The sequence below is a fragment of the Lontra canadensis genome, unplaced genomic scaffold, assembly GCF_010015895.1.
Source record: "Lontra canadensis isolate GAN:19392208 unplaced genomic scaffold, GSC_riverotter_1.0 scaffold54, whole genome shotgun sequence".
NCBI lineage: Eukaryota > Metazoa > Chordata > Mammalia > Carnivora > Mustelidae > Lontra > Lontra canadensis.
In genome coordinates this window covers 688337-1265052 of record NW_022631048.1, presented here as the reverse complement: position 1 = coordinate 1265052, position 576716 = coordinate 688337, and the positions used below count along the sequence as shown (strand labels likewise).

Below are 576716 nucleotides of genomic sequence, written 5' to 3'. Positions count from 1 at the left end.
TGCTAAGATTAGATTTCCAAAGTTCTCATTATAAGAAAAAAAATCATAACTGTTTGTGGTGATGGATGTTAATTAGCTCATTGTGGTGACCACTTTGCAACATACACAAATATTGAATAATTGTACTGGCCACCTGAAACTAATATAGTGTTTATGTATCAATTATATCTTAATTAAAAGAAAAGGTTCCTGGCTTTGAGTGAACAGAGATGACAGGAGAAGATCGCCAGCGCAAAAGGCACAACAGTTTGGGCGGGTGGGAGGGGAGAAGATGGAAATGAGGTCAGTTTTAGACATGCTGTGCAGCTACGCCGGGAGACAGGAGAAATTGCCATTGGAAATACGGGTCTAGAGCTTGGGAGAGGAAGAGGGGTGGGAACATCAGCTTTGGGATAGTCAGTGTATTTGAAACTGTGGGATCAAGTGAGACGATCTGGTTAGAGTACAAAAACAGAAAGAGGTCCAAGGATGAAAGTATCATAGCCTCCCACAGGCAGAGAAGGGGAGACTTGGCAGAATGATAGGACAGAGTGAGAGACCAGGGTAAGCAGGGCAAGAAGACGTGCCACTGCAGAAGGCAAGCGGAGGGACCGTAAAAAGTCGGGGATGATCACCATGTCCAGTGACAAGGCAGACAAGTCAGGGAGGGGCCGCTGTGGGACCTCAGCCACAGGTGACCTTATCAAGAAGCAGTTTGACGCTGAGGAGTGAATGAACAGAAAGCAATCTGAGAGTGACTCAGACTCTTGTGGGGAGTTTGTCGGGAAGAGGCGATGACAGCCGAAGCACGAAAGGCCGACTGTGGGTCAAGTACCGCCAGGATGGAGAGTTGAGAATTTCTGTCGAGCCAGAAGTCTGACTGGTAGTTTATTAGCACGACATATTACATTTACTTCATCCACTGGTCTGGAATTAGTAAGATTTTCATTTTTATTCGATTGAAATTAGAAAGATTTTTAAAATAAGGCCTTTTCCTATATTATCTCTATGCCTTTCTATCTTGGACTGGAATACAAACCTTCGTCTTTAGTTTGAAGGTGGGTGAGAATCCCAACTTGGACTTAGTTCACGGCTCTTATTTGCGTTTACTACAAAAGCAGTTCATAAGCAGGGCTACGGATATAAATGAGATAAGGATGCAGGTAGGGTAAATTCAGCTGCCCACTTCCCATTGTCTTTCACACACATTTACCTGTCCTCAGCAGCTCTAGCAACTGAGATAGCCAAAAAGCAGGGTATTGTGGACTCTTTCTCCCATTAAAACAAAAATGCTCTAGGGATTTCAGCAACTAGAAATTATTTAAGGTGAAAATTCTGTTTGTAAGGAAGCCATGCCACTTGGGCCTCGTGTATGGGTTTTGGGCCTTAAAACTCTGGCTGTGCCTGCTTTGGGACAGTCTTGCTTTACCTTCTGTTCTAGAACCAGCAGGAGTGAGGAAAAGAAACCGTGCTTGCCACGTGTTTTTTGTCCTGACTCATGCTATAGGCCTGCTGGCTGTTACCATGAAAAGGCCCTAGATGACCATAAGGTAAAACAGAGGCTCTGTTCATTAGACACAGGTGTAATGGGCATACCATTAACATTCCTCTGCATCCATAAACTTCTTTAAAAGGCAAAGCAAGTTTAAAAGATGTTTTTGACCAAATTGCTTCATCAGCTTGGCTAATTCTCTTTGATTTACTTCTCTATGAACATCTGCACAAAAACACCATATTATCAGTGGTGGCAAGGGGTATTACCTTTGGAGAATCTTAGCAGGGTGAGCCCAAATAAAATCTCAAGATTTACTGCACTGGTGAAATTTCCACTCAGGGTGTGACTTTTTCGAGATGCATCATTAGAGATGGAGATTTCATATCTGATATGCAGGGCAGAACAACACTTTAAGATTTTAGAGTCTGTGCATAATATCCATATATATATATAGAGAGAGAGAGATTAGTAAATATCTGAATTAGTGTTTTTTTTTTTGAGGGGTGATACAGAGTTTATTGAGTTAGATTTTTCTATTTATAACTGAGATCACATCTACATACTATTTTGCTAGTCTACATGGGTACATTAAATCCTAACGAGTTTAGACTAACAATGAATGGGCTCAATCATACAAAAACACACACACACTCACACTAATTGTTTTAAAACAGTAGTGCATACATTATACTCCTCCTATAAAGCCAGCTTTGATTAAAAACTGCTAGTTTCAAAGATCAGTCTGATTTTGAAGATGAACCAAGAGACACACTGTATGATTCTAAAATCTATTTTAGCAATTTTATACATTTGCTATCTTATTGGACTACAGTATATGTTTTTTAAAAAGGACACTGACGAGGGGCACCATCTGGTGTTAACTTTAACTGCAGCTGGTTTCCTCCCCCTCTCCCCCAAAAACTTTTGGCCCGAGTTCTCCATCATGAAGACTGAAAGGGCCCAGTGATACTCTGGCAGCATCCCCATTACTGCATGGAGGTAACAGAAGCAGGCCCAGGCCCTCCTTTGATTCTCCCACACTATGCAACCTGCAAATGGTTCTGAAATTAGAACATATACTGCTAGACTTAAAAACTTAGGGACATGGAGAGTCAGCTAGACTAGAGGAAAAGAAAATCGTAGGTGGGTAGGGAAGTAGGTGGGCACATGAAGAGCCAAGCTGCTTTGTCCAACACCTGTGTGCTTTAACTAAATGAACTCAGGCCGCCAATGCAGTCGACCTGCTCAATTCGCCTTCCAAATCAGAATAACAAGACCAAAAAGCTCAGGCTTGCGTGTTCTACTATGCATAGGTTCCGCCAGTGATGAGGAGCTCATAAGCAGGATCTCTACTCCTTCTGCACAACACGACGCACGCGCACAACATGCCCAGCAGCTGAATAGCTGCGAATGCCAGCGCGGCCCAGATAACATGCATCATGATTTCTTGTAGCTTCTTCACAACTAGAGCTTCGCATCCCTCGGCATAGAGGTCGGTGGGGTGGGCCAGACTGCCATTACAGCTGCTGGCGCTCTCTCTGCAGCAGCTCAGCGGGACACTCTGGTTTTTGGTTTCTTTGAACCAGTCTGTGTTTTCCCAGTCTGAATAGTTGTGAATTCCACAACAGTGCAACTGTCTTTGTACATAATCAATAGCCCGGCTAGCAGCGTCGGGGTTGGTTCCATTGTAGGTCTTAAACACTTTCTGAATGCTGCGATCAACCTCATTTTCCACCTTTGCTCTGTAAACGTATCCCAAAACCACTACAACAACTTCTGTGACAAAAACCAAGAGTAGGATGATGACAAACGTGGCAAGTCCACAGCGGCTTTCTCGGATTGTGGCGCAGCAGCCAATTAGGCCAATAATGAAAAGCAGGGCTCCTACAGCTATGATCACTACTGCAGGGATGAGAGTATACACATCTTCAAAGAAGTGGTCATAGTCATCATAAGTGATAAAGACATAGGCTCCCACATAGCATAAAATTCCAGCTGCCCCCCAGAAGATGAGGTTGAGAAACACCAGCACGGTCTTAGAGGAGGTGATGCCGCACTGGCCCATGGTGCCGGCGGCCCGCGAGGGCCCTGCTCGGCGAGCGGGATGCGTTCACCGAGCGCGGCGGCAATGGCGGCGCCTCTCCACTGCTGAATTAGTGTTTATACCTAGAGAGATATAAACACTTAAAAAAAAAAGATTTACTATTTTTTAAAGTGTTATTTGAGAGAGGGAGAGGGGAGAGCACAGAAGCAGAGTGAGAGGGAGAAGCAGACTCCCCGTTGAGCAGGGAGCCCAACGTGGGGCTCGATCCCACGATCCCGGAGATCATGACCTGAGCTGAAACTAAGAGACGCTCAACTGAGTCATCCAGGTGCCCTTAAGCACTTTTTTAAAGTAGCTGTCAAGTGTCATTTGATATCTTCAACATGTTTTAGAAATCCTCAAACAGTATATGGTCTTATTTTTAAAGATTTTAGGTAATCTCTAAATCCAGTGCGGGGCTTGAAGACCAAGAACCACATGCTTTTCTGACTGAGTCAGCCAGGCGCCCCAGGATACGATCTCTGACTTCAAATTTGTTGCTTAATTTCTTAATGTTCTGTGAACTTTTTTTTTTTTAATATTTTATTTTTAAGCAATCTCTATATCCAAGGTGGGGCCGGAACTCACAACCCTGAGATCCAGAGTCGGATGCTCCAACAGAGCCAGCCAGGCTTAACTTTCAATGTTCTATGAGCTTGAAGGAGGTTGTGAGATCACAGTAGAACATTTTATCAATCTCTGGAAAGACTTATCTTCTATTCTCTATCTGAGTATGTCTATCTTTTAGAGAAAAGAAGGCACCTCATACAACTTTGTATTTTAGCCAAGGAAGTGCTGAAAAATCCTTTCCTGTTCTCATATGCTTAGGTGCTGGAGCAAAAGCTTGAATCTTGATCTTGTCTGTGCTAGACTAAGAATATTGCTACAAGGTAATAGAGAAGTCAGTGGTTCCAGTGTTTATTCCTATTTGAATACGTGAAACAAAACTGGTTTAGAAATAACCTGGCACATTGTTAGAACCACTACTAATTCCTTACTATGTGGAAAAACCAGGTACTTGAGCATGAAATATATTTTTAATTTTCCATGGAATTGTATGTCCTTGCCTTTAACATAAAACGAAAATGAATTTTATGGGGCGCCTGGTTGGCTCAGTTGGAGAAGCATGTGGCTCTTGATCTGGGGGCTGTGAGCTCCAGCCCATGCTGGGTGTGGAGATTATGTGAGAATAAAACAAAAACAAAAACAAAAACAAAAATGAATTTTAATATTTTGTTTTTAATCATCAGTATAAACATTTCTTCAGTTTCTTACACTTATAGCCTCTTAATTTCAGTATATATATATCTATATACTTACGTGTATCTATTTACAATGTTATCCACTAGATTATTTATGGTAACTTTGGTCTGATTAGTTGGTGGTAAGGCCCTAACCACTTGATGGTGACAAAAGCAGGAAAGCAGGGTTAGGTCCTTACAAAATGTGTTTGATTCTTTTTCACATATGCTAATGAGTCTGAAAAATGCTTGATTTTGATCAGAAACTTGAAAATGACAATGGCAACTCGAGTCTCTGAGCATATCTTAAATGACATAAAAATTACCAGTGGCAAAGAAAAAAGCTCTTATTACATTTAATAGTGTTAATTTTGAAGATATTGCACATTTCCATGAAGGATAACCTACAAGTGATGTGTTCAACGTAGAAACTGGTACAAATTTTGGTTAGTTTGTTAAAAAAAAAATGTTCTAAGACATGTTATGAACATTACTTTCATCAAAAAAGTGAAGAGAATTTTTATAGTTGTTTGAGGTGCTGTAATATGTCGAGTGATATTCCCAGCTGTTTTACTAAACCGGCTGTCTGTTCTAAAATCCAAGTGAGGCTTGGGTTTTCAGAATGTTCACGGTCCTGTACTCCACAACATTCTAAAGATGAACAACCTGCCTCACTAAGGCTCTTGCTGCAGTTTTTGTGAAGCTCAGCGTTATTTTCACAGAGTCTTTCATCTTTAGCTTCATCCATCTTTTTCTCGGCTGGAGCTACGTGACAAAGGTCCATATCCTCAATAGAGTCCAATAAATCTACAACGTGGGGCGGGGAAGTGATTGATTTTAGATGTTTGAGCACGTACTCTTCACACTGGCCAACTGCATCCAGAAGATTATTTATTTTACTGATCAGAGCTGAACCATTATCATGAAGGTGACACCAGGAGAGCAAGGCACTGAATGAAAATATTAACAAGAGTTAAATAGGAAAAAAAAAAAAGAAACAATCACAGGCTTTTCAAATTTTTGATGCTAAACCCTACACGTTTCTTTTCTAGATAACACAATGCAAAAATGATTCAATAATAATGCAAGTCAAAATCAGGAAAGTAATGATGCTAAAACGGCTTTTAATGTATATAAAGATTTATCTTTTGATAAAAATTAAACTGGAGGGGCACCCGGGTGGCTCAGTGGGTTAAGCCTCTGCCTTTGGCTCAGGTCATGATCTCAGGGTTCTGGGATCGAGTCCTGCATCGGGCTCTCTGCTCGGCAGGGAGCCTGCTTCCTCCTCTCTCTCTGCCTACTTGTGATCTCTCTGTCAACAAAATAAATAAAATCTTAAAAAAAAAATAATAAACTGGAAGTAATCATATAAACTGCTTATAATTCCTAACACCTCCTTCACAACTCCACATCCACTTTTCTTGATTTTAGATTTTTTCTTTATGACTGTGTAGTTTCCGCTGAAGAGGAATGCAACTCAGAGGAAGAGATCACAAAAATCAGTTTCTCCTTGAAGGACATCACACGGCTTCCGGACCAGTGATTCTCAGACTTGGATGTACATTGGAATCACCTGGGCAGCTCTTAAAACTGTCAAGGCCTAGGTCACATCCCAGACCAATGAAATCAGAAATCTCTGGGGGTTTTATTTTTTAAAGCTTCCCAGCTGATATCAAGGTGCAGCCAACGTTGAAAACAACTGCTCTAAGCATATAGTTACTTGCCATCAAAACTAAAGGGTAGAAAAAAAAAGTTCTGAGGCAACTTCTCTTTCCTGACTTTGTTATAATCACTGTTGAATTAACTAATCATCTTCTTAGAGAAGGTAAGAATGTGGGACGCCTGGATGGCTCAGTCTGTTGAGCATATGACTTTGGCCTAGGTCATGATCCCAGGGTCCTGGGATCAAGTCCCACATCCGTTCTCCATCTGCCTGCTGTTCCCTGCTTGTGCACGTGCTCTGACAAATAAATAAAATCTTAAAAAAAAAAAAAAAAGGTAAGAATTCTTCTAGCCTTTTTCTACTACAGACAACACTTTTGTTTTCTGACATTTCAGATTGTTCAGGTAACCATGACATAAAATAATGGTTACTGAGAAAAGTAATCCTGTCTTTTTTTTTTTTTTTTAAAGAGAGGGAGAGAGAAGTGGGGAGGGGAGGCAGAGAGAGAGGGAGAGTGAGAATCCTAAGCAGGCTCCATGCCCAGGGTCCACCCTGACTTGGGGCTCAGTCTCACAACCCTGAGATCATGACCTGAGCAGAAATCAAAAGTTGGACGCTTAACTGACCCAGCCACCCAGGCACACTGAAGAATAATCATGTTTTAAAAATGGGATCAAGTGATATACAAGATTTAGTAATAAATTTTCTGAGCTTGTAAAAGATTGAACTTGATGTAAAATGAATACTTGATCATTTTCCTACTGGAGACTTATAAATTCTGATTTCTGACAGCTGAATTTTCTAAAACCTCAAACAATGTATTTTTTTGTTTTGATAACTTTTATTTCCTACCCTTTTAAAAATTAGTGATTCTTTGAACCATTTTATGTTTTTTGTTTGTTTTCTACAGAGGACAATTTAAAAGGTATGTGTCATACCTTTTAGTGTCAAAGTGTCAAAGATGACAAGTCTGTCATGCTCCTAGCTCTTTCTGTCATTTGACCACTTGGCTCTGATATATGCCATTATTACTATGGAATCTTGACAGGTGTTCAATGTCCAGCACTAAAGTAAATGGAATCATTTTTCTATTACCAGTTATAATTTTCATCATTTCTAGTCTAGAAGTCTGTTATACTGTGTTCTGCCACATGTGCAAGATTAAAAGCTTTATTCAAAACCTGAAGATCTTTTAAATTACTTTGAGATACAGATTAGTGGTAGTTCAGGCAGCAAAAGATATACACCTTCCTAGCATTTCTTTGCAATAAAGGACAACACCTTTATTGTTGTCCTTTATTAAAGTGGATGAACTTGTTAAAGTTCACATATTAAAGTAGATGTACTTATGATTTTGAGTTTTTGAAGGCAATATTATTCTGTGCTCCGCAGTACTCTTTTGTGGATTTAACACTAGAAAAAGTACTTCAGTTTAAATGCTTTATTTTTACGTACTACTTTTATAAACATCCTCCGGTAGTACTGGGGTTAAAATGACTCAGCATTTAAGTTTTAAAAATTACCTCAATGTTCCTCGGAGTTGTCCATAGTTTATAATGATTTCGGCACCTTCCTTGTAACCTTGGTTGAAGCCTTGTTGAAGAGTAACTGCTTTGCCGGCATCTATTCCATCTCTATAGCCTTCCTAAAAATAAGTAATGAAGAGCTGCAGCTGTAATGAACACCAGGTAAACCACTGTAGGTTTTTCTAGAAAGTCATAGAACCAACTTGGAAAGTTGATGAAATAGGCCTTTGCTACTTACTAGTTAACATAATGGTTCTACAGCAGATGACACACACAACCAAAGCAGACTATGCCTCTCCTAAAGGTTTATAATTGGCATATCCCGCTTTTGAAGTTGACTTATTTGGCACAAATAAATACTGATTCTTATACAGCTTTAAAAACCTTGTGTTAACAATGCCTTCACGGAAAGGATACAGAGGGAGTTGCGTGTCTGGCCCCTGGGCAACACTGACTGAGGTGGGTGGGCGAGAAGGCAGGGCAGTAAACAGGTTAACCAAGGTCTTCAATAATCAGCTCAAGCAGGGAAAGAGGAAACTGTGTTAGCAAAAAACATGGGAAGTGTGGTTTTAGAAATTTTGCTTGATACCTAAATTCAAATAAACTGCGAATTTTCTGTCAGAAGGGATTTTGTCCTGCATCTCCGATGGCGCCACAGCACTCAAAGATGATCGCGGCTTACTGGTCTAACGCCCGCCTCACATAAAGCATTTCTGAAACTGACTGCGCGGTTGTTGGGCGAAGCAAACATTTTACTGCAGCAAACAAGGGCGGATCAGGGGCAATATAAGGTTGGCAAGGATTCTAGGTGGAAGCGGACCTCACCATGTGAACTCAGCTCTGAGCGCTCCAGCTGGAAGCTGAGTGTGTGGTATTAAGCTTAGTTTCAATGAACAGTGAGACACAGTAGATATGGGTAACTCACACCTAACAAAAAACCGACTCCGGCGTTCCTTCACCTAGCCGCCAGTATTCCACAGTGGCTTTCCTTTATTGCTCTTCGACATTCCTAAGTTCATTTTTTCCCTAAGTCTCGATTAATGCCATCCTAACTTCAGGGTCTTCACTCATTCAAGCACGCATGTGCACATGTCCTTCGACAGCCATAGTTAGTATAGTCAGGGTCTATGTTTCCCCCCCAGCCTCTCTGCGATCCTCGTCAAACTGCAATCTCTTCAAAGTCTAGACCTGCTTCATCGTCTGTTCCAGCGTCTAACGCGCCCCGTGGTTTCACACGCTTTACAGCGGAACATCCCAGCAGGATCTGGGTGGCAGAGGGAGGGAGGGCAGCGCCGGGCCAGGCTGGGACCACGCTGTGCTCTCCTCTCGCGACCCTGACTCCCGACAGCTCCGTGTCCCTCTCCCCTCAATCCGGCATATGTCCCCCGCACCCGCCGCGCAGCTTTACTTTGACTCGTCTCTGCATGTGGCTCCGCCATTCCCGCTGCACCAGGAGCGACTCGTCCCCTTCCTCGTCAAACACGTCCCCCTCCTCTCCGGGACCCCCGACCAAGTGAGCCCTTTGAACCCACGACATCACCGAGGCAACCGCAGGGCTGCTGGGCGCCGGAAGCGTCATCAACTTCTTCCGGTCCGAGGGGCGGGGCGAAGGCTGCGCGTCGGGCTCGCCCGGCATCTGCTATTGCGCATGCGTGTGTGATGCCGGTGATGCCGGTGATGCGGGTTAGTCTTGGCCGCGGCTCTTCCTCGCTCGTGTGTGGGGCTCCCTCCGTGGACCCAGTGTGGCGGCGAGTGCCTGTTGTGGGCGAGGCGGGTGGCTTCCTCGCTGGGTCCGTCCGAGCTTGAGCTCTGCGGAGGGCAGCCGGAATGCTCAGTGAAACACTTTGCATCCCCGCCGCGGTCTCTGCAGTGTTGTGGGGTTTGGAGCCCCGCGCCTTGGGAAAGCCATTCCAGGTCGTTCAGGGGATGGGCGATTACCGGCCAAGGTCGCTGTCTCTTTTAGAAGCCCCCCTCAGTACATTTTATGGGTTTGACAGCCGATGCTTTTTAACTGTGAGAAGCAGAGGACAAGAAGAGTCGAAAAGGTGGCCACTGCGGCCATTTTGAGACCAGTACACACAAAGAATACATTCACGAGAGGAATCCATTTCTCGTGGATTCGCGGTGTCCTTCCCCGGCTCCCGTTCCTTTTCGGATGCCCATAGGCTGGGTGAGGACGGGGACTTGTCTGTCTACATATACGTAGCACCTGCGTGGTTCTGACACGTGGCAGATGTTGAAACAGATGGTCGTGAATGAACCGACACCAGTCGTATTGCTATTTTGCTTTTTGTGTGATCATGATGATTTATGTATTTTAGTTTCTGGTGCCAGGCTCCGTTGTAGCTTTTGGGATACATCAGTGAGCGGCAGCTAAAACTTAGCGGCTCTGCTCCTTCTTACAGTCATGTAGAATTGACAGGATAAACAGTAAGCACTGTATAAGTAAATTACATAGTTTGTTACAAGAGCATAAAGGATACATGCTATGAAAAAATAAAGTAAGGGGAACTATGATCGTGTGTGTGAGGGTGCGTGGGCGATTTAGTTGATAATTTTATAAATGCTTAGAATTTTGCATCATATATAGTAATTACAACATAGAGTACATATGTAGTATATATATTATATATATGGAGTGTGTGTGTGTGTGTGTGTGTATACCTACAGGTCCGTGGACTATGTATAAAAACACTTTATACTTAGCCACATAAAATAATCTTAATAAACTTAAAAACTCGGACATTTTACAAGTCATAATCTCTGATCATAATCCTACAAAATTAGTAATAAACAATAGTAAAAGACTCCAATAATTTAAACTATTACACAGGGCATTAGAATCACTTTATTTCCTTTTGAATCAAAAAGGAAATAAAAATTAAAATGATATACAATAAACAATTAAAATATGAAGATTTCCTACCAGAAAACATGGGACCAAATGAAAGTTGTACTGAGGCAATACTATAGGCTTAAATGTCATTATAATTTAAGAAAAAAGAAAAAATACATAAACTTATGTATTTTAATTGGCAACGAAATGGTAGTAAGAGAAGCAATAAAAATATCATTGAAATTAATAAAATAGAAAAATCCCCGAACTCACATAAATAAATCCTAAAGCTAGTTCTTTGAAGAGACCATTAAGATAGATGATTCCTTTCTTCTTCTTCTTCTTCTTTTAAGATTTTATTTATTTATTTGACAGAGAGAGATCACAAGTAGGTAGAAAGGCAGGCAGAGAGAGGGGGAAGCAGGCTCCCCGCAGAGCAGAGAACCCAGTGCAGGGCTTGATCCCAGGACCCCAAGATAATGACTGGAGCTGAAGGCAGAGGCTTAACCCACTGAGCCACCCAGGTGCCCCTTCTTTTTTTTTAAGTATGCTCTACACCCAGCATGGGACTTGAACTCACTACCCCGAGATCAGGAATCACATGCTTCAGCAACTGAGCCAGCCAGGGGCCCCATATGTGTGTGAGTGTATTATTTTTTACTTTTTATTTTTTAAATAAGATGTATGCCCAACATGGGGCTCAGACTCCTGAATTTGAGATTAGGGTTCACATGCTTTGCCAAATGAGGCCAGCCAGGTGTCCTAGGTAATCCTCTTTTGACTTTGATTAAAAAAAAAAAAAAAAGAACAAAATTATAAAAGGTAGAAATGAGAAAGAAGGTAATGATAGAGAAATAAATTCAAGTACTATAGTAAAATTCAAAAGCCACACATTTGAAAACCTAGGAGATGTGAATGACTTTCTAATAAAATGGATTCAATAAACAAAAAACACTAAGAAACTAATTGCCCTAGAAAAATTAAAGATTAAATATCCATTATAAAAAATAGCATGAAGACTTGACACACAAGTAAATCCTTTAAATCCTTTTTAATCTTTAAAGAACAATGGATGGGGCAACTGGATGGCTCAGTTGGTTAAGCCTCTGACTTTGGCTGAGCTCATGATCTCAGGGTCTTGAAATCGAGCCCCAAGATGGGCTCCACACTCAGTGGGGAGTCTGCTTGAGATTCTCCCTCTACCCTTCCCTCCCTTACTCTCTCTCAAATAAACAAATCTTTAACAAAAAGAACAATACATAATTAAATATTTTTTAGGGTAAAGACAAAGAAGCTCCCTAAATCATTTTATGAAGCCAGCCTTAGAGTAACCTGATAAAGATAGTATAAAAAAATTCCCAAGTGCAAGTTAGCTTATGAATATGTATTTAAAAGAGAATCCAGTATCACAGCAAAAGAGTAATTCAAGATGTTTTATTCAAGGGAATCAAACTATTGCAATATTAGATATATTGCAATATTAAATATAAGTATATTTAATTGGAATCAAGTTTTTTTTGAATCAACAGTTTAAAGGAGAAAAACTGTATGTTATCTAAGCTGCAAAGTCATTTGAAAAAATTTAACAAAATAAAATGAAATGGAAAGAAACTGCAAATTGATAAACACTTTACGAAAAATCCAACCACAAGTAGTAGTGTAAACACTCAGATATTTCCTTGAAGGTAGAGAAAAGAAAGGCCATCTGGTGATACCCGTTATTATTCAACATTATTATGAAGACTCGTAAATGCAATAAGAGAGGTAAAGTAATCTATAAAATGTTGGACAATAAGAGATGAAGTTATTTCTTTTTGGTGTTTATATGATTATATGCCTATAAAACCCAAAAGAATTCTGTTAAAAAACAGAATAAGGCCATTGGCTATAAGAAAAATAAACAGACCAACAGCCTCTTTATTTTGTAGCAATAACCATCTAAATGTAAATGAGATAAATATTCCACTTGCAGTACCAACAGATACTCTTAGATATAGTATTTATATATTTGTTTAGTATTTATTTAATAAAGGATTTACACATGCCAGGAATATATTTTAAAAAATCAATTTTATTGAGGTATAATTTACTTGTAGCAATATGCATACATTTTGTGTCTAGAGTTTGATGAGTTTTAACAGATATATACACCTGCGTAACCATCACCAAATCAAGGTATAGAAATTTCATCACCCTAGGAAATTTCCTCTTACTTCTTTGCAGTCTGTCCCTCCCTCCTTGATGCACCTCTGATTCAATTTCTATCACCCAAGATTAATTTTGCCAGTGTTAGAACCTTATAGAAATGGAATCATAAATGTCCTTTTAAGTATTTGACTTCTTTGATGCAGAAGCCACTTTGACTCAGTGTTTTTGAGATTCAGTCACGTGGTTGGACTTACATTGTTCTTTTTAAGTGCTAGGTCCTCTTCCTGGAACGGACATACTGTAATTCACTTATTGTTTGGGTTCGTTCCCATTTTGGCTATTGCCAATAAAGCTTCTGTGAACATTTACGTACAAGTTGTTCTGTGTGCAAGTTTTCATTTCTCTGGAGTAAATGTCTGGAAGTGTAAATGTTGAGTCATGTGGTAAATACAAATTTAACTTTATAAGAAACTGCCGAGCTGGTTGCCAAAGTGATCGTACCATTTTACACTCCCACCAGCAATGGGTGCAAATGTCAGTTGTTGCACATCCTCTTTCGCACTTGGAATTATCAGTCTGTTCAATATTAGCTGTTCTGACAGGTGTGTTGTGGTATCTGACTGTACTTTTATTTTGCATTTTTCAGCTGGCTTGTGATATTGGCCGTCTTTTCCTGGTCTTGTTTACCATTTGCATATCTTTGTCAATGAAGTCTTTGTCCGTCTTAAAAAAAATTGGGTTGTCTTACTGTATTTCAAAGATTCTTTGTATACTCTGCCTTTGTCAGATATGTGAATTGTATGTTCTTCACATTAGTTGTATCCATCAGACGACAGCCGTGGAGGTAGAGTTAGGAGTTCATGAAATTTCCTGGGGGTTAGGCAACATAATGCCTGTGTGAGGTAAAAAGCTGAGGAGGCATGATTAGGTGGAGAAAGCCTATGCAAAGGGATGCTGATCTGATCCCTGTGATAGGAGGTGTGAGCTAGGGAGATCTCAGAGTCCTGGGCAACATAAAAGGGAGCTTGGGAGCAGAGGGCAAAGAGGAGGCTTTTGTTAGGTGCACAGGGCCAGACTTTGGTAGCCCGGCGGTGCTCAGTTACTGGCTGGGTGATGCCCTGGAGGAGTGTGACCTTGGCCAGAAGTCTGAGACAGATGCTGTAGGAGCTGCTGGAGGCTGACAGCTGTACTCCTTTGTCAAGAATCAGTTATCTTTCAAGGTCCTTTCAAGTGTGTGATTCATTTTTTTCCCCAAAATAGCTATCCTTTTCCTTTTTTTTTTTTTTTTTAATGAACTGTAAATAACAATGACATCTCCTGCATAAATTTTGGTGTGATGTGAACTTACTCAAAGTATTTAGCAAACTTATCTTGCAGCTCCATATCTTTTATATAAATACTCTGTGATGAGGTCAACCTTTAGGATTCACTCTATCCCTTTCCTGTTCTTCTGCTTATCATTCATCCTTGTCTTTTCTTTCAAAGCCTTCAACAATTCTTTTTTATGTCCTTCTATTCCCCATTTCTTGCTAAGTTTCATTCTTTATCTCAGTCTTCCACACTTTATTTGTGCCTTTGCAAACTGCTATTTTGTAGTTAGTGTAATAATATCTAAGAGGGCACTGACCTTTTCTAGGTTTCTGTTCTGAGTTTCTGGCATACTGGCTTTAATCATTAAGTTGCTGGCAGCCAGCCAGCAGAACTCGTAATTTCCATATGCCTAGTGAAGTAGTTTTCCACTTTTCCTTGTCCTTCCTAAACTTTCATACATTCTATGATTCTCAGTGGTATTCAGTGATTAAGTCCTTGGATGCCGTCTTTTTTTTTTTTTTTTTTTTTAATAAGCTCCGTGCCTAGCATGGAGCCCGACATGGGGCTTGAACCCATGACCCTGAAATCAAGACCTGAGCTAAGATCAAGAGTTAGATGCTTAACCCAATGAGTCACACAGCCGCCCCTGGGTGCCGTCTTTTAATTGCTTATGTCAGGTTTGCTCCAAGGGCATATAAATTGTAATATGATATATAATAGTAATATGAAAAATAAAACTGTTGGTGGTGAAAATGAAAGGAAAGCATTCTTCAATATATGGCTTTTAGAGAGAGCCTTAGAGTAAGGTGAGTAGGTAGTAGGTAGATCCTAGGCAGAGTTGCCTTCTTCACGTTCTGCTATTGTGTCGATAGGAGACTCCAGTTATAATATAGCTGTCAAAGCTAACAGGAAAATTATTAGTCCAGTACAGAATGTTTGTTGATGATGTGGAACTGTCAGACAGGAAGCCCGACTGATCGTCCTAAGGGCCTATCGACGGACAGCTGGGTCTAACAGCATTTAAGCATGTTCAAGTCAGTCTTATCTTAAAAAAAAAATCCTTTCTCAACCTTACCCTGTCATCTAGCTATGGCTCTATGCTTCTCTGTCCCTTTACAACTGAATTTTCTGAGTCCGTGTCTCCACCGCTGTACCTTTCACTTCTGAACCCACTGCCATCTGGCTTCCAACCCCACTATAGCATTTAAAACAGGAGAGAGGAGAGGGGGTGGTGGCAACTTCCACAATATTTTTACTGGTGACTCAAACCTCTGCTCCCAGCCCAGCTCTTGTCTGCGTGTCAGACTCGTGTCTCTAACTGCCTACAGGAGGAGAGCGCCACTTGAATGTACCATATGGATTTCAGTGCATTACATCTCTTTTTTCTTTTCTTCCTCCTCTTCTGTTTTCTGCTCCTTGATGTTCCCACTGTGCTGCAGTCACCTGGGAGCTGTCAGAGATGCGGAGTCCTGGTCCCATCCCAGATGGGATGGGTCAGGGTCTGTGTCCTCAAGTGATTCATCTGCTGAGTCAAGTTTGAGAGGCTTTGCAGCTCACTGAATGGCCACCGCATCCACTGTCATAAATTTGTGCCCATTTTCCTTCATCCCCACTTCCACTTCCCTGGTTCAGGCTACGATCCCATTCTACCTGGATGTTCTAACAGCTTCCTAACTGGCCCCGCTGCCTGGTGTCCTATCCCTCTTTCAATCCCTTCTCCCTAGTCAGAGCATTATTCCTAAAGCAAAATCTGATAGGGCGATCCCTTGCTTAATTCCCTAGGGTACCTTCTGATTGCTCCCCAGAGACACTCCAAATGCCTTTATGTGCTTAGTTCCTACTTATGTCCTGGCCTCGTTTCTTGCCACTCTTCACTTGCACACATCTGTTTTCAGGCCTTTCCCAGATAACTTTTCCTCTGCCTAGAAATGTAGTCCTCACCTCCATCAAAGCCTGCTTATATTAGATGTCACTTCCACTTGGAAGTTTTTTCTGGTTAGTTGTCCTTCTTACGTGTGTTCTGGTATTTACTGCCTTATATTATAAATGCCTAATTGTCTGCCTTCCCTACTAGACTGATAAGCTCTTTGAGACAGGGACTGTGTGTCCTAGTTAACTGTTTTATCCTTTTTGCCTAGTATAATCCTCAATAAATATTTATTAAATAAACGAATGAATTTCATTAAAAATGCTTCAAACACTATATTCTAAGCAGTTCCGTGTTCCAGTTAGAATTATGTAGTAATAAACTGTGTCTATAAATCCCGATTAAATAAGAATTAACTAAGATTAGGTTGTTACAGGGGAACGTGGCTGAGAAGATACAGAAAGTTATAATAAAAATCACATCTCATGGATTTGTAAAAACTTTCAGGTTTTATAATCATGTTATTATATTTATTCTAAAGTCTATATATTTAACTGATTTTGGCAAGCACAGTGAACCTTATGTTTCTTGGTCTTTCCCATGTTGTGTTTCTAGTTTTAACTCACCTCTTGGTTTTGAGATCTTCAGGTTCTCCAGTGATGAGAACCTTATGAGTGATTCTTTCTTGACTCCATGTATATCTGATGTCAACATTGTCATCCCTGTGTCCTTTTTAGTTGTATTTGACTGATATTTAATTACATGTCCTGTTACTTTTAACTTTTGGATCACTTTATGGTAAGTCTGTCCCCTGAACAGAACTGTATTTTTTTTTAAGATTTTTATTTATTTATTTGACAGATCACAAGTAGGCAGAGAGGCAGGCAGAGAGAGAGAGGAGGAAGCAGGCTCCCTACTCAGCAGAGAGCCCGATGCGGGGCTCGATCCCAGGACCCTGGGATCATGACCTGAGCCGAAGGCAGAGGCTTTAACCCACTGAGCCACCCAGGTGCCCCTGAACAGATCTGTATTATATGTGTATATATGCTCACACACACTGACACATATCCTGTGTGTGTTTGTGTTTATGTGTGTGTATTTTGGTATGCTCTGAGAGACACATGCCCTATATATGGATATATATGTGTTGTGATATGATCTGAGTTTTAACAGGGATATTTAGTCCATAAACATTCGTTACACTTTGGCCATGTAGTTGAAGTATAAGCCTATGGAGGAGATCTTTTTTCTCTCCTTTCATGAGAGACAGGGTAGAGGCTAATGGGGTTCAGAGGATTAGGGAACAATGCCTTGGAAACAGTAGGATCCAGGAGCTCCCATAGGCTGTCAAACAGCTTCTGATTTTAAAGAGAAGTGTCAGAGGTCTGCAGGGTGGTGGTGATATAGCAGAGACCTCTGGCTTCAAGGGGTGTTAGTGCATTCCTGCTTTGTTAGCAAGAGGTCAAAACAACCAGGCCTGACCTTTTGGGATCCTCATAAACATCCCTGGGGATTTTTTAGGCATGGAAATATCGAGAAGGTTCCTCAGGGAAAGATTGGAAGTGACTCCAGTCAGGTTCGGTTATTAATAATTGTTTTCTCCCCACTGCGTCACACATTAAATGCAGCAATTACTGAGGCAGCTGGAGTGGTCGGCACAGAGGTGAACTGGGGTTCACCTTCTTGCCTTCTTCCCACCTTGGTCTTCTCTTCCTCTCTTGTGGTTTTCTCCTTCTTTGGGATGGGCCGAGTTGAAGCCAGCATCATGCTTCCCGTGTTCCTTTAGATCCAGCTACTGGCGAGTGAGGTCACATGGCATTATACCTCAGTGACACCTCACCTGCGGGGGCCACTTGGCCTATCAGGTCCATGGAGTCATACTCCCTCGGGGTGATCTCTTGTTCAGGTTCTCTCTGTATATACCTTGGGAGTGAGTAATTACGAAAAGGCCCTGCCTCTGTTCAATAAGTTTGCCTAGAGGATTCTCACTTTCCATCCCCTTTGATGGGATGACATTTGAGACTGTCCCCATAGGAAATATGATAGACATGGCTAATACCCACCATTATCTGCTTCTTCTCCCATTTCTGGTTACCCATAATACTACACTTCCTAAAGTGTTGGCACACTTAGTGGGGGCCAAACATAACTAGTAAGTGACTTGTAAGTGGCATAAGAAGCAGTGATGCTCTTCACTCCCCAGCCTCGGCTGTTGTTGCCTGGTGCAGCAATCCTTAGTGCTGATGGATCAAAGTGGTGGAGGCACATGGTGGAGCCAGCCTGGGTCTCTGAGTTACCACTTGGTGGGAGATTCCCTGGAGAATGGATGGACCCATAATAGACCCTGTATGTAGGAGAAATGAACTTTAATTTCTTAAAATACTGAGATTTAGGGGTCACTGTGTTATCTAGTAAAGCCTTACAAATACAATACTATATGTGCTCTGTCTCATCTCTCTGGATGTTTTCCAATACACTCCCACGGTTTCAGCGTCCCCTAGGTGTTTCAGCTCGCCCTCTCCTCATCAGTATGTCCGTACCAGACCTTTAGACTGCTTTACAGTTGCCCATTGAACTTAAACAACTGGACATCTGCAGCCAGAGGTACCACAGGAACCTCATACATAGTATGTCTAAAACTAAACTCATTGTCTTTCTGCATTAAACCTGGTCTTTCTCCTGTATTCTCAGTATCAGACAGTGACGGCACTCTGCCCTCTGTTCTGATGGGCCACGTAGTAGAGAAGTTTGAGTATGAGTCTGAATGGATAAACAGATGGTGGTATATCTATACAATGGAATATTATTCAGCCATAAAAAGGAATGAAATTTGGATACATACTACAGCCTGCATGAACCTTGGGAACATGCTTAGTGAAAGAAACCAGTCACAAAAAACTACAGATTTTGTGATTCCATTATATGAAGTGTCCAGGGTAAGCAAGTCTGTAGAGATGGGAAATATATTAATGTTTGTCTGGGGCTGAGAGGAAGGTGAAGTGGAGAGTGACTGCTAATGGGTACAAGGTTTCTTTGGGAATAGTAAAAACATTCTGGAATTAGATAATGTTGATAATCATACAATTTTGTGCATATGCTAAAAGTAACTGAATTGTACACTTAATTTTTTAAAAAAGATTTTATTTATTTATTTATTTGAGAGAGTAAGTGGTGAGGAGGGGCAGAGGGGTGTGGGGAAGGGAGAAGCAGACTCTCTGTGGAGCAGGGGGCCTGATGCAAGGGTCGATCCCAGCACATTGGGATCATGACCTGAGCTGAAGGCAACCAGGTGTCCCCAAATTGTATACTTTAAAAGGTGAATTTTATGCCATGAGAATTATATTTCTTTCTTCTTTTTAAAAATATTTTTTTATAAACATATAATGTATTATTAGCCCCAGGGGTACAGGTCTGTGAATTGCTAGGTTTACACACTTCACAGCACTCACCATAGCACATACCGTCCCCAGTGTCCATAACCCAGTCTATAACTCCCCCCAACAACCCTCATTTTGTTTTGCGAGATTAAGTCTCTAATGGTTTGTCTCCCTCCCGATCCCATCTTGTTTCATTTAGAGAATTATATTTCAGTTAAAAAGATTACCAGTAGAGAAGAATGAAATTAAAACAATAATAGATTATACTTTAAAATAAAACAGAAGATTGAAGGTCAGTTTTTAAAAAAAAATATTTTATTTACTTATTTGGCAGAGAGAGACACGGCAAGAGAGGGAACACAAGCAGGGAGAGTGGGAGAGGGAGAAGCAGGCTTCCTGCTGAGCAGGGATCCCAATGTGGGGCTCAATCCCAGGACCCTGGGATCATGACCCGAGCCAAAGTCAGATGCTTAAGGACTGAGCCACCCAGGTGCCCATGAAGGTCAGTTTAGAAGATAGTCTTTCATTGCACACATTTCACTGAAAGAATAAAACACACCATCAGTGTTTAGAAAGCATGATGTCTCCACTAATGATATAACAGTAGTGTTTATACCTTGAGGCCAAATTCCGCAGTGCAATTTATACTAAACAATATCACTTCAAGATGGCTAGTAGAATGAAAATGGAGGCAGGGAAAAAGTTTTAAAAATGTGTTAGGTTGGGGCACCTGGGTGGCTCAGTGGGCTAAAGCCTCTGCCTTCGGCTTGGGTCATGATCTCAGGGTCCTGGGATCGAGCCCTGCATCGGGCTCTCTGCTCAGCAGGGAGCCTGCTTCCCCCTCTCTCTCTGCCTGCCTCTCTGCCTACGTGTGATCTCTCTCTGTCAAATAAATAAATAAAAGAAAAGAAAAATGTATTAAGTTGAAGCATATGCAAGTGTAAGGTTACAGACTACATCGTACAAGTTACGAAATCAGAAATGTTTGTGGAATGTCAGTTAAAGTTATATTCACTTGTACAGTTATTTATCATCTACTTAAGGTCTAGTTGGTTAAAAAAAGTGTGGGTTCTGGTGTTATGGTGCCTGGGGTCAGTAAAGATCAGTTCTTAACAATTTTTAACTCTATAACCTTGGACTTAACTTTCTTATGCTTCATTTTCCTCATCCATAAAATTGTAAAATGTGCCATTATGAGGTACAACTAAAAAACAAATGCTGTGATCCAAACCACAGTGAGATACCACAAAATACCCACTTGATGACTATAATCAAAAAGTTACTGAGAGACTTCAGTTTTGGGGCTGGCACATAAGGGACTTAGAAGTTGTCACTTCACCCTAATGACAATTAAAATGCTGAACAAATATAAAAATCAGCAACTCTTCTTAGATCCATGAGAGAAGTGAGGTCACAGAGCAAACTTCTGTCCCCAAAATTGCAGAGACAGATAAGCAGATAACAGAGAATCCCAGTTTACTAGAGCACAAACCTGAAAGCAGAAACCTCTGTGGGCAACAGTGCCAGGGTAGAAAAACCTGGACTGGATCTGACAAATTTTTGAAAGCCCAATGTGAATAAATCTAAGAGTTAAAAATTCTAGGGAGACCCCCACTTAGAAGCAAGTAAGATGGCTTTCAGTAGGTGCATGGGTTAATAAATTCTGGTACATCCAGGCAATGGAATATTAGTCAGCACTCAAAAACAATTAGGTATCAAGGCATGAAATGATATGGAGGAAACTTAAATGCATATTACTAAGTGAAAAAGCCAGTGTGAAAAGGCTATGTATTATATGTTTCCAACTATAATGACATTCAGGAAATGGCAAAATTATGGAGATAGTAAAAAGATCAGTGGTTGTCAGGGTTTAGTGGAGAGAGACTAGGTGGTGTACAGAGAATTTTGGGGGCCAGTGAAACTACTTGCATGATATTTTATCATGGTGAATATGTATCATAAATTTGTTTAAACCACAGAATGTATAACACCAAGAATGAATCCTAATGTAAACTATGGACTGTAGGTGATGATGATGTATCCATTTAGGTTCATCAGTTGTAAAAAATGGACCACTACAAGGCCAGCATTACCTTGATACCAGAACCAGATAGACACCACTGAAAAAAGAGAACTACAGGCCAATATCCCTGATGAACATAGAAACAAAAATCGTCAACAAAATATCAGTAGACTGAATTCAACAATACATTAAAATAATCATTCACCGCAACCAAATGAGTTTTATTTCTGGGTTACTAGATGGTTCAGTATTTGCAAACCAATCAATGTGATACATCACATCAATAAGAGAAAAAAATAAGAATAATATGATCATTTCAATAGACACAGAAAAAGCATTTGACAAAGTACGACATCCATTCATGATAAAAACCCTCAACAAAGTAGATTTAGAGAGAACATACCTCAACATAATACAGGCCATTTATGAAAAGCCCACAGCTAACATCATCTTTAGTGGGGAAAAACTGAGAACTTTTCCCCTGAGTTCAGGAACAAGATAAGGATGTTCAGTCTCACCACTTTTATTCAGCATAGTACTGGAAGTCCTAAAAAACAACCCTAAAATTTGTATGGATTCACAAAGGACACTGAATAGCCAAAGCAATCCTAAAAAAGAAAAGCAATTCTGGAGGCATCACAGTTCTGGACTTCAAGTTATATTACAAAGCTGTAGTAATCAAAACAGCTAGCACAAAAATAGGTGCTAGCACAAAATTGGTACTAGCACAAAAATAGACACATGAATCAATAGAAACCCAGAAAATAAACCCACAATTATATGGACAATCAATCTCCAACAAAGCAGGAAAGGATATCTACTGGAAAAAAGACACTCCCTTCAACAAATAGTGTTGGGAAAACTGGACGCCCACATGCCAAAGAATGAAACTGGACCACTTCCTTACACCATACACAAAAATAAACTGAAATGGAGGGAAGAATTACATGTGAGACCTGAAACCATACAAATCTCTGATGAGAACATAGGCGGTAACTTCTTTGACATCGGCCATAGCAACATTTTTCTAGCTGTGTCTCCTGAGGCAAGGGAAACAAAAGTGAAAATAAACCACTGGGACTACACCAAAATAAAAAGCTTCTCACAGTGAGGGAAACAACAAAACTAAAAGGCAACACACTGAATGGGAGAAGATATTTGCAAATGACATCTGATAAAGGATTCATATCCCAAACATGTAAAGAATTATCCAAATCAACACCCCAAAACCAAATAACCCAATCCAATAAAAAATGCACAGAAGACATGACTAGACATTTTTCATATAGATGGCCAACAGACATGTGAAAAGATGCTCGGTATCACTCATCGTCAGGGTACTGTGAATCAAAATTCTAATGAGATATCACCCTGTCAGAATGGCTAAAATCAACAACACCAGAAACAACAGGTGTTGCTGAGGATGTGGAGAAAAAGGAATCCCCTTGCATCATTGGTGGCAATGCAAATGGTGCAGCCACTCTGGAAAACAGTATGGAGCTTCCTTAACAAGTTAAAAATAGAAGTACCTTATGGATCCAGCAATCACACTAATGGGTATTTACCCCAGGAATCGAAGATCACTAATTCAAAGGGATATATGCATCCCTATGTTCATATCAGCATTATTTACAATAGCCAAGATAGGGAAGCAGCCCAAGTGTCCATCAATCAATGAACAGATAAAGAAGATGTAGTGTATATATGTACAATAGAATATTACTCAGCCATAAAGAAGAATGAAATCTTGCTATTTGCAATGACATGGTTGGAGCTAGAGACTGTAATACTAGGCAAAACAAGTCAGTTAAAGAAAGACAAATACCACATGATCTAAGTCCTATGTGGAATTTAAGAAACAAAACAAACAAGCAAAGGGAAAAAAAGAGAGAGAGAGGGAAATCAAGAAACAGACTCTATAGAGAACAAATTGATCATTACCAGAAGGGAGAGGGTGGGGGGCTGGGCTAAATAGGTGTTGGGGATTAAGGAGCGCACTTGTGATGAGCAATGGGTGATGTACGGAATTGTTGAATCACTATATTGTATTGTGCACCTGAAACTAATATAACACTGTATGTTAACTGGAATTAAAATTAAAACTTAAACTATAAAGAGAATGGACCACTGTAATTCAGGATGTTGATTGTGGAGGAGGTAGAGGCTGGCAGGAGTTATAGTTGAAACCAGTGTACCTTCTGCTCAATTTCGGTGTGAATCTAAAACTACACTAAAAATAAAATATTGTTTAAAACAACCTGAGCAGCTTCTTAAAAAATATTTAATTTTTTAAGAGAATGGGAAGGGAGCAAAAAAGAGGTAAAAAGTTTTCGTCTTCATATGACCCTGTACTTCAACTTTTGCTGGCCATTGTAAAAATATGCACAACAGAAGATTATGGCAAACATTTTGCCAAAGAAGATACACAAATGAAAAGATGCTCAACATCACTAGTCATTATGGAAATGCAAATAAAAATAAAAAATAGGTACCACCTTATTTAGAATGGCTAATATTTAAAACACTTACTATACTAAATGCTGATGAGGCTGTGAAGAACTGGAAGTCTTGAATGCTCCCAAATGATGTGAAGTGCTATAAACTTTTATGGCCACTTAGTAAAACATTTTGGCAGCTTTTAAAAAAGTGTCATATAACCCAGCCATTTCACTCAAAGATAATTCTGCAAGAGAAAGTAATATGTCCATACAAAGACTTATACATGAATGTTCATAGCAGGATTTTTTAAAAAATAGCCAAATTATAGTTTATCCATCCTATGGATACCACTACTTAGCAATAAAAAGGAATGACTATTGATACATGCAACAACATAGGTAAATTTCAAAATAATTATGCTGAGTGAAAGGAGCCATATAAAAAAGAATATATACCCTATGAGTCCCTTTATATAGAATTCTAGAAAATGAAAGCTAACCAAAGGGACAGCAAGCTGATCAGTGGTTGCCCAGGGATTAGCAGGTGGAGAAGCAAGTAGCGTGGGAGGAAAGGATTATAGAGATGTATGGAGAAATTTGGGGGTGATGATATGTTCATTATCTTGATTGTGATGACTTCATGAGCATAAAAATAAGTCAAAGTTTACCAAACTGTGTATATATATATATATATGTATATATATATATATATTTAAAGATTTATTTATTTTAGAGAGAGAGCACGTGCACATGGGGTGGGGGGAGAAGGAGAGAGAGAATCTCAAGGAGACTCCCCTCTGAGCATAGAGCCCAATGCAGGGCTCGATCCCACCACCTGGAGATCATGACCTGAGCTGAAGTCAAGAGTACGACACTTAACCCACTGATCCACCCAGGTGCCCAATCTAATTGTATATTTTAAGCATTTGCATGTCTTGGAGAAAAAAGGATAAAAATCAGATGATCATCCCATTGGATGCACCATCAGTACTTGACAATATTCACCAAAATTCACAATAAAAAAAACTTAGCAAAGAAGGCAAACCAGTAACACATAAAAAAATAGCATTCATAATAGCATCAAAAAATCAAATATTTTGGAATAAATCTGACAAAAACGTGTAAAACTTCTATGCTAAAAATTATAAATATTAGGTAAATTAAATAAGAGTTTCATGGATTGAAAGAGTCAATGTTGTGCAGATGTTGATCTTCTCAATCTGATTTGGGTTAGAGTTAGGACTGTGAGGTGTGGAGCAACCAGAATTCTCAGACACTGATAGTGGGAGTGTAAATTTCATAGTCACTTTGAAAAATTGGCAGTACCTGAACATCACATAGAGCTGAACATAAACATTTCACATAGCTCAGCAATTCCACTCCCAGTTATATATCCCAACGGAAATGAGCATACAGTGACCAAAAGGCATGGACAAGAATATTCATAGCAGGGTTATTCTTAATACTTAGAAACCTGGAAAATGCTCAAATATTCATCACTAGTAAAATGGATAAATGCCAAGTAGATGCAATGGAATACTGAACCTCAATGAGAATGAACGAATTATAGGTTTATATGGGTGAACAGTATAACATTGATCAAAAAGAGGTACATACTGTGATTCTATGCATAATAAATTCAAAACCACCCAGAATTAACTCACAATATTGGAAGTCAGGAGACTGGTTACTTCTTGAGAAGAAGAGCAGTGAGTGAGAAGGGGCACAAGGGGGCTTTTGGACTAATGTTCTATTTCTTGATCTGTGTGCTGGCTACATATTTGCGCATGCTTCTGTATGTGTATTATACTTAAAAATATTTATATAAAAATGAAAAACACGTTTGCTTAAAAAACATGCATGTCAATAGTACTTCAATAAAACTGTTCTCAAAAGAGACTGTATAAGGATAAGGAAATGCTTGACTTGGGGAAAAAAATGCATTACAAAGTGAAGTAAGCGGGGCGCCTGGGTGGCTCTGGGTTAAAGCTTCTGCCTTCGGCTCAGGTCATGATCCCAGGGTCCTGGGATCCAGTCCTGCATTGGGCTCTCTGCTTAGCAGGGAGACTGCTTCCCCCTCTCTCTCTGCCTGTCTTTCTGCCTACTTGTGATCTCTGTCTGTCAAATAAATAAATAAAATCTTAAGAAAAAAGTGAAATAAGCTAAAATAGGAGAAAAAACTAGAAGGCCAGCCTAAGAAAAATGGAAGAAAGTGAAGACTAAAGAAAATGTTATAGGCAAAGGAAACATGAAAGGGAAAACAATAACTGCTAATATTTATTGAGAAATTTACTAGATTCCAATTTTTCTTTAATTAATACACTTTATTTTTTAGAGCAGTTTTGGTTCACACCCAAATCGAGCAGAGGTAGAGAGATTTCCTATACAGATCCGGCACCCTTCCATCTCCCCTACTATCAACATTCTGAACTGTAGTGGTATATTTGTTATAACTGATGAGTTTACATGGACATGTTATCACCCAGAATCCGTAGTCTACTTGGGGGTTCACTCTTGGTGTTGTTCATTATACGAGTTTGGACAAATGTATAATGATGTGCATCCACTGTGATAAAATAACATGCAGGGTAGTTTTACTGCCCTAAAAATGACCTGTGTTCTACTTGTTCATCCCTCCCTCCCTCCCAAATGATCTTTTGTCTCTGTAACTGTGTCTTTTCCAGAATGTCATATAATTGGGATCTACAGTGCATAGCTTTTCCAGACTAGCTTCTTTCACTTAGTAATATGTGTTGAAGTTTCCTCCCTGTCCTTTCATGGCTTAATGGTTCATTTCTTTTGAGCACTGAATAAAATTCCATTGTCTGGATGTACCAGGGTTTATTTACCCAGGTGTCCCCAAATCATTCTTTTTTTTTTAAATTAAAGATTTTATTTATTTATTTGAGAGAGAGAGAGAATGTGAGAGGAGAGGTCAGAGGGAGAAGCAGACTCCCCGCCGAGCAGGGAGCCCGATGTGGGACTCGATCCCGGGACTCCAGGATCATGATCTGAGCCGAAGGCAGTCGCTTAACCAACTGAGCCACCCAGGCACCCCCCAAATCATTCTTTTTAATGGTTGAGTAATACTCCATTGTGTGTGTGTGTGTGCACGTGCACGCGCGTGTGTGTACTACATCTTCTTTATGCATTTATCAATCTATAGACATTTGAGCTGCTTCCCTATCTTGGCTATTGTAAATAATGCTGATATGAACATAGGGATGTATGTATCCCTTCTTCTTAGTTTCATTGATCTCTTCTATTTTTCTAGTCTCTATTTCACTTTGCTCTGATTTTTGTTATTTCCTTTCTTCTGCAAACTGTGGGCTTAGGTTGTTTGTTCTTTTTCCAGTTCCTTGGATGTAAAATTGGGTTCTTATTTGAGATCTTTCTTTTTTTTTTTTTTCTGAAGATTTTATTTATTTATTTGACAGAGAGATAGAGAGCAGAAGTAGGCAGAGCAGCCGGCAGAGGGAGAGGGAGAAGCAGGCTTCCTGCTGAGCGGGGAGGCTGATATGCGACAGATCCCAAGACCCAGAGATCATGACCTGAGTCGAAGCCATAGACGCTTTACTGACTGGGTCACCCAGGTGCCCCAAGATCTTTCTTTTTTAAAAAATATATGCATTTATTGCTATAGACTTTCCTCTAAAAACTGCTTTTGCAGCATCCCATTGGTATATTGTGTTTTCATTTTCATTAGTTTGGTCATATTTTTTGATTTCTCTTTTGATTTCTTCTTTGACTCATTGGTTATTCAGGAATGTACTGTTTAGTTTCCATGTGTGTGTAAATTTACTAGTTTCTCATGACCTTGACAGTCCTGTGGAGTACTGGCTAGATATGTAGAATGCCCCCATATGAGTTTACTTGATGTTTTCTCATAATCAGACTAGAGTTAATGTTATTTTTTTTTGAAAGAGCACCACAGAGGTGAAATGCCCTTTTTATCATATCATATCAGGGCACAAATGATGTGGGAAAAAAATCCACACATTATTGGTGATGCTAACCTTCAGCATTTGATTAAGGTAGTGTTCGCCAGGTTTCTCCATAATAAAGATATTATTTATTACCTGTCTTCACCATTAGAATGTACGATCTATGAGCCTAGAAATGCCATCTGATTTGTTTACTGCTATATCCCCAGTGACTAGAGCAGTGCATGGTCTTAGGTACTCAATAAATATTTGTTGAATGAATAAATCTAAGCATGAATTAGATGATCCTTAGCTTCCCATTCTACTCCACTCTTTTAAAAAAAATTTTGGGGTGCCTGGGTGGCTCCCCCAGGTTGGTTAAGTGGCTGACTCTTGGTTGGTTAAGTGTCTGACTCTTGGTTTCAGCTCAGGTCAGGATCTCAGGGTCATGAAATTGAGACCCACGTTGAGCCTCTTTCACAGCGCAGACTCTGCTTGGGATTCTTTCCCCCTTCTTCTCCCTTCCCGTCCACCCTCCCCATATTCATGCTCTCTCTCTCAAATAAATAAATAAATAAAATCTTAAAAAAATTGGTTCCGACAATTTTTAAAGAAGATTTTATTTATTTATTTGACAGAGAGACAGTGAGAGAGGGAACACAAGCAGGGGGAGTGGGAAAGGAGAAGCAGGCCTCCACTGAGCAGAGAGCCCGATGCAGGGTTCGATCCCAGGACTCTGGGATCATGACCCGAGCTGAAGGCAGAGGCTTAACAACTGAGCCACACAGGTGCCTCTGTTCTGACCCTTTTTTTGACCAGCAAGTCTTCTGTTTTGCTAACAGCAATTATATTAGGGCATATAGTCTGTATGTATGAAATATCGAGTGCATGCCACCAATTACTGACAATATATGAGCATTAGAACCTGTTGGTTGACAGGAGACTGACTTACTGCAGATGATTTACTTATATTTAATTTTGGCTTGAAAAGCAAGGGCAAGAATATCTAGGCCTACTTTGTCCAGGTTGGGAGTTAGCATATGGCATTTAAATGAGCTTAGGTTTTAGTAAGACCTAGATTTTCAAATCTCATTTCTACCACTTCTTAGCATTATGTCTCTGGGTAAGTGATCCAGGCTCTTGGAATTTTCTCATCTCTGATATGGGAGTAATTGTTCTTTTTTGTAGGTTGGTAATAGTGAAGTCACACAGCAAATGCCTACTCAGTGTCTGGCATTTTGCTCAATAAATATTGGTTTTGTTACCTTTCCACAATCTCCTGAAGCATGTGGTTGAATTAACCGTCCTATTCTGGGACAGTCATCTTCTATGAAAGAGCATCTTTTAGCTGGAAGATCCATGTAGACAATTCCATTTCATTAAAAATCTGATTATTTAATAATTTATTTAGAAATAAGCTATGGCTTCTATAATTAAATTCATCTGGCATATGTACAAAGCACCATGACTTCTTTCCTCCGGCAAGAAAGCTGATGGAATATAAACATTTTACCAGCGTGCACAGCACAGTTTACCTTCATGCAATGCCCGCACCTTGAAGAAATAGCATATAGTGCCCTGCAGTGGATGTGGCTCAATATAAAATTTGCCATTTCCCAAGCCCTTGAAATATTGTCCCATTTCTTATACTTCTGCACTGCACATGCTAATTTGGTAATGCCAGTCTGCTTCCTTATTTCAGTAGCTGAAGTGACATAGCCCTGTTCTAGAATTTGCCAAGTGTTCGAAGGTGCCAGGCAGGTCCATATTATCCCAGCAATGTCACTGATTCCTAGTGCTTGAAGAAGGGAGGACGGTGAGCACTTAGCTTGAGGGTGATATGTTCTGTGGGAATGTATGTTCTTGGCAAGTTGTTTATGACTTTTTTCTTCAGTACAGCCGAAGAAGCAGAGGAACATATTTCAAATTCCCATTGGCAAGGGCTCCCAGTTCTTTCGTAAGGATTTGTAAAATTCCATCCCTTCGAGTCTTGTCAGCAATCTCTGCATATCCTGCAGGCTCTTGTTCATAAAGCTTTCAGTGCCCACAGCTGAGGGGGCTGGGCAGGGAGCACGCGTGGAAGAGTGTGTGCTTGTGCGTGTGCATGTGTGTATTTATGGAGGGCTTCTGGCTTGAAATGCCCATATTATGTTGCTTTCTGGTTTGAATTTACTACAATAATGAAATGGAAACATCCCCCTGCATAGTGAGGTATAGCTAGTGAGTCTCACCACTTGCTTAGTTGTCAGTGTTCAGGTCTTCCTTTAGGTTCCTTTCCTGTTTCTCTTCTTTGGAGCTTCTCATCAGTTGCTGAGTTTAGGGGAAAACATTGTCCTGGAGCTGTCATAGTTCTCCACAGAGAGAGAAGGAGGGATCCTGTTCAGGCTTCAGGGATGATCACTGTGGTAGAATTTACCGTATTTCATTGTTCAAAAGTGTGCACTTTTTTTTTTTTTTAGAGATTTTATTTATTTGACAGAGAGAGTGCACAAGCAGGGGAGCTGCAGGCAGGTGGAGAGGGAGGAGCAGGCTCCACGTTGAGCAGAGAGCCGATGCGGGGCTCCATCCCAGGAGCCCCGGATCATGACCTAAGCCAAAGGCAGATGCTTAACTGACTGTCACCCGGGTGCCCCAAGTGCGCACATTTTCTATTTGTAACTTCTTTTGGAAAGTATAAGTCACCAAATATTGGTGAGACAGTTTTCACTTCTTCCCAAATCATCAGATAATGGATATTGAGGTTGTCTAACCACAAGTTGGTTTGTGGTTTGCAGGTTCTAAAAAGCACTTCATAATTGATGTTAGAATTTGGCATGGCCTAGAACTTTTGAGGTTTGGGAGTAAAGGACAGTAAAAAGCAGTAGTCACCTGACTAGGAGGAAGGACTTCAGTGATTTCTTTTATTCTTTGGGGGTTGATTCAGATCCCAGTTCCTTTGTCCTAAACCAGGATTCTGGGCCAAAAATAAATTGGGTGATAAGCATAGTTGAACAGGTTTGATTTCCTCATGAGCCCTGTGATGGTTAATTTTATGTTTAAACTTGATTGGATACCCATGTAGCTGGTTAAACATTATTTTGGGGTGTGTCTGTGAGGATATCTCAGGAAGAGATAAGCATTCAAATCGGTAGACAGATTAATGAAAATTGCCCTCACCAATGTGGGTGGGCATCGCCCAAACCATTGGGGACCTGAATAAAACAAAAAGGCAGAGGAAGGGTGAGTTTGCTCTTTCTGCTACAGCTGAGATGTTCATCTTCTCCTTCCTTCAGATACTGGTGGTCTTGGGCTTTTGGACTCAGACTGGGACTTATGCCATTTTCCCCCTGATTCTCAGACTTTCGGACTTGGACGGAATTATATTCCCCACTCTCCCGGTCATGGGACAGGTTGGCCTATATAATCAAGTCAGCCAATTCCTAAAATAAAACTCTTCTTACGTCTCTTTCTCTCTATATATATCTTATTGGTTCTATTTCTCTGAAGAATCCTGATTAACACAAGCCCCATGTATAGAAAGGGTCAGACCTTTTACTTTAGATTTTGCACATGTTCAGTTCAGTGATCATTCTCTTGAGGCTGGTAGGTTTCATGTAGCACATTTGGAATTGATCGACTCATTTATGAAATTATTCTGTGAATGCTGAGAGCCAAACACCAAGCCACGTTGTGAATACAAAGATAATTCAACCAAGGATCACAATATATCTCCCTGACTCGACTGCGAGTTCCTTGTCAGAAAAGGGTTTATAGCCTAGTAGGGAAAATGAATGATGAACGTCAGAAAAACATAATATAAGATAGAAAGTGACATGTCATTAAAGTATATAGACCAAGAGAGGTAGAGATTAATTGTTCCAAAGTAGGGAGGGATGACATTTGGTGGAGGAATGTGGTAAGATTTTAAGAAGTCATTTGAGCTGGACTTCAAATTTATAGGAAAAGAAAGCAGACATTACAGGTGGGCAAAGACACAGATGTGGAAAGGCACAGGGCATAGAATACAGGGATTTCTTGTGGGGGTGGGCAGGGGAGATGAGAGGAGAAAGGGATTGTTTCATAGTTTAGGACCTGTTTTGGATTTAGGATTCATAGAGTTCTTAGAGTCCTTCTGGGGATCCAAGGAGAATGGTTAAGGTTAGGTGGTACTTGGGGTGTGGGGGTTGGGATAGGAAGTTTGGAACTGGATGATGTTTTTATTTATTTATTTATTTTTTATTTTATTATTATTTTTTTAAATTTTATTTTTTATAAACATATATTTTTTTCCCCAGGGGTACAGGTCTGTGAATCGCCAGGTTTACACACTTCACCGCACTCACCGTAGCACATACCCTCCCCAATGTCCATAATAACCCCACCCCCCCAACCCCCCTCCCCCCAGAAACCCTCAGTTTGTTTTGTGAGATTAAGAGTCACTTATGGTTTATCTCCCTCCCAATCCCATCTTGCTTCATTTACTCTTCTCCTACCCCCTTAACCCCCATGTTGCATGGATGATGTTTTCTGATACCGCTTCTGATAACAAATATGTGTTATTTCTCTACATCACTTCTCCAATACTCTGACACCAACTGAGTGTCCAATTCAATTCAATTTGGACCCTATCTACCTGGAGTTACTGTCGAATCCCACAAATTAAAGGGCCCAGCTCCACAAGACTGCCCTTACTTCAGATGCCAGCTGTAAGTGGCATAACCAGGTGACCCACACTTCTTCCCAGCTAACTACATATTTGAAAATTCCCTTGACCAACCCACACTAAGTTTGATAATTGATCAGATAACTCACAGAACTCAGGAAGTGCTCTACTTACTATTCCAGTTGATTTTAAAGGTTTCAACTCAAGAAGAGCCACGTGAAGGAGATGCATCTGGCAAGGTATGGGACAAGGGTTGTAGAGCTTCCCTGGTGTCTCCAAATGCACCAGCCTTCTAGCACACTGGTATGTTTATCAACCTAGAAGCTCCTTGATGTCTGCCATTTAGGTTTTTTTTTTTAATGGAAGTTTCATTACATAGGCATGATTGATGAAATCATTGGCCATGGATGATTGAACTTCATCTTCAGCCCTTCTCTGGTCCCTGGAGGTTGGTGGGAGGGTTGGAAGTTCTAATCCTCTAATCATGTGGTTGGCTTTTCTGCTGACCTGTCCCCACTATGAGTCACCTCATGAGCACAAAAAAGATAATAAATTCCATGGATTTTAGGACTCTGTGCCAGGAGTCAGGGTCAAAGACCAAATATTTATTTATTTTTTATTATACCACAGAAGTAGAAACCAATTACCTCACAGTCTCGCTGAGAGGACAATGCCTAGAGCAGGCTTGGTGGGGCATCTGTGTGGAGCTTAGCTCTGAGGTAACAACAGGTGACACGGCTTGGGTCAAGGCTGAGTGTGCTATGGCTTTTCTGGAACAGGATGAGAGCTTGGGCCAAGGTCCGGTGAAGCCGGACAGGATTGATGAGACCTTGCTAAAGACTAGTTTACAATGTGTGGTACTGTGGGCTCTGCCTAGAGATTTCTGGCTCTAACTTAGGGCAACATGGGGGAGAAAATGGATTTACCTTACATTTCTATTTTGTTCCTTTTTTAAGAGATAATTCCCATCGTTGGAATAATGTCCTCATGGAAAAAGGAAACTGGTTTCAAGTTACGGTCAGTTCTGGGATAATCATCCAGGGTAGTTCCTTTCTCTGCCTGACTGAGGATGGTCTGTCCTGTTAATAATCAGAGAGCACATACACATAAAGATGTGACGAACATGTTAACCAGCTGGCTTGAATCCTTTAAAATAGTCACACTTCTCAGCGGCCGGCGGAAGGATCTTTGCAGGCAAGAACTTCACTGGTCCGACAGCGAAATAAAGAGGGTGCCTCTGGACTCCACAAAAACTGAAGGTTTCTGTCCATATGACATCCTTGAGTGCTCCGAGGAATCAGGAGAATCTGTCTTCGTCTGTTCGGGCTGCTGTAACTGAATCACACAGACTGGGCGGCTTACAAACCGCAGACGTCTATCCCTCAGCGTTCTGGAGGTGGGAAGTTCAATATCAGGGTGCCAGCCTGTTTGGGTTCTGATGAAGGCCTTCTTCTGGGCTGCAGACCTGCGACTTCTCATCATGTTCTCACATGGCAGGAAGTGGGCAAGCGGCTCTCTGGGGCTTCTTTGTGAGAGGCGCGAATTCCATTCGTGAAGGCTCTGTTCTCAGGACCTAGTCATCACCCCAAGACCCCACCTCCTAAAACCATCATATTGGGCGTTAGGATTTCAACATATGAATTTTGGGGGCCATATCCATTTAAACCATAGCAGAATTATTTTTCAAAGACACCCTGATGCCTTGAAGATACCGAGCAGGACTGGGAGCATGCTCCAGGTGTAGCACAGCAGGAATGCTGAAAAGGGAAAAGGGAGCTAACATTTCAAGAGCACTCACCATATGCCGGCCCCCATGCTGGCTGTTTTACCTACCTGATCTCTTAATTCTTCCAAAAGCTCCGAGAGGTTGATTTAACCCACTTCTATATACAAATAAGGAAGCTGAGATTCAGAGAAGTTAAATAAGTTGTCTAAGGTCATTTGACTTAAGGTCAGTGTGGTAGTCTATCTGACCACAAGCTGTTCTCTTTCCAATACATAACAAAATAGTTGTGGGTACTAAAGTTCCGGAGACTGATTTTCGAGTTAGAAGTAATCTTGGAGTAAACGGAACAACTATTAAATAGACTTAGAATGATTTTTAGTGATTATCCACTCCCATACCTCTACCAGGTGGCCTCCGGGCTTTGGTTTTACTTCCAGTCAAGGGAGCCCCAACTACCACTAAGGCAGAGCCCAAAGGGTCAGCAAATTGAGGACCGATTCCAAACTTAACCTACAAGAATAGAAAGATGAAAATGGGAGAAAGTATGAAAAGAAGATTAATGGAAAGTGAAGGGCTCATCTTGTGAGAAATTTAGAATATTGTATCTGAAATAATTAGTTAATGTGGCTCAAGAATAGACTCACACATGAGTGGAAAAGAAGATACTTCTGTGGAAGCAAACTCAAAGTTAACACACAATAAAGGAAATATTGCAAGTCACTGAGAGATATTAGTCTGCGTAATTGATAGTTTGTGGAAATTTAGATAGCTGTGTAAAAAAGAATTAATACAAACCACAACCGTAGGTCATGCCCAGATAAATTCCAGGTGCATGAGTGAATTGTATTTAAAAAGTGAAAATACTCTAAGAAAATTAAGATTAATATTTATCTGACCTCTGATTGGGAAAGGGTATTTTAAGCATAAAATTTGTAGGAGAAATCACAAAAGAAAAGTTGGATAGATTTGACTATAGACAAATTAGAATTTTGTGTATATAAAAAAGAAAAACAAAATAATTGATAATTTGGGGAACATTTGCAAGAAATATGAATAAGGGTGAGTATCTTTAATATGTAATGTGTTCACATAAATCAACAAGAAAAAATGTTAATGTCCTAAATTAAAATTGGCCATGTGTATAAATTACCTCAAGAGAAATTATAAATGATTAGTTAACATTTAAAAAGTACACCCTCACTAGTAATCAAAGCAATGGAAATGAAAAATTTTATTCAATCACTGAGAATTATCAGAAGTAAGATTTAAACTTGGTGTGGGAAATGTGTGCTCACATAGTGTGGGTAGAGAGCAATCTGTTAATCGTTTGCTGTAGGCCTATCTCTGACATTTGGGAGCCTGGTCCAAAAGTATAAATGGAAGTTCCTATGCCAGTTATCTAGATATTTAAAATATATAATTGTATTCAAAGGATATACATCTGGAAACGTCCCCATTACACATGTAAATTAAAGGAATGGAAAATTAAAGTTATGTATTACATATTTTTAAAAGGTTGTTTTTCTTCTAAAATATTCAAAATTATTTTAAAATTAAAAGGCGGGGCGCCTGAGTGGGTCAGTCAGTTAAGCATCTGACTTCGGCTCAGGTCATGATCAGGGTCTGGGATCAAGCCCCAGTTGGGCTCCCTGCTCAATGGGGGAGTCGGCTTGTCCCTATGCCCCTCCCCCAACTCATGCACACGTGCACTCTCTCTCTCAAATAAATAAAATCTTAAAAAAATTAAAAGGCAAAATGAAAATTATAACTAATGACTATCAGAATTTTATCTTAGTTTTTAAAAAAATTACTTTAGACAGCATGTGAGCAAGTGTAAGTGGGGGAGGGGCAGAGGGAGAAGAGAGAGACTCTTAAGCCCATCCCCCCCTCAGTGCGGGACTAAATCTTATTAACCCTGAGATCATGATCTGAACTGAAACCAAGAGCTGGGCTCAGTTGACTAAGCCACGTAGGTGTCCCTGACTATCGAATTTTGGATAAAACTTATTTAGATAAATTTTAGTTTAATTTTAAATATTTAATTAAATATTAGTGAACATTTTTATGAAAATAAAGCTACTCAAAAATGTTCAATGTCAGTTTTCATGGAGTTAAGTAAAGAATTGTTATCATGCATCGTGCATGTTATGTCTTTACCAACATGGACTCTAATTTAAGAATCGTGTAAATTGGTTAATATTGAAAATTGCCCTTCCTCAAAGTGCAGACAGAGCACCAACTCATGAGTATGTCAGGAGCTGTACATTTAGAAGAAGGGAAGTTGGAAAATAGGCACACAGTACCGCTTTTCTAAGTGGTATTCTTTTCTTTTTTTTTTTTTAATTTTTAAAAAAGGTTTTATTTATTTATTTGACAGAGATCACAAGTAGGCAGAGAGAGAGGAAGAGGGAAGCAGGCTCTCTGCTGAGCAGAGAGCCCGATGCAGGACTTGATCCAAGGACCCTGAGATCATGACCCGAGCCGAAGGCAGCAGCTTAACCCACTGAGCCACCCAGGCACCCCAGTGGTATTCTTTTCTAAGAAGCTATTGCGTTGATGTTGATGGGAAGGGCTTGTCAGGTTAACGAGTCTCTTTCTTACCTATGTGCTTTCTACCTCTGCAGAGAAGTGTCCATCTCTGAGGTGGGAGGGGCATAACTCCTAGATCTTACAGGTATTTAGATGCAGCTCTTCTTTGTTGTAAGGACATCAGGCAGGAGAGGTGAAGCTGTGTGTTCTTGAGGTCTACATAGTCTTATTCACGCTGTGCCCTGGAAGCTGATTGATTCTGGCCCTCACGTGTTCTTTACTAAATGTAGAGTGTGTGTGAGTGTGCGTGTGCGCATGCATATGTGTGTGTGTATGTTTTGATGTTGGTGGACTTCTTTTTTTTTTTCTGAGCTTGAAACTTTATTATTATTTTTTAAAATTTCTTTTCAGCGTAACAGTATTCATTGTTTTTGCACCACACCCAGTGCTCCATGCAATCCGTGTCCTCTCTAATACCCACCACCTGGTTCCCCCAAAGTTGGTGGACTTCTGATGTGTGGGCCTAGGGCAGGATTCCTTGTTACCTGGGTTCAGAGGCAGTTAGTACAATATGCATCAAAAGCCTTAGAACTATGAAGATGCTGCCATTACATCTTTGTGAGGCTAGGTTAGGGTAGGACAAAGGAATTACATAGGCTTTAACTTGTGATTCCATTAAAAATGAAACTACCCTAAATAATGAATGAATACTAGAGAGTGTGAACAAAAATTGACATACCAAGGTGCTCATTAGACAGTTGTTTTAAAATATTTATTTATTTATTTACTTATTTTTTACATTATTTTAAATGTCCAAGTAGAGGGGACTAGCAGATAACATTGTGGTGTCTATATAGTGGAATGCAATGCTAGGTCTTTTTAAACATGTGGGAAATACTTATGGCTATGACATGAAGTCACAATTTGAATTGCATCAAATAGGATCCCAATTAAGAGAACCATGTGCATAGAAACAAAGACAGGAAATGCATTGACATTTTATAGTGCTTATGTTTGAGTTGTGGGAGCATGGTTAATTTATCTTTTAAAAAATATTCATATAATTTTCCCAGTTTAGTATTACAAGCACATTATTTTCAAATGAAAGAAAGCGATTTTAAAGACAGAGGATTAATGTTAACATACTGCTTCACAAGTGCTCCCTGGGAGTCTTAGAGGCAATGCCTAATTCACAGTAGAGGGTGAGATCTGGAGCGTTGGTTCTTGCTAAAAAGGGGGGCTTGGGGTTATTCTAAGGTTCTCTTAGATATCTCTATGATCAAGTAAGTTTGTCACATCTTTGGGAAGCATTGGTTTTTAACTAGGTCACGCTACCTAGTTGTTTCTGTTAGGCTATATTCTGGAGATTCCTCTAGGTCTCATGAAAAGAAAACTGAAGGAACAAAAGGTCCTCAGTTTGATAAGAGAAGCAGGGGATGGGGATGCATGAGCTGGCAGAAAAGAATGTTTTAGGGCCACACACAGTTTTAAGTTCATTGTCTGACTAAACTCATAATTGGCTTTATTGACAGCCCTTTGCCTATTACCCCTGGGTAAGTATTAAGTTACAGGATGCAGACTGAACCTGAGACCACAAAACTCCTTTCTCCAACCCTAACTTAGCCTGACAAAGTGGTAATGTCAATGTCTTCCTCGTCCGTAGATTGGTTGTATTCTGTTTCCTTCCCGGGCAAGCATCTGACATGGAGAGGCAGCTTAACCTAGTAGTTGAGAACTCAGGATTCAAGATATGTTGCAATGAAAAGAGGAAGTCTTAAGAGTGATATTTATGTTCTGAACAGTTGTTGAAAAACACACAGTTGCATCTTTTGTATATTGTATTAGGCAGCTTAGGTTAGGATATGCTGCAGTAACAAACAATCCACAAATCTCGGTGGTGTTCAATAATAAAGCTAGTGGCTTACCACATCACATGCTGGCTGTGGTTTGACTGTTGCTCTGCTTTACGTCTTCACTCTGGCATTCAGGTTGAAGGCATAGTCCCTGTCAGGGACATCACTATTCTCATGGCAAAGGAAAAAGAAGATGGTGGAAGACATGATGGTTTTTAGAGCTTCTGTTTGGAAGTGGAACATACCTTTGGCCAAAAAAGACACATGAGGAAGCCTGAAGTCTGTGGGGCAGGAAATATAATCCTTCCTATGGCCCCTACGGAAGGGCTGCAAGTATTTTGAATAATAATTTAACCTACTTCATATATGTGTATAATTGTGTGTGTGTGTGTGTGTGTGTGTGTGTATAAACAGCAAGAATTATTCAGAAATCAATAAAATTGGAAGCGGGGGGGGTGCCTGGGTGGCTCAGTGGGTTAAAGCCTCTGCCTTCGGCTCAGGTCATGATTCCAGGGTCCTGGGATCGAGCCCCACAACGGGGCTCTCTGCTCAGCAGGGAGCCTGCTTCCCCGCTCTCTGTCTCTGCCTGCCTCTCTGACTACTTGTGATCTCTGTCTGTCAAATAACTAAATAAAATCTTAAAAAAAAATAAAATTGGAAGCAGGAAATCAATAGAGACAGTCACCAGACCTTTTATTAGTTAAGGCACACTATAGCTAGGTAGTAATACAACTCCATAAATACTTTTGACAGCTTCCTAAACATAAGTTTTATCAAAAATAATCTTTAGATAATTCAGACAAAAGAAATGTTTGAGGAGGATGTACTTTTCAAATTGAAGCAGTAAATTGGTTTAAAAGAACACAGGGACTCATTGGGAAAGGTCTTGGACAAGCTAAGAGAAGTCAGGACCAACACACCTTGTCAAGGAGAGACAATGAGACCCAGAGCCAGAAGTCTGGGCAGCAGACTGATAGTGTCTTGCCCTTGGGTAGTCCATTTACCTCTGCCCTACCTCACATTTCTCAGATTAAAAGCATCTGCTTCACCTGACAGGATTGTAGAGAAGACCTTTTTCAAGATAGCAAAGGTAAAAATGCTTTGTAAACCTAAAAATAGAAAATATTGTAATTTAGGTCATGAGACAAGTTTTGCCCGATTATTTCAGTTGGAAGTTTTTTTTCTTCTTTTTTCCCTTCTTAAGTCATGTGAATATTTGTCTCAGCTCTTTGGAACACTTGCTATCATAGTCTAAGTATGGAAAATATCTTAGCAACAACCATTTCCCAGAGAAATCCTATTTGGGCACCAAGATCTCTTGGTAAAGCAAAAAGGAGTAAATGTGAAGTTTTATGTAGCAAACACAACTTTGGAAAAAAATTAATTCAAGTATTCTAAGTATTTGATTATCATATTTGTATCTAAGTATTTGATATCATATACACCCGTGCTGCCTGTTAGTAACAACTAGTGGCATGTGGCCATTTAACTTAAGTTAATTAAAATGAAAAAAGTTCAGTTCCTTGGTATGATTTACCCCAGCCCTCATCCACCCCAACGTCTGTGACTGTCACCCTCACTCACTTGGGGCCACTCATCCTGGCCATCTTGGGTTTTAGGACATAGGTCCTACCTAAGGGTCTTTGCGCACACTGTCTGCCCCTCTCTCTGCCCCTGCATTCATTCCTCAGTTATTTTTATGACCCACTCTCACTTCATTCAGGTTTCTGCTCAAAGTCCCTTCATCTGAGAAGCTTTTATTTTTATTTTGTTACACTTACCGTATGTAAGGTAAATAAGTAGATACATAGTATGATAGGTAGCAATAGATGATTAGGAGACAAATAAAGGAGGTGGGGGGAGAGTTTTATTTTGTTTTGCTTTTGAATGATTTTAAATAATCCAGGTCCATGAGACATCTTAGTAAAGAGTTAAGAAGGTGAAGAAGCGAGCCATGGAGATACTTGGAGAAAGAATATTTCCAGCAGAGAAAACAACAAATGCAGTGACCCCGAGGCAGGTGTGGGCTGGGCCTGTTGGAGAAGTGATGAGCCATTCCTAGCTCAGCGGTGCTTCACTGCCATTGAACTCCCTTTACCCTCCCTGCACCTTTGTAAATATTCAATATACTCTTCTCCATTACTCCTCGTGAGGGTGCCATCTGTTTCCTGCAGGGACCTGATGGATATGAGTGAATCCATCCTGTTTGGGAAGGTTGTACAGTTTATAAAAAGAAATGCTGGAGGAGTTCAGAGCAGGAGAAAATCACTGTAGGATGAAGCATGTGAATCTTTGTTTTGTCCTTGAAGGGAATACAGTAGAACCAAGTTATTTCTAGGACCATGCTTCAAGATTAATGGTAACCCTTCAACATATGGCCTCAGCCAGAAATCTCTCTGGGTGTTATCTTGGATTCTTCTTTCTTCCTCACCCCAGCATATAACTGATCACTAAATCCTGTCTGATTTTCTAAGTCTCTCTTGCATCATGCTTTGCAGGACCTTGTTATCCAACCCTGGGTGTCTATAGTAGCCTCCCTGGTTGTGGTCTTACCCTTTCTCCAAAGTGACCTTTATAAAATACAAGCTGACTATCTTACTGCTCCTTTGAAAACCACTCACTAGCTCTCCCTGGTCTCTAGGAGAGTGTCCATAGTCTTTGGCCAGCATTTCCAGCTCATCACCCACCTTGTCTTTGGCACTTTATGTTCAAGCCATACATAGTAACAGTGTTCTTGTGTGGTCATGCCTCCAGATCTGCATGTGCCTCACCAGAAGCCAGCAATGCCACTTCCCTGTTAACTAACTCTTGCCTGTCCTTCAGGACTCTGCCCAAGTGTCACCTCATCAGAAAATCACTTCTTTTTTAAAACAGAGAGAGAGAGAGAGAGAGAGAGAGAACGAGCACAAAGAGGGGGAAGGGTAGGCAGAGGGAAAGGCAGGCTCCCCACTGAGCAAGGAGTCTGACTTGGGACTTAGTCCCAGGACCCTGGGGTCAAGACCTGAGCTGAAGGCAGATACTTAACTGACCGAGCCACCCAGGCGTCCCAGGAAGTCATTCTTTCAAGTATTTGTTAGCCCAGTCCATAAAGGCACTGAACTAGGCATTTTGTGTATAAAACATACAAGATCCTTGTTTTCATAGAGATTCTGTCTAATAAATCTTACTTTGTTTTTAAAGTAATTGAACAAGGCAGCCACTGCACCAAAATGGCTCTAATGTCTTGGCAGCCTATGCAAATGAACTGAAAGCCAAGCCAGAATCAAGTCCTATAAATACCTCAAGGTTAGGAAATTGAAATTTAAGAACAATAAGTCACAAGCAACCAACTAGGCTTTCCTAAATCAGACAACTCAAATTAGAGCCAATCAAGTAACTTCTTTGCTGTGTTTCTGTGTCTTCTCTCTAAAAGTCTTTCCCTTAGCTTCTGTCAGTGGAGCATGTCTACTCACCTTTGGTTTGGCATTACATGAGTCAACTGAATCATTGTTCAGAAAAATTTAAAAAGTGTGCCTCATTTTATCTTTTAGTAGACTAATTTGTCTTTGGAAAGATAAACATTAAATGGGGAAGTGTACAGATAAATATATAGCAAAAATTATGGGAGTTGCCTTGAGGGAAACAGAGAACAATGAAAAGTGACTGTGGAATGGGAAAGGGACATGGGGTGGGTTGCGTTGGGCATCTGCTCTAAGTAGAAGGCTGAGGAGGTGACAGTAAAGTCGATACCTGAGAAATGACAATGAACTAGCCAGGTAAGCCAGGTGATGCTGTGGAGAGAGTTGATGTTCATTGGAAAGGATTCAGGGCAGAGTTTCAGACAGGAGGAACCAAAGGAGAATAAGTATGTAGGAAAGCTCTGTGCAGACAAGAAGAACTGTATGCATTCTCAGAATTGAAAGCAGGTAAGTAATGAGTTGGAATTTGGTGGGCCATGGAGAGTGAAGGAGGTGGTGGAGGTGCAGAGGTGGGTGGGGTCAGACCTTGCGTGACCGGGTGCCCACGCAGGAAGTGTGGATTTGGTTTGAATATATAGCAAGTCCCTGGCTTTTGCTAAGCAGAGGAATGACCTGATTTTGTTCATGTTTTAAAAAGTTCACTCTGACTACAGTCTGGAGAATGGCTTGAAGGGAGCTCAAAAGGAAAAAGAATGATGCTTCCCACACTGAATTTGAGGTCCCCCCTATATATTCCTAGAGTACCTGGTGCTTCTTTGAACATAGCATTATATTGATCACAATCACAATTTTCTATTCACTTGTCCATTGCCTCCACCAGCCTGAAAGCTCCTTCAGGGTAGGGATTATGTCTTTTATCTCCATGCCATATGGTAAGTGTACGAAGAATGTCTTTCTTAAGGAAGGAGAGAGAAGTGCACCAAACTGAGTATCAGATCCAACTTTCCTCTCTAGGAAAGGTATCAGAGTATCAGAGAATCAGATCCAACTTTCCTCTCTAGCTGTCTTGTCTGAAAGAAAAAAAAAAGTCTTAACTAAGGAATTGTCCAGCTATAAAGTTCAGTGACCATTGTTTAGAGAAAAAAAAGGACATCTTGGTGAGGCATCATAGTAAGAGGTCTGAAGGAGATTGGACTGAACAGGGTGTGTGCTAGATGTGGGGTGTGGACAGGAGACAGAGGGAGACTCGTTTGACTGGAGTAAGCAGTTGAGTAGCCATTAGTAATTACTGGAGTTTTCCTGGATTGTGAATAAAGGTTCTAAATGTAGGGAGAAAACAGCTGACTCTGCCACCATTCATCAGGATGGTAATGAGGCTAATGTCCTCTTGGGCAGCCCACTCTCAGGGCCCATTCTGACTCCTTTACTTACAGCAAGGACCTGGCAAGCTCTTGACGCTCCCAAGTTTGTGCAATGAGAATTTATACACCAGCAGCATAGCACAGTAAGATAAAAAGTCTACCAAGTGGGGCAAATGCAATTAAAGATACATATGATAAGATAAATTTGGCATTTCACAAACTCATTTTGGGGAAGGGAGAACTCATTAGGTTGTGAAAATGAATCATGGAGAGAAAAGTCCCCTTGGCAAAACATCGCTCACTGCAGAGTAATTCTCCTGTTGTTGTGGGGCTCTGCGTAGAGGGTGGATTGATGATGATCCCTTCTTTATTGAAATTTTGGGCTCACATCTCATTTATGTTTATGCCTGCCAGATGGCAGAGCCTTTATTTGTCACTGCATTCCTTAGCCATTTTTTGATCTCTGAGACTCGAGTGCAGAGATGCTGAAATGGTACAACAAGGATGTCCGGGAGATGCATCGGTAAATGCCAAGGGCAAGAGTTTATTCCACAGGATAACAGGGATGAAGTTAAGAAGAAGAAATATGGATGTTCAATATCAAGGAAAAACATCCTGGCCATTCGACTTTAAGAATGACTTCCCAAGGGAAGCTCTGAAAATCCCACTACTTGAGGCATTTGAGAATAGACCGGATGATGTACTGGAGATTATCCTGCAGGGAGTCCAATGTACCCTCATCCAGGGAGTGAATGAAAATAGCCACAAAACCCACAAAAACAAACAAACAAAAAATAGCCACAAAACCCACAAAGTGGTCATTTGTGGTTACGATTCTGGCAGCCCGGGAAGGTCTTGCTTTATCGAATTTTTTGCTACAACCAGTATGAATTTCCCAAAGCTGAACTGAAGAACAGGAGCCTTCGTGGGCCCCCATGTTCGTGGCCGGGCTGGCTAAGAGGAGATGCAATGTGGCATCTGTCTTACACATTGCCCTGATTCCCCCATATCCCTCCTCTCCGCTCTCTTCCTCTTTCCTCCTTTGCCCTCTCCTTCTCTTGTCTGCTCTCCCTTCCTCTCCTCCTCTCCCTTCTTTATTCTCTTCTTCTTAATAAAGGAAATAGATAAGGGGTGACAAAGCCTTGGGAAACCATTCCTCTGAGTCTTCTGATGTGTCTGTTGGATGCTTGCTCTCTGCTGTTCACTGTCCTGTGGTTTGGTGTTTGGTGGGTTGAAGTCCACCAGTCAGTGTGAGCCATGGGAACTGCTGAGGTCTGCTGGCCATTCCCCAGTGAACAAGCCCTGCCAAGCCTGCAAAACTGCAGTTAATCTCTCTTGTCTGCTTCTGCCCCTGCCCGTCCAGAAATGTGCTGGGGGTTCTGAGTCTTCTCTGGTTCACAGCTGTTGTTTGTGATTTGGTGGAGGCGAGGTGAGGGAGGAAGGTTTTCATTCCCCAAGGACAGACTGAACTTGTCATTTAAGTTCAGCTGGAAGTATCTAGAGTGTGATGTTGAAGGTCAGATGCTCATTTTTCTTTCTTTTCCTGATTAATTGCAATTGATCTACAGATACTTGTATTGGGGGGGAAGTCTGAAGCTGGAGGTGGGACGAGTTGCTGACACAGACTGAGGCAAGCGCAGGGGTCCAGGTAAGTCAGGCGGCTGAGGAGGACTGGTGAGTCACCTCGTGGGGCCTTCCCCCTTATTAGTTGAGTATATTCCATACATTCTCAGTTGATTGCGAGGCTCAGCAATTTCCCCGTGGAGTAGACTCTGGCTACTTATGGCTGTAACATTTACGTTTAAGTTACTTGAGTGTGATCTGGACGTCCATTCTATAAGGTACAATGCAAGATGTTGCTGAGGCATGAACTTGAATCACTGAAACTCTAAGGTCATTGAGATCGAGTTGTTATCTAGGGACCGGACCCCCTTGTGGGCCAGTCTCCACTCCTTATTGCAACCCTTCTCATTCTTTGTGTGTGTGTGTGTTTAAATTTTTTATTTTTTTTAACATATAATGTATTATTAACCTCAGGGGTACAGGTCTATGAATTGCCAGGTTTACACACTTCACTGCACTTACCGTAGCACATACCTTTCCCAATGTCCATAAGCCCTTCTCATTCTTAATGATCTTTCTGTGTGAGAAGTTTGGGAAGACACAGCCTTGGTGAAAGCCATGATTCAATGCCTCGTCACTCCACGCGAAAGCCCAGCCCGCCCAGCTCCGCCTTCCTAAACACGCACGATCATAAAGATCCAAAAAATTTTTTGACACACAAAAACTGGAACCCGTTCAACATAGTTTATCCATCTTTCATTGTGGGCTAGGTCCTGTGCTAGGTGTTGTAAGAAATACAAGGATGAATAAGACCCGGTTGGGCTCTCAGGGAAAATAGAACTAATAGGAGAAAGGAGGAAAAAAAAAATAGCAAACCAAAAACCGCAACACAAATCATCATAACAAAGGGCAGTGCCAGGGGTGCCTGGGTGGCTCAGTGGGTTAAATCCTCTGCCTTTGGCTCAGGTCATGATCTTGGGGTCTTGGGATCCAGCCCCGCATCGCATCGGGCTCTCTGCTCAGCAGGGAGCCTGCTTCCTCCTCTCTCTCCGCCTGCCTCTCTGCCTGCTTGTGATCTCTGTCTGTCAAATACATAAATAAAATCTTAGAAAGAAAAAAGAAAAGGGCAGTTCCAGATAACCACTCCAGGGTGTTTCCACACCAACAACCAATTCTCTGATTGTCCAGACACCAACTCGGTTTGCAGTGATTCCATTCATTCTGACACGACTTTGTGTCAGTGCAGACCCCACAGGTCAAGGGCTCAGTCCTACAAGACTGCCTGCCTCCCACTTCAGAGGCAAGTCACCAGTCCTGGGCCTCCCATAATTCTGACCCATGAACTGTAAATGGGAAGGGTGTCCTATGACTCCTTCCTTAGGTTCAGTAATTTGCTAGACTGGCTCATTGAACTCAGGAATGTATTCACTTACATTTTCTAATTTATTTTAAAGGATATTATGAAGGACGCGAATGAACAGCCAGATGAAGAGGTATGTATATAAGATGAGGTCCGAGGAGGTCTCGAGCACAGGAGTTGTGGTGCACCACCATACCAGCAAGGGGATACAGTCACCAACCTAGATGCTCTGGGAACTCTGCTGTTTAAGGGCTTTATGGAGGTTTTAGTACATATGCACGATTGATTGAATCATCTGCCATTGGTGATTAAACTCAGTCTCCAGCCCCTCTCCTATTCCTGGCGGTTGGAGGGCGGGGCTGAAAGTTTTTATTTTTATTATGCCACCACAAGGAAATTATATGGAAAGTGTTGTGTGACTTTAAAGAGAAGAAGATCTGATCCTTTTTTTTTTTTTTTTTAAAGACCTCATATTGCCATAGCACGTAACGTGACAGAACTTGGATTCTGGAGCGAATCTCAGAGCCACTCTTTTGCTTCCTCATTGGAAGCCTCAATCACAAAATACAACAATGTCAGTTCCCCTGGAAAGAGTGTAAGGCTCCTCAGATCTCTTCCAAGATGGGCACCTGTTGTTGCAGAATAGTATTTTGCTTGTCTGTTTAGTCCTCTGTGGAGCTCAACTACATTGCCTTTTTTTCCCTCCCAGAAATCACAATAAGATGAGGAGATTACTGCTTGAAACTTGCAATCTCATTATCTGTCAGCCTATGAAAGATAAAAAGTGCCACTAGTGTCTCCAGAAAGTCATTTTTCAGTAGCCGTGGGTGACAAGAATTACATTTCTTTGCCAGGACATCTTGATGTGGCATATCATAAATATTCAGGTTCTGTAGACTTTTAAAGAAGATATAATATCTCCTTTTTTGTATAACACCAGCTTCAAGGTCAGATTCAGGATGACTCAAAAATAGGAACTAGGAATTCTTATGCATGAGCAAAAAGTAGCAACTGGGGAGAGGGGCTGAAGGAGGCTGAGGAAGTAGAAACTGAAAAATGAAGTAGGGGTTGGGGTCTGGGTTTGGTAATCCTATGCTGGGGTCTTTTACCCTTAGAAGCAGGCAGGTGGGCCTCTGCACAGGTCCTATGCTTTCATGGGCCTGGCTCTGGCCCTTTTCCCTCTGCACCTTCCCCACGGAATGAGGTCCGCACGGGATGAGAGGTCCAGGAGGTCCATGTGTCCATGTGGAGTCCCTGCCCCGCCCCCTCACTTCAAAAACATATCCTAGGTACCAGGGACACCAGAATTCCTTGCCCGATAACTAAGGCCTATGTGAGAGTCTGTCCTTTTGAGTAATGGCTAACAATACCACCTGTGTACCCAAAGGGTGGCCAAGGACTGGTTGTGTGGCAGGGATTGGGGGAGACAGAGATAGACTGTGTGAGCTGGGATGCCCATATGCATATGGAAAAGGTCGTTTGTGGTCCGAGTAAAACTAGCAGAGAAAAGAGAGAAATGAATGGGGTGTGGGCCAGGGGTCTCCGTTTGACTATTGTCCTAGACCTGCAACTTTTAGGGGCAGGCCTGTGCCAGAGTCTGGGCTTCTGATTTTCCAAGCAGAAATAATAAATTTGCAAATAGCTCCTGACAGAATTGAGCTGGCTTGTCCTTGTGCCTGATTCAATCCTAATTGTTTCTTTCTCTATCTGCCGTGTCACAATAGAGCAAATAGTTCATGGTGATAGCATTAGGACTTCCCGGTCCATAGCAATGGTCCTTGAGATACAGGAGTAACCTGAAGAGAAAGACTGTCTGGCCTAGAATTTAGGAGAACCCCACATTGTCCACACACTGAGAGGAAGGAGGCAATGTTCCTTCTGAGCCTGATTCAGAGAGGGAAACTGTCATAGAGGCTTTGGTGTCAAATGCAGTCCTGTCCTGAGTCCTGGCCCAGCCCTGTGCCTCTGGGGACTCTGCTTTTTGGAGTGCCTTCCTTGGGCTTGTCTCATTTCCTGCTCAGTGCTGGAGACAGGCAGGAGTCAGCCGTGCTACCCAGGGGGAACTCTTTGGGTCTGAACCAGGACCCATGTGGGCTTTGGTGCAGATTTCTTCCCTGTAGGTCTTTCTTCCATCCACCATCACTCCAGGAGGGTTGACCAGATGCTCCAGAAAACCCGAGCGCCATGCCTGTGACTTTGTCCCCAGACTGGGACTGGGAGCAGGACACAGACCCAGTTCCAAGAGGGTGGTCTGGAGATTAGATATCTCCTGCTGACTGATTGGTTTTTCTTTTTCTTTTTTAAAGATTTTATTTATTTATTTGTTAGAGAGTGAGAAAGAGTGCAGGCAGGGGGAACAGCAGGCAGAGTGAGAAGCAGGCTTCCCACTGAGCAGGGAGCCCGATGAGGGTCTCAATCCCAGGACCCCAGGATGATGACCTGAGCTGAAGGATCAGGTGCCCCATGATTGATATTTCTTTCATGAGATCATCTGAAATTGGGCTGCCAGATGTGCTAATAGGCAGATTTTGGTGACTCAAATTGTTTATACATAATTGTTTATATATTTGCCTGAGCCCAACACACCCTGGAAACAGCCCTGGTCAAATGCTTGTGCAAATATCAATCTTTCCCCCCAGTTTCCTTCCTAATTTTGTTGTCTCCTAAATCCCACAACAAGGACCCAGATTCTATAAAGAGCAGAAACAGAGGCAGAGGAGGAGGTCCCAAGTGTTTACTTCTGTCTTCTCTGACATAGAAACCCTAGTTTCCCGATGGGCAGCTGCGCGGAGTCTTGCCTTCAGTTTTCACATGGGACAGTGGCCTGGTTGAATCCTACAGACAGGAAGCTGGAGGGTGCCCCACAGGCACTGGGGGTAATTGGTCGAGGCTTTAAGGAAAACATTGTTGGATCTAGAGTGGCTAGAGGAGGAGGTGATGTGGAGAGGTTTTCTGTCGACAATGTGAGCTCCCCACCCATCCTACCAGGTCCAGAGTGGACCCCTCTACCACCAAAACCTCTGGTGTCTGAGAAGGGGCACGTGGAAGAGACCAGTTGCACACGAGTGAGAGACGATGCCGCAGCTGCTGCCAATCCCGTTGAGAGTCTCGACTCACACTGAGTGGGCACCGGCTATCTATTACCTGGGCTGTTCCCAGTGGTGAATTCGAGGTGGCTGCTGCTGTTATTTCCACTTCATAGATAAAGTAACAGAAGCCAGAGGCTGAAATAATGTGCCCAGGCTCATGCAACCGCTCAGCGGTGGAGCCAGGACTTGAACCCAGGGCTGTTCGACGGCTCCCGGCCAGCTTGCGCTCTGAGGCCCTTACTGCTGGGGTGGTGTGAGGCAGAGCTAACCTGCAAGAGAAACTCAGGGGCCCGGAGGGCCTCACTGGGGCCCGGGAGTGAGCCCCTGGATGGGCTCTTTTAGCTGTTTTTAAAAAGCCCTGAAGTCCTTTCAGTGACCGGTTCCTCATTCCGAGTCAGCAGCCTTGGAGCACGACCCACATCAGCGGCTCTTAAAAGGTGACTGAAAAGTGGGTGTGATGAGGTATTGACGTTCCTCCCCATCCCCCCAAAAAGAAGATTATATTATGGTTCTTTTCACTCAAGCACTTCAAAACCTTTCTAGAACACCTCGTGGGAAATGCTATTATCACACTTTGCAGAGTAACAACTGACCGTCTGACCCAATCATTCAGGAAACCAATGGCCGATCGAGTGTGATTTGGGGAAATGGAGGTTGGCTTCAGCCCCTCTCGCCGCTCAGACTCAGGCTGTGCCTGGCGGTTGGGCCAACCCTGTCCTGGGCAATTTGGAATCTGCATTGTCAGTGCCTTTCTTTTTCATTCATTTACATGTTTTCTTTTTTAAGGAGGTTTTAACAAATGTCAGTTATTTATATTTTGCCGCGCTTTATGAAGGCCTCGGAGAAGACCGGAAATATGACTGAAGAGCGTAGAAGGGTAAGAAAGTCAGACAAGAGTTGGCCACAAAATGGGGCCTGCGGACAAGGGGAAGCCAGCCTGGATGAAGTCGGGAGCTCGCAGCCACAGGGTCCTCAGATCACCTTTGGGGAGCGCCGGGCGCAGGAGCCTTCACGTTGAGGCCTCTCTCTCCCAACACACACATTTCTCAAGTTCATGCTCGGAGCCTGGAAGCTCTGATTCAGATCTGGGTCCGAGGTAACTCTGTGCTTTGGAACAAATGATCTAAGGGCTCTGAGCCTTGGTATCCTCATCTTCAAAAAGGGATAATAGAATCTCCCCCCTTATATTGTTTTGAGGAATAAATGAGGACAGATGCAGACTATGTAGTGCTACGGTCTAAACGTTCGTGTCCCCATGTTGAAGCCCTAATCCCCAAGGTGAGAGTGGGTGGGCCCCGGGAGATGATTAGGTCGTGAGGGTGGGGCCCTCAGCGTGGGATTAGTGCCCTTATGGAAGAGGCACTCAGGGAGTGTCTCGCCCCTTCCCTGCCTCCCGAACGGTAAGAAATAAATTTCTGTTGTTTATAACCTACGTAGTCTATGGTATTTAAGTTACAGCTGCCCAAATGGACTGAGGCACTTAGCACAGCATTTGCACCTTGCAGACACTTAGAAAGGGATACGGACTTGTCTCCCTCTTTCCCTTCCTCTGTTTTTCTTTCTTTCCTCAAGTTTTCTTTCAAAAAGTGATAGAAGCAATTCAATTTCTTTTGGAATTGGTTGAATCTTAAACTGCTTCTTCTAGAAGCATACCCAGGACAAACAGACTTTCTAGGGGGAGTGGTCTTGGGATCCCAAGTCCCTGGGTACCGTTCCCAAGGAGGATCAGGCTTCAGGTCATCTGTCCACTGTGCAGCAAAGTACGGGGCTGTAGATGCTTTAAGTTAGGGGGTTGGGGGTTCCCAAAGGAGAGGGTGTGAGTGTGAGTGTGTGTGTGTGTGTGTAGGATCCGAGGGAAAGTCTGCCTGTAGCGCAAAACTCGCTGTTCACTCTGGAGGTGAAGAAACTAATTAAGGGCACCCTTCTCAAACTTTTGGTGTTTGCTGAAGACTGGAGGCTTTTCCCCCCTCTCAGAAATCCCTTGAGAGAAATGTGGATGCAAGGGGAAACGTGTGAAGTCTCTTTGGACAAAGGCCCGCTTTCTTCAGGTGTGGAGGGCTCTCTGGGGTCCTGGTGGGAGCTCCAGGACTCTCATTCTCCCCCCAATGTCCCCCTTTTCCTTTCTTTGCTTCATTCCTTCGTGTTGGCTCTTGCTCCTTGTGGCCCCCGCCCCAGCCGGGTCCCTCCCCGCACAGCCTTCTCCCAGGCTCTTTCACGATCCTTCTCATTTATCTTCTTCCTTCTCTTTTTTTTTTTCTTTGCTTTTCATCCAGAACGAGGGAAGCATGGTAGAAAGGGCCTCTATTTCTCTTCTCCTCATACTCCTGTTAACATCCCAAGGGCCTGAGAAACGTCTGTTTCTTGGTCTCCTGTTTCTGGAAACCATGATTTATTTAACATTTTTCTCTGGCTTAATGAGGCTCCTGTTCTTCTGTGGGATATTCCTGACACAGGATTCCGGAGCCTGCTGCTAAGAAGTGCTGTCGTTTCCTTCTTTTCTGTCACCAAACAATCGCCAGCTTCCTTCGCGTGAGCAGAAGTGGGAAAAAATGCCAGCGGGGCAAACCTGCCCCAAATCCACGGCCCCCTCCCTTGGGGCTCGAACCGCCATGGCCACCGCGCAAGAGTGGCTTTACAACTTAAAAAAGAAAAATTTACCTGAGCTGTTCTTTCTAGTCATCGTTTTTGTTTAAATATGTGTTCTATTTTAATAAATAGAAGAGGAATTAGAGTCCAACTGGTTCCCAGTAATAAGGATGGACACAGATTGTGCTTTTAAAATTATTGGCAGCCTGTCAGCGTCTGTGGCTTTGAATTATTGATGCTGGGATAGTTACAGGCGGCGAGACAAAGGCCTTCCCAGAAGACAGTGGCCCTGTTAGTGGCTGAACCCAGGGCTGGCTCCCTCCAGCTCCCCAAACTTTCTGGGGCAGGGAGGAGCCTTCAACTGGGAGAGGCTAGCAGGATTTTCTGCTGCTTTTGCCAGAAGTGGGCTCAGGCCACACTCCGCTGGTAATGAGCTATGACACTTTGAACAAGTAATGTCACCTCTCTCAACACCGGTTTTCTCCTCCACTCTCAAACGCAGAAAGAGTATGTGCAGGAAAGTTGTGAGGAAGAGGTGAGAATTATTGCATGTGGAGCTCGCTGTTGGCCCCTCGGGAATCTCTCATAAACAGTGTGCAACAGATGGAGTATGTTCGAAGCCACAGCCTATCTCCAGCCCCGGGGGACAGTAATGTGAGGGAAGGCTAGTGTTCCTGAGATTGTGCACTTTCCTCCTCCTTCTCGAGGAATGAGAGATCTTTCTCTGAGGTCTGTGCCTGTGGCTGAAGAGATTCCTGGTGTCCCAGGAGGGGGTTGGGTAAACAGCCTGGTGGTGGACTGTGGGCAGAGACATAGGGGACAGGCAGCCAGGTTTGGACATCACAAAACAGGGTGACCAGATCTGTGTAGACCTGATTTCCCCCTGTCCCCTCATCTCCTGAATGAGGTCATTCATTCAGTCCTGCCTCTTCCTTCCTCTTTCTCACACGGGTCTTACTATGGCCCAAACCCTCATCTCCTGCCTGAGTTATTGTCAGGGTTTTTCTCCACAATGGCGTATTGTCCCGCCATAAAAAGAATGAGATCTTACCATTTGTGACAACATGGACAGGCCTGGGGGGCACTGTGCTGAGTGAAATGAGTTAGAGGGAGAAAAACAAATACCACGTGGAACTGGAAACACAAAAATGAACAAACGAACAAAAAAAGGAGAAACAGACCCATAGATGCAGAGAACAAACTGGTGGTGGTTGGGGGCGGGTGGGAGAGGGGATGGGCAAAATGGATGAAGGGGAGTGGGAGGAAGGGGCTTCAAGTTACAGAATGAGCAAGTCCTAGGGACAAAAGGGACAGCACTGGGGATATAGTCCATGGTGATGTAATAGTGTTGGGTGGTGACAGGGGGTGGCTAAGCTTGTGGTGAGCATAGCATCCTGTCAAGACTGGTTAAATCACCGTTGCACTCCTGAAATTAATGGGACATTGTGCCGAACACACTTCAAAAAAAAGTCTTTCTCCACCCTGGCTTACATGTAATATATAAAAATTCAAAGTAACTTCAATTTCTTTTTATTATGAAAGATTCATTATAGAAAGGTATGAGAATAAAGAGAAGTTAAAAGGAAAAATGCAAATAATCTCTCCACTTAGAGCTAGCAATATCTGTGATTTTTTTTCCTATACAGGCATAGATATATTTTCTTTTTTTAAATTAAATTCAGTTGATTAACATATAAAGTATTATTACTTTCAGAGGTAGAGATTAGTGATTCATCAATCTTATATAATACCCTATGCTCCTTACATCACGTGTCCTTCTTAATGTCCAGGACCCAGTTACCCCCTCCCCGACCTCCTTCCCCTCCAGCAACCCTCATAGATATATTTTAAACAACAAAAACAAAAGGAATCATAGTGTGTGTAATATTGCGCTACTTGCTTTTCCATTCAAGAATGTAGACATGCTTTGGAGGTATTGTGGGTTCAGTTCCAGAGCAGCACAATAAAGTGATTACTGCAATAAAGCGAGTCAAATGAATTTTTTGGTTTCCCACTGCATATCAAAGTTATGTGCACACTATACTGGAGTCACTTAAGTGAGCAATAGCATTATTTCTTAAAGAAAAAACAATGTATATACCTTAATTAAAAAAATCCTTTATTGCTAAAAAATGCCAATCAGCATCTGAACTTTTAGGAAGTTGTAATGTGATCACCATTACAAATATAATAGTAATCACCATCACAAATACAATAATCATAATGAAAGAGCCTGAAACGTTGCCAGAATTACCAAAATGTGACACGGTGACACAGCAAGCAAACATTCGGAAAAATGGTGCTGAGGGCCTTGCTTGAGGTAAGGTGACAAACATTCAGTTTGTAAAAAACACAATTATCTGTGAAGTACACCACGCAATAAAATGGGGTATGCCTGTATGTCTACTGCTGTGTAACAAATTACCCCAAAACTCAGCAGCTTCGAGCAACAAACTCATCCTCTCACAGGGTGTGAGGGTCAGGGGCCCTGGGGAATGGCTCAGCCTGTGGTTCAGGCTCAGGGAATCTTGGACGATTCCAGTCAAGATCTCAACCAGGGCTTCTGTCACTGGAAGGCTTGGCTGGAATGGAAAGATCTGCTTTCAAGACGACTCCCTCCCATGGTTATTGCCCGGAGGCTGGGTTCCTCACCACATGGACTTTCCCAACATGGCGGCGGGCCTCCTCCCACAGTGAGTGACCCAGGAGAAAGCAGGAGCGAGGCAGAAACCACACTTTTTAAAAAAGTTATCTTTTTGAGATATCATTCATCTACCATCCAATTCACCCAATTCAAAGTATATGAGTCAGTGTTTCAGTATATTCATAGGATTGTGCCGATGTCACCAAGGCCTTGTTCTAGAACTTTTCAGTACTCCTGACAGAATGCAATCACTCCCCACTCCCTCCTCTTCCCACCTCCCTGGCAACCACTATCTCTACCTTCTCTCTGTGTAAACTTGATTATTCTGGACATTTTGTATAAACAGAACCATATAATATGTGGCTTCTTTCGCTCAGCATAATGTTTTCAAGGCTCATCCATGTTCTAGCATTTATCAGTATTCTCTCTCTCTCTCTCTTTTGGTTTTATATGTCTCTTGATTAAAAAACAAAAACATCCCAAATCCCACATTGTGCTGGTCCCAGAACATGAAAAGGTATTTAAGAGACAGGCCTACTGTTCTCATTTCTTGACATATTTTCCTCATCAGGATTGGTCAAGGGAAGCACTGAGTTCTCATGACTGGACAGCTTGGAACTGCAGGGGGGTTCTTCCCTCCCCCCGCCCCGCCCAGTCTGATGGCATGTTCTGGAGACATCCCTCCCTCTGCATCATCATCAGCGTCACCCACGTGCTTGGAGAAAAGCTCTGAGGCAGGACCCCTGTGTAGGAACAGCAGTCATGGGAGTCTGGGGAGAGCTCACTGATTCCCCAGTCTGCCAGAGTGAAGTGTGTTCCTTGGCTTGGAATCCGTCTGACTCCCACTGAGCTGGCTTTATGGGAGGGACCCACTGCAAAGCCAGCAACAAAGAAGACTTGGTCTGCTTGGGCCTGTTCAAAGCTGGATGTAACCAGAACCTTCTTTCCCTGGGTTTTGCAAACCTTTTCTCTCATTTAGTCCTGCCTCCATCAGTATCTTCCTTTCCCTGCTAAATACTGTTCAGTCTATGCATAACATTTGGTTCATCCATTCATCAGATGATGGACAATGGGTTGTTGGCATTTTTTGGCTCACGTGAATATTGTCACTATGAACGTTCACTTATGTTTTTGTGTGGACAGTTATTTTCGTTTCTCGTGTAGATGGTAGAGGAACTGCTGGGTCAACGGTAACTCTGTGTTTAACATTTGGGGGAAACTGCCTGTTTTCCAGATCGGCCGCACCATTTTACATTCCCATCAGCAGTGTATGGGGGTTCCGAGTTTTTCGCATCCTGGCTGACACTCGTGAGCCGAGGTTTTCCATGTAGTTATCCTGGTGGGTATGAGGCAGTGCTCTCGATTTGCATTTCCCTCATGATTAATGGTGCTGAACACTTTGTCATGTGTTTATTGGCCATTTCTCTTGAGAAATGTTTGCTCAGACTCTTTACCCATTTATGAAACTGGGCTGTTTTTTTCATTATTGAGTTGTATGAGTTTTTTTATATATACACTGGAGACAAGTTTCTTTTCAGATATATGAGTTGCAAATATTTTTTCCTAGTCACATTCTTGATGGTATTGTTTGCAGCAAGAAGAAGTTGCACTTTGAGGTTGTAGAAACCACACTGACTTCTAGGGGACCATTGGCCATCCCTCTGCCATATTCCCTTGGCTAGAATGAGTACAGTCCAGCCCACACTCAAGGGAGGACAGCGGACCACGTTCTACCTCTTGAAGGAGGAGAATCAAAGAATTTGTGGACATATTTAAAAATGACCACCTATATTAATATCCATTTAAAATGCCATATTTAGTGGCTACAAAATAAGAATCTGTAGCCAAGGTGGGTTTCAATGGTGGTTTCGTCACATCATTGCTGTGTGGTCCTGGAAAGAGTGCCTCATTCTTGTTGCTTCGGTTTTCTTCACTGTAAAATGACAGTGATGATAATATGTATTTCTGCTTTACTATCATATGCCTTCCACACATTCCTAAAAAGCACACGTTCTGCCAAATTGTGTGATCAAAGTAACAGGGCTGATGGGAACTATAGGGTTGGGTTGTGCCAAGTAAGACCTGTAGGGCTCTGTAATCAGGGTGCTAATGAAGAGTCCCAGTCATAATAAAAGGACGAGCGTGGTTCTCTGCAGGGACTAACGCCTAAAATCTCGGTCAGTCTGTGCTCAGCAGCCTTTACACTTGGACTCGTGGTTCTTCCTTCAAGTTGTGGGTCCTGGAGGGCATTTTTTCTCATTTTCATGAATGTGCTGTTTTAATAAAGAAGCTAATTTTCACACCTTTTTCATGAGCACGTGTTGTTTTCTCCAAATGGATCAGCACGGTGGAAAGCTGAGTGGTCTGAAGCCTCGAAACCAGGCTTCGCTTGCAGTAAAGAATGACAACTTTATACTTTCCCCCCTTTTCTTGAAGTCTCTATTTATTGCTAAGTCTCCTCTTTCATTGTGAGAACATGTGTCTCTGATTACTTTCCCACACTCATGTGCTGGGAGGAATCAGGCGTGGGCTAGCATGATGTGCTACAAACACCAGTCTCCATTAGCCATCGTGTCTGAGCTAATCTGTGACAAAGCATCGTGGTACTCCATCTCCTCAGGTGGTTGTGAAGATTACCTCCGATGACACGTGTTCAGCACCGAGAACAGCTCTGATGGGGAGTAAGTACTCAACAGTTAGTTGTTTTGATTATGCCCATATTTGTTTACCCAATTCCTTCTTAGCTTCCCCATTCCAATATAGGAGAACTATACACCACTGGAGAACTCTTTTCCAGATGACATATTTCTCATTATTGGGTAGATCACAGCCCTCATTGATTTCTTTTGGGCCTTGAGTCCTTGGGGCAGGTTAGATATAAGAATTTACAAAGAGGCATTCGCTTATAGTGTATTCATGTGTATATAGTCTGGCTTTAATGTTTTGCTGTGCTCAGTTTTAGGGAAAAGTATAATGATAAAACACATATATCTGCTTTCAGGTACACTCTGAGTTCTGAGTAGGTGTTTGCCTTCTGTGTGTACACTATTTTCAGAAAGATAACTTCAAGGCCCTGAGGTAATCCTGGAAGAATCAGAGCTTCTGTTATTTCTTACATTTTCTCAGGGGGGATGGGCACCGATATCCCTACTTTACAGGGACGTTCTAAATGGTGCAAAGAAACAAACTTGTTATTTTCATTAACCTTTTTTAATGGGTAGAATTCAACTAAGGAAAACTCGCCTTTGGGATTTTAATTACAGAACACATTATCTCTTTAACAATAAAACTGCATTTTTTTTTTTTGAGAGGGAAAGAGAGGAAAGGAGGGGCAGAAGGAGAGAGAGAGAGAATCTTAAGCAGGCTCCACGCCCCCCCACCCCTGAAGGGGGGGAGGGTCTTGATTTCACGACCCTGAGATCATGATCTGGGTCTAAATCAAGAGTCAGACGTTTAACCAACTTAGCCACCCAGGTGACTGTATTTGTTAGATTTTCAAGTAACTATTATTTATGCCCCATAAAAGGCAATTCATTGATAATTTGCAAAAGCTGCTATATCAGAGACTCTGCAAGTTCTCCTGAGCCTCCCTCCTTTGAGTTCTTGGGTAATAACAACCGTGACAATAAAAACAATGTTTGCTGTAGCGTGTATGGTGTGCTATGCCCTGTGATTCACCAACTGAATGGCAACGCTAACTTTGTCCTTTAACCTGAACATGACCTGCATATGTGAACTTGTGTTCATCAGACTTTTGTGTAGTTAGCACTTTTGAAAAAGAAATTTATAAAGGTATTCTTCATTTTATGGACTAAAGCGCGATTAGCGAGGTTAACACCAGGTGGCGCTAAAGGACTGAACTTGGAAATACTCCGTGCTCTTACCTGGGACTGAGTCTGGGCGATGCTGTTTATTTAACCGGTGGGTTAAAGGAAAAGAAGGGCAAGCGTTGCCCTTACTGCGCCCTGTTATCCGCTCACGCTAAGGATTGCTCCCGTCAAATTGTCTAGTTCCCTTCTCTGGAGAGTTGACACTCCCTAAAGCTATGGAGCATACAGTAGCTTTCCTGAGGTCTCGAGTGGCAAAAAAAAAATTCACAGTTTTTCTAAAGGAAAATGAAAACAAATCTCACATGAAATTGCTTTTTGGAGTGGATTCAGTCCTGCTTTCACTGTTGTAGGTGCCCAGGAATGTAGATTGGATGAGAGTAGCAAAAGAAGAAGATAAGGTCCCCTGAAACTCCTTCCCCCAGGATTAGACTGAGCAAAACCAGCTTTATCACTGTAGGGTGCCTGGGATGAGAATTCCCATCAGCTCAGGCTTTATTACTTAATGCAACCCCCTTTCCTAGAAGTCTTCAATGTGCTCATAAGTGTTTTTCTCTAGGGCTGTTATAAGCTAAATAAAATCTCAAAACAGAGATTGTAGATTTAAAAATGAGAACAAACTTCTAGTGGGCATCCAAGGGGCCAGAAAAGAGAAGAGCAGGAGGTGAAAAGGTGTGCCACAAGGAAATGTGGATGGAGGAGCCTGACACATGGAGGCTGCCAGGTTAGAGAAGGACAAACACTCCTGGAAGGAGCCAGGCACACTAAAGGCGGTCCCAGGAAGCACTGGTGGACCTGTGGGAAAGGACTTTGGGGATAGGATGGGGAAGGAGCGAAATCTGAAGTGTCCACTAACCTCTTTTCTGGTCAAGTCCGTGGAAAGAGCAGCCAAGAGTGAAGCATCTTGTGGATTGCTTGATTTACACAAATCCTTGCAGAGCAGTCATGGGCACTCCTTTAGAGGAAGGTGTGTGTCGCCAAGGGACATTTTAAAAAAAGACTTGATTTATTTATTTGAGAGATAGAATGAGAGAGAGCATGAGAGGAGGGAGGGTCAGAGAAAGAAGCAGACTCCTCACTGAGCAGGGAGCCTGATACAGGACTTGATCCCAGGACTCCAGGATCATGACCTGAGCTGACGGCAGTTGCTTAATCAACTGAGGCACCTAGGTGCCCCACCAAGGGACATTTCTGATACAACTTTTGAACCAAGCAATTCACCCCCTATCAGTGATTCAGCACCTTGTCTAACCCCATCCTGCCTGGGTCCACATCACATGTGCACCTGCTGTTTGGGTCTTGCCGTCAGAAGAGAGGTTGAGTCCAGAACTCCCCTGAGTGGCAATAAACCAGGATGGGGGCACCAGGAGCTGGGTTGATGACTTGGAATCAAATGATTTATTCTTCTCTCCCCACTCTATTTCCTCCTTGTTTCAAGGTCCTCTGCGAGATGAGGGAGAGGAGAAGTTGGTGGGAGGGAGCACCGTCTCGGCATCTTCGACTTAGTTTTAGTCATTTTGCTTGGTATCACTTGGACGGCAGGTCATTCCTTGGCCACAAAAAGAATAACATTTCTCCTAGGTCTTTTGTGCTTGTTCTGTTTATCTCAACAGTCTCCCTTGGAATCTCAATTTCGGCATTTTGCTGCAAATTGAAACTCAGTCAGCCTCTGGAAGCAGTCGGACCAGGGAAGGCATGTTATTAGCTTTTTAAAGAGTTGATTCTAAAGTTAGAAATGAGATTAAGATAAACTTGTCTTCCTAAAAACAGCCAGTGATTCTACAGGAAAACAGATATCCCTCTACACTACAATGTTCTTCATTTAAGGCCTCAAAAGGGTTTTATAAACATGTGCTCCTATGGTTGGGAGTGTAAGATGGTTTTACCCCTGAGTTTAATTGACAGATAACATTGTATTAGCTTAAGGTGTACAATATAATGATCTGATATATGTATGTATTACAAGATGATCACCACATTAACTTTAGTTAATATGATATGGTTTAAGATGGGTAAATCATGAAGGAAAATGAGCTCAGTATTTGGAAACCAGAGTATGAATCTTGGCAAAAATGATTAGCTGTGGTGTCATCTCTGCAGGTTTCAATGGCTTGTGAGCAAAATCAGTTGTCATTCAAAGGAGGTGCCCCCTTCCCTCATCAGTACTGGGAAGGATGGACCCTCCCACTTACATTCCTCTCCTGAGATCTTGCCTTTCTTTTTTTTCTCTTTCTTTTAAAATTTTATTTATTTATCTGTCAGAGAGGGAGAGAGAGAGAGCACAGGCAGAGGGAGAAGCAGGATCCTCACTGAGCAGGAAGTCCAATGTGGGACTCGATCCTGGGACTCTGCAGTCATGATGTGAGCCAAAGGCAGGTGCTTAACTGACTGAGCCATCTAGGTGTCCCAAGATCTTGCCTTTCTAATATGATAGGAAGATGCGCCACTCTCTGGCTTGTGTTACTCACACTTGCTGGGGCTGGGGTTTTTCAGTGCTTCTGCTCCCCACAGCAGAGACCCCGTCTCTCCAGGCCCTACAGTGAAGACAAACAGGAGGATGAGGGGGGCCTGAACCTATCGAGAACTGTCCTTTCCTACCTGTCCTAACAACAGGCAAAGCGATGCCACTCAGGGTGGCCCTGCTACCTTGGCTGTTATTTTTAGCAGAGTGAGTCCTTTCAGGCTTTCACACAATGGCTTCTGTTGACACAACTTACTATCCGGTGATTACAGAGAGGCACCATTATACTGGGCGGTGGGACAGAAAAAGCACAGTGTGTGTATTATTCAGAGGTGACCAGGACCAGCTGCATTCTCTAAGTGCATGTGGCTCAATAACCGAAGTGTGGGCCTGGGCAGGCCACCGCCACCCTGTCCGCCAGGAGAGGCAATGTTCTCCAGACTTGTGTGGTGTCTGGGCAAAACCACCACAGACAGTGTTGAAAAAAACGCCTTTTATTCCCCTTTCAAAGGTGACTTCCTTCTGTGTCAGTGAACTCAAAGTCTTGATGCTTTGCGGGGACTTCTCCCTGAGTAGATTGTGGGAAAGAGGTGGGATCCTCTATGAGTTAGTAAGATACTTATGAAACCACCTCTGTCTGGAAGGAGACTTGGGGCTGGAAATCAGGCAGGGACATACCAAACACCCCCAGGAACATCAACATCTTGATGTCCACTCAGTGTCCAACCGAGCAGAAGTTCCCCCCCAACCACCCCAGCTATCTCAGTGGACAGTACCAGGGAGCCCTGTGCATTTAGGAATAGAAGGTATTTAGAAAACACTGAAGACACTGATTACAATGTAAAGGGGCATTTTGCTAGTTCGGATATATCGTCCAGGTCTGTTAGTACCTGTAAAGTCTTACACATAATGTGCTATGAAAAAATCTCCACATTCAATCTACTCCGCATGGGTGCATGAGCATGTGTGGGTGAGTGTGTGTGTGTATGCGTGCCCAGTGCTCACTTATTGACACACTGCTTATATTTTAACAAACATATTTATAATGACAGGGTGTATTACAGATGCATTTTTTCCTTCTGTCACCAGAAGCTTTTAAGGAGTCAGAAAATTTGAACTAATAGGGATAATGTTTTACGTAGTCCCCAAGTGCCTTTGTTGAACATATAGTCAAAGGAGTTCATTGAAATAAACACCGCGGTTGAATTTTTAACAATGGCTGCATAAACATGGGGCCATCTATAACCTTTATGCCCACGGGAGCCAGGAAAATGATCTGTATAATTAACCCCTTGATTGATCTGGTCTTTCAGCTGTCAGGGTGAAGATTCTGATTTCCTGCGTGGAGTGAGATGTACCTGAGAAGCTCAAGGCAGCTGGGCCTGTTTGCAGGGGGGTTTCTTTTGGAGGACTTAATGGGCATTCGTGTGACAAAATCCTTAAATTATTCTCTCTCCTTAAGTTTCTCAGTTTATGCTGAAGATGTGGGGGACATGGGGAAGGCATCGGGATCTCAGATTGGGGACTGAGATTGGTGTAGCAGGTAGAATTGTGGGATGGACCCCAAGATCTCACCCCATTGTCATCCCCTCCCTTTGAGTGTGGGCAGGGCCTGTAAGTATGATGGCATGTCACTCCCTCAATGAGGTTATGGATATGGCAAAGGTGGTGAGACACTCATCATGACAGTATGTCATCTGTGGCTTTGTCCCAGCAGACTGGAGAGATTCAAAGCTGGAGAGTTCTCCTGCTGCCTAGAGGAAGGCAGCTGCCGTGGTGTGGAAGAGGGTCCTGGCAGGGAACAGCGACAGCCTCTAGGAGCTGGAATGACCCCTAGCAGGCAAGAAGGCAAGCCCAGCCCTGTAACGGCAAGGAATTGAATTTTTCCAACAACCAGTGACCTTGGAAGAGGACTCCACCTTCAGATGAGATCATAGCCCCTGACAATGCCTTGATTTTCATCTGATTTGGACGTGGCTAAACCAGTGCCTACATCCTAACCCATGAAAACTCTGAGATAACACACATGTGTTGTTTTAAATCGCTTAATTTATGCTGATTTGTTGTGCAGAGAGAGAAAACTAAAAAAAAAAAAAAATACGGGTCTAGTGGGCAGCAGCTGAGAATTTCCATCTGTAATAAATTCTCAGGTGAAGCCGGGCTGCTGGTCCAGGAGCTCCCCTTTGAGAACCACAGTCATACTTCAACCTCCTCTGGCGCTGGGTTTTCTTCACGATGCTATGAATGGACACTCTCTGTGCCCTTCTGGAATATAGCCAAGGTAAACCAGAAGGGATTCAGCAGTGTGGTTTAAGCCCCAAATAAATATAAGCAATATGGTTCAAGCCTTTAAAAATAATTTAAATGTGGCCGACAACAATAAATACGCAATACAATATTAGAAAAGCCATTAGGAAATGAGAGCAGGAAAAATAACTTAAAACAAGGCATGAGGTTGGCACGCAAAACGCACACTCACTGAAGTTCACGCCTATGTGGCAAGAGAGGCTTAACTGTGGATTCCTGTTTCTCCTTTTGAGAATCCTGTCCCATCCATACTACTTGTGAACGAGCTTGATGTGATGACTGTACTCAATTAAAAATAAGTGAAGATTTTATTTAAAGAGAGTGAGAATGCGTGCATGTGTGCATGGCTGCGAAGGGGGACGGAGGTGCAGAGGGAGAGAGACTCTTAAGCAGGCTCTATGCCCAGCGCGCCCCCAGTCTGGTGTTCAATCTCACAACCCCGAGATCATGATCTGGGCTGAAATCAAGGGTTGGGCGCTAAACCAACTGAGCCACCCAAGCACCCTCAAGAAGTCAGTGACAATTTCTGACACCACACAAACTTTCCAATTTCTACCACAATAGAGAGGATGAAAGATGGGGTACGTTTTAGTAATTCTTGGAAATACTGGCAAATTCTCTGGCGTTGCTGGGTCTGTGTGGGTAATTGGGAGGGCCTCCTTCGTAGGCAGATAAATGAATTCCGTGTGGCTACCTCTGTGTGTCAGCTGTCTTCAATTACTTTCGAACCCCTTCTGTGACCAACGTCTTCCCCTCCCCACCTCTCTCTCTCCTGTCTTCCCTTGTTTTCGTTGAGCCATTTTTGAAGTTAAGAAGAGTCAGCTCCATTGAGGTTTTCCTAGTAGAAAACAGCTAGAGCCGTGCTTAATCCTGAGGCAGTTTACTTCTCTCGTCGTGATCTCAGTGCCCCCTGGTAGGATAGAGGCTTACTGCTGGAGCTCTATTACCTGAACCATCTGGACGGTTGTTGTTCTTTTGTTTCATACTGTACCCATCACCCAAATGTGAAAGCTCTCCGGGCACTTCCGTAGCGGGAGGTGTTTTCCACAGCCACGCCAAAGGGGCTCTGAGGGAAGCGTCTGAAACCGGATTTTGAAACTATTCTGAATGTTGCTTGGTGTGATGGCTGTCCTGCCCAAGTCTGTTGAGAATTGGAGTGTGAATGCGGGTGTGAGAGTCTGCACGTGTGTGTGTGTGTGTGTGAGTATGAGTGTGTGAGTATGAGCGAGTATGAGCAAATGTGAGTGTGAGACGAGCAAGTGTGTGTGAGTGTGAGGGTAAGTGAACACGAGTGTGAGTAAACCTGTGTATGAGTGTGAGCATGACGAGTGAGTGTGGGTGTAGAATGAGCATGTGTCTGTGTGTGAATATGAACATGCACGTGTGTGCATGTGAGCATGAGTACGTGCGTGTATGTGTGGGTGCATATGAGTGTGAGCATAAGTGAGTGTGCGTGTGTGGTGGGCGGGGCAGGGGCCGTGATGCTGTGTGTTCCAGAGAAGTCCTGCACAGTTCGCTTTTCTCGGGGAACCAGACCCAAAGGCAGGTTTCCTGACTAAGATTCTTTGTTCAGCCCTCTTGAAATGGTAACTTTATTTTTATAATTTTTTTTTCTCTTTGGAGATTCCTGAGTCTCTTCTGCAGCTCAGGCACCAGCCGGGAGATAAGTGTCTCCAGGCTTTCACCCAACCGTGGTCCCCTCTGCTCGATTCTCTGTCATTAAGAAATGACTTTACATGCATTAGCAGCCTTTCGGGGCCACGTACCTTCGTCTCTGGGTTTGACTACTAATTTAATATGTTCCCCACCCGCCCGGGGAAGTTAAGAGGTAGAAGAAAGTATCTTTAACTTGCACTGTCTTCCCTCATTTATAAAGCTTCATAAACAAAAATGTTGTGTTTAAGATGACTTCTGGGGGCTGAGGAATCACATCCAAGCGTGACACGTGTGATCTTCTGATGTGGAGACTGAGTTAGGCGGCTGAAGTGCTTGCAATGACCTCTGTTTTGTAGAGTAGGAAACAGGGGTGCAGAGGGGTGCTCAGCTTCCCGAGTTACTGATGAGGACCCTGGTCCACACTGCCAGTCTGCACACATGCAGCCTCTTTGGACAAGGTTGCCACTCAGATAGGAATACGGATGGAAGACCCAGCTTGGTGTTTGTGGTTTCAGAAATCTCAGACGTGGGCAGCTGAATTCCAGTTCTATTCTGGAGCAGTTATGGGCCCTTAAGAATCCTGCTGTCTGAGGGGCACCTTGGTGGCTCAGTCAGTTTGAGCGTAGGACAATTGACCTCAGTTCAGGTCTTGATCTCAGGGTCGTGAGTTCAAGCTCTGTGTTGGGCTCCATGCTGGGCTGAAGTCTACTTAAGAAAAATAGTAATCAGGCTGTCTGACAGTGAAATTTCTCTAGAAAGTCTATATTTAAGTTTAGAAATATGTATTGTTTAACAATAGTGATTTGAAGGCAAGTAGTGTGAGACCTACAGGTGGTGATTAATAGAGATTATAAACTTGACTGAGAAGTTTCAGGTTCTGGGAAGCCCAGCTCTCTTATGGATGTGTTCTCTGTAGGAAGCACTTCTCTGACAATAGCTCCTTGTCAGCACTGCTCCAACTGTTGCCATGTGCTAGATTATCAGCTGGCCAAGGATGGCAGGCTATCTGAAGAGCGAGTTGGCTTTGGTCATGGATCTGAAGTCTGGGGTGTTTGAATCTATGTGTTAACTGATCTCATAAATGGTCCATATACCCAAGGGTGTACCTTACTTTTAACCTTAAGCCTGGTGTTAAGTGATCTTGGAACACTTACCCAAAAACAGCTTTGAGAGCTTTGCTTTGAGTACAGTGCCGCCGATGTGGCTGGGACTCAGCCCAGAGGCACGCACGATCTAGCACACATCAGCTTCTTTGGAATGAGAATTGTGGCATGGAACGAGTCAGCTCAGTGATCCCTATTTGGACATGGATGTGGTCCAGCCTGGGTGAGCCAGCTGGGAGCTGAGGGGAGAGAAGTGCTTGGTGTCCAGGAAGGAGTGCAGCGAGGAGAGCAATTTCATGTCACCAAACCAGTGTCGGCTTTTAGCTTACAGCCTGTGACGTTGTCTACGATGCCCCTGAGACTGCTGGGGAGACTCTGGAGGACATCCAACATCTCACCTCAGGGCCAAATTTCCTCAGCTGTGTTACGCCAAATGTTAGGGTTTCTCAAGATGTCAAGACTTCCAAGATCGAGTGAGTGTGACAAACACTCCATAGAATGTCCTCATTATGAAATTCATAATACAAATTGGCTTGCTAAAGATTCTGGTTAAAATTATGAGGATACAACCCTAATTACTTTGTTTAATTGACCACTTACTACACTTACCTGAACATGAAGATGCCTTTAGCTCTTAGTTGTACAGCAAGAAGACCTACAGATGTTCAATGGGTGACCCAGCCTTTCCTGGTCCAGCTTTTTAATTCTGTGGTTTTCCTCTGGTTGTCTCTAGATGATTCTGGGGAGCAGTGGAGTGAGGGATCATTTCCATTTTTAAAAGAGCCAAAATACCTAAAGCATATATTAGCAGTGACAGTCACTATTCTCTCTTTAGTCTTCCATGCTTACAATGACTTAATTTTTTACAAATCTCTTTAGACTCCATCAGTTGAGAAGTTGAGTAGATAGTCCACAATCCTGGGAGACTTGATCTTTGTTCTATAAAATGCTATTCTAAGATGCCTAGTAAAAGCATCAGGAAGAAATTATAAAGACCACTGTATACATCAAGGAAGAATATTTTAGTTGGGGAAGCAAGCAATTTCTCTGACCTGTTACATAAAATACAATCTAAATATTCCCTCTCTGTTGTAGGAATGTCTAATGCTTGCTCGGGTGTAGTTCTCTTCTTTTAGGACATGCAGATGGTTTTTCCCTCCCTGTAGGTAGGTGGGTCCACAGGACTAATTCTGGCTAATGCATTATAAGTAGAAGTGACTTGTGTAATTTTCCAGCTGAAGCATTTAAGTGCTGGTGTAAAAAATTCCAACCCTCTCTTCTATCTCTGCTCTGCTTTTTTTTTTTTTTTTTGAGGTTTTCAGTTCCAGACGACGAGGCCAGGATCTTTGAGTCTCTGTGTGGAGGATAGTGGCCTAGGTGAGTCACCTGGATCCACAGCTGAATCATATATATATTTTTCATTTTTGCCAATTTGAAAGGGGACAAAGGTACTTTGTTCTTGTTTTTAATCTACCTTTATTCCATCACCAAAGGTCTTCTTTCAGGATCTGGTCAGATACTTCTTTGCAGTATCCGTTTCTCCAGAATAATGATCACTGATTTTTTTTTTTAATTAGTTGGAGAGGTTCAAATTTACGACATCATGATGCTTCCCCTACCTGATAGATACTCCACTTCCATCACTAAATATTTAATCATATATCAGGATGTGTTAGTCTGAGTTCCAATGAGAAGCAGATGTCAAGACCAGAGTAAAAGTGGAGTAGCTTACTGGGGAAAACATCTGTGTGAGAGAAGACAGGAAAGGAGCTGCGAGAAGATGGGAGAGCCATCAGACCACAGAGTAAGTCTGATCCTGTGAGAGGAAGAGGAGGAGGCAAGGTTGGATGCAGATGTCCTTAGACCGTCTTGCAGTCTAAGGCAAGTTAGACTCAGCTGTATGGGTGTCTTTGAGCTGAGGTTTTTCCTTAGAGAGGCCTTGCAGCTCCTGGGAGAGGCCTGCCTTGGGAGACCTGCCATGCTGAGTTGTTGGCTGAGCACCCAAGGGAAACATGGCCTTGGCAGACACGGTGATGGTTTCCAGAGCACAGCAGCTGGGTCCTTAGGTCCATAGGCTCCCACAGTGCATGGGTTTGGGAGCCTAAGTTCTCTTCCCTGTGGAGTTTCTCCTCCAGTGGAGCAGGCTTGTTAGAAGACTGTTTGTAGGAGGGACTACAAAGCCTTGTGGAGAAGAAGTCATCCTAGAAGAATAGCTGAAGCTTCCCTTGTGATGGGGGAGCAGTTTGGAGTAAAGTCTCCTGCCTGGTTGTTGGCTTGGCCTCCTGGCCAGGAGGGTGGGAAGCTACAAATACCAACCAAAAGAGCTGACTCCACTAAAATTCTGAAAGATGTAGGCAGGGCTCTTATCATAGTCTTCAAATAGAGTAACACACAGAGGACAAGGAGAAGTATTCTTGTCTGTGTCTCAAAATCCTAAACTATAGCCCATTTGCGGGCCCTGATGGGAAGTGGTGGTAGAAATAGGGAACTGCAGTGGTGCTAGGTGGGGATGGCATCCCACGATAGAGAGGTGCTGTCAGAACCACGGAGGGAGCCTGGCATGGGATGGGGGGAAGGAGAGAGAGAGAGAAAGGAAAGGAAACTAACCCAGGATAGGCTCCTCCATGAGCCACATGCAGTAGCCCCTGGGAATTCTCAGAGGTAGTTGTGGCGGGGTATCAGGGGGTGTTTTGGGAGGCCAGTTAGATAACTACTTCTATTTAGAACTGGCATAATTTTAGGGCATTTCTGAAGGACCCCGTATCAGTCAGGCTGGGCAAAGTAGCTGCAGTAACATACCCCCCCCCAATATAGTGGTTCAAACAACAAAGGTTTACTTCTTGCTTCTGTTACTTTAACAGTGGGTTGGCCAAGGTCTTTGTTCTGCATCATTGCCTTCCTCATCCCAGAACACAGTCTAATAGAACTGTCATTTCCTGGAATACTTTTGGTGCCCTGGCAGGTGGGGAAGAGAAAGGACTCAACAAAGTGCAATTTGGCTCTAAAATTTTTGCCTGTGAGTGACACACGTCACACATCTTTGGTTCAAACAAGTCCTGTGACCCCACCTGAGTTCAAGGAGGTGGGCAGAACAGTCCCTCCGGAGGGTGGGGAAGAGAATGTTGGTACAGAGTAATTAGGTCTGCTTTTCTGGGGGCTCCTCCTCAGCTGTTTCAGGTGTCAGAGCATTGAAAGGAGGAGGAAGTAGGAGGCTGTTCTATGAATGAGTTCCAGGCATCCGTCCCTGCCTCTGCTGTACCAGTGCAATCATGCCAGGCTTATTTCCGCTTTAGGGATGTTGCTCTAGCTGTTGCCTCTTCCTTGCATGTCCTTTATCAGACAAAACAGTTCTCTCAGTTGTTCTCAAGACCAGCTTTCCCTTGTTGCTTAGATGTCACCTCCTCAGAAATGTCTCTCCTGGTTTCCTAATGCACGTGACGCTGGTCCTCCTCCCCAAAGGCTCTCCTTTGCATTTTACCATCTCCTCCCTTCTTTGTGGCACTGTGTTAATCAGAAAACACACCCTAGGGGATAGGTTCTGTTCACCGCTCATTTACTTATTGTCTATTTCCTCACCAGAATGTAAGCTTCATATTTGTTGCCCAGTGCTGTTTTTGCCAGCCAACATCCAGGCTGTTATGATGGGGTAGAAAAGGTCTGACTGGGGGCACAAGGAAAGGGGAAGGGAGCAAAAGCCAAAGCAAAGCCTGCATGCATGGGTGTAGGTCACAAGAAGACCTTGGATTTGAGACAAGTTGGTGTACGGAGTGAGCATTTTCCAAGGGCCAGGAGATGTGAGGAGATAAGAGGGAAAAAGAACAGGACTTTTAAAGTGCTATTGAGTGTTAATCTTCCTTGAGAGATTCAAGAAAAGGTTAAACTACTCTATAGTTATCTCAATGGCTGTAATGTGTGTATTTGATCATGACATCCTATAGGAAAAGTAGCCTGGCTTGCCAAACCCAAGGGCTAGGCATTGCTAGAACATCATTCTCTGCTGAGATTTTGGTTGTTTGTATTATCCTCCATAAAGATCGCGCCTGGAATAACCCAGGATGACTTTTTGGTCTCTATAACTGAGCGAGGGTTTGAGGATTCTGAAGGGGTCAGAACAATACTTAGCCCATGATGGGCATTGAAGAAATGTCAGCTCCTGGGGAAGCTGTGGTGCTCACAGGCCAGCGGGGGAGAGGGTGGTGTCAGAGAGGTGGGCTGATGCTCTCCTACATTCCCTTGAAATTAGGTCAAGGGGGCAGTACTGGAGACAGAAAATGGGCAGGAAGAAGGAAGGAGAATCCTCTTGTTTGGACAAGTTAAAACATTATTCTTGGACTTGTTCTTTTGGGAGAGTACACTGAGAAGAGAACATTCTAGAAAGTGAAAGTTTGCTGAACAGGAACAGAAGACCTCATACTACTCTTTCCCTACCTTTTTTACTTGTAAAGTTACAGGTTAATATGGTGTCCTATGAATTGTGAGGCTACCCAAGGCATTTCAGTAGTTAGGTGTTAAGTAAGATGCCTCCGAGTCCTGCAAATGGGATATTTAAGAGAGAATCTGACCGCATAGCTAGACCTCAGCCTGACAGCCCAATGATGAGGAAGATCCTGCTTTGGCAGATAGCCAGGGGAAGGGGCTTCTAAGTGTCCTTGATAATAACATATCATTATCTGAGCTTACACTCTGAGGATCAAAACTTCTTGGTATATCCCGTTCATGTTCCTGGATGGGACAGGCCTGAAGAAAAGGTGCTTTGTCCAACCCCTTCAAGCCCCAGCCCACTTTTCCCAGTAAACTTGACTATGGGCAGCACATCACACCCTAAACAGACACTTGTAGGCCACTTTCGAGTAAAGAAATCAGGGTGTGTGTCTGTCTGAGGTGTAGAGACTAATATAATTTTCATGACCAGGCATGAAATAGTTGAATAGTTGAAGGAGAATTTTATTCTAAATTCTTTTTGAATAAATAACAGCAAATCCTCAAGACATCCCTAGAATTAAGTATTTTTTTTATCAATTATTTAGTAAGTGCCTAATTTGCTCTTGCTAGGGAAGAAAATTACATGTTGTTCCTAAATTATTAAACAATATTTTGATGGCATTGACAGAACAAGTAGTGAGGTATTGACCAGTTACCCTGCTATAGGAAAATTCTAACACAGCTCTGTTTTATCTTGCTAGGTGAAATTGAAGAGAAAAAAAGTCATTAACTCCTGTGAATGACATCTGCAAAGGCTGATGGAAAGTCACACATAAAGTTCATTGTCCTTTATCAGACAAAGTGGAAAAGCCCACAAACTAATTCTTTTGAGAAATGCCTAAATGAACCTCAAATCCAAAATCTGATTATTGTTCTAAGTTTCACTGTCTTGGCTTCTTCAGGGAAATTTAGTTTGGTGGTAAGATCTTATTCAAGTTTTCCATGAGTGTTCTGTAGTTCCTCGAGTACAGATCCTTTACCTCTTTGGTTAGGTTTATTCCCAGGTATCTTATGGTTCTTGGTGCTATAGTAAATGGAACCGATTCTCTAATTTCCCTTTCTGTATTTTCATTGTTATTGTATAAGAAAGCCACTGATTTCTGTACATTGACTTTGTATCCTGCCATGTTACTAAATTGCTATATGAGTTCTAGTAGTTTGGGGGTGGAGTCTTTTGGGTTTTCCATATAAAGAATCATGTCATCTGCGAAGAGAGAGAGTTTGACTTCTTCATTGCCAATTTGGATACCTTTCATTTCTCTTTGTTGTCTGATTGCTGTTGCTGGGACTTCTAATACTATGTTGAACAAGAGTGGTGAGAGTGGGCATCCTTGTCGTGTTCCTGATCTCAACGGGAAGGCTGCAAGCTTTTTCCCATTGAGGATGATATTTGCTGTGGGTTTTTCATAGATAGATTTGATGAAGTTCAGGAATGTTCCCTCTATCCCTATACTTTGAAGCGTTTTAATCAGGAATGGAAGCTGGATTTTGTCAAATGCTTTTTCTGCATCAATTGAGAGGACCATGTGATTCTTCTCTCTTTTCTTATTAATTTGTTCTATCACATTGACTGACTTGTGAATGTTGAACCATCCTTGTAGCCCAGGAATGAATCCCACCTGGTCATGGTGGATAATCTTTTTAATGTGCTGTTGGATCCTGTTTGCTAGGCTCTTGTTTAGAATCTTAGCATCCATATTCATCAGTGATATTGGTCTGAAATTCTCCTTTTTGGTAGGGTCTTTGCCTAGTTTGGGGATCAGGGTAATGCTGGCTTCATAGAAAGAGTCTGGAAGTTTTCCTTCTGCTTCAATTTTTTGAAACAGCTTCAGGAGAATAGGTGTTATTTCTTCTTTGAAAGTTTGGTAGAATTCCACAGGGAATCCATCAGGTCCTGGGCTCTTGTTTTTTGGGAGGTTTTTGATCACTGCTTCAATCTCGTTACTAGATATTGGTCTATTTAGGTTGTCGATTTCTTCCTGGTTCAAGTTTTCCTTTATGGGATTTCATAATCCAGCCTTCTTTGCCTTTTAAATTAATCTCTATCACCTTCTCAACATCTAGCATGGTGAACAGATGAATGATCTTTCTGGAAAGTTTCTCCTAAGTTTGCCCTCCCTGTTGCATCCTCTAAGGAGGATGAGTTTGGGGAGAAGAGAAGGAGAAACGCTAAGATTAACACTAAATCCTGAGGTTAACTGTATCTTGACTCCATGAGTTGTTTCAGCAGTTTGGTTTGGACTGCTGTATGCAAGGTCAAGTTGCTCTCTTCTGGGTCAGGAACCTTCAGTGTTCAATGAATGAGGAGATATGATATTTTGGGAGAATTTTTGACCCAAGACTGAAAGACTGAATCCCATCCCTCTTTGAATCATGGGGCAGGCAGAAGTGTTATCTAGACACAACCTATCAAAATTAAAGAAGGTTTCTTTAGGAAAAAGGAAAAAAGTGATTTATTTAGGAAAAAGGTGATTCTTTTATGGAACACCTACCAAGTGCCCATCGTGTGTTAGGTACTTCTGTCATTGGTTCTCACATGAACCCTGTGATGATTATTATTTCAGCCTCACCTGCTGAGGTAGTTGGGACTTCAAGAGACCCAATAACTTGTTCAAACTTTCACAGGTAAGGAAAGGAATGGTGGATAGGTGGGGGAGATTGGATTTGAACTCATTATCTTTACCTTCAACTCTCACCAGGCTACCTTAGAAGTGCCTAAGGAGGGAAGTGGCCATTGCATTTGAGGAGCTCACAGTATAGTTGGAAAGGTGTGGTGAAGGGCTCAAAGTACGGGGGCGGGAGGGGTTAGGACGTATTGAGCATCCACTGTGAAGTAGTGTTCAAGTCCATTCTTTCGAATCAAGACCTCTCAGATGGCTAATGGGCCAGGAAGTTAGGCTAAGCAAGCTGAAGTCACTTTTCCAAGGGTCTCCCCATCAGCTCTTGATCCCAGTTTAGTTTGATTCCAAATGTCATGCCTCCCTAGTGCTTCACCCTTCCACTTACAGCAAAGACCTCCAAAAAATATTGTCAGGGAACAATGTATGTCAGTGTGCCTCTGACTGAGATGGAAGGAAGGGAAAGGACACAGTGAGCTGAGTTAATTAGAAAAGGTAGAACAATTTGAGTCAAAATAGAGATTAGAAGGATGTGCCAGTGGTGGGACAACATGGAATTCCATTCTAACATCAGTGGCATCCCCTGTTTCCATAACTGAGATAGCACCTAGCATGGGGTGCCAGTGTGTGCACACATGCCTAGTGACAGGTGCATGTACAGTGGGCTCTGTGATAGTCCGGGTGCACAGCTGGTTGGTGGCCTCCATGACCCCCCAACCATCTGAGTATGGGCCGGACAAAGGAAGGGGGGAGATGGGTAGATGGGTTCTCCTCATGGAGTTTTGGGCTTTCTGCTATGCTGCCTGGGCTCCTCTTAGGGATTATGCCTTTGTAACCCGTTATACAACAATGCTTAAGATGAAATGTTCCAGACCAGAAAATGTGATTCCAATACACCAATGACTTTTTCAGAGGACATATAGGGATGTTACTTAAGCGGAAGCAAGGGCTTTCTTAAGAAACTTCTGCTCACCTTGCTAGTCCTAAAATTTTCACTTTCTTGCTACATAGTTTGGGAAGAATAACTGAGAATTTGTTCTTTTTAGAATGATTAAGGAAGGAGACTCTTTCGAATTAGTTGCAGATGTATTTTGAATATCTTTTTTCCCTTTCAACATTGTTTCAAGACTGGTTTGGTTTAATAGAAACCAAGGACATGCACAGTCACTGTCATTTGGGCTGTCAGCAAACATTACGAGTCAGCTGAGAATTTTGGCATCAAGTTACCTCAGAGCTGACAAAGTCAGAGGGGGATTGGATCGAATCATTGTTTTAGGCAAGCATTTACTTTTCAAGATCGACCACATCTGGAGACCTCACAGGACTTACTGTAAATACCTTTCCCTCAACGCACGCAAATACTACATCGTCATTGTGTTTGTGTACAGAAAACACCTCTTATTCAGAGTTTGCAAAGGGGAGTACCAGGAGTTCTGAGAACATGATCTAAAAATCTTCCCAGTAATCTTTTAGAGACATCCCGTATATTGTAGAAGACATCAGAATTCTGGAACCAGTAGACAAGGTGGCCAAAGAATAAATTTTCAGATTCCTTGTTCAGTGCTCCGGGCCTTACATTGCACTGGGATAGGGCTCCATCTGTTTCTAGTATGTGGGAGGGTGAAGTTCTAATGTAGAAATAAGAGAGAGACTTTCTGAGCCCTGATATTTAGGATCTTCTATGAAAGTGAAATTATTTTGGTATAATCAATTATCATGCCAAGTTCTTCAGTCTTCATTTGCTTAGGGGAAGATGTCAGAGACAGTGGTCTTCATTTCAGCTGCGACTGTTTTTCCATGTCTTGAGGGGCTGGATTTTGACAGTTCTTTTTTCATTTGTTCAGAAATCTTGTATTTATTTTGTGATGGGCCTAGCAGATCTGCAACCAGGCAAAGGAATACTGTAATTCCTCAGATGACTGTGTGTTAGGACATACTGTGTTTAATGTGATTTCCTCTTCCCATTTGCAAGCAGGGACGAGGAAGCATTCTCACGTAACTTTGTTAAGTCATCGAGTATTCAGTTTAAGAATAATCCACTTTTTTGAAGAGTGAAATTCATACTATCTTAATTATACCGAGGGGTCACTAATTGGAGGACCTGGGGGGCTCAGGCTGTTCTAGCAAATTAAAATATGGAAATGAGATGCCTTCTGTGGGACTGTGGGCTGGTAGGCCATCCAATGGGCTCTAGCTTCTGTTTTCTTCTCAAAGGTCCTTTTCTCTCCCTCTGAACAATGAACATTGTCCACGTGAGCCATAGTCTGGAGAGCAAGCTGTTAGGCTCGGATAACAAAACGCTCTTGGGAGCATCTGGAGTACCGGAGCCCACCCAGCAATTTCGAAGCTTTTCTTTGCTAAATGTAGGTCTCAAGATATTCTGCTGGCATCTCTACTTACTCCCGAGGAAGAGGAGTCTAATGAAGTCACCATGGGTGATGAGGCTGAGCCCCGCGGCCCTCTCCTGCAGGGACTGTTTCTGCTGCCTGGTTGTTAGCTGTGTGACTGCTGTTTTTGCCTTTGGTATCTGCAGGGAAAGGCGCTCAGAGAAGGAGGTGAGCCTCACCTTGGCAATTCCTCTCCCAGCAAAATGAATACAAACATCTTGTGTCATGACCCCCCCCTCCCTTTTCACGCATTCAACATGTTTGACACTGTTAGCCGCCACAGTGTGGGCCCAGAGTACATCAGCAAGTAGATTAAAATGTCCTTTTGCACTGGGAGATAAGCCTGCATCTTGGTGGGCAGGGGCTGGGGGCCCGACACTTTGGTGGAGATGCTGCAGAAGCAAGACCTGTGAAGGCACGTGCATTATTGACATACTCAGCGGGTTCCATCTTCCTTTTAATTTTTCTCTCCCAATCCAAAAAACTAACCAGGAATTTCTGCTGTCTTTTTAATTTTTTTATTTTTTATTTATTATTTTTTTTCAGTGTTCCAAGATGCATTGTTTATGCACCACACCCAGTACTCCATGCAATACATGCCCTCCTTAATACCCACCACCAGGCTCACCTAACCCTCCACCCCTGGCCCCTCCAAAACCCTCAGTTTGTTTCTCAGAGTCCACAGTCTCTCATGGTTCATCTCCCACTCCGAATTCCCCCAACTCACTTCTCCTATCCATCTTCCCATGTCCTCTGTGTTATTCCTTATGTTCCGCAAGTAAGTGAAACCATATGATCATTGACTCTCTCTGCTTGACTTATTTTACTCAGCATAATCTCCTCCAGTCCCGTCCATGTTGATACAAAAGTTGGGAGTTTGTGCTGTCTTGCCAAGCAAAATGGAAAGCTTAGTTGTTTGAAAGCAACCCCTTGTCTCTGTGTTGGTTTTTGGCATAAAAAGCTTATTGAGGAGACTCAAGGGGGCGGGGAGGAGAGGGGTGCATGTCTCTTAGGGAAGATGGCAGAAAGCTGAAAGGATTGGGGATCCGGATTCTTGGTCCTAGAACTCCCAGGTTGGCAAGGTTTTCTGTCTCTGAGTGAGACAGAACCACCGGCTTTCTAGAACTCCCCACGGTGACCAGTATGGCCAGAAGAACAGAAGGGTGTCCCTGAACCTTTGCTCTGTCAAAATGCTGGAGCCTTTTTGTCACCCTGGGGATGGAGAGACATTTCTAATGAGGACTGATGGCCTCAGAATCAGACTTCATTTGGTTGGAAGGAAATAAAGCCAGGAGGATTTGCAGGTAGTAGAGTCTGGGGAATTCCTCCCTGCCACGTACCAACTGCGCAAGTTGGGAGAGGCCCTGAAAGCCAGTGACATTAACACACACGAAGAGTTGGAACTTGCTTCTTGCAGAAGTTTTTAGCTGAAGAAACCTAACAGACAGGAGAGGGAGGAGTGTTACTTTATATGTGACAAAGACATTACATTGTCATTAATATTGCAGGTTACTGCTTTTGGGGAAAAAAAATCTTTGTTTTATTTTAAGATTCTTAGTAGGGTTTATTCTGAGGCTTGGAAAACTCAGGAGAGTTGGGCCTCCCAGACAAATGCATTTGCCTTGACGAAACACATTTGCAATAGCTCTCCAACAATGGCCTAGAGACTACTCCCAACTCGCATTGGACTTAAAAAATATATATATATATATTTACCCTGTTTTGAAAATGGACTTGGGTTTGGGGCACTAATTCACATAGCTACCACACCCACTCTTTCTGCCAGAGAGTGAGGAGAATGAATGGGTCAATCAGCTGACATATTTCCATCCAATTTCAAGGATAGAATGTGTTCATTTTCCGACTAATGGCATGTCATTTTGCAGAAGCCTTTGGTTGTGAATTAATCCTGGAATCAAAACAGATTTTCCGGGGAGCAATCTTCCATCAAGTATTGATTTTTTTACACTCATGGAGTCTGTACTCCCTAATTTAACCTGACAATGATTCTGCACAATGGCCTGGGAGCACCTTGGCAGCTCACTGAAGGAACTTTTACTGTCTTTTCTTTCTGCAAAGTAGAAGGGAAAAAACCCACACAGCTAGCCCAGTCAGTCACTGGGGGGCATTTATGACTTGATACTTTACTTCTGGCTGTTTGGAACAGGCAGAGAGCTGCCTTCTAACTTTTAAAGAAGTGTCGGGAGAGAGAGCTTCGCCTTGCTGAGACTGTTCAAAGAAACATTTTTTTTTTAACTGCCAATATAAAAGAAATCTTTAATATATTGTTCAGTCATGGCCAATGTTTTCTAATGATGCCATCTTGCTGTGCCCACTAAGCATGAGGAAATGAGGAAGGATTTTTGGAAGAGGGGTTTTTGCTTCTGAATTTCAATAAACATGGCTGTTCTTTTCTTCCCCCTCTGTTTTCTCAAAGGTGCTTTCGGATTTCTATACTGTTTGGTTCCTATTTGATTCTTGTGAACTCAGCAAAGATTCCTGAGTAGTGCTAGGTTTGAAACAGGGCCTTACAGAGCGGAATGTGACATGGCTCCCTACTTCAAGAAGCATAGGATTTGGAAAGTGTGGATAAAGCAAGCGCACTCCACCTATGGCAGAGACTATAAACCATGAAAGATGTGGCTGTGGGTCCTTGGGACGTGGGGAATTTGAGAAAGATTGGAAAGGACTTTGTGGAAGAGAAGACATTTGAGTTGGGTCTTGAAGGATGGTGTCAGAGACTATTAGTAAATGTTTCCTAAGTGTCTAGGTGCTTCCCATCATTTCCCAGCTTCCCTTGCAAGTGGGTTGGGACCATGTGACCAGTTCTGACCAATGGACTATGAGTTCAAGAGACAGGAGTCCCTCTTATGAGGGGGCAGTTGCCCCCCTCCATCTGCTCTCTTCCCTGGCCATAGTGACTGGATAGAGGATGACCTTGCTCTCCAAAACAAGGACTTGTATGAGGAAAACCTAAATTTACATTATAAGCCACCAAGAAATCAGGGTTTATTTGATTTCACAGCATGGGTTAACCAAACTAATACAGATGAGTAGGAAGGATTACTTAGTGAGAAATGATATCAAAATCCAGAGTGATGTAATTAAGAAAGTTCATTCACAGATAAGAATTTTGATGGACTCCTTTTCCAAGCTCATAAAAAGTAAGTGCTTAAGTAGCTCATGGAAACTAGTGGCAGGTTTTCAGTGAGGTTGAATTACCTGATTCTTACTGAGACTTTTTTTTGGAAAGAGGACACATTTATTACAGATGGAAAATAAAATCAATAAACTGAATAATGCATTAAGCAGTATTAGTGAGCCCTGAGTCATGGGTATCCTCATAGATTAGTGTTGTTTGGAAGTTATATCACCTGGATTCAACATCTTCAACCTGAATGAGAATAAAATGATCACTGGTGCATTAATTTAACAGGTGCCTGGAATGACAGAAGAAATAGAAGGAGAATTTTGACCCTTGCAGAACTTAGTCTGGCTGTGGAAGCAAGCTCTGTGATGAAAGAAGGAAGGGAAGAGGACTCAGGCATGGGGAACAGCAAGTCAAAGAAGGCTTTCTGGAAGCTGAGAGTTCGGTCCTGGAGGAAGTGATTTATAGATTTCTGGAAAGGAGGGGAACAGATAGTCCAACTGGAGTGCGTGAAGGACTGAATGGCCTAGAACTCACAGACAGTTTGTGGGAAAGCAGTGCCAAGTGCCCTAATCAAAGAAACAGGGAGGGATCTAAAGAAAGGAACTGTGAGAAATTCTCTCTTCCCAACTTTCCCCCACTATCTGCAGTTTCTTGCTGACCTGGCAATCTCATGAAATGTGGCCAGTAGCTGGCCATGATCATGCTACGCTTTTGAAGAGTGGCCATCCTGCCAATTAGATCTGAGCTTTCTTTCTTTCTCGCCATTGGGTGTTATCGCCTGTGACAGTCATAAAATTACTCCATCGGGCCAACTATGCATCTTACAGGAACCAAGACGATGGCCTTACCGGCACTTCCTGGTGCTGTGACCTTTGTGAGCGTTAGTTTCTGCATATGTAAAGAGAGAATTAAATAATTTATACAAAGCTCTTAGGAAAGTATTGGTTTAGGAGAGACTTTTAACAATTGTTAACATTATTATTACTCATCTATTGTTTTCATCCTTAAGTCAGAATGTGATCCTGGGGAAAACTCTTTTGGTTGATGATAAAAAATGAAAGTGGACTTTGTCTTAAAACCATTCCAGGACATGCTTACGTGCCCTACTAAAAATCTACATTTCCAAACTGTTGAGAACGAAGCTATGACTAATTTTTACAGTTTTTAGCAATTCATCTTTTCCCCTGCTTTTTCATATCATCAAAGAAGCTGTTTCCATGTACGTGTTCCACAAATGAGAAATAAACAAACAAATTCATGTTTAGCAACTTTTGAAAATTCCCAATTTTCAGAAATGGGGCAAGACTCATCAATTATTATTTTGGAAATTCTCGGAAATTTCATCTTCCCTTCTTGTTGCCTTCGCGGTGGGAGACATCCAGCTCTTTTCCCTCTGCCTTGACCTAAAACGGGAGAAAGCTACAGTTTCTGTGCCTGAAATTCTTGCCTTTTTTTTTTCACTTTAGCAACACAATGTTCAATTAAAAAAGAATATATCAAACGTTATTTGAACAAGGGAACAGTTCAGAATGAGTTTTGAGGAGGTTAAACTACAGGTTGTAACAAGTGGTCATGTAAAATCCCTTGTGTTTAGGGAACAGTGATTGAAACGGCCCATTTCAACCGCTTAACACAGATGTTGTTTTAAGGAAGAACTCTTTTCTCCTTCCTTGCAAATTAAAGGAAACTTCTGCTCCATTGAAAGAGTACCACTTTTTTCTTCCTTTTAACTTTTTTTTTTTTTTAATCAAAGCAGGTCTGTACATCAGTGAAGCACTTTAACAACCTCCTCCCTGCACAATCCCGAAGCGCTCAATTGCGCAGCGAGCGCCATATGGAGACAAACGGCACGTTTCATAAACTGTAGATTCCAAACTTTCTCCCTTTTAAAAACATATCAGTGATTCCTCTGCAATAAAGATATTTAGATTTGCGTGAGACCATTTTTCGATTCTCAAAAGATGGTAACATTTTATTATATTTGGGGTTGGAGTGGTGTTTTGGAATCGGTCGCCAAAGCAGCGAGAACAGCTAATGATTCCTCCGAGCCTACAATGTGGGAGTCGTTTGCAGGGCTGGACACACTGGTTATTATTATTTTATTTCTTTCCCCCTGACTTCCAGGTGTGAGTGATTGTTAGAGAACACACATGGCAAGTAATCTTCATTGCCTGTGTAGACCTCCGTGTGAGAAATTCTAGAAGCCTCGGAAAGTTGGAGAACTTTTGCTCTGTTTCCAGTAGGATAGATGGAGACCTTCCTCTGATGATTCTGGAGCTGGAGGCCCATGTTCTTAGATGAGAAGCTCTTTAAAAATGAGGAGTATACAACAAATACGATACGGGGCTTTTGGGGAGAGATTCCAGGCACAGATAGGCATGGGTTTGATTTCTACTGCCAACATTTTCCTGGGTAACATACTTAAACTTTCTAAGCTTTCTTTTTCTCATCTTTATAAAGGAAATAATAAAGCCTCTTTCATAGTCATGGAATTAAATACCCACAAGTCCATGCATGTGCAAATGCACACACGTGTGCAAACACACACATACACACAATTTTTCTGTGAAGTGCTTAGTTCAGTTCCTGGCAGGAAGTTAATAAGTAACAGTTATTATTCTTATTAAAGCTAATCAGCTTTTCTAAAACCTCTGTTGTACTACTATAGGGGCACCTGGGTGGCTCAGTAGGTTAAGCGTCTGACTCTTGATTTTGGCTCAGGTTATGATCTCAGGGTTGTGAGATGGAGCCCTGAACTGGGCTGAACGCTGGGCGTGGACCCTGCTTAAGATTCTTTCTCTCCCTTTCTTTGTGCCCCCCAACCCCATTGCTTGTGCTTGCTCTCTCTCTCTAAATTTTTTTTTTTTAAAGAAGGCATTATAATCAGATAAAATACAAAAATCGAAACAGAGAGATAGTTGTCTGTTAAAGTGAGATGAAGAAAAACTACATTTCAGTTTCAGTTGGCCTGTTCCTTCTGTGTACACGCTGGTGTGTCTTTCCTGTCTGGGCATTGAGGATAGGAACAAGACTCTGGACATCTGCAACGAGTACTCCTCATTGGTAGAATCCTGTTGTATTTTGACGGCTGAATAGAACCAGGTAGGAAAAAACCAGGACATTCAAGTCTGGGATCAATCGGGATTGTGTGTGTTTTCAATGAGTATAATCTCGTTGGCAGAAGAATGAGTGAAGGGTTTAAATCTGGGTTTCAAGATCTTAAAAGCCATTTAAAGTACATCAATACTTAGAGTTGATTTACACAGTTTAGAAAAAGTGAGGAAAAGGAAGCATCAAAGCTTAGTATTTTATTCTGGTTTGGCTATTTTTGTTTGAAAAGAACTTTAAAATGCAAGTTCTTAAAAACGATCTCAGGGGCTGTTCTGTTCACTTTTTTTTTTTTTTTTGATATTTAAGCTTTATTTTATTTTTTCAGTGTTCCAAGATTCTTTGTTTATGCACCACACCCAGTGCTCCATGCAATACGTGCCCTCCTCAATACCCACCACCAGGCTCACCAAACCCCCCATCACTTAAAATTCCAAACAGAAAAACATGTAGTCATACAATAGTGCCAAACATTAATAAAATTTTGTGGAAGTTTACACTAGAACAAAGAGAGACACGAGCCCAGAAATTACACTTCAAGAAAACAAAACAGAAAAGATCCAAAGATCTGGTTTTCAGCTTTTCAATATGTATAAAATCCCATAGTAATTACATAATAAAACACCTTGTAGGTGGCATGCCCCTAAGACGTTTGCATTTTAATTTGGGGATTTTGGAACCTGTCTTATCAAATACAATTTTCCAAACAAAATTTGGTAGACTTGAGCAAAATTTCTGATGTGCAGTGGGAAAACAAGAACCTCAAACAGTTAGAAAGCAAATCGTCTTTGTGGATTTAATTGCAATTGACAGAGAAAGGCTGTTGGGCTGGAAAGATAATCATCGTTCAGCCAAAAGGCACGATATAGTCTGAAATTAAGGAAAAAAAATTCTATTAAGTTAAAACAGCTGGAAAATGAAATCTAATAAAGAAAATATTTAATTTAAATGATTTGCTTTATTTTTTATTTTATTTTATTTTTTTGGTCAGTGAACTTTCTCACTGCAAATGTGACATGTATGGCCAAATATCACATGTCTAGGCCAGGTATAAATGGATATTTATTGATAAATGTCAATCTTGAGAGAAAAAATAATGGACCCACTGCTTTTAAGTTTATTGTATTTTCATACCAGGCCAAGTTTTTTTTTCCCTCTATGGCTTAAGAAGAAGAACCCTAGTCCACTTTATGTCCAGGCCCAGGGAAGACATTTTTTTAAAAAATGTATTTACTTGAGAGCAAGAAAGAGAGAGAGAGCCTAGAGGGAGAGGGAGAAGCAGGCTCCCCACTGAGCAGAAAGTCTGGCTTGGGGCATGATCCCAGGACCTTGGGATCATGACCTGAGCCCAAAGGCAGACGCATAACTGACTGAGCCACCCAGGTGCCCTCAGGGAAGACATTTTGATCCAAGATAAAGGGGAACTCCCCTTCCCTTCCTGGGTTGGACCTCAGCTCAGATGAAGGCATCTGTCCCTTCCAAACCGAAGCTGCCGCCGTGGCTTGGTTTCGTGTTTGTGGAGCGTGCTGTCTCTTCTGGTTTCCTTGCTGCCTTTTCTCACTTTGCTCCCTTTGCGAATGTCCTAGCCTAGCCTGATCCCGATGCAGAGCACCTTCTCTCAACCTTCACCCTCATGCTGGAGAGCCACGGCAGCCACGACTCCTCCAGGTGGGTCCTGCGATTGAAATACAAGCAGTGATGCAGACATGGCTTGAATTTCAGGGAGCTTTCCCCCCATTCCCCAGAGCCCGAGCCCCCGTACTGAATACAGGCAGCGCCTGCTGTCTTCATATTCATGGGTCTGAACGAAGTCCCTGGCCTAATATTGGTTTGACTATTAAGTCTGTCGTTCTCAAATCTCCTTTCTTCAGGAGACATTAAGTTCCCCTAGTTGGGGAACCATTAATTCATCTACTTGTTCGTTCATTTATTCATCTTGTTTTTATGAGGGGCCGGACACTTGCATCCGTCCCTGGAAATACAAAGATTATTGAGAAGGAGCCAATGTTAAAGGAAGAGGGGTGCTTTCGACTGAGGCTGGGTTTTCTTTCACAGTGTCCCTGAGATCGGACCCGGCGTTTAGGCATCCTAGACTCAGAACTGTTCACTCGACTTCTGTTCTTTCTCATTAACACTCCCCTCCACCCCTGAAGGGTGCTCTAGCCTCTTTGCCCTCTCTCATTACTGTCATTCCTGTTGTAGGAATTCAGGTCCAGAATTTGGGCTTAGTATTTGGAGAGGAGGTAAGAAATCGTGGAAGCCTGTATCTCAGGGCCTGCATGTTCTCTGTGCAGTGGGAGGCAAACACAGTGCCCCAAGACAGGGTAAAAATTAAGGAGAGCAGTCAGTCAGCTGTTCCTATGGTCACTCTAGCTCTACATCTCCTTTTTCATTAGAGCCAGCAGCCCCTCCAAAACCCCCCAAGTGCCCCAGAGGTTACCAGAGCATCTTTTTTTTTTTTTTTTAATTTATTTGACAGTGAGAGAGAGAGAGAGATCAGAAGCAGGGGGAGAGGCAGCTAGAAGGAGAGGGAGAAACAGGCTCCCTGCTGAGCAGGGAACCCAATGTGGGGCTGGATCCCAGGACGCTGGAATCAATACCTGAGTCGAAGGCAGATGCCTAACTGACTGAGTCACCTGGGTGCCCCACCAGAGCATCTTTTACAGGCTCAAGGACACATTCACTCCACAGTGTCAGAGTTTCCATAATGCCCGTGGGCGCTGTGGGTTTCCACCAGTGGCCCCAGCAGGTGGCTGCTGCTGCACAACTAGGTACAGAAGCCGCACCTTGGACCCTTCGTGGCTCCTCTGGGCTGTGATCCTGCTCACTGCTCCTTCCGACCTGGTAGTTCCAGCTGAGGCCCCTCTGAGCACTCTCCGTTAGCATCCTCCAAAGCTGTGGGGGCTTCGTGGGCTCTAATATGAGAAGAAACAGCTTTTTCCATTTTTATTTTCTCTCTTGTATACAGACAAGCCCCTCAAGGGCTGGCTTAAGCATACATCTGAATGAGCTGCCTTGCTGTTCTCAAAATCTCTAGTATGTTTTATGGACTAAGGCTCTGTTACTCAGTTAACATCACCAAGCTGGAAATGAATTCCGTCCTGGAGGCTCTGCAGATCCCATCATCTCCCACCTCACCCCATTAAATGGTCTCGAACCCCACTATGGATACAACCTGAGTCACTGTGTCAGCAGACCTCAGAGAACCCTCTCTCCATAGCTCCCCAGCCTGTCTACACAGCCCAGAAGGTGACAGCAGTAAACTAGGCTTAGCTTAAAACCCATGCCAAGAAAATTTTAGAACAAGAATATTTTAGAACAGCTGCCTAGAGGCTGGAAAATGTAGGAGACCAAGGAAGGTTACAAACTGCTAAAAGTTACAAAATTCTACTCACTTCTTCATGGAGACTAGAGACCTTTGATTGAAATGGCAGCATCCAGCATCTGTCTGTAATTTTTCCAGCAGTATTGGGCAGCCCAGGAAGAAAAGAGAGGTTTGAATTGAATCAGGCTTGAGGATGAGCAGGGCTGGTAAGGTGTGGTGATCCAGAGCGTGAGGGGACTGAGAAAGTTTGTAAAATCGTTGTTGGAATGATGGATTGGGAAGCTCAGCTGGGTGGAGCCCAGGAGGAAGGGGAATCTCGGGAGTTGGTAGAGTCATTTGTTCAGCAAATCTTTATTGATCACTGATGATGCGCCAGGCAGGTACAGACACAAGTTCTGGGAAAACTGCCCTTGAGATGTTTACAGGCTAGTTGGAAAGGTAGATCAGTATAGAGTAGACTGTGCTCCCTGCTACGATGATCCACAAGGCATTAGGAGTACAGCAAAGGAGCACTGAACTTTATTTTGGAAGCTTGATTTGAGGAAGTTCTACCTCCACGGAGACCAGATAGGCAAGAAGGAGTTAACCAGAGAGAGGGAAATGTGCTCCCAAGAAGATGGACCTGCTGGGTGAAGGCTGGAAGGTAAGAGGGAAAGAGGATGGCAAGATCAGACTGAGATGGCTGGGGCAGAGAGATCACAGAAGAGTTGTGACAGATGAGGTTGACGGGTAGCAGGGAGCTGCATCAGGAGGAGTCATGTGGCCTCGTAGGATGCTTGCAGGGTTATCTACACAGCCTGGTCCTTCCCCTTTCACCCTGACCCCCACTAAACTGCTTCACCATCAAGGGGAGAGTCCAAAATCCAACTCCGTGTGATGCTGACTGGGCTTCCCCTGTCATAGCTGGTCCGACCACCAGGATCATAGTCCATCATATTCACAGAGGAACATTGAGAGCTGGTTGATGGAGAGAGACAGACAGACAGAGAGAAAGAGAGAGTGAGAGAGATGCTGAGAGAGAGGGGGAGGGGAGAGATTTATTGAGTAGCAAACTTCCAGGTTTTCCAAGAGGTTGTAATAAATAACAAAGCTGTGTCTATGTAATTAATTACCCCCCTTTTGAACCCAATCTAGCACAAGTGAGCAACTGTTTCTTGCAGCCAAAGGAGCTTTGGACTAGGCTCACCAGGGCCAGACTATAAAATGATAGGAATGAGCCCCAGGTAGAACTCTGGAACAGCAATAGGGGTAGACTTGTTTTATGTTTGAAGTAGTCACAGGCTTTTCTAATCAAGTCTGTGGTTTCCTTGGCTGTACAAGAGACTTCAAAGCTTACTGAGTTCAGGGGTCAGCAAACTATGGCCAGTGGGCCACATCTAGGCCACCACTTATTTTTGTAAATAAAGTTTTATTGGAACAGAGACACCCCTTCATTTACATGTTGTTTACAGCTGCTTTGACCCTACAACAGTGGAGTCCCATAGTTGTAACAGAGACACAATGGTCAGCAAGACCTAATCTCTTTCCTGTATGTCCCTTTATAGAAGTTTGCTGACCCTTGACCTAGTTGATTCCTCTGTGTTCCATGACCATGCCCACATGCCTTTTCTAGATGCACTTCTTAAGTTTTTTTTTTAATTCTTTGCATTCTTATCTCCAATCCAGTTCTTTCTTTCTATTATCCAAATTGTCCAGTCCCTTGAGCTTGTCAGGGTGTGGGTGGAAGATCCACACTTTGTCTCCGTTGACTGAAGTGTTCCTTCCAACAGAAAGGATTTTCTGTGCACTACACCTTTGGTTGAACCATTCTTCTGATATTCTTCAACCCGTTCAAAATTTTTAACAAGAGTTCACAGCGTGGCCTTGACCTGACCCTTATGAGATAAAGCTGGGTATTATTTGGCCCTTATTGCTTAGAGGCCTTCTCAATTTTATTTTTCCCCAGTTGGGCTCCAGTGGTTTTCTTCTTTCAGACTACAAGTCCCTGAATTTCCAGACTTCTGTTTTGTTAATACTCGTAAACCTGCCAACACTTTTCTGAACTCATCCTTTCCTTGTGCTACCTTGTCAGCCTTAGCCAACAACAGCCAACATGTCTACTAATGCTCTTTTTTCCGATCATCTCTCTAGAGTTGTGAGTTCATGAAGTACATGATCTTCCTTCCATGTAATCTGAGTGACAGGTTTGCCCATTTTTCACCACTTCATGCTGCATATCACCTTCCCAGCCTCCAAAGACTGGTTCCCCAATGCACTAAATACTTGCTAGCCAGTGGACCATATTGTAAGTATTTGGTATGGTGGCACCTCGCTTCTAGGTACTGTGGAAGCCTATTCATGAAAAGCCACTGGAAATACTCTTAAAGTCAAATAAAACTCACTTCATTGCAAGTAGGGGCATTGAGGGTGGGTGTCTTGGACTATGAGTCAGGAGAGACTTGCTGTAGGACTTGGGTTTGTACACAGTGGTGTCAGAGAGGGTTTAAGGAAGTGAGGCCTCATTTTAGATTGGGAGCTTTCAGGAACTGGGGGCAGTTCAGTGATGGAGAATCTCACTATATTTTTATCTAGGAGATGAAAGGCACAAAGTGGGGCTAAGATTGTCACTGGTAAGGAAGCAGCGATTATTCGTGTGGTGACAGTCCTGAGGTCTGTTCATTAGGACATCCAAGATATCCAGGAAGGACCATGGGACCAAACCCAAAAAAAGCTGGTGACGCAACAGCTACTGCCCAGGGTGGAGGAAACTTTCCTTTTGATCTCTTGAGCAAGCCTTCTTTGGATGGTTTGACCTTCAGTGCATGGCATAAAGTCTATCCTTTAATGTGCATTAAAAAAAAAAAACAAACAAACAAACCTTGAGTGGCAAGAGGAAGCCTTTGGGACAAAGAACCTCTACCTCTTTATGTTGCTTAATGTTACCGTCCTAGAGGTGCCCAGAGACCTTGGCAGTGAGTGCATTTCTATAAATCTTAAAAATCAATCAACTGATCAATATGTAGGGAGGGTTGGTAGATGTGCCCACTTAAAGCACTAAACTCCTGGTCTAGGTGGGCCTTTCTTATTATTGAGGAGACATTGATAAACTGGGGATGTGTAAAGGATCATAAAGATGACCCTCGTTTCACTCTCTCTTTCCTACTCGTTTCAAAATCATGCATTTTGAAGTCATCTGGGATCAGGGGAATTGAATATGCACATTTTGAAGGAAAGAAACCACTGAAGCATCTATAAATACTGAGGAAAGATAACGGAAGGAAAAGGGACAAGTTATTGACTGTCGTTAAAAGTACAGCAAAGAATAATGGGCCTCACCGGGATGAGGATAAACTTTTCAGTTATGATGGATCCAACTTCTAACGCTGAGGAGTGGGGAGAGGTCTGTAGACAGAGACCACTTTCTGGGTGCTCACAGGCAAGCAGATGAAAATCGGAAGGGTTTAGTATAGCGAACAGTACTGCCTCCACCAGGGGTTTTCCGTGGCCCTAGTGGTTTGTTTTTTTCATCCCTGAAATCTAGAATCCAGTTTTTCTTTGTAGATTTTGTGTTGACTCACTTTGATTCCTTCCTTTCTTCCTCCCCTGCCCTCCTGTGCCTGTGGTTGTCTCTTTTAAAAATTTTATCTTGTGAGTCCAGTTTACTTTCCTCTTCTTGTTGATCCTTATGGCCCACTGAATGCGTACCATGTTCCTCATTCAGATGCCTTTCCTCGCAACTCTCTCATTAGGGTGGATGCTAGGTGATTGGAACACAGGAACTACCCCTTGAGAGACATTTTTCTTTTACTCACTTTCTTAGCCCATGTTGCTTATTGCCATTCTTTTCAAAACTCATGTTTGACTAAGAAGCTCATGACTAAGAATAATTGGTCCAGCCATACTGTCTTTGTGCAGGAAGGATTTGAAAAAAAAATGTGGCTTCATTTATCCTGGCGCCATGAGGTAAAAAGATGGCTTTTTGCAAATACAATACAAATACACCAGCATTTATATACAAAAAACAAAACCAACAAAAACCAGACTATCCCTCACTGCAGCCTCCTTATTCTACTGCTATTGCCAAAAAAAAAAAAAAAAAAAAAATCTGGATGGCTCTTTGGGAATTGTTTACAGAGCTTATTTATAAACTATCCCGGGAAAGTAGTCTCATTGCTTATTAGTCGCATCTTTCTATTTGACCTAAAATTATGTTACCTAGCATTGACACACATCTGATTTAGTTCAATCTGCCTCATAAGGCTTTACTTACAAGATGACATCAGGATGATCATCAACGTGTTTGACAACACATTTCATTCCGAACAGATGTGGATAATGACCAACAGTGGTATACATTGTCTGAATATCAACTCTGCTCTGTGATATTCCACATTTTTTGAAATAAAAATACCCTATTTATGGTGGACTTCGACATTTGTTTGACTTTCCAATGTCCAATCCTAAGTGCTCCAGTGGGGAAATCCCCATAGTGTGTGGTCTTCTTGAGACATGGACGGTACCTTGGCTTCTCACTCCTGATGGGAAAAGGCTGGAAACTTTCCTCTCCCCTTCTGCTGGCTTCCCAGTTCTGTGGCAGGGTCCTGACCCATTAGATACTCTCTCGAGCAAGTCCAAACAAGGCATGGAGGTCAAATGTCAGTTTCTTTCTTTTTTTTTTTTTAAAGATTTTATTTATTAATTTTTCAGAAAGAGAGAAAGAGTACGCACACAGAAGCAGGAGGAACGGCAGGCAGAGGGAGAAATGGGCTCCCAGCTGAGCAGGGACCCCCATGTGGGGCTCGATCCCAGGACCCCGGGACCATGACCCGAGCTGAAGGCAGATGCTTAACCAACTGAGCCACCTGGACGCCTACGTCAGTTCCTTTTAATCCTTGTGCTTATACTGTTCTCCTGGGTTCATTTGACTCATATACATTATCTCGCAGCCCTGTAAGCATTTGGGTTTATGACCTCTATTACAACTTTAATTCTCGTGAAAAGCCACATATAGATGAGAACCAAATGAGTATTTTATTTAACCACCAATGTTGAAGAGAAGTCTGTTTATGCCTGTTGTCCTCAGCAGCATTCCCTCCAACGTGCCCTCCATATGTCATAGCCAAAGCTGACATTTAACATCAGCAGGCTTCCAAATAACAGACAAGGGAGCGTCCTTCCCATCTCTCTCTGCTCAGGTCTGGAGAGGAAGGCTGGGCCATTTTGGTATGATTTATCAGAGTTTGGCTGAAAACTCTGATCGTGATATCTGTCACTATTTAAGACATTCATCTTCTCTCAAGCTGGCCTTGTGCCTCCTCTTTCAGACGAAAGGTCTGGGGTGGGATCTGGGGTGAGCCCCTGTAGCTGGACAGAGCCTAGGCTCAGCCCCAGGGTTTCCACCAGCGATGAGGGTGATTGCACTTTGCACATCATAATTAGACTGGGAGGGTGAATAGGCCAGGTGGCAGGTGTTGGGAGGCAAAGTTTGCTGGGAAGAAACACAAAGGAAGTGCCTCAGAAGGTGTGCTTGTGCATTCCATGGGTATCTGGGTTAGCGAGAACCTGCATTTTGGTGGTGGGCGTAGGGTATGTCAGTATGGCCTTGACCTGGCAAATAGGCCTTCGGGTCCGGACAGACCTGGTCTCTTATCTTCATTGTCCCACTGACTAGCTGTGGGACTTAGGGCTGGAGACAGCCTCTCTCTGCTTTGGTTTTCTTTTTTGCAAGAGGGAAGAAACTGGTAGTATCTTCTAGGGCTGTTGTAAAGATTAGATGTAAAAACACAGTGCCGTGCCTGGTGTGTGACAATGTTCAGCCAACAAATAGTACTTTCTGTTGTTGTAGTAGTAACCCGTGTAGGAAAAATACAGAACGTTTGGTGCCCAGCTACCCTTGAATTTCAGGTAGACTGCATACACACATAAATGTACGAAGAAGTCCCAGGCAATATTACACTTACACTAAAAAATTTTGTGGTTGATCAGAAGTTCAAATGTACCTGAGTGTTTTGTATGTTTATTTGCTAAATCGGGTGGCTCTAAGCAGGTGTCCTCCCAAACCTCATTCACTCAGGCAACACATGTTTATTGAGTGCCTAGTAAATGCCAGGCACTGTTCTTGGCTGACGGAAAAGGAATCGAACAAGACTGCTGATTGTGGGGACACCTGGGTGGCTCAGTGGGTCAAGCCTCTACCTTCGGCTCAGGTCATGATCTCAGGGCTCTGGGATCGATCCCCACATCGGGCTCTCTGTTCAGAGGGGAGCCTGCTTCCCCCCGCTCCCCACTTGACTTTCTGCCTACTTGTGATCTCTCTGTCAGATAAATAAATAAAATCTTTAAAAAAAAAGACTCCTGATTGTGGGAAGGTTATATTTGAGCGGGAAGAGACAGGTAATGAATGGCAGGTATTAAACAATTAAACTGTGTAGAATAGGAGAGGATTATAAGTGTTATAAGGGGGAAAAAAGAAGAATGAGTTAGGGTTCAGGGAGTGTTGGGGGCTGGTGGTATAGCCAGTGACTTCCTTTAAGGGGGTGCCAGGAAGCCACTTGAAAGATGAGATCTGAGCAAAGACTGGAAGAAGGTGAGGGGCTAGGAGCTTCCAGGGCAGTGCACATGGTTGGAAAAGCTGCAGAGCCAGGGTGGGTGTCCAGCACATTCCAGGAAAAGCAAGGAGGCCGAGTCCCTTGTACCCCACGGAGAGCACAACCACAAAGCTGGAGCCAGTACTTTAAGCTGCCAATGTCTGCGCGGAAGCTGCCCTCTGCAGCTCTTCTTAGGTCAGCAGAAACTCTCCTTCTGCTTCTTGGACCAGCCCCCTAGAAAGGCCCTGACCAGGGTGAGGTCACTGAGGCACCAGGAAGTGAAATTTCAGGAGATGCTCCTCTCAGGGGCTTGTCCCGGGCTCTTCTTGAAATTTTCTGCCCTACGGACCTCACCTGTGTCACTCTAATCCTGGCTCTGCTTCTAGAGATGGGGAGTTCTTTAGTCCTAAAGCCTGTTCCCTTCCCACATGCCCACTTCACCCCTATTGGAACATGTGCTCTCGCTCAGGTGAAGCTCAGGCTCGTCCTCTCCACTGGGTCCTTCCATGCTCACCCCCAACTCCTCTCAAGGACCCCACTCTCTCCCTCTAATCTAAGTTCTAGAGGGACCCTCGTGTCTCAGATGTTCTGCTTATATTTGAACCTCAATTGTGGGATGGGTTAAAGGTCTTTTCCATAAGGCTCCTAGACCCAGCGCAAATGTGGGCTGTGTCTGACCATTTGTTCCAGAGTCAGTAAACATTTCATGGAGGCAAGAATTTCCTAGAACATTCTGAGATGGTGCCTGATGTCAGGTTCCCCAGAGATGAGGATTTGGGTGCTTCAATGATTTATTAAGGAAGATTTGCCAGGAAAAAACTGGCAAGGGAGTGGAGAGGTGGGACAAGCAAGGGAGAGATTTCAGGCAGATCCCTGGGGAGGGCAACTGCAGCCGGATCCCTCAATCTGGTTGGATCTGAAATGTGCAGGAGCCTCACAGATGTTCAGACCAGAGGCAAGGAGCTTGGCAGACATCCTCCCGCACCCATCAGTCATAGGCTAAGGGCTGCCCTTGGCTGGGGGCTTGGGGACATACATTCCCAGGGACTTGGAGCTCTGTGCTCCTGAAGGCAAAAGTGACTCCAGTAGTTTGAGGGAGTTTTCCAGAAGAAGAGTCGCTGGAACACAGTTTTGAGGGTGAAGGTTTTTGAAGCAGGTGGAAGGATGCATAGAAGACAGGTAAAAGAATTCTAGAGGGTCTGAGTGGAACAGAAGGCAGGCCGGGGTCTGAGTCTGTGAAAGACTTATGGGGACTCTGTTATCCCCAAGCCAACTTAATCTAATAGCCCAGGGTGAGCAACCTTCAGTCTACAGGCCAAATCCAGCTACGGCTTATTTTTGTTCATAAAGTTTTATTGAACAATCATTCCCATTTTGCTTACACACTACCGATGAGAGCTTTTGTGCTAAAATAGCAGAGTACCATACCTCAAAGCCTGAAGTATGTGCTGCCTCTGGAAAACGTTTGCCAGCCCCTGTAGCAGATTCTCCTCTTGACCTCTGCTCTAAATATTCAGTTACACAATTATCTTTTCACATCTTAGGGTTCTCATCTGGACTTTGGATGCTGATTAGGCTTTGGGTTGAGAACAGGGAAGGAGCAAGAGGCCGAGAGAACACAAAATGCAAGGAGGGGAACCTGGCTAAGAAAGTTGAGGAAGTGTGTGCAAGGAACAGTGAATGGTCTCATCTGGTGAAACTGGTGATGCTTCTTACCCCTCTGGTTTTGGGGAAAGCAAGGAAAAGTAAGTTTTAAAGAGTGGCAGAAAACAAAGGACTAGGGAGAGAAGAAGTGGGGTCAGTTGGCTGTTCTGCCAAGAGCAGGCCAGGTGGCTTTGGGGTGTCCCCAGGTTTTTGCTCTCTGCAGAAGTATAAATAGTTCCCTCAGAGGCTAATGCTTCCTGTGAAGCAGACATTTTCTGCTCGTATCTTCTGGGAGCCTTCATTTTCCTCTTTGGGTTCCTCCTGAGAGGTCTGATAGTTGTAGTAGCAGATATAAAGAATACGTACATACATGGCAAGTGTTTGAGCCACATCCATTTTTGGAAAGACAGATTGTACTCTAACCTCCCAGGAGGAGAGCCAGGAGCCTGTGAAGGATTTCTCTCTCCATTTAAAGCAGAAGTAGGAAATGAGCATCCATGGCATAGTGGGAGTTGGAAGGTAAGCGTGAATCTTGTGTCATTGGAAAGAAACAATTGAAAATATCTGATGTGTGTGTGTTGGGGTGTGTGTTGTCAAATTAGACGGCAGGGAATGGGTTTGGTGGATTTCAGTTGTCTTTCTATGCTGTTACAGCTTAGACTGGGTCCCCATGGGGTACATGAGTAAAACGCTTAGTGCAAAAATGGTATGGTCATCCAAAGTGTTGATACGGCTTCGACTTATCTGAAGATAAAACCATTTTTTAAAAAGAATGTAAGGTAGAGGTTCTCATCCTAAGAAGGAATTCTTGATGTTGGCCACTACAGTCCTGCCAATACCTGGGGACACCCACTTTTCTTCACTACCATCTCTTGATTGGTTTGTAGAGTGCGGAGACAGTGTCAGGCATCATATCTCCCAGACAATCAGGGTCTGTTGTGTTTTCCTTCAAGATGAGCTGCATGATGGGTCTAGTTAAAGTTCTGGGTGAAGAGTTACTAAGTTTAGACAATTCACACAGCTATGGTGTTTTCACAGAGATGGGATTTAAGATACATGAGTTCCATTTTTGATTTCCTAATTTGCCCTCTATCTCTGTAGTTCAAGACAGTCATGTAAAGCAGCTCGTAAATGTTAAAATAGAGCAATATAGAGATGAACAGTTGACCTATAATATGCTGACAATGGAAATATCTTTGTGTCTTGGGATTTTCTGATTTTTCTCCAACAAACAGAGTAATTTATAAAATATAAGATATCAACAAGAAAAACTGGAAGCAAAAATGTTTCCCTGTTGGTATCTTGTCCTTCATCTGTAGTCATGATGTGGTCCAAGTGACCAGAACCACAGGATCCAAAGTTGACTCATCTGAAGCCCAGTGATCCACTTCGATGATGCATTAAAGAGCTTAGTCAGTCTGCATGTAAGTAAATCTTGATGGATCTTCCTCTTTGAGAATGTTTATTGGTAGCATAAGTAAGTCTAAGCAAGCTGTGAATCTCAGATAAGAGTGCAGGATTTGGAAATGAGGACAGTAATACTTACATATGGTAGGAAGTTAAAAAATGCCTGTCTCTTTTCTGCTTGTATCCAGCATCTTAATAAGAGCATCAATGAAGGACATCAGTAGTACTGTTCACCACTAATGTTATTGCATATGTGTGGATGTCTTATCTTGCACCGAAGTTCAGTTTTTGGAACTACTTCCTTTCTGGATCTGTGTGATGATATTGGCCTCCCTACCATTGCATATGTGCAAATCACCAAACATTCTAGACACATTGCCAGTTTCAGAGATCATGACCTTGATAACGAAGCCCATATACATATACAAAGGCTGCCACACAGATGCCAAACTATAGTAGTACAAATAAAGCAGAGGGTGTGACTCGTTCCTGAATGACCAATCAGCAGGTCTGGGGAAGCTAGAAGAACTTAACAGCTGGGAGCACACCCAGAATTCTTAAGGGTGATGTGGGAGTAGCGAAGAAAATTCTGGAGTGTACTCACTACTGTAGGTCCAAGGTCAGATTCCTGATTCTACACTTATTCTTGTTCTTCACCTGCTGATGAGATTAGTCGAACAACCTGTAGGATTTATAAACTTTCTCTTTCACTTTTCAACTGGCTTCAATGCTTTTGCCTTTGGAACAATTAGAATTCTGTATTCTAACCTGGAGTTCCTGACTCTCAGTGGTAATGGAACGGCATGATGTATGGAGGCATTTCTAATTTCCCTTTATGTATCTTACTGTTTCTGCAAAGCAGCAGTAATCATTCAGGCTGTATTCATCTAAATCATAGTGGACTTGGTAATTAGACCATTGGAATTTATCTTCAACAATAGCCTTTCCTGAACTATACCATAGATCAGATACTGTATACTGGTGGATTGAGAGACACGGTCTCACTGGGGTTCAGTGTTTACCCACCTTGCTGAGAACTCTAATTCCTAATATATTTAAATGCCAGCTCTACTCATGAACTCTGGAGTCTTCGTCAAGCCCATTAAATTTTATGATTCTTAGTTCTCACCTATAAAATAGAAATTACTACACTTCCAAGGGTTTATGCTAGGAGAAAATTAAGAAAAACATACAGTAGTCTCCTCTTATCCAGAGTTTTGCTTTTTGTGGTTTCTGTTGCCAATGGTCAACCACGGTCTAGAAGCAGATGAGTCTCCTTCTGACATGTCTTCAGAAGGTCAGGAGTAGCTTAATGCTATGTCACATAGACAGTCTATACCATCTGCCATCATCACAAGAAGAATGGTGACTACTCTACAATAGGATATTTTGAGAGAGACCACATTCATATAACTTTTATTATAGTATATTGCTCTAATTATTGTATTTTATTGCTAGTTATTGTTACCAATCTCTTGCCGTGCCTAGTTTGTAAATTAAGCTTTACTATAGCTAGGTATGCATAGGAAAAAACATAGTACATACAGGGGTTCAGTATCATCCACAGTTTCAGGCATCCACTGGGCGTGGTCTTGGGCCATCTCCTCTGTGGATAAGGGGGGACTAGTGTACATGAAGGAACTTTGCAAATTATACAAATATAAAATTGTTACTCTTACCAGACAGGAAGAACTGTCACACACAAATGACAGGTGGCTAAGAGAATGTATTGCCAAACTACAAGTCCACAGGTAAGCCAGATCTGTGGGCATTTAGAATTCTCTGTCTGTGATTCTGTAGTGTATAAATGGTGACTGATAAAAACGCAGACTCAGTGCCTGCTATGATGAAGGCAGCAGAGTGCCCAGCACACAGTAGAATAACTATTTGTGGAATGGAATAGAATGGAGTCTTAAAGAGTGACTAAAGTTAGATAGGCTGACAAGGCAGGGGCTGGCCTGCCAAGCAGAAGCACAAAATGTTCCTTGGTTATTGGAGAAATTTTAGGAAGTTTGGTTTAAGAGTTGATGAGAGATGACACCGAAGAAGTAAACAAGGGGGTCGGGTCCTAAAAGACCTTGTATGCTAGGCTGGAGTTTCTTGTCCATTCTGAAGGCAATGGCAGGCATTGGGATGATTTTTTAAAAAAATTTTAAATTATTTTTATTTTTTAAAAGATTTTATTTATTTATTTGACAGACAGAGATCACAAGTAGGCAGAGAGGCAGGCAGAAAGAGAGGAGGGATACAGGCTCCCTGCTGAGCAGAGAGCCTGATGTGGGGCTCAATCCCAGGACCCTGGGACCATGACCCGAGCCGAAGGCAGAGGCTTTAACCTGCTGAGCCACCCAGGTGCCCCAAGAAGATTTTAAATAAAAGAGAAATACATTCATATTGGCCTTTTAGAATGATTTCTTTGGTGGCACGTTTATGATGGGTAGAGAGACCAGGAGAAGCCTATCATGGCGGTCTGGGTGAGCAGTGGGTAGGTTTGAGCTAAGTAGAAGCAGTGGGAGATGGAGAGAAGGAGACAGAGTTGTGAAGAATTGACATGACTAGAGCCATTTTTTAACAGACGGGAGTGGCCAATGCAGAGAAACTGCCTTACCTGTGTTCGTTTGGACTGGGCAAAATGGCAGTTGTTTAAATAATGGCTTGAGAAGTCAGTGGGAGAAAGGACATCCTGATCGTAAGACCGGTGGTTGTGGATTTTCTGAAGATAGAATGTTTAACCCAAGCAGTTAGCTTGTTAACGCCTATAGAAAATGTTTCTCCCCGCCTCTACTCATGTAATTGCCCCTGTCACTCACTATAATCCCTTGCTTTCATCCTACAAGCGGGACACTATCTGGGTTTCTATCTGCATCTGTGCTCCCTGAATTGCAATTCTCTGATGCTGAGTAAGTTCTCATTTGCCTCTTACTGTAGCTCTTCATTTTTGGGTTAACAGTGTCAAAAGGAATTCACGAGGTGTAATTTTCAGTGACTTGGGTGTGTGTACGTGGGTGTGTATGGGGTCAGGATAAATTCCAGATCTCTGCTTTGGATGCCTGGTGGATGGAACCATTAACAAGGATAAAACAAATAGATAGAGAGCATCCATAAAGAAGAGGGTGAATTATGTCCACCATCTGCTTTAAGAAAACACAGCAGTGTTTCATATGTTCTAGATAGATTTTCATCTAATATCCAGAAACCCTCCATAGGTGTCTTCTTCCCTTGACCCTGACTTTCCTCTTGGTACTGCTGATAAGCTGAATGGTTCTTAAGGGCTATCTGTTCGGACTGCTTTCAAAGGGTCAAATGATGGGTAAGGAGCCCAAACCTGTGTGTGTTAGTGAGGAACTGGTTTCATCTACTTTGTGATAGCTTCCCCCTGAACTCTTTCCAACCATGGATTTTTAATTATATTCATCAACCGTTATCTTGCTACAGTTGCCATTGAATAGATTATATGTAGATGGTTGGCTTAGTGGAAAATTTTATTGGAACAGTTTTTGGAATCATTTAAAACAGATATTGGTGATTGTCTTGTAACTGAGGCTGGGTCTTTTTCCATTCATTTACTGTTTCAAAGTCAGTGTCAGAACTATGTTTCATGATTTTAATTCTGAAATTTGTGTTATTTTTGAAATATTACAGGAAACATGGGACGATTCCAGTTTCTGGTTTTTTTTTTGCATTATAACTATTATAACTATGAGTTTCTTGAAGGCAAGGATTCATTTTGTTCATTTCTGAGTTTTCACAACAAAAAGTTTCTGGCACAGGGGCGCTTGGGTGGCTCAGTGGCTTAAAGCCTCAGCCTTCAGCTCAGGCCATGATCCCAGGGTCTGGGATTGAGGCCCGCATGGGACTCTCTGCTCAGCAGGGAGCCTGCTTCCCCCTCCTTCTCTCTGCCTGCCTCTCTGCCTACTTGTGATCTGTCAAATAAATAAATAAAATCTTAAAAAAAAAGTTTCTGGCACATATGAAGTGTTTAACACATATTGGTGGAATATGAAATGATTGAATTTAAGTGATGGCTATCTTTATTTTTTCTTTTATTTTGAACTATTTTTTGTCTATTTTATTGTATTTTGTTACATGACTTTTTTTTTTTTTTAAAGATTTATTTATTTATTTGAGGAAGAGAGAGAGAATGGGGGAAAGGGACAGGTGGAGGGGAGAGAGAGTATCTCAGATTCCCTGCTAAGCACAGAGCTAGATGTGGTGGTGGATCTCACGACTGTGATCATGACCTGAGCCGAAATCAAGAGTTGGGTGCTTAACCGACTGAGCCACCCAGGTGCCCTGTTCCATGACTTCTAATAGGTAAAGAATATTGGCACAATGATTCAGATATATAGTTACAAAGTGATTATACTTATATCAGTGGTTGTTGTCCAAATATTGTATTATTATGTCCTTGTTAGAATGGAGACAATTATTCCACTGTTTCTCTTCCAGTCAGCATGACAGTAGAACCCAGCTCTGCTGAAGGTACTGGTGTTGGGTGGTGGAAACTATTTGATTTTTTATTATGACAGTTGAAATAACTGTGTCCTTTTATTATTTATATATATTTTTATTCATTTTAAGGTTTTTATTTATTTATTTGAGACAGAGAGAGAGAGTATAAGCAGGGAGGAGGGTCAGAGGGAGAGGGAGAAGCAGGGTCCCCACTGAGCAAGGACCCTGACTTGGGACTCGATCCCAGGACCTTGAGATCATGAACTGAGTGGAAGGCAGCCGCTTAACTGACTGAGCCACATGGGTGCCCCAAACTGTGTCCCTTTAGTATATTAAGCATTTGTATAATGAACAAAAGACAACACAGTTTATTTTTATATCTTGGCTACTGTGAATGGTGCTGTAATGAAACGGAAAGTCCAAATCTCTCTTTGAGATACTTGTTTTATTTTTAATTTGGGTATAGTTGAGAAGGTTGTCTTTTTAAAGACATGTTATCAAACATATTTTATAATGATGGGTTTAATCATGGGCATGGCCTTTGCCCAGTGTATTTTTAGAGGACTCGAAATGGAAAGAAAGTTCGACAAGGACTGTATCTTGTCTCTACCCAGGAGGGCAGAAGTGTTAGTATCTTCTCGCTCCTCTTAGAAATCCATCTCGAAGTTTCCTGCCACTTTCCTCGCCTATTTATAATGTCTGATCACTCCAATTTTTGGTTCCGTTGCTTGTCCTAAAGCACTTCTTATCAATCACAACATGAAGTCCATCTATGGACCTCCCTGCAGCCTAAGAAATGTTTGCGAAGGTCACTAAAAGTATGCAGATCGTCATTCTAATTAAAATTTTTTTTTTTTTTACTGGCATTTTAGCAAGATATTCCTGTCTTCCTTTTGATCTAGTCAACTATAAAATGACGTTAACTTACCTCTCGTTCTTACATTACAATTAATCAGGAGCATATGCTAAGCGCATGAATGTTCCAGAATGTGCAACAACAGGCATTGCTTAGGGGCAGCAAAAGCTCTTTCCCAGCAGAATCCTCTGCAGTACTTGGCCCATGGTGGAGTGTTAATAGGAGACTGGGGTGGCTGTGGGCTCCATCTGCTGGGGTTTAACCTCTTCCGTCTTCAAGTCCTTGTGGAGACCTCCTCTTTCCATCCTCAGGGTCCTGTGGGGTTGTCATCATGAGGCCCCATCCCCCAACCACAGACATGGGTCTGTGACCCTGAGTGGCCGTTTCCTGTGCATCACCCCCCAACATGGCGCCTTGTCTAGAGACATGTGCGAGACTCCACGTCGTGGGGGGGGGCGGTGTCTCCATCTGAGAAGGAAGCCGAGTAGGGGAGGCCGGTGACGTCCTTGGAACCACTGTATCCAGCGGTGCATGAGGTCCCCAGCAGGATTTCCGTGTCGGCGCGAACAGCATTGGCTCTTTTTGTCTCCGCAAGTTCAAGTTGGAATTCTGTAAACTACAACCAGCGGAGTCCTAATTTATCTAGTATTTTATTTGAAAAGTGAAAATAATCATGATGTTGACCAGTCTGCCTGGTGCCCCTGCCTTTCCTGAACCCCCGGGGCCATAACACACGCTCATTTACATGCTTACCATTTAAATGACATATCTGAGTTCAAGACACACTTAGCCTAGAAGCTCATGTCAAACAATTCTTTATTTTTTATGGTACAAATTAAAAGTGACAGATCTGAAGCTGTTAAGAAATACACAAAGTGCAGCTTTACTGACCATACAGATATTGCTCTAGATTAAGTACAGTTTTGTCAGTTTTTTTTTTTTTAAACGTTAAGCAACCTGTGCAGATAAATCAGCTTTGGTTTCAATGTCAGAGCAAGTAAGGAGCTTTTAAATATCAAGTTTGGCTTCTCGGTCACAAGTCCATCATGTCAACTTCTCATCATGATGATTTTTTTTTTCCCCCAAAATAACCCAGTCTGTTTTCCTGCCCTCCTTCTTGCTGCCCCCTCCCCAATGTGGGGGGAGCAGGCAGCTGTCTGTGGGGCCTCATTAGTGACCCTGGGGACCAGTCTAGATCACAGCACGTGGGACAAAAAGAAAAAAAAATCACTTTCTCAACAACAAATAAAACAAATGTGCCTCACATAATTTCAGGTTGAAGACAAGCAAACCACATGACGAAAAGCTCATTACAAAATGTTATCCAAACAGATTTTACACTCAAACATTAAAATGAAAATCAATTTCTTTTTTCTCCATTTCTTTAAGCTTGGTCATTAACTGGGTACAAGTAGAGTGCTGAGGTAAAACATTGATGAACAGTTTGTATTTCTTTTTTTTTTTTCTTAAAATAGGAACAGTTTAGTATTGCGAGATTGTCAGCAACATTTAAGCCATAGCTGTACAATGTGCATATACCTACATTGAGCTTTGGTCCAGCGTAGAGAAGATGAGCAAAGGCATTTTACAATTTCTTTTTGGTTATAGCTTGAGTTCTTTGATACGCCTCTACTTGGTTTTCTTTTTTCCTAGCTCCTTTTGCTTTTTTGTTCTCTCTTTTGTGGGGTGTGTGTGTGTATGTGTGTGTGTGTGTGTGTATGCATGTGTATGCGTGTGACGGGTGTGTGATTACAACATATAGAAACCAAAACCTTGCAATGCAATTAAAACTCTTAGTTGTTCAAAATGGTTTTTGGTTGGAAAAAAAAAATAAAAAAGCCCACAAACAAGGGTGAAGTTGAATCAGTCCTTTCTCTTTTTTATCAAACAAGGAAGGAAATGAGGATGACCATGATTAAAGACTACGTAAGAAAAATATTGAAGCTTGAAATACAATCACGTATGCCTGAAGTGGCTTTTATTTTTTTGTTAGTGGCAACCTTATCCTTCAGTTCATGGAAACATAAAAGACACTTAAGAGCTACTGGCATAGACAAAGTTGTTTACAAGTGGAAATAAGAAATGTCATAATAAAATTAAGCAGTAGGTGAGGTCCCGAAGACTTACAAGTCACACAGTATAATTTATATTCCTAGGAATTTGTTCAGGCACCTTTTTATGCCTTGTAGCAAAAAATTCATCTGTAAAAAATTAATATAAGAAGCATTACAACACCTTATAAATAATTTATAAAACAATACAAAATTATAAAACTATAAAAAAAAGCACTGCACATGAATGGTTTTACGACTGTGGGATGAATATATTTCTTTTTTATTCCACTCTGGAAGATTACTTTTATTTTATATTTTCACTGTCCTAGTTATACCCTCCCAATTATAGATCTCCGAACCAAGCAGGCCTTATGTAACTGCTGCTGGCGTATGTTTAAACATTTAACATCCATCATATGTCCTCTTGTTAACTTCTCTTCCTGGGGAGCTTTTCTTGATGGAATTTGGAGCAGGTCCTAGGAGAATACAAAATCTGTCTAATCGATACATTTTTGGATTTCTGGGTTGTCGGTCTTTGTGTGCAGTTTTGGAGGTGGAGAAATGGGTACCATGATCTGTTGGCATCGAAGATCAAGTTAGCTGTGGTCCAGTTAGCCTCAGGCTGGCAGAATGGAGATGCCTTTACAAGCAAATGATTCCACTTGCAGGATTTCTTTTTGAGTTTCCTTGATGGTGGTCTCCTACTTGGCACAGGAGCCCTCCGGAGTTGGGGGTAGGGGATAGAGTGGGGACAGTCCTACCATCGCACTGACACCAGCAGCAAAGGGGCCCACTCACACTCCCATGGGGGACGGAGCGTGTTAGGGGAAGAAAAGGACATTTCTATTCAGTTGGGCAACTTGAGTTTTTTTTTTTTTTTTTTTTCTTTCACAGTTTACTTCTAGAGAGTACATGAGCGTGATTAGTAACTAATTACTCAGGAATATTTGCATCTAGACAGCAGGCGGATTGGTGGTTCCCTTTGACTAAACACACTGCATGTGGCCCTGTGGGAAAGAGCAGCTGTGGGCTCCACGTGGCCACCTGCCCAGCCATCCTCACGTCTCATCCCCTCCTTCTGGCTTATTGGGTGATTTTGGCCCACGGACCTTTGGAGTTGGTTATCTTGAAACCTGAACTAATCCCCTAGTTCTAATGGTGAAGGCTACTCTGATGTGTTAGAGAAGCTCCTTCTAGAATTTTCTTTGTAGTGGAAGTGCTTCACTGTTACAACTTCTCTTCCCCTCAAGAACCCAACCTCCAAACCTAATTGTTTAAATCCGTCCTCCAACTTTCTGCTTTCTCACTCTCTATATATACATATCCCCAAAACAATGGCTCCCCCAGCTGAAAAAAGTCTGCCATCCCTATTGGAATGACAAGAGTAGCAGAAAAGATGGGATTTACAGGATGCATGATGGCCTCTAATGATCCACTTACCATCCCTTTCTTTTTGGCCTGTTGTCTTTGTGTGTGTGCATATGGGTGTGTGCATGCTATGTGTGTGTTTTGACTGAAATCTTGAGACATTTCTTTGGCTATCAGACTTCTGAGAGAAATTGCTTTGCACAGAAGCATAACATAGATATAAGTATTGAACCAAATGTGCAGTTTATGTTTATATTACAAAATTAGTTTTGGTCAGCTCTCCATGTACGTGGCCAACAGACTGAGAAAAATCCCAAGCTCTGGTGTGGACAGTGAGTACAACGACGGCTTATGCCAGTGTTGACAGTTCATCGAGCAAAGCCCTAGTTATTTCGGAGTCTCTCCTGCATTTCACTGGGATTGGAGTGGAAAGGACACCGTTCTCACTCTGTGGCCCTCCAGCAGACCCTGGAGGCCGCACACGAGGGAGATGGAGATATGGAGGAAGAATGGGAAATGCGAGCTCCATTTTCTTTTCTCAAACCCACAAGTCATAGTGAGAAGAAAGCAATGGATGCTTTGGCACACGATCCAGGACGTCCCCTCCCTCCGCCTCCTCCCCCCCCCAAAAAAACCCAAAACCAAGACAAAGAAAAAAGAACCCCCCCACTCCAAATGAAAACCAACAGTGAGCCTCAGAGAATGGCTTCAACAACGGTACCCACCCCGCAGGTGGGGACAGAGATGGGTAAGATGGGAGAAATCAGGCTTCTTAATTTTCCTTTAAGTACAAATGTAAAAATTCGTAACACAACTTTACACGCAGAGAAGAGTAGACCAAGGAGATCGCGTTTGCAATGCCATGTTTCTGACTTTGGTTAATAGGGTTTCAGAGTGAAATCAGCACTTGGAACCTGAAAGGACAGAGTCCCTCCTCCAGGTGGCAGGCTTGTGTTTGCTTTGAACAGATAACAAGTTCTTGTTGGTTGTTGGGTCTTCCATTCTTTATCTCGTTCCTTTTTTTTTTTTTTCCCCATTTGTTTGTTTGTTTTTTTTTTTTTTTTTTTTTTTTGGTTTGGTTTTTTTTCTTTTTCCTTAAAATGTGTTCACATTTTCATAATATACACAAAAAAAGTTTGTGGTTATTTGGTTTAAGTCCTTTAGAAAATTGGCTTCAGGGAGGCGGGCGGGCCAGGGGACTATGCTACCGCACACACCAGCAGGTATGGTGTGTGCCTTGTTAAAAATTTTCAAAAATTGTTTTTTTTTGTTTGTTTTTTGTTTTTTCCAACTTTTTGGAAAACCAACGGACACGTATAAACCATTCTGTCCGCTTGGTAGTTTTCTTAGTCTTTTTACTTACAAGGGTGACCGACGACTGGGGCTCTCTTTTGATTTTATTCTCAACGTATTATTCTTAATGATCGTTATTCTCACGAATTCTGAGCTGCGGAGTCCGAGGGCGGAGCTGGAAGTTTCTGCGGGTTTCGCTTCTGCATCCGGGCTGGGCGTCCGTTTAGGAATTTTCCTCCAGAGAGTCCGTCAGGGGCTCTAGGGGGACCGCCGTGGGCGGCTCGTGCTGTTTTAAGCGCTTAATGGTGTTCTTCAGGGCTTGCCTCTTATTGCAGAACCAAACTCTAACTACTTCCCGGTCATAGTTCAGCTTCTCGGCAATTTCGGTCATTTCCTGCCCCGAGGGGTGTGTGTTCTTCTCAAAGTGGGCATTGAGGATCTCAAGGGCCTGGGGTGTGAAGGAGGTGCGCCTCTTGCGCTTTTTGGACGGCTCACTCCCGATAAACTCGGTCAGGTTCTGCATACCTGCTCGATGGCGGGCCTCAGCCTCAGCCATCCACCGCTCAAGCACCGGCTTGATCTTCTGGGCACTTTTAGGGGTGATGTCCAGCTTTTCAAACCTGGCAGGATACAAAAGGCCAGGGTTCAGTTTGGCTGTCAGACTGCTAGCTATAGTGTTCTCTTGGGCTTCCTGTGGTAGGAAAAAGTGGCTTCTCAGGATGGTGTGTCTGGGGGGAGAATTGAGAAAGAACAGTCTTACACTGAGTCCTCTGCCAGGGTGGGCCTCCTGCCTGCCTGCCTGCCTGCCTGCCTGGCAGAGCCACGTCCCTCCGGATGAGCAGCCGGCTGCGAGGTAGCCCCCCAGCCCGCTCAAGCCAGCGCCCCCCAGCCCGGCCCGCACGCATGCTTCATGCCCCGCATGCAGCCCGCCCCGCACGGCCACGCGGAGGGGGATGGGGAAGGGTGCAGACGGCAGGACCCGGAGCCCCGGGCACCCACACCCAAACCACCCGCCCATCTTTTCCCTGCACGCGCTGGGAGCTGAGCTTTCACCCCGACCGCCTGGCAATGGTCTCCCCCCAGCGTCAGAAGCCTCCAGGCAAAAATGAACCCCAGGAAGGGGCGTCGGAGACAACCGCTGTCATGTTCTTTCATTTAAAACGATTCTTATTTGTGTGTTGCGTTTAGTTTTCCTGAAACTCCTCCCACGGACTCGGTGATGAAAATCTTGTATGTTATCAGAGTCAGGGATGGCGACTGGGACGCAGCTCTTTTCAGCTCTGTTTAGTGTCTCATTTTAATCTCTCTCTCCCTCTGTCTCTCCCTTCCCCCCACGCCTGTGCTCTCTCTGGTAACAAACAATTTGCAGCCTATGTCAGTTAACAACTTGCCCCCTTTCCAGGTAAAACACAGCCCGTTGCTGCTTTACTGGGGGGACCCGAGCATCTGGACACCTTGTAATTGCTACCAACCCCCCCTCCCCGGATGTGCGAAGGCCACCTCGTGCCTTTCAAACGCTGTCCCTTGTAATGGTGTACTTTGGCACCGGGGCATCAAGCTGTGTTTAATGTGTGATATCTGCAAACTGTACTCCAATGATATCATTTTCTGGAAATGAGGTCTTCTATGTATCAATCGCCATCAGCAATTCCTTGCTACACTGATTTTAAAAAGTATGAAGCATCTTGGGACAAAATTATATGGAGTGTTTTCAGAGGTCATCCTGGTATCAAATTCAGCCTCACGCTCAATGAAATATACCAAAGTGCCAATTGCTTTTCTTCCTTCGTTTGTTTATTCTAAATCCAAATTCAGGGCCCTCCAGTATGACGACCTCAGATACACAGATCCTCTCTTTTGGATCCCCTTTGGATCCAAAAGCTTTCTAAGTGTTCAGCAGTCTGACTGCATAGTACATCTTACAGAACCAAAATGAACCTGCTCTAGCCAGTCAGGGTATGTTTCAGAAGGACGCTTGCAGGAGGACACAAAAGGATAGGCTTCCTTTCCCGGCCATAATCTTATCTTTGACACTACATTTTTAGATACTGTGATAAGCAGTGCAAAGGGTATCAAGTTTTATTCCCTGTAGAATTCAAGGTTTTTTTTTTTTTTTTTTTAAACCCACTTCCACTGCTGATCAAAGGGGGAAGAAGTACATTTTGCTTTCAATAGAAAATGAACTAATCATGTCATGTCATTTAATGAGCTTACCACAAAGCTCTAACTGTCGTGGTAATTTGCCACATACCACATTTTACCGTGGAAGCCAAGCTGCAGAGCTTAAACTCTGGACAGCATGATAGTAGACCTCACAGTGCCAGGGCATGAGGCACAAAGTTTGCAATAGGGATGTTCAGCGTGTTGGTGGTGTTTCCTTCTCTGTGTCTCTGTTACGGAGGGATTCGTCAGAGCTGTGTCTAGGAGTCGCCCAGGTGACACCTGGGTGTGCAGGCTGAAATGCGGATCCTTTCACTCCTCTTCAATAAATGTGAATTATTTCAATGTCAGATCTCCGTCTCTTTCAAGACTTTCATTTTTTTTTTTCTTCTCTTGGTAGTAAGCTCCTAAAACTAGCTCACCCAAACACTAGAAACTAGAGAAAGGCTGTCAAGTCAAGGCATCTGGCATATTCTGTGATATGAATTCCCAGGGTCTCTCTCTCTCTCTCCATTTCAGCCATAGCTTTCTTGGCTTCCCTTGGGGAAGACTTTATAAATCTACATATTCGATTGGGAATGCCCCAGACACTCTTTGGGTGTTGGTGAAAACATTAGATGGCACTTAAGCCAATAAAAGGAAATCACATTTTAGGACTAAAAATAAGCCAGAGAGGACTTTAGCAAAAATAACAAATTGACAACTTAAAAAACCTGTGGCTGCCTTCATCACAAGGCTGTCAAGATGAAACGAAATTAATGTTTCCCAGCAGGGAGCAACAGTATTCATATCATTGATGCTGCTTGTTAGTGTTGGTGTTTCTTTCAGTGTTGTTGGGAATAACATATACAAGCCTTGAAACAAATTTCCCAGCAGTAGTATCCTTGTATAGACTGAATAAAGGTTATTTTCTGCAGGGAGGTATCTTATAAGAAAAAACAGTAGGGGAGACCATAGAAGTGAGAGGATCCTATGGCGCTTTTTGTATTTAACAACAATCAATGGGTTTTATGGAAAATCATTGAGCAAAATGTGAGCTGCCAGCTACTACCCCATACTGATGTTATTTATAACCTTAGTCTTAAACTGCAGGAAAAGTACACTTCCGTCCTTTGGGGAATACATTAAAAGTATAAAGAGCAGATAAAAAGACAGCATTTCATGGATCACCAAGAACAAAATCCACTTAAATGAGTTTAGAGTTGGTTTCTTGGCTTTTCCTGATGGAGGAGGACTCATAAGGCATTGCCCAAGAGGGAAAAGCTCTTACAGAAGTGCCTTTGTTACCTCATGCATAAACATGGGATTAGTGCAACACACACACACACACAGAGGCATGCACGGGGTCTGCTGCTGGCGGCTTGACCCAGATCAACTTGAACACAACCAAGGCTGGATTCTGTCATTTATTTATTTATTTATTTATTTGGAGGGGTGAGGACAGGGTAGGCCAGGTTCTCATTACCCCTTTCTGAGCCACGTAAAGCAGCTGCTTCTTTGGAATGAAAAAAAAAAAAAGGGTTTTTAGAGTTATGTCTGGGAAGGCAATGCTAAAGCATTCCTTTGCGGTCACGAGAGGGTTAATTTTCTTTTTAAGGTATTATTTCCTTGGAAAAATCCCGATAGCCGTCCCTGGGCAGAAATGGGAGGAGTGTTGGGACTGGCAGCTTTACCGTGTTTGCTCGGGATACCCATCTGCAGGCGGGAGATGGGGGCTCTCAAGGGGTAGGAGGGTGGGTCCAGAAGGAAGCTTCTGGCCCACGGTGGGTGGGGGTTTTCCAATGACACTGCCTTCTTTGTGAGTTGACAGGAGTTGTCAAGCCAGGCCCCAGAATCTGCTTTAGCACCTTTGTTTCTGTCAATATCACCGGTTGCAACGTATCAACCCCCCACCCCCCAAACTTAGTCCCCATACTCTACCCCTCCAGCTCTGCCCACCCGAAGAAGAAAAGCTGAGCCATGAGGACAAACGAGGCCCAGGCCGGCCAGGAGAGGTGACAGCACGTGGGCACGGGTTACCTGCAGATGGCCGACTGGCTGTACGCGGGGCCCTCGGTAGCACTGAGAGCCTGTCCCACCTGAGTCTGGGTCAGGCCAAGGGACAGGCGCCGGATTTTAAAAGCTTTGGCAAATTCTCGGATCTCTTCCAGATTAACCCCATCCACCTCACCCGCTGCCGTTTGAGGATCTGTGGAGATGTTTTTAAAAATAGGATCAATACGTCAACGCACATCCAAGTAATATCTGTTTGTTACGGTTTCTAAGAAAGCGGCTCTCTTAACAGCAGATGCTGGGGAAACTGACCCGGCAGGACGTTCTCTTTGTCTCCCAAGTGAGGCACCAGGGACCCCATCCTCAAGTGGTTACACCTCCACAAATCACCCTTCGGGATGTTTCTATCCCAGATAAAACCACGGGTAGTTCACCCACGGCCACTTTCATGATACAAGAGCCTGTTCCCCTGGGCTTAACGGGTAACAGCCAGGGGAAGGCACGAGCTAGGGGAGGCAACTCCATTTTGCCAGTCGATAGGTTCAATTATGGTGCAAAAACATAAACATGGAAAGGTTTCAATGTGAAATGTCTTAAACTGGGTTCTTTAGGGCTAAAATTTGCCCTTGAAGAAAATAAGATTTTTGTTTTTTTTTTCTTCACCAGATCACTGCTGCAGTCAGGCTACCAGATGGTAATGTTGTCTAATTTCTTAGTTCACGTTAGCCCCTCAGAAGAGAGTGCTTATGAAGCTGTGAGGATAATATTGTCTTTTTTTCCCCCTGGTAGCAGTTTACTGACACAATGTCTTTGTCCCCTAAAAGGGCACATAATAAAAAATGCCTACTGCAGGAAGGCTCCTTTGGTGCCGGATAACGCGGTCAATTTAGGACTTATCAAGGGAAATGACACAACAGCTGGAGAACGAACCCCCCAGCTTCCCGCTACTGATCCCCAGATAAATGATAAATGAAAGCGTACACCAAGCTGGAGACAGCATGGGTTGGGGATAGGGGGAAATTTCAAAGTGCCGCTCGCTCCTGCCTGGCGCGAAGCCCTTCTCCCTGAGAGCTGACTCTATTGTTCTCCACCTCATTCCTCGGACTTAGGTGAAAAGTTTTTCTCTTCCTCTTTCAGCACAATAATCCATCAACTTCAGTAAATTCAAGTACTTGTCTAGGGACTCTGGTGGACTAGATTTGCCTTTTGGGCTACGGGGAGACTCCCGTTATCATGAAGAGAAATAAACATTTGCATTTCAAGGGCCAATTGTTCAAAGACTTTTAAATAAACATGTTAATATCTGTGGGGGCTTGGAGCTTCCCAGTACAGATCCTCTCAATACAGGGGAAATGGACTCTGTCAGTAGAATCAGCAAGACACTTCTGCACGGTACCTTCTTTATCTTCACATCCAAAAAAGTCCTGTAAAATTTTTGCATGTCATTCATCGTAAGTTTGTTGAGGAAAGATTGAAAAGGGGTACAACCACTGAGACCCGTCTGTGAGTATTTAAGATATACTCCTGGGCATCCAACCGAGTGTTAAGGGGGAGCAGGAGAAATAGGGGAGGCAGTTCCAGCTTCTTGTGGGATTTACGGTCTAAAGGGGGTTGGGGCTCAATATTATGAATGAGAATCACCCATGAAAAATACCAAGCTGAGTAAAATCAAGAACTAATGGTGTCACCCCCACAGCAGAATTTAGAGAAGCATGGGTTGACTGGAGGGAGGATTCATGTGGGTCCTACCCCATGGCCAGCTGTTGCAGAATGGAGGGGCCACATTCTGGCCAGTGGGAGCCGCGTGCAGACAGGCAGGAGCAAAGCGCCACGGGGGTGTCTGTAAGCGTTTTGGCAGGATGGACTGGGGAGCTCGTGCTAGGAGTGGCGGCTCTTTCATTGTAGGACAGTGAGAATCTGTGTCCATGGCCAGGGCAGAGGGTGACTATAAAACTGATTAAGATTAATTAAAATCTTACTCCCCCCCCCAATTCCCCCCCAGGAGGGCTGGCAACCCTGGTTAAGGAGAGACTTGTTTGGGTTGTCGGGAGCGGCTGCCCTCTGGATCTTAAATCCCACCAGCGCAGCAGCCTGGAAGCAACTTCAAGGGTTTGCTAAGGATTCTGGGAAGTCGCGTCCGTGCACACAGCAGCCTGGAGCCTTGTCTCTCATTTCTTCCTTTAAACATTCCTAGAGCAAAAGTTGAAAATGAGCAGCTTGCACATACAGCTCAGCTTTCCTAGAGCTTACAGGTTTTTGGAATTGCCAACATTTAAACATTGGGAGGTTTCTCAAGAAACACATCTCATTTTTTTTTTTTTTTAATGTTCTTTTGGAATGTTTAGAAGGTTTGGCTGCACCAGGCCTCCATTGGCACTTAGTTGGGCACAATCAGTCAGCTCGAACTGGTTCTGGCTGCCCGTTCTGCTCGTCCTCCTCCTCCTCGGCAGCCCCCCTTACACCTGCTGCTTGGCTCAGCCTATTTTGGAGACTCTATGTTCAGGTTGTGCATTCTCAATGGGGGGGGGTTGTGGCCCCCCCAGAGGCCTGTGGGACATAAACAGTAAAGATGTGCAGTAGATCTGTGATATTAACATTTTGCGAGGGAAGGAGGGCAACCGGGATTTAAAAAAGCATAACAGGGCTTCTTGTAGGGGAAGAAAGTGATGGTAAAATAGTAGTCAGGAAGATCTGGTTTGGAACTGAGCTGGCCACTTGGTGCAGATGGGCGCAGGGAGGGAAGCCTGAGAGTCCTGGGAGGCTTACCAGCGTGGGCAGCAGAGGTTCAAAATCAAGCGTGAAAAATTGGAAACTGCAGACTTTCCTTATAACACTATAGCTTTTAGGACGGTGCTTTCTTCCTTTGGCAGGACTAGGAGTCGCCTGATGGGGCCCGGGACATGCATTTTGAACAAGTACCCCCACGTGATTCTGCAGCAGGGGATCCCTTGCCCCCACAGATGGGGGTCTCTATGTTTCTGGCCTGGCCTGGGGCCAGGAGTGTCACCCTCTGCAAATGGCTGTCTTCTCTCCACTCTTTACCGTCCTTATTCACCAGGTTCCATGACACAGGAAGGTTGCTGTGCCACCTGTGTAAAGAGTGATGAGCTAAAAAGGCGCTGGGAGGGGGGACACCGGGCAGGCACCCCATCCCTTGCGTTCCCTGAACCCAACTCCTCTATTTCTGGCAAGTGGCAAACGTCTGGACTGAGGTTGCCAGTGTAGTCCCTAGTTAGGGGGACAGTTTTTCTCTGAGTCAAGCTAAGTAGTCCTTGTGGGAGGTAAACCTGTTGCCTTACATTAGCTCCCTCTCTAGATCAACAGGAATCAGTGGAGTTACCCAGCATGTGAGGGGCGGGTCTTCCATCTCGGAGAACACCGTGTTCCGCTTCAGCCCTGTGGTCTCTGCGTGTCTATGACTTGGGTTGCATTTTATGTAAATCCGTTCTCTCTTACTTCTTCCCTTCGCCTGCTGCCTTTCATGCTTATATCTCCTTCCTGGTTCCCGGAGACTAGCGACAAAATCTATGCATGTGCCTGATTACTGATGATAACCAGGGTTGACCAGAAAGCTATGGGCTCTTAACTCCCTGCACTGAACGGATTGTCAAAGCTGTCATTCTAGAGCTCAGAGAGGTGGGCACCTGCCCCACTGAGCCCAGGGACCTCCATGGGGCTCCGGAGGAACACTCATCACAGCAGGAAGCTGAGTTCCTTCTTCTTCCTCTCACACATTTCCCTTCTAGTCTTTTTCCTCATTCTACTCAGAGAGATGATGAGACAGGAATTCTTGTGAAATTTAAACAGGTTGATGATGGGTTGAATAAAGGCCCAGGGAAGGGAAGCCAGTATCTCCTTCTTTGCGCAATTTGTTAATGCTGGAGACGAGCTGCCCAGTTTTCTTTATATTATTTTTCTTACTCATAAAATCAGATGGTAAAATGTCTTACTACAGTTTTCTCCATGAGTCCCAAGACTACAAAGGCCTCACCATGCAAAGAAGGGGCCCACCCATGGGCAAAAATTAGTTTTATCCTGATTACAACATGTGGGAATTGTTTTCACACTTTGGGAGAATTCATGACGTGGTTTTTATAAGATGTTTTTGAATTGATAAAAAAAAATTGATGTTTTCTTTTCTTCTTCTTCTTTTTTTTTTGATACTAAAGTTTCTGTTTTAAACTCTTGAGGATCCCTTCCCCGCCCCATCAGAACAATACTCTTCCTTAAGAGATATATGCTTTTCTGTCTGAGGAGGGGAAATGTAATGGGACCCTCTTCCCTGAGATAGGACCTCAGCCCTCAGTCTGGCTCAGAGATTGACATTCCATCCTGGGACAGCTCAGTCTGGTTTTCCCTCACCCAGTCTCCTGGTTTGGGGAGATTGGGCTAATTTCAAGGAGAATTCTGGGGCTACCTTGATAGGGGCCTCAGAAGGATCTCTCAGATCCCCTCCCAGATCGATCCAGCACTAGGGCAACCCAGTCTGGAATTTCTGTGCATTGAGGAGGAAGTGACACCTTTTCGAGACGTTTGCTCCTGATGAAGTCAGACCAACAGATTAAGTATAGGGTCAGGAAGCAACAGCAATGACTGCCAGAGTCTGGCCCAAACCTGACCCTTGCTAGGGGAGCCAGAAGATCAACCCACAGAGAGATTAACTGGCCCAGAGATTAAGAATGAGCTGGCCTTGGAAACTGGCAAGATCTCATAAGCAGGATGTTTCCCAAATCAAATCTGGAATGCAAGGGCTGAAAAGCATTTTTTTTTTTTTAAGTGATAACTAAATGCAAATTGGGTGAAAAAAATCCTGTTCTGCAGAATCTGGTTGTATGGTCCCTGGGTCCACACCAACCTGAGGGCTGAGGATGGACCAGCACAGATGTTTTTTTTGTTGTTGTTTAATTTTTAAAATTTAGCTCCTTCTACCAGTTAACGTGGACATCAGTGTAAGGGTTTGCTAAGTGGGTCGAACCATCACCATCCATCAACATCATCCTTCTACAACCTCTGCTTATGGGATTCTTCTATGAATAATATGCAATTTTAAAGAAGCTGTCAAGTCTGAATTAACAGACTTATGTAAACACCCATCTACTTTTTTATGCAATTCTCACAGCAAATAATGGGTGTATTTACCAAATATTTCTGAGAAGTAAGAAACCGCTTGAGAACGGGCAAGAAGTCGTGATCATGGGAATCAGAGGTGCCATAAGCTATCACCATGCATCTTTATGTTCACTTTATGGTTTGCTTTTTTCTGGTAATAGCCAGTGGTTCTTTGCTGTCTAAAAAAAAAAAAAAAATCAAGTTTACAGGCCAGGGGTTTAAAGAGTGTGCACTGAAAAATAATACAAAACCAAACTCAGCAAGGAATTAAAAAAAAAAAAAAAAACAAACCTGAAATCTACCTGTTTTTAAACAGTGCTGTGGAAGTCTTGAGCCAATTTGGGACATTTGTCGAGTCATTTGTTTGACTCTGTTCGACTTTCCAAAAGCCCTGCTTTTAGAAAATATATTTACCTCTGATGACTGTGAAGACCAAGCAAGGTTTAACACAGGGTATAGGGTAAGCTGTATGGGTACAGAGAACAGGTGCCCACAAGGTGTTCTGGGAAGTAAGGAGTGTGCTTATTTGGTGATGCTGAGCTAAGATGTGATGTCCTTTGCATATGAAGCTCCCAATATCATTGCCAAGGCATTAACTCTGGGTTCTTTTGCCTGGAGTGGGGAAGATTTGAGGGTGACTTTTGGTCCCATTTTATCTGGGATAGTGGCAAGTTGAGCAGCGTTATGACAGTCTTTGACCATGACGTGGGAGGGATCATTGACCAAGGTCTTGGCCACAGGTTCAAGTCCAGTTTGACCTGGTTCCTTCTATGGCCTTGGTTTCTTAGAGGAATTTGTTGATTAACCATCCAACTCAAGGATTATTTATTCTAGGAGGTCCTTCTGGTCTGTTTAACCTCTAAAACCAAGTTAATCATCGACTGTATTGCCATAGTCCTTGTTCACGTGTTGATTATAGCGTTTATTTCTTTTAATTATAACTGTTTCTTTGTTACCGGTTCATGACCTCCCCCAGGGCAGGGGGCCCATATTACTTATTTTTGCTTTCTTAATTTCTATTCCTGTGCTCGGCATATACATGGCACTGTGTTTTTATTTTTAAGTTGACAGCCTCTAATGAAACCACCCTTTTCCCCCTGTAATTTAACCTGTATCACAACTACATCTGAAGTATGGGGTTAGGTCTCCCCACATTATCTTACCTGCAGATTTGGTGAAGTGCCATCTCAGACAAAAATAATTCTAGATGGATATTTCATGCTTGAATACAATTTCAAAACATGAACGATGTCTAGTTTTTCTCTTTATATTATCTCAGGGAAAGGCCTGTGCTTTAATTATAAGGCATGGGTCCAGGCTTTTAAAGAGCTATTGAGGACTATTTAGGTAATCTGATATATGCCACTGGATGTATGTCAAATGTCACTGGATAAAATTTAGGTGTAAACATCCTAATTTTTAAGGCAGCTGTGCTGTGTGTCGTGTGTGCGACCCATTGAATCAGACTCTTTGGGTTATCATCCTTGCCTGCCACCCGTTAGATTTCTCACACAGAGTGTCACAGCCTCTCAGCCAAGACAGAATGTGGTTCCTTGGACAGAAGTTGGCCAAAATGGGTTGCACTTTCAGGAGCTATCCGATGTCAGTTTCAAGATCTGCAAATGAGGATTTCTATGGCCTTGGTGTACTAAAATGAGCAGAGTATTGAAAGTGCTTTGAAAACCCTACTTTACAAATCAAGACTTAAACAGAGATTTGTTCGGGGGAATCAGCATCAGAGAAATGCTCTGTATATCATTCACTGTGTAGTTGGGTTTTGAGACAGAAGGAAGTCAATTAAACAACATGCTCAAAATCGGTAGCAATTTTAAGGCAAGGAATGGGTTTCTGTAAAGTCTGACCCTCCATGCAACTGCTAGAGCTGCTCCTGTATCTTCCAGAGAAGGTTTCTCATTCAGGCTCTGCGTATGAGTTTGGGGTTTCCTGCCTCAAGTGCATATGGTAAAGGAGTCTCTGTCCCCATTCTTTATATCCCATATCAGGATATGTAATATGGTTCACTCATTATACACCCAGAACTTAGATGCCCCATTGGCAACTGTGCAGTTGAAATTCCATCTGTCCCACCACTCTGTGATGGATTTCTGAAAAAGGCTACTCCTTTCCTGCCCAGTTTGAGACAAGTGACGAGAGAGAACCTGGTATCATCCATCCGTCTGTCCGTGCGTTCAACCACTCACTCATCTCCAACGTGGACTGAGTGTTTAACATTGTGCAAAATACTGTATTTTGGAGTGATTTGTCCTGTATTTCATATTTAACTTATTTCTTCTGTTTGATGTCAGTTCCTTTTCTTTTAGGACCAAAGCTTAAAAGCCTCTTCTACACTTAAGATCATGCTGCTATCTACAACTAGAATATTTTGCAGAAACTTATGCAGAATATTGAATGGAAATGACATTGAAACCTTTTCTAACACCCCTATGAGGAGTGTCTTTATTGGGGGAAATCTGGCTATAACTAAATTAACTTTGTGGTTTTATTCCAGTAAAACTAGAGTTTCTGGCCCAGACGAGAGGGGTCGTATATGCAAACATCCTATAATAACTGGTTGATGGCCACTCTGTGTGCACCCTGACACTGTGTTTGGTGTTGACCCATCTTTGGGGTCAGGGGCCTCCAAGCTAGTTGACATACTTGGGCATTTTAATATCTTCCCATAATTCCTCATTCTCTTCTCCCTTCCATATCCTTTTTGCTGGAATTATCCATGTACTTGAATGTACATGTATGTATGCACGCACATATATATTCTTTTTTGCAGGTGGGGTTGCTTGCATGGGGTGGGCATGGCAACCCTCCGTTTTGCTTCACATTACAGATATGTGAAAATCCCTGCTGTTCCCGTTATAACAAGTTATTCATGACACCTGATCAACACAGATACTCAGCTGTATCCTTATTTTACAGCCCAGATGTCTATGCAGTACTTTAGCCCTTTAAACCTGTAATTACTGGATTTTCGGTTCCTGGAGCATTATAATCGAAGTGCACATTCTGTGATTTTATTCACGGGTAAGAATTGCACCGACAGTCAACGACTAACCTGGAAGCAGACCACCGTCCCAGTCATCTTCGGCTGTTTCCATCTGCGTGTGATACGTACGCTGTCTTTACGTGGGGCCACATACCAGCTCTCAAAATTATGTATATATGTGGCCCCCTCAGGGAAGCAGACCCGTAGGCTTATTTTATTTTATGAATGGTGGCTCAGAGATTTCCCATCTCGTTCCAGCCCAGGCAGCTTCCCCACGTGCCCCTGGAGGCCGCTCGTTGTGCGCACACACCGACCCGCCCACGGGCACGCTCTCTTTTATTTCCTCTGACACCTACAAACAGAATGGCAGGGGACTTCAAAGGCACGGAAAAGCAGCTTGACCTGCTGGCTGAGTGCCTGTTGTTGGTTTATTTCAGTTCTGAGCTCCGCGGCTCATGGCCTGCAAGCTGATCAGCTGCTCTCTTCTGAAAGCGGCAGGACTGACTCAGTGTGGCAGAAAGCACTTGAGATAGAGACCGGCCCCTGAGCACACTCATCAAGGGGGCGTGCTTTGGGGCCCTGATTCCCTAAGGAGCCATCTGGCCCTGGGCAGAGACCTTATTCTGCTATTGGCCTAGAAAGGCCAGGAAATTCCTCTTTGATGTTGAAAAAGAACAAGAGAATGAAGGACGGAGGGCCGGTGGGGAGAGAGACAGGGAGGAGGAGGGGGAGAAAGAGAGAGAGGAGGGAAGGCATTGCAGATAGGCAACAAGAAGGCCACCACGATTTAACCGAGCCAGAAAGGATACTTACTGCTGACTAACTGGCCCACGCTCAAAGCTGAGGAAGAGGAGGATGAAGAGGAAGAAGAGGAAGCCTGGCGGACGGGGCTTTGAGACATGGATGCTTGGCTGTGAGCCAGGTGCAGAAGGCTGCCTTGGGAGGCTGCTTGACCCACTGACGTCTGGGAGGGTTGGTGGAGCTACAATGGGAGGGGGATGTAAAAAATACACACAGGAGTGAGAAATCAGGGTGGGGAGATACCAGAGGGTAGAAGTTTCATCTGGGGTTGAAGCATTGTATTTCCAAGAACATTATACTTCTCAGGAACAGTGCAAACTCTACACCAACTGGCAGGAATTTTGTGTGTGTGTGTGTGTGTGTGTGTGTGTGTGTGTGTGTATGTGTATAATATGTTGCTGCTTGCTTGACAGGCATTTTATTAGTAATCCTAAATATATTATTAATTCCCTACTTGGCTGGCAGGAGCATCCCATTTTCTACCTTTCTAGACCACAGTGTGTGGCTGGACTCTTTTCTGCCTGTTCACACAATTATAGCACACTTGACAGGCCTCTCCGGGAGGTACAGATAAAATACAGTGTTTGCAATGAACTTGGAGTGCGCAACTCAGGCTCACGGGTGTGGCTGCGCCCAAGCATTTTGGCTTCTGTAACTGGTAGTTTTAGGAAAGTTCCCCTTTAGGCTCAGTGTGAATTGAGTCTAGGAACTGTCTGTTCTCCTTGATCCAAGAATCTGGCTGGATTACTATAAATTGGGGGGAAAACGTTTGCTGATGTCCTGTAGGAAATGGAGAGATAATTTGGGGCAGCCGGGACAAAAACAACCAGTAGTATTTGCAGTTTCCAGTTGTCGCTTTCTTACTCTGTGCTACTCCGTGTTAAGGACTTTGAAACCCTCGCTCATTTAATTCTTACATCGGCCTGTGAAGTGGGTGTTATTTTGACCTTTGTTCTGCAAAGAAGCTGAAGCTCTGAGAGGTTAAAGGGTTTTGTGGGTTCATCCGGTAGGTGTGGGGGAGCTGATGTCTGGATGTAAAAAGTCTGGCCCGGAGGCTTGAGCTCTTAATCATCATGCCAGAAGCAAGAATAAACCTAATTTTCAAAATTCAGTGTGCCTTGACAAAGGTTGACTTTATGTCCATTTCTTCATGACTCCTTTAGAGCCTCTCAAAGGCTGGTTGTTCTGGGTGGTGAAAAAGCCCAGCTCAGGAGAGGAAGGTTGGAGGGAAGGGAAACGAGTGCTAGTACCAAGTTCCCTTGAATGCCCAGAAGGGGTCTTTCTCCATCTGCGTGTTGCCCTCCCCTCCCCCGCCGGCCAGGAAGTTGACACAAAGGGGGCAGCCCAAGGTCCCAGACAGGTGCATGACCAGCCTCAGCCCTTGCGTCCTTTGTGATTGAAGATGGCCCTCCTTGGTTTACGAACTTCTTTCGTGGCCATCTTCACACTCACAGAGGTGTAGCAGAGTTTCTACAAAAGGAAGTCAGCTGGGGAGTAGAATCAGGTCAGGCCCTGAACGGTGGTTGGCCCTCCCACCAAAGTTCACAGCCTCACCTGATATCTGACCACCTTCTCAGGATCTGACAGCCAGCCTGGGACGTGTCAACTGCACATTTGTCACTGTTTCCCCTGTGTGTTGTGTGTGTGTGTGTTTGTGTGTTCATTTTTTCATTCAAATTTACCAAGAGATCATTTATACATAATAAAATATACCCATTTCAAGCCTGCACTTTGAAGAGTTTTGTCGAATAGATACTCTGTGAAAGGACCAGCATAATCAAGACGTAGAACTTTCCTTCCCATCATTCTGTAAAGTTCCCCCATCCCCTTTGAATCAGTTTCCCCCAGGGGGACAGTGGACTTTGTCACAACGGACTCGTTTGGCATGATTCTAAGAACGGAACCGTACAGTACGTACTCTTCTTTTATCTGGCTTTTTTGGCTTGAAGATTGTTTTTAAGATTCATTTTGTTGCATGTGTCAGCAGTGTCATCCCTTTTTTTATTGCCGAGTAGTATATATAGTATATATTTGTGGTGCATATCTCTATATTTATAAAGATATCTATGCCACAAGTTGTTCATCCGTTCACCTGTTGATGGACATGTGGGTTATTTCCGGTTTGGGGCTATCAAGAACAGAGTGGTCGTAAATACCGATGTTCGGATGTTTGTGTATACCTGTGTTTTCATTTCTCTTCTGTAAATACCTGGGAGGGGAATTGTGGAATTCTTGTCTAGTACTATAAATGCATGTTGAACTTTTTAAAGAAATTATCAGACAGACTGATTTCCACCGTGGTTGTAGCATTTCGTGTTCCCACAAGAAATGTACGAAAATTCCAGCTGCTCTCCGTCCTTACCAACGTTTGGGGTTTCTCAGTCTTTTAAATTCCTTAACGAGTTTTTAACCATCAATTAACATTTTACCCGCAAACAGCTATTAGTAAGATGCTACCCTGGAAGTGCATAAGGAGCTCTTTCTTCTTCTGGTCCCTCGTGGTAATGCTTTTGCTCCCCGGGTTCACATGACATTCCCATGCAGCAGATACATCGAGCATGATTACGAGGAGTGAATGACTGGCCCAGATCATGTGTTCCAGAGCACATTAGAACCCGGGCTCTCATTCATAGCTCCGGGCTCCTTCCGGGTGCCATCTTGTCCCCCTTCAGAATTGCTTGAAGTTACCTTTCAAGTGCACGTCCTTACTGTTCCTGAACTGTGCTAAATGGAGGCTATATTATGAATAAAAGATAGTGATAATTGACATGGAACCCAAATTAATATGCATCAAGTATATCCCAAGATAATTAGCCAATCTACCAAGCACATAATCAACATTGAATCCAGTAAATTTTATTCTGTAGGGACACATATTAAAGATTAAGTCTATTTTTAATTTGCTTAATAAAAGGTGATGGATATTTGCATGTCAGTCTACCCTTTCTAACTTATTGAGTTGTCCTTCTAAATATTGTTACTTGACAAAAGCTTTTCACAGTTTTGAGTCACTGGATCATGAGATAGCCTTCTATTTTACCATTCCATCAATATTTTATTGGCCCTAGGTGTGGTAAAGTACCATCAAGGAACTGGGTAAGACAATAATCAATTAAAATTTTCTTCCTCAGATACAACTCAGTAGAGAAACAAATTAATGGGTTGCAGCCTCACTAAGGACTCAAAAAGCAAACTAAGGCTTATGCAGGAGAAGAAATTCAAGAGGAAAATAAAATAGTTCTTTTAAGAGCTTGTGCGGTGTCCACACAGTCAGAGAATGAGATGACTCTAAGATATCTAAGAATCTAAGAAAGATACATTTCTTCCAAAGAAAATAAGCATTTTCTTTTTAGGACATTGGGGTTCTGCTTTCCCTCCAGAGTTTAACCAGACAATATGGAGAGACCAAGAAAAATTCTGAGAAGTTCTTACTTATCAAGAATTGACATTATATAAGCAGTAGCATCCTTACTGGAGCCCATATGTCTCACTCCAATGTAGGGAATGTATAAACATGTATCTGTTAATTCTAGAATCACTTGTAAGTCCAGATGGAATAGCCTTTTGTACACATCAAAGTGAGCCCAGAGATTGACCCTCTTTGATAACGTCTTCCCTCAGAAAAAGAGGATGTTAGAGTAATACTTCTGTTACTTCCCAACCCTAACATTGTAATTCTTTGAGGTAAATGAAAAAAAAAAAAAAGCTTTATCTATGATATTCTTAGTCTAATGATTCTGATGCATTAATCTTTAGAAATATCATACTGAAAAATACATGTATCAAATAAAGAAAGGGAAAGCAGAGATTTAAGCTCCCTCATGAAACAACTGTGGTTTTCCATATAAAAAGTTCAAAGACTTTAAATAAGAAGCATTAGAAAAATGTCATTTAATTAGATGTAGCTTTGCAGACCCTGACTTGAATCTGAAAATCATGTATTGTAATGCTCAATTACTGGCAAAAGAAATAGGTATATAAATACCTCAAACATAACGGACCATAAAAAGTGACAGAAAGTGCAGGGAATTAGGGAATAAGGAGAAGCGTGGAGGAAAAGCTTCTTTCCTTTTCCTTCCTGGAGGAAAAGGAGAACTTGGAAGCTTCTATAGAGGGAGATGTTTTATTACATTGCCTTGATCTTGAGAAGCCAATTACATGGTACCATTGATGGGATGCTTCCTACGTGTTTTTGTGTGTACTTTTAAATTTTGGTATTAGCCCCCTTGGTTAGATGATGGTGGTGTCCTTATAGAAGAGGAAACAGACTTAAGATGGCTTAGCTGGGATCACACAACTGGTATAACTGAGCTTTGAGTCCAGAGAAGTCTGACTCAGGAGCCAGAGCTCCTTCCAGCAGGCACACCGTTGCCCCACTCCTGTCTACCACTGGAGGCAGGTATGAGTCAGGGAGATAGCAGGAAGCTCTAGCTGGGGGTGTGGGAACAGACGAGGTGTGTTCAAACTGGCCATGCTGAGCTACACTCTAGAGTTGATCAGCATGAGCGTACATTGTGGTCTATCATTTTGAACACATCTCATCTCTTTTTGCTAAATATGACAATTTAAGTATTTTTCCATTTAGGATTATTTTCTACATACAGGTCCTGAAGTATTTAAAAATGTCATATTTTTTAGGGAAACATGGTAGTCAGAGGTGGCCAGAGCATTATGACTTACTTCAGTGTCGTTTGGGACACACCTCGGATGGGGTTGTCTATAGATTGTCCTTTGTTTAATGTAATGAGTCCCAGTTATTTGGAGCACCCCACATTTACTTTTCTCAGTATCCTGTTTATATGATCATATTTTCTATTTATTCACTACACCCCCTCTGTGTTGCCTAAAGGAGCTGGAGTCTATTTTCATTAAGTTCCAGGAATCCCTTGCTTGCCTTTTACTGGGCTGTAAGTCAGATGTAAATAGGCTGTGTTATGGACTGAAATGTGTTCCACCCTAAATTCGTATGATAAAGTCCTAACCTCCTGTATCTCAGAATGGGACTATAATGGGAGATCGGGTCTTCAAAGAGGTAATTAACTTAAAATGAGGTCCTTAGGATGGGCTTCATCTAGTATGACTGGTGTCCGCCAAAGAAGAGATTAGGACACAGACTAGAAAAGGGGGGAGACCACATGAAAACACATGAAGGAGGTGACCACCTGCAAACCCAGGAGAGGGGCCTCAGGGGAAGGCATCCCTCCCCAACACAGTGATCTTGGACTTCCAGCTTCCAGAACTGTGAGACAATAAACTTCATCCTATCTATGGCATTTTGTTATGGTAGCCCAAGCAGGCTCATACAATCTGAGAGCACAGAGTCAACAAAACAGGAGAGGGAAGGGGCAATTCATGTTAGCCTGGGCTTTGCATTACCCAGGGAAGGAGGGAGGAATGTCCATCTCCTCCAGGAAATGGCAAACAGGGAAGGACAGGATTCCCGGTCTCAAAATCTTCTCCCTTTCCATTGCTTTTCAGAGGCTGGCTTCGTTGGTTTGTTTGTGTTGGCTGGAACTGAAGGGTGTTTAATATATTCAACAAAAGTAAATTCAAGTGCAAGCATGCTTTATAGACGTTCTTGCTTTTCTATGCCCTTGGCTCCATATAGCTTCCATGGGTAACATAGTATATCCTTAATAATGTTTTAGTTTCTGGAAGAAAGCATCTCCCAATTGAATCCACAATTGCTATAAAAATAAGTGGAGGTGACAAGTGTCTTGGAAGTGGAATAAAATGTGGAATGTGCTAGACAAGTTGGAAAAATGAGTGCCTATAAAGAGTAGAATTCAAATGGAATTAAATATAGAGAGATTAATTCAGGGAAGAAAAAACTCTCCAGTTATGCCAAGGCCAAATGCAGGAGGTCTGGCCTTTTACAAGTATGTCAGGGAGCCATGATGAACACCAGGCTGTATCCCCAGGTGGTGCGATGAGAATGTGAGCACAACCCCAAGAACTCTAGCAGTAACAAGAGCATGAAGGAGGACATGGTGATTCTCCCTCCCTGCACTGGCTGGCATTTTTCTGAGTACCTACTGTGTACCTTATAATAGCCCGAAGAGAAATTAAGTCAGTGGGTCTCAAGATACAGCATTCGTCAGAATCACCTGGAAGGGCTGTTAAAACACAGATCATACCCCACCCTTCCCTGGAGGGTCTGATGCAGTAGATCTGGGATGAGGCTCAAGAATTTGTATTTCTAACAAGTTCCTAAGTGATGCTCATGGTTGGGGGACCACACAAAGGTTTTGAAGGAGCTTTTCTTCAAAAAAAGGGTAAAGGAATAGGATTTATTATGCCCAGATGAGAGAAGCAACAGCTCAGACTTAATAAGAACCTTCAAGAATGAGGAGGACCGCCCGAGTGTTACTGTGTTGCTGAGCTGCTTGTTCTACGGTGGGTAAGACAGGAGCCCAGGTCTTAGATTTGTTAAGATTTAGAGTTTACATCAGGACAAGCCAGCTTGAAAAATTTTGAGGACCTGGAACATGACATGAAGTGGAGATTTGAATTCCTTTCTAAAAGGCTTGAAAAAAGCAAGGAGGGAGATTTTTTTTTGGCAGGGTCCAAGAGACTCCCTGAATTTTCCTTCCAGTTCTCTCCATTACCCTGAAACAGCTCTTTAACTTGGGCAGGAAGAAGAGCCCCAGATGTAAGCCTCCCTCAGACACTTCCGGTCTGCCGAGGAGTTAAGCACCGGAAGCGGAAACACCAGTGGACGCAAGAAGGCGTCACACTAGGCACTGGAGCTTGGGGGGAGATGAGGAGAGGCAACATGGGGGCGGGATTCAGGGAGATCCCTGCACACAGGCAGGCAAGGCCAGTGGCAGTCCTGAAAAGCACCGGGGACACACAATGATGGGACAGAGCAGGGCACAAAACCAGGGAGTACACGTAGTTGAGAGGGTAAGGTGGGCGAGTGCGGTGGGCAAGAGGAACGTGTTAACATTCAGAAAAGAAGTGACTAGAGAAGGCCGTGCTGTGTGGACTTCTCAAGCTCCTCTGCAGGTGCTGACATGGAAACTACAGCAAACCGGCAGAAGGCACGGCAAGGCCTGGGCTGGGCTGCTCTGGAAGCATGGCTCTGGGATGCTGCTGCCTGTAAGTGGGCAGCGATTCACCCGAACGCCATCGACTGAGCCCCCATTCTGGGCAGGGCCCAGAGCGAGGCCAAGTCAGTCAGGTCCCCGTCTTCAGGCAGGCGTAGATTCCAAATGACAGCACAAGTGATGAAAATGAATGTAACGGAGGGGAAAGCAGAGAGGAGGGAGCGTGTAGGGAAGCTTCGAGAAGGAGGGATCCCGGACAGAGGGACGGTAGCCGAGTTTGCCAGACAGAAGCGGTGGGAAAGGCACTGCGGGCCAGGGCACTGTGGCTGGGCTTGGCAGGGAGTGTCAAGGGGAGACCAGAAGGCGAGATGCTCAGCTGTGTGGCTGGAAGGTCAAAGGGCTCTTCTGCATTGGAGTCAATGATACACGTTGTATCCATCTAGGAAAATTCCTATGCTATTTCAGATCCCTGGGGGGTTTGGCAATTTAAATGAACTACCTTCCCTTGGTTTCTTATTAACACCAAGATTACTTTTTGAAGAGAAGTCACGTGCCTTCGTAGATGGCAGTCTCCAAGGATTATATCCACAGCCTTTAATTTTCGAAAAGTTTCATTGCTTTGATTTTACAGATTGCAACATTTTTTCCTTTCAAATGTCCCTATGCTCTTAAGGGTGCTAAAAACTCCTGCTAAATTTTGTTGGAATTTAGTCAAAGGAAGAATAAATATACATAAAAATGATGTCTGTGCTGCTTATGGACAAATCGTTAATTCACAGTCACAGTTGTAAAGGGATCTGGGGCCTCTCACTTTGGTGGGGAGTTAGTTCACCATAATCCTCAGTAGCTGTAGAGTCCCATGGGAGGAACAAAAGGCTCCTTCAAAATCCACCAAATATTTTGGATTAAGTAGCTTTTTTATTTTTTCCATGAACAGAAAGATACATCTTTCTGTTTTTTTTCCCTTTTTTTTAAATCTAGTCTTTTTCTGACTTTTATTCTCTTGCATTGCTCACCAAGAATCTCTGCTGTGATACTGTGAAGACTATATCTAGGACCATCAAGTCGTGGTATGTATTTAAGAAATATTTTGCTTGCATTCCAGATGATAACATTGTAGTTTCGCAGTCTTTTATCATTGGCATAAATCATCATCAAGAGTAGCTGAGGGTTCACTCTTAGAATGCATTCATTCATTCATTCATTCATTCATTCATTATACCCTTAGATTTTATTCAGGTTCTTTTAATTAATGCTAGGCAGATGTAAAAATAAAGTTAAAGATGTAATTATTTTTGTTAAATTAAAACAAATCACCCCAGGCAATCTGGTCCAAGCTACTTCACTTCATGAAAGTGAACTCCCTTCTGAGTGTGAGTTAGGGAACTTTCTGCTCCTATTATTTATGATGTATTTTACTGTTGGAACTATGCTCTTGTGAGATCAGGCATTTGTCATAAATCACATGAAAAAATAAATTGAGAAAGTTCTCTACTGTATGATAGAAATCCTTTATTTTTTAGTGGTTGTCTGCATTATATTTCTTCAATGTAAAGGGTAATATTTAAAGAAAAAAAATTGAAGACCACTATCCTTACACCTCCAGCTCTGAGCTTTTTACTCTTGGACCCTTGGGCATTTTATGATCCGCTCTCCTCAGGATCCCAGCTTTTATATCCAGGACTCAGACTTGCTCGTCTCCCATCAATTCACCCAACTTGTTAACCGTACTAGGTGCTCTGAGGTGTTTCATGGTGTTTCAGAATGGATGGCAAGAAACAGTACCAGTAATTCATTTCTTTCCACCATTTCCTGATATTTCTGACCAGGTTCACCACTGGTTCCCTCGATCTTTCTGGGACTAGAATAGACCATGGGCATATGGCTAGAACAAGAAGGATGCGCCCCGGGAAGACTGCTGTGACTTGGAGTTTCAGGAAGATTCACTTGCCACTCTTCTCCAGCTGTGCTCACGTGTTCTCTCAGCATGAAGGTACACGAGAGGCACTTGTGCACACACCAGTCCAGGACAGTCCTGCTTGTAACTGACGTGAAATGGATTTGCAAGGCACACCCCCAAGGGGCTGGCTGTTTCTTAGGAGTTTCTGGGTCCCAATTCTACAGTAAAGAAGACAGCCATGGAGGTTAGAGCAGCAGAGGACCAAATGTTCCCGCAGTGATAATGAAGTTTGCTCCAGCGACCAACAAGTGCAGGGTGGGAATGTTTCTGAGGTGTGTCTGTGCTCACAATAGAGGCTGTGGAAATGGATCAATGATATGTACTTTGGGCAAAGAGTGAAGGAATGACACCGTATTCTGCTTTTTTTTTTTTTATGCCATTTCTTGGTTAGGTCCTTCTCCTGGATTAAAACCGTTCTACCTCAAATCTAGAGCTGTAATTTTATGTAACTCGAATTGTCTATCACCTACACCCCCTCCACTGAAATTCAAGGTGAGAACGAGAGCTACTTTGTACTAAATGTTGATGATTTCTAATTAATTCATCACCTTCGTGGCAATTTACAACTTGGCTTTGCTGACAGAAATAGTTTTAGCAGATTGTATGAAAAGAGGCTGATCGCATTTTCTCTCCCCTAGAGATAATTATAGCCTAAGTTTGAACAGATAGAAATAAGTCTTAAAAAGCCAATAAAAGATAGAATCTCTTGCCTTATTTAAGGAAACATTTAGAAGGTAGAGAGTCCAATGGCATCTTGTATATAGTATAAGAAATAAGCTAGCTGAGAGACGGGGTGGGGAAGGGGAACGAAGTCCTCAGTGGTATATTTGGCAGGGACTGCAGCACGGCCTAGGGTTAAGCTGAGGAAGAAGAGGGGAAGAGGGATGCTGGGAGCCTTGGCTCTCCAGGCAGTAGACTTCCAGATTCGGTGGGAGAACCAAAGGGCATAAGACCAGAGTCGCCATCTCTGGGAAGTGTGTTCAGGCCTGACTTGGTTTTTTCCTCCTCCCTCAGTGGAGGAGGTGTCCTTGCTGGACCCGCTCATAGATCCCCTCGCTACTCCCTCATTGCATTTACCAGAGATCTCAGGTACATATTTGTACAAGTCTTTGATGAATGTCCGTCTTCCTCCCTAGACTCATGGTATCTGTCATGTCTATGACATGACATGTCTATGTCTATGTCATGTCTATGAGCCTAGCTTCCAGGAACAGTGCCTGACAAATAGCAGGTGGGGATATATATATATACACCCACAAACATATATATATATGTGTATATATATATATATATATATATATTCAGTTACTTATTCAATAAATATTTTAAAAAATGTTTTATACATATATATGTATATGTGTGTGTATATATATATGTATAAAACAGATTTTATGTTTATACATATATATATGTACACACATATATATGTATAAAACAGATTTTTTAAAATATTTATTGAACAAGTAACTGAATTTCCAAACATAGCCTTCAGGTGCCACCAAGAATGGGCTCTATGCATGGCTGGATCAGAAGCCAAATGGCTGAGATCTCTGGAAAGTTACTTCTACTTTGTTACAGATGAATGATGAATCGAGTAGCGCTTTCTTCTTCCTTTTTCTTTCACATCCTATTTCCTTGCTAGATGCTTTCCATTATAGAGTTTCCCAACAACTCATAAGGCCATGTACTCAGTCACGTACTCACTGTTAATATCTGTCTTCTCCCACCACCTTTCCTGGTAGTGCACCCTCCAACTGCAAATCTGGGTCTCAGCCTGGTCCAACTTAGGCTTCTTCAATCACTCTGCTGCTGGTTTCAAAATGTTTCAAACAGAGCAGCTCCAGACTTTAAAGCGTTACAACAAAGAGAGAACTGATATTTCTCCATTGCTTTACCTGATATCATCTCTGCAGTGTTTGACACTGTGTCGGTTCCTCCTTTAAAAAAAAAAACTCTTGGATGCTCAATCATTACCCTCTAGATTCCTCGCCTCCTTAACTGGCCATTTCTTCCATCTCTCCCTTCCTCTTCCATTCCTTAGAAGCTGATGTTTCCCCAAGTGATTCCGTTGTCTTCCTTCATTCTCTCGCTCCTCCTGAGTTTTCTGAAAGTTGGTTTTGTTTTCAGTGACAACGTATGCACTCGCTGACTCTCAGGTCCTATTCTGGTGCTACTGCAGTTCCAGACTCTTGGTTTCAGCTATCCGGCACGTGCTTTCATAAATTCCCATCCGTGTTTTACTATAGTCTCCTAAATGGTTTGTTGACAATCGATGTTCCGCCTCTTCAGCTCAGCCTCCATCTGCTCCCCGAGTTAGAGTTGTTTTCTTGAAAAATAAAACTGAACATGTCACTCCTCCCTTTAAATACCTCTTCTAGATTTCCAGGGCTGCGGAGTAGACGGTCATCACCATCATCATGAGCGTGTAAGTGCTTACTGTGTACCAGGCACGAATCACTTCATCCAGATGGACTCATTGAATCCTCATGACCACTCTGCAAGATGGGTACCGGTTATTCCCATTTCTCAGATGAGGACGCTGGGGCACCGAGATGATGCGTAATGCGTTCATGATCACACAAAGTCCATCCTTTCCAGCTTGATTATGGAGCCCTTTCCATGAGCCTTTCTTCTGTTTCGTGACACTCCATCCTCTTCATTTCCCTGTCTCTGTGCCTGCTGGTCCTGTGGCCTGGCATGTTGTGATCCCATCATTGTTCCATCTTCATTCATCAAGACTCTGTCCCCAAACCTTTTCTCTGTAAGAACTCAAAACTCCTCAGACAGAGTTGGCCACTCCCACCTCTGTGATGATTCTAAACCTTGTACACACCCGCCCTGCTATAGGACAGTCCCTGCTTTATTTCACAATGGAGCAATTTTTTTTTCATTCACAGTTAAGGCATAAGTGGCCTTGGTTTCTTCTTGACCCCTTTTACAATTGTCTGAAAATTAAGTATCACCAGGGTCCAAGCAAGGATGCATCCCTATTGAATTTTAGGTGGCTATTTGTTTATAACTTAATATATTCATATTTGTAGCTTAGAGAACTAGCTCTTACCCATATTCTCTAAGAATGAAAAAAGAGCTACTTGCCTTTTAAAATTATTGATGTGTCAGGATTCAGGTTGGAATCTTAATGTGGTTTTATAAAAATTACCCGTCATTGATTGAGCGCAAACAGAAGACGAGTGGGAAGGAGGGGGTCCACGCAGCCACGGCTGCCTGGATGTGGGGCTGTTACCTGCTGGCCGGGCTTGATGGGTGAGAGCGTGATGCCCTGGGTGTTGATCACTGGCAGGATCTGGTTCCCGATGACTGTGGCAATGATCTGGCCCTGGGCATTGGTCAGGAGCTGGGGGGTGATGGGTTGCACTTGAAGGCCCTGAGTGCCACTCGCTGCTTGACTCGATGGCCCCGGATTCGGCATCAGAGGGATGGTCCCAATAATCTGCAAGAGATGGGCCCAGAGGTGAGGAGCCGGGCTCTGCTCTGGTTCTGCACATGCAGCTGAAGGTCACTCATGCCTTGCTCTGTGCAGGAGCCTCCCAAGAGCCAACAGAAAGACTGCGACCAGATCTGGAGGAGGGTGTAGAAGACAGGGGCAGGGCTTGAGCACCTGCAGGAGAGATAAGCACACGTGAGCGGGATGCATGGAAAAGCAGGGGAAAGCACCTCCTCGAAAGCAAAATCAACCTTCAGTGAAGACATAAACCTAGGCTTTCACAGACATCTGTTTTGTTGTCTCAGAACCAGCCAGAAGATGGACTTCTCATGGTACCCAAGACCCTCTTCTAGCAGGGAAGCCACATCCCTTCCCCAGAGGAGCGCCTCAGACCTGCTGTGGTCCCTCACATCTTTCCCCTGCCTTGTTCTTCTCTGCTGTCTCCATCCCTGCATCCTTTCACCTTCCATCCTACTCCCCCAAGGTCCCTGGCAGCCCAGCCGGAGTGCGTCTCTCCACCCTGGTTCTGGCTTCAGGGAGACAGGGTTGCCTTCCCAGCTCTGCCACCTACCAGCTCAGTCAGGGAGCTTCTGCTTTCTGAAGGTTTGAGAGAACTGGGATCATAAACAAATGCCTGAAACTCTTAAAATAGAGTTGGAATGACAACTGAAAACGGCAATTTTTGAAAATGTGCATTTTAGATAACGTGTTTGCAACCGGGTCTTAAGGGTTAGAAGTTCAGGGCTTCTGTGGTGGGTGGCAGAGAAGGTTTCTGCTTGCGTCTAGCAGCTTCTGGCTTCAGCGAGGGGATGGGGCGGAGTGTTGCAGGAGGGACCTGGCTGGTGACGGCGCTGAGGAGGAAGGGAGCAAAGGGAGCGTGGGCAAGACGGCAAATGGTCAAGGTGTCTCTGAGAGCTGGAAACATGGATCACATTCATATGCTGCTAGGGGCAAATTTAATCAGTACAGAATGAAAAGACGATCTGTCTTCCAAGTTATGGACTCTTCTGGGAGAGTCACGGAGCTGGCGGTTGGAGGCTTTCCTCTCCCACACAGCGCAGAATGGTTCAGCAGCGCTGCTCTTGTAGTCACATTCCAGGATTCCCTCCCAGGGTGAACCGTGGTCGCATGGCCTGGGGACCACCCAGACGTATTCATAATACTGTCTCCAGAAGTGCTTTTACGTTCATGGTTTCGTTTCCTTCCATGTTCTTACTTCCGTTAGTCTGCCCCCTTTAAGTGGTTGGGGCTGCGGAGGCCCAGCTGTCGCTTGATGGAGGTGTTGGTAGGTGACAGCGGGGCAGTCCAGGTCTGCCGAGCCCCTGATGGCGGCGCTTCCATCATGTCATCTGGTTCCCACCGCAGGGAGGACATGGGAGAGGACCCACTCTTCGGGAGGGCACTGCGTCCCGTGGGGATCTTCTGTCCAGACAACATGCAGCTTGCAGTCCGAGTTTATAAACGACTCTGTTTTCTGCCCCCACAGCCCTCCAGAGAGGGCTTTTAACACAGGTTCTCAACACACGTCTTTCCGACGAATGGTTTCTAGCCTCTGCTACTCTCAGGATTCCAGAAGCAACAAGACCTGCAGGAGAACCACAAGGGCAAACACGGTTCGGTGATGAGGATCGCGACGAGAGGGCACCCCTCCTGGCGTGGCCGTTGCTCCCACCGCAGGAGCCCCCGCAGGACGGTGCTAATGGAGCAGCTGTGTGCATACAAAGCAGCGGCGGCCGTTGTCAGCGGATGCCGGTGGAGGTCACGTAACGCCTGCGAGAGCGGTCAGCAGGCCCTGAGGGAGTCCGTCGCTCTGTGGGTCTCCCTGAGCAAGCCTGCTGGTCCGTCTGGCAGCATCAGCGGTGAACCCGTCCCAGCAGGGCAGCCAGGTCAGGACGAGTCCACATCAATAGACGAGAGGACATAAGTGCTGCACTGATGAGTGGTCTTGCACGAAGCAGCTCAGGACCCAGAAGCTGTCCCTCTGACCCCACAGGCGGTGTGTAGAGACCTGGGGAGCAGGCTCCTCGTCCCACATCTACATGCACCTGTCCGGTCTGGCCTTCCCGTGTCTTCGACCTGAGAAACCCCAGTCCACCGGGTTGGCCTGAGTTGGAAGCCGAGAGAAGCCAGATTGGTTTAGGTGGCGGGGTTGTGGGTTCTATTTTAAGCAGCATGTCAGCGTGTTTATGAGCTTGTGTGAGTAAGTAAGCCGGGAGAAGGCTTCCGAGTGAGGCACAGCGCCTGACAGCTAAGCCCACTGCGATGCTGGGAGGCATTTTGCTCCCAGAAGATTGACACGAGTCTCTGCTCCCCTCACGGTAACGAGATGCTTTGCCTTCTTTCCCAGTGCAAAGAAGAAAGGCAAATGCAAACGACTCTCCAGCCTTTCCCGAAAGTACATCCTTGCTCCGAACACTGTGCTTGACATTACTAAAACATAGCGCCACTAAAACTCCTCCCCACTGGCTCCTCTTTTCTTTCAGGGGCCCCAGCATCACTTGCCGTGGCTAGCATGGGAACCAGAGGGATCTGGAACTGCAAACCTGGAGGAATCCTTTAATAAGGAGGTTTTGCCTGCCAGGTGGCAAGGTGGGGTCGGACTGTTCTAAGGTCTGGAAGCCTTCTGTGAAGCTGTGCCTTTCTCATTTTTCTTCTCCTTGCAGGCGAGTTGGGATGACCATCTGGGTACGGCAAGAACTTGGCAATGCTGTGGGGGTTTCCCAACAGCCCCCAGTGAAAACCAGAATGCCGGTTTTCATTTGCTCCCACTCATTGAGGGTAGAGATGATCACACAGTGCGGTCTACAGATTCCCAGATGTGCCTGTTTTGTTCAGCTTGGCCCCGACTCCTCTCAGTACTTCCACACACCTCACCAAAAAGCTTCCTCCAATCCTGATGCCAGAGAGATCTCAACAAGGAAGCCAGAGATGCTGAGGCAGCCATGGTGTGAGGCTCTTGGCACTTGTGTAAAGTTGGCAGTTTACTTGTGGAAACTGTATTTGAAATCAGAGGCCTTTTAATATTCAAGGGAAGTATTTACATCAACATGTATTCCAAAGAAATCAGGAAATTAAAACTGACCTTTGATATTTGGAGAGCTCCTTCTTGAGGGCAGAGAGAGAAGGGATGCTTCTGAGACATCTGGAGACCATGCCCTTTGGAGTCTGAGTTTCTGGCTCCCAGAGCTAAGAATTTGCTGCTAGGGGAGTCCTCAAGGAAAGACGCGGTGCTGAGTGAGCAAAGCCAGCCAGTAGGCTGTGACTTCTGGTCAAGGCATTAACTACAACAAGAGAACTGACTTTGTCAGAGCAGCCTAGTGCCTGCTGACTCTTCTCTGCGTGGAGTGTGGCATCATGTGCCATGGAGAGGACCGAGAAGATGCAATTAGGGATGAGGAGGGGGTAACAAGGCAGGCACATCTCATGCAAAGATTCTATCAATTCAACAGAAAAATGATATATACCAAACAAGTGGCAAGGACTACTGATAAGAATCTCTATATCCACGTGGTGGGTGTTCCAAGGTCTATTGGGAATGAATGAGTGGTATCAGAGGAAGAACGATGAGGGAGTTCAGGGAGACTTGACTGAAGAAATAGGGCAGAGCCGAGTCTCGAAGTTTGGGTGGGATTCGGCAGGGCAGAGAAACCATCCCAAACAAGAGACGAGCTGGCCATGAGAGACACGGGGGATGGGGCATTGACTAGTTTTCAAGCAAGAGGGTTGAGACAGTGGATCAGGGACAGGTCAGCACAGAAGCTGTCAAATCGCATCCAGGCAAGGAGGTTCAAGGATAGTTTTGAGCAGGTGGAGAGGAGCGCTGAAATGGGAGTTACTTCCGGGATAAAGACAAAGATGTGGACGGAAGAGACAGAAGTAGCGAGAAGCTCTGCATAGGAGCTCCATCACCAGGATGCCATTCTAGCTGGCCAAGGGTGAGGCAAAATGCCTCCATGAATCCTTGACAGAGGGGTTGTTGGAGTCATTGACTGCCACCTCAATTCAAAATGCATGGCCTGCTTTATGCCTTGGTTACAACATTAGAAATTTTGGGGTGAAGTTATTGTCTCATCAGTCCCACAGCAAATAGCTCGGGCATTGTTTGCAATGATCCTCGATGTCTTTGCCCTGGTTCTAACTGTAATGACTCATCTTCTGATGAATGCTGTAACCAGGGCTGGGCCCTTCGTATCGTAATGACAACTTGAGATCTAAAAAAAAGTTCTGGCCTCTTTGACAGAGGACTTCCTTGGTTGTTGCTGCTCGTGTCCACCTGTCTTTTTCCTTAGAAAAGTTATGAGCATAAACCACAACAGAAAATGAAGTCTGTGGCACAAGAGCAACTAAAAAAATATAGTTAAAATGGCTGCTGGTGTTTGTTAGCACGTGTAATCCCTGTTTCCGTAAAAGTTTGGGTGGCATACACATAAAAGTGACTGTTGTGCATTCAGCGGAAATGAGGACTTTAGCCATCATAAAGATTGTCTTGGAACTGTAGCAAATCTCAGCAATTTGGGGTCACCTGGTTATCTTTACAGTGTCCTTAGAGACTTTGTACTAGTTGAGGTGCTTAGTAGGGACGAATTAGAACTGATGGAGATAACATGTACTGAATTCATTCACTGCCTACATGTGGTGTCCTCAGCAGCAGCAGATGCTGGCATCACAGAAGCCCAGGGCACCCAGACAAGTCATCTGATGGGCCACGTGTCGTAATTGTCTATGACATGCTGTTAAACTCTGCCACGGAGAATGTATTTGCAGATGTCACATTGACAAGTAATTTCGTTGCACATATCTTTAAGAAAAGGAAATCCGTCAATGCTGTGAATTGGTGACTTTCTCAGCACCTTCAATCCATCAGCAGAGATGATTCTTTGCCAAATATTTGTGTAACCTCAGCACTTTTTGGTCAAGAGGCTTTTGTTAACACTAGCATCCAACAAAGAGCACCAGAGCGCCAAGGAACCGGTGTGAGTGATCCCCAGGATAGAAGAAGCTCATTACCTTCTCCTTCCTCTCTGGTCTGGCAACAGCCATTCTCTCTCTTTCTCCGAGGGAGGATTTTGTCTTTATATAACACATTCAGTGTGGGGTGCCTGGGTGGCTCAGTCAGTTACGCATCTTCCTGTGGCTTAGTTCATGATCCCTGGGTCCTGGGACAAGTCCCACATCGGGTTCCTGGCTCAATAGGGAGCCTGCTTCTCCTTCTCCCTCTGCCTGCCTCCCCCATGCTTGTGCTCTAGCTCTCTCACTTTCTCTCTCTCTCTCTCTGTCAAATAAATAAATAAAATTTTACAAAAATAACACATTCAGTGTGATTTCACTGGGCTCCAACTGTAAGGTTAAACCCACTTAGCATTATTTTGGCAGCTCCGATTAGGATGTTGGTTCCAGGAAAGGTAGGAGAATACAGTTACTCCCCAAACGAAATTTATTTTTTCTGAGATGCAATGGTGCCTTCTTGCATTTAGCACTCTGTCCACGATGGGGAAGAAGAGAGGCGTGGGTGTTGAGAGGGGCTTTTGCAGAGAATCTGAACCGGAGAAGAGTAAAGGCACAAAGATAAGCAGATGAAGGAGCTCAAAAGAGGGAGACGCTCAACTAAGGACGCTTGGGTTTAATCTTGGAGGCAACGCCAGTTGGTTGTCCGGGGCTTCCCCGAACTCTGGAGGTGTCAGCGTTCAGGACAAATATAACACCATGAGGGATGAACAATGTCTGGCTTGGGCATGGGCAGCGGGAATGGCGGTGCCTGAAGGTGGTATCACCGAAGCCCAGGAGATGAGGCAAATTATCTCAGACCAATTTGCAAGAAAGGGACACCACGTAGTTCTTTAATGAGCAACTGCGAAAAAGAAGGGCTGAAGGTATACATTTTGATGCTTGTGTTCTGGGTGTTGAGAGGTGTTCTACCCCTGGGAACATGTACCCACTCAGTGTTTTCTGCTGTCAGAATTAGGATCCCTGTTGGATGATTGGTTTTCAACTTCAGAAACCTACTCACAGACAAGAGTAAAGAATTAGAAGTGCCAGGATCTTTGTTTTGCAGTGTCACTTGTGGTCGCATTATGAGAAGGATAATTTGCATGAAAACCAGATGTTGTAAAGACAGCCATAACATCAATAAAAAGAATCCTCTTCTCTAAAATCTTCCTAAGAGCCATTAAAGATCCTTCTCCTTAATGGAATTTAGGATATGTTTATAGAGGAATTAAATTCTCCACTGCCCAGGTGCAAACCCAGGTTTTGCCACTAACCGGTGGGAGATTGTTGGCAAATGACTTCACTACTAGAACCTCAGGGTATTCATTTGTAAAATGGGAATAATGACATCCACTTCATAAGGGCATTGTGAGGATGAAATGGGACACAAGTCTCCGAACAATACTCCACTAACGAAATTGATGTTCAATAATTGTTTGTTCTTAGCTTAATTTTGTTTATATGCCTGTGTGTAACTCCTGGCATTTGTACTAATTTGTACAACTCTCTTGTATTTTTCTGAGTGGTATGACTTTACTATGAAAATAGTTTACCAAGGAGAACAGAAAACAGTAGTTCCCCATGAAAAATAATTAAATCCTTCCTGTCTTATAATAGAATGCTAAGCCGAAAGTGTCCATCGAAGCACCAAGATTCAATAGGTGTTGCGTTCCAAGGGAGGGACTAGACTATGCTGTTGAAAACCAGGAGGACAATTCTAGAACTCAGAGGGCAGACACAGAAAGATTTTGAAATTCTGTGTGTCTTCTTCACTCCCAGGAAGGGGGCATGGGGAGTTTTTCCTCACCTCCAGGTTAATAAATGTAGTTAAGTAAATAGTGTTCCCTCAAAGTTGGGGAACATACACCATAAGGAATCTAAAGGTGAGAGGCTATGGTTTTTGAGCTGAGGAGGGAAGAGAGAAAAAGAAGAGCAAAGAAGAGGAAGGAAGAGAAAGGAGAGGGATGAGAGGGAGGGGGACAGAGAGAGAGAGGGCTCTACTGCATTGGCCCTTGCTACCCTCCCACTGAGAGCAGGCAAAGATGGGTGAGTGTTTCCCTGGACTCATTATCAGGGATCTGAGCCATTTATAATCCTGTCCCAGAGGACCCCCTTGGGGAATGGGCACTGGGACAGAAAGCCTTGGAGAGTAGACTTGGAGAAAACCAATCCCTGGGAGGGGAGTGTGTAGCTGGAAGAAAACACATTGCCTATAGCACTGTGCTAATAACATAACACAGAGCTGTAGCACTGTCCTATAGCTGTTGGAAGGTCCCAGCTGGGCCTCAGACATGCTCGTGGGAGAGCTGGCTTGAGCCACCTGCTGGCCCAGAGGGAAGAGGCTGTCTCTTAGCAGTTCAACCTAGGGCCGCATTTATGCCCATCTGTCCTCTCCCCACCTCAGCCTGCCCTGTCAGGAACGGAGGCAGCAAGCCGAAGGAAGGAGAATCACTCCACCTGAGAAAGACTACCCTTTCCCACAGCAGGAGCAGCAGGAAGGAGGCCCACCTGGGGACGCTTCTGGTGGCTGTGGGACGTTTAAGTTAGGTTCCAAGTGTTGATTACTGTCACGGAATGGGGCATCTTGTTGGCACCTTAAGGTCACTCTAGAAGACTCTGTTTCCTTAAGGGCCTATAAGAAGTTGTGGGACAAGAGTCTGAGGTTTAATCCAAGGGGAGGGGACAGCCTGTGGCCACCGAGCCGGTTGACAGGGACAGTGAGAGGCTCTGAGGATCTTACCCTGCTGGGTATCACTTCTGTCCTCGTTCCCCACTTTAGGGGAAGGGTCTTCATAACTGCCAATTACCAAGAGATTTAAGCTTGTCCTTCTCTCCTGACCATCTCTCATCACTGCCTGTGAGAGGGCCAAGTGTGAGCAGAAGGTACCATCTCTTTATGTTTTTCTTTGAATGCTAGCATTTCGGGACCATTGTTCAGTGGGTTTTTTTAAATAAGTTAAACATGACTTAATCGTGAATATTAACAAGTATTTTCTAAGCCATTCCCATCTATAATATTAAAAACAGGTAAAGAGAGGGGACGGACTTTACCTCAATCATCAAGGTCAGTAATACTAAAAAAGGAGTCCCTGTGGGTCACGGGACTTTGTTCACTAAGAACACTTGCAAGGCAGAGGAGAAATGAAGGCAAGAAGGAGGCTTGGAAGAGGAGAGAGAGAGTGACGGCTACTGGAGGAGTTACAAGCTGTGAGCACAATATACACATTCCCACGGACTATGAACTTGGTTTGGTTCTGAGAGCCTGGGCTGCTATATGCTGACTGTGGACAGGTTAGCCGGTAAATTACTGAAATCTACATCGAAAACTCATGAAGTACTCTATGTTGGCTAATTGAATTTGGATTAAAAAAAAAAAGAAAAAATGTCAGCCGACTTAAAAATGAATAGTATGACAATGGCTTCATTGCTGAAATGCCACTGAGGCTCTTGACAACCTGGGAGCTGCACTAGGGAAAGCCAGTGGCCCCCAAAGTAGGGGAGAGTGTCAACACCCCAGGGAAGGTCAGAAGAGTCAGGGGGAATTTCATCCCGGTCGTTTGGCAGTTATCTTAGCAAGACCGTTCTCATCAGCAACAGCAGATTTATAAGATGTGATTAAGATGTGCATACGGGTCTTCGTTTCCGGTCTTATCTTTAATTAGACATATGATTAAGGAGCACAAGATCACCCAGAACTCCCAAACGCAGCCTGGAACACGGTCTTTAATTTGTTTAATTGTCGAGAAAGAAAAAGTCTAATGTAAATGTGTTTGTTTTCCAATTCCAAATGGTGAGTCAGGGGGAAAGGGATCCCACTTGATCTTCACGAGGGGAATGATTTGCTTATAGAGCATGGCCTGAATCCTGGTTCTGTGGCCCATTAGCAGCAAACACTGTGGAAGAAACTCCACATCTCCGGGAACTGACAGGCCTCCCAGGTAAGAGTCAACTCAATTGATAAAATGATCATTCTTATTGGACCTGAGTCTTTCTTGAGTCCTTTGGCAAAATGAAGTTAGCAGCTGCGGCCACGGTCTGAACTGTTGACAGTTTCTATTATAATAACACTACAACTGAATCTGGCACACTCAACACTCTGCATGCAGGTGTTTTTGTTTGTTTGTTTGTTTTTTCCCCTTAAATTTTTTTTTTTAAGATGCATCACAATATCTGTTCTTACATATTTTACTGTAAATGTGAGCTTTTTCTATTTTCTCTTTTATTTGGTTTTGTACTCAAGCATTAGGAATCATTGACAGAATAAAAGTTTTGATCTAGAGTGTAGTCTAAAGATTAAATTAAATGTACACTAGATGATCCTACAGCGAGATAGGAATTAAGTGGGGAGTCATTGTAATTGACTGCCTGTCTTACTCGTGGAGTGACTGGTGGGCAGGGATCAGTGTCCAGGACACTAATCCTTTTCTTGAGCACAGTATAGGTGCCCACTGTCAACACAAGTTCTTTTTTTTTAAGATTTTTATTTATTTATTTGTCAGAGAGCGAGAGAGAGCACAAGCAGAGGGAGCAGCAGGCAGAGGGAAAGGGAGAAGCAGACTCCCCACTGAGCAGGGAGCCCACTGTGGGGCTTGATCCTAGGACCCCAGGATCATGCCCCGAGCCAAAGGCAGGTGCTTAACCACTGAGCCACCCAGACGTCCCTCAACACAAGTTTTAAAATTGTATCTGAATTATAAATCTACTCTATTGAAAGGCATATTGGTAAGCTCTGGATTATTTAGGAGTTCTTTATTTCTCTGTGGTGCTATTTTCCCTCTACTACTCTGCTTTTACTTAACTAGAAGGTGGGAAGAGGAAGACAGAAGAGGGGAGAATGAATTTTGTAAAATATTTGCCCAGAGTTTGATTGGGCCTGATGTGGAATTCAAAGCTGACTGACTTCATCTGTGATTGGACAGAAATATCCAGTGATACAGAAAAGGTTCTCCTAGCAAAGCTCAAATAAACACGACTCTCAGGACTAAATGCAATTTTCTTTGGGGAAGGGAAGGGGAATTTGGAGAGATTCTTTTGGAAATGGAAGGAGAAATTGCCACTTTGTTTGATGCCCATCTTCCCCTTGGAAATTTATTGCTTATGGTTAGCAATTTTTGTTTATATGAATATTAATATTTACATATTAAAAGTATTTTTATATAAAGAGATAATACAGACATATTAGCAATTCTTTCACTGTCAGAAAGAGTAGGGGATTGAAGTGACTGTAGATGATTCTAGCAAAGAAAAAAATCTCTTCCACATTATCTGGAAAAGTCAGGTAATTGAACATCTCTGTTTTATTCTGAACAGCTTAAAAATTAGAAGTGTTGCTTTATTCATTCATTTGTTTCATGCACAAGTTAAGCCCTTATATACTCACTCACTCACTCAGCAAATCCTTTCTGAGGTCTGCTCTGTGCCCATCACCCAGCCATACCACCTGCTCTCATTCCTACTGTAGAAGATGGGGAAATCACCCAGCCATCTGAGTTCATGAAAATCCCTTCTTTTGGATTAACAAGAGCATTCTGTAAAGCTTGCTGTCTATGGCACAAGCAACTGGCCAATGAAGAAGACAGCCTAGGTTTCTAGTAGGCAGGACGGTCGAGATGGCATCCATTGTATAAAGCCCCAGCCCCTGCTCTTGACAAGTAGGGGCTACAGGCTCTTTTCTCCTTCTGGGAAACAGCTGCACTGATCAGTGGCTTGAGGTGATCTCCCGAGGTCCCCCTTTTTAAGGACTGCCTGTTTGCATGCTCACATGTGTCATTGGACAGCTGAATTCACCCATCATTGAAAGAGGTCCTTATTTTCTCCTGAAAAGTAGCAGAGTTCTTTGTTTAATCTTTGACGAAGGCCACTAGGTGCCAGGCACTGTTCTAGATTTTGGGAGACTGAGGGGAAAAAAAAAAAAAGAAGAAGAAGAAGCTGGATTTGATGCCCGCAGAAATCAGGTGGCAATCAGGTAGCCATCAGGGAGCTAGGTAGAGGTAGATCCATTGGGACCTCTGGTCCCCAAGAACATAAACAGAAACTGCTGGTTTCCCACTGGAGACGAGGAAGGACAGGAGCGTGGTGGGGAATGCCCCTCGGTTTGCACAGAATGACATTCCTCCTCAGCGACCACACCCCAGTTGCAAGACCTCTGCCATCTTGATTCCACTACAGGGATCCTCGTATGAATTCATTTTTGTGGTAAACGAGGGCTCTGGGTCACTGTGCTGTCACATAGCTCCCCCCTCTTCATCTGTGAACGTATCAAAACTTTCCTATAGAGAATCTGAATTGGAATTTAAGGAATGCATATTTCAGCACATGGTTAATACATAAATAACAAGGGCAAGTGTGACGCCTGGTACAAAAGCAAATTCCTTCAAGCCATTGTGGTCCAGGTTTCAATTTGTGGCTTCTCACTCGATATTCAATGGTAGGGAATGAAAATGTTTGTAAATATGATCTAATGCCCCAATTTCCAATTCTCTGCAGAGCCTTTACATTTTCGTTTTTAATAGTCGCTATATTTGCCCGGAGGGTTGTTCCACATACCAGATAGCAAAGACAGATTCTTAAGGATGAACTGTAACATTCGTTATTCATCATCTTTCCCTTTTCCCCCAACAACTACAAATTAAACTCTGAGTCCTATTTATTTTCTTTGCTGCCGCTAACGCTGTGGAATTCTGAAAACATTATTTTTCCCTTCCAAAGAGGATCATCACTGTAGTGAAGCCATCATTTTGCAGACAGACCAACTTTGTAAGATTTTATATGGCTTTGCCTAAGAGTTTAAGTTTTAATACCAGCAAAAAAATACCTAGAATGTGGGGAAGTATTTCTGCTTCTGCCTGCCGATGCCAGATTAAGTGACTAAATCAGATTAATGTTATTTATTGCTTGGGAGAACACCTTTTAGTTTGACTCAGCCTTGGTCCTTAGAAGCTTTAGTAAACATCCCTAGATGAAGCTCTGGACCTATGAACTGTATATTTTATATTTCTTCCCAGATGGGAGGGGAAAAAAAAAAAAAAGCAATAGCAATGAGCTAAAAAAAAAAAAAACCCTAAAAACACAAAAACACAAAAAACCCACAAAAAACAAACAAACAAACAAATATAAATTGGGGATCAGTGATCTCCAACATTCTAGGTTCTTCGGAGCAGTGGGTCCCAGCGAAGGAAACGTTTGGCAATTGCTCAAGAAAAGTGCTGCCCACATTTAGCATTACCTCGTGCTGTGAGGGTATCCAGCCTGCAAAGCTGAATTTAAATGAATACAAACAAGAAAACAAGCATCTAAAAAAAAAAAAAAAAGAAGAAGAGTACGGAATGAAACCACTCCAAGCGTCATTAAAAAATGCATCTATTTATTACCACCTGGTTTCATGAGTCTGAGGTGATTCATATGCTTTTTGTCAAGAGAATATCCATTGTTGTGGCAAAATTAAATGTATTTTGACACTGCTTGCCATATTTATCTATCTGTTCAATCAGAAAAAAAGTTGCCTCATCACTCCGACATATATTACTTTTTCAATTTCCTCTTAGTCATTTTTTTTAATACTCTTTAGGGTGAGACCACGGAGTTTCTCATTTCTCACAACAAAGACGGTAACTCATTAGAATGATGCTGATGAGTTTTTCTCATAAAATTGCATCCTCATTTTCAAAGGTGACTAATCTGCCCCCTTAGCCCCAGCCATCGGTCAGGTGTCGATGGATGTGATTGAAAGGGCCAATGCACCTGTCCTGGTGTGGTTTCTCATGGTTTTTTGCTTCCTATTTTAAATGTTCCTGTGTGTGTGTGTGTGTGTGTGTGTGTGTGTGTGTGTGTGTGTACTGACTCAGGTTCCTCCAATGCAGTCCGAAAAATGTAATTTATCATAATGAATCAACCACCACTGTAATGATTTTTTAACTGTCCTGCTCTAAGCTCAGTAATGTATAATTTATACCAATGGTATGAATTTTGGAATTTTTAATTTCAAAAGCTGTTTTTGAAGTATAGCCTTATCAGGAATAAGTTTGGTTCCTTTTAGGATTTTATTTATTTATTTGAGAGAAAGCGTGAGCGAGAGAGAGCACAAGCTGGGGGAGGGGCAGGAGCAGACTCCTGGCTGAGCAGAGACTGGATGTGGGACTCGATCCCAGGACCCTGGGGTCCTGACCTGAGCTGCAGGCAGCAGCTTAACCACCTGAGCCACCCAGGTGTCCCAAGGTTGTCACCTTTTATATTAAAAAACGCAAATAGTTCCTTTCTAATTTAATGATACTGAGAAGATCCTACATTAAAAATCCATCCGTAACTTGCAATGAGATCCTCCAATTCCGTGTCAGGTTAAAAGAGAGTTTTGTTTTGGTAGATATACATATCACTAAATCTCTTCCTTTTGGTTGCCTGGGAGAGCTTGCTAACGTCACCTAAAGATTTAATGAAGGCAGGTGAATATGTTTTTTATTCTAGAGCATCAAGGAAAGCAGCAGTAGTTAAATGAACCTAGCAGGTAATAATACTCCTGTGCCCCTGCCTTTTGATTAAATGAAGTCCAGCAGCCACGTAGTCATGATAGAGAGGGAAAGTACACATTGCCTAGCCTTCTGCTGCTGACACTGTAGAGAAAGCGAGGCAGCCAGCTTAACCTGTTACTAACGGTGTGGGCAGTGGACTCAAAATCCCCCTCCTGGCCCTCCACGTGCTGGAATGACCGTAGGTCCCAAGACGCACGGGGTCAAGGGAACAAGACGGCAGGGGGAGTTTGCTGGCTAACTCCGCTGTGTTAAGCATTTAACATCCTTTCTGACTTGTACTCCTTACAGCAGCCCCTAAATGTTAGTAGTTTAAAAAACTGAACAAAGTAAACAGACAATGACATTTTCATCAGGCACCTTAATGCTGGGTGCTTAAAAGCATTTCCCTGTAGACTTCAATATAGTTAACAACTCTACTTTAGATCAACCACCCTAAGTGGATTAAAATATATGCGGGTGAGGAGCCCGAGATATTTATGGAAAGGCTGCCGTATGGCAGGCTGTGTCTTAAGCACTCATTCCCGAGGTGCTGAAAGCGGTTTCACTCAGAAGAAAGCCGAGCTTCGAAGAAACTAGATCTGCCCTCAAATCCAGACTCTTTCCCTTACTAACCGTGTGGCCCTGGGAAGCTGGTTCCCTTCTCTGAACCCGTGCTTGCTCAGCTGTAAATTAGAGATATTAGGCCAAGAGCAATGTGAGAATGAAATGAAATGATGAATTTTTGTAAAATGCTTATCGAATAGCGTATTAGCTTATATGAAGTGCTCTATTCATTCACTCCACAGATTTTATTACTATGTTTATGCTTACTGTGGGCCAGGTGTCATTCTAGCTGCTTGGGATACATCGGTGAATAAGAAAGTTTTAAATTCGTATCAGATCACAGCGATTAAGAGCGATCACTGATAGCAGACAAGAATTGAGTTTCTGTCCTGCCATCAGCTGGGTGATCTTGGAGGTTTGTTAATCTGTACAATAGGGATAAGGCATAGTCCATGGTTGGGGTAAAGGTGAAATGAAATAATAGAATATTATTGGATGCTAAGCAAATCTTTGCTATGTAGAAAGTGCTCAGTAGGGGCACCTGGGTGGCTCAGTCCTTTGGCTCAGGTCATGATGCCAGAGTCCTGGGATTGAGCCCCGCACGGCGCTCCTTGCTCAGCGAAGAGCCTGCTTCTCCTTCTCCCTCTGCTGCTCCTCCCCACCTTGTGCTCTCTCACTCTCAAATAACTAAATAAATAAATAAAATCTTAAAGAAAAAAAAAAAAGAAAGTGCTCAATAGATGGCAGGAATTTAGGAATTTTATTACTGTTAGTACGAATCCCTCTAACAACCCAGAGAAGAAGGGACTGTTGTCAGTGCACAGAAGCGAAGACAGCCGCAGAGTTAGACTAGCTGCCTTGCCTGGGGTGGCAGAGCTGCTTGGAGATGGTGCCTAACTTGGAAGCCTGTACTCTTTACAGTGGGCGCCTTCCATGGGACCAAGTAGACCTTCCCACTGTCCACCTCTAACTCTCAGACACAGTGTTCTGGTGAATATCTATTGAGAAGTGTCAGAGGTAGGGAGTGTGTAACGTGTTTCCTTTGTGTACCGGGGTGGTGCTTGATTGATGGCATTCACTTCTAGTTACAAAGCTGTATCACATCTCAACTTTGCTGTCACCTTGAATGTCCCACCTTACGACATCTCAGGATCTACTTATATTGTTACTTTTATAAGATGGAAAAGGTTAGTTGATGAACTGATTCGCGATTTGGAGCAATGTTCTATGTGAATGCATTGAATTAGGTTGGATTGTGCAAAGGCCTCCTTCTGTATGTTTGAACTCGAACCTGGCTCTTCCCACTGTTCTGAATTATGACTTTTCCATTCCTACCTACGTCTGATCTATTTCTCACTTCTCTCTTATTGGCCTGTGAGTTGAGGACATGTTGCCCACGTCTTTAAGAAGAATGTGTCATGTCAACAACTGACAAGCCAACAAAAAGTTGGGTGTATCATTGGGCATCTGGCGTAGTAAATGGTTGGGTGAACATTTATTTGGAGGTTGAATGCATCTTACATGTGAATTTAATGTTTTCTCCTCTTTAGGAATGTTCTGCTTAACCATAATCTTTCACTGAAAAAACTGATACTGATTTAGGGGTGCTAAGTCAAAATTCAGTACTTCCTCTCTTTCCTCACCCTCAGACCCAAATCAGGTTTAATTTTCATTCTCTAGTTGTGAAAACTGAGACATAAATAGCTTCTACTTCCATCCCTGACTTTCTACTATAAAATGTGATTACTGAAAAGAGAATCATCATCAACAGCCCAGTCTTTTTGATACTGTATTTGGTTAAGGTTATTTATCAAATAAATAATACACTTCCTCAATTATGAGTCCCACATTTTTTCTATTTTTAATATCTGTGAAATCAGGTTGCCCTAACAGTTGATGTATCTGTTTAGTGCGGTAGTATTTTCTTCCATTGTAAAAAAGCTGTTCTTAAACTGATGGTGTAATTTACTATCAGTGACTTCCTAAACTCAGAATACAGTATTAGCTATTACTCTTTTTCTTTGGAAGGGCTTACTTCCTTAGAAGGGCAGCTTCCAAAGGGAAGGATATAGAAATGTATAGTGCCTTGCCACTCTGGGAGCTTCCTCAATTCCAAAATCACTTTACTGAGGGATACTACAAAAAGCGCCAAGCCAAGATTCGCTGACATTGAGTTTCCTATGTGGCTCTGAAAGGCTCACTTTGATGAGCGCCCATATCAAGCACACACCGTGCACTCTTCGGGCCTGTCTCAGCTGTCTGGCTGGCAGGCAGGGGACCCGCAGTCCCCCAGACCCTGATGCCCTGGGGCTGATATTCCCCTCGACAAGATAAAGTGGAGACTTAAGGTCATTTTTTTCAAGATTATCTCATTGCTTTAGAGACTCCCTCCTTTTCTGGTTCCTCGGATCAGCAAAAATAATAAGGTGAGAATGCTGATTAAAATAACATATTTATTTTGGCAAGATTTACAGTTTTTTATAGTTTTCAAGTGTGTGTTTATCTATCTTCAAGAGAAATCTTTGAGGTTCATAGGGTGAAAATTACAGTTATCATTTGCCGATGGACCGAGGAAGTTTCTGGAGTCCGTGTCCTGTCTGACGGAGCATCCAGGAAATGAACCCAGGTCTTTAAACCCAAAAAAGTGATGGTGGTACTGGAAGATGAGGTTGGACTTGGGGCTCAGATCTCAGTTCTGCCAGTTTCTTAAGGTTTCATCTCAATAGTTTGCTCGTGTGCACAGCTGGGGTAATCAAACTGCATGCTCTTCTAAGAACTAACACGGTTCTAGAGCTTTGCGCACTGAAATGAGCTAAATGCGCACGGGTCAGTGATACTACATTGAGGTCGGGATGGAATGTCGACGCTGCTAGTCAAAGATGCAAGAAGTCGGATCAGTTCTGAGGAAGCTGTCTGTGAATAGTACCTCGAAACCCATTACCTGTTTGGAATTATAGCTCTTAATTAGGTTGTTTCATTAGTTAATTGGCCCCTTTCCTATTTACCCGGAAAGAATGTGCCCATTCTCCATTCAGGAGCCTACACAAGAACACATTTCCCTGTTCCCAGGAAAATGAAATATTATGTTGAAGAATTGGAAAAAAAAAAAAATGCAGTGGAGAAAAAAATGTAACACCACCACCCAAAGTTCTGCTGTAGATAAAAGAGACCTTGGTTCTCTCTTGCTCAATCTACAGGGTAAATCCCCTAAAACAAGATTTTTTTTTTTTTTAAATTGTGTATTTCTGGCCACTCCTTTAATCGCGCACGACAGGTTGCACTGGGTGGAGCGTGGGAAGAAAGATTTCAGAGGGTGCTTCGTTTTTAGTTCAAACTGGCCAGCTCTCCGGGGTGTTGGCATTAATAGGATTAACCCTCTCATTTCAGAAATGGGGGCTGTAAAAGAGGAACCACACGGTGGGGAGGGAGAGGCGACCTCTGGCCCGGCAGCCAAGGTGTGGCCTGAACCATGGGACAGGGGCAGGGCGTGCTCCTGCCGCTGGCGTTGACAGGCTCAGAGACCCCATTACCGTCCCGCGCGTCAGCAGGCGAGCCACTGCAGAGGCAAGGCCTCCCATCAAATCTATCTCCGCGAAATCACTGCGGAGCCCAGGGCCATCAGGGCTCATTAGCGCCGTTTACCATCCAGGGAGGCCCACTCCTCAAAAGGGCGAGGACCCAGGACCCGAGCGCCAGGCCCGGGGTCACTCCACCAGCCGGCCCCCTCCTCTCCGGCCCTGACCGGAGGATCCGGGCGGCGGGTCCCGAGGGGACCTGCGATGGCCCTGCGCGCTCGCGGCGCAGCCGCGGGGTCAGAGCGGCGTCCCCCCACCTCCCGGTCTCCGCTCCCCGCAAACGTGCTCTGGGATGTGCGCGCCCTCAAAGCCGGGAGGGGGCTCTTTGGGACTGAATCATCAGCTCGCAATCCAAAGCGCGGACAGGAACGAACGCGAATGACTCCCCGCAGCATTTCCCAAAGCGTGCTCTGCAGAGGTCCATTCTGCGAAATGTGGGGTGGACAGGAAGTTTGGGGGAAAGCGGGGTCCGACAAGTTAAAGGGGTCTGGGGCGCGTCGGAGCCCAGCTGCCCGGGCCCGGCGGGGCTCCTACGCGGCGGAGCCCGCGCCCCCCCGCCTCCTGGCCGGGACCCTCCTTCGTGCACCGCCCCGGGGGGCTCATTCATTTCCAAGGCGCACACTTAGGGAAACGGGGCTTTAATGCAATGGCCTCTCCTGAAATGAGGAAATAAAGCTCTCAATCGGGCTCGAAGGGGAAATTTGATATGTTAGTAGAAAGATTGAGGTTGTTTATTGTTGTTATTGTTTCATCTTTATTATTCAGATGAAGCCAGGGTAAAATTCTTATAATATTACTAACCCCATGAACATTTATTTCCCAGTCTCCGGAAAGAGCCGATTTTAAAAGTGTTAAAAAATGCGATTAAGGGGCGCCTGGTGGCTCAGTCGGTTGAGCCTCTGACTCTTGGTTTAGGCTCAGGTCAGGATCTCAGGGTCCTGAGCGGAAGCCCCCCTCCCCACCCCAACTGGCTGGTTCTGGGTTTGGAGCCTACTTGGGATTCTCTGTCTCCCTCCCTACCTTGCACATGCACGCTCTCCCTCCCTCTTAAAAAAAAAAAAAGATGTGATTAACAAAATGCATATTTGATAAGTATTCTGCATGTGATTGAATTTTTATACATTTTAAGACTTCATAGAATGATATTTGCAAATGAGAAAAGAAAATCTTTGGTCAGACTGTTTTGAGTTTTGGTTTAGAAAATATGGCCAAAACCATTATCTAAATAGATTGTTCTGTTCATATTTGGGGAAAAATATACAGACACCAACCCTGAATTTTTAGATACCTACTCTGAATTTTCAGCAAAACATATCTGATTCTTAGTTATGCAACATGTCTAAGCAATATCTTCTATTTTTTGTATTAAAAATGGTATTCTGTACATATGATTTTGTAGCTTTTTAGAAACATACTTTTTTTTTTTTTTTTTTTTTTTTTTTTTTTTAGTAAAGATGTAAAACTTGCATGAAAGGAATTTCCAATGTTATAGTATCTATCACCTTGGAGGGGAGGGGCATGAGGAGAAAGTGTCAAGGCTTCAACTGTATCAGTAATGTTTTATTTCTTCTAAAAATAAACAAGAGAACTAAAGCTTATATGGAAAAATGCTAATACTTAACATTTCTGAAGGATCCTTTAGGTTTTGTTTTTTTTTTTGTAAAATATTATTATTATTATTTTTTTAAGTAGCCTCCATGCCCAATGTGGAGGCCCACTTGGGGCTTGAACTTAAGACCTTGAGATCAATACCTGAGCCGGAATTAAGAGTCAGATGCTTAACTGACTGAGCCACCCAAGTGCTCCTGTAAAAAATTATATTTACCTTTTCATACATCTAATGTGTTTTATTATAAAAAATAAAATAAGAGGCACTTGGGTGCTTCCATTTTTTCAGCATCTGCCTCTGGCTCAGGTCACAATCCTTGGGTCCTGGGATCAAGCCCTGCATTGGGCTCCCTGCTCAGCGGGAAGTCTGCCTCTCCCTCTTCCTCTGCCCCTACCTCCCCCACTCCCACGCTTGTTCACTCTCTCTCGATCTCAAATCAATAAATAAAATCTTTAATAAAATACAATAAGAATATGTGTGAAACTCCCTAAATTCCTGATCCACTCGCTTTAGCTGGGTGTGTGTGAGGCACCCCATTTGCTCTAGTCACATTGTCTGAGTTAACACACTTTATCTCCTTTGCACCGGGTTTGGAATTCGTTTTACAAAGGTGGGCAGCTATGGCTTTATTTGTTCTCCTGTACAGATCTAATAAAGCCCACAGAGAGGTTCAATGGACACTTATTGAATAAATGTATTACATCTCAATTCTCTGGTGGAGATTTGCATTTATTATAACTTCATCTTCGTTCATCTTGTAGTGATTTTCTCTGAAAGAGTCTCCTCTTTCCATTTAAATTATGTGTTGAATTACTTTAGCCACCTATAGTTCAGGGCCACTTGCTGGCTTTTCATTTAAAGAAGAATAGCTATAACATGAATTTATTGATAAGAATATACTTTATTAAATACTTAAGACATATCGGGCACTGTGCTCAGCCCATTGCTTGCTCTCTCATGTTTAACCCCCCGTGAAGTATGTGAGATCTCTTATCAGTCCCATCTTCACTGATGAGGAGACAGGGGCCCAGACGAGCTCTGTAACTTATCCAAGGCCACATAGCTAGAAACGTGTGCCAATCAGACCTGTTTCCTTCAAAGCCCAGGATCCAAGCTGCTCTACTCCCTTCTAGAGATGCTCTTCAGCCTTTGAGGATTATAATTCAGAGGAATGTCCCAATTTAGAATTCTTCAATTCTAAGACATGTATTTTTCACATATTTGAAAGTTATGGTATTAGGATGGTCTCCCAATTGATGTGTACAGACGTGGGGCCTGTGGTGTCCCTGCCTTGGCCTTCTCCAGCCCAGGGCTGCCATGAATAGAGGCAACTCACCGTCCATGGTTTTGCACAGTCAAGGGTGTACTTTCTAAGCTACATTGCAGAGGCTACTACTGGAATTGGGAGATTGCTTTTCTTTGAGCATGACCTGTGGTCCTTTTAGACGGCAGCACCTCCCTACTGCAAATCCTTCTGTCTTGTCAAAGCAGCTCTGCTCAACTACTGTTTTTTCATATAATGCTGTGTGTATTCTTGAGTCATGAAGTGAACGGGTAGGTCCTTTAAATTTTTCTCCTTTTTATACATTAAAAAAAGTAAGGGCGCCCAGGTGGCTAGACCATTAAGTGTCTGCCTTCGGTTCAAATCATCATCTTGGGGTCCTGGGATCGAACCCTTGCATCAGGCTCCTGCTCAGTGGGGAGTCTGCTTCTCCCCCTCCCTCTGCGGTACCCCCTGTGTTCTTTCTCTCTGTCAAATAAATAAATAAAATATTTTAAAAAATAAAAATAATACAAAGATTTAAAAAAGTAATGTTGTTTCGTTGATTTTTTTTTTTTTTTAACTTGACTGTTTCTTTAAGGATGGTTGGGAAGGACTTTGGTTTGACTTGTTGCCACTTAAGAAAATTTCACAGCGGTCGAGAACTAATTTCATCAGGAAACATTCTGAGCTTCAGTTAAAATGTAAAATGCTTTTCTTAGCCCCAGGATAAAATGAAATTTCATTTGCTTTTACTTTTCTGCAATAATGCCAATAAGGAGATATTGCCAGGGGCATAGGGAAGCCAGCTCTATAGCTGAACAAATCAATGGTAAATCTACTTGCCAAATCCTGAGTATACCCACTGTACGAGTGTTAACACACACACACACACACACACCCCTACTGCACTATCTGGGGTAAGGCTAAGATTTCCTTAAAATGATTTAATGTTCTCCTGCTAAGATTCTCACATTTTCAAACTCCTCGCACACACAGTGGGGTTTGTGTGCACAGTGTGAACTGAAAACACATAGCATCTTAATTAATAATAACAGCATATACTGAGTGTTAGCATTATTGAATGATGTCTATGTGCCTGACCACAGGCTGAACTATTTAATCCTAGAAGATGGTTCCCTTCTTATCCACATTTTTCTTTTTTAAGTTTACTTATTTATTTATTCGAGAGAGAGAACCCACATGACCGGGGGGAGGGGCAGGGTCAGAGGGAGAGGGAGAAGCAGATTCCTTGCCAGTGTGGAGCCTGACGCAGGGCTCGATCCCAGGACCCTGAGATTGTGACCAGAGCCGAAGGCAGACACTTAACTGACTGAGGCACCCAGGTGCCCCTTATCCCCACTTTTCAGATGAGGAAATTAAGGCATGAGAGAATTAAGTCAACCTGCGGTCTCACCGCCGATGAATGGCTGCCTGGTTCCAGAGCCCATTCGTTTTGCCTGTGTGCTGTACTGCCTCTTCCTATATATCCAAACCAAAGAGAGGTTTCCAGAAAATGCTAGACAGAACTCTAAACCATGATGATGATGATGATGATGATGATGATGATGATGATAATTTCTGCAGCCGCTAATTATTACTGAGTCTTTAACTATATACTCCAGAACTATGATAGGCTTCTTACACAAGTGACCCCACTTAATCTTCAGAATCTAGGGACTTCGATTTTATTATCTTTATTTCATGGTGAAACTGAAACCCAGAGAGCTCACGTAACTTGCTTGAGGTCACAGAGCTAGTTAGTTATTGGCTGACCTGGGATTCAAACATGTGTCTTGCTAGTGCCCATTCCCTTGTCTGGCTTCCACACTCACAGGAGTTCCTGATTTAGGAAGCAAAGGGAACGAGAATGTTCTTCTCAGCAGTGTGATAGTCATTACACATTCCAAGATTATGAATTACCAATAGGACACTTGCTACCTTTTCACCTCAGAGTGAAGGTGGGTATGATACCATTTTTTAAAAATGGGGTATGATATTACTTTGTGACTTCGGAATATAGTGTTTCTGTGAAAATGAATCACTCTTTGGAACAGTGCATGACTTCTGAATTAACCATAAATGGATGGCAGAGGCAGAAGGGGAATAGAAAGACTAAACTGGTTAGGGGGAAAAAAAAGGAACTAAAAAACTAAAGTCCTTTAATATATGGAGATTTCCCATCCCTTCAAATTCATTGAAAACCTGTAAATGGCAAGTCCCCGATGAAGGGGCGCTTTCTCCCGGTTGAGATGGGGGCATGTCTCCCTCCCCGCGTGGGGTGGGCATCTATCCTTCTCTGCAGGAAGACCAAGAGCCTTTTGCCCAGAAACCATGATCCACGGCCCTGGGCCTCCTCACCGAGGTTGTCTTAAACTTTGAGGATGAGGCTCTGGTTTAGAAAGATTAAATCACTGATTGCCCCAAGGTCCAAATTTAGAAACATGTAGAGCTTGAACCCTATTCCAGGCAGGTCTGAATTTAGTCAGGGTTCTTTTCCTGGGTAAAAAACCGTCTCCGTTTCCAAGTAGCCAAGAGAGAGAATCTTAGCAGGAGGGAGCAAGTTTCAGGGGACCCCCCACCGGTGACTTCTCTGCAGCCCCGACCTCCCCAAAGTATCAGCAGAGTAAAACAAGCTTTCCAAACCTAGGTGTAGATTTTAATGTTATGACTTCTGGGCAGACTTTCAAATGTAAAAAAATAGTTGATGTCAAGAACTCAAATGAAAGGATCTATAAATATATTAAGAGTTTTTTCTTTGTACCTTCTCTGGTAAAGCTCTGTGGAGATTTTTAAGGAATTGAAAATGGGCTGGGTGAAGTAATTCTCATTTACACGGGTTTTTGAGCAAGGCTAATTATATGAACCTGATTCCAATGCAGTCTTATTTTTTGTACTGCATTAATAAAGGGTAAGGAACACACACACACACACACACACACACACACAACCCAAATAATGTTTGCCCTTCTTTTTTGTTGTAATCTCACCACTTCATGAGGTTCAAACAAGTATCTTTATGCCAAGAGGTACAAAGCATGCACTTTTCGCTGGAAAGATGAATGTGTTTATATTATAAATTTTTTTAAAAACACACACAGACACATGCACACACAGACACACACACAAACACACACACACACACACACACACACACACAGAGCACTACGGGAACGTGGCCAATTCATTAGCTTTGGAAACTGAGTACCTCGGTCTTTTCCAGCACTGGGAGGAGTACATGACACCCCAGGGTATGTTTCTAAAACTCTCAGACAAGACTTCACGAGTGGGCAGTATCGATTCCTCTGTGATGTGATTTTTTTTTTTTCTTCACTTTAGGAGGTTTGTGCACCATATCAAATCAACTATTACAGCATAGTTTCTAAGACAGAAGAATTTTAAAATTAGAACCAACCCTTATTCGATATATGCAGAGTGCTCATCAAGCCTTTAATGGGAAGCTCATTTCCCTGTGGATCCTCCAGGGAGGGAGAACCATCCCTGGGGGTGGGAGCTGGCAAAGGCCAAATGGAGTGGAAAGGCTGTAACTCTAGCCCCTGAGAAGGGGATGGATTTGTAACTGGCAAGATGACCCGCCATTAAATCACGGGAAGAATAAACTCCTAATAATTCCTTCTCAGCAATAAAGCATTTTCTCCCTCACAAACTCACAAGTTGTGGGGCAGAGTGGGACATTTTCCTTGGACTCTGGTACCGGAAAAATCAGGGGGAAATACACATCAGTGGATATGCTTTCTATCTGGAACTCGTAAATCTACATCTCAAGGGCCAGCTGCTGGCAGGAATGAATCGGGGTGTTCTATTTTGGGCAGAACTCTGGGAAGCAGCTTCCAGGACTGACCCGATCGGAGTATGAATTACAGATATTATAACCAACTTTTCCTCCATGCCAAACCCCATCCCTCCAGAAATCTTAATAGGCTTTTGAGAGCCTCCATTTAGAGCCGGCTGCATAAAATGATCCTTTGATGAAAAGGGATTGGAACAAGGGTTAAAGCCGACATTGAGAGGTGACTGTGGAGGGCGCGGTGTTCATACTACCCTCCTTTAATATGTGTGGTGTGCACCTGTGATAAGATGATTCATTACCTGGGGCTGCTCTTTGACAAGCTCCATCGTTCAGCCCTCGGGGTTCTGACGGGACAATCCCGCACCCGCCCAGGAAATATACCAAGGTCAGCTTTTTTTTCCCTGGGACATAGATTGAGACGGTTTAGCTTATAATGCATCTCTGTTTACTCTTTATGTAAAATAAAAACAGGGTGCAAGACGTCGCCATTCCTATTCTTCACAGAGCAGGCCAAGCAGGGATCCGTAAACTCACTGCTGAGTAAATAAGTCTGGGAGGGAAAATCCTGAGAGTATACAAGCTCCTTCCACCTTGGGCTCTCACCCTCAGAAGTGGCCACACTTGAGGTCAAGGTGCTCTATCCACTAAGGGTCAATGTCGAGCCTTTGAGTGAAGGGCGCTTCTGATACCCTCAGCTTTAACTTTGGTTTGCTTTCCCTGCAGCTTTTAGGTTTACTGAGGTCTTAAAGGGGGAGCCCCGTCATCTGAAGCTCTGTCAGTGTCCTCGGGATCATGAGGCAGGCGCATGAGGGGCGTAAGGGGACCAGCATGCTGCCCACGACACGAGGAGGGTTTGCTGGCCCTGGTCCTGGCTGACTGAAGCAAGCCTTTAGACATACCCGACCCAGCCTGGCTTCCAGAAGAATCAGCAAGAGACCCTCACCCCTTCCCTTTGCTGCTCTCCCAAGAATGCACTGGTCCTTCCCATCACGTCCCCACACATTCAGAACCTGGCTTGCTTAGGGCTACTTTAGAAATCTTAGAGCAATTGGGAAAGGAAACGTCCCAGTTTCCCCCCGCAGTCCAAGTTTAAAATGAATGAATGTATAAAAGAGGAAAACTGAATTTTTATTTTAAAAATTACCTTAAAAAAAAAAGAAAAAGAAAAAAAGAATGCCCTGTCATGGGAAGTGTTTTCCTTCAGTTAAAGTCAGAACATGAGCCATTGTACAGAAATAAAAACAAACGAAAACTTAGCCATTCTAGGGGAAGGAAAAAAAAAAATCTTGCTTCTAAAATACAGAAACACCTCCCAACCCTTCTCCTATTCTTGACGTTGCTAGTAAACATTATTTATTTGCCTCGAATGGATGCGGTTACATATCACTGTCATGCAAAAGAAATTCATTTCCTTTCCGAGTTCAATCTGCCATAAAAATTCACTCTTGTTCCCATCTCCCACTCACCTGTCCTTGTGCATTAGTAACTAGTTGACCCGTGACCCCCTGAAGACTGGAGAGAGCATTGCCAAAGGCTTGTGAACTTGCTATGGAGCCCATGGCGGCTGCTGCAGCAGCCTGACTTGCTAGTGGATTATTAACCAGCTGCAAAGAGAGAAAAGATCAGGGTGAAACCACCAAGAGAGGCACAGGCACAGCACACCGTACAACATTCACGTGGGGGAAGGACGGTCCCCCTCCAACTGGTTCATGCAAAGGGCCTGGAACCTCCCTGAGGGAGACTGCTGAACAAGCTGTGGGCTCTAGGGGAGGTTGGCCATGAGGAGGGGAAGAAAACAGGCTCCACCCACCCTGGGCTGCTTAGTGGAGCCCCAGGAGAGAAGGAGATGGACCCTGGGGTTGTGGGGGGCTGTCAGGGTCTTGCCAGGTGGATGAACGATTTTGGAGAAGTCCCTGGATTGTGTCCTCTAGCCTACCTAAAACTCTGGGAAAATGTCTCCTTTCCTTGAGGCCAGCAGACCGAATGTGGATTTACGTAGGTTGGGAGTAGAAGTGGAGGGGAGGAACAGATGTTAGGGATTCTGCAAATGAATTTATCATTTTCATTTGTGAGTCGCTCCCCATGGCGAAAGGCAGGCGCCTCACCCCACCTTCTTCTCCAAGGAAGAAGGAAACCAAAGTCAGTAGCAATGGAAACCTCCAACCTCTGTGTTCTCAGAGAGGGAGTCCAGGGTTGTGACTTGGAGGGAAGGGGCGGCTCATGCCAACCGTGGGATTCAAGGCCAATGAGGATGGTCCTTTGGTGATAGGCCAAGTTGAAGTCTAGTTGCTTGCTGTTGGACTAGTATGTGGCCTTGCCTGGGTCTCTATCCTGGGACCCGGGTGAAATAGGGAGGAGAATTTGACTTGGGTGGGGGGACCCACTCGAGGAGCAGGGTATAGCTGCCAAAACCCGTTTTTCCATGGAGACCAATTCAATATTCTTTATCCTGCCAATTTTCCACGCCACGGGTTTTCAGGCCTTCTGACCATGAGGCAGAAGTGTAGTTTGAACTAAAATCTGCATTTAGGTTAATGACTAGATATAAATTCAAGAAACATTTAAACTATTTTCACAGTATTGGTTTTGATACATGAATTTCATTTGTATTTATTCTAGGGTGTTATTTTTTCCCATATAGTTCCTCTCAAGTACAACGATTGTTGTGTATAATAATGCATTTTCCATCACCAGTTCCCACATCCATGAAATTCCTGCATTTTAGAAGAAGCCTGCCAAGACTAAGACTTGGTGGGAAAAAAATTAATGCCATACTTAATTCAGGTCCCAGAAGCTTTTCTTCCACTTTCTTCTTTACTTTCTCAATTCTCTTAGTCTTTCTTATTTCTTTCTTTTCCTCATTCCCTCTTTCCCTCAAATTGTATCTTATTGCTTACCTCCTCTGGAAATTTGCCTAGAGTTTTATATCATCTGATGAGGATGGGAAAACTAATTGTCAGGGGAAACATCAAAAGGGACAGGAATTTAACAATTCTTTTTTCATTAATGTGATATCCTTATCTCTCTGGTTTCTTTATTCATCTATAACTGAATTTCACGTAACTAGTTCTACAGAAAATCCCATTGACCTAGCGCATTTTTTTTTTTTTAAAGAAGTGAAAATCCATTTTAAGCTCATTACTTTATGTGTCTTTTGCCTTTATCTCTCTCCTAAAAGACAGGAATGATTTTCTTTTTAAGGAGAAAAAAAATTCTCATTCATCAGCCTCAAAGAAACCCTGTCTCATCCCAGATTACCACCATGGGATTTAAAATTCAGGTTGGCTGTGTTCTTGACTTTCGATGTTTATAGTGTAGATGAGGCAAATAATGGTGGATGGTAAGTGGAACCCTCCCTATTTACGGATTGACTACCTTAGGTGAGAGAGTTTGTACTGTGTACCTTTTTTTTTTTTTTCCCCCCACTGATGAGTGAGAAGATCTTTGGGAATACCTTCCCCAAACTGCCCGGACAGATCCTGCCTAGAGGCACACTATCTCGGCTCACATGCCATATGCTATGTTTACTCTTCTTTTATGCCATACAAGTTAAAATCACAATGAAATTCCCCAGGTTCAGAGAGATCTCCAAATAAGCTTCTCAATCTCAGAGAAAAATGAAATCATGTGCTGCTTGGTGTTTGTGTCGAATATGCCCTTTTGTCCAGGAATTTTGGGTGCAAAATTTAAATCGGTACGTGCGGAATGTTTTCTGAAGAAGAGAGACAGTGATTCCTCCTTAATGAAGAGAAAATATTTTCAGAAGTTGTAAGACATTTCCCTAACATCTAGGTCAATCAAAAATTCAAAATAGGAAATTATGGAATTACTCTCTGGAGACAGTGGTGTCCTAGGAGAATTCCTTACATTTAGGATTTGATTGTATGTTCCGTTGTAATCCCATATATTTGCTGTAAATTCAGGCATTCTACAAAGAATGAATTATGGTTCTGAATATGAAACAAAGTAGCTACTTAAGCCTTCTTGTCGTGGGAGCAAGAACAGGTATCCTTGCCCTGTTCTGGAAGGTTGCCAAAGCAACCGCAAACACAAGGATTTTGTTGATTTTTAATGTTTCTTTCCTCTCTATCCTGGTCTTAGTTCCCCCCTCTTTGCTGCCTTTCCCTCTTACTGGAACAAGAGCCAACTCGGTGACTCTCTTCTTTCCTGTCCCGCATCCCTAGGTCTTTGCTAAAGGCGTAGGGGCTCTGGGGAGATGCCTCCCTGGCCCCCAGAAGTACAGCTAGAGCTGAAGGCAGGGGGGTGTGGTGCAGAGAGACAGCCCGGATGAGTCAGTCTGCACGCTGACAGCCTTTCAGGTGGACCATTGGTGGTGTTGACGGATGCCCCTCTGTAAATATCTTTGGGCTTTTCTGTCTGTGACTGCCAAGGCAGGGATGTAATATGCGTCGAGATTTGTGGCAGAGAGGGGGAGGGAATGGTCGGGAAACCGTAAGTGTTTCCTTCATCACCTCGGGTCACGTCACTCTGTATTGTCCCCAGTCATGTCATATTAGCAGTGTTCCTATCAGTCCTTCTCCTTGATTGGAGGCTCAGAGTAGATTTGGACAGCGAGGAGCCCGGGCACAATAAATGTACATAATGAGCAAGTCAACATTCTAGGAATGACTGGATATTTTGAAGTCACTGCCAAGTTTATGCCTTCAGATCTTTCATTGCCAATGTACCTAAGCAGCTAAAGGATGGCCCTGATGAAATCCGATTGTATTACATACTTGAATTTTCCACAGACCGACTCAAAAGTCAGGCTGAATTCCGAGGCAGGCTTGTTTATAAATGTGGACGCCCCCAAGCAAGCGGGAGCAGAGCGCTTGAGTTCTCATGCTGCCTCCAAACGGAATCTGGACCGCGAATACATCAAGCTTTAGCTCTATAATTCACAGATAGTCTAAATACCTTCTAATGGAAAAACTAACTTCTTAAGATAGTTCCCTGCCTCCCCCACAATATTAGAGAGTAACATAACAGGGAAATTTTTAAAAATAGTTTTTACTGGGGGAGGGGTGGACATCGCCTCTGAAACCAGACTGCTTTGGCTTGTGACTTTTAGCAAATCAGGTCTCATTGTCTCATGGGTAAAAGGAGTATAAAGATGGTACCAGCCACAGAATTACCATGTGGATGAAATGAGCTAATACGGACAAAAGTTTTAGAATAATACTTGACATTTATCACGTTCTGAATACATGCTCACTATCATTCTCACGGTTTATATGGTGCAGGAGGGTTTTGAACTCATCAGTATGTCAGAATTAGGACTCACCTTTACAAAAATCTTCTCCCTTTGGAAATAATGGGGATGCAGGCAACTGCATTCTCTATTTTGATATTTTAACTGTATTCTCTGATTTTATTTGACTTATTTTTTTAAAAAGAGTTTATTCATTTATTTGACAGAGAGAGAGAGAGAGAGAGAACGCACAAGTCGGCAGAGTGGCCAGTCGAGGCAGATTCTCCTCTGAACAAGGAGCCTGATGTGGGACCCGATCCCAGGACGCTGGGATCATGACCAGAGCTAAAGGCAGCTGCTTAACCGACTGAGCCACTCAGGCGCCCCTATTTGACTTGTTGTAAAGAGTAGCTTCAAGGAAGCTATTAGCTAACTAACACGATTATTAGGTGAGGTGAGTTTCGTGAGTTAAAGAAGACAAATCTGCCCCCTGAAAATATTTCGGACTGGAGGACATCGAAAAGAAGTACTGAAAACCTGACATTACCTGCTTATCTTGGGCTTCCTGTAGTTGGTTATTTATAGAGAAATTTAGGGGGAAGGCACAGTTCTGACTCTGAGGCTGGGTTGTTCACAACGGACCAGCGAAAGGGGACCTTGCTAGCATGTTATCCTCATACTTTGTTGACAACATTTGTTGGGTTTCCACAAGGACACCCATTTTGGAATTCTGCCTCATGTCAAGATATTGTGAATGAATCTACCCCACGCGTGCTGATTTGAGAGTGAAGGCATGCAGAGAGAGCTGTAAAAATCTTTCCTTAGGATTCGCAATGGTTTATTTCCATACAAGCATATCAATATGGATGTTGGGTGCTCACCTCATAATGAAAAAAAAATCCATATTCCCAGCTCTACAGAGCTTTGTGCTAATCTTTGTTCTCTGAGGTCACTAAATGGTGATGAGAAGAAAAACTCAGATAGAGTCTCTTCCAGGAGCATTCGATGATGTCATATGTAGGTCACCACATAACTGTCACATAAATTATGTCACTCCCTGATGGAGGGCTATCTTTCTCCAAGTCCTGCCCCATCTTCTCTTTCTCTGAAAGACTCACAACCTAGAGCCTGGTAAAGAATTCAAGTTTCTTGAATCTGGGCATTAGCAGTCAGAATACTTCTCAGGAGACATTGCTGATTACAGTATTCTATTATTATGAACCTTATTTATGAAAATAAGGCAGGACGATGAGGCAACTGACTTATGGTGTCATATTCTGCTTATGCCTTAATTCCAAGAGGGACCTGTGAATGCAGCAGGCTCAAAACATTTCTTTGGAGCAGAATGGCCCGTGATGCATAGTTTTGTCCTACTCATCGTGAGCTACGTGGATTTCATAGAGCATGGACTGTGGAGCAGCTCTTTTTGCTACTAACTTCTCAATTTAGAACCTGGAAACTGTGGTGCCATTTGTTTTTAAATAAGGATGTTGATAAATGCATTCATCATCACTCACTCCCGCAGAAGGTCCTAGAGACTTGCAGGGGCTGCCTGGACACCATACGGCAAATACGGCTGCCTGAGTTCATTTACGTGCTTGAGGTCCTTGTCTTTCTTAGGCACTAGATGTGACATATGTGTCTCTTGGTCTCCTGTGACTCTTAACCGAATCAGTGCTTGCATTCACTACCCTCAAGTCTTCTCTTAAAAGGGGGGAGGAAATACCAGTAGACACGCGTTGGAAGGTCGGCCACGTTTATCTCAACGACCTATTTGATGAGGGTTTTATTCTACTAGGCTTTCCCCCTAGGTCTCATGATTGTTCCGTGATACAAACAGAAAGTTAGGAATCAGGTTGGTGAGTTTCAGTATCAAGCCCGCTCTTCCACTCGCTGTCTGCCCGCTTCTGCGCAGAGACGGTGAAGTGTTAGATGCCAACCCTCCGGCCCTCTGCCCGTCAGAAGTCTCTGGCTGGAGGGCCTGAGGTTTGCAGGGATGACCCAGGCACCACCATACCCTAAAATATCTTTGGTTCATCAATGTCAAATTGCACTGATTTCACTATAGTTTTAGAATAAACTTGACTTTATTTTTATTTATTTATTTATTTTTTAAAAGATTTTATTTATTTATTTGACAGAGAGATCACAAGTAGACAGAGAGGCAGGCAGAGAGAGAGAGAGAGGAGGAAGCAGGCTCCCTGCTGAGCAGAGAGCCCGATGCGGGACTCGATCCCAGGACCCTGAGATCATGACCTGAGCCAAAGGCAGCGGCTTAACCCACTGAGCCACCCAGGTGCCCTATTTTTATTTTTTGACAAAACTGTAAGTATAGTAACTTCCAAATAATGCTCTACTATCCAGCCACATTCAGTAACAGAGAAATTATTTTACTTTTTAAAATTTTTTAAAGATTTTATTTATGTATTTGAGAGAGAGAGAGAGAGAGAGAGCACAGGCAGGGGGAGCAGCAGAGGGAGAAGGAGAAGCAGGCTCGCCACTGAGCAGGGAGCCCGATGTGGGGTTCGATCCTAGGACTCTGGGATCATGACCTGAGCCGAAGGCAGCTGCTTAACCAACTGAGCCACCTCGGCACCCCAACAGATAAATTTTTAAAGTGATCTCATGTCTGAGGTTCGGGTCCCCAGAACCAGGGTGGAGAAGGGAAGGATTCTGATCCTGTAGGGGCTGTGGAGTGTGACTAAGGTTTCAGAGCTGTCCTACCCCAAGGCAAGGAAGTTGGATGCTCTCCCTTGACACTTGATGCTCCCAGTTGAGAGATAGCCCCTAGGGTCAAGGAAGGGTTGGAAATCAAATCCCTGGCCCTGGTGGCTCTTTGCTCTTGGGGTAAAGTGTATATGGGGGGCTGAGGGATGGAAGAAGGGCTGCAGGTGCTGGTTGTTGAAAGCCCCCAAAGGGGTAAAGGCAACTCACAGAAAAGAGCAATTCCAGGGACCTGGGTGGGACATTATCATGACCTGCCACAGTGCAAACAACACTTCCTTCCACTCATTATGTCTTCATCCCACAAATACTGATTCAGCACCCAGTGTGTTGTAGGCACAGTATGAGGGGAAACAGTGTGATGACTAACCGATCTGCTCCCTACGCTCATGGGGCTTTAAACAGGGAAGAGCCTTTGGTGGAGAGGGAGGGGACGTAGGAAAAGATGAGGGATGTCTCACTAAGGAGGGATATCTGGACCTGGAGAGGGTGGTAGTCTGGGGTGGTGTGTCCAAAGAGACCTAGAAGGGGCAGCTCTGAGTCTTTGCACCTATAGTTCCTCCAAGTTGCACAGAAATGTGCCTGGCAAGAGACAAGCCATTCTACTTGAGAGGATTGAGAGGTGGCATTCTGGAGCCAGATTGTTTGGGGTCTAATTCTGAGTCTGCTAGTAACTAGCTGGTAACTAGAAGTACCTGTCTGCTACAGTCTGAATGTTAGGGCCCGCTCCCCTCCTGCTTCATATATTGGCACCTTAACCCCCAAAGAAGATGGAATTAGGAGGAGGGGTTTTGAGGAGGGACTTTACATCACAAGGGCAGAGCCTTCATGAGTGGGATTAGTGCCTTATAACAGAGACCCTCTAGACACCCCGAGCCCCTTCCACCATGGGAGGACACGGTGAGCAGGTGCTGTGAACTGGGACCAGGGCTCTCGCCAGAGCCTGATGGTGAGGGTGGCTTGCTCGTGGACTTCCCAGCTGCTAGAATTGTGAGAAATAAATTTCTGTTGTTTATAAGCCGTCCAATCTGTGGTCTCTCATTACAGCCCTCTGAAAGGACTGGCACACTTTCTGCATCCAGGCTCCCTCAGTGTTTGTAAAAGGGGACTATTAGTGGTGGTCATGACGTCACAGCGGTATTGGGAAAAACCACACAGCATATGCAAAACACAGGAGGAATTTCTGGCACACGGTAAGCATGATACATGTTTTGCTGTAAGAATTTTCTCTCCTTCTAGGAACTTCATGCTGTTGTAGGACTGGGTCCCCTCTGGCCCTCACTCCCTCCAGGGCGGACACACTGGCCCTTTTGCTGATCCTCAACTATGTAAGGATGTTCGCATTTGCTGGCTGTATGTCCGCAGCTCTCTTCCCTGTCCACACATCTCTTCCCCCAGGTCATCCCTTAGAGGCACCTGCCTGGATCACCTTATCTGAGAGGTCATTCCCTTTCTTTCAGAGATTTATGCCAAGACATGTATAAGGAAACCGTAGGGTGCCGGGGATTTTTTTCTACGCAATCCGTGGTGGGATGGTGAGAATGGCGGGAAGGACGAGGCGGTCTGGGGTTGACTACAAGGAAGCTGGGTGGTAGACATACACAGTTGGTCTGACTATTTGTTCTACTTTTGTATATACTTGCAATTTTGCCGCTGTAAAGTTTTTTGAAAACTCTATTCACTCGCCATCTTGTCTTCTCGCCTGCTTACCTCGTAGCACCAAGAGAGCTTCATAGTCTCATTTGTTTATCCCCATCACCCCCCTCTCTAGAATATAGATTTCGGCTCACTGGTCTGTCTTGGGCTCCTCCAACAGTGCCAGGCACCCAGAGGGCCCTCAATCAACGTTTAGTGAATGAATGTAGGAAGGAGTGAGTCAAGGATGTGTAGGCCTGACTGGGACCTCAGTGGGAGTTTGGCCCTTTATTTAATATTTACAGAAAAAAGCAAACATTTGGGAGGCAAATTCATCTAAACTCTTCTTTTTTAAAACACAGCACCACACCTTACAGTCTCCCATGACATGCTGGCTGGACTGGCAGGAACCTCGAACATGGTGACGCAGTCCTGAGGTTCTGGAATCTTCCCTGGTGTGTCCTTCCCTCCTGTGAGTCAGCCCTTCCAGGCTCCTCTCAGTGGCTCAGACAGAATCCTGCAGGAACCCTGGGATCCTCCAGGGTATAAAACTCGATAACGGCAGGCTCTAAAGGTGACGACCCAGGCATTCTGGACCCAAATTTTGGACCCAAATCCCTAGACATCCCTAGAAATTGCATGCCTAGAATTGGGTGTGGATAAGGCTAGGTGGAAGGCTTCATCTTTAGGTATCTGGAAGCTGCAGGACAAGGAGGCAGGGAAGGAAGCTTTTATATTTTTATATTTTATGTAAAATATATTTTATATTTTTATCCTTGGGCTGCGGTGGTGGAAATGGAACTGGGGGTTGGGAGTCTCCTTCCCCAGCCCAGCCGCCTAGGCTATATAGAGCAAAGCCCATGTAGACAGCAGCAAGGGTGGGAACAGAAGGGACAGTTACCCCGGATAAGGATGGATCTATCTGTCTTTGGGCACAAGCCATGATGCTTTGAAGACAGGTGATAAGGTGTGGATCTATTAAGGAGAGATATGTTTTCTCTTCTTGGGGTCCCACTGGAGTAGGACTCAGGAAGTGCTGGGCAACTTGGGCATCTAGATGGTTCATGGCTCCTGATGGGCCTCGGTGCAGGGGCAGAAGGGAGACTCTGACCAGAGGGGCTCACAAACCCTGAACATCATTGCGGATGGACAGAGGGGACTCTGCAAGCACAGATGGATGCCCTAGAGACTATTCTAGAAGTACCCTCAAGAGAGAGGTGGATCCTGCAGGGGCCCCCGGGCCCAGGTAACACAGGATGATCAACAGATCTGTAAGGAGGAAGTGAGGACACTGGAGGAAGGGGAGGAAATAAACAAGTGGCCAGCGCACTGTGATTTAGGAGCAAATTACGGCGAAGCTCTTCGAAGGGATGCACTTCTCTTTTATTTTTAAATTTACTGATAAAACAGTCAAGTCCAGAGTTGAGGGGGGAAACAAAACAAAACAAAACACCAGCTTTTAACTCAACCCAATGCATCTGATTTTGAAGTAGAGAGGTCAGCATTATAGAAACACACCAACTCTAAATCAGATTTTATCCAAGTTATATGGAGCCCAATACTGTGTTACCACAAGCTTACACATCTCATTTCCTTTTCCGTCTAGTCCTCCATTTAATAACCTGAAAATCTATCCTTTTATTGAGTTTCATGCTATTTTCTTACTTACATACAATAGTGCTCCTCTTACCAATTGCCTATTGTCATGGCACATTAGTTAGGTGAATTTGTTGATATTTCAAAATTACTCTTCCTGTATTTTTTATTCTATCATCCAGTTTAAACAAGTGATCGGGAGCACTCCTGGGATGAAAGAAAAAGGCTTTACTTTTTTTTTTTTTAAAGAATAAATTGCTGCGACAGTAGAGTAGTTGGCATTATTCTGGCTCCTAGCTATGGGAATGTACAGTTTAGTCCATCCTCGGCCGTACCTAATGTACTTACGGTGCTTCCCCAATCGAAGAAAGACAAGGCACAGTCTGCCCTATGGAGCCTCTGGACGATTTTGGACATGATCTGTTTCCTGATGACTATGGTACTGGCTCCAAACCAGACCCCAGGGGCACAGACACAAGGCAAGAGCCTCTGGCCCTAGGTGCTTCCAGTCTGATCCAGAACTGTGGATTTCCACCCTGTAAGAAGGGGGCGCCCTGAGCCCAGGTGAGCCCTCATGAGGCCTCAGGCAACCAGACCACTTGGGAATTGAATTTTAAAGGATGATGAGGAGTTGACTGGGGAAAAGGTGGGAAGGGGAGAGAAAACTTCTCAATCAGCGGCGATAGTGGGATTGCAGCTTGGAGGCAGGGGGTGGTGTTTTGGGGACGTGGAGCCCCTCAGTTGTCACTTAGACCCTTGGGAAGACAAAGTGGAGAGAGGGAAAGGGCAGAGATGAGGTAAATCATGGGATTATGGAGGGATGACTGTCACTTTAAGGGGCTTGTCCTTTATTCTATAGGCAAGGGTGGAGAGGTGTGATGAGATCTGAACTTGAGAGTCGTTACTTTGGAGACTGAGTCCAACTGGGTAGGACTGGGTCAGACTAAGGTAGAGGAGAAGAGGAGGCTGCTGGACCCAGGACAGGGGCAGAGGGTGGCCCTGCACTGGGGGAAGGCAGTGGCTTCCTGTATTCACACACGGAATGAAGTCTGGTTCACGGTTCACTGATTCAGCAAACACTGAGCACCAACTATAAGTCAGGTACCGCGATATGGTCTTTCTCCCCAAAGAGCTTTCAAGGTTGGGGAAGGCAGATACACAGACACATGAATCAAGAGCCAACAGTGCAAATCACAGTAAGCTGTCACCTCACACCTGTCAGAATGGCTATCATCCAGAAGACAATGGATAACAGGTGTTGGTGAGAATGTGGAGAAAAGGGAACACTTGTGCCCTCCTGGTGGGAGAATAAATTGGTGCAGCCACTGTAGAAAACAGTATAGAGGTTCCTCAAAAAGTCAAAAACAGGATTACTGGGTCCAGTAATCCAGCAATTCCATTTCTGGATATTTATCCAAGGAATATAAAAACACTCACTAACTTGAAAAGATATATGCAATGGCCGAGATATGGAAATAGCCTAAGGGTCCATTGTGATTCTGTGTGTATGTGTGTACATACATTTATGTATATATATAATGGAATATTATTTAGCTATAAAAAATAATGAAATCTTGCCATGGGCAACAACATGGATGGACCTCAAGTTGCATTATGCTAAGTAAAATAAGTCAGACGAAGAGTGATATTGTATGATCTCACTTACATATGGAGCAACAAAACCAACAACAAAAACAAAAACAAAAAAAACCCAGCTGACAGACACAGGGAAGATATTGGTGGTTGCCAATATGGGCGGGTGGGGTGAAATGGATAAAGGGGGTCAAAAGGTTGACACTTCCAAAATTTATTTACAAAATTTATTTACAAAATAAATAAGTCATGGGATGTAATGGCATTAACTATAGTTAATAATACCGTGTTGCGTAGCTGAAAATGGCTAAGTGAGTAAATCTTAAAGTTCTCATCCCCCCCCAAAATAATTTTGTAACTACGTGTGATGATGGATGTTAAATAGACTGATGATGGTGACCATTTTGTAATCCATGCAAATATCAAATCATTACGTTCTACACCTGAAACGATACAATGTTATATGTCAAGTATACATCAATTTAAAAAAAGAACCAATGGGTATGAGCCAGGCTAGGGATATGCTCAGTTAGCTGTGGGAACACTGGGGAACTGACTAGTTCAGTGGGGGAAGAGAGATGTCAGGGAAGCTTCCTGAAGTAACCGACAGGAGCTCAGTCCTGAAAAAATGGCAGATCAACTAAGCAGACAGAAGACGAAGGGCAGATAGAACAGAAGAATAAGTATAAAGTTATGGAAACGTCAAAATGCCTGGTGTGTTCTGAAGGGCCCGAGCACAGTTAGGGCAGGAAATGGGGTTAGGAAAATTCTGGGTGGGGTTCTGAAGGCAGAGCAAGAAGGTGGGAAGATATAAATTAGGAGGCACACGTGTGAGTGGCGCGCCAGGGTATCTATGGTACAGAGCATTTCCTGAGTGATTTCACTACAAGCTGTTGCTGTGAAAGTACCTGAATGTTACCATTCACGGAGATAGTTTCGCAGCCTTGCGGCACAGGAAACAACACTACTTATAGTAATTGAGTCATAAAATCCTTTCATGTATTTTATATAAAGGGAAACCTAAACTGCTGACTGACCAAAAATTAACCATTGAATTTTGATTAATAAAAAACCAAAGCCATCATCTTTTAAAATACGGAATGTTCTCTGTTATGAAAAATTACAAAGATGGATGATAAGTGATACACTGTATCTGCGCATTCACCTTGGTATCCACAACTGGTTCCCTGTGTGAAGACTGAGCTGTGAATTTAGAAATTATAATTTTATAGATTAATTATACAGGTTGCATTAGTTTATAAGACTTCAGGTCTCTGACATGCTGCGCAGAGAAGATGGAAGTCTTTATTCACTTTGGAGTTATTTTACTCCCGAAAACATATATATTGTATGGGTAGATAGTAATGTTATTATTGAAACTCAAGAAACTTTTTATTAAGTGCAAACCGGTTAAATTTATCACTTAGGAGGAACACAACATATGCTTCTTCTTCCTTTCATCCCTATAGCCACATTGAGTATGAAAATGTGCTTGTAACAAATGTTACACATTATATCGTGGTTTGATCCTCCCACTGGCAAATGGGAAGGCTGTTTCAACTGTTACTGATTTTTATTATTATGCATAATGTCTTGCTTGCCTCATAAAACGGATTCACTGAACAGCTGTTGCACACCAAAGCTAGTGAGAAGAAATGTTACGCTTCCACAAAACAATACGACGGTTGGGTCACGGATGCATGTCCTTTTCCCCAAGGACAGCAAATCAGCAGAAATCAACCCATTTCCTATTGGTCTGCCATTGACCCTTTAGAACTTCTACTTCCTTGGATTCACAATGAGGGTCAGATGGACCCTTTAAACTTAAAGATGAAGAAAATGCCATTTTTGGTCAGGTCACCCCCATCTCCTTCTGCAGAGGTGGGCGAAAACCTGGGAAGAGTTCCTTCCTTCCCTGTAAAGAGTCGACAGAGATTGTGGCAGATGTGGGCATGTCTGCCTATCCTAAGAGCCCCCACCTGTGCCAGACCCATGGCAGCCTCCGTGCCCAGAAGAGAACTTTGACATTAGGAAAAACGAATGGTCCAGATTATTAAAGGAAATACGATTCTGTAGAAAGAGGAAGATAAGTACCTGATCGAGAAAGCAAAAAACACGGCCAGAATGCTCAGAGGTAAATAAAATTCTTCTGTACTCACAAAATATATTGGTTATAGGTTGTTCTAAAAACATTAAGCTAACAGTAAGAACCGCTACCTGTAGGAGCCGTAAGCCAGGAAAATATAAAAGGTTGTTGTATAGATCGTTCGGGAAGTTTTCATTAATAAAACGGAACATAGGTTAAAAAACATAAAGCTTAATCTCACCAAGAGCAAAAGCAAAGCTGGGTCAGAATCTTCCGCGTGGAGGGAGAAGAGAGCAGAAAGTCACTGGAGAAATCAATCCACCCAATCAGCAAGGAGAAAAATCGGTTCAAAAATTTCTTGCCAATAATGGTAACTTCTGAGCAATGAGTGGCCCTGCATTTATAGGCAGAAACCAGGCAACCAGGAAGGGACGAGAGAATGTGCGGAAAGGGTGAGAAGTCAGGGCGCACGGGGACTCCCTCCCGAGTCTGCAGCTGACGGGGTCTGTGTGGGCCTCCACGCCCTGCCCAAGCTCCATTTGCTGGTCTGTGAAATAAGAAGGTTGAACTAGATCCACTAGATCAGTGGTTCTCGAAAATGGTCCCCGAAGGGCAGCTAAGCTGCAGCAGTTTTGGGGACGTGTGTTTTGGAGTTTGCCTTTCCTAATGGACACCCCTGATGAACAGTAAGATCACCCATCCATCATCCCCCGAGCTGCCCGCAGGCCTGGAGAATTCGTGATTTCCTGCCTCCACGGATAGCTCTGCTGGGTTTGGGTTTCCAGCCCACTCCAAGAATGTTCAGTCTCTGGAGTGGACTGGAGAAAGGCTTTTCTAGGATAGTGGTTCCCGGCACAGGTCCTGGGACTAGCACCATTGGCATCACAGGGGAACTGTGCAAAATGTCAATTCTTGGCTTCATCCAGACCCGCTGAATCAGAACCTCTAAAGGGGGAGTGGCAATCATCTGGGTTTTAACAGCAACCTAGGGGGCGCTAGCTAAGGCACACAGGCCTGGGAACCCTGAACAAGATGATTTCCAAGGTTCCATCAAACAGTAAAAATCTATGGTGATGTTAAAATGATGGAAAAATATTTGGAACAATGCTATACTCTTTCCAGTTCTCTTCCTGTAAGAGGTACAAAAAATGTTTTCTAGATCTGCCCTGGCATGTGGGGACATAGTGCTGGAAATGTGTTTAGGTCAGGGCTTAAAGCAAGTTCCCAAAATGACCACGCTGTTCATTGACTTCTGGGCTGGTGGCCAGCAGCCGCCAGGCAGCAGTGGGAGGGTGTAGCACATGGTTGTAGCACATGGTTGAGGTGGGGGCTACCGGCCTTTCCAACACGATCAGAGCAATCCCAATGTTCTATCATCGAGATCAGCAGTAGAATTTTAAATCTGTGATAGAGCTTTAATAAAAAGCTAATTACTTGGGGGTGGGGTGTCTGGGTGGCTCAGTCAGTTAAGCATCTGCCTTCAGCTGAGGTCATGATCCAGGGGTCCTGGGATCAAGCCCAGAATCGGGCTCTCTGCTCAGCGGGGAGCCTGCTTCTGCTTCTGTCTCTACCTCCTACCCCGCTTGCACACTCTATCAAATAAATAAATAAAGTCTTAAAAAAACCTGATTACTTGGTATTAAAAGATAAATTACTACAAGCCAACCAAGCCAAAGCTTTCAAGGACAAGAACAAAGAAAGACTAAGAACTGGCATATTCCAGTTCTGCCTGAATACAGAGGAAAACCACCGCTGAAGGGAGGCAGGAGGGCTGGTCACCGCTAGGAAACCTGGGTGGACGCACCTGCCGGGGATTAGCCTCAGAGTCTCTTTAGTATAAAACTCCCATTCTTTAGGTTTGGGGGGATATATTCCTGGGCCTGGATGGTAGAAAGATTTCCTCATGCTTTGTTTGAGTTTTCAGATTAGCGTGTATGCTGTTTACTTCTTGTTTGGTACCTGACTTTAAAAAAAAAATAAGAGTACTTTTTTTTTGTACTTGATATCCTGTGTTTCTATATTGTAGTACATAAAGGAAAAATAAAGCAAAATGGCCAAGAGTAAAAAAAAAAAAAAGAGGTGATTATACAATCATTTTATAGAAAATATCACTTAAAATACAGAAATAGAAGATGAAAAAAATCACATTAAATAAGCAGGTATACTTCCCCTAAATTTTGGTTTCAAGAACTTGGACACATTAAGTAAGATAGATTTTGTTGTTGTTGTTGTTTGTTTTTTGTTTTAAGAAAAGAGCCATGAAGTGAAAAGGGGAAATGTACTTTCAAAGGACTTATCAAAATAATGTGGAAGTCCATGATGCCTTTCTTTAGAGCTCTACATGCTAGAAGCAATGAAATTTTGGCAGAACCCTTGAGAATTACAGCAGTTCCCAAAGTGTGCTTAATAGGACTCTGGTCTTGGGATTTGCTCTGGAATAAAAGGTCTGGGAGTCAAATAGTTTTGGGAAACATTGCAGGAAGCATCTGCCTCTAGGTGATGGACGGTGTATCTTGGTATGGTAATAGTTCTGGAAATTGCCCACAGGTAAAGAAACCTGTTCATCTTATTGAACTCAGCGTTCCCCAACATTTGATTGTATTGTCCCCTTTGCCACTAATGTCCCTAGAACTTGAGTTTCATGGTGTGCCATCTAAGAAAAGTTGGGTGATGTTATTACTTGGTCATCCACAGATTTATCAAACGGGCTAGTGCAATAAGCTTGCAATCCACCTTGGCTAGTCTCATCTATGATAACTAAAGGAAAGACTTTATATTCCAAACCCAGATGTTCAGACCATCTAGGTCTCATCTATGATAATTAAAGGAAAGACTTTATATTCCAAACCCAGATGTTCAGACCATCTAGGTCTGAACAAAATTCCCTCTGGTACTTTTGCAAATGTTCATGCAGACTGGTTAAGATAAGATTCATGGATTGAAAAAGAATCCTGGAGATCGCGCACACTTTGAGAATTCACAAACACGTATGTTCACAAACTCATGTGAGCAGGATGATAATACTTTCAAATTACCTTTAGGGAATTATCACTGTTAAGTGAGCACGATGGTGTCCTCACTATTATCACCTGCTGTGGCCCAGGATGTGACCTGCTGAGGTCAGGATGGACTGGAGTGCAGGAGAAACAAAGCCCTTGTGTTAGAGAAGAAACCCACGTGAAGGGAGGGCTGGAAGATGATTCTCTGTCCTCGTACACAGCGCTGTGTGTGTCCATGTGTGTCTACTTTGAAGGCTATGCATTTTGAACTTGCCTCACTTGCCTAATTCTGGCTTGAAAATAAATATTCTTTTCTTTTTCTTTTTTTTTAAAGTTTTTTTTTTTTATTTATTTGTCAGAGAGAGAGAGAACACAAGCAGGGGGAGTGGCAGGCAGAGGGAGAAGGAGACTCCCTGCTGAGACCGGTGATGTGGGACTCTATTCCAGGATTCTGGAATCATGAGCTGAGCTGGAGACAGATGCTTAACCAACTGAGCCACCCAGGTGTCCTTTTATTATTATTATTTTTTATTTTAAAAATTATTTTTATTTATCATTTTATTTTTTATTATTATTATATTATTATTTTTATTTTGTTATTTTCTATTGTGTGTGCCCTAGTAGATAATTGTTAAACAGAGGGGGGAAGTAACCAGGAAAGCTTTTGTTTTGTTTTTAAAACATCCATGATAATGGAACCAAGAAAAATATATTTTCATATATCCAGGACATTATATAGTTAAGAAAAAAATATTTTGGGGCAATAAGAAGCAAATTCACCAATTCACATTTGGTCTTCATTTTCCTTATTTTCTGTCACCACAGCATTTTTTTTTTTTTTTAAACCTTGGCAGCTAAATATATTTCCATCTCTGGATGGGTTGCTTTATCTTACAATTACAAAAAAGGCGAGTTACTCAAAGGTGTTGGTTTGGCTATATCCAAAGTCCTGAAAAAATAAAGTTTCCTTAACACAAAATATAATCATTGTACATTACAATGAAATCTCACAATTAAAAAGCCTGGTTCTAAAATAACTCCATTTTGTATTTTATTATTATTTTAGAGAGGGAATGGAGGGGCAGAAAGAAAGAGAGAGAGAATCTCAAACAGATTCCGTGCTGAGCGCAGAGCCAAACTCGAGGCTTGATCCCACAACCCTGAGATCATGACTTGAGCCGAATCTAGGCTCCCCACCCATCTTGTTTGAGAGCTTGTCATTGCCAAGGTTATTTTGAAGCATGTCAGAATAAAACCAAAGCATGTGGAATTATTGCTCTGGGAAATAAACTTATTCAAAACACAAGAGAATCATGTATTACTGTCTTTTCTCCTAATTATCTCTTGAGTGTTTAGAAAAGTAACAGGATACAGGGACTTCTATATTTCTATATTTGAAAACAAATAACACTAGTTTTCCTTCCCATAGCCATTGTTACTCCCGCTAGGACCACCATGGACACAGTTTTCTGCAGCAAACATCTTCACAGGGAGGGGTGGTGGGGAGTCAGTAAACTGATGGCTATAGATGTCTACAAATTGCCCAAAGTAAAACAGTAAAACTATGGTAAGTAAACCCAGGAAATGTCCTGAAAATTGCATTCCATTTCAGAAAATTTTTGAAACAATACTATAATTTTCTAATGCATTTCCCTTCTGTGAACTTTGTCACCTAGTATTCAAATAGTAATCACGGAATACATTATAAAATAGGTTATTTCAAGGAAAAATGATTTTGAATATAAAAGGGGGTTAACATACCAGCCATTAATTTAACTGACGACGTAGAATATGGACTTGGCAGAAAAATCAGGTCTTTGCCCCCACTTTCTGGTTTTTGTTTTTCTTGGAAGAAGAAGATCAGGGAATTCAATTCACCATTAAGAGGGTCTTCCACAGCCAACTTTTCTTGGTTTAAAAAATCATTTTGACAATCAAACAAGGATACTAACAGGACATTCAAATAATAGAAGCAAGGAGGTGATTCTTATTGGTTGGGGGGAATTGTGGAGTTGCGCCCTCTGGTCCTGCCCGGGGTGGTTCAGTTCTCCACGTGAGCGCTGCACAAGGCAGGGAAAACCCTCACCCAGAAAGCAGTTGTAGGGTCAGTTCTTGCTTTCGGCAAAATACCTCTTCATTCCCTTCCATATAAAGGCTGGAGAAACATGTATTTTGCTCCTTGATGGAGGGGTCATAAACAGAGATATTATGATTTCCTAGAAATAACTGCTTTGGGAGGTCCCTTTATTTTCATGTTCTGAGTAAATGATACGAAGTGATTTTTAGACAGTTGGGATGGTTGCTTTTGAGACAGGAGGCCAGTGGACTAGAAGCAGCATCAGCAATCAGACGGCCACATCAGACATGCACATTGAAGGCAGTAGCTGAATTCTGCGTCCATTCTGTGACTTCTACGGGTAGCTCAGTGTCTGACATTCAAAGGACCTTATCAATGTTTGATTAAAGCATGATTCTCCACTATCAAGACAGCAAGTTAAGAACACTGTATCAAAGACAACTGCTTTGGTCAGAAATTATTTTTTATCCCAAAGGACAAAGCTAAGTAACTGGACCTGGATCATCAGTTCTATTGTTTGGAGGCAGGAAACCTTCAACAGTGTGGAGGTTCCTCTGGATACAAAATATGCCCCCAGCATAACAACTGAGGGCCAGCATTCCAATGCAATCCCCTATTCTTTAAAGGGGAATAATAATGGACTTGTTGGAGCCATAATGGAATTGTAGGCAGTACCTACTCTCAGCTACATAAACTGTGAAATGCAAGCCACGTTTCTCTGGGTTCTGCCATTGTGACATATGTTCAAAGGTGGGAAGATGGACAATAACGTCAGGATTGCAAGTGCCTTCTCATGGAGACAGCCCAGCGTGGAAAGAAGAGCAGTGCTGTCTCCTGGGTGACCCCAGCTTCCTGGAGGATGACTTGGATCCAATGGCTTCCCATTCCCCCTGCAGCAGGTGCTCCATGTGGGCTCAAAAGGGCCTTTTGGTACAACTGGTCCCAGGCAGCGTGTGCTCCCAGTTGACCTACATTTCCTCTGAACAGTCCGTGCTCAAGCTTAGACTGTTTCTACTCCACTTTCAAGACTGATGTCATGAGCCCAGTAAAAGGGGAGAAGCAGGGGGAGCCCAGCAATGACTCTTCCAATCATCTTCTAACTGTGGACCATGACTTCAAAGACTTTTTTGTGTTGAAGATAAACTAGAAGTCAACGATCTACCTGAGGATTATGCACGGGATAAGTGTGCTCCTGTGTATCCTTCCACTAATCCAATTTATGTCTGTTTTTTTTTTTTTTGCATTTTTTTCAGAAAGTTAAAGAAGGGATTGTAAAGAAGGCGAGACTCATCGACAGCCATTATGGAGATAAGGTGACCTTTCCCTTATTGTCCAGGCTCTGTAATGTTGCCATAGAAACCATCTTAAAACATTTGTTGATATCACCTTCCCATTTAAAATCCTTGCTGGTTCCCCCCTGGACTTTGAATAACATCTCACCTCTTTGGGATGACACAAAAGGGCATTCAAAGCCTGGCCCAAATTGATAATTCTGACTTCATCTCCATTCTGCATCAGGTATCAGAGGGCTAGACTAAAATAGTTGAGCTCTGGAGTTCTGTCGTCTGCGTTCTAAACTAGGCTCCAGCACCCTATCACCTTGACTGAGTCACAGGTGTGTTGGACAGGAAGCCAACTTTGAGACTGCTGGTCAAGGACAAGGTCTGTCTGCCTTTGGGACTGACCCCTGAGGGAGGGCAGGGTGGAAGCAGGAGTGAGGAGACATCCAGCTGGGACACCGGCCTGATGTCACTGCCAACCCCATGAGGAAGCTTTGGAGCCAGAAGTGTCCATAAGAGTGGCCAGAGTTGAGCCTTTGAACTCCCACATGGATAGGTCCCTGGATGTGGACCATCCTGGAAGGGCCATGGCCTTGGGCAAGGCTTTGGATGAGGAGGTTTCTCTGCAACTGAGGCCATGCCAGATGGGCTGTTGGGAGCTGAAGCCTGTGTGACAAGAGCATTCCCAAGCAGCCAGGGTGACAGGTCCTCAACACCCCTTCGGCACTCTGACTAACTCGCTGCTCCAGGAGACCTCAGCATGCTCTCACATCTTCGGGCCTCTGACTGGAATACTTCCCTATCACTGGCGAGCTTCTTCCCAGCCCGAAGCCGACACGATCCCCCCTCCAATGCATATCCCCAGGCCGAACGAATTTCTGCCTACCTGTTACTCCCATTGCACTTTGTATATGACTCTAATATAATACTTATCTTATTATAATTAATTATGACCATAATTAATTATAGCCTGGTCTGATCCCCTCCCCTTCCCCCAGGACCATGAGCAGAGGAATGCAAGGGTAGAGCCATGTCTTTCTCCTCTTATCTCCTCCCTGTATTTCTGGCACGGAGCACACAGACTTGTCAGGAAAGCAGTGTGTGTTTGCTGAATGAATATACGAAAGAGAGGAGGGTCATTTGTGACACACTCAGCTCTTCCTCCTGTAAGGATTTAAGATTTACAGAAACCATTGCTTCCTTTTACATCTTTGCCCTGAGAAGGTCCTGGGTTAAGTTTAATGAGCAACTGTAGAAATGCTATCAGCCTTGGCACTGAGTGTCTTATGTTCTTTTTATACTGCATGGATTTGGGTGTTTGTTTTATTGACTCTACTTATGAGTATTGTATGTTTTCGATTCTACATCCTCTCAGATCACTTTTGGAAGCAGGCAGGTATAAATTACATATATGCAAATAGCAACATCTACTTAATTCTGGCCTTCAAAACACGTGGCTAGTACTACCTGATGAAATTCATCCCTCCACTTATAAGTGTTTGTTACAGAATGCAGAGCTTCTAAATGTGTTCTGAATCATCTTGTCCCAATATAATTTGCTCCCATCTGACATTTACAGGGGCATAGGTAAGATATGGTGGGGATTTTGCCTAAATATGGTCCACACGGCAGAAACATAAATGCTGAAACAAAGGGGAAGTTAGTGGAATCATCCATTCGGCATGTATTTACTGAGTGCCTGGCATTTTCTAGGTAATTGGGTTGGAATAAAGGGCAAGATCAATGCGGGGGACAAGGTGCCTGCAGTCTAGTTGAGGGAAGACAGGCATAAATGGGTAAGCAATAGGCAAGATCACTGTAGGCAGTGGAAAGTGCAAAGGAGAAAATCAGAACAGGAAAATGTGATAGAGGGACTGATCATGGGAAGAGGGAACACCTGCTTTAGATAGGGAAGTCAGAAAGATCTTTGTGAGAAGGTGGGATTTGAGGTGAGAGTTTAGAAAGACAGAAGCTAGCCATGTAAATGCCTGGACATAGAACTGTGCATATGAGGGACAGCAAGTGCAAAGGCCCAGAGGCAGAAACAAGCAAGGCTGTTTACAAGCCCTATGCTTGAAAACATGCATAATTATTTGGATATTAGTTATTTCAATTTATAGCCAGTACATATGAAAGTTTTTTAAAAAATTAAATTTAAAATTTTTAAAAATTTTTTCACAAAGAGAGAGAATTTCAAGCAGGCTGCACACTCATGGCAGAACGGAACGTGGGGTTTGATCTCATGACCGTGAGGTCATGACCTGAGCTGAAATCAAGAGTCAGACACTTAACCAACTGAGCCACCTAGGTGTCCAGGCCAGATTTTTTACCTTGGTAAAGGATCACAAAAACCTTCTGCAGACTCCAAATGACTCTTCCATTCCCACAGACTTCAGCCTCAGCCATGAGTGTGAGCCTGCTCTGGGTTGCAGCATGCTTTGTTAAAACTTTAAAGAACTCGATAAGGTTTTCACCATAGTGATCTGTCATTGCTATTTGCAAGAAAGGAAACATCCCGGCCATGGTGGCTAGCCCAATCTCCAGAGCATTTGATCTGAACCAACTGCAAGAATTTCTAGGAATGGAGTCTCTACTATTTTATGTGGCACAAGCACAAAAATCCCTCTCTCCAGATGTCAGTGGAACAAACGAGAACCACTGGGGCTACTGTGGATTGATCCCCTATTCCCTGACCTCTAATCTGGACAGTGCTTTCAGTTATTGAAATCTCTGAGTTCCTTATGTTTCAATGGTTTGTGATTTACCACATTTGTCAAGACCCCTATGGGGGGGGGTGTTGATTACATTCAAATTAAGCATCTAAGGAGAAGGTGATAGAATGAAACGTGTGGCTCTTGCAGAAACGGGTGAGAGAAACATCGAACGTGCATTTGCGTGGGATCTCATACAACAGGGATGCTGGGAGGTATGTGACTGACAAATGAAGAAATCAAAACTCAGGGAGATCTCGCAGGGCCTTACAGGTGCAGAAAGCCCCAACTACTTAATACTCGTGCAGCTTTCCCAGCATGGTTGGGAATGCCTGCGGCTTTGGCAGGTAGAAATGCAATCGGCCTTCAGGGGCTTGGGTTCTAGCACCATAATCACTGGTGTGTTTTGTGACAAAGGACACCTCGTAACCCTTCTAGACTTTGGTCAAAGGATGAACACCTCTGAGTGACTTCTACGGACTCCATGCTGATTTCAATACTCTGCTGGTGGAAACGAAAGACGTCAAAGAAATAGATCTTGATGCTAAAAGAGTTTGCATGGGTGGATTTACCAAATTAGAGGTCTTTGCTCAAAGGAAATATAACATCTTCCTTGTAAGAATAAGATACAATGTTGCAGGAGATGGTGGCACGGGAAGATTCTGTTGGCATGGTGTAGACTGAGGTTCTCATTTCACAGACAGAAGAAAATCTTAGCTGTCTGGGGTTCCTAGAGGCGTGAATTACCGCAGAACACCGGGAGTTTAGACTGAGGATTTTTTAAATCCTGTTTTAATCTTGTACATGGAAATATTAAAAAATGCATTGCCAATGTCTCTACCTTCTTTTTACCCTTTATCACTTTTAGTATACTCCAGGCACCTGTTTGTCATGGAAAATTGTGAAATAGAAACAAGCAAATAAGACATAAATTAAAACTACCCCAATCTCAGAGATAACAATGCCAACATTTGGAAGCCTGTCCCATATGTCTCTCTGGTGATGCACATTTTAACAGTAATAGGAGCATAATATGGGTACTTCTTGCGGGGGGGGGTAAGGTAATCTTTTCTTCGCTTTTTTTTAACTGCATTATATGTGATCCATATTTTGTCACACCAGTAAATTTTTTGTGCCTTGCTAAGCTTAATGGAGTTTCTTTTTTCTGATGACTCTAGGTCATCATTCTGAAAATCAATTAGTGTCATAGGCCCTGCCACGTTGTCTGTCCCAGGTCCCGTCCTCTCTAGGAGCTTAAGAATCTCGGTTTGGGGAACTCCACACTTGAAGGATAACTGTATCCTTCAAGCCGCTCCAATTTTGTGGCTGACTGCAAGCTCTGCTAACAGGGTCCTTGATCACATTTTCTCTGGCTTCAGTTCTCCTCTGAGATCAGCTAGGTGGTGTTATTACAGCCTGGGTGCTGCTCTGCCTTCCCCGCCTCCCAAGGGAGCACAACTCTGTCCTGAACTTCTGTCTCTTGGTCCTGTAGGGCCCGCTTGTCTCTGTGTCTGGGGAGTTCCTGGGTGCAGTGCTCTGTGTCCTCTGCCTGGGGTCTGTAGCTGGGGTCTGTTTCAGTTACCTGCCTCCCCTGCGTCTCCTCTCTGGACTTGGTTCCCCCTGCTGTCCTGAACTGGGGACACTGAGCTGGCATTGCCATCTTGGCTAATGTGCATTTGCTCCCTTTGCTTCCATCCTACACAGGCCCAAAGGGCTGTTCTTTCTGAGTTGTATGTTTCTAGATCTTCCAGTCCCAATAGTGCTATTTTTCTCAGCTATCACTGGGTCCGTTTCTAAAAGCAAGTCTACCCCGTCTTCTCCTTCTTTTAAAGCTTTTATTTATTTATTTGAGAGAAAGAAAGAATGAGCAGTGAGGAGGAACAAAGGCAGAGGGAGAAGGGAGAAGCAGACTCTGTACCAAGCAGAGAGCCTGATGCGAGGCTCAGTCCTGGGACCCTGAGATCATGACCTGAACCGAAGGCAGACGCCTAACCACCCAGGCGCCCCGACTCTACCCCTTCTCATATGTTGTTTTATAATCTGCTGTGGCTTTGGCAACCAGAAAGTTCATCTGGCTGGTTCTGGATGAGAGCTTAAGTGTCTTCTCTCTCCTCTAAAGGACGTGCATGGCTATTCTGACAAAGAGCTCACAATTTTTATATCATTATTATTATTTTCTGCTTGTCTCTTGGTTCTCAACTGTTTCAAAAGTCAAGCTGATGGATAGAGGAATTTCCAATAAAAGAGGTGTTACCCTGAAAAATTTGTTTTTCTTACACTCCATTTGGAATGGCATAGCTATTAGCTTCAGAGATTTCTAAAGATATAAACAGGTTCTAAGAAAGAGTTTGTCTAACTTTATGAAAGATACAGGCTGGGTTAAGAAGCAGAAATCAGGAATCTAATCAACTGATGATGAGACTCCATTTCATAATTAGGTCACTTTTCTGTTTAAATTGGAACAGGGGCATGGTTCTCCCCGCCCCTCCCATCATGCAAATATCCTGAAAGGGAAGCACTGAATACGTACAGATCAGTCTGTTACAACCCATAATGAAAGACCTTCCTGGGCTTCTCCTGGGAGAGCTTTGGATGAGTTGGTGAGAGCTGGCTTAAGGTGAAACTTCTGTGTCTGGGGAGGAGGAAGAACCCACCAACGATGTAAAAATGGGAAGACGCAAGAGGTGGGAATGCTGATTGTATCTGGGCTCCATGACATACACGCTATATGGGCTCATGGGTAAGCCTCTATCTCATCTAGGGGATGGGTAACTGAAGAGTAGCAAGCTTACCCATCCCCCAAGTGTTGTGTGGCATTTCTAACAGAGACCCCTGATGAAACCAGTGGTCTGGGTAGTATGAGCAGAATTTCTGGTAGACATGGTGCCCAGAAACAGGAGCTTGGAGTCTGTTGTGAAATCTGTCTTTCCAAAGACATTTATTAAATATCCCAGCGAAGGGAGCCCACGAAAGGAGAACTTCCAGGAGCAAAAGGGCAGGAGGCTGCACCTTGGCAACTTTTCAGGACTTTGCCTCTGTACAGAGAGTGATCACACAAGCAGGTAGCTCATACGATGATAAAATAGAGTGACGTAAAAAAGAACTCGATGTATAATGAAGCGATTTTTTTTTGTATTGAGCACTGTCACCCTGACAATGTTCTTATTTTATGATAGTCTAAACATCTCCTGCAATTTGCAATACAGTCTGTGCTGAATTGAGAACAAAGGTGTGAAATGGTGTCCTCTCCATCAGGTGTGCAGAGCAGCATACGTACATGGACAGTTCTGGAGATGCAAAAAAGATCCGTGCAAAATATGACTTTTTACATGTGATAATATTTACCACATCACATCGTGTGTGTCAGATGCTTAACATCTCATTGAATCCTTCAATATCTGGAAAAATAGATTCTATTATCCTTGAAGCTCAATAACTTGTCCAAGGGTCATGGGAGCAGCTGCAATTAGAATCTGGGTCTCACTCACTCCAGGGATTAGGCTGCCTTCTTCGAGTGTCACAAATAAAAGTGAATTTTGTAGGCCAGGTTGATACAACCCAAATTAAATGGAGCTGTGAACATATTCAGTGGGAACATCTATACTCCTCATGTGAATAATATGGCAATTTTTTCCCTGTTATCTATATTTCTTCAATTGGGTTGGGATGAATAGATCATTTCTAAATAAAACAGGAGAGCATAAAAAAGTAAAATGAATGGGCTCAATCCCAGTTGAAGCAAGAAGAGTAAAATACATTTCCCTGCTTGAAAGAAAACGATTCATCTATTTGAGGTTCAGTAAATGCCCTCTTTCAGAAAGTCATACAGCTCTGTCTGGAAGGGCATTTTACCTCAAAATGACAAGGGCTTTCATTTTGAGAAGGAATATCCTCGCACACATTGACCCAAGTGAACAGTTCTCTCTGAAAACCAAGGGAGCTGGTGATGGTTGATATGGAGGGAGGCAGCTTGGTAGAACCAGGACGCAAACTGGCCCTGGATTTCTTTTTGTTTAAAAGAATTTTTTTTTTTTAAATGGAGAACAATAATAACCGTGGTGGGAAGCAGCGGAGCTTGTGAGCTATCTGGCTCCACCGGGGGATTAGAGATCTTGGGTAGAATTTTTCCTGAAGAGCATTGAGTGGTGGGTCATGCCAAAGAAAGACAATAAACTATGAACATAGGTTCCTTGACCGCTACGTCAGGAGGGTTGGAACTTGAGGAAAGGAGCTGAGCTGAGGCTGGCCGGAAGTGGGTGACAGGTACAGAGGGTGGTCGTTTGGGGACAGAAGGGGAAGGTGGAGCTGAGTTGCCAAATGGACTCCAAAATACAATAGGAGCTATAAAGCCAAGAATATACACGCAGGGCAGTGGTCGTTGGAGGACAGGCAGAGTAGCAAAGGCCGTGCGCCCCCCAGGAGAGATTTTAGTCCCCATAATTCCATATCAAAATCTACAACTTCAGCTCCAGCTTGGCCTGCCTCCAGACAAATCTCAAAGGTCTGCTGTCTTATTTCCATGGAAGGGAGAACAGCCCCTAAAACTCTGCTTGTTCAAGGTGGAACTCAATTTCCTCCCCTGAGCCCCATCTCCTCAATCCTGAGTCATTCCTCTCCAATTCCTCTCTCTCTCCACTTCTCAGCTCCAGTCAACGACTAAATGTTATCATTTAGATTTTGAAGCTTCATTCACTTCTCTGCCTCCTTTCTACCCATGGTGGTCTCGTTCAGGTCCCCATCTCTTCTCATTTGGAGGATTATAAGATCATCTCTTTGTTCTGCTTCTAGAATTTTCTATGTCTAATCTTCCCCACAGGAGAAAATCTTGAATAACCATATAATTGGGTCACAAAATGAACGTCAGACATTTCTGTGCTCACATTAATTGTCAAGAATGGCTTTGTCATTCAAATGATCAGAAATCATCTAATAAGGATCTCACGTGGGTCCTCCTAGAACATGAAGAGTTTCTGCCACTGTTTGAATGACCCAGTTACAAGGGGGACACCTCACATTTTCTTGGATAAATGTCACAATGCTGGAGAACGATGGGGTCTTTCATATGACCTATTGATGGGCTCATTTGTCAGAAGGAGAAACTGAGGCTCAGGGATGACAACAGATTTATAGGACCCAGACTGAGTGGCAGAGGTAGCCCTTGCTTGCACTCTGCCATCTGCTTCTCCATGCCGACCACACCATGTTCCATGGCACGTCATGCCTCCAACATGAGCGGGTCATTGCTCATGTTTCAGAAGTTTGTCTTGGTCTGTACAATGGGTTGGGAGGGGCCTCAGGGAAGCATGGAGTCAGGGAAGCCAGAAAGAAGGTCCAGAGCTATTACACCCTGGATGTCACCTGGGATGGCAGCAGTGGGGACAGAGAAAAGAGAATGATTTTGAGAAAGAGAACACAATTCTGCACCCATAAAACCGTGCCTTTACTTGCATAGTTTCCTGGGACAGAGACTGTCTCTCGAAATACGATCTCATCCTTTTTTAAAAAAAGATTTTATGTATTTATTTGAGAAAGAGAGAGAGCACAAGCAGAGGAAGGGGGAGAAGCAGACTTCCGCTGAGCAGGGAGCCTGATACAGGACTCGATCCCAGGACCCCAGGATTGTGACCTGAGCCAAAGGCAGACGCTTAACCAACTGAGCCCCCCGGATACCCAGCATGTTCTCATCCTTACGGGAGGTAGAGTAGTGGCGAGGGGCCAGGAAGCTCACGTCAGCAGATGGGCTACGTGCACACACTTCTATCAGTGGACAAATTGGTTATGCAAAATATCTGGCATTATGTTTTTGATGTCCATTTGAGTTGCATGCATCTAGGCTAGATTCTGGAGACCACAGACAAGAGATTGTGGTTATTTTAAACAGCAAATAGTCAAGAGGATCATAAACTCAGAAGTGGAAGAGTCCTTAGACATTATTTACTTACTGGGCACATGTGGCCCTTAGGTTTGTTTCTTAAATGCTCTGGGCCTTACTTTTCCTAATCTGTGGAATGAGCGTGGCTGAGAGTGGCATTCAGGTGTAGGACCCAGGAGACACCAAGTCCCCTTCAGCGGAAAGCTCAAGACCCTTTCAAGGCTCATGTGGACACCCCAAGACCAGGCAGCCTCTGTCACTCACAGCTCGCTGGCCCAGATGCTCCAGCCTTTGCTTCCCGTCCTGTGGCCACCCCCAGCCCCATACCAGCTGCTCCGCCAGCACTTAGTTTGTCCATTTGCTTTGACTCAGACTTTGAGCCCTTGCTGTTAGAGCTCATGCAAGGTTCAAGCAGTCCTGCAGTCCAGAAAAAAAGCAAGTGTCAGGTTCAAACCATGAATCTCTTTGATTGCCTCCTGAGGCACATATCCAGTAGCACCTGCCACTGAACAGCTTGACAGTGGAGTCTCAACCGATACCATAAGGCAAATTAATCCCCAATTTGTGATATACTTGCAAATCTTTTTGAGTTCACCATAATACCAGCTGCAGTTTATGGAGGGCACACAGCAGTCATGCCAAGTTGTTTTATTTTTTTCCAAGTTGTTTCTTTTTTCCCTTCCAACAGAAAAGCCTGGACAGATAGCTACTATGATAGCTCCATTTTACAGATGAGGAAACAAGTTCAGAGTGTTTAAGGAGTTTGCCCAGGGTTACACAGCTAGTGAGCGGCAGAGTAGGATCTGAATGACAGTATCTCCAGCCTTCCTGAAAGGGGTCAAGGATAGTTTGAGGGGGAGGGCCAGGAGCCACAGGACAACATCCCTCCCAGTGAATGACTCTGCCAAAGTGTAGCAGGGACCAGGAATGCTGATCCGAAGGCTTAGACAAAGGACCGCTCAGGGTGTATCTCTTGGGATTGGTTCTCCTTTAGGGCTAATCACTTCTCCTGTGTTGTGGGGGGTCGGGGGGTAGGATGCAGTGTTCAGTTGTACCTTCTGCCTTCCCTTCTATTTCCTCAGCTAAGTGGGAAAATTAGATTTTTTTTTTTTTTTAATCAAGGAGGAAGCATCAGCCCTAACCAAAGAGCTCAATGATTCTCACATCCTGGCAAAGGACAAGGGCAGTGGTGAGCGCTGGGGGGGACTCCAAGGGCACCAGAGACTCGGGGGACACGGCCCAAATGAAGGTTGAATTTACCAGCCCTTGCGCTCATCACCTGAGTAAGACCTGGAGAGTAAATGAAAATAGCCATCCCCAGGAGAAACATATTTATTCATTTAATGGCTGAAACAGAGTACCATCTCTGTTGTGATGACAAAGGGTTTGAAGTGCATTACTGTCATTTCTCAATACACTTGTGGTCTGGCTGTGGGGTCATATGGAGCAACAGCCCATGTAATCCCCTGAATGGAAAAAAATTAGGCTCAAAGTACCAAATGGACGCCCACAACATAATATCAGGTAAAACAAGCATATTCTTCCACCCCTCCCCTCCAAAACCTCCCCAAATGTTAGAGAAATAGAGAGAAATTCCAGTCATTTCTCATTACTGTGAAGGTCAGCCTGGCTGGGAAAATTGTTTCTGCTTTACAATTCCCCAAACTGTAGAAAGCAGTTAGACTTCTGGACAAAAACTAATGTTGCATTCAAAGGGAAAAGAGGCTGAGACGGCATTGCTGTAGTAATAAGAGAATTTTTTACTCTTTCCACTTCCCTGTGAACCTAATCAACTGTGACATGAGAAAATATACTGGGCTCACCCAGCCAGAATCTGACTGCCACCTGAAAATGTCCTCAATATTCCACTGTTTGGGACTTTACAATGATCTGTCTGACATCAATTTCGTGCATGTACATCAAAATGCCATTAGAAATGCCTACACACTGCTCCGTTCATGGGCCTGCCCTGGGCCTCCAATCGAAGGCTCCCAGGAAAGACCCCCATGGTTGACTAATGGTTCCTTCCTGTCACCCGCGTGAAAATATTTGCTTATATGGAAAGTTGTCTTGGGAAAACACAAGAGATCTCAGGATCATGATGGCTGATCTCTCCCCAGAAGCATTCTTGAATAGAATGAGGCAGAACTTCGAGAATCAGAGGGGATTTAAGGATCAGCTCCAAGCCCGTGATTAGTATTATTTGTTGACTTGAGTTCTAAGGCTTTCCTCCAGACCCAGAGAGCTGGTCAGCCTCCAATAGCAGATTGGAGTGCAAGGAAAGCGAACCCAGACGTGTCTGTGTGCAGGGCCTGTTGCAAATTCCTAGCAGCTATCAGACGCTGAGAGGCATGGGCCCAGCGTAGGTGGACAGGCAAACAGATGGCTCCCCCCTACATTCTCCTCTAGAGGACATGCGTGTGCACGCTTTCTGGGCTCATCCACCGGCACGTACACATGCATAAATGATGTGCAGCAGGTTTTGACAAGTGCTTGGCATATATAATGAAATTCTTGATGACACTTTTATTATTTCTCAGTTACGTAAAGTTGAACAAATCTGATGTGACTCTTCACAGTGGCATTATCATCGTTTCCCTTTGCCCTAATATTTACAGGAAATATTACAAGTGTTTGACATATAAATTCAGCATTTGACTGGCTTTAATAACCATGTGATCAATAACAAGTGATATTTTTATAGTCCAAGTTCAATATTTAAAGGGTCATGGGTGGCAAATCTTCATCAAAGCAATAAGCCTAGATCTTTTTGTTTTTCAGAATCTATTCTATCTCTTTTTAAAAATTCTCTTCACCTACCCCCTTAATCCCCCATGTTGGGTAGGAGAAGAGTAAATGAAGCAAGATGGGATTGGGAGGGAGATAAACCATAAGTGACTCAATCTCACAAAACAAACTGAGGGTTGCTGGGGGGAGGGGGTTTGGGAGAGGGGGGTTGGGGTTATGGACATTGGGGAGGGTATGTGCTATCGTGAGTGCTGTGAAGTGTGTAAACCTGGCGATTCACAGACCTGTACCCTTGGGGAAAAAATATATGTTTATAAAAAATAAAATTAAAAAAAAAATTCTCTTCAGAATGAGTACGATTAAGGGTTAAGATCTAGAAAAAGTTGGCCGCATTTCAAAGTCGTGGCATTATAGGGGCTCAGACGCATAGATACATCTATTTCCCCCATGGCTTCATTTTTGGATACTAAGGAGAAATTCAACGTGATGAACATAGATAGAAACTGGATAGGAAATCAATGAATGTAAATCTGGAACTTATTCTTTATTCAATAAGGACACCAATTCCTACCCTCTTTGTAAAATTATTACTTCTCCAGTAAACTCACAGTTAGCTAAGACTACTAGGTAGGCAGGTCTTCATCTCCTGTGTGCTGGGTTCTGAATCACCTCTGAGCTCAAATGCCAACTTTCTCCTTCCCTTGCCCCCACATCTCTCCCAGCTCACAGTCCTCCAGATCGTAGGGTCTCCAGAGTAAAAGAAACACTCATAATCTTGCTGAGTGAACTGTAACCCAAGACCATGACTCTTGGTGCTTGGAATTCCAGTGGAAGTCCCACATTTGGCTTGCCACATTTGGCAGGCTTGGCCAGTCTCAGAAGGCAACCAGTTTCTGAGCAGCACTCCCAGCCTGTGGAAACTACTCAGGGCCCTGGCATCATGAGGACTCACTGGCCATCATCTTCATGGCCTTCCTTCTTCCATGATCCTGGCCAGCATCAACTTCACATCTAGCACTTGGGCAGTGCTCACTCTGTATCAGGCAAAGTTTTTCTAAGGACTTTACAGACAACTAACTCCTTTTGTGTCCACAGGAAGCCAATGAGGTAGATACTTTTATTTGCATCTTTGAAAGCAGAAAACCAGAAACACAGAGGGGTTAAGGAACGTGCCTAAGATCCTGAGCTCACAGTGAGAAGTCAGGATCCCAGCAGAGACTGTCAGGTTTCAGCCTCCTCTCCTAAGCATTATTCACCACACCGACTCTCACTACCTTCCTTGTTTGGTGGGGTGGAGTGCTGTCATTATTATTATTAAAATATTATTTGATAGCAATTATTGGCAAACTGTTGCTCATAGACTGAATTTCGTTCACAATCCAAGAATGGTTTTTACAGATGAACACTTACCATTGCCTTGATGAGGAGGAACACTAATTTTGCCCTCCAGTTAATGAAACATTATCCCCCTGTGATGGCTAACTTTATGTGTCAACTTGACTAGGCCACAAGGTGCCGCAGATATTTGGTCAAACTTATTCTGGATATTTCTGTGAGGGTGTTTTTAGATGACTTACATTTACATAAGTGGGCTTTGAATCAAGCAGACTTCTCTTCTCAATGTGGGTGGGCCTTTCCCAATTCGTTGAAGGCCTGACTAGACCAAGAGCTGAACTTCCTCTGAGTAAGAGGGAATTCTCTTGCCTGTTGCCCTTTGGACTCCTGTTGGGACATCAGCTCTGCAAATTTGGATTTGCCAGCTTCCATGATCACATGAAGTGATTTCCTGGGATAAGTCATATATACATATATATATGAAAATACAGCCCTATTGGTCTGTTTCTCTGGAGAGCTCTAGCTAATACACCTCCCTCAGAAAAATACCAGAATTCTGTTCTCATTCGGAGCCTGTATTAAAAAATTCTATTCAGCTACTGTTATAATATTTTGGATTTCACCAATAAGAAATCTGTGGAAATCTGTTTACCCTTGTTATTATATAAGCACATAAGAGTATCCCCAATTTTTCCTCAACACACAAAGCCTAAAGCATTTTCTACTTATCCCTTTACATAAAATGTTTGCCAACTCCTGCAGTATAACAACAAGCCCATGGTTGAACCTGAACTAGCTGGTTAGTTTGGCCAATCATCCACCTAGTTGAGTACTTGGAGGAATTATCAGTGGAGTCAAATGACAGAGGGTAACCGCAGGGGAAAGAGATAACAGACCCACTGCAGAGGAGCAAGGGATGAAAGATGGGGCTTCTAACACTCCAGGACTGGGTTACGCCCAGAATGCACTCTGAGAAGCACTCGCCAGACTTTGGATTCTTTTGCCCCAATAAATACAGCAATGTCTGTGATCCTATTGACTTTATGGGAAAGACTTCCTCCATTCTCCCACAGGTCTGGAGAAGAACTATACCCCTTCTGTCTTCATATAATCCATGAGAAAGGGACAGGATGGTCAGATTCTCCAGAAAAACAGAACCAATAGAATGTGTGTGTGTGTGTGTGTGTGTGTGTGTGTGTCTCTATCTCTATATATCTATATCTATATCTATATCTATCTATCTATCTATCTATCTATCTAGAGACAGAGATAGATAAACAGATAGATTTGTTTTACAGAATTGGTCCATGCAAATATAGAGGATGATGAGTCCAAAATCTGCAGGGTGGGCTGGCAAGATGGAGATCCAGGGAGAAGCTGATGTTGAAGTTCAAGTTGGAATCTGCTGCAGAATTCCCTCTTGCTCAGGGGAGGTCAGTCCTTTGTTCTCTTCAGGCCTTCAACTGATTGGATGTGGCCCACCCACAGCATGGAAGGAACTCTGCTTTACTAAAAGCCTACTGATTTAACTGTATATTCTTTCCAGAAACACTCTCATGGAAACATACACAATAACGTTTGAGCACATATCTGGGCACGATGGCCCAGTCAAGTACAGAGGGCACAACTGGCCAACGTGGTGGTGCCTATCTGCCACAAAGTAGAGACCATCTAAATGAAAAAACTACTATGCAGACATTCAGCAGCATGTTTACTTACTATGTCTTCCTCTGGATTTTCCTGCCCTTCTAAAATCTACTAAACTTTGGAGCCCTGCTCAAGTTTCACCACTTCCAGAAAGTCCTCTCAGACATTCCCCTCTTCAGCTGGCTCCTTTCTTGGTCTCTGACAGCCCTTGCTGTCTGTCCATCCAGTTTGATCCTTCATGATGTTGTCTTACAGTGCACAAGAGTCTTGCTTTCCCAGAACATATATAATTTATATTGACAATAATGATCCAACATCATCAGGAAGTCACAGTTATGTTCTCTTTCATCCACACCTGGCAAAACACACCCCTGCGACTGTCCATCTCACCAATCTGTCAAATCTGTGAAATGCCCACTTTGCTGGGATGTTGGTAGATAATAGGAGATAATGTTTGTGAAAGTACTTTGTAAACCACGAAGCATGATACAAATAGAAGATTTTTATTATGATGATACTTTGTTTAAGAAGGCAGGGGATGGGAGTAAAATGCTTTTAAGTGATTTACATTTTCCAAGTTTTATAGTTCTGGCACTAAAAGGCTTAACCCTTAGCTCTTCTGGGAAAACTCAGCTATCAAGAGGAAGTTATTTCTTTGGGGGTGACGAATAGCCAACCTTTTCCTGTGCTATCCTGATGTTCTATGTGCAACAGATCCCATGCCTCCCCCCTCTTCCAGAATACCCCTGATTTGTTTCATCAAATGCCCCTCTCTATTGGATCACTACCATCTTCCTGTAAGCAAGATGTTTCAATTTTCATCTTAAAAAAAAAACAGACCCATCTTGACCACCCTCCTCCAGCTAGTGCACCAGTTGCTTCCTTTCAGAGAAGGTGCTTGGAAAGAGTTGTCCATTCTCAATGCCGCCAATTCTTCTCTTTTTGTCCTTTTTTTTTTTTTTGGATCCACTTTAATCCCTGCAATCCCTTACCACCACCTCTCAGAAGCTCTTGTCAAGGGCACTGCTTCCCTCCACATGCTAGCTCCAATGTTTATTCTCAGCTCCCCTCTTACTTGATCTGTCAAAACTAGTTGGCACTGTTGATCACTCCTTCCTGGAAGTATAGATTTACTTCAGCTTCTGAGTGCTTCTCCCTTCCTTCCTCCTTGACCTCTTCTTAGTCTCCTTGGCTGATTTTTTTTTTCCTTTATAGGAATTTTTCATATTAGGTGCTTCAGAAATGCTTGAACCTCTTTTCTATCTGGGCCCACCCTTTGGGTGATCTGGTTCAGGGTTATGGCTTTAAATACCAGGGGAACACCAATGAACTCCCAAATTTATCTCCAACATGGACCTTTCTCTAGAACTTGAGATCCACCTGCTTTCTCAACCTTTCCTCCGAGACATTTAGCAGCTCTTGAACATAACCTGCCCAAGACTGACATGCCAAAAACCAAACATGTCCCCAAACCTCTTCATCCCATCGGCTTCCCCATGTGGAAGCTCCATGCCTCCCGTTGCATAGACCAAAGTCATTGGAGACAACCTTGACCTCCTGTCCTTTTCTTACACATCAAAGCCAGTCCTTTAATGAATCCTGTCAGTTCTTCTTCATACTACATGCAGTTTGATTACTTTGCACCATCTCTACCTCATCCAACTTGGTACAAAACCTTGTCACCCTGTTGAAATCAGTGCAGTAGCCTCCTAACTGGACTCCCCATTTTTGCTTTTGAGTCCCCACACTCTCTTCCCCTGAGAGGGTCTGTAGGGTTTCCTGATTCATTCAAGGTGATTGCTGACATCCTAGCAGTGGCATACAGGCTCCAAGATCATCTGGTCCCTGCTTCCTTTATGGTCCCATCTGCTGCTACTATCACCCTCACTCAAGACTGTAGTCTTGTTGCCCTTTCTGCTCTTCTGGAATCAGCCCAGCACCCTCCTACCTCAGGGCTCTGTCCTGGTCTCTCCCCTGGAGCCCATTCTCCCCATATGTTGGCAGGTTCTCTCCCAACATCTGTAGATGCTCAAGGCATCATTGTTGAATAAATGAATGCATGATTTAAAGGATTTGAATGGCATGAGAAATCTAATAAGGAACCTGAAAAAAGTTCCCCAGATGTAAAGGTCTGGGTTAGCTTGCCACAGAATCCCAGAATACTCTGTGAATCTCAGTACCACACGAATCCTTCTGGATTTGCTATCCTTCGAAGCAGACATGCCCAGAAAGGAGAGACCTCCCAAGTCAAACCTGGGAGGTTCTTTCCTGGGCTACTCAACCCTTATATGTGTTGCAATAAACATTTTCATTTCCTCCTCTCCCCTCTTCCTTTTTTTCCTGGAAGTTGATAGATTTCAATAGGAAATAAAACGGCATTGATAGATTTCAATAGGAAATAAAATGGCAAAACTCAGCATGTTCTCTGAGTTTTGGGCAGGAGTGGAAGCTTCAAGATATATTTTTAGTGGAGGGTATTTTTTGAGCAATGGAAGACTAGATTATAATTTTGTTTGGACTCTCCAAAACAGGAACTCATATTTGCAGACAAGGGAGGCAAAGATTGCTATGGAGAGGGAGGCTGAGTGAACAAACTCGTTCTCAGACGCTGCCACCAGGGGATGGTACCCAGAGGGAGTCGAGAACTGTCCCGCATGGCTCAGTACTTTGTCCCCTGGCAGCCGGTGAAGGACGTGCTGTCTCTATGTGACAGAGACACTTTCTATGGGCTTTTCCCCATTGCCTGACCTACTCATTTCTGCAAATAACCTCAGGTCCTCTCTAAAACCAGAGCTCAAACATTTGTGGATGTTCTTTCTTCAGACTCAAGAACTGGCAATTTCACGGTGACCCTTTCAAACTGTGTGAGCCGGGCGACGTGGTGAGAGAAACACATCTTTTAGTGCTGTTTCCTGGCTCTCAACTAAGTTACATAAAAAGGGAGAGAATAAACTTTAAAATGTTTTTTTGAACTGTCATTTGATGATGTGTTCTGCAATCTTCAGAAAATAGGTACATGTTACTACCACATTAGGGAGAAAATAAGTTAAATAAAAATTTCTAGCAGCAAGCCTGAAGGCTATCATATTGTCACTCAATAATCTTTTTCTGAAAATCCCCCACTGCATTTTAGTAGGTCTGCAAGCTTTCAACTTTCTGAATCACATACCGTGTGCAGTACACCCAAAAGAAACAGAGGCAGTCAAAGTGACAGATTCTAATTTAGAAACCAAAAAGTGAATTTTCTACTCTTTTTGAAGGTAAAAAAATGACAGTCTTGCCTCTTCTCCTGAAAACTTATCTATAATTATGCTTTGTGGTAGAAGGAAAACAGTCTACTTGCTGTGCACAACACTTGGGTTTTAAAAGCTGCTTTTGATTAATTAATTCATATTTTTATCAGGAGATCAAGAAGTCGGCTTTTCAGAGCTCTACCTACATTTTGCAGCAAGTCTTGATTTAAGAGACAAATCAGGCTGAGCCCAGTCGAATACAGGGAAATCACCACGTACAAAGGGAAAGGAAATTTTCCAGTGAGGGCTTCATTAGATTAGGATCTTTGGTCTCTTTGTGGTATGTTCTTTCCTGTTGTGTTTCCTGGGTTCCTTCAGGCTGAGAGGAAAACCCCTACTCCCCACGCTCTAGAGTACTCTTGCGTCTCAGGAGTGCTGGGGGCTCGGATTTGGTCAGGCTCTCAGTGCACACTCAGAAGGAAGAATCAGATGTCTTGGCAGCATCTCCAAAGGCAACACTGTCTTGGTGAGAACAGATGGGTGGGGTGGTTGGGTTGAACCAGTCAGCAGAGAAGAAGGGAGGGAGGGAGCCAAACTCAGATGCGCTGAGTGACTACTGCGTTCTACTTCCTGAAAGGCACTTTAGCACCTTTGTTTATTTAATCCTCATGACAAACGAGCTTGCCTTGTAACATTTCACAGTTGTAGAAAGTCTCAGAACGTTTCTATGTGACTTCAAAGATTAGGTACCTGGGGTTTACAGAAATCGTTTCTGTTTTGTTCACATCTGTGCCTTGCTTGTAATTCATCTCTAAGAATACATCCAGGGTATTCATGAGAAAGTCTTTGGCTGATACTCAGTAACTAATACTAATCAACAAAATCTTAATTGGTAAAGAATGGCATTGAGGGACACTTGGCCTTGGCTCCTAGTTCACAGGTCCTCTCACAGACAATGAAGATCCTATCTGGAAATGCAATTCTAAATAAGGACGTTAACTACTCCCTTGAAAAGTACCTGGAAACTTCCCCGCAAGCCAATCTTGCACGTGAAATACAAAAATCCTCTGTGTTGCATTTGAAATCTGATAAATATTTATTATCAATGCTGTTTGCTTTTAATCTGTTCAGGATATCATTTCTCCAGCTTCTTAGTAGTTAAACAAAAATGGCATTTACATTACAATATTGCTTGCCAACAATCTCATTTTCTGGTTTAGTCAGCAGCCCTTCATGCTTGATTAGTCTTTAATTACACAAATACCTACATATTAAAAAAAGTTTTCTTTTTTCCATACTTTGAGCATGTAATTATTTTCTCTTGCATGCAATAACCTTTAATTTTAGGATTAAGCAACTGATTCTTTTTAGTATGGATGGGACTTTTCAAGTGTTAAAACAAATTTGGTTATTGTATTATGAGAAAAATTAACTTTGGGAAACCTCTCATCAGTGTCTTTGACACAGCACTCTGATCGGCTGTTACAGAAAGCGCCGGGTATCCAAAAGATAAAACAAGATTTCATTCCTCCAGTTTTTTTTTTTTTTTTTTCCAATTTCTCCCTCCCTGTCTCTCTGGTCTAGGAATGTGATAATTTAAGCACTGAAGACCTGAATATATCAATTTTCCGATTTGTGCCAATTAGGGCTGAGAGCAGATGTTTCATATAAAAAATATTTCAATGCAAAGGCTGTTTATAGTCTGAGTTGGAAAAATCTACAAACTGTAAACTTTTATAATTAAAGATTTTTCTATAAGAAATCCACAGAATCCTTAAAAATATAGGAGTATTTTGTTGAGTTACATGACGTTTCTCTCCACACACCATGTGTAATACTTGGGGCCAATGAGAAGCCAGAGCAATGAAATGGTGCCTCCCTTTCTAACACCAAACAGGGGAAATCCTTAATATACCGCCTGACACACTTCTGGACATTTGCTTTAGTTTTCTTCTCTCTCCTCTCATACTAAACCTGGAAAAAATGACACGCATTTCCTTATGAGAGTCCTCTCCAGGAGCAAACTAATCTCAGAACTTCATGGCATTCAGCTGGTCATCTTAAAGATGCCCCAGGTTCTAGGTTCCAAGTGAGGCTTGCAGGATACAGAGGCAAATAAGACTCACAGATGAATTAAACCAAACCCATGAAGTAAGACTTGAGCCAGGTTCAACACTTGAACTTGAGTTCAAAGCATTGCCAGGAAGGTATTTTAACTTTCCTCCATTGTGCATTGCAAAGTTTAGTCCAGCTGGTGATAAAAGCATCATCCTCTCATACCCTGCTTTTATGGAGAAATATAACATTCTCTTTTGTTCTGTCCTCAGGACTGATCACAGGATCTGAGAACTGGACGGGATCATCAGGCTTCTCTGGTCCAACGTCTCTACAAGAGAACCTCTGAAGTGGCTACCCCTTCTCTGAGAGGGACATCTCGCTGGCTTTCCCAACAGCACACCCCTCTGTGCGTATATCTCCTAGGAAGCTCTGTTTTCTAGAGATTGCCCCTATAGTCCTAGGTCTACCAGTGTGGGCACTTGACTCTTGCTGGATTGTAGCAGTGAACGGGACAAAGTCTTGTGATTATGAAATTTCCATTCTAATTGGAAGAAGAAAAAAGACAAGCAAGTCATCAAATAAATATATAGCGTGTCAGATAGCAATAAGACCTCTGAAGAATGATGAAGGAGCAGAGGTGTCTTGTGTGCAATTTTATATGATTGTGTGGGAAGGACTCCGATGAGGCAAAATGTAAGGCAAGACCTGAATAAAGTGAGGGAACAAGCTGGATATCTAGGGGGAAAGTGTCCAGGCAGAGGGATTGATAAACACGCAGGGTCTTGGTGTAGAAAGTCGAACACTGAAATACACTGAACTTGTGTAACTCAAGCCTCGTTACTCCTAAAACCAAATTCCCCATGTTCTCCAAAATCTTTTAAATGTTCCTTTCGGGATTTGTCTCCCCTATTTCTAAATAATAGCTTAAATTGTTTTTCTTGATTTGCCAGTATGGGGCACTAGTGATTGACTTCTAGTGTGGAAGGTGAGAATTGAACACTGACGCACCCACTCCCTATTTCCCCTCCTCCTGCGTCCCTTTGTTCTGACACCAGAGTTTCTGACTTAATCAGAACTTCTTTTAGGGGACTACAAAAGTTCTGTTTGCCTCTGACTCTTTTTTTTTTTCCCTCCTTCCTTGTAAAAGGTTTTGCTCTTATCAAAGTTAGTCATTGCATTCCTGTTTGCTTAGTTTTCTTTCTATTCATAATTCTTCCCAGACTCATCTCAAGAATGATGAACACTGCTTTCCTTTAGGTTAACCATACCAGGTGTTCTTTTGGTTTCTCATCTGCTCCCTTCCCTTCCCCTCCCCTGTCTCTTCTCCAGGGACAACATTTCTAGAGTCCTCAATGTTCTGCCCCAGTGGAAACTGGTTGCTTTCTAACTCTGCTATGTAACTATCAGCCTTGGGGTTCCTTCATGGCCCTTTTGATGGTAAAGCTCCAATTTTCCTGTCCTTTGGCTTACTCTCTTATCTTGGTGGAATGTTTTCAGTTAATGTTGATGATGAATGCATGACAGATCAACTTGAGACAAATTTTCCAGAGACTCTACACCTGGATCGTTAGTTTACTCTTATATTTGATTGGTTGCTCAGCAGTATATTAAATACAAGCTAAAAACCATCTTCCCTCAAAGTTTTGAGGAAAATTATTCCAGCTTCATTGTCTTCCAGCTTCAATAATTGCTATGGAAACCCAGTGTTATTCTGATTCTTGATTCCTTGTATTTTATCTATTCTCCCCTGGAAAATATTCACAATGATACATTTCAGGTGTTTTGTTTTGTTTTGTTTTCATTCATTAGGTTATTCACTCAGTGAGAGTTTCAATGAGGTAATATCCTTCAAGTCTGGGAAGTTTTCTTGGATTATTTCTTTGATAATTTTCTCTCTCTCTCTCTCCCCTCCCTGCTTTGGATTCTGTACTTCTGTTAGTCAGCAGTTAGATCTCCTGGATGATTTGCCATTTTCTCCTTGTTTTACTAATTTGTTCTCTTTTTTGTCTTTTTGTTCTACATTCTGACAGATTTTCTTTATTTTCTAAACCTTCTACTGAATTTTTATTTCTGCTATCACTGTTTTAACTATTATTTATCTCCTGAATTATTTTTAAGTGTTCTGTGTGTACTGCACCTATTACATGTTTTGTGGATACATGATCTCTATGGATATTCTATAGGATATTAGTTTTAACATTTTTATAGAATTGTTCTCCTTCCTCTACTGCTTCTATTTCCAACAAATGTCTCCTCTCATTTGTTTCTGTTTCTGATTTCAGACAAAGGCATTTCTCAAATATTTAGTAATTCTTTGTTGTCTTTTCACCTATAAAAACATAGCAGGGACCTGGCGATGTTGGAGATGGCAAATATTGATCACTGAGTCTTTTCTCTCTCTGATTAGTGGTCAGGTTCCTCCCAAGAAGAATCCACCAATTATTACCTGGGGTGGTTGAGGTGGGAAGGCAGTGAGATGCCTGCATACTCGAGCATCTGTGTACCATGTAAGTGGCCCAGGGAGGCCAGGTTTTATCATTCAGGTTATAGACTTCCCCTTTGATGCCCTGGTCAGCAGTAAGGAGCTCTCTCCAGCATGCAGCCAGCCAGACCTATATCTCCAGTCTAGAGGGTCTCTTGTTTCAATTTCTCACACATAAAGCTGTTAGAAGGATAGTTGCCTGCCTGCTTGGATTGGGCAGCAGCTGAGGGTCTAACTGTTCATTATGCAGTCATTAACTTATGTCCTTGTTTTCAGCAACATGGCTTGCCATCCCCATCTTCCATGGCACCTGGTGTCTGCAACCCCCAAGTGTTGCCTTGCTTCTTGCTGTGTCCCTTTCAGACCCTTGGTGTTTAGCTTTCTCAGCTTGGTTATCTCCTCCACTTGCTTCTCCAGAATTTGGTTGACATTACTTGCCCACTGTTGTCTTTTTTACACTTCTCTTTGTCCTTTTGGATTTATATGATTAAAAAAATTTTTCATTGAGTATTGTTTTAGTGCAGTTCCCGAAGATGTATAGAGATAAATCTACATATTCAATCTACATCACTGAAGAAGAAGCCCTCCCATTTTCTTTTTCTTTTTGAGAACTGGAAAGATCTTTTCTATTTTTAGTTTCCTAGTACCCTTCCTATTCTTATATTTCATCAGATATTAATAACTATCTTCACTTTTTCAATCTTTCACTTGAAAAAACCTGTTTCTTAAGATGCTGTGTTTCAACCCATCAACCATTTTTCATCTGTATATTGCCCTGAGCCTTGGCCAACCTATCCTGATCTAAGAAACTGTTTATAGCTCCATAGCGCAAGAGTTCTTCAACTTCTTTGATCATCAAAATCACTGGCTTCACCCCAGAGATTCTGATCTTGTAGTTGTTGGGTGGAGTGAAGGGAATCTATATTAAAGAATCCCCAAGTCATTTAAACTTCTTTCTTTATTTTTTCCTATGGAAAATTTTAAACACATGTAAAAGAAGACACAATATTATCATGAACTCCCATGGACCCATCACCCAGCTTCAATATTTATCAGCTCATGGCCAGGCTTCTTTTATCCATACTCTACACAACAACCTCCACCAGTATTATTTTCTTCCTCCCCACATCATCTGAGGAAAATCTAGACATCCTACCATTTCATTTGTATTTAAGTATGTATCTTCAGAAAACACTCCTAAAAATATAACTACATACCACCATTACACCTACAAATATTAAAAATAATCCCTAAACATGATCAGACATCCCATCAGCAGCCATATTTCCAACTGCCTCATAAATGTTATTCTTTTTCCTTTTCACCTTTGCGTGAACTGTAATCTAAACAAAGTCCACATCATGAAATTCTTTGCGGTATCTTTTGATCTACATGTCCAACCTCCTCTAGTCCTTCATCTCAATCTCTCTTTCTCTCTCTTTCTTATGATTTACTTGCTGCAGAAACCTTCCCATGTGGTTTTGATGTGTGGCCAATCTGGGAATTATGGCTTCTCTGAAGCACCCTCCAGGCTCACCTAAATGAGAGAGGCTGGAGCAATCAGTACTCTGGAGCCCCCACTTTCGTTAAGGAAACGTTGTACCCCTTCCCCTCCATGTCACCTGCAAATCTTTTAATAATATTGCATTTTGGGCTCCCATTCACCTTGATTTTAAAAATCATTAGTTCTGGGGTGCCTAAGTGGCTCAGTCAGCTAAGTGTCTGACTCTTGATTTTTGGCTCAGGTCATGACCTCAGGGTGGTGAAATGGAGCCCCACATTGGGCTTCACACTCAGCATGGAGTTTGCTTGAGGTTCTTTCTGTCCCTCTCCTTTGGCCTCTTGCCCCATGTACATGTGCATGTTCTCTCTCTAAATAAATAAACAAATAAAATCTTTTTAAAAATTATTAGTTCTTTTTTTTTTTAAAGATTTTATTTATTTATTTGACAGATAGAGATCACAAGTAGGCAGAGAGGCAGGCAGAGAGAGAGAGGAGGAAGCAGGCTCCCCGCTGAGCAGAGAGCCCGATGCGGAACTCGATCCCAGGACCCCGGGATCATGACTGTGTGAGTTCTTTTCCTCTCCTTATAATATATGTTGAACACCATCTTTGGGAGGTGGTTTGTTGTTTTGAACATCTCATTGAACATCATCTTTTAGGAGGTGGTTGGTAAAGCTTTCTGTTCTAAATTATAATTCTGTTAGCATGGTGTTAGTCACCTCAGTCAGGATCCAAGAACCATCCCAGTTAGGTTTTTCCAAATCATTTGGGAAAAGAAGGTGTCTCCTGTGGCCCTCATCCAAAGATTCTCTTGTCTCAAATAGGATTGTATTTTGAAAAATTATTAAAGTTGCCAAGTAGAGAGAACACAACATATTTTTAAAAATGACTAATTCCATCTTTTCACTAAATTAAGATGACATCCAAGTGCCTTAGCTTTTATGGCCAAACAATTTCACCCGTGAGGTGAAAACAGGTAGAGGTAGTTTGGATAAATGTTGGAGGTGACATAGAGAGCAGAGCTTGGGAGAAGGGACTCCAATGATTTATTGTCCAAACCATGACAGTTCTGAGTGTGAAATGGGTTCTATTAGCAATTACACTGGACAACAGGCATACAGAGACCATCCCAGTTAAAAGACTATTTGACATCCCCCAGGTTGGAGCCAGACACTCTGAACTCAAATCCCAGCCCCACCTCTAAGAAGCTGTGGGCTTTTGGTGAATTACTGGCTTCTCTAAGTCTTGGTTTTCTTACTACTATAAGTGATTGTAAGGCATAAGTAGGAAAACAGAGACAAAACACCTACCATAGTTCCTGGCACGAAAAGCTCAATGGTATTTTCATTTTTAAACAGGATCATCATTTTTCTACTGGGAGATTCTGTACCAGTGGGGTTTGAGCAGCACAGCATGTCACATGAGAGTCTCTGGTATCCAAGTGGGGGCCTGAGGTACACCCTTGGTGGGAGATTCCCTTTCATCTTCCTTGGATCTTTCTATCTGTTTTATAATACTTTTATGCTTTGGAAAATACGACTTAACTCCCAGATCAATTAGATCTATAAAATACTAAGAAGGCCTGCATTTCTCTCCATTATCAAGAACCACCATGGGTCATAGAGATGAAGGAGAAGGAAACAGAAGATTAAATGGAAAATGGTGGTCCTTGCTTTGATGAACATTTCCCGCCAAAGGAAAGAAGCTGATTTGAAGCAGTCTAAATGAAGTTCTGGATTTCCCAAAGCCCACTGAGAAGACACTGCAAAGAACAACAGTGTTAGAACCATTTCAAAGAAATCATAATCATAGGGGTGCCTGCTGGCTTAGTTGGAAGAACACGTGACTCTTGATCTTGGGGTTGTGAGTTCAAGTCCCATATTGGGTGTAGAAATTACTAAAACAAACAAATAAATAAATAAATAAACAAACAAACAGACTTGGAGAAAAAAAAAAGAAATCACATTCAAAACAAGATCTAAGGTTTTCATAGTCCTTACTATGTATGAGGCATTGTTCTAAATATAAAAATAAATGGGTAACATTTCTTTCATTACTAATGAAACAAACATGAAGATAACAAGTACTACTTGTTATCTTCATGGAGTAATTTTGCAAATAAATTTAAGGTAGTCGGATAACAGGCAGCTAAAGTATTTGTGCAATAAGTAGCTATGACATGAGAAATCACGAAAACAATTGTTGACAGTCCTGGGATGTACCGAGGTGTGAAACATAGTATCTGTTCTTAAGGGGCTTATAATTCAAGTAAGTAAGTAAGTAATGTGTGAGTCAGAGAGGAGTGCACTCACTGAGGGCTGGACAACCAGGTAGGGAGTAGGAAGTTCAGGGAAGTGTAGGGAAGCATGCAGGGCAGTAGTGAGGAGAACAGGCATGCCTGGTAATGGCCTGGGGCCCAGCACAGCCAGTGAGGTGGACTGCACAAGGCACCTGAGGCCTGGGAGGTGGGGGGAGTCCTGGGCGGGGGTCAGTGGAGATGGAGTGGAAGGGAGGGCTAGAGCACCCAGGATAAGAAGGCCCAAAGAGGGCTTTTTAAGTATGAGGGTGATGGAACAAAGCAGTCTTTTAGGCAGGTTATCTTGGACGTGGTTTGCCCAGTGGATAGGATCAGGGAGGAAACAGAAGTAGGAAGACCAGATCAGGGAGGATGATGCTAGTTCTGCCCCAGGGGAGGAGAACCGAGAAAGTTTCCGATACTGTGGATGTGGAGCTCTCCAGCCCATGAGTGTTCTGACCAGAGCCCGTGGACCCCGCTCCCATCCTGTAACTCTCAAGACAGTATTTTCCCCTTGATTAATGTTCCAGGAACCCAAATCAGTGTGGGGTCTTGGGCTTCCTTCCCACTGCATTCTCTCTCCCCTCCCCTTTCCACTTTCTCTTTAGAATGGCTTCTTCACTTTCCTTGGGACTGCTTTGTCCTTTTTAAATATGTTGCTCCATTTCTCATTTAATAGGTTTGTTAAGCTATGAATTTTATGTGAATTTTCCACCACGGGGGCAATGGTATAACGTTGAAGACCCCTGCAATGTTGTGTATGTGGCAGGGTTGGGAGTGGATGGCAGAACTGTTCAGGTCCTTTTTGACTGTTGGGGATGGCGGTCAGTGTTGAGGAGCTCATCGTCACTTTCAGTATGTTGGAACACTAATAACCTGGCTTCCTGCGCTATTCTATGTTTAAGAATTCCCACCTTGGCCTCCCTGAAGAGCTCGATTTTTCAGGACAGTGTTCTTCAAATTCTTCTGACCTTGCTTCATGGTAAGAAATACACTTGACAACTCAATCTAACACATACATACATAGAAAGTACATACAAACGTATATGAACGAATCTATCTCTATATGTATCTCTATCTGGAACTATATACATGTATCTATATGTATATACTTTAAATAGGAGCTTCAAGAAAAAACATGTAGCTTTACTACCTGTGATAGGATGCCTTGTTATTTTCTATTCTCTTTTATTATTTTCTTTAAAAATTTAGGTTACAAACCTGATACTAAGCCCATGTAATAACCACGCCAAATGTGGTTATTATATCCTCCCCCAATCTGGGCACATTGTCCCACCTAAATCTTCATAAAGATCCAAAGAAAGGTGCAGGAAGCAGAGTCTCTTGAGCGCCAAGGCCACCATTATCTTCTGTGACTGCCTAGCTCCCTCGTTTACAAAATGTACCCGATTTATTACTGGTGGTATGAAGACAGGATGGGGGCCTTTTCACACTGGGGATGAAGAGGTATAAGCATCTGGTGTAGGGATGACTGGATGGGATTTGGGCCACCATCTTATGGTCAAAGAGGAAGAACGTGGTGCCCCAAACATATTATTCACCATTGATTGGGAAGGAAGCTTCCTTTCTCTGTACCTTCCTGTCACCTCTGTTTTAAAAGGGCTCTCCCCAAGTGAGGCGTCTATAGCTCCCCGATAAAGCAGACCTGGTTGGAGAGAGGTTCTACATTGCTCCTAAATTCTAACTTCTGAGGTCTGCCAATGGAAAGTCTAGACCGGGATGTCTTTTAGGGCGCCTTCTCTGCATTGCTAATAGGGCAATGTGTTTTGTAAATACTGAATGAATCACTGCTCAGTGTCAAGGCTCCTGTTGAAAAGAATCTGGACTCCGAATTGTTTCCTTAAAAAAGTTAGTGCACAGCCACCTACTCACCTACTTCTCTCTCCTGCCCCACCCTAACACACCACGTGGGTTTATTTAAAATTTAGAAACGCGGTGTTTATTTAAAAATTAGAATTCCAGGACCACACCCTCTTGGGGGACAATCAGCTCTTACAGCTGAAGTTTCTTCCTCTTCTGTTGGGACACTTTAGATTAGTTCTATCCGTGCACTAGTTGTAGAGCCCTGTTGGCAAGGAGATTTTTCTAAAGGCCTATTTTCTCATTGCTTAGAGCCAAAGATTTTGTCCTATGACCTTTTGATTCCCGTTCTGCATCTAATCAATGTCAGGTCACCGCAAGGAAAGCGAAGATGAGGTTAAGTGGAAAAAGCCAGAGCAAAAATCCCAACTAGATACAAAGCCCCTAGCCTGCCCTGCTAACTTTTAAAAGCTCACCATGTTGAAATAGTACAATCACTTGGATAAGAGAACATTTCTGGCTTGCCTCCCCACTCACCGCCCCCCCACCCCCATTTGTTTGGTGCCTGATTTGTTTCTAGTTGCAGCAAGGAGGTCAGAGGCAGCCCGGAAAATGAATGGAATCAGCCTCCTGCCCGGGCGCCTGGAGCGGGCGGGTGTTACGGATCAGCGTAAAGCCAGCTCCCTTTCCCGGGCCGGGCCGATGTAACTCACTGGAGTGGCAAATTACATCAGACCTACAGCTGTAACCCGACATTATGATTAATTTGATCAGTAATTTCTCCTGTTTTTCATTTTAATCGGTGTGACTATTCTGCTGTGGCAGGTCTTTCAGATCTAATTAAGATAAATTTCCGAGTAAAAGACTTGGCAGACTTTCTGAGTCAAATCCAGGCATCGAGTGTGAAGACCTGAAGCCCCAGTCAATCACCTTCGGGGAGGGCCAGCACCGCACGCGGCAATCAGCCATTCACACTTAAGCAAACTCATAATCTCTGGCACTGCGTAGTCATTCTCTCCAAAACTTCCTACGCAGAAGAGGAAAGAAAGGAAGACCGCAGACAATGTCATTTCTCCCCTTGGGCTCACACTCCGCTGATCTGCCCAGACTACATGGATAACCCTGTAAGTGGACACTCTACAGAATCCCTGAGTTGGTGTTCAAAAAAAAAAAAAATTAAGTAAATATGTGCCAGTGTCTACATGGAATAAACGCAATTATATATACACACAGTTGTGGAACACACATACATGTAACTACGAAGACTGGAAAGCCTACATAATAGGTCTTTTGCAGCAAACACCGAGAGTGAAGGGCTTCTTTCAGGACAAGACAGAGGACAGGAGAAAGCCCTACCATGAGAAACGGAAGTATGAGCTGGGAAGCCTCAGTGCCAACATTAAGATGGGGCCTCACCGCCCAAATACACGTCGTCTGCTTTCAGGGAGGCCAGAAGAAGTCCTGTGCCTTGAGGGTGGACGTTGGGGACATCCCCGGGGGCTCTGAGGGTCGTAAGTGCAAAACGAGGGTTACCGATGTTGTCTACAATGCTTCCGACCAGGAACTGGTCCGCACCAGTGACGAACCATATTGTGCGCAAGGAAATTGCCCTCTCTGATGGTGGTAGGAGCCCCACTACGCACTGCCTCTGGGCTGCAAGAAGGGGGCCACACTGACTGCCCAGGAGGAAGAGATTTTAAACAAAAAACAATCAAAGAAAATTTGGAAGAAATATGTGGAAAGGCAAAAGAATGCCTAGATCAGCAGTCTTCTGGAGGAATGTTTCCAGCAGGGCGAGTTTCTCCTGCGCCTCTCTCCGAGAGCAGATGGACACGCGCTAGAGGGCAAGAAGCTAGAGTTCTTGCTGAGGAAAATCAAAGCTGGAAAGACAAATAAATCTTCCTCCCTCCTATCATTGGTGATGTAAAAAAGGTGTTTATTGTTCAAAAAGAAAAAAAAAATGGTCTACGTAATACGCATACAGTCTAATGCTTTAACGCAAATACACATCCATGCACATATTGGACTTGGGTGGGCAGGGATTAATTCCCCTGTTTGTTTTCTTTTAGGTCAATCCACGCATTCATGTGTGTATCCTAAGGCTAGCGACTAATATTTGCACAAGTTCTGTTAGGTTTCTTCTGTTCCTTGAAAATGAAGATGTTAATGAGATTATTTTTTTCCTAAAGCCATTTAATCAGCAAGACCCGCCTGTCCAACCTGGTAGAGGCAGACACTGGGCAAGTGGTAAGGATTTGCCTGGGCTACTGGGTTTACATGTCCACTTACAGGAAGTCCAAAAGGATGTGCTAAGAACCTCGAGCGGGTGGATGTTCTTGAAGACTTCTCTTGCATTTTATGAAGAATACATCACTTCACCATGATGGCACCTCTCCTGATGATCACACAGCAAATTCTCCATTCTTACGGAAGCAGCCATTTTGGAAGTTAGATGTGACTGGAGAGACAGTGCTCGATGTGAATGTGACTGTGTACCCTACTCCCACACTCCTGATGAAGACGGGAAGGAGCTTTCACAAAACACACTACTGGAACTTTCATCAGGGAAAAAGAACTATGTTCTGACTCTGTATGGCTTCTACATCTAGAGGATGACTTTGCTACCATTTTACATTGATTTTGGCTTTTGCTCTTGAAAAAGTGTATTGAAATGATGGTGTAGAAGACTCCCTTGCCCCCCACTGAAATAGAGTCTCAGGTGCAATTCTGTGGCTGTATGACAGATGGTGGGGATATAGGAAGGGGTGAGCTTCCCAGTCGTATAGCCAGGCGATCTTGGGCCTAAAAATTGGAATGAGACCCACCAACTTTACAGCTCTGATTTTTTGGTGGTCACAGAGCATTTCAATCTCTTTGTACTTCAGTTTCAGTTGGGTAGAAACGGTTCCAACAAAACTAGTAGATTTACCAAATAAAGAGAAGAATGTGAGGCTGTACCCTGGTCCCTAACTTCAGAGTTTCTGTTCACGAGCAATGATAAGATTGAAATTGAGATCAGGAGCTATAAGACAGACCAAAGAGGGGATGGAGAGAGCCTTTCTCCTAACTGTGCAATTACCTCCATCTTCATCTGCAAGTGAGAAATCATTATGGATTTAAATGAGATCTTTTCAAACAGATGGACATCCACAATGAAAAAAAAAAAAGACTAAAAAGAGGCAGTTGAACACAGTAGACAAGGTCTTATGTCAGACAGACTTTGGTTTGAATCTTGCCTCTTAAAGGTCCTTACTTCTAACTTCCTCGCCATGAAGAGAGCAATTGGGACATATAAGGTTCACTGAGCTTTGCTACTCCAGATGTGGGCAGAGGGCCAGGTGCATCAGCCTCACCTGAGCTGGTTAGAAATGCAGAATTTGGGGTGGGCCCTCTAACCCAGAGCTACTGAATCTGAGTCTACATTTCTCAAGGTCCTAGGGGAATTCATATGCAAAGAAAAGCTTGAGAAGCCCAGGTATAGACTGGATGAGACATCATCTAGCAGCAGTCTGGACATCTAATAAACTCTCAGCCAGTCGCAGATAGTTCTTGTTTGGAACAAGAGGGTGTTAAAAGATTATTTATTTCTCCTATTTTGAGTGTCAGAGGTGAATCACAAGGTGTGAGATTCTTCTGCAAATATTGGCTAATAACCCAACTTCAGAGTCTGGGAAAGGCTCCAGTGGATAACAAAGTACATTTATGGCTGTTTTCATTTCCTGATGGGCTGTGAATCTGGGGAGGGAGAGGGTCGAAGTAACACTGGCTCCATCTTCTTAGAAATGAAGACCTAGTTTTATTATATCATAGAAGTAAAGTTAGCACCAACTCCTGCAATGGACATTTCATGTAAAAGGCATTTTGTACGAATAATAAGTAGGAATTTGCTTTTTAGTAATGAATAATTAGGAGCCTATTTACAAGACAATAGGTAGTTGTCCTTAACCCTTGCTTCAAGTTGGAATCATTTGGGCTGCTTTAAGAATGCTGATGCCCATGCTTTACCCCACTTGGGTTCGCCCAAGTGTTGGCATTGAAGAAAAAAATCCCCACAGGGGATTCCCAAGGTGCAGCTAATGCTGGGAACCACTGCCATTGAGTTTGTAAAAGAATTGAACAAAATACAGTGTGGGCATGGCCACAGCTATTTGGAGATGACATTGCTTGTGTGAGCCAAGAAGAAGGAAGGGGGTCAGACAAGGCAGCGAATTAATGGGGCCCTATGGCCCTGAAAATATTTGAATACATGGAGGTCTGCCTTTCCCGTATGAAGATACCTCCTTTATCACTTAAGGAAATCCAGTAGTAATGAAAATGGTATGCATGTTGTGCCTTAAAGAGCTTAAAATATATTCATGGTGATATTTACACTGGGGGAGCTTGGAAAATACCCCATATTTACTTTCTGCCTTTAATAACTTTCTGCCTTGTCCAGGTTGGTTCCAAGGACAATTTGGTTTTCTAGCGCTAGATTGGTCAAATTCTTTCCATAGTGTGCAAAATACTGAAGGTGGTAATTACACTAAGGAATGTTAATTTTTAAAACCTCAGACAGAAGCACAAGATGACTGACTTTCCCTCTGATTTAACAACATACAAGTTTCCAAGACAACCAGACTCAAGAGAGCTTTCTTTGGGGGAAGTGAGAGGGTTTCTCTGAAATCTTCTCCTCTCTGAACTCTTCAACATTGCTTTGTTCTCTTTAAATGCCACATTCATAACCTCACAATGCAATGACAGAGAGCTCAACTCTGGAAAGAGCGGCCAGCCTCGGGGAGGATATGGAGCCCAGCTGAGAAAAGAAGGAGCTCCCTGACTTGACTTCTCTTTTATGACAGTTCCATTTCTTCTGGTGTAGAAAACTAAGTGATGGTTGATCCCAGTGAAATGACAGTTCAGGCAAAATGTGTCGGGCTGGAAAGTTGCATTGATCAGAGCCCAACTGGGCTTTCAGATGAGAGCCACTAGTTCCCAGAAGAAAGCCATCAGCATCTACATGCAGGGAGCTCTCCCAACCACTGTGTTCATCTCTGTCCTCACAGGCATCCCCACCGAGGGGCCAAGGTCTGGGAAATGCCCTGCCAGTGGACGGCCACTCTAAGGAGCACCCGAACCTTTGCCATGTGGATTCCTCTTACACATGAAAGAAGAGATTCTCAACATGGCACCTTTCTATGTCTTATCTCCATACGGAAGCCAGAATGCCCAATTTAGTTCTCCACAGAGAAGGATGAAAGAGAAGGAAAACACCAGTGTCTCTGAGGTACTACCTCTCTCTTTTCAAATAGGAAAGAAGAAAAGAGTCAGGATGGGAGCATTACTTCTGAGAGAGAGTGCCCCAAAGACAGAGAGTACTGAGATCCGGTACTCTAGACGCCTGACACCTGTATGCCAAACTGACTTGACTTGTTGGTTGGATTCCAATCACTCTTAAACCCGGGAGTTGAGAATGTGGTTGTCAGGGTATTGGGAAAATGTCCTGACCACCAGTCAAAAGGCAGGAGGGTGGAGGTGTAGTGGGGAGGGAGCATGCTCTCTCTGCCCTGTTGATACCACAGGGTTGCCAGGGGCCATGGGGTCCCAGGGTACCCTGCTGTCACTTCTCCATGCCCTGGCATGGTAGGCATGACTCCAGGTGCAGTGCTGTGTGAAAAAGAGGAACAACAGGCAGTGAAGAAGAGGAAAGGGGGGAGCCCAGCTAGAGGAGAAGCTCTCCAATACCTCAGCTGCCATGAGGGGCAGCCCAAGCAGACCTTCCCTTAATTTTTCGACCCACTGTTTTTTTTTTCCATTGCCAACTATAAGGACCAAGCTTGGTTTTAGCTTTCCCTCCTCTTACTTTGGTTTTGAAATTTTTCTTCGCTCTTTCCCCACTTTTCTATACTTCGTTTTCTCGACTGTCTAGTCTATAGGATTTGGTCTATGGATTTTTGCATAATGTTCTAGGTAAGAAAATGCAAGATTATTTTAGTTGTGTGGATGCGGCTGTGATAATTAGAGAAAGAAGGCTTAGAGTAGTTGCTGAGGGATTTTTTTTCATGGGATATTAATTAGTGTTATGTGAAAAAAAAGAAGTTCAGTGGTTACATGAGTTTGAGAATTTCTTGGTTAAATAATGTTGACTAGACATCTCTACTGCAGGATGTGTTTTAGATTTTAGTGTCTTACTATTCATTGAGAAATATCTAGGAGTGGCATGCAGTGTGTGGTATCTTCCTATCTTTCTCTCTGTCCATCCATCCACCCACCATCCATCCAACCATCCATCCATCCATCCATCCATCCATCTATCTATCCATCCATCCATCCACCCTTCCATCCATCTATCTGTCATCTCCTTAACTACCATTAAATCTGTTTTCATGCAATTTCTTTGGCCTTGGTGTTTTATGGATGACACTTTGGGAATGCCGCCTTAGAAAATGCTGACAGCCAAATAAGGGAATAAGAATATATAACTCACCAACAACCCAAATGAACAATAGCAGAAGCAGTAAAATATAAACAGAGATGCTTTGAGGTCTGCCAATAATGTTGAGAATGTCCCTTCAGCTTTCTGACAGTCTGCTTCCCTGTATCTGAACCAAAGATTCAGGCTCTTGTGAGGAGGAAAGGGGAGGCCAAAGTACTAAGAAAGTACAAAGATACATAGATAGAGCCCATAAATGATAATGGTTATTCCAGGAGACCACTGCATGAAATACTGTCTATAAAATGCACTTTGTAAATTTCAAAACACACTGCAAATACTGGCCACATATTATCAGGAGTCTTTCTGGAATGTTGCATACCTGTTCTGGGTTATGATGTGGTATATACATTGCTCTTCCTTTCCATGGAATTCAAACCACCTTATTTGTGATATTTCATAAATAGAATGTGGAGCTGGAAAGGGCTGAAATATCATCTAATACAGGGGTGCCTGGGTGGCTCAGTGGTTTAAAGCCTCTGCCTTTGGCTCAGGTCATGATCCCAGGATCCTGGGATCGAGCCCCGCCTCGGGCTCTCTGCTCGGCAGGGAGCCTGCTTCCTCCTCTCTCTCTCTGTCTGCCTCTCTGCCTACTTGTGATCTCTCTCTGTCAAATAAATAAATAAAATTTTTTTAAAAAAGATCATCTAATACAGAGTTTTCATATACTAAGTGACACAATGGAGGCCCTGAGATTAGGCAACTTGTCCATGGTCAGTCAGTGGCAGAATCCAGATTACCAAGATTCTTCCTGTTCACCACATATTAAAAACCCACAACTTTGGGAATTTAGAAGGAAAAAAAATAATTTTGGGATCTTAATAACATTGGAGGATAATCTGACATTCTATGGGTTGAAGTGCTAATTCTTTAAGATTCCAAGAGTGCATGGCTACAATTCGTTCTTGCTCCCCACCTTCTCCAAGGCCTTTGTGCAGACTTGCCCTTGCTGTGTAAGACCAGCCCCACTCTGCCGTGTTCCCCTCCTCAGAAATCCTCCTTGCCTCCCCAGCTGGACTCTGCAAAACTTATTAGCCTCATGTTAGCTTAGATGGGTTTTCTGGTGGTGCGATGTGCATGATTCTATTGTGGACATGTAGAGTTTTATATTCCCATGAATATTCGCTTTTTATTCAACTTCAAGTGGGTCTTTTTGCCTCCTGTCTCTCTCAGATGGTAGTATTGGTAGTCAAGAAAGGAAAGAAGGCAGGCAGGATACTGGTATTTTTTCAGTACCTGTTATCTATCAGGGACCCTCATGTAAGTCATCTCATTTACCCTCTCATCATCCCTCCAGCCAAGGAGGAGATCGAGGCTAAGGATGGGCAGACCTCACCCAAGTGCCCAGCAGAGCTGGCATTCATTCAAGTTCAAGTCTGTCTGCTTCTAAAGACCCACGTCCTCTATGGCACCACACTGTCTGTTCTGCAAACCTTCCCTGGGGCCCCCAAGCACACCATAGATGCTCCCTAAATGTTTGCAAATCATGAGAGAAGTGCTTCCTCTACAACCTGGAGAATATTCACTTGCAAGTCTATACTGTGAAAGTCAATTTAAAAGTCCGTGGAAAATGTATCCCAAACCTGTGGGAAGTGAATTGAGGCTCAAACACAAGGAATAACGCTTGATGAGGCAAGCCCCAAGAAGATGGTATTACGTTAGCATAAACGTGGCTGTATTTTGCTCATTCGGAGCGAGGTGCCAGCCAGCCCATTTGGGGCATCTCAAATTGCCACTAAAACCTGCATCTATGCACCTGGAGGCGAAACGGCTTAGAAATATTCTGAACTAGACTTTGAGATTCGCTTATCAGCCCCATCCGACAGACGGTGATGGGACTGGACGTCGTGTGCGGCTCCAGCCTCATGGCTGCACTCGTTGCCGATGAGCCACAGATCTGCCCACTGTGATGCTCAGAGTGGGCGGCTTCCCTGGGGAAGTTATAACTTGCCATGTCCAAATGCAGCAATAATCTCTCCACCCTCTTTGAATCTGGCACCCCTCCTATCTATCGCTACTTGACGCGAGCTTCCGTAGTCAGTGGGGTGAACATGCTATCTGCTTTGTTAAACCCTTTTCTACATGATTTGACTAATCTACACAGCACTACCCAGAAATGGTAAATCTAGACAATGACAAAGAAGCACCACACTGTATAAGTATATTCTTTGTAAACTAATTTCCCCCCTGCCACTCTCAAAGCAATATAAACTTTGTTGTTCCTCCTGGATCTCAAATGCTTGTAATAAATTCTTTGAAATGTCAGTAATGTTGAACTGAGAGTTTTTTTTTTTAAAGGAGATTTTCTTTCTTTCATAAAAGGAAAGATTGTCCCTTGCAGACAATGTGGATAAATATGTTTTGTTTATTTTACTCAGTGCTGAGTATGGTTGGGTAAAGGGACTCCCGTTTCTCACCCAATCTCTTGCTGAAAGAGTGAATGATAAATGAAACTCTCAGTTTCCTGGACAGTAGTATAGCCAAATAAATTCATACTCTTTCATATATGTAGTATAATCAATAATGCTGCACACATTTATAGCCTATAATAAATATAAATATAAGTATCAATATAAACACTGTCACCAAACTCACTCATTTTCATAAAACCATAAACCAGTTCGGTGAAAAATGTCAACCAAATTAAAAACATTTCAATTCAATCAAAATGATTGGTTTATTAGACCCATGCATACACTATTTAGTGAGCATGGATTTCCACCATACCCCCCCTGCTCCGATCCACTCTCCAACACCCACCTGCCTTTCTACTGCACAAAATTTGGTACAACTGTCAAGTTCAACTGGAAAGTGGGATCCAAGACCTGGATGGAATTTATACTGGATGCAAAGTCACTGGCCTTGGAGGCTATTTGCCAACTAAATCATTTACGCAGTTGGTATCCAAATGGTGGGGGTTGAGGGTGAGGGCAGTGAGGCAGTCATTTCAGGCACAAAATTAAGCAGTTTCCCCTAAACCACAATTATCAAGATGAATCTAATGTGATATTTAAAAAAATCAAAATGAATGCAAAAGAATTCATGATCAACAAAATCAGTATTGCTGACTTTTTATCTTGCCTCAGACTCCAATATGACTCAAGGTTATTACTGATCCTATATCCAAAATTTTGATATCCAGTGCATCATGGATTTTGGCATTCATTTTGATTTTTAAAAATACTACATTAAAACACTATCGTCAGGATGCCTGCGTGGCTCAGTCAGTTAAGCGTCTGCCTTCAGCTCAGATCATGATCTCAGGGTCCTGGAATTGAGCCCCTCATCAGGCTCTCTGCTCAGTGGGGAGCCTGCTTCCCCCTCTCCCTCTGTTCACCCCCCCCTTTGTGGTCTCTCTTGCTTGTTCTTCCCTCTCTCTCTCACACACAAATAAATAAATTTTCAAAAATCTTTAAAGAAATATCTATCTTGACAATTGCATTTTTGGGGAGCACCTTGAATTTTGCATCTGAGTACATCCCTTGCTTCACTTTAGTTTTGGTCCAGGCCAGGAGAATTCTACACTGTGATTCAGCCTCATGTAGGCATGGAGATATCTGAGTTCTCTTAGAATAACCAAGGCCCCAAAGGGGTTATGTGACTATGCCTACAAGGGTAGCAGACTATCCCACCACAAAAGGTGTCACTTCAGCATGAGGATTATTTTGAGTTGAGGACAACTGAGAAGTAGATATAGGAAAAGCTCTCTAAAGAGGAACTCTTTTACACTGTTGGTAGGAATGCAAGTGTGGAGATTCCTTAAGAAATTAAAGATAGAGCTACCCTATGACCCTGCAATTGCACTACTGGGTATTTACCCCAAAGATACAGATGTAGTGAAAAGAAGGGCCATCTTTACCCCAATGTTCATAGCAGCAATGGCCACAGTCGCCAAACTGTGGAAAGAGCCAAGATGTCCTTCAACAGACGAATGGCTAAAGAAGATATGGTCCATATATATAATGGAATATTATGCCTCCATCAGAAAGGATGAATACCCAACTTTTGTATCAACAGGGATTGGACTGGAGGAGATTATGCTGCGTGAAGTAAGTCAAGCAGAGAGAGTCAATGATCTTATGGTTTCATTTTCTTGTGGAGCATAAAGAATAACACAGAGGATATTGGGAGAAGGAAAGGAAAAGTGAATTGGGGGAAACTGGAGGGAGAGATGAACCAGGAGAGACTGTGGACTCTGAGAAACAAGCTGAGGGTTTTGGAGGGGGGAGGGATGGGAAGTTGGGTGAGCCTGGTGGTGGGTATTAAGGAGGGCACGTATTGCATGGAGCACTGGGTGTGGTGCATAAACAATGAATCTTGGAACACTGAAAAAAAAATTAAATTAAAAAAAAAAAAAAGAAAAGAAAAGCTGTCTAGCATTCCTTATTTGCCAAAAGCAGGACATAAATGTGTTAAAATGTCCCTCCTTCCCCTTTCTACCAAGAAGGACAGCAGTTGGTGGCAAGGAACAACTGTAGACCTTTCTAGCATGAGAGGAATCGATAACAGATTTTGCCAAAATTAGCCTTTACTTTCTATGAAATTCTCAGTATAGGGGTGCCTGGGTGGCAAAGCCGGTTAAGCATCCTACTCTTGGTTTCTGTTCAGGTGGTGATCTCAGGGTCGTGAGATGGAGCCCCATGTCCAGCTTTGGGCTCTGGGCTCCACACTCAGTACAGAGTTTGCTTAAGACTCTCTCCCTCTCCCTCTGCCCCTTTCCATCACATGCATGCGCACGCATTCTCTCTCTTTCTAAAAAAAAAAAATCCAAAAAAAAAAAAAAAAAAAAGAAAGAAAAAAGAAAAAGAAAGAAAGAAAGAAAAGAAAAGAAAAGAAGGAATTTCCCCATATTTGCCTTCCCACAATCTGCCTTCCCAGGAAACTCCAAGTCCTTCTCCTTTGTCTTGTCACTTCTCTGCCAGTATATTGTTTTGCTAAAATGCTGTGTGAACCCACCCCCTCTGAGTTACTCCTCACTGAGTGCTCCCACCTGTGATGCCCAAGTTGATAAGCTCCTATTTATTTTCCTCCTGTTGGGTCTGTCTTTTGTTAGTCAAATTTATGGGCCCCAGCCTGAGAACCTGGAATGAAGAGAGAAAAAAGATTGTGTTTTTCCCCTGCACCTGTATGGGTCAGTCAACACAGTTTCAGAGGTTTGTAACCTAAAACTATAAGAACAATGGAAGGCAGAGCTCGAGAAAGTTTCATTTTACCCCCCTCCCTTTAGAGATGAAAAAACTTAGACCCACAGAGTTTTGACTAATCCCATGTTAAATTAAGACTAACCCCTAGAGAAAAAGGAGGTTGGCCCAGGGCACCGAGCCTTTCTTTTCTTTTTTTAAGTTTTATTTTTAATTCCAGTTAATTAACATAGAGCGTTCTTTAGAGCCTTTCTATAGAAAGAAGCCCTTTGGACACTATTTTCTTTCTTTCTTTCTTTCTTTTTTTTTTTTTTTAAAGATTTTATTTATTTATTTGACAGAGACACAGCGAGAGAGGGAACACAAGCAGGGAGAGTGGGAGAGGGAGAAGCAGGCTTCCCGCCAAGCAGGGAGCCAGACCCAGGACCCTGGGATCACAACCTGAGCTGAAGGCGGACCCTTAACGACTGAGCCACCCAGGTCTCTGTTTTAACAAGGGATACTGTACCACCCTCTCCATCACTCACACACTTTGGAACTTCGTACTGAAAGTCTGCCAGTGGGAAAATGTCCCAAATCAGATTAGGAGGCGGTGTCCGCTACATGGCACAGGTGGAATCTGGACACAGTTTTACTCCCGGATGCCTGAGTGGTAACAAGACCTTTACCTTGGCAAATGCACACGGTCGAGAACAATTTTACACTATCTCTCGAGCAACTTCACCTCTGAGGAGGTGACCATGCCCCTCATTCCTCATCCAAGCACAGATAACTTTCCCTCCCCTAACTGCTTCCACAGATCTCTCTCTCCCTCTGTTATTTATTAAAATGTGCAATACAACAAGAAAAGGAAAAGATTATCCTGCCTCCTGCCATGCAAGATGGCATGTGGAAGGCCAAGGTTAAATGCAGCATTTGGTTTCTTAAGCTTCTCTAATGCATAGGTGTGGAAAAGCAATCTGGGACCAGAGCTTACAGCGGTGACTGTCTAAGGATAAAAACTTGACTTTAATTTGGACTCTCTGGCTAAGATAAAATCTGCTTCTGCTATCATTATCCCACTTATGTTTGTCCCCACTCTCTTTCCACTCTGCCACCCAGCTGAGTGGGAAGAAATTAACATGACCTTGAAGAATACCCAGAGACTCCTTAGGACCATCACGTTTTCAGTGGCCAGTACAGAGGCCTACGAACATTTACATAGACTCCGGGGCCTGAAAGGGATCTTAAAAATCATCCAGACCACACATTTAACAGACGAGAAAAATTAAGTCCAAGAGCTCATGTGACTTGTCCCAAATGGTCAGCTAGTTGGAAGAAGGGTCAGACGAGTATGAAACCTCAAAACCGGGAGCTCCCTTCCCAGGGCACCGTGACTAGGCTTCAACCATGGCCGGCTCACCCCCAGATCACTGACCAAGGAACATGCACACATCGGGGCGTTTATATACATTTAGAATTTCTCTCGGGCCAATAAAAAGTCCCAAGGAATGGGATAAAGACAAGCCATCTCAAAGGTCACAGAAAGGAGGTATTTCAATATTCTTCGGTTTATAGGGGCTTTATCCAGATCAAAATTATGTACTGAAATTAGAACTGAACATTTTTTTCCTACCTAGGAATGAGACCCTCTGTTTTCTGCCCCTGAAGTTGCTCCCGTTTATGTTTTTGATTTGCTCCTACCCAACACACTCTGTTTTTCTAGTTTTAGATTCCAGCACAGCCCATGGCCAGTGGGTTAGAGGAAAAAGATGAAGTGTGGATTGATATTTATCCAGGAACCTATGGATTAAATTCAACCCACCAACGTGTTTTGTAAATCCAATCTGTTTTTCTTATTTATACTGGGAAGTGTAAATCCTCTCTTCACCCCTGCTGAGAATGAATTTGTGGGTGGGTAGCCTTTGAGCCTCAATGTAAAGACAGCCCTCCAGGGGCCAGATGCTGGTATTCATGCTGGACAGCGGGCTCCCTTATAACCCTGAGCAACCAAGATTAGTTCTCGGAAGTGACCATCCTAGAGACTCCTATGTGTCTGGAAGCAACAACTGGGTTTTGCAAATGCAGTCAATTTCATGGACTTGAGTAAAAGGGTGAAAACCTTATATGGCAGTCTTAGAGAAAAACCTGACAAGAACTATTTGAAGAATTTCAGTCTAGAGTGATACTCTCTGCCAGCACGATTCATCTTTTTTCTCATCTCGAGAAATGACCTCACCCAATTAGACCCACACAAACCACTGCTCTTAATTTATTTTTTTCCTGAAGATACAACAGCCTCTGCACACTGTAGAAGTAATTATTATCCTTCAAAGTTTTTGGTTTTTTAAACCTCCTGCATTACTGGTTCTCCCTGACAACCTAGGTTGCGTTGTTCTTAACTACTCTCTCTCAAGCAGAGTTGGAAAAACATAGGACAAAGCTCACATGAAAATAAAGAATCACAAAATCGAATTTAAACTGTCACATATGAATTTAGCTGATCTTTGTTCCCCTTAATAATATTCAAACAAAAACACTGTGTTCTCGTTCATGAAGATCATTACCTTTGAGAGTTAAATATCTTCGCAGGTCCTTTTAAATTTTCTCTTTAAAAAGTTCAAACATTTAATGTTCCACAAACTCAAAAATCCTTCAACTAGTGTAGAAAAAACTGGTATTTCAAAACCATGGAATTCATTTCCTTTACATATGTCTATCATGAAGGGAAAAATCCTTTTATGCCCACTGATATATATTTATTCAAAATTAGTTCTCTATCTACTCGGTAAAATTTTTAAAAGCTCTACAGATTCATTCCTTCAGTGGTCATCCATTAGATCTACAGAAGTTACAACGTATTCATTAAGTTTATAAGTTAAAACCCCAAGAGCAAAAAATGAGAATATTCTCTCAAGGTTGTAATGTAAGGAATGAAATGTGGCTCCAAGCCTTCATTTCTTGCAATAATAATACAAAACAAAACGTAGCCCCTGGACTTTCATAGGAAACCATTAGGACAACTTTGGGAAATTCTCCTAGTAGGATTTATTTCCATGGGGTGGATTGGTCACCTCATCCACAAGTCCTGTCAACAGCCATTCAGATGGGTTGTCTACACCTGGCTTTTACTGGCCAATAGAGATCTATAAGATGTTGACAATATTCCGAGAAGACTGTTGTCCACAGAGTTCAGAGTTTCACTCCACCGTAATGAACACCGGATTCTACATGACAACAGAGGACTGAGCTAAGCAACCTCACCCCTCAGAGAAGGACACATTTTTTCTTTGGTAATTTCACCTGTTTAGGTGGCTCAGGTAGAAGAAGTCTTTAACAGGACGGTGTATATATAGGCCCGTCAAATTTAACTGCTCCTGAAAAGCATTAAACTCATTCTTTGGAATAACAGAGTTGAATTCCAAACACTAAAAACATTGGGACAGCTACGATTGTGCATCTTGTAAGTTTAATCGTACCTTTTTTCTCTGTAGATGTCAAGTGCACACTGAAGATGTTTATAGCTTGTGTTCATGTCAGTCCCAGGTCAAAGGTATTACGCTGTCTCACACTTGTAAGATTTTAAAAAACACATCTTCAAAACCGACTCAAGAGAGTGTTCACGTTGAAAGTAGTCATGACCCAAGTGCCAGGGAAAACGCGATTACTCATCTCACTCAAATGCTTTCATTTCCAAGAAAACTTTGGGCCACCATTGAGAATTCAAGTTCACAGAAACAAAGTTAAGGGACAACAAACAAAGTCAGTTCTTAAAATACTAAGTCTCTAATCCACTTGCCTTTCTGTCCGTGTGTCATTCTAGCGTGACCTTGCATACTTTGCTGTTGGGGACCTAAGGATGCAGTGTGACTGTCGCCCTCAGGTAGGGGAGGGCTGCCTGTGTCCCACACTGAGGATCAAGGAGGAGGTTGAGCTGGCATTTGAAATGAGCGCCCAGGCTGCTCACTTGGTACTAAATCGTTGGTCATCTCACTGGGGAGCCCATAATTATGTAAGTCAAAACCTGCGCTATTAATTTCTGGACTGGAGGTGTTGACGTCATGGCCATTATGTTTTGAAGCTAATTTATTTTAAAGGCATCTAAGTTAAGAATGGCTTTCTGAACTTTAAAGTTATGTACTCCCGAATGAGGGGAGATTAAAGATCAGCTTTCATAATTAGCCTGAATATCTTTTTTTTTTTTTTTTTTTTGATGCCCACAGCCTCAAGGTAATAAAGTAAATGTCCGGAAGCTTTATTATTTTATAAAGATGTGGATTTGTTGGGGCTCCGTGCATCATTTTAGAGGACTTGTTAGAGCATGGTTGGAATGGTTGGAATCTGGGACACAGACTGGGGCTGAATTTCTTTACCCTCTTAACCCCAGAGAGTCTTTAGAAAAATAGAAACAAAAGAGCACAAAGTACTTAAGGTAAGACACTGTTGTATTCATAATATAGAGAAATAACCACCATGCCTCATGGACAGGAGATGCAGTTCTCCACGGGGCTACAAAACTGTGCTAGTAATAATTTTAATTGGATGCTATCTTTGCTGCCTTCAGAAAGTATCATAAAATGGAATTATTACGGGCTACAAGTGCACTTCCAGTGCCGGCCTCTCACAGGAGGAAAGAGAAAACATTTATCCATCCGAGGGCAACATCAGCGGGCGTCTATTTGTTTCGTTTACATGCCTCCCCAGCTGCCTGCTCTCACTTCCTCCTCCCTGGGTCTGAGAGATCAATTCGAATTAGGCGCTGTGGACCCGGATGCCAAGTTTTGCAGGCCCTGGGCTTCGGTGGGGGGTCGGGGGAGGTGTGGGGTGCTGGGGGGCGCGGGGGGGTGACGCCGCCCGAGGGCAGGGCCCGGGGTCGGCAGGGCGGGGCGGGGAGCATACCTGCAGAGGATTGGGTGGCGTGAGCGGCGACGGAAGGCCATGTCCCGGAGACTGGCTGGGTTTCTGAGGGGGGCTTGCACTCTGCTGAGTTGGAGACGGTTGGTTCTGGTTCTGGTTCTGGTTCTGGGGGTGGGGGTGGGGCTGCTGGGGCTGAGCGGGCGGAGCCGGCGGCTGCTGGGAGGCGGGAGGCGGCTGCTGGGGCGGGGCGGGCTGGGGCTGCGGCTGCGGGGGCTGCGGGGGCGCGTGCGGCCCGGGCGGCGGGTGCTGGCCGGCGGGCGGCGGCGGCGGCGGCGGCGGCTGGAGCTGCTGGAGCTGCTGGAGCTGCTGGAGCTGGGAGTTCAGGGATGAGGTAGCTACAAGGAGAGAAAGGGAACGTGGAGTTGAGACACGCGCGACCACAGCTGGCGGGGTCTCCGACAGCTTGTCCGGCGCGAGCCGCGAGGGGAAGAGTTTGCTCGCCCGCCCTCGTCTCTTCCGGGCTGGCGAGGGTCGTGGGGGCACTGGGAGACAAGAGTCCCTCCGAGGGGGAGACTTTGCCGTTGGGAGGGGACCATCCTGTCCCCCATCAGGCATGACTTTCAAGGGCGCCGAGCAGAGTCAGGCAGGGCTGCGCCCGAGGTGGGAGTAACGTCTCCTCGCTTTCTCTCTCTTCCTTCGCACACTGGCCTGGGAAAGCCACGGAGGCTTTCAAGATTGGCTTTCCAGTGTAAAAGTTCAGCCCCTTTAGTTCTTTTGGCAAATGCCCGGCCGGAGTGAAGAACAGAAACTGAACTGTAATCTGCTTTGGATCACAGGTCCCATCAACGGCGTCTCTCCCACCCGCCGCTTCAGACCTCCCCAGTTTGCACAGACATCTTAGTTTCAAGTTTCTACCATTTTGGTGGCTTTTTTTTTTTTTTTTCTTAAACGTGGCACATGCTTCTTGGCTTTGCAGAGACAAAAGCCTGAGTCTGAATATTTTGTCTGCTGATCAAAGAGACAGAACCCCGTCACCCCTCCCCTCCACACGGAAGGGTCAAAGTAGGCTACTGCGAACTCTGCAGTGGTAACTAGACATGACCTGTCAGCACCTCCAAAACAGGCCAGGAACTGAAAGAACAAAATCATCTTTTTAAGATTTCCTTGTTATTAGAAAAGTAAGGTGAGCTTCTTCACACTAAACACACCAAATTCGTTCTATGCCCATCTAGCACTGGACAGTTTCTGCAGCAGGAAGACTGTGAGTTTGGCCAATGAATGATCTAGAGAAAATTATTGCCACAAGTTCACTTCCTCCTTTACCTGAATCTCAAGCTAAAAGCTTTCTGACACGCCTACAAACACATACAAGGATCAATGTTGAACCCATAGGTCTTGACTGAAATGTTTTCCTGCTTTTCCTTTACTTAGAATTAATTAGTCAACAATTTGAACAGTAATAACTCCTGTTTGTAACATTAAGCTAGTTCCTATTTTTTTTTTTTTTTTTAAGTGCTCCTTTAGGGACGATTGAGTGGTTCAGTCAATTAAGCATCTGCCTTGGGCTCTGGTCATGATCCCAGTGTCCTGGGATAGAGTTCACATCAGGCTTCTTGCTCTGTGGGGAGCCTGCTTCTAAGTCTGCCCTTCTGTTGCTTGTGTGCATGCTCTCTTTCTCTCTCTCTGTCAAATAAATAAATAAATAAATAAATCTTTTTAAAAAATGCTCCTTTAGAAAAAATCCAGTGGTTCTGTAAAGTGGAATATTGCATTACCTGCCCTCACACAACAAATAAGTTCTTGAGAAGTGTGTGCACATTGAACCCTATGTTGAGGACACCTAGAGGATGTGGTAAGAAAATCAAGCAGTGACTGTAAATTTAAGAATCATTTTGTTAAATTTATTGAACATCAGCAAGGCACTAGTACTGTGCCAGGCAGTATGTAGGATTTAATCCTGCCTTCAAGGAGTTCATAGTCTATTTATGGAGATAAGATTAACTCATAAAAAAAACAATCAGGTCTGGGAGTAACTGTTATAGAGCCCTACTGACGGTAGACCAGAAGGACCCAGGGAATCAGGCCAGGGGTTTTCTGTGGGTTAGAGAGGCCAAGGCAGTGTCCATGGAGGTTGTGGAACGAGAGCAGAGAGGGTTCAAGAGAGAGAGGGTCATTCCTCGAAAGGAAGGAAGAGAGGATATTACGGTCTGGAATGTGAGAAATAGCCAGATGACACAGCATGGCTTAAGTGATATTTCTGAAGGACAATGTGGAGAACGGAGTGCCAGCAACAGAGGCTCTGGGAAGTTTGAATGACTTTAAACCTTAGAGAAAGCGGAGAGCTTATCTTTTGAAAGTGGTGCAAAGATCGCTCCCAGTTAGCCGCCGGTGTTAAGTCAGATTTTAAACATATAATCCGGTTTATTAGTATTTCTTTTTAAATTGGGTTTGTTCAAAGCCAGGCACACTTGTATTGGCGAAATGGTAGCTTGACAGTTCCCAGGGGCACCAAATACCTATCTGTGCTCTCGGGTCCCTTGTAGAGCTTCCCTGTTGGACGGGTTGGGACGGCCAGTGCTCGCTGGGTTGGTGAATGACTCTAGGTCTATTCAGCACTTGGTGCAGTGCGTGTCCTGCCTTGCATGGAAGTCCGGGGTGCTCTGGGACTCCAGAGGTAGAGAGAGTATGTATGAGACAAGGCCATGAAATACCCAGTCAGTGGGAACTCTGAAGCTTCTGCTCCGTTTTGCAGCAAACCTAAAAATGCTCTGAGAAATTAAGTCTCTCTGGAAAAAGTACCCTTTCTTCCCATGTATTGGAACCTCAAGAGAATGGCCTGATTTTATCACCCGCACATTCCTGTTATACAAAATCACATTTTATTGAAGATTTGGGAGCCCCGCTCAATTCTGACCTCCCAGGATCTCCCGCAATCTGTAGGGTCCCAGGAGAATGGGGTTTGATCCTTCCTTTTGGTGAGTTTACAGATTTTGGGAATCTGATTGCATCTGGCCTCCTGCCTGATTCAAATCAAGCCTGTCCTGCTTCCTTTCAGGTGAGGGGCACATAAGTCAGTGCTTATTTTCATGGTTGACTTAAATACTATGCTGTTTCATTTTGGTTAGAAAAGCATTTATCTAAATCAGCATTTAGAAGCAGGATAGACTGGGGAATATTGGCAGACAGATATTGGCAGATGGGTAGGTGCAGCAGACCCTAACCTACTAATGAGACAACATTCCAAATGCGTCTTCGTTCCTTTATGTTGGTGCGTTCACGCTGCTTGGCTATTTCTTTCCTATAATCTGCAGCTTGCCTGGAAAGGCATTAAATTAAGCTAAACAAAACTTCTTTGAGTTACATAAACTAATTTGGCATCTTCAAGCAAAAAATGGTGGACTATAAAATATGTCCAGGTATGTACTGGGTGCAAAGAAAGGCACAAGGGAGTGATACAAGAATGTAACTCTGGTCTGAAGAACTAAAGCCACGTACGTAACAATATGCAAGCAAAAGCTTAAAAAAAGTGGTAAAGCAGGGAGCGTCTAAAGGGCTCATTGTGTAAAGCATACTAAGATACGGACACAAGGTAGGAGGGTTCAAAGACATTTAACTACAGAGAATGTGGATAAAATGAAGATTTTTAGGGATGAAACCCTGACCTTATGCATGAAAGATTAGAGATTTTTATGGTAGATGGTAAATATAAAATGTAACTACAATACCAATAGCTATGAAAGAAAAAGAGATGCATAGAAATATACATTAGGGCATTTAACTTTTTTTTTTAACTTACAATGTTAAAAAAGAAACATAAAATAAAACTCCAGCAAACTCTGAATTTCCTAGAGAGAACACTATGGCAAAATCTGTGGCTCGAAACCTCCCAAATAATTTAATATGACAAAGGAGTAGCCAAGAATCCTCCATTTCTCCATTTGCTCAGTTTCTATTTATCAACTGTACATTAGAAAAAATTTCTTCTTCTGAATCTTTGTGAGGGGTTTCCTTGGAAGTCTCACACGTAATAGAGCCATACCACCAAAGGAATCAATTACATTGGCTGGGATTTACGTAGACTACTTCCAAGGCTGGGGAATGGAAAAGGGGAAGCATCATGCATATCCGTGTTTGAAGGGCAAGTCCACAGAAGATTCTGGAAGATGCATATCTGCATTGGAAGGGCAAGTCCACAGGTGTGTTTTATGCCTTCAAGATATTTGAAACATCTTAGGATAACAGAAAGCAAAATGGCAAATACTACAGGAAGTGTTCACTTTTGTTAACACCAAGTATAACATTGTACTCATATAATCACTCCATCTGGGATCTCAACCTCAGCATTTCCTTGCCCTTTCCAGGGTTCAAGCAAATGTGGGCTCTGTTGGCAAACTGGTGATTTGGGTTTGACGGTGGGTAGGAAAGAAGTACAAGCTATTACTTAACTGTTGATGCCATACCTCTGGGCATGTCTGGGAACTAGAGGAGCCTCATAGAAATGCATTTACAGAGGGTAGAGCACTCATGCTAAGGAGAAGGAACCGGGAGAGGGCTTCTCATTGAAAGTGCCCAGAATCCTGAAAAGAGCAGCATGGTAAAGACTACTCAAATTCATCCTTAGCCCTGTCCCCTGGTGCAAGCCTGCTCCTAGGGAAACAGAGGGCACCAAGTAAAAACAGAAAGGGCAATGTGTGATGCAAATTGTAAGAAGCAAGATGCCAAAGGCCATATACTGTATAATTCCATTTATATGAAGTGTGCAGAATAGGTGAATCCGTAGACACAAAAAGCACATTATTGGTCACTAGGACCTGGGGGTGGGGAATGGAGAGTCACTGCTGACAGGTATGGAGTTTCTGGAAAGGGTGATGAAAAGTTCTAGAAGTAGGTAGTGGTGGTGGTTGGACATCACAAATGTACTTAATGCCATGGAATGTACACCTTAAAATGGTTAAAATGACAAATTTTATGCCATGCATATTTTACTGCAATAATAAAAAAAGCTGTTTTTCTATATCCACACACTGGGGACCAAGATATACTGTCTTGGGATGCCACAAGGGGAGAGGACAATCCTTCTCCACTCTGCACATCTTTGCGGTTCCAAGGGCTCAGGGAGGCACCAGCAAAAGTTGTGCCTGGTGGAGCAGAGGGAGAGACACAGGTGGGGCCTCTGGTAAGAGAATGTCTCATCTACACTTAGACATTGGGCAGCTGCCTCACTGGGCTCATCTTGACATTTTAAGGAAAGTAACCAAGTAGGGTATCAGCTTATGTTGCCCATAGAACTCTGTGACATTGTCGTCTCTGGAGTATTATTGGTGGCAGTGAAGAGTTCTCTAGATAGATTTGTCCTTCATTGGAAACAATGACTAGACTCCTAGATCCATTCAGTTTTACAAATCAATGGGCTCATGGGTCTCCAAATAGAAAACTCACTCTTCCTAATGTGGCCTTTGCTTCCCTAATGCTGTATTTATCATTCATGTTTGTTGCTCACTAAAATCCCTAGGAGAAGCAAAAAGAACAGAATCTAGGACAGCCCAACCAGAAGAACTTAAATTAGTAAAACTGGATATTTGCCCTCCCCTGGTTCCCCAGAAAATAACATCCAAGATGGCAGAAGCAAGTGCACAGGTCAGGAACCCTTCATTTCCCTGATTAAGGGCGTTTTCAGCCTGCACCAGTAGACAGAAGCTTCGCTAAGTGGGTGGGAAAAAGAGTGTGCCCAGAAGGGAGGACTTCGAAAAAGTGCAGAAGGTGAACTTTGGGGGAAAACTGTTTTTATTTTTGGCAATAGTATTAAAAACAAGCAAAATCAGTTCTGCTTCAGAGTATGACATACTCATCTCACATGTGGTCTTTGTTACCATCTCCAGAGATATCTTTAATCTGTTGTTTGTTTCTTTTGCACTTAAGGCAGAGATCTCAATATCTTTCGGATAGCAAGAGAAAACAAAGAGAAAAATACTCTTCCAATTAAAAATCCCTACAAATTACCAGCTAGTGCTGAACCATGCAAGCTTCTTTCTTCTGTGGGTTGTCTTTTGGCCAGCTCTAGGCAGCCTATCTCAAATTGTGGACAGAATCACTTGGGGAGCTTATTAGAAAAGTCAGTTCCAGAGAGTAGGCCAAAATCTGCATTCTAAAGCACCACCCAGGGGGTCTGGAGCCCTTGCCATTGGGGGTCCCAGCAGCCCAGACCAGAGGGAGTGGCTCTTCCCCTAGCCTTCAACTGGAGCAGCTTGCTTTGCCATCTCTCCATAACTTTGAGAATGTTCTTCTGAAAAATGAATCTGTTCTTCCACTAGCAAAAAAATATTGAAATAAAATCACTGTTTGGGAAAAAAGGGAAAACAGACACCTGGGAATCTTTCAGTATCTTTAGCATATTTTTTAGATATGAGGGCAATTTGCCACCCGTTACTGCCTTTGTGGACATATTTGGGGCTATTCTTGTTGGAGTATTTTTACAAGTATTTAAGTATGAGACATAATGTTAGCTTTCAGATGCTGCATTAAACAAGGAAGATTAAAAGCAAAGGAGCACCCATAGCAAAGCAAAAGGAAGAAGTTGCAGCACGGGCCATCCCAAAGGCAGCCGCACCTTCCCAGAATGCATCAGGGAGGCTGGGGACTCATAGGTGGCTGGGCCTGCTGGAATGTCTAGCAGGATTTGCCAGGGAGCCCTTTGGTGACAGCTGATCTCCTACCATCACCACAGCTAGGACAACCTAAATTCTCAGGAAAAATCATGGGAAGGCTCTCCTCTAAAGAAATTGAAAAGCATGTCTGGGGAAGAATTAGGATTTCCAATGTGGATGTAGGCACATCAAAGTAAAGTTCTCTTCTTATGTACCCTAAAAAAGCCAGTCAGTTCCCAATCTCACCCCAATACACTGAGCTATCAACACTCTTCCAAGCCCTTAGGAAGCCATTCCAGTTTCCAACTGTGTTCCAACCAAGTTGGAAGAAGAGAGGACCAATTGGATACTTTCCCATTAAATTGCAGAATACCAAAGATAAAGATTTTTTAAAAGCTTAGAAAAATTTCAGAGAGACAAGAGGCAATCTACAAAGCAATGTAAGTCAAACTAGCATTAGACCTCCCATTAGCAAAACCATATGGCTAAGATCAGAGGAGCACTGCCTTCAAAGTTCTGAAAGAAGATGATTCCCAGCCAAAAGTTCTATTGCTGGCTCCACTTTCTGTCAAAAGCAAGAGCAGAGTAAGGCCCATTCTGGAAATTGTCAAAGCTTATACATCCTATCTTTACACACCTTTTTCTTAGGAAATTAAAAGGTACTTCAACAAAATAAGGTGGTGAGCCAAGAAAGAGGAATATTTAGGACCCAGGGAGCAGTGTGTGACACACAGGCTAGAAATACCAGAAGCCCCACTACAACCCTGTCTGGAAGTTCTAGAAAGCAATGAGTCTAGATTGCAGCATGAAGTCAAGGTTTAGGTGAACTCTCTCCAGAAAAAAAAGGAAGATTCCATAGAAGTGGTAGAATATATAAAACCATGGAAGAATTTGAAAATATGGAAAAAAAGAAAGGAAACTAGAAACTTTAGCAAAATCAAAAGCTCTTTGGGAAAGCCATGATCAAGAAATGAAAGGGTCGTTCCAAATCAGAATAAGAAATCACTGAGCTCCAAGGAGAAAGGTGGAACCGGTTCAATGCTGTAGAAAAAGAAGAAGCTGGAAGATGGTAGCCACTTCCTAAAAAAAGTATACATTTCTTCTCACAATAAAAAAAGATGGATAATAAGATACTTCAGGCAAGACAAACAAACAATATAAGAACAAGGTATGGTTTTATAAGAAACAATAAAAGAAACAGACAACATGACCCAGTTGTGCAGTGAGATGTGGTATGATTTTGAGGACTTGGTGAAGGACAAAAGGAGAGTCTATCTGAATGTTTTCTTTGAGTGGTACTAAAATCCAGACTAGAAGGGCATGTGATCACAACACACGTCTTGGCTTTGTAGGAAATAATAAGGTAGCCATATTAAGGTTAAAAGTATTTACTGGCTTTCAAGTTTTGAAACAGCCTGTAAATAAGGTATGCAAGATTTAATGAGAACATAAATGCTACCAAAATCCTTGACAATGTGAAGTGAAAGTTTCCTGGGAGGGAGGAGGGGAAGTGAGAACCAGAGCATTAAGTGGGGACTCAAGAGACCCCTCCATAGGGGACCGAACAAATGGGGATTTAAAGGTGATATTTGAAGTCACAAAGGTAACTAAGATTAGGGCTATACTTCCATCAGTGGATGGGAGGAAAAGGAAGCAGACATTGTAAAGGAACTAAACCCTCATACACCATAGCAGGAAATGAGCAGATGAGACATCCAGCTAATAAATGAAGAGGCAGATAGAGATGGAAAGTATTCAGAAACATGGAGATAAGCCCGTAAGACCTGAATGAAACTGGGAATTGTTCAATGTGCTCACCTTGGAGGAGTACTCCTGAGGGTAGGGAGGAGTACAGCTGCATTTCTTCACAAACCCTCTCACTGTAATGATTTTTAACTACATGCCTGCATTACATCAACAAAGGTTTCTAGAAAATCAGTGTCAACACTTGGGCTGCATCTTGTAGGACAATAGCTAATTCTTTGGGGCCAGGCATGGTTCTAGACCCTCATATTTCTTTTCCATCCTCCCAACAACCTTATAAAGTCAGTCTCCTAGATTCAATTTTCCCCAGTGCAAACCCTGAGCCAAGGCTTCAAGTGCCAGTGATTTATTAAGAAGGGCTTCCAGAAGAAACTAGGATGGGAGTAAAGAAAAACAGGATAGAGAAGGGCAAGAAGCAAAGGGTGGTGAGATTTTAGGTGAACTCCCCACCCCTCCCCTATCTCATCCTCTCCCCAGAGGCTCTGAAGCATGAACTGCACTCAGAGCCTGTCCTGTCTTGAAGTTCATTTTCTCCTCTTCCTGCACCAGGAAGTCATTGGCTCCAGGTGGTCTGTGGCATAAACTCCCGGAGCTTCTTATTCTCGAATGGAGGGAAGTGACTCCAGTCCCCCAGAATTAAAGAACTTCCTAAGACCCACCATACAGTATCTGAAAATTACCACCAGAGGTCATGATGCTGTGTAGCAGGCCCAGAAAGGTACTCAGAAATGCCCTCAGAGTGACAGGATATGAATTTGCATGGAACTCATCTATAATGGTTTGGTCACAACACAATCATATCAGGTCCCCTTGACTATTTCTCTATGTAGACAAGGATATATCTATTTCTATCTATGAATACACCATCACATACATATCTATATCTGCATTCATGCCACCATATCTATATATAATCCCATACCTACAGACATAATGTATGTCATCTGTATATCTATCTATATTTACATCTATATCTACACCAAGCCAAGTTAAATAGACAGGTGGTCTCCAGCCTCTAATACTTTGGTCAATTAATTACTGAACAGAATGCTGGTGATAGAGGATTGAACAAAACAGAAATGGGTGTTGCTATTATATTGCTTAGAGATCATTTCCACTGAAGGCCTTGAACTGATGAAAGTTTTAACATAGCAATAGGAAGTAACTAACCATCAGACAGAGGCTAGTTATCACCAGAAGCACAGAAAGAGATGTGTTACAGAAACCAGTTCTGGGCTTGGAATGGTGTTCTGAGGCCATGACCTACCTGGCCCAGGGGACAGATATACCTCCTTGTGCAAATATTATCTTTGAATAATCGACATGCTTAATTTCATATTCATGGTCATCTGCAAATCTTCTGCCAAGATTAGAATTTTCATGGTTTGGTCCTTCTGTAAGCAGAGAAATTGTTCGCCAAAGGACAACCATATCGGGTCCACTTAACAATTATATTTCTTTTTGTAAATTAAAAAAGACATTCTCGTTTTGTAAACCTGTCTTTTTGGGTGTGAGTGAGTATAGTGATATTTGGATCCATTCCTCAACCCGAATTAGATAGAGGTCCTTGAGCTCCCTGGGCTGGATGGAACCAATTTCGCCTTGTGCTCCATCAATGACACCAACTGTGACTTAAACCTTCTTTTGAAAAGTCCACAATAGACATTCTTTCCTCATATGAGACATATTCCCAAACATCATTCCACAGGATCTCATGACAAAACAGCATTCTGTGGTCAAATAATTTGAGAGATACTGTATGTTGTATTCTATATTTGGAAACCCACAGTGAGCATTAGAATATCAATAACTTAGAATTTTGGCATTAAAGAAACCTGATTAGCATTTTTCATTCAACACTCACCAAACTCACTTGACCTGGGAACACCATCATCTTGCTTTTTCTGACTCAAACTTATGCATGCATATATGTAGAACTAATACTGTGAATGGTCTAATTAGGAGTAATCTAAAGATGTTTCTGTCTTTTGTAGTCAAACATGACCGTTCAATAGATAAAGAAATTATATACCCATATGTAAACAAAAAATGTACATTATACAATATATATATAATGTACATATGTACAATATAGACACATAATGTGCAAATATAATATATACACATATATACAGTATATATAATGTACATATACATAATATGCATATATGCAATGCATATACATATGTATATAATGTATTTTAATATATTTTTATATATACAATGTACATATACATACAATGCACTTATATACAATGTATATGCACATACATAATTGCATATATAACTATATATATATGACTTACATATATATCAGTGTCTCTGGAGAAAATAATAAACTATTTTCAACATAAAATAAGTTTAATAAGATTGTTTTCTTTTTGGGGTATAATTGAATGTATTAGTTTTAGGTGTATGACATTATGATTGTTATATTTATATATTGCAAAATAATTACTAGAAAAATTTTAGTTAACAACCTTTATCACACAGAGTTACAATTGTTTTATCCTTGCAAGATGAGAACTTGTAAGATCTTCTCTCTCAGTAATTTTCAAATATATGATCTAGTATTGTCAACTGTATTCACTATGCTGTATGTTACATCCCCAGAACTTACGTATCTTCTAACTGGAAGTTGGTAATTTTTGAGCACCTTGACCCATTTCATCCACTCCAAATCCCACTCCTCTGGCAACCACCTATCTGGTCTCTGAATCTATGAGTTTTTTTTTTTTTTTAAAGATTCCACATATAAGTGAAATCATACAGTATTTGTCTTTCTGTCTGGCTTAGGATATGAGGATATCCTGAGGATAATGCCCTCAGGATCCATCTAGGTTGTTGTAAACAGCAGGATTTCCTTTTCTCTCATGGCTGAAGAATCTTCCATGGTATACATATGTACCACATTTTCTTTATCCTTTATCTGTCAGTGGACACTCTAATAAGGCTGCCCGGATTAATCTGTAATCAGATTTATCCAGTGTGGTGAAACCTAGTTAGTTCATGCTGAAGAGAAGCTGTAAGTGAGTGTGGTAAACATCTTTGATTGGTTAAAAATGTAAATAGGTGTTAAGAGGGGTTTATGCATATGGATTACTTAACCAATGCAGTTTTCTTGAAGGCAAAGATAGCCTTTCAGGTAGTTAGACAAAAATATAAAGTAGAAAAGAGAAAGACATACAAAAAAGTTCTTGAGAGGTGCAGAGGGAAACCAGAGCTGGAAATTTCTATGACTAGCTAGGACAACCTGGGAACTAGCCAGACTCTCCCCAACACTGGAAAAGCATCACTGTGAGCTGTTGAGGAACGTGGGATGGATATCATGCTCTTCAAATAAGCATACAACATGAGTAAGGGACGAAAATGCAGTTCTATCAATACTAAACCTTTTTTAAAAATAAGATCTTCCTTCCAAAAAAGATTTAAATAACCCCCTCCTGCTTTTTCCCATCAGATTTTTAAGTCTTCTTCAGGTGTTAATAGCATATCAAATGAGAACGCCTAGGATTTGAATGTGCATTTTGACTAAATTCCCGTGGATAGATTCTACATGTTCCTTGATTTTGCTTGATTGATTTTTCCATAACCTGCAGGGAGTCATAGACTGTCTATGGCAACATTCATTCTTGATTTGAAATCTATTTGTTCGACAGATGAGACCAAATTTATTCATCAGCAAATCCTAACCCTTCCATAATAACTGGTTTCCTTCTCTTCTGGAGGTCGGCAGAGACTCAGCAAAGAATAGGGTTGAAAGCAATGAGACCCCTAATGGGTGACGGTTCTCTAGGCTCTGCTCATTCTCCAACACAGGAATAATCAGGGGTGGGTTTTTGTTTTGTTCTGAGAGATTTGAGGGTCTGAGAACATCACTGATTATGACACTTCACCTTCTTAAATGCCATGTGAGTTAAATGACAGAAACTGCATTTGGGTAGAATAAGAAGCAGCTCTTAGAAGCACTTGCGTAACATTCGATCCCATTATTTTTCCCCCATAAATGTGAGAAACAGTTATTAACTTCCTTGGTGACCTCTCCTCAAAAGGCCAATCCACCTTTTAAGTGGAGGTTAAAAGGTTTAAAATTATAGCTAACATTTATGGAGCGTGGTGTTCCCAGAGAAAATTTCAAATCGTTAGCGTAGAAGTGAAGCCATGTTCACTAAAAAGGGAGCTATGGGTATGGGGGAAAGAGAAGGAATATGTCCATCTGCTATTCCTTTGCTAAGAAAATAATAACATAATTCTCTACACTTATCAGACAAAGCAAGATGTATGCTAGCCTTCAAAACAGCAGTCTCTCTTCGCTTTTCCCTTCCAATGAATATTTGCAGGAGAAAATATTACAGGCGATTCAAAGTATATGGTGCCTGGTTTAAACACAGCACTATGCTCACTCAAATTTCTTTTAGGCTATAGACACATGGGCCAGTGCTTATTTTCATGGTTGATTTAATCCATCCCTCTGCCACTGTGGGGATTATTCCCTACAGTTATTCTCCAGTGAGCTGTCAGTTCAGATTAAAAAAAGTTAAGTGACAAAGATGCGGTAGCTGATTCCTTTAGAAGGCTCTGGATGCTAGAATGTATAGCAAGAGAGTTTTTTTTTTTTAAGAATCAGACTGGGATCTCCTCTTTTTCACTTCCCCCATAGTACTACAAGCCTTCCTTATGGGGACTGAACGTCAAACTCTACGCAGGTGATGCACTGTTGTTCCCATACGACAACGTCAAGGTTACCAATAAGGCTTAATAGTTCTTATCTCATGGGTTCTTGCTTATTTCTCAAGAAGAGGAAATAGCATGTATTTCCTCTTACTTTACAGATGAAGATGTCTGTACATGAAGAATCTACAGATGACTCTAGGACCGCGTGTATCCTAGCATTGTTTGGCTCACGCAATAAGTGATAAAACTCTCCTTAAGCTACACCTATTTTTGTATTTTGAAACATAGGAATTAACCGTATGTCCTTGCTAGATTTGCAGTTCCATTCCAGATTCATTGAAAAGAAACCTGTTCCAAAATGACTTTAATTGTATGGCAAAAAGTTACTCCTATTACATCACCAGATTATTGTAATTCTCATTTGTATTTTCTTTTCCCAACTCTGCAGCAAAATTCTTTAGTGGAATAATTACTACACCTCAAGGCTAATTTGATGAGGTTACACTGACATGCAAATTAGCCACCCAATTCACATAGTTCGTTTTAAGCTTTTGTATGTAGTAAGTTAAAAAGAGGAAAACTAATAGTTTCAATGAAATAATTATATTAATGAAAACCCTACTGGAAGAACAGAGCCATCAAAAGAAGAATTTTTGGAAAATTCATAAAAAGCAATAGATGCTGGAATGTAATATGGTCTCACCTATGCTGGCACCCGTGTTTTTGCAATAAATTTTGTGGATTTCTGCCAGTCTGGTTTATCTTGCTCATGAAAAGTAAAGCAACATTATTTTTACTTTGTTAATGCAGTATGGACACAAAAGGCAAACACAAACGTGATCAGTGAGGATAGATCAGGTTATACTGTGGTAATAAACAGCCCTAACATCCCAGTGGATTAGCTCAACAAAGTTTATTTCTTTTCATGTCATCATCAGTTGGCAGGGGGTCTTAGCTCGTTGCAGTCACTTCCGTGTCCAAGCTGATGGAGCACTCACTATCTTGAACGTGGCCAACATGATGCCAGAAGGAATGACAGCTTTTGAGGGGTGGGGATTAAACCCTCTGATTTGGAAGTCATGTCGTCACTTTCTACAGCAGCTCATTGGCCATTAACAACATGTGGCAGTGCTAAATAAAACACCAGACCAGAAGGTGTCATCCCATCAACTCCCAGGGAGGAGGAAAGCCAGACAAATTTGGGGGAGGTAATTAATGCCCTCCATGAGGGCATCAGTCTGCCTCTCAGATAGTATCTGTATTTATTACTTTCTTTCCATGTTTGTTTTCCTAAATTTAACCTCATTATTGTCTGGATCATTGAAAGAGCCTAATTACCTGACCTCTAATGGCTTACCTTCTCTGCTCTCTTGTCTCATTCATTAATTCGACAAATGTTATCAAGTCATGAGTTGAGTGCCCATCTGCCACCAGAATTATCTTCCTAAAACACTGCTAATGGAAGAAAAAAAAAAAGACTGCATGATAGTTTCCATGGTCCAGAGAATGGAACCAGAATGCTCTATCCATATTCGAGAATGACTGTCTTTGCTCCATCTCTCCTTTCCAGACTCATTTTAACCCCATCTGAGAACTCTCAACGTCCAAATCAGAGGGAGAAGGTGGTGGTACAGAACTCAGAACGACTTATGGAAACGGGGCTTCAAAAAAGTTGGAATTGGTTAACAAGATTAAAGAAGCAGGAGATCCTGCATAAAATATGCACTGCTCATTTTTCTAATTAAAAAAAAAAAAAAGTCCAGAAGATCTTGCAGCAAGTTCTGGAGCTGAGTAACTCTGTACTGCTAGCCAGGGCTGGTCCCCACTGTAGCCAGAATGAACTGCTCTTCTCCCCACGCCTGTAAGAAGACAGTCATGGGGCGCCTCGCATTATGGTGAATAACGTGTATCCGGTTGCTTCTTTTGCCAAATATCTTCCTACAGGAAGTAACCATTTCAGTCAAGTCTGTTTTTCCCTCTTAATCTTCCTCCTTCCTCTCAGCAACTTGCATATAATAGATGCTCACTAAATAATTGAGAAATGATAATTGTGGGGAACGTAACCTGATTTACCACTTGCTCACTTTATCTTGTTCCTTTTTTTTTAAAGATTTTATTTATTTACTTGAGAGAGAGGGAGAGCACAGGTGGGGGAGGGGTAGAGGGAGAGGGAGAAGCAGACTCCCCGCTGGACAGGTAGTCCGACACGGGGCTGGATCCCAGGACCCTGGGATCATGACCTAAGCCAAAGGCAGACGCTTAACTTCCTGAGCCACCCAGGCACCCCCGTCTTTTTATTTTTACCTCGTCATGTGCTTGCTCTGGCTTGGCTCACAAGAGAAGAGATGCCGTGGGAGAATTCTTGAGGTTAAAGAGATTCATTGCTGAGGTTTCTAAAAGACTAGGATCTACAATCAACTTTATGGAGGGGTATGGATTCCTGTGTTCCTTTTTGGTGACCATACAGGCAAAGGTAGACATATGCATCTGGAGCCTGGACCAAGTCCTAAAAATTCTGTGGAATAATTTTGTTTATGAACTAGGATGTTCATAAAGGAAGTCAATGAACATTTAGGGAGTCCAGATTTGAAGGTGTGCTACAGAAATTCAACATGAAATATGCATATAAAATGTGGTCAAAGAGGAAATGACAAGCTTAGAATGCTCTGAAAGGTTATCTGGAAAAACAGTAAAGAGCTTCAGGTGGGTCTGCCACAGACAGATTAAATCATAATCTTAGAAGTGCAAAAAATGTCATCAGAACCCAGGACTGATCCAAATTCCCCCTAATCTGAGAAGAAACATCATAGAGCATATGGATTAGAGAGTCTGAGTTGAAGGTCAGGTTTTTAGTACATCCCTGCCAGCAGGATTTGCGAGTCAGCCAGGCATAACAATGGCTTTGGCTGGTTAAGTAGGGAGCGAGTAGTAGAAGGGCAGGGACAGATGTAGTAGATGTGGGGGCCCCATGGGTCAGTGGCTGTCTCCTCTCTCCATGCCCACACTCTACCCCTCACCATCAGCAAATGCATGCTCTGTTCATCAGGAAAACCGGGCAAAAGTGTGGGATGGATGATCGTAAATTCACTAACAGCGTTGGTAAAGCAACACTTACAGATCCTTTCTACTTATAATGAATTAAGACATTAAATACAAATCTTGAACATGTTGTAGATTAACTGTTTAGAGGAAGATGAGAATTTGAATTTTATGGCAACACTAGCTTCTCATAAATATAAGTAATTCTCATTGTTGCTTGCCTGGACCAATGTAATGGTCTTCTGTTTTCTCTTCCATTACATATGTGTGTGTGTGTGTGTGTATTTTTTCACCTTCATAGCGATGGTTTATATATCGTAAGTGCTCCTTTTCTTTTTCTTTTACTTCTTTTTTTTAAGATTGATTGATTGATTGATTGATTTGACAGAGAGCGAGCACAAGCAGGGAGAGCAGCAGGCAGAGGGAGAGGGAGAAGCAGGCTCCTCACTGATCAGAAAGCCCAATGAGGGACTCCATCCCAGGACCCTGGGATCATGACCTGAGCCCAAAACAGATGCTTAACCCACTGAGCCACCGGTTTCTTTCTAAACTGAAGCGTAATTGACCCACAATGTTACATTAGTTTCAGGTGTACAACATAGGGATTCAACAACTCTATACTTTATACTATGCTGACCACAAGAGTAGCTACCATCTACAAAATGTATATAATAAAAAATACATTTTGAAAGTACAGTTCCCCCTTTCTTTTTCTCCCTCTGCGTTCTTCCTTCTTTCCCCCATTTTCCTCTCTTCCTTCCTTTTTCCCTATCTTCCCTCTTGACTCTAACAAGTTATTAAACATCTACCATTGCAAGGGAAGTATTAACATGAATTAGACTCTGATTTCCCACAGTTCATTTACATCCCACCAGGGGGGGAAAGACAGCAGAAGGCCAATCACAACACAATGTGATAGTTTAATACTCTTTGTTTAACCATATTCCCCTCTTGCCTTCTTCTCCAAGATGAGTATAAGTCTTCAGCCTTCACATTAAAACCGCCCACAGCTTAGCCTCAGCCCTCTTTTCTGGAGTTTGCTCCACCGATTCTCCTACGTGAGACCTCCAGTCTGACTGAATGGCTTGAGTGCACAATAGGTGCATCGCAATGCTGTCCTGGCTATGGGATGTATACATATCCTCCGTAGCTCTCATGCAGACTGTGTTATAGTACAGCGTCGTTGTCCTTGTTGAGACCATGTTGAGACTCCGAGGCTGCGTTGAGCCCGGATCATGAACCCTCTTGAGAATCTGTTAAAAATACGTACCTGTGTTTGATAGATGTGTTCATATTTGAAAATTTAACGTAACTTTTCAGATTTCAGATGCCTGTGAAGCCCACCCATAGATGTCTACCCAAGGCTAAGAACTGCTGGGATCAGGCTACAGGTGAGGGTGAAGGGCACTGGCTTTCTCTGAAACATGGGGACCCCAATGGTGTCTACTGATGTGGAGAGGTGGGTCTTTATATTGAGACTCAGAGTGCGGAAGGTGGGCTGCAGATGGCAGAGGGAATTCCAGCCCCTTTGATGGTTTTATTCTCTTGGGTCCAGTCTTGACAGTCCTTGCTTATGCTCTGGACCTCCCAGGTGGGAAGAGTTAAAGGTCTCTCTGCCACATGGAGATTCATTCTGAGTGAGCTCAAAGACTATCTGATGGCAGCTTACTCTTTGAGCTTTTAGTAAAGGCATGACAAAATATTCCAGTGCAGTCTCATTCTGTTAGAGGGGTTAACGTGATCCTGTAATGGCAGATATCAGACACTATAGAACATTCCTGGACCAAGGGGCTGATTTTTTAAAGATGCTGTCTGAGAATGAGGTGGATGTCTCGTAACTCTTCATCTACATCATAAAGGAAAATACTTTTAAATAGTACATTTGGAAAGAGTTATTGGTGTTCTGTGAGTAGAGAGTAGGGACTCTGTATCCTTCACCTCATGTCAAGAAAGAGGGGCTTCACAGAACAACACGGAGGGCTTATTTGTATCTTGGCACTGGGGAGACACACTGTACTTGTGTAGGGCTTAACTCGGAAGATGCAAAAGGTGGAAGACAGGCTGACTGGCTGCTCTGATGGGGAAACAAAGGAAAGATGGCGGGTCTAGTGGCTGGCACCTCAGGTTTGTGTGAGGATTTCCTAGGGGCCAGGTGTGGGCCAGATGCCTGAGGGAGTGCTAGTGTGGACCATCTTAGGTCCCATCTGAGAGAGTTCTGAGGAGGGTGAACAGATCTCAGCATGGAGCATTTAGAGGTAGAGTATCACCCACATCAAAGGATCTATAGTCAAAAGGCCAGGACTGGGAGGTGGACTGGAAATTTTCTCAAATCCACGAAACCACCCCTCAGAGAAAGAAGAGTCTTCTATAAATATTTCCAAGTCCAGTGAGCATGAAGCTGGCTGACAGACTGCCAGTCAAGTTGGGTGTCCCTGCCCTCCTCACCTCTGTAGGGGTCAGAACCTGTCAGTGGTCAGGGGTAGAGGAGCTGGAACCTGAGGTGGGAAACAGCTGGGATGTTGACTGTTACTGCATCTGGACATCGTTCTTATTAAAGTGAAGTGGTGTTGGGGTGCCTGAATGGCTCAGTTGGTGAAGTGTCTGTGTCTTGGTTCTGGCTCAGGCCGTGATCTCAGGGCTCTGGGATCAAGTTTCACACTGGGTTCCCTGCTCAGTGGGGAGTCTGCTTCCCTCTCCCTCTGCCCCTCCCCCTGCATGCGTGTTCTCTCTCGCACACGCTCTCTCAGTAAATAAAGAAATAAATTGAGGTAGTGTTTCTATTATTCAGGAGTGGCCAAAGAAGCTGTGGGACCTCTGCGAATTGTCATCTGGAGGCAGGGGAAGAACCAGCCCTAGTCCATGAATTTGAAGTGACAGCAGGGGTCACCATGACGTTGAGCAAGTCCTGTTTGTTCAACCTGTGGTTAGAGGATCGGAGCCTCTGTTTGTTTTTTCCTGAGAGGAAAGATAGGGTCCTTTGCAGTACACACTTGGTAACTGCTGGTTTGAGTGCTAAGTACTTTTTCTGTGCTTTTTATTCCTAGTGTTGCCCTTGTGAGGCCAAGACCTTTGTCGGGGAGAAAGGGTAAGTGTCCTTTCCTTTGGAAACATGCATTCAGCATTGGGCACGTATTTATTGACTGTACTATTAAGGAAGCTGTCAATTTTTGGGATGTGGGGGGATCACTTAGGATGCTTATAAAAATGCTGATTCTAGGCTCCACGGATTTTGATTAGGTAGACCTCCAGTGGGCTGAGGAACTAGCCACTTTTCACCAAGCTGCTTCTGATACATGAAGGAAGTAGTTCATCCTCGAGTAGCACTGGCCTTCAGTGGGTTCTAGGCACTGTGCTGGGTGCCTGGGAACGCCCAGATAGCCGAGGGTATTTCTTACCCTCCCAAATCTAACAAATTGGGGGCACCTGGGTGGCTCAATGGGTTAAGCACCTACCTTCAACTCGGGTCCTGATCCTGGCGCCCTAGGATCGAACCCCGAGTGGGGCTCCTGGCTCAGCAGGAGGTCTGCATCTCCCTCTGCCCCTCCCACTGCTGGTGTGCTCTGTTTCTCTCTCTTAAATAAATAAATAGATAAATAAATATCTTTAAAGGAAAAAAGCCTAACAGATTGATGGCATATGTACATAGCCTGTAAGTTATTGACATACATGAGTATGTATTTCTTTTGGAGGCATTTACAAACCCCTGGACAGCAGTAGGATTAGTGTGGAGAAAAGAGAGAGAAAACCCAGTGCAAGTGGCAAGAAAGAAGGGTGTTTCTGCTGGTGTGAAGATCAGGTTGACAAGGAAGGGAAATAGAACGCAAAGTCTTTAAGAGGCCAACTGCAACAAAAGAGTGACTTCTAATTTGATGGTTCCTCTGCCAGGATTCTGCCAAATGTATGAGAATCAGAGCTGGCAAGTTCCTTGGAACTCATTGCACCCAACCTCACCCTTGAGAAATAGGGAAAATGAGACCCAGAGACCTCATATGATTGGCCCAAGTGCACACAGTGGACAAGGTAGGCTTGTATATCTGTAAACTTTGGATATATTTTGAACCAATAACCGCTTATACTCAAGGTAGACTTTTATTGGCTTAGAATTCTAGGGGCAGTTCAAGTCCAATGGGTAATAACCCGGCAAACACATGGTTGAATGAGTGAACTAATTAGAAAGGCCTCCAAAGGTGTCTTCTTAAAGAACTATTTCATCGCAGATAACACAAGTAAGTGAAAAAAAAAATCCCCATGGTAATTTATTATCGCTTAGCTTTTGCCCATAAATTATTAAACTTGAAAAATATCATTGGCACAGAAACTGAATTGTGTATACATCTTCATTTGTTTAGGCAACAGATATTTTCCAAAGGCCTTCTGTGTTCCAGGCACTCTGGCATGTGAAAGAAGGCGGTGTGCACGTTAGAAGGGACCGCAGCTCTCACTGGGCGTCTGCTGCCTTTCATAAACCATCAGTGAGGGCCAGCCCTGTGGGCAGCATATTTCTAGTTCAGCTGGAGTCATTTTATCTGCGAGTGAATTAGGGGATCCTCTGGGAAATAGAGCCCCTCCCACACATTCAAGGCCAGGTAAAGAATTTCAGTGATACCTATTCCCTTTTAGCCTATAGGATGGCTTTCTGCAGAGGGAGAAGGATTGAAGAAAGAGAAAGTGCTGCTCTGGAATAGAGTGACTTGCTTATCTTTGCAGGAAGGGGAGCTCTTGATGCTTTCCTCTCTCAGACTGAGACAACCCCACATCACCAGGGAGCTCCTGTCATCTTGCGCTGTGTTTGCACTGGACCTCTCTGGTTTTGCCCCTTGCTTTTCAAGTGAAGGTATACAAGCAGAGATTGGATATTCAAAAAGACTCAAACCCACAGTAGTAAAATTTTTTCCCTTTTTAAAATTATTAGGCAGTTAATGCAATAAATTTCTTTCTTGGAAATCAGAATTGCCATGATGTCTCCTCTTCCTCCTGCCGCAGCAACGTGGGGCCAGAGGAAAGAGGAACCTCCTGCCTTGCCTTAGAAACTCCGACTTCAAAAAATATGCAGATGCAAAATTAGAAAGATGATTAAGAAAATGAGTCTTTCAGATGATACTGTACCTAGAGCACCGTGTGCTACACCAACTGAGGTGTTCCCAAGTCATACAGAGCTGGACACAAAAAACTTCTCAGATATAGGAACTGCTGGTGATGCCCCCCCAACCCCTGCCAGCCCCCCAGACTTGATTTGCCTGCACCTTCCTGACACACAACCACTGGGCTCTGGCCAGGAGCTCAAAGGGGCCTCAGGGTTCTTAGGTCTTTCTCAGCCTCATTACGGGAGATCCGAACACTTTGCTGTCAAACCTTTTCATTTGAGTCTCTGGATCTGGCAGGGATGAATGTCAAAAGCAGCACTGCACAAGATCACAACGCTTTGTTAGCATTCTAGTTAAAAATGGAAATCAAAAACGATGTCCTTTTTAGTGTTCAGGGGGTCCTTGGCAATGGCATAAATTCAAATCCATTGACTGAGGGACCTGAATAGTACTATGTGAGCATTTAGAACAGGAACGCTGAAAAGACCTCAAGTTGAATATTGAAGCCTGTCAATAGGAGGGGGAGGCATAAACCTTCTGAGATTTCTACTACCGTCATTACTACTCTTATTAGTGTTGTTACTGTTATTGCTTTTTCTACTCTCATTGCTGTTACTCTCATTGTTACCAATATTACTATTAAATAGAACTTGAATTCAAGGAGGACTTCATTCTGCTCTCCACCAACATCTCCCACCTGAACTGGCAGGATTTCCCTATAGGACAAGTATAGCAAAAGGATGGGGTAATTAATTTTGGGCAAATGGTCTACTGAATCTTAGGTCTTAGGAAAATTAGGGACTCCACATGGATATTATGAACAAAAATGATACAGCCCATGTAGAACCCCTAGCTCAGAGCCATCTAAAGTAGGAACATTGAAAGTGTTTGTTCTTTCCTCCTTTCTCCCTAACCTACCGCTGTTTCTGCTGCTGGAGACTCCAGCCTGGACTGAAGTAGGAGGTCTGTGAGATAAGCCGGGTGTGGAGGGTTCTGGAGGGGAGACAGGTGGAAAAGGGAAGGCAGACCCTCAGATGATCAGAGCCGCAGTGTTCCAGAAGCTACAATAAGAGGCCATTGGTACAGAAAGGCTGCCTGCCAGAAACATAGAGGAGAATGGAAATTATCCCTAAACTAGTGGACTTAATCTTTCTAACAGTGCAGAGTTCTCAATCTGAAAACACCAAGTAACACAGCCAAAAAGTTTTCTGATGATTCACTTATTACACGCAGCATTCCACCTCCTATGGTTCTTATAAAAACCCTTTGTGGTTAACCGGCACAAGTCAAGCCAGCAGAATCCTTCTTGCTGTGACTCCAGAGTCCTTAGGCTTCCCTGGAAAAATCAGCATTGTACATTGCTAAGGAAACATTTACAGAAGAAAGGTTCTCTCAGATGGTTTACAGAATTAGAACAGCCAGGGAGCTTCCTTCAAAAGTCCTAACCTATACATAGCTGGCCTCCCCCTCCCCCAGCAATGAACTGCAAACACAAACTTTTCTTTCTATGGCTGTAAAAGCAGGATACTAAAATAGGCAGTGCCATAAATCTCAGTCACGGAAATGCTGCGAAACACAGTGAAATGTTGTACGTAAGACCACAGAAGTTTGGATTTTTGTTGTGTTTTAATTTTGATCATCTGAAGCTTCATCCAAACCAGCTCTATGAAGGTTATCGCTGTCATGGTTCCATGGCCAAGAGATTTTTGAAAAGTTACCTCCTTAAAGGCATCACTGAAACTTAAGGAGGTGGACTTCTGAAGAGCTATTGGGAATAATTCTTTCCTTTCTTTCTTTTTTTCCCCCCAGAGCCTTATATCTCTCTGTCTTTGCTACAGTTGAGTTCACGTATCCCATAAAATAAAAGTATGATTAATTTATCTCCCAACTTTCCAGTACAAACAAGTTGTTGTTGTTGTTTTTTTAATATAGCAACACAAGTTCAAAATTTTCACTGTTGCAATGAACAAGAAGGCTGTATTCTGTCAGCTGGACTCAGAAACAGCATTAGCCACACACCGTATGATTATTAGAAAAATGAACACAACAAAGCTGAAATGCAGACAAGCAGAAGCATTCATTCCGTGCTCTTCCTTCTGACACCCAGCATGAATGTGCCTCTCACCAAAATGCCTGGTACCAGCTCAACTGTGTTTAGAAACTTTAGCACCGTCTTATAAGTCTTTTATTTTCACTGCCAGGAAATGTAGGACCTTGCTTCAGCCAGGGCCCACGTCTAGCTTGGAGGAATTGCCTAGAGGCCATATTAATGTAGTTATGATTTTCAAAAAAAATTGGAGGTGTCCTGCTTACTCCATTACAGGAGATGGATTTCTCCAGTTGGAATTACTGATGAACTGTAAATCTTTTCAGGAAAGACCAGGCAACCAGCTGTCCACTGGAGGTGCTGCGATTCAATGGGTAGTCCGTAGGAACAGGTGAAGCAGCTGGCCACCTGCAGTCAGGAGTATAGTTCCAGTCCCCAGATGTCAACATCTGCAAAGCACCATTACTACAATGGAACCACACGTGCATCACAGAATCTCAGAGCAGGAGAAGACCTTGGGGGCTCTCTCTAAAGGAGCTGGACTGAACTCCTCTACATGGTGAGAATTTCTTGCCTAGGGTCCCTTTCAGGAAACATCCAACCTCTGTTTTAACAGTCTTCCTTGGCAGGGAGGCCAATTCTATTATCAGCTCTGACTGCAAGATGATTGTCTTGGAAAAGTGAAAAACTACCTCTCTGTCAATGTCCAAACTATTTTTACAACAATCCAAAAGAAGCAGTACAAGACTTCTTAGATGTTCTTTCTAATTCTTTTAGGTTCAATTAACACAAAGGCTCAGTATTCATTAGGGGGTCCTAACAAGACGTGGGTTTCAGACTCCTCAGACTCATCAACTTCTGGGTTCACTCTGGTTTCAAAATTGTAAGGAGATTGATGGGAAGGGATCGAATTTCAGTCCAGGGGATTTATTCCTTTATTTGGTAAATATTTGTATGCCTACTATGCTTCAGGACTGTTAAAGGAATAAAGAGATAGACAGAAATTTGTGTCCTTAGGGAACTTTGTTCTAGTGGGGGAAAAGAGATAGGAAACAAGATACATAAAGGAAGTCTGTGAGGTGGTGATAATAGCTAAGGAGAAAAATCAAGCAGAGAGGAGAAAAAGAGGGTATCTGTGGGTACTGACATTTTAGATAGGATAACAAGGGGGGCACAAGACAGGTGAGAGAATAAGACATTCCAACATGTGGTGAAAACCCTCTAGGAAGAGGACACAGTGCAAGGCCAGTGGTATGGCTGATGTGTTTAGGGATCAGCCAGGAAGTGAGTGAGTCTGGAGTACGTGGGGCAAGAAGGAAGGGAGTGGCGAATGGAGTTAGAAACATTAGAGAAAACCATTTCGTAAACCATTGTAAGAACTTTGGTTTTTACTATGAGCCAGGTGGGTCTCTATCCATCTCCTTGCTGAGTTGGTATTCAGTAGAGCCATGTTCCTTGGGTTCTTACACAGTAGTGATTTTAATGCTGGGGGATTGCTTGGCTTGGGATAAAATGCTTAGGCCATTTTTCTCTCAAAGGTTTATTGACTTGGCCCCATCATCTTCTGAAATATTAGAAGTTGGAGACCAACTTACTAGTTACCCTTTCTAGATAAGTTCCTTTTGATGCCTATGTGTTTGAATAATTAACCTTTAAGTTCAGAAGTAGTACCAAAAATATATCTTATAGCAAATATTCTGCATTAATTCCCTCCCCCCAAACGTATTTTTCATGCTGATTTAGTCCTTCATTCATGTCCAGATATTTTTTCTATTACATCTTTCATTTTCCTTGGAAAATCAATTATATTATTTTGGATCATCATTGTCTATTCTCCATATCTTTTTTCCCTTCTGGTTTATTTAATCTATGATTCTTTCATTTTCACCACATAAAGGTACATTGTATTCTGTTTTCCAGCTATGTATATTCTGTTCATTGATGTTTCTGATCATTCATGTTGTATTTTGCTAGCTCCTCTATTCTTTCTTTATAAATTTTGTTCAATGTTACCATCAGCTCTTTGTAGTCTGTTCATTGATGGCTCTGGTTTATTCATCTTTTTTAAATGGTATTATTCTGATTCGTTTTGTGTTTTGGTAGCTCCTAAATTCCTTACAAATCTAATTCAATGTCACCATCACCTCTTTGAAGTCTTGCTTTATTAATTTCATGTTTTCTTTCATTTCCTTTCAAGAGGATTTCTTTCTTTTTAAAAAATTCTTCACTTAGTTTTTGCACACTGTGCTCCTTTATTTCCATCTACCCATACGTATCTATCTTTAAAAAAAAAGAAGATTTTATTTATTTATTTGAGATAGAGAGAGAGCATGAGTAGGAGGGCAGTAGGAGTGGAAGAGGCAGGATCCCCACTGAACAGGGAGCCCTATATGGGGCTCGATCCCAGGACCTTGGGATCATGACCTGAGCTGAAGGCAGCCACTTAAATGACTGAGCCACCCACTTGCTCCTATGTATCTATCTGCCTTTTCATGTGGCTTTTTCTACCATCATAGCCACTTTCATCTATATTTTTATACTTACACCCACCTAACTGCATCATCGAATTACTTCCATCTTGTTTAGTGCTGTAATGTTATTCATGGATAACTAATTCGTTAGTTCAGCAACATTTATTGGGCTCCTAGGGAGGGCCAGCTACTATTTTAGGTACTAAAGAAAAATAAGGAAAAAAAGCAGACAAAATCTCTGCCCTTGGGGAGCTTACATTCTAGTGGAGAGGAACAGAAGGCTACTAACTATAATAAGTAGGTACATTTCATACATGTGAAAAGGTGGTAAGTGTTATAGAAAAAATCTGAAGTGAGAGAAGGCAACTAGGAGGGACATGGTTAACCATTAGAAGGTTTTGAGAAGACGTATGCGATTTTATGTATTTTTAAAAATAAGTACCCAAGCTGCTTTTTTACATTTATAGCTTGTGCCCCATCTGGCTACTATTTCCTCGTGCTTAGTAGGAATAGGTTCTCTCCTTGACTCTTCAGAAAAGAGCTTCAGCTGAGGGCTTTTCATTGCTTCAGGGAATGAGGAGGGGAAAGAGGTCAGTGGGAACCTTGGGCAGACCCTGGGAGATAATCCACTTCCTACTCTCTCTTCCTGAGATCTCATTAAAAACCATGCACCATGATGGCTCTCTCCAAACAGGGAGGCAGCCTGCTTCCCTGGAGTTATTTCCTTCTGATCGTTCCCTAGCTCAGGTTGAGGTCCCTTCCAAGCGGGTCTACTGCAGGGGTCCATTTCCCTGCTTTCCGTCTTCACTTGCTCTTCTCAAGCAGCAGTCCTTGCTCGGCTCTTGAACAGAAGGTGGAAAAGGCACAAGATTGCGGGGGCCCATGGCCGAGGCACGGGCAGGTGGATTTCCTGCTGGTGCCTCTTGACTCCGTGGGTTTTCCCTCTTGTCTTCAATCAGCCAAGTCCGTGGTTTCGGCTCTGGGTGATGACAGTAGTGCTGCCTTCCACCTGGCTGGGTGATCAGAACTGGTGTGCTCTACTCCAGTAGAGAAATTGAATACCGTCCTTCAGCATCACAAAGTTGAAACCTACATGTGCTGGTGTTCTCTTCATTTTAAAAGAATCCGTCTCAGCTTATGGGGGCCGCATTTTCATATTGATAGTTAAGGCAACAGGTGTTTTTCATCAACACTTGAGGATCTGGATTTCTATCTCAAATCTTGTTATAGGAAGGAGGGTTTTTTATAAATAAGTCTGTGTTCATGGATGGCAAACTCTTGTGTCTTCCTGAGTCTTCTGAGATGAAAACATAAAAAGACATTTGTGTATAAACCAATAAGGACATTCATCCTTTCTGTACCTTCTATGTAAAGCTTTTCTTTTCCTAAGTGTCATTTTCCTAACGTGTTGAAACTTACTTCAGTTACTTTTCCACCTCGCAGAGTTATTAAAAAAAAAAAAATTAGATCCAGTGCACAGATCTGAAAGGCTTCCCATCCTTTACAAGATTTTTTTTTCTTTTTCTTCTGCTGCTCATTGTAAAACACTCTGAAGCATGGCATGGTGGGGCTGTATCCTCCGGACTGCCCTAGATTCAGCGAATTCAGAGTTAAGGCTCCAACAGTAACCTTGACTTTGGCTTCTTGCAAGGTTACGGCAGCCTTTTGTTATGTGATCCCATCATCCCAAAGAGCTGTATTCTCCGCGGCTGATCTGCCAGTCCACCTGCAAACCCCTCTTTGAAGCTGATGGGCTCTGGGCACAGAGGGGCCAGACATACTACAGGAGAATTAGGCCCCGTGCATTCAAAGCTACAAAACGACACACATATGTGCATTTCTTATCTGTGAGGAAAGGTTTAAAAGGTCACCATTTAGCTACTTTAGCTACTTGATGGCGCCTTCTGGAGGAGCTATATGGAAAAAAAGAGTGTGAACTCTTCCATTTATGTAAGTCACATTCTGTGTCATGGCTCCAACTCGCATATAGTTGGTGGATAAAAGCCTCCATTGTACAGGAAAGGTAACCTTGTAAAAAATGACAAGCGTAGGCTTTCTTGGTGTTTTATGCAATTAAAATGTTAACCTTGACATTATACGAGCCCTTCAGTTTTCTTTAAACGTCCTTCAGTTTGCAAACCAGAGGAAAATTTTTTTCTTATAGTGTAGCGTATCTATAGCTAGGTAATCTGCCTTTTCACTTGTGTTCTCTTCACCGATAGCCGCAGGGATGGGCTGTCCCAGCCAGTGGCCATGGCCATGTTGGGCTCCCCTGCACTATCATCATTCCACTGTCTTTCCCCGGAACTTTCTTCACTCTCTCCTGCCTACCCTGTCATGCGGCAATAGAGCACTAGGGGAGAGAAGGGAGAGGCCAGAGAGTGAAGGTCGCTCCCCCTACCTCGGTCCTTCCCAGCGTGGACACAGGGAGGCAGGATCCTCTGTACCATGGTCTCACTCACAGAGGGCCCTGGGTTGTTCCTGAGAGAAAATTCCTTCGATCTTCTCCAGGTCCTGATTTTCCTAAAAAGCAGTGGAGTCTTTTCCAGTTCTGTCTCCATTCCAGGCCCTTTTCTTTGTTATCTATAAGCAGGCATGCATCGTTTTTATCTACATAGTGGAAATACAAAAAGGGAGATGGAAGACACGGAAGGAGCCTTTTAATGGCTGTTTGCCTGCAGTAACGTCCTATTAGGAAAACCTCACAAAGGTAAAGGAGGGGGATGGCAGTGTTTTAGCCACAGGACATAAGGGCAAAAGCTGTGGGACAGCTTCCAAAACAGCCATCAGAGCCCTGTGCTGACAAGATGAGAGGCAGTAAGGAAACAGGGCAGGGGGTGGGTCGGCTCCTGGGACCCTGAGTAGGTGATGGGCAGCCAGACTGTTTGCTGAGATGCGATGGGGTACCCGGGCCTGTGATGCAACCTCCCTCAGTCCTTGGCCCTGGCTTGGGAGAGCCGGAAGTGCCCCCCTTGGGCACTACCCCAGTGGCTTGGGGCCAGATGATGTTCTGCTTCTGTCTGGTGGGGGGAGCAAAGGAACCGAAAGTCTTACTGTTTTTAAGGAAAGTGTTCTGATATTCCATTTGGAACCATCAGGTTATTTTTGCAGAGAAACACAGACTACCTTCTCATTCATGTCTACGATCCAGACTCTACTTGGGGTGGGTTCTGAATCGAAAGCTTATAGAGACACCCTGACAATCTTACTTTTCCCATGAAACTAATGAAGCTTAAGCCCCAAGCCCCTCTTTAAAAACCTTCAAAGCCCCTGGGGAATGTCCACCTGAAGACATGCTTTACTGAGATACTTGACAATCGGCAACACCTGCTGAGTCTTTCCAGTGGATCCCTGCCCCACCCCCCACCTTGGAGTGGTTGTGGGCATTTGTGGGGAAGCTGAGTTGAGACTATACTTAGTATTGGTTTAATGGGATGTCTTTATGCGGTCTGCAGTTCCCTTCTACGAATAGGTTAGCTACTGCTAGATGTCTTAGAGTGGGAAGTGCTTCGAGTGATATTCTTACCACCTGCCTGTGATATGCATGATGTAGCACTTGTCCAATGGCGTCCGGCACCAGAGGTCTGTGGACATCAGAGGCCATGAATGTAATGTGCAAAGGCAGAAGTTTGTGAAAAAGTCTACTAAACGTCACAACTCTCCTAGTGAAAGTGACTCCATAGAGATTTTTCTCAAATTTGACAACAGTCCTAAAACTTCACAATTCCAATAACAAATGAAGCTTCAAGAAACCTCTGAAGTATCAATCATTTCTTTTTAAAAGATTACTCAGGACAAAAGAAACCCTGAATTATCTCTTAATAATCACCACAGAAAGTGATATTATAAAATTTCTGTCATGTGAAGAGGTGATCAAAATATATTAACCAAAAAATGTAGGCGATATTATAAGAGTATGATTGATTATACTTGTGGGTTTTGTAATACTTGTAGCCTTTTCCAACATTTACACTTTTGCTTTCTTTCCCCATTCTAAAAAAACTATGAACCCTAACACATAATTTTGTATTCTTAATTATATATTCTTTTTTTTTAAATGAAGACTTGCCCAAATTATAGAAGCTTCAGGCTCTACAACCCTAGACCTGCCGCTGAAGAAAGAATATTCTGATTTGTTAAATACTGACTTAGCAAAATGTTGTCTGCTTTTTAAAGTGGTGGTTGGCTGTCAATTATTTAACCTGTACAGTAGTAACTACAAAAACGGTCCCTTGAGAGCTTTTTAGAATTCAAATCAACAACTCTTAAGCCAACACTTGGTGATGTTCTTGGACATCTGAAATAATGCAATGCCCTTGAATACCTCATCCATGAACGACTTCTTCTACACCTCTTCCAATGGATCCTCCCAAGTCCTGATCTCAAATCAGAGCCGAATGTTTGTGATATTGAAGACAATTAAAAACAGAATCCAAGAAATCCAGGGACAATGTAAATCCCAACACTGACAGAAGCAACCAATAAACAGAGCCCTCTGGCATAGGAAATAGAAACTGGGAACTCCTATTTGGACAGAAGTCCCCAATCCAAGGAGTGACATGAACAAATGATGCTCCATGTCCTCTGAGAATAGACACAAATAGCGTGCCTTTCTATTTGGGATGGCAGCCCCCAGGCTTTCGGTATTCTGTAGAAATTTCTAAAATCCTGGATAGTTTTTCTGAGTTTAGCTAACTATTAAAATTAGGTAATGCCTCCCAAAGTGAGCCTGGAGCTAAAAATCCGGAGGCAATGATGACACCACATGACAGAGTGTAATAACACATTCTAGAAAGTAGAATCACACAAAAAATCTCAGCTGCCATCTCTGTAGTGATATAATAGTGGCAGGGCGATGGTGTGGAGGGACCATTAGTGATCCTGGTTATGTTACTTAATCTCTCTGAACCTCACTTTCCTTATCCATAAAACTAGCTTAATGGTACCTACCTGCAAAGATGTTAGTAAGAGTAAATACTGTCTTCTGGGCAAGTATCTGGATACCAACATGTCCTCAACAAATGAGAGCTATTATTCCTCTATGCGCTTATGCCACCACTGCTGTTAGAAGGTCAAAGTCTCAGGCTCATTAATAAAAGCTGTTTTTATAAGCAAAGATGACTTTATTTTCAATAATGCTAATGTATTGGCTACTGACTGGCTGGCTGTTCTGGTTGATCTAATGGGTTGGGGCTGTCTTGATTTTTGAACCTGGTTTCTTTTTGTCATATGCCTGGAAATTTCCAATATTGTTCACAGACTGAACAATTTTTGAACAATATTCCCAATATTGTTGATGGAGTGAATTTGCAAATATAGTGTCTGTCCCTAAGCAACCACAGGTAAAAGAAAAAAAAGAGAAAAGAGAAAGAAGCAATAATGAATGCTACTCTTAAAGGCAAGGAAATTGGGTCATATTCCAGGAACAAATCTGTCTCATATCTCTTCTTTTATAAATGTTTGGTGGAAATAACATAGATTACAATTTAAGGAATCATGCTTTGGGATGTCCTTAGCACACTGGAGAAATTAGCTAAGACTTGTTTACTATCTTACATTTTCTGAGGTGTATTGTCAACCTAAGCCAGCTTTTTTCCCTTCAGGCTGTACTTGTATATTCTTATTGGAATTGCATAGCAGGGAAAAAGCCACTAGCAAAGTCCCCACATGTAAGTATGATGCCTGAAAATCTCCACATGGCCTGTGTCAAGGACTACTAATGAAAGTCATTAAAGTTTTCAGGACAGCTGTATAAACGTTCTACCTGTAGCATGACCATCTGTGACCAACACCGTTCATACCGGATCTATGTTAATAAGCTCAGTATAACATTAGAGTGCCATTATGATTTTTGTTACCCATGAAGAGTTATAAGAGAAGCATTTTCCAATTAAATACATTCTGAAAAAAAATTAGATAAACAGCTGTCTTTGATTATAGAGTAATAAGTACAAAATTAGTGCCATTATTATTACTAATGGTATGGCCTCGGGCAAGTTACTTGATCTCATTAAGCGTTAGCTTCATCAAGAGTAACATGGGGAAGGAATGTCTTCTTAATAAAGTTACAGAGGAAATCATGTGTCTACAGAATTTATTTTAGCACTAAACATTCAAAACTGGTCATTGTTATTTTGGCCTGTAAGACTTCTATTGATTTTTGGCATCAAAAATGCTAACTTATGAATTGTTATATTATATATGGCTGAAGAAAAGGTTTTTTTCTTGGGCAAGGATAGGCCTAAAGGGATAAATCTTGCCTTTTTTTTTTTTTTAACATACCTTACTGAACTGAAACACTTTGAACTAAAGGATGGTCTGTGAATTCCACTTTGTAGAATGAGTTCTAACATCCATAGTAAATCTCTGTCTCAGGAATTTTAGCTCTAGGTTCACATCTTGGAGTCGCTACCTAATCTAAATATCTAGTGAAACTATCCAAGAATTGAGAGTTTTCTGCAGAATACTCCAAACTGAAGAACTTCTTTTCCAAATAGAATAGCATACATTTGTGCTTGTTTTTGGCTTATAGGTAGCATCATTTTTATGTACATTTTTGGATAGGGATTTCTGTCTAAAACTGAGGAGATGATTTTCATTTCTGGTGCCAGGGGACCCTATTTACATTGAGTTTCACTCAGGACTGAGATCACAATAATGCCTTGATTTCTTTGCTCCTTTAAAAAAATTTTTTTTTAAGATTATTTATTTATTTATTTGACAGAGCGAGATCACAAGTAGGCAGAGAGGCCAGCAGAGAGAGAGGAGGAAGCAGGCTCCCTGCCAAGCAGAGTACCCAATTCGGGGCTTGATACCAGGACCCTGGGATCATGACCCGAGCTGAAGGCAGAGACCTTAACCCAATGAACCACCCAAGTGCCCCTTTTGTTCCTTTTTTTTTTTTTTTAAACTTTGCTTGGTTTTACTTAATCTCTTGGCTCTGATTTGGGGTAGGAATCTTGGAGAGATCCTTTTAACACAGAGACTTGTGAGGTGATTCGATTGTTCAACATTCCAAGAGACCTACCAGATGTGGGCTCAAAAAATATTGAGTTGAATTCTAAAAAGGTCTCTGAAGACTATTTCTGTTTATTCATTTGCATTGTTTTTTAGATTCCACATATAAGTGAAATCATATGGTATTTGTCTTTCTCTGACTTGCTTCACTTAGCATTATACATTCTGGGTCCATATATGGTGCCGTGAATGGCAAGATTTCATTCTTTTGTATGGCTGAGTAATGGTCCATTGTGTATATATATTATTGATTCAGTATTTTGTACACCTGAAACTAATGTGTCAATTATACTTCAATAAAAAATAATTTTTTAATTAAAAAAGACTTTTTGTAGTTTGCACATTTTTCTTTTGTGTCCTTGCCCATTTTTTCCCTGTAATGAGTCATTCTTTCATTATTAATTTGTAAAATCTTTGTATATTAAAGGTATTTCTGTCATGTTTGTCTCAACTCTTTTTTCTCTATTTTTTTATTTTTGCTTTTTTAATTTAAAATCTTTTACATTTTTGTATATCAAAGTTTTAAAGATTTCCTTCTAATGGAGCATTTTTTTTTTTTTTTTGCTTTCAGTTTAAAAAATGCCTATTCCCACTTGAGATGAGATTAATATCCTTGAAAGCTGCTGGTGCAAGAGGGTGACATTATCAGGACTGTGGCTTTGTAAACTCATCTGATACTATATTTGGGACGAAGTGTGTTGAAGTGGGAGTTGGGAAGTGCCGAGTGTAGGAGATCATAAAATTTTGAGTTGGTGGTCTTTCATAAATTAGAGTTCCTAACTACATTTTTCCTCTGAGAGGAATCAATGAGACTATTTCTTAGGATCTAAGCACAGTCTTCTCTTCCTCCCTCCTTTCCTTTTCTGTGAATAGGCAGATCACATGGGTATTCCTTTTTTTTTTTTTTTTTCAGATTCCATTTATTTATTTGAGAGAGACAGAGAGAGAGCATGAGTTGGGAGGAGAGGAGAGGAAGAGGCAGACTCCCAGCAGAGCAGGGAGCCCAACGCGATGTAGGACTCAATCCCAGGTCCCCAAGATCATGACCTGAGCTGAAGGCAGACGCTTAACTGACTGAGCCACCCAGGCACCCCATCCATATGGGTATTCCTAAAGATGCAGCCTGATGGGCTGGGCCAGGCTGGGTGTGCTGTGCACATCACCACATCGGACATAGCTGATAGCAACATTTGGCTCCCACATTCACTGAAGGAGGGGAAGTCAGCCTGATGTCCAGAGTGCCGTCCACCCAATAAACTTGGTCCACAAAATCAACTCCATTTGCACCTTCCAAAAGCCACAGGGATGAGAATATTGTGAAAAGACTAAGGATAAAAACAATTACAATCAGAGAGTGTGAGGTGTTTCTACATAGTCATATAAAATATCCAAGCAGAGGAACAGAGACCTAAAGCAGCGTTAGTAGTAAAGGAGGCATCTGTGTTCTAACAACACATCAGCAAGAGTGGTGTCCCTGTCTGACAGTATCAACATCATCTATGGACTTGTTGGAAATGCAGATTCTCTGGCCCCATTGCAGACCAATCGATGGAAAATTCTGGGTGGGGCCCAGCAATCTGGGTCCTCACAAGTCCACGGGATTCTAATGCATGTTCAAGTCTCAGAACCACGGGACTAAATTAGACCTCAGATTTAGGATCTCTGACAGTCACTCATCACTCAACAAACATGAATGTCTACACTTGTGTTCCATTCTACAAGCACTGGTTCTGCTCTGCCTGTGACCACCTGATGATGATTGAACTGAAAGGAAAGAAAAGATACAGGTGCTCATCTTACTTAGGAAAAACGTAATTTTGATTTTATTCCAGTTTCTTGGCTCTCATCGATTGTTTCTTTCAAGACCGGACATACTAGTATATATTGAAAATCTGTTTAAGTCTTGTGTTCTTCTAGTCATGGTGGAAGCTCCAAAAGAAAGATCAGATATGACCCCCACCCTTGAGGAATTTAGAATTTCATCTGGCCAGATTAAACATGCAGGAAAGAAAGTGCCATGATAAGGTGTAGATTAAGAACTTGATCCAGTGGTACAACCCTGAACTACTTAAGAGTTTCTCCTTTCCTCTCTCTTGTCAAATGACTTTTACTCAAACATTTTGGCTTTGGCAAAAAATTCTCAAGAACATGGCATGTGAAGGAAATAAGTATCATCGTTAAAAGCCTGCATTTTGGTATGGCTTCTGTCTGTTTTCTTCTTTATTCCTGGAGTGGGGCAGATTTCTCCTCAAGTCCTTTATCCTCCTTTTGGGGAGTTGTTAGGTGACACTAGTTCAAAGCTGATTTGAACAACACTTGCCTTTATAACTTGTGAACTTGCCTAGGAGAATGGGTGTGAAATTGAGAAAATGTAAAAACTTTCAAAAGAGGGAAGAAGATGATCTTTGACAACTGCAGACTGGAGAAATTAAATTTTCTCTCCTACAAAATTCACTGCATATGTATTAAATAAGTGATTTGCAACTGCGTAAAAGGGTGAGCACTAACAACTGAGAACTGGCATATATTAACAAACAAATTAAAAGGAAGAATTCACTTCCCCTCCCCCACCGCAAAACGTATTAGTTTTGTAGATTTGGGGGAAGCTGTAAACAAATTTCTATTATTATATTAATTTAGATAGAATAGTCTAATAGCCTCTCATATGTCTGTGTGAATATGTTGGGAAAGTGTAGACTACTGGGGGATTTATCAAGTTCATAACTGGCTGAGCAAACAAACACAGAGGACTGTTTAATGGGCAGTGTGGAGCCAGACAGAGCCCTTTGATGTGCTGCTTCTCATAGATCTGCCCTTCACCTTTCCTATTTAACATGTTCATTACTGACTGAAGTACAGGTACGGAGGGTGTGACTGCCCAGGCGATGAACAACTGAACGAAGGTCTAAGACGTTCACGAGAGTTTGGATGGTGAAACGAAGGTGACAAAATAACCTATGATGAAGACAGAGTAGACAATCCGTGTGGTGATTTAAATACACGCACTGACACCGGCATGCACACAAGCACACGTGTGCACTCATGCTCATGCACAGAGGCATACACGTGCACGGACACACGTGCCTCTGCAGAAAGTGCTAGAATGGGGGCCCGGGGTGACAGCGGCACACGTGAAACAGCCTTATGGGTTCTGGATGACAATGAGCAGCAACATTCAAGAGAGTTGCCCAAAGCTGATGTGTTTGATAGAACAACAGAGCCTGGAACAAAGACTGTAAAATCCCCCTGCACGCAAGGCTGTCAGGTCCTACTGGCGGATATAGCGTTCAGTTCTGGACGCCATGACTTTTAAGGGGCACTGAGAAGAATCCATCTTTTCGTGGTGTTGCTGGAAGACCCTAAAGTAAACAAAATGGAAACTTCTAGAAATGTGTTAATTCTAATTTCACAAGATGGCCAAGAAGTGGAGTTAAAATGCTACTAAATGACACTGAAAAACACTTTTGAACCTCTAGGTAGCCTTTTTCCATCACAGAGGACTGAAATGTAATGATCCTGAGAATAAAAAAGACAAAATTACTCTACAGCATTTCATCAAAATACAAATGAGGTACAATTTTCTCTATAAAATTAAAGAAAGCATTCCAAGGAAAATGACTTCAAAAGACTGAGTGGTAAAGTTTGCAGTAAGAGATTTTATAAGCTACATTGTGTCTCCCCTGAACTTCCTATGTTGAAGCCCTTATCCTCAGTACCTCAGATAGGACTGTATTTGCCAGATAGGTTCTTTAAAGAGGACATTTCGTTAGAATGAAGTCATTAGGGTGGGCCCTAATCCAATAGGACTGGTATTCTTATAAGAAGAGGAAATCTGGGGGCACCTGGCTGGCTGAGTGGGTTAAAGCCTCTGCCTTTGGCTCAGGTCATGATCCCAGGGTCCTGGGATCGAGCCCCACATCGGGCTCTCTGCTCAGCGGGGAGCCTGCTTCCTCCTCTCTCTCTGCCTGCCTCTCTGCCTACTTGTGATCTCTGTCTGTCAAATAAATAAATAAAATCTTAAAAAAAAAAAGAAGAGGAAATCTGGATACAGACACAGAGAGAAGATGCTATGAACACACAGGGAGAAGATGGCTGTCTACAGCCCAAGGAGGGGGTCAGAACAGATCCTTCCCTCATGCTTTCAGAAGGAAACAATGGTTTTGACACCTTGACCTTGGACCTTCAGCCTCCAGAACTGTGAGAAAATAAATTTTTATTGTTTAAACCCCTCAGTCTGTGGCCCTTTGTTACACAGCCTGAGCTGACTACTACAGAACTTCAGTGAGGGCTGAAGGTGTTGGCTGTCCTCTGGCGCCAGCATTTGTCACTGGCTATGGGAGGAAGGGCCTGAGAGTCACAAGCCCCTCCCCAGCACTTTCCTAAGGTCCCTGTCACTGCACTACCAGCTTCCCAGTCCCTGGTCTTCAGGGAATCTTGGCATGTCCTCTATTATTTGGGACATCTCCATTCCACACCTGACTGAATTGTGACTCTATTTCTAGTTATTTATGACAACACTAAGTGGAGTCGTGCCAAAGTTTTAAACTTGTACAAAGTCAAATTTATTCATCTTTTTCCTTACAACCTTTTTGGGGAAAGGACGTAACTTTTCTGTACTTGGGCTTGAGGGTTTTTCTTCTTTTTTTATTTTATTTTTTCAGTGTTCCAAGATTCATTGTTTACGCACCACACCCAGTGCTCCATGCAACACAAGCCTCGTGGTGGGTATTAAGGGGGCTTGAGGGTTTCATTAGTGACTGAAGGCCATCCATTTTGGGAAATGTCCCAGGTCACGGGTCTTCCCGGTCAGGCTCGCCTTGAGGAGGGGAACAAGGGCTTTGCCTCCTCAGTCAGGCAGGCAGGATGTGGAGTCTTGCCTGCTGGCAGGAGGAATAAAAGCTCTCTGGCAGCAAACAGCATGGCCTGAAGGAAGCCACCTAGGGCAAGCACCTGGTGCTCAGTCAATCAAGCTGTAGCTCACCACGGCTTTCCTCCCTGGAGAATTCTCCCAGGCCTTTCCTGCCTAAGGGACCCTGACATCTTTAAAGGCCCTTTGGAGTTGAATGAGGACCCACATGGGGCACCAATCCCAGAGCAAATGTCAGTGAGGTGGAGAAACTCCTAGCATTGTTTAGATTGTAAGCCAAGGCTCCTTAAACCCAGTGTATTTAATTCTAGCACTCTCTGAATTTTAACATTCAGTTTTGAAGGAAGCCCAGAGCAGATCTGAAACAACTCGGGTCCCTCATTACCAGTAGCAGCTTCCTGTGGGGCAGGGAGGGACGTTTTATGGCCTTCTGCGAAGTCGACACACTTCTAGCTGGTTCGATTTTGTTTATTTTCAGTGCCTTTCAGACGGGCCATTGCTGGGGGCACAATTCAGGCAGCAAATTATTTGGGCTCCCTCTCTAAGCGGACCCGAGCAGATCTCTGCGAGAGGGTTGAAATGCACAGCAGTAGCCAAAAGAGTGGGCAGAGAAGATTGTTTATTCAAAAGGGATGAAAAGAAATTACGAGAAGGAAGTGATGAAAATTAAAACTGCAAGTATCTGACAGGCCACCGGTGGGAAGCCAGTGAAGGGTGGCTTCCTTTGACAGTGCCGGGTCCCAGCCCACACTGACAGTGACATTACGTGAGCGCTCCCCACCCTCTCCCCAGCCCTTAGCTCTTTTGTAGGAATATTGGCGGTTACCCACTTTTATTGAAGACTGGAATGAAAAGCTAGAAATGGATGTCAGAAGGGTTTCCCAGACAAATTCAGGCGATGATGATATATGTGAAAGCAATGGATTTCCAGTCCCCCTACTTTCCGGTTCTAGGAATAGTCAGATAAGGGACTGGTCTGAGGCAAAACTACCTACTTAACCAACTTTTTTCTTTTATTATGATGATGTGGCTCAAGGCGTCACTTATTAAATGTGTTCCAAGTGATTTTCTTCTGGTGCAGGTAAAATGCCAACAGGAAGCTGGTGATGGCTAGGGTGTCCTGGTACAAATATCCAGATGTCCATGCTTAATGCAGTCTAAGGAAAGAATGTCGTGTGTACTGTATAGTGTGTGTGTGTGTTTGTGTGTGTGTATAAAAAACTCTGTTAAAATGTTAAGCACAGGGACACCTGGGTGGCTCAGTCGGTTGTGTATCTGCCTTTGGCTCAGGTCATGATTCCAGGGTCCTGGGATCAAGCCCCCATTCGGGCTCTGGGCTCAGCAGGATTCTGCTTCTCCCTCTGACCCTTCCCCACTCTCGTGTTCTCTCTCTCACTTTCTCTCAAATAAATAAATAAAATGTTTAAAAAATGTGAAGCACAAACATTAAAGAATACAACTTAAACAGCATTTTATTTTTATTTATTTATTTTTTTAAAAAGATTTTATTATTTATTTATTTGACAGGCAGAGATCACAAGTAGGCAGAGAGGCAGACAGAGAGAGAGGAAGAAGCAGGCTCCCTGCAGAGCAAAGAGCCCGATGTGGGGCTCGATCCCAGGACCCTGGGATCATGACCTGAGCTGAAGGCAGAGACTTTAACCCACTGAGCCACCCAGGCACCCCTTAAACAGCATTTTAATTGGAGATTTTACTCTCATCAATGGCTCTTAGTTTTCATCAATTTTGTTCACTTCTCTCCAAGGTATAAATAGACCTAGGCTTTTAAAATCATTTTAAAATATGGGGCGCCTGGGTGGCTCAGTGAGTTAAGCCTCTGCCTTCGACTCAGGTCATGGTCTCAGGGTACTGGGATAGAGCCCCACATCGGGCTCTCTGCTCAGCAGGGAGACTGCTTCCCCCTCTCTCTCTGCCTGCCTCTCTGCCTACTTGTGATCTCTGTCTGTCAAGTAAATTAATAAAAAATATTAAAAAAATAAAATCATTTTATAATAAAAAACCCTCAAGTTTTACATATTGTTGGGATACCTTAGGGTTTCAGAACATATTAGTGTTAAAAACTCTTGTGTCCTTCAATAAGATCTGAGCCTTAATGGAGCAGCTAAACCATTCATTCATTCATTCATTCATTCATTCATTGTCTGATACAGGCGAGGCACTGGAGAAACAATAGTGAACAAAACCAGGCATTGAGCCTGTTGTCACAGAGCTATGAGGATCTCACTTTTAAGAGGGGAAAACACACATTTGGCCCATTCACACATAAAAATGCCAAAAAGACACTTTGCTTTCTTCTGGGAGTGGTGCAGGCAGGAGTCAGCTTCTAGGCACAGGGACTAGCATCCATGAAAACTCTGAGCAGGAGGAAGTGGGCGTAACTGGAGATGGAACTAGAGATGGGGTCTTTGGGGTTGTGTTTAGGGATTTGGGATTGGATTCCCCCGGGCCTATAGGGGTGTAACGTGCTAGGGTTTGCATTTTGAAAAGATCACTTTGTTGCAATGTGGAGAACAGATGGGATTTGTGGAGGGGAGAGGAGAGAGGACAGTGGCTTATTTAAGTGCATTTACAACTAAGACATAGTATCTTGCCCTCCAGGGTGCTTAGCAGGGTAGACAAAAATTAAGATTTAACATTTGTTTGATAGGGAAAATAGAGGGGAAATGATTAACTCTAGAGTTCTTATCATTAATAAGCATCAAATAACTCTTGTTTTCTCATGTTTCCACAAAAGATAAAAAGCCAGAGAATTCTCCGTAGGAGTTTATGTGGGAAACCGGACTCCACTCTGAAATCACTAAATAGAAAATTGTAAACTTACTATCTCTAGGTTTCTATTCCCTTAAATCTATGATGCGACTTTGTTCTCATCAAGCCCTCCCAAAAGACATTTATGTGACAAATTCATTCACGTTAAGGTGTGAAGGGCTGATAACTGTGAAACACAGCTCTGTGAATGCAGGGACCAGGTCCCTCTTTATATCCTCAGGTCTGGTCTGCTGTCCAGTATATAGTTATTCATATAGAAGGAACTAGGTCACTTGTCCTACATGACTTCTGTTTTGAAATAACATGTACGGTAACATATAGGAAGAAATTTCTAAGGGATGAATTTTAGACAATTTGGTATAAAGATCAGGGAGATCATTTTTAGTAATATGGTCTTCTTGATGCTGGACAAGAAGGACAACAAGAATTCAAACCTGTATATGGGGTCCTTTGGCTAAGGTAATTAGCAATTACCTTGCTAAAGTAATTAGCAACATGACTCACAGATGAGAACATGTTAACAGTTCTTTCTCCGAATCCATTATGTGGGAGTTTTTTTTTGTTTTCTTTTGTTTTGTTTTTTTTTTCCTGGACCCATCCCCGATCCAACTGCGTGCATTCACGGATCCCTAGTCCCAGATCTGACTCTGGAATAGACTCCTCTCCTGGGCTCAGTCCAGCAAGTGTCCCACCAGAGGTCTTTCCCGAGGTCGAATAAGAGTCAGCTTGAGGGAGGAGGAAGTCAAATGACATATCCATCACATGCTGGTCAGGCTGCGTAAGTGACAGTCACCCACATGAAGCTGACTAGCTCTAGGTCCTGCAGTCTTGGTGATCTGGCTCTACCACGATCAGCCAATCTCTTTCTTGAGCTCTGGAATGAATCAGGATACATCTGGTAGACCCCAATGGGATAGACACTAAGCAAAACATGTTTTTAGTCCATAAGATTCAAGAGTAAGATGAATGTTTGTTGTTGTTTTTTCTCTTTCTTTGAATCAAGTTGATGTAAGCTTTGTTCTGGAGTCAGACAGACTTGGACCACTTGCTACTTCATTTGTTCTTTGTGTCTAGATGGGCAGAAAAAAGAGTAGTGTGCTTTTATTTATTTATCTAACGATTTTTCTTTGTTTTTTCACCATTTCTGAACGATGAAATGCTGTTAGCAGAAAAAATTATACACAATGCACCTTGTTAATAATTTGGCTGAGGACACCTACTTTTAATACTTACAGTTGACAAGTCATACTGAGTCAAAGTAAAAACTGAGACAGCAGCCTCCATCATGGTGGCAGCTTTCCGGACAGACGGACACTCGATTCTCCCACAGTGAAGTGCTCCCATTAGAATGAATTCTCAAAATGTAAAAACAGTTAATAATTTATCCCGTTACTAGTCAACCTTGTCTGTGACTAGTTTTTCCAAGTAATAATTCTACTGGCAAACTGTCTCCTCATTTTCATGCCAGAAATGATTTTGCTTATCTTCTCGTTTTTCCTTCTTCCCTTTCCCTTTTCAAATCTTTTGCTCTGTTCTTATTTCATCCAACTTGAACATCCGTGTGGATTCTTCCCTGATTGTTCAGGTCACGGTGGTTTTACTCCAGGAACAAGACAATTTACCTTCACTTCACAGAGTTATGGAAAAAAGAGATGTCCCCATTCATTGGATTTAAAAGGACATCGGACTTTAAAAAGGAACTGCCACAAGTTTCTTATGTTAGGCTGAACCTTTGAACTTGGTCTTGAGATGCTGCCAATTTGACAATATGTTTAGATTTAATACGAAACCTGACCAAGGGCCTGGCCCACAGGACTCTCCCATGGTTCCCATGTAGCCCAGAGAGTGGGCCCATCAGGCCTTAGGAGGAAATGCGCCATTTACCTCAGCTACGCTGGGGTCCAGAGTAATCATGTTCTATGTGGATCAGAAAAGGAAGCCAACAAAAAGGAAAGAAGAAGAAAAGAAAATTCAAGGGGAGGAATGACCAGCCCCCAGTGGCCTTATTATATGAATAGAGTGTAGATAACTCCATCTTTCTACCACAGTGGTTCATAAATTCTGTCATCTTGTTAGCACTGTCAGAACACTGACCTCACTTCTTCCATTAACGAGCTCACCCTATTTTGAGGGGAGAGTCTTTACGAACACACAGCCCAGAAACAACTCATAAACAGCTTGTCAGCCTTGCGACTCCGGAGGTAATGAACTCCATGCCAGGGAGAGGGAGGGCGGTGGGTGGGAGACCAGGGGACCGCACAGGTGTGCCTGGCCCAGTCAACGGCTGAGGGGCCACACACGACTAGGTCCGGGAAGGGGCTGGAGACAAAGTGTAATCCTATTTACCCAGAAAGGTGTCAGCGACGGATTGGTGGCTTTTCACACAATAACTGGGCTTCTTTTTATTTGCCCGGGAGCTGTCTTTATCCGGTAAGACAGAGGCAGCCTAAGTGCATGAGTCAGGCTCTGCAGCAGGCTCCTGAAAGAGCCCATTTATGTAAACCCCTCCCCCACCCCCAGTATTTCACTTTTGTTTTTGAGAGCTACTGGAAGACTCCATCCATCTCCCCGGCATCCATCCTGGTTCTCTTCTCTCGGGCTAGATGAGTAAAACGGCTTTGAGTTCCCAGGGATCTTGGATGGATTAAATGATCAAAAATTGCACTCCGATTCTAAGAGCCTAAATTTGCGTGGAGTCTCCAGCATGGCCATGAGAAGGAAATTGCAAATCTATAAAGCCAAGGAGAAGTCCCCGCGGCGAGCTCGTGCCCCAGGCAAGCTCCATAAAGTTGCTTTTGCGGATGAGCCTGGGTTTGAGGGTCTCAAGACACACAGCGTCAAATTATATATAAAAACAAAGCATTTTGAATGCCCAAGAGGACCTTGTGGCTCATTCATAAGGTCTCCTCTCCCACCCCAGCAAGAGACTTTTTACCCCCGTTGATTTATGCTCCCTCCGCGGACCCAAGGGGGAACGGAGCACACACTGTCTAGTGCTTCTTCTGGTGCCTTCAATGCACAATGAAAACAGCTCAGTGGCCTGGACACAGTGTCCTCTCTTTCCTGTAATGGTTGGCACCGAAACCCTTCCCAGCACACCATAATCAGAGTCTGCACACAAGGGATGGATTCATCAAAATTCATTTGACACCTTTGGGGGCCAGTGGAGGTGGGGAGCAGAGGTAGGCTGGGCTGGCGGGCGGGCTCAGAGCTCACCCAACTCTTCTGGGTGTCTCCTCTAGACCAGGTGTACAGGGTCATCCGTTATTTCCAGTTGCTATTTTGGTCAGCCCCATAAAAAATATCCCTGACAATTCTGAATTGCATGTATAAACCATTTTATGGCTGTTGGTCTCGTTGCTCTCTCCTCTCTTTCTCAGTTTTTTTTCCCCCTTCCGAGGATCCCATATTTCCTCCTCTCTGCTGTATACAACGTAAACATTTATCTTCTTGGACCATGTATTCAAAAAAAAAAAAAAAAGGTAAAGGGAATAGTAAAAATCCAGAGTCAAATGTGAGTGGCAGAGCTATAATTCTTTATGAAGTAGCAGGTAAGATTGATTGTCAAGGGTCAAAAGGCTAGGTCAAACTCCGCTCATTCGTCAGCTGAATGTCATTTTTGTTTTCCCTGTCACCAGATAGCTTTAAAAAAAATTGCAACTCCTTCCTCATTATCTGGGACTTGGCTCCTTTTCTGCCATCCAGTATTAATGAAACCGTGCGTCAAGCTTGGCCCTCATCTTCTGAGGTTCTTCTTCACGTCCTGCCTTCCTTTCTTAAGCACTACAGAGAAAGCACCATTTCAAAGGCCATTTTCTCCCACAGCCATGTTGGGGAATTGCCACTAGCGTGAGGATGATTTGCAAACACACATGGAGTCTAAGTGTTTGAATGAACAAAAATGTAATTAAATCATAGCAGGTGTAAAGCTCGTGACCCAATGTAATTGGAGGGTGGCAATATCTTTGCATCTCATAAGTGGGAAAATAAAACGAGCTGTGAAATCTGGAAGCCGTCTCAAATTATGTGTCATGTCTATAGAAAAAAAAAATTTCCCTTGTAATCACAGCCGGTCACAACAACATAATGCAAAACCTAAAAGAACACACTGATTTCGCTGGGAGTCTGACATGTCACCCACAGCAGGTCAAATGTAGGTCAACAGTATCAAATTCCTCCTCCAAAAGATTCACTTAATTAGCTCATGTTTGCATTTCCTGAAGTGAAAGAGAATGATGATTAGCTAGATGGGGATTCATTTGTGAGTTTTTAAGCATGTATGTGCCAAACGCTGTAAGTTATCAGCTGAGAGAGGTACTCTTGAAACACAAATTTCTATCCACGGCTAAATAAGAGCGTAGAGTTGAACCTTTAAGCAATCACGATGAGTTCCTTATTTTGTAAGTCTGCGTTATTTTGTTTTCTAACCCCTTTGCCTCTAAATAGTGTTAGTACAGAGACGTGGACCAAAGTGCATTGATAAATCAAAGTTAGAGTTTTCTTTATAACAGTGACATCATTTGGGCCAATCATATAGTCTTCTCTACAAGCGTTTATAATTTCCATTAGTTTGGTTCATTCCTATTGGTTGGCAACCATATGGTGTGACCAAAGTCTTAACATGGGCCAGTGAGTTTCGCTTTGTTTCTATTTCCTGATCATGGGCCTATAGTCACCACAGAGGTCCTGCCAAGTATCTCAGGAGGCTGGAAAGAGAGGGCATGGCCGGATGGGCTTAAGATCAGCATACAGTCTCCTTAGGGAAGAAAAAGAATGACAACAGCAAACCAAAAACCTCAGTGAAATTCTAGGCTAATTTCAATTTACCAGAAATGATCATTAACTTTGAATATAGCATCTATTGATTTTGCAGCAGTATGTTTGGTCTTGGAAAAATGGCCCTCGCAAAGCCATCCACTAGGTTCAGCTCGCAGAAGTTGATTAAAAGGAAGATGGCTCATCTTTAGAATCTGGAATATAAGAGCCAAAAGCCCAGAGAAAACAAAACAATTCTCCATGGGAGTGGCTTGCTAGAGACGCTTGTCCAGCCAACCCATAACTGTTAACCCAGCCCCAGGGAGAGGCCCCAGGGGAAAGATGACTGGCTGTAGCGACAAGGGTCCTGGGAGTGAGATTTGGATTCTGAAAGTGTGGTGGGAGGCCCCAGGGGTGGGAGCCATGAAAAGCAATTTGGTCCATTCTCTAATAAGGAGACAGACTAGTATGAAAGAGGAAGCTGACAGCCCAAAACCTGAAAGGGATGAAAGAAAACTCAAAATCCATGTAGACAAAAAAGTACCTAAAATAAACTCAATAAAATGTTATGTTAAAAAATATATACTTTTCCTTAAGTTGTATTTCCCCCCCAACTTTGGATGGTGTTTTATTTGATACTTTCTAATAAAAAGAAATAGATTCACCTTTTGTTGTTATGATTCTTATTCTTTGTAAGTTTTACCAGGACTGCCCAGGGGTCAGTAGGAAGGCCCACGTCCATGTTGTTAGACTAAGATGTCTTAACAGCAACACTGTTCACCCTGCTGACAGTGACTAGGAGGAACAGGGCCAGACATGATATAATAAATCCCATGAGGATTGTCCCAAACCACAAATAATAATGGCAATGTCACATCTCTGACTGTAAATGGCCTAGATTCTATCTCGTGACACCAAGGTGTTTGTTCTAATGGACTATGAAAAGCAGGGCCAATCACTTCAAACCACGAATTCAGATTATTGGAGAGAAGTATTAAAAACCGACTGCGTACATTTTCCTTTAAAAGACCATGTTCGTGTTGTTGAAAGATCAACAGCCACACTGGAATTGCAAAGCGCCAGGCACCAGATCACTGATAGACGTTATCAGTGAAAGAGGAGAGCTAATATTTTCCACAATTGAATCAAATTGCTAAAAGACTGATAGTTTTTAACGTGGGCATCGACGGGAAAAATGTGAAGTCCTGCTTTTAGGTTAGCAAAAGAGCTCTAAGCATAAAAGAGCAGGAGAACTTAGCTTCACAGCAGCTCATATGAAACAAACAGAAGACTTTATTATAATCCAACAATTTGACACTGTGATAGAATGGTGATGTGGTGGGTGGATTAATGGCTGGAGTGGTATCTAAGTCAGGGATACACCAGCCTGTCTGGCCTTTGCTGTCTACTTTCTGGTGCTGGGCCAGAGTGGCCCCTGGGAAGTGTAGTTTGGTTGGGATGACGCTGGGGATAGAAGACCTGTGGCCAGACAGAATCGCCAGTGATGTCTGCCAGAGGCAGCTGGAGGAGGTGCCAACATGGAAGGGATCATGGGGAGAGAGGATATCAATGGAAAAGGGAGGTATTGGTGCTACATTTTGAGATGTTCTCCTCAGAAAAGCAATGATATTTAGGTAGCATAGCTCTAGTTTAGGGCAAGATCAGGAACAATGTTTGGAAGCTGGATGAAGGTGAGTTTTGGGCTCAAAGTAAACACAAAGTCTTAATAATTTGATTATAAGGAGAGAATGTGCTATCTTGGGAAGCCCCTAGTACCTACCACTAGGCTTCCAGGTGGAGACTGGGTGACCACCTGTATTGTAGAAGAACTGAACTGAATGGGGCTTGGACTACCCATCCTCTAAGGCTATATATAACTCTCATTTTATTGACCAACAGATGAATAAATTTGAAAACAATGATTGAACATCTTCACTGTACTGGACACTATAATCTTATGAAGTATCTGGTATGGTCCCCACCCACGTGATGGGCTGATTCGACTGCTTTTTCATCATGTAGTCTCCACTGGGGGTAAATGGAGAATGGATTGAAAACTCCTCCCTTTGCTCACCACGATGACTACAGCACTGTGGGACAGGTGGTTCATGATCCATGGTTCGACGATGGGCTTCCAAACCAATGATCGTGGGGCTGTACATCTAAAGAGCTTCCTGGTTTTCCCCTCCATCATGGCTTTGATGAAGAGAAAGTTGGAACGTGCTGAAAAGGGAAGGAATATTTGTGGATTTGCTGTTCACATGTGAGTCACTGTGCTAGAAGCTCTGTGTATATTATATTAGCTTATCCTCCTTTGCCAACATTACATAGACACAGAGTTAATAAGAGGTGGAGCTAAGCTTTAAACTCAGGTCTGTCTTAATGCAAAGACCATAGACTTGACCTTACCTCTTATTGCTTCTAAGGATAAATATAGCCCACTGAATTGTCAGCACTATCGCTTGCATTTAGAATTTGATTATAATCAAAAGAATACTAAGTAATGAGAAAACAAATAAATGAAAAGATAATTCAAAAGCAAGGTTTTTATTTTTTTAGTGTTTAAAACTGTTTCTGCTCTTTGATCTTATGTAGACAAATTATAGTAATTGTTTTGAGGCAAGCCCCTTCCTGTTTACTCTATACATGCCTCTGGCTCCAGAATTTTCCAGTTATCAATCCCCCCTACTAACAAGTTTCATGCAGCTTCAGTTAATAAGCATGGCTGCTAGAAAACCCCATGGAGTCCCTGCGGTGTGCAAAGGCCGGGCTGGGTGCCATGAAGGATGGAGGCTCAGGGCTGGGCACATCATCTGTAGACTATTGCTTCTCAACCCACATAACCACAAATCAGCTGGAGATCTCAAGAAAATGCAGGTTCTGATTCAGTAATCCAGGCTGGGTTCTGAGAGTCTCCATTTCTAACCAGGTTCCAGATGATTTTGGAGTAGCCAAGCTCTTGGGAACCAAATAATGATCACGGACAGGTAAGATTTAGATCATTACATGATTGACCCAATATTTTGTCTGTGTGTGTTTTCTAGAATCTGAATGTGAGAGGTAAGACTAAAACACGTATAAGAGGAACTAAGTCCTAAATAGTAGAGAAGATGGAAAAACAACACACAGCTAACGCATACGTAGAGCTTTATGTACATTAACATACTTAATTTTCAAAACTACTGAGCGAGATTGGTTGACTTTGACTTTTCATACTTGTAAGCGAGGAAATTAAAGCCAGAGGGGATAAAGAACACATCCAGCAGCAACTACAGGTTTGGAGTTCTCCTTTAACATGTTGTGTGTTAGAAGAGGTGTAACGTATCTAGAGAAGAATCTAGGGCAGAGGGTCTAGGATGCAGAGAAGGTCTATAAACCTTATCACAGGCACAGTTCTTTGAGAAACTAGGATATTTAGGCTGGATTTTTAAAATTTTTTAATTTTAACTAGGCTCCACGCCCAGCATGAGGCTTGAACTCACAATCCTGAGATTAAGAGACACGTTCTCTACCAATGGAGCCATCCAGGAACCCCTAATCTGGATTTTCAACTTATGTTCCTTGTGATTTTTTTCAGATAGTATTTAGAGAGCTTTATATGGAAGGAAAAGTAGATTTGCTTGATGTTTATTTTGCATAACTGTTTACAAACATTGCTTGCTGAATCAATTTTTAGAGATGCTCTGTAGAACAAGAGATGCTGTGGTCATGAGAACACCTTATCGCCCCCCCACTCCTTGCAGGGATTCACAGCATCCAGATGTCTAGTAAAGGCTCTGAGAAGTCCCAGGGCAAGCTGCCCTTTTAAGTTAGGATTTTCCTTCTTATTTGATCACAACTCCAAAAACCATACTTCTTAGCTAGTCTCCTCAGGTCTCACTTGGGAAAATGTTCCTGTCCACGGATGAGGTAGGGCCAATGAGTGAAAGTTTCAGGGAAGCAGATTTCAGAGTCATAGAAAGGAGAACTTTCCAAATATGTGGACTGTCCATACCAATAAACTCCCCACCAGGGGAAGGGAGAGAAGATTCACCGTGTCTGGAAAGACACACCATTCTATGGAACAAGTGGTTGGTGTTATAACACCATCTGTGTCTTGGGTGGTCTTGTTGATTTTGTCGTATAATTTGATGGTAAGATTAAACCATGTTATGGTACTCAAACACCACATTAGGAAGTAACGTCATAAAAAGAGTAAATAATAAAAATCTTTTAGATTCACTGCCGAGTCAAGAAGTTTTCTACTTAAAACCAATATGTGCCCCAGGCATCCTCTTCCAGTAATACTTTTGTAATCTTCAGCCCAGTAACAGTTCTAGAGTCTTCCAATTTATGTAACATGGCACAGAGACCCACCTCATAAGTAAGTAGGACAGATGTGTGCCCATATAAACCATGACTTCAGAGGTCCTTGCCCCACCCCTCACTTCATAGCTAACTTGCTCAGGGATGCCCTGAAGGCTAAACTTCCTTTACCAAGGGAAAAACTGTACAGTTAATAAGCAGAGATGAAGCTTCCAGTTCAAATGCTGTGAGAGAAGGAACTCACTGACTCTGAGTCACCCATTCATTCATTCACTGATTCACGCCATCAATCAACATCTATGAGCATCGACTTATGCCATGCACTGGGAATACAGAGCCACGTGTTCCCTTCCCCAGGCAGCAGATGCCTTCCTGAATACAGGTTTAGATAGGACGATGGGGAGGAGGTCTCTGGGAAGAGGAAATGGTGGGAGGAGCTACGCTAAGGGGAGAACATGGAGTTCCTGAGATGGTATTGAGAAACCTCTGCATCTCCTTAAGGCCAGTCCTATTAAGGAATTTTAGATAATTTCAGATTTCTTAAAGATTTATTTATTTATTTATTTGAAAGAGAGAGAGAGAGAGAGCAGAATAAGTGAGAACATGAGCCAGGGGAGGGACAGAGGGAGAGGCAGACTCTCACTGAGCAGGGACCCTGATGTGGGGCAGGATCCCAGAACCCTGGGATCATGACCTGAGCTGAAGGCAGACACTTAACCAACTGAGCCACCCAGGTCCCCCTATAATTTCAGATTTCTTTACTCTATGGCTAATATATATATTTTTTCAAAATCTAAATCACATGTAAAAGGAAAAAGGTTTTCGTTTCTTAATAAGGAAGTGTTTGAGTTTGAAAAGTGTGAAAATCCATACATTTAGGTTTTTGAAATAATACATAGCAATTGGGTCCTGCCCAAATATGACTTTTTTAAAAACTTAGTTAATAAGTCTGCCTATATTCCCAAGTAGGAATTCCTAAACCTTTACTTCTTACCATGGAAATAAACCTCATGTTCAAAAGGTCTTTTTGCTGGTTGGTCAGTTGGTCAAAAAACCGTGGGTGACTAACACATCAGGTACACAATGAATATAGCAGCCATACATCCTAGGTTTCTGGGGGTAGTCTCAAAATATCCTGTCTTCATTTCCAGCATCACACACATACCAACCATGGTCCCAGAGTTTTTAGTGGGATATATGATATCCAGAGTGAGGGGGTACAAAGGTAGAGGAGGAAAATTCTAACAAATAAAGCTGTGGCAGAGTAGAAAGAATTATTGATTTTGGATTTGAAGGCCTGGGAGTGAAATCCGGGCTTTGGCACATTTGGTGTGACCAAGGCAATCCACTGCAAAGGCCGGGGTTCCCTGTCTACAGAATGGGAGGTTATCCACTGTGAGGACCTCACAGCATGCACTACAAGCTCAAGAGCTATGTGAAGAGGCCCACGGATGAGCTTGGCATAGAGGGAGTGAAGCCTTCAGATCGTGTGTGGACCCCATAGGCCTGGGTGAGAAGCAACGCTGCTGAGAACATCCCCTTCTGAGGAGTCAGGCCATGCAGTATTGGAGTATAAATATACCTGGGGATCTCACACAGCGGGAGGAGGAGGAGACAGCCCCTGAGAGGGCTGATACCACATTCTTTCCAACCTTCACTCTTTTAACTTGGAGGGAAAAAAAAAAAAACAAACAAAAAAAACCCTTTCTTATTCCTTGAATACATGGAAAAACCCAATCCTGTTATGATGTTAATGTTGAGTACTTCCCAAACAGAAGTATTTCAAAGCACACGGAAAAAGAGATTGTGTGTTTCTCCAAAGGATATATAGCATCTTATTCCCACTCAGAAGGCTGTATCACCCTTCTAAAGAACAAAGATCAAATTAAATGTTCGGCACGGCAATGTGCTGTCGCCAAGTATGTCAGTATATTTATGAACAATTTATAACTTGAACTGCTTTCCAGACAGCTGGTCATATGTACATTAAAATAGTCATAATAACCTGTCAGGAGAAATTTCCTATAGCATGTTCACTGCAGAAAATACAGGTAAGCTTGGCGGCCTTTTCAAACTCCACCAAATCCCTTTATCTTCCAAACAGAGACCACCACAGCTGCAAACCCTGCTGAAAACCCAGAGCTCACAAGGGTTTATTGTATCCTCGCCTTGTCTGTTTGCTCCTCACTGTGAAGACTTTGGGTTACAAATATTCCTTTACCCATACAGAGTTGCCCCAGAACTGCCTGGGATGTGTTAAAGTCAACCAGATCTCCAAAAGACATAAGGAGGTTCTATCTTCATCATGTGCCAGCAGGGAAAATGGATCTCACTACCAGGGATCTTTTACAAAGGAAATCTCCTGGCTCTGTGAGACTGTAGGATCTCTATAAGGTGAGGAGGGCTTGGACAGTGGAAAAGGGAAAAGGCTCAGACTTCATTGGTAAGGGAATCAACTTTTGTGTCTTGCATTCTTGGTATTTTCCATTAGTAAGTATTAAAACTTGAAGATGCATTCATCTTGGAAAGTGTCCTTTGGTGTAACTCTAAGGCATTTTGCATCAAGGTGCTGTGGATTCTAGCAAGGTCGTGAATGTCTGGGAATTCACTGGTTTCTGCCAAGTGGATCACTACATCTTGGGCACCTAGAAAGGTATCTGATGATCACTTTGTAGCAGAAGGTATCTTTACTCACAGATCCTCCCCAGTGCTCCACTCACGAGATTCTAGTGAAATCCCAAAGCAATCAGCGTGTTAACTTATTTTCTCTTGGTTGCATTATCTTATGCTCACTTATGTGGTTTTCTTCCTCCATTATGTTGTTCAATTATCTTGTGTGAGCTTTCAGGGAAAGAACCCACATATCCTACTTCACTGCCCCCTTAAATTACCTATGAGAAATGTATCAAATACATAATTTCAGAAAGTAGTCACAATTATTTCCATTACCAACATGCAACTGTAATTTCCTCTTTAGCAATTTTTGGAAGCAGTTGAAAGGAGAGTAAGTTTCAGATACATGGTCCATTTGAATCTTTATATTTGGGTTTGTATGTAGTTTTGGATTCTGGGGTTCCTAAAGGTGAGCTATGAATGCGTTGGGGAAGGCAGGGGAAGAAAGCAGCACCAACTATCTTTCCTTTATCGAACATACATGTTAAGTCACCTGTTTTGTGCTGGTGTGTGGGAGGGTTGTCCCTGAGAGTGGAAGGGGCAAGGTATCTGAATGCATGGTTGGAGAGCACAGGCTTAGTACATACCCTAACCTGCTATTTATTATTTCTCTCGGGTTGACTTACGTTCCCCCCAAAGATACATTGAAGTCCCAACCATCGGTACTTTAGAGAGTGAACTTACTTGGGAATAATGCCTTTATAGATGGAATCAAGTTACAATGAGGTCATCGGGGGCTCTCATCCGATTAGACTGGTGTCCTAATAAAGGGGGAAATTTGGGTACAGACACGGACACACACAGGGAAGGTGGCTATGGGAAGATGGAGGATTGGGAGGATGTATCTATAAGCAAGGGGTGTCAGATTGTGCTGGCACACCACAAAAAGCTAGGAAGAGGCAAAGAGGGATTTCCCTAGTGTTCAGAGGGAGCAAGTCCCTCTCAGTCCCTTGGTTTTAGACTCCTGGTCTCTAGAACTGTGAGACAATGAGCTTCCTGGTTGTGATACATCGTTATGACAGCCCTAAGAAACCAATGTGTTATTTCATTTCATTTCTCTCACCACCCTACAGGACAGGTGTTATTTTTTTCTCTCCTATTTTGTAGATGTAGAACTGAATTCAGCTCAGAAAGGGAATGGCTGTAATGAAAGCCCCTTGAACATCATGAGAACCTCTAGGGTGCCTGGGGTGTCTGTGAAGGTTTGTTGGTGGTGTCTGAATTGGGCTCATGGCATGCGCAGAGTTTGCTTGGTGGAAATAGGAGTGCATTCCTGGGGGATGTGAGAGAAGAAGTTGCCGGGCATGAAGGGAAGTTCTAGATGGCTTGAATACAAAATGTGAAGCATGGACGGCCACGAGGTGAGATGGGAAAGAGTGATCAGAGCCCAATTCTGAATGACTATGTGTGTCATGCCAGGCAGATCGGAGAGAATCGAGCCATCGGGAAGTGGCGGACAAGCTGTGCAGCAGCTAACCCCAGTTAGAACCAGTGAGGGCTGGGATTAAGACCGTGAGAGTGGGGATAAGGAGTAGGAAGTGAATTTGGGGGACATTTCAGAGACAGAACCTAGAATGGGGGGCTTATGGGGTTGGATGTTGTTGGTGATGAGGGAGAAGGACGTTTCAGACACAGTTCTCTAGTCTTTGGGATTTTGGATGCTGATGCCTTGATTGAGAAAGGTAATACATGGGAAGAAATGCACAAAAATGCATCTCAGCCAAGTCACATGCTTGACTTAGTGACAAGCATATGTCTCGTTCATGAGTGAATACTGGTGTGAAGAAGGAGCATGAGCACAGAGTCCCTCAGAGAGGAGGCTTTGCTGAGTGAGTAAGCAAAGGATTATCAATGGTCAGAAAGAAGGGCCCTAAAGCAGTCACAGGGATCTTGCCACCAGGAACAGAGTGGGACAAGTGCAAGGGCGTATCTACTTAAGAAGAAGATCTAGAAACCAGCACTGGAATCCACTGAACATCCTTTGTTTACTGCACCCCCCACATCCAGTAAGTTGTAGAGCACTCGTGTTAGAGAGTGTGGGCTCAGCCACTGTATACTAACTTCTTTTCATGAGACACAGGCTAAAGAGTGTCACCACCTGGGCCATGTGGACTCTGATCTCTGTGGAGAATGAGTAACACAGTGTGGGCAAGGCCTCCTTGGCCCTAATACCACACTGAAGGATAAGCTGTAAACACACTCATGGCCATAGGCTTGGGTTTTCTAGACCCAGAAGTGGAATGGACTTTTGGTTTCTGACCACACTCACATGCTGATGTGTCCAGAGGCTTGTATCCCAGGGGATCTTTCTAAAATGCTCTTCTTTGCCTTTGCCCTGCGTTCCTCTGCATGTGGGCCAGGAGGAGCTGTTCCTTACATGCGGTCCTCCTTGTCCTGCCCTATATGTACCTTCCCCAGGATGGCTTCCCTCCCACTATACTGGTGACCCCCAATCAATGTGTGTGAAGGGGAGTTAACCTGGGAGTCAATCTTCTCCTCTTCCCTGAGCCTATCCAGCTCCGTTGATAATGACAAAAGTTCTGCCATCCTAATCCTCCCTACTCCCCCAGGGCTGAAATCAGGGCACTGGGGCCCGGAGACTCGATGCTGTGTGTTTTTCTGATTATGTCTACCTATTAGCTAGAGGATTTGAAAAAAACAAAGATCTTCCTTTCTAGCTTTGTTTACTCGAACTTGTACTGTTTCTTAAATCTTAGTTATTGTTTTTCCAATTGAGAGACACAGTTTGCCCAGAAGCACAATGCTGTTAGCAATGTTTTGAAAGAGAATTTTATATATAGCTCGTTCAAATTAGATGCTAGTGGGCAACAATAAATATTTTGGTGAGTAGTTTGAAGGTGAAGGGAAGCGGTCACCAAACTCTTGAATACAGTTGCTATTTATGTTAAGCAAATTAAATTTGTTGGGAGTAAGCATGCAAAGTTGTTATATCCATAGGGTTACTATTCATATTTTTCTTCATTATTTTTCTCCTTACCTTTATATTTTGTAGATGAATAAAGTGATATTGCTATATAATCTTTTACTCATTTACATTTTTTCATTGCTAATTACTAGAATTTTGTTGTCAACACAGACTTCTTCTTCTTCTTCTTCTTTTTTTTTTTTTTGCATACATTGTAAAAGGATTCCTCCCATCTAGTTAGTTAACACATTCATCACCTCATAAATATTGTTTTTTTAAATTATCGTTTTTTTCCCCATCTGGTGAGATCATGTAAGTTCTATGTTCTTAGCAAATTTCAAGTATACAATGCAATGCATCAACCACGGTCACCACGTTTTTACGTTAGATCCTCAGACACTTACTCATCTCAACATAGACTTTTACAAAATGGAAAATTCTTTAACTTTTCTGAAGCAGCAAAAGTGTTATATTGAGAAACTAGTTGACATGTTTTAATCTACCAGGATAAAGGAAGGAAAAGGGCAGAATTAAGCTTCACGTCCCAAGGGGTGGGGCACATCTATGTATGTTATTTGGAATTCCTCTTTAAGGAAGATGTGAGGCTGTTACTTGCCAGGTTGATAGTCTAGGCTTCCTGGTTAACATCCTGTGAATTCTTGTGTTCCCATAATTTCCCCTAAAAATTTCCCTAAAAGGTTTATAGTTTGTTTAAAGTCATTTTCCATCCTCAGTATCATGGGCTTCCAGAAGGAAGTCAGTGGCTCTAACTTCCTCACTGCTGGCTGCTTCACCAGTGTGGAGTGCAGAGCTTGCTTCGGTAATGTCATCTAAATATTTGCTGATCCCCTTCCTACTTGTTTTAGGATGGAAGATTTTAGGGGAAGGAGAAATATTTAGTACCGAAATTATCACTTTTATTTAAGGACTGTCCTTTTTTTTTTTTTTTAAAGTAGGTCTTTCTAAAAACAAATAATTATGAATCTAAAAGTAAACCATAGCAAATTGACTCACATTTTTTTTGCTGATGTGGTTTTAACCAATGCTTGAGGAACTAGATCTTGAAATTTAGGTTTAAATAATGTTTGGTGCTGTAATCTTTAAACTGTTTATTTTCAGAGAGATCCAAACTCAACAAGAAGTTCCTCCTTCCCATCCCCTCACCAAAGTTGAGCTCACTAGGTCTTTGGTTTTTGTTCAGCAGACATTTTATTTATTGGGTGCCTATTATGACTCTGGCCTTCCGTGAAGAAGACTTCCAGGCTGATAGGGAAGGAAGACACAGCTAGGGAGACATTCAATGCAATCTGGCAATGGCGGGATGGACAGAGGGTGCCCCGTGTGTTGTGGGAGTGTTGGAGAGGGTTCCTGGCCCGGAGGGAGATGCCAGGGTGGGGTGGCTAGAGGAGTCCCGCAGCTGGCTGTATCTCTCTGTGGTAGCCACAAGGATGACGAACTGAAGAGTCAACCCATTTCCATTCAGTATTTCTGACTCCTCTCTGTCCACCCAACTGCTAAGTGCTGTGTTTTCTTCAATACGACAGAAGAGTTTCTGTCCTACAACCCCGAGCTACCACCGGACCTCCCCCAACTGTCTATGGCATCCTAATACTTAAATTTCTCTCCACGTCTATCACTGACATGTGTTTCAGAAGTACCAGGCTTTGGGAAATCTGATCTAACAAAAACCACACACACACACACACACACACACACTCACACTCACAAAAACCAATTCCTCATCTTATGGATCCAGCCTCCTACTTGATCAGAAATAATCAAATCTCTGGGCTTTTTTTTTTTTTTTCTTCCACAGCAAATTGGTTTTCCTGAAAATGTTTTCCATTTCCAGGATTTTTAGTATTTTTTTTTTTTCAAGGGAAGAGTAAAGTAAATCGAATGACCAGTTGAACTCTGCCAGGATCTCTCACCACCACCCCCACCCTCATTACAGCAAATTATCCCTCCTGGCGGAGATAATGTTTGAAAATGAGCATTTAGGCATGTTCCTGATGGAAAGTTGTGGCAACGAAGCAAGTTTCCTCAGGCACGAGACCGGGGTATTTCGAGAAGCTTGTGCGGCTACGATAATCTGTTGCTCCCTATGGCTCACGCAGCTGACACGGCCGCTTCTGTGGCCCGCTGCCAGCGCCCGGGCTGTCTGTAATTTCTCGACCATGGGGACGGCTCCCTGCTCATAAGGATTATTTGTTTCATGGACTGAACACAGGACAGGACCTGGGATTTCCTTTGGGAAAGAAAAACAAAAAAGCAAAACAAAGCCAACCTGGAAATTTTCTTCTTGCTGTTCCTTGAATTCCAGAGGTAGTAAACTTTCTGTAAAGTGCCAGATAGAACAGGCTTTAGGCTTTGTGGCTACATAATCTCGATGACAGCTACTCACCTCTGCCGTTGCCCGCAAAAAGAGCCAGACGCAATAATACGTAAAAGAAGGAGCGAGCCTGAGTGCCAATAACACATCATTTATGAATGCTAAAATTTGGACTTCATGTAATTTTCATGTGTCATAAAAGGTTGTTGGCTTTTTAATTTTTTTCAACTATTGAAACATGTACACACCATTCTAAGCACATGGTGTATGGAAGTAGAAGTGGGCTGGGTTTGGCCTGCTGGCTGTTGGCCGACCCCGATTCAGAGGAATACAAGGAAGGATCACCCAGTTGGTCTCCGGGCAACACTGGCCTCCCTCCTGCACAGGGCTGCTCCCTGCTCTGTGGGGTGTGTGATGGCACCCTGGCCTAGGACTCTGAAAGAGAGTCCAGAAACCCTCAAGAAGGAAAGGGGCTTGGAGCACATAGAAATCAAACAGTCTGGTTTTACAGGGGAACAAAGGGAGTCTTGGTGAGGTTAACCGGCTGATCTGTGGTTAGGGGACAAGTCGGGACCAAAATACTGGTGTTCTGCCTCTCTAATCTAGAAGTCTTCCTACTATTCCATGTTTTCGAGAATGAAAGATAATTGATAGGAAAATAACATTTGAGTGGCACCGTGACCCTCCATGCGTCACAGTGACCAACAGAATGAATGTGCGCCGTAGCCTCATTTATTACTGTGACAAGACTCAGGTCGTGGCGGTATAAGCTATGAAAACAAAAGCCCCATGGACACTGCAAAGGCTTGTGCCCATTCACTCGCCTCCACCCCACAGAAGAAGGGAAGAAAAATAGCGATAACAGTAATCATAGCTACCATTTACGAAATACACTTCCTAGAGACAGTATAGCATAGATATTAAAAGCACGCTCTCCAAAATCAAGCTGCCTGGATTCATGTGCCGTTCCTACCATGTGCTCCCTAAAGGGACCCTGGCGAATTCTTTAGCCTCTTTGTACACCGTATTGAGTCCCTACTGTAAGGTGCTTACGCTAGTACTAGGCACCTGTAGGTTTTTGCTCTCTCCATCCTCCTTGGAAGGACTCTTAGAGGCAGGTGTCACATGTCACGACACCAAGGCTCAGGATAGTTCCCTCCCACTGGAACTGCATATTATCTTAACTGTGATGTTGCTCTGTGTCCTCTGAAGGGAATGACAAAGAGAGATGCACAGGGATGCTGTGGACTGATTACCCCTCTGCTCTCCTGTGTTCTGTCATGGCTTCTCTCCTAATGATTACTGTTTCAGCGACGATACTGACAAGGCTACTCCCTGTGTTTGACGAAATGTGGAGAATCCTTCTTGACTCTGTCCTGGCATTGAGAGTCCAGCTTTGGGGAGTCTGGAACTGGGCACTGTGATTTCATTCTATCTACTCTCCTTTTTTTTTTTTTTTTTTTGATGGGGTATATGATGGCAACAAAATACAACAGGAGTGGCCGTGATTATATGCCTCTCACCCTCTGATGCCTCACTTCTCCATGCAAACAATACACAAAAGAGCCCACGGCAGGTCCATTATCCACATCAAGAACTGAACATAAAGCCCAAGCAGGTGGCGCTCCAACAGGCTCAGGTGGGCCTCCCAGGGAGAAGAGTTGCCAGGCAGCCATGTCTGGCCTCAGACTCTGGAAGACAAGATGTCCTGGGAGGCAGATCCTGTGCCCTGAGTTAAAAGAAGCTAATGAAGAAAGGAGAGCCATGAGGAATTAAAGGAATAGTTTGGCCCCGGTCGGCTGGCTTGTAGAAGCCAGGCTGGGCAGGCTGTCTGCACCAGCCAGGAGGCCTCCATCTCAGGGCTCAGGTGTGTCCCATGGGGAACCTTGGGAAGGTCATGGTGTCCCTCCTGATTCCCCCACCCCCACTTACTGGCCGAAAATGAAGCAGTATAAGTTTCCTATATACAAAATTTCTTAAGAAATAATCAATATAATCTCTCAATTATACCATCAAGAAGAAATAAATGGAAGATAATGGATAAAAAAAAACCCCACATATTTCCACCTGGAAATGCCCAAGCATGACTATTCTAAAAGACACAGAAAGTCTGATTTTCGTACCTACAGGTGGAATCTGAATCCCACAGAGATTACGCTATTAGGCGCATGATGCGGGAGCATGAGATGAGCGAGATAAACACCCCCAGTGGCATTTGGATTGGAGGCTTTCTCAAAGCCGTGGACACTCTTGGTAAATCTGGCCTCAGATCAAAACAAGCCAAAGTCCAGCCCACCCTTGATGTCAACGTCAAGTAGTCGCATCCTGGAAAACTCGATGCATATTAATTCCGTACAAAAAATCATTTGGATTGATTGGCTTTCAGTTTTTCAGTTTGGATCATTATAAAAAGGGTTTTCCTGAATGTGGATGCCTGGCAGGACACGGGGGAGTCCCGCTGAATCAGAGCAGTCTTCCTTGTGCGAGGCTGGCCCCCGTGTCCGAGGACAGCAGCTTCTCCGTCCCTCACCCATTATTCTATGGACTATGAGGCAACAAAGGAGTTCTTTCTAAACAGGGCTGTTTGGAGTGCCCGAAAATACTTCTGCTTGAGCAACCTCACAATGGTTCTATCTCTTTGCTTAAAAACACCCACTAAAAGTCACCACGTGCTTTGTGCCTTGGTGTTTTATGTACTTCCCTCCCTCACCAGGATGAGCCAGAGCCTCATTGTGCTTCCTACGACTGTCCCACACGGACAAACACTCATAAAGAGAACATCAGGCAGATCTAAAGTGGCACCAATTAGTGTCCCGGCCCTGAAATTCCAGCTCAGGTGGGTGCAGAATGGGCATGTGATTTTATTTTATCTCCTTTCCATTATCTTTGATGGACTCGACAGCGGTAACAAAATCACAGTCCATCTGGCACGTGAGTCCGTGACTTTCACACTCTGTTGCCACATCTCCCTATGCACACAACACATAAAAACACAGCATATTATCTCGGAGGCTAAAATTGAGAGAGTCACCAAGAGCTCATGCTTCTCTGGAATTAGTTTACTTTAAAGGGAAGCCCAGCAATGCTATAGGACACACCTGAAGGATGGGCGTCAGTAACCCCTTCTATTCAAACTCTCCTCATCAGCGAGCCCTGTGTTAGTCACTTTGTTTCAAGACCTGACAGTTGGACAATAAACCTCTTATTAGGACTAAAGTAAACAGTGGGAAAAAAAATCTGACAAGAGGAATTGGAGTGTTAGCAGAGGGCTAGAGGGTTAATAGTAAGTGCTTAATTAAACGTTATAAATTACACGCAAAGTCACAGATAGTCCTTATCAGTTGGAAATGTTACCTTACAGGGGAAATCCTGCAAATGACAGAAAGTTCCTGGGATTCCCCCTGTGTCAGACTGATCACAGATTGGACTTTCACCGGATACGCAGTGACAGGCAACAATGCTGCTTTCCCAGGGCCTGGCTCATGTCCTGCTCAGGGAGGTGCTCTGTGAACATGTATTCAACACATAAATGAGTGGATTGGGGAACAAGTGAAAATAAGGGGCGCTCAAAGGGTACGGACACTATAGAAAATGACGCTTGTGTATTTGAAGAATAGGAGCCCAACTGTGTTTTTCTACAATGAAACTTTCCAAAACAGACTTGATTTTTTTCAGAGAAGGTTTTGGTTCACTGCAGAAGGTACACAGATTTCCCATATGCCTCCTGCCCCAAGTCATGCAGAGACCCCAACCTGTTACCATCCTCCTCCACCAGACTGGTTCGTTTGTTACAACTGTTAGCACTAACACAGCATTGTCATTGTTCATAGTTTACATTAGGGCTCTCTATTTTTTCGGGTTCAATCTTGATGTGGTACATTCTAAGGATTCAGACAGATTTATGCTGTCATGTATCCACTGTTGGAGAATCGTACAGAGGATTTCTGCTGCCCCTGATAATCCTCTGTATTTGTCTTTTGCTTTCCCCTAACCCCCGATAACTACTGGTGTCTTTCCTGTCTCCCCAGTTTTGTGTTTTCCAGAGTGTCATGTAATTGGAATCATATAGCATATAGTCTTTTCAGATTGGCTTTTTAAAAAAAGATTTTATTTATTCATGAAAGACAGAGAGAGAGGGGGCAAAGACAGAAGGAGAAGCAGGCTCCCCAAGGAGCAGGGAGCCCAATGCAGGGTTTGATCCCAGGACCCCAGGATCATGACCTGAGCTGAAGGCAGATGCTTAATGGACTGAGCCACCCAGGCACCCCAAGATTGGCTTTTTCACTTAGTAATATGTGTATGAGTTTCCTCCATGTATTTTCATGACTTGGTAGTTCATTTCTTTTTAGCCCTGAATAACATTCCTTTGTCTCCATGGACCACGTTTTATTTATCTCTTCACCTGCTGAACGACATCTTGGTTGCTTCCAGTACGATATAACTTTTGTATCGTGTGTGTTCTCTTTCTTATTTCCATTCTCTGCGTACACTGTTACTCAACTCTCATTTTTTACCTGGTTCTTTAGTTTTCCACACTTCTGCCATTTTACTCTCTGGTTACATTCTTCAAGCAAGCACACCACCCCTCCTCCCCCTGCACCCACCAGGATAATTCTTGGCATGATGATAATAAACACAAGGCAGCTTCTGTTCAAAAGATGGAGTATTTCACCTCAAAGTCGCTACATGAAATGCGAGGGCCCAACCCAGAAATGGGTTGAGGGTGATTCTTGAAGGCCAGATGAACAGTGTAGATGAGCAGTGCCTGAAGGGTGTCCCTCTGCAATTTCCTGGGGAAAGCAGCTCACCCAGGAGCAATTTGCTGAAGATATACTACATCCTTGCGATCTGGGGCAAAATGATGTCTGATGACCTTGAACCCTTCTTCCTGGTCAACACGGGCTTTCACCTGCCCCTGAGCACATGGATTTCCCCTGCCCCCAATTCAAGTTGTCTTCTGGACCCTTTTTAACTACCAAAACTACATTAAAGTCTCCGTCGATCTTTGCCAAGGGAACTCAACTGGTGGGTCCAACACAAACCCAGCCAGATTTCACTCCATGAAAAGGGCTGAAGGATTCCAGTGTCTTCACGGGAACCCTTCCTTCCTAGGGAGGTAAGATGTTTGGATACATCTGAAAACCCACTGTTGGAAGGAGAAGGCAGACCAGGCTTTCTCTTCCCCATTATTACCTGATATTTTAACAATGAGAAAATGTACGGACTTTGAACAGGAAGGGTTAAACAGACTTTAACTGATAAGGGAGAATTCTTCCTGGAAACTCCTTGGAGACACTTGTAATTAATTTGATCTTCTTCAGTCATTAACTCAGACCCACAGTGAGTCGTCGGCACACTGCTCTATTAATTCACTGGAGATCACTTCCTAGGATTCATTTAGTTAAGCAGCACTGTTGGATTACATTTTAAAACCCTTAAAACTGGTTGTAATTGATGTCTGTTTATAGAAGCTTACTTTAATGGAGTCAAAGTGAGATGGAAATGTCGCCTGCCAGCCCGAGCCGCTGCCTTCCTGCATAAAGCCTGGCTCTGGGAGCCCCAAGCGAAATAAAAATCACTGCTGATTAAAATAAATTATTATTTTAACCTGGATAATAGTTTCTAAAATAGGGAGTATTTCAACTGTAACAATATGAATAAGTTATTTAAAACTGCACGGTCCTCTTGAAATGCTCATGTAAATGTACATACTTGCTTGGACTGAACTTTCGAAGAGAGGAAACATAAATGAGAACAACATGGGTTAGATTAGATGGGTCTGAGATTTTGTGGGGCTCTGGTTTTCTCCCTGGAGGAGTCAGGGTGGAATGGTGGTAATGCCCCAGTAAGCCTCCCCGAAGCCCGCTTCGTACCCACATCACCCAATAGGCCTGGCTGGCTCTGTGAAGGCAGTCCAAAATGCTGACCAAGCACTCTGACCCCAGGCCTGGGGCATCGATCACAGGCCTGGATTTTCTATCCCAAATGCTCAGAGCCAGAGGGTCTCAGTGTTTCCACTAGGCTGCTGCGGGGGTGTCTTTATTTTTTCGATGAAACGGTAGATCACGAACTGCCTGAGACACACATTCTGACCTTTTCCATTTATTTCACTGGGCCAGCTTTTCTCTGCTTGGTCGACCTTTACCTTTCCTTCAAAGTTCACCTCCAGGCCTAATGACCGCTCTCATAATCCTTCTCTGGCCACACCTGACAATACGAACTAATTTTTTGTTGTTGTTGTCTAGACGTTTTCAGTTTTTCCAATCAATTTTGGATACCCTCTTAGACTTAAACTCTTGAGAACCATTCTGATGGTATAGACAGTGTGTGTGTACGTGTGTGTATCTATATACACATCTGTACTTAGACACACACACATACTCATACATATACACACATACTCTGAACACTTAGATGATTTATTGAACATATTATTTATTTGTTGACTCATTCATTCCACATACATTGAATACTAAACTGGTGGGGAGCACTGGCTAGGTACAAGGGATGCAGACTTATAACACGGGGTGGGGCAGATGGCTAAGTGATGGATGACGTTACGCCCGGCCCCCCAATGGCCCCTACATGGCCAGGCAAGACAGAATCAGAGGGCACACACCATTTAGGCACAAAGTGGGACTCTCCCCACATCCAAAACAACACACTCTGAGAATAATCTTATGGACCACAAGCCCACTTTTGGAGTCAAAGAGGCATTCTCTGACCTTCATTATAATTCAAGGATTGAATTTTCTAACCGGGCAATTTACTTTCTTTGAAAATTGCCCAATTTCCCATGTCCAGGCCTCAAACCCCTATTTGTTACCTACCCTCCAGGGGACACACACTCTCCTTTGCCTTTGTAGTCCAATGACATTTTCCCAGAAGCGACAGCTTACATGAGGAGTGGAGGCGAGAGCAAAAATGGGGACCAGTCTGGGTTGGGTGTCCAAGTACCTGGGAAGAGCGCTTCCACCTCTACTTCCCTACTTGCTCCCTGATTTCCTTTAATAACAGCTAATGCTAACAGAGCACTTACTACATGCCAGGCCTCATTCTAAGAATCTCATGGATATTAACTCATTGAATGCGCATGGTGGCTGAGAGGCCGCACAGGTAGGAAGTGCGCCAGTGGAGACCACAGACCCGGGAAGTCAGGTCTGGAGCCCGAGCTCCTGACCCTGACACTGAGCGGCCTGTACTTTTGTTCCGGCTTTGATCTCCCAGACACCTTGGGACTATCAAGCCATATAGGCTGCCACAGTCAGCTCTTCTGTTAGTGGGCAGAAAATCAGTGAATTGGCCCCAGATGCCAGACCGAGGGGTGGAATGCAAAACAGGAAGTGGCCCTGGGTCTATATGCCCCAAGTGCTTATTGAGGACTTAGTATATGCCAGGCACTATTCTAGGCTCTGGAGATATGAGAGGGATGGAAACAGAGTCCCTGGCTTCATGCAGGTTATCTTTGGGAGGGATAAGCTGTAATAAGGGCGAATAGGAAACAGGCAGCAGGGCAGGTGACAAAACACGTGTGGTTTAGGAGTGGAGGACAAGACTTTCTGGGGAGGTGAAGCTTGACATGAAGAAAGTACGGCAGGAGCCATGTGAATATGCATGGGAAGAAAATTCTAGGCATGGTAAGTAATGAGTATGAAGACACAAACACACCTGTGTGTGTGTGTGTGCACACGCACGCGTGTGTGCACGTGCTCACGTGCACGTGCACGTGGGAGAACATGGGCATAGTCAGCGGTTTTGTAACTCAAAGACCAATATGGGGTGCCAGAGTGGCTTAGTCCATTAGGCATCTGACTCTTGGTTTCAGTTATGGTCATGATCTCAGGGTCCTGGGATCGAGCCCCTCATCGGGCTCCCCACTCGGTAGGGACTCTGCTTATCTCCCTCTCTCTCTGCCTCTCTCCACCGCTCATGTGCACTCTCCCTAAAATAAATAAATAAATCCTTTAAAAAAAAAGACCAATGTACATTATATCAGAATTCTGCTTTTGACTCCATTTTTCTTATCTAGTACACCATAGTCAAGAGGAAGCCACATTATACAACCATTGTTATTTTAATGAAACAAATATATCAATCCTCTGAAGTATACAGGTCCACTTACGTTCAAAGCTAAAGGCACAGCATGAGGAATACATTTAAAATATGCTAAATGAAAAAACCCTGGCTCCTATAAAGAACGGGATTTAAAAATTTTAAGACATAGACTATATAGGTGTGATGAGCTAAAACAGTGGAAAGAAAAACACCAAAATATTACAAGTAGTTAACTGAATTCTAAGAACCTGAGTGATTTTAAAACATTTTTTTTTCATTTTAATAATGTGAGAAAGAGAAAGAAGGAAATAAAATTTTCCTTAATCTCATGACAAATTAGGAGTGATTTTGGTTTCCTTTTTAATATTTTTCTGCATTTTTTGTTTTCAAGTTGTGCATATATGTCTTTATAATAATGAAAAGCACACAAAAGAGGTCTCTAAAAATGTGATTGAATTTCTGGGGACAGCATGTGGTTTCACAACAAGAAGAAACAAATTGCCACAATCATCTTTAACGTGATCTCATATCAGATGAGCTGAACACTGTACCTTAGGAAACCCATAGAAACTCGGCTGTTTTCAGCCAAATAAAAGTGAAGGGAAATGGTGATTTTCTGAGCAATAGCACTCTTGTTGTCAGAAGAGAAGGTAAAAGGAGTTGGGTACTATTCACAGAAAATGCACTGGGTAATTTTGTTAAGTATATGTTATAGGTGCCAATGCATTTTATATTAAAAAAAGTCCGACTTCATGATTCCTATAGGTTGGGGAAAAAAACAGCAACTATAAATAAAATGCATACTATAAGACTTAAAAGTGAAGAAGTTTATATTCTGATCTGAGAATTCTATACATTTCTGAGCTGATAACTTTAAAGTTTTCCAGTGTGACATTGATCAGTATAATATGATGCTTTTCATAAGAACTAAAAAAAAAGTCCTAGTTATTTATAAAAAGGAGCACAATTTGCTCCCTCAAAAAGGTGGGTTTGGCATTTGTAGATTAAATAGCTGAACAATGATCCAATGTAGTTTCCATTAATGACTTTTTTTTTCCAAAGAACAACAAAATAATTTATTTAGAATATTATCAGACACATTATCGTCTGGGCTAACCAACTAAAGAAGGGTGGAAAATGAGCCAAAATCTAAATTTCAGACTTCCTACTGTATTCAAAACTTAATCATTCCTTCTGAATCTGAGTCTAATGACCTTTTATTAATATCCATGCACACTGAGAAAAAGAAATAGGTTCTAAAATTGAGTCTAAACAAGCAGGTGATGGGACTTGAGCCTGTTGTCTCTCGCCCCTGTGACCTAGATAAAAGTGCAAGGGAGTGGTTCAGAGGCCCCTCGTTACTGTCCTGCTTTGCTGTTTCTTTCCCAAATCTGACTGTTGGTAGTTGAGTCTCTTCCTCTTGAGGTCCTACTGAAGCTTAAAACAACCTTATTGAGCCACTGTTTTCAACTCAGTTCTGTCATGTATGAAGCTCATCTTTGGCTTTAAATTTATTTAAGGTGAAAGATTTTGAGCCTCAAGAGGTCTCCCCGAACTGATCCCACTGAGCAGCCTTTTCTTTGTGCCCCAGATCCCTCCCCCACTGGTTACTCCACATTTCTGCATTGCTGTCTGCAGCAGCCAACTCAGGAAACACATTTCGAGCTCTCCCTCTCACACCGATTCCCATGGGGCCTAAAATCAAGAAGGGAGAAAATACTGAATGTGTTTTAAATTTACTGGCTCATTTCCTTTACATCTACTGGGTCTTCTTAAAGACCTAAGCACTAGCGTATTTTCTGGTTAAGTCAATCTGCATAAATATGACAAAAATAAAAACTTATTTACCTGACTGGCATCGTATGGAAGCATCACCGAACTATATAGATGAGAAGGACCTTGGGGATCGCTAGCTCATTTCGCCATTTCTTAGTGGAGACATGGCAGCAGAGGGCAATGTGGTCAGGTCCAAGCTCAAATGCTGTCTCTGCCACTTGCCAACTGAGCGGTCTTGAACAAATTAAAGTTCGGAGCCTCCGTTTTCTCATCGGGAATACCACCACCCACCTGAGCAAGTCAAGTCTAGCAAACTGATGAGAACAGTGCCTTCTACAAGTGGGTTCTGGACAAGCTCTTTTCTCAAGGTAGCCTGAAAGAGGAAGTTGGTGCCAAGCAAATAGAGAAACAGATATCATGGCCTGGAAAAGTTCTAAGGTGATCATTAGCATTTGCTACTTCATAAAGCGACATGAAGAGTTAGCAGAGGTGCTGGGGATGAATTTGACATTTTAGAGATGCCTGGCTGAGTGAAGGAAGGCGAGCCAGTGGCGCAGGAAGAGCCTCTGGTTATAACACATTTCCAGCAGGACAGGCAACCTGCTTGAGCCCTGGCTGGCTGTGGAATTAGAGCTGCCAGAACTCTTGCCTAGATGTCTCCACCGCAGCTCTTGCTGTTGGCTGAATGAGGCAGGAGACAGACCCATGTGGGGTGTGCACGCGCACCTATGTGTGAGTGCGCGCGTGTGTCTGCGCTTGGGCCCGTATGTGTGCGTGTGCGTGTTTGCGTGTGCACGTATGTGTGCGTGCATGCCTGCGTGTGTGCACTTGTATGTCTGCGAGTGCTCGTATGTGTGTGTGAGTGCGCACATGCATGTACATGGCTCCCAACCGCGTCTGAGGCCGTAGTTATGCTCGCAGGCTGGGGAATCCCTAGGCATCCAGGCTCTGCACAAGTTATAACAAAGCTGGGAGCTGGGGGTGGGCAAACGGCTGAAATGAGCTCTCCGCAAATTTCCCTAAGGAGCAGCGGAGGCTGTTAGAGAGTACAAGGAGACCAACAAAGAGCTAGAATCTGGAGCAGGCTGGTGAAGGGTGGAAAGTTTTAGTGTGTGCACAAGTCTGTACTTGGCAGGGAAATTCCAGGTTCGTCCAAGTGGAGGTGGAGGGATGGGGAAGTAGCGGCTGGGGAGGAGAAAAGCTTCATTCAGAGAAACTGTGGGCAAGAGGTGCTCGACTGGTGCTTCGATGGGCTTTTCCAGGTCCCACACATCTGCTCTCAGGGCCTGGGGAAACTTGGAATGCACGTGCCACGCCACCTAATCATCATTGACTTCAGAGGAGCAACTTTGCCCTTGGGAGTCCTCAAGGACAAATGTGACCCAATACAGGGTTGGGGCTGGGCACGTCCCCCAAGCTTGTTGCACACCACTGGGCCATGTCCAGGCTTGCTTCTTGCCTTTAACCTTGCACACAATCTGAACAGTCCTGATACCTCCCTACGAGGACCAGATGTGTTACATCCAAAGAAGTAGTTAAATGGGGTTAAAAAAACCTGTCCACTGTTAATTTAGATTTTTTCCTCATTCTAGGAAACACTGAGACTGGAAAACCAAAATCAGCTGCTCCAAAGTTCATAGACTGTACTGTTATGAAGGCCTAGTTGGCAGGATTTTTTTTCTTTTGAATCAGTCTGTGGTCTCTAAATGTCTCTGCTTAACATGGCTTCTAGATGATCATCCAACTTCTGATGGAGTGATTACCAGGTAATGCTATCAAATAACAATCATGATTAAACAAGTTACGTGAACCCTCAGGCCCTGAAGCAATTTCTGTGAAGAATGAGTTTGGCCTTCAAATGGCATAATAAGAAAAAAATTAGGTGCAATTCACCCTGAACGGTATGTTACGCTGGGAGAAGGATAATATGTTTATCCATTCTTAACAGTTATAAATGGCCTACAATTAGCTTGCTTTCTTTTCAGCTTCCCTTCTTTCTCATTTATGTTTTACATTCTTTGTCATATGAAATGAGCAAAGTAGTTTATAGCTGCCACTGGCTTTTTGCGTCTACCTGGACCCCTCTTTTAGATCATCACAAATTCTGGCCCCCTGCTTTTTATTATCTAGAGTAAAAACACACAAAGCAGGAAGAAAACATTTTGTGGCTCTGGGTGATTTTTATATTTGACATGTCGAAAAGCTGTTAAACATAATTGAGCTCAGGGGCGCCTGAGTGGCTCAGTGGGTTAAAGCCTCTGCCTTCAGCTCAGGTCATGAACCCCAGGGTCCTGGGATCGAGTCCCGCATTGGGCTTTCTGCTCAGTGGGGAGCTTTCTGTCTGCTCCCCTCCCACCCCCTGCCTGCCTCTCTGCCTACTTGTGATCTCTGTCAAATAAACAAATAAAATGTTATAAAAAATAATTGAGCTCAGTAAAAAATTAGCAAGCAACAATTATGTTACCACACTACAGATTGTCCTAGATGAGTCTCTGTGGACTGAAACAACCAGAAAAAGGATGGGTTGATTGATTCATTATACGCAAGGTTTAGGCATAAGATCCTGATTGATTCATTATATGCAAGGTTTAGACATAAGATTCTTAAAATGTGGAACTTGGGGCTCATGCCAGCTAGCAAAGAGAAAACAGAGAGAAGGGAAACACAGTGTAAAAACCCACATGGAAATCTGCAGATGAAAATCCAAAACTCCAGAATAGAGGTATTGTTTAATATTCCTTCCTATTTTTCTCTTCTACACCTGGGAAATGTCTTCAAAAAGTAAAAGGCAAATCAGCATCTGCTGTTGCCTCTGCATTTTTTTTTTTTTCTGTTTGGGGAGGCAAACAAATGAAAACATAAAAATACGTAATTATTGTTTCTACCGTGAGTTACCGTCATAACCAATGGAAGTGAATTCCACCACCAAGCATAGTAGCGCCTAGAACTTTTGATGTCCTCACCTCTGCGCAGTCTCAATTTAAGTTTCCTTTCCACAGCAAATCTGGTACTGGTACCAAATGGGGGTAGGGGTGGGGGAGATACACTGGTGGACCCAATAATTTAGTTTCAAAATTGTGCATGTAAATAGCATTCAGCACTGATATTTTCCTTTCAGAATTTTTTTGTTCCCTTTCCATAAAAGTTACAGATGTCTGAAAGCTGTTATATGCATGAAAACATGTCTATGGAAGGGGAATAAAAATAGAATCAGCGTGGGGGTGTGGGGAACATATACATTTCCCCTGTTCTCATTCTGCCTCCTAGGCACACAAAGGTTCAGTAATGTGTATTTTCTCAGTGGAAGATGGGATGCTGCACGTGATTTTTATTCCAATGCATAAACATTATCTTTTTATTTGAGGTGTTCAAGGGCTGGGCTTGCAGTTTCAGGCTCTAATTTAAGCCCGTCTCTGCAATCTTCTTAATTTTGCTCTTTATTTCCCAGAAGGTGTCTTCTTCAAGCTCACTAGGTATGCGTGGAGTCCAAGGGTGGTGCCTTTCACGCCCACCCATGGCTGGCTCGGTGGTGCCCATCGTGTGGAGACAATGTGTAAGCAGTTTCAGGAAGGTTGATGATGGTTTTTGTTACTGGATAGTGGGTGATGATTTTCACCTGGGCAGCGGGGAGAGGAAAGCCAGTCCAAATAGCAATTTAGAATTTTACTGTGTAAGATGTTATCTCCCTTTCAAAAGTTAAAAATTATATCTATGCATATTAAATTATTTGAAATTCTAACTAGGCTTTCTAGTGGCTGATATTATCTAGGTTTTTCAGAACTCAAGTTACTCCTGACTCTGGGCAGAATGCATTTTTCCTAATGTATTAGGAAGTATATCGGTCACAATACGAGGGAGCAGAAAATCTCCACCGGTACCTTCCCTCGCGAACCCATTCTTCTTTGTTATCTAGGCCACGTTTCCCAAAATATAAATATATGTGGTTGCTGAGTTTAGCTCTGGCTTGGAAACCACCAGATGTGACCGCCTGCCTTTGAGAGGGTCTGATGGGAGTTCTCCATGAAAGAGCCACTGAACTTTTATGTGCCTACGTGCCAATTCATGATAGACTCCCAGGGCACATATAAGTTTTCTGTTTGCTGCTGTAACAGATGATGCAAACTTAGCAGTAAAAACAACATGAATTTTGTTATCTTCGATTTCTAGAGGTCAAGAGTTGGAAGCGGGTTTTACCATGCTAAATTCAAGGTGTTGGCAGAGTTACATTCTTTCTGGAGGCTCAAGGGGAGTATCTGCTTTTGAGCCTCTTCCCAGCTTCCAGGGAACCCCAACATTTCTTGGCTCGCAGTCCCCCTCCTCTAGCTTCAAATCCAGCAGCGGTGGGGCAAGTCATCTCTTGATGACTCGAACTCACAATGCCAAGGTCAAGAGCTGCATGCTCTACTGATTGAGCCAGCCAGACACTCCCTCTCTTGGGAGCCTTCCTTTGCTCCCTGGCCTTTGAGCACATTGTTCTTTGACTCCATCAGATTCCATCCTTTTTGGTCCTTGTTACTAGATAAACGAGTACTTTGTTACTTAGAACTAGATACTCCTGGTACTTGATACTAGGTACTAGGTACACATAAAGCCATGTGCTTTATGAAGGAGAAGTATATAAGAAGCTTATAGGGATGAAAGTTATGAATGAGAAAATGATAGAGACCAGGAAAGAGGAGTACAGCAGATGATCTCAACATGGACTGAAGAAACGTCAAAGGGGACTCAAGGGACCTAGTTGGGAAGCACAGAAGTTCTTCTTGTACTTGTAGCCCTCTTAAATGCCTCAACCCAGTGAAACCCTATTCCATATTCCTAGGTGATTTCTGATCTTATCCACATATGGGGCAATCCATTCATTCAGCAAACATGTACTAGGCACTGTGCTAGAAGGCAGAAAAGCAGAAGGATATACTTATTCCTCAGAGGGAGCTCAAGGTCCAAAAATTGGGAGGGAAGAGAGGAACTGTTTTTAAAGGGGGAGGAAAGGAGAAGACAGATAAGCACCCACCACCTTCTTCAAAAGAAGTCTTCTGGAGTTACATTCAGTTACCCTCAGCTTTGGACGGATGCTGTCTGAAATGTCATTCCTTGCCTAGGAAGATACTGTCACTTCTAAAGCTAGACAAATTACAGACGAACAATGATTTGTCTGGTGATTGGTGAAACCAAACCAGGCATTTAGCTAGTTTAATTTTTAAATAATTTGAGCTAAAACCTTTTACTTCCCCCAAGTAGTTTACATTCTGCTCCATTTCCCAAAATATTAAGACCAGAGTCATTTATTATTAATTTCCCAAACATTTATTGACCACCAAATATGTGTCAGGTTCTGAGCTTTACACCAGACACACAAAAATGAAAAAGGCTTTTTCCTTGTCCTGAATTGTAACCCAGAGAATAAAGTATTTTCTTTCCATTAGGTATGTCTGTTAATTTGGTGGACTGTGTTCTCATCCACTTGGTGAAGATATCCTTTTATAATTTATCTTTCTATCTAGGCTTTGTAAGATTTTCTTCTAATATAATAGTTGTGACTTTCTGATTCCCAGTGAAAATAATTTTAACAATAGTAAATGTTTATAATTAAGTGAGAAGGCCACTTGTACTTAAAAAAAAAACTACTATTCGTTGTCAAAAGTTACAATAATTTCTTTAAAACCAAAGCTTCCTTTCTTGAGAGGGTTTCAAACTATCTTTTCTAATTTGTATGTTCAACTATGAATCAAAGGATACACTCATGCCCTCAAAATTATAAATCTATCATAGTATTGACCTCTGCAGATTAAGCTGTGTAGTTGTTCTTGGGCTACAAAATGACCTGGCTGGGTAGAGAAGAATTACAACAGGATTTTGAAATGTTCTAGATTTTGAAATGTCTAGAGCCTCTGTCCCTGCTGGGGCCACGAACTGGTCCCATGAAGCCTCCACAGTATCCCAGCTCACTATTAAATCTCTCTCAGAGGATGTCTGTGTTGTGGCTCAAATGAATAAGCAGAAGCAATCATATTTCTCTCTGAAAGTTGACATTAGGAACTAAAACACTTTAGTGATGGCCTCTGAAACTCAAGTTACCAAAAGGAGCCAGAAAGCAGACTGAGGGTGAGCTGCATGGCCCCAGAAGCAGAAGGTATAGGGGATTTAGAAATCACTGGAGTTCTACAGTTTGGGGAGGGGGGGCAAGAGCATCAGGTAGAGAAGCCAGAACGCTGTGAAAAAGCACATACAAGCCACCAGAAGCTCCAGATGGTTTCTCAAAAGTTGGTTCCCCAGATGGTTTCTCAAAAGTTGGTTCCCCAGATGGTTTCTCAAAAGTTGGCTTCTCAGAACAACTGTTCTACTATTTCGTGCCTAGAGATCCTCATTCATATCCATAACAGAGTCCCTCCTACTTGAAGTAACCCAAGCCAGCCTCCGCTTCTCACACTAACATGGAAGTGGAGGGTGGACATATTCAAGCTCATTCATTGTAAGTATCTTGATTCTCCCATTTGACAACTTTTGGTATGCAAGAGCTGCCCTTTTCTTGAAAGGAATGGTGCAAAGATTATAGCTTGGTGGATATTAGGCTATTGGGAATATCTTAGCAAAAAAAAAAAAAAGAAAAAGAAAGAAAGAAAGAAAGAAAGAAAGCGAATTTTATTGTCATTGGCTTCCAAATTCCTCAGTGTTTCATCTCTTCAGCAAATATTTGTGCAAGGGTCTATGTCAGGGGTCAAAACTACAGAAGGGAATGAGCCAGTGCCGACCCTGGAGATGTCTAGCCTCGGGGTATGGGTTGGGGAGATTGCACAGTGAGGAAATTATGACATGGAGCAGCATGTGCAATGAGGAAAGGAAGCCTAGATTCATGAACACTTCCCTTGTGCTGATTTTCCACTGACCCTAAAGTGTGTCCTGCCTTTGGCATGGGCTCATGCAGCTCCTTGTGGTTCATGGTCAGGTACTTACAAGTGCTTTCCAGGCAAGACCAATGTTAGCAAATCAGTGTGGATGAATCCAGATAGAAAGAGTCAGAAATCTGGTGACGAGTAAATTCTAGAAGGAAACCATGGTTTGGGGACCTCGGTGGAGAAGCATAATAGGAAAAAGTTAACTTCGCCCTTCGCTTATAAGGGAAAGGAAGCATAGCCTGCTTCCCAGTGTCCCATTTTCCAAGGTTGCTCTAGGTACCAGCTCCACCACTTTGCATGAGACTGGGGGCCCAGGCTTCCCCATCTTGTGACCTACATTACCTGCTTCTCACTCCTACAGCCGGCAGTAGTGATCGGCTGTTGTTCTGGGCTGAGTAGCAATTCTGTAATTTTGTTCCCTCATTAGAAGGTGTCTGTTTATTTATTAAAGCTGCACATTGCCCAAAGGCAATGAACAAAAAATATAGAAATACCGAAATTAAATAAAAGCTATTATTGCTGTTATTTTATAAAGCTTGTCTCTCACAAGCCCCTGTGTAGCTTTGGAGAATAGAGGCTCTTTAATCAGGCACTCTCAGGCACCTCAGTCAGCAAACTTAGCCACTACCCTGTTCCCTGCCTCTGTCCATGCACAGGCCCTCTTTATCTGAGGTTCTTGCGAGAGGCCTAGAGGGTGGCAGACATGTCTAGAGTCTCGCACCTTCTAGAAAATTCTGCAGCCTCTGAACCTCCACGCCAAGCAGTGCCTCCATGGGGTCTTTCTGCTGAGCTCAAACGCCCTGGAGACAGAAGGAACATTTTTGTTCCTAAATGGGTCTTTCCTCAGTTGGATAAAGAAATGCAGGGAACCACTGAGTCTCCTTTTGGTGCATGGCTGTTGATGGGATGCTCACGGGGGCTGAGGGGCCAGCAGAGAGCGCACACAGTCACAGCCCTACAGGAGCTCATGCATCATGGGGGAGGCAGAAAATGGCTAATACTCAGGGCAATATATGGCCTCTCACATGATGTTAGAGCTATGGCTAAAAATAAAGCCAGGAGAGGGCATCAGGTGTGCCAGTGGGGTTGTTCTATAGGGTTGTTCAAGTAGATCTCAGTGAGGCAGTGAGTAAGAGGGTCATGTGGACCTGGAAGGGAAAAGCATTGCAAGGGAAGGGAAGAGCAAACACAAAGACTCTGAGCACATGGGAACAAAAGCATAGGTTGTATGTTTTTCTAAACACAAGTGTTAGCATTTGTAAATACCTAGCTCCCTGCTGTCATTTAATAAAGAGTAGTCCCTCCCACCCCACCCCTTTCTCTCTCTATCTCTTCGTTTCTCTCCTAACACACACACACACACACACACACACACACACACCCCACATCCGATTGGATTTGGGATCAGAAGAGGCTCTGGGAAGCTGTTTTGGCAGCATCCCATAATGCTCATTCCTAAAAACCCATAAGAGCAAGAAAAGTTCTAGGGCTGCTCAAAATTGTGTGTGTGTGTGTGTGTGTGTGTGTGTGTGTATGTTCCTGGTGACTGTGGAGAGGCTATAAAACCTTTGAATGCAAACATTGCAACTCTCCTGTAGGAGAATCCCAGCCCCCCCCCCTTTGCCTCAGTGGGGCTGGGCCCGCTTTCAGGTAACAAGTAAAGGGAAGCCTGTTGGGGTGTTTGCCCTGGGATGAGAAAAGCTGAGAAACTCATGAAGGGGCGGGGCTCCTGGGACAGATTCTGGCCACGAAGTCACTTCATTTCCTTCCCTATTACATCCTGATCTCTCTACAGAGACTCGAGGGGAATGAGAGGGAACACAAGGACAGCCACGTGCTCAGAAGTCTGTAGGGCTGGCCATCACAGTTCAGACAGGCCAAGAACAGAGGGGAACAGTTTTTAGATGAAGGGCCGGATTCGAGGCAACAGGCGCTAAAGGGAACCACTATAGAGTCGGCTACTAGCCCTTTGATGACTCTGAGCTTCCTTATTTTTTTCCTTCGGTTATGATCAATTTCATGGAGGGGGAAGGAAAAGGAGGGGGGGGGGAAACAAAGACAGGAAAGAAGACAAAACAAAGGAAAGAAGAAGGAGCCCCTTTCCTCCCCAGGCTGGTGGTCTGGGAATCAGGTTCTGTTTTCTGGGGGACACAGTCTTAGCCCCTGTCCTGGCCCCCAGGTCTTTGAGAGTATGTCCCAGGATCCAGAGTTGCGACTGCATTTTAAAAATTTCCTCCCCAAGAGACACCCCTCAGAGCGGGAGCTCAGCTGGGGCCAGGAGCCATTTTTCCCTTTTATTTCTTTTTAACGTTGAAACAGCCTCATTTTGACCAGTAGGTACTTGTGCCAATTTTCAGGGTAGGAGACCATCAAATAAGACATTAGCCAGAAAGTTTAGGATATTCTCCACAGATTTCTAGTTTCCTATAAAGAAGAGACAAGCCTGCCTTCCCCCACACACTCCAGCCTGAGAACAAACTCTTCTCCAAGCTTGGCTCACCAGTGTCATTTTGCTCATTCTCCTCGGCCAAAACTCATTTCAGAGAACACTGCTCGCTATAATAACTTTGCTTTAAGTAGAAATATCTCCTGTGATGCCATCAACTGGAAATAAAAAGAATAATTTTCAAAACTCTTTTCAAACAACCAGCAGCACTGATGAAGCCGATCCCAGAAAGCAGGCAGCCGCCAGCGGCGGGCGGATATTAAAAGAATTAAAAATGATGGAATCGTGTCCCCTTTCTGAGCAATGGACAAATTCCAGATGAATGCAGGGCCAGTTCTCTTAAAAAAAAAAAAAAATCAGACCGTGCTTAGGTTCACCATAAGCTAATGTCTCCTATGTATCAAGTTGGGAGCCTTTATAAGATACTGGAGTTTGAAGTGCTTTATTCCGGCTGTAGCTCCTTGCTTCCCCCAGGTTAGCAGGCTTCAAGGTGAATGCTATTTTTGCTATTCCAAATGGTTACACAAAAGGAAAAAGCGAACACATTTGCAATTATTCATTAGACCAAGCCTCTGTTTTGCACCATGATTTTTATTTAACATAAAATGGTGTTTTCCTTCTGGTTGACTCTATCTGGCCAACAGGGACTTTTTTTTTTTTTTCCCTTGGTTCTTTTAATAGATAATTTCCCTTCCCAGGCCAATTCAACTGGAGAATTCTTCCCATAATGTAAGTTAATTACATCAAATTGCTTAAGTTTGTGCGAGGGAGCAGGGTAGCTGTGACTCCTCTGGGCTAAGGGGCCCCAGTGGGATGAGGGGGAATCAGATCCTTGGGGGGGAGGGCAGGGATTAGACTCGCCTCTTGTTTCCATGGGCACAATCCCCTAACAGAATGATTGCACTTCCCATGGAACGTTTTAAATCATAAGGACACAAGCTAGAGAACTATTAATGAATAAGGAGCGCTCCAAGAGGGCCCGTGCAGGTTAAATGGAATGCGGCTATTAAGGAGGTTGGTTTTTCTTGTCCCTGCGTATCAATGAGCCACATCTTTCGATAAGGCTTTTTTTCAGCCCGATACCAGATTTTATCCAATGTTGTTACACACTGTTTAGTCTCCGGGGCCGACACAAAAGAAATGACATCAAGGTCGGATCGCCAGCGAACGACGTGGAGAAAACCAGAGGGAGGTGCAGCGAGTGGGTTCAGTGACCGTTGCAGGGGTGCTCTCTCCACAAAGCTGAGCATCCCCCCCTCCCGGAGTGGGTGGAGACCACCAGACGCGTGCAAGCGAGTGTGCGAGCGCGTGTGTTGGTTGGGGGCGGGCGGGTGTGGGGGGAGTGCTTTCAGAAAAGGAGATCCATGAAAACGCAGGAAGGGAAAGAGAAAATAAAATGGCACGCGGGCTGCCAAGATGGAGATGGAATTTGTTTTCCCTGGTGCAGCCCCAGCCGGGCAGCCCCCCGCCCCAGCCAGCTTTTGTCCTTCAGAGCCGCGAGAGCCCACGCTTTAATGCCTGCAGGTTGACCATGCATTGTTATTATACAGTCTTCATGTTCACATCATGTGTCATCTGACCAAAGGAGAGTCTACAAAGTGAAAGGCTCATGCAAAATTTATGCTTATATGGCTGTTTCAGTCAGTGGAAAAATCAATACTGCAGGCTTGATGCACAGAAATGACTGAGTGCTCTCTGACTGACACTAAAAGCACCGGGAGATTGAGAGCAGCATTTGCTGTTCAAGGAATGGAGTGTATTAGAGCTCTTCTAATAGTCTGCTCACCTTATATTAGCCTTTCCTTGGGATTATTTTTTGATAACAATTATGATTGTGGGGTTTAAGGCAATTACACTATTACAAAGAAAAAGCTGCTTTTTATGTCCTGTAAAGCTGTCATATATTTCACACCGCAACTGCCTTCCAATTATTTTGCTACAATGCACTTTGGAAGCAAAATGTCCTAACGGATATATATTAGTCCTTTATGTTTTATAAATAAAAATCAAAGCCGTAATGTAATCCTTCAAAAGGAGCCTCTCAGTTTCCCCAGACATGATTTTAGAGAGAGTAGGAATGGAGTGGGTGCCGTATGTTTTGAAAGAGACACATTAGAGCGTCTGTGGTTCCTGGGGAAGACGCACATTCCAGGGGTGCCACCGAAGATAAAGAGAGAGACCCATCTGGACCTGGATGGAAAATGCTAATAGCCTCTGTTACGGGTGGGTTCCGGGGAGGGGAGGGCTTATAAGTTAGAATTTAATGATGAAGCCAAAAAACCATCCTTGAAATTAATTCAGTCAGAAAGGAACTCAAAGCCATGGGACAGAACATTCAGGAGTCGGCAACAATATGGATAAGATTTTTCTCTTATTTTCCAAGCCTTTTCACGGTGAAGATTTGACAGCTATACAGAGTCCCCTGTGTCCGAGGGTTGGGCAAGGGGAGTACAGAGACCGGCACACAGGGAACCAGGTAGGAAAATCGTGGACCACATGAGTCATCATAATGGGGATCTGGAAGTTAAGAAGTGGCAAGAGAGAGCTCCTTGTTGGTGAGCCATGAAAAACCATGCTTACACATTCTTGCCCTGGGGAGGGTGGGAAAGGCTGTTGTTTCCAGCCCTGAAAACCCTCCAGCAAGCTGGGCAGTCAGCTCAGGGGGTACAGGAGAGACCCCTGTATGGTGACTGATGACACCTGCCTGTCTCTTTCACCATATGACCCATGATTCCTCTGCAGCCACCAAGGCAAGTGAGTTCAGCCTCTAAGTGAACGGTAGGTATGAAGGTTGTTTTATGTCTGTGTTCCAAAAATTAAACAACAGCGTTGCTGGAAACAGCTGGAAGCACACTGGTTATTCTGATGATAAGGGTGCGACATAGAAGGATGCATTCCACAAAACTGATCCACCAAAGAATTTTATCCACGCGTGCATGGAGGAGGGCCTTTGGGGCTTTAACACTCAGTGTGCAAAGGATTTCCATGATCCCTGGGACGCCATGTTGCAGTAGAGAGGCACAGACATCTGGCCGGCCTGGGAGCACCCTCTCGCTGGAGTTCTGTGATTGGCCAAGGACAGGAAAGCCAAGAGAAGCAGCATGGATGATCTTTCATCTTGTGTGCATTCCTAAACACACGTCACCATTTTGAAATATGTTTCTATTAGCTCCCTGGTAAGGACTGTTTCCTCAGGACTGTTTCATTTTTAATTGGAAGATTCCATTTCCTTTTGCTGATGCTTAGTCCCAAAGTGAGCTCATCGGCCAGAACTACTATTTCATCCCCTATCCTGTTAAACATCTTGCTGGCACTTGAAATGTCAACAGTATCTTAGTAAGTCAATATGGCCACTTCCCCCGGAGCAGTAATGCCACTGTGCTTTTGTCCTGGGAAACAGCACACTTACTTTGAGATCTGTCAGAATCAACACACCACATCTTCCCTTTACTTTTTAGTATATTCTGAGGCTTCCACCTGTGACACATGCTAAGGGATTTTATGTAGTTTATAATTTCTTAGGAAAATGATCCATCTCAGACTTAGAGGAAATATCTAACCTCTACCTGGAAATAGCAGTGGAAAATAAAAAGATCTAGGGATGCCCAGGAAATCGCAAAGGACTTCCACACTCTGACAGGGAAACCATGTACTAGATGCCCTGGAACGTTGTCTCAGAACCTGAAATCTGAAAAGTCTGAAACCTTTTAACCTGAAAGTCTGGAACGTCTTGATTTTGGTTGAGGTCAATGTAGCCCAGGGAAGTGGGTGGTTTCTGAAATTCTATCATAGTCTCTTCTGGGAATGAGGCTGATCATTAAGTAGATGTTGATGAGTATGTTCACTGGTATGTCAGTGAACAGACCAATGTGTCCATGACCACGTAAAAGGAGATGAGCCACTGGACTTGAGGTCAGAGAGCCTCACTCTAGATCCTTTTCTGTCCTTTATTAGCTGTGTGACACTAAGCAAACATCTCGAGCTTCATTGAGCCTCCATTTCCCCATCTGTACAGAAGAAATAATAACCCCTGTCCAACAATGGCCTGTCCACACTGTGTCAGGCAGTGAAGAAATGTTTGTTCTTTAACTCGTTCCCTAATCAGAGTGACTCCTGGCTATAAATAAATAAATAAATAAAGCCATCCTGGATCTGAGGTGAGCTGGAGTGTGTCTCAAAACTGAGCAGAAAGACCATTTTCAATCTCTCTCTCTTTGGCTAGAAACATCCATGGAACAAATGGCTACAGAAAAACTGAGTGAAAAAGACTGTCCTGATTTATGAGATTCCCTGGGTCTCCGCTTGTTACTATTATCACTACTGGCAACAATACCACTGATGATGATGATGATGATGATGGTAGCTGATATTTATTAAACCTTTTATTAAAAACTAGCCTTTCCTAGAGAATCATCCCATCAATTCCAGCAGATAAATAAGTGATTATTGTCATCCTAATTTTATGCGAAGGAACCAAGGTTCAGGTAGGTTAAGTGACTTACCCAAGGTCAAATAAGACCCAATACTAGCCAGCCTGACTTAACCACTCCATCACACTGCCTTCCAAAAATGTTCCTTACATGTCACTTTCAGGATGTGGTAAACCTGAATTGTTTTCATCTAAATTACACACCCCTTTTTCTCTACCCTGACAGTGTTTTCCCTCTTCATACTACCAATAGATACTATGCTGACCATTCACTTCTTTGGTTAAATGACTGCTCTTTAGTAGAATGTCCCTGGGGCACCCATCCTGTATTATAGTACCAGTGCTTACCTCATGCCTGGGACACAGAAGGGACTCAGTATGTATTCCCTGATGGAAGGAAAACGTGATTTCATTGATTGTGTTTCTAAAGGTTGACCAACAGCCATCCAATGAGACAATTTTTAAGGCCGGTGATATCAAGTGGCAAAAAAGGCCTTGGATTCAGTCTCAAGCATGTCAAAATCTTGTTTCTTTCTCTCTTAGCAGTTACCCTAAGACTCAGGGATATGCAGTTTCGTGGGGAAAAGAAAGAAGCTGAAACATACATCTATATCCCTACATCTTATCTCCAAATGCCATCTTTGTCCCCTTCACCATGTTGGTAGAAAAGGGTTGGAAATGGTGGTAAAGGAAGCAACAAAGACCATCAGACAAGCTTGGTCAAATCATTTGGTCCTTTTCCTGGTTTTTAAGAATTCTTTCCCCATCAGTGCCCTCTACTGAAAATCTAGCTGGTGCCACGGACAGTCCCTTTTGTTACACTGGAGACAACTGAGGATTTTACTGAGGTTGACAACACGATTTTCTGAGAAAACTAAGCTCTTCCTTAGATAGAGGCTTGTATTCATGTTCAATCTGACTCAGCAGGTAGAGTTAAGAGACTGCCAGACAGTGGCAGGGACAACAGTCTTTTGCTCATAGGTTTAAAGGAGAGGTGAAAAATTGATCAAAAACCCAGTGATAAAGAAAATTTTTCTTTCGGATTGGTAGATACTGTTCCTGAGGCATTATATGAGGCTCATGACTTTGCTAATATTTTTCCAGTGTGTCTGAATAACAAACAGAATGGGGAGACCCCAATGACTTGGTGCAGAAGTGGAAGGGCAGGTGATCACACATCATTTACACCTTTCAGAATCTAAAACTAGAGCAGAACTGGGCAGTCCTCAGAAAAACTCTACAAGGGTCCAGTTTTATGAAGCTGTCTGCTTGCTTCTGAATAAATTAATTTTGATATTATCTTCAACTCAAGATCTTAAAGGAGAGCCAGATATTTTCTCCCAAGCAGGCTTAACCTTTAAAGATATTTACTTCCATGATTTTAGAGATATTTATTTCCATGACTTAAAGAACCAAGGTAGACTTTAGCTTTGCTGGGTAGTAATTCACTCAACAAAATTCTACTTTCAGTAATTCATTATCTAAGCCCCACATTATTTCTATGAAATACCTGCAAGGTTATAGAATTTTAATTTTAATTTTAATTTCAATCTTATAGAATTTGGACACCTTCAGGACCCTTCCCCCCCCCCCAAATCTTAATTGATAACCAAATTCTCCACAACGGAGGAATCATTTCTGGGCGAGGACAGCTGTAAAGTGATACTGAGGAAGAAATGATGGCGATTTGGGTCCTCTGAGCTGGAGATGGTGAATATGCTTATAGTAAGTATAATGGGAATCATGACTTTAGACACCTGGCTTGGATTTGGGGTCTTCACATGATAGATCATCTTAGGATCTTTCCTATATTAACCCTACACAGTTCATCTGAAACATATGTGTGTATGTGTGTACACCTCATGAACAATTAGTGTTTATGGGATTCCTTGAGATTTCATAATATTAGAATTTTAGGAAAAAAGGACCACGAGTAAGTCAATGACTATTCAAGGTTCACACACTAATATAATTAAGACTCACCGCAACCCTAAGTATAAATATTCTCATGCTACTTTATTGATGAAGAAATTTGGTCTCAGAGAAGGAAATTCATCGTGGCTTATAGGCAGTGAGTGGGGTAGTACCAAAACCTGGTTCTTGCCCCCAGATCAGATTTTCTACAGTTAACCAAATGGGTATGTGTGAGATTTTTCATAGTATGGACATAATACTGAGGGGGTAAGGTGTTGTTTTCTGTCTTCCTCTTAGAAGCAATTTTAAATATGACTCTGCCTCAGAAAGACAGCACAAAGTTAAAGATTTCATTATAAAATTTCACCGCAAAATTGTTTTTCTTTTTTAAATAGGAGGTTTTAGAGGGTTTCTGTTTTTCTACTTCATTGAGAAATATTACTTAGGAGAGGTTAAGTCAATTAATGGAAATTTATCAAATGTTGTTACCTTTTTGATTAAAAAATTTCCTTTCTCAGTAAGCAGATCTTGTCTTAAGAAGTTGAAGACCACTGTTGTAAGTCTTGAATTGTCAATGGCCTGAAAACTTTCTGCCCTCCCAAATGGGCCTGACACTTCTACACAACCTCCTACGCCTTCACTCTCCACAGAGGAATCTTTGCTAGAGCACAGTATCCTACACCTGTTTCAAAGGAGTTTCCCAGTTTGGGAAAAAAAAAAAAAAAAAAAAAAAAAAAAGAGCAAATTCTCAATTTCCTGACTGACTGAGGGACAAATCAGATAGATTCCTGGGACTTCATATCTGGGGATTAACGTACTATCCTGACAAAGCTGGGCTTTTCACACTCTTACGATATACAATCTCTAAAAATGTATCCATTTTGATCTAGTAGCACAAATTGCCCAGGTCTGTAGACTAAATTATTGATACTACAATTAGCACCTCTTATCTCTTCTTGGGGAACTCAGCAAAATAACTCCCCTATAGCTGGGCCAAGAAATGAGAAAGGATAAAAGGGTTTTTTGTTGTGTTTTTTTTGTTTGTTTGTTTTCCCTTATCCTTCTGGCTCCGTACAAGTGGTTTCAAAGGTGGGTGCTGCCATGCCCTTGAAGGGAATAAGTGCTCCAAGCAGTGATGCTGGACATCCATGAAAACATGGACTGGAGAAAGGGAGGAAACTGCTCTAATATGCACTGGCTAAGTGAGAAATGAATGAAGAGGTGTGTCTCCTTTCTGCCAGCAGAAGAACAAATCTGGGCCAGAATCACTAAAAATTGATAAAGAATCCTACAGTCTGCCAAGTTTGGGGGCCGCTGATCTTAATCCAGTTGGATAAAGAAGAAAGAACATCATCACTATCATTGTCCAAACAATATGGCATATGTGCTGTACATTATGGAGAAGAGTTACATTTAATGTTTTTGTTGGGCCAATTTTGATTCTCAGTAAGGATGACTGATGATTTCCCATCATTTATTAATTTGGTTAATTCACCAACTATGAATGGAGATGCTTCTGGGAGGGCAGTATTGTGTGGCAGGCAGAGACAGATTATGAGCATTCAAATCCCCCCGCAGCCATTTACTAGCTATATGACTCTAAGTGAGTGGTTTTGCTCTCCATACCTCAGTTTCCCCAGATATAAAACAGCGGAAAGAACTAGAACCCCACAGTGTGATGTGAAGATCTATAAAGGGTATATGTGTGCCTACATGTGTCTTGGGCATCATCAAATGGTAGAAGTCATTGTTTTCTAGGCAGGCACAGTGCAAGGTGTTTTCATGTCAGGTGTCTGCGTGTTAGGACAAATATACCAGCTAGAGATATTCTGCCCAACTCATCACCTCCAACCCAGCTTGTGCAGTAGCCCCTATCCGATCTCTGCCTCACTGGCACCCTTGTTCCAGACCCAGACTCATCTTTCTTAAGTTCTGCTTTTACCATGTCATGATACAAAAAGAAAAAATAAATAAGACCTTTCTCATTAGATACTTTACCAAAGAAAATAAGTGGAAAGCAAAGAAGCACATGAAAATGTGCTCAATATTCTTAGTCTTTAAAGAAATGAAAATTAAGGCCACAGTGAGACCTCACTAGACAACTGTTAATGGGCTAAACTGAAAAAAAGAGAGAGAGAGAGAGAGAGAGAGAGAGAGAAAGAATAAACCTAAATTGACTAAACCCAAATGCTGAAAGGATGTGGAGTGACTGGTCCCTCAGACATTGCTGATGGGATTACAAAATGATAAATTAAAAAAGAGCCTAATTTTAAAAAATTAAAAATAAAAAAATAAAAAGATAAAATGGTAAAGCCATTTTAGAAGATAATTTAGCAGTTTCTTATACAGTAAAATAAATACTTGCCATACGACCCAGTGGTCTCTTTCCTAAATATTTGCCAAAGAGAAATAAACACTTATGTCCATAGAAAAACTTGTATGCACATGTTTGTAGTGGCTTTATTTATAATTGCTAGGAAATTAGAAACTGTCCAAATACTTTTCAAATGGGTACACAAACTGTGGTATATCCATATAATAAAATCCCACTCGAATCAAATGAACGACTGCTACACACAGCATGGTGAAGCTCCGATGGATGAACTAAGTGAAAGGAGCCACACTCAGAAGACCACATATGACATTCAGGAAATGTCAAAACTTTTGGGACAGAAAACAGAGCAGTAGCTAGCAGGAGCTGGGGGCCAAAGGGGAGTTAACTGCAAACGGACAAGAAAGTTTTGGAAACTCTTCTCTACCTTGATTATGGTAGCAGTTACACCGGCTGGATGCATTTGTCAAAACTCATGGAAAATATACTAGAAAGGGTGAATTTTACTTTATGTAAAGTATAGCTCAATAAAAGGGAATACTAGGCAGCCATCAAATGACGTGGATGGAACTAGAGGGTATTACACTAAACGAAATAAGTCAATCAGAGAAAAACAATGATCATATGATCTCGCTGATATGAGGAATTTGAGAGGCAGGGTGGGGGTTCATGGGGGAAGGGAGGGAAAAATGAAACAAGATGGGAACAGAGAGGGAGACAAACCATAAGCGACACTTAATCTCAGGAAACAAACTGAGGGTACCTGGAGTAGTGGGGGAGGGATGGGGTGACTGGGTGGAGGACGTTGAAGAGGATATGTGCTACGGTGAGTGCTGTGAATTGTGTCAAGTCTGATGATTCTCAGACCTGTAGCCCTAAAGCAAATAATATACATTACATGTTAATAAGAAAAGAACTTGACAAAAATCCAGTTCTTTCCATTACCAATAGAATAAAGGCATTCCAATGAGCCGAGCATTAAAATCTGCTCTTCCAGACCGATCCTTAATTTTTGTCCCCCACTGAGTCTTCCTCTCTTCAATCTGTCCTCCTTGTCGTAACACTTGTTTTATGTGTTTCTACTGCTCTATGTTGGATCAAATGGTCCTGACAAATAAAATAACTTCACCAGCCCTTGAGCCATACCAAACCATCCAAATTCAGGCCATATGCTATTATCTCAGTGGTCTCTTCCTGCTCACACCAATCCCCAGTGATATCTTCAGAAAACTCCTTTGGCATTTATTCTTTGGATCACTCACTTGGGTGTTGTGGTTTTTTGTTTTGTCTTAATCTTGATGCCATTGGTTCCCCTTTTGTTCATTTATTAATTCATGTATTGATCAGGTACTTAATACAGGTGTGATCGCTATTGGCTGATCACTATGATCAACCTATTCCTATGTAAGCCTATTCCTCTGCTTCCTTCTGTGTAAGACGATCCTGATTTTGTTTCAGGAAGATAACCATGCCTCTTAATTATCTAAGACAGCAGGGATCCCAGACCTTCTGCCAGCGATAGATTAAGGGTGGGCATGTGACCCAATTCTGGTCAATAAGAAATGAGACAAAGTCAGCTGGAATCTTCTGGAAAAGGTGACACCTGGAAACTGCTACAACTATTCTGCGACAATAGGTGAGTCAGCTGTGAGAAAGCTAATATGCCAAAGACAGTGGGGTACAACGTAGAAGAACACTGGGTCTTTGGTGAGCCTCTTGAACCCTGAGTGAGCCAATATGGATGCTGTCTACCTCTTTAATTTGTTTTGTTTTGTTTTGTTTTCCCCCAGTTTTATTTAGATATAATTGACATATAACATTGTATCCATTTAAGGTGTACCACATATAATGATTTGATATATTTGCACATACAACAAAACCAATTGTTCTAATTGATGGGAAACTGATGCTTATAGAGCATAATGGATTGTGAATAAGCAGGTGATATTCACAAACTTTAACAAAACACCTAAGTTATAATAAAAATACAGAATATCTGCAAAGCCTTATTTTCTACAGTGTAGGTTTTAGTATGGAGATATTTTCAATTATTACCAATGCTGTAAGTAAGATACAAGATATTTTCACGAGATATGTTTTACCTATAGCCAGGTAATTTAAAATAAGTCATAATTCACACTCAGTTGATTTTACCTCTTTAATTCTTATTGCATGTAATTTTCCATATGGCTGGAAGTATCTTACTGGTTATTTACAAGAGTCATGGAAGAACATAAACTTCCTTAGTTTCTATTCATCAAAGAAGCAAGCATGAAAATTACCACTCATTCATTTATTCAGCAATAATTTTGAGCACTTACATAGTGCCAAGCCCTGTTTTAGATACTGGGGATACCACAGTAAACCAAACAAGTCCTGTGTTCAAATAACTGTTTTGTAAGCTTCCTCCCATCTGTAGATCCTTAAGTCTTATCCTTATGTCATATGTAGGATTTTGAAGTGATTGGTAAGAACTGGTTTCTGGCCTTCTGAAATTGAGACCATCCGAAATTCACAGAACTGGGTAAAGGTGAGGAATTCATTTCAATCTACAAGATCCCTTTGACTCACAAATGAGGAAACTGAGGCACGCAGAGTTTAAGTGGCTCGCCCAATGCTGCCCAGAGAGTAGTGACAGAAGCCAGAGCGGGGTATGGTCCCCAGAACCAAACATGTCAGTACCCTTTCCGCTAAAGCAGGGACCTCTTCTTTTGATTATTTCTAGGTACATCTGGAAAATCCTGGTGCGGGATCATTTCTGCAGTTTGCTTCTCTGGTGAACTTTTCTTTCCCTTGTCCTAATTTGAGGGAATTTCCCTGCTCACTGCTCTAGCAAGCAGAGATGTCAGGGACCTTGGAGTCCTTTCACTGGAATGCTTCAAATACACATGGCACAGCAGGAACTCTAGAAATGGTGTGGTTTTAAAAAACTCAGGTGGAATCAGCACTAGATAAAACCCCTCACCTAGTCCTTCAGAGAAACCCTCCTGCCCTGTTCAAGGACACTTAGCAATTTCTGTCTTAGTGGAAGAAGTTGCCACTTTGAGATGGTTGAAAACAGCCTCTCTTAAGAGAGTCCCATTTGTGCAGTTTTCCTGGTGATAATTCAGGGCTTTGCCCCTCTATGAGCTTTCCACCTCTCTCCCATCAAAGCTGCTCCAAGAAAAGTTTACAGGTTATGGGCCCTGAGATTGGGTATCAACTAGCTCTATGGAAACTAACAGTTATGACCTTTCTTGGAATGGGAGCAGAGACCACAGTTAATAATAATATTAATCTTGTGTTGGCTGTTTGCATGGGACAGGCGTTGTTCTAAGTGCTCCTTAGGCATTGCCTAATTGCATTCTCCTAAACTCCAGGAAGCAGGTATAAACCCACAATCTCTTATAAGAAACTCTGCGGCAGGTGTTTAAGAATTCAGAATGTTTTATCATTTAAAAAGTTAATATGGAAAATATGTACTATACATCACCTAACAGCCTCTGTATGATCTAGGGAAGGATTCCATAATCAAACACATCAATGATTCTGTAACAAAACCTACTACTTTTCATACTAAGCGAGACCGGTAAGAACTCCAAATGTCCCGATACTAGTTCAGCTCAGTTTTGCTGCCACATGAATTATGAAAACAACCTTTTTCTTTTCAGAGATGTCTGGGATTTTGGAATTGTAGATGAGAAAATTTAGGGCAATACAACTATTTGGCCATTTCACAGTTGAGGAAACAAGAGGTTGCCCCAAGTCCCATGACTGGCCAGGAGGGGAGTCAGGATTCAAACCTTGGCAGCCTCCTCTCAGAGCTCTGCTTTATCGTTCTCCTGTCTCCTGTCCCTTTAGTCTCATGCATTCAGATACAACATACCAAGTACAGGAAGGGCACTGACTCTAAACATACAGCTCAACGCAGTCTTGCCCATGTCACTACCATCTTGAGCTTAGTGATCAAGGTATTTAGCAGAAAGTCCCCCTTGCACCTCTTTCCAGGGACTGTCCTCTCCCCCACGACTCTGACTTGCATCTTCATGATTAATTTTGCACATTCTAGAACTTTATGAAAAGTCAAGGAACTGAATGTGCTCCTTTACACCCAGCTACTTTTGCTGGCCCAGTGTTTCTAGTTCATCCTTTTCATTGCTGTATACTATGTCCCTGTACCAATGTCTTATCCATTTCCTCCCCATGGACATTTGAGTCCATTCCAGTCTGGAGCCAGAGTCTTAACTATCAGACCTTCTTGCCACCACCTGCCAACATCCAGAACATCAACTAACCCTAGAGAATTTATTCTCTAAAGAGCCTGAATAGTAGATACTTTTGGTTTTGTGAGCCATGTAAGCTTTATTACAACCCCTCATCTCTGACATATAGCCTTAAAGCAGCCACAGACAATCTGTAAACAAATAAGGGTGGTTGTGTTTCAATAAAGCTTTATTTAGAATTATGGGTAATGGATCAGCTGGCCCCGCCCTGCTCTGCTGTGGCTGACGCTGCTTCCTGGTTAAGGAAGCCAACCAAATGGGCACTAAATGGAACAGTACTACGTGCCAGGTGGAGTCTGTCTTTGTACACATATTGTCTTGTTTCCTCTCCACAACAGCGCACTCAGGCAAATATCACCTCTGTGCCCATTTTACAGATGCCCAAACTGAGTTCAAAGAGGCCAAAATACCTGCCCCAGTCTGCGGCTAGTGATTTGAAGGCGGTGCTCTTCCCCCAGTGTTCAGGGCTCCCCAGCTGAAGCTCAGAGCCTCTGTATTATATGCAGACCTCTATGTGTCCCCACTGCATGCATTTTTCTATGGAGAGGATCCACAGCTTTCATTAGCATCTCAAAGACTTTGCGATCCAAAGAGCAGGAAGGAAGACCTAGCGACAGTTTTGTTAACACAAGGTAGGGAGAAAACCAAATGGCTTGTTGCCTTCTATGTAGTCAAGGTGTTTTCTCAGTGGCCAGAAGTGATGTTCCATTTAAATTCTGCATCCTAATCCTATATTCCAGGAAGGGATTTTTTTTTTTTTTTTTAATAAAACAGTAAGTAAGTTTTCATTTGAGAGACATCTCCCCTTTCATGTGTACACCTCCTGCCAGCCAGGCAGGCTGGGCTGAGCCATATTTACATGCAAATAAGGGAACTCAGGCTGAAACCCACTGAAGGACTGTGGTCCTATATAAATAAGAACACAGGGGCCTCTGTCTATATTTACATCTTTAAGTTAGTGCCTGTAACCATCATCTGTCTGCCCGGGTTCCCTTCAGCCGAGCTCCTTCCTAGACTAAAGAACAGGGAGACAAGCAACTGTGTAATTGTGAACTGTATTTCACGGCCACAATTCCTTTGAGAAAGGCCCTAATTAGTCTAAGCCATGTTTAATGTAAATCAAGTTTCACTTTCAAAATTTCAAGGGCCCATTTTGACAGAACGTAGATTTATTTTATGCTCCGCATAAAACATGGGTGCTAGTAAACACGGTAATGACAGGCGGGGAAGGGCAGAAATCAATACATGAAAAGTCACTGAAATTAGGTAGGCCTGACCTCCTGGAGCTGCCTTGGAAAATCACCCTTTAAAAAAAAAAGACTATCGAAGGGAGATGCTCGAGCTGTGTTTTTCTTGCTCTCCCTTCACAGATGCCCACAGAGACCCCAAATCATAGTGTCTCTCTCCAGCTTAATTCAAACTTCTCAACGTGTTGGTTCTGACTCATGGCAGCGCTCCCATAATGGAAAAACATGGTAACCCTTCCTCTGGTGAGAAGGGTGGTTCCCCAGAACCCTTCAAGCACTGTGGAGATTCCCCATAGTCCTGATTTATTTCACAATGTAATTCAATTACTGAAAATAGCATTTTTATATCTTCCAATTCTCTTATAGACCAAATCACAAAAGCCTGATCCTTTCCATGAGTGTTTGATAGCATGTGGTTAGCAGGGTTATAAAAAAAAAATAAAGGATACTTACAGATTTAGTATAAACTATGATTAATTTTTATTAAGAGGATACATTTATACATCATAAACCGACAATTTATTTGAAGATCTTTTTTTCTTCCCCTTGTGAGTTAGGTACTTCTACTCGGTGCCGAATGCAGAATTGTATATGAGATATTTGAGTGTCTAAAACGATGTATGATAAATGAAGTAGCATGCTACTTATACGCTTATCATGTTCTCTGACTAGCAACAGGTTCAGCAAAGGGCACAGCCAGTAAATGAAATTTTCCACCAGGACAATATATCATCACAAGAAGTAGATGCGCTGGAAACTTACAAGCTTGCTCAAGATGCGGACAAGGTGTGAAATGGTAAAAAATGAAAAGCAGAAGCATCGTACAGTAAATTTCAAATTCAGCAGCATATTGGTTGCAGATGATGCTTTAATTGTTTCAAACCACAGGAATGAGCAAAAAATGCAAACGCCATCTGAAGGCAGAAATAAATTTCCACTGTTACTGAATTTATAAATTATTTTTATCATAGGCACCACTGAAGCAGAGAAAAGTAAGGGGCATGGAAATGTATATGACTGTCACGGTATTAATTTGAGGGGAGAGAGAGACACTTGAGTTATATTTGAGGAGCCTTCGCCGTGTTTAACCTTGAGTGAATCCCTTGGTCTTTCTGTACCTCAATTTCTTCACTTGCTAAACAGAAGGTGGGGACAAATAATTTCTAAAGTCTCTCCCATTTAACAAAAGCTCAGTGGTTCTCTGATGCTGATCTGTGAGCACTCAAAAGGAAATGGTCAGTACAGTTTTTGTTTTCATAACATATGTCATATTAGTAGTTTCTTGGGAGAATATTGTAACTGCATTTTCCCATGTAAAAGATCTACTGAAGGACGTTCCAGAAAATGCAGAAGCTCCTGTCCAGTATTTCATTTCAATAGTGATCATATCTCAGGAGTTAATTCCCTCTACTGGTTCCCAAGTTGTCAAATGATGCTCTTATTGGGAAAAAACAACCAAAAACCAAAAACAAACAAACAAACAAAAAACCATACAGGTGATCCAAGAGGTACAGACTCATCTTCCCTCACATAAGGGTGGGCTGCATCAGGGAACACCAAGGTCCTCTGTTGATAGGCACCATGCATACAATTTCCCTTTGCTAGCTACTTCGGGTGACAGTGCACAGTGACAGTTTGCAAGGGTGAATTACCCGCAGCATAGTGTCAATAGGTATAAATTACAATAGACCCAGGTGACAGCTATTCTAAGAAAGGGCTCCCTGTATGTTAAAAAGCTCAGTGGAGACAATGCAAGGGGAATAAAGGGCTAAAACTAATCTGATCTAGACTGAGGCCTTGTCAACACCAAAGACCTCCATGAGGAGACAGGCTGAGACTGTGACTGGGGGAGAAAACCCAGAGAACTGGAAAGAGAAAGGGCAGTGTGGCAGAATGGTTAAGGCAGGGAGTCTTTGGTGCGTGTGTGTGTGTGTGTGTGTGTTTAAATAATCTCTGTGCCCAACACAGAACTCAAACTCATGACCCTGAGATCAAGGGTGGCACACTCTCTCGACCGAGCCAGCCAGGTGCCCTGAGACCTTGGTTTTGAATCTCAATGCCACCACTTACTGTGTGACCTTGAAGAACTGAGATGACAATAACTACCCAGCAAATCATAATGTGTATAAATGAGATAATAGATGGAAAGTCGTGCGCACAGGACTGGATACTTGGGAGCTATTTTTATTACCGATCTGCCTAGATACATCTATTACACTGCTTTTGTTGCTACCTTTCTCTTTTATAAAAACGAGTGGCTATAGATCCGGGTCGGATAAAGGTAGGCTGCCAGGAGAGGTGAGCATGTGAGCAGTAGGTATGTATACAGCAAGGAAAGGGAAAGGTGATATAATATTAATTAGGAAGGTAAGGGTAGCAATCATAGAATGTGAGAGGTTGAACCAGAATCACCACCTTGGAGGTATAGAGTATAACATCAAAAAGACAGCAGAGTAGGGATCTACAAGGCATCAGAAATGCAGGAACTAAAAAAAGGAAGAGAGATGTTTTTGTTGGATTAGCATGAAAGCACAGGTTTCTGAACACAGCAAGAAAGCCAAGCCCAGGGAGTAATGCGCAAGATAGCTCATATTCACTTAGCAGTCTGGCAAAAAAAAAAAAAAAAAAAAAAAAAAGTTATTTTGTTGGCGGATGCCTTATCTGGTTAGTTTTACCTCTGGAAAAAATGCTATGTGTAACAGAAATAGATGGGAACAATGGCATTAATGATGCATGGAAAATGCAATGTGTTGGCAAGAAAATTGACATTAGTAGAGAACAAATTTCTTGATAAGTCTCAATTAAGTAGTAGTTTTGTTCATGCGAAAAAGCAGTGAGTGGATTGCAACCAAAGACGCTTTTGCGTCGAGACGGAGGTTGTGCGTGAGGCAGCCAATAGACAAGCAAGAACACAAAGAAAAGAGAGTTTCCAAAGCATCACACTGTGATCTCATTCCTTTGCTGTTGGCTTCCTTCCCAGAGATGAACACGCAGCAACACTGTTATATTTTGTGCTCACCTGAAAATATCACTAAATTCAATAACTGATGGAAATGAATCTTCTACACATCAAAACATTGAGGCAAAGGCTTTGGAGGGTGCAGGCTATAGGATCGCACAACAGCAGGGGGCGCCATTTGCACTGTGTTCTATGGGATGAGGGCGCTTCATTGGAACACAGTGAGCATGGTGCTCGCTGATGAGAGGCCACAGAATATTTCCATTCAGACTCTTTCTCCCTCAATAATCTAATTTAATCATGAGGAATCCTGAGAGTACCATCCTATTCAATATTTGAGTGAACCAATTTCCTCATTAAAAGTGAGGCATGCGTTTTGCCCAACAAAAATTACAATATCCTTGGATTACTTTCCACAGGGTTGGGCTCCTATGGCGCTGTATGCTTAGCATACCCTAAAGATGAAGTTTCCATAAAATTTATACCCAGACAAGCAGGACAGGAGGCCCACATTATATGGGTAGTGGAACATTAAAGATTCAACACTGCCTTTCTCTGTGCTGAATACCATTTAATGAAAAGTCTCCAAGGAAATATCCACATGCCCTGATTTCACAACTGGGAGCCTGGAAAACACAAGAGGGGGACAACTGAGCAGATGGATTGATATAATTAAAGTTATCGGGTTTTATGTTTTTTTTTTCAAGACCCAGCTATGCAGGAGAAAATGAGTCATCAGGAGGTTCAGTAATGTGACCACACTGGTTTACGTTCACAGAACCCTGGCCACTGCCATTAATAGTGTGATCACATGGAGGGAGCGCAGCAAAAAATAAAGAGCCCCAGGTCCTTAGCCTAAAATCCAGCTCACCATCTAAGCCCTGGACACGCTTTTGTCTCCACGTAATCAGGAAGGGGCAAGGATCATCCTGGGGACAGACTCTTTCTACAGCCCCCAAGAATGAAAACAAATAGTGTGAGAAGATTTGCAGTCACAGATTTCTAAGAAAAAAGTTTTACGTTGTTGACAATATTGGCAACTCAACAAGGAAAAACGTTAATGATAGTTTTGAGAAAAACCAAATGCTAATGGAGATTGGTTACTGCTTAGGATGAATATATTTTGGGCAAGAGAGATGAGACCACCATTTCTTTAGTTCTCATTTGTTTCCATACTATGTATGTATGTATGTGTATGTATGTATATATATATATATTTTTTTTTTTGAGAGAGAGAGAACATGTGCGTGCATGTGTTTGTGTGCATGAGTTGTAGGGGGGACAGAGGGAGAGGGAGAGAGAGAATCTTAAGCAGGCTCCACACTCAGCAAGGAGCCCAATGCAGGGCTCGATCTCACAACCCCAGGATCATGACCTGAGCCAAAATCAAGAGTCGGAGGCTTAAACCACCCAGGTGCCCTCATCTCCATATTCTATTAAATTATTTTGTAAATTGCCTGTTTATATGTCTACTTTCCTTCTAAACTACGAGCTCTGTCTTATTTGTGTTAGAATATCACAACAGCAAGAATTGGGTGAGATGCTGGGTAACTGGAGCATAGCATGGGATAGTTAGTTAATAAAATGTCTGATCCATAAATGAATAAATGAATCAAAAGCACATCATTTGTAAGAAAACATCTTAAATGTATGATAAGACACAACATGATCCACAGTAAGCTAGACTAGTGTTGCCAATAATCTTCAAAGCTTAAAGACCAAAAAATTGTCCCCCAAAGAATGAAAATATTTACATGCAAGAGTCAAGAAATCTTGTTGGTGTTCCCGAGAGAGCACAAAACTTTATTTCATGGGCGAGTGATTAATGCCATGGAAATTGAGGCCACACTAGAAGATTCCTCCCTTTTTAGCACATAACCTCATTCCAGGCAAATGGCATGAACTATACCTACTTCTGATTTTAGCATGTCATGGCAATATAAAATGATTGCTACTGTAATAGTATTTGCTCGATATGTTGAGTTCAGTGAAATCATTGGCAGCAAGAAGTGAAAGGAACCTTACCAACAAATTCAGTATGGTTTTATTGTGTTTCAATCTGAGAACTATAATAATAGAGTACTATTCAGATTCATTTGATAGGTATTTGAATACTTCCTATATGCTGGAGGAAGCTGTACATATTCTTATGAAATTGCACTTTTTCTATTTAGGGGAGTTCTCAACCGGGCAACCATGGTCATAGTCTTAGAGACTCTCTTCTTGGTTTCTCAGTTTGGAAATGCAAAGTTTGCTTTTCTAATTGATGGCCCCTACCATTCATCAAGAGTCAGCATTTTTATTTAATTTGGAATAGGAACTAGTAAGCAGTACTTGGTTCTTCTAGTCTAGAAACCTTTTTTCTCTTCTCTCCATGTTTTTTTCTGAAATCTTTGTAACCCATTTACCTGCGTTTTTATGCTTGGAAAGTGGAACAACTTGTAGGCATCTAGTTAACATCTGAGGAACATGTTAACAACAGTATTTATTCATATGGTAATCATAAAATCACAATTTTTATCTGCTTCTAAAATTTTTGACTATTTATACACTCCAGGGCTATATTTGTATTGATTTATGAAATCATCATAATGAAAAAACTTCAATGATAGCTATATACTTTGACTTTTCTATACAGAAGAAGCACCGAGAAAATTATAGACGTCTTTTCCTATCTATTGCTTGAAAATAATTTGTACTTCTCTTGAAAACATTAATAATCATTTATTTGTGGCATAAAGTAATAGACATGACCTGGGGTTTTGGGAACTGAAAAACATGGGTTCAAATTCCAGCTTACTTAATAGGTACTTGTATTTGTCATGACACATCAATTGCTCCAAGAAAAAAATCCCAATTTCTTAATGGCTGCAAGCAATAGAAGTTTTATTTTCTGTCACATTAAGGCCCCACAAGGGGCCAGGGGAGCTCTGCTCCACATAGTCATTCAGGATCCAGGCCATTCAGTAGGACCCCTGGAGTCTTCTATTGGATTCTTTGTATCTGGCCAGCAGCTGAGGGAAGAGAGAACATGCAAGGGATTGCATGGGAGAGATTTTTAGGAGACAGTCCTGGAAACCAACCCACTTTACCCATTCCCTTGGCCAGGACCAGTCACAGAGCCTTGCTTATGTACAAGAGAGGATGGAAAATATGGTCCAGGAGGAAAAGGAAAGAGGGTTTGGTGGACACAGGACTAAATATCTCTTCTACGCTGTTCCATCTCTCACAAGCCAAAATTTTATCATATATAAAAGGGTAAAATTCTATGCATCTCAGAGAGTTGTCAAGGTTCAATAAGATATTTGTAAAGCATGAAGTAAATGCCTGGCATATGGCAGGTGGTCAAAACATACTACTTCTTATCGTGGCTGTTTTCCAGGAATTTGACTCCATGGCTGATTGAAATTTCTTATGAGGCTAATCCCATTAAACTATGAAAGATACTGAAATAATTTTTCAATCAAACTAACCATATTAAGACCTTTCTTATCTCAATTTCTAGCCAGAACACACTTTCACTTAGAGATTATAAATTCAATCACATTTCTTTACCTTTCATCATTCCCCCCCCCCATCATTAATTCTCTAACTCAGGGCTTCTCAGTGTTAGCACAATTGATATTTGGGGCCAGAAAATTCTTCCTTGTGGGGGCTATCCTGGGCATTATAGGATGTTGAGCAACATCGCTGGTCTCTACCCTCGGTGGTAACAAAACTGGTTCTAGAAATTACCAAGTTTCTCCTGCTAGGTGTTAGGGGATCTCTTTCAGTAAAGTACCATTGCTTTAATCCTTTGTTTAGCATCTTCTGACTCTATTAGCACACTGATCTATTGTGGGGAGGTTTTAATTCTCATTTTAAAATTCCAGCAATAATATGCATCAGACGTACACACAAAAAGCCACATTAAGAATACTGACTGGTACTGACTGACATTCTTCCTTTGCTTATCTATTTTCAGAATGACAAAAACGATTTGAATCAGTTCTGATATTGCTGTGGGACCCCTAAGAATTACCTCCCTTTCTGGATTGATTTACAAATTCTTCCACTGCTGTGGGAAGAAGAAATGCTGTATTAAGAGGCATGAGGCTGCTCCAATTAATCCACTTAATTGTTTTACTGAGCACCTACTGCTAGCTTAGCATCCTGGGATTATGCAATCCAACCACATCACCCTGAATTTTTTATAGAGCTCGTGGGAGCCATTTTAAATCTTCCAAACCAATGGCAGACAAAGACTTTCCAAGTCACTGTAGCATTTTAGTAGAAGGAGAAAGGGAGGAGAAGCCAGAGACTTCAAGTTCAGACTTAGAGGGGGGCTACTTCCTAGTTGTATTGTTGTGGGGAAATCCCAGAAGCACATCTGTTCCTGCACTAACTACTGTGCACAGTGAGGAGAATAATGTCCACTCACTGAGAGTCTATGGGAGGAAAGTGAGATGAGTTTTGAGAACACTCAGCATTTAGCATAGGCTCAATAAATGTGAACGGGATCTGAATCGGAACACCACCATTAACATCCTCACAATATTTTCATTAGCTTCCCCCTTCCCACACCATGTCCAGGACCACACGGCTTGTTTAGAGCAAAGATTGCGGGGTAAACAGAGACACCTATGGCTCTTAGAAAACACCCACCTGCTTCCCTAATACATACACTTGGAAAGTGTGGATGTGGATGACGTCTTTTGTGTAGATGATATTTGGATTATTGTGGAGAAAATTTTCATCACCAGTGGGTCTTCATACATCTTACAGGTATCAGTTTACACAATGAGTAAATCAATAAATCAATGAAGATAGCAGGTCCTCAATACCTAATACCTCCTTAGTGAAGTCGATCGGGTCACATACAGGATGAGGCTCTAAGGTGAATATTTTTTTTTTGCCCCTTCTAAAATAATGCCCAAACCCAGCTGACTGATGCCCAGCTTGTGATTTTGCTTTCTTCTAAGTATTTCTGGAAGCAATATTGGGAAAATATACCTCAAACGTGCAAGTTCACTGGAATCTTTTCCAAGAAGAGGTTTGGACCAGAAGAGGAAGCAGGTGCAGCCACCCATCTGGACAGTTGGGGGAGGGTGAGGAGGGCAGAAAAAAGCGAGCATCACTGAAGAGAGCAAAGGAAAACGGGAGGGCCAGAAAACAAACTTGGCCTTGGTCACAGTTTTGCCTAGGCCCCCGCCCTTCAGAAGAGAGTCTGTCTTCATCTCTTAAAGATGTACTGAAGTAGGACTGGAGGGTCCCAAACAAATCTGTCCTGGTGTTCTGTCTCTCCAGCTCTTTATAGGAGCACAGGCACAGGTCGAGAGGGCCGCTGTCTCCCCACCAGAGCTTCCAATCCCCCAGAAGCAGCATACATTGAAGTCTCTCTTTCCCAAACAGGAACTGAGGGCAGAAACGGATCCCCTCACCCTACCCCACGGCCACCGCTCACCACTTTGTAGTCTGTGATAAGAGAGCTGTCTGATCACCAGGGATGTTCTTGTGGTTAGGAAAAGATGGGGGCCAGAAGGCCTTCCCCAGGGTCTGTTTACCTCACTGACACTTTGGGCAGAGCCCAGAGACACTCCCAGGACCTTGATGGCAAACTCACGCATGCGCCCAGCAGCAAGGGTCCCGGGTTTAACAGCTATTAATTAGGGTAATGATTCCCAGGGCTGCAATTACAAACCCAAAGATCCACTTAGCATCTCCTCTTGAATCTCTTGTTTCTGTAATGCTGATGTCCCTAAAAGATTCATTTGCAACCACTTACTGATTGCATTTCCCAGTATATTGTTTCGGATGGACGGACGGAAAGCCGATAGGGAATATTGACCTCGGCGTCATCCTGTGATTACTCGGGCTGCCCCAGCTATCATTAACCACCCCATTTTATTTTCTGAGTGCCACGAACACTGTGGTGACAGATCCGTGACCTTTCCCCTAGAAATGTTATGAAGCGAATGTGCTGTAGAAATGACAGGAGGGACGGATGTCAAATGGCTGTTTAAATGCTACGTCAGCAGCCACAGCCACGGTCTTGGGTTCTGACGTTAAAGGACATTTCGATTGGGGGTGGGGGGTGGAGGGTGGGGTGTGCTCTGTTTGCTTTCCACTTGTAGGAAACAACTAAAAACCAAGCAAGAAGAATGGAAACCATAGGCCATCCTCTGCCTCCAAAAATAGACACTTCACCTAGCTCTCAGAAGTAAGTCTGAAGTTTTCTAGTCTTTTATTTTAAACCAGAACAGAAATCTCAATTTAAGTCATTAAAGAAAAAAAAAAATTCAAAGTGTATTTTGAGCATATGATTGAAAATGCAATTAAACAACGCAGAAGTCTCTGGGAATCTGATTATGCATATTTAGGTCACATGTACACATCCACATACTGAGGGTCCCATAATGATTCCTGGACCATAAGAACTGCATGTAGAGGAAGAAGGTGGAGCTGTGTCCTTGGGTAAAGCGAGTGAATCCAGCTCCCTCCTCTTGCCACACACGTACAATAGAGTAACCTCACAAAGAGTTTCTCTAGGACTTGTTCTTACAGACTATAGGCTGAATCCTGGCTGTGCATTTAGCTCCACTAGGGAGTTTTAAAAAGGTACCAATGTCAGCACTGACCCTGGACCCATTAAACCAGAACTCTGCGACGGGACCTAGACAGTGACATTTTCTGTAAGGCTTCTGGGTGATTCTGATGGGCAGCCCTGCTTGAGAGCCACCCCTACCCCCCAGCCCCGCCGTAGTGTGCAGGGATGGAAAGCTGCCACTCTGGTTGAAATGAAGATGGTCCTGCTAAATCTACTGAAATAACTAGCTATTTTCTTATTAGAGAAAACAGTGAGGGAAAAATGAGAAACTTCGCAAATAAGAAATACTGATGAAAATTATTTCAAAGAGGAAAATCCAAACTGCCAATTCCTAAAAGTAAGATTCCCTACATGCAGTGGATTTATTTAAATACGCACAAGTAGGTATCAATTTAGCCCCAAACCCTAATCTTTGAATTTGTGGAAGTTCTGTCTACACTCAGCTGTGGTTCCTGGAGCAGGCGATTAAAGGGAAAAAAAATAAAAAAGAATTTGGATTTTGAAATTCTAGGGTAAACAATTTCATGGCCTATGCTTCAGTGCAGGGTCAACATATTTAAATGATATCAAATGTTTAAGTTACAGTAATCCAGAAATTTTATACTTTCGAAAAGTTATGGCCACCTGTCAAATACATTAAAAGCAGGGAGAAAAAAAGAATAGCATATGGACTTAAACCCACTAGGTATTCTCCCTTATAATATTTATATCCACTAATTAATACTGAAATCTGATGATGTTTCCTCCTCAGCAGAAAAAGAAGAGAGTCTTCCTCGCCTTTTTGTACCAGAACATTCTTCTCTGACAACAGAACAACAGGGATTGCTTTTACAAAATTGGAATAGAAGGAGAGGAAATGGATAATTTCTGAATGATTTATTTCTAGGAAGGTCAGAATTTCCCATTCTGCTAACAAGCTCTAGGTTTTGGTGAGGGGTTAATTGGAGTTTTGAATCCTCCCCCTCCCCCAGGCCAAATACCCAGTGTAGGGCACAAGCTTCACATTCAGTGTCCTTGGTTCTTTTGTGAACATCTTGGAGGTTCTTTCCTGGACGTGACCTAGACAATGCAGAACTAAGCGGAAGTTGCAAGACTGCTTGAAATGTGCGCTTAGATTGTATTTGTGAGCGTTTGATGTTCTTCTTTAATAACCTCAAGTAAAAGGCTGAATGCATTCAACAACAGTAGCTGAAAAAAGTGCAATGAGTCATATTATAGGAAAATGGAGAAAAGGATACAGGACTCTCCACTGAACACAATCCTATATTGTAGGCAATCTGTGATAACACCCTTTTCATTTCAGTTCAGTCCCATAAAATTACCACTAACATTACAACTCATGCAGAACACAGATAAATGTAAAAATGTCACAGAATTCTTCCAGATGGGACTTTTAGTTCCACTAGATCACCATCTACTTTTTTACTTGTCTAATATTTCATTACAACCTTCCATAAGTTAATTTTCTTTCCACTGACCATGTAAATCACAAATCAATTTTCATTTAAAATGCCTGACTACAGATTGCTCCTGAAAGCTCAGAGCATATGCTTCAGTGAACTTCTCCAACATCCTTAATGTACATTAGAAAAATGTTGTGTTTTTAAAAGTCTTTTTTTTAAGAAGAACTAATTGTACATTAAAATCTGGCATGAGACCTGAGGCATCCTATTTCCCCCCTAAAATGCAGATGTGTTATTTTTAAGGCATGAAATCACACGTGGCCAAATATTTGTCATGACAAAATTGACAAATACGGCAACATTTTACACCAGCAAAAAATACAGCACATTTGCTAAGGAACACACATGTACATACATATATATTACATACAGAAACATGGGGCTAGATAGTCTAGTTTTTAAAAATAAAATTATAGGTAGGGGCACCTGGGTGGGTCAGTTGGTTAAGTGTTTTCCTTCGTCTCAGGTCATGATCTCAGGGTCCTGGGATCGAGTCCCGCGTCCCTGCTCAGTGGGCTGTCTGCTTCCCGATCTCCCTCTGCCTGCCCCTTCCCCTGCTTGTGCTCTCTCTCTGTCTCACTCACTCTCTCTCCAATAAATAAATAATAAAAATAAAATCTTTTTTTAAATAATTTTTAAAAAGATTTTATTTATTTATTTGACAGAGAGGAAGAGATCACAAGTAGGCAGAGAGGCAGGCAGAGGGGGAGGGGGAAGCAGGCTCCCTGCTGAGCAGAGAGCCTGATGTGATGCGGGGCTTGATCCCAGGATCCTGAGATCATGACCTGAGCCTAAGGCAGAGGCTTAACCCACTGAGCCACCCAGGTGCCCTAATAAAAATAAAATCTTAAAAAAAAATAAAATTATAGATCAAATTTTTTATAAAGTCTTTGTGTCTTTCCTATCTGCTAATTCCATGAATGTTTGGATGTGGAAATTTTACCTGGAAGGGGAATGGGTTTTGGAATCTGGGTTTCTCATTAATGGAGAAGGAGTTGAGACTCAGTGCACTGAGATTTTCTCAGAAATATTCAGACCAAAAAGGCCATTGTACACTTTTGTTATGAGAATATAAAATACCTTGATTACAACAATATTGTGGGAAGAAGTTGGGCAGTTATGGACAAAAACGTCATTATGAAACAGGCCTCTTTTCAAGTTTTAGCTCCTTAATTAGATGTTTATTATTTTAATAGTATTCTGAATTGAAGAGGGTTGTTTTTTTTTTTTTACATTTGGTAATATTCCTAATTTCTCCTAAGAGCCTGTGAAAGTCAAAGTGCTTTAGAGTTGTTGTTATTTTTTTAATTTAAATTCATAAATGGTATTTCTGTGTGAAGACAGTATTGAAATACTTCAGGTGAAAAGAGCTTCGACTTCTCATTTTTTAAGATACAGTTGACAGATGACTGTAAATAAGTAAATCACATGGTCCTATAATATTCCAGAACATTGAGGAGGCAAGAACCAACATGGAAGTTTGTCCCAGGTCTCAGAGACAAGACTGCACTTCCAGACTCAGTCACATTTACTGAGGGATACCCAGAATTTCTGAAAAGCTGTGATGGTGGGTGGGCCTGTCCTCTTTCTGTACCATGTGAGTAAATATATGTACTCTGTGACAGAATCTGGGGACTGATCTGGGGACTGATAAGGTAAGCATGCATCTATGGGTCTAAGATATGTGTGCTGGGGACTCTTGCTAGCATTCTGCTCCAGCATCCTCCTTTTCCTCCCCACAAAGGTGGCACTTTAGCTGAAGACACACCTGAGCACACACCTGGCCAGGAACACCGGCTAGCTTGATGATTTCCACAACTGCTTTTCCTATTTTTATTTCTTTACCAAGTGAAGAAATCCAATGGCATTAGTGTTTTGAACTGCAAATATTCTCAGAGCAAGTCTCTGTCAGCTGGGAAACACACAACTTTCTGACTGGAATTTGGCCAAAAAATTAATGCTGTTTTATGACCCACTCATTAATCTCCTGAAAAAGTGTGCAATACAGTTTTATGAGCACCAATGACTTTATGATTTTGAGGGGCTTTTGTACACCTGCTCTTTTCTTTGAGGTAAGCTGTCTACCTTACCCTGTATTCTCTTCCTTACGAGAGTAGAGGGCAGCCTGTGTAGATTATGAAAATGATAAACAGACCAAAACTTGGTGGTGAAGTGTAGCTTTGCTAAGCATAGTTTGCAGGTTTTTTTTTTAAGATTTTTTTTATTTATTCATTTGAGAGAGAGAGAGAACAAGCAGGGGTAGAGGGAGAGGGTGAAGCAGACTCCCTGCTGAGCTGGGAGCCTGATGTGGAACTCAATCCCAGGACCCAGAGACCCCGACCTGAGCCGAAGGCAGATGCTTAACTATCTGAGCCACCCAGGCACCCCAAGTGTAGTTTACACTTGACAGACAATACCACCTATTGCACATGAAGAGGCACCAGAAATGTCTAAGAAATATATTAGGCATATAAGATTGGACAGAAATGGTGAAGTGGGGAACAAGTTTACTTTTTAAATAGAACTTGAAGCCTTCGATGATAAAAATTTAGGCTAGGATAAAACAAGAACTAGAGTATAGAATTTATTAGAAAAATAAACATCAACCTCTTAAGGATTTGAGGGTGGTTTCTACCAGACCGAAGCATGAACATGGCAGAAACATCTGTGGCATTCAAAACAGAAAGCAAAGCAGTGCCCTGGCATGGAAGGAACATTTCAAGATTGAAAAAAATGCCACAAAGGAAAGGACAACTATTGTCTAGGCCCTAAATGTCTTCATAGAGTCCTTCCATTGGATTCCAGTAGTCAGAATCCCAGGGAGTGAGCCGCAGCTTGAAAATCTTCAAGAAAAGTTTTCATTTTATCTATAGGTAAATACATTTTTTATTTAGTGGACTCTTTAATTGTAAGGGAATTCAATAGGAAAAGAACATTTGCACTGAAGGGATTTCTTTCATGATGAATGTTGCTAGTGTTCACCTGTATATGAGATACGTTTATAGGTCTTGAAAATGGAAATCCAACTGCAATTATACCTATAACTGTATCTATAATAGTTATCACTTGCAGGCCATGAAGCAGAAATAAGGCAACTTCTAAAGTGTACATTCTCTCCTTAGGGTTATTTTCTCCCTAGGTTATTAGGTTATTTGGAATATACCCATATGTGATTAAGCAGTATCAGGAGAAGTCAGTAGGTAATTAATTATTGTCTCAAAAAGGCTCTTTCAACAACAATGAGATACCACTTCGTACCTGTTAGTAGAATTACTATCAAAACAATACAAGAAAAAAAAAACAGATTTTAACAAGTATTGATGAAGACGTGGAAGATTGCAATCCTGTGCGTTGTTGGTGGGAATGTGAAATGGTGCTATTGCTAAGAAAAATGGTATGGCGACTCCTCAGGCAGCTAAGCACAGAATTACCATATGATCTTGCAACTATATTTCTGGGTGTGTACCCCCAAAGCACTAAGAGCAGGGACAAACAGATTATTTGTACACCCACATTCACAACGGCATTATTTGCTATAGTCAAAGGGTGAAAGCAGCCCCAAGTATCTATTGACAGATGAGTGAATAAGTAGCATATGCTTACAATGGAAACTTATCCAGTCTTGGGGAGGAAGGGAATTCTGACACGTGCTACAACATGGATGAATCTTGAAGATGTTATGATAAGTGAAATAAGTCAGTCACAAAAGGACAAATGCTGTGTGATTCCACTTAATGAAATACTCAGAGCACTCAAATTCATAGAGCCTGAAAATAGTAGGGTGGTTGCCCGGGGCAGGGAGTAATGGAGTTATTGTTTAATGGACACAGAGTTTCAGCTGCTAAAGATGAAAAAGTTCTAGAGATGATGATGATGATGATTGCATAATAATGTGAATGTGTGTAATGCCCTGAATAGTGTTTAAAGTGTTAAATATTATGTTATGTATATTTTAACCATAGCAAAAAAAAGAAAAAACACACACACACACACACACAAAAAAAAAAACCCACAAAAAACAAATATGAGGGAGGAATATGGGATCTGGGAGTATTATAAAGATCACTTACAAATATTTGTAATATTTTAAAAAAGTAATATGAAGCAAGAAGGGAAAAATGTTAGAATTTGATAGAACACTGCACATAGGTATTTACAATATTCCTCTGTTATGGCTTGAATACTTCAGAATAAAAACATTAAGAACTTTTAAAATACAGAATTAATTCAGAATTAACTTCCACATCCTTAATAGATACAAAATTTATTAAATTAATAAATTAAAATTTATTTTAAATCAATATCAGAATTTAGAAATATCCTAAAAACAAAAATTAAACTATGTTTATCTGAAACTGAGAAATTTCTTATTTGTGATCCCTGCTGGTTACTTATTTTTGAGACCAAAGCTTAGCTGAATAATCTTGGGCATCCACACAGAATTTGGTTTATTTAATAAGAACCACAGATATATCTATTATTCAAGAATATCCAGAGGATTACAATATTAGTATTCATAATGGTCTCGTGCTTTCTTTCTAAAAGTTTCCAATAATTCCACAAAGAGTACTTACAAATTTCTGAAAGCTCCAGAAAAAATTGAATTTAAGTCACTACCAAATTTAACTGAATGCTTGAAATGTTTAGGAATCATCTATCGGCTAAGGATTAGTTATCCAGACTTGACTTACTTACAGAAATTGAAAAAAGGGAGAGGAAGAGACTTTGCATGGAAAAATATTTGACCTAACATAGACAACCTTTCTTCTTCCAATATATAGAAATTATGCCTAAAATATGTCAAAAATTTAGATACACAAGCAGAAAGGGAAACCCTCACATATCAGAAATCAAGAACAGCAAGACCACTAGCTGACACCTTGGTCCTCTGAGGCCAGACCATGAGTTAGGCCTGGCCAGCATGAGGCTGATGTTTGGCTACCAACAAAGGCACAGGATCTGGGGACTTGGGCCCATGGGAAAAAAGCTGTTTGAACTGAGCCCCTTCTAAAATTCCGAAACCTGAAAGGGCTGTCCCAACAGTGAAAAGAGATGAGATGGATCCCATTTACTAGTCCAGGGAATTAACAGAAATGTTTGTTTCTGTTAATGACCTCAAGTAGGGAAAACTCTGTGAGAATACTTCCTAATGTAGTTGAAATTTATGCTATGTATATGGTGCAGGTATCTCCAAGCAGAGAAATAAATCATTTATGAAACTTGTTGGGCATTTGACACAAACAAATAAATATTTAGCAATACTTATGGCACCCCAAAGTTCAAAGGACTTTATAGAAAAACTATCTCTGTTTAAAGTGAGTTCAAAATAAAAAATTTCTTACCATATATGGACGGACATATTCCACTATGAATAAGAGAGATACTGCTATCTCTTTAATCAGCTCCTCGAGTACTTAAGCTAAAAGACAGTCTGAAGATATAAAATGAGCATACTTAAAGTGATTTTAAAAATCTAGAAAAAAACCCCCAGAAACCATAAAGGAAAAAACATATAGTTTCTGCTAGTGAAAAATACAGTCTTTAAAATGAAAAATTTTAAGTGAAACATAAGATTAAACATAACTACAAAGAGAATTAGAAAACTGGATGATTGATCTAAGGAAATTACAGGAAAAATGCAGTACAAAATATAATGGGAGAGAAAATATGAAAGGCTCAGAGACATGGAAGACAGTGGACATGTAACAGGAGTTCTGGGAGGAGAGAAGTGAAAGACTGGGGGAGAAGACGTAATGACGGAAATGTCAGCATTTCCAAATACCGAGCAGGATAAATAAGAATAAATCCATACCAAGGTCTTTCACAATAAAACTGGTGAATCCCAAAGACAAAGAGAAAAATCTTTACATCAGCCATGATTAAAAAAGGCATTTTGTCCATGAAGGAATGACAATTAAACTGACAATAATCTTACTATCAACAATAAACAGAGCCCAGAAGATAATTTCTTCATCTCCTGAAAATCTAAGTTATTAACCTGTAATTCTAACTCCAGCTAAACAATAGAAAATAAGGACAGAAAGAGTCTTTTAAGCAAATCAAACTCAGCTTATCATTCAAAAACCTCCTTTAAAAGAATCAGAAAGCTCTGAAAGGAAGTAATGGGATATAAGACATAATGAAGGGTAAAGAATTTTGCAAATGCAATGAAAGCTAAGGGAGATTCTTAACTAATGCTGGAGAGTTACATTATAGAAGATGAGAGGAGGTGATCAAAAAGTTGCAATGTTATTTGGGAGGAAAGATGAAAATACTGACGTGACACCTTAAAACATATGTTCCAAATATATGGATAACAACGAAAAGAATAAAAATAGATGTTTAGTTTCTAATCCAGTAGGTGGAAAAAAAGAAAACTCAACAAATCCATTAGAATGCAAGGAAGGAGAAAAAGGGCAGAAGAAGCATGATGAAAAAAACCACACGAAATAAGATGATCGAAATAATTCTAATAATTTCTATCTACATGTATCAACATATGACAAACCTCAAATGGAAAATGCAAAATATAAAAATACATCAAGAGTGTGCTACCATTATGTAAAATTTTAATACACCCCAAATAATACTATATATTTATAGTAAGTATACTATACTTATATTTTATAGTAAATGTACTATATATTTAATGTATATATGTATATATAATATATATATAACCATATATATTTAGTAAATTTATAAACACGGGGTAATGGTTACTTCTAGGAGTGGGAATACTATGGAATGACTGGAGAGAGGTAGAAGAGGATTTCAGCATTTTTTTTGATGTTTCATTTTTTTTAAGATAAAAGATTTCAGGCAAAGGTGGCAAAATGTTAATGGCTATTAATTCTAGATCATTTTATTGTCTATATATATATATTTCCTCTATATTTCAAAGTACAAAGTATAATAATTTTTAAAAAGGAAAGAGTACTTTAGATTCTGATCACTGGAAGTTGTTAATAAAAATTATATATACACAGTATCTCCTAATCAGTCCCTAAACTTCAGCAGAGGGCCTCCAAATTTTATTCTCTCTAATTTTGCCACCAAAGCGGATCCTTTGTGATTTTTCTGCATGAGGGTCCAAAATTTAAATGTATGCTAAAAATGTTCATTTTTAATGAACATAACTTTTAATTAGTGCCCCATGTATATGGGATTTAAGGAGATCCTCCAGGCCAGGCCAATGTTGTCCAATAGAAATATAATGCAAGCCCCAAACGTGAACCACATACATAATTTAAAATATTCTAGTATCCATGTTTAAAAAAATAAAAAAGAACAGGTGAAATTAATTTTGATAACATATTATATCCAAATTTAACAAACTAATATATCCAAAACATCTTTTCAACATGGTATCAAGATAAAGATATTAATGAGATATTTGCAAATGTCTGGATTTTACATCTATAGCATATGTCAGTTTGGACTTCCTTCCTTCCTTCCTTTCTTCCTTCCTTTCTTCCTCCCTCCCTCCCTTTCTTCGTTCCAAAGATTGTATCTCTTTATTTGACAGAGAGCTAGAGAGAGCAACATTTCAAAGGCTCAATAGCCACATGTGGCTCATGGGTTTCATTGTGGACTTTGCAACTCTAAGTAATAAAAAGTACAGTAGTCCCCTTTTATTTGCAGTTTTGCTTTTTGCAGTTTCTGTTACCTATGGCCAACTGTGGTCTGGAAGCAGATGACCTTCCTTCTGACATGTCATCACAAGGTCAGCAGTCGTCCAATCCCACGTCACAATGCCTACGTCATTCACCTCACTTCATCTCATCACACGGTATTTGAACATCTCACTTCAGCACAAGAAGGATGCATTACAGTACAATAAGATATTCTGAGAGAAAGACCACACTCATACATTTGTATTACAGTATACTGTTATAACTGTTCTGTTTTTTATTACTACTGTTAACCCCTTACTGTGCCTAATTTATAAATTAAACTTTACCATAGCTAGGTATATATAGGAAATAGCACTGGACATACAGTGTTTGGTACCACGAGCAAGCAGTGGACTCCCTGCCCATTCTGTTAAACCCTTTGCCCAACAGTTACCTTCTGCTGATCAAGTCTCCCTTGGCCATTTAGCTTCTACATATACCAAGCGCCTCCAATCTTATTGTCCACCAGGCATGAGGGTTTTCAGTCGGGTAATCCCCCTCCCCCATCTGCTGGGCTCAGAAATGGTGCCGAGCACAACCCTCCTTTTTGCCCATCTCCTGTCCAGGGGCAGAAAAATGAGATCTAATACTTGCCCTGACCCACGATGTCTTCAGAATGAGCCTAAACGCAAGAGAGCAGCAAACGTGCCAAAGAAAGGGACAGGCTGATAGCATTCAGCTTGGCACGCTCTAGCCATTTCCCATCCTTTTGTCTATAGCTGCTGTTCAAATATTTGACAAACTTCTATTTCTAGCCTCTCCATAAAAGTCTCCCTAGTTGGGCAAGTCATGCACCTTTCATGGTTTCCTAATAAACTGGAGGTGAGCACCAGTACGGAATCAAAGGAAATAAAACTCTAGTTGCTGTTGCTGCTAGGGCTGCCTTTTGAATGTGGCTTATACAATATTTCATCTGTGCTGACACCTTTCACTCTCAATTATTTGGCTGCTGTCAAAACAAATCAATCAAATTATAGCACTGTGTCTTCATGTTACCGTTCTATTGTAAGTTAGCAACATTAGCTTTGAAATATATAGAAGTATAAATTTTATCTCTATTATTTATTTAATACAACTTTCTCCCATGTGAGTTATTTTCCAAACACAGCAAACTCAAATTATCTTATGTCAAGTGTTGAATATATATATGTTCTGCTAAGAATTTCTAAAATAATGGCACACAGGGGAACAGAGATACATAAGAATGTTTTAATGGACCTGCATATTTGTGCTAATCCTAATCTGGTGCAATCCTAATCTGGTGGCAAATGGCAAAGGGACTAAGTTTTTGGGGGGATTTTTGAAAGTTCTGGCTAGAAAGTTGGTGAGCCTGGTTGATTAATATAATTGGGGTAATGATGACACTAATATCAAAGGAAAGGTTAACGTGAAACCAAAGGATGTTCAGAGACTAATTTTGCTAGCAACAAGACGTTATTTCTCAAGAGAAATAATTTCCAAAAATTAAAATTACATTATCTGAACTACAGTTTTTCCCAGGCCCAGATATCCTCTTCTACCCAAACCCCAGTACCCTCGAGCTAAGCCCAACTTGCTGCTTCCTCTGCCCTGCATGGCTATAATGGGCATGACCCAAAGAACTTTAAAAAGAAGAATGGCAGGGGAGAAAAGACTCAAACATTTTCATTTTGAGATTTTTAAGATGACAACAATGTTTTTAAATAATAGATTCAAATCAGTGGAGTTACTTTTCAGCAAAAGAGCAACACCGTTGAAGCTTTTATGTACATGCTCTCAAAATAGCTTCTTTTATACATGGAAACTTGACGGGTTTTCAGAAGATAAAGAGCAGACTGACAGACACAGTTTGTTGGCTCCTTCTTGTGGCACTCTGGCTATAAAACGGCTAAGCAACAACCAAAGCTGCAATGTGAATGTGTAGATTATGTCCAAAGGAAGAATCTAAACACGAAGACCCACAGGAGCCCCACATTCCGCTGGTACAGAGCAATCCTAACGCACTGGGACCTCTCTCCTGGGTCTGTGCTGTGTCTGCATCTCCCTCTTCTGATGGCCTGGACTGTGTTCCTTCACTAACCTCTTCCTCCCCAGAAAGTTCTTCCCTCCCTTGGCTTCTATCACATCCGTTGATGGTTTCTACATCAGGGTCTCCAGCATCAGCCCCATTCTGAATTTTAGATCCATATATTTCCAACCAGCTCCTGGTGTATCCACTTAAAACAACCACAGGAAATGAACTTACAGGTCCAGCTGAACTACCCGTCTCCTTCTCTGGCCTCCTACCCCTCTATATTTAATCCATCACCAAGTCTTCCCAAATGAACCTCATTAATGTCTCCTAACTCAGTCTTCTGCTCTTCATCACTGTTACCGTGTCCCTTTCTCAGGATTACCACAGTAGTCTCTTCTCTTTCCTAACTAGACTCTGAGTGCCTACCACAGTGCCTGGCAAAGAGCAGATGCTTAGTGAATATTTGTGAAATCAATCAATCAGTCTTTGTGCACGGCTCAGGACAGGAAACGAGGACTAAGCTTTGCCCTGGAGGGGCTGAGAAATAATAGCTGTGACCTCTCACTGGAAAGCTGCCCTGTAAGAATCACACATGTAAGAAAGAACAGGACTTGCTTGGTGAACTTTACCTCTTAATTCTCTGAAAAGTGGGCAGAGGAGAAGGGAGGACCAGCTCCCACCTCCTTATTTTCAGTACCTGCCCCCTCTCTGCCTGACCCTTCCTCACTTCCCTCAGATACAGAAGACATTTTTATTTTGGTTCCAGAGGAAATTTGAACACCCCATCCCGGTTCCCTCTCACCCTTGGTAACGGAGTGAGACTGAGAAGCATTTCGAGCACAATCTTTTCCTTTGTTTATGTTCGGCGCTATTCTAGCGGCAGCCATCTTGGAGCAGAGCGCTGATGGCTGCTGCCTTGGAATCTAATCCAGTTTGCACATCCTAGTGTAGACACATCACTGCATACCATCAAGAGCCCTGATGGATTTACAGCCTTATTATGTACAAACTGGGGATCACATTACTTCCCTGCCTTTTGCTTTGGAAATAAATGCTTTGGCTTTGCTTTGACATTTATGTGGCAGCTGGAAACCATTATCCTTTGACAATGCTTTATTCCATTGACAGTATCTCTTAAATACACAGTATACTAGTCATACTCCTCATTCATGTGCTTCCAGTTTAATCCATACCCCAGTGCCTCAGTGACGCCTGCTTCAAGGATAATGTACTGCAGACTGGGCTCTCCAGGTATTTTAAATAAGAAGTCTGAATCCTCAGAGATATGGAGGTTTGAAAAACTGTCGAAGTTAAGACACACGCAACAACTTTCATAACTTCTTTATGGTGGATGGGGTATTATTGTACACTGTGTCATGTGCAGCTCTTCTAAATAACACCGCAGATATGAATTTATGCACTAGGTATTTTTAATATTGGACTTTGTGACAGCAAGCCACCTATCAGAGGTTGAGAAATCATTGCATACTAAAAGCCAGAGTCCATTCTTCTTGTTTCTGTAGCACGGGCTACACTGCCCTTTCTGTGAGTGGTATCATGCTCACGAGGTCCCTAGGGATGCAACTTTCTGCGTGTAGGCATCACTCGAATAGCACGAAAGTAAATCATTAGGAAAAGCAGCATACATGGCCACCTACTGTTTTCTTCTTCAAGAGCGGTACCAGAATGCTCAGCACTCGTTTCTACCCCTCACCCGCTCCCTGACAATAAATCCTCCTTTGATCAATAAAATCAGGCACATTTAAAGGCAATTTTACTGGTATTAAAGATTGCTCATACATAACAAATGCACAGAGTTGCTTTGTGGTTGTATTGTTAATTTGAGAATTAATCCACTTTGGGTTGAGGGATGCTTTTTTAAAAAGGTGGTTAGAAGGTCAAGATGGCAGACCTATATAGACGTAAGCTCATCAATGCTAATGATGATGCTTTGGATATGACTTTTAACCTAAATGAGTATAAAGTATAAGAAGGAAAGCAATCATTCATCATTTCTTACTGTCTAGAGTCTCCTGGTAACTCTTCGTCATATGCAGTATTTTTCTTTTCCTCTCTCTGTGGGGTGTGTGTGTTGTTTGGGTTTCTTTCAAACAACCGGGATCAAATTGTGCACATGTGAAATCTTTACTACTTTAGAGTTCATTTGTACATCTGAGAAGCAGAGCCATTAACACTTTAATGGGAGAGCCTGAGCCTCTCATCTCCATGAAGCTTTCCCCAGCTTTCATTTCATTAACAGTTTTGTACTCCCATGTTCTTTTCTATGTTTTAACATAAGTTGGTATTTTATTGATATTTTATAAACACCACGCCACCTACTTCCCTTTTTTTAAAAATTGAGGTACATTTTACATACAGTAAAATTCACCCTTTCCAGCATTCTGTTTTAAAAGTTTGACACATAGAGTCATGTAACCACCATCAGGATCAAGACAAGAGCACCATCACGTCAGCCCCCCAAATTCCCCTGCACTGCTTTATAATCAACTCCTACTCTAAGCCCCGCCCCTGGTCACCACTGACCTCCTTCTGTCGCTGTAATTTTGCCTTTTCCTGAATGTTGCATAAGTGGAGTCATGCTTTTACATGTGTTTATGTGCTATTTTTAAAAGCCCCTAATTTTTCCATCTATTTGTAATCTATTTTTATATTTATCATTTGAATGTCACACTTTAAGAAGTTGTTCTTGTGTTGTGTTCAAAGGAACCACATGGATAGCCCATGTTACCTCATGGACTAATGGAACTATAGAATCTCAGTGTTGGAAGAATCTTCCAGGGGACTCAAGCCAAATGTTCATGCAGTGTATCTTCCATTGAGCAATGCAGCACCTTGTAATACAGTTTCTAATTATGAGCTGGAGAAACGGCCCTCCCTTTAGGAGCATCCTCATTTCCAATGGCAGCAGGCTTGCAAAGGACCTGACTGGAAGGGATACAGGCCACTTCCAAGCCAAAGCTTTGAAGGCCATTGCTGTTCTGCCATTCTTTCTTCCCTCTGTTATTAGAAAAACCTATCCCAGGAAGAGGCTGCTTCTTTAGCTTGATCCTAGAATGAACATGGACAGCAAGGCCACTGCTGACTGCAGCCAAAATGTATTATTAAATAAAGACATAAACTTTGGTTGTACCTCACTGAGATTTTGTGCTTGTCTGTTACTATAGTGTGACCTTGTGAAAGCTCAAAGAGAACCAGTGTCCTGCCCATCAGGTGGTTCCATGTTTCTTCATTGGCAATCTGTGTGATTAACTTTTCTTAGCACCTCCAACTTCAACCCGGTACACTCTTCATCCAGATATTGTACGGCTTTGTTGCTCACGTCCTTTGGGTCTCTGTCTCTGTCCCCATCCCTGCCACCTTTCATCCTGTCCGTCTTCTTTATCCCCTGCATGAGCCCAGAGGTGCCTTCCGAGACTCTCTTCACTTTGTTTACTGTTACACCCTAAGCTGAGATCATAACCTAATATGCTATGGAAGCTCAGTGTTGAGTAAATAAATAAAATCAGTGAAAAGCAAAAACAAAAATAAATAAGGCTTTCTTGTAAAGCTGGTATGTTTCTATTTACTGTCAGATAATTAAAAGTATGGAATGTGATGTGGCTCCTCTTCGACTTGTCCCATTGTTCCAAATCTCCATCTAGGTTTCTTCCTTTTCTAATAAACAGTGTCTGGACTTTTTTATTTCTTATATGAAACCTGCTCTGAGTCCTTGGAATTACACAGGCATAACATATAAATGCAAAACTATATAAAAAATATATAGAAAATAAAACGAAAATATCATTGTATAATTATACATCTTTAAGTGTGTTCATCTCTAACGCATTAGCCCTACAATGCCCACTCCTCATGCACATGCAAGGTGTATGCAGCCCTCCTTCCTGCCCCTCTAGTCTGATTTCTTGCCACCTCAGACTCTTAACCTTCACTTGAACAACCAACAAAACTGTTCAGAGGACTCTAGACTCCATGTTCCTCATGTCTTCTCCTCTACACCGAATGTCTCTTTACTCCTTTTCACTTAACTCACTCCTACTTTAAAATCCATCCATCCATCCATCAATCCTTGAGCACTTATGAGCCAAGCACTGTTTGAGTTCTTGGGCCATATCACCAAACCGAACACAGATGCCTACTGCATGGCTTACATTCTGAGGGCAGGACCAGAAAAACACTACATCTTACAAACACATTGGACGCAGATATCGTCCCTTAGACCATCAGTGCCAAACATCACGATACTGCTACCACTGCCCAGTGTGGTTGTAGGAAGCATGACCCAAAGTGCTTATAGAGAAAGAACCAAAAATGTCTCAACCATTTCTGAGATTTTAAGGCTCTGTAGAAGGTAGTAAGTATTATGGACAAAGGAAATAAAGGAAAGCAGGTAGGGGGGAACAATAGTATTGAGGGGCCGTGGGGAGAAAGTACACTGATGCTTTCTGGGGAAAGAGTCCTTCAGGCAGAGAAAATGTTCTGTGCAAAGGCCCTTGGGTATGTGTGTGTTTAGAGAACACCAAGGAGGTCAGAGTGCCTGCACCCCGAGGCCGATTGAGTTGAAAGAACCGTGAGAGTGAAAAAGCAAAAATAAATTAGACTGAAGATGTATGCCTCAGAAAAAACTGTGGCACCTGGAACTGACTGAAAGCAAAAAGATCGGAAGCATTCTCGGTTTCTGAGAGAACCACATTCCCAAGGAAGCTACAAATCTTTAACTATTGGAAATTTCAAGCAATCCCTTCAGCCCCCAGAGCTTCCATAAGCCACACATGGACTGAGGAAGTGCTCAAATAAAGGCATATTTCTCAACTTTCTCTTCAGATGTGGTCAAGAAAGATAATGGACAGGGAAGAATCTTCCAGGGGTAGAGAGATGGACCAAGGAGAACCGTGGCCAAGCGTGCTTCCCAAGGGATGTCCAATGGGGGAACCTATTCCTACCCCCAGGGGAGGGGATCTTCACCATATCTGCCCTGCTAAGACATCAGACTAGCTATGGATAAACCAATTGTGGCATATTCTTACAATGGAACACTGCTCAGAAATGCAAAGAAAGGAAACTCTGACATACACAATGGCATGGTGGAATCTCAAAAACATGAGACTGAATGAAAAAAGCCAGAAACTAAAGCATACATACTATAAAAATCCACTTACATGAAGTTCTAGAACAACAACAACAAAAAAAAACCCCAATCCATAGTGATAGAAAGCAGGTCAGGGTTGCTTGCCTGGTTGGAAGGACAGGACTGACCACAAAGAGACACAGGGGAACCTTTTGGGGAGAATGAAATGTCTTTTGTATTGACTGTGGTAGGCGGAGATTGCATGGGTACACACAATTATCAAGACCCATTGAGGTATACTCCCCAGATCCATGCATTTTATTGTATGTAAATGATGCCTCAATTCAAACAACAAATACCAACAAAACAAAAATGAACTGTGATGTGACTCGCACATGAAATTCCTAAAACCAAAAGCATTCCCACATACTTTACCCTGAACAAGCTTTAATTTGGAGAGTGAGAGAAAACCAGGGCTGGTTTCCTGCCAGCACGAAGGGTAGGAAATCCACCGTTGGTCTTGATTTTTCAACTTTCCTTGAACCTAATTGCTTTTCCATGTTCAGGTTACGCAGCTCTCTCTAATGTATTTTTGGTCATTAATTTAAATGTTATGCTTGAATGAACTGGAATGTTCGCACTTTGATATAAATCTCCTACGTAGCACATTTATATTCTCCATTTATGTTGCCCGCAGTGGTTAGTGGGTTATCTCTCAGCCTGAGCAATGAGAACAAGTCACTAACTTGAATCATCTGTCCTAGACGTCGAACCACCTCTGCTGTCCCATTAACCCTTCTTCTGCTTGCCACTTGTTTGGGGGTTCTATTTGACTGCATTTTCTGCCTCAATTGAAAAAAAGCAGAAAACACAACCCATTTGCATGAATTCCATCATGGGGACTTTATTCTGCAACATCAAATAATAATCTAGTTCCCACACTAGGACAAATGCAAATTATATTTTTAACACTGCTATTTGTGTGTCAGAATGGTAAGTAAATGGAAGCCTGACTTTCAACAAAGTTCATAAAGTATGTGACAGAGCTTCCTGAGCCATTTTCCTTCTTGAAGCTTCATAGTCAGCATGAGTCTCCTCTCACTGGTGTGGGTTCGCTGATAGTCTCCTGAAACTGAATCCCTGTGAGCAGAGGACAGACAAAGGACACAGTGATGGAAGGACCCAGAGTGGTGATGGTGGGAGGTGCTTGGCATGGGGCAGGGCTCTCAGAGGAGAGGGAAGAGAATGCAAAACTGTATCTATTTCATGCAAGGACATAGAATGTTGAGGAGTAGATCATTCCTAGGTCTCATCTGATTTTAGGGCACATCTGGGCTTGAATCCCAGCCAGAACTTCCACAGACTTCCCCTAAATTATTCAGAACCTAGACCCCAACCATGGCATCTCTGAGTTCAGAGCTGTTCTCCATCTCTGCCCAGGCACATAGGAGGACCTCCTGATCTGTATGGTAATCTCAGCAGACAGGCCAATACCTAGCCTTCTCCCTTGGTGCCCTTCTACTGATGAGGGAGGCCCTAGTGTTTCTCTTCAGCATGCTGTGCGTGCTCCATTTCACATCATCCCGGCTCCCCCTTCCACACACATTACACCTGACTGGACAGGAATGCATACTTCCACACAGGGCAGTCAATCTCTAGTCTGGCTAATGACCTACAAGATAGCCTAGAATGCAAAATCTCACCCCATTGGGAATTGGAATGTTGGTGAGTTTGAGCTGTTGATAGACATGGAGATGGGGATAAAGATAGAGATGCTAGAGATAGCAATGGAGTGTTCCTAAGAGGTACATGGGTTGGGAAGATACGTGTACTCCAAGAAGACAGAGTAGAATATGAGTGAACTAAAATTAGGGGCTAGTCAGAAGTCAACCAACACAGCAGAGAAGAGTCACATGGAGATACAGGGAAGAGTGGAGACAGGTTAGAAGTAGGGGTACAGGCTTGTCTAGTCAGAGGGAATGAGACAGTCTGCAACTTGGTGGTTCACTGGATTCTCTGATCCCCAAACTCTAATCCCTATTGTCTAATCTCTAATCTCACTGGGTCCTCTGATCCCCAAACCTCATGTCCCGGGCCCCTGAGGCTGGGCCATAAGGTGTTCCTGGGATTCTGCAAGATTTCTATCTCCTAATTCCCAGCCGTTTCCTTACAAGAAAAGCCCTTCTTTGATGGCATAGGTGTGCTCTCTTTCCTGCCTGGAAGGATCTGAGGAGAAAGGGGAAACAATCCCCAGGCTATGCAGATGGGTTTCCTGCAGGTCTCTTTTTCAGCAATGCAAGCTTTTGTTGGATAAAATCTCAGAGCGAGGGCTTTAACCGTGCTTTAATTGTGTAAGAGAATGCCTCTTGGTCTTGCGAACGTGAATGTCCTAAGAGGAGCAATGAGTTAATTCCCAAATAAGTTATTCCTTTCAGTCCTTCTCCTCATTAGAGGCCAGGTTTGGTGAGTTAGAGCCGGAAAGTTAGCAAGGGCACTCCTCACAAGCACATGGCTCCCATCACCCTACGATGCTCAGAATCTGGGCAGACTGCTGGAGACAGCAGGGGAGTTGCCAAACGGATTTTGGAAAAGGTCCCTAGACCAGGCTTCCTTAAACTGTCATGTAAGTAGGAATCTCCTGGGACTCTTTTAAAATGCAGATTCTGTTCCATGAGCCTGCATTTCTAATAAGCTCCCGTGAGGGCTGATACCAGCTGGCAGGGAGTACGCTTAGAGGAGGAGACAGTGATAGGACCCCTGCTGCCTGAGCAGAGAAAAGCTGCTCAGTGTAACATGATGTCATTAGTGCTCATTAAAATACATGCATCAATCATGGCCTGTGAGGGTCTGAGAGCAATTCCGTGTCACTTGACAGTGAACGTAAATGAACCGGCTCCCAATCCCTTTAGTAAAGAAGAAGATACTTGAAAACTTATCCCTGAATGCCAAACCACAATGAAACTGATGTCAGCACTTTTCTTTCGTAGCAAATGTGTAGCTTTTGAGCTAGAAGCATGGACAGGCTGAAGAAAGAGCTGGGCAGGAAGGCTGGAGGAGAGTCAGAGATAATTCCAGATGGCAGGCTTCTTTCATGAATAAACCTTAATGTTTCACAATGAGGAAAGGGGGAACCATCCAGGGCCAAGTGCACAGGTTGGAAACAGGTTCTATTTCAGAGCAGGGGTTTAACACTTAAGTCCCTCCCCATCACATTGACAGATCACAGCTCTTTTAGAAAACCACCCAAGACAGTGTGGTGTTAATTAGTGTTGGGGAGACTTACCGGTGGTTTCAAGACTCGTAAAAGCCTTGGAATCTACTGTGCTCCTTGTCTAAGGTGGGCCATGGGGAAGGGCGGAGCATTCTACCCTGTCAATGACACAAATGTGTGTAAGGACTTCCTCTGGGGTATCATAGCCCATGAGCCAGGTTGCCATCCTCAAAAGAGCCTGAAACTGGATTATGTCAGGATTGGCTCAGTCTCAAAGTCAACCAGGACTCCGGCAGATGGACTGCCAGCCAGCCAGCTACCATCCCTGGAGTCCCACTACCTTCTGTGATATAACCTGGAAAACCACACAAACCACAGACACTGCCTATGGATTGCCAAGGACTACAGTAGGTTTCCTAAAGCGGGTGAGATCACCCTTGGGTTAGATGCTGGCTGACAAGGTAGCCAACTGCCATTGCCCTTCTGGCGGTGAACACCCATCTTGGGCACTGTGGAGATTTGAGACATTTACCTGATTCTCATTCTTATTGCCCCTGGACTTCTGGCAGGGTGACCAACTCCTTCTTGTTTGCCCAGGACTATCCTGATTCCAACAGTGAAAGTCGCATGTCCCCAGAAAAGCCCCAGTCACCAGCAAACCAGGAAAGTTGGTTACTTCTCAAACTAGTGAGGTCTGGGTGGTCCAGAAATCATGTGGGAAGATACAAAAGGAAGAGCAAGGCCCAACAGAACTGCATGGGAATTTACGTGGATCCTAACAGTGACTTAGGAACGGGGATTCATTCACAAGGTTATTAAAGAACAAAGTGTTGGAAGAGAGGCTTGAGTGTTAAGACTGATGAGGAAGGTTTCCTTATAATAGGCTGACTTGCAACAGGAGGTGTTTTATTTTACCACCTGCCTTCCAACGTCACTGAGATGACAAAGGGAGACATGTTTCCTTGTGTTTGTGCAGTAGACAAGAGCTTGACCATCAACTCCAATCAACACACTTCTGAAGATGAGACCATTAAGAAAATCATGTAAGAGGCACCAAGCAGTAAAGAGAGTCAGAACTCTTATTGAACTGACTCACTCAAGACACAAATCTTAGGATTTCTTTTCTGAAACCAAAAGTGCCCCAAAGAACTAAATTTCAAACTATAAGCACTCCAAAATTTGATATTTAAAGAAAAGAGAAAATCTTGATGGAAGTCCACATTCCACATTAGTCCACAGTCACTAACTTTGAGCCCCTTAAAATAACCAGGTAATAAAATCCTAAGAACACCAAACCATAATAAAGATACAACAAGCTTGATTTTTTTGGACTCTGACTTTGGCATCTATTTTAACCAAGCAAGATTAATTCATGACCTAGGAGCTCTGTGAGCTTATGTTTATTTATAATATTCAATATTCCCATAAGCACAGATGTTGCAAATGGAAGGTTGCATTTTGATAATGCCCATTTCTTCATTAAGATTTCATCATCCACCTGCATTAGAAAGCCTCTCCCTACACTTTGTTACTTCTGCTTTCACCTTGTTTATTCCTGCCTTATTTGCTTAATCTTGGGATCCTGGCTCCCAGGCACTCTCAAATTTTAAACAAGTAAAGTTTGTGCATTAGCGTGTCCTGAGCATGCATGATTTATGAATGGCGGGCTTCTTGGCACAACTTAATGGTATGAGAGAGACTTCGTTTTAAACATTAAAGGGAAAGTCAAGAAGTGGCAACAATAGGAGGGATATTAGAACATACGGTGTGTAAAAAAGTTTGGGTTGGGAATTAACTAGTTCTTCTATGGTTTGTTTCTTAGTCTTTGGGCTGATGACATTTGACCAACTACAAAAAGTGCTTTAAGTTGTTAACTCTGATAACTTAACCCATTGAACTCACTCTGAAAAAAAATTAAAAAAGCAAGCAAGCAGAAAAATTTCTTTCTAATTGCTAACATCAATGGGGAAAACAAACATCTTTGAGCAGCCTCAAACGAATTCATTTTCTCTTTGTTAGGCATCCTAATCCTATCATATTCAGGCCATTTTTCACCATAAAATTCTTCCTCTGACAGAATCTTTTGTAAATCAATCTATCAATCAGTGTTAGCAAATCTTTCCTAGAAAAGTGAAACCCTTTGTAAAACCAAAAGAAATATCCTTCCAGAGTTAAATGAGTCCAGCTCTTATTAAATGCCCACATAATATAAAGGCCCGATCTACAAGTCTGTTTTTCTCATTATAAAGTATGATCCCAAATAATACACTTCTGTTTAATAATTAAAACTAAAAAGAGAACAATAATTAAGAATTCCAAATGCTACCTTGTATTGGAGATGTTCCAATCACTTCTCACACAAACAAATCACATATAACTTTTCTTTGTAGATGGCTACACTGAAGAAGTCACAAAATCATAATCTGGGTCCTCAAATAACAACAGAATAATTTTACATCTAACTTTCTGATGATTTGCAGGACTGACAAAGCCCAGGGCTTGAGCAAGCCAGGGATTCACACACAACATGAAACTTTGCTTCCTACACCAGACTTCCATCTCCCTTGATAATGGGGGCAGCTCTGAACCACATTCACCAGCCGAGGGCATGTGAGCACTGCAGAGTACAACAGGCAGCGGATAGAGCCCTACATGGCGCAAGGAGATAATAGGTTACCTTGTAGATTTTGCAATGGTAGAGTCATTATGCCTCCGGCTGCAGCGGCTGCTACCAGCCCTTGGATGTTGGTGAGATTCGCGGTAGGCAACGTGAGGACCAGTCCTTGTTGTCCTCCTAGCTGTCCAGCCATGTTGAAGGGGATGAGGATGGGCTGGTTGAGGGCCGGCGTGCCTCCCGGCATCACGCCAGCGACAGCCGAGGCTAACTGTTGTGCTGTCAGAAGTGGCTGCAAGGAAACAGATAATCCTAGCTCACTTTCCAGTAGAACCAAGACGTGGCCTTTCAGAGCATTTTCTTCTCAGGGTTTAGTTCTAGCAGGGTCCAAAATTTCCTGAACAAGGAGTAAACACACACGCTCTGTTCCAGAATGAACCAGTAGGAAAAAAAAAAAAAATTGAAATCACATTTCATTTATTTCCTTGGCAAACTTCATTTGGTTTGGATTTCTTTTGAGGAACTCGAATACCTTTAAAAGTAATACCTTACACTTATATATTATTCTTCTAATAAATTTCCATTTGATCTTAACCTTACATATTTGAAATTCTTTGCTAATTTGTTCTTTCTTGTTCCAGAAAGAACTCATTGGCATCAGAGGGTTTTGTTTTGTTTTGTTTTGTTTTGGCTCAAAAGTAGCAATAAAATACTATTTTTTATTTATTAAGTTAGCAAAAATGATGTAAAATAGTTACAACATGCTGGTAGGTCTCTAGTGTCACCATCATGTGGATTTAGGACGTACACACAATTATAAGCCTTTTGGAAAGCAATTTGGAAATCTATATCAAGAGCTGCAAAATATTCAGCCCCTCTTGACTCAGAATATACCCTTGGGATGTAGCCCGAAGATACCATTCAAAAAGACAAAAAACAAATGCATAAAAACATGCATTACATTTAAAAATATTTAAATGTTGAAAAATACTTTGTTACAGTACTAAACCTGACAAGATATTACACGGTCTTTAAAGTGGATCATTATGACCGCCTCTTTAGAAAAACAGAAAATGTTTATAATACGAGAATACACAAAATAAACTGGATAATCATTCAACAGTGACAATGAAATCATTAAAATGGTAAAATTGTGCCTGTATACTAACAGTTCTGAAAAAAGCATAGGAAAACAAAAGTGTTGGCATTTGATGTGGATAAGTTGGAAAAGCTTTTGAATATGGCTTTTGCTATTACTCTAATATCCTTTGCTCAGTTCATATGAGATCAGAAACACGGGTTTGTGTCCACCCTTCATCCAATAGCCATTGCTCAAAGTGGAAAGGCAGCACCGCCGGTGTGCGCTGTGGGCACCAGGCGTATTTGAGCCCAGATGTGGGCTCTTCACCGGGATGACCTAGGCAGTATTCCTGTGCTGAGTGGGCCATGTGACCGGAAGGGTCATTGGTTTTACAGTCCTTTATCCAGGACCTTCACTGCTCTATTTTGGGAACCACGTGACAGATAATGCCACATCCATTTTTCTTCTGGGGGAACCAAGACAAAACTCTTATGGAGGGGTGGCAACTTTTTTTTGTTTTTGATGCAGCATGATTCTATAAAGTAACAAGTAATTAAATATAGGCATAATACAAAGCCCAATGAATTATAGGCAGGCACTATTCTAATATTGCCATGTATGTATTAATGCAGTTGTCCTACTGGTGAGATACAGAGGGATTAGTAATTTGCCCAGAACCCCATATCTGGTGGGCGTGGGAGGGTGGGGTCATGCCAAGGCAGGCTCCTCCAGAACCCATGGCTCACCCCTTTCTGGCCATGCCCTGTCATGCACGGAAGTGATTCAGAGAAAGTAGTGCTGCTCTATATGCAGAAGGAGGGGAGGAGGGCTGAACCCGACCTCTGGCCGCTGCCTACAGCCTCCCCTCATGGCTCCTTCTGGTGAAGCCTCTGCAGAAGCCCTGGGACACCAGATGCAGCCTGGTTTTAGACCACTCCAGTCTCCAAGGGCCTAGCCCCTGTTCGTTAGAGTCTACTAAATTCACAAAAAGTAACTGCCTCTCTTCAGAAAAATAAATAAATAAATAAAGCTGCCCTAAAGCACAAAACCAACATATTTTCCAAGAGTAAACACAAAAGTGATAAACCGGTCCTCAGATCACTGATTTCCTATCACTGCCCACAGCAATATCATGATAAGAACGGGGGCCAATTGCTGGTTCTCAGACCACGCAGGTAGAGATTTGGGGGGTTGGTATGTAGTATTTTTAAAAATTCAATTCTTGGGGTGGAAGCAGAGCATGCATTCTCCAGCTTGTCAAGGTGCCAACCATGTCTCACTGTCTGGGTCTGTCACACACTTACCTGACCTGGAGGCATGACTTTGTCAACCCTGGTATGTTCACACACATGCATGCACATACACACAATGTCACAAGCATGGGATTTTTAGAAAAGGCATAGCCAGGAGATTCCAGCTTCCAGGGGTCCCTGTAAAACCTTCTCTGGGCTTCCATAGGCGAACACACCCCTCCCCAGCCTTTCTGTCCTTGAGCACCAAGGCATCCATGCTCTGAGATGGATGTTAGGACCTGAGACCACAGGGAGACTTGGTGGCTACTGGAACAAAAGGGAGGACCAACCCAAGCCCTACATGTGGGTTTCCAAATCTTGAATTGGTGAGCCTTCAAAGGGCTGAAGGTGATTAATTTCCAGGAATAACAATGACTGCAAAGGGGAGAGACGGGCTCCCATAGCTGCCTCTTCTCCCATAAGAGCAGGAGAACTCTGAAAGCTTCCCACTAAATGCCAGAGCTAAAACAACAACGGCCAAGAGCCCAGCTCTCATAATTGTGTTCTACACCTCCGTATAACCATACCAGGCTGCAAAAAACAAATATTGGACTTTAAAAAATAATGAATGTATTTCTTTATTAATGCAAGAGCTGTATGTGATGTACAGTATTGTCAAACCCAATAAGCTGAACTTGCATTAAAATTGCATTAACTTTTTTATATTAAATCACATCCTGTATTTCAAAAATGGTTCCAGTAAGGTTGAAATAACTTAATTTTCTTCACACCCCAGTCATTAAAGTTTTACTTTCTCGAAAACTGCATGGTAACCAACGGCACATTGGTAAGTAGGTTATAAGAAGATGAAAAAAAAAAAGTTTCCAAATGATTAAAACCAACATTGCCTTTAAAAAGAGAGGAGTTCTGCAAACACTTTTTTTTCCCTTGATGGCATTTAATAAATAATGCAGCCATACAGTTTCCCACACAAAAATTTATCACCATGTTTGCTCTGTTGGAGTTGATTGGATTTAACTCATTACTATTTATTTGGTTATTTATATGGTTAAAGCATCCTAAATGCAGCCTAATGGAAAAGTAGTTGAGAGATACTGACCTGCGGCCCAACCGGGAAAGAGGGGTGGTTCTGACTGGCCTGGTGTTGGTCAGGAGTGCCTGGGTCTGATAGAGCCGGGTTTCCTCTGGCCCCTGGAATTCAAAAGAGAAGTGCTCCCTTTAATAGAAGATCCAGCCCGGGAACTGCCCATGACCCCATTTTCCTGTGATGTCACATAACATTAAGGTACAAATGACATGCCAGAGTGGTTTATCAATAGCTCCAGTGCTCAAATCACTTGTCAACTGCATAAATTATGCTAATGGATAATCAGGGTGGCCAGTCATTCCGGGGGGGGGAAGGGGGGGGCGGGGGGGGGGGGGGGGGGGGGGAGTGACACCATCGTCAGTTGCACTAACAGGCTTGCATGATCCATCGGTTTGCACCACATATCCCAATGCCCTGTGTGGGTGGGAAACCGCATCCTTTATGCACAGGCGGGAGATAGCTAATCTAATTTTCCAAAGCCAGAGAACACGAGATCTCAGATGTGACCAAGTACATTTGTACTATCCCTTATTATGACTGTAGAGCCTTGGAAGCCTTTTCTCTGTACCCATTGCAGATACCAACTCATATGAATGTGTTTTCTTAGAGACGGCCTTTTTCAATTCACCTTAGGTGATACCCTGGACATCACAGGGATGTCCTGAAGCCAGTTTCCTGGGCACTAAATGAAACAGTAGGAATAACACCCTAACTCCGGGGATCCCCGCTGTGCTGTGTGTGGATCACACTTTCCTGCCTGTGCCAGAATCCTGTTGGATGCCAAAGCACCAAAATGGCAAGTCTTTCACATCTTCTTCAAACAGAGTAGTTTCTCTGTGTGTGGCGGTGTGCTCTGTTTTCCGAATAGACGGGAGCAGGTAACATAGCGGCAGGAACCATAAACAGATGAATAGGTAAGCAAAAAATAAATAAATAGATCCGGCTGCAATTTTTGAGGGGCTTGACTCAGTAGCTTTTGTTTTCTTGGTGGTTGAAATCCAATTCCAAGCCACCCTTAACGAGATCCTCTTTCCTGATGTTTGTCCTATGAATAGCAAGTGGGAGACAATTCAAACCCTGTTTACTGGCATGACATGGACAGCGGAGAAAAAAAGATACGATTCTGTCACGCTTATAAATTTTAAAGAAGGTATTATTGGCTCATTTAAAACAAATTCTTCTATATATTCTCCAAAGGGACAGACTTATAAATAATGGAAATGTGGAAAAAAATATTTCAGCACATTAAGCTACAAATAAAATTGACTGCTACATATTATTCAATTGACTTCTATCTCCACTGCAATGTGTCAATCATAACAGCATTTTATAATAGGATTAAGCAATAAATGTGCAAAGCCATTATGCAGAAATCTGAAAATCTGATTAATTTGTAATATTTTTTTTTGCAGAAAGTCAGGACTGGACATTGCTTGGGGAATACTTACAAGCATTCTATTGAAATTTCTAAATTGATTTGGAACAAACTAATAAAAACACAGACTTGCTGACATTTTATAAAGTGAATTCTGTCAAAATATGTTTGGCATTTTAATGATTGCTGTCATTTAATAACAAGGCTAAGATGACCCATCATAAGACGCCAACAATTTCCTCATAATGTGCATGAGAGCTTTCTTCTAAATTTTTTATAGGTGATGTACTCATTATGCTTGAGTAGTAGGGCACTTTATACGGTGAACTTTGCTGGTTGAATCTCATATTTTCTGTTCTCATATAATCAAGTCCAACTTTGCCTTAAAATTCTCAGCAGGGCTTTGTGGACTTTTATAGAGCAAACCCAGGTCCCTGAGGGATGCTTTTGGTCACTTAGGCATATTCTGAAATAGCCAAAAACCCATTTTGGTTTAGTTTTGAAGACACTTTAAAATTTTGGGGTGGCTTCCTCATTCCCACTGGGCATGGATTTTGACACCAGACTGCAGAAAGTTTTACAATACACAGAAAGAGAGAAAAACCCTTCTGCACCCATTAAAATACATGTATGTCTTAATTCAAAACTTTTCTATGCTATGCTAGGCCCTCTGGCCTCAATTTTTTTTCACGTGGACCAGGTCTGCTTTTGGACATTGTTCTTAATGATAAGCTATTGTAAGGGATAGGATCTGTCCCGAACAGGCGCTATATCAATGAGATGTTGTTTGTTGTTTGTTGCCCATAACTTTACACAGATTACATTTGCTTACAATTTATTCTTTGTTGCTGGAGGCCCTGCCCAGCACAGGGCAGCTTGTCTTGAGGCTGATTATTCTCAAAAACCATGTTCAGGGCAGTACAGGGCAATTCCACACAATTTCATGTGTAAAATGAAGTCTTTCACAGGCTTTAGAAGAGATTATGTATGCTCTCCTGCCAGGATCAAAAAGTAATGTCTCTTCTTAATGCACTTCTCCACTTTCCCCAAACACATGTATCATGCTTAACCTTGTAGGACCATAAAAGGATCTGTCTGGTTGGAAGGTAGCTCCCAAATCAGGGGCCTTCTCAGAGCCAGAGCAGGGAGCCAGCAGTCAGAATGAATAAATAACATTGGCTAAGGGTTTCCGAGAGATTTGAAGCAGCACGTAGCTGCGTGTTAGGGAAGACTGTGAGGTCACCTATTTCCCGTGCCACAGACGTGAAAACATGAACTTTAACAGGCTGGGCAAGTTCCTCTTGATCAGGATCCTAAGACACACATGACCTCTCTGGAGATCAGGGATGCCCAGAGTGCTCTCCATGGCCTGTTCTGAGTGTAATAGGCTGCACTTATCAGGCAGCACCTGTGGGCTTTCGTGGAGCAGGGACAGTCTGCACTCTGCACACCCAGTCCCTAAGGCAGACAGGGTATTTGCACTGACTGAAATATTCACTTAGTGGAAATAGAGGTTTGGCTTTTAATTTGGGAGTGGTAGAATTCCCAGGAGACAGGAATTGACATCCACTTGACTATTTACTATTTTTTAGTATAAGCCTGGAAATACCTTTAAATGATTAGCTTATTGGCAGATTCTACCTCAATTCCAATTCAGAGACAAGAAGGAGTTTGATGTCCAGGTTAAAAGCAAGGGCTCTTTTAAACTTTAAGCTCTGCCTGGGTCTCAGTTTATGCCACTTAGCTAGGTATGTGAACTTGGGCTTGTTTTCTAACTTCTTTATGCATCAGCTTGCTTCTCTAAAAGTCTGGGATGATAATAATGCCTCCCTCATAGGGTTGCTGTTTATAAGGATTAATTGAGCACAGAGATTTGTGAATTTCATGGGACAGTGCAAGTCTGTGCTAATTTTGTTGAATACTATGATTTAACTCAACTTGTTTTTAATGTATTTAATATTTAATTTTTAAAAGATAGATTTATTTATTTATTTATTTATTTATTTATTTATTTGAGAGAGAGAGAGAGAAAGAGAGAGAAAGAACAGAGGGAGAGTAGAGGGAAAAGTAGACTCCTCGCTGAACAGGGACCCCAATGCAGGGCTGGATTCTAAGACTCTAGGATCAGGACCTGAGGTGGAGGCAGATGATTAACAGACTGAGACACCCAGGTGTCCCAATATTATTTAATTTGCCCATGACATTCGCCTTCCCCATGTGAACTTAATACATACTCCCGTCCCTATGTGTGTGGTCCACGTTCCCACCCATGCTGCCCTGTGTATTCTGTATCATTTGATGAATGTATGACATTGAACTATAAGAGCCCACAAAGCTAGAGGTTTACATAGAACCCTTACTTCAGTCCATGGTAACGTGATCAGGAAATGTGACAAAATGATACTGGCAAACAGCTTCCGGATTCTCACAGACCAGGGCTTGGACCTGAGTTCCTGCTCAGGCCTGAGATCCAGAATCACTCGTGGAGCTTCTTGAACATAGAGATTCACATCGCTCGTTGCTCACACGTGTGTTTTCTGAAACCCACCAATGACTGAGGACCCCAGAGGGGACAAGGGGTGTAGGTGCTGCCCACACAAATCCGGATCTGCTTTGTGCTGAGGAACCACACGTGAGGAGTTCATGAGCAGCACGTGGGGCATGAGCTGGCATGGCCCCCTCGCCTTCCAAGTGTCTGCACCCAGAGCCGCCTTCTGTCTGAACCTGGTTGACTTCTAGCTTCACAAGGGGAAGAACCATCTCAAATATGTCAATTTCGTAATCAGGATTTGTTCCCGGGTAATCAAGGACTAATTCAAGGAGTGTGATAACGGGTTTTAAAGGGATTATAACATAAAATGTTCAGTAGCTACACAATAGGAGTCCATTCTCTATAGATAAGGGACCCCTAGTGTGAGTCTCTTAAGGAAAGGATAGATCCTAAATGGTGAGATGCTGGAACACTGAGGAGGAGTTACGCTCAGGTAAAACTTATTTTCAATTGTTGAGATGCCTGCTTGTCAGAGCGTGGGTTCCTTCCACACCATCTTTCCGGTGTTGATCTCATATCTGAAACCTGAAAAGCTGCCTGCAGATCTCTCTGCTGCGGAGGGAATGGACGGTCTGCAGAAATGAGAGGGGGACACCCAGACTCTGTTCTTCGGGGCCTTCCTCAAGCAGCCTTGAAAGTTCCACCCCCGACCCAGCTCAAGTTGAGAGTTCCCTGAACTACCACTCACTGTGTTCCTTATATCAGGTTCGTTTTCTTTTGCAAATTTTCCTTCTCCTCCTCCTCCTCCTGCTCCTTCTTCTTCCTCCCCTCCCCCTCTCTTCCACTCTTCCTCCTCCCAACTTCATCCTCCCCCTCATTTTCCTCCTCCCTCTCCTCCTCCTCCTCTTCCTCTCGCCCTTATTTTCCTCTTCCTCCTCCTTCTTCTTCTTCATACAATGCGTTTTCATTAACTAAGGCAAACCCAGGCTTGGCACCTCCCTGTTACTCCACAGGTAACAAAGGTATATATTCTAGTAGAGGATTAAATGCTCCCAGCCACCCCTCCCCCCTTCCGGCCCTTTTGGGAGTTGACTTTTCCAAAAAAGTCATTTTAAGAAGCAAATATAACATCTTTAATCCTGAGAGGGTATACTCCTTTCTGGAGCCTTATCCTGTTCGCTTTGTGAAGAGACTACGAGGCCAGTATAGATTGAGAAGGAACCAGAACTGCAAATACGGATTGCTTATCCAGAATAAGCCAGTTCCACCTTCTCCCCCGCGCTGGGCATCCCTCCCATGGATATATTTTTTAAAAACTGGTTTCTTCAGAGAGAAAGAGTTTGGGTTTCTATCTTCCACACATTAGCATGGACATAATCATGTAAAGGTCGCAGGGATCGCTTAGCTTTTTCTGGTATTCGGACCTTCCTTACCCACTGTCTGCGGTTTTCACCGGCCAGCAAGCGGACTCAAAGGTTGCTTATTATAAGATGGACAGTTGAAGGCATTATTATTTCATGTTGGGTATGTGAACCCAGCTAAACAGGGCAGAGGGCCCCCTCAATTACACTCTGTTTTCTTTCAGTTTCTTCAAGATTCCTAAATGCCAAGGAGGGAGTGAGTGTGTCTATAAAAATCTTTTTCAAGCCTCTCCCATGGCTTGCCCCTGCTTTTGCCAGTTGGGATTTCTTTAGGATACAGGCCGCACATGAATTTATATACAGAACGCCGTCCAGACTCCTGGTAGAATTGGAGACTCTAGAGTAATAAGCCGCACTTGGAAATTAAATGTTCGTTCATTCACATAAGGGTTTGTGTGTTTTTGCAAGTCCTGCTGACAAGTACTTATAGCTTCACTCATGGAAGCCTGGAGAACAGAGGTCTGATGACATTCATGTGATAAATGAATTTCTTTATTCTTCTAGCAGGTGACTTCCCTGGCCTTTAGTGGAGGGAAATCCAGTTTTCTCTGAGGGAGGGTCTAAGTCTTCAGTGGTTCTTAAGGCTGGTATTTATTTAAAGGCTGCACGTATGCATGAGAAGTCGAAGGGAGATTTGAGATATCTCGATAAAGTATAACAAGAAATCCTACAAATCCTTATTTGAACTTGATTATCTTCAGGTGTTTTGTAATATCTACCAGAATTATTCCAAAGTAGAAAATTGTGTTCTACCAGTGGGCTTAATCTATGCGTGCTGGAGAATAAAGACATTTTTTTTTCCTTTCTCAGAATTTACTAAATCTCTCTCCAGTCTCCCTGCAACAGTTTTTTATCATTTGTTTTCACATCCATCTAATAAAAGCAGAGCTGAACTCCTGTGATATCTAGGCCAGTAAAGGTCTCCACTTCTGTAAATGCTTCCTTTCGGAAAAGAGATGAAAAAACAGAGAGTCATCAAACCCATTAAAGCAAAATTCCATGACAAACTACTGGCACAGAGGGAGTTTTGGGGTATGGATTATTCCTCGAGGACTGCTATCTTCACAAGAACAGGAGTTCTTCCGGGGCAAAGATTCTAACTCACCTTCGCATGTCCTGCAGGCCAGCTTCTCACCATGTACGTATGTAAATCCATAGGTATGCATGTATGTGTGCATGGGAAAATATGCATGCATGCTGGTGTATATGTATGCTTTAGTGAGTTGGTTTTTTTTTTTTAAGATTTTATTTATTCATTTGAGAGAGAGAGAGAGAGCACAAGCAGGGGTAGCAGCAGGCAGAGAGAGAAACAGACTCCCCGCTGAGCAGGGAGCCCATTGCAGGACTCAATCCTGGGACTCTGGGATCATGCCCCGAGCCAAAGTCAGACACTTAACTAACTGAGCCACCCAGGTGTCCCAAGAGTTGATATTCTTAAAATGATGGAGATTTGTATCAAAGTGAACTGAACACATTTAGACACAGATTTTAAACCTCCTGAAAATGGTTTGTCTAATTTTTACAATGTCTTTTTAAATTAACACTATTTCCAACTCAGGGAAGAAGTCTTTGCTCTCAGCTGATTGATAGGACTCTGCCACAGCCCAGGGAGAAGACGGTCGAGTATACCCGGTGCTTTTAGGCCTATATATGGAGTCTCCTCCTTTCATGCTTCATCCATGCTTAACCCTACACCAGGTCCTGCTGACATAATTTGTGGGGTTCGTTGCCAAATAAAACTGCAGGTCCCTGGTGTGAGGCTGGGAAGACCATCTCCTCTTCCCCGAGACTGCTGTTTCCCTCCATGGCACCTGGGTAGACCCACAGGTTTGCAACCTCCTTGCTGGGATGAGCTAAACACCTGAATCTGGGGTAGGTGGGGGAGCCTCTGTTGAAACGTACACTGAGCAGATGACCCTCTGTGCACCTGACCTAGGCCCCCAGGAAAGGCAGGATGGAGAGAGTGACAGTCACAGCCAAGCTTCCAGGGGTCCTGGGGTGCCAGGGGTAGGGAGCAGGTCCTGGGGGAAGTGAGGAGACAGTGGCTAGACGGCCAGAGACTCTAAGCCCCCACCCATCCACTCACTCACTTTTGTTGTCCCATCAGTCTTGACTTAGAAGACATAATTTCAAAGGTAAATTATTAAGAATGGCCAGACAGTGGTCTCAGAGCCCCGCTTTGTGAGGAGTCCCGGGTGTCTACAGCCACTCCCAGGCCCATAGAGTGACCCCTGTATTTGGCTCACTGTCAACTCCCACTGACAATTTTGGATTACTAGTTTTCTGTCGAGGGTCTTCCTTATAAAGGGTCCTCAGATTTTGAAAGTTGCACCTATACCCTCATTGGGGAGTCATTTTTCCAAATCAATACACATTTTGAAAATAATGTTTGCATCCACAGAGGGATTTAGATACGGTCTTTTTCCCCAACAAGAAACTGAACTCAGAAATCATCAGCGCATCTATTAGACATCACTACCAATGACCACATAAACATTTGGTAGAAAATTAAGATAAAACATGGTTTTGTTTCCTATGACTCCTCAGTTACCTATCCCTAAATTGGGAGGACAAGACATGCATCCGGCAAAAGGGAAATCATCGAGAACATGTCACATATCTTCTTGAGTTGTAGACCTCGCTTTTGAACAGTGTGTTTTCACTAACAAAAAAACAACAACAAAAAAAAACCAAACTCGCACCCTTTCTCTTCTGACTAGCTGGCTACTGGACCTTTGCCAAGCTTGCCGACAAGGGGACATGCTCTAAATACTCCAGGACGATATAATCGGCCTATTGTAAAAGTTCTCCCACATTAGCTACCGATGGTACAACGTGCAAGAATGACTGAGAACTGACCTTAAATGTGCTTGAAGGAGGACCAGAGCAGTTAATTAACCTGCCTTAAAAGCTTAGGTGAAAATGCGTGTGTGTGTACACGTGTATGTGTCCTCACGCGCGTGCATGTGTGTTTCAGAGTAGGAAGATGAGGCCAAAACCGGGAAAGATGTTCTACCGTCTCTCCACATAACTCCTGTGCTATAGCGCTGCGGCATTCCAATGGTATGGGGTAGAGGTCATTGGAGCTCTTGTGATAGTCCATCCTCCAGCCTCATCTAACAACATTCAGGTTTGTTTTTGAATATCTGCAAGCCTGTCTTGCGGCCCTACGGTAGTCTGTAGGGCTGCCCCATCAGAAGTCTCAGTAGCAGATTTAGACTGTTTCAGTGTTCCGATGCTCTTCACTGAGCAGCCCCATATAGATACCTGGAAACCCCAAGCCTGAAAGGGAGGGGGGATGTCAAACAGACATTGCTGTGTCATGGTAACGTGAGCCCCAAATCCTGGCTCACATCGAAGTGTCCTGGAAACCACAGTAGTGGATCATCCCCGCTCTGCTCCTCAGCGACCCTAGATGCCTTCCAGAGGCCTGAACTCAGCGCCACCCTTCTGTTGCAAGGAGGCCAATGATCCCATGTTCTGAGCATGATTTAACCGTTAGTTACAATGGAATAAATCATTATTTCAATCGGAAAGGATAGCCTCTGGGTACAGTTACTTCTGATAAAATACTCAGAATACAGGATCTCAGAGACATCCCCCTACCCTGGTGCAGAAACTTGCGGTCCTCTATCTTCGGTGGGTGCGTTTCTGACGCAAAGATCAGGTGGTTGGATTGTCACAGATCACGGGCTTTCCCAGAGTCTGGTATGTCACAGATCAGTCAAATTAAAGGGGCATGCTAATAATTGTGTGGCTAGGAAGATCTTAGCATTTAATTTTGCCAAGCAAAAATATCTTTAAAAACTGCCAGGAACAGGGGCACCTGAGTGGCTCAGTGGGTTAAAGCCTCTGCCTTCAGCTCAGGTCATGACCCCAGAGTCCTGGGATCAAGCCCTGCATCGGGCACTCTGCTCAATGGGGAGCCTGCTCCCCCCTCTCTCTGCCTGCCTCCTCTGCCTACTTGTGATCTCTGTCTGTCAAATAAATAAACAAAATCTTAAAAAAAAAAACCTGCCAGGAACTGTCGTTATCAAACAAAGGCATTTTAATATTCCTCTCTTACCCAAAAAGATGTGTTTACATTTCTTTTTTTTTTTTTAATATTTCATTGATTTGTTTGAGAAAAAGTACACAAGTGGAGGGGAAAGGCAGTGGGAGAGGTAGAGGGAGAAGAAGGATCCCGGCTGAGCAGGGAGCCCGAAGGGGGACTCAATCTCAGGACCCTGGAATCATGACCTGAGCCAAAGGCAGACGCTTCACCCAGGGGCCCCATGGGTGTGTTCACATTTAAAAGATAATCCTTTAAATAGAAAAAAATTAGACTAATGAAAAACTCCCTGCGTTGGACTTTCTTTTTTTTTTTTTTTTCCATTTTCCACTTAAACAGTGTCTGTTTAATGTTAGGGGACACTGGTATGTCACAGAGCACTGGGGATCTTCTTGTTTGTATACTACGGTTTAAAGAATCAGTGTGCCTCTCCCTAGCATCCTCCAGAAACAGAATATATCTGAGAAAAACTCTGAAAATATTTCTTCTTGAAATAACTAATCCCTCTTTTCCCCTCCATCCTTATTTTTAGAGACATCAGTATAATTTTCTTTATATAGTGTTCTATGTGCTAAATAATACATTGATTTCTTTGTATATATTATTTTATCAACCCTTACAATAACCCTGTAATGTAAGTTTATGACTGTTATGTCCACTTACGCAGGAAACTAAACTTTATAAAGGTTAACTCACTATCACTCACGTAACAACTAAATGACACCTTATCCCAGGCAATCTGATCATTGGAAAGCCCATGTCCTTATCAGCTAGACTATCTACTACTCAAATATCTCAAAACAGCTACCATTTATTGAATACTTACTGAAGGCCAGACACTTTGCTCAGTATTTTATGTACATTTTCTCATTTAATCTCCATAGAAGCCCCGTGTTATCAGGATTATCATTCCCATTTTACAGATGTGTAAGCTAAATTTTAGACAAGCTAAGTAACTCATCTGTGGTCCCAGAGTTAATGAGTGATAGCTTCAGGATTTGAATCCAGCTCTACTAGCTGCCAAAGCTACACTATCCCATGCATCAAATGCAAATGTTTTAGGGAGACAGAACACAGTAAGTCCCCAATGCCATGATAGAAATGATGTTTTTTGGGTATTTTCCTAGTGGAACTTGGCTCTGGAGACCTCTAGGTTCCAGGTGTGGGAAAGAGGGTGATGGAGGACTAGAAATGGTGCACGCATGATGGGAGGAGAGTGAAGGGTGGGTCCCACCAGATACAAGATTTTTCTGTGCCACATTTTTTCCCAGAGAGAACGTGACATATTCCTAAGAAATAAACACCCCCATCTTCCTTAAAATAATGTTTATAATGAGTTAGCTACATGACAGCTGCATTCTTAGGGTCCCCATTCTCAAGGCATGATCTCTGGGCCAGCAGCAATGGTGTCACCAGGGACCTTGTTGGAAACTCCCATCTGCAGGTCCCAGCCCATCCGGGCCTGAGATCCACTGAATCAGAGTCCACATTGTGACAAAATCCCCAGGTAATTCACACCCACAGTGAAGTGTGCAAAGTACTGGTTTTGAGTTTGTAAATAAGTCGTTCCTTCCCACCCACCCCTTTCCTTCTTCCTTTCTTCTGCCCTCATCCCTTCCTTGTTTCCCTTCTCCTTCCTTCCTTCCTTCCTTCCTTCCTTCCTTCCTTCCTTCCTTCCTTCCTTTACTTGCGTGACCTTTAAGCACAAATATACCTGAAACACCTGACTTTCACCAGACACTCACAAGAGACTGTGGTATCCTATCTCACAGAAGTCAGGGCAGGAGCACATGGGTATGCAGAAAAACACATTCAAGAGGAATACTCTGTCACAGTAATAACCCTCGACAAGTCTTCACTGCCCGCAACCTGTGGGAGGACCCCCAGCAACGAGGTTCACAGCAGGAAGAGTAGGTCCTACATTCTTAAAGGGAAGCATATTTATCCTTTTTAAAACACAACAAAATTGATGCCAGATGCAGCCCCGTATTCTTGCTCTGTGATTTATGGCAATTTTCCTGACACTTTCTCCTTCCGTATCCACATCTTCGCTTTTCCATTTGTGAGGATCCATGTAGATAAGAGTCTGGCCTATCCATTTCAGTTATTTACTCTCAGAACAGCACATTCTTTGCAAAAGTAGCCAGAGCACCACTTTAAAAGTGGGGAATAAAAATTTTAAATCTCTTAAAGCTGAAATAAAACCGTATTTCTATGGATCCACCAAAAGTGTAGGGTTTGCGATCATTCTTGTGTGCAACTCAAGATGGGTGGAAGAGGAATCATGCAAAACTCAGCAAAGCACAGGAAGGAGAGCCTCCCAGAGGAACCACATGACGTGTGCCTGTAGCATCCCCTCTAGTTAACAGCCCCTTATGGTCCCAGAGCTTCTGTGACAAAACTGCGTGGGAAGAGACAGAAGGATGTTGCACAGCTCACTGCGAACAAGTTACCAAGGGCTACCAAATCTTCAGAGAAGGGGTAACAACACAGTGCAACTGTAACACGATTGAAGGGATCCAGAATAGAACACGCAAATTCATGCCCCATCCATAGATCCTTGGTTAGACATTTTTTCCCCCACAGTTGGTTATAAAAAACCAAACAGCCAAACATCTAGTCTGATTCCTGTGTCCATGACCATTTTTCTCTCACTTAGTCTATTTATTCCTTAGCATTCCTGTAATTGAAAAAGTATCTATTGCTAAAAGACGCTATTAACTTGAGTGCATTCATAGAGTGTTATATCGCTAATAGACTTAGGTCATATTCTTTTATCCTTTTAGCAAAGCATTATTTTGTTGTCCTCTTGTTCTGAAGGTTTCGTTCCACTTAAAGTCAAATAGAACAAAAGCTTCGCAGAACTTGTTCGTATTGTTTTTTACCGTTATTTTCACTCCATTACATGACAGTATCAAATGTGTTGCAATTTCTATTTGTTATATCAACTTATTTTTGGATCTGTGTCAGAGCTCATAATGTAAAAATGTGCCTCCCAAACGTGACTTGGACTCAGACGATAACTGTAAGGTTTTAAGTCCAAATACTTTTAAGATCTAGTTGTTGAGTTTACATTTGACTTGAGAATGGTAAGGTCAGAACTGAAATAAGAAACAGCAAACCACTAACTACAACTGTGAAAAGGTGAAATAGTGAAAGAAAACGTATGCCATCATTTAAAAATATATACAGGTTTCTTCAAATCTCAACTGCTATTGATGTATAACTCATGAATATTTTGTTTTCACTAAGAAAGAAAAAAGCTCCCGATTAAACCATGACATGCTGATGATTATAATACACATCCATTTTTTTATCTCCAAATCTTCCTCTTAAGATACCACATTAAAATATGGGGGATAAGTTGCATTTCTCAGAATGAATAAAATACATTAGTACTCATTGACTTGATTATATCTGTAAGTTTGGGCACAGAAAACATCCAATAGAATAAACTGGAAATTTTACATACAATGTTTAAATATCTTCAAAATTTGGTGGGTTAGAATTTGTGAGTGGACTATGGTAGTTGGATAAAATTCCTTACTTAGAACAAACCAATCCAGTCAAGAAGGGATCCCAGAAAGACCCCAGAGAAAGGTAACAGTCATAGAGTATCAGGCAAGAGTCTGGCAACACACTAGAATATTCTACATAGGTCATCTCCTTCAATCCTCATACCAACCCCATGACATTAGAATTCAGGCTCTGGAAATTTAAGTAACTGACCCCAATCCACAGCTTGTTTAAAAAAAATGGAAAAAGGGGTGCCTGGGTGGCTCAGTGGGTTAAAGCCTCTGCCTTCAGCTTAGGTCATGATCCCAGGGTCCTGGGATTGAGTCCCGCCTCGGGCTCTCTGCTCAGCAGGGAGCCTGCTTCCTTCTCTCTCTCTCTGCCTGCCTCTCTGCCTACTTGTGATCTGTCAAATAAATAAATAAAAAATCTTTGAAAAATAAAAAAATAAAATAAAATAAAATAAATTTTAAAAAGAAGAAGGAGGAGAAGCTGGGATTCAAACTCACATCCGGTCAAGTTATTGTGTTCTTTCAACCCCACCCTACCTTGTAAGCAAATCTTTGGTTATATGCTAATCTAAGAATGTATATAATGAGGAGTGTCTAGGTAGGTCAGTTCTTCAGCAAGGGCCATCATGTAGTTGAACTATTTTTGATTTGTTCCCTCTTTGGAAGGAGGGAGAATGCTTACCACGGAAGCCAGGAGGCATCGCGGTAGGAAGGTGTTGAAAGTAATGACTCAGAGGGTTTGGGCTTAGGTCAAGTGATGTGGGGAGGCAGAGGTAAGCGGGACTTTGCTCCACATTGGGAGTGGTGGCAATTTAATGACTGAGTGTTTTAATAAGTCTCGTGAAGAAGACAGGAAAGGCGAAGTCAAACCAAAGCTGTTTATTGGTGAGAGCATGGTACTCACTCACTGTAGCCAGAAGGGATGAATATTTGGTCATTTTGTAGTCTGGACAATATTCTTGTGTTTGTCTGCCTTCAGACATGATTATGGAGTGACCTTAGTTTTGTCCCGACCCATCACGGGCAGAGTGGTCCTGTTTGACGTTGATGTTCTATGAGATTGTGTTTAGGAGGTGAGTGCCAGGCCAGCTCCTGAATGTTGGGGACTGCTTTTCTCTTCCTCAGTTAAAAAATATTACTTCCATTTTGAGGGTCCGTGTAGGTAAGAGTCTGGCCTATCCAGACTCTGGATATCTGGTATCTGATGGATCCCAAATCAGATGGAGGATATGGATGATGTTATCTAATGCAAATTATAAAATTTTTGTTTGGGAGAAGTGTTTGGTGATGAAGGGTTTCTCCTGGAGTGTCTGCTAAAAGCAGAACATCTGATAAGTTCCTAGTTAGTCTGTCTGACAGTTTCATCTCTTGGGAGGCTGAGCAAGCAGGAAGTGGTATTCTTAGTCTAGACTTAATTCCCAGCAACAGGGCCACGCTGAAGTAACAGGATCCCAGGGATAATATGACTGTATTTCTAGACGGTTTATTTGTCAAGAACAGCAATGTGGAGCAGAATCAGATGTCTAGAAAGTAGGATTCTGAAAAATGCAAGAAAATCACTTTCTTGAGCCCATAAATAGAACTCATAAAAAGGAGGATACAGAAGTCTTTAAACAGAGTGTGGTGTCAGAATGACTTGTGTTTTTAACTTTGCTTCATGGGTGCCATCTGTGTGACTTTGGATAAGTTACTCAACCTCTCTGATCTTAAGTTTTCCCAACTGTAACATGGAGGTAGTCATAGCAATTGCATTACAGCTGTGAAGGTGAAACAGAGTACTGAGTAGAAAGAGCCCAGCATTGTGCCTGGAATGTAATAAATGCTTCACAGTGTTAGCTGTCATTATCAATTATAACTGGAGTATTATTACAAAGGATCTAGAGAAGAAGGAAAGGAAAACATGTGGCCACAGAGGACACCGGGCAGTGAGGGGACACTTCAGAGAAACAAGAAAAATCAGACACATGGCAGCCAATGTCTAAGAATGAATTCAGGAAGGGGAAGACAGTACTGGAAGATTGGAGAAGGAAGATGTCTTCCAAATCTAAATGGTTACATCTAAAAACTCCTCTGAGATCCTGTCCAGTGTTTCTCAACAGCACACCTCCCACAGGTCCAAAAAAACACTGCATCTCCTCTCTCAAAAGCTCCAATGCCTCCTAACTGCACAATTTCCACTCGTGTTCACCCTTCTAATCACACATCCTCCGAAAATAAATCTCTAACTTCCTTTTGCCTGGGTAGCCCCAGGGAGGGATCTAACGAGACCATGAGAGCCTTACGATGAGGAGCAGAAGCTCTGAAATCAGGTTGCTCATCTCTACCACTTACAAGACGTGGGACCTCAAGCAAGTTGCTTAATCTTGCCAGCTCAATTTCATCATCTGTAAAATTGAAATAAGAATGGTACCTTCTTCAGAAACGAGGATGAAGTACACTAATCCACATAAGGAAGTTGCAACACCTAGTAAACATGCAGCAAATGTGAGCTTGCTCATCATCGCCATTGGGTCTGGGGGGAGTTAGACCCCTCAGCCTGGGCTTCGCAATGCATTGCAGGGCTCCAGAACACAGAGCAGGCAGTGCTCCACGCAATGCGTGGGAAACCCGCCACAGCTGTTGGACTTGACAACCCTCTGAGCCTTCACCTCTGACAATGTCAGTGCCTTGAGGGCAGAGTAGAGCCCACAGGTGTGTCAGGAAAAGGAACACAGAGGCAGGAAGGAGCTGCACCTAACAGCAACCACCCCTAGCATTTGCAAAGGCTCTGGGGGTGCAGGCATGACAGGCACCGCTCAGACGCAAGGGAGACAGAACTCAGGACAGAAGTACCTATAATCATGTGGGGCCAATGTGGAAAAGAAGGAAAGAAATGATAGCCTTGGAACAGGAGGTATGATTTTCAGGGCAAATCTGGTGGGGATGGCTTTGGTCAAAAATGGCTCCATTGTGCCTAGGAATCAAACATAGGCTGGGGTGGTGTCTGAATGTGAGTCCAAAACAGAACTTGGCTCTACAGTAGGGCAAAGAAGCACAGAGTGTGTACAGGGGGACTCAGAAAATAAAGACAAGGGGTGCCTGGGTGGCTCAGTGGGCTGGGCCTCTGCCTTTGGCTCAGGTTATGATCTCGGGGTCCTGGGATCAAGTCCTGCATTGGGCTCTCTGCTCAGTGGGGAGCCTGCTTCCCCCTCTCTCTCTCTGCCTGCCTACCAGTGATCTGTCAAATAAATAAATAAATAAATAAAAATTTAAAAAAAAAAAAAAAAAGAAAGAAAAGAAAGACAAAATAAATACCTAAGGTCCAGGGAGACCAAGCCACAAAGGAGGTGGTCACAGTCCTCATGGGTAAGCATGTGGCTAGTGATTGCTTAGAGCCCAGCCTGGATTCTGTTTGCATTTTCTACTTTATTTTATTATTTGATTTTATTGTGGTAAGAACACTTAACATGAGATCTACCCTCTTAATGAAGTTTTAAGTGCACCAATAGTATTGTTAACTATAGGCACAATGTTGTGCTTAGAGAATTTAGTCATCTTATATAACCAGAACATTATAACCACCCAACAGCAACTCCCCCCTCCCCTCTCTCCCCCACCCCAGTTCCTGGTGGCAACCACCATTCTACTATCCATTTCTATGAGTTTGACTATTTTAGATGCTTCATATACGTAGAATCATGAAGTATTTTTTTTTCTGGGACTGGATTATTTCACCTAACATAACATCCCAAGGCTCATCCATGTTGCGTACAGCAGAATTTCCTTCCTTTTTTAAAGGCTGAAACGTGTTCCATTTTATGGATCCACCACATTTTCTTTATCCATTCATCCATGGCTGGGCATTTAGGTTGTTTCCATACCTTGGATACTGTGGACAATGAGTTATCATCTGACACCTGTTAGGATAGCTATTACCACCTCCCCCCTCCCCCCCAAAAAAAGATTAGAAAATGTTGGAGGGGATGTGGAGAAACTGAAACCCTCGCATGCTACTGGTGTGAATGAAGATGGTACAGCTTCTGGGAGAACAGTAAAAAAATTCCTCCCCCACCCCCCCACATTAAAAATTGATCTGCCGTCTGAGCCAACAATCTCCATTCTGGGTATATCCCTGAAGGAATTGAAATCAGGATCTCGAAGAGACTGTGTCGTATGTTGATTGCGGTATCCTTCACCATAGCCAAGATATGCTCACATTTTCTTACAAGATGCCTTTGCTCTCTGGCTCTTGCTCTGTGGGGCAGCTGTTCTTGGGGGACTCTGAGGCTCAAGACCTGTGTCCGAGTTCCAGGATCACAACCGACTCTGAATGCTAGCCACCTCCTCTGGGAAATGGTGATGCTAAACAACCCTTCGCTCATTCATTATCCACGACATTAGGTGGGGGGCTATTTTGCAAGGTGCTGGAGACACGTACAAAGAACAGTGTGTGGTCCCACTTCTCCTCATCATTTAATTAATCCACTCATTCCCAACAAATATTTACTGAATTATGACCAGGCAAGACCCTTGGGCCTTTGGAGCTTTCAGCTAACAGGGAAGCTATGCATTAGACTAACAATTAAACAAAGAATTATTTCAAGAGACTCTAAACAAGGCTACAGGGAACTGTAGGCAACTAGGGACAGCCCCCAGGATGTCCTCTCCATTTCCACTAGTTGCCCCGTCAAGAGAAGACTTTCGGGAATATTTGATCCTATTCGTATCAAACTTCCTTTGAGACATACCCTTCATGTTTAAAAATCTAAAGCCTGGAAGAAAAAAAACTACAAAGACTGGACTATAATCATAATGGCTTGTATAACTGAAAAGGAAGTTTAAACACCTGGATTCTTTAAGCCAGCCATCTCCAGTGACAGTTTTCCCATGCTGGCCAAAGGAGTAATAATTCAGCGACTCTGTGCGCGATCTGATTACCCCCAAGATTATTTACTGTAGACCTTAGCTGGGCCGAGACCCCCTCCTTAGTTCATTCTTGCTTTTTTGCCTGAAATCCTTTCTTCTCCATAGCCTATTGTAATGCTGTTCTAATGACCACAGGCAGGTGTAAGCGTGCCCTGTCTGCAGCTTTCTTGGGTAACAATGGATAAACATCAGCTCAAGAAATCCCAGGTCTATATTATTTATGAAGCAGCAATTCTCCTGTAAATAACCCAGTTGTTAAAATGATATGTATCTATGTAATTGAGTCTTCTGTATACAAATAAATAAGACTTTATTGCAATGTCAGAAGTTAACAGACCAGTCAATAAAATCAATAACTCACTTTTTCTTGCTTATATATCTAACTTTTCTCCACCTTTCCTATGTCCTCTGTTTGTTCTGGTTACATATTACTGCTCACAAGAAAACACAGCTCTGTGCTCTGCCTATTAAACGGTAGGTGGGGGGAGCGGCAAACAAAGGGAAAAAGAAAACCATGGAACCTTCTACCCAGGTGGTGTTTCAAGTTTCATGTCTATTTATTTAAGGAAACTAAAGAGTGCAGATAGTTCTAATAGGAGTGCCCTACTGCGAGCACAAGTAAATCAGGCCACAGCCACAGGCTGGGTGAGCATCTAGGAGTCCAGCCTGGTATGGCTTTGTCCCCTAACCGCTGTCAGAACGACGCTGCTGGATTAGAGCTGCACTCTTTTGCAACCACAGTTGAAGTTCCTGTCAGCATTTCCCTTGTAAATCCCCAGTTTTGAGAAGCTGGTATTCAGCTGGAAAAATTTGTCCTGCATAAACCTTAGCAGGCACTATCTCTGAAGTAGGGAAGAGATTATTTGGAGCCGGTAGGTTATTTTTTAAAGCAATTTGCTTAATTGATTTGGCCCTTGTTGAGCTCACTGAAGGAGCTCAGAAGGACGGCTTGATATTTTTTTGTGTCTATGCTTATTTTAAAAATCCAATTAAACAAACTGGCATTGATCCAAATTTTCTGCACCTGAGGGGGGAAAGATAACCAAAAGAGAGAAAGAAAAATTAATGGACGGGGGTCACTCTAATCTTCATGATGGTTCTATTGCTGTGCAAATAAGTCCATGATTTAATGGTCCATTTGCATGGACCAGTTTGTCCTCTCCCATGGACTAGATAGATACAAGAAATTGTCCTCGTTATTATCTATCAGAACAGTAATGGGACTCTGGGGAAAGGAGGCCCCTCGCATAAATTTATGAGACTTGATGGAGAATGCAGGTATCATCCTGGACTGACTTAGCCTTTAATCAGGCTGGATGGGATCCTAGATTCTTAGTGGTTTTCTGTTAAGAACATGGTAGTGTTCATACTTGGGCTTGGAGCATGAAGGACTAATTCAGATTTGCATAGCCTATTCTGCATTATAATAATAAGGCATTACCTTCATCATGGTGGATCATGAATAGCAATGCCAAGTTTTAAATTTATTCTTTGGCAAGGTAGGAGAAGATAGTTATAGGAGAAGGTAGTCTACGAGAACTCTTGGCGTCTTCGGGGCTAGGGAAATGTGGAATTATCTGTCTAGAGAATACTGTCAATAGTAGCCACTATTTTCTCCACTGCATTTCTCCCAAAATAAAAAGTTCAGGTTTGGGTGTAATGCATCCAAAGTGCCTGTGGACATGTTGATCCTGCCAGATGCTCAAGGAAGAGAGGCTAAGTGTAGATGTGGACTTGGGAGCCATCAAGAAACAGGTGGCGCATAAAAACTGTAGAGTGGATAACTCCCAGGACAATTGTGTTAGAAGAGCCACGACTTAAAGATGCAATTTTGGGGAACAGCAACAGTTCATGACTGCAGCAGGAAAGATGGGCCCAGGAGTTCACTGAGGCAGGAAGACTTCAGGGTTCAAAGTCATTTAGTGACCAAGGAAGGAAAGACTCAGTCAGAGGATTGTGCCATTGGTCATCCCAAATGCTTTGAAGTGCCAAGTAAGAGAAGAGAAAGACATCTACTAGACTCATAAATATGGTTTTTTTTTCTTTTAAAATATTTTAACACATCCTAGCTACTTAAAATATTATTTAGAATGATAAAGGCTAATGAGCACTTTCATTGGAATAATGGAAACTTACGGCTGCATTTCAGGGAGTGGAGGGATGTTACAGGAAGTGAAGTATAGACTATGTGTTTAAACAGGTCAGTTTAGGTCAGTGATTTTCAAAATTTGGGGTATAGTCTTTAGAGGGTACGAAATAAGTTTAAGTGAGTTGCAATCAGCATTTAAAAAACACATAATAGTAAATAATATAGTAGAATCGAGTAGAATAAGATAGAAATAAAATGTTTGGAACATATTAAGGGCAAATACCATTTTAAGAGATTTTTAGTTTCAGCTACATTTATGTGTACACTAAGTTCAAATGTGTTTTGTAATGTGTTTTGAAATGTGTTTTGTACTGCAAATCAAAGTTAAAAAGTCAGAAAATCTTCTGGACTAAAATAAAAAAAAGATAGTTTGGAGTTAAGTTTTTTGTTTGTTTAAAGAAAGTACAGATGAAAGCCTGTTATCTGAGTAGAAGGAGATGGTTAAGAAGGAAAGGTTAAAATTTTTTAGTAAAAACATTGGTGCTCCTCATGGAATAAGGACCTCAAAGAAGTGGGGGGATGGACTCAGAGCTCATGCCAGGTGCTGGCTTTGAACAAGGAGAAGGAAAAATCACTCTTGAGACCAGAAGGAAAGAGAATGAGCATGTTTGAATGAAGCAGGTAGAGGAGAAACCTGATTACTTCAATTTTCTAAGTGAAGGAGGACATCAGCTCATCTGCTATGAGAGAGATAGGAATGGCTTGATTCCAGGGGCAACCAGTGATGTTCTAGACAGCTGCTGAAAGCAGTGGGGACGTGAACTTTTGTGAACAAGTAACAGGACAGGTTAAAGAAATTCCTGGTTTTGTGTGGTTCCAGTCTGTAGAGCCATATGTTTGTGTAGTGAAACACAGGGGGGCCCCCAAAAGACATATTCATCTCCTAATCCCCAGAAACTGTGAATGTTGCTTTTTTTGAGTGGGAGCATAGGCATGGTAGGAATAAGGGCTGAGAAATGACCTTAGAACGAGGCCAAGCTCAGCCCATGATCTTTGAAATGGAAGAGTGTCAGGTGACAAGAGTTAGGTATGACAGTGCATGTCCACAGAGAGAAGATGATGTCCCATAGCATGGAGGGGGTCAAAGAACGTCACCTTCAGTAACAGAAACAACATCTGTAGTACATCCCAGAAGAGCAAGGTTCTCAATGGGATATGACAGAGGAGTAATGGTGTATTGCAACATTTGGGGAATGTGATGATACTGACCAGCTGATGCCATGCTGTATATATGGGACAAGAATGGCAGTGTCTACTTGAAAGAACTCTAGAGAAAGCCACACCCATGATAGAAAGCCAAGTTTTTTTTACAGCCAGAAGATAGAGAATGCTTTCTGCAAATAGAACACTTATTCTCAACCCTGGACAGGATGCACATTAGAATTATATGCATACCTTCCCTGTGCTTAAGACCCAGCCCCAGAAATTCTAGTCTGATTGTCTGGGGTAGAACTTAAATATTAGTTTTGATTGATTCATTCATTTATTTATCTGAGAGAAGGAGTGGGGGCAGAGGTAGAGGGAAAGAGAGAATCCCCAAGCAGACTCCCACTGCTCGCAGAGCCAAAGATGGGACTCAGTCCCAGGACCCTGAGATCATGACCTGAGCCAAAATCAAGAGTCAGATACTTAACTGACTGAGGCACCCAGGTGCCCCAAATATTAGTATTATCTAAAATGCTTCAGCTGATGCTGATGGGTAGTCACTTGAGAACCGTCCATGGGACTAATTATCCTAAAAAGGTATTCTAGAAGGCAAAAGGAAAAGGTTGGCAGGAAGGTCAGCAGTGGGTAGTTGGTAAAGAGAGGAGGGAGCCGAAGCCAGTGTGGGGCCCAGCGCTAAATGACAAGGCAGCATCCCTTGTTCAAAATGATTAGGAATTTCAAGACAAGGACAGCAGAGCCTGAAACTAAACCCAGGTCCTTCTGAGGGCAGAGCCTGTGCAACTGCCCAGACCACACTCACCAGCAGCTGGCCCTATCCCAAGTAGGAGGCAAGGGATCAAGATGGCAAAGGTATAAAGCAGGAGTTCCCCGTATAATTTTGGGATCCATCCTTTGGTGCAGGGACCAGCTAATCATTAGCAGCACAGGGGCCTAACAGAGCCAGTCATCAGTGGGCAGGTGTGTGAGGGGCCTCTCTGTCGTGCTTGGCAGCTGGAGAGCCCTGTCTGCTAAAGGAGAAACATGGAAAGTGCTTGGTCACATGATTCCTCCTTTTGTCAAAAGGTTTCAATGGAGAGTTGAGATGCAGCATTTTACCTTCTCTTTTATGCTCTTATCCTTTGACAACTTTTTTTTTTAAGATTTTATTTATTTGACACAGAGAGAGAGAGCACAAGCAGGGGGAGAGGGAGAAGCAGACTCCCCACCGAGCAGGGAGCCGGAAAGCAGGGCTCAATCCCAGGACCCTGGGATCATGACCTGACCTGTAGGCAGACCTACTGAGCCACCCAGGGGGTCCCAATTCTGACTACTTTTCTAAAAAACCCAGTAGCCCATTAACTCTTCAGGATAGACCCTCCATGGAGGACCCCGGGAGCTTGCTGTCTTCCTGTGTGCCTGGGCATGTGCAGCTGGACTTCATTGCTGCTGTCTTTGTGCCCTTTTCTGCATCAGCAGTTACTTCTCAGTTGGAATAACAGTGAATGGGCCTCTCTTGCCACCTCCTTCCAACACCAGCTCAGAATTTACTCTTCCGGGGAGCTCTCCATTACCAGCCAAACATCACTCAGCCAGCCCCTCCTTCCACTACTATCGATCCCTTTACAATTGGGCAGCACTTTTAATTTTTCAAAGAGCTTTCACATACATTTTCTCATTTGACCCTTACAACAATCTCGTGAAGTAGGTAGAGCAAGTATTATTATCCCCATTTGGAAGACGGAAAATGAAATACGATGCACTTAAGTGGCAGGCCCTGAGTGATGTGACATGCAGGTGGTCCATGGCCGCGTGGGCCAGAGTGGGACCCTCCCCACTCCCCGCCGGTGCGGAGAACCTGCCAGTGGACACAGAGTGATTGTAATGGGGGCCACGTTAATTTTCTAGTCTTAGTATTTGCTATAAACACTGTTCTTGGTCTGCTCCAGGGCCCTACGACTCCGGGCATGGTCCATGGGCAGGCAGTGACTCCATAATCTTAGATCATCCTAGACCTATAGGATCACAATTTGTGGTCCCCAGATTTAAGATCCCCAGGTATCTGCAACAACGCAGATGGACCTCGAAGGCATTATACGAAGTGAAGTAAGTCAGAGAAAGACACATACTGGATGAGCTCACTTATATGGGGAAATCTAAAAAAGAAGAAAAAACCAAACCCAAACTCATAGGAAAAGCGATTTGTGGTCATGACAAGTGTAGGAGGGTGGTAGAAGGGGGAACTGGAGGAGAGGAGACAGAGGAAAGGTACAAACTGCCAGTCATTGGAGAAATAAGTACAGCGTGATGACTACAACTACCACTGCTGTATGGTACATTTGAAAGTTGCCAAGGGCGTAGATCCTAAGAATCCTCATAATGGGATAAAAATCTTTTTCTTTTTCTTTTCTTTTTTTTTTTTTATCTACGTGAAATGACAGATGCTAACCAAACTTATGTGGCAATCATTTCATGGTATAGGTAAATTAAATCATGATGCTAGACCTTAAACAAACACAGGGCTGTATATGTGTCAATTATATCTCATATAACTGGGGGAAAAAGTCCCAGGTGGTTTCAAGAGCCACTGCTATTGATCATGTGTGTGTCTCTGTGTGTGTGTGTATATGTGTGCGGTCTCTCTGAGTCTCATGAACAATACCAACAGCAAAGCCTCATGTAGATATTATTACACATAATATCTGCAAATTCAGTTACTCCCTATGCCAGGTGCAGCTGGAGAAGAGGAGGGCGCCGTTGCAGTCTATCTTCTGCAAACAACCAGCTCAAAGCATGGGGAGGTTAAGTGACTTTGCCCAACCCAAGTAACAGTGTCACAACTGGGATTTGAACCCATGTAGTGTGGCACCAGCATGAGTGTTTTTGAGCCCACCTCCCTGGGGCAAGAAAGGCATGCCCTCCCTGGTCTTTGCAGACTGTTCCAGAGCACTTAAAAGACACCAGTCTCAATACAGTAGTGGTGACATAGGTTTTCTGCACTGATTAATAATCCTATAATAAAGTGAATACAATCACATTATCATAATGCAACTGTCTCTGCAATTTGGAGTCCAGCACCCTGGAAACTCAGGCTTCCAGAAGACCTTCAGAGCTCCAGGAAGCAATTTAATTAGGAAAAGATGGCTTTCACTCCCCTAATGAAACTCCTCCCCCATAACGCCCCTCCCCCAGACACAGGTCATTATCAGTTAGACACCAGTAGAGCAGTAATGATTGAGGAAGCATGTTTTAGGAAGTGAAAACTTTCTTGCCTGCCCTAGTCTTGCCTAATGGAACCAATCTGTGGAGCAGATACTAAGTCACCAGATAAAATGTGACAACAGAGGGGGCTCAGCGATGGTGTTGAGTAACCCTCCGGGCAGGCAAAATCCAGGCACCGCAGATAATTTTCATTCTCGTTAGCCATCACATTAAAGATGAAATCAACATTCTCTACAGCTGCGATTTCTCTCAAAATCAAACATAAGGAATAACCCAGAAAAACATGAGGCTGCTTTGGTGATATGAGCCATATTTGTTCTCTCTGACAAAGTTATGGGCTGAGGAATGAGCACTCCAGACCCAAATAGCACTACAGGAACATTGAGGTGGGAGATGTTCCTCCTCCACTACTCGTGGGAAAGAGGAGACAGGGTCCTGCACAGGGAGGGGTCGGCTGGCCAGTGGTGGCTGTGTGGCAGAGGTTAAGTATGTCGCTGCTGGCCCAGAGAAGGGTGCTGACAGCTGTGAAGGAGGGAGAGGAGAAAAGATGAAGGAAGAGAACAAGAAAAATGGGAACAAATCTGGTAAAATTATACTCTTTGCTTTGCTGACTGACTTCAGATAAAGACACCTGTGGGACAGAATGGCTAAATCACAGGGATCCTTCTGGTAAGTGGTATGAGCACGGAAAGGGAGGGGTGGAGGGCAGGCAAGTATGAAATCCAGGTGTTCAGTTTGGGATCTTTTGAATGGAGGATGAGGATGTCAGTCTGTGAGCTGAAGAAACCAGCAAAGGAAACAATGATTTTTGTGGATCCTTAGATATTGAAGCTTCTTCCACCAAAAAAAAAAAAAAAAATATATATATATATATTTTGAGATTGCATTGGTATAAAGACAGATATAATCTGGGGGATTCATTATTACATTTATTATTATATGTGTTTATTATTATTATTATTATTATGTGCTATATTTGTAAACTGCAAATACCTTTATTACATTGGTTTTTCTTCTGATCTTAAGCACAATTAAAATTAAAACATTGTCTTGGGACCCTACAAGTATCAGGGTCACTGGGCTTCACCTATTGTGCCTAACAAAGTTAGCCCTAGACATGTGTCCTTACTTGCCTGGAAGTCAAGGACTTGCCTTGTCTGTTCTTACGGCTTCATTGTTAGTAGTGTACCATTTTCACATTCAAAAGTGACCTAATTTGGATGGTCAAACAGATGGTCACCTTACAGTGATGCCCTATGTTTGGGAAACACTTAGTTTGGGGTGCCCATTGAGACATCTGAATGGTGTCTAGTAAAACATTGACGGTACGATTGGAAGTCTGAGTAAAGACTTGGAGTCGAAATATAGGGTGTGAACTATTGGTATTTAAATCTCATTAAAGCCATGGGACTGAACGTATGAGAAAAACAGAGGAGGAAAGACAGCACCCCAGGAAAGCACATTCCAGGGAGAGACAGAAGAAGGACTACTGAGGGGAAAAAAAAAATAAAAAGAGGTAGGAAGAGAAAATAGTCTGGTGTTGCAAAACCAGGGAAAAATAATTTGATGGTGGAGGGAAGAGACAACAGCATGGAACCCTGAAGAGAGGTCACGTGAGAAAGGGAGTCAAGTGTTTCTGGCTTTGGCTACAAGGATCACGTTGCCGCTCCAGGTGAGAGAAATAGGACTGCAGTGGTTGGAGGGGGTCCACATGACAATAACTTGAAGAGGACATGAGGTGCGGGAGGGGATGCAGCCAGTAATGCCCTCCCTCAGCTGTCAGGGCCCTGACAGGGAAGAGAGAGAGCAGGGAATAACAGGCGAGGATGTGGGGACTTTGTTTTTCTTAAGATGAGAAGGACATGGCTGTCTGGGTGGCTCAGTTGGTTGAGCAACTGCCATCAAGTACTGTGTAGGACTCCCTGCTCAGCAGGGTGTCTGCTTCTCCCTGTGACCTTCCCCCTCTCATGCTCACTCTCTCTCAAATAAATGAATAAAATCTTAAAAAAAAAAAAGAAGGACATGAGTAGATGAAAGACTAGATATGAAGGAGCCAGTTGAGAGTGATCAGCGTTGAAGACTGAGGAGAGAGGAGCAATAACCTGGGGAGATTTGACCGGACCAGGAACACCTTTTCTACATAAACAGGAGCAAGGACAGGTGTGGCTGCAGGTAAGTTTATAGGTGTTTTCCAAGTACAATGATAATAAAGAGATCACAATAATATATGAATGCAATGAAAATCAGTGCTGGTCATGATTTTCTAATTACAATTACCCTTAAAAATAAGACTCTTTACATACACAATATAAAAACACTGGGACTAAAACCCAATTTTCAACCCTGCAGAGCTGAAAGAAGGGGCAACTATTAGAAATTCATACTTTATTGTGACCTCTGAATTCAACAATGGGTTCCAAGTTATGCCTGTGAAGTTCATTCTGCCTGGGGATGTCTGTTGGTCAGCAAGAGTGCTTGCCTTTAATATAGCATTTCCATCAGCTTCTGGCACAGCCTCCAAGAGCAAAGCTTTTGTGTGCAGCCAGGGTCCTTCTGCCCTAAGGAATCCAATCCGCTTCCAGGGTGAACCCAAGGGAAACTTCTTCATTCACATCCCCCACATGGGCTCTCCATGGGGTCTCTCTCTTCATCTGGCAGAAGCACTGATGCACCCACACTTGAACTAGCATGAAAAGCAAGCTCTGTGGCTCAGAAATTTCTTCCAAACTCTTTGATTGTTTCTGTTTCAGGTTGGAATATTAGAAGTTGAGAAGAGAGGCAGAATAGGCTTAACTCTTTTCTATATAGTCCTTGCACACTATCATGGCAGCCTGCAGGCAAAGAAGGCATCTATGCTAAGAATCTGTGATTCCCATCCACCACTTAGAGGAACTATGTTTGGAACATATTATCATATTTGGCACATATATGTATGTATTTGGTACATACATATCCAACATATTTGGAACATACATAGGCCACAAGGACATAGTGCAGACCTTTACTAGAAGAGGCCCAATATGAGTCATAGAAAAGGACCATCATCAATTTATAAAAATAACAAAGAGCTACAGGATTCCATGTTGTTTTGGTTATTAGGGAATGGATTCCATGAGAGACAAAAGCATGAGAGTAGTGATTATCTTCTAAATAATCCATTCTTAGGGAAAATAGTGACAAGATTAAGAGGGAAGATCATGGATACTGAAACTAGTTGGTTGAATTAGAGTCAGATCACTCACTACACTTTTTTGGGATTTCCTATACAAAATGTTTATTGAGTACTTCATGGATTGTCTCATGAATCCCTACATCAACTCTACACAGTAGTTTCTGTTGTCATTCCCATTTAACAGATACAAAAAACTCATTAAGAAAGTTAAGTGATTTGCCTGAGGTTAGCTAATCAGTGATAGAACTAGCTCAGACTCCAGATGGAGTCCACATTTTTATCGATTGCCCATCCTTTCTCTCTCTACAACTGTGCTTTCCAATATGGCAGCCACCAGCTCCACATAAATACGGAGCTCTTGAATTGTAGCTAGACTAAATAGAGATGTGATGTTAGGATAAAATACACATCAGATTTCTAACACTTAGTATGAGAAATATTTGTAAAATATCCTATTCTTGAGCACCTGGGTGGTTCACCTGGTTGAGCAACTGCCTTCAGTCATGATCCTGGGGTTCTCGGATCAAGTCCCACACTGGGCTTCCCCTGCTCTGTGAGGAGACTGCTTCTCCCTCTGCCTCTGCCTGCAACTCCCCCTGCTTGTGCATGCTCATTCTCCCTCTTTGTCAAATAAATAAATAAAATCTTTTAAAAAATAAAATAAAATATTTCATTCTTAAGTTTTTAGACTGACTGCATTTGAAATGATAATATATTGGGGGTTTTTTGGAATAAGTAAATTAAATTAATTTCTTCTCTTTCTACTTTTTCAATATGGCTTATAGAACATTTAAAATTATATCTGTGGCTTGCATTTGTGGCTCATGTCATATTTCTATGGGGCAGCATTTCTCTACAGTTTTAAAAAGGGATCTGAAGGGGTAAACCTTTGGCAAGTCTCATCTTCAATTTTCTGAAACATGGGGGAGAGATACGTAGTAACTGATTTTCAAGTATTTTCCTATGCTCCCACGGTTACATATGTCTTAAAAATAATAACATTCTAGTTAAGAATGACCTTCCGTGTATTAGGTTCTATAGAGTAATCCTGTAAGTTTTGTAGAATAAGCTGTTTATGGCTATGCAAGCAAGGAATTAAACTGAAGTAAGAGTTCAGTCTAAAACAACATGTCATAAATAAAACAAGACAAAATCAGAGAGGGAGAAAAATCATACAAGACTCTTAATCATAGAAAATAAACTAAGGATTGGGGGAGGTGAGGGAGTTGGAAGACGGGGTAACTGGGTGATAGACATTAAGGAGGGCACATGATATAATGAGCACTGGGTGTTATATAAAACAGATGAATCGGGGTGCTTGAGTGGCTCAGTGGGTTAAGCCTCTGCCTTTGGCTCAGGTCATGATCCCAGGGTTCTGGGATCGAGCCCCATATCGGGCTCTCTGCTCAGCAGGGAGCCTGCTTCCCTTCCTCTCTCTCTACCTGCCTCTCTGCCTACTTGTGATCTCTGTCAAATAAATAAATAAAATCTTAAAAAAAAAAGACTGATCAATCACTGACCTCTACTTCTGAAACCAATAATATATTATATGTTAATTTAATTGAATTTAAATAAAAAAAACAATTTTATGATCAATCATTAACAGTCTACATATCCAACAATAGAGAATGGTTATGGAAATTACAGAGGTGAAATGTTAAATAAAATATTAAATATGATGCATCTAAGATTTTACAATACTGGGAAGTGTTTGTGATCTAATGTTAAATGTATACTATTATCTTAACTATGGGAATTATATATCTTAACTATGGGAACATATATGTACAAGGACAAAGTAGAAAACAGAGCACTGAAATGTTAACAGTGGCTATCTCTTGGGAAGAATAAGGTTTGGGGTGATTTTTCTAAGAAAACTAATCTCCTTATACCTTTCTAATTTCTCTACCAGGAGCAAGTGCTTCTTTACAAGAAATGATGCTTTAGCAAAGCCAACAACCTTTCCTTTTCCAGACTCTCTGCTCTCCTCCTCCACTGACATTAAAAACAAATAAGCAAGTAAACACACAAACAAAAAACAATTGCAAAAATTGTCTGAAGAAATCTTTAACTCTTTGGCAATCATAGAACTGTGGAACATGAGGAAGTTAAGTTAAATAAAGGCCTGTCTCATTTTATTGTACTTCACAGATGTTGCATTTTTTACATATGGAAGGTTTGTTGTAGCACTGCTTCAAGCAAGTCCTTTGGTACCATTTTCCCAAAAGCATTTGCTCACTCTATGTCTCTGTGTCTCATTTTGGTAATTCTTGCAATATTTCTAACTTTTTCACTATTATTATTTTTTTATGGAGATCTGTGATCAGTGATCTTTGGTGTAACTATTGTAATTGTTTGGGGGCACCACAAACATAAGATGACAAACTTGATGATAAATGTCAGAGTGTCTGACCATTCTACCAACAGGCCATTCCTCCACTTCTCTCCCCCTCCTTGGGTCTCCTTGTTCTCTGAGACACAAGGCTATTAAAATTTGGCCAACTAATAGTGGCCTCTGAGCGTTCAAATGAGAAGAAGAGTCGCATGTCTCTCACTTTACATAAAAAACTAGAAATGATTAAGCCTAGTGAAGAAGGCATGTTGAAAGCCAAGACAGGCCTGCCAAGCCAAAAAAACCAAGATGAGAGTGCAAAGGAAAAGTTCTTGAAGGAAATTAAAAGTGCTACTCCAGTGAACACACGAATGATAAGAAAGCAGAACAGCATTACTATTGATGTGGAGAAAAGTTCAAGTGGTCTGGATAGAAGATCAAACCAGCCACAGTATTCCCTTAAGCCAAAGCCTGACACAGAAAGAGGCCCCAACTCTCTTCGACTCCGTGAAGGCTGAGAGAGGTGAGGAAAGCTTCAGAAGAAAAATCTGCAGCTAGCAGAGGTTGGTTCTTGAGGTTTAAGGAAAGAAACCATCTCCATGATACAAAAGTATAAGGTGCTACAGCAGATGCTGATGTAGAAGCCACAGCAAGTTCTCCAGAAGATCCAGCTGAAATGCTAAGTGATAGTGACTGCACTAATCAAGAGATTCTCCGTGTAGATGGGACAGACTTCTACCAGAAGATGATGCCATTTAGGCCTGGCTTCAAAGTTTCAAAGGACAGGCTGACTCTCTTAGAGTCTAATGCAGCTGCTGACTTTATGTAGAAGCCAATGCTCATTTACCATTCTGAAAATCCAAAGGCCTTAAGAATTTGCTAAATCTACTCTGCCAGTGCTCTCTCAGTGCAACAACAAAGCCTGGATGACAGCACATCTGTTTCCAATACAGTTTACTGAGTATTTTAAGCCCACTGTTGAGAACTACTGCTCAAGAAAAAAAAAAATCAAAATATGACTCTTCATTGGCAATGTACCTGATCACCCAAGAGCTCCAATGGAGATGGACAAGGAGATTATTGCTGCTTTTGGGCCTGCTGACACAATATCCATTCTACTGCTCATGGATCAAGGAGTAATTCTGACTCTTAAGTCTTATTACTTAAGAAATATGTTTCATAAGGCTATTGCTGCCACTGATAGTGATCTTTCTAATAGATCTGAGCAAAATAAATTGAATATCTTCTAGAGGGGATTCACCATTCTAGAGACCGTTGAGAACATTCACAACTCATGGGAAGAAATCAAAATATCAGAATTAACAGGAATTTAGAAGAAGCTGAGTCCACGCCTCACGGAAGACTTTGAGAGGTTCAAGACTTCGGTGGAAGAAGTCACTGCAGCTGTGGTGGAAACAGGAGAGAACTAGAGTAAAAAGTGGAGCCTGAAGATGGGATTGAATTGCTGCCACCTCATGATAAAACTTGAACAAATGGGGGCGCCTGGGGGGCTCAGTGGGTTAAACCTCTGCCTTCGGCTCAGGTCGTGATCTCAGGGTCCTGAGATCAAGCCCCACATTGGGCTCTCTGCTCAGCGGGGAGCCTGCTTCTCCCTCTCTCTCTGCCTGCCTCTCTGCCTATTTGTGATCTCTCTTTCTGTCCAATAAATAAATAAATAAATAAATAAAATCTTAAAAAAAACAAACAAACCTTGAACAAATGAAGAGTTCCTTCTCATGGATGAGCAAAAAAGAATTTCCTTGAGATGGAATCTACTCCTAATGCAGATACTGTGAAGATTATTGAAATAACCACAAAGGAGTTAGAATATTATCTAAACTTAGTTGATAAAGTAGAGCAGGATTCGAGAAGACTGACTCCATCTTCGAAAAAGTCCTATTATGGGCAAAATGCAATCAAACAGCATCTCATGCTACAGAGAAATTATTTGAGGAAGAAAAAGTCAATTGAGGCAGCAAACTTCATTGTCTTATTTTAAGAAATTGCCAGGGCCACCCAAACCTTCAGCAACCACCACCCTGATCAGCCAGCAACCATCAACTTCAAGGCAAGACCCTCCATCAACAATAAGATTACAACTCCCTGAAAACTCAGATGATAGCAGTTTTTGGCAATAAAGTATTTTTTCAACTATGGTATGAATAATTTTTTTTAGAAATAAGGCTATTGCACATTTAATAGATTCCAGTATAATGTAAATATAACTTTTATAGGCATCAGGAGATCAAAAAAAATTCATTTGACTGGCTTTATTGCACTATTTGCTTTATTGTGTGGTCTGGAACTGAATCCACGTCTCCGAGATATGCCTGGATAAGGATGTCTTTCCTGACTTTCGAAATTGCTAACACTTGGACGTGTTAAAGCCTGGAGTGATTTTCAAAGAGAAGCTTGAGTAGATGATGCTGCTGCCAAAGACAGGGCCAAGAACAGGCTACCAGGTCTTCCTATCTGAAACCATACGGAAAGAAATAATGGTGGATGTCTTAGGGCTAAGTACTTGGAATTTGGATTTCTTGCTAGAGTCTATTAAGGATGGCCATTAACCAACAGAAGGATTATTTTGTTTTATAGTTGAACATTTTTCTTTTTTTTTTTTTAATCCGACAGCCTCCTCTTCTTTCTTTTTGACTCAACTTTTTATAACATAACACTGAGGGATGCTTGCTAAAACTGTCTAAGAAAAATCTAACTCTAAGTAATAGAAATCTTATAACTTACAGATTATTTGTTTTCCAAATTAAAATGCTCCCCTGATGATTAAAAGTCAGGTATTCTGTCTTTAAATACAGCTACTAAAACATTTCGACTAAAGAAAATTATTTAATTTCTACCTAATAATCTTATAGCAGAACTCACAGCAGTATTACATAGCAGAACTTGTGGGATGAATATATACTATAAAATACATCTAAGATATAAGTAAACTCCATTTTAATTCTGATGTTTGTTCCATATTTGCTAAAAAGTAATTTAAAATGGTTCATCATTCTAAGGAGATATGAAGGTTCTTGGATTAAATGAAGATTAGGTAGGTCTCAATATGTCCTCTTTGTCTATTGTTCCTCCTCTCCGATTAAATACATATAAGGATTTTGCAACATTGAAATTGCATGGTTACACTGTTCAAAGCCAGGAAATTAGAAATTTTCAGCTCTTCTGGTCATATGAACTCATCCATAGTACACAGATTGCATTGCATGTAGTACATGCATAACAATTCTCTGCAAAACTTTCATTCTCAAAGCATAATGACTTTTAAAAATTAAGTAATAAAGGAGAGGAATCAAAGGGGGTTTCTAATCTTTTTTTTTCTTTTTAAAGAACAGGAATTTTCTCTGAGAATAGAAATCAGGAGGTGTTAAGATAATGGTGTGAAATTTAGATGCTGGATCTAATCAGATCTCAAGAGCAGTTGTCCAAAGGAAATAAAACTCTTTTTGCTGTTCAAACTTCCTCCCCTGATCTGCATTCTCTTCGTGGTCCAGACTTTCTTTGCATAGGACAGGGGCGGGGCCTGTGCTATTGAAATGTACATCTCCGCTAATTCCACAATGTAGGATTGTTAAACATAAAATAATGTACTGAGGTAGAGCATCACGCCATCCATCACAACAGACAAGTCGGGAAACAGAAATGCACTGCATTTTCAGAGTAAAATGCAATATAATGACCATTGCTTTGAAATGGATCAATCTGGCCACGCTGGCGCAGCTGCCCAGCATTCAAAGCAGCAATCACTGCTGGCTCTGGTGTGGTACTTTTCTTCCCAATGTCATCTCATTTTATCCCCTCGGAAAATGGCAGTGGGGACAAAAAGATGCAGGAGACACACATCAGGTTTTCCTCCAGAGTCCTTTCTATTGTGTTAACAACTCTCAATTGTGCTAGCAATTTTCTCCTGGCTTGTATTAGGAATTACAGGGGCACAATTTGTACCTCTCCAGGTAAGCCTGCACCTGCACCTGCACCCAGCCTTGTCCCATTTCCAGCGAGTGTGTAACTCAGTCATGGTCATTTATGTTAGGACAGAGATGGGCAGAAAGGCCTCATGACCAATGGTTTTAACAAATCTATACTTCTTAACCTACGTCTTTCACTTTGATTATAGTCAAGACTTTCTGCCTTGGGGGTTCTTTCTCATGCGGAAAGGAGGGAAGACGTCTAATGCAGACAAGGGAAAACATCTATGTTGTTTGACTATGCTACCTTGTGATTATAAATGCTGTATATAGACAGAGTACTGGGTTTAAACAGAGTTGACCTCTAGCGTCAATACAACCATTAATTATCTCAGAGACCTTAGACAAGTCATTTGAGATAGATAATAGCTCCTGCTCTGTCTACCCTGCTGAAAAAGAGAATCCAGAAACAAAAATGTTCGGATGATTTTAAGGATCTTCACAAATACAAAGCGTTTTGTCATATGACTCTTAAGAAAATAAACATGGATTCTCACTGAACCGATACTTGACCAAAATATCTAATTTTATTTTTCTAAGACTTTAAAAATTCTTTGGTAAGATGTAATAGATAGTGTTAATATCCTTCCCAACTTGGAAATTCCTACTGCATGCCATCCCCCAAAATAAATTCTATATAGATTAAATATCTGTTTGTAAAAAAAAAATTAATAAATTTGAGGAAGTGCCAAATGAAAATATAGGCATAGTTTTATAGGCCTGAGTTAGAAAAAGCCTTACTAGCATAACATAAACCTAAAAGGCAAAAGAAAAAGTGTAACATATGTGACTATATAAGATTTATAACTTCTCTGGGACACAAATGAATTTGGAAGACCATAAAGAATTGGTATATGATCTTTCCTTATATAGAATAGTCAGAGTACTAACATTCATACAATATAACATCGCTATAAATCAACAATAAAATATAATCTAATAGGAAATAACAAAAGACCTGAATAAACAATTCATAAAGGAAATATAAATAACTAACAAACATGAGAAAAGGTGCTTAACAGCCTTAGGAATTGGAGAATTATATATAATTGTACAGTCCTTTGGAAGGGCAAATCTGTAGTATATCTGAGAGTGAAAGACATTCATACATGGGACATAGAAATTTCATTTCTAGATGTCCCTTCTGTAGTAAGAGTCATGCTAACGTGAAGATGGTTACAGGAGCATATTCATGGGGACATTAGCTTTACAGGTAAATATTTTACAAATGACTCAAAGATAAACCAATAATAGGAGACTCCTTAAACAAATTATAAATCATCCATATCTTGAGATACTAGGATACTATGTAGATATCAGAAACTAAGCCATGGAAAGATGTGGATGATATTTTGTTGGATAAAAACAAAAGTTCTAAATGATATTTCTAGGATGAATCTACTTAGTAACAAAACAAAAGTATTTTTTGTAGACCTATATATTATCTATTTACTTTCATGTATATGTGAGTTTGGGGGCACCTAGGTGGCTCAGTTGGTTAACCATCTGCCTTCGATCAGGTCATGATCTCACATGATCTAGAATGGAGCCCCATGTCGGACTCCCTGCTCAGCAGGGAGCCTGCTTCTCCCTTTCCCTTAACCCCTCCCCCTGCTTTTGCATGTGCTCTCTCTCTCTCTCTCTCACTATCTCTCTCTTTCAAATAAATAAATAAAATCTTAAAAAAAATAAAGTTTGTCTGAATATGCACCAAGTCTTGAGGAATTTAAACCAAAATATTTGAAATGTTTACTGGAGAATAAATGGGACATGAAGAATGAGGGAAGAAGTCTATAACTTTTGACTGTGCTACCAAGAGCATGTCTTAGAAGCAAGCAACAAAGGCCAGAAAAATTCCCCAAGATCGTGGTCCTTTTTATCTATATATAAAACTCACTGAGCTTAGTCTGTAAGGAAATCCCCTCAAAGTTGGGACCCTATTGGTAAGAGAAATGTCTCTTTTATCCTCTAGAAAGTCTCTTTCCAAGTTGAACATTCCAACTGCATTCCACAGGTAGGTTTAACAGTTCATCAATCATGAGCAAGGATCAGTTAGGGGAAACAAGGATCCTAGGGAAGGAAAAAGCTTCCGAGAGCCCAGGAGTGGGAACAGGTAGGGACAATGTCCCAGTTCCCTTGGGGTGTGATTCTTTAATCATTAGTGATATAATCCAGCTTTCACAGGTGATAGACTGACCTTGGGCTCTGACAAAATTGAAAGTCTACTGCATCTCTCCCTAATCACATCTTCCTTTTCCAAAAAAGTGTTTTTAGTGTCTTGCAGAATATTAATTCCCAGGGAACTATAAGTTAGTGGGTACATAAAGTTTCCATGATCAAATAAGTTTGGGAAATACCAAGTCAAGTCAAATTTATCTTGGTGAGAATGTCCAACTACTTCTACTAATATGTAAAATGTACTATGAACATCTATAAAGTATTATGGTATCTAACATACTGCAAAGTTATTTTTAATTGTGGAACCAACAAACCAAACCACTGTCTATAGGATACTAGTTTGGAAAAATGGGACTAAAATGATAAAATATCCTAGGTCTTGGCAGCAAGGCTCATTCATTTTTTAATTAATTCAACCAACATGCATGAAATACTTCATTTGTATTTGACACTATGCTGGGTACTGAAAATGTTAAGATATTTGACAGAGTCTGGTGGATTAGAGAAACACAAAGAGAAATTCGTGGCTAGGTGTAATGACAGAGATATGACAGAGATATATCAGGAACAGATTGTTGACACGAGCAATCCTGAAGGGGTGGGGAATGGATAGGGAGAGGTTCTTTGGAGGCTCTGCTAACTAATCAACAATCAAAAATTCTCACTTTGGATCTACAACACTTGACATGGATTTGTGAGTTGGGATTGAGAAAAGTTTTACTCACTGAGGTTGATCAGTTCCTGATTTCATTATATTTATTGGCTTATTATTATTATTATTATTATTATGTTTGCCTTTGGATCTTTATTCACCTAGATCCTTTATTTGAAGAACTCTGTTTTTCCTCCCTCTTCTTTCTCTTAGGTTCTCAGGTTTTCCCGCCATCAAGAGCTTGACTAATTTTTTCCCCAAAGGGATACAGGTCTTAGAAAACTTTACTGCCAAATAAACTGCACTTACTTAACCATAATAATACCTTCATTTCACTTTTATTTACAGAACACATATGAGAGGCAGCTGGGTGGCCCAGTTCATTAAGCATTCAACTCTGGATTTCGGGTCAGGTCATGATCTCAGGGTTGTGAGTTCAAACCCCGTGTGGGGCTCTACCCTGTGTGTGGCTCCTGCTTGAGATTCTCTCTTTCCATCTCCCTCTGTCCCTCCCCATCCCCAAGCACGTGCACTCTCTCTCTCTTTCTAAATACACACACATGCACACACACAAACACATACACACTATCTTTTAGAGTTATAGCTTACCATGTTTCTACAAAGGTAATATCATTTCAGCCTAACAAAAGAAATCTGATTTTCCAGGTGCTTACCATGAATAAATCTGCAATTCTTATTTATTTCTGAAACAAGAAAAATGGTTGATGAACTGTCACTCTTGTCTTCAGAGTCTCTAGGGAATCCAGTGACTCAAGTAAAATATCACTGTTTTAGGCAATTTATTTTATAACTGGTCTAACTTTAATCTTTCATATTTTAGTGGAAATACATTCCCTCATATAGTCTTCAGTTGGGGCTGAGGGCAAAGAGGAAGTTTGGGAGTTGAACATACTTCTAGTACATGGGAACCATTAAGTAATTCATTTTTTAGCCCTCTCTGTTGTGGGCCAGGGGAGGGGTGCCCTGAATTTTTTTAAAGATCCTGAACAAAATTTTCACACTGCATAATTATTAATACCAGGAATTTTCTGCATGATGGGAAAAGGTGATGGTCTGCAAGTTGTATGTATTTCTCAGAACTATCATCATTTTCTGGCTTAGTACGTTTTTTTTCTTAAGGAAACTAAGTATTTCTAAGGGATAAAATTCAAGCACAAGGTTCTGGGAAATACCTATGCCAGGCATGGAGCAGTTTAAGAATCATTTACATATAATCCCCTCTAACATCCTCCATCCTGGGCTGGGAAACATGAACACAACTGTTACTCATTCCAGAGCTCTCACTCTGATACTAGATGTCTGCCCAGCTCTCACATCCTGTTATTTCATTATTATTTTTTTAACAAGAGAAATACACATTTAATAATATGCATACCTTCTGTACACATGCGAGAGGCTCAGGAGCATGGAGTAACTCCCTCTCACCTCTTTCTAGTATGAAAAATTGGAGGCTACTAAGTTAGAGAAGTTCCTGCCTGTGGTTGAATTGGGTCCGGGGAATCTGCTTCATCTCTCCACATGTTTGGGGTTACTACAGGAGAGGACTTTACAAAGTAGCCTGGAGATGTTTCTGATCTGGGAAATGATGGATCAGATGAATTGTCCTCTAAGATCGGTGGTGCCTCTTGCAACACAGCAACCACAAAATCAACAGAAGGAAAAGGAAGCGATGCAGAAAAATCACAGGCAGATTGAATTCAAGGTGTTTATGGAAAATCCAGGTGGAGATGGTCTAGACACAGACAGATGGGAGTCCCATGCTCCAGACAGAGGTTTGAGATAGAAAAACTCAGATTGGAATCATACAAATAGGAATGAAAGCTTGGGACTGAAAAAGCCCAGGAAGGGCATGGGGACAGAACACTTGGGAACACCAGCATTTAAGTGGAAGGTGGAGGAAGGAAACCAATAGAGACAGAAGAAACTATCAGAAAAAAAAAAAAAAAGAAATAAATAGAAGACCTAGAAGAGAATGATGTCACAGAGCCAAAGTAGGAGAGAAATGGTCACAAGAGAGCCAACTGTGTCCGAGCCAACAAGAAAAGTGAGAAGCCCACTGGCTTTTCCAACAAGGGGGTCATCTCACAGCAACCCAGTATGTTAAGTATGGTAGGTATGGTAAGATTGGTGAATGTGGACTTTGAAGCTATAGGCACCTGCGCTGGGGTGTCAGCTCTGTCAGCTGTATGAACTTGAACTAGATATGCAACCTCACTGAGCCTGAAAATCCTCACGTTCAAAGTGAAAATTCTGCATTTATGTCTGATTTTCTAGGCGATCTGTGGAATGAATGAACCAATGCATAGAAAGCTTTTATTACAATGTGTGATACTGTGTTCATAAAGCAGATTCTCAATAAATTTTGGGTTTCTTCCTCAAAACAGGATCTCTACCAACAATCATGTTTGAAATTCTGAAGCCAGTTTCAACTCATCCCCTTCATCTTGCACGTCTAATAATCATATACTTTTGTTTTATCTCTGTTAGCAGCTCACCTCACATCCTTATTCCCCCAGCCACCAACTCTTTAGCTTCTCACTACCTCGTGCCTGTTTTGCTATAGCGAGCTCCTGTCTGCTCTCCCTGCTGGTGTCGGTCCCCCTTTGCTCCCACTCGTCCATCACACATCATTGTCATTAAGTTTTTCCTGACCCTTCAGTGCTCTGCACCACCCTTAGGAGAAAGCATGAGTCTTCAAAAGAGTTTCTGAGTCGCCTACCCCAGGGTCTGGGCCTTTCAAGGTGACCCTTATCTCCCAGGACTGCTCAAGTTGCAGAGCAAATTTAGCCACAGCCTTTCCAACCCCTCCCTACTGAGTCACCTGTGTGCACAGGCTCATGTGTGACTCTTTAACTCTGTCCCTGACATCTGTGGACCTGGAACGTTCTCTTCCTATTTGTCACAGTCAAGCCCACCATTTGAGCTCCAATTCAAGTCCCTGAAATCCATAGACTGTTTTCTCTGAATAGCTCTGAGGGCATTTACCACCTATGATGATTTTTTTTTTATTTTGTGCGTTTAGTTTAAGCTGTTTCCTGATTTTATGTCATGCAGACTAGAAGCTCCTTAAGGACTAAGAGTGCATGTTATACCTCCTTGCTCCCTTTCACAATGCTTAGAGGTATACTGGACAGGTTTCAAATACTTGACAAATACTCATTAAAATAAAATAAAAATTTTGAAACTGCCCAAAGCAACTTAATAATTGTAGACTGAGATGACATCAGGTCGCAGGAGTTCAGCGAGATAGTTATCAAACCATTCCAAACACCTACAAACGCAAGAGGAAATCAAAGAAGAGCAGCAATTCTAGAAACAGAAAATCGACCACTTTCTGAAAGGTAGGACATGAGGAGAAGTGAATCCGAAGGCACAGGAAGATAGACCACAGGGGGAGAGGCCAGCTCCCAGCAAGCCATGGAGCAACAGAGCACAAAATTCGAACTTTTAAAAGTCTGCTCCACTGAGGGACATCGCTCCAGAGGCCAAGTGGGGGTGGACCCCTGGCGGGGACAGTGTAGTCTCAGGTCCCATGCGATCACAGAAGGATTGGAGGTGTCTGAGTATAGCAGAGCTCTCAGGTGTCAGAGAAGGGAAGCTGGCTACAGAGACGGAGCTGAGGAGTGAGCTCTCAACTCGCGGTTACCTTAAACTGTGATCCGTGGCACAATCAGGCAACTGCTCTTTGAGCAGGGACCCCCACAAGTGGCAGATCTAGGGAGACCCACCTTCCTTCTCTGGAGGCAGAATCTGCTGGGTTTGGAGACTCCATATGGGGTTGTGTGCCAGAGATGGTGGCACCTGGTCGCAGGCTGGGTGAGCTTGGAGTGCAGCCAGAGATCGGGAGTGATTGACCGCTTTTCCCTGAGGGCACACTAAGGAGTGGGGCCCCGAGCTCTTGGCTCCTCCGGGCTGGAGATTGGGAGGCCACCATTTTCATTCCCATCCTCCAGAGCTCTACTGAGAGTGTTCAGGAAACAAAAGCTCCGGAGAGCGAACCTGAGAAGTTTACTTAGTCCCGCCCCTGGCAACTGCAGTGCAATTCCCCCTCCGGCAAAGACATTTGGGAATCACTACAACAGGCCCTTCCCCAGAAGATCAGCAAGAACATCCAGCTAAGACCAAGCTCACTGATCGAGGACAACAGCGGAATTCCAGAGGAGGGAAAAGCAAAGCATGGAATTCATGGCTTTCTCCCGATGATTATTTAGTCTTGCAAAGTTAATTAAATTTTTTTTAATTTTATTTTTCCTTATTCTAATTTTTTAAACTTTTCTTCTTTCCTCTTTGAACAGTTTTTAACTAGTTTATCTTAACAATACCTTTCTAAAAAAATCTTTTTAAACCTTCATTATTATAGTCATATTTTATCCTTCATTGTATGTAAATTTATTTTTTGTATACATATAGGGTTTTTCCTTCTAAAAAATTTTTGGGATACACTTTCTTCTAATAGATCAAAATATACCCTAAATATAGCACAGGGCTTTGTTCTAGTCTCCAGCCTGAGTAAATTCTCTCCACTTGCTTTTTCCAACCAACTTATCTTATCAATTCCTTTATTAGAATTCTTCTTAAAATTTTCACCTTTACTGTTTTATTCCATCTCTTCATTGTGTTTACCCTTATTTTTGTGTGTGTATATATATATATATATATTATATATATATAAATAAGTTTTTCTTTCTTTAAAATTTTGGGAAGTAGTTTCTTCTAAGAGACCAAAATACACCCAAAATCAAGTGGGTGGCTCTGTTCTATTCACCAGTCATATATATGTTTGTTGTTTTTTTTTAAACTTCGTTTTATTCACTTCCTTCTCCCCCTGATTTGGGGTCTCTGCTGATTTAGTTAGCATGTTTTTCTGGGGTCTTTCCCACCTTTTTAGCATTTTATTCTCTCATTCATATATTCTTATCTGGATAAAATTACAAGGTGGGGAAGGAGGAGTCAAGATGGCAGAGAAGTAGCAGGCTGAGATGACATCAGGTAGCAGATCAGCTCGATAGCTTATCTAACCATTGCGAACACCTACAAATCCAACAGGAGACCGAAGAGAAGAAGAGCAACAATTCTAGAAACAGAAAATCAACCACTTTCTGAAAGGTAGGACCGGCAGAGAAGTGAATCCAAAGCTATGGGAAGATAGACCGCGAGGGGAGGGGCCGGCTCCTGGCAAGCGTCGGAGCAACGGAGTACAAAATCAGGACTTTTAAAAGTCTGCTCCACTGAGGGACATCGCTCCAGAGGCTAAACCGGGGTGAAGCCCGCGCGGGGTCAGTGTGGCCTCAGGTCCTGCGGGGTCACAGAAAGATCGGGGGAGTCTGAGTGTCACAGAGCTCTCAGGTATTAGAGTGGGGAAGCCGGCTATAGACAGAGCCGAGGAATGACCTCTCAGCTCGGGGTTACCTTGAACCGTAATCCATGGCACAGGCCACTGCTCTGTGAGTGGGGTCCCCACAGGATCCGGGGAGACTCCCTTGGAAGAGCTCAGGGATGTGTGGGGTTCGGAGACTCCATGCAGAGTGGTGTGCCAGAGACAGAGATGCTCGGTCACAGGTGGGGTGAGCTCGGAGCACGGCTGGAGGCCAGGGAGATGGGAGTGATTGAGCGCTTTTCTCTGAGGTCGCACTGAGGAGCGGGCCCAAGCTCTCGGCTCCTCCAGGTCGGAGACTGGGAGGCCGCCATTTTCATTCCCATCCTGTGGAACTCTACGGAAAGTGTTCGGGGAAAAGCTCCCGAAAGCGAACCTGAGCAGATTACTTAGCCTGGCCCCTGGTAAGGGCGGTACAATTCTGCCTCGGGCAAAGATACTTGAGAATCACTACAACAGGCCCCTCCCCCAGACGATCAACAAGAAATCCAGCCAAGACCAAGTTCACTTACCAGGGAGAACAGTGGAATTCCAGAGGAGGAGAAAGCAAGCATGGAATTCATGGCTTTCTCCCCATGATTCTTTAGTCTTGCAAAGTTAATTAAACTTTTTAATTTTTTTTCCTTCTGCTAATTTTTTTTAACTTTTACACTTTCCTCTTAACATTTTTTAACTTATCTAACATTTTTAACTTATCTTAACAATACCTTTCATTAAAAAATAATCTTTTTTGAACCTTCTTTATTATAGTCATATTTTATCCTTCATTGTATCTAACTTTAATTTTTGTATACACATAGGGGTTTTTCTTCTAAAAAAATTGGGGTACAAATTCTTTTAATAGATCAAAATACACCCTAAATCTAGCACCGGGCTTGTTCTAATCTCCAGCCCAAGGAAATTCTCTCCACTTTCTTTTTATTTATTTTCCCAACCAACTTACCTTATCCACTCCTTTTTTAGAAATTAAAATAAATTTTTTTTTCATCTTTATAGTCATATTCCATCCCTTCATTGTGTTTAGCCTTATATTTGTTTTTCATTCTTTAAAATTTTGGGAGGTAGTTTCTTCTAGGAGAACAAAATACTTCAAAATTAAGTGGGTGACCCTGTTCTAGTCACCAGTCTAATATATATATGTATATTTTTTTCTTTTTTATATTTGTTTTCTTTTTTAAATTTTTTCTTTCTGTACTTCTTTTTGCCCCCTTTCTCCCCCCCCATGATTTGAGGTCTTTTGTAATTTGGTTAAAGCACATTTTCCTGGGGTCTTTGCCCTTTTTATTTGCTCCTTTTATTTGCTCCTTCATATATTCTTATATGGACAAAATGACAAGGTGGAAAAACTCACCACAAGAAAAGGAACAAGAGACAGTACTGAAGGCTAGGGACCTAATCAATACGGGCATTGGTAATATGTCAGATCTAGAGTTCAGAATGACGATTCTCAAGGTTCTAGCCAGGCTCAAAAAAGGCATGGAAGATATTAGAGAAATCCTGTCCAGAGAAATAAAAGCCCTTTCTGGAGAAATAAAAGAACTAAAATCTAACCAAGTTGAAATAAAAAAAGCTATTAATGAGGTGCAATCAAAAATGGAGGCTCTTACTGCTAGGATAAATGAGGCAGAAGAAAGAATTAGTGATATAGAAGACCAAATAACAGAGAATAAAGAAGCTGAGCAAAAGAGACAAACAACTACTGGACCACGAGGGGAGAATTTGAGAGATAAGTGATACCATAAGACGAAACAATATTAGAATAATTGGGGTCCATAAGAAGAAGAAAGAGAGAGGGGAGCAGAAGGTATATTGGACAGAATTATTGTAGAGAATTTCCCTAATATGGCAAAGGGAACAAACATCAAAATCCAGGAAGTGCAGAGAACCCCCCTCAAAATCAATAAGAATAAGTCCACACCCCGTCATCTAATAGTAAAATTTACAAGTTTTAGTGACAAAGAGAAAATCCTGAAAGCAGCCCAGGACAAGAAGTCTGTAATATACAAACGTAAAAGTATTAGATTGGCAGTGGACTTATCCACAGAGACCTGGCAGTCCAGAAAGAACTGGCATGATATATTCAGAGCACTAAACGAGAAAAACATGCAGCCAAGAATACTATATCCAGCTAGGCTATCATTGAAAATAGAAGGAGAGAGAAAAAGCTTCCAGGCAAATAAAAACTGAAAGAATTTGCAAACACCAAACCAGCTCTACAGGAAATATTCACAGGGGTCCTCTAAGCAAAGAGAGAGCCTAAAAGTAGTAGATCAGAAAGGAACAGAGAAAATATACAGTAACAGTCACCTTAAAGGCAATACAATGGCACTAAATTCATATCTCTCAATAGTTACCCTGAATGTAAAGGGGCTAAATGTCCCAATCAAAAGACACAGGGTATCAGAATGGATTAAAAAAAAAAATCAATATGCTGTCTACAAGAAACTCATTTTAGACCCAAAGACACCTCCAGATTTAAAGTGAGGGGGTGGAAAACAATTTACCATGCTAATGGACATCAGAAGAAAGCTGGGGTGGCAACACTTATATCAGATCAATTAGATTTTAAGCCAAAGATTATAATAAGAGATGAAGAAGGACACTATATCATACTCAAAGGATCTGTCCAACAAGAAGATCTAACAATTTTAAATACCTATGCCCCTAATGTGGGAGCAGCCAACTATATAAATCAATTAATAACAAAATCAAAGAAACACATCAAAAATAATACAATAATAGGAGGGGACTTTAACACCCCCCTCACTGAAATGGACAGATCATCCAAGCAAAAGATCAACAAGGAAATAAAGGCCTTAAATGACACACTGGACCTGATGGACATCACAGATATATTCAGAACATTCCAACCCAAAGCAACAGAATACACATTCTTCTCTAGTGCACATGGGACAGTCTCCAGAATAGATCACATCCTGAGTCCTAAATCAGGTCTCAATGGGTATCAAAAGATTGGGATCATTCCCTGCATATTTTCAGACCACAATGCTCTGAAGCTAAACTCAATCACAAGAGGAAATTTGGAAAAACCCCAATACATGGAGACTAAACAACATCATTCTAAAGAATGAATGGGTCAACCAGGAAATTAAAGAGGAATTGAAAAAAAAATCATGGAAACAAATGATAATGAAAACACAACGGTTCAAAATCTGTGGGACACATCAAACGCAGTCCTGAGAGGAAAATATATAGCGGTACAAGACTTTCTCAAGAAACAAGAGAGGTCTCAAATACACAACTTAACCTTACACCTAAAGAAGCTAGAGAAAGAACAACAAAGAAACCTAGCAGGAGAAGAGAAATAATAAAGATCAGAGCAGAAATCAATGAAATAGAAACCAAAAAAACAGTAGAACAAATCAATGAAACCAGGAACTGGTTCTTTGAAAGAATTAAGAAGATTGATAAACCCCTGGCCAGATTTATCAAAAAGAAGAGAAAGGACCCAAATAAATAAAATCATGAATGAAAGAGGAGAGATCACAAACAATGCCAAAGAAATACAATTACAAGAACATATTATGAACAACTCTAAGCCAGCAAATTTGACAATCTGGAAGAAATTGATGCATTCCTAGAGACATATAAACTACCACAACTGAACCAGGAAGAAATAGAAAACCTGAAAAGACCCATAAACAATAAAAAGATTGAAGCAGTCATCAAAAATCTCCCAACAAACAAGAGCCCAGGGCCAGACGGCTTCCCAGGGGAATTCCACAAACTTTTAAAGAATTAATACCTGTTCTAAAACTGTTCCAAAAAATAGAAATGGAAGGAAAACTGCCAAACTCGTTTTATGAGGCCAGCATTACCTTGATCCCAAAACCAGATAAAGACAAAAAGGAGAATTACAGACCAATATCCTTGATGAACACAGATGTGAAAATTCTCACCAAAATAGTAGTCAATAGGATCCAACACTACATTAAAAGGATTATTCACGATGACCAAGTGGGATTTATTCCAGGGCTGCAAGGTTGGTTCAAAATCCACAAATCAATCAATGTGATACAATACATTAATAAAGAAAAAACAAGAACCATATGACACTCTCAATAGATGCTGAAAAAGCATTTGACAAAGTACAGCATCCTTTCTTGACCAAAACTCTTCAAAGTGTAGGGATAGAGGGTATTTACCTCAAAATCATCAAAGCCATCTATGAAAAACCCACTGTGAATATCTTTCTCAATGGAGAAAAACTGAGAGTTTTTCCACTAAGGTCAGGAACACGGCAGGGATGTCCATTATCACCACTGCTATTCAACATAGTACTAGAAGTCCTAGCCTCAGCAATCAGACAACAAAAAGAAATTAAAGTCATCCAAATTGACAAAGAAAAAGTCAAACTATCACTCTTTGCAGATGATATGATACTTTATGTGGAAAACCCAAAAGATTCCACTCCAAATCTTCTAGAACTTGTACAGGAATTCAGTAAAGTGTCAGGACATAAAATCAATGCACAGAAATCAGTTGCATTTCTATACTTAAACAACAAGACAGAAGAAAGAGAAATTAAGGAGTCAATCCCATTTACAATTGTACCCAAAACCATAAGATACCTAGGAATAAACCTAACCAAAGAGACAAAGAATCTGTACTCAGAAAATTATAAAGTACTCATGAAAGAAACTGAGGAAGACAGAAAGAAATGGAAAAATGTTACCTGCCCATGGATTGGAAGAACAAATATTGTGAAAATGTCTAAGTTACCTAAAGCAATCTATACATTTAATGCAATCCCTATCAAAATACCATCAATTTTTTTCAAAGAAATGGTACAAATTATCATAAAGTTTATAAGGAACCAGAAAAGACATCGAATAGCCAGAGGAATGTTGAAAAAGAAAGCCAAAGTTGACAGCATCACAATTCCAGACTTCAAGCTCTATTACAAAGCTGTCATCATCAAGACAGTATAGTACTGGCACAAAAACAGACACATAGATCAATGGAACAGAATAGAGAGCGCAGAAATAGACCCTCAACTCTGTGGTCAACTAATCTTCAACAAAGTAGGAAAGAATGTCCAATGGAAAAAAGACAGTCTCTTCAACAAATGGGATTGGGACAACTGGACGGCCACATGCAGAAGAATGAAACTGGACCATTTCCTTATATCACACACAAAAATAGACTCAAAATGGATGAAAGACCTCATGTGAGGCAGGAATCCATTAAAATCCTTGAGGAGAACACAGGCAGCAACCTCTTCAACCTTAGGCACAGCAACTTCTTCCTAGGAACATCGCCAAAGTAAGGGAAGCAAGGGCAAAAATGAACTATTGGGATTTCATCAAGATCAAAAGCTTTTGCTCAGCAAAGGAAACAGTCAACAAAACCAAAAGACAACTGACAGAATGGGAGAAGATATTTGCAAATGACATATGAGATAAAGGGCTAATATCCAAAATCTATAAAGAACTTATCAAACTCAACACCCAAAGAACAAATAATCCAATCAAGAAATGGGAGAGGACATGAACAGATATTTCTGCAAAGAAGACATCCAGATGGCCAACAGACATGAAAAAGTGCTCCACATCACTCGGCATCAGGGAAATACAAATCAAAACCACAATGAGATACCACTTCACACCAGTCTGAATGGCTAAAATTAACAAGTCAGGAAACTAGAGATGCTGGCGAGGTTGCGCAGAAAGGGGAACCCTCCTACACTGTTGGTGGGAATACAAGCTGGTGCAGCCACTCTGGAAAACATCAAAGAGGTTCCTCAAAAAGTTGAAAATAGAGCTACCCTACGACTTAGCAATTGCACTACTGGGTATTTATCTTAAAGATACAATGTAGTGATCCGAAGGGGCATGTGCATCTGAATGTTTATAGCAGCAATGCCCACAATAGCCAAACTATGGAAAGATCCTAGATGTCCATCAACAGATGAATGGATAAAGAAGATGTGGTATATATATACAATGGAATACTATGCAGCCATCAAAAGAAATGAAATCTTGCCATTTGAGATGACGTGGATGGAACTAGAGGGTATTATGCTGAGCAAAATAAGTCAATCAGAGAAAAACAATTATTGTATGATCTCCCTGATATGAGGAATTTGAGAGGCAGAGTGGGGGGTTTGGGAGGTAGAGAAGGGGAAAATGAAACAAGATGGGATCAGGAGGGAGACAAACTCTAAGAGACTCTTAATCTCACAAAACAGAGGGTTGCCCGGGGGAGGAGGGTATAGAGAGGGTAGTGGGGTTATGGACATTGGGGAGGGTATGTGCTATGGTGAGTGGTGTGAAATGTGTAAGCCTGATGATTCACTGACCTGTACCCCAGGGCTAATAATACATTATATGTTAATTAAAAAATAATAATTGTTTAATGGTGGCTAGCTCACAAAAACTGTCACTAATAGATAAAAGTCTTTTTAAAAATTCATAAATAATGCAGGAGCATGATACTAGTGCTAGAGATACACAAAGAAAATAATCTTTCTGGTGCAGAGAAGAAACTAATAAGGTACATAGATCCCAGTGCAGGTATAATATGAACAGTGCCCAACCAGGGTTCAGGAACTTGGCCTTAATCTATACCAGTCCTTCACAGCTGTACTCTGGTCTAGGGGTGGGCTGCAAACCCAAGCGGGGTGGGCTTCCAAATTTTGATGAATGTATATCTTTACTTGTCCTACAGCTGAAGAGATATTTACTATGATGTTCATTAGACAGAACTGGGAGCCGAAAAATTCAAAGATATGAAGTGGAAAGAGATAGTTGCAGCAGATGAAACTTAAAACCAGAATTCCTGGGGCTCCTGGGTGGCTCAGTGGGTTAAGCCTCTGCCTTCAGCCCAGGTCATGAACCCAGTGTCCTAGGATCGAGCCCCGCATCAGGCTCTGTGCTCAGCAGGGAGCCTCCTTCCTCTCTCTCTGCCTGCCTTTCTGTCTACTTATGATCTCTCTCTCTCTCTCTGTGTGTTAAATAAATAAATAAAATCTTAAAAAAAAAAAAAAACAGAATTCTTATCTAAGCACATTCCTATCCAGAATGTGCTAGAATGATACACATCAAGAAAAGAGTGTCGTTTGGGCACTGGGCAGCACTAGCAAGAGGGCAATACAATCTGACAGGGAGATTGACTGAGCATTGTAGGTGGGTTGTTTTCCTCTAGTTTTCTTCCTTCCCTTCCTTCCTTCCTTCCTTCCTTCCTTCCTTCCTTCCTTCCTCCTCCCTTTCTTTCTTTCTCTTGTAAGAATTGCATTTTTCAATTGCAGAGCCACCAAAAACTCTAGTTTAATAACATAGCACAAGAACATAAAAAAAAAAAAGGCAAGTACCACAGTTCTAGGCATTGCAGTGGGGCCAGGAAGGCGGGGAGGTAGGGAAATGGGGAGCAGGGGAGGTGAGGGAGAATATGCTCTGAGCCAAACAGAAGGGGTTCGGTCAAACCCACCACTGACGCACCACTTTATGGACTTGGACAAATGACCTAAGTTCCATGACCTTCAACTTTCTCATTTGCAAAGTGAGGCTACTATTTCCCTCCCGGCAATGTTAGAGAAAATGAAGCTCAATAATATGGAAAGTGCTTAGACTGTGCTCAGCACATGGCCAAGGCTTAGAAAGGGCTGTATTACCATCCCACCTCTACTTTGGCAAGTCACGTCTCTGCGTTCTCTCATATGAGCCTGCATAGAACATGCAATACACATGATCACTGCCCCTGAGTTCCATTAGCTTTCCTCCCATCAACCCTAACCAATACACAGTCTAAGCTGTGCTTAAAAGGGTTAACATATGAAGGAGGAGTAGTTCCAACTGGGGTGCACTTTGTGAGGGGCTGGGTGGCGTGGCTGCTTCTCCATTGAGTACATTAGATTACAGTCAGGCTGGAAAAGCCTCATGAAAACTCTAAGCGGGACTGCTAGTCACAGTGGGCTTAATCCCCTGGGAATCGTGACACAATCACTGATCCCAGTGAGGCTGTACTCTTGGGGAATTCAAACTCTTTGCATAATTGAAATAAATAGGCCAAAGAGGACTTTGAAGAGCTAGAAACATGGATGGTGTGGTGGTTGGTATGAATGAGAAGGAAAAGCAGGGCCCTACCCAATGCCAAGGTGGGAACTGAGCCCCCTTGGGGTGGAGAGCCTTACCTGGCTCCTGGAAGGACGCACATCACTTGGTAAAGTCTTCTGTAAAGAAATACTTGGTAGACAAAGTCTACAAAGTCCTTGATAGAAACCCACTTTTTTTTTTCCTATCAATTCTTTTTTTCAATTTTTTTTTATTTTTTTATTAACATATAATGTATTATTAGCCCCAGGGGTACAGGTCTGTGAATCGCCAAGTTTACACACTTCACAGCACTCCCCATAGCACATACCTTCCCCAATGTTTATAACCCCGCCACCCTCTCCCTACCTCCCTCCCCCTGGCAACCCTCAGTTTGTTCTGTGAGATTAAGAGTTTCCTATGGTTTGTCTCCCTCCAAATCCCATCTTGTTTCATTTACTCTTTTCCTAACCCCAAACCCCCCACATTGCCTCTCAACTTCTTCATATCAGGGAGATCATATGATAATCGTCTTTCTCTGATTGACTTATTTCGCTAAGCATAATACCCTCTAGTTCCATCCACGTCATCACAAAAGGCAAGAATTCATTTCTTTTGATGGCTGCAGAGTATTACATTGTATATATATATACCACATCTTCTTTATCCATTCATCTGTTGATGGACATCTAGGTTCCTGCCGTAGTTTGGCTAATGTGGACATTGCTGCTATAAACATTCAGCTGCACGTGCCCCTTCAGATCACTATATTCCTATCTTTAGCATAAATACCCAGTCGTGCAATTGCTGGGTCATAGGGTAGCTCTATTAGAAACCCAGTTTTAACTTCAGGGGTAGACTTGAGTTTTCCTTTCTGTCTTTATTGCTTTCCTTCATATAAACAGGTAAAGCCCACATGCACTTTCCATCCCTTTCCTGACATGGGATGACAGCACACACACCCTCCTCATGGGCTTTGGGCCTGCAGCCCCCTACACTCTAATGACTACCAGAAGCTTTGGGTGGTAAGTGCCTGTGGTCTCGCTGCCCACCTGACACTGGGCCCAGCAGGACTCAGTGGGAGCATGGCCTGATGGTTGATGGGGCCTGAAGGGGCAGTAGTGCTCATATCCCCAGGCCCCCAGAGTCCTGCCTGGGGCTCCCGGGAGTGTGCTGGTGCTTCCTCTGGGGGATGAGGGGACAGGACAGCAGAGCAGTGGAACTCTGAGCCCCACTTCCATCTTAACACACGGCCTTTATCCATTCTATAGACACGATCTTGTTTGGAAAAAAGAAATGGCAAAAAACATCAGTGGTTTCACTGCCATATGTGAAAGAGGAAACTGAGGCCAGGAGAGGCTTTAGGGGACATGTGTAAAGTCACCTCCTAAGGAAAGCATCAAAGCAGGAACTAGACCCTGCATCTCCCTCTACAACCTCACTCATTACCTACAGCGCCTCACGCTCAACGCTTGGTTCTCTGTGCTGCCTCTTCCACTACCACGTGCTCTAGAAACTCCTCCACGATGCTATGACCAGGCAGCCTGCTGTGTCCCCTAGAGAATCAGGCAGGGGGGGACCAGAGCAGCTCCTTTAAATCGATACCAAGGGTTTAGACATGCTTCTTGGGGACTTTTCAGAAATGCTCTAATGGTCTGGGGCTTGATACTCATCTCGCCTCTGTCAGCATTTATTTGACCACACCCTCTCCAACACCTTGCGTTTATAGTCGCCTCTGAAGGGAACATAAGAGTTAATTAAAATCATGCTGGCAAAGGGTCACAAGTCAGCTCTCTGACAGACAGCACGGCAGCATGTGGACCCTCTAGCATGTGTGGGGAGGCAGGAGAGGCAAGTGGTGACTAGGTCCTACCTTTCCTGGGGTGATGCAATGACTGATGTCACAGGTGGTGCCTACAAAACAGGATTTATGCCATGTCTTTGTGTCTCAAAAGATCGTAATGTATGTTCTAGGAAAAGTGTTTTATTTATTTAGAAGTCTGGGAAACCCTGAATACCAGCAGGCCCCCACCCCAGAAATGAACCAGCGGAATGACATAATGACTCGGAGAAGACCAGACTGTTAAATTTAGTTTATACTGAACTTCTTTAACCCCAGAACTGTAGCTTTATCCCTGTGAAAATTCTGCAGAAGTGGTACTCCATGGAACACACTTTGAGAAACACAGCACCACAGGCCTGAGAACAGCCTGCCTTGTGGGGATTTATCTGAATTGGTACATGGAGAATATCTGATTCTTGGGGAAAATGAGGGCTACTGGAAATAGAACACAGTCATTTGGCATGCAATCACGCCTGCTGAGTCGACATGTACCATTTTTCTATAGAGCATCCATTGTGAGAAACAAAAATTTAAAGAAGAAGAGAAAAAGAGAAGGAAGGAAAGAAGGAACAAACAAATGAAGAGAAGGAAGAAGGGAAGGGAGGAAAAGAAAAGAAAGTGCCCTGAGTTACTTTAAATGCTCCTCACTAAGTCTTAGTCACGTCTCCCCCTCCCCGTACAATTTCCATAATATTACGTGGTTGCATTTACAAAGTTCTCCCTTGCTGCACGCACTTAGCTTTTTCATGTTCTACAGCCACAGATGGTACCCATAGCCCCTAACCATGTGTCTTGTAATAATGTATCCTGGTTGCCATGGAAACTCCATGAGAGCATATAGATGGACCAGTGGAAAGGAATCCCCACAAACAGGAAAAACCACCCAAAGCTTGTGTCATGTTGGATGGTGGATCAGGTGCATGTTTTCTGATTAAAGGGCAGCATTACTACACCATGCAGATTAAGTGAACATTGAAGAAGATGACTAGTACATGGGATACTGATGGGTAAAAAGACACCAAGTTCTTACCCTAAATACCACAGCAAAATGGACTTAAGTAGGAACAGGGCAGGCTATGTCCTCTCATGCACTATCTATTTACCTTTTCTCCTCTTCTTCATCACTTTTCCCCTGATAGTCCCTAGCTTCCAGAGTAGTGCTTTTCTATCATGAAGCTGAGGGGAGATGAGGCACTGTCCCTGACCAATGGGACCAGGAACCCAGTGACAACAACTTGGCTTTGATCTCAGGACTTGAAGGATACCTCGTCAGTTTACATGGGCCATTCTGCAGCCAGCTGCCTTGAAAAAAATCACTTGACCTCTCTGGGCTCCTTTGTTTCACCTATAAAACAAAGACACCAATACAGATCTGTCTCACAAGGTTAATACTTATGCCAACATATCTGTCATATGGCTGTCTTTGGCAGATTGAAAACTGGGGAAATACTAAATTTTAGTACTACAATTCTAGTGACCTTTGCAGAAATGAGACCAAGTGAGCACGAAGAAATATACCCGAGGCAGATGGAGATGACTCGAGTAGCATATCCGTTTCAATGTAGGTGATAACGCTTTTGAAAAGATAAAGGACTTGATGAAGTGTTAAGGTATTAAGCCATGTCCCTATCAAGAGATTTGTGATGATAAATCTCGGCATTGAAAAGAAAGTAAAAAAGGAGGAAAAGAGTCTAAGAGACTGTGATGGTGACTAGATAGTGACTAGAATACGTGGTGATGAGAAGAGATAAATAGGATGTGGTGAATCCCTTCTTCAGCGTTTGCTACTCTCCCAAGCGCTTACAGTTCTGATAGTCTGACCCAGAATTTTCATCGTAATTTATTCCCACTTTGTGCCCCAAGTATGAAGACTTGAAGATTAATGGAAGACATCTGTGATTGCCATGAGTTCAAGTCAACATCTTTTTAACAAGTAACTGTCACGTGCAAGACACTATGTTGGGAATTCAGGGAGGCACAAAAAGGCGGAATGTTCTTTCTCAACAATTCTCTGACAAAGGTTATCCTCTGGGGACTTACAACAATCCAGTTGCCAGCCCATCTGAGGGACTCACCTCCAGCAAGGGAATGTTTCCAATTCCACAACTTTCATACGAGTTAGAATATTACACATGCTTTCAGAACAAATATAATATTCTAAATTGTATGAAGAAACCATTTGCAAAGAATTACTCAGCAACGTCTTCATGAAGGATGCTGAAGTTACATAGAGCTTGTGGGTGGGATTTCTTTTTTTTTTTTTTAAAGATTTTATTTATTTGTTTGTCAGAGAGAGAAAGAGAGAGACAGCACGAGTGAGCACAGGCAGACAGAGCGGCAGGCAGAGGCAGAGGGAGAAGCAGGCTTCCTGCCAAGCTAGGAGCCCGATGTGGGACTCCATCCCAGGACACTGGGATCATGACCTGAGCCAAAGGCAGCCGCTCAACCAACTGAGCCACCCAGGCGTCCCTGTGGGTGGGATTTCAATGAACAGAGGGGAGAATAGGCTTGAGCAGGCATCCAGAAGTGAGAAGACATAAGCCCAGTTTGAGATGCATATCAGGTTCAAATAAAGCAGTGTCCCATTAGCAGAACACAGAAGGGCCCCGTCTTATAGATGACTGAGGGGTGGGTCATGGAGTAGTGGGGACCGGGAAGGGGGACACTGAAGGGTTTGTGTTGCCCCAAGCCAAGACACCAGTTGGAGACACTAAGGTGGAAGGAACCAGAAGAGTCATGAAGGAGGGATAATGTGACCTTTCTCTTGCCCTACTATCCCCTAAGCTCTAGAATAAGCCTTCTACCACCAGTTTATGGAAACTATAAATTCCACTTGCCTCTTCCTACTCTTCAACTTATTGGATGCTCCATACAGGATTTATGAGTGATTTTAATAGCTAGCATTTATTAAGTATTTGCCACATGTTAGAGCTCTAACATGTAGCCCCATCCTCTTTTGGAAACAGTCTCTCAACTTTGGGGACCTTGCCCTGCCCAGGGTCTCCTGATAGCTCCCCAACTCCCCAAATCAGTGTCCCTTACTGATTCCACTTCTGTCCACACCGTCAGACACACTAGGTCAGGAAGGCAACCCTCTCATGTTATATGAGAATCTCAGGTTGGGGGTTGGCTTGTTTAAACTGTGCATGCCATCCTAAGATTCTGAGAAGGCATGTTTTTCTAGTTGGGAACCCGGTCCTCTCTCATTTCAACAAGTTTAAGTAGATTCTTTTCTTTGCTCTTCCCTCCCCTATCTTCGTCTCTCCTTTACTTCCCTCCCCAACTCCTCTCTCTCATTTTTCTCATTACCAAATTCCCATATTCAGCTCTGCAGAACAGTACATTTTGCGTTATTTCCTCCCTCTATCCGTCCTTCCCTTCCCTCCCTCCTCCTTCCCTCCTTTCTCCTCTCTTTTCTATTTCTCATCTATCATCTTCCTTTTTGTTACCTCTTCCCACTGCATTGCCTAACATAACACCCATTTCAATATGTGTTTTACGCATTTTTTTCTTGAAGTGCCATGCACAGAGTAGGTCTGCAATAATTCTGTAGACGGGGTTATATGCTTATCTGTTCACCCCATAGAAAGGCACATACAATTTCAACCTTCAGAGAACACTGAAGAACCTTCATATGAACCTTCATAGAGAGAATTCTCTATGGGAATTAAAAATGATAGGCAAGGCTATAACAGTGAGTCTCTGAACAATATATTCTGAGAGGCTTAATTATATTCAGAGCTCCACAGAGCTGAGACTTCGGGGACCTTTCTGGCCAATAGCACTCTTTGGATGAGCATTGAAGACCAGACTGGGGAAGAAACAGAGAAAGAAAAAGCAGCTGTTACATCTTTGAGTAATTAGAAAGTGCCAGTGAACGATGAGAGTAAGCCTGGGGACGAAAGGCACAGCCTCGGGGACATAGTCAGTGGTACCATAATAGTATCATGTGGTGGCCGATGGTAGCTACACTTGTGGTCAAAAGAGCATGATGTACAGAGTTGTCAAATCACTGCATTGTACACCTGAAACTAATGTGACATTGGATGTCCCCTGTACTTCAAATAAACAAAGAAGTAAAATTTAAAAAAAAAAAAAGAAAAATAAGAAGAATCCTACAAGAACACAACAATCTCATAAAATCGCTGGAGGAGGGCTTTTAAACTCCCTCAGCAAAATTCCCAAAACTCGAGGAATAGTATTTATCACTGTATCCTCAAGCCTGCCAGATGGCATAGTTAACAATTCCGTACTATAACTTAATACAATTTTTATTATTAAAAATTTATTAATTTTTATTATTATTTCCTAATTCACCAGGGTGAATGAAACCCACTCTTTAAAAAGAGCTAACAATTACTGAGCACCACGAGCAGTGTACTTTGTTTCATGCTTACTGGGTGCTAGTCCTTCTATCTCCCAACCCAGGAGGAAAATATCGTCGCTGCTCTCACCCTACAGATGAAGATACGGAAGTTCAGAGAAGTTACGCAACTGGCTGAAGTTGGAAAAATGGAATCCAGGCAGCCTGCTTCCAACCCCCGCTCCTGAGCGAGGGGTGGTTTCCTGGGTGAATGACTGGCATCCTGAATGGTTTATCTACTCTATGAAGCATTTTACTCCAAGGAGAAAAATTGGCTGGTAACCATCTAGCATTCATTTTTCCTGCTTTACTACAGTCCCGAGAAGGAAGAGAAGTTAACTATTTAGGGATGCCTCAATGTTTGGGAGATTACTGAAGTCACCCCTCCAACAATTTGCTGCCCATTAAAAGAGTGCATGTTTAATCCAACTCGATTCTTTATGGCCGTTCAGGATCCAGCCACAGGATAGAATCACTTGCCATCACCCAAACCATTCACCAGAGGGATGTTTACAATATGCATTTTGTGCAACAACAGGGCAAAACCTTGGAAAGGTTTTATTTGCTGAGTAAATGTAGCTTCAAATTAATTTCTTGCAATCATTGTTCATTAATATTTAATATATTTATATGAAGGATACCACTTCACAATTCCCTATACGTTCAGCATTTAATAATGTAGAAACAGCTTATCTTCAACTCACGGAGACTGGATTTGCAATAACTAGTAAAGTTAAATGTATTTTTAAAAAATCAATAATAAATAAATGCATAAGCACTTCCCTCTAGTGCTTCTGATGTTATTTACAAAATTAAAAAAAAGATGACAGGCCCACCAGGGACTTTATAACCATTTCATTACCACCTCCCTAATTGTATATGGTGGAACTGCGTAATCTGTTTATTGAAATTGAAATCTTTGGAAGGGGTCCTCCCCACAGACATTAACAATAAGCATCTCGTGCAATAACATAGTACTTAATGTAATATTAACATTATATGCAGCAGGCCTTAACCGCTTGCTGGTTCCCCCGCTGGAATTGAACATTTTTAACACTCTGTGCTCTGCCTCGGTATCCAATTCTATATCTAATTTACAAGCTGTAAAACACAATATTCACAGATTACAATAAATACAAAGAAGTTCTAAGGACATATCTGGTGGTGACTAGGATGAGAGAGAGCACTATCTCTGAAATAGAAACAAAGGAAAACCCTACTGGAAAATGCGAGGTATTTACAAAGTCTGATGAGGAAGAAAGCCATTCTATTTGGGGCCACCTGGCCAGGGGACACAGAAGAATTATTTTGACATCAGGTGAAGGTTTTGTACCTACATGGCCTATGGTTCAAATCTAGATATCCCTCCCCGGCTAGATATCCCTTCCCAGAGGAAAACAGGGAAGGGAGGAGAGCCTGGAGGTGGGGAGGGCTGGTTTCCATCCTGAATCTTCTCAAAGGATCCTGAGTGTTTGGAGCAGGTTCTTTAACTTCTCTGCTGAGATTCTCATCTTCATATGAACGAGATGAACTGGACCATCTCAAAGATTCCTTCCAGCCATAGAGCTCTAAAAATCTTAAGACTAAGTCCTTCATGTGTAATAACTCGTTTGCAAAGCCCACCCTGAGATTTTGTTCTTTTTTCCTTTAACCGGCCCCTTTGCACCTCCGGCTTCTTAGTCGCTAACAGAGCAATTACAAAGACATTTATCTCGTGCTGTACAGTTCCACAAACGCTTTTAATATATTATCCCAATTCATCACAAGCACAGTCCTGGGCATATGAGGCTATGATGAAGACTAGTGACAGGGCTAGGAGGGCAGAATCACAGGAAACTGCAAAATAACTACTGAATAATGGAAAAGTCTCAAAAGTCAATGAACACTCACTAATTCTTTCATGCTCATTCAGCTAACTAAAAGATGCAGGTCTGTGGTTAGGATGGCCTTTTGCAAAATGCGTGTTTAGCTATCACACCATAATCCAGAAATCTCGGCCACAGGCTATATAGCCTTCCATTACTTGTGTCATATGCCGCGCTAGGCAAGAAACTCACAATTGGGATTTGACTTGGTGATTTAGACAAGATACCTTTAGACATTTCCATAAGCCCAACTGTGTACTTGATATGCATTTGTGGGAAAATGTTGGATAGTTATTTGATATGAAAAATAATATGACCTACTAGATGAAAGATAGGTGTTACATTTTATTTATTTATTTATTTATTTATTTATTTATTTGAGAGAGAGAGAGGGAGAGAGCATGAGTAGAGGGGGCAGAGGGAGAGGGAGAGAGAATCTGAAGCAGGCTCTGTGCTGAGCTCAGAGCCTGACCTGGGGCTCGATCTCCCGACCATGAGATCAGGACCTGAGCCAAAACCAGGAGTTGGACACTTAACTGACTGAGCCACCCAGGCGCCCCTACATGTTACATTTTAGAAATAGAGATGGGAATTTGTTCAAGGAGGGGAACTCAGGGACTTCACCTGTAGGCAGTGTTACATTGCTTAATCCGGGTGGCTGGTAGCCTAGTGTTTGCCTTATTGTTATTTACATATTTTATCCTAAACATATAAATTAAATTTTCAGAGTAAATATTAGATAATAGGTTAACCTTTAAAATGAGCTGTGTTCTCTCAAGCCTGTCTTCCTTTCAGAAAGCCTAGGAGACAAAGATTAAGACCATTGAATTATAATATGAATTATACTATTGGGTGTTTTTCCTTTTTTAGTTTATTCTCTGACATGACATGGAATGGCCTCAAATTTAAAACATAACAGTAAACGTGAAACCAGTTTAAGATAAATATTACAGAATACTCTTGATTTAAATCTGCTAACAAAGTTTTTCGAAGGCATTTGCCATATTAGAGATTACTTTTTGCAAGTTGAGTTCTTCTGAGTGAAATTATACTCTTTCAGAAATGCCTTCCAAAAAATCACCCTTTTATTCGCTTCCTTCCCTTCCCAAAATGAAAACTACTTTTTACCACCTTCTTAGACCTTTAGAAAGCAGGACATTCCAGCTATAGTGAAAAAAAAACTTTCTTTCCAAAGCCCCCCTTCTGCCCCTTCCTACCACAAAAGTTACTCCAACTCATGAAAGAAAAGGAAAAAAAAAGAAAAAAAAGAGGAAATCTCTAGGACTCCTCAAAAAAAAAAATCAATAAATGCAAGAGAAATATTGGTTTAGAATTATCATTCCTTTCTAAAGTTGCTCAGTGCCCTTCAAACCCCCAAATGCTTTATCTTCAGTCTGATTTTCCTTTGTCTGCTTTGGGGAGGAGGTTGCTTTATTACTCTCCTCATTGCCTCAGTCATCTGGGAGAGTCACTGCTAAACCTGACTTTATGAAGAGGATCCTTCAGGTATGGGATGGGGTTGTTTTGCTTTGTTTTTGGTAGGATGCATGTACTGGAGTCATTTCATCCAACAGGTCCACCTCCTTTACACAAATCCAATTTTCCTACAACCTGGAAGCCTGAATCAGCACACAGCATTGGTTAGACGAGGTATGTTGAAGTATGCTCCAATTTCTGTGCCTGGGATCTCTATAGAGATACAGTTGGGCTCTCCGGTGGTCTGGTTCTCCCTAAATTAGCAGCAAACAGATGGCTATCCTCACCGAGCCATGAAAGAGGACACTTGGCAGCATTTCCCTTGTGATGGAGGGATTATTGTCCTCCCCAAATGCCATCTTCATTTCAACTTAGCCAGGGGGCCTCAACCTCACCCAGAGAACCTCTGTACAAAAGAATGACAAGAATTCATATTGCGCTCAGGGTCTGTCAACACTTGGAAGTGGCTCTACCCATAGGTGCAATTTTGAATCCAAATAATTAAAAAATGAATCAACTATTCTCAAATGTATCGCGGTTCTTTAGAAGAGCCTATGATGTAAGACTTGCCCTTAAGGATCTTACATGTTTCTGACCTGAGACATAATTATCAGACACGTAAAAAAGCATGTAAGAGTAACAGGTACTATTAGGTGGGCACTTACTATGTCAGTCATTAAGCCAAGACCTGTATCTATCTTAGCTCATTTAATTGTACAAGAATCTCACCTGTGCATTATTATTCTGGGGCCAAGAGAGCTTACATACCAAGGTTGTAAGGCATTGTGACAGCAAGAGGCAAACCCACGTCTACCTTTCTCAGAAGCCTGGGCTCTGACGCTATACGTGGCAGAGAATATTAAATTAGCTTTCCCTTCTTCTTACCACCCAGAGCAAGGGTACCCTACCCATCTGGTCCCTTGCCCTCTTGGCAACCTGGCTGAATGCGTTGGTCAAATGCAGCCTCTTTGCCCCAGAGGCCAATCGTGGTACTGCAGCCCCTTGCCAGGACACTCAGGGACTTGGCTACAGACAGTTAAATTGTTACTGGTTAGAAAAACAAGCACCATGCAAAAATGAGGGAAGAAAACTGAGCAAGTAGCACCACACTTTCACTCTGGCTATTGAAATCTAAAGACCATCAGCTAAATCACTGCACTATACCCTTACCCTTTTTATATTAATGTTTAAATTAGTTCTCAAGCATGGGGCTGGTATGAAGACTGATTTCCCTGATTTACCCCAAAATAGAAATGCACCACAACCCTTCTGTTGAAATCCACTATGTTTTGAAATGACTTCATTTTTTCATGTTCTTGGCCCCCTTTGTCCCAAATAATAGGATGCAATCCTGTTGTAGCAAAATGAGAAAAGCCGCCGTGTCTGGGCACCTTGGTTGGGGCTGGGATACTGCTGGCTATCTCTCCACCTGGCGTCATGAACAGATGTCATATCAGTTCAAGTACAGATAAATTTATTTTTTTAAAGCAATAGAAACTGCCATGATTGGTGTTGAAAGCTCAGGATCACTCTTCCACCTGTAACCTTAATAATAAATAAATAAATAAATAAATAAATAAATAAATAAATAAAATATGTATATATAATATATAAAAGGAGATATATATATATCCTTTTCCTCCATCAACATTACATCAGTTGCTGCCTTTGACACTAAGTCTCCCCAAACCACCTTTGTCCAATGCACATCACTGCAGAAACCATTTCTTATTGGCTAAAAGCAGATAAATCTGCCAAAAGCTAGCGCTTATTTCTCTCCCACGAGACCGCACTTGAGTAAGCATAAGCGAGCATAACTCTGTGTGTTTCCTTACCCAAAGTGACAGGCAGCCTGAGAACAGAAGATCTCCGTTTCTTAACGCGGCACCCTGGATTTGGATGATTTAACTATATATAAAGGCAGCACTGGGTTGATTTGAAAGATACATTTTATCAAGTTGTCAGCTTTCCAGGGCCAACTGTTTCAGAATCACTTATAAGTAAACTAGAAAATGATTTGGATTGTAGGAAATTCAAGCCTTACTTTCCTGGAATGTTGTAGCAAATAGCTGAAAAATAGACATCGAATCAGACTCTGAAATTAAAGTGTCCTGAGTGTGTCTCCCTGGTGGGGAGAGGCTGCATGGTCTAATGGATGGAGAGGAGGACGTGGAGTCAGGGGACCTAGGAACTGATTGCCACATTGGCAGCATCGCACCGAATGACCTTGCAAACCTCAGGCAGCCCAGCCACAGAGAAACTAGAGCCCTTGCACTTGGGCTGCTCATTGCCCGCCCACCTGCTACCTCCTTAGTGGGCTCTGCCAACAGGAATGAGAGAGTCCTCGGTAGAAGGACAAGGTAGGAGAGGCTTGGGATCCGAACAGAACTGCAGCCCCACACTTTGCTCACATCTTTCTCCAGGGGCCAGGACGATGGGTAAGGCCTTCGGGGATCAAACGGTTCTTATGCCATTTCCAGCCTGGTGAGATAAACAATTGCCATGGTCAGTCCCTAACGACCATCCGGGGGCTCCTTCTCCATGCACAAGCCCAGAAGATAATATTGACCCTTGGTTGACTTCCCAGGGATTTTTGAATGAGGATTCATCATGTATGGACTGTTGGGGACTTTTTTTTTTAAGGATGCTGAATGTCTCAATTAGGGGACTATTCTGATACTTTCAGATTCCAGTTTTAGTCATAACTGTACCCAACTAAAACTCATAGTTAGTTGCATTTCTATTTCAAGGTAAATCATAGCCGGCTGCATTTTCTAACATTGCACCAGCATGTGTGTGTAAATACACAGTGTGAGCAAGGTCCCTGGGCCTTCAGGTCGCTCCTTCTTTATCGTGTGCCTTCCAGGCAACAGAATGACAATAAGGCTGTTACTCTCATCCTGATAATCTCACCCGTCACAAGCCACACGGAGAGAAAAAAAAAAAATACCTAAGAGAAATCTCTGTTAGCGCCTGATAGGGAGAATCCCGGTGATAGGACCTCAACATCTTCATTGACAGCCCTGCCTGGGACTACACGTGACAGAATGCGGTAGAAGGCCAGTCCCCATCTTTTCAAGGCGGCTTACAACCGTCCCATTCTTTAGTGAGTCCTGAGTGCGACCACCTTCTGTAGTTTGGGAATCGCTGGTTTTGCAACCAAAAATGTCTATTTTTCAGCATCTGGGCACAGTCAAGCGTGCGGGATTATTGACAGAAGGCAGTCATTGGCATGACGTCCTTCTTTAAAGAATCAAATGAGTCCAGCCATTTCAGAAGCCATAGATCTGCCTTATTTGACAGTTGGATGAAAAGAAAAGGTATAAGGAGAGGATCAGGCATTGTCTCCTTTAAAAAAACAAAGAAAGGGTCAGAGATATTGTTCTGCCACTGCCTAGTAGATGATGTTTTGTAGAAATCTCTATACAACAAACTGCGGAGCTCAATTTATCTACCTCAGAAGAGCCAAGAGCTACCCTAGCTCAACAGGGATTTGAACTCGCAGTCCCAAGGACTTCTGGTCTAAGGAAGCTGATGGTGAGATGACTAAGTCATCACCACTGGCTAATGGGCCCCCAGAGAGGATACATATGATCAGAATGATTTATTGATTAATGCTGACCTCTAAAGCTACTTTAGGACGGACATCGGAAACATAAAACCACTTTTACTGTGCAGTGGCTCAGACTGTAAAATGTCATGCGGGGTTGGGATCAATCATGGCTAGACCTTGCAGTTTGTTGACCTCCAGCAGGAAAAGAACCTTCCAGAAGAGGCAAAAAAAAAAAAAAAAAAGAAAGAAAGAAAAATGATAAGAAAAAACCCTGTTTAATAGCAAAGACAGCCATGCCACTTCGGCATTGTATCTGAGATCATGGGACCTTAGAGGGCAGAGCTCCCCACTTCCCAAAGGACTAGAGATTTCCAAGAGAATGAGGGCTGGGAAGATCCAATCCCACATAATCCCCTAGGAACAAGTTGTATTACCAGAAAAACCTTTTATTTTCCAGAATGAGGAAACTTCCCTCAGTTCAATAAATTACTTCATCTATTTTTTTTTTCAAAAGGAATTCCAATGAGATTTTACCATAAAATTTCCTGCAAGTAGGCATATGGCTGGATATAGACTGCACTTTTATATGGGCTCATTAATGGATGCTCCATGATCATTAAGAGACGGCAAGCCCATATCTTATCTGGAGATGTGATGGGCTTCTCCGCCTGAGGGACCCAGAGAAACAGTCATGGATGGAACAAAGCAAATGTAGCAAGAGCTACAGAACGCCAATTGAAGAGTGCCTCAGCCAGAGTCTGTTTCCTCCTCAATTCCTTCTTCCCCTCCTTGCTCACGGCTCCCTTCGTCAATACCCCCACCCAGATCCTCACCTTCTTCTCTACTAGGGCCCTCCCCTCTGCAGATACATATGCTCAAGTTTCGACTATCAAAAAGCAAGCCCTCTGTCCTTTGACATAATTCCTTTCACTCTCACGGGCAAAATTCTTAACTGTTAACTGCTCAGTCTCCGCATTAACTCCCATCCCTTCTCACCCATGCCCTACCCACCCTATTCGGGGTTACCAAGAAGTATTTTGACCAGATTGCATCCTTGGGGTCAGATGCTTGGCTGGAATGCCAGGTCTGCATTGCCCTAGCTCCATTAAAGTAAGCAAATTACAGGGTGCCTGGGTGGCTCAGTTGTTGGGCGTCTGTCTCAGGGTCCTAGGATCCAGCCCTGCATCCAGCTCCCTGCTCAGCAGGGATCCTGTTTCTCCCTCTCTCTCTGCCCCTCCCCCCACTTGTTCCCCACCCCCAGCTTGCTCTATCTCAAATAATTTTTTTTTTAAAAGAAGTCATCATCATCATCATCAAAGTTAACACTTTACTGGGGAGGGAATTCAAGACCAGTGTTGACAAAAGAAATTGAAGCTAGGACAAGCAAACGATTGTGCCAGAGGTAACAAAATTGAGAGTAAAAATGTGGAAGCCTAAATCCAGTGAGCAGTAAGGGGCGGCCACAGTCAGAAGGTAAACAGGCTCTGAATCTAAATGCCCGGGTCTCGCCCCGGGCCTTATCCTCTCAGCTCTCAAAAGAGATCCAACCTGAACTTTGAGCCACCTGTCTAGAGGGCAGTGCCCGGGGCAAAGAGGCTGATCATACCCCAGTCAAGATGGAAACTCCTCTGTTCCGGGTCAACCTTTCTATCAATGGGCAGAGGGAGTTGTCCCAGTTGTGAAAAGCATCTTTATTTCTCAACGAGAGCTCCTGCCAAGTTCATGGTTGTGAAAGTGATGAAAAAGGATATGGTTGGGAGCAGAGCCTGGTGGGTGGGAAGGAGCAAAGCCCCCTTTGGAAAATATCTAAAATATTTAAAAAACGACTTTTTGAGGATTGTGTGTGTGTGTGTGTGTGTGTGTGTGTGTGTGATTTACTGTATAATGTGAACGTCGGTGCAGAGTTTCATCTCTTCTAGGTATATGGGTTCTGTGTGATAAGGACGTCTTCTGAAATGAAGCGTGGGGTGAAAGTATATGGTAGAAAGCAGGCTACAAGCTGTAGCCCAAGGTTACGTGTTTGTTCTCTTGTTTCAAATGATTGCCCCCTATAATTTCCAGGGCATCCTAAGTTTCCCCAGTAACCTAGCCCTTCCTATCCCTCTCAGTTATGTGCAGGCTGGGAAGGAAAATAGAAATGCACAAACACTGGAGTATTTTTTCCATAGGGCGGACCAGGGGGAGGGGAGGAGAGAAAACTGAATGGCGTTGGAGATACATCTACCCTGGTCTGGGGCTCCTTCCCGCTCCCGTGAAAGGCATGGTTTATGAAATCCATCTTTACCAATGAAAACTTCTTTATGCATAAGCAACTTCAGCTAAAGTATAGGTTAAAATTGCATTTTTCCAGGATGTTTGTGTTCTCTACACTTGGATTCCAATAGCTCACAGAGCGTTTCCTACAATAAAATGCACACACTAGTGCTCTACCCTTGCCATAGGATTTACTTGATTATGCTATACTTAGTTTTCCTGAAAATGTTTTCCGACAGGAAAATATTTACAACATAAAATCATTTTTAATAATTTTTAAAAATATATTGCTTTTTGCAGAACACTTGGAAATGTTGTTCTCTCTCTCTCATACGCATGCCCTCTCTCTCAAATAAATAAAATCCTTAAAAAAATAAAATTTTAAAAATTTTAAAAAGAATTTTAAAAAAGAAGTATATGGAAATGTATTTACTTAGTCAAACTCTTATTTGTATCTAGTGTTATGTAACTTAATTTTCATACAATGTTATATATTTGAAAAATATTTATGCTATTAAATTCTCTATAAGACTATTTTAAGTGATGGGAACTGATCATTTTAAGCATAAAAATGAGCCTGGTGAAAAGATCTCTTGCCTGAGGATGGTCTGCTCTGCCACTAACATGCTGTGTGGCCTTGGGCAAGTCGCGGTACTTCTCTGACTCTTGGTTTCCTGTGCGTTGATTGAGAGTTAGGAACAAAATAATTTCACCAACCCACCCCTGCCACCTCCATGGAGGAAATTCATGACTTGAATTCCCGGCCATCCCTGGTGTCTCAGGAGCACTTCCTTTCCCAGGCTCTACTGCAATCTCTCTACCCATTGCTGGGCTCATTTTTTTCTCTACGTTGTGACCCTGTTATCAAATATATGAAACCTTATTCACTGTGTCTCAACCTCATTTTACCTCTCTTCTGCTGTTGTTGTAAAAACAAAGCTAGGGCGCCTGGGTGGCTCAGTTGGTGAAGCATCTGCCTTCAGCCCAGGTCATGGTCCCGGGGTCCTGGGATCGAGTCCTGCATTGGGCTCCCAGCTTGGCTGGGGGCCTGCTTCTCCCTCTCTCTCTGCCACTCCCCCTGCTTATGATCTCCCTCTGTCTCTCGATCAAATAAATAAATAAAATCTTAAAGAAAAAAAAAAAAGAAAGCAAAAAAAAAATAAATCTAAGACATCGTTCTCTGGATGATACTCTTCAATAGTGCATAATTGCTTTTCCAAAGCTCCTGCCCAAGGTCCCCCCCAGCCCCCATCCCATCGCCCGCCCCCCTCGCCCCCCGCCACCAGACAGCCTCTGTGCTCACTGGCCTTCCAACACTCCAATACCTTCCAGCTCCTGAAAGGCATCAAGTCCTGATGCCTGGGGGCTTCGGTTCCACTGTTTCCTCAGCTGTGACTGCCACATTCAGCAGAAGTAGCTTATCTTTGTTTAGCCTTTAGGGAGCGCTAATACTATCCATCCTCCTTCCCTTTTGTTAATTAGATCACAGTTTCTTGCTCTCCTTCTCCCATAACATTTATCCTAGTGTGTACGTCTGTGTGTGAGCATGTGTGCGCGTGGTCTTTTGACAGCTACCGGCCTTCCTCTTTAGACTCAAACCACCACAGAGGCAGAACCGTGTAGTTCATTACCACATCTCTGCTGCTTAGCTCAATTCTAGCACATAGTAGGCACTCAATAAATATCTGTTAAAAAATGAATGAATTTTATCTATGTCTGTTTCCTTCTTCAAATGAAGTTGACCCTTGAACAGTACAGATTTAAACTACACGGGGTCACCAACAAAGTGAATATTTTTTTGATAAGTACAGTACGGTAATGTAGATGTATTTTCTCTTATGGTTTTCTTAATACCATTTTCTTTTCTCTAGCTCATTTTATTGTAAGAATACAGTATATAGTATTTATAGCATACAAAATACGTGTTAATCAACTGCTCATGTTATTGGCCAACAGTAGGCTAAGTTTTGGGGAGTCAAAAGTTATATGTGGATTTTAGACGGGGGGTCGGTACACCGACTCCTGCATTGTTCAAGCTGACTGTATTTTAAATGTCATTTCCCCTTAAATTCTGTTAAGGTGAACTTTCTCACCACCTTTCTGTATCCAGGCAGAGAAAAGGAAGGAAATGAATGAATGAATGAATGAATGAATAAATAAATAAATACAAATGCTTTTCTTTCTTGAAGAAAACATAAAAAACAAAGTAAGAATCATCCACAATCTTACCTTCTTAAAAATATACACAGTAGCTCCCAAAGAAGGTGCAGAGAGGCCCATTGCTAGACAGAAGCAGAAAAGTCGGGATTCAGGTATGTCCTCTCTGCACATTCGCAAACAGGCCCAACAAATGCACCAAAGTTATTTTTCTCTGCTTGGGCAGGTTGTATTGGGATGCATCTAATAAATGACATAGGTTTGTCAAAAAGGAGTAATGCGGCTCTTTCTCTGCCCACCAGTGCATATGCCCACCAATTCCCAGTGTGTTCTAAAATGGACTACAACTGTTTCCAGAACCTGTTTTTATATACTACCTGGTCTTGGTGCAGATTTCTTAATGAGCATGTTGATTGTCAATTTCTGGAGGGAATAATTTGTTTTGATTTTTAGTAAACATTTAAGGATATTAGGGTGTCATAAAAAACTAGCTTACTTTTGTCTTGAATTACCAGATTTAAGTGGAGAAAGAAGTCTGAAGAAGGTGCAGCTGGGAAATCGGTCTGGAAAATCCAGTGTGAGGGACTGAGCATGCTGCCGCGCAAGAGAAGCAAGGACTTCTTTAGATAAAGCCATCCATGTCTTTGAGCTAATAATGGCCTAAGACCCCCGGTCTCCCCCGGAGAAAGAAGGCAAGGATAGGCCAATGATGCCTCTAAGAGAAACAAGAAGAACCCTCCGAATCTTCAGAATTGTGCCCCTGAAATATGTCTAACACCTTAGAAGAAGAATTACAGCCTTGGGCAATTCTCAGGAGATCTGTTACAACAATTACACTAAATGAGAGTTTTGTCTGAGATCTTCCACGTAAAAAGTAAGTATTTTGAGAAAGATAGTTGGTAATTTCCATGAGGTATATGAGAGCAAGAGAGACGATCGAAGCCACTAGAGAAACTCACAAAGGGGCTGCCTGACTGCGGATAAATTATGGGGTACTACTCACACTCCAAATGCCACTTCACCTTACAAATATTTCTTTAAACAGCAGCTTCCCAAATAATTATTTACTTGGAGTGTCAATTAGGGATGGAAAGAGGGTGAACAGGATGACAAAATAAAGCTGGAAGAAACGGACTCAAAGGCCATGGGCAATCAACTGATTAAGTTTTTTAAAGATCTGTTTATTTGAGAGAGAGTGAGAGTGTATGAGAGGGGAGGGGGGGTAGAGGCAGAAAGAGAATCCCAAGCAGACTCCTCAGGGACCACAGAGTCATACAGGGGGCTCAATTCCAGGACCCTGAGATCATGACCTGAGCCAAAATCAAAAGCCAGATGCCTAGCCAAGTGAGCCACCCAGGTGCCCCTTACCTGATTAATTAACAAAGCTCTGACAAAGTTCTAATGCATGTCAAGGGAAACATGACTTCATTTTGAAATTATGCCTTTGTCCACAGTTTTTCAGAAATAGTCAATTATGCAATAGAAGCTTTTTCTTTCAGATCAACACTTTTATTTCTGATATATGATGGTCAGACATAGATACTCCTTATTAAAAATGAGCTTTTTTGTGTATTCATCCTACAACATCATGCAGAAGCAAGGAGAGTATAGTAGTTTTCTTAAAAAGCCAAATTCTTTGAAGGCAGAGGCCAAGAGGTGTTTCACTTCAGTTTCTCCATGCTTGACACCTGATAACAGCTACTTAATAAATATTTGAAGAAGGCAGGGAGGAAGAACAGGAAGGAAGGGCTGTTTTGATGTTACCAGCTGTTTGGCTTGCGGTGGTAACCCTAGCATTTGAGAAGACTAAATATGTCCGCTCCTTTTGCCTACTTGTCCAAAGTTCTCCATTCAACTTTTGAAACCTTTTGAAGGCTTCTCAGGAACTCAGCTTCTTCAGTCTGTCAGTGAACCTTTAAGAAGGCTACCATAGATGTCATAATTAAATAATCCTGCCACCTAGAATGCGCTAATTCAAGTTCAGGCTCTTGAATCCAATGGTCCAGACCCTCAGGAAGGCTCCTCCCTTCACCTCCACCCCCAGCCCCCTTCTCTTTCTTTAAACAATGATCTGAGTGCCTATCACATGCCAAAACCCCAGTTAGATCTGGGAGATTCAAGGGCCAATGCAAAACCCTCTGCCCCCAGCTCCCCGACCCCTTCATTTGCTCTTCATCCCCCCAAATGCTCACCTCTGCTATGTCAAGAGAATACACTTGGGTATATGCTGCTGTTTGTCTGGCATACAACAGTCCTCCTTTTTGCTACTTCTAAAATTCTTCATCTTCAAAGTCTTTAACAAACTGAGCCTTGAGCAATCCTTCATTGATGAACCAAATCTGACTTCAGCCCATCCTCTCTGCATGCCCGATCAGCAGTTCTCTGGAAACCATGCATAACCATTTTATCACCTCAATTAGACCAAATCCTTTGCTGGGGAGTTCATATCCTTATCTTCCCACCCCTCGCTAGGCACTGAGCTGTTCCTTCCTTTAGGCCCTACGTTCCCTCTGGCAGCTTCCTCCTGACTCAAAACTATCACAGGGAGGATTGACTTGAAGACCACCCAAGGTAGGTGACCCCCAAAGCGGTTTCAGAAACACCACACCTTCATCTCCTATATTCTTTTAAACCAAAGTTATTCCAGATCTTGAGACTTTCATCAAAAGAAACAACAACAACAAAAACCCAACAACAATCCCACTAGAATGTGAGGACAGTGGTTTTTATTGGTTTTGTTCAATCTTATATCCCCAGCATCTAGAACAGTGCTGGATGCACATAACAGTCCAATGAAAATATTTTGAATTAATAAATTATTACTTTAAGTAAGTGTATATTAAATAAATAAATGTGTGTGCTTTTGTAAATCTAAATATATTTACGTATGTTTTTAAATAGGTAACAAAGCACATAACATGTGGAAAATTGCATGCACAACTGCTCACACCCATTAGCTCAGGGAACTGATTTAAAGTGAAGGAGGTGGGGTGACTTTATTTTTCCTTTCTCCAATACAAGGAGAATAAGATGACCAAGTAGAGACTTCAGCTAAAAATGCAAAGTTTTTCCAGGGCGACAACTAGGTGACTCCATGTATTTCTGATAGCCAAGAGTTTTATGATTCAACAACAGTGAAACATCAATACGGAAACAAAATCAAGGGTAGATGAAGTTTCGCGAAAATCTAATCTCATCATGTGAACTTCATTAAGTCATACTTTTATCTGTGTCTAAAAAGCGGTCTTTGTCTTTTCCTTTTTTCATTAGTTACCAGAGTGATTCCTTCTCTTCCTCTGAAACAGACTTGCAGCCAATGCAAAGGAACATCTACAAGCATGTAAACAATTTTCAGCTGCTCATTACCCAACTCTCTGCCTGACGGAAGGTATGACACGACAGTAGCAAGACAATAACATGAACACTCTCTCTACTGGCTCATTGGTATAATGTTCTGAGAGCAAGGAGCAGACTCTGTCTGCAAAGGCAGAGTTCAAGTTCCTGGCCACTAGGGCAGCCCTCATACCCTATGCTTTCGCAGAATTGGATAGAGAGCTGAGCTCCACATTATAGGACACTTAGGTATTTTGTTGTTCAGTGTGACAGTATGGGTGATACTTTTTTTATAGCATTCATGAGGTTCCATCTGTAAACATAGTTTTTAATGATGCAAATATTCATCATGATTATTACTGGTAATATATTGTGTAGCTGAGCCCAGAAATTTTTTACTTGTGGTATTAGGATATATGCTTTGGGACAGTGGGATAAACCCTAAAGATAAAATGACATAATACCAAAGATCTCCAGAATTATGTTTAATACATATAAAGAATATGATAAGACTTCATTAAATGAGGCTACTGGTAATCTCGAAAACTAAATAAATCAGAGAACTTTAGTCTTGAGTCTCCCTGCCTTTCCTCATCCTACATCCCAACCATAAGGAAGCCCCAGATATCTGCATACATTGGGATCTGGGACTTCCCCACAGTGGGAAGGAAAGTCCGTTTTCCCCCTACCCTCTTACAGCTGCTTTCCAGCCAAGTTGCTTTATTAAGACATTGTTGCTCATTAAATTAAAAATATTCCTGGGAAAGGCGAGATGTTGCAACATTAGTCAGTCCAGCTTGCATGGGTTAACTCTCCCCTAGTGAAAGACAGAGAACATGAGAATGGTTGTGCCCTGTGGAAGAAAACAGTCCCTTGGATGTTTGAGCTCGGGTTCAAAGGCTCTGGTGTGGATAAAGTCAGAGGATGCAGATGACCTCAGAATAATTAATGACTTTAAAACTGGCCAACAAAACACTCTCTCCAGAGTTGAAGGAGGGGGCACAGGGCCCCCCCAAGTGACCAGGCATGGACTGGAGTACTTCTCTAACAAGGTTTCCTACCTCTGTGCTGGAACCTAAATCCCAACTCCTCAGATGCTTACAAGCCTCCCGTGCCTCCCCACTGCACTCCAGATAAATTCCAAACTCCCAAGCAAGGCTCAGATCAAGATCCCTCCATCTCTACCCCTAATGGTAGGCCCTTCAATGGTATCTACTTCCTCATCTCTGGAACCTGTGGATGCTACCTTATATACTAAAAAGAGATCCTTGCAGATATGCTAGAGTCAAAGATCTTGAGATGGGGAGACAATCCCGGATTATCTACGGGAGCCCTGAATGCAATCACAAATGCCCTTAATAGAGGAGGGGCAGAGGGAGATTTGACCACACAGAGGAGGAAGAAAGATGTTCCCAGAGGCAGAGCCTGGAGGGATGTGGCCCCAAGCCAAGGAATGGCAGCAGCCCCCAGAAACTGGGAAGAGGCAGGAAAAGATTCTCCCCTGGAGCCTTCAGAGGAAACCCGGCCAGCTGACACTGTGATTTGGGACTTCTGGCTTCTAGGACCGTGAAAGAATAAACTTCCGTTTATTCCCCTGGGCTGTGGGAGTTTGTTAGACCAGCCACAGAAAACAAACACACACCTCCCCTTCCACCTCTTCTGGACCCTGGCCTTCCGAACCGATTTGTCATTAACCAAATACATGGTTCCACTTCACCTCTAGCCCTTAGCATAGGCTATTCCCTCTACTGAGAGACTCCTGTCCACTCAAAGTCAGGAGGTGGAGGGATGCCAAAATGGAAAATAGAAATAAACTTTGGTTCTGTGTCTCAATTCATAAAATAGGAGTTGCAGGTGCAGATCGTACACATGCGCAGGGCTCTACAGGTTATGGAGGGCTTGTCCACATCCCATTTGATCCCCACAATAGCCCTAAGATATAGGGAAAGGGAAGGAAATAATATCACCCTTTCCATGTAAGAAAATTGGGGCTAAGAGACAATCTCCCGACAGCTGGTCAAGGACAACATTAGGCTCCTGGCTCTGTCTGCAGTTCCTTTTTTTGTTCCGAATCTACTAATGTTCAGTGTCCCATAAAAGCAGCACCGGCATCTAATTTCCAACCCAAGTTCAAATTGTCTTGCTATTGGTTGCTCTTGAGGCTTTCCTAGATGTAGGACAGCCATTAAGCACCAGGCCGACTCAGATATCATTCTAGGAGGGATGGCCCGAATCAATCCGTAAATCAAGAACTGACAAGTCCCAGAGCAAGCCAGGACTACGGGACATCTGCACTCTCCCGGTGTTCCCCTCTCCTGGTGTTCACAAGCAATGAAAAACAACTCGGCAAGCTGCCCTGAAGCCAAGAAACCCTCTTGTGTTTGCACATGAGAGCACTCCCTCAAAAGACTTTCCCAGCCTAGCTTCTGAAGCAGTCCTCACAGGAGAAGGGGGATCTAAGTGCAAATGACAGTGGAACCTTGTCCAGAGCCTCGGGATTAGAAAGCACAAATACCACCAGTGGCAGAAGCAATGTGGCTTTTTGTAATGTATAAAAAATAAGCAAAAAGAAACACAAAGAGAAAAGAAACAAAAAGACACAGTTAGTGTCCATGGCAAAAGAATCATGGCCACTCTTCAGAAGAAATCAGGTTGCAGACAGCACAAGCAGAACGGAAGAGATTTAAACCCAGACTCCTAGGATGAGCAATAAAACGTCAGCATCCAAAACAAACAAAAAGTCAGCATCCCACCCACTTCCAGGTGCTGCCCCTTTAAGGCAAAGGCAGCTTCTTATTACCTCGGAGGAAAGGTAGACGGTTATAAGCCCCTGATGCGTGGGGAATCTAGGAACCACCAGTCCACCAGTGAGCGTAACCTGCCCACTAGAGAGATCACTGGGCTGGCTACGTCACTGGCATCAACCAGTGCAAATTGAAAATGTGGAGCCCCTGGTACGAAATTAGTAAAAATGTCATGATGGTGACAGTAGAGCATGAAACAAAGCATAAACCCTTCTGTGCCCAGGCCCTTTGTGAATGCTTGGGTCTCAAGCTCCTGCAGCTGCCCATGCAAAAACACGACAGCTCCCTCTCCATACAGGTGACCAATGACCGTTTACTGTGTCAAAGCCAGAGGGAGGCTCTGTAGCTATGATTCTGTGATGTAAAAGATGAGATCAGGATGTTCCCATCAGACTGCTGTAACTAATAGAGTTCTCATGGTGGCGTATTTCTGTTATAATAGACTTGTGGTGGGTCAGACATTTTCCCTGCGAACTTGCATCATCTTATTTAATTCTCACCACCATCCACGAGTGCATAATAGTGCTCTCCCCATTTTACAGATGAGGAAACTGCTTATTTTCCTGGGTTTACTGTCCAAATGTCTCATTCCTAATTACTACATTATACCATTGCCTTACACTCAACAAGCATCCAGAGAAGCACCACCACCTACATGAACAGCAAAATATTACTGAGCCCTGCCCACTGTCATACACACGAACACACCCACTTGCTAGGGCAGACTTTGCCTTGCACTCATGCCATTCTACGTCCATGCTGAAGCATCTCTTGACAGGACTCTGTACTTGCGGACATTTTCTGGAATCTCATAATGTACCTCAAGGGAGGTCCTTAGTTAGGACATGCAATCCTGAGAAGCCTAGAATCAAATGGAAACCTCAACATGCATATATACTCGCCCAGGAGTATTATATAGAGAGGTCCAAAGAGACACAGGCAGTTTATGGGAGCTTGAAGAAGGGAGATTAATTCTGATTGGGAAATTTGAAAAAATTTATGGATGAGGTGATAGTTGAGCTGGGCGTGAAATGACATGAGTGTTTAATGTTTATGTTATGTTTGTTAATGTTTATTTTTGTGGTAATTAGAAAAGTTGACAAATTAAAGGCTTTTATACCTGTAAAAAATCTATAAGCCCATCATCTCAGAAGTAATCACTATTGACAATTAGATACATTTCTCTCTATGATATTTTGCATGTGTGCATATTGATTAAAGGTGGGATTTTATAGTGAATATGGTTTTGAATCCTGGTTTTTCACCTAACATATCTGGGTCAGTCAAATCACATTTTTTAATAGTTTCAAGGAATTCCATTTTATGGAAGGGCCATAATTTATTGACACGTTCCTTGCTGGAGGTCACTTACATTGTTTTGAGTTTCAATGTTACTATTGACAGTGTTTCAAGGAAAATCTCTAGTCCCAACTGATCTGTACCTCTAACTACTCCTTTCTAGGATTCTTCGAGGAAGAGTCAGTGGATCAAAGACTATTGTTATATTTAAAATTGCATGTTTTAAAAGCATATGAAAATCACTTTCTTAAAAAGTTTGTTCTGGGGCAGCTGGGTGGCTCGGTCAGTTAAGTGTCTGCCTTCAGCTCAGGTTATGATCCCAGGGTCCTGGGATCAAGTCCCACATCAGGTTCCTTGCTCAGTGGGGGGGTCTGTTTCTCCCTCCCTCTGTGCCTCTCTCCCTGTTCATGCATGCACTTGCTCTCTCTCTCTCTCTCAAATAAAATCTTTAAGGAAAAAAAAAAGTGTGTTCTGTGGGACACCTGGGGGCTCAGTCAGTTAAGGCTCTAACTCTTGATTTTGGCTCAGTTTGTGATCTCAGGGTCCTGAGATTGAGCCCTGTGTTGGGCTCCATGCTAAGCATGGAGGCTGCTTAAAATTCTTCATCTCTCCACCTGCTCCCCCCACTCCTACTCACACACTCTCTCTCTCAAAAAATTTTTAAAAAGTTTGTTCCACAGATGTTAGCAAGGATATGGAAAAAAAGAACCCTTGAACACTGATGATAGGAAGGTCAGTTGGTGCTGCCACTGAGGAAAACCAAAAAATAAAAAATAGGAATACCATATATGGCAATTCCACTATTGGATATTTACCCAAAGAAAACAAAAACACTAGTTTAAAAAGATATATGCACCCTATCTTTATTATAGCATTATTTACAATAACCAAGATACGGAAGTAACTCAAGTATCCATCAACAGAGAAATGGTTAAAGAAGACGTGGTACACACACACACACACACACACACACACACACCCTTGAATATTACTCGGCTATAAAAAAGGAATGAGATTTTGCCATGAGTGGATTTAGAGAGTATTATACTAAGTGAAATAAGTCAGACAGAGGAAGACAAATACCATATGATTTCACTTATATGTGGAATCTAAAAAAAAAACAAGAATAAACAGATGGCAGAATCAGACCCATAAGCACAGGGGATAAACTGACAGTTGCCAAAGGGAAGGGGTTGGGGGATGGGAAAAATGGATGAAGGGGCATGGGGGACAGTTCACTTCCAGTTATGAAATGAATACATCATGTGGATAAAAGATACAGTGCCGGGAATATAGTCAGTGGTACTGTAATAGCATTGGGTAGTGACAGATGGTAGCTACACTTGTGGGGAGCAGGGCATATGGTAGACTTGTGAAATCACTATGTTGCACACTTGAGACTAATGTAATGTGTGTCAACTATACTTCAACTAAAAAAAAAAAAAGTTGGTTTCAATGCATACTAAACTTATTTACACCCCAGGGTCATTAGGCTTCAGTTCTTATCTTGATCCCCTTCTACCCCAGGACTTTGGCACATGCTCTTCCATTCACACTGCCAGAACATTCACATATCCCATCCTAGGATCTGTTTCAGAAGTATCTGTGACTCTTCCTTGGACTGACATTTAAATCTTGGTACAGTACCTTGCTGTTTCAATGTTTACACCATTATAAGACATTTTAGTATTTACTATCTAGGCAAATCCTATTCTGCTTACTCTCTCATTCATTTTTCAAATTTTTCTTGACATTTTTATATTTTTTATTTTTTACATTTAGGCTTTGTCCAGCCAGCCAGATAATCCCATATGGATTTCAGTGGGAATATGAGAACTGTTAGGGAGGAAGTAAGATCATTTGATTTTACAGTATTTCCATCAAAGAACACAATATGCACTTCCACTTACTCAAATCTCCTTTGCTATTGCTCGGTAAAATTGTGTGGTTTGCTTCACACAGCTGTTATACGTTCCTTGATAATTCATGGCTTGAGTTGCCATTATATCTTCTAACATGTTTATTGCTGTTATATAGAAATGTCACTGGTTCTTGCATACTTATCCTGCAGCCATTCACTTTTGATGAACTTGCTTATTAATTCACAACATTATTTAGTTGTTGCCCTGGATTTCCTAGATGTGTCTAATCATACTGTCATCATATTACCATAATTTTATCTCTCCTTTCTATAGTTATTCTTCTTATTTTCATGGCTTATTGTATTTGGCTGAACTTTCAGACAAGGCTACATAACAACAGTGACAGTAAGAATTCATCTCTGGTTTCTGGTTTAAATGGAAATGCCTCCACTGTCTCACCATGAAGTATGACATTGGCTCTTGGATTCAGATATCCCTTATCAGGTCAAGGAACTCTCCTCCTCTTACTGTTTCAAGATACAATAAATATTTAATTTTATTGAATATCTTTTCTGCATCTACAGAGATCAACATTCTTAAAATTAGTGGATATATTGATTTGATGCATTATATGAATGCATTTGCTAATATTAAACTATCATAATCCTGGACTGAGTATGGATGAGTGTTCTTTTAATGTACTGTTGAATGTAGCTTCCTTTTACTTATAGTTTCCCATCTTTATATATGACTGCTCTATTGCCTTCTGTGTGTGGGTTTTGGGGGTTTGACACTCGAATTCATAAAAGTAAATGACAAGGTTTGGGTTTTTGCTTTTTTGTTTGTTTTTTTGTTGGGGGGTTTTTTTCGGTCTGTTTTGTTCACAATCTTCTGCTTAGGACAGTGCCTGGTGTAGAGTAATGACAAACTCAACCATCTGTTGAGTTAATAGACTATAATTGGTATTTTTTTAAAGTTCCTGAGTCAGTGTTCATAAGTGCTTCCTCACAAAATGTTCTGTTTCATTGTTTTCACATTTCTTGTTAGATGTTTGTTCATGTACTTATCAGAGGCTTGCACCTTACCAGTTCAGTTTCTTGAAGATCCATGGTCTAGATTTCTCTTTCCTTTCTATTTGTCGTTTTCTTTTTCTTTAAAGATTTATTTATTTGAGAGAGAGAGAGAGAGTGCACCAGCAGGGGTAAGGGGAGAAGGAGAGAGTGAATCCTCAAGCAGACTCCCCTCTGAATGGGGAGCCCAATGCCCAGGTCTCACCCACGAATTGAGCTAAAACCAAGAGACGCTTAACCGACTGAGCCACCACGCACCCCTAATTATTGTTTGTTTGCTAATTTATTGAATCCTCTTGTCCTCATTTTCATGTCCATCTACATATTTTCTTTTATTCTTCTCTTCCTAATTTCCTAACATTGCCTCTTTCGTTTGTTTTTATTCATTTATTTGTAGTGAAAGATTATGAAGTTATGAACATGCTTTTGACTATAACCTTGCCCACATCCTATAAACTGGTAGTTTAGAGCAGCAGTACACGAGAACTCCTCGTGAAGCTTTTTGAAAAGGCAGGGCTCACCTGGGACCTATGGAACCAGACTCATTGGAACAGGGTCCAGGCATCTGCATCTTTTGAGAGCTCCGTGAGTGATTCTGACACAGAGCCAGAGTGGAGAGAAGTTGTTCCATTGTGCCTGGAGCTTGCACAGAGGGTCCAAGCTGGGGTAGTAGAGGATGGCTGGTGTCCCGCAATGATGACAGATGGGTCTAAGCACTATGTGAAGGGATTTGGACCTTGTGATACAGATTTAAGGGGTGATACAGATTTACAGACAAAAGTTTGTAGCAGGGTTGGAGTTTCGATTAGATCAGTTCTTTGGGATAAGATCACTAGAGTTCCAATGTGAAAGACAGAATGAAGAAGGAGAAAGAAGAGCTGTCATTGTCATCAGCTCTCATCACTGTTCTCATCATCATTACCTGTGGGCCTGACAGCAGTGGTTTTTGAACTGTGGTTCTGGACCAGAAGCATTAGCATTATCAGGAAACTGTTAAAATGTAAATTCTTGAGTTCCACTCCAGATCTACTCTCTTAGGCACCCTGGGAGTTAGGCTCAGCAATTTGTGTTTTTAAAGACCTTCTAGATTATTCTCATGCATGCCAAAGAACAACAGGCTTAATGTTACTCATTGTTCAGTCATAAAAGGAGCGTATTTTATCTATCCACAGTGTTTATTATCTGTGTTCTAGCTCCTCAGGCCTCCCATGTAGAGCTTATGCAGATAGTACATTATAATCTATATGATTATAGATTATAATGCTATATAGATTATATGCTATATATAGATTATAGCACCCCCGGAGTAGGGCGGTGCACAACACAGTCTACCAAACCATAGTTTCTTGCTCTGCATTAGGGTGATACTACGGAGAACAAGAGAGACAATGTTACAGTACTCATGGAGTGTCCATTCTACTGGGGGAGACCCACATGAAACTGGTAAATGGCCAAATGCATAAGATAAATATAAATTCTGAGAGGGCTTTGAAGAAACTAAACAACTACACAATAGAGACATCTATTTCACATTCAAATCCTTGAGTATCTTCATCAATGAACCTACAGTCATTTTGAAACAAAGCAAGGAAAAAGATGCCTCCCTTTCCACCATATTGTAACTCCGGACCTTACTCACTGCAGAGACAAGACATTGACACAGCCCTGCTCTCTCTTCGACAGTACTTGAAAAATCACAGCAATTGATGTGGGTACTCCTGACTCAAAACACTCACCCAGGCTACACACAGCAGCTCTCTCTGTGATGGGGACATTCTCTTACTAGCCATATGCTTAAGGAGGCTTAAGGCAAAAGAAGCCCCAGAAATAGCTGAGTACAATGTTCAGAAGCACCATGAGGAATGAAATGGCCTGGCTCTCCTGGCCACAGGATTTTGCAATATTCTTTGACTACATGCAAATGACAGAAACATTTCCAGAAATTATATCTGACAAGGAGATTCCTGCTCATAGATATAAGGGCTATAGTAGAATGTGATGTTTTATGCATTAGGTTGACCTGTTTTGTTGTCCACAGGAATCCGTAGGACTTCTGTCAAAGAGGTAATGTCACCTGCCAGCAAGAAGATGTTCCTTGAGTGTAATACCATCTCTAAACTCTTAGAGTGAGCTATCTCAAGTTCCTTCCTCTATGCCACCAATGGAGAAAGAGTCAAGGTCCTGACTCCCACAGTGATGTACAGTGACTAAAGAAAACAAAAATCATGTTGTAAGTAGATGGAGCAAAAACAATTCTCATTGCTCTCTCCCCTGCCCCATAAACCCAGAGTCTAAAGGCTTCAGGCTACTTTTACCCTGAACTCTGTTTTTGTCAGATCAATGATAAGTCACGTTAACAGCAGTGTTTAATTCTATCAATATGTGACCAATTGTGTTAGATTGTTTGCCCATTGATTTTACTTAGTGCTACAGTTGAGTCTAAAAGGAAATGCTTTTCCTTGCAATGCTTCACACAGTGACAAATGCCGAGTGCTGACTTTCTGTCAGGCTCGTACATACGGAGCCTACCCAAAGAACAGTCAGCTCACATATCAAAGCCCAACCACACGATACAAATATTATTTCTGAAATCACAGGGTCATCTCTTGCCCCCTTGATCAGCCCTGAAAGAGAGCATGGCCCAAAATGAACAAGGACAAAGAAAAGAAATCAAGAGGTATTAGAATTAAGCAACTGAAAAAAAATTCACTATCTCAGTTGGTCATGAAAAATAGAGTCATGAGCACTTCTGAATTCAGATGGGTAGATTCGGATGCTTTTCTATTACTTCAGCCTTATCAACGGTTTTCCAAAATGGCCAGCCAAGTGATTTTTTGATTTGGAAATACGGTTGTTATTCACGACTCCCACCAGTTCTCTCCGTCGCACATTCACACGTGCTCCTGGACCTATTAGTACATCTCTCCTTTTCTTCCAAAATGGTTGCCACTCATAGGAAGGTGAGTGGATGGCTCAGCATGGGAGGGGGGGTGGGAGGGTAGGGGGCTGTCAAAGGTGCCTTTCTATTGTCTAGGTGAGAGATCAGAAGATAAGGCAAAATAAAGTTAGTAATATCCTCAACACCAAGCCACTTCTCAAAATGGGCTTAGTATGGTACTTACACTCCTCATCCCACATCCAGGATGTGGACAGTGAGGATTATCCTTGAACAAAGAGGAGACCCCAGTCATTCAAGGGGACCTTAGTTTTCGAGGCTTCGCTCTTCTGACCCAACCGAGCCACCATCAAGGGCTTTTTTAAAAACAGGCAGCCGTGGTCCCTGCAGGGGGTCAGAAAGGATCCTGGCCCATCCTCTGATCTTCAGCCACCAGGCTCCAGCAGCCCGTGCCACGGCCAAAGTCCTGAGCCCCTCAGGCGCCCATTACAGCACTCAGCTTATCAATTTACTTGCAAATGGCTCCCTGAAGTATTAACCCAGGTTAATTATTCGTCAAATATGATTATGCAATGGTAATGTAAAAAATCGGAAATGCGGGATGGAATTTTTCACTCCAGCGGTTTGGCGATTGTGGCAGCTGGCGGAGGAGCTGGAGTAATTACCAGGCCATTCCAGCTGGTGGATCAGCACTCTGGTTCAGGAGGGGAAGGGGGAAAAAAAGCAATAAAGAACTAGAGGAGCGGGAATATGAGCCGTGCCAATCGACGTGGGGAAAATTTCACAGCTGCTGGTGGTGATAAATGAGAAACGGTGGCCCTACTTCTAATCAATACATGTAAATGCTACTCATTACAGCCTTTATACACACTTCTCAATTAGCCTTTCCTCCCACTGGTAACAGGGAATGTCATGCTTTCTGGACTGTGAAAGTGGTTCAGTACTGGGTTCACCTGCATCCGGGAGCCACAGCGACAAGCCTCGCAGCACGCTGGGCAGCAGGTGGCAGCGCTCAAGGTCCCGACTCCTCCCAAAAGCATGGAAGCCAAATACGAAATCCCACGTGAGCCTTTTTAATTAGACTGTCTCTTGGAAGGCACCACTTGCTCATTTTGGGTGACTGACGGTCTTGCCCGAGCCCTACTTAGCATCCCAAAGCTCAGAACTGTTTTAGGATGAGGTCCAGAAAAGATCGTTTTTAAGCAAATTACTTTCTTCCTTTTAGGAAACAAATGTGGGGGGTTTTTTGGCGGGGGGGCGGGGTGATGTTATTCTTCTGAGTAATAAAATTCACTGGGATCCAGTGTCTTTTCCACATATAATTACAAAACTTCTTTCTAAAAACCTGGACGATCCCCTAATTTGTTGTGTGTAGTTTCATTTTACTTTTGTGTAGGGAGCTTTGAATCAGGAAATTCTGAGACATAGTCGCTGAACTCGGCAGGCTGGTTGTACCGATACAGCTTCTCTCCAATGGATTTTTGACAGCTATGACGCAGTTGCATACACTGTCAACAAAGTCAGATACGATGGCGTCTGTGTGTCTAAATCGGGAATCCTGTTTTTAAAGAGTAAAATTCTTAAGGACAAATGCAGGTCTCCTAATCTATAGGTAGGTGGCATTTCCCTACCTTCCAAAAGTTACTTTAATTTGATTACCTCTGTTGGTTTTATTTTGTCTGATAAGAAATATCATTTTCCCCAGTTAATAAAGAAGATACACACATGCCTTTTTTCAGTTCTTTTAATGATATTTTACTTGAGTCTGTGCTGTAAGAATATTTTTGAATAATTATAATTATGCTAGTTAAAGTTTGAACTGTTACCTGATTGGGGGGGGGCCTTCAAATTGTGTGAAAAATAATGAGTAAGGAGCTAGAAGTTTGACGAACTTTCTGTCTATCTGTCTATCTATCAATCTATCTGTCTATCTATCCATCTATCATGGCTGTGTTACCGGGTTGAAGATGATATTATGATACTACAATTCAAATTTAAATGCTAAGGACTGTCCCTTACTACACAGTCAAATTTCATAGATGAGTCCACGGTCAAATAAAGTGAAGATGCAGGGAGGGAAAGCAGATGTAATTTTGAAGGCTGCCCTAAAAGATATTTTATATTTAAACCAATTCAGGTCAAATTTCCCCTCACTGGTATTTATACAGCAGCCATTGTAGGCTAAGTGCCCTTCTAGACATTAAAAATGTTTTGGTGAATGTGATAGGCCCAGTTTCTGCTCTCGTGGAACTGGGGATTCTAACGGACTTCTTTGGTGTTACTAAATCTTGGGATTTCCAAGGAGAAAGCTGTTCTCCAAAGAAAGCACAGATACGATGGCCAGGCACAACCTTAAAAACAATTTTTCAGACCACACTAAGAGATGGCCAATTACCGAGATAAAGAGCATCCCCTTTGAATCCGACGGCGGCCTTTTATTCAGTCTGAACTCCTGAAGGGGCATTCGTGTCTCTTCAGATATGTTTATTTTCACCATGATATTCCAGAAGCAATATCCACTTGTATTCTGATCTTGGATTTCGTCCTAACTGTATTTATAGAGTCTTTTACTAAATAAGGATGCCGGCAAGAGATTTGTTCTTAGAGTCCAATATACTCCACAGAATTTCAGTTGAATTCTTTCTCAGAGGGAAATGTACTTTCCTCGCTCTGCAGAAAACTTAAAGCAGAGAGCAGGAATAACTTATGATTCTAATAGGAGATAAGGCTGGGCTGCCTGAGAACACATGGCGATCAGAGATCCAAGTACCTGGAAACCCTTTGGTTTTCTTTCTTGTTTCCTAGCAATACACGTGTTGAATAAGAATAAAATACCACCAGTTTCACCCTGTGCGCATTCAGCACTGATGATAATCGGAATTTTGTGTGAAGACTGACAGAAGACTTGAGTTCTGCATTTATGCACCCAAAAGTCTGAATATGAAGTCTCTGTGTGCAAATATTCCCCATTAATAACCAGCAAATTAGGAGACACATCTAACATAACCCATTTTTTAGGTAATAATCTGCACATTCCAATTTTTGCTGGTGTTCAGATGAGCTGCCGGATCTCTGCATCAGCCCGAACATGCAAGGTTTGTCTGGGACCCAGATCCTCTCTATTTGAGACTGATATCTCACCATTAGTTGCATAGTTGATAATGGCATTGTTTGAGTAGAATGCAGGAATGTCATTTTGCCTCCTATTGAATTTAATCTTGGAGAGATGATACATTTCAAAGGGAAATGGACCAATACAAAGAAATAAACATATACATGCATGTGTATCGAAATGATACTGGCCTCTCTACCCAGAATCCCCAAACTGTCTATTTTCAAAGAGAATCTAGATAGTCTTGTCATTTCTTGACTCAAAACTCAAATAGTGGCCCACAGGACCATTTGAGGCAGGGCCTTCCTGCCTCAGGGCCTTTGCAGCTGTTTCCTGCAACAATTTCTTTCTAGATAGCCACAGGACTCAATGTCTCCCTTTTTCTAGGCTTCTGTTCAAATGTCCCCTTATCAGACACCTGTGTAGTCCCCTGAAACCTAACACGGTACCCCATCACACTCTAATTCTCTCCCTGTTTTATTCTTTTTTATAACCCTTGTCTCCAACATATTCATTGGTCTCTCTTCCTCTATCCCCCACTGGAATGTCAATTCCCTGGCAGAAAAGACCTTGTTTGTCCCTTCCACTTCTACACACTGTCCCCATTCCATCCATGTTACATGTCTTGCATGTATCATAAAAGTACATGGTTGGTATATGATGGGCTCCGGATACTGGCTGAATGAATAAAACTGATCCAATATTTCTAGCCTAAGCTGAGATGCAATCAAGATCCCTGCTATGGTCTGAATGTTACTGCCCCTGCCCCCCCGCAACACTCCTCCCACCCCAGGCACAGAATTCTAGTTTTGGAATCTTAATGGCCAATGTGATGGTATTAGGAGGTAAGAAATCTGGGAGGTGCTTAGGTCATGCGGGTGGAGGGCTCTTAACAAGAGACTCCACAGAAATCCCGAGCCCCTTCCTCTATGCTCAGGCAGAGTCAGACCTCTCCAGCACATGACCCAAAAGAAGGGTTTTATCAGAACCCACCCACGCCAGCGCCCTGATCTTGGACTTCCGAGAACCATGAGAAACAAATTTCTGGTTTTTTTGGTTTAAGGCTCCCAATCTGTAGTATTTTGTTATAGCAGCCTGAACAGCCTGAGACAAGCCCCTCTTCATTATTTTTAACATGGCCACACTTGAGTTCCTTCCAAGTCACTCTGTCTGTCTAAAGCTATTACAGCAGCCATGAGCCCCGTGTTGCTACTGAGGCACTTCAAATGTGGCAAGAACAAGTGAAATGCACTATACGTGAAAACAACATACTATATTTCAAAGACAAAATACAAAAAAGAATAATGTAAACAATCTCAATAATTTTTAGCTCATACATACATTTAGTGTGCATACTGGCATTTGCATACATTAGCTCAAACAGAATAGGTTACTGAAACTGACTTCACCTGTTCCTTTTTACTTATTAAGTGTGGTTACTAGAAAATCTAAAATGACCTGTGAGGCTCACATTTAATTTCTACTGGGCTGTGCAAGTAAAGCGTATCCAAAGCATATTTTACCTACGTGTTAGGTCCTTCATCTATTCTTTTAGCCCACGGATCTAACTTCTCCTATCTATACTCGATACTCAGTACCAATAAGCCCCTTGCAGATAAGTAGATCCTGGCATAGGCTGTAACATCTCTGCGGATCCCCGTGCACATTCAAGAAAATGATGCACACAAGTGGTTTCAGCTTTCTCACGAGCAGCCTTAGAGAGCGTTAGCTTCCAGGAACTTGATTACCAGAAAACTGAGAATCTCAGTGGTTGGCTGAGGCCTGCTTAGGAAAAGCTCAGGCTAGATTTGATAATTTCCATTTCTAAATAAAGGCTGAGTGTGGCAGAAACCCATGAACCATGGCACAGTTCATGAAGCCATTGCTAGAAGAAAAAGAAATGCATCCCACATGCTTAACGGGCATGGACTAATTCGATCTTCTGTTCAACGACTGAGCACTCCTGGACCACTGTGATGGTCACCAGTAGCCATCACAGAGAACCAAGGAGCCCTGGTCCCATTTCCAGATCCACATACTCAATCTGCTTTCCTTTCTCACGACTGGACCTTCCTCAGAAGTGTTCCTGACCTCTCAGTGGGGGATTTCAACCAAACAGAAGTTTTTCAGCTTATGAATCCTGAGGCACCCAGGCCTGGTGTCCACATACCTCTTCTTTTTCCCAACCCCTCTGGATTGCAAGCAATGCCCACATTATTTTATGCCTTAAACCTTAGCCATGGCCAAATTCTGTTCTCATGGCGGCCAGGGTTGGTGTATCCTTGCCGTCTGGTGTAAGAGCTGATAATGAGCCAGACTGGAATGGAAGCTGTCACTTTGCATCGCATCAGAGCAACCTGAACAATGTAAAGAAATTAAAAGCTCCCAGTGGCAATGGATCCCATTTCAGTCATTAGCTGTGTGGGAAGCATAGGCACCATTCAGGAGACCCGACCCAGTGGGAGTCTTTGGTCCTCAAGGGAATTTGCCACTAATGTTGTTTTATGCCCCACTTCTTTTTACTGCACACAAAGTACAAATGAATTGTTATTCTTTGTTTTTATTATTATTTGGGTCCAGCTACTGTAGATGGAGGGAGGAAAACAAAAACAAAACCAAAACCAAAAACAAGGAAAGCAAGAAAGACCCAATTCTTTAATCTAGCAATCAAGGTAACACAACAATTTTCTTTTTTTTTTTTTTTACAAATGGATACGCAAAAGTATATTTGTGTGTTTACATGACAGCTCTTATAACATAATGAATATAAAAATGTGACTTCTTTCTACTTTTTCTCTCTCTCCCACCCTCCCTCTCCTTTCTCTCTTGTGGGTTGTTTGGTGGGGGTTTTTGAAGCTGGCCTGGTGAAAATGAATGAGACAAGCAAACCCACGACTGACTCTTATTTCAGGCTCAGAAATATGAAAAAAATGTAATATATTTTTTAACAGAAAATCTCAGAATATATGCTTCAATCTTGGAGTTTCAAAAAAGGCAGCGAATCAGGCAGAAGGACAGAAGGTTACAGATTAGTACTGGTCATTGCTCAAAGAGTACGGGTTATAAATAATAAAAGAGGAAAGGGTGAAGGACACACAAATAGAACTGGGGACCCACAATGAAATAATCAAAGCAGAGAATCTAATTTTGGCTTTAAAAATACCATCTAACATTGAACTCCAACTGTATGGGAATCTTTCTGTGAGAGCTCTGCTATGGGTACAAAAATGCCTGCCTCCCCTACACACGGTCTTCAGGTTTCAAGGTAAGTACTGGACTAGTATATGATTTCAAGTGTAACAGCATGGTCTTTTTTTTTCATTTGTCAAGTGAGTAATAATATTTTCCATGGGAGTTTAAGTGCAAATAAAAAGAAAGGAAAAACAAAGAGTATTGTGACAAGTATTTTCAAGTAAAGGTTCCATATCTATAATGTTTGCATTATATAAATTATATAATAGATAGACATTTTGACAGACATTTAACATTAGGGGCCTGACACATGCTTGGTTGGTTTTGGGAAATGTATCTATGGGCAATATCGATTTTGCCTTCCTCCATACACAAACATCCATGTAAAGAAAATATAAAGCTCATCATCCCAACCAAAATGTATGTGACCTCAACTGCTGAAAATATATGCAGCTTTACAGTGATAAGAAAACCTAGTAGAGGAGCCTCCATCACTATTTAGTTACTCTGAGCCTCATGATTTGTGTCCACTGAATGTCTGTGGTGGTTTTGCTACAAGACCCAGCCTTGTAATTTACTTTTAATCTGCTTCTACCTTACTGGGGTACAAGAGGACACTAAGGAATTACATTCTCCAGGATGTCTCAGAAGCCACTGTTGTCACCAGAATGATGAGAGTTATGATGATGACAATGGCAGGAGTCTTCATGCTCTTAAGGGAAAGCTTCTCTTATTTATTTCAAAATTTAAGGGGCTGTTTCATGGAAAGGATAGTTGGAGATCACCACATGCTACACTTTCATGTGCAACTTCATTTCTGAAAATAATAAAGGGAAACTGAGAGGGGGAAAGGGAAACTGAGTCTCTTCAACTGTTAGTGTGCAGAAGGTCCCACAGGAGGCAGCGGAATTTTTCTTTTTAAAGATTTTATTTATTTTTCAGAGACAGAGTGTGCACAAGCAGGGGGAGCCAGAGAGGGACAGGGAGAAGCAGACTCCTCACAGAGCAGGGAGCCAGATGTGGGGCTCGATCCCAGAACCCTGGGATCATTACCCGAGCCGAAGGTGGGCACTTAACCAACCAAGCCACCCAAGGCGCCTCTGGACTTTTGAGTGGGGATCTGGTTGCCTCACAGCATGTGCTCCTTCCACTAGGTAAGGAGAAACAGAATTTCCATATCAGTGGAGATTTAGTAGCAAACTGAATTTTGTAGCAAACTAACCATGAATTGAAGTGTTCTTTTCCACTGACCTTATTTCCCAAAGGGTTCAGATAAAACGTTCCATAGATGTGAACGCATTCATCTGCACATATCTGCGTTAAGTCAGGAAAAGCCCACTCTACAGATGGGAAAATGAAGGTAGCACAATGTCACGCAGGGACTGAAGAACATTTTTGGTTTCTTAGTCATGTAGCCTCATGTGGGTACCCATGTATGCAATTTAATCTACATCCTATATAGGCATACACACACTTATTAGTAATTTACAGATTTCAAAACTAGTTACTTGATTTTTTTCTCCTGGTAAATGTGAAGTTGTCAAAATGTCGATATATATCCTGTAATTTAAAAAAGAATAAAAAATAGAATAAAGGCCAGGTCAAGGAAAGCTGAAAGTTCCTCTCTGAAACTGAGGAACCATTGCTTTGAGCAGACGCGATCGAATAGATGCCTTAAAAGTGCCCAAGACATCTTGAAAATGAGCAAGAGATAATAGAAATGTTATTGTCTTTTAAATCCTGGCCAGGCCAAAAGGGACAACAAGAGAAAGTGCAACAAAAAGTTTGAAAAGTCCCCAATTCCCAAGCAACTGATTCTCCACTATTGGAGATAATCGTGTTTTAACTGTAAGGAACTACATGTTAGGGGTGGGTGTGTTATTCAGGCCCAAAGCAGAGAAAACAGATTTTTTTTCTCACAAATATCTAATCAAACAACAGCTCTATTTCCTACCAACTTTCAGAACATGTGATTTCATGATTATTAACTTAGATTTGTGTTTGGAATTTTCCTATTTCCACTGACAGAGGAACCGATCTGCCAGTTGTCCCTGGGGGATGAGCCGTGTGTATATCTGTGTGGAGAAAGCATGAAAGTCACACTACACGGGACACAATGGCTTCTGTCGCCTAGATACCTCATTTGCATAATTTTAGCACTTATTAAGGACCTACTATTTTTATTTGCATCCTTCATGCTCTTTTTTAAAAGACATTTTGATGGCTTATACCGCATGAGGCCAGTCTTCATTTCACACATTGGTCTCTGAACATGCCCATTCAACTGAAGGGGAAACTGAGTATCTTTAGCAGTTAGCATGTGTTCTTTCCACTAGGTCATGCTACTTCTTGGGCTTCACCCAAATTCCAGTCCGTGTGAGTCGTTTGAATTTTATAAATTAGTCACATTCTGAACATACAAGGGACGTTCATGACTTACAGGTGGGTTGCAATACAACTTTCAGGAAGTGTAGAAATCCTTCTGGAAAAAATATATATCTATATACACATTTCATAAAACAGATATTCACCCAAAGGCTCAAGTGATAGGCTCAAGATTGCCTTACAAATGAGGTATGAACATGGGGATGGAATCAGATCTCTTACTCTTGATATACTACCAGTGATCACAACCATTACCTAAACCTGGTGATCAAGTATTTATCTGCATACGGCATCATCTTAACTAAGTTAATGCACACAAATATTTTCCTCCTGGATGGACATAGAAACTTACTAAAAATGATACACTGGGCAGAGACATAAATTATTTTTTCAAATGCATAAATTAAATAAGAAAACAGCAATAGATTATGTGCCTGTTCTAGAGTAATGGATGAGGGAGAATGATGAGAAGCCCATGTTTTGACAGAGAAATCTGACCAATCTTTTCTAACTACTTTGGAAAAATAAGTTTCCAGTCTTAACTTGGCTCCTTCACAAAGAATTCTGAGAAGACAGAAATCTGGGTGGGAGAAAACATTTGATAATGAAAACCAGCATCTACTGCTCTGAACTGGGAAAAACACTGTAATGGGGATTATTACTTTTTTTTAAAGATTTATTTATTTATTTATTTATCGGAGAGAGAGAGATCACAAGTAGGCAGAGAAAGAGGGGGAGAAGCAGGCTCCCTACTGAGCAGAGAGCCCGATGCGGGGCTCGATCCCAGGACCCTGAGATCATGACCTGAGCCGAAGGCAGAGGCTTAACCCACTGAGCCACCCAGGCGCCCCAGGGATTATTACATTTAATCCTAGAAAGCATCATGCGAGAACAATACTAATATTCCCACTTGCCAGGCGAGGAAAGGGAGGTTCACAAAGGGTAAATAACTTGCCCAAGTTATTAATATTAATATTAATGTTAATGGGAAAGAGATCTCATTGAAACAAAAGTTTTACAACAATAACTTCCATTTTTTTCATTATGAGTCATGGTAAAAACAAACAAACAAATTAAAGTCATCATACTCTACAGTACCATCCTCAGGACTTTCTTATATTAAAACTAAGGTTTGTACTTTTGGACCACCTTCACCCATATCACTTAGAACACTTTGATGGGATTGAAAAAAATAACTGAGTGGCCTAGCAGAATCTTGCAAGTTGACTGGAAAGTCTGTCAGGTGCCCCAGATTTCTCTGGTTTATGTTATTCCTTTTTTTCCCTTTTTTAAGATTTTATTTATTTATTTATTTGACAGAGAAAGAGAGTGCACATGAGCTGGGAGCCCAACATGGGGCTTGAACCCAGGACTCTGGATCAATCAATTGATCGATCGATCTATCTATCTATCTATCTATCTATCTATATCTCCCCCCACCCCAATATTGAGTTCACCTTGGGGATGCCTGGGTGGCTCATTCAATTAAACCTCTGCCTTCAGCTCAGGTCATGATTCTGGAGTCCCAGGATTGAGCCCCACATTGGGCTCCCTGAGGTAGGGAGTCTGCTTCTCCTTCTGTCCCTCATCCCTCTTGTGTTCTCTCTTGCTTGCTCTCTCTCTCTCTCAAGTAAATAAATAAAGTATTTTTAAAAATCACCTTGTTGAGTCAATAAATTAGAAAATTTGAGTTTTCCCTTCAGTTATTTTCTATCATAGAGTAGCTATGAAAAAGCAATGTATTCCATTGCTCAACAGGTTGACATAATCATCAGAAATATATTACATATGATATTATGTTGCTTTTTATTCAAAGTATGAATTTTCATGAAAGAGAGAGGTAATATTCCTTTGCCTTCATTGGTATCTTATTCTAATGTTATAAGCAATTGTTGAAGTATACAGGGCCTATAATCAGACACATGAAGTTTAATATAGTACTGAATTTGTCTGATATTGTCCTACCCATGAAATGAAGGGTCTTCCAATCAGTAAATGTCTGGTAGCTCTCGTAGAGAAGAGCCAGTTTACAACTTCTTCCTACCCCACCTTCACATGGCCTGGATTTTATTTTACGCCATGTCAAGTCAGGGCATCAAACTGGGGCCTGCTGCTCCCCTGCCTGGAGAACCTTAATTCATCATAAACACCTCCCTCTTTCGTGAATAACAAGCCCTTGGTTTCAACACATTGCCCTGCATCTGAACCATTCATGACATATATCCTTTAAAAAAACAAAAAAGATTTTATTTATTCATTTGACAGAGAGAGGAAAAGAGAGAGAGAGAGAGAGAGAGAGCACAAGCAGGGGGAGGGGCAGAGGGAAAGGGAGAAACAGGCTCCCAGTTGAGAAGGTAGCCCACTGCGGGGCTCAATCCCAAGACCCTGGGATCATGACTTGAGCCAAAGGCAGATGCTTACCTGACTGAGCCAGCCAGGCATCCTTATGACATATAATCTTATTAACCTGAAGAAACTGTGGCATAAGTAACCAGAGCCACTATTAATTTCTTTGGGGTCTTAAATAAGAGTAACTTTTGTATAGGCCAAGTTTTCAGGTTTCTTAACTTAGTGTTAATTTTTACTGAAGTAATACGTTGGTGTATTTTAAAGTCAAGCAGTATAAGGCTTATAGGAAAAACTGCTTATCCCAACTCGTCTTTCCTCACTCCTTGGTCCCCAGCACACATACATTTCTACATGCGCTCACCATGGTGTGTCTTGCTTTTCCCACCTTAGCTGCTAGTTACAGGTTTTCTTTTAAAAGATGAGGACTTTCTTATCTTGACCCCATTTTCCTTCTCCGCCCCCACATCCTTCTTGAGGCCCTACTCCTAAAATAATATCACTGCCTCTGAAAAAATCAGTTTTTGATGTCTACACTATTATTATGCATTTATATTTCATTATATTTCAATTGAGACTCTTACTGTGCAGTTATTATATTTATTCTTAAAACTTTTTGAGTAATTAATCATTGCTTTGTCTACCAGCAAATCATTGTTTCTTCTCCTGAACTCTTTAGTAAAATGTCTTCAGCACTGTCGAACACAGCAGGCATCTAACGGTGCCTAGAGACACCCCTGGACACCCCAGCTCTTTCCTCTTCCAAACAGGACCTCCTGTTCTCCAGACCCTGAATTATCATCCTCCTGGGAATTCCCTCCGCCCATCTCCCAGGTTACAACCCCTTTATGACTCTTGGGTCTTCTTTCTTGCTTTATCCTCTCATTTTGGTGGAGCACATCCTCTGATAGCTTCCCAAGAAGCAGCGTATGAAAAATACATTTTCTGAAAGTTGAGCATGAGTGTTTGAAAATTATCGCCTGCTGCCATACATTGGCTGTGCTTCGAACCCTAACATTGTTCTGTTGTCCTTTCACTGGCAGAGTTACTATTGAGAAATCTGCCACCATCTCAATTCCAAGTATGTGTCCTGTTGTTTCTGAAAATTGTAGAACCTTCTAAAATGTCATGATATGTGATATGTTGTCATTCATTGTATGCAGGGTGCTTGGCGGGCCTTCTTGATCTGGAAGCACCTGTCCTTCATTTATTTATAGAGCATGTTCTCATGTCATTTCTTTGTTAAATTTCTCTTATTCTTCTGCTCCTCCTGTTAACCAGACAGTGAATTTCCTGGTTCTATTGGCTCATTTTCTCTTCAGTCTTTTCTGTCCTATGTTCAATCTCTGTATGTTATGAAAACAACCGGTAGATTTCAATTAGGCATTTCAAACCTTCTGTTGAATTTTCTATTTCTACTATCATATCTTTTTATTCCAAGAGCTCTTTCTTGATCTCCGAACATCCTTTTCTGTAGCATCCTTTTCTTGTTTCATCATTATAATGTCTCAAGTTGCTGAGGGGGTTGTTCTTTTCTCCAAGTTTTATTTTGTTGTAACCATGTTTTATTTTTTTTCAGAGTTCCTTCTTCAAAACCTGTTTCTTTATTACCTGTCCTTCCTATTGAAAGTTTTCCTCAAATATCAGTTCATCCTTAGCCAGTAGCAGTTGTTTAAAAGTAGGGTAATAAAAGGCTGACTGGTCTATGCATAGGTGAGTTTTATTCACTTATGATTATTAGGCTGAGAACTTGTTATTTTTTGGAAAACAACCAACATCAAGCCTGTGGGGCTTTTCTGCTGGACCATACCATTTCTCCCAAGAAGATTCCTCTAATCTTCTGCTAAAAGGGTACATAGCGGTGTTGGTATAAGGGTATAAGACCAACTACTGGCATTGTAGAAAGTGAGCAGGGAAAAGGAATCGAGGGTCTGACATCTCTATGTCCAACTTTTCATTCATTGCCTTTGCTTTCAGTCCTGTGTGTTTCCTCCTTGCTAGTCTGGTTGTTCCTGGGATTGAAATCTCTCTGTTTCATTTTCCCTAAAGAGTAAGACTCCCAACCCTGCTGGATGGCAAACAATCTCTAACCTTCTAAGGGGGAAGCAGGAAAGGTCTTGACACTAACTGCCCTTTATGGGACTTCCAACCAATTGTCCTGCTTGCAGTTACACCCCAACACAACCTGTGGGGAAGTCCTAGGCATCCCCGGGTCCAGAAAGGACAGGAGCTCCAGTGTGAGGATTGGCTCCCCTCTTGCTGGCTTTTCTTCCTGCTGGCCGGAGAGGCTCACCTTTCTCTCCTCAGTTATATTAGCAGTTACTCAGCCATTTCCCTTCTTCTGAAAGCTCATGGACATGTCTCATTCAGGCTCATCTCTTCCCCGTTCCACATCGAACTTATAGTTGTACAACTTCTAAAATTCTTTTTTGGTATGTTCATCATGTTTCAGTACAAGTGGAGAGAAATGCATGGGTTCAGTCTCCCATGTTTAACTAAAAGTCTACTGTAGTATTTTTGGTTTTGTTTACTTGTTTGTTTGGTCTAGCCCCTGGTGGGGTCAGTGTGGGACTTGGTTTCCCGGCGAGGTAATTTGGTAATTCGAGTGTGTCTGTCTTTGTGGAGCATTTGTGTTTATCTCTCTGCTTCTTATACCCCTACACCCAAACTGTCAGCAACCACACAGAGTTATCATCATAATGGTTTATGATACAAGTGAAGCAATAATTCACTTGCTATTAAGTAATTTTCTGGGGGCACCTGGGTGTCTCGGTCGGTTAAACGTCTGCCTTCAGTTCAGGTCGTGATATCAGGACCCTGGAATCGAGTCCCGCATCAGGCTCCCTGCTCAGCGGGTGGCCTGCTTCTCCCTCTCCCTCTGCTCCTCCCACTGCTTGTAAAATCTTTTTCTTTAAAGTAATTTTCTGGGTACACACTACGGAATTCTCTTGAAACATGCCTATCTTTCAAAATACAAAAAATTTGATATGCAACTGAATACATGACCTCCTGGCTGTAATTCACCTGAAAAAGGAGATTTCTCAGGCTCGATATACAAAAAAGAAGGTACCCACTATGGAACGGTGTTTCAGAGAATTCAGGATAGGCTTCTAATCCACTCTAAACTCCCACAATTGCAGTCCCACTTGCTGCCTAAAATTCTACTTTTAGTTAAAAATTTCCCCCCCCCCAAGACTTTCCCCTCCTTGATGTGCAGGTACTCTTGGGAGGTGTTAACACACAGAAGTCTTGGTATAAATAAAAAAATACGAAGATTTTTACTCAGAGGGAGGGATATTTTCAAGGACCTGATGTTGGAAGGAAATGAGAAAGATGTTCTAGAAAAAAGAAGGGCCTGGGGTGGTTGGTGAGGGGAAGGTACCACACGTCTGTTTTATGCAGATTGGTAGTGTAGTGGCTAAGAGGAGGGCTCTGGGGGCCAGAGAGACATGAGTTCAAATCCCACTTCTGTCATTATTGGCTGTGTACTGTTAAACAGTTAGCCTGTCTCTGTGTTTTCTCATTTGCAAAACAGAGACAATACATATTTCAAAAGAGTCTTTAAGAATGAATGGGGTTGTATATGTCAAGGGTTTAGCAAAGTGCCTGGCACCTGTAAACGCTTGATAACAAGTAACCAACAAACACATGTAGTGATCATGATATCATGACCAAGCTGCCTCCAAGTGGTTTAGCGTCCAAAGATGCCCACATGGAGGTGCAGTTCTGCTGGGTCGATTTGCCCAAATTCACTGTAAGGCAGTGAACGGCTTACTTTATCTCAAAAGGATCTCCTACTTTCTGCGAACGAGAATAAGTGCTCAAGTTTGAATTTGGTGCATAATCCAATAAATTCTTCCATAATCTAGGGAGGAAGAGCCACTGCCAGCGTTAGATACTTACATTATACAAAGAGAAAATGTTTTGTTTTGTTTTGTTTTGTTTTTCAGATTTTTTTTATTTATTGGAGAGAGAGAGAGAACATGAGCTGGGAGGAGAGGAAGAAGCAGGCTCTCTCGCTGAGCAGGGAGCCTGACATGGGGCTCGATTCCAGGACCCCGGGATCATGACCTGAGCTGAAGGTAGATGCTTAACCGACTGAGCCACCCAGGAGCCCCATAGGTGTCTTTTTTCAAAAAGAGATCTTACGGGGCGCCTCAGTGGCGGCACGATCAGGGGCTCCAGTCTAGATCCCACACTCCTTGTCTGTGACGTGAAGAGTGGGGCAATCATCGCAAAGGTTTGATTTCCATGCCCGCGTGGTATTTGGGGTGTCTCTCTTCTCTTCCACAACTGGGAACATAAACTACTAATTATGTATCTTTTAGCTGCTATATGTATTTTTGCTACCTAAAGTCACTAAAACACATACCTGTATGAAAGGAATACAAGCAGATAACACAAACCCATCACTCCACACGTATCTACCTACCTCCCTATCAGCATATGTACTCACATGTGTATGTGCGCGATTACTTGGTTATACATCTTCTATAAAATTTAAAATTCCTCGTCAGCAGAGCTACATTGGTAATTTCTCCAACTGACAGCAAGCATGGTGTTTCCAGCACAAATATTTATCATTACGATTAAGCATTTAAAGACAATAATCTTCCTTTGGTATAAGGGTTAACAACTTCTTTTTTATGGTAGAAAAACCATAATTCGGCACCTTGCCAGCGACAATTTTTTAAATAAAATTCTTTGCCTTTAATATCATCAAAAATCAATTCCATCTCTTTCTTTCTTTCTTTTTTTTTCAGAAAAATCACCTTTTCATTAAGTCTAGGTGATGATTTCCATGTTAATGATATTGTTTATCTGCACTTTCCCCACACTTGACCTTATTTCTTCTAAGAAATATGGAATATTGCTTTGGGCCTTTGAAAGGCAGGGGGCTGGAGGAAGTTTCTATTAGAATAATCTCCACCTAAAGAGGTTTTAAGACTCACCTATCCATTGACCCATGAAGGGTAAATGCTAAATTCCTACAGTCAAATATTCATTCTTATCCTTCAGAATAGATGAATGAGTTTGCCTCTTTTTTAAATTACTCTAAGATGGATAAGATTTTTACTGTCAGATGAAAGGTGATAATCATGACCAGCACCATCACTATCACTTGGTTGTTAACAATGACAAAAGTGACAAAGAAATTTGGCTTCTCCCAGTGACTTCCTTTGTAATGTTTATTTGTGTGTGTCTGTGTGATCTCGGCACTTTTCTGTGGACTCCCAAGTCCATATTCAATCTATGTTTACCTAGATCCTCATGTACTTGTGCCTTCTTTGTGAACCCTGTTATCTAGCTTCCTGGTGGGCCCTGAATTAGCATTCAATTAAGTGTTTCTTAAGAGCTATAACCTGCTGACCCTTGCATATTTCAAGTGTGCTCTGGACATGGTATTTTCCTCGAATTTCCTTCCTCATCATGGGTCATCCATTCTTCACGCTCGCTCACCTTCAGTCAGTGATGCGCCATGATGGAAACAAACCTGCTCTGGTGAATTTCCCTTGTAAGCGTGGTTCCCAGAGGACCTTGATCTAGGGTCGATTTCATTGAAATGAGGCACTTTTCCCAGCTTACAGAAAGAAGAGATGAGCTATTTCAGAGGCCCAGTTTCTCAACAGCCAATTTGCAATGAGAAGAAACACATCTAGGGCGGGAGATGCCGTGATATCATACCCAGGACTCCCTCAAATTTCTTCCTCATTTGTGAGTCGACTGGATTGGTTGCCACATTGTCAGGACCCCTGATTTCACCCTGGCCCATTTCAGCCCTTGTTTCCTCTACATAATTTTAGGGAAGATGTTCTGTTCCTTTGCTGTTTTCTCTCCTTGTATGTTTCCTTCCCTTCCTATTCAGACTTGAGGAGAAGCAGAGATGTGTTTTTCCCTTAGTGAGCTACCCCAAGCAGTAGCCCGGACTAGCAGCAGCAGTGAACCTCTGTGACTTCACCGCTTGCCCCAGGAAAAGATGGTTTGGTCATGTGGTATTAAAATTCTAGTAAATTCTACCCATTCATTGCACTTAGAGTGTTTCTCTCTTCTATCTCTGATGCTTAAAAAATTAAATTAAGTGGGGCACCTTCGTGGCTCAGTTGAATAAGTTTCTGTCTTCAGCTTAGGTCAGGATCCCAGGGTCCTGGGACTGAGTCTCAAATCAGGCTCCTTGCTCAGCAGGGAACCTGCTTCTCCCTCTCTCTCTGACCCTCCCCCAGCTTATGCTTTGCTCTGTCCCGCTCACTCTCTCTCTCAAATAAATAAATAAAATCTTTTAAAAAATTAAGTTAAACAAAGTCAAATTAAGTCAAAACTAAACTAAGAACAGTTTCTTTTCCCTCATTTCATTGTTTTACAAACAATGGCGATATATTTTCATGAAGTGGGCACCAAGGGGCATTTTTCTGATTTTAACGTCAAGACAATGATATACTTTAAAAGTTTTCCCCATTTTTTTATATCTTGCGTTTCTTTGTAATTTATATTGCAAACTGGCACAAAGATCAAACCAGGATATTCATATGAGCTTTCTTATCCCTGGAAATAGGTGTTTTTGTTTTTTCTTTTCCTGTAAGAGTAAAATTACAACTTAAAAATTTCAACCGCCTTGTAAAATTCAAGAATAGTTAATTAGAGGGTTAAAAATATAAACATCTAATCCATAATAGCTTAAGATGGCAGTATCTTGTCTCTGGGGAACAGAAACTTTAGAAATCTGATTAGCATTGCTAATCAACACAGAACTTTTTAGTACATAGTTATTATATTGCTACATGCCAAGTCTAATTAATATTCCAGAGTACCGGTCATGATTCATTTTTGTTCATTTGATCTATGAACTTTTTCAAGTAAACCACTGATTTGGGGGCTATAATTGACCCCTAGGGGGTATACTGTATTTTAAAAGTAGAAGAAAAAAACCCACCCAATTCTTATGCCTTAAGCAATTCTATCAGGATACTTATTGAAATAGTTGGCCAGTGGCAACTCATTTCAAATAGTAGTTTTCAATGTTTTATCTCTGCCCTGCCCTTTATTCTTTTCATTGGTTATAAAATAACTGTACCCCCCAAAAAAGGGTTGTCAAAGTGGGAATTTGTGATCAAGCAGAGTACTAATAGTATAAGCATAGAATACAATGGTATCATCTACTGCTAAGAGATCACAGGGCTTATGTGCTATGTGCTTCCTTCAATATTCAGAAATATTTTTTGTTATAGAATGCAGTTCTTTGTAGAAGGATTTATTCCAATGGGATTTTACTTGAGTTCATTCATTTAGTAGTATATGATCATATATATATTTCAGTTATCATACTTGCAAGACTAATTTCAACTTTTAACTTTCTATGTCACCATGTTAAGCAAATTTCAGATAAGCACATTCGCAAGGACTAGCTCCTGCTCTGCGTTTAATATACAAGTGAGAAGTCGAGTCACTCAGAATCACAGAATTGGAAAGGTCCAAGGTCAACTGCATTCCATCTTTAACAACTCTCAACCCCTCCTGAAGACTTCAAAAGTGAAGAAATCACTGCCTCGTTAGGAAGCACATTTTCATTTGGACAGTTCTAACTACTGGATAATTCTTCTTACATCAGAGCAAATCTACCCTCCCCCCAAAAAACACATACATGACTCCATCCGTTGGGCTTTGTTAGGCCCTCTGAAACTACCTAGAATAAACCTAGTCTTCTCCAACATTTTAATAAAACTTTCCAATATTTACAGCCCTCTCTCCAAGCTCTCTTGAGTGCAGACTGAAGGTTTTGTTTCACTGTTCAGTCCTTCTGTGCCATGGCTGTGAATCCTTTGTTTTTTCCAGGGCACTCTCATTTGAACATGCTGCATTTCTATACTTTCTAAACAGAACAGTGTCTAGAGCTAAATGTTCTCCACTTTTAAGAGAATTGTGTCATTTTAGCTTATATTTATATATATAGCATATACATGCATATATATACTGTTTATATGTATATTTATATTTATATATAGCATGTATATTTATATCTGTACCAGTAATCAATGTATATATATATGCTTATAATACAGCTGTGGAATATAATAACTAACATCCATGATTTTAATCTTTCTTCAAGTCCTTTTTTATCCTTCAATTCCTTATGCAGAGAAACATGAACCCCAAGAACTAAGAGATTGGGCAGAAAGGCTATATTCATCTAAATTTTCTAGATTTTCACTTTAATTTTACTATCCACAGAAATCTAAATCATTCATAAACAGTTTCTTCTTTCAGGAAAACAAAAAATGCATTAGGATTAAAGGCAAAATACTACTATAGAAATTCTTCCTAAAAGTCTTCAGGATATTTCTGGGGTCAAACTTTTCTTAGTAAAACTTTTTAATTTCTTTGTGGATCCCCACAAACCTACAGCTGGTACATTGAGACTAAGATGCAGAGTGCCCCAGACTTGTTAAAGAACTAGTAACGTCCAAACAATTGTGTGCTGGTAACTGCTTCCCAGCCAGCATTCTGGGAAAAATAAAAAGTATGCATATAGATAGGTGCATGCATTTATTATAAACTGTTATAAAGAATGGTAACAGTTTACAAATAATAACAAAATATACAATATTATTTATTTAAAATTCTGTACATCTCTAATTCTGTTCTTTTACTGTTTCCTGCAAAATTCACTGTAAGTTTCTATCACCAACAGCAGTGTTACAAAATTAGACTACAAATAAATGTGTGATGACTATGTTATTCAGCAAAAAGCCACTCATGCCATTAACAAATATCCTGACTGAATACTGGATGATAGTTTCATTTATGTTAGCAAAAGGAAAGTGAAATACTGAAGTCTCATGTTGGAAATTCACTCATTCATCAATGATGTAAGTGATCTCCTTGTAGAACTGTATTATATTTTTTGAATACTAGAAGAATATTTGTTTATTTCTTTGTGCTCATCACAATCTAATACCTATTGAGACAGCACTCTTTAAAGTTTAATTTCCATTATTAGCATTTTCTCCATCACTTCCTCAAGTCCAGATAATAACACAATCAATAGAAGTCCTGATTTTTAGCATTTGCAAATTTCCATGGTATACTCTCTCCATGGCCAATTTCAAGCTACCAAAGTTATCTCACTGAATGTAGGGTTGGGGAAAGATGCACAATATCATTGTACAGTATTCCTACCATACAAATACAATAAATACATAAGACCATAAATAATAAAGTATAGAAAAATATTTAGGAAATGACGAATTTTGAGCATTTACTATCTTTGTTTTAAAATATAATTTATGTAATTATAGACGTATATAATCTAATTTTTGGTAGTGATTTTGTTTAACAACTGGCTCACAAAATTCCTGAAGGTGGGGCGCCTGGGTGGCTCAGTGGGTTAAAGCTTCTGCCTTCGGCTCAGATCATGATCTCATGGTCCTGGAATCAAGCCCCGCATCGGGCTCTCTGCTCTGCGAGGAGCCTGCTTCCCCCTCTCTATCTGCCTCTCTGCCTACTTGTGATCTGTCTGTCAAATAAATAAATAAAATTTAAAAAAAAATTCCTGAATGTTTACAATCATCTCTCACAAGGCAGCATGAGCTGGCTTCAGCATGTCACTGGCGACAGACCTGGAGAGAGATTCAAGTTTTCAGAATCTACCTTGATTGACTCCTCCCTGAGTTTTAGAATCATTGACTCGAACTGGAACTATGACTCAAAATTTAAATCCAAAGTAACTTCATCAGTAATGCCACTCATATGATTTACATTTCCTACTGTGCAAATAAATGTACCAGAACACCATCCCTAATATTTATTCTGAGTCATTTAAATGTGACATAAATTACTCTATGAAACCAAACAATTCTTGTCACCAATGCTATAAAAACACTATAAGCCCATACACAAGAACTAAAGTTGCTCTTAGAATAATCTAAACTCCCCATCAAACAGATGGAGGGAATATCTCACCTTATGCTCATATTTATCAGGCAGAATTTATTGCTTCCCAAATACCAACTCAGGTTAGATATCAATACCTTGAATTCATACCAACAAACACAATGTGGCAATTTCATACCTATTAGTGAGCATTAAAATGACAATAATTATATATAGAATTATCCTTACTCCATTCAGAAATGAGTAATCAACAGTAAACTCAAGTAACCTAATACACAACCAAAGTAATTTCTGCTTATAACTCTATGCTTGAAATTTTCTTCTGGTTTTGATCAGGAAATTCATCTATTAATGCTACAAAGGAGATATACTTTTTGTTGCAAATTATTACCTAGAAAATCTAGAGTACCTGTAACTACACGTATTAATGCATACTTAATACACCTCTCCACATACTCAGCTTGTTGGTTTGATGATTTTATTTTTTAATCCAGAAAACTAACATTGAAACAAAAAAAAATCTGTAGATAACTTCTAGAGACCCAAGTCATAAGGTTATTGTGAGAACAAGAAAAAACTAACTAGTAAGGAGTACATTTATTTTATTTCACAGTTTCTCTGAGCAAGTTAAAAGCATCTCTGGGAAAGAGCACCCGAGAGTGTGTGCCACAGCTGAGAGTACCTAGGCCAAAAGAATGTCATAAAACATATGGCATGACACAGGGCAGCCCAGAGTCTCCCCTAGGTCGGTGGTCTGAGGATCTACAGGGAGATGTGTAGGTCTGTCTGGATGCTGAGTGGGAGCCATTGCCACAAACTCTCTAGCTGAGCTCTGAGGAAAGGAATAGGTTGGCCCCTGGTGATTTACACTCTGGGCGCCCAACAAAATCTCAACCAGCCACCAGGCTAGGACGGAAACAGGGATTATTAAAGAAGAGTAGAAAAGAGAAAGAGAAAGAAAACATTCCAGCTTCCTTAGACCCTCAACTGCATATATACTAGATACACTACATGTCAAGACTGTATCAAGGGCTTTAACTCCAACTATCACAGTAGCAGTGTGATACAGGTACTATGGTGCTCCTCACGTTACAGGTGAAGGTCATAGATGTTAAGCAACAGTTAAGTGGCAAGGCTGGGGACTAGAGCCTTCTTGAGACCAGTTTCAGAATCACAGTTATATTACACTGTGCAGAAACCATGTGTCCCTTCAGATTATTACTCTCCTCTTTTCCATCTTGCTCAGTGCCCCAGGAACCTGACCTATATGGGCTACATCAAAACCTCTTTTTTCTCTCTGGTTTCTGTCTGAGTTTTGTCAATGGAAGGAAGGAAGAGAACAAAATTGGGACATTTATTCCCTCATCTCTCTTCCTGTGGGGTCTAAGAATGCCTGTATCATCCAACAGAGGTTGTCCTATCCAAATGACACTCCCCTTCTAGGTTTTGGTACCTGCCCAGTCTTTAAACCCTTTCAAGATAACTTTACCCTTTTAAGTAAAGGGAGAAACCATGGGTCCAGGGATGATGAGGTCTAAGGGTTGAGGGTGATAAGGACACTGTGTTACTAATCTTTGGGAGAGGAGTTTTCCACTATTCCTTATATTTCCCTACATTCTATCTAAATCTGTGTAAATAGTACCATTAGTGAACTCAACTTCACTCATTTGAGTGTGCCTTCTCTTTCTTGCCAGGATCCTGACTAAAACAATTACTGTATTATTCCGCCATGTATAGAAATTTTTGGTCTTTAGATAACTAGCTAATTCAAAAGGAAATGTTTTCCTACCATATTCTTGTTTTATGTTTCATTTGTTCTTAGGTAGCAAAGTCTAGGGAAGTTTATAAGTATGGGAAAATTAATACTGGTGTCCTTTTATATAAAAAGCTTACATAAAGCAAAAAGAAAAAAGATGGATTCTCCATTAGAAGAAGCCAAAACAGGAAATTCACAGAGGAATTACCAATAGCCAAAAATCACAAAAAGACTATTTAAACCTGATTAGTAATCAAAGAAATGCAAAGGAAAAGAAATCCCATTTCTTACCTAACAAATTATCCAGGATCAAAAATAATTTTTAAAAATTCAGGTTTAGTGGAAGACTCAGAAGATGGTTAATCTCAAATATAGTTCACGGATGTATAAATTTGCATATCTTTTATGGAGGTCTTCAAAATGTGTATACCTATTAATATAGTAATTATCCTTAATTAATTAGTTAATTAACCCTAAGAAAATGATTCAGGATATAAACAGAGTTTAAATTAAAATTAAAATTAAAATCAATCTAACTGTCCAACTATAGGGGATTAAATAAATAAATGATGATTTGCATGCTGTGCTCTTCACAGCATTATTTACTGATATGGAAGCAGCCTAAATGTCCATTTCTAGATGAATGGATAAAGAATACACGGTTTATATGCACAATGGACTACTACTCAGCCACGGAAAAGAATAAAATCTTGCCATATGCAACAATGTGGACAGACCTAGAGGGTATTATGCTAAGTGAAATAAATTAGACAAAGACAAACACAGTGTGATTTCACTTATATATGGAATATAAAAAACAAAACAACTGAACAAATGAAACAAACAGAAAGAGACTTACATACAGAAAACAAACCAGTGGTTACCAGAGGGAAAAGCCCGTGGGATTTGGGTGACCTAATGATCCCGGACTCGATCCCAGGACGCGAAGATGATGACTTAAGCCCAACACATCATTGAGCCACCCAAGCACACTTTAATTTTTTAATTTTATTAAAGAATAACTAATATAGGAGCACCTGGGTGGCTCAGTCAATTACCCATCTGCCTTCCATTCAAGACCCATGTCGTTGGGGCACCTGGGTGGCTCAGTGGGTTAAAGCACCTGCCTTCAGCTCAGGTCATGATCCCACGGTCCTGGGATCAAGCCCCGAATCGGGCTCCACTTAGCGGGGAGCCTGCTTCCTCCTCTCTCTCCCTGCCTCTCTGCCTACTTGTGACCTCCATCTTTCAAATAAATAAATAAATAATCTTAAAAAAAAAAAAAAAGACCCATGTCGTTGGGCTCCATGCTCAGCAGGGAGTCTGCTTCTCCCTCTCCCTTTACCCCTCCTCCTGCTCATGCTCTCTCTCTTGCAAATAAATAAAATCTTTAAAAAAATTAAAATTAAAAAAAAAACTATCTTGCTACAAAGCCAATAGATAAATAAATAAATAGACACATCCATATGATAAAATATTTCACAGTCATTTAAGCTATTGCTATAAAAATAATTTATTTTTTATTTTGTCTTTAAGATTTATTTGTTTGAGAGAAAGAGTGCACACAAAGGGAGAGGGAGAAGCAGATTCTTCACTGAACAGAGAGCTAAATGCAGGGCTCAATTCCAGGACTCTGGGATTATGACCTGAGCCAAAGGAAGATGCTTAACTAACTATAACACCCTGGTGCCCCTAAAAATCTTTGTTTAGAAAAATGTTCCTCTCACTCTTTCTTTCAAATAAATAAATAAAATCTTTTTTAAAAAAAGTTTAGCTTGTAGACACCTTTGGAAATCTACTTTATTATGAAGTTCTTCTCATTGGGTTTAAAGGAAGTCCTTCTGTGAAGGGTTCTGTAGACTGGCATTTCATAATTCATATTTGTGGCATATGCCCCGACCTACAGAGGATGGTTACAAGTAACAAACTGGACATTTTTCCCATGGGCTCCCCCTCCCATGTAGGCTCATTTGCTGACAGCATTGCATGTGAAGGCTGGAACTGAGGGAAGTTCCATCCTGGCTTCTCATGTATCTCCTGAGGGATAGAAGGACTGGAGGGTATTGGTCCAAGAAAACTAAGATTCTGAGCTAGAACTTTTGTCATGGTGAAAAAAACCCTCAGAATTCAGTTCATGACTATTCAGTTAATAAAAACCCCTCAGTCTGGCCACTATTTGAAAAACTTAGAGCAGCTGAGCAGATTTTAACTTGCTGAATCCATACTTAAAATAGCAACAGATAACTCCGAGTTTTAGTGGAGCCTTTTGCTCCCCACTTTACTCAACCAGAAAAAAACCTTATATTTCACATATATACCTGTCTGTGTAAAACACCAAGAACAGGGCACCTGGATGGCTCAGTCTGTTAAGCATCTGCCTTTGGCTCAGGCAGTGATCCCAGGATCCTGGGGATCATCCCACATTGGGCTCCCTGCTTAGCGGGGAGCTTGCTTCTCCCTCCCACTCTGCTGCTCCCCCTGTTTGTGCTCTCTCTTTGTCAAATAAATAAATAAATAAAATCTTAAAAAAGAAACAAAAAATAAAATACCAAGAACATACATTCTTGCCCCTGATGATCCTTCTTTATAGAAATTCCATACATTAGAAATGTGGAATCAATTAAGAATTCAAGATTTTTAAAGAAAGATTATTTTAGATATAGTCAGAAAAAATTTTTCAAGTACAAAACCCTCAAATGTAGAATTCATTTAATTTTAAAAGATCTTTATAAAATTGTGGTACAGATGATTTTCTTACAAACAACAATAATTACATGAAATGCCTTCAAACATACCAACTTCCTTTTACTAGCACATCCTTCTTTAGAATGTCTAGTGGTAGACATAAAGGCTCAGAAATGGTTTATTATAACTGAAATTTCTGTCTGTTATTACCAAAGAGAAATGTATTGAACTTAATATGTTAGGTTTGGGAAATCTGTTTTCATTCGCTATAACCAATGGTCTGTCATAAGTGTGGACATAGTGGGCTTTCAGATTCTACCCTCCATCTGCCCCTGACACCCTAAGATGAGACTTCCTTTATTTTTCTTGTGTTTATAAAAACCCAGTTTCCAAAACCTAAACTAAATCTCTTCATCTCTAAGAAAAATGGAAGTGATAAAGAAGGTAACTTTCAGGAGAACTAGACACACAAATTTCTAGAAGATATTGATATATGCTCACTAAATGGTGTAGAAGCTATCCTTCGCTTACCCTTGTCTCAAACAAGGTCTTCTGATTTCTTTAGGAATACCTATTCACTAATAAGGGGACACTCCCCCCTCCAAAAAAAAAAATGACATTGACTTATTTTAATTTATCAGAAAGAAAAGGAATAGATGTGTAGAAGTAACAGTGCCTTTGTGGTGGTTTTGAAAGTTTCCATGAATTTGTTGACAGTCTCCTCATCAAAAAAGTATAGACTAGTTCCCTTCTTGTTGAATATGAGGGAGCCTTAATGACTCACAATTCTAATGAATAGAAAGAAGTGGAAGAGATGCTGTTGACTTCCAAGGACAAGGTAGAGAGGTCTAGTTTATAAAAGCCAGATTCTCCTCTCTTGTCTCTCCCTTTGCCCTGGGAATACAGCCACCATATTGAGAGGAAGCCCAGGTCACATGGAGAATACGTAGGTATTCCAGTCAACAACTCCAGAAAAGATCCCAGCCAACAGTTGACATCGACCGCCTGACATGTGAAGAAACAAGCCTTCAGACAATTACAACTGCCTCTGCTTTGAACTGCCTCTGTTTACATCAAGTGTAAGAAAAATTCATGGACCCCACCAACCTATCGGCAAAGCAAAGATCTGTGAGCAAAATAACTGTTGTCATTGTTTAAGCCACTAAGTTTTGGGTTGGGTAATAATGCAGCCACAGATAATATGATCAACCATATGACTGTAATGACAGTATTTGTACTTTAAGAAGCAATGGCATTTTAACTGACACTTCTGTAGAAGGTGTTAGTGCTGGTGGTAGGTGCTCTGGATCGGTCTGAGGCTAGGCGGGAGGAATGGGAAGAACGTTTAGAATTCTAGCCTATGCCCTTTCTTCTCTCAAACTTTCCCAGCTTAGCTAATTCAGAAGGCCCATTTCAGTCTTTGTAATTAACACTCCACCCGGCCCTACCCCTCTTTCTACCAGGATGAATTAGAATTCTTCTCATTCCTTAACGCCTGTCAGAAAAATTGATAGCTGAACACAACTCTCTCACTCTGTTCCCTTTGCCCATGGAATGGCTTCTCTGTTCTAACTTGGAGATAATCAATCTTAGAAAAATGTCTTGTCTAAATGTAGCTCTGGAGAACATGAACATACAAGTACAAGTGTTATTCAGTTGCATGTAACATGACCCTAGTCTGGCCTACTTAAGCAAAAACAAGAAAGTGGGGGAAAGGATTTGTTGTTAGGGTCTGGAGTTGTTCATGGAATCAAAGGAAAAAGCTAAACATCTAGATCTTCGAAAAGATATTAATCAAGACTTCTAGGAAATCAAGGTGGTAAAAACTACAGGCAGTTTCTAGGATCACCACCATCTTGGATATACTCCAGCTGTTTTTCAGTCCTTGGATACCTTAGTTCAAGAATTATCTTCCTAGAAGAAAGCAAACTAATTCTCTACTTTGGGGCACATACAATCTCTTTGTCCAGAAGAAGATGGAACATCTAGGTTGATAGTTCCAGCAAGACTATCTTTCACTGGAAAGGGGTCTTTTGCCAAAGTAATACCCACAAATTGTTCACTCAATGTCCACCACAACACTTGATCTTTCAAACTAAGTCCTGGCCTTCAGTTATTCATTTCTCTAGCATCCAGTGCTTCTCTTGGAAAATACTTCTCAATATGGTAAATTTCCTACCATCTATAAACTCCATGAAAACAGGAACAAAGTCTAATTCATTAGGACATTCTCAGCCCTCAGCACAATGCTTAGTGCAAAGGTGCTCAATAAATATTTGTTGAATATGTGAACAAACCCTTATTTACCTTTGTTTTGTGATTCATTTTTGCTCACACACACACATACACATGCACACACACACATTCTTCCTTTAGCTGAAGAGTAGACTCCTGTGGGTAGAGTCTATTTCCCCTTAATATTCAGTAAGTATTTACCAGGTGTGGATGATGTCTAGAAACATCCAATTCAGAAGCAGTTCAATTCAAAAAACATTTATCTGGCACTTAATATATGCAAGATCTATTATCTGTCCTCTAGGGACTTGCTACTCAGCAAGGGAGGCAGACAAATGCACAAGTCATTATAATACTAGGCAAACAGTGGAAATGGCTGCAAAAGAGGTTAAAAAAATGAGGGAATAGTTGGAAAGCAAGGGAAGGCAAGATTCATCGTAATGTGTGAAATCAAGAAGCTTGGCCAAAACATTTTGACCACAGAAAGGGGAAGGGACAGCAGAATGGGACACACTCAGTAAGTGGATCTAAATAAATTAACCTCTCAATAAGTTCATTATAAGCAGCTTAGAGAACACATCAAGATATTAAATGTTATTTGTCCCTGGCCCCTTTCACCTAATTGAAATGAAGTGATGGTAGCTAACAGTGTATGGCTATATAGATTCTATAGATTTTTCTCTAACAGAGTGATACCTGAATAGGAAAAAATCCCTCTCTGAGGGGTCATAAGACCAAGAACCAAAAGGTCCTTCCAAAAGGTAGTATAAAAGTATTGCCATTTTCATGAGGCAAATAGCCTTTAAAAAGGTCTAATACAAGCCCACTTTAGTATTTATTTTTTTAAATTTTCATTTATTTTTTAATTTCTTTTCAGAGTTCCAGAACTCATTGTTTATGCACCACACCCAGTGCTCCATGCAATACGTGCCACTTTAGTATTTAAATGCAGAAGGTAAGCTATGAACGCCTAGGGGTGTCTAAGACTGTTACAGTCTTGAAGATTTTTGAGTCACCAGACATAAAAGCAGAGAAATCAGTTAAAAAAAAAAAAAAAGAAAAAAGAAAAAAAGAAAAAGGTCTTAACCTGGAAGAAGCAATTCTTCTCCTAAGCACTGACTTTTAGTCAGGACTGATTAAAAAGGCAACTTAACAACTTCTTCTCCTTCTCCTCTTCCTTCTTCTTCTTCTTCTTTTGAGATTTTATTTATTTATTTGACACAGAAAGAGAGAGAGCACAACCAGGGGGAGGGGCAGAGGGACAAACAGACTCCCTGCTGAGCAGGGAGTCTGATGAGGGACTTGATCCCAGGACCCTGTGATCATGACCTTAGCCAAAGGCAGTCACTTAACCGACTGAGCCACCCAGGTACCCAGCAACTTAACTTTCATAAAAATATGAAAAATTGGGCAATTCAGCTGTTGAATGCACTGCTTGAAGAAAGTATCTTCCAGGTTGTGGTTAGAAGACACGGGTGTGGGAAAGACACATCAGAGCTGGAGGTGAGGCTCAGTAAATAAAACCTGTACCCAATCTACAGCACAGTGTGAAGAGGGGAGTTCCCTTCTCTCTGTACAAACCCTTAATAGAGCCACACTTCCTGTTAGATTTCCCAACATCATCCTTTCCAGGCTCATTACTACCCAACGGCACAGCCAAGTGGAGACAGGTCTGTACGGTTACCCAAACAAAAGATCACAAAGGGCGATAAAAGCTGGGACCAGTAAGAGACAAAACATCCTATATATACACTCAGTGAAGAAACTCAGAACTGTCAAATAGACACTTTATATGAAGGGGAGGGTCACTGGCATGAACTTCAAGGAAAATTTTTCCCTTCTACTTAAAATTTTTTAAAGGTTTTATTTATTTATTTATTTATTTGAGAGAATGAGAGACAGAGAGAGACAGATAGAGAGAGCACAAGGGAGAGGAAGAAGCAGGCTCCCTGCTGAGCAAGAAGCCCGAGGTGAGGCTCGATCCCAGGACCCCGGGATCATGACCTGAGCCGAAGGCAGAAACCCAACTGAGTGAGCCACATAGGTGCCTCAGAAGTGCCAATAATCTCTGACAAATGTACATGGGACATGGATAAATATGTAATTAAAAATGTGTGGGGTTGTCATGGTAACCACAACAGAAGGATGCTCCTCTAGTGATCCTGACTTCTTTGGTGGTGTCTATAAAAGGAAGTAGGTTTTAGCAATATCAACCAAAATCTCTAAATATCCTTAATAAATGTCATAGCACATTGCCCCCTAAATATGGCCTCAAATATCAATTTAACCTACTTAAATTTCACAGCATGTTCAGCTCTTAAAAATGTGGCTTTTTGAAAGACTTTTTTGAGGCTGTCATTTTATTTTAGGTTTATTCGTTAAAAAAGAATGTATAAAGGGTTCATTGTGGAAGATTAGAAAGTCCTAATTAAACACTGGCTATAAAAAATCCCCAAAGGAATGAAGACACCATGGATTTCTACTTGCAGCTCAATTCCAATACTTAACACATAACCAACGCTTTGAGAGGAGGGCATTACTGTGGAGACAGAAGAGAGCTCCCCACTGGGACAGAGAAGACCCACAGCTAATTTAATCCTCTTTACTTCTGGAGCAGAGATGATTCTCTCTATACCTAGCTCCAGTCCTGGCTTTTATGGAGAAAGTTAGATTAGGAAGACAGGCCTTAGTGTTTAAAACACCTACCTCGTTTGACCATTAATGTCTGCTCCACACTTCCTGTGGGGTCATTTCTCAGACCTGAGAAAGAGAACACTATTGGTCCAAGAAGTGGGCAAAAGAACCTCACATTTCTGAAATCTAACCCCCCACCCAAGTACAGGCACCTCACTTGCCTTCCTGTACATAATTTTCAACACCTTGTCAGATGTGATCTGACTTCTCACATTACAGAGGAGGAAATGGGAGTACAAGAAATCATACCCATCTGTGTAGGTCAAGAGCAGTGTTTTGAGCCCTGGTTACAATCCTTCTGGCAAGCCATTGTTCCCCTATCTTCCTGGGAGTTCAATGGAATGTTTCTTTCTCCGAAATGTTGCAGAGTTCACCTTGCTATGGTGAACATCAGAGGATGTTCTGAGAAGATCTCTGAGCATTGAATCGGAGGCAAATGCTATGCTCTCAATTTTGGCAACAATGTGGTCCAGGAGGAAAGAAATAAGGGCTTGGCCTAAGATCTGGCAAGTGCCCTTGGAGAGACAATGAACTCGCCTCAGAGGGAAAGCACCAAGAGGCACGCTGCCATCAGGGTAGCGACCTAACCACACGTTAGAGAAGCATTTGCTGTCGCCCACGGACATCTGGTTTCATGTCACTTCTCAGTGCCAAAATTATTTTTAAAATTTCTATGATTTGAAAGAATCACACACTCCAATATTTTAAATTTAGAGAAGAGTAAGATATATAACTGCCCACTTCCATCCTTGCCCATCACACTGCCCACATACTCCCCAAGATGAAAAAGTGAATTATTGCCTCCTCTAGAACTTGTTTGACATCTACTTGTAAGTCTGAATCCTTTCTTCAACGGACTGTGGAGGAAAGCAGTACCTTATGTCCTAAAGAAGGAAGGAGTGTCGTCACCAGGAGAGAAAAGATCCCCAGAACTTTACTTTGGCCAAGAGAGCTCTGGGGGCTGACACTTCCTCAGGGAGGAGTGTGGCTAATTCCGCAGGCCTCAGAAATTTCCCTGTTGGTTTTCTGATATCTGCTGCTAAAATTTAATTGAATTCCTTCTAACAACAGCAAGTTGAGTTTCAGCTCTTAAGAAAAGTGTGGGATGGCTGATATTTATTGAATGCTGGCCTTGACACACGTCACCTCATTTCAACATGAAGCTGCCCCATGAAGGAAGTACCATCAATGGCTGCATACAGGAATGGGGAAGCCGAGGCCTGGACACGCTCCGCACCTCGCCCACCCAGCCAACAAAAAAGCAGCCTGCCTCCAAAGCCTGGACCCACTACATTATATTACACGACAAACAAGAATCTTGGGAGGAGAATGGAAGCGGGAGAGATGGGGAGGAAAAGATAAATCCAGTTCATTCTCCCTTTGGACAAGACTGAGAAACAATGGCTGAAGAATCCCAATTGTGTTTTAGAGCGTAAGCACCAAATCCCGGGATGAAAACATCATGAACGCAGTGTGTCCTGGATCATGCCAAGAAGCCTTTCTTCCTCCTCACTTTTTTGGGGGATAATGGTTTTTCTCAACTGTTTCGGCTTCTGACCAATGAACTACGCATGGTTTTGAAGGTGAAGTTTTCCCAAAGAGGCATGGGAAACGCGGAATGTCAATATGCCATGTGGGTCTTGGGCTAGGGAGCGACCCTGTCTGCCTCAGCATCCAGGGTAAGGGGTGTTCAAGACGGGGCAGTTGATTCTTTCCAGTGTATTCTCCACTGAGGCCACAGAGCACATCATCGCTCCTACCACAGAACACACACTCAGCTTGCCGAGTGGATGAATTCACTGTTGAATGTGGGACACACACACTGCACGGCTCGGAAAAGGCTGATAAAACAAACAGAACAAATGATGGGTTTCTACGATGCCATGAGGTACCTACACTGGGCATATGCTCATCCCCTTTGTCTTGATGCGTGAAACATAGCACGAGAGCATGGAAGTTAGTTTCAAAACACTTCGCAGCATAAAAGAGAAATATAAGAAACGCCGACACAGAGTGTTGAGGAAAATTCCTAGGAAAAGTAATTTTGAAGACTCAATATAGAAATGATCCCAGGATATCATGGTCTTATTTTCATCAATTGTTTTATTTTGAGACAAAAACTGGCTCTTCTAACTTCTACAGATGTACTCCCTCCACCAAAAAATAAATAAATAAATAAAAAAGAATGTTATCTGTTATAGCTCTCTGACTGTCACAGAGCAAAGGAGGAAATGTGATAAATTTTGACAGAGAATAATAATAATAATTTTAAAACTCCTTTATTTATTCTTTAGTACCCTCCCTGGAAAAGGGCACATATACTAAGAATGGCATAAAATGACAAATATAATGATGTTGTAATTTCAAAGAGCGCCAAATGTTAAAAATTTGATGACCAGCATAAAATAGCCTCATAATTACATTTCTATTGAAAATGTCATCCCCTTTTACCTATATATGAAATATATGAAATCAATGTTTCAAGTATTTAAAAAATAATCTCACCTATGCATTTTTTTCCTCCGATAGGCACAACTGGGCTGTTTTGTTTTGGCGCTGAATGAAGAATTTCGTTAGATAAGCTAATTTTCAAATATTGTTAAACTAAGCCATTCAATTATTTTTCCGTTCACTTGTTAAATGCTCAAATACGGCCACATTACGAGCACCAATTTTGGCGTTTGGCTGTCTCTTTTTAAATTTTAAGTCGTCTTTTTTTCTTCTTCTTCCCAGGCTGCAAAAGTGTATTACCAAATTAACTGACACAACATCTGAACAACTAACATAAACGTGCAATTTTAATGCCTTCTAATCACACAAATCAATATGAGATTTTTGTGCCTGCGCCTGACCTCCTTCAAATTATCCCCCCATTTTGGTGGATTCAGAACGAGTGTGGGCTATTTGATAAAAAACCCTAAGTGTGTGAAATGAGAGCTCTCGCCTCTTCTGCCAGACTCCCCTTGACAGAAAGATGATAGAAGCATCACATCCTTGGAAGAGTAAATGCAAACTGACAAGAGATGAGCCTTTAGATGTTGAATATAATCTTGAATTGTGCTTGAAGTGTCTTATTATCTTGTCTTTTGATGTCTGAAGGGGCGGCTCATTGTTAGAAAAAGGAAAAGCCGCTGCACATCTTTGCCATCTTTAAAAATTGTTTGGCCTTTAACAACTGCTTCTCCAACTAATGTCCATTTCTCCTGACAATAAATACGGCAGGTCGTCAGCAAGTGACAAACAATTTACTTTACATGCCACACTTTTATGGGTTTTGAGAGCTCATGTGGAAGCAGATTTTTTAAAAGTCCAGAGAAATTAGCAGTGTTACACACGTTAAGAGGACAGAGGTCTCTGTGCATACGCTGATGCGGCCGCATGGTTATTTCCTGCTGGCCTGGGGCTCGTTTCCTTCCTCACTCGTGCTGGATTCAAACTTTCAGCTCTTTATTTATCATGGACTAAAAAGGTCCCGGGAAAATGAAACTGCAACACCCCAGTCTGAGATATCCCATGAAGGAAAGGCCCTACAGCGGAATTTGGAAGCGTACATAAATGGAAGCCCATGTCTCAGAAGGGTATCAAGTTCAACACGGTGTTGAAGGAATTTGGCCTTTGCCCTCAGAGCCTTTAGCACTTCCTAATTTCTGCTGTCCTTCTGGGTGCCCCGCACCTTTCGCGTCTACCATTTGTTTTGTGGGTTTTGTTTTAACTTGAAAGTTTAATGATGCTCCCAGTCAACGGGATTCCACAGGAGCTAAATCACAGGCATGCTACTTTTCTGTCACCCAGCCAGATTTTGTGAAAGCTTTCAAGATCTTTTCTCAGACCTCCGTCACTCTAAGAATCCATAAGAATTCTCAGAAGGACCATAAACTGTTACAGGGTTCAGGTTATGGTATCATTATAAAAACATATTGATACACTGCAGAGACGACAAGAGAGGTGACCACCAGCCTAAGCTTGTATGGCCATCCCCATGCCATCAGCAATGGCCAATCTGACTATTTCTGGTTTTGTGAGTGTTTGAGTGTGTGCGTGTGCGCGCACGTGCGTCGGTGCACATGTGCTTGTTTGATTGTTTTAAGCAGGCAGCCATAGCCATTAATCCTTTTTGAGGCATGGCAGCTAAGTTTTGACACTTTTCTGATTGCCTGTGGATTCTGATTGGATTGTTCGCAAATTACAATAAACGTGGATTCTAATGGCTGAAAGAGAGATTCTGACCTATGGCAAGAAAATAGACGAGCATCCCTGAGATCTAATTTTTTGGTGACTCTTAAGAGTAAAACCTGCCTTAATCTAAGGCATCAAAAAGAGAGGAACCAGTCAATTCTTAAAATAGTGATGTAGGTTTCTTTCCAAAAGTTTATGAAAGTTTTCCCACATAATCCAGATAAACTCTTTTCTGACTATTCATGCAGGGATTAAAGGATAGCGTGTTCGCTTTCTACCCTGTTTCTTTCCTGCTTCTCCTTCTGAAAATACTGGGCTTCCTTTTTTAACATGTTTCTATTTCACGATATTTTGCTACATGAAATTAGATCTATCAAAAAGAAAATGCAGGTTTGGAAAAGGGCATTTCACCCCTCCCCCCATACCACTACACAGTTTTAAATACAGGAAAATGTGTTTTTCCATTTGATTTTTTTATTCTCTTCTACCCTTGGTTGATTTTGGCAAAAATTCACTCTGCAGTAATAATTTTTCATGCTTTATAAACAGCTTCAAATGTTTGCATTTTTAAATCAAATTAATCCCTCACAGCCCTTCTACTTTGACGGTGGTGATTCTCTCCTGCAATAAGTCACCCCAAACCATTCATTCATAAAAGTAAATCTTGGCATACTGCTGTTCAAAGACAAACCAGCACATACGTGGCCATCAAGAACTACGAAAGGAGATTCAGTACACCATGCTATTTTAATAGCAAATGTTCAAAATGTGATTTCTTTTTTGTGCATCAGACACCCATTCTATCTGGATGTGTGTCCAGGTAAATGTTCATTTAGGTCTGTGAAATCCTTCTAGGCAAAAATTGTGTTTTCAGTGTAGAGAACAAATGCTTTTTACTTAAAAGAGAAAAAGATAAATGTTTGGTGCATATGCCCACAAGTAGACAAATACTCAGGTTCCTAATATTTAGATTCCAAGCGTCTTTCTCTCATTTGGGCAAGTTTTGCATGCTTTAAATATATATATTCCCTATAAATCAAACTGTGCAGAAATGCTCAAATCTCTTTGCTGCATTAACTGCACAAATTCTAAGAAATCCTGTTGTCTCCTCCGCTCACTAAAGAGCAGCTTCAAACAAGACACTAGAGCTTGGATGATAGCCCAACTATGCCTGAAGCAATACTATGTAATATGATTAGTTGTCCTTTATTAGTAAACTATTCATTTTGATAATTTTACCTGGAAACTATGTCTTTGAGAGTTCATAGGTACAGAAGAAGCACATTTAAATGATCGTGTGAACTAAAAAAAAAAAAAAGCCTATTATTATAAATTAGGCTTTATTAATTTTATGATAAAGACATACCTATGACAAAGTGAGTAAGACAACACTGAAGTATCACATGAACACAGGAGAAAATACGGAGAACACGCCATAGATGCACACATATGTGTTTGACACACCCACGTTTTACGTGGATAGCATTGCATTAATTCACTGTGTATTCACGGTGTTGAAGAAAGAAAACACAGGGAAACAAAGTATGAAAGTGATAAGAAAATGGAAAACGTGCACTGTTATTTTAAAACACTAGGCTAATATTAGTCTTTAAATATGAGTTTCTTGGATTTCACAAACTTTTATCACCATTTCTCATCATTAATAGGAAGAAATCAAAGTAACACAAGAGATTTGGAAAGCACATCCACCTAAAAAACATTGATTATTTCAGAAAAAGACATAACACTGAGAAATGCCAAACAGCACAGAGCAGGACAAACACATTCCTGAGATTGTGAAATTTTTTCATGGTGGCTATCACTGGCACATAATGAGTGTCCTAAAAATCCCTTAATAGTCTACCTCGTCCTCAGGCTCAATGAGCAAGTTTTGATGTAGTTCATTACCAAGAACATTTTTTAACCATCTCAATGAAGGCAAGTTTCATCACAGAATCCCACTTTCCAATGAACTTCAGGATGGCAGGCGGCTTAAGCATTTACTTTCTGTGTAATGCTATCATTTAATTCCTTCATTGTAATGTAATCACTTCCCTTATATTTTCAATTTGTTTTGAGGACAGTGCAGTCCTCTAAGAAAAGTGACTTAGATTTCATTAGTTGTGTTGTTCCAGGTGGCTAATTTTTTAATGAAAATAAAAACCAATGTATTCTCACCACATGTAGCACTTTCAAAGGAAAGACTGTAAGAACCATTTGAGCCTGGATTTTCTTTTAAATTCTCAAATAAAATAAAGACATTCATATAACATACGAAGATGTTCAAAAAGTAGCAGCTAACTATTACAAAGAGATGTCAAGAGCTACGCATCTTTATTAGGTGGCTTTTAAAAATGATCTTTGAATATCTAACAAAACAACGGGTTGGTTTTTTTTTTTCCATTTCTCTGAGAATGACAGACTTCAACCAAAAGAGAGTCAGTGTTGTTCTTGCTGACCTCTGTGTTCGCATTAAAATGGCTGAGTCGATTTTTGATAGCTCACAGTAGTATCACAACACAGACGAAGAGCTGTTACCCAACCAGTCTGCACTTGTTTCATATTTTTATAAAATCTGACTCTGGGAGTCAGGAGGTGGGAGTTCACATGGAAAAGTCTGAGTCAAATCCACATGCGTAATAAACAGGCATCCTCAGAAGCCCCCATACTGCCAAAGCCCAAATACTCCTTCTGACCAAATTTTAATATAAATATTACTATGGTCTTTCCAAAGAAAAGTCCAGTGTTGACAGACTCAGAACACCGCCCAGCTCATAGCACGAAGGGACATGCCCCACTGTAAACACCAGCTTGCAACAAATTACGCTCACTTACTTCCCTCTTTAAAAAAAAAAAAAAAAAGACATTTGAAATTTTAAAGGATAATCGTTTTAAAAGTAAGATCGAAATGTCATTAATAAAAGGAAAGCTGAACAAAAACACCAGCGAAGTAGAGACCCTCAGAAGACAACAAACAAGAAAATTCCAGAGCCATGCTGGAGAATGGCAACTGTTACTAGGAACTCTCTCTCTCTCGCTACCTCTGCCTTTGGATATTTTTAAAAAATTTATTAACCTGACAGCAGGAAACTTTACACAGATTGCCCCCTGACAGGGTGCCAGTTTGGTATAAACACTTTGCTATCTTTTTCTTTAGCATAAGAAAATCAAGAAACATGTTAAGTAGAGCCAGGTGCATATGTGGGCAAACGTGACTGCTCCTTGGCCGGTCTCGGCACCCAGGGGAAGGCCTGAGAATAATCAGGAGCCCAATAGCAGAGCGGCACCCTTCCTCCTTCCTCCTTCACGTCCACTTTCTTTTTAATGTGTGGGTATCTGATGTATTATTAATCCCCAAACATAAGCCAGCAAGATCGCCAATCAAAGGAAGTACCAGTCTTCTCACAAATTATTTGTTTACTGTCTAAGAGCAAGCAAGGTGCACTCGAAATAGTCACTTAAGTCTCATTTCTCAAGTGGGGGGAAATTTTATTTGGCCAGTTCTTACAAGAAGAACGCAATCTCTATAATTAAATTGGGTAATTGAGAAAGAAGACAATCTACTTAAGGGCCGAGCCTTGGGAGCTTGAATCTGGAATGCACCTCTATTTATTAATTATGACACAAACTGGGCTGGGTGAATGATAAAACCTCTCCTATGCCCCGTAACCTTTAAGTCAGAAACATCCAAGATGCTAAAAAGACGAAAATGAATGCCTTAAAAGGGGGGGGGTGTGATGCAGATTAATGTAATTCCTAATACTTTGTCTTATTTCCAATCCTGTATAGGACCGTTTAACAACAATGACAACAGAATAGAAGAATCGTAGCCACCAAGGTAGAAGAAAAATGTAAAACCATACCAGCATTTTAGTTTGCTAATGTGTTAGCACGGACAACATCTTCAGACACTTGCAATATCGAACTTTCTTCTATAAACAGATGTCTGACCTGAGCACCCCAGGCTCGGCAGAAACAGAAAAGGGAGCCACTAAGAGTGTCCCCACTGAATCTCGTGTCACGTACTGTGTCCATTAAAGTGTCACTTAGAAATGAGCATAGCTCAGCCAACAAATATGGCGAAAAGTTTGAACATCCGTGCTAGTGCCTATGGATTTATTTGTATTTCAAAACTTACACATTAACCCTATTTCAAGCGGATTTACTTATCAAGGTAGTATCACAATGGTTTTCGGGGGGAAGGGGAGGAACACTAAAACCAAGTCTGTCTATACACACAGAGTGGATTTTTTTTTAAAGAAATACCTAGGTGCATTAGGTTGCCCTAAATGTTCAGGAATGTATCTAAATGTGCATTTCCCCCTCAGTAGTCAGAGAAAAACACCATAAGGGTTTGTTTGCCTATTAAATAATAACTGATGTTTGACAAATACTTTATCATGCATCTCATTTACTTACACAAATATAGGTTTCCATTGGTTTCTTTTAAATAGCTATTTGGGCATAGAATCTATTCTCCATATTATTTAGTTAAAAGTAGAGATCTTGGATATTTCCCGAGCAACATACACTTTCTTCAGTGAAAAAATAGAGTACATTTTCCATTAAAAGACTATAAAAACTCATAAAAATATAAAAGCACAATGCATATGGTAAATAAATTTATTTCTCTAGGGAATATTCCCCATCACCTGCCAGCTAAATCCTTCTTGGGCTTCAGCCTGACATCCTGGTTACTGGCCCCAGCATATTTCATCAGAATATTATAAATATCCAAGACATTGGAACCTTGAGAGAGATGTTTCAATAAAGTCATACAGTGATGCCATAATGAAGGCTTCTACTCGTTCACAGGCAGCCTGGCCACAAAGAGCAGCCCCCCCCCCATAATGCCCCACCAGTGACCTCCATGTTGACCTGCAGGGACCACTGTCTCAAGGGGTGACAAGACAATTTAATCCTTTATCCCTTTGTCATTGAAAAGGACTCCACTGCCATAAATTCTAATCAAGTCAAACTGGCTGGCAATTAAAAAAAAATCTTATGAAGCATGTTTTTATGAGAAAGATAACAGAAAGGAAGGGAAAAAGAAAAACCCTACAGATGGGACATTTTCCAGCCAGGAAGAATCACTGACCCAACTTTCAATCCTTTTCTGAAAGTTCACAGGTAAATGATATTGAAAACACCCACGCCTGCACGTATCTGCAATTTCTTTTAACCCAGAAAAAACACAGCAGCATGACAGAAAACTAAGCATCCCTTTTTACCTCGGGTCCAACATGTATAATTGTTTTTTCTGTTTACATCTCAGCTCAGGAGCTGTGTGCCCAGTTCACGGACAGTGGGGTACAACCGAGCAGCGGAGCAAGACAGGGGCCCAGCCACCCGAGGTCGTTGCGACTTTAAGAAAAGCAATCATGAGGTTTATCTTGAAACAATAAAACTACTCCCAGGAGGAGCACAGTTAATAAATCATCTTTCAAATTTCAAATATATCTGGGAGAAAATATTTAGGGCCTGTTTTATGCGCTCTCTCTTCTTTAGCCAAGACTGCATGGGAAAACTTTAGTACAGATATTTTTCTGGGGATATATATTACTTTTATCCTTCCTGTGGCCATCTTTCCGACGAAGTTGTTGATGCTCCACCATTTGAATTTTAGCATCCAACTTGACGGAATGGGGACCACTGAATTCTTGATGTGCATGACTAAAAACGAAGCACCACATTTAGACAGGGGCATAAATGTCACCCGAGAAACACAGCAACCTCTTCCTTTTGAGATCCTTTGCCAAAGGCCAGTTCTGAGAATGGTTTCGAATAGGTACATCACCGGTCACATATTAAATGGCTGGCCCCGTGTGCCATCGCTCATTCGATCCTGCGACGGAAACCCAGGGAGATGGGGAGCCCCATTCTCTGATAGCACCCCCCCACACACACCATCAACATGCAAGTCTCTTCTCGTCCATACCATTTCCTACAGCTCAGAGCTCAGCAGAATACAGTCAAGGACCGAAAAGAAGGAGACGGTTATTCCACAGGCTTTCCAAGAATAAATAACGTACCACTTAATGATATCACAGAGAACTACCTCCCAACACGTTTCTCAATGAAACGTGGATTCAGCTCTCCTAAGCGTACTTGAGTCTCCATAGCTGTTCAAGTTAAGCAAAATGTTACCTCTGATGTAATTACTTCATAAAACACAAGGGCCCTTTTCTGAACTTTCTACTGAGGCTGGCATATGACTTCTGGTTTTCTCCTTCCGGTATTCTGAGCTGCACGGGACACGGAAACATCCTGGACAGTGTATTTCCCTTTGGATGCTGTTAAGAGCAGAGGTGCAATTTCAGGAGAGGCATAAAAGACCCACCGGTTCCTGGAATTTCCTTTGTTTATCCATAGAGGGCATCCGTATTAGTCTTTCTGCTGCAGTTTTGGACTGAAGGTACCCATACTGTGAAAGAAACAGGCTTGTGCTCTGGGCTGCTGATTTCAATGAGGCACCGAAGGGAGAATCATTTCCAAAGAAATCCATCAATACTGAAATTTCAGGTACAGTACAAAAAAAAAAAAAAAAAAACCTAAAAAACCAACAAAAAACCAAACTGAGCTCTTCTTGCCTCCTGTTGTTGCTAAATGTCTCTCCACAAAAGTGAACACATCGAGATGTTCACAGTTTGTCTTAATCTGCTCCTTTCCTTACGGGAAGCAGGGTTTTCAAGAACGCAATACGCATACCATGAGGGTGACCGTTTGAGGGAGTGTTTAGGAAATCACGGTTGAGAGCTAAACCTGGATGCTCTCAGTTATTTGGGAAAAAAATGTAATTCTTCATTGTCAGGCTAAGAGGATCATGAAAACCACGGATAAGAACAAAACCACTTGAGTGTATTCATGTCAAATAAAATGATGGTCCACTCAATGGTCACTCGTTAAGGGCAGCCAAAGTTGATAAAAATCATGGGAGAGAATTATTCTAAAAAGTTTTAGTCAGTTACACAAGCTGGGATTTCTAAGGCTAAGTCTCGGTGATATTAACAGCATAGAACACAATAAAAAGCTCAAGAAGCCTCAGGGAACATTGGGTGCTTCCTTCAATGGACCTTCTAGTCCCTCTGCCTCCCAACCTCTCCAGCAGTTTTCGAAACTGCTAACCTACTGGTTGCTTCTTTACTGAACTGGAAACTGGAAAATAGTCACACTGTATTCAAAAAGCACTCTAGAGACCAAATAAAATTAACTGACTCTATAAGGACTATAGATGAAAGATGGAGATTTTACCTGGTGCCCTCTCACAAATTCAGAAGTTGGGAATTTTAAAGTGAGGATGAGTGCCTTTAAACGCCCACCATGATTTCTACCCTGTAAATATTCCACTTCAGATTATATTTTCAATGAACTTTTAGTTCAAACCTCTTTGACTCTCTTCAGGTTTTTAAAAAAATTTTTTAAGTTATTTCCCTCCCCATGTAAAATAACAGATCTATAACAATTTTCAAAAGCAAGAAATCTAAACAAATATTGAGAAGCCAAATGAATCATCCTTCTATTGGTTTACTTGAAGGAAAAACAAAACAAAACAAAACATGTTGGGGTTATAAGTGAAAGTCTCCAAAATGTATTTACTTTTTAAAAATGCATGCAAAGTTTAAGAGGAAGTAACCCACTATCCACAGTTCTGTTGAATTCACAGTTGATTACTTTTTAAAAGTCAAAATGCTTGGTATTAGCATCCCCAACATCAGAAAGACTGGAGCGTGGCTTTGCCTTTCTGTAATTTATAATTTTATCTGACTTCTCTCCCTAACCCCCTGAAAGGAAATGAGTGTTCTAGGACATGACTCTCCCTACACGCATAAAAACTGAAACTACAACAAAATATTCCTTTAGAGGGCAAATGCTAAAATCTTAATGCCTATGTGTAAAAAAGAAAAAAAAAATCTATGTGGCAGGTGTAGTTTAACAAGAATTTCTTGTTAAAAAACTACACTTTTTGAAAAAGTGTAGTTTAACAAGAATTTCTTGAAACTGAGATCTAGCCTACTCTGAACTATAAAACTGTATTTTACCAATAGAAAATCTGAAACAGAAAGTTTCTCAGCAACACCCCTCTCGTGTTTGACTGAGTGAGCATTTCAAATCAAAGAAAAGCTCCTCTGTTGAAGCTGGCCTAGAGTTGCCAAACACCGAAGCTGCTTTCTTCCTGGAGGCTAAAAAAAAAAATTAAGGATTTTTTTTTTTTTTAGCTGAATTAACGACTTTCTCAACAAAGCAGTCTATGCAGCAGTGTTGTTTCTCTTTGACATTCAGGCACACGGCTGTGTTTTTAACCTGAGACCCAGCAGTGCTCTGCTTAGTATACATGTATCTCTATCTATCTATAAAATCAGGTATATATCAGGTTAATATACATAGGTATAAACAGGTTAGTAGGCATATACACATATTCAGTGTTATAAGTATACAAACACTGGAAAATAATTAAAAGCAAGTGTTTCAGGAGCAAGGTTTCTGAAAACCTACTGTCACTCTATCCCACAAAGTGTTTCTCCAGCCCAGACATCCCTCGCCATCCATCACTCAGTCACGCGCCTCAACAGCCCGCTCCCCTTTCTGATTAGAGATCACAGTTGCTTGAGTTGGCTTACAGAGTGTCATCTGTTTGAATGACAGATGTCTTTGCTGGAGTGGCACTCTGCTTGCTCTTGTTTTGTTTACGGAACAAAGATTCCTGAAAGGTCCTGGGCTGCCTGCACGTTTAGGAAGAGCCTGTAAACACCTGGTCAAGGGAAGACGGGCAGAGGAGGGCTGCAAAGGACCTCTTCTCTTCCCTGGTCCCCCTGCCAGAAGGAGACATACCCACTCTAACCGTGATCACAAAAATGTTATTTCTCTGAGCAATTCCCATAGCCACCTTTGTTTACCTGGCACACAGAGACTTGTATCAATATTTCCCAGTTCCCTCTTTCGTCTTTTGACTACAGATAATAACTCTTAACTCTCCTTCCCCTTAACAAAAGGCTGCGAAGCAACCCGAAACCGAGTCGATATTTATTCAATAAATCTTAACCAATTCTCACAATGGAACTGATTTCCTGATTATTATCACCATCTTCATCTTCTTCTTCTTTTCCTTTTTTTTTTTTTTTTAACCCGGGGACTCTGGCAGTATCTGGCAAGCCCCAAGGAGCAGCGAGGAAGTTCCTTGCTGGGAAAAGTTTGGAGGACATCCTGCCAGCCGCCTGGAATGGGCTCGGGTGGCTCGGCCCCTCCAAGATGCGACGCGCCTCTTTAGCACTTACAAGAAAATTGAATGAACAACAGGGAAAAGGTGGTGGGGGTGGGGGGGGGTGTGGATTGCTTTTCCGGACAACATGGTAGGGCTGAAATGAAATACCTAGACAGACTTACCGAAGAGCTTGCTGGGAGTGTCCTCGCTGTCATTTGATTCCACAGGCGCAAGCAGGGGCTCATTCAGCTCGCTGTCTGAAGTAGCAGCCTTGTCCTCACCTCTCAACTCCGCATTCATTTCACTCCGCGCTGACAGCGAAGGCTTACTGACTTGTCCAGCTATCATTGGATCCTAGGATGGGGGGAAAGAGTGAAGGGGAGGAAAAAAAAAGTGGCAGCTTTAGTGTGCGTGTCCTCTCTCCCTCTCCCTCTCTCCTCTCTCTCTCTCTCTTCCACACACACACTCTCCCTCTCTCCTCTCTCTCTTATCTCTGGCTGCTCCCGCTGTTATTGCCGGCTGCAGTCAAGTGAAGAGCTATTACAGATCCGAGGAGTTCTCCATTACTCCCCACCCTATTAAAGCTCCGCTAGCATGTGAGAGATTCAGGAAGCTTTGGAGGGAAGAAGGGGGAAAAAAAAAAAAAAAAAAAAAAAAACTTCTTTGAAAGCCACCTAACCAACACAGCTTTAATTGTGGGATGTGCTTTTTTGTATGAATGTTTTTACACCTTGTTCGGTCTTTAATGCAGTAAGAAAAAAGAAAGTGCTGGGTTTGTACTTCAGCAACACACTCAAAAGGAAGGAGCACCCTATGGAGGAACCAGGGGCTATTTTAAGAAGCACTCTCCCTGGGGGAGAAGCAATTAAACCCTATCCCCAGAGCAGAGAAAAGAGATAGGGAGAAAAGAGTCCTCAAAAGGCTTTCAATGGAATAAAAGAGATTTCTCATGTAAATTCCATCAGCACCCTTAGAAGTTGACTTGCTGTTCCCAGATTTGGGGCTGAAGCTGACCCCGAAGCCAACGAACATGTTAAACCAAACAATACACAGCAAAACAGATGAAAATTGGTTTAAAAAAATTTTTTTTAAGGAATTGGAAAAATACTTACAAACTGTGTTCAATAATCCCGAAACCCAGAGCATCGTACGCCCCGAGCATGAGAGAAAAAGAAAGCAAAAAAATCACCTCCAAAAAAGGCAAGCCTCCCCCCCTCTTCCCAATAATTTGAATCTGCTTTATCTTCAGCTCATTAGGAGGGCGTCTTGGGATCAGAAGTATTTCCCAAGGAGAGCCGGCTCTTCCATTTGCCAACTAAGATGCATGATACTGTTTGGGCACAAACGCCGGCTGCAGAAGGCAAAGGAAAGCAAGAAGTGCCCTTTTTGCGTTATCTGGGAGCTATTTATTGCCAAGTTCATGCCTAAGTGGTTCCTGAGCAGGAAACAGGTGACCAGCAAAGGAGCAGGTGGGGCGGCAGGCTCTCTTGTCCCATCCTTACATTGGTCGAGGTATGCCTGTGGTTATTTTTTTTTTAATGTATTCATGCCTGAAAAGTGAATTTGATATGACACATGATAATCTATGAAAATGTTAATCAATACAAATAGTTTAAGCTGTCATCAAATGCACTTCTTTGGTCAATACTCATACCACTGAAAACAATGTCACTGTCACCAGGGCTTAATGTGCACAGCACTTAATATTGGACTCTGTGCATCAATGCACTTCTTCTTCAAATACTGTAGGTAAACACATTTTCTCCCTATTTAAGGCTGAGGCACTCAGCACGCATTTAGCTGAGCCGAATCCTCCCTTTTGAATACCTTGATAGGTCCACTGGAGGGCAAAATTAATACTTAATTGAATCTCACAGTCATCAAAATAATCAATACTTTTTTATTATTTATTCTTTACAGTCTGTTGACTGTTTCAAACCTCTGAGGGAATGGTGGAAAGGATTCATGGCTTCGAAACACTGTCATTTAACAAGGTAATTTTCAGTGGGGCATTAGGGGTTGTGAAACATATAATAAAACAAAAATGGTGGCTTATAATAGGAAGAAAGAAAAGAATTATATTTCTGCCATCTAACAAAACAGGATAAATAAAAAAGCAAGTGCAGAGAGAGAGAGGGAGTGGGAAAGGAGGGGGATGAGGGAGAGAAAGACTGGCTTTTGAAGGGTTTTATCATATCAAGAGCAGAGCCGGGCTTTCATAATGCTGACATTTCTCATCCTGACAATCCTAAACAAGTGGAAAGGATGAGATCGTAGATATCATCTTTCATCACATTCTCCGGCTTAAGAACCAACATGACAGCTCCTCTCCCCTTTACACTGTTAATTACTAAATAAAATACTACTCTCTGTCAGCATCAGATGATTGCAGATAGCAACCACAAACATTTCTCCATTGTTTCCCCCCTCTGGATGGGTGATACCTACCTTGAACTCTTTAGAAAATAAATTAGGCTTGTCTCACCATATTGTAAATATTTGAAATATAATCAATGTCATCAATGTGGTCGATTCACGGTATTGTCAGCCTGAATTTGCTGGTGATAGATTAGCATTTCATTGACTGTGTTTGGTCACTGAGATGGGGAGGAAAGCAGGCGTAGGGGAAAGGAGATGCGAAATTCTCAAATTCTCCCCTAATTTCTTTCCTAGGCAGCTAAGAGAATGTGTTTGGATTCTTCTGAGTCAGTTCCTGGAGCAGGGTGGGGAGGGAAGGGAACATGGCTTTGCCTCCGACTTTTGGTTAAGTGTACTCCTCACCCGAAGTAAAGAGCCCAGGTTTACATTCTAGGACATTTTTACTTCACAAAAGGCTGAATACTCAGTCTGTCTAATCTAGAGGAAGGGTTGCGATCTGTGCCTTTGAGACACCCTATCTCTGAGGCCACATGGCTCATTTTGGCTTTCTTTCTTTTTTTTTTTTTTTTAAAGAAAGCGTTCATGGGAAACTTATGTTTAGAATGGCATTCAAACCCCAGAATCAACCAAACATGGTATCGGAGACTATCTGGGTAGTCTTCCCCAAAACAAAGAATATTTTCCTTTTGTTTTATCTGTGAATGGTCAAACTGAATCCTGAAGCACGCAGAGGAGCCGAAATGCAGCTGCTAAGTTCAAGTGCACTTAAATCTTGAAGGTGTTCAGTCTGGCTGATGTGTGCAAAGCATGTGCTGGCGGATGGTATGTGTTCACTGACCATTAGCTCTTCTTCCTTAAATTACTTTTATGTACCTCATACATGGCTCGGTTCCCAACTAGTGCCTCTCGGGGACTCGAGCTTAGGAAATTCAGGAGTTTGTCAACCAGGTACTCATTTGATTTTTCATCTTACAAAACACTTTACTTTTTCCGTGATGCAGCTGTAGCCCACATCTATATGTGCATGACATGGTTAAACAGCAAACCCCCAGTGAGGCAGAGAGCAGACAGCTTTTAATCACAGCTGCAGCCACTGGGGGGTCCATTTGAAAATGTGTCACAAGCAGTAACCACTGAGTACAGTCATAAGTGATGCGGGAGTGCCTCTTTCAAGCAGCACTCGGCTCAGAAGTCATTCTTCCCCTGCCAAAAGGGTTGGCAGTCCATAAAAATCCTTTCTGCCAGGGCGAAGAAAGGATTTTCCAACAGGCGCCAACATAGGTGCTTGCGGGAATGCAAGAGAGTTGCAGTGGTACCATGCACAAGGACCTCTGCAGCAGCCTGCGGGAACGGAAATAGCTAGGAGAGGCAAAAAATAGAAGCGGCGAAGACATCTTGCTTAAAAATCAGAAACTGTCATGACTGCAGGCGAAGAAGCTGGGACTTCTCTGCAATTCTTTTATCAGCCCTGATAGAGGAAAAATGACTGATTCAATATGGAGGAGTGGCAAGTAGGTGTAAGAACAGGACATGGCGGGTGTCAATAGAGGCCAATCCATGACGACGCATGAGGCTCATCAGAGACCCAAGAGCCAGACGCTGAGAGAAGAAACAGGAGAAGTGGCTTCCATGAGCAAAATCTGAACAAGTTTCGCCATGTCCTACAATGAAAGGACTGTGGTCAACATCACACCCACCCAGCGATGACTGAAATTCCAGCACTGTCAAAGAACAAAAATCGGTCCCATGTCTCAAAGGAAGAGAGACACTTCAGATGTATGTAACGTCACCCAAACTGTGCAAGGCATTAGTCCCCCTTTGAGGGACACAGGTCTGAGACTCAGCAAAGCTGAGTGACTTGTCCCAACACAGCTCGTGAGTGGTGACGCAGTATTTTGAACTTCAGTAGATTCATGTTTTAATACTGCCCAGTAGGCACTGGGTGAAAAACGAAGGCTCATAAATTTAGTAACTCATGAGGTGTCCCAGAACTTGAATTATGAACCCTGAAGGGCATTAAACCCTGGATAACTGATTCCCAGAGCATGTTGTGTGTAGTGCCTTCCTCCCTGCCGACTCTAAGAACAAAACACTTCTCTGTCCAACACTGCTCGTGTGAAATCTATGGGATGATACAGTGTAGTAGACAGGACATCAGATAGTGTCAAACATCCAGGCTTGCATTCAGGTTCATGGCCTACAGAAACTTAGCAAATCATTTGACTAGCAATACCCTCAATTCTTTCATCTGGAAAATGAAAAGGTTGGAGTAAAACAGCATTTCCCAAAGTGTATTCCCCAGGACATTTGTCCCCAAAAATATTCTACTTAAAAGAGTTTTGCAATCATACCCTCATGGAAAATGCAACAGACGAGTCTTCCAGGAAAGAAACCGATCCAGCTCTGCTTAACCCTGGCATTTCCCCAAATCATCTGAACGCGGAAGGACCTCTCCTTGTAATCTCTGTTGCATTGTCCACTGGATCCGGTGCCTCTTGAAACTCATTTTAGAGTTTCTCCTAAATTTATATTCACAATACTGCTAATGTAAACTAGAGCTCTAACTATCAGTGATGCTGCAATAATTACCCAGAAGCCTTCAGCAAGTACACATCTGCCCGGTGCTTCCCACACTTTAATAACTTTTACCTATGGCTCATTTCTATATGGTCACATACAACTTAGCATATACTAAATGTCTATATTCTCACTGTATACTAATTCCCGATGTCTTTTAATATAATTTTAAAGTACAGATGTCCCTGTGCAGCTCAGGTCATGATTTGAGTTCATGAGATTGAGCCCCATGTCCAGCTCTGTGCCCAGCATGGGGTCTGCTTGGGATTTCCCTTCTCCCTTTGCCCCTCCCCCACTTGCATGCGTGCTCTCTGTCTCTCAAAATAAAAACAATTTTTTAATAAAAAAAAATATATCCCTGTGTATTTCCGTTGTAATCCCCCCTTTATCTGAAGAGCAGATATAGGACACTGTAGGAAGGAAGAGGATTCAGTTTGGGCTTTCACTCAGCTGTCAACAATAACCCCCAATAAACAAAGAGATAATTCAGCTAAAGGCCTGCAGTAATTTAGCCAACAGAGTTTTGTAAGCAGAATCATTCTCATTTGACAGTCAGAGAAACTTAAGATAGCAAGATGATTAACTCAGCAAAGCATCCGTGTCCAGTGGCACCCACGTGATGGAAATAGCCACCCCCGTCTAAACTGAGCTTGAACAGGGTCCAGCATATTTTTATGTACATACAAACCAACTATGAAACAGGCAATCAGAAGATTTTGAGGGAAATGTAAATAAGACAAGCAGGTTTCACAAATCTGAGGAAACAATTCCTTTGTTTGCAAAGTGCCAAAGTATGGCAGAGTGATGCTCAACGGATCTATTTCTAGAATTCAATAGAAAAATTATATCCATTATAAAGAAAAAAAAATGTATCAGGCCTTCCCCCACCCCCTTAGAAGACCACATTTCAATTTAGGAAAAAGGTCGATGCATTTACCTACAGCTCATTTAAGATGCAAAGACAGCACCATATTTTGTATTTAATTTCTCCCGCTGAGAAGAAGTAAAATCAAAATCACAGATAATTAAGAGGATAAAACTAGATTTTCATGGGTTTGGGGAAAGAAAACTTCAAGTGTGAATTTTGTTACCTTGATTATGAAGTAAAACAGTCTTTATCTTTCTTTTACCAATTACCAAATATTATTAAGTCAGTTGGTTCTCATTAAAATAGTTAACGTACTGAAGAATCGTTCCTCAAAAGTTACAAGGCATTTCTACCTTTTTTAACCATGCAATATTTCCTCTTTTTAATAATAATTTGTAAAGACATTCTATTTCACTTTTAGAAATAAGACCATTGTGGGGTGCCTGGGTGGCTCAGTGGGTTAAAGCCTCTGCCTTAAGCTCAGGTCATGATCCTGGGGTCCTGGGATTGAGCCCAGCATCAGGCTCTCTGCTCAGCGGGGAGCCTGCTTCCCCCTCTCTCTCTGCCTACCTCTCTGCCTACTTGTGATCTCTGTCTGTCAAAGAAATAAATAAAATCTTAAAAAAAAAAAAGAAATAAGACCATTGTTTATTTTTATATTTTTTCTACTGTTGTAAGTATATATATTTATTGTTGAAAATTCTGAAAATTGGTAACGATCGAAACACTAAAAATACCATAAATTCACCCACCGCCATGTCTTTCATTTTAAATGTCACTTTCTAAACTGCGAACAAAAATTGTTTTGAAGAAAGCAGAAAAACCCACATTTTTAACAAATACTCAATAGAAATTTACATTATAATGAATTTAATTACAAAGCTTACACAAACACTCTTGTTCATCTCACAATAGATTTTCACTATTTCACAATAGTGAAATGTTGATACCAACCTGGTTTCTGTCCTCAGCCCAAGGTTCCCAACTGTTATCTATCTCCCCCACCTCTCCACCTCCCAGTGTGACTGGGATATTATTGGACCCCATTCCAAAAGAAACGAGCTGAGTATTCTGTGCAAATCAAGCAGGCATTCAAACTTCAAAAGAAAGGCTGCGTTTGAGGGTAAATCACTAAGGAGGCTTCCCAAGAACTCATGGATGTTCTCTGGTTTTGCATCAAGCACCTGCATGACCACGAGTGAGTCACTATGTCTGCATCTTGGTTTCCATACCAACGGGGCTTTCTATTCTCAAGGGGGACCCTGCGAGACTTGAGTGAGGTGATGCACAGATAATGCACATGAGTGTGGTTAGAAAGATAGATGCATTGCACAGAAACACCACCTTCCATCACACCACCTCCTGCATTGAGGCATCCAACGGACCATGGGTCCAGTTGGACCAGAAGTCTACGCCACGGTGTATGCTGTGGTGTGCCTCCCAGAACCCCCTTCACCACCAGCATACTCATTTCCTGGCTGCCACGAGTGCTGGCCGAGATGGCTCACAGATGAGTCCTCCCTCAGGACTTGCCTTTGCCCAAAGGCAGCTGCCTCTCCAAGGTCATGTCCCTTCTTCAGGAGGCAGTCTCCATTTTGTTGTGTGGCCTGCAAAGCTGAAAATATTTACTCTCTGTCTCCTGACAGGAAAGGTTTTCTGACTCCTGAGCTCCACCCTAGCTTCAGTCAGTTGCCTCAACCAACATTCCTGCTCTGGGAGCTACCATTTCCTCAGAAAGGCCCTACCTCAGGCTTGGATACCATCCAAATTCAGTTACCTCCATTCACCCTCCACCATTCCCTCACCCTGCATTTTGCTGATTTGTATAATTGATATCAATTTTCGTGAGATTAGGATCTCATTGACCAGCCTTACTGGAAGCTAGAAATGGGTTTTCATTTAGTTAGTCACATTCAAGATATATGCCCTAACTAAAATATCCCTCCCTTGAGCGGAATCAGAGGATATTAAGAACCTAGCAAGTCCTGTTGCCTCAGTGTTTCAGGCTAGAAGCCTAAACTGTCCCACATCCAGTCTATGGTTCGGAGAGTTCTAGCTGCCTGATGCTGTGAGAGAAACAGACCTTGCTTCTGAAATCTTGCCTTATCTGCCTTAAGAGAACTTCCATCCATGCTGTGCTAGGTTCACCTGAAATGACAGATGGTTATAACTTCTTCAAGCTTTCAGAGAGGTTGAACGAACAATTTGGGGATTATCTGCTAATAAAAGTGTGCTCAATAAATGTCTCTATGTATGGCAATATCTGGCCTCAGAGCTTCTTTTCATTCTAAGCAGGTGGCAAGGCTTTGGGGACATAGCAAGCCCTCATCCACCTGTAACCACGACCGACTACCATTATCCACCAGAAAGAACCCAACAGCTGTGTGTAAGAAGTGTACTCTAGGCCATTTGCAACATAACCCACCCTACTAGATATTGATCCCCAATTAGAGGAATGTTGTCTTAGGGGTGGGCAGGTCATTACAGAGTGAAATGGGGTACCCTCTTCAGAAGACGGTCTAGGCAAATTGGACTCTTTGCTGCCCCACCTATCCCCAACACTGTCTCTCAGGTTAGTTTAGTTAAGGTAGATGGCCGCAATCATGTTGAAAGGAAAAATAAGACTGCAAAATATCTGATTTGCCTGGATGTCAGAAGATGGTATTTAATTTAAATGTACATATGGGCACAGTCGAAGCATCTCTTGTCTTTTTGTGGAACCTCAAATAAGCAACCTCCTCCTCCCCTATTAATCACCACCCAGGGGCTCTATTTTTCTCCTAGCGCCACCTCCTTTTCACTATGCTTATACTTCTGTTGATTAGTGTTAACTATCAACACATTTATGAGAACTCCAATTAAAGATGACAGAATTAGACATGGAAGTACATCTAAACAGAAACAAGCAAATAAACAAAACAGCTCATCAGTACCAACCTCTAAGTTGGAATAACAATGTAACAATCAGTCAAATGGGAGTCTGTGAGTTCTGGACTTCTAGAGTGCACTCAAGACACAAATCTAGATCGCCACCTTGAACCCATAGCTCTGAGTTCTTTTGGCCCCAAGAGGTTAAAATGACAGTGTGGTTGATGCTTCATGTATACTTACTTATCTGGGAAAAAAGGGAGACATTGCTATTGATAACTTAATAACACCATCAATTCCATTTCTGCTGCTTTGCGAAAAAGCATCAATAAAAGTTCAATTCAGGCTCATCGAGATCTGGTCTTTTGGTAATGGTGTTACATAGCGGTATTGACATCGCATACGCACACCCCCTATTCACACATTCTTCATAATCTGATGGCTTCAAATAGGTATCAGGATTGAATCAGAATACAACTCAAATTAAAGCAAACTGGCATTTAGTGGTTTGAATGTGCAAAGAGAGAACAACCAATCTCCATCCTAAAAATGCTTTCTTTCTGGAGGTACTCACTACATATAATCTCAGACATTTGCAATCTTCTGCAGAAGTGGATGATGCGGTAAGTTCACAGAATGGAAAGACCTTGCCTCTAGTTTCAGAGTTTGCAAACTGAGTACTGAACTGAGAAGCCCTAAGGTTTTAGGGAGGGGCCTCCAGGACCTCCAAGGGAGAAAAGGGAGGACCAAAGCATCCACTCCAAACCTTTAACCACCATATTGGCTCCTCTCATCCATTTTGGGTGGAGTTTCCAATATACTTGGAGAAAGAGTCTCATAGTTCTGCCCATCTTAACCTATTTGTGATGCATCACAGATGCAGTAAAATCATGACAGTTTTCCATTGGTTAATCACTTCTTTTTCCAGAATACTTAAGCCTTTGCCTCAAGCTGAGATGTTTGAGTTTTTTGTAGGTAAATAAGTCTCAGAGTTCTGAATATTGTGTCTGATACAAAATAGGCTCTTAATAAATGTGTTTGGATTGATTGATAGGTTGATTGATGACTGATTAATGACTGTGAGGAAAGCAGACAGGAAGGAAGGAAAGTGTATGTCGTACACATATGTGCGCACACATACACACTGACTTGTATCCGGCTTCCAAAAATGTGAGTTTGGTCTTGTGAGCTGTGTTACTTTATCACAGGACAAAATGGAAGAATTTAATATGGACACTGAAAAGGAATAAAAAAGGTTCCTCCCCCCACACCCCCCGGGACTGAGGTTGAACAGGAGAAAAGCTACCACTGGCAGGGGAGATAAGATTTCCCAAGCAGCGCACCAATGCTGGAGCCTGGGGTGGCCCCAGATGAGCCCAACACCCACCCCCAATCCAAGCCTGGGCCTCCTAGCTCTGTCATGTCCTTTGTTCACCCCACAAGAATCCCCAACTCACCAAGGGGAGTCCAACACTGTTCCTACACAATTGGCTCTCATGTCATTCAGGGGCAAGTGTCACCAAACCCTCTGAGCATATTAGAAAGAGGATTTTATTACAAATGCTCTAACTCCATCATTTTTCTCAGAGGCAAATACTCACTTAAATGAATAATACATTAAATATGGGGATCCTTCTGTTCTTCCAGCACAAATGGGAAAGGACACACAGTTGGGGCGAAAAAGTTTTGATTCAAAAAATAGCCCAGTTCCCTATAGTTTCAAATTTCCATAAATAAATAGAAAAATCCATTCTGCCCCCTGCTGACAGACTAACATTCCTAAAAAATCCAGCTCTGAAACCTGACAGTCTCACAGTACCTTCGGAGTTGGGTCAAAATTCCTGTTTAGCACCCCAGACCCTCTACACTCAGCCAGGGTACAGCTTTCCCCTGGTGGTGGCATGTGGGTAGGCACTGCTTGGCCAAAGAATGCATCAGCCACATCTTTCTAAGCATTGTAAACATACTGGGACGGTTTTCCCGCAGGTGATGATACAATGTCAGCTGACCACCTGGTCTACCCCGCACAGACGCCCTCGCTCTGGCCCACCCCGGGGAGCGGTGGTCAGCTTCACCCGGACCTTGCCACTGGCCCCTGGGGCCGAGAGCCTGTGCTAGCGCCAGGACCACTTCCTACTCACCGAGGAACCTGGGGCAAGGGTCGTAAGACATCTTTCTGCAGTTTCCCTGGAAGGAAAGGATAGGTTTGCGTCTAAATAAATAATCCACAGAAAGTGCTTAGAGTTGACCCCGTTGCATAGTTATAATCAGAGATGTATATACTGTTCTCTGTCTAGCAACTGTCCTGACAAAGAATGAGCGCGTGTGCATTTTATTACAGAGAAACTCCTTCGTCTTCAGAACATTTTCAAAGGGATTCATGATCCATCTGCCAATCCCCCCCACCTCCCTCCCAAATCGGGAGGGAACCAGAGCTGACAAGGGGGGCCTGCCCCTACGTACGTCCTCCCTTTCCAAATTTTAGGGCAGTGCTTGGCACATACTAAGTCCCCGCTAAATATTCATTGATTTTATTTAAGAAAACAAAAATAAGGATCAATACCTATAAATGATGGAAGAAAGGTCAAAACACAGATTTCTGAAAACTAAATTACTCTGACATCTTTTGAGAAGGAATTTATAAATCTTAAGCCCTTGTTATTTTAGGAAAGAAGTATCGGTCCGCCGGCTGTAAATCTTATAGAACTGGATCCTTGAATTAAAATAGTCCCTTGGCTTTTAATTTTTCAGGGTTCAAGTTTCCTGTATCCGCGGTCTCTAAAGAAACCCTTCTATTTCTGTTCAAAGGGCCATAGCCTAATTGATTTCGCTAATACGTGTTTTGCTTTTCTTTCCTCTCAGACTGCAGCAGCCAGCGCCTGGACACGAATAATGTGGGTTGTGATGTTCGCTACTACCTCCTGTTCTTTGGAGCAAGCCGGACGCTCTCTCGGCCAACACCAGCTCCTCCGGAGTTTTCCTCCCATTTTCCGCCCTGGGTCTGCACAGGGCTCCGCCTAGCCCAGCTGCTCCCTTTCCCTCCCTCTCCTGTAATCCACTTGCCTTTAATATTCCGAGGGTGACCCTTGACTGTCCTTTGAATGCAGCTCCAATTCAAAAGGCTTCTGAGCTTTTAAAAGGAGCAGAGATAACATAATTCCAAGGAGCTGGGGGTGGGGAGGGAGGGAGACTGTGATTGGAAAGATTAGCTATATGTTCCCCTTCCTGAGGATTTGGGCTCTCACAAATATGTGAACTGGGAGGTTGGTTTTTAGGGGTTCTCCCCACACCATCAGCTATCTTATTAACCACTATTAAAAATATTTTGTTTCCAACCCAAACTATAAAAAGAGACTTAGCTAAATATTTCTTTGAATCTCGGGTCTTCGAAATCGAGGGCGACTTTAAAACAAAGCTGGCTTTTATTAATATTTATTTATGTCCTCTTTAGTTTGCAGGATTGGGGCGATGGTTCTGAATCAGGGTCTACTAAGACAAGACGGATGCAGCTCGAGAAATATTTTATTGACAATTCATCACGTGCGAAGTGTTGTGCTGGGGACTGTGGGGAATGAAAGGATCAAGAAACATTTGCTACCATCAAAAATTCCGCCTTCTAGTAGACACCAGTAAAGGAAAGAGAGTAACGGTATTAGCGTCTTCTATGAGCGTAGTATACTTGCTTTCACAGATATAAAGTTTTCTTAGCATCCTTATCCTCCAGTTCTGTAAGACACCAATGTATACCCAGCACGTGGAGCACGCATGCGCACATGCGCACACAACATCCTTTCTTTGAAGCACTGTTTTACGGATGCTAATGAATAAACATGCTATTCCGCCCGGCGATCTTCAACTGGCCTTTTCTGGACCTCATTCTTTATTTTAGGGAGCTAACTGGGAACTGATGACTTCCACAATAAAAATAAGGTATCAATACAGCCAACGGCAGGATCACTGACAATGAGGGCCTGCCCCTATGGTATAGATGAGCATCTGAGTTACTACTGTGTGTCACCGAATATTTTTAAAGAATCTCTTCCCTAATATCCTCAAGTACCTAGAGTATTAAGAATAGGTAACATGTTGGGGCGCCTGGGTGGCTCAGTGGGTTAAGCCTCTGCCTTCAGCTGGGGTCATGATCCCAGCATCCTGGGATCGAGCCCCGCATCCGGCTCTCTGCTCTGCAGGGAGTCTGCTTCCTCCTCTCTCTCTGCCTGCCTCTCTGCCTACTTGTGATCTCTCTCTCTCTCTGTCAAATAAATAAATAAAATCTTAAAAAAAAATAAAAGAATAGATAACATGTTGCCAGAGGAAAACAGTTCCATTTTTAACAAATCAGTAAGGCACACTCACTATATATATATACACACACATATATATATGTGTGTATATATATATACACACATATATATATGTTTACACACACATATATATATAATATACAATATATGTAGATGTTATGTATATAATATATATACTATAGATGGGCTACGGTCTTTATAAACAATTGGCTCTTTTCAGTGGCTTTGGAAGCCTTTTTTCCCTATTCTAAACCCATTGCCATGAATTTGCTCAGACAAATCCTCAATAGATTGAAAATAGACAATTTCAACTCAGTGCTGGCTGACTTATCCCAAATCTTATGGGTAAGTGGGTCTACTCCACTAACATCCATGTACCAGGGCCCCAAGAGGACTCCCTCATCCATGGCTGGAATGTAGCATCATTACACAGTCCTTTCTCCTTCTGCTCCACTGACCTTCTGTATTCTTCCTCTACACGCCCATGCCTTTGGCCTAAAAAGTTTTCTGTCTCCTGCACAAAACAAATGAGACATGGATTGTTGCCAGGTTCCCTTACTTCTTACCTAACTCCAGCTATGGGACCCATGTCTCTAATTCCCTGCTGGGCAGCCCTGTAGGATCTGGGGTCTGCCTCTAAGGCTGGCCCCTGGCTTTCAGATCTTTCAGGGTCTGCTTGTGGGAGCTCATTTCCTTGGTATGTCAAGCAAACCTGCAGAGGACTCCCTTAAAAAGAAATCAGCAAGAAATCATATTATTGGTTAAAAACAAGCAGAAAAGTAAATTCAAATGAGCACTGAAATAATCTGGGAAACCAATTTCGAGTTTTTTCAATACAAAAATAGAGTCAATTACGATCAGTTTTTAATAATCGAATACATTTGTTTTTGATCCGGTGGAAAACGGTTTGCTTTGTTGTTGTGTGAGAATTATGGGAGATTTTTTTCCCTCCCCATTTAACTTTGATATGGGGGAGTGTTTTTAAATGCTAGTTATTCATTTATTTGACAAATATGTATTGAGGGAATATTGCCTGCCATTCCCTCTTCAAGGTACTGGGCACAAATCACGGAACGAGATGGATCACATGCAGGCCTTCGCACACTGAAATGAGCCTGGGAGACAGACAAACACCATTGAGATGGTACCACTGTGCTGGGAAGTGGGAAGTGTTATAAGTGGAGATAAAGCAGGGTCAAGTGTGCAGAGGAATGTGGGTGTGTAACTCACATAAGAGGAGAGAGGTCACACAGATAAGGGAGTGAGGGGAGGTTCTGGAACATCATAAGGGGATAGTGAGAAAATGGCCCTGGTCTGGGAGTCTGCTTGGTGGTCTCCAGAGATCAGGAGGTCAAGGTGGCTGAGGGCAGGTGGGTGGGCGTGGTTGGAGGTGAGGCCAGAGAAGCGGGTGCCGGAGAAGTAGCCAAGGGCAAGATCAGGTGGGGTCTTCTGGGCTACTTTGGGAACCTGGGATTTAATTCCCAACATGAGGAGAAACCATTTGGGAATGGGAAAACATTCCTAGCATGTGAGGAAACCAAGATGTGACAGGATCTGGTTCACCTTTCAAAAGGTTGCTTTGTGGGGGAGACAGGAAGGAAGCATAGAGGGATAGACCTTGTCGTTTGGGTACTAGATTAAAAACAAAAAACAATTTAACAACTTCACTGAGCTATAATTGATATTTTTTTATAATTGATATTTTTAAAGCTGCACATATTCAATGTATGCAATTTGTGAGTTTGAACATATGTATACCCAATATGCGTACCTGTGTGAACTCAACCCCACAATATAAGTAATAAACCCATCCATCAACCCCCGAAGTTTCTTTGTGGCCCCTTTACCAGACAAAGTTTTTGTTAAAAATAAAGGATTGCGATAAACCATAAGTGACTCTTAATCTCACAAAAAACTGAGAGTTGCTGGGGGGAGGGTGGTTGGGAGAAGGGGGGTGGGGTTATGGACATTGGGGAGGGTATGTGCTATGGTGAGTGCTGTGAAGTGTGTAAACCTGGCGATTCACAGAGCTGTACCCCTGGGGATAAAATATATTATATGTTTAAAAAAATAAAAAAATTTAATAATAAAATAAAGGATTGCAGAGGGCATGCACTCAAATCATACAAAAACCCAAATTTAAGCCACATTTTTTTTCTCACTACCTTATCACACAGCCTTTCTGTCAACTTAATTTCTTTTGAAAAATTTATCAAATGAACTGTCTCTCGGCTTTAGCTGCTTTGGTAGAACCTGTACTGGCTGTCTCTTGCTCACCTGTGAGGCCTGATGGGATTGTTACCGAAGTGCCCCTGGGCAGGGGCGGGCAGGTGCAGCCAGGAGTGGCCAGGTGAGGAAGGCGGGAGTCCCCAACATCACTGAGTCGGTCCTTGTGAACAGTCGACTAGATAGACCCCTATGCAGTTTTAGAAAAGTGTCTTTAACCTCTCTGAGTAGTTCTTTCATCTAAAATAATATCTGTCACTTCCCAGTGGGGCTTAAGGATGACACATGGAAAAAGACCATCCTCTACAGGAGTCTCCCAGCATTAAGGCCCCTCCCAAGCCTGGGAACAGTTTTGGAAGCAAGTTCTCATGGTCACTTGGGTTCTCTGATCTCCACAGGATAAAAAGCACCCTTTTCAACTGTTAATAGCTTGCACGGACTTCAGTTTGGAAATTTCTGCTCCTCAAGTCCTCTTCCTAAGGCAGCTTTGGGTTCTGTGGTGGCACTTGGAAGAAGCTAGTGCCTTTCTAGCCTCCTTTCCAGTCTACGCCATCTCTCTGTTGCCATCCACTCTGGGATGGGCCGTGTCCCTGAGGTTCTGTGTGACTCAGGGCAAGGGCTTGGTCCTACTCTCTGCAACCCCCAACTGTGAGTGTCACATCCTGGGGATCAGACCCAGCTGGGGAGGGTCGCAGGGTTGGGTTCCTGGACCCTTCCTCACACCTGCCAATCATTATTGCAGAGGGAGGGGCTCAGGAATCTACACTTTTAACACGTTCCTCAGGAAACTCTTCAGAACATTTACATGTGAGAACTCCCAACGTAATGGCATATCCTAAGGACCCAGATGGAAAGCGAAAAGCATCACCAAGTGTCCCCAACTTTTCAGAAGGAAGCATGCCATAGCACTACCCAGATTCATAACTTTGACATTGGAGAAACCCTCTATAAATGCCTCTTATTCTGTCCTCTGAGTCATACAATTTGAGGTCTTGAACTGTTTATTTCATATTCTCGGTATTTCAGATTTTATCTTTTATCCTTTGAAAATTGTCGTTCATTTTGACAGTTATATTTTGAGCTCCATTTTTTTCATTCATTTCTACCTTGACTTTTAGTTTATAATTATGTAATGCATTGTAGGAGTTTTTGAAAATTATCTCTATATATTATATATATATGCATAATATGTGTATATGCACACACATATATAGTATGTCTGTATACAATTTTTGTCATCTTTGTTCATGCTTTTAAATCCACATTGCATATACAAGTTAGTGTCCTGCTTTTGTAATTCCCTTTTTCCTTCAAGAAATATTTATTGAAGACCTAACTTGCGCTACCAGCTGACAAACAGTGAGCCAGCTGGACACTACATTCGCCTTCACAAATATTATTATATAGAAACCATGTTCTCAAAATTCAACATTATCCAAAATTGTGATCTCAAATAGCTAAATAGTTTTTACTGATGGATGTGCCATGATTTATTTAATTATTTTCTAACTGCAAAATATTCTGGGCTGTGGTCTTTGAAATGGGATCCCTGCACGCTAGGAACTAGGCAAAACAATGGAGTAAGTAAGGCACAGGAAGAAAGTATTAAAATTTTGACTTTTATTTCAACTTTTTCAATTCTATTTGGGGTATGTTTTTAAGTGGTAAAAATAAATGGTACAAAAACCCATAAACAAATAAACTTACATACATTAGGAGTATAGGCAAAAATTATTTTCATCAATAAAGCTGAGTTATCACAAAACCTTGGAGTCCCTTGATTTAAGATGCGTCCCATTATTCACACAAAAATAAAATTTTGACAGTTTTAAATATATTCTCAGGAGTGAAATTACAGGTAAAAGAGTGTGGCCCATTGCCAAATTGCTTTCAAGGTCAGTTGGTGGGAAATTTATGCTCCCAGTGTATGAGGAAGCTTCTCTTTTATATTATATATATTTTTTAATTTTTTCTAATTTATTAGATGGAAACTGGCGTTTTATTAATGTTTTAATTTGCATCTCATTAGCAAGGTTAAATTTTTCAAGTTTATTAGCTAATTAAGTTTCTTCTTTCATAAATTACTCACATCCTTTACCTGTCTTTCTGTTAGGGTCTAAGTATTTTCCACATTGAACTTTCTATAGATACAGAGTACAAGAAAGAATGGCTAACACTTACTTTGCTCTAAGTATATACTTTATTTCTAGCCCTCTCAACAAACAAGAGTGTTATTATCCCTGTTTCACTGATGATGAAATTGAGATGAATGAAGTTAAATAACATGTAATTTGGCAGTCTTCTTGATTCTAAGCTGTAAGAATTCCAAATATTTTTTCTAGAATTTGTTATTTCCCTGTGACTTTTTTGATGTTGATTTTTAAAGAAAGATTTAAAGAATTCTTATCCAGTCATATTTATCAATTCTTTCCCTTATGCCCTATTCTATTGCTTTTATGATGAGAAATCATCCATGAGAAGGCATATTCACCAATATTTTTATTTTCTATGATTTTTAGTTTCAGTGTAAGTTTAGAATCTGTCTGGAATTTGTGTGAGCATATGGCATTAACTGAAAATGTTAAATTTCCCCAAATAGAACATTTTTAGATCATAATTAATTGAGTAACCCATTTGCATATTATGCTTTTTTTTCTTTTAATCGAAAACCAAGTTCTAATGGAATTTAAGGGAACATTCTAGTAGAACTCAGGCGTGGTTTTGTACGATACATATGTGTGACCACACATAATACCATATGTATGTATTAAGCATAAAAATATATACCATATATAATATATACATTTTAGAAATTATATTAAGATATATTTATACATAATTGGTATTATATATTATGTAATATATATATTAGAGCAAAAATCCTCTGTACTCTATTCTTCTTTTTCAAAAATTTCTGCATATTCTCAGCTGTTTATTTTTCAGGAGAAATTTAGAATCACTTTTGTCACATCCGAAAATTTAAAAAAGGAGAAATAAATGTCATCTTTATAATACTCAGTGTCATTACCAAGAAATGTCCTTTTTCTTCATTTATTTAAATCGTCTCTTATTATTATCAGTCATGTGTGGGTTTTTTTCATATTTATTACAGACATTTTCATCTAAAATTTTCCAAATATTTTGTTTTGTTCCTCTTTTGAATAAAATCAATTTCTCTGTCTATAACAAAGTTATGTATATGGTTACTGTTCTTATATAGAAAATACGAGGAGTCAGCAGTTGATTTTATCTTATTTTTATCCCCTAGTATTTCTTGTCTTGAATTCTACTTTTTGTTTTTTAAATTTTACTAATAAACATTAGCTTTTCCTTTGCTTTTACCATTTTTATAATATTTTATTTTAGTGGCGCTTCTTGTTACTAAGATGTTTGGATTTTTTAATTTTTAATTTTTTTTTTTAGTAATTTATTTATTTATTTGACAGAGAGAGACAGCGAGAGAGGAACACAAGCAGGGGGAGTGGGAGAGGGAGAATCAGCCTTCCTGTGGAGCAGGGATCTCGATGGGGGCTCGAACCTAGGACCTTGGGATCATGACCTGAGCCCCGAAGGCAGACACTTAAGGACTGAGCCACCCAGGTGCCCCAATGTCTGGATTTTTTTAATGCAAATATGCAGTTTGTATCTCATGGAGAAATTTAAAACATTTATGTTCATTTATCAGTATATTTGGTCTTATTTCAGTTATCTCAGCATTTGTTTTCCGTTATTTATAATTTTCTAATTTTTTATTATTTTTATTTCCATTATATTTAATTATTATTATTATTTTCCATTTTATTTTAATTTTTTCAGTTACTCTGCCTCTTTATTTGTCTTGTCCGGTTTTTGTTTCATTTCTGTGTGTTTGTATTGATCTTTGCTAGAAATTTAAAGTTTTATATCCTGCTTTTAGTCCTTTAAGTGGTCACTATTTAAAAATTTTAAAGTATATATATTAGGTTTTCATTTTTAACTATTGTAGTTGAGAATATAATGATACCAATAAAGCATCACCTCTCTTTAAGATTTTTTTTTAAAGAATGGCTTCATATAGCTGTATACAACCACTCAAGTCTTTAACCTAGTATTTTACACCAAATTTACTATTATTATAGAAGTTTTTTGTATTCTGCAACTTTTTATTTGTATTTCTTTTCAGCGTAACAGTATTCATTGTTTTTGCACCACACCCAGTGCTCTTTCAATATTATTTTGTTTTTGTATTTAATTTCTTAACTATTAAATATATAATATTTAATATTTAGTCTACTCTATATTAATCGGGTTCTAAGTTCGATAGCAGCCCAAGTTCAATAGACTCCCCTTTTGATTCATCTTTCATTTGCCTTTTACTAATTTCTAAAAGAAAATTACGCATGTGGTATATTGTCCAAGTTCTTATTTATCTGGTAATGTCTTTCCAATGCTTTCCCACATTGAAGTTATCTTGACTGAGTAAATTTCTTATACTGCCACTTGAAACTCTACAGAGATTCTTCAAATGTCCCTTGAAATTTGCTTCTAAATGGGAATGTTTGAGACTAACCCAGTTTTGGTTCCTTTGTAAATAACTTTATTTTTGTTTGTTATCACACTCAGAAAATTATTCTGTTTCTCTTTGTTATTAAAGAAAAAAAAAGTCCAAGGCATCTCTGGGGTGGGTCTCTTTCACCGGTTTTCTTAGAACCGAGAGAATCCTCTCAATCTTCATTTCTCAGGGATTTTTCCACCATTCAGTTTCAAGTTTTACATCATTATGGCAATAATCAATGCTTTAAATTCTTTCCATCTAGTCTTCAGGAAATCTTAGACTGTTGTCCACTTTCTGTCCTTTATAAATGATTATCTCTCACCATTTTAAGGTCCTCTGGCTCTGGTTTTGTTTTGCAAGTGTGTTTTGTTGGGTCTCTCCCTATACACTCACTTAATTTGCCAATGGAAAGCCTACATGTTGATCCTCTAATTTTGTTAACCAAGTGACCTAATACTAATGGATTTTCTAAAGCCTTCTTCCGATTCTCACCATAAATCACATCTCCAAGCTTGTTTTTATTGAGTGTTCATAATAATGGCCTTGCCCAATATCATTGGAAGTCCAATATTATAATTTTTTTTCTATTTATCTGTACCTCAGGAGAAAGCTATCCAGGCTGTTATTTACTAAGCCAAAAGGTGACGTTGGCCACATTTTCAAAGTCCACATAAGTGAATCCCCGAACCTGTTTCTCAAGATTACGGTAACCAGGAGTTTGCTTACCAGAGAGCTCCTGGCTCATTTGCAGCGTCTTGTAATTCTTCTTCTTTGTCTCTACTCTGTTTGTTTCCCTGCCATGACCATTCTCCCATAAAAGGCTCTCTATCTATTCCAGCTCTCTGGAGTATGACTGACACTGGATCTTCTGCTCCCTCTGCTTGACTGTCTGCCCCTCTGATGTCCTACGTGAGAAAGTGCTGTCACTAGCATGAGGGACTCGTGGGCTTCTGCTTCTATCTGCCGCCACTCGCTGCCTTCGTGGGCAAACTTCCCATCTCAGGACAGAACGGCCAATTGCCTTCTCCCTTCTACTTTCTATGCTGTTATTTTTGGCAATAATATATGAAAGGGGAAAAAAGAGTGGAGGAAGGTTCACAGTTTGATTCATGTTCAAACTGTCTCAAATGCAATATGCCATGAGAAAAGGGACACCTTTCAAGTTCTTCCATTCAGCAGTTCTCAAAGCACGGTCAGCAAATCCCCTGGGGTCCCTGAGACTCTTTCAAGGTAGCTGCAGGGTCAAAATTATTTTCATAGTAATGCTGTAATGTTGCAACGCTAAATACTTCGTGATAATGTTAGACATTATTTGCCTTTTCACTGAGTTGTCATTCATACTCATGATGCAAGAGCAATGGTGGACAAAATTGTTGGAGTCTTGTCATAAATCAAAATAATGGCACCAAACTACGCTTGTAGTTATCCATGAACTCACACTAAAATTTAAAGAAAAAAAAAAAAAAGGAGGGGCGCTTGGGTGGTTCAGTTGTTAAGCATCTGCCGTTGGCTCCGGTTATGATCCCAGGTTTCGGGGATGGAGGCTCGAATTGTGCTCCCTGCTCAGCAGAGAACCTGCTTCTCCCTCTCCCTCAGCCTTGCTGCTCCCACTGCTTGTGCTTGCTCTCTCTCTACCAAATAAATAAATAAAATCTTTTTAAAAAGCTAATATTACTTAAAAATGTCCTTGATGGAATAGCAAAAATATTAATATGATTAAACTCCAAACCTTGAACACATTTTTTTTTTTAAGTACGCATGAAGCACCTTGGCTGCATACCAAAGTATAATGATTGCTTCAAAGAAAAGCACTTGCATGATTATTTGAGTCGTATACTTGAAAGACCAGCAATAGAAAAACTATGGTTTTTCAACCTCAGGTATTTGGCAAGCAGACTTGGGGCGGGGAGTGAATGAAATGAGCTTGTCACTTAAAAAAAAAAACAAAAAACAAAAAACTGAAGGTACGTGTTTCCAATGAGAAAATTCAAGCACTAAAGAGAAAATTAGAATTCAAGAAACATATTTGCCACCAAAAGTTTAAGAACTGCCCAATACTTAAAGCTTCTGATAAAATAGTGATATTAATAAAATTTTTATTGTGCAATGAAACGTGTCAATGTTTGAAAAACCTGCCAAACACACTGAATCAATATTTTCCAGATGACCAATGCACAATGCTGCAAAATTATGCATTGGTAAAAGGTCCTTTCCAAGCACAAGACAGATTAATGGATTTTAATGTTAATGGTGTTAGTATAGCTTTTGGTACTACATTGCAATGAAGCTTTATGAAACTGCCACTTGTCAGATTTTGATGCATCAAACAATAATCACAATTGTCCTAGAAGGCAACTAAAATACTCCTTTCCTTTCCTATCACCTATCTGTGTGACACTTGATGTCTTCGTAAATCTCCACCAAAGGAACATAGCACAATAGGATAAATAGAGAAGCAATGGTCTTCTATAACATTTTTATTAAAGAAAATTATCAAAATGTAAAACTGTCACCCTTCTAAACTATTGTATTTGAAAAATAGAGTTTTTAATAATAAAAACATCTATGCTGACACCTAACTTTGTTATTTAAAATGCATTTATATAAAAATTAAATGTATTAATATAATTTTTCAGAATTTCTTCAACTTCTATTTCTAATTTGACAAACATCATTAGGTGTTACCCACATAAATGAAAACTCTTTGCTGCTTTTAGTAATTTGTAAGATTGTAATGAAGTCTTAAGATCAAGCTTTTTGATCTTAAGACTTCATTACAATCTTACTTTTTGCCTTTGTGGATTACCTGCTCTAGACATCTTGTATAGAAGGAGTCATTCCCTATGAGACCTTTTGTTCCTGGCTTCTTTAACTTAGCACAGTATTGGCAAAGCTTATTCAACTCATAGCATGTGTTAGTATTTCGTTTCTTCCTAACGCTGAATACTATTCCATTGTATGAATTATTGACCGATGGGTATCTCGGTTGTTCCCTTTTTTTTTTTTTTTGCTGTTGTGAGTAATGTTGCTATAGACACTTGTGTACAAGTTTTTATATACGTATGTTTTTACATCTCTTGGAAATATACTTAAGAGTATAATTATAGGATTATATGGTAAATATATGTTTCACTTTGGAGGCACTGCTACTGTATTCCACAGCATCTACGGCATTTTTTTCTCCCACCAACAATGTATACAGGTTCTGATTTCTCTAGATCTTTTCTAACACTTGTGATTTTCCACTTCTTTTTTTTTTTTTTTAAACTGTAGGCATCCTAGTGGTATGTCATCGTGGTTCTGAGCAATTGAAAATGTTTTTATTATTACACCTATGAATGAAATCTGGTCACTCATTTAAACTATTACATGCAAGTCTGTGAAGTTTTTCAATCAGCCTATGATTCTTTTCTTGGTTCTCCTGAGCCTTCTAGAATACATATGCATTTATTTATCTGAGAACTTGGTCTCAAGGATCTTGGCATTGCCGTCTTCCTTAAATAAAAGCTTTGACTTATCTGTAATATCCCAAAATTCTTCTTGGAGCTTATGATTTGAGTCTCTGTGTGAACACTTAAGAATGACTGGCTCATTCTCTGAAAAGTCATGGAAATGATTATGCTGTTTCATTATTTCCATACTGTTTTGTCAGATTACCAAAAAGATGCCACACAGAACATTCCAAGAACCTTTGTTTGCTGTGACAGCATCTGTCTGAAAGGTGTGTATTTTTACATTTTTATTTTCCTACTTCTTTGAGACTGTTTCTTACCCTCTCAGGAAATTAAACACTTGACTTTCATAAAAATAAATATAAAAAATAAAATGGGCGCCTGGGTGGCTCAGTGGGTTAAGCCACTGCCTTGGGCTCAGGTCATGATTCCAGGATCCTGGGATCCAGTCCCGCATCGGGCTCTCTGCTCAGCAGGGAGCCTGCTTCTCCCTGCCACCTACCCCACCCCCGCGCCGTCCTCTGCCTGCCTCTCTGCCTACTTATGATCTCTGTCTGTCAAATAAATAAATGAAATCTTAAAAAAAAAAAAAGATTTTAAAATGAAGATTCTGAGCGTTAGTTTGGAGTCAGGAGCCATGAATACCAAAATTAACAAAATTCCTTTCCGAATTACAAATTACCCACAATTTGAATTTTCATAGATGTTCCTTTCATCATTCAAATTACATGGAAATGTTAATGAATATTTGCAATACCAAAATGATAAGTAAGTTAACCCCCATACATATCTAATCATATAAAAATATTTGATTTCCCTAAGACTTTGCAAGTATTAGGATCATCTAAATCTGTTCCTTGTAATTTCAGTTTTCCATGGTGATAGATTCCCTCATCTCCAAATTCTAGTCCTTGAGAACCTGACAATGACGAAATTCGAGAAACAAGAATGCAGACTAGTGAAAAAAGATGATTTCCCAAATTCCAGGGGGAGATACAAAGCAGCTGCAGTGCCTGTGATGGGTGATGAATTGAAATCACTGCAGAAATGCACTCCCACAATGTAGGCACTCTGAGGTGTACAGAAAACTGGTTGGTTCATGCCCTGTGTCTGGACAACTCCTGATACATAAGGATTCACCACTAAGAATCTTACACCTTTTCTCTTCTAATTTCTCTTCTAACTTCCCGCTCCCCTCAGTAGCTCCTTTCACTATCCCAGTTCATCCATAAGACTTTGGTTGACTCCTAGCACAGAATTCACTAAGATGCTCATGTATTGCTCTCTGGAAGACCAAGTCACATAAAGGAAGTGCAGGTGGTTTAGAGAAGAGCATATATGCTGGAGGATGCCATGCAGCAGGTACATTTAAACAAAGAGCAAATAGACACCATTACTGGCTTTATAGAACGATGAGAAAGTCCAAAAGTTGGAAGAAGAGAAACATTAAATTGAGTCTACCAGACTTTATAGTCTGAGGATCTGCTGGGCACAAGAGGCAGACAGATTCTATTCATTAACCTCACTGGTTAGCCAGGATCTGTGGACAGGAAGACTGCTGGAGACAATACCAGTCATAATCCAGAGTAATAAACCAACATCTAATGTGAGCCTCCCTATGTGAGGAATAGACTATGTTAGAAAACACTTACCATAAAAAACATCACAAATCACTGGGAAAGGAAAAGAGTTTCAGTGAATGATTTTGGAAAAATGACTACTTGGGGAACTCTCAACTGAAAGTCTCATCTCCCATTAAACCTAAAATAAATTCAAAGAGAATAAAAAGCTAAACACAAGAGAGAAAACTAAAATAAAAATACAATAAAATGTGAAAATTAACAAGTCTTAGAATAGGGAACAATTTTCTAATCATAAAGCAGTGAAAAAAATAAGAATTAAAAATCACAATATCAATTTACACAAAACTATTGAATTTCTTTGTGTTAAAAACACTCTAAAACAATTATGCAAATGATAGGCTGAGACTGATAACTTTGGCTTGCATAAACTAAAATCACAATATACCATTTTTTCAAAATTAAAAAAAATTAATTATATTTTTTGTTTTAAAATGGAGGTGTAAACGTGAGGCTTCCCCAATTAGCTATTTAAAGGCATGAAAAGTAGTAAGGATACTGAGGAATAGAAGTCACAAACTTCACCTTCAACAAGATAACAAGACTAAATCCTTTAGCCATAAAGCAGTGAAAGTATAGTGGGGTAAGGAAGGACTTTGAGAGGACAGCCACATCTGCAGAGCTCAGAAAATGCTGTCAAGCACCCTTCTCCAAGATGAAGGGTACATTCTGAGGTCAAAACCAACAATCATTACTTTTTAACAATGGAACTGGGAAACAGGAGCTGACAGAGAAATGAAGCTCTTCTCAATCTTGTTTGATTCCAAAAGGAAAAGAAGAAAAAAAATCACATGGACAAGTCATATTTTCAAAAAGCATTCTACTGGTAAGACAGAGTAAGGAAAAATTTTACATTGTCAGCTTATGAGCAACCCTGCAGTGCCTATTTCAGTTCTTAGTTGACTGGGGAGAAGTAAGGTCTAAAAGAGCACCCCCATATGCACAATCTTGTCACTAAATAAATTTTTGCTGGCACAGAACACAGCATTATTAACCCCTGCCATCACCATCATTGCTCCCAATATACACGTATAGCTTCAATTTCACTCTAATCCTGAGTTCTAGAAAGTTCTGAGTTCCTACAGTAATAACAAAAAAAGGAACCAAAACTTTATCCATATAAAAATAAAACTATAAAAAGGATGGGATACCAGAAAAAAAAAAAAAAGGCAAGGAACATATACCAGAAAGCTTCTGTCATGAAAGAGTTTAAAAAACATGTCAAAATATGTTGTTATCCATTTTTAAACCTAATGGAACAAAAACCTATATAAAACAAGAATACAAAGCAGGGATTTAGTAACTCAGGGAAGACATGATAAGACCACAGAGATAAAACATGAGTTGACAGAGCTCAAGAGAAAAGTAGAAAAACAAAATCACAAAAATAAAGACAAAACTGAAGCCACACCTGTCAAAACAGATATGCTAAAAATAGAATGGACTGAAAGCCAAGCAAAATTAAATGCAACAAAACAAAAAGTTGTATTTTTTATAAGGTTGGAGAGCTATTGGTAGGTGAGGAATCCAGACAAAAAAATATTCAAACTGAGTACCAGAAGAAGAGAACCAAAATATTGGGAAAAAAACCAAAGCATAATTTAATGACATTTTTAGAAATTAAAGAAGACTTGACCCTAAAGTTTGAAAGGGCCACCATGCCTCAGGAAAAATTGACAGAACAGTCAACATCAAGACACAATAATATTATTAGATCCAAAAAAGAAAACAGTGTGTTGTGTTTTTATGGATCTAGAAGCATTCTATTATTTTCAGTTTTAGGAGCATTTTTTTTCTATCATTGTCTAGAATATTATTTACCTGTTTTGAATGTTTGTTTTGGCCAAACATATAGAATATAACCATGAAATGAAAGAAACAGGACTTAACAGAGAAGGGAAAGAAGAAGAAAAAGTCATGGTTTGAAGGAAAAAGAAATTTTCATTTGCCTAATTGAAGGGCTTAAGAATAAACAACCTTAACAGGCAGAGTAACCTCAATAACATATTTATTTAATATTCTCACTCATGAGGGACAAATTTTTTTAAATTATTAATATGTCCATTACTGTTCAGAAAAGCAGGATTTGCTGTCAAAAATAAGATTCAGGGGCGCCTGGGTGGCTCAGTGGGTTAAGCCTCTGCCTTTGGCTCAGGTCATGATGTCAGGGTCCTGAGATGGAGCCCCGCATCAGGCTCTCTGCTCGGCAGGGAGCCTGCTTCCTCCCCTCTCTCTCTGCCTGCCTGTCTGCCTACTTGTGATCTCTGCCAAAAAAATAAATAAAATCTTAAAAAAATAATAAGATTCAAATCTGGCAGTGTTCTAAGCCTGGTGGCTTCTGGGATACAAAGATGAATCATCTCCTGTGTTAGGAAGAAAGCCTGCCATTGCATCTTTTCTCATATCCAAAGAGAAAGCTGCAAATGACGTATAAATCATTGTACCACACAGCTCTTTTAGAGCTTAAAGAAACAATAAAAAAAATTCTAAAAGCCACACATTCGAATACCATTTCCCCTTGCTCACCAACAACACTTAATCCCCAAATCTAATAAATTTATTCTCCTGATGTTTTTTGACTGTTTCTACTTTGTGCCCGTGGGCCACCATTTCTTTTTCTTTTTTTCTTTTTTTTTTTATTTAAGATTTCATTTATCCACTTGTCAGTCAGAGAGAGAGCACAAGCGGTGAGCGCAGCAGGCAGAGGAAGAAGCAAGCAGGCTCTCTGCTGAGCAAGGAATAGGCCACCATTTCTAGCCCAAGTCACTTCCCAGTAATCTTGCCCCCATTCAATCTACTCTCTTCTCTGTACCCAGTGATCATTTTCAGTGGCAAATGTGATCATGTCATCTCCCCCCACGAACAGACTCTAGCACTCTTTAAGATTCTTCAGGACTTTCTATGATCTGGAGAATAATGAATAATCCTTACACGATGTGCCCTCACCCACCTCTCTTCAACTTCTACAGTTTTTTTCCTTGGGCTTACACTGTTGTTATTTCAGTTCCTTCCAAAGGTCTAATCTTTGCCTATGCTCTGTGAGGAGCATTTCTCTCCTTCCTCTTCCTCAATCCCTACCTGAGCTCAAGCTGTCTCCCACTCAACTTTTGTCTCTGTACCAACATCCTTCCTCAGGGCAGCCTTTTCTGAGCCATTGTTCCCCTCTCTCTCAATATTTGTCTCCTCTAACTCTATGCCCATATTTGAAGAAATGTCATGTATATTAATTTATAACTATGTTTTACCTCTCAATCCCAGAAAATTAAATAAAACCTGGTTATTTTGAAGGTATCAGAGATCCAAAATGACCCCCCCATTTTAGATTTACATTCACTCCAGTATTCAATGTCACCATAATATTGTAGGTTTGAGTAAGTTGCTTAAGCTTCCTGTGGCTTATTAGTCTTACCTATAAAATATAAACAATTATACCTTCACTGACTGTTGTGAGGGTGAGAGTGGTTAATGACTTTTATAACTTTTTATAAAGGATTATGTAATGGTAATTAAGAGAATAATCATTATTGTTTGCAAAAGGCATTATTTGACTAGCCATATCTAAATATAAGATGTAGAAAATTGCCTTGTAGTTGTTCTGATTATAAAAGGAAGAAATACAAACTTTAAAAATGTTTAAGAATTTTTTATTTTAAGTAGGCTCTGTACATGGAGCCCAACATTGGGGCTTGAACTCACGATCCTGAAATCAAGACCTAAGCTGAGATCAAGAGTAGGAGGCTCAACTGACTGAGCCTCCCAGGTGCCTCCAAGAGAAGATTTTTTTTTTCAAATATCATTTTGTTTCATTTGCCAGCGCTGATTTCTTTTAAATCAGAGACATGGAAGGTTCAAAATTATTTATACAGCATTTCAGCCTGAAGACTTTCTAATGCCCTCCAAAGAATGGTAAAACTAATGGTGAAGGGCAGAAAAAACCTGGCAATTACCTATATCATATGCTTAAAGATCATCCAGTGCACATGTGACCAATTCATGTACTTAGAAAAAGAACATTTTATATATTAAGTATTTCATCTTCACCCTGGAATCTTCTGAGAGGAAAAAGGGTAGTGGTGGTATTGTCAGATGTGTATATATATTTCATATAGCTGAGGAAGAAGGAGAGAAATAGGGAGAAAGGGACAGAGGGACAGGGAAGAAAGGGAAAAGGAGGAAAAGAAAAGAGAAAAGAATTACCATTCTCTACCATAGAGTACCTTCATGGACAAAAAGTTACCAGGAATTAAATGTAGAAAAGGAAGTTTGATACAGTTAATACATTGTAAACTACCCCCATTGAAAACCTACTTTCCAGAATAAACATAAAAGGCCCATATGATAGACTTGTGATGTAGTCTTTGAATTTTCCTTCTTTACTTTGGGAGTTATGTCTGCAAAAGAACCAATCCTTTCTTCTCCCATTATCCTTAAGGGACTGTTCCATCATAGATTGGCCCTGCCATGGCCTTTCAAAGAAGGTGAGAGATTCTGCCTCTTCAATATATTCCTGGAGTTTCTGATTCGTAGGACTGGGGCAGACCCAAGAATCTGCCTTTTTATTAAGTTCCCAGATGATGCTGATGATGCTGGTCTGGAGGTCCTTATCTTTGGGATCAGGAGCTCCTAAAGCCCAAAGGCAAGGACAGAAGATCTTAGTCATTCAAAAGAGCTAAGAGAGTGGACAAAGCCAAGAACTAGCATGGTTCTGGCACATTTTGGGCACTATAAATACTGAATATACAAATAAATGAATGGCTAAACAAATGAGGGACATTTGTTTTTTGCTAAGCTTCCCTGAATGGCCCATAGAAGCCATATATCAATGTGGTCAAGAGCACAGGCATTGCAATCAGAGACATGAAATTTCAAATCTTGCTTTCCACATACTGGCCTTTTCACATTGGATTATTATTTAGTTTCTCCATGTCTAAATTTTTCTCAAGTTTATACTGGAGTCATATCTATTTTATGGAGTTTTTCTGAAGATTAAGAATAATGGACATTAAACCAGTCTAGTACAGCACCTGAAACATTGCAAAGACACCCTATGCTTGCCTTCTGATGTTATCCCAAGATTCCTGAAAGTTGTTTGTGTCATTTGGTAGGTCCTGTGCTCCAGGGCTGGGTCCTCTGACACTCAAATGTTAGTGGTCACTCTCCCATGACCTGCCACAGTTACTGGAAGGAAAGAGCCTGGCCATGAGTATGTGAGAGGTAAACAGGCATACAAATGACAAAAATATTATATATGTATTTGTATATGTAATTGATTTATGCAACTCTCAACACATTATTGTGCAACACCATGATCCCATGGTCCTTCATTAATCAAAGACTAAATGAAATAGAGGAGTAAATTACTCATGGATACACTGAATTTGAGTAAGGAGATAGAATCAAACACTTTGTCAGGCACTTCCTGTTCCCTTGCCAACCCACTAGATCCATACTGCCTCTGAGAATATGCCTTAATAACATGTTTTTCAATGGAACACACTTCCTTTTCCTGGAGAGGATAGCAATCAACATGAAAGGAATAGTTACACCAGTGCAAAAAAATTCTCTCCATAAAAGTCTCAAAGATTATTACTAAATGCCCTACTCAAACATTGTTCAATTCTTATACCACAAGCTTTGACTTGCCTTTTCAAGAGAAATATTTCTACAGAGTATCTCTGAAGAGCATGGGTACAAAAATATGAGCATTCCTCAAATGTTCTGATGGTTTCCAGCAGATACTTTGGCACTCTGGATATTATGTGCATATAAACTAACAAGTAGACTATTGAGCACAGGATCTTATGGGTATTTTCTAACCAAATCCTTTCAAACATATACATTAGGATACAGAACAACATGAAAAGTAGCCAGCTCTACAGTTTGATTTTTAACAAAAACAGAAAGTGAGTTGTCTGTGTTCACTACAACACGACTGGGGTTCTTCCTTTCCTTGGGGTCCTCCTTTGCTGCTATCACTCTTGCCTATCAAAAACTCACTCTAAGTAATGACCTGAAGCTCACCAGAATGAAAATACAAATGACTTAAAACATATTTAATTCTATCTTCTCCGGGAGGCCTGAACCCCATCATTAGAGCACTAGACTGGGCTACAGGAGGTATCTTATGACCTGGACTAAACTTAGGACATGCAGGTTCTCAGGAAATAATCCGAAATGCTACAGTTTGTGGGGACACAAAAAGCAACGCAGGTGGACTGGTGGAGTGAGGGGGTCACCAAACAGTTATTATAAAACTGGACAAATGTTTCAAAAACAAGAATTACAGTACCCTAGAAATGGACCAAATGCTTAAGACAAACAAATAGGCACAGATTAATGAAAAACTACTAAATTTGGGGTCAAAACAGTGGGACTCCATCAGCTTAACTGTAGGAGGAAAGGGACTTGATTTGGAGCAGTAGTTGGAAAATTCCATGCCTACAGTTTCATCGGTGGTGACAACCTCAATGACAAATGAATCGGGGCAGTCAGCATATCCGATAACCTGAGGTTGCAAACCTGGTAGACCTGGTGGGCCAACCAGAACTTGAACAGATCAGGGAAATGAGACAGTCATAGAGACATTCTTGACTTATTCTTGACTGATGGAAGGGCAGGTGCACACATGAGGAAGAATGGAGGCCCAGCCTATTCACATACTTATGTTGTACCAGGAGACTTCCTGTATTGGGGGAGAAGATACTAGAATGTCTGGTGGGAAGGAAGAGAAGGAAAAGATCTGAAAACTGCTTACACTTTGAATGTGTTCAGGAACCCACATACAAACCCACAAACTGAGAGGAGGAGATTTACCAGTGTTAAGATGTTTGAGCCCAACCTCTGACCAATCATTAGTTCACCACTAGGCCATGTAGAAAGAGAGGAACTCCTAAGAGGCTGGGCTTAAAAACAGGGGCAAGGTGGGAGGGGAGAAGTGAGCCAAGAGATCAGTGGCCACATATTGCAGAGGATATGAATTTCAAAAATTCAGTCTAAAGAAGTTATTAAATAAAGATCTAAGCAAATTTTTTAAAACAGCAACAATAATAACCCTCTGGGAAGGAAAAGTCAGAAGCCAGAGTTGCTATCATATGATTCCCAAAAATGTTCCATATTCAACAAAAAGCCATGCAAGGAACCAGGAAAGTGTTAACCAGAGCGAACGGGGAAAGGGAAGTACATAGAAATTGCTTAGTGTCCTCAGATGTCAGATGGAGCTGATAAAGACTTCAACTTATTATTATATGTTCAAAGAAGTAAAGGAAATTACATTTAAGAATTCAAGAAAGGACTCCTGGGTGGCTCAGTTGGTTAACTGTCTGCCTTCAGCTCAGGTCATGATCCCATGGTCCTGGGGTCTTGGGATCTAGCGCCCCATTGAGCTCCCTTCTCAGCTGGGAGTCTGCTTCTCCCTCCGCCTCTGCCCCTCCCCTACTCCGTTTATGTGCATGCTCTCTTTCTCAAATAAATAAATAAAATCTTAAAAAAAGAAGGAGGAAAAAAAATTAAAGTACCATAACAATGACCAAAGTAAAGGACCTCAATAAATATATAGAAACTATTTCTAAAAACCAAATGGAAATTCTGGAAGTAAAAAAGAAAAAAAAAAAACAAGAACTGAATTAAAAATTTCACTTCAGGGGCTCAATGGCAGATACGATACAGCAGAATTCAGTTAGTATTATGGTGAGGCAGAGTGTAATAAGTTAAGAGGTATGGATGAGAGTCAAGATGGCGGAGAAGTAGCAGGCTAAGACGACATCAGGTAGCAGGAGATCAGCTAGATAGTTATCAAACCATTACAAACACCTACAAATCCAACAGGAGATCGAAGAGAAGAAGAGCAACAATTCTAGAAACAGAAAATCGACCACTTTCTGAAAGGTAGGACCGGCGGAAAAGTGAATCCCAAGTGTCGGGAAGATAGACCACGGAGGGGAGTGGCGGGCTCCCGGCAGGCGGCGGAGCAACAGAGCACAAAATCAGGATTTAAAAGTCTGCTCCACTGAGGGACATCGCTCCAGAGGCTAAACTGGGGTGAAGCCCACGTGGGGTCAACATGGCCCCAGGTCCCGCGGGGTCACAGAAGGAATGGAGGTGTCTGAGTATCACAGAGCTCGCAGATATTAGAGTGGGGAAGCCGGCTAGAGAGACAGAGCTCAGGAGTGAGCTCTCAACTCAGAGTTACCCTGAACCATAATCCATGACACAGGCCACTGCTCTGTGAGTGGGGTCTCCATAAGATCCAGGGAGACACCCCTGGAAGAGCCCAGGGATCTGCAGGGTTCAGAGACTCCAGGAAGGGATGTGTGCCAGAGACAGAGATGCTTGGTCACAGGTGGGGTGAGCTCGGAGCACGGCCAGAGACCAGGGAGACGGGAGTGATTGAGCGCTTTTCTCTGAGGGCGCACTGAGGAGGGGGAGCCCCGAGCCATCGGCTCCTCCAGGCCAGAGATCGGGAGGCCGCCATTTTCATTCCCGTCCTCTGGAACTCGAGGGAAAGTGTTCAGGGAACAAAAGCTCCTGAAAGCGAACCAGAGGGGATTACTTAGCGTTGCCCCTGGTAAGGGCGGTGCAATTCTGCCTCGGGCAAAGACACTTGAGAATCACTACAACAGCCCCCTCCCCGAGAAGATCAACAAGAAATCCAGCCAAGACCAAGTTCACTTACCAAGGAGAACAGCAGAATTCCATAGGAGGAGAAAGCAAAGCATAGAATTCATGGCTTTCTCCCCATGATTCTTTAGTCTTGCAAAGTTAATTAATATTTTTTAAATTTTTTTTTAATTTTTTTTCTTCTGCTAAATTTTTTTTAACTTTTACCCTTTCCTCTTTTAACATTTTTTAACTAGTTTATCTTAACAATACCTTTCATTTAAAAAAATTTTTTTTGAACCTTCATTATTATAGTCACATTTTATCCTTCATTGTATCTAACTTTATTTTTTGTATACACATAGGCTTTTTCTTCTAAAAAAATTGGGGTACAAATTCTTCTAATAGATCAAAATATACCCTAGATCTAGCACTGGGCTTGTTCTAGTCTCCAGCCCAGGTAAATTCTCTTCATTTTATTTTTCTTTATTCTCCCAAACAACTTACCTTATCAACTCCTTTTTTAGAAATTAAAAAAAAATTTTTTTCATCTTTATAGTCCTATTCCATCCCTTCATTGTGTTTACCCTTAATGTGTTTTTCATTCTTTAAAATTTTGGGAGGTAGTTTCTTCTAGGAGACCAAAATTGTCCCAAAATTAAGTGGGTGATCCTATTCTAGTCACCAGTCTAATATATATATACATTTTTTTCTTTTTTATAGTTTTTCTTTGTTTTCTTTTTTTAATTTTTTTTTCCTGAACTTCTTTTTACCCCCTCTTCCCCCTGCCCCCACGATTTGGGGTATCTTCTGTTTTGGTTAAAGCACATTTTACTGGGGTCTTTGCCACCCTTTTAGTATTTTATTTGCTCCTTCATATATTCTTATCTGGACAAAATGACAAGGTGGAAAAACTCACCACAAAAACAAGAACAAGAGGCAGTACTGAAGGTTAGGGACGTAATCAATACAGACATTAGTAATATGTCAGATCTAGAGTTCAGAATGACGATTCTCAAGGTTCTAGCCGGGCTCGAAAAAGGTATGGAAGATATTAGAGAATCCCTGTCCAGAGAAATAAAAGCCCTTTCTGGAGAAATAAAAGAACTAAAATCTAACCAACTTGAAATCAAAAAAGCTATTAATGAGGTGCAATAAAAAATGGAGGCTCTTACTGCTAGGATAAATGAGGCAGAAGAAAGAATTAGTGATATAGAAGACCAAATGACAGAGAATAAAGAAGTTGAGCAAAAGAGAGACAAACAACTACTGGACCACGGGGGGAGAAACCGAGAGATAAGTGATACCATAAGACGAAACAACAGTAGAATAATTGGGATTCCAGAAGAAGAGAGAGGGGAGCAGAAGGTATATTGGAGAGAATTATTGTAGAGAATTTCCCTAATATGGCAAAGGGAATAAGCATCAAAATCCAAGAGGTGCTGAGAACCCACCTCAAAATCAATAAGAATAAGTCCACACCCCGTCACCGAATAGTAAAATTTATGAATCTTAGCAACAAAGAGAAAATCCTAAAAGCAGCCCAGGACAAGAAGTCTGTAATATACAATTGTAAAAGTATTAGATTGGCAGCGGACTTATCCACAGAGACCTGGCAGTCCAGAAAGAACTGGCATGATATATTCAGAGCACTAAACAAGAAAAACATGTAGCCAAGAATACTGTATCCAGCTAGGCTATCACTGAAAATGGAAGGAGAGAGAAAAAGCTTCCAGGCAAATAAAAACTGAAAGAATTTGCGAACACCAAACCAGCTCTACAGGAAGTATTGAAAGGGGTCCTCTAAGCAAAGAGAGAGCCTAAAAGTAGTAGATCAGAAAGGAACAGAGAAAATATACAGTAACAGTCACCTTACAGACAATACAATGGCACTAAATTCATATCTCTCAATAGTTACCCTGAATGTAAAGGGGCTAAATATCCCAATCAAAAGACACAGGGTATCAGAATGGATTAAAAAAAAAAAATCAATATGCTGCCTACAAGAAACTCATTTTAGACCCAAAGACACCTCCAGATTTAAAGTGAGGGGGTGGAAAACCATTTACCATGCTAATGGACATCAGAAGAAAGCTGGGGTGGCAATGTTTATATCAGATCAATTAGATGTTAAGCCAAAGATTATAATAAGAGATGAGGAAGGACACCATATCATACTCAAAGGGTCTGTCCAACAAGAAGATCTAACAATTTTAAATATCTATGCCCCTAACATGGGAACAGCCAACAATATAAACCAATTAATAACAAAATCAAAGAAACACATCAAAAATAATACAATAATAGGAGGGGACTTTAACACCCCCCTCACTGAAATGGACAGATCATCCAAGCAAAAGATCAACAAGGAAATAAAGGCCTTAAATGACACACTGGACCTGATGGACATCACAGATATATTCAGAACATTCCAACCCAAAGCAACAGAATACACATTCTTCTCTAGTGCACATGGAACATTCTCCAGAATAGATCACATCCTGGGTCCTAAATCAGGTCTCAACCGGTATCAAAAGACTGGGATCATTCCCTGCATATTTACAGACCACAATGCTCTGAAGCTAAACTCAATCACAAGAGGAAATTTGGAAAAACCCAAATACATGGAGACTAAACAGCATCCTTATAAAGAATGAATGGGTCAACCAGGAAATTAAAGAAGAATTGAAAAAATTCATGGAAACAAATGATAATGAAAACACAACGGTTCAAAATCTGTGGGACACAGCAAACGCAGTCCTGAGAGGAAAATATATAGCAATACAAGCCTTTCTCAAGAAACAAGAAAGGTCTCAAATACAGAACCTAACTTTACACACAAAGGAGGTGGAGAAAGAACAACAAAGAAATCGTAAACCCAGCAGGAGAAGAGAAATAATAAAGATCAGAGCAGAAATCAATGAAATAGATACCAAAAAAACAGTAGAACAAATCAACGAAACTAGGACCTGGTTCTTTGAAAGAATTAATAAGATTGATAAACCCCTAGCCAGACTTATCAAAAAGAAGAGAAAGGACCCAAATAAATAAAATCCTGAATGAAAGAGGAGAGATCACAAACAACACCAAAGACATACAAACAATTACAAGAACATATGATGAGCAACTCTATGCCAGCAAATTTGACAATCTGGAAGAAATGGATGCATTCCTAGATATATATAAACTACCACAACTGAACCAGGAAGAAATAGAAAACCTGAACAGACCCATAACCAGTAAGGAAATTGAAACAGTCATCAAAAATTTCCCAACAAACAAGAGCCCAGGGCCAGACGGCTTCCCAGGGGAATTCTACCAAACATTTAAAGAAGAATTAATTCCTATTCTCCTGAAACTGTTCCAAAAAATAGAAATGGAAGGAAAACTTCCAAACTCATTTTATGAGGCTAGCATCACCTTGATCCCAAAACCAGACAAGGATCCGATCAAAAAAGAGAACTACAGACCAATATCCTTGATGAACACAGATGTGAAAATTCTCACCAAAATACTAGCCAATAGGATTCAACAGTACATTAAAAGGATTATTCACCATGACCAAGTGGGATTTATTCCAGGGCTGCAAGGTTGGTTCAACACCCGCAAATCAATCAAGGTGATACAATACATTAATAAAAGAAAGAACAAGAACCATATGATACTCTCAATAGATGCTGAAAAAGCATTTGACAAAGTACAGCATCCCTTCCTGATCAAAACTCTTCAAAGTGTAGGGATAGAGGGCACATACCTCAATGTTATCAAAGCCATCTATGAAAAACCCACTTCAAATATCTTTCTCAATGGAGAAAAACTGAGAGCTTTTCCGCTAAGGTCAGGAATATGGTAGGGATGTCCATTATCACCACTGCTATTCAACATAGTACTAGAAGTCCTAGCCTCAGCAATCAGACAACGAAAAGAAATTAAAGGCATCCAAATCGGTAAAGAAGAAGTCAAACTATCACTCTTTGCAGATGATATGATATTATATGTGGAAAACCCAAAAAACTCCACTCCAAATCTGCTAGAACTTGTACAGGAATTCAGTAAAGTGTCAGGACATAAAATCAATGCACAGAAATCAGTTGCATCTCTCTACACCAACAACAAGACAGAAGAAAGAGAAATTAAGGAGTCAATCCCATTTACAATTGCACCCAAAACTATAAGATACCTAGGAATAAATCAAACCAAAGAGGCAAAGAATCTATACTCAGAAAACTATAAAATACTCATGAAAGAAATTGAGGAAGACAAAGAAATGGAAAAATGTTCCATGCTCCTGGATTGGAAGAACAAATATTGTGAAAATGTCTATGCTACCTAAAGTAATCTACACATTTAATGCAATCCCTATCAAAATCCCATCCATTTTTTTTTTCAAAGAAATAGAATAAATAATCCTAAAATTTATATGGAACCAGAAAAGACCTCGAATAGCCAAAGGAGTATTGAAAAAGAAAGCCAAAGTTTGTGGCATCATAATTCTGGACTTCAAGCTCTATTACAAAGCTGTCATCATCAAGACAGTATGGTACTGGCACAAAAACAGACACATTGATCAATGGAACAGACTAGAGAGCCCAGAAATAGACCCTCAACTCTATGGTCAACTAATCTTCGACAAAGCAGGAAAGAATGTCCAATGGAAAAAAGACAGCCTCTTCAACAAATGGTGTTGGGAAAATTGGACAGCCACATGCAGAAAAATGAAATTGGACCATTTCCTTATACCACATACGAAAATAGACTAAAAATGGATAAAGGACCTCAATGTGAGAAAGGAATCCATCAAAATCCTTGAGGAGAGCACAGGCATCAACCTCTTCGACCTCAGCCACAGCAACTTCTTCCTAGGAACTACACCAAAAGCAAGGGAAGCAAGGGCAAAAATGAACTATTGGGACTTCGTCAAGTTCAAAAGCTTTTGCGCAGCAAAGGAAACAGTTAACAAAACGAAAAGACAACTGACAGAATAGGAGAAGATATTTGCAAATGACATATCAGATAAAGGGCTAGTATCCAAAATCTATAAAGAGCTTATCAAACTCAACACCCAAAGAACAAATAATCCAATCAAGAAATGGGCAGAGGACATGAACAGACATTTCTGCAAAGAGGACATCCAGATGGCCAACAGACACATGAAAAAGTGCTCCACATCACCTGGCATCAGGGAAATACAAATCAAAACCATGAGATACCTCCTCACACCAGTCAGGATGGCTAAAATTGACAAGTCAGGAAATGACAGATGCTGGTGAGGATGCAGAGAAAGGGGACTCCTCCTACACTGTTGGTGGGAATGCAAGCTGGTGCAGCCACTCTGGAAAACAGCATGGAGGTTCCTCAAAAAGTTGAAAATAGAGCTACCTTACGACCCAGCAATTGTAATACTGGGTATTTACCCTAAAGATACAAACATAGTGATCTGAAGGGGCACATGCACCCAAATGTTTATAGCGGCAATGTCCACAATAGCCAAACTATGGAGAGAACCTAGATGTCCATCAACAGATGAATGGATAAAGAAGAAGTGGTATATACATGTAATGGAATACTATGCAGCCATCAAAAGAAATGAAATCTTGCCATTTGCGACGACATGGATGGAACTAGAGGGTATTATGCTTAGTGAAATAAGTCAATCGGAGAAAGACAACTATCATATGATCTCCCTGATATGAGGAAGTGGAGATGCAACATGTGGGGCTTGAGGGGTAGAAAAAGAATAAATGGAACAAGGTGGGATCATAGGGAGACAAACCACAAGAGACTCTTAATGTCACAAAATAAACTGAGGAGGACGGGGAGGGAGTGAGAGGGTGGTGGGGTTATGGACATTGGGGAGGGTATGTGCTATGGTGAGTGCTGTGAAGTGTGTAAACCTGGCGATTCACAGACCTGTACCCCTGGGGCTAATAATACATTATATGTTTATAAAAAAATAAAAAATTTTAAATTAAAAAAAGAGGTATGACCACAAGCCATAGTTTGCTGATCTTTGTGCTCAGCTATACAACAAATCTCAACAAGTTCAAAGGATTGAAGTCATGTCATATGTTTTATGACTATGACAAAATTAAATAGATCAACAAAAGAAAGAAATCTAATAAATCCCCAAGTGTTTGGAAATTAAAGAACACACTTCTTAAAGCTCATGGTCAAAGAGAATTGCAAAATATTGTGAACTGAATCAAAACAAAAACTTGAAATATCAAGATGTATGGCATGCAGCTAAAGCAGTGCATATAGGGAAACTGATAGCTGTATTACAAAAGAAGAAAGTTCTCAAATCAGTAACCTAAACTTTTATTTAAAAAACTAGGTAAACAAGAGCAAACTGAAACCCAAACAGAGAAAGAAATTACATAGGTTCACATGGAAATCAAAGAAATATTTAAAAAAAACTAGGGAAAATAGTCAAATCAAAGGATGATTCTTTGAAAAGATCAACAAAATTGACATATCTTGAGTGAAATTAAGAAAAAAAGAAAAAAGGCACAAATTGATAAAATGAAGACTAAAATAGAGAACACATTACAGAAACTAAAAAGATTATAAGTAGATATTATTAACAAAAAATGTGACAAATTAGATGAAATGGACAGAAAGAGAAATTTTCAAAGTTGACTCAAGAAGGAATAGAAAATCTGTATAAATCTTTAGTAAAGAAATTGAAGTAATAATTTAAAAATCTTCCTACAAAGCAAGCCCCAATTCTGGATCACCTCACTAATGAATTCTATCATCCATTCAAATACCAATCTTCCAGAAAACAGGCAGAGAGGAAAGAATCTCAAAATCATGCTATGAGAGCCAAAAACATCATAATAAAATAAAATCGTATGACAAGATTCCTCAGGACTATAGAAGCATAAGTCCTCTTAAAAATTCGCAAACCACAGATTAAAAAATATTTTACAGCATTACCAACTGAGATTTATCCTAGGAATGCAAGTTCAATTTAACATCTGAAAATCATCTTATGTGACCACTTCAATAGATACAGAAAAGAAAAGACACTTGACAAAACTCCACACCCACTCCTAAAAAGTGAAACATAACTGTATCAATATGACCCAGAAATTCCACGCCAAGGAATCTACCTAAGAGAAACAAAAACACATGTCCGTACAAAGACTTGTATATGAATGGTCATAGCAACATGAGTTATAATAGCAAAAGATTGGAAACAATCCAAGTGTCCATCAACTGTGAATGGATAAATAAAATGTGGTGGAAATTAAAATAAAACCAGATAAATAAAGCATTTGAAAAGGGCAAATTTGTAGTGACAGAAAGCAGATCAGGGGTTGGGAGGGAATGGTTGGAGGTGGGAACGGAGACTGGTTGCCAGTGGGCATGAGGAAACACTGGAATGATGGAAATGTTCTAAAACTGGTCTGTGGGGATGGCTGCACAATTCTGCAAATTTACTAGAAATCATCAGAGTGTTACCTTCACCATGAGTGAATGAATGGTATGTAAATTATGCCTCAACGAAGATTTTTTTTTTTTAATCAAAGTTGGCCATCACTCCAAAGAATCTAGTCTCAGTGTGAAAATGCAGGTAATGATGGAAGAGAAGTCAGAAGAGAGCAAAGTTTAAGGCAAACAGACATTGGAAAATACGATCAAGTCTAATTGCAGTGTGCTGAGAATCCCAGTGAGGAGAGTAAAAAGAGCCATAGCCTAGCCTGGAAACTCCTCCTTCCACCTCTTGGGATACATGGGCTTGCCACCAGTTTGCTTTTAGAAAGCCGCAGTGCTCTGGAGCATTCGAAGGTGGAGCATTCCAGGCCCCCTCCTCTGGCCTCCACCTACTGGGACTTGTAGCTGACCAAGGTGCTGACAAGTTCTCAACTCAAGATGTGGGTCTAGGTGTGAATTCACGACTTCATAGCATGCAAAATTGAAACTGATAGAGGGGAGTGTACTAGAGTCATAATATTGGGTTATCAATCTTAAAGAGTTTCAAGGAAAAGTATTGCAAGGTGTGGGGTGGTGCATGTATATGCAGAGAAGTCACAAACTAGAAAGCCATGTACCTGTCGCACCAGCCTGCCTTCACACACATGCTCCAAAGTAAATCAGATAAGATTTGCATTTGGTTAGGGCTCAGAAATGGGTCAAATCACACCTCTGGAATGATCACAGATAGGAACCCACTTTTTGCACCTTCAAGGAGGGCTGGTGGTAATTATTGCTTCGTATGTGTCCCAGCTAAACCAATCACAATTGCAAAACAATAAAAATAAAAATAAATACATCACACCCTTCTTATAAAACATCATATGAAAAGACATCTTTTCTTAACTTTGAATGCTAACTTGACCACATTTTTTTTTTCTGCAGAAAAAAATGTCCATATTTATCAACTTATTCATGGCTTGGTCAGCAATTTTTAGCCTATGAGAAATGACATCTCATGTTGACCACAACAACTTGTAAGAAGAGAAAATGGATTTCTAATTTAATCACATCACAATAGTGGTCAGCCTCAGAAAACATTTATTATTTCACGACAGAGGTGGCAATATTTTTAAGATCATTTTATAAACTTGGATCAGTCTCAGAAAAACTAACATGTTTTAATTTCCAATATAAATGCTACATTCTGCTCCTTCATTAGATACAATTCTCTCAAAATATCCTGAAGCATTTCAGTGTTGAAAATGTCACAGGTGAACTCCAAACCAGGTCTTTACATAAAATATATATATATAAGATCTATTCTTATGCACGTATTCTTATGCACAACAAATCTTTAAGGTGACTGTGCCTGAAAGCAGTATGAAAATTATTTGGAAAGCTGATATAAACTTGGATTTCCAGGTTTCTCTGAACAAAGGTACAATACAAATGTAAAACAAGATGATAATGAAAGTAAAACGTATACATTCTTTCTTTTTAAGATCTTATTTATTTATTTGACACAGAGAGACACAGCAAGAGAGGGAGCACAAGCAGGGGGAGTGGAAAAGGGAGAAGCAGACTTCCCGCTGAGCAGGGAGCCTGATGCAATGCTGGGCTCCATCCCAGGGTCCTGGGATCATGACCTGAGCCAAAGGCAGATGCTTAACAACTGAGCCACCCAGGCACCCAAACTTATACATTCTTTAATATTTTCATTTGAGTCATTGTTTACATTCGTCTTTCCTCACTTCCAAGTACCCACACTCTGCTGGGCATAAGAATCTCCTAGGGTGTTTGTTCAAAATGCAATTCTCAAGACCCCACTCCCTTGAGAGTCTACTTCAGTACCCCTGAGTCAAGGCCTAGCAACCTGGTGATTCTGATGCAGGTCATATGAGAATCACACCTTGACCACATTACTCCAGACTCAGGTGCTCTGCTGAAAGAGAGCAGTATTTCCTAAAGTTTTTGTACTGGAGAGCCTGAGGTATCTTGAAGTGTGTAACAGAGAATGTTGGTGAAAATGTGGACAGTTGGAGACCAAAGGGACAGAAGGAGTCTAGACGAAACCAAGAAAACAACAGGAAGATGATTTTCTTAGGATGATTCAAATGTGTGTCCTAAAACCCAATCCAAGCCACACAACATCTGTGCCTTCGATGAGTATTCAAGCATGACAATTGCTAATAATAACTCCCTGATTACCAACCAGCCATAAATGCAGGCAGCCTGAGGAATCTGTGTGGGCATTACCATGTTCTTTTCTGGTCATAAAATCCAGTTGGGGTGCAATTACTCCAATGTGACACCTTATAGAAGCTAGAAATCATGTCTTCACTTTCAACATTGTAAATCAATGAAATTACATTGTAGCCATTGACAACACATACAATTTTGCCTGTTTGATGCCCCATTACTGCAATGGCACTTGCCTTGGTTTGGAAAACAGTCCTTCTCTTCACTAAGTGAGCATTACAGGGGAGTTCACCCTCTGCGGTCTTCTTGCATCTAGGACATATTTATAGATAGCAGAATAATGTCACACAGATTGCTCTCACAAACAGTCCTTACTGCTTTGCAGTATTGGTGTCCATTCTTCGGCCAGAGAGTGAAATTGCCAAGGGTTACATTTTTTTCTCTAACGGAGTTCCTTGCCATTTTTACACTGAAAGGTGGTGGAGTTGAGGACTGCATTCCTGAATTAAATGTGTCACATTAAACACAATAATGTGCAAAATATAACTTGTTAAAACTTCACTCTATGATCTAAATATAAAATTCTTACAAGAATAAAATGAAGGAGAATATCTTCTGTGGGATATTAAAAAGTCCAGTACTCTCCATTATCCCCTCTGGGTTCCAACCTACAGAGAACATATACACATTCAAGAATCACTTGCCCAATGGGATCAAAGTGCCAGTTTTATTCATGTCCTGGCAGGTGTTCCCGATACCACCACCCCCTGCGCCCCCCCCCCCACCCCCCCCCCCCCCGCAAAGGCAGGCCTTCTGATTGGAGGCAGCATAGGAAAGAGCCCAAGATAAAAAGGTTTCTATTCACTCTGCCCCAATTAAAAACAGGTCAAGTGTGCACGACTTCGCCATCCACATGGAAATGAAAAGCTGAAACAGGGGAGGGGCAGGCATCTCACTGGGTTGCCAGCAGGCTCAGATAAGATCCATTTACCACTTGGAGACAGGTGGCGCAAGGCAAACTCCACTAAGGAGGCTGACATTAAAAGGCATGAGCTGAGGGGTGGGGCTGACGCCATTTGCTGGCGGATGGGACAGCCCCAGAGGCTGCATTAGGCTGCGGTAATAAATGACATCAGAATCTCAGGGACGTTAAAACAGGGCTGTTTTCTTGCTCATGCTACATGCTCTGTGTTGGCAGGAGTCTCTGCTCACAGAGTCACTCAGAGACCGTGCTGACAGAGGCTCCTCAACACATGTTTCCATGACCACTGCTGCTGAAGGTCTCACGGCCTCCAGTGAACACTGGCTGGTCAGTAACACACATCACTCCTCCCCACAGTCCACCTGCCAAGCTGTCAGATGGCTCTCTCTAACTCCAAGGGGACAAAAAAGCCCAATCCTTCTATGAACCAGCAAACCAAACACTAGAAATGTAGGCTACATTGAGGGGTAGCATTTTGAAATCATCATTTAGGGGGAGCCTGGGTGGCTCAGTTGGTTAAGCATCTGACTCTAGATCTCAGCTGAGGTTTTGCTCTCAGGGTCATAAGTTCAAGCCCAGAGTTGGGCTTCACACTGGCTGCAGAGCCTAAGTAAATAAATAAGGTAAGTAAGTAAGTAAGTAAGTAAATAAATAAATAAATAAATAAATAAATAAAATTGCCATTTGTTTTACTTCCTATGTATCTCACATCTTGACCACTCACATTTTATTTTTTATTTTTTATTTATTGACAAAGAGAGAGACAGCAAGAGAGGAACACAGGCAGGGGGAGTGAGACAGGGAAAAGCAGACTCCCCACTGAGCAAGGAGCCCAATGCAGGGCTCGATCCCAGGACCCTGGGATCATGACCTGAGTCTAAGGCAGACACTTAACAACTGAGCCACCCAGGCAACCCAACCACTCCCATTCTAATTGTCTGGTTCTTCGTTTGTTTCTCTCCCCAAATCTCTTATTTTCATAGTTTTAACAGGAACTGAAAAGTCCCTTCTATAAAACTGTGTGATGAAAGACCAACAGTTTTCTCCACATCCTCTTCTGCCCACCTCCTCTACCTCCCACTCCCGTGCTTTAGTGTATATGCCCAGGAACCAAGAGTCGGTGTCACAGAAAACTATGACTTTTAATACTCAAGTCACACATTTGCAAATCTGGCTCCAAAACACTCATAATTCTCACCAATCAAATTAGTAATTTCTCCTCTCACAGGGACAAGTAAATAAGCAGAGAGGAGATCATTCCAGCATTCCTTGGGTTTTTGATTAAGAACTGAAGTGCCCTTTTCCATGAAAAAAGAGGGATGAAATCTAAGGACATCACCTAACAATTTTACGGCCTAATTAGAGAAAACTTTATAATTCTGACAGGAAACTTGGATATCATGAAACAAGATTTTAAGTCTCATAAGGCAAAAGAAGCCTTAAATAAGATAAAAGAAAAATAATATATTGGAAGAAAATGTTTACTACACATATAACAGAAATGTAGTATCCATAATATGTAAAAAGTGCCTACAAATCAGTAACAAAAGACTAAGAAGAAATGGGTATGACCAATAAATTTGTAAAATACGGTTAGTTTATTAAACAGAGTACCAATTATTTTGCCTATAAATTAGAAAATTTTTAAAAATGGATAATATCAGGTTGTGGTTAGAAGATAGAGAATTGGTTGATGTACAAACTAGAACACTGGTTTTAGAGAGCAATTTGCCAGTAGCAGTCAAACTTGAAATTTATATGTTTTAAGACCAAAGAACAAATGACTTGCACAAGATTCACAGACCGGTACCCCTGGGGCTAATAATACATTATATGTTTATTTAAAATTTTTTAAAATTATTAAAAAAGAAAAAAACAAACAAAATACCAAAAACCTAGAATATCAAGTTAACTGTAGCCCCTTTGGTGCTTATCATGAATGTGTAAACACTTCAAGGGAGAAGTTAGTGTATCTTTTCACTTGGAGACCCCACACTTAACTACACATACTCAGTAAGCTTGTTGAAAGGAAAGGGAATTGGGGGAAATCAGAGGGGGAGACAAACCATGAGAGACTGTGGACTCTGAGAAACAAACTGAGCGGTTTTGGGTGGGGCAGATTGGGTGAGCCTGGTGGTGGATATTATGGAGGGCACGTATTACATGGAGCACTGGGTGTGTTGCATAAACAATGAATCTTGGAACACTGAAAAAATAAAATTAAAAAAAAAAAGAATGACTTGCACAAATACATCAAAAGATATAAGCATGATATGTCTTACAGTATTGTTTCTGGAAAAGGTATAAAATTTTATCAATAGAGAGATCCATACAAAAGAAGATCATGCAACGAGAAAAAGACTCAGATAAGAGCTGTAAGTACTGACATGGAATATAGTTTGCATTACTAAGCAAAAAGCAAATTATAGAATAAAATATATACTGTGGGTCAGTGGGATATCGAGAAACCAGCTCTCATTTAAAGAGGAAGCTTTGATTAGTGTTGCTGATATCCGCAAGGTAAAACCTCTCACCATGGCTGCATTGAAGCCACTAACAGTTTAATAATTGGCTTACAAAACTCTGGAGGCCATTATAGGAGACAATTTTTATTTTTATGTGTGGGGGTGCCTGGGTGGCTCAGTCAGTTAAGCATCAGACTCTTGGTTTCAGCTCACGTCATGATCTAAGAGTCCTGGGATTGAGTCTGTGTCAGGCTCCACACTCAGTGGGAAGTCTCCTTGTCCCTCTCCTTTTGCTTCTCTCCACACCCCCTCTCTGGAATAAATAAATAAAATCTTCTTTAAAAATTAAAAAAAGTACATATGCACATGTGAGTAGGTAAATATGTGCATGTGTATTTGCATATGAGCATAGAGGTGCAGGAAAAAATATCAGAAAGAGTGAACAGAAACAGGAGCAGAACCATAGTGGGACAAAGGGCAAAGTGCTACTTTGTACTTTTCATACTTTGGTATTGTTTGAATTTGTCCCACTGAACATGTATTGCTTCAGTAGTTAAGTTAGGATTTAAGAATTTTATTATGGAAGTAATACATTATGATTATAGAAAAATTGCAAAATATGAAAAATAATAAAGGGAAAATATAAATTATCCATAATTCTTCTATTTCTACTTCACTGTAATATTTTGGAGTATTTCAGTTGTTTTTCCCAGAAACACACAGCTTTTTGTTTTTTCAAACAAGTTCACATTTTTTGAGGAATTTGTTAACATAAATTCTACCTCCATTTCAGATTATTTCCTTAGGAAATAGTGATGTTTATTTTCTTAGGAGTGGCATTAATTATTGATGAAAGGTGAGATTACAAAATAAATCTTAGAAAGAGGATGGCTACATTTTATTCAATGCAGTTCAGGCCAATACTATGTCACCAAATTTTATTTCTTCAACTAACTAAAAACATTTGGTAAGTGTTTATAGCAGTAGAGAAAAAAAAAGAGATTTGTTATAGATTTTACTACACACGCATTATCTTATATGAAGAGAACTGTTGGCTCTGTGATGCTTGCAGCAGACACAAAAGACAGTGCAGATGACTGGGTAAATTCCAGATAAGGGAGTTTAAGGAGGAAAAGATGGGTTCACAGATATTTCAGGAAGAAAAGAGGTATCAGAGAGGAAACAGGGCCATTAATAAATGGGAAGGATGATGAGATTGGTGGTGACTAAAATGGTAGAGCTACCAATGGCTTTTATACATATATATATGCACATATATATATATGCATATATATATATGTGCATATATATGCGCATATATATATATGCATATATATCAAACTTTAACAAGAAAAATAAAGCAAGCCAGCGCAGACATTTAGGACATAATGAAAATCTTGTCAATACAGCTGCTGATAAAAGGCAGGTGAGGGAATTCAGCACAACTGCTTAAGCCCCGGATTCCAGACACCTGCAGTCCCTAGGTATTTGAAGTCATCCCCTGGAGCGCTGGCTTCAGCAATTCACACCCCAATCAACGCCCCCCCACCCCAATCTAATTTCCAAATGCAGTCTTCACTTTACCCTTGGCTCAAAAACAGGAAATGCAAATTTCCAGCCATCTTTCATTGGGAACCACACTCAAGAGGTATCTTGAGACTAGAGTGCAGGACGTTACCTGCGTTGCAAGCCAATTGTTTTACTTGGGACCACCAGTCCAAATGTTGATGGCTCTTCACCCCACACCCCCCCACTCCTTGAGTTGTTTAAGTAATTGATAGAGCTCATATATCCATTGAACTAATTAAGATTCCTTGGGAGAGCTATTGTACTTTTCTTTTTGCAATTAGGAAGAATGTCTACTACGAATGAATGAAGGAAAAAAAATAGTCTCTTCCTTTTTTCTTTAACCCAATGCAATTAGTTGATGCATCCATAAAGGGGCTCATCTGTACTTCGCAAAATTAAAGATGTCGCTGTTAGAAGATTTAGATGACCAAAAAAAAGTCAGATTCCAATGGAAATTAACTATTAAGGTTGCTCAACTATTGATTCTTCTTCTTTTAATAAACTGTAGAGAACAAAGTGAGTGTCCCAAAATCAGGGAAATTAAATGTGATGCCGGCATTCTGAACAAGACTACCCCTTGTATATGTCATCCCCAAACAGAACTTTTGACCACAATAAAATAGCAAGGGAAATGTTGAGAAAATCAGTTAGAGAGTAATGGAATCGCAGAACCAATAAACTGCAAATCAGTAGAGAAAGGGGCACCCCAGAGGCCCTAATCTGGACTTGAGTCAATATTGTGATACAATTGTCCAACAAAAGTTATGTGAATTCAGACTGGCTTGAATGTATGCCCTTAATCCATGTATTTATATATTACCTCTTCCCAAGGAACTAAAAGCATTTTGTAAGCAGTTTGGTCTTCTACCCTTATTAAGCACTCCCATTTTCCCTTCTAGTGATGCAAGATTCTCCATCAGCAGAAGATAGAGGAAGCCAGGGTAAGAGGAATCTTTTTCATTTGCCCAAGAGAAATCAAGAAGGTATAACTAAAGTCAGCCCCAAAAAGTGTTATTTTCATTGGGGCACGCTCTACACCAGCTAGGTTTTAACTAGGGGACTGAACGATTTAATTAAGGGAACAGGAAAAACTCAAGTGAGTATAGGTAAGGAGGCAAAGTTTTTAGGAATTCAACAGCACTACTAAAGACGTTTTCAAAGGATCTACAAGAAAGAATAAACACTGCCCTGAATTCCAAGGTTTAATAAAGTCAAGCCATCTTGAGAAGTGAGTAGACTTTTCTCCAAGATCCAAATTACCTTAAGGCTAAGGTTTAGGGAAAGAAACTTTTTGTGGGTGATTCTTGCTACTGGTTATCTTCTTTCACACATAAACCTTTTGGGATTCCCATATATTTACTCTTGGCAAAATAAAGCTACCATTTTCTGTGATAAATAAAGGCCTTCAAATATCTACAGGAGTATCCAAGTTCCTTAGAAATAGCTTACTGTCCACCAAGATTTTAATGTCCAGAGGGACTGGATAAGCTAAATGGGAGAAAGGATGATTCAAAAATGAGGAGACATGTCAGAAAAGCGTGAGCAGCACCTATATGCAGGTGGGACAGAACGTCCCACAGACGGTTCCTCTCAGTGGAAAAGAACAACCTATGCTGCAAACGAGACGGACTCGAGGATCGAGAAGCCACTCTCTTCCTTAATCTGTGAATCCTCAGTTAGCTGTAGCTTCGATTGGCATGGGTCTGTGGGCAACACCCGTCAGTTCAACCGGTCCCTTCAGTAGACTATCCAAGAGAGTAAAAGTTTCCAGTGAGGGCCTCTTGCTCTAGACCATCAACAGATCTGAATTATGGGAGACTTATGAGAAACTGCTAATTACACATTTCCTCTTTGCCTAATCGAAGCTGGGGTGATAAGTGGTGAAGAGATATTTTATTTTCTAACCTCTACCGATGGTATTCTAACCAATCAGGGTGATCGGTAAAAGGATCTCTCCAGAGAGCTTCATGAATCAAACCCTTTCCTTAGGACTAAACCAGTTTTTGAGAAAAATCAATAAATATGACTTGTTGGTCTGCACTACTGGCAACAAAGAAGGGAGGCCTCCAAATAAAAGCAAAAACACGGAGGTGCAGAATAAGATCATATACTCACCTGCTATATTGCTGGAGAAGCCCCACAGAAAGCAAACATGACAGAAAAGTGGGAATTTCCCAGAAAGACCCCCCCCCCCAAATATTAAGAAGAAAAAAGACAGCCTTCGTCTCTGAAATCTAAGAAAGGCCTCTTTGGGTCTAAGACTCTGAATTGATTGCACATGAGCAGTTCATCTGGGTGAAAATATGACCTCTGTGCGATTGTCAAGGTCACCGAGCCTGGGGTTCTGTTGAGTAAGTGCCAGTCACATAAAGTAAGGCAGCTAAAGGGACACTTTAATTTATATCCTCAATTTTCCTGAGATCTCAAAAAAGAAGAAAAAATGGAGGTGGGGGAAGGGGATGAATGAGGTTAATTTTCAGGGTGGCACATTCAGGGATGCTTTCGAGATTAAGAGTTTTCCCATTACCCCAGTATCCTCATCTGAAGAGAGGTGATTTTGTAGGAAGAAACATCTCAGGGGCAATCTTAATTCACCCATTCACCCTCTCCAAAAGACCTCTGTGCCTCTAAACAGGGACTGAGCCTCTTAAATCCATTTTTCAAATGAAAGCTATGTAAGAAAGATTTCAAAATCGTTATTAATGAGAGGGTACCTTTTCACTTTCCCAAGTTAAAACACTAGGACACTAAAGAGTTAAATGGAATAATAAATATAATAATAAATATAAAAGATAATAAATATAAGGAATAGTATGTATAAATGGAATGATAAATATAACAAAAATATAAATAAATATAATATCATATATTGCAAAATACAAAATGGCATATGTTGTAGGTTCACATGCAAAGTACATTTCCTCTTTTCCATTTATCAGGTGTTCCTTCTTGGAATATAAACATATGGTTCAGGGGCATCTGGGTGGCTCAGTCAGTTAAGTGTCTCCCTTTGGCTTGGGTCATGATCTCAGGGTCCTGGGATCAAGCTCCACATCAGGCTCCCTGATTAATGGGGAGTCTGCTTCTCCCTCTCCCTCTGCCTCTATCCCTTACTTGTGCTCTCCTCTCTCACTCACTCTCTCTCTCTTTCTTTATCAAATAAATAAGGATAATCTCAAAAAAATAAAACAAAGTTAGAAAGAAATCTATGTTGGGGAAAACTTAAGCATCCTATTATTTTCACAAAGTTATTCTGGAAAGAATCACAACTGAAAATCTCAAAATTTCCCCTTCCTCTCCTTTTTAAAGGGCACATGTCTTGTAAAACCACTGATAAGACAAAGAAAAAAAAATCATTCTGCCCATATGTGAATTTTGTATTTAGTATTATGTAGAATAAACATTGAGGACTCACTTAAGAAAGTTGCTTAGTAATTAGAGTCAGACAATACTGCATCACTGATGACAATTAATTATAATTAAACCATGCTTTCCACACCAGATCTTTACATAGTATTTCAAAATCCTGAACTTAATGTTTCACCCAATGGAAACATACTCTGAAATGCCATAGCTTTATTTCTGAGTTGTTTGGAGATTGTAATAATTTAAATACACAAACTCAAAATGGTTGGGCCAAAAATCCTAATCATTCCCACTGCAAGCAAAAAAAAAAAAAAAAAAAAAAAATCTCTAGAGGTCATTAAAAGAACACTTTTGAGGGATAAACCCAAATGTTCCAATTGGACCCTAGAATCAAAAGAATCAAAAGACCCATAATTGAGGGCTAAAGACTCCTGTCCAGGTTATAGATGTCCAGGTAGCCAATACCCCATAGGCAAAATTCTTCATCTGTTCTCCAACACCTCACCACCCCACAATCTCACCACCTTCTATTCTCTGGGGGCATCTTTCCAGTTTCAGCAAATAAACTTTGACCTCTTTGTACTTGACCTGTACTATTACATATACTAAACTCAAATTAGCTCTGGGTTTAAAAAAAAAAAAAGTTTATTTGGATGGGCAAGGCTGCCAGGTCCGAGGGAGGGAGGGTGAACTTGGCTTTCCACCACGGGCCAACAGTGATCTCAACCTATTTCCTCCCACCTTCTTTTACTAAATTAAAACCTGAAAGTTCAAATCAAATTAAGTTTAAATTAAAAGCCAGGTAGCTTAGAGTGGAAGAGAAAACATCAAGTAGCAAGTCAGTGGTAAATGTGTTCCAATTTAATGGAAGATTAATGTTCCTTAATTTCTCCAGCTTTTGGTCCTTTCAATAACTGAGAGTCCTTGGCTTATTTTTCTCAGTGGATTAGAAGAACCCTGATTTGCAGGAAGAGGAAAAGTATTACCCTAAGTAAAATGCAGAATCTGCCAGTTACTCTCATCTGTGTCCCTGCCAGTCCTCCTGGGGGAAAGAACAAAAAAGGTGTCCATCAGAGACTTACATAGAGTATTTTTATAAATCCTGGTCCTTCCTCACTTGCCTTCTCCCCTAAACAGAAAACGACAGTGCTTTCTTTCAGCAATCTGTTTCCCTAAATGACACAAAGCCTCTCTCACTGGTGATGTGACGTGGTGAAGAGGAACCCATGAAAGATCCTTCAGCAGCTCCAGAACTTTCATTCTGCTGGGAAGACTGCATTTATAATTTGTTCTTTTAAATAGGAAGCTGCTTGCTACTGCAGAGACTCAGAGAGCCCAAAGAATCAGTGCAAAATCGGACCTCTTCTAGCTTCGAGGGCAATCAAAAAATCTTCCCTCTGCACTCTGACCAGATCAAACTTTAAAAATTTTAATTGTAGAGGAACGATACTAATAACCAAATGTTACTGACACAATATTGCTATGATATTGATAAGTAAGTCATAGTCATGAAAAAATACACATTAAAGAACCTTTCTTTTCATCAACAAGATGGATAGGTAGATGGCTGGTTGGATAGGTGGATCAAGAGAATCTAGAAAAGATGCAGAAATGATTTTGTATTGGTAACAATTTATTTTTCATTTTAGACTGTTGATTTGTTTTTTCGATTCATTAAAATTAGCAACATAAGCAGAGAACCAGGTATCCCCCACCAGTCAAGTGGCTACTAATTTGGTTGCTCGAATAACAGGGCACCAAACTCGAAAGAAGCATTTGCAGACTGCCTCTCCTGTTCTATGTGCACCGTAGCCTCCCACCTCAATTATGATAATCAACAAACAGCCCATTTGCATTGTAATCTACTCTTGATCCGAAAAGCTGAGCCAAACCACATTTGAAGCTTGAGACTCCCACCCAGCAGTGTCCACTTTAAATAGAAAAATCACATTGATTGCATGAAACTCAGGGCTCATTTTGGTCCATCGATTCCCCTAGTGACCTTCTGCAGCATCAAAGCCCAGAGCGAACCCCGTCTGACCCCGACTTTATGTGCATTATTATATCAAGAGACAGGAGCTACTTACAGTCTATGCCATTGTCTCCATAGATATGTAATAAAGTATTCTAGAACTGCTCCTGCAGACAACAATTCAGGTGCACGTCATCTTCTCTAGCTTTCTCTCCCCCTCAACCCCTCCTACTTGCATGCAAACACATACACCCTAGCCTCCTGCTGCTATTAAAATTCTCATTTACTGAACATTTCTTTCCCTCCCGATACAGAGCGACTGAAAGAGCAACTTCAGACTTTGACTAACACTCAGGTGACTCCCAGAACACAACATCCTTAACTCAAATCCATAACTAATAATAACGCTCTTTATTAAACTCATCTGTGAAACAATAAGTCTAATACAAAGCTCCCCTCCACACCGTTTTAATTATAATAAATCACCTTCATTATGATGCATTCTTCAGTATAACATGCAGGCTCCCTCGCTACCTCAGATACTCCAGTAATGAGAGGAGAGCAGAAATGTATGACTCCAAAAAAGTTATTTACACACACACACACGCACACACACACAGAGAGACACACGGAGAAATTCCACAGCATTCCACGGCTTTGCAGCATGAATTTCAACAACTTTTACCTTACCTCACTGTTCATAACATCACAGCCGAGAAGACAGGGGGAAAAAAAGAAAAAGAAAAAGCACCACATCTGAAAAACGCTGTTTACACAAATACGGGACCCTGAATATATCCACTAGCATGGAAAAATAAGTCCTTGCAGTACAATCGTTTCTCTATAAATGTATGAAAGTATTTTACTGCCTGGTGCAACAAATCAGTGATGAGACTCTGAGCTGCGGTGCGAGTGTTCCAAGGGACTGCGTGTCAAAGTCAACTTCCCCGGGCAGTCCCCTGAGAACGGCGCTGGGCACATTCTCCTGAAAGGTGTGAAAATCTGATTTTCTAAAATGGATCAGTAATTCTCTATGAAGGGGGAAAGGATCGATAAATCTTTGCTAAGTAGATTGTAAAGGAAAAATTATTCTTTCAGTGACAGTACATTAGGTCCCTCCAAACAATCTCAATAAACTAAAGACGAAGCGTTCCTCCACCAGCTACTTTTGACTTCTGATCTATTTTTGTCATCTCAGATCATTCTGCAACGCACATACATTTATATCTGCTCAGCAACGCTCCGTGTGGATGTTGATTTATGGTGTGTGCCATTATAATGTTTGGCTGTGACTAGAAAAAGAAAATTATAAGCTGCTTGTAACCTGATAGATAGGATACAGGGAAATGTGATTATAGGCGGACACACATGCATGTTTCCAACTACATCGCTTCTCCCCGCAGCTGCCTGACACACTTCTCAGCCACATACGCCTGTGTTCCTTTTAGGTACCTGTTCGTATGCATGTGGCGTGCACTCCCTCAATGCCGAAAATGACCCGAGCTGTGATATGCTCAGAATCGCGGGTGTCACTGGTCCTTCCAGGAATATTTGTCTCTCCCTACACAAAGACCGAGGAAAGCGCCCACCCGGGTTTTGTCACACACACACCCCATGACGTGGAACTGGCGTAGCCACGATCGTCACTGGGCTCACGATCGGGGGTGTCCACACCCTTTACCACACAAAGGCCTTGCTAAAGAGTTTAGACAGACGATGTGCGTCACGAGAAAACAGGCCCGGGGGAGCGGACCGACTGCTCCCAGGAGGCTCCCCGGTTAGAGCGTCCCGAGCCGCGCGTGGCGGAGACGTCCTTGCACAGCGTTACAGTGGTTAGTAAAAAAGACGGCCTGTGTGCTGGCGAGGTGTTTCGGGGCTTCAGAGCATGCGGGGTAGCCTGCGTCCTGGAAAACAAAGCAAACTCTCCGCACAGCAGGCTTCACAGCCCGCATTTCCCAGTCCTCGGTGCTAGGTGGTGCCGGAATTAACGTCGGGACAGCTCTCCGGGGAATACAGCCTCTGCCGTGCAACGCACCACGTTTCGTGGACAGCATCCTGGCTCGAAGAAGGGGAGGAGGATGATGGGCGTGTGGAACCCTAGCACACGGGTGTGATGCGTGTACGGATACCCCGTTCAAGCCACTGTCCTGCTAAAGCTCCCGCATGAGGAATTCCATCCGCGAGTACGTTTCCAGGGGCGGGGCTGTGCCAGTGTTTTGATTAAATACCTTTTCTCACTTTTTACTGAATAATGCTATATTGGTGCTCATTCGGGTACAATAGAGAGGGACTCTAACTTCTCTTAGCAGGTAGAAGGACTCACTATGATTATAAACTCTCCCACAATCTGGCCTTTGTGAAATGTTCTGATGGGCGGTGCCTGGGTGGCTCAGTCGGTTACGTGTCTGCCTTCCGTTCAGGTCATGATCCCAGGGTCCTCTGACCCAGCCTGGCATGGGGCTCACGGATCAGCGGGAGCCTGCTTCTCCCCCCTGCTCCCCCTGCTTGTGTTCTCTCTCTTCTTGTCAAATAAAGAAATAAATAATCTTAAAAAAAAAAAGAAAAAGAGAGAGAAAGAAAGAAGGAAAGAAGGAAGGAAGGAGAGAAAAGGAAGAAAAAAGAGAAAAGGAGAAAAGAAAAGGAAAGGAGAAAGTTCTGACTAGAGGGTTGAAGAGTTCTAAGATTCTAAGTTTCTCCATCAAGCCCACCATTCCTGCCCGCAGGGAGGTCTGTGGGGACGGCAAAAGAACCAGCTCTTGGCATCTCTAAACATTTTAGGGATATGTGTCTTCATTCAAGCATCCTAAACACAACATTGATCTAAAAACAATGGGTAATATCCTTTCTGGTTCACAAGTCAGATCCAGTAAAAAGTACTAGTAAAATATGAAAACACAAAATCTTCAAGTCAGAGACTGTGAAAGCATGGAGTCCTGAGTCCTATCTATCAGATGAGAAGAGCAATTCTAAGAGAGGGTGAATGAGGGGCACCTGGGTGGCTCAGTTGGTTAGGCGCCTGCCTTCAGCTCAGGTCGTGACCTCAGGGTCCTGGGATTGAGACTCACATTGGGCTCTCTGCTCAGTGGGGAGTCTGGTTCTCTCCCTCCCTCTGTGCTCGTGCTCTCTTTCTCTCAAACAAATAAATAAAATCTTTAAAAAGAAAGAAAGAAAGAAAGAAAGGAAGGAAGGAAGGAAGAAAGAAAGTAAGTTAGCTCAATGATACGATGGAGGAAACTCAGCTCCTAATCAAAGGATAAATCAGGGCCATTTAATGAATAAAACACTAACACATAGAGGTCTGGAGTAGGTGTTTTGTTGCATGCTCATACTCAAATGACATGTTTTCTCTGATACTGTTTCAATCTGAATTATACACCTGAAAAGTATTCTTAGTATCACAAACTCATTTTGCTGATTCTAAGAATTATCCTTTACTAAGCTTCTAATACGAGGCTTACAGATAATTTTTCTAAAAATCCGTGTAATGATAGGTTCTGGTCAAAGGCCCCGCCTCTTGGGCAACATCCTGAGGTGACCGTGAGACACACAGAAGGTGCCAACCACCAAAATGGCCATTTCGCCCACCCTCTGGCCCACAGCTGCTGCATCAAGGTTTTGGTTAAATGTAGTAGTTCTTCTTGTCCCCTTTTGTTTATACTTGGAGATATTTTCTTTGTGCAAGGAAATGATTTCAGTGATCCAGTTGATAATCTTAGGCAAAAATGGAAATCATCACATTCATATCTCTGGACCAGCTTCCTCAAGGCTTGGAAAGAATCAACTCCATCAGTTCTCTAGAGACAGTTGTGAAAAATAGAAAAAGTATCTGCCTTAGAAAATGCCCCTTTACCCCCTACATGGCCCTGGATGAATTCTACAGTCCTTGGTAATATCCCTCCTTGGTTTTATTTTTTTTCTCTTGGCCTCTTTGCATTAAAATAATACTTATTATTAGAAGTATTAATAATATAAGAATTCATATATTACTAAATAATATTTAAAGAAGCACAAGCTTATTGAAGAGAATTTGGAAAATGCATATATATATATTTATTTATCTATGTATATAAAAAATAGAAAAAATATATCATCCACAGTCACACTACTTGATATATTTCTTTAATACATACATACTAATGCTAATTTGGTATCATATAGCCTATTTACTATCCTGTTTCATTCCCTTAAGATTATATTGTTGGGGGTGCCTGCGTGGCTCAGTGGGTTAAGCCTCTGCCTTTGGCTCGGGTCATGATCTCAGGGTCCTGGGATCGAGCCCCGCATTGGGCTCTCTGCTCAGTGGGGAACCTGCTTCCCCTCTTCCTCTCTGCCTGCCTCTCTGCCTGCTTGTGATCTCTGTCAAATAAATAAATAAAATCTTAGAAAATAAAAAAGATTATATTGCTGCCATTTTTCCACTCATTATTCCTCAAGAATCTCACCATCACAGTTGTGTAATATTTAAGGTAACCACTGTGTATGGTGGGATACTTAAAGCTATTTACAATATATTATTTTTTTTAAGATTTTTAAAATTTTTAGAGAGAGAGTGGGGGGGAATGGGCAGAGGGAGAGGGAGGGATAATCCCAAGCAGACTCCATACCAAGCATGGGGTCCGACGCAGGGCCCCATCTCATGACCCTGAAATCATGACCTGAGCTGAAATCAAGAGTCAGGCACTGAACCAGCTGAGCCACCCAGTGCCCCAATACTTTAATATTTAAAGAGAATATGATGTCTATTTTGTTCAACATATATAGCCTAGATCACTATAATCACATAATGGTTTCTAATATGAAAAATTTAAATAATCATAAGAATTTTAGTCAGAATGTTTTGACTAAAGCAAATAATGTCAAATTGTTTTCCAAAAAAGGTCTAAGTACCATGCATTTCAACACACTCTTCCTTGAACATTTTACATATTGTCAATTGTTTTCATTTTTGGAAACGTCTCAGATGTAGAATAGCATCTCATACATTTAACTTTCTTTTAATTTGTGGGTGTGTCTAGACATTTCATGTATTTTTTACTGTATGTGTTTATCATTTCTTTGAACATTTTCTACCCTGGACTATTATTTCAGTAATCGATTGGGGGAATTGTTTACAAGAATGATGCCAACCCTTCGTCATATTCATGCATATATTTTTGAGTTTCTAGTGTCTTTTAAAGTTTGTTTATAGCATGTTTGCCCTATAGACATTTCACATTTTTATTTAGCCAAATCTCTTAGCTTTCCACTTCGGCAGCTTTTCGGCTTCTTTATACCTGGGGAAATTTCTTTCTGAACCAGGGACAGGTAAATATTCTCCTATTTTTTTAATTCTATCTTTTTAATATTATTTCTTTTTCTATTTAACTATTAAATACATCTGGAATTTATTTGGGTGCACAAATGTGAGATGAAGTGCTAACATTTTTTAAAGAGATAATCTATTCAATAATGGCTCCTGGAGAGCCATCTGGTCAACAGACAGAGGCTTTCTTTAGCACTGAATGAGATTCTCTGTTAAAACACAGATCACCCATATGCCGCATGTGGGCACTGCCCTGGCCAGGCTCTCCTCCTACTCCCCTGACCACTCCTTCCCAATCATCTTCGTTTTTCCTAAACATCCTAGGGTTTTCTTGAAGACTATCAGTCATAAACTTGTATCATCGGCTCCCCCTAGCTTCTTTCCTGGCATCCTCTCTCCTTGCAGAACTCAATCCATACTCTGTCCACACCAGTTATTGGAAGGGGACAGGGTTAACGCTATTTTTTTTATTTAATCAAGATTTTAATTCTGCTGTAAGAGCAACAGTGTCTCCCCAAATAACTCGTCCCCAGGGTTTTTATTTATTTTTTATTTTTTTAAAGATTTTATTTATTTATTTGAGAGGGAGATAGAGCACAAGCAGAGGAAGTAGCAGGCAGAAGGAGAAGCAGGTTCCCTGCTGAGTGGGGAGCCCAATGTGGGGCTCAATACCAGGACCTTGGGATCATGACCTGAGCCGAAATAGACAGCCCCCGACTATATTCCAGGGCCTGGCTGTGGTCTGCCTGGAGTGCCACTGCTGCTCCGAAGCAGAGGGAAAGGATTGGCCACCATCCTCATAGACCATACCTCCAGGGCATTCTGTCACTGGGAGAGCACAGGAGGTGGCCTCTGTCTACCCATGTGTTACCGACACCCTGTGTCTCTAAGGCAGCAGCACGTGGCTGGGTGGAAACACTGATCGTTCTTTGCGACAGTTGTTTCCTCCAAAGCGAGGTAGAAGCTGAGCTCTGGATTGGTCGGATTAATGGGGATGCCAACAGTGAGGGGGCACTCATTTACATGGTGCCCAGTGCTGGACATGTCTCTCCTCTCAACAGCCCAAGGAGGTAGGTACTGTTGACTGGATATTGCTCTGCTAAAGGTCATCAGATCAGCCACATTTCTAAATCCAATAGTCAATTCTCGGTTCTCATATGACTTGACCTTTTCACAGCCTTTGACACAATCAATCACTCCTTTTCCTGAAAACCCTCTTGGCTTCCAGGACGCTGCATTATTAGATGTCCCTTGCAGGTTCCTCTTCCTGGCCCATCCTCTGAGCACTAGAGTGCCCGTGGGTCCGGTCCCCTGACTCTCTGCTCTTTCCACCTTCTCTCCTTTGGAGACACTCCCCAGCCTCCTGGCTTGAAAGCCCACCCATGTGATGACATCCCCAAATACTTAATTCCAGCCTAGAGCTGGTTTCTAAGTGCTAGTCTCAAACATTCAACTACTCGCTCAATATATTTCCACTTGAGTATCTAATAACGTCTTAAGCTCTACTTGTCAAAAACTGAATGACCGCTTTTCACCCTGAAAAACCTGCTCCTCCTACAGGCTTCCCCATCTCAGCAAATGGCAATTTCATCCCTCCAGCAGTTCAGGGCAAAGTCTCTGGGTCATACGTCTTTTTTTCTCACATCCTGCCGCCAATCCAACAACACATCAAAATATGCCCAGGATCCAAACAATTGTGACTGATTCTAGCACATCCACCTTGGCCCATGCTACCACACCCTCAGATTATTTCAGCGGCTTCCTCACTGATCTCCCTGCTGTCACCCTTGTCAGTGGACCATCAATAAGGATCTGTTGTTCGTGTCATGGCACTCTGACTAAAATCTGATGGTTTCTTAACGTACTCAGAGGAAAAACCAAAGTCCTTATAATGACCTAGAAGCCATGCAGGGTATGTCCAACAGTGGACATACTGTTGCAACAGGGGCCAACAGGGGCCTTGCACCCCCTCCTCTCTCTCCCCCTGCCCCCACCCCAACCGGTTCCCTCTGTTGGCTGCCCTGGCCTCCCTGCAATCCCTCTGACCCCCCAGCACACTCTCATCTCAGAGTCTGGGCACCTGCTATCCCTCTGCCTAGATGCTTCTCCTTTAAAGAGCCAAACTGCCTTTGTATCTCTGTTTCAATTGCACTTTGTGGGGTAGGTTCATTTAAAAGCAAATTAGGTATAATCAAAGTCAGAATTGAAATACTGAAAGATATAGCTAAAGAAATGTTCTGGGGTGAGGTACAGAGAAACTAGCAGAAGGAAAATAAGAAAGAGAAATTAAGAGACATAGTGGATAACATAAAATTCAACATATCTTTAATTCTTGGAAGGAGAGAATACAGAGAATTCAGGGAAGGCAATATTTGAAGAGATGACTAATCCAAATTTTCCAGAAATGTTGGAAGTATAAATTCACAGACTTAGGAAACAAAACAAATAAATAAAAAGAAGTGTGAACCTGGATGTATTTTAGTGGAACTGCAGAACACCAAAGACAGAGTTATATATCTACAGAGATTACCTTTCAAGAACAGGGGTGAAAAAGAGACATTTTAATTAAGTATAAAGAAATTTACCACCAACAGATTTTCATGATTAGAACTTTGAGGGGGGAAAAAAAATGTAGTTAAGAGAGAAGAATGAAAATGCTTAAAATGCTAACCATGGGGCTACTGGGTGGCTTAGTTAAGTATCACATTCGTGATTTCGGCTCAGGTCATGATCTCAGGGTCGTGAGATAGAATCCTGTGTCATGTGTGGAACCTGTTTTAAGATTCTCTCCCTCTCTCTTTCTCTCTCCCCCTCTAGTCCTCCTTTCTTTCTCTCCCTCTCTTAATAAAATAAATAAGTAAATAAATAAATAAAGTGCTAACACGTAGATAAATCCAAGCAAACATATCTATATAAAACAATGATAACTAACCTGTAGAATATTCAAAATAACTAAAATATCAAACACAAGTAACATGTAACTAGGGAAGGAAGTAAATGGAATTAAATTTTTAAACTATCCGTTTATTATTCCTAAAAAAGTTAGAAGTGTTAGAAGCTAGAAGTTAGAAGTGTTCAGGTCTTTGTAAAAGTTAAATATGCCTGTAGAAATACCAAATGTAACCATTTACTGAATCAAAACAGTGTGCGAGCACATAAACAGTAGAGATAAGAAGCTGAGATGAGAGAGAAAGGAAACAGAAACCTCAAAAACTCAAACTGTCTCAACAAGGATTTAAAAAAAAGAGCCAGCCCGAGAGAAAAATGCATAGAAACAGTTGTAGATTGTAAATAAAAATGAAAGGGTGGGGGGAACGAAAATGAGGGGGACCCGGCTGTATCAGTCGGTGGAGTGTGCAACTCTTGATCTCAGGGCTGTGAGTTTGAGCCCTATGTTGGGTGTAGAGATTACTTAAAAATAAAATGTTTATAAAAAATGAAGCTGAAAAACAATCTGAGGGTTTTGAAGGGGCGGGGGGGTGGGAGGTTGAGGGAACCAGGTGGTGGGTATTAGAGAGGGCACGGATTGCATGGAGCACTGGGTGTGGTGCAAAAACAATGAATACTGTTACGTTGAAAAGAAATAAAAAATTTAAAAAAAAAAGAAACTGAAAAAAGTAAGCCCAATTTTATATAAACCTCATAAATGTAAACAGTTTTAAATCACCATTTCATAAAGAGATGGTCAGACATTATTAAAATCAGTTCTGTGTTGTTTTAAAAGAGACATTAATAAACCATAAGAACATAAAATGTAGGAAGGTTAATACGAAAGTTAGAAGAAACATATATCAGACATGTACTAATCAAAAGAACTGAAGACAAATTATATTAACTCAAATGATCTTTTAAGAAAAAACTTACTTAGAGATGATCACTAGATAGCGATAATTGTTCATCTGAAAGCTAAAAAATATTAAACTTTAATGCATCTCACCAAAACAGACTAAAAATATATAAAGAAATAATGGACCTGTAGAGAGGTTTTTTAAATTTACCACCAGAGTGGGAGATTTTCATATATCTCTTTCATATATCTCTATTTTTGCTAGGACAAACATATAAAAATTGATAAAATACAGACAATGTGAACAAGACCAGTACCAAGCTTGAGATAATGGACCTGTACAGAATTCTGTATCTAGTAATAATAAAATTAATATTCTCAAAAACATGGAACAGTTATGCAAACTAACAAGGTCATAAAGCAGATCTCAAATTTCAAAAAATCAACTTCGAGTATACTGCATTGTTTGACCAAAATATGACTAATTTAGAAGTCACTATCAAGGGGGCACCTGGGTGGCTCAGTCAGGTAAACGTTTGCCTTCAGCTTAGGTCAGTATCCCAGGGTCCTGGGATTGAGCCCACATAGGCTCCGTCTCCCTGCTGAGCACTCTGCCTCTGCTCCTCCTCACTGATCATGCTCTCTCTCTCTCTCAAATGAATAAATAATACCTTAAAAAAGAAATCAATGTCAAAATATATTTTTCCAGAATCTCCATATATCTGATAATGTTTAGAAAATCTAGTAAATAACTAATAAGTCAGAGAAGAAATCATGACAGAAATTTAAAATACTTAGACCTGAATTATGATGAATATACTATATAATAAAATTTGTTAGATATAGAGAAAATAGTTCTTCTGGGGAAAGTTACAGACTTAAATGTATACATTGGAAAATAAGAAAGAGGAAATTAATGACCTAAACATTCACTTCAATAGTTAATGAAAAAATAATGGAACGAACTCAAAGATAGTAGAAGAAAATAACTAATAGAAATAAGAAAGTTCAGCTAACTTAAAAAAAATGATTCAATAGAGATAAGCAAAAAAAAAAATGCTCCTTTGAACAAGCTAATAAACATTCAGATCTGAAGCAAGAACAATCTAGACCAAAAAAAAAAAAAAAAGAGAGAGAGAGAGAGAGTGTATGTGCAAGTAAACCATATTAGGAATAAAAATGGAAATATACCTACAAATAAAACAAATATTGTAAGCAGCTCCTAAATTAAATCACGCTATCAAATTTAAATATACCAAGATATTGAAAAGATAATGAGAAATGAAAAATGCTTACCAATAAATATTAATTCGTGGTCAAATTGATAATTTTTCAGAAAATAAAAGCCTCCCAAGAGACTCAAAGCATGAACACCTCCCATCATTATAAAATAAATTAAATCCTTAATTTCAAATATATATATATATATATATATAATATGTATACATACATATTATATATATATAATTTGTGTGTGTGTGTGTATATATATATCCAATTTGTGTGTGTGTATATATATATACAAGGCCTTCCGGAGGCAAGATCACCTGCGGGATCACAGGTATATCCATTCCAAAGAAAAACCTTTCAAATGTCAGGAGTGTGGGAAAGGATTTTGTCAGTCTAGAACTCTAGCAGTTCACAAAACTTTACACATGCAGACATCAAGCCCTACAGCTGCAAGCAGTGCGGCAAAGTGTTCAGGTGAAACTGTGATCTGCAGCGGCACAGCCTGACTCACACCCCGCGGCAGGACTTCTAGAGAAGCCCAGGATGTGTCCCATGCCGCCGCTGCTCCCCTCCCCAGACACCTCTCCACGCCTCCCACCCAGGGGATATATATATATATATATATATATATACACACAAATTAGATCAGATGATTCTACAAATAAAACTTATAAGAAATTGGGGTGCCTGGGTGGCTCAGTGGGTTAAGCCTCTGCCTTTGGCTCAGGTCATGATCTCAGGGTCCTGGGATCGAGTTCACAATCTCACAAAAAGAACTGTACAATTTCTCTATGAATATGTATAAATTATTATGAAAATATACTAATGAAACCCTATTAATTAAGGAGGTATACCATGATCACTGATTCGAAAACTCAATGACATCAAGATGTTAATTCTCCCCAATTCTTTAAAAAAGACTTTGAAGTCAAAACCTGATCAAGATTTTGGGCACTTGCCCTTCCATATATCAGGACCTTTATGAAGCAGAGTTAATTAAGACAGAATGTTAGTAACAAAATTAAAAGCCAAGAAACAGACACTCACATAAATGAAATTTTAGTCTATGACAGAGGTAACAGGGAAGATTACTGGGAAAAGACTGAGGAGTGAGAAAAGATTGAGACATTGGGTTATCCATTTAGAAAAGAAGAGATGAAATTTGATCCCTGTACCCAGCAAATGAAAATAAATAATAATTATAGGTGGACTGAAGACTTAAATGTGAACGGCAAAAGTCTAAATGTTTAAAAAATATAAGAGAACATCTTTAAAACATGGAGGTGGGTCAAGATTTCTGAATCACAACACTAAAAGTAACAAACATAAAATATAACATTCATTCTCTCTGCATGAACATTAAAAACTCTGCTTACCAAAATGCACCATAAGGAAAGTAAAAATCTAAGGCAAAAATAGGGATACTATTTTTAGAATGACCATTACAGACAAAATATTAGTATTTTAATTACCTAATGAATATGTAATATGAGAAAAACAATATAAAGTGTGAGCTAAACAAAAAAATACACTTTTCAAAGAAGATAAAAATGAAAGAGTAAATAAATGTATGAAAAGATGCTTAACCTCACGTATACTCAGGGAAATCCAATTAGAAAACAATGAGATACAATTTTACACTCCTTAAATTAGAAAAAATTAACAAATTTGATTACACGAAGTATTGGAGAGCACATGGGTCGATGGACCATCTTATATATGCTCTGGAAGAACATAAATTGGTATATCCATTTGAAAGACAAACTGGTGTTATCTTTTAAATTTAAACATGAGAATGGGAATACCCAAATAGAAAGGAATGTCAAAGAATACAAAACAAAACAATCCAGCATGTACTAAGAGACGGAAGTATGGAAAAAATAAGACACCTTCAGATAATTCCAGAGAACAACACAAACTTTCTGTGGATGGAGCTCAAGTTGCATGTTCATGCGAGAGAGAAACAGAAGTGATCAGCAACATTGTCAAAGAGGTAACTCACAGTCCGCCATTTTTTCAGTGTTAAATGTTTGTGCTTTGTCCCACATATCAAAAATTTTCAAGCAACTTTAATCATAAAACCACTTGAAATCGAACTTCGGAAATGTAAAAAGAAATCACAATAGCAGAATTGCTCTAAATGAATTTAGAGGACCTTGGTCCAGGCAGGCACAATCCCCAACTTTGCTCTCCTTGGAGGTCCCTGAGGACACAACATTGTATTCCTCAGACTTGGGCACAGGTTGAAAACAGCTCTTGTGGACAATGGGATTTTGAACTCTGCGGGACCACAATCTTAATTCACATCACATGGACACAGAACATCAACGCAGTTGGATGGTGGCAGAAAGCCTAATGAGTGATTTGGAGAACACCTGCTCAATGTGTGGTAATGGGTAGGATTTCTGGAAAGATATCCAGTTGTAGTATCAAAGGTAACCAATATTTTTCAAGAAGCATCAAAGGTGTCCGCATACAAATATGTTTCCTATTACTCATTCAAATTGCTCAAAACACTCTGGAAGTACACTACAATTTTCATAAGTAATTTATTTACATTGTTTTCTGGGATGTCAGGAAAAATTGCTTATATCTTTTATTAATCCTAAGCAAAACCTACTCTATACTACTTTCAGTCATCAGAAAGTTGGACAGTCAGATAGAAAACAAAAACAAAAATAGAGGGAAGAACAGTAAATTGCCTAAATTCATTCCTGGGTATCAGAGGAAGCACTTGACCTCTGTTCCATAGCCGGGCATTCTCTAAAGTGTAAATGAAAATATCTATCTCCTTACTGCCCCATGATTCAACCTGAAGTGTTCTATTATCATAATGCAGGCAGAGCACACCTTTTTTTGAGTATCAGTATTATTATAATTATAATATTAAAATACAATTAGTAATTTAAGCAATAATTTAAATTTCATATGAAAATAAACACAAAGAATACTTTGAGCCTTATGGAAACTCTCACACTGATCTGGACAGACATCTTGGTTCTTTGACCTCTGGGGATTTTCCCTTTCTGGCTTCAGTTTCTCTATCCATAAAGTGGGGAGAACTCCTACTTGTCAGACATTGAGTACATAGGATATGCTTGACGAATGGTAGCTATGGTATAATATAGATTACAAAACCTTATAAATGAATGAACTGGAAAATGAATAAATGAATTCAATGGAAAAAACCTCCTAATAAGAAACCTCCAAAAGAAAAATGGAAAAGTCATTTGGACCACATTTCTTTTGACACTATTGACATATGGAGCTGGATAATTCTAGGTTGTGAGGAAACTGTCCTGTCTATGGCATGATGCTCAGCACTATCCTTGACCTCTACCCATTAGGTGCTCGTAGCTCCCCACCTACCCAAGTTGTGACAAAAAAAAAAAAAAATGTCTCTAGACATTGCAGATATTGCCAAGTGGCCACTGGGGGACAAGGCATCTTAGACAAGATACAAAAAGCAGCAACCGCAAAAGGAAAACATAACACATTGGGCTTTATCAAAATCAAAAATATCTGCTCTGAAAAACTTTTGTTTAGAAATAAAAATGCAGGGGCGCCTGGGTGGCTTAGTCAGTTAAGGGTCTGCCTTCGGCTCAGGTCATGGTCCCAGGGTCATGGATCAAGCCCCCCATCGGGCTCCCTGCTCAGGGGGAGTCTGCTTCTCCCTCTCCCCCTCCCCTGCTTGTGCATTTCTCTCTCTCTCTGTCTCTGTCTCTCATTCAAATAAATAAATAAAATCTTCTAAAAAATGCAAGCTAGAAATTGATAAAAAAAAATCCTCTCTCTATAGATATAGTTATAGAACCAAGATATCCATTAAGGGCTAGCATACTTATATATTTTAAAACTACAGCAAAATAATTCTTTTTTTTTTTTTTAATGAATTTTGGGACACCTAGGCAGTGCAATCAGTTAAGCATACAACTCTTGGTTTTGGCTCAGGATGTGATCTCCGGTTTGTGAGATGGAGCCCCACATCAGGATCTGGGATGAATGGTGGAGTCTGCTTAAGTTTCTCTCTCCCTCCCCCTTCCCTCCCTCTCTCTAAAGAACTGGTGTTATCTGGAAAGATTTCTGGAAAGATATCCAGTTGTAGTATCAAAGGTAACCAATATTTTGGTTACCTTTCCCTCCCTCTCTCTAAAATAAATAAATAAGTCTTAAAAATAAATAAATAAACAAATAAATAAATAATGAATTTTAAAAACTAGGTAAAAGACTTAAATACTTGAAAAAGGAAGACATACAAATGGTCAATAAGTATATTAAAAGATGTCCAACATCATTATTTGTCAAGGAAATACCACATAAAACTACAATGAGGATCGCCTGGGTGGCTCAGACAGTTAAGCACCAGACTCTTGATTTCAGCTCAAGTCATGAGCTCAGGGTTGTGGAATTGAGCCGTGGGGCTCAGCACTCAGCAGGAAGTTGGCTTGAGATTCTCTCCTCTCCCTCTGCCCCCACTCCACTCATGCATGCACACATATACACACTCTCTCTCCCTCTCCCTTTCTCTCAAATAGTAAATACATATATTTTTTTTAAGCCACAGTGAAAGACCACTACATACTTATTAGAATGGCTGAAGGTAGACTCAAACATACCAAGTGCTGGTGAGGATATGGGGCAGCTTGACTATCATACACTGCTATTAGATGTGTAAAATGGGTCAACCTTCTGGAAAGCCAACAGTTTCCTACAAAGATATATACCTGCCCTATGATTTAACAATTCCACTCCTAGGTATTTACCCCAAAGAAATGAAAGCGTATGTCTCTACAAAGACTTGCAGAAGAATGTTCATAGCAGTTTGTTCATAGAAGCTCAGAACTTCAAACAACCCAAATATTTAAGAGATAAATGGGTGAACAAGGTCTACCTGCCAATGGTACACTCCTCCAAGTTTATCTCCCAATGGAATATTCCTCAAAACTCCTCAAGGGAAAAAGGATGAGAGAAAGAAAAGGGAAGGGAAGGGAAGGGAAGGGAAGGGAAAGGAAGGGAAAGGAAGGGAAAAGGGGAAGAGAAGGGATGGGAAGGGAAGGGAAGGAGGGAAGAAAGGAGGGAGGGAGGGAGAAAGAGAGAGAGGAAGGAAGGCAGGAGGGAAGGAAAGTAGCTTGGTTCATCTTGTAGACATTATGCTGAGGGGAAGAAGTAAGTCATAAAAGGGAACACACTGTATGGTTCTATTTATATGAAGCTCTAGAACGAAAAAAAACATAAACTATAATGACAAAATTAAAATAACAAATTCCTCTGAGGCACTAGGGAGCTTTCTGGTCCCTGAGATTGTTCTATGCCTTGGTAGGGTTGGTGGTAACCAAGGCACACACATGTCAAAAGGACTGAAATGCACATCTGTGTGTTTTATTATAAAAAATGAGGAGTGAGGAGGTAATCAGGATATGCAATCAGAATTAACAACACGTATAGAAAATATCAACGTAGGAAACTGGACAACATTTAGTAGACATATATTCAAGCCATTTCAGTGGATTTTGAGAAAACACTTTATTCAGAAAAAAGGATGGGGAGCTGCCAGGCATAACAAACAAACAATTGGCAAATGGGGAAAAAGACAAATTAAAAAACTGAAAGGCCAGAGGAAAGAATGCAGATAATAGCACATACAAGATATCACAAAAGAAAAGAGAAAAGAACAGAGAAAATGAAAGAAAAGCATTACTTAGAGATATAATAAAGACATTTTTCCTGAATTGAAGAAAGTCACAAGTCCTTATATCCAAAGGCCTTCTAGGAGCAAGGCAGGATTATTCTCTAAGGCCCATCTCCTGACATATCCTGACAAATTTCTGGATTCCAAGGATAAAGATAAAATCATGAATATGTATAGAAAAGAAGTGCTAGAACTGTGGGTTGCCAGAATTGGATTTTAGAAACCAATATAAAAAATCTTGAAATGCTTGCCAAATTTTATTTGCACACATATAATACTTAAAATATCTCCTCTACTATCACCATCACCTAATATCATGAAAAGAAAACAGGAAGAATATGCCAAAATTACAGGCAGGCCATTCCTCAAGAATGACAGTATATACATATATTCACACTAATATACACATTGTCCTTAACGCCTCAATTCTTTACAGGTAAGTCAAAAAAAGTTTCTCACAAGGATCTTCCAATTAACACTAAGGAATGCAGTAAGATTTCTAGAAATATTTAGCAAAACGAACTACTTTCCTGGAATTCTATTCTTACATAAATCATAATTTTTCACTTTTTTAATGCAGTGATTGAGACTTCTATGGTCTTTCTATTTAAAAAAAAATCACTAAGGCAGATGGGAATCAACATAATTGTAATAGAATAAAAGGAATTTTTACTATACATGAAATGTTTTGGGAATAAAATCAAGAAAATAAATGTTAAGTGTAAGAAATTACTAACAATGTATTTTTGAAGCCTAGATCAATTATGAAGAAAGGATTTTTAAAGGAAAAATAAACTTCTTTTTAATAAATTCTGGAGCTAAAATTTCATATACTTTTTTTTTTTAGAGAAGGAGGGAGAGAGCAAGAGAAAGCAAGCAAGCTAGCAAGGTTGTAGGGCCTGGGGAAGGACAGAAGGAGAGGGAGAGAGAGAATTCTAAGCAGGCTTCAAGCTCAGTGTGGAGCCAGATGCTGTGCTCAGACTCATGACTCAGAGATCATGACCTTAGCCAAAATCAAGTTCGTCACTTAACCAACTGAGCCAACCAGGTGCCCCCCAAATTTTATATACTTTTAATAAAAGATGGCATTACTGGGATAGAGTGAATTAATATTAAAATTCTTAACTTTATCCTGGGATTATGGAGAGAGGCTACAAATACAAGCTTAGATCTTGTTGTTAAAAAAAAAAGTTGGTCAAGTACATTTCTTACGAAAATTCCTCACTAGTAGAAGATAAATGAGATGCAGAATTAAATCAGTAAGAAAAAAATTAATCACTCCCAGGGAAGGAAGGAAGGAAAGAAGGAAGGGAAGAAGGGAGGGAGGGAGAGAGAGAGAGAGAGAGCCACAAAACATAGAAGGTATCAGGTAAGAATAAGACCAAGACCAAACAAATCAATTAACATAACACGTGGAATGAACTAAATTTCTGTATATAAAACAAGGTCTAAAATTAGAGAAGAAAGGCAAATCTCAGTTCAGAGGCTGTTTAAGAGAGCATTTTAATAAAATGATAAAGGTTGAAAATAGCTGAAGATATGCAAAGCAAATGGAAACAAAAGGAAAGCAAGTGGTAATATTACTATTAAAGTAAAGCTGAAGCAAAATGCACTAAATGGGATATTTCATATTTATAAAAGGTACACTCTGCCAAACAGATATGTCAAGAAACTTTTTACACTGAAAAAAAAAAAAAAACTAGTCACGAAATATATTAGACAAAGAACAGTCTGCAGTCTTAAGGGAAATAACATGCCTCTTTCAAAATGTGACAGATCAAGTAGATAAAAAATGCAGAGTACTTGAATAACACAATTATGAGTTTGATTTACTGAGGAGAAAGAGTAAGAGAGAAACTTCATATGTTACAGATGTAAAATACATATTCTTTTCAAATTGCCAAGGAACAGTAATGAAAAGGAATCATGGTTAAGACTATACAGACCATCTCAAAAAACTCCTTAAGCAGATACACCAGTTAGCCCACACTTGGTCCTGACTGCCATAATTGTGGAAATTAACACTTCTACATAGACTTTGGAGATGAAAGAAATCACATCAATAGTAGACTGAGAAAATAATATGGGTGATACCTGATTGTTATGTAACAATATCCTGATCAGATATTTGAGTATTGGGATTAATATCACTTTCCCCTTTTTCTTACCATTCTGAATATTTCATCTCATTGTCTGATAAAAAGATTTCATTATAAATCAGGGCCTGAATAAGACAGTCCCCTCTGATCCTTGTCAACATTTTTCAAAATGGAGGCACTGGCTTCCAGAGTAAGGATGGGACCCCAGAGTGGGGGCCAACTTTCTTTTGGGGCTGAGAGGGCATACCCAACCTGTTCAACTACTCCTAGTTCCATACAACCTAGGGTGAGGTTCTGACATAGTTAAGCAGCAAAGGAAAGCCATGAAAGCAACATGTAATGATTATCCTACGCTTTATTCATAAATACAAATGGACAATCAACTATTGTCAGTTACTTGAGAAAAATCATAGCAAAAAATAAACCAAAAGTGGGCGCCTGGGTGGCTCAGTGGGTTAAGCCTCTGCCTTTGGCCCAGGTCATCATCCCAGGGTCCTGGAATCGAGCCCCATATCGGGCTCTCTGCTTGGCAGGGAGCCTGCTTCCCTCTCTCTCTGCCTGCCTCTCTGCCTACTTGTGATCTCCGTCTGTCAAATAAATAAATAAAATCTTTAAAAAAATAAAAAAAAACAAAAGAATCCAAATGAACAGCAATATCCACTATTGCTAGAGGAAAGAGAAACAATTCAAGGAAGAACAAGGAATCTTAAAATAATTTTAGTTGGTTTTATGAGGGAGATCTGACAAATTATTTTATTCATAAAACAAGAACACTTTGCAATGGTAAGAAGAACAAGGTTTATCAAAATTCATAATGTAATTATTGACATTTGGAAGTTTGATAGAATACTAAATGAAAAAGTCAAGGAAACTTTGCAGAATCTAGGAAAAAATGACAAATAATCAGAAAATGTGAAGAATTTCAGCACACTCAATCCAGGAGGACCCACATCTATCTACTAGTAGTTCCAGAAAGAGATAGGGAAGCAAAGGGATGTGAGTAATTTACCAAAGTAATAAAAAGAATGAAATTATTCAAAGATGAAACAAACCAACAAAAAGAATATGTCGTCATTTTGGAAGATTCTATATGGTGCTGAGCAGAAAGAATGGGGGGAAAAATCTGAATACAGTATTATAAAATTTCAAGAACATCAGGATTCTTAAAGATCCTAAAAGCTCCCAAAGAGATTACATACATCTTCAAACAAAGAAGGACCAAATTGGTTTTGGACATTTCTTAAGTAGCGCCATATGCCCAAAACAGTGGAGCAATGCCTCTGTAAGTTCTGAGTGAAAATTATTTTGAGTCTAAATTCTAGCTGTCCATAAAGAGTAATGACAAAATAAAGTCATTTTCAGGCATGCAGGGACTCCCAAAATTTACCACCTACAGATTTGTTCTTAAAGAATTACTTATAAAGGGATGGCTGGGTGGCTCTGTCGGTTAAGCATCTGTCTTTACTCAGGTCATGATCCCAGCATCCTGGGATCGATTCCGGCATCGGGTTCCTTGCTCTGCCTGCCACTCTCCCTGCTTGTGCTCGCTCACTCTCGCTCTCTCTCTCTCTGACAAATAAACAAAATCTTAAAAAAAAAAAAAAAAGAATTACTTGAAAATGTACTCCAAGAATAAAAACAACAAAAAATGGAATTCAAGAGTGAGGAAAATATGAGATTTAAGAAACTCTGGACCAAATATGGCAGCAAAATGAAAGGAAATTCCAGAAGATAGCCATGCAGGGGATCTGGAAAGCCAGGCTACAACAGAACTTGGAGCCAGGGAACTCTGAAAAGGGTGTTTCCAAAAGCAAATTAATTCTAAGGAATGAATTTCTTGGCAGAGGAAGTGAATCTTCTTCATGAAAAGGCAAAAGCTTATTAAAATATTCGAGAATAAAAATATCCTGCTCCATTTCCTTCCCTACTTCCAATTTTCTATTTCTACTTTTAGTGACCCGGCTTTGAAGACATAAGATTCTATATCTTAAAATACACTTTTTTGTTGTTGTTGTTTTAGTTTTTATTTATTTATTAGAGAGAGAGCACAAGCACAAGCAGGGGGAACAGCAGGGGGAGGGAGAAGCAGACTCCCCACTGAGCAAGGAGTCTGATGCAGGGCTTGATTCTAGGATCCTGGGATCATGACCTGAGCTGAAAGCAGATGCTTAACCAACTAAGGCACCCAGGTGCCCCTTTTTTGTTGTTTTATAACAAAACAAACAAACAAACAAAGAACCACTTAATTTGGTTTTATAGTGACTATTTTAAATACTGGAATTTTTTCCTCATTTTTTAGACTCAATTTACAGATAAATATAAAAACTTAATTATATGGGCTCACAATCCCTTATATGATTCCACTGGAGCAAGATATGAGTCAGAACTCAGAATCTGAGAGATTTTATAAGCATAATACAATGCTTAGGATATATATTAAGTCACAGTCCAGCACATTCTGGAACATAGCACTAATTAACATTTCTTCAGAAAAAAAATATGTAAGTGATTTGAATGATCTGAACATACCAGTTCAGGTGAGGTTTTGTAACCACATAAGTTCAGGTCATGGCCTCAAGCACGGTTACTCCTGCCAATTGAGAGAAATTGAACGAGCAGTCAGAACCATTGCATATTTCCTACTGCAGGAGAAAGTAATGGGAGAAAGAAAGGAAAATACTGGTGAGCCACTGAGACAGAGACATAGCCCTGATAGAATTATTTGAACCTTAGAGTCTGCCTCTGTCTGAAGATAATCCTATCCCTGGATTCATCAATTAGGTGAGCCAGGAATTAGCCCCTCTATTGCATAACAGCTTGTTTTGGGTTTCTGCCATTTGCAACAGAAAGAGGTCGGACCTATGCCCAAAATAGCCATGTCAGAGTCAAAGGGATGTGTGGCAGATGAGGTCTCCTGGTAAGAAGACAGAAACTTTACTCCTCATACCATGATTCTTAGGGATGTGCTCAACTCATAGTAGGGACTCAATATTTGTTGGTTGGATGAATTAAGGCAAATATCATTACATTGTAATTATGTGTTGACCTTTTTTTTTTTTTTTTTACAATAAACCATAAGCTCTCTGGGGGCAAAAAAAACATGTGTTTTTACTTTTTTCTTCAGTATTCAACAAAATCCTACCAAATAACCGTTGATTAATTGGTGAGTGAATAAATGAATGAATAAAACGAATGAATGAATGAGTAAACAAATGAATAAGCAAATTAATCTGTTTCCAAAAACCAACTTCTACCTCCAAACTGAACATCCTACTTTACATCATGAGAAAAGAGATATAGACATAATTAGAGCTACAAGTACAATTAATAGTCTTCATTTTTTTTTAAGCAGAAGGAGAAAATAGATTTGAAGAACAAGAAATTTGTAGGCATCCAAGGATTTTTGAAATTCTGCTTGTCAATGAAATACAACATTCTGACAATGTTACTAATATAATTGTTTAAATTCAGTGGGTTTTTTTTTAACATCATAAGTAAAAGAAGCTAAATATTCTCAGTGGTCATCTGAATGGGAACTACAAGGAGGAAGACAATTATTTATCTTCATATGCCATACGTCTGAAAAAAAAAGTGGGGGGTCATTAGTACTAGAAAGAAGGAAGCAATGGCTTTATGGAAATAATTCAGCTTCTGCCAAAAGGAAACTAAGAATGAGGGAGGACCCACCATTTATTAAACCAGGGGTATATTTTTATTGCCTTCTGTGAAAAAAAGCTCTCCAACCTGTGTGAGACAGAGTTCCACACGATCCTCCAAGTTCCAAGGAAGCCCAGCAAACAAAACACAAAAACAAAAGCCTGCAGTTCCCTTTCCAGGACTGAGCCATACTGACAATTAGAAGATTTCAGAAGAATAAAAAATAAGTTGACCAAGTATGAAAAGTCTATAGTTCAGTTTCCTCTGAATCCATGAGATTCCACATACAGTATTTTAATGGAATTCATCAGCTGGAGTAGGACGTGCCCTACCCATAAGCATCCCATGCAAGTCAGTAATATCATCTTCATATTACCCAAGGCACAGAAGGATTTTTAACATTATAAGTTGCTGTAGAGTATCTAAAGTCTTATTATTTCTGGAAAACTAATTTTATCCATTTATTTTGCTGTATGTTCACCTTCATTTTTAAATGTAAAGAGTCTACTGTCATGAAAACCTGCTTTTCCAATCAGCTGAAAGAGAACTCCATGCCACCTGCCATTTCCACAGATTCATCTGAAATAATCTCCTGTGGGGAAATGTTCATTTAAAGCAGCTTTGCTGAACTGCTAGCGTCGGGTTATGCTTCTCTGAAAGTTCTGCTGGTAAACACTGGCTTTTAAATAACCGCTTAAGGACACTCCCAAGAGATACACAGTTAACGGTCCCATAATGAGTCGCTTCTTCTGGCAAGAAAAGATATTTCTGCAACATCCATATTTGATTTTCTGGAAAATCTATAGTAGCCTAAGCTTCACGCATGAGCCAGTATAAGCTTATTATAAGCCTATAGTTTTTCTCTTTGCAGGAGCTCAATGTGGACTCTCCCCATTGCTCTGGGGGGAAAAATCCAGAAACAAAGTAACTTGACAAGCTGAGTACATAAATTAAGTGCATAAATTCTTTACAAATAGGGCTCTTGATAGTACATTTAAAGTACAAATAGGAGTTCTGCAGCACATTCAAGGAGTTCGTTTTTTAAATGAATGAAATGGTGCTGGAGAGATGACATTTCAGAATTATTGCCCTCACTCGCTGACTTACAGCAGCTCTACATTCTTAATGTTTTTAGCCAAATGCTGTTATTGGGAAAAAAGGGACACAGTTTTACATAAATGATGCTTTCTTCCAGCTAGGGACCACCACAAAATAGCATTATCACAGCAAACTCTGCTGATTATATTATCTCCAGGGTCTAAAACTCTATAGATCAAGACATTCTAAAGTGTTGTCCCATTTTAGAGATGCAAACATCTAATACAAAGAGAAGAAAACTAGAAAGCTGCAGACAAGTCCTGCTCCCAGACCCAGGAGCACTGACCTAGGCTGCCCTTAATCACAAGTCTTTTGTGCCTTCAAAGAGTACATTCAGCTGAAATTTTTGTCCCATCTTCTTCATGAGGAAGCTATGAGTTTCACTGAACTAATCCCCTGAATGCGTTTGGGCTTTCCAGATAGAAAGATCTATCAAAATACAAGTGTAAAGCAACACACAAAGATCTATAGCATCTTTCCCCATGAAAGCCTCACCCCCTTTATCTTATTCTTTTAAATGAGATAGAAAAAAAAATTCCACAGGGGGCCATCTAGACACAGTTTATGTTCAGAATCTAAGCTCTAACAGTCGATTGTATGAACAAAATGTACTCGATGTAGGTGTTCAGCAAAATAAACCCCAATAGCACTCATGGATACAGAACTAACCAGAGGCAAGACCAGGCAATGAATTAAGGAATAATTCTGGCCAAAAAAAAAAAAAAAATTTAACCTTTGAGAGAAACAGCACATCAGACCAGAAAGGTGATCATACTCGTTTCACTAAAGGGAACACATGACAATGCTTTCTCCCAGATTGACACAGTAAACTCACAAGTTATGGTTTTGTGGAAATGTTCCTATTGGTAGGCGGTCTGAAAAATCAAAAAAATACCTGAAGAAGAGCATTCATTTGCCACTTCCTCTTGGGTCATTATAAGAACATTCTCTCAGCGTCTTGACAGTAAACAGGAAACAGGGTAACACAACCCCAGAGAGTTCATGCCTAGAAGAAAATCCCAACATTTGATTTCAATGATGGCATTGCAAAGAAAACTCAGCTGAAGAGACAGACACAGTAGTTTTTATAGGACTTGGCGGATGGAACACCAAGCCCCTGAGTTCCCTCTGACTTGGCCACAGATCTCCCAAGGAACTCTATGGAAAAAAAAAAAAACCTCAGAAACCCATATGGCAGTCCTCCGACCTCATCTCCAATGAAGGAAAAGTAATTTGGAAAGTGTGGCAGGTAGATTAGTTTTGAGTTTGGGTTTGCTCTTAACCAATCTGGGCTCTGCTATTAATAACCTGCTAATAATGAGGAATTTGGAAAGATGACCAGGTTTAATCGGTGTATGGATGCCCTGACCCCCACAATTTTAAAGTGTACTTCTCACCCCTAATCATGTTCCCCAACACCACCGAAATGCTGGTACAAGCTTCCGTCCTCCAGGGATTATTTTTCAGGTGGAAAATTTGCTACTGTGTTTCTATCATTAAATATTGTCCTGAGTCCCGCCTCCCCCCAGCAGAGATTGAATAAATATTAATTCGGGTGGGGATCGCTCCTTTCTGTAATGCTTCTTTTACCACTCGATGCCAAGATGTGATGAAGAACTCCAATTATTTCTGAAAATAAAGTTAAACTTGCAGAGATCCAATGGCCCACTTAAAAGAGAAGGCCTTATTATAAATGACTGGCCTGCTACAAGTCTGTGCCAAAACCAAGAAAAATCTCAAAACTCCTAACCAAACCAGAGAGTTATCCATTCCCTCCCGTTTATACTCAGTCAACACTGGATCACATTCACTTCAGGGATGAAACAAACAAACAAAAAACCCCCACCCCCGTTGGTGAAGATCACACGCGGCTATCAACCAAGCCTGTGCACACGTTCCTCCCTTTTCCCAAAAAGCATTCGTAGGATATCTCCACGCAGACAAAAGCCTCCTTTGCCTACTGCTTTTGTGTGCTGTGGCAGGAAGCAGTTGTCCGCGGCCTTAGTGGGGGGGTTGGGGGGGTGGGGAACAACCGCAGACACTCAGACACATGCCGCAATGTTCCCGTGGAAATCAAACTCTGAGAAATTTTTTAAATGTTTTCAACACATCAGCATGAAGCATCGACCTAGTTGGAATCACTTAGATCTAAAGCAAATGCACTGATTGTTTTCACAGCAGGCTTTTCTTCTTGGAGCTGAAACAGGCACAGTGGCGCGGGGGGGCGCGGAAAGGTTTTCAGCCCCCTGCCTTGGTCGGCTATAGCCTGGGACTCGATCAATACCAGGGTGAGCTGCAGAGGAAGCTCAGGGAAGATTATGAAGATGAGGTGAGTGACAGAATTCCCTTACAGGATTTGTTCTTTCTCTCACCTTGAATCCCATCTGCCTCGGACAGAGCTGGAACACCATCAGGGTGCGGACCAAAACCGAACGGTGGGCAGGGGGTGAAGGGCGTTAGACATCACGGATGCCGAGAGCCTGGCCATTGTTTCTTTACATGTTATAGCCATCAGGAAAAGGCGAGTCCCATAGCAGCCCTGGGGTGGGCGCCGCCGGTAAACGGGAAGACAAACGCCCAGCCTCTCTTGCAGGGCCTGGCACGCTGCAGGGGCACAGTAATTGGCAGCCGGGATTTTCAGTATCTTTTTATTATTGTTAATACAATTACTCCTCCTGGCTTTGCCTTTTTACCCCAGACAGGGACCATTCATGTAAACAGCATACATAAAGTACCTGCTTTGCAGTCAAAACCCTGGGATGGGAGATGGTCAGGATCAAATGTGCTTTAGGTGCCCCTGACCGGTCACCTATATACTAAGGACCTCCTCTGTATGGGGTGCTGCTAGTCCACAGTCTTCGTCCCCTAAGCCAGAGGTCCAAGGATGTCCAAGCGGTTGGTCAGTTCATACAATGGGTATGTCCTGTGGCTCAACAGGTCAGTACAGCCCATTCTTATTCCCTACGTCCAGTATGCAAGACAGCCTTTAGGAAACTCTCCTGTGGCTTTCTGATGGGCTCGAACTCTCCTAATCAATTGCACAGAGTCGGTAACATGTCTAATAATCATATGAACAACAATACATACGAGCTGTGACTGGTTAGACAAGCCGATAGTCCAGCCCTGAAGCTTGGGATTTCTTTGAATTTCTCTAGAGTTTTGACAACGTCAGAGAAATTCAAGGCTATTATTTCCTATTGTTTATTTGAGCCACTGGATGAATGCAGAGGAAAGTAAGATGGTGAAGGGTTAATTATTTTCACCAAAACATCTGAATAATTCCTGTCTGGGTCATCCTGTTCTGACTCGTTAAAATAGACATTTTTATATATGTATATTCATTTATGTATTTCATTTTAAAGGGGATGCTTATTCATGGAAAAATGAAGAAACATGATTCCCCACACCTAGAAATTACCATAGCCAAAGTGTGCTTATTTATTTATGGTCTTTGATCCTACACCCATATATTTTCATTTTAATGTAATTAGTATCTTATTACATAAACTAACTTTTTTCCACTTAACATTCACATTATAATAGTCATTCAAAGTCTTTGAAACCATAATTTTGATGTCACGTGATCTATGGATTTACCTTCATATATTTAACCACTCCCCTCCTTTTAGACACTAGGTAGTTCCTTTTTGTGCGCAAGTGCTAATATAAGTGACAAGAGGAACACAATTTGTTCACCCAAATCTCTGATTATTTTCTAAGTGAACAGAATAACCAGGTCAAATGCTCAAACATGCCAGTGTTTTGTCTGTAGTTTATTTCAAAGTTATCCCTTTTATCGCTGAAATTTTAGAATTTAGAAAAAGAAAAAAATTTTTTCAAAATATCCCACTAGTAAGAGATTAACATCTTATCATAATCTTGATGTTTCATGTTTTTGTATTTATAAAATTGAAACATTTAGTACATAATGTTTTATAACTTGCTTTTTCAATTAACAAAAATAGCTGAGATTTTTTCCATGTCCTTAAAATAAAGTGTGTTGGTTTTCCACCAGTGCTCTGCCATAGATAATGCAGAAGACTGAATATAATCAACAGCAACTCAGCAAATTTTAAAACTTATTATCTCCATATTGTCACTTAACATTTATACCTGGTCCTTAACGAAATCCACACATTTCTATGCTGAGGCTGTTTCTGCAGAGCAGGAGGGGAAGGAAAAGAGGGAAGATCATGGCAGGGAAGAAGGAGATAACCATCAGGAAGTATTCAGAAATTCTCCCTGAAGAGAAAAATAAACTTAGTGCTTTGAAGAAATTGATCAAATCAATAAATTAGCAAAATAGCATGTCAGTAATCAGTTTGCTGCCCCAAAATGTTATTCTTCTCCCTGATACTTGTAAAATCATTGACCTCAAGGCAAACCTAGTACTATATTAAGAAACTGCTTTCACAACTCCGGGGTTTTGCCTAAAGAAGAACAGAATCAAAGCAGTCACCTTGTATTTTTCTAGGATTCATTATCAACAAAAGAAAATTCAAAAGTTATGGAAGTATTTCTTGCTCTCTTGTTACTAAGAATAGTTTCAAGGGTAGACTCTTCCCTGGCAAAGATTAAATAAGTTATTTAATATCATTCTAATCACTATTATTTCTAGGTCTTCTTGACTAAAATGTCAAGCAGTAACATTTGATGTAGCTGTTTTTTTTTTAACCTGTTTTTACTCTTTTGTTTTTTTTAATCCTCATTATGGCTCGTAAGCACTGTCGCCACCTCTACCTCCATCAACCATCGTCAACATCACATCACCACCACCAAATCCATCATCATCCCCATCTCTCCCACCCCATCAGCAGCCCCATTCCCCACAAGCTGACTGTTCAACTTTTAGGATTTTGCTTAAACATGGCCTTCCCATATATGCCCATCTAAAGTAAGTTTTACACCTTCAATCTTAATTCACCATATTAGCAAAAATTTTTATCTCCTTCCTGTTACTTATCACAGCTTTTTTATTTCTATATTTTTTACTGGTTTTTCATTTCTTTCCTTATCTACACTGCAATCTAGGTAAGGACAATGACCACAATTATCTTGGTTATCATTCTATCCCCCATGCATTATGTATTGCCTGACCCATAGCCAGTACTCAATAAAAATCATATGAATTAATTAATCAATCATCATTGACCTGTCGTCAACTCTGATTGTGAACTCTAACCCAATGCAAAAAAAAAAAAAAAAAAAGACACAGGAAAAGGAAAAGAAAAAAAATCAGAATTGGCTATGATACAAGATGATCTTTCTAGCATATTTTGTCTCAGCATGGGAATTGAGTGATTCCAGACCCATAAGCGGTCATTTTTAAACTCTCTGCAACCCATACAGACACTATCAAGTACAAGCATTGCCTAAGGGCAGAGGAAGTGGCCTTGTAAGTGGTATGCATTGAGAGGTTGAGTGAACTATTCACCCAGAAACATCTGTCTCACCTGCCTAATGTGAAATCTCCATCATTACATTAATATTGAAGGTTAATATACTATAATGCCATGAAACTCTTTTTAAACTATAAATATGGTGTGGTAATTCACATATTAACACTTAGGTATAAATTAATTTATCAGTCTATTTGAACAGGTCATTTTTGACTTGCAAGAGGTGAGGTATTGGAAGATAGAAGGAAAAGGAAAGGTCGTGTTGTTGATGTTGAGAAGGAAGTACAGACACTGCACCAGACCCTGTGCATGGGGGCCATGAAGGCTTCACCAATGGACAGTAGTGGGAACAAATGCCTCCTTTAAGTCCAGCCTTTCCTAGATATTCTATAATTAAAATTTCAGAACATTTTTATTCCATTGCAACAAATATGTTTGAGTGTACCCATTTATGTCTTACGAAAGAAACAAAGATCATAAACATTCAGTCTGGAGGCCAGGGCTCAAATGTAAAAGAGAGAGATTGGTATCTAGCTGTCATTTGGGGAGGGCCATGTCCCCGCGTGTATGTACATGCGTGTTGAGAGAATAGAGAGGGTGGGATACATGGAAGGGACGAAGAGAACATTTAGCAGAAGAATCACACTGGAGTCTGATGCTAGTTGCTGATGTGTAATAAACACTGGTAAAGAATCATACTTGTTTCACTAACTGTTTAAGTCATCACCAGAAGGGTAAAAGCCTTATATGTAAATCAGCCTGAAACAGTAAGGTGCTCTCAGTTTAGGAAGACATAGATAAATTGAGGTATTCCCTTGAGAGTACAACAGATAGCTCACCAAGCAGAAATATCTGCTGGCTCTGGGCCAGTTCGCTTCAACAGTGTGCTCCCATGCCCACCAGCATGCGTCTGGGCGCCTGGGGAAGAGAAATGTTCTACCCCACTACACTTCCCCAACTGCCCCCCACCGGCACACTGCCCCCTTTCTTTGGTTTTCTGTTTGCAAAGCTGAGTTACAAGAATAACTAAGATGAAGTTTAGTCATTTCTCTAGGCGTCAAGAAACTCCCTTTTAAAACTTTGCGATGCTGAACAGAAGAGGAAAAGTTAAGAGTATCCACTCTAGGAAAACAGCCAATGCTTTTCAGTTTTGGTTGCACAAGGCAAGAGGATGAAACATGGGTGTTCTATGTCACCGTCCTTTGAAACATCTCACATAACTAGACCAACTCTTGAACTGATCCCTCTTTTCCAAAGGTAGGTACAACATAAAAGCACCCCCCCAATAAAAGAATAGTAAATATGAACGTGGCCGTGAGAAATATTAATGGCATAGTGCAGCTAGCACAAGGCTAGTAAACACTGAGTTGTCATTATACTCAGTACCTATGCTTGAAACTGGATGTGTCTACCAAATTGGGGGTCCAAGGTCAGGGGGAGGGAGGTAGGGATGAAAATGTCATCCAGTGAATGTTACTTCATCACAGACCAGGATGGCTGGCTAGCAAGGGCTTATTTTCGATGGGAAAAAGCCTGTGGTTCCCAAAACAACTGTAACTTAACCAGTTACATATATAGTATATTATGACATGAGAGTTGACACCACATACAGAAATACTAAATACTACATATGCTCCAGGGGTACAAGTTACAGTTGCTAGGGGAGCCATAAGTTCAGAATGGCAATAAAAAAGGAGTAAGAATCACCTGAACAGTTTTGGATCATGTCTTTATGGAAACCCTATGCATTCATACGCTTGACACATCTTTATTGAGTGCCTACTATGTGTTAAGTATTGTATTAGAGGCTGTGGGAAAATATGGCCCCTGCCTCAAATAGCTTATAAGGAAATATATCCACTGGGACCATACAGTTCTGCAAAGAATGGGGAATTCCTTCCTCTGGCTAGATAGCAGAAACTTGCCACAATATTCTTCAAATGTCATGTGGAGAAGTCTGTAAAGTGGAAATGTTATTAGAATCGACCCCCAAATGCCCACTACTTCAACTCTAGCTAAGTCTCCTATAGCTAACCCTCTAATGCCCATTACTGGGCTTTCCACTGTTGGGTCTTTAAGCTAAATGGTCTACCTGTCTTCCCTTGCTCCCTTCTAACTCACCCTTAAGGAACTAAAACAATTAACATCAAAACATGTTTGTTTGTTGCTTGAATTTTTCTCTCATCCCCCTTGCATTAAAACTACAGAGCATGTCAATACTTATAATACATGTTCAGGTCTTCTAATGTACACCTTTGCATCCCAGGAAATCTCAATAAATATCAAAATGTTCCTATGTCTAGATATAGGTATGCTTTTTAAACATGAGACATGTTATATATCATGTAAGCTCCCTCTCTCTTTGGGATTTGGCTGCAACCCCATCTTCCTGAGTTGTTAAAATTCACTCTAACCCACCGTAATCACTTAAGACAGCTCAAGCTAGAATGTACCTGATGAAGAATATGGGAGAAGATTCCCTCCCTGACTCCTAACCTCAGGAAGTTTCAGGGTCTAGGCAATGTCACAGGTAATTTATTAACTGGGATGAGGAGTAGAGCAATACATAACTACATACATTGTTCACGTGATTGTTTAGGGTGGGGGCGGGGAGCTGGCAGGGGTGGAGAGGGAGAGGGGGGAAAGAGAGGGAGGGGGAAAAGGGAAAAGAGTTCATCATTATAAAAATGGAGAAAATAGGATATAAAGGTAATTTTGCAAAGAACAATCTTTGTTTTGCACATTTTTCTAAACTAATAAGATATTATGCTTAGGGACCAATCAGAGGGTGGCCTAAAAGCTGTGACATGATACTTAGCGAATGGGATCTTTCTCACCCAGGCCTGGCCACTAGCCTTGGTCTAATCACTTCATGTCTTTGAGCAAAACAAGGGGCTTAGGTCAATTGGGCTGGATGACCTCTTCTTCGTCTACAACTTCTAGAACCACGTGAAATGTATACTTCTGCAGAGGAAAACCATTTCTGCTTATTCCATACCTGCTGTCAGTGCCGTAATAGCTGGAACCCTGTATCCCCAAGGGCCTAAAAACTTGCCTAACAAATACCCTGAAATCCTTACTGAATGGCTGAATTGTTTTCGCCATATGCAGTATGTTTGGGTTCAGTAGGTCTGGGTTTAAGGCTGTTATGTTTAGTGTTGGTGCCAAAGGGATACAGAGTGGACAAACCCTGTGTGGGTATCATCTAATGGGAAATTGAACACATGTTTACAATAATCCCAGTACAAAACAGAAGGTGGATGCCACAAGGTGGCCCATCACACTCTCAGGGTTCAGATGGTTAGGCCAATGGGTTAAGGCTTCCTGGAAGAGCTGTCATCTCCGAAAAATAGACAGCATTTCAATAAACAGAAATTGTGGTGAAAACTGAAGGACATGAGGAATGATGTTTTAGGAAAGGGAATAGTCTAGTTCCTCTATACTAGAGTGGAAGCAGTGAAGGACACAAACAACTGGAAAACAGAGTGGGACATCACCGAGTCTTTGAACCATCGAGTTCCAGATGGGGAAGGATACACTCAGAGCTGTGTCATCAAAAAACGATCCAACAGCTGGCTCAGTAGTGGATTTTATACCCCAAAGTTTCCACTGAGGCACCAGGAGCCACCATAGGGGACAAAGTCAACACAGAGCAAGTTGGAATTGGGGTTCCTCTCCTAACTGCTGCCAGAGCTCCACTAACTTTATTCTACATTTAGGGCTTTTGTGTAAAATTTATCTGAAAGTAGAAATGTTTGAAGGTCAGTGATGTGGAACGGAGAGACTGGAGGGCAGCTGCTAGTTCAGTAGTCCAGGTGAGAGGAACAAAAGTCTGAAAAGGGAGGGTGGAACCAAGAGTAGACAAAGATTTCCAACCCAGGTAGATCCCGAGAGCTCTGTCCATTCATGAAACGTGGGAGGTGAGGGAGAGGGAGGAACTGAGGTGAAGAGAAGGCTGTGATATCCTCTGCAGAAATGAGCAGGTCAAGAGCTACAAACATAGTCAGACCACCAGAGTTTGAATCCCAACTCTGCCGCTTGTTTCTGCTGAGCCAGATACACATGTAAAGTTATGAACACCGTCTGTCACACAGTAGGAGTTTAATAAGTTCTCATCATTATTCTTGTAGGTGGAATGGGTTTATAGGAAAGATGTGTTTAAGTTCCAACATGATGCTAGTAAGGGAGAAACCGAGTGTCCAGGTTGGTACGGGTGAAAAGGTGGTCAGGGCTGGAAGTGGATTCAAGAACAGATGTGCAGAAAAATACTAGTTGAAGTTACTGAAGGTGATGGGAATATAGAAGAAAACAGAAGAGAACCCAGGACTGAACCGTGGGGGATGCCTGTTTCTGGAAAGGAGACAAAGTAAGTATCAAGTTAAACAGAAGAGAGGTAAGAAAACTAGGAGAATCCTTGGGTCGAGGAAACCAAGATGCTAAGGAACTTCAAGAAGTGTGTTCAGCAGTGTCACACACAAAAAGCAAAGGTGGAGGGCTACTTCCATTTCTCTTATAAGGAAAGTTCCAGTAGAGAGGTAACGGACAAGGAAAAGTCATTGGATGACAATTGTTAGAACAGTGAAGGCACAGTAGTGTTTTCTGTGCACCCGGCACTGTGCTTTGTTCATATGAATGGTCTTGTTAAATCACTCTTTGTGAGGGGGGGAAGTTCAACACCCCACCTCACCATTCAAGAAACTGAAGCCCAAAGAGGCCAAGTAAGTTGTCCAAGGTATAAAGGGTCATGGGCTTGGTATTCCAAGGCTTGCATTCCCATATCCCAGCCCTCTCTCCTAACCACTGGGCAATATTCTCTTGAGGATGTGGGAGGAACAAATGCTATACAGATAGCCCACTGAAAGAGACAAGTTTCAGAGGTGAAATTCCTGGAAGTTAGCTCCTTTAATAATATTTTAGTATTTTTGAGTATGAAAAAAATCACTTGGGGCCCAATGTTTCAATTTTTCTAATGAAATTGTCCTGGTTTGTATAGTTCTAGTAATACCTCAAGACACAGATAGAACAAATACACAGTCGTGATCCCAAGGAATCTCTGGGAAGCAACTCTGTAGTTTCCATGCCTTTTTAAATACAAATAATTGAGGCACAAAGGCATCAAGATGCTACCCAATGAGATAGGGGAAAGATCTCGTGAATTAGGCTGCAGATTCTGTGACTTATACAAGTGCTAGTTTGTTCCTTTCAGAGGATTTACCCTGGGGAATGAATCCCTGTAGAAGGCGCCATAAGGAGATCTGAGGAGACTGGCCTGGAGCAAGGGCTGCAGGAAGTCAGGCCCAAGGAAAGTAAGCTGGTGTTAGAGGCAGAGGGGACAAATCTGGCCATAGTAGCCAGAGGCTGTGGCAGGGAGGGGAGCCTGAGCAGACAAGTGATGAGATCAAAATGGCACATATGAGCACTTACCTGGGGATTGAAGGAACAGGGAAGAGAGTGGAGGCCTGAGCTGAGGAGGGGCTGAGCCAGGGTGGGAAACGGAAAAGGGGGAAGAAACTGGGCAAAGCAGAAAATAAGACAAGGCCAGCCTGATTCTCTGCCCTCACCACCCTTCTTTATCCAGAGAGCCGCTGACCAGTGCCTCAACACTCAGGCCTGCGGGGAGCGTTAGTCACCTCTGTCATGAGCACTATAACCCAGTCCTGCTCTGTCCCTGTGCTCTGAGAGTCATAATCAGACCACCATCTTGCTTCTGTGCCCAAATGCTCCCTCTGCACCCTGGTCCCGGGGGAATGCATCTCCTGGCCTAAATTACCTTCCCTTTCTCCTCTGGGTCTTGTAGAATTCACTTTCCTCCCCCTTGACCCCTTGCCTCGCCTGGAACCAGCCAGCTGCCAGTCCTTCCGCCCCCACCACAATACACACAGCACCTCTTCCGGCTGGCCTTCCCTGTTTCCGGGCTGTTGCTTCCCGCCCCTCATCCAGGGGCGCTCCTGCAACTCGGGGCTCCCATCCTTTTTGGAAAGGATGACATGCTATTCATCCAAATCTCAACTAATTGAGACTAACAAAGAAGAATTGGCACTAATATAATCGATCGGTTTGCCCTTTTATTAGCCTCGAATACTTTGAATTACAGGTGAACAAAATGTTTGTTCCTCCAAGGAGACACATTTTAGGAGAGGGGAAAAAAAAATAAAAGATGCATATTACAGAGGGCAGTAACGGTACCAAAGAATGGAGTTAAATTTTGCCTGCCCTCAAGGTGCGGGTGGGTGGGCAGGGGGCAGTGCTCAAACCCCTGAGAGCATGTTGCTTCTCTGGGTATTAAGAGGCCAGATGTTCTGAAACATGAACTCAAGCACCTGACTCATCCTGTTCCATGGAATTCCATGTTGACAGATTAAACATGAAGGTTTCACAAGCTTTGACCTCTGTGAGGAAAAACAAAGTAAAGGTTTTCTATATGGAAAGACCAGCGATTTATACATGCGTGCATACCTGTGTGTGTGTGTATAAAATCCTGAAATTCAAATATCTGTATTGTTCAGTCTCACTTGAGATCTTAGATGGACTTTCCTTTCACTTGTTTTTGGAACTGTAAGCCTAAACCTATAACCCCTGAAAAATCCCCGTTTTGCCCTTAGACATTATTCCTGACATTTTCATGGTTTTTCTTTTTAGATACCATTCATATTTTATAACATTACAGAATTCTAATTTGAGACTCGAAGCTCCTAACTGTTTCGGCACCATACTCATCCAAACAAACAACACTTTTTTACTAATCTGGTAAAACTCTTTTTTTCCCCCCTAAGTAAGCCTATATTTCGTTTCCCTCAATTTATATGCAAAATAGTAATACTTATTTCATTAAAAAAGGAATATATAGACAATCATATATACGTATATGTATTCTCTTCATTGTTATGTTTAAAATTCAGCATGAAAAACCAAGAAAAAATTAAATGTCAAATATTCAGATATTGTTATTTGCTTATCCCACTGAAATATAAATTATGAAACAGTTCATTAACATAACTGTACTTGTGCGTTATTTTGAAAAAATTTTATTCAAGAATCAACTGGAGTCGTCTAAACTCATGCCTTTGTCTTCTAAGTACCAAAATAATTTCTTCATTCATTATATTCCTTATTCATTAACTTTTTCAATTCATAAGTACACATGTAGCTGCCAACTTAACAGGATCTTCTGTGGCCTTTTGTATTAAAAGTTTTAAAACATGATTTGAATAATCCATATCCTGGACTGGAAAGATGAAAATTAGTCACAGTCAATTGATTTGTGTTGCATAAAACACTACTAAAGTGAGGAGTAATACAAGCTTTCCACTCAGAGTAATATTTTAAGGAACATGTTTAGAAGCGGCGAAGTGTTAAACAGACTTGTTTTTACCACTAAACAAATACAAGAGTATTTTCATGAAACTTCTGAAAATGATATCGGATTTATGAGGTGTCCCTGAGTTGTGTTGTTCTGATCATGTCTTATTTATTTGATCCACATACAACTTAACAGCTAGTCAACATAAACTTCTGAAACACAAATGCTATGCCCTCATTTCCTCCCTCCTCTTTGTCTTTTTTTAAATTAACATATAGTATATTATTAGTTTCAAAGGCAGAGTTTAGTGATTCGTCAGTTGCATATAACACCCAGTGCTCATCACATCAGCTACCATCCTTTATGCCCATCACCCAGTTACCTCATCCCCTCATCCCTCCCCCCCTCCAGAAACCCTCAGTTTGTTTCCTTTACTCAAGAGTCTCTTATGGTTTGTCTCCCTCTCTTTGTCTTCTAAGTCTTCTCAATAAGACCTTGTATCCCTCCTTCATTTTTTAAGATTCAACATTAAGATGTGCCAAAAGTAAGCAGCCATTGGATATCGCGGGGATGGTGGCTTAAATTAAACACAATACGAAATATGAATAACAAATTGTGGGTGAGGAAGCCACTTTCCTTTCAGACAGCAATATGAGAATGGAAAATAATTTTCAAGTCCGAGTTCCATATTCTAAAATGAAATTAGTAGCACAACACACACACAAAAATTCCCAGACAAGGAATTTTGAGAGGAAACTTAGAGCAAAGACGACTCAAGACTTCAAACCACTTGAGAAGCCCATTCTACTTCTAGAAAGAAGAGAAAGAGCTGTGACGGAGAAGAGCTCTGCAGCGGGTACCAGGTGCCCAGACACGCCAGCAGGTTCCTCCAGAAAGACTTAGAGTTGTGAAAAGTGGAGGGCAGGCAAGGGTAAGACAGTGCGAATAAAGAAGACAAACCTATAGCATCTCTAGCAACTCCTTCAATTCATCTAAGATGACTGTGGACCAATTTCACAGAAAGAAAGGCGGCAGGCAGGAAGGAATGGAGGGAAGGGGGGGATGGAGAAAGGAAGGAAAAGAGGAAAGAAAGTGATAAGGATAAAGAAGCAGCAGAGGAGAGGGAAATGCAGAAATCCCAGAACCTTATTTTATCCGAACCCCATTGTTTGGATTCTCAGTTTGACAAGAACTCCAATAAGATACCAATACCACCCATTTCCTGTAAAAATAGGCCACATAGAATTACCCAGAGAAATGGTGTGGGTGGGGGGGGGCGCTGATCTCTTGACCTCTTGTTTTCATGTGAATGGACTTATCACCCCCACGGAGGAGGAATTCTGGAATTCTGTATCGCACTGGTGGGTGAAAAGAGCGTGATACTCATGGTCCTCCACATCAGTAAAGAATTTGATTGTTTCCCTCTTGACCCCACTCCCCAGGGGAGACAGAAATCCTGCGTAAATGGGTCTCTTCATCCCATCCAAACTCTCCTTTGATGGGCTGTCCCAAGATCAAAATATAGGGTCATAAGCAATTAGCAGGCCTGTCTGGCTGCAGCCATGAAGCCACATTTTTCAATGTGGCTGTAAGTAATAAAGGGAAAATAAACCTGAGAATTAAAGAATGGGTCTTATTTCCTGTCCATTAAAATCCCAATGAAAGAAATGAGCACATTAGGCACCTATTTATTTTATATTAATACATAATCATAATTTTTCCCAACCTTAAATAACGGCTAGTGGGTCAGGGATACAGTCTTCTGTTTGTTTGCTCAGAAACATAAGATAAGCCCCTGTTCTGTGATGTGGTATCAACTTTTCCCACTGATTTTAACCAAACAACCAGGAGGTAGCATGGTCTCTTGCCTTCGATGTTTCCTTTAGAACTCTCTAATAAAAATTTGGTCCAACTGAAAAGAGGAAAAAAACTTCCAAAGAAATATTGAAGGGTAAGAGATGTGAACAGGTAAGAAGCCCTCCAAACTCTTTAGCTCATATCCTCATCTACCTTCTTTTTTCTAGCACACACCTCACTTTTTTGTGAGGATCCCAGTGTCAGGTTTGACTTGCCTTGTATTTATTTGTCATCGTGGCCATGATCCTACCCTGCCAGATGACTGTTCAGCCATTAGGATTCGTGGATTTATCCTGTACTAGGTCCACTGGGGTAAAAATAGGAGAGAAAGCGAGAGAGCCGAAGAGAAGCAACATTCATGGGTTAAAATAAGAGAATTAAGTTACCAGTAGGGCTTCTACCTGACACTGTCCAAGGAAGGGAAACGTCCTGGCGGGGTCACCATCTTGACGTTCAGAAGTCTGACAGATCTGGTTAGCCTAATTTAGGTATGCAGAAAAGTTCTTTTGTCACCAATATCGTGGTAACTACCAAGCCACCCTCCCGGCTGACGTGCTCTGAATGTGGCACAGGAGAAGAGGAAACACCCCCCGCCCCTGACCATATTCTTGTTGCTGTATTTCAGACAGCACTAGAAGTCCCAATTTCTTCTAATGAGCAGAGACAAGGGTGGTCTACAGTATAAGAAGTGGACAAGGAAGAGAAGTTTTCAGCATGCACACTCCCCTCTACGTTGCATTGAAACGAAGCTTGAATGAAAAGTGAACTAAGAGCACCTTGTAGACCCTGCTGTTGGGCATACACCTCACTTTGACTCCCTCTCCACAAGCTTAACCCAGTGTCTCCCAGTGCCGGGCCCCTGCCCGAGGTGTTAGCCACACTCAGCTCATCTGTCAGGTCAACGACCATGTCTCCTTCCCATGTCCCCTTCCCATGATGCACAGTGGTCACGGAGAGGAGGTGTAGGTCTGAAAGAGGTGGCAGGCCAAGGTATAAGATGAATTATACCACAGGGGATTACAAGCTCCAGGAAAAACCACTATCATTTTTTTTTTAAGATTTTACTTATTTATTTCACAAAGAGACACAGAGAGAGAGGGAACACAGACGGGGAAGTGGGGTAGGGAGAAGCAGGCTTCCTGCCGGGCAGGGAGCCCGACAGGGGGCTCAATCTCAGGACCCTGGGATCATGACCTGAGCGGTAGGCAGATGGCTACTGAGCCACCCAGGAGCCCCACAAGCTGTCTTTACCAAGTGTTCTGTTCACTTCTGGTGTTCCAAAGTAGTGAGTCCTTTGTTGAGGACCGTGGTGATTCATTTCACCAAACCATCCTACTACTAACCATATATCCGTGGGTTCTAACCTAACTGCGTTAGGTGTAAAGGTTAAAAAGATACTTAAAAGTAAACTCTAGGGGCACCTGGGTGGCTCAGTGGGTTGAGGCCTCTGCCCCAGGACAATGGCTCGGGTCATTGTCCTGGGGTCCTGGGATCGAGCCCCGCATCGGACTCTCTGCTTGGTGGGGAGCCTGCTTCCTCCTCTCTCTCTGCCTGCTTCTCTGCCTACTTGTGGTCTTTGTCTGTCAAATAAATAAAATCTTTAAAAAAAAAAAGTAAACTCTACTTGGTCCTACATCCATAACACACAAATGTAAACAGAATTAATGTTTTACTGGGTAGAGAAAGATTTCTCCTTTCCAGCCCCACAGTGGCCTCCAGGGAGACAAATGTCAAAAATGCCACTTGACAGGAAGAAATTTCATTGAAAATAGTTAAGCAGGATAGAAGAAAACCTTTATTTACCTGAATTTCAAAAAAAATGGAATTGATACAGGAAAAATGCCACAATATTATTAAAGTTTTCCAAAATTTGAGTTAAGAAACATCTTCTTGGGAAAATCACGGATTTCCCACCACCATAATCTTAATTACAGTAACATAATTAGTTTATAAAAGTTAGTTTCAAAGTGTCAATGCACATTTGGCTAGAATTTAGTTGAGTTAGGTTTTTCTTGTTTTTGTTTTGTTTTGTTTGCTTTGGGTGTTTTTGTTTTTGTGTTTGTCCTTGTTTTTTGTGAGAGAGAGAGCAAGCAGGGGGAGAGGAAGAGGGAGAAGGAGGGAGAGAATCTTAAGCAGGCTCCATGCTTAGAGCAGACCCCAATTCGGGGCTTCATCTCAGGACCCTGAGATGATGACCTGAACAGAAATCAGGATGCTTAACCAACTGAGTCACCCAAGCATCCCTAGAATTTACTTAAATGTTTATGAAGAATTAATAGAGAAAGCAAGGTCATCTTATAAATTTAACTCGCTGACTTTAAATGCAAGTAAGATTGTTAATCAGTTAAAAAACAATGTTAATCAGCTAAAAGATCAAAACAAGAGTTCTGAGACAATTAATCTCCAATAGTGAGGACCATTATAAAATACATACTTGTTTTCTATTTTACATATTTATATATTATAATATGTTACGTGTGACATAATATATCAATTTGTTTTGAAAATGTTCAAGCCCTCCCCAAAACCAGGGGAATTTTGTTCCTCATACACACAGAACAGTGCCGGCTGTGCTCTGTTTAAGTCTGTTGTGTCTGAAGGCATATCTCCCGGAGCACAAAGAAATGGAGGCCAGGGTGACCCCTTGTTTAGTAGCAGCAGCTGTTTCTATGGAAGCCTACCATGGAGGACCAACCTACTCTTCCATCCTTCCATTCAGCGTCTCTTCTCTTGTTCTGTATAAAAGACCACCAGGTACAGCCCAATTACAGCAGGTCATGATACCAACAATAAAATTCATGTATAGGAAACACTTAAATCATGGATTCTCCTCAAGGAAGGGGAGGAGAAAACAGAAAATGAGAGGGAGAAAAGAAGGAAGGGATGGTGGAGTGATGGGAACAACGAAAGGCATTTCTGTCATAAACTCTGCCTTCATCAAGGGATGATATTAAGAATCATACTTTCCATAGGAAATGTGTACAGCCATGCTTCATTTCTGTGATTTTGTCTATGATTAAAGGCTTCCAGCATCCTTAGTTGAAATTCCAGCTTTGCCACTTGGGACAAATTTGTGTCAATTCCTCAGTTACCTAGTTGGTAGACTGGAAATAATAACAGTAATTACCTCACAAAGATATCATAAGGTTTAAAGTATGCTTATAATGTTCCCAACACCTGGGAAGTGCTTACTAATTGGTAGATCATTATCATTATTGTTATTTTCAAGATGGTTAAATACCTAGTTCTTTTCTGGATAAAAAAGATGTTATTAAACATTAACTTAGATATTCAACAAAGCTTCCAACATTCAAGATTACCACTGAAACACACACACACACACACACACACATATACACACACAACGAATACCAGATTAAACTCCTTCCATTCTTTCACTATAGATTTATGATTTGTGTATGCCTGCATGAGGGAGACAGTGTTTAATCTTCATTATCTCATTTTGTTATTTAAAATAGCATTCATTCAGTGCACCTGGGTGGTTCAGTTGGTTAAGCAACTGCCTTCAGCTCAGGTCATGATCCCAGGGTCCTGGGTTCGAGCCCCATGTCAGGCTCCTTACTCAGCAGGGAGCGTGCGTCTCCCTCTCCCTTTGCCTGCTACTCCACCAGCTTGTGCTCTCACTCTCTAATAACTACATAATTTTTTTTTAATTTTAAAAAATAAATAAAACAGCATTCATTCAATTTAAGAGGCACTGTGATAGAGTGCCTTAAAATTACCCAGAGAAATTGAATCAGAATTTCGGGGGCTGAGGCACTTTGACAGCTCTATTGGTTAATCATCCAACTCTTGATTTTGGCTCAGGTCATGATCTCGGTGTCCTGGGATCAAGCCCCATGTCAGGTTCCACACTCAGTCGAGAGCCTGCTTGAGAATCTCTCTCTCTCCCTTTCCCTCTGCCCCTCCCCACCTCAAAAAGAAATAAAATAACTCTTAAAAAAAAAAAAAAGAATTTCTGAGGATGGATCCTGGATACCAGTAGATTTTCCAACAGTGGCTCCTGGTGGTTCTAAAAGGCAGCCAGGGTAAGAAGTGGTTTAGAGGAAAACAGTGAACCCTTAGAAAAGATTTCTAAGTTTGTAGCTCATTTCTTTTCTTCACTGGCAATATGGCTGCGAAGAAGGCATCTAACCTCTCTGAGCTGGTTTCCACTTCCATAAAACGGGAATGATGAGTTACACCTAACTTCTCAGAGCTGTGGATTGCAGAGGAGAGCAGAAGGACCCAAGCTTTGCTCTGTAGCTTGTTCTTGGGAGCCACTTTTGAGCACCGCGTGAGGGAGCCAGCCACTTTTAAACTCATAAATGAAGCACGATTGTTTCCTACTCGGGTTACTTGACCATCCACCCACCCAAGGACTCTGTGACCCACTTCCTTTCCTTAGTATATGTGCAGTGATGTGGTTAAGATGAATGAGCACAGACCTACCCTAAAAGAAATGTAAAACATAACTTCACATTCTCTTAAATATTTAAGGAGCCTGTGTTTTGTCCACCTTCCCCCAAACCCTAAATTAACCGAATTCAAGGGCTATGTTTGATTGGTTTTGATCTGGCCCTTCTCCTGACTGCATTATTTAACCTATGAATCATGGTTGAAGGATTGGTCTGACATTATGAAATATAGAAAACAGGAATTTAACTGACATGCATTACCATGAATTTGTTCTGGTCTCTTTTTCACTAATCTAGGTGTACTAACTGAATCATGCATTGGAAACATACATCTCTGTCAATTATCTTAATAAATAGCACTGAGACCCACGTGAGAAAATCAGTTATGCGTTTTGTTCAGATGAACTGGTGGCTCGAAACAAACACAGAAGTTTTAAAGTCATAATGCATCTGATTGAGAACTGGCTCCCTATGTTGTTATTACTTAGTCTTACTTCTTTCACTAAATACGATGTTGTGGTCTTTACTGGGATTTTCATGGGCTCGAGTGTTCAATATAGAAATGATAAATCTGTATTCTTATGGCATAAAGCTAACCTTCACCTCTAACATCACTCATCATCTTCTCTTAGGAGATACTCCTTACGCGTTCCTTTGGTAAAGCAAACCCCAGTTAGAAGATACTGGGATTTGTGGATGCTAAGAGAAACGAAACATCTCTGTGTGTTAGTCTTATTGCCGAGACTAACTTATTTCTGAAAAGTAGATGGTCATCAGGAGAGAACTGGTTACATATTTTGATGATCATTTCACAATACACGCAGATGTTGAATCACTATATTGTACACCTGAAACTAACATAATGCTGTATGTCAGTTAGAACTCAATGAGGAAAGGAAATGGTTAAATAGGTCAGTGTCTACCTGTATGAGGGAATTCCATGGAGAAAGATGGAAACCTATTCATAATAGTATGAGATGTTGAATGTATGTTTTTAAACTGTGGAAGTTGTAGAACTCTGTATATAGTATGAATCTATTTGGGCTATTTGAAGATTTTCTGTGCTTAAACATGCATAGACAATTTCTGGAAAGATATGATGAATTATTGATTATGATTATTTGTGGGGTGGAATGATGGGCTACTTTACTTTTCACTTTATATTCTCCTGTGTTGTTGAAATTGTTTGTCATAAGCACACATTGCTTTTATAATTTGTTTAATAAAACATTTTAAAAAGACTCTTAGGATTCTACTATGTAACTCGCCTCAGTCATCTGCATATAACAATTGTCTTCATGTTCTGTAGGTTTTACTCAGACGCTCCACTCCTTGCCTGAACTAACTATTTAACTCCTATTTGATGGATTATGGTAGAAAGAAAGAAAACCATCCCAGTTAATATGTCTCAGCATTTGTAGAAAGTAGCTACAAAATGGAAATACACTGCAAAACAAAGGGCTCTTGTTTTTAGAAGGTACCAAATGTACCTTGTACATGTACATTACCATGTAATGGTAATCCATTACCATAATAATCATCCAGTAGAGTGCTCAACTATGTACTCAGCAGTAATCCTGATTTCTGGAACTTGCAAAGTATTTTCCCATTCTCTTAAACAACTTAGTTGAAAGGAAGAGTGTTTTAAATCATTTTTATGATTATATTTTATTTTTATTTATTTTATTTAATATTTTACTTATTATATTTTATTTTAAATTTTAAACTAAACATAATTTTTTCATATATATATATTTTTTTAAGATTTTATTTATTTATTTGACAGAGAGAGACAGAGATCACAAGTAGCAGAGAGGCAGATAGAGGGAGGGGGAAGCAGGCTCCCTGCTGAGCAGAGAGCCCGATGTGGGGCTCGATCCCAGGACTCTGGGATCATGACCGGAGCAGAAGGCAGAGGCTTAACCCACTGAGCCACCCAGGCGCCCCAATTTTTTCATATATTAAAATTGAAAACAGTTCAAATATTTTTACATTATTAGAAGTTAAATAAGCACATATTCCCAAAATGTCTATGGTGTGTGTGTGTGTTTTTACTAATTTGATTGCCTCATTTTCATTTTTATGCCAAATTCTTTAGTCCCTGGAAATCTACGTATAGGTTTGTTTACAAGTGGAAAAAGTTTTCAAAACAGAGAAACTTTAGTCCCTGAATCAGGTATTAACATTTTGCCAAGAAACACAATATATCTGTCTTGGATTTGAGCAATAATGTTCATCTTTGCTCCTAGAAACCTTTTGAATAGTATTTCCAGTGCCTACATATTAGCAACATCAGTAAGACACTAAGAAATACATCTCAGAATGTGTAAAAATTAACTCTGTTAATGAGAGCTTTAAAACAGAAAAAATGAATACAGCCAAAGATGTACTTCTCAGACCCTTGAACACCATCTGCAGATATGAGCAGTGAGAAATTTTCAAATTTGGGGTTCTTCCAACACAGCCAAATTTCCACAAAATCTCCTCTTTTCCCAAATTCTGACCTGGGGCATTTCATCCTTACAATCACTTCTGCCTCCCGTTCAACCAGCATCTTGTCAAATCTGGCTGCAAGATTAAGTTTCCCGATTCAGAATTCAATATTGTAACCCTAAGGATATAAGATCCAAGCTGGAACATTCTGTTTTTTTAAAAAATGGATAAAATTGTTTCAGCCCAGAGACCACAGTTTGCTCTGACCATAATGATGAATCATCACGGCTGACACTAAGTGAAATGAGCTTGATGTTCCTGGCTTTATTCGTGCACGTTAAGCAGGGTTTTACATTTGTCCCGACCCTCAACCTTTTCTCTAAAAGGCTGAGAGAGCCTCGTTTGCTAGTATTATTTAAGGCTTACAGAATGAACTGGTCTATCTGTAGCAGGTTTGGCCAGCCAGAGCCCAGGACTGTGTACCCAGCCCATCCGCGCCCACACCGACATCCAATTTTGAAAGAATACAACTGACAATCTAAGAAATATCCACTCCCTTCCACCCCACACACTTTCCATTCTAATTAGGGTTTCTGGTATCCATGCTTCTCTGTTGACGATTTGCCTCTCACTCTCAACAATAAAGTATTACATTTAAAAAAGATGACAAACTACCATTTAACAAGTATTTAATCTTTTTAAAGTAGGTCTGTTTCTGTAAGGTTTTAGGTGCTAGACATAGATATTTTCTCCTTCAAATACTTTCTCATTAGTCCTGAAAAATCAAAGTTGTCCAATATGCAGAGTCAACATCCTATTAGCCACACAAAACACCTATTTGCATAAGACTGCTCTTCCCCGGCGCCCAAGCACCTGTTCAACTCAAGTAGAAAGCTCCAGAGATCAAGTGCTCCTTAATTTCAAAATTCCTGTTTCATGGCACTAGGACTGCAAAGCTTTTTTTTTTTTTTTTTTTTTCCCCTTTCGGCTTTGTTTTAAAATTGTATTTGTCTCGTCCTAAAGTAATTGTCTCGCTGCTTATTTCTGGAATCGGAAATCACTAGGTGAGATGAAATCAGCTTACAAAATAACTTCACACAAATACTAACTATGGAGTGTTGGTGAGTTTCCTGCTCCGTGTCTGCTTTGTTTTGCTTCTGGTCTCTCTCTCTCTCTCTCTCTCTCTCTCCCTCGCTCTCTCGCTCTCTCGCTCTCTTATACCCTTTGCTGCCTAGGCAGCCCACAAGGATTCACTTTTCACTTATTACTCATCAAACTGACTCTGGATTACAGTGGGGAAGAGAGGAAAAGCTGAGGGCAGAGATGACAGTGAAGGAAGAGAGCAAAATACCAGAGCAATGCGTCTGAGTTACTATTTCCTTTTCCTTCACTGAAGGTGTGGACACATTTATTTGCATCTCTGACCTTAGGAGGCGGGAGCTGGAAATTGCATGGGCGTCTTTCCCCACCAAAATAATCCAGCCCCTGGCTGGGGTTGGGCACGGGAGGACACTGAAATAGGTGAAATTTAAAATATTCTGTGGATCTTCAATTTTTTTTTTCTTGTGCTTCTGGTAGGCTGGTTAGAAAAAATGTGGCTGAAGGGAATCGGGTTGCAGTTCACCTGGAATCAGTACCAAGTAACAACAGCTAATCTCAGTTTTTTAAAGAGTCTTTCCTATCACAGGGGTTTTAAAGCCAGTGATAAAAACAAAACGCTATTTTCTGAAACCAACCAACTTGAAAAATACTTGTTTTAAACCCTGGAGATTTGCCTTTGGTATAAATAATCAGAAATGTTTTCAATTATTTTGCTCTTCTTTTCGTGCAATGGTTTTATATTTAGAAGTGGTGGGCCTGAAATAATAATATGGCCATTTATAGCTTTATAGGTAAAGTGAAGAAAATAACACAAACATTGGGCAAATCAGGGGGGAATTCATCAGATAAAAATTAGGCATTTTTCACCATCATTGGTTCCCATTGAAGAATCGGGAAGAGCAAGAAAATATTAGAAAAGAAAAAATGAATTTTAGTGAAATGGAATGACAGTTTCTCAGAGCTCCTTCTTCAACTTAAAGTTCAGAAAAATGTCTAAAGAACACCACTGGCACAAATTTTGATTATAATTTTGGACCAGCTCAAGACAACTTGACTCTGAACAGATATTGACATGTGATCCCAGAACGGGGTTTGGTAATTTACTTTCTTGGACATATGTTTCACCAACCCCAGTCCCCTCAAAAAAGGAGGGAGGGGAGGGAGGGAAAAAAAGGAAGTACATAACTGAAAATGAGAAATTATAGTGAGAACAGCTACTAACTTCCAGGTAAAAGCTTGGCCCCAAAATAAAAATGAATTTCAACATCGTATCATTTAAATTTTCTGTTAGTGTTCAAAATGATGGTCAGTATTTACCTTGTTGCCTATTTTTCTTCAGGTCTGATCTTTTGATATTTGCATTGTATTTCACAACCTTACTTTTTAACTCAGGTGTTAGAAAAAAAGGAACAAGTATGATGTCACAATATAAGGAAGGCGGAGCTTCTCGCTATTTGCAGACATTTCTTAAATTCCAATTTGGGGAAACCATAAAGACGAAAACAGAAAGGTGCTTTCAACCCGTGGGGAAAATGCAGTTTACATGGCAAAGTGACTGTCAACGGAGGGATGCCCTCTTTCACTCACCTCCCCAGCAAGTACTGAAGAACTGATATACAGGAAACATATTACATTCAAACTTTCTTTCGTTAAGTACTCATATTTCAGTGTTCCAGCAACCTCTCTCCATATTCTAGAGACGTGAATCCAAAAGCTTCAAATTCTTAACCACTGAAATCTATACCCTGATAGAGTTTCATTCAGTGATTTTAAAAATAGAAAAGAAAGTGTGATTTCAAGACCAGCTCTCATGGGCTTGGTGAGTATTATTAAAGACATTATTGTACAGTATCATTACTATATTGAGACATTGTTACTTTAATCGACAAAATTGGATTTACAATTTAAACACGGCTCAGGTAACACCCTGAACTTCAATTTTAAAATATTTTAAAGGTAATACAAATTGAGTCCATTCAAAGAACACAAAAAGCCAGCCCTCCTCTAAGTCTAAGAGTATTGACTCAATCGGAAATACATGATACTGATTCAATTCCTTACAAAAGGGGCATTGGCACCATTTTGTATTCAGAAAGAATAATCCTTAATTAATTTGTATTTTTCTAGTATACTCTTCACCGATAATACCCTGAAAAGAAGTATTCTCCATTAAATCCAAACAACAATTTCGGAGCCCTCAAGTATATGAATCCGTTGAAGTGATACGTTGGTTTCCCAAGGAAAGGGCGTTCACACCTCCAAAAATGAGTTTTTAGAGCACGTGCAAGTTAGGCTTGGCATGGGTAAAACAGGGTTAAGTTAGCCCTCAAGTATAATTTTTATATGAAGGGCATGAAAATCAGTCGAAATGGACTGAAGACGATAGGCAAGTGCATGGTCTACATACCTGCGGGGTCCCCTCTCCCTGGACCACCTTCATTTCATGTCAGCCTGGGTATGTACTGGTTAAACATATTGTCCTCAGAGCCATGCTAAATACTTTTGGGAACAGGAACAGTATAAATAAACCCACACACACACAATTGTTTCACTGCCACAACAACGGAATATTTCTGTTTTAAAATCTTCACACGAGAAACCACGCACTGATCAGCGCACACACTTGAGCTCAGTCTCAGATGACGACATTCCCCTTCTAATGTGCCACCTTCAAACACTTTTAAGTTGTCTACACTTACTGTGTAAGTGGTTTTTTTTATTTTTTGAAAAAAAAAAAAAAAGACCCATTTTACTCATAAGGAAAACTGCAAAAGCTTTTGAATGCACTTCCAATCTACTAAGTCCCCTTTCTCCACTCTTCCACGGATCCCTTCACCACATCCATTGGACGTGGATCCATGAGCACTTTTACCCAGCTGTGTCTCTCCCATTCCTAGCAAACTCTCAGATATGCTTGATAAATATCTTTATCTAATTTGCCTCATCTGTTGTTTTTATTAACAACTAATTTAATATCCTCTATTCTGTAATATCTGCAGAAGCCAGTATAAGGAAGCGTGCATCCAGCCCAGACCCTCAGGCCTGTGCATCAAGATGGCAGGCTGGCCAAGGGTCCTCTGGGGACAGCAGTGCCAGAAGGAGGATTGGACACGGTGACCCGTCTGTGTGAGATGGGGGGGGGGGGGGGGGAAGACAACCAGGAGGTCTGTAATACTGATGAACTAATCTGTCACTCACAAGCTCAGGTCTGCAAAAAAGAAAAAATGCAGTAAACATTTAATGACCATGAGAGGTGGAAATGCGAGTCTCATTTTTAAATCGTATTCAAACCCATGGCTCAGATTCTGAATAACTCTTTAGTTGGAGTTGATTTGAAAAAACATCGGAAGGCAGCAAGCCACCCTGTAGTTCAAAGGGTTAGGAAGCGTGCTACAGGTAACTCTCAAAAATCCAGGTGATTTCCAGGAACTATATGAATGAACGAAGTTTCTTGATCTTGGTATCCTAGGTGGGGAGTTTGTTCTTAAGTACTAAACTGCTTAATTGCTTGCTTGGGGGAGAGAAAACCCTGGGGGAAAGACATTTATGAACAATATCTGTTCTATGGAGCCAGGACACTCTCTCGAGCTGGATCATGGCCAGCAGCACAGAGAAGTCCACTCTTCCCCTCCAGTGGAAGCAACTGGATATTTGATCCTAGACATGAATGAAAAACCTAAAAGATCATATTTCATGGGAATCTTTCAGTATTCTGAATGGAAAATATCATTGAAAATGGGTTATCTGCTCCTTTAACCCAAGTCCACTTAGGAACAGAACTAAGAACAGGGAAAAGAAAAAAAAAATAAAACGACAGAAATAATTATCATTCTAATATGTATCTGAGGAGGAACGCAAACAAACATTTGCATGATCAAATGGGATGATTCACACCTACTGAGTAGGTATGATACAGCTGAAAAAAAGACATTTCTTTTTTATTATGATTGACTGAAAAGCAGTAAAGATTATTGTCACTTTCTCTTCATTGTTTAAAGTAGTCATTTGGGAAAGTATTTTTATCTGTGCTTCAACAATTAAAAGGAAATCATTTCAAATATCTATTCCTTCTTCGTTTTTCATCTATAGACAGGGGCTCAATTTAGGCTTCTGACTTTTATGATATGCAGATGGGGTAGTTTGTCATTTTTCTTTCTTTTTGCATACTAGTGTTTCAGTTTCAGAAGAAGTAAGCATTGTAGTTTGTACATTTTTAATACAGACAATTTATATAACCTTCAGAAAAACTGCTTTTATAATTTACCAGCTTGAGAAAAGTCTCTGAGTTTTTTTAAGCAAATAATTTATGAGAAATGAAATCTTCAGAAAGCATGTAGCTACTTTGATGCAACTATTTAGAAAGTATTTGTGACAAGTCATTACATGTGTAATTCCTGGACGTAGTGAGTCTCTAAAAATTAAGAGTACATACAAAATACCCAGCTATGTAATAATGACAACCAATTTTAACTCCTGACAAATCAGAAACTTAAATCTGGCACCTGTAAAATCTATACCAATTTCCTTTTTTCAAGTACATAGTTGAACCTTCTAAAAAGTATATACATTTGCAGCTATTTCCAAAAAACAATACTGATTAAAATTAAAAATATCTCTCCCGTCTTTTTTTTAAACCAAGTTTCTTTTCCCAACTAAGGGAAATGTACATGAAATGAAATCCTATTTATTTTGGGGGACTGAAATACAGTAATTTTGCACAAGATTATGACCATACCATGACATGCAGGTGACAGAACGTGTTTGCAACCCGAGAAAAGTTTTATTAAACAGGACAAAACTGTTATCAGGAGCTCAAGCCTTATTTATCTACAAAAAGTCATCTTTTTTTAACAGGTTATTTATTTAATCCTATATGTCAGGATTATTTTAGATAAACTTGATATCCTTACTTGCTCATCAGTGAACACTTAACACCGAAGTGGGTATTAGCCACATGTAAAATCAGTCTTTACATATTTTCCCCTGCCAAATATATGCCCAGAGACTTCACTTTATATCTGTCTGTATAACAAAAACCAACTTGCAAGTTTTTAAAAAATATTATTCCACCAGCAGCAGATATCTACTGCTTTTAAGAGTGTGAGCCTGTGGAAACATGGTATTATGTATCTGACATTTCCCATCTAAAAATACATTATGAAGCATGCTGGTATTAATAAACCATGTGCCTTCAGAACCCGAAAGTGCTTTGCTATAATTTGGTTGAAAACAGAGTCAAACGGTATATTTTCCACCATGCTATTAACATACAGCAAACAAATTTCACAGCATCCCTTTGGCAGCTTGTCTCAATTGGAAAGTGTGCAAAGAAAAAAAAAACTTTTAGGAGTTTATCAATATTCGTAACCCCATTCAGACTGATGAGGTAACAGTTCATAAGGAAGTCTGGATAACTCAGAAAAAATCAGATCAAAAATACATTACCAGAAGAAGAAAAAAAAGAAAGAAACCACATATATTCTCATTTTCCTCACCCCACCCCCATCACAGAAAAATCACCCTTCCTTTGCAGCTGGGCACTATCATTCCTTTCCCCTCCTCAGTTATTGGAAGGCAAATGAAAATACAAAGATCCCCTCCTCTCCTGATTGAGCTCCCAGCGCAAACATTTAAGCACAAACATAAAGTACCGATTTCACAGAAAGCGCAGAACGAACAGAAAGATCAAGACTCACTGACCCATTTGGAAGACAAAGACGACAGAACAGCAAAGCTCTAAAAATCAGCTTGTGAGGCCTCAGAGAGAGATTCTTCTGGCATTTCATCACAGCAGCCCCAGACCAGTTCACCTCCCTGGATCCAGGGAGGGGGAACTAAATAGAGCTGTTTATTAAAGCTCTGGTCCTGGATTGCATTAGGAAGCCGAGCAGACCACCTGGACCTTTCGGAGTGTGGCAGTGTTTAATTTGCTGCCTGTCCCTCTGCAGCGGCCAAGACCACTGCCACGTTTACCAGGCTCCATCCCACATTATCTGGGTTAGAAGTAAAGGCACGTGTGTTGCTATATTTCCACTTTCCATATAGACAGGGAGAGGGAGAGGAAGAGAGACAATACAGCCCAAATAAAAATATGAAACAGAACAATTTTAACTACTACCTAGGAAACATAACACTTTATTCTCTCCTCACAGTTTCTTCCAGAGCTCACCATCTCAACAGAAAATAAATTCTGAGACATAGATTTTTTTTTTTTAAACATCCAGGCCAAATTATAAATTAAAGCCATCCTTAGATTTTTTTTTTTCCCCCTGTTGTTTTAATTTTTGTTGTGAAGCCTGGCGTGGAAGTTTGAGGCTGAGGTTCCCTGGCTAGATTTACTGGGTGCCTTTTGCCTCTCACACTTTCAGCACTACGTAGCAGGTCGCTGGAGACACAGATAGAAAGATGGTACTGTAAATATGAATTATGTGAATCATATGGTGAGACCCTTGTGGAAAAAAAGGGGAGTTGAGAAATGGCTGACTCCATACCTGACCAATTACAGCTTGCATGGTCCCCGTATCCTGCTGGGCTGAGAGATCGCAATCCATCATATGTTGTCTTTGAAAAGGAGAATGGGGGTTTCTGGCATGCATCTGTCAATCAACTTCTGCACTCACAACCATCACCAAAAGCAAGGGGGAAAAAAAGTCAAGCTGCTCCACCAAATAGGATGAAACCGTCATGTGACCTCCGGCAGACACGCACACACACATTCACTACCTCCATAGAGCGTAAGAATTTTCTGTAGATATGAAATGACATTGACAAATATCCAATACCAAGTAAATAAAGTGAGACAAACAGCTATTCGCCAAAGACAAAACATGGGCTGTAATCTTCCGCTAAAGGTTTAACAAACCTCTGAGGATTTTTTTTTTTTTTGTAATGCTCTAGCAACCTGTGTTTAAAACCAAAACCAAAACATAATTAACTATTTCATGTGATAATTGAGGCTTTGCTTGATACTCTACCACATACATTATTTTCAATTATAAGTCATCACCCTACTTCTGAGAAGCTGTCCCTAATGATTTTATTTTCAGATTCTCTAAATGACCTTTGGACGAGATGCAGTAATCTTTGCAGTTTTCTATAACATCACCTTTACAGAAAAGCTTGAAATGTTAACCGTCACATAACACGGATACCCTGATATTTGTTGATTGGAAATGGATATATACAATCATTTGTGTAAACTGTGATGACCACTCAAATATAAAATATTCAAAGCGTGTAAATAGTCGTCACTAAACTTTTCACTTTCTAAAAGGTTAGGAAATGATTTACTTGCAGCTCATCTAAACTGATGTAAGATGATGACAAAGATTTCAACCCTTTTTCATTTAATTTAAGCTATTTGATCCCACACACTTGAGGATAGATCGTTGATGGATTATGGGTCAGCTGTTATAAGGGTGACATGCATGTAACTTCGAGCTTTTTAACCCTTTCAGGATTGAGATCACAACCTGATTTCCTACACAACCTGATAGGCATTGCCAAGTTGCCCTTGGCAATCCAAAGCCACGAATAGTAACTATTAGTCTGATGGCTTTGTGAAGGTGTTAACGTTGGCATGTGTCGGCTTTTTAAACTTCAGTTCATCAGTAGGCATACTCCTGACTTGTGGGAGAAAATTTTGCAGGGAAACTTGGTGGTATTAAAATGGGGGCGCTTTTTCAAGGTTCAAAACTAACATCAAGCCCGAGAGGTAGAGCGGTTTTGAGGAACGTTTAATACAGACTATAGACCACATGTATACTCTAGCATCGTATTATGTCATTGCTCAGAAATTAATTAAAAGGAA

General features: G+C 41.7%; 3 protein-coding genes and 1 pseudogene across 8 annotated transcripts; 1 reads left to right on the top strand and 3 right to left on the bottom strand.

Annotated features, from left to right (window-relative positions):
• Positions 1-2248: 2248 nt before the first annotated feature.
• On the bottom strand, positions 2249-3616 carry LOC116877898 (tetraspanin-3-like). Of its 2 annotated transcripts, XM_032874952.1 has the most exons (2): positions 3397-3454; positions 2249-3355 (listed from the first exon to the last, which is right to left on the bottom strand). In XM_032874952.1, exons 1-2 carry the CDS (start codon positions 3452-3454, stop codon positions 2778-2780), a joined length of 636 nt encoding a protein of 211 aa, XP_032730843.1. In that variant the 3' UTR covers positions 2249-2777. The 2 variants fall into 2 exon arrangements, with proteins under 2 accessions (XP_032730843.1, XP_032730842.1); XM_032874951.1 differs by having other exon boundaries at positions 2249-3616.
• Positions 3617-5138: 1522 nt separating this feature from the next.
• YAE1 (YAE1 maturation factor of ABCE1) lies at positions 5139-9583 on the bottom strand. 2 transcript variants are annotated; one of them, XM_032874953.1, is made up of 3 exons: positions 9396-9583; positions 7985-8106; positions 5139-5748 (listed from the first exon to the last, which is right to left on the bottom strand). In XM_032874953.1, exons 1-3 carry the CDS (start codon positions 9564-9566, stop codon positions 5319-5321), a joined length of 723 nt encoding a protein of 240 aa, XP_032730844.1. In that variant the 5' UTR covers positions 9567-9583; the 3' UTR covers positions 5139-5318. The 2 variants fall into 2 exon arrangements, with proteins under 2 accessions (XP_032730844.1, XP_032730845.1); XM_032874954.1 differs by having other exon boundaries at positions 9379-9481.
• Positions 9584-104946: 95363 nt separating this feature from the next.
• On the bottom strand, positions 104947-524060 carry POU6F2 (POU class 6 homeobox 2). 4 transcript variants are annotated; one of them, XM_032874946.1, is made up of 10 exons: positions 524023-524060; positions 470301-470472; positions 345648-345739; positions 342278-342506; positions 219927-220279; positions 156017-156154; positions 130040-130246; positions 117799-117967; positions 108906-109074; positions 104947-105454 (listed from the first exon to the last, which is right to left on the bottom strand). In XM_032874946.1, exons 1-10 carry the CDS (start codon positions 524026-524028, stop codon positions 104950-104952), a joined length of 2040 nt encoding a protein of 679 aa, XP_032730837.1. In that variant the 5' UTR covers positions 524029-524060; the 3' UTR covers positions 104947-104949. The 4 variants fall into 4 exon arrangements, with proteins under 4 accessions (XP_032730837.1, XP_032730839.1, XP_032730838.1 ...); XM_032874948.1 differs by lacking the exon at positions 524023-524060 and adding an exon at positions 490601-490613; XM_032874947.1 differs by lacking the exon at positions 524023-524060 and adding an exon at positions 471231-471351.
• Positions 202436-205365, top strand: LOC116877862 (annotated as a pseudogene).
• Positions 524061-576716: the final 52656 nt, after the last annotated feature.

Excerpts from the sequence above, each read along its gene's own strand:
- LOC116877898 (XM_032874951.1), bottom strand. The coding sequence starts at position 3,539 with ATGGGCCAGTGCGGCATCACCTCCTCTAAGACCGTGCTGGTGTTTCTC.
- YAE1 (XM_032874953.1), bottom strand. The coding sequence starts at position 9,566 with ATGACGCTTCCGGCGCCCAGCAGCCCTGCGGTTGCCTCGGTGATGTCG. Across the intron at positions 8,107-9,395 it reads ACATGCAGAGACGAGTCAAA|GAAGGCTATAGAGATGGAAT; the intron begins GTAAAGCTGCGC and ends ACTTATTTTTAG. Across the intron at positions 5,749-7,984 it reads CAACTCCGAGGAACATTGAG|TGCCTTGCTCTCCTGGTGTC; the intron begins GTAATTTTTAAA and ends ATTTTCATTCAG.
- POU6F2 (XM_032874946.1), bottom strand. Across the intron at positions 156,155-219,926 it reads CGCCACCCAATCCTCTGCAG|CTGGTTAATAATCCACTAGC; the intron begins GTATGCTCCCCG and ends CTCTCTTTGCAG. Across the intron at positions 130,247-156,016 it reads TTACTAATGCACAAGGACAG|ATTATTGGGACCATCCCTCT; the intron begins GTGAGTGGGAGA and ends CATCTCTTGCAG.